The 532,836-nt window shown below is 38.6% G+C and overlaps 27 protein-coding genes and 1 long non-coding RNA gene across 34 annotated transcripts; 14 read left to right on the top strand and 14 right to left on the bottom strand.

The window, feature by feature from the left end:
* Nucleotides 1–15,734: 15,734 nt before the first annotated feature.
* On the bottom strand, nt 15,735–18,328 carry LOC134659172 (glutathione S-transferase 1-like). Its single transcript, XM_063514807.1, has 6 exons — nt 18,296–18,328; nt 18,044–18,180; nt 17,749–17,879; nt 17,119–17,185; nt 16,658–16,863; nt 15,735–15,846 (listed from the first exon to the last, which is right to left on the bottom strand). Exons 2-6 carry the CDS (start codon nt 18,176–18,178, stop codon nt 15,735–15,737), a joined length of 651 nt encoding a protein of 216 aa, XP_063370877.1. The 5' UTR covers nt 18,179–18,180; nt 18,296–18,328.
* A 2,517-nt stretch (nt 18,329–20,845) lies between these two features.
* Nucleotides 20,846–47,428, top strand: LOC134656462 (uncharacterized). Its single transcript, XM_063512002.1, has 33 exons — nt 20,846–21,048; nt 21,645–21,816; nt 22,106–22,227; nt 22,764–22,852; nt 23,069–23,158; nt 24,056–24,472; nt 24,967–25,088; nt 25,659–25,773; nt 26,291–26,407; nt 26,975–27,086; nt 27,429–27,580; nt 27,622–27,726; nt 27,768–27,872; nt 27,914–28,018; nt 28,060–28,164; nt 28,206–28,310; nt 28,352–28,456; nt 28,498–28,602; nt 28,644–28,748; nt 28,790–28,894; nt 28,936–29,040; nt 29,082–29,186; nt 29,228–29,332; nt 29,499–29,624; nt 30,402–30,525; nt 31,354–31,482; nt 38,766–38,876; nt 40,695–40,775; nt 41,801–42,002; nt 43,491–43,622; nt 44,489–44,872; nt 45,497–46,087; nt 47,277–47,428. Exons 1-33 carry the CDS (start codon nt 20,981–20,983, stop codon nt 47,412–47,414), a joined length of 4,854 nt encoding a protein of 1,617 aa, XP_063368072.1. The 5' UTR covers nt 20,846–20,980; the 3' UTR covers nt 47,415–47,428.
* Nucleotides 47,429–52,980: 5,552 nt separating this feature from the next.
* On the bottom strand, nt 52,981–63,850 carry LOC134659153 (centrobin). The gene is made up of 9 exons (XM_063514784.1): nt 62,419–63,850; nt 61,796–62,029; nt 61,320–61,574; nt 60,489–60,692; nt 59,560–59,786; nt 57,450–57,552; nt 56,835–56,944; nt 54,353–54,503; nt 52,981–53,177 (listed from the first exon to the last, which is right to left on the bottom strand). Exons 1-9 carry the CDS (start codon nt 63,682–63,684, stop codon nt 53,040–53,042), a joined length of 2,688 nt encoding a protein of 895 aa, XP_063370854.1. The 5' UTR covers nt 63,685–63,850; the 3' UTR covers nt 52,981–53,039.
* A 1,305-nt stretch (nt 63,851–65,155) lies between these two features.
* On the bottom strand, nt 65,156–65,791 carry LOC134662177 (trafficking protein particle complex subunit 1). The gene is made up of 2 exons (XM_063518446.1): nt 65,662–65,791; nt 65,156–65,524 (listed from the first exon to the last, which is right to left on the bottom strand). Exons 1-2 carry the CDS (start codon nt 65,758–65,760, stop codon nt 65,186–65,188), a joined length of 438 nt encoding a protein of 145 aa, XP_063374516.1. The 5' UTR covers nt 65,761–65,791; the 3' UTR covers nt 65,156–65,185.
* A 3,201-nt stretch (nt 65,792–68,992) lies between these two features.
* LOC134662176 (mitochondrial import inner membrane translocase subunit Tim17-B-like) lies at nt 68,993–70,390 on the top strand. Its single transcript, XM_063518445.1, has 4 exons — nt 68,993–69,082; nt 69,159–69,320; nt 69,602–69,779; nt 70,133–70,390. The coding sequence occupies exons 2-4, from the start codon at nt 69,177–69,179 to the stop codon at nt 70,306–70,308; spliced, it is 498 nt and encodes a 165-aa protein (XP_063374515.1). The 5' UTR covers nt 68,993–69,082; nt 69,159–69,176; the 3' UTR covers nt 70,309–70,390.
* A 10,322-nt stretch (nt 70,391–80,712) lies between these two features.
* LOC134659145 (uncharacterized) lies at nt 80,713–84,269 on the top strand. The gene is made up of 2 exons (XR_010097781.1): nt 80,713–81,231; nt 83,957–84,269. It is a non-coding gene; the product is annotated as an uncharacterized LOC134659145 (long non-coding RNA).
* A 1,191-nt stretch (nt 84,270–85,460) lies between these two features.
* Nucleotides 85,461–124,385, top strand: LOC134659656 (epidermal growth factor receptor substrate 15 homolog). Of its 2 annotated transcripts, none has more exons than XM_063515335.1 (8): nt 85,461–85,609; nt 88,399–88,491; nt 89,110–89,352; nt 102,639–102,740; nt 102,836–102,967; nt 103,929–104,093; nt 105,826–105,963; nt 124,244–124,385. In XM_063515335.1, the coding sequence occupies exons 1-8, from the start codon at nt 85,499–85,501 to the stop codon at nt 124,364–124,366; spliced, it is 1,107 nt and encodes a 368-aa protein (XP_063371405.1). In that variant the 5' UTR covers nt 85,461–85,498; the 3' UTR covers nt 124,367–124,385. The 2 variants fall into 2 exon arrangements, with proteins under 2 accessions (XP_063371405.1, XP_063371414.1); XM_063515344.1 differs by having other exon boundaries at nt 85,462–85,609; nt 89,110–89,262.
* Nucleotides 124,386–164,824: 40,439 nt separating this feature from the next.
* Nucleotides 164,825–341,753, top strand: LOC134659795 (uncharacterized). Its single transcript, XM_063515503.1, has 4 exons — nt 164,825–165,090; nt 332,226–332,456; nt 340,702–340,789; nt 341,538–341,753. The coding sequence occupies exons 1-4, from the start codon at nt 164,997–164,999 to the stop codon at nt 341,686–341,688; spliced, it is 564 nt and encodes a 187-aa protein (XP_063371573.1). The 5' UTR covers nt 164,825–164,996; the 3' UTR covers nt 341,689–341,753.
* On the top strand, nt 301,831–375,825 carry LOC134659855 (GDP-L-fucose synthase). The gene is made up of 9 exons (XM_063515567.1): nt 301,831–301,840; nt 371,229–371,311; nt 371,411–371,562; nt 372,008–372,122; nt 372,555–372,683; nt 373,094–373,167; nt 373,812–373,951; nt 374,680–374,808; nt 375,399–375,825. Exons 2-9 carry the CDS (start codon nt 371,309–371,311, stop codon nt 375,632–375,634), a joined length of 978 nt encoding a protein of 325 aa, XP_063371637.1. The 5' UTR covers nt 301,831–301,840; nt 371,229–371,308; the 3' UTR covers nt 375,635–375,825.
* Nucleotides 325,673–332,342, bottom strand: LOC134659671 (D-aspartate oxidase). The gene is made up of 2 exons (XM_063515356.1): nt 332,206–332,342; nt 325,673–326,700 (listed from the first exon to the last, which is right to left on the bottom strand). The coding sequence occupies exon 2, from the start codon at nt 326,692–326,694 to the stop codon at nt 325,678–325,680; it is 1,017 nt and encodes a 338-aa protein (XP_063371426.1). The 5' UTR covers nt 326,695–326,700; nt 332,206–332,342; the 3' UTR covers nt 325,673–325,677.
* LOC134662175 (uncharacterized) lies at nt 337,312–339,730 on the top strand. The gene is made up of 3 exons (XM_063518443.1): nt 337,312–337,561; nt 338,282–338,433; nt 338,810–339,730. Exons 1-3 carry the CDS (start codon nt 337,379–337,381, stop codon nt 339,078–339,080), a joined length of 606 nt encoding a protein of 201 aa, XP_063374513.1. The 5' UTR covers nt 337,312–337,378; the 3' UTR covers nt 339,081–339,730.
* Nucleotides 344,391–370,728, bottom strand: LOC134659576 (RNA-binding protein FXR1). Of its 3 annotated transcripts, none has more exons than XM_063515243.1 (15): nt 370,584–370,728; nt 370,158–370,210; nt 369,921–370,074; nt 366,026–366,189; nt 365,087–365,254; nt 360,997–361,083; nt 360,247–360,412; nt 359,140–359,283; nt 357,618–357,755; nt 356,305–356,452; nt 354,899–354,989; nt 354,529–354,700; nt 352,954–353,041; nt 347,215–347,280; nt 344,391–345,215 (listed from the first exon to the last, which is right to left on the bottom strand). In XM_063515243.1, the coding sequence occupies exons 1-15, from the start codon at nt 370,632–370,634 to the stop codon at nt 345,037–345,039; spliced, it is 1,869 nt and encodes a 622-aa protein (XP_063371313.1). In that variant the 5' UTR covers nt 370,635–370,728; the 3' UTR covers nt 344,391–345,036. The 3 variants fall into 3 exon arrangements, with proteins under 3 accessions (XP_063371313.1, XP_063371320.1, XP_063371328.1); XM_063515250.1 differs by having other exon boundaries at nt 360,247–360,394; XM_063515258.1 differs by lacking the exon at nt 347,215–347,280.
* Nucleotides 375,826–376,668: 843 nt separating the features above from the next.
* Nucleotides 376,669–382,043, bottom strand: LOC134659136 (glutamate dehydrogenase, mitochondrial-like). Its single transcript, XM_063514766.1, has 11 exons — nt 381,723–382,043; nt 381,198–381,321; nt 380,672–380,779; nt 380,295–380,387; nt 380,113–380,199; nt 379,607–379,773; nt 379,326–379,463; nt 378,893–379,054; nt 377,974–378,178; nt 377,394–377,536; nt 376,669–376,802 (listed from the first exon to the last, which is right to left on the bottom strand). Exons 1-11 carry the CDS (start codon nt 381,969–381,971, stop codon nt 376,686–376,688), a joined length of 1,593 nt encoding a protein of 530 aa, XP_063370836.1. The 5' UTR covers nt 381,972–382,043; the 3' UTR covers nt 376,669–376,685.
* Nucleotides 382,044–382,588: 545 nt separating this feature from the next.
* LOC134659130 (phenylalanine--tRNA ligase alpha subunit) lies at nt 382,589–387,311 on the bottom strand. The gene is made up of 6 exons (XM_063514753.1): nt 386,980–387,311; nt 385,684–386,038; nt 384,536–384,813; nt 383,996–384,136; nt 383,705–383,912; nt 382,589–382,849 (listed from the first exon to the last, which is right to left on the bottom strand). The coding sequence occupies exons 1-6, from the start codon at nt 387,250–387,252 to the stop codon at nt 382,629–382,631; spliced, it is 1,476 nt and encodes a 491-aa protein (XP_063370823.1). The 5' UTR covers nt 387,253–387,311; the 3' UTR covers nt 382,589–382,628.
* A 3,841-nt stretch (nt 387,312–391,152) lies between these two features.
* Nucleotides 391,153–398,330, top strand: LOC134659124 (uncharacterized). The gene is made up of 11 exons (XM_063514738.1): nt 391,153–391,264; nt 392,127–392,471; nt 392,558–392,974; nt 393,158–393,548; nt 393,680–395,455; nt 395,536–395,612; nt 395,707–395,877; nt 395,953–396,085; nt 396,981–397,177; nt 397,399–397,518; nt 398,062–398,330. Exons 1-11 carry the CDS (start codon nt 391,175–391,177, stop codon nt 398,245–398,247), a joined length of 3,903 nt encoding a protein of 1,300 aa, XP_063370808.1. The 5' UTR covers nt 391,153–391,174; the 3' UTR covers nt 398,248–398,330.
* Nucleotides 398,331–398,802: 472 nt separating this feature from the next.
* On the bottom strand, nt 398,803–408,786 carry LOC134662173 (chymotrypsin-1-like). 2 transcript variants are annotated; one of them, XM_063518442.1, is made up of 5 exons: nt 408,738–408,786; nt 399,744–399,894; nt 399,420–399,663; nt 399,199–399,345; nt 398,803–398,957 (listed from the first exon to the last, which is right to left on the bottom strand). In XM_063518442.1, the coding sequence occupies exons 1-5, from the start codon at nt 408,751–408,753 to the stop codon at nt 398,811–398,813; spliced, it is 705 nt and encodes a 234-aa protein (XP_063374512.1). In that variant the 5' UTR covers nt 408,754–408,786; the 3' UTR covers nt 398,803–398,810. The 2 variants fall into 2 exon arrangements, with proteins under 2 accessions (XP_063374512.1, XP_063374511.1); XM_063518441.1 differs by lacking the exon at nt 408,738–408,786 and adding an exon at nt 399,975–400,103.
* LOC134662172 (uncharacterized kinase-like protein D1044.1) lies at nt 400,747–402,479 on the bottom strand. The gene is made up of 3 exons (XM_063518440.1): nt 401,708–402,479; nt 401,394–401,624; nt 400,747–400,948 (listed from the first exon to the last, which is right to left on the bottom strand). Exons 1-3 carry the CDS (start codon nt 402,461–402,463, stop codon nt 400,766–400,768), a joined length of 1,170 nt encoding a protein of 389 aa, XP_063374510.1. The 5' UTR covers nt 402,464–402,479; the 3' UTR covers nt 400,747–400,765.
* Nucleotides 408,787–408,820: 34 nt separating the features above from the next.
* On the top strand, nt 408,821–415,050 carry LOC134662171 (mitochondrial transcription rescue factor 1). The gene is made up of 4 exons (XM_063518439.1): nt 408,821–409,107; nt 409,292–409,434; nt 414,680–414,752; nt 414,845–415,050. Exons 1-4 carry the CDS (start codon nt 408,907–408,909, stop codon nt 415,040–415,042), a joined length of 615 nt encoding a protein of 204 aa, XP_063374509.1. The 5' UTR covers nt 408,821–408,906; the 3' UTR covers nt 415,043–415,050.
* A 2,461-nt stretch (nt 415,051–417,511) lies between these two features.
* LOC134662170 (stimulator of interferon genes protein-like) lies at nt 417,512–421,914 on the bottom strand. Its single transcript, XM_063518438.1, has 8 exons — nt 421,751–421,914; nt 421,502–421,552; nt 421,102–421,337; nt 420,864–420,955; nt 420,395–420,560; nt 419,263–419,431; nt 418,155–418,268; nt 417,512–417,642 (listed from the first exon to the last, which is right to left on the bottom strand). Exons 1-8 carry the CDS (start codon nt 421,824–421,826, stop codon nt 417,551–417,553), a joined length of 996 nt encoding a protein of 331 aa, XP_063374508.1. The 5' UTR covers nt 421,827–421,914; the 3' UTR covers nt 417,512–417,550.
* A 3,186-nt stretch (nt 421,915–425,100) lies between these two features.
* On the bottom strand, nt 425,101–431,414 carry LOC134659114 (pre-mRNA-splicing factor 18). Its single transcript, XM_063514728.1, has 7 exons — nt 431,279–431,414; nt 430,479–430,611; nt 430,115–430,290; nt 429,956–430,036; nt 428,724–428,858; nt 425,866–426,078; nt 425,101–425,365 (listed from the first exon to the last, which is right to left on the bottom strand). The coding sequence occupies exons 1-7, from the start codon at nt 431,339–431,341 to the stop codon at nt 425,123–425,125; spliced, it is 1,044 nt and encodes a 347-aa protein (XP_063370798.1). The 5' UTR covers nt 431,342–431,414; the 3' UTR covers nt 425,101–425,122.
* A 7,001-nt stretch (nt 431,415–438,415) lies between these two features.
* On the top strand, nt 438,416–456,826 carry LOC134656453 (uncharacterized). Its single transcript, XM_063511989.1, has 18 exons — nt 438,416–438,551; nt 438,633–438,874; nt 439,648–439,732; nt 440,603–440,889; nt 441,537–441,617; nt 441,890–442,015; nt 442,657–442,800; nt 443,138–443,229; nt 443,399–443,547; nt 443,948–444,031; nt 445,035–445,184; nt 445,722–445,863; nt 446,458–446,586; nt 451,325–451,457; nt 453,209–453,334; nt 455,283–455,379; nt 455,929–456,110; nt 456,611–456,826. The coding sequence occupies exons 1-18, from the start codon at nt 438,494–438,496 to the stop codon at nt 456,824–456,826; spliced, it is 2,523 nt and encodes an 840-aa protein (XP_063368059.1). The 5' UTR covers nt 438,416–438,493.
* A 73-nt stretch (nt 456,827–456,899) lies between these two features.
* Nucleotides 456,900–463,429, top strand: LOC134656443 (uncharacterized). The gene is made up of 6 exons (XM_063511978.1): nt 456,900–457,101; nt 458,040–458,586; nt 458,736–460,451; nt 461,116–461,282; nt 461,699–461,974; nt 462,273–463,429. The coding sequence occupies exons 2-6, from the start codon at nt 458,149–458,151 to the stop codon at nt 463,378–463,380; spliced, it is 3,705 nt and encodes a 1,234-aa protein (XP_063368048.1). The 5' UTR covers nt 456,900–457,101; nt 458,040–458,148; the 3' UTR covers nt 463,381–463,429.
* A 2,643-nt stretch (nt 463,430–466,072) lies between these two features.
* Nucleotides 466,073–482,029, top strand: LOC134659107 (DNA helicase MCM9-like). Its single transcript, XM_063514718.1, has 12 exons — nt 466,073–466,218; nt 466,293–466,564; nt 466,646–466,875; nt 467,209–467,315; nt 467,926–468,145; nt 468,565–468,727; nt 469,665–469,774; nt 470,475–470,621; nt 470,873–470,997; nt 472,896–473,025; nt 473,556–473,701; nt 480,870–482,029. The coding sequence occupies exons 1-12, from the start codon at nt 466,124–466,126 to the stop codon at nt 482,005–482,007; spliced, it is 2,883 nt and encodes a 960-aa protein (XP_063370788.1). The 5' UTR covers nt 466,073–466,123; the 3' UTR covers nt 482,008–482,029.
* Nucleotides 482,030–484,689: 2,660 nt separating this feature from the next.
* LOC134659096 (beta-1,3-galactosyltransferase 5-like) lies at nt 484,690–497,664 on the bottom strand. The gene is made up of 2 exons (XM_063514706.1): nt 497,482–497,664; nt 484,690–486,465 (listed from the first exon to the last, which is right to left on the bottom strand). The coding sequence occupies exon 2, from the start codon at nt 486,417–486,419 to the stop codon at nt 485,271–485,273; it is 1,149 nt and encodes a 382-aa protein (XP_063370776.1). The 5' UTR covers nt 486,420–486,465; nt 497,482–497,664; the 3' UTR covers nt 484,690–485,270.
* A 1,773-nt stretch (nt 497,665–499,437) lies between these two features.
* LOC134656433 (synaptic vesicular amine transporter-like) lies at nt 499,438–508,238 on the bottom strand. The gene is made up of 11 exons (XM_063511968.1): nt 507,792–508,238; nt 506,926–507,119; nt 504,727–504,935; nt 503,929–504,053; nt 502,222–502,308; nt 502,039–502,079; nt 501,529–501,684; nt 500,691–500,852; nt 500,121–500,274; nt 499,760–499,890; nt 499,438–499,541 (listed from the first exon to the last, which is right to left on the bottom strand). The coding sequence occupies exons 1-11, from the start codon at nt 507,874–507,876 to the stop codon at nt 499,446–499,448; spliced, it is 1,440 nt and encodes a 479-aa protein (XP_063368038.1). The 5' UTR covers nt 507,877–508,238; the 3' UTR covers nt 499,438–499,445.
* A 1,312-nt stretch (nt 508,239–509,550) lies between these two features.
* Nucleotides 509,551–513,473, top strand: LOC134662169 (ciliary microtubule associated protein 1B-like). The gene is made up of 6 exons (XM_063518437.1): nt 509,551–509,707; nt 510,609–510,810; nt 511,638–511,913; nt 512,586–512,685; nt 512,873–512,997; nt 513,433–513,473. Exons 1-5 carry the CDS (start codon nt 509,689–509,691, stop codon nt 512,957–512,959), a joined length of 684 nt encoding a protein of 227 aa, XP_063374507.1. The 5' UTR covers nt 509,551–509,688; the 3' UTR covers nt 512,960–512,997; nt 513,433–513,473.
* Nucleotides 513,474–514,727: 1,254 nt separating this feature from the next.
* LOC134662168 (large ribosomal subunit protein mL54) lies at nt 514,728–516,601 on the bottom strand. Its single transcript, XM_063518436.1, has 3 exons — nt 516,415–516,601; nt 515,956–516,101; nt 514,728–514,918 (listed from the first exon to the last, which is right to left on the bottom strand). Exons 1-3 carry the CDS (start codon nt 516,530–516,532, stop codon nt 514,757–514,759), a joined length of 426 nt encoding a protein of 141 aa, XP_063374506.1. The 5' UTR covers nt 516,533–516,601; the 3' UTR covers nt 514,728–514,756.
* Nucleotides 516,602–518,620: 2,019 nt separating this feature from the next.
* On the top strand, nt 518,621–526,955 carry LOC134662167 (nematocyst expressed protein 4-like). Of its 3 annotated transcripts, none has more exons than XM_063518435.1 (6): nt 518,621–518,754; nt 521,130–521,244; nt 521,711–521,794; nt 522,774–523,040; nt 524,130–524,168; nt 526,638–526,955. In XM_063518435.1, exons 2-6 carry the CDS (start codon nt 521,139–521,141, stop codon nt 526,697–526,699), a joined length of 558 nt encoding a protein of 185 aa, XP_063374505.1. In that variant the 5' UTR covers nt 518,621–518,754; nt 521,130–521,138; the 3' UTR covers nt 526,700–526,955. The 3 variants fall into 3 exon arrangements, with proteins under 3 accessions (XP_063374505.1, XP_063374502.1, XP_063374503.1); XM_063518432.1 differs by lacking the exon at nt 518,621–518,754 and adding an exon at nt 518,861–518,997; XM_063518433.1 differs by lacking the exons at nt 518,621–518,754; nt 524,130–524,168 and adding an exon at nt 518,868–518,997.
* The last annotated feature ends 5,881 nt before the right edge of the window (nt 526,956–532,836 follow it).

The following is a 532,836-nucleotide window of genomic DNA, read 5'->3' as shown; positions in this document are numbered from 1 at the left end:
TATATTGCGCAGACAGTATTTGGCCGACAGATTTTTCATAAATATAACACAATATGAGAATCATCCACTGTTAGCAAAATGTAAAGCCCTACTGGATATATCTCCTGTCTCTAAGTACTGGAAAAATAAAGAACTCCCCCCATTAATTAAAGCTTACAAAAAGTATTCCAATATAAATTATTACCAATTTGACAAGAATCAAATATTCTGCTTTAATTACGACACTTTAGTTTTTCAACCCACAGTCGTCCTAGACTTGGGAATTTCTAAAAAAACACCCAATGCAAACACTGTATTTAACCAAATTATGGACAGACAATTTAAGGGATGGCTACAGGTCTACACAGATGCCTCTAAAATAAACCCAAGAGAATCCGTAGGATCAGCGGTATGGATCCCAAAATATAAAATAGTACTCAATAATAAAAGCCCTCCACAAGCCTCAATATTTACTGGCGAAGCAGTCGCTCTATATGAAGCTATCACCTACATTAAATCGCACAATCAAGACAAAAGTATAATCTTGACTGATTCTCTGAGCTGCCTACAGGATCTGAAGAGACTACCATTTCACTCCAAGGATAACTTCTACCTAACCTTAAAAATAAAAGATAAACTTAGAGAATGCCATGATGCCAATTTGCAAGTAGTGTTGGCATGGATCCCTAGCCATTCAGGCATAACGGGCAACGAGGTCGTGGACCAATGTGCTAAAGCTGCCATACACCAGAGCTTCGCTTCTGACCAAAAATGCTTTACTCGCGACATAAGATCTTCGATAAGATGTCTTCTATTTGAAAAATGGAATAAATTATGGCAGCTCTCACGTAGAGCCAAGGGTCAACATTACGGTAACATACAGCCAAATATCCCTCCTAAACCCTGGTTCTTCAAGCACAAAGGCTACTCTAAGGTTGTTACCTCGAATATTATCAGATTACGACTTGGACATATTTGTTCGCCAGTGCGCCTGGCCAAGAGCCGAATAAGGGATAGCTCTATCTGTGAGTGTGGACTGGACGAAGGTACCACTAACCATATACTTCTGGAATGCCCCTTAATACGTTATCCAATATATGATTTTCTCCCACGTGAGATAAGCCGTCCTATAAATATTAACTTCCTGCTAACCCTAGTTTATACCACATTTGGTGGTATTTTAAATAAATTCCTAACTAAGAATGAGTTCAAACTGTGAATTATGAGCATTCTGACAGGTGATGGGTCTAGTAAACATTATAATAACCTTAATAATATATATATATATATATACAATAAACGTTGTCTGGTTTGTGACGTCTTTAACAATTAGAAGTAGTTGTGTTGTCCGTAGGTTGAATTGCTTGTGTTTGTTTTTAGGGTGGATGGATACTCTACCGAACACCGTCTATACATCACCGACGATCTTTATCATACTGGCCGTGTGTTATCCAACCTCGACACTGGCGGAATCATCAAGCCCTGATGGAGCCATAATACACAAAAATTGATTGATTGAGTCTAATGACTCGCTGTATTACATTACGGCTAGCCGTGTTGAAGAACGTATGGCGCCGAATACATTCCGGCGGATTCTCATTCAGCCGCATTCAATCCGGCTAATAGTTAAACCGCCGCATTTCAAAACGCCCCTGTTTTTGAAAACGGCTAGCCGTAATGTAATACGGCGGATTATACGATCCGACTGCCACAAATATACAGCAAGATTATTGTTCCAGTATTCAGAGAAACTTAATTGCTAAATTAGGAATTAAACCGAGCGAAGCGAAATGGGTCTGAATCCAAAATTTTAACCCTTTTTAGGGTTCCGTACCCAAAGGGTAAAAAACGGGACCCTATTTCTAAGACTTCGCTGTCCGTCCGTCCATCCGTCCATCCGTCCATCCGTCCGTCCGTCCGTCTGTCACCATGCTGTATCTCATGAACCGCGATAGCTAGACAGTTGAAATTTTTACAAATGATGTATCTCTGTTGCCTCTATAACAACAAATACTAAAAATAAAATAAAATAAATATTTAAGGGGGGCTCCCATACTACAAACACGATTTTCTTGCTCTATTTTTTATTGATGGTGCGGAACCCTCCGTGCGCGAGTTCGACTTTTTTGTATTCATCGTTGTTAACACATATGACATAGTACATTGACACGAATTTTAATTCATAATTTTTCTAACAGATGGCGCTAGTAGTCATACAAAGTGTTATTCCTTTATTTTATTTTATTAAGTTGATAAAATGATATTTTTATGTTTGATAACACATCTAGACATGAATTTAAATTACTATGTTAAATTTTAAACCTATAAGTGCGATAGTTTTTCCGTAAAGTGTACCACAAAAATGCATAGTTTGTCGAATAGTGATAGGGCTCGCTTCGCTCGCCCTAATAATAATAGTATAGCCATTGACCATTACGCCGGGGAGGTTCGACAGTTATTAAATTCTTATGCCGATTTGTTTAGCGAGGGGTTGGGGAAATTTAATAAATTTAAAATATCACTTCGCCTTAAGGAAAATGTTGTACCAGGTTTTTTTAAACCCCGACCAGTCCCTTTTGCCCTTAAGCATAAAGTTGATGAGGAACTCGAACGTCTTGTTGGTTTAGGTATACTGGTACCAGTGAACTTTTCGAAGTACGCGACTCCAATTGTTCCGGTTTTGAAGGAGAACGGGAAAATTAAAATTGCAGGCGATTATTCGGTAACACTAAACAGAGATTTGATTATTGACAAATATCCTATGCCGCGCATAGAAGAAGTATTTGCGAAATTGGGGGGCGGCGAACGTTATACAAAGCTGGATTTGAGCAATGCGTATAACCAATTCGTATTGAGTGACGAGTCCCGGGAGCTCACTACCATCAGCACCACGCGGGGGTTATTTCAATATACCAGGCTCGTATATGGTCTGGCCAATGCGCCGGCTATATTTCAGAGAACAATGGAGACCCTGCTGGTAGGAATAGACGGAGTGAGCATCTGGCTGGATGATGTGTGTATCACAGGGCCGGATAAGGCGACTCATTTGGAAAGGTTGCGGGAAGTTCTGTTTCGAATTAAGGATGCCGGTTTAAAATTACAAAAAGATAAGTGCGAGTTCTTTAAATCGAGCGTCACATATTTAGGTTACGTTATTGACAAAAACGGCCTTCGAACATGCCCGAGAAAGATTGATGCAATAGTTAATGCCCCGCGTCCGAATAATGTTTTAGATGTAAAGCGGTTTTTAGGGTTTATAAATTATTATCGGAAGTTTATACCGCGCGCCTCAAGTGTACTTAATCCCTTGCACGAATTACTTAAGGTCGATGCTGTATGGAGATGGGGCCCCGAGCAGGAGGAGGCATTCACCGCTATTAAACGGGAAATGGCTTCAGGGCGAGTCCTTACTCATTTTGACCCGGAAGCGCGACTCGTTTTGAGTGTTGACGCTGGACCCGCCGGTCTGGGTGCCGTGATATCGCTTGGGCCGGAAGGTCACGAGCGACCCCTGGCTTTCGCCTCCCGGGCACTTACGCCCAGCGAGAAAAATTACAGCCAGGTCCACAAAGAAGCCGCAGCCATCGTATACGGAGTGAAACATTTCCACCAGTACCTATACGGGCGAAGTGAACCATTTGTACTCAAAACTGACCATCGACCCCTACTTGCCATATTTGGCAAGAAAAATGGCATATCTGTTATGGCTGCCTCGCGTTTGCAACGGTACGCTATTTACCTATCAGCCTACAACTACGTCATTAGTTACATTACTAGTGAAAAAAATGTTGTGGCTGACTATTTCTCTAGGGCACCGCCGAAAGTAGTGAATCCGTCTGAGTTAAACATTGACGAGGGTAGTTCATACTTAAACTTTTTAGACGAGAATACCTTGCCAATATCGTTTGAAGATATTAGGGAGGCGACGGCCTTAGACAAGACAATGAAAATTGTTATGAAGTACATTAAAAACGGGTGGCCGCGTAAAATTAAATGCAAGAATATTCAACCATATTTCAGATGTAAAACCGATTTAGAAGTCGAAAAGGGTTGTATTTTACGCGGTCATCGAATAGTTGTCCCTCCGGCTCATAGGGCACGCATGTTAGAGGAATTGCATAGGGGACACTTAGGAATCGTAAAAACTAAGAGTATTGCGCGCGGTAAGCTTTGGTGGCCAGGTTTGGACTCCGATATAGAACGCATTGTGCAGAATTGCACCGTATGCAGTAAACTGCGGACCGCCCCACCCCGCTCGCCCCTCCCGTGGCCTCGCGCGCGCGCATGCTGGGAACGTCTTCATATTGACTACGTGCAAGTTGGGCAAAGGATGTACTTGGTCGTGGTAGATGCATTCAGCAAATGGCTGGAGTGTTTACATATGAGTAAAGATGTCTCGTCAAGATCCCTAATTGTAAAATTAAAATACCTATTTTCAACATTCGGCTTGCCCAAAACCATAGTGTCAGATAATGACCCAAAAATAAATAGTGACTTATTTAGAAATTTTTGTGCAGTTAATGGGATAAAATATTTAAACTCACCGATTTACCACCCCTGCAGTAATGGCCAGGCCGAAATTTGTGCTAAGATTTCTAAGAAAATGATAAAATGTATTCAAAGTTGCGATAATAAAATGTCAACCGAGGGTATTAATGAGCGATTGTTGAGTTTTTTATTTGAATATCGCAACAGTGTCCATTGTAGCACTAACGAAACACCTGCAAAACTCATGTTCGGTAGGGATTTACGCAGTAAACTCGATTTAATTTTACCTAGCAAAGAACCCGATAGTAACAACGAGCAGGTTGGTTTAGCAGGTGCTCGTAAATTTGACGTAGGCCAAGTTGTTTTAGTTCGATGTTTTGTTGCCCAAAAGCCTGTATGGCGAGTGGGAACAATAATAAATAAAGTCGGAAATAGGATGTTTACTGTAGACGTTAGAGAGATCGGTAAATGTATACGTCACGTCGATCAGCTGTTGCGATATTCATGTGGGTTAGTTGCTGATAAGACAGATAGCGCTGTGCAAGCAAACCAGTCGCCGCCGCCGCCCGCGCCCGCTTCCGCGCCTTCCCCGCGCCCTTTGACCTTTTCGCCCGCTCCGGCTCCGACGCCGACGGCACAGGCGTTGCAACCTTCATCCCCGTACTTACCTATGTCATTGTCGAGGCCGGACGCAATTGAAGATATTGATCAAGATATAAACGAGCCATTAGACATTGCATCCGACAACGACTTTTATGAGTGTGATGATAATAATGTAGAGGGAGAGGAAACGGATCGACAGGTACTAGAATCTGAAACGCTAAGCTCTGTGCCCCCGGGCCCCGCGCCCGCGTCGGCTCCCGCGAGCCCTGTACCGCCCGCGTCCCCCGCGGACTCGCATCGGCTGCGCCCGCGAGCGCAGCAGCAGCAGCTGGCTCAGAACGAGCAGACTGAAAACCAGTCGGATCCGGTTCCCCGCCGATGTAATTTAAGGCCTAGAACTAAAAGGGTTAACTATAAATGATTATTAGTATAATAAGTTTATTGTATTACTTATACCTAAAATATTGTCTGTTTTGTTGTCAGGTTCCCAGAATAATGTGGGAGGAGTGATATGTATTGACGCTGTACCTGCATGCTTCAGTAATAAACCAGTCATTGGTCCGAACGGTTGTTTTACTAGACACCTCAGTAACTCAGGTTTGGTGCAACACAGGCACACGCTGTCTTAGTCAATCGACACGTCTTTATGAGCACTTGGAAGAGCAATACCCAAGATAGAGCTGATGCTGAACCTAGGCTGTACCTAGTGGAACTCAGGTTTGATGCAACATAGACACACGCTGTTTTGGACATCCGACTCGTCATGATGAGCACTTGGGAGATCAATACCCAAGATAGAGCTGATGATGAACCCTGGCAATACCTAGTGGAACTCAGGTTTGTTGCAACATAGGCACACCGCCGGCTGAGAATACGTTTGTGCCATATCCATTTCTGAGCAAAATCGTTTTTTAACTAGCAAAAAGCAGAGCTTTTAAGGGCTCGCGGAGTTTTTCTACCTAAACGTACCCGACCGCGACTTTGATCCAGTCCGAGGCTTGTTCCATTGGGTACGTAATAAGTCCGTTAAGTATGCAGCTATAAGTGAGAGCAAGAAAGAAATATACCTACTAATTGGTACCCCGGCCGCTGTCTGGTACGCCTGTCTGTTACAACTTTTACTTTGTCCATTAAAAACGTGTCCAGACGACAAAATCAAATTGCCAATATCATCCACATATGATATACAATTTCATAGGCGCTTATTACATCCTACACAGTCGCACAGTACTTTTTGTAAGGAAGCCAACTGGCTTTCCTACATACTCGTAATGTTGGGTCAGCGAGCCAATGTCCTAAAATTTATTTATGCGTCCACACCACACAATTGGGCGTAAAATGCTTCAGGCTTCATTTTTCCTAAAGATGTTTATATTATTGCCACTTGTTATTGCATGTTAGCTGTATTATTGTGGACATCTGTTACTGGCTTTGTTTTCTGTTCATTGTGCTATGTATCATGTACTTTTTGTATTGCTGTTGATGCCCCAAATAAATAAAATTAAAAAAAAAAAAAAAAACTATCCAGCCTGGACACCTACTGGCGGTAATCATGCTGCTCCACACATAAACTTACGTATAATTTGCTCTCTTAAGTGCTCATCAAGACGAGTGAGATGACCAAAACAGCGTGTGTCTATGTTGCAACAAACGTGAGTTCCACTAAATACTGCCAGAGTTCAGCTACAGCTCTATCGTGAGTATCTCCTAAGTGCTCAAAAAGACGAGTCGGATGACCAAAACAGAGAGTGCCTATATTGTATAAAACCCTTGCTCCAGTAGGTACTGCCAGAGTTCAGCATCAGCTACCTTGGGTGCTACTCTACCAAGTGATCATCATGACGAGTCGGATGTCCAAAACAGCGTGTGTCTATGTTGCACCAAACCCGAGCTCCACTAGGTACTGCAAGGGTTCAGTATCAGCTCTATCTTGGGTACTACTCTCCTAAGTGCTCATCAAGACGAGTGAGATGATCAAAAGATCGTGTGCCTATATTGCAACAAACCTGAGTTCCACTCAATACTGCCAGGGTTCAGCTACAGCTCTATTTTGGGTATCTCCCAAGTGCTCAAATAAAACGAGTCGGATGACCAAAACAGCGTGTGCATATGTTGTATTAAACCCGAGCTCCACTAGGTACTGCCAGGGTTCAGCATCAGCTATCTTGGGTACTACTCTACCAAGTAGTATAAAAGATAAAATAAAATAAAATGTTATTTCTCTAAAACGGGAACATATCAAGTTGTTACTTCACAGACGGCCGGTATTCAATGTGATATAGAACTCACCCATGTAGAAACATTTGAGTGTGCAATTATTGTAACTTTATATTTACTCCGCTATAGGTGCAGCTCTACCAAGTGATCATCATGACGAGTCGGATGTCCAACCCAGTGTGTGTCTATGTTGCACCAAACCTGAGTTCCGCTAGGTACAGCCAGGGTTCAGCATCAGCTCTATCGTACTGCTCTCCCAAGTGCTCATCAAGACGTGTCGAATCGACTAAAACAGCGTGTGCCTATGTTGCACCAAACCTGAGTTCCAGTAGGTACTGCCAGGGTTTTGGGTAATTTTGTTGAACTGCACGCCGACGTGCAATTGGTGTGCAGTCGGCGTGCAGTTTCCATACAAGTTGCAGTCGGGTTGTAGTCCGTCTGTATCGGCCCTAAATCACTGAAGTTTGTTAAACTTCAGTGATTTAGGGCCGATACAGACGGCCTAATATGCTTATCTTTATTTATAATTTTGGCAGTTCCAAGCAAGTAACGATAAAACTGTTTCTCGAACTGAAAATACCCGATTTAAGTTTGCTAACACAACATGACTGATGATCAGTTCATCGGCGTCACAGAACATACAAGTAAATTGACCTACGCAGTGAATATACTTACAGCAAGATTGAATGTTCCAGTATTCAGAGAAACTTAATTGCTAAATACCTCGGTGTCACACTCGACAGAAGCTTGACATTCCGACTGCACATCGAGAAGCTGAAGAGTAAAATAAGGACCAGGAACAACATAGTCCAAAAACATACTGGAACCTCTTGGGGAGCTTCTGCATCCTGCTTGCGTACTACGGCGCTAGCCCTGGTTTGTTCTACGGCCGAGTACTGTGCCTCCGTATGGATGAACAGCGCACATGCTGGTTCCGTGGATGTACAGCTGAACGAAACCATGCGGCTGATCACTGGTTGCCTCAAACCCACTCTAACATTCTAGCTCCCAGCTCTTAGCGCGATAGAACCACCACACCTGCGTCGGAAAAAGTGCCAGCTCCGAGAGACTATAAACACCAAATGCCAACCCACACTGCTTATCCATAAAGACCTCACTTGTTTGTTGCAACATAGGCACACGCTGTTTTGGTCATCTCACTCGTCTTGATGAGCACTTAAGAGAGACATTGGAGAGAAACGACTCAAGTCTCGTAACCCGCCAGCTCTTGGGATAGTGCATATTGACAACGAGTGGGACATACACGACTCATGGATGACCGAGTGGAGTGCCCAACAACTTAAGGGTGAACAACTTTTCACACTCAACCCAAAAATACGTCCACCTGGCTTCGACAAACAGCGCCGGGTATGGAGCCAATTGAACCGCATCAGAACAGGCGTAGGAAACTGTGCCTACCATTGGCATAAATGGGGCTGGCCCCCCAGTGCGCCTGTGGTGACCCTGAGCAGACAGTCGAACACATTGTTCTAGAATGCCCTTTCACCAAATTCAGCGGACGGATCGAAGACCTCAAGAACCTCAGTGAAAGGGCCATCGAGTATCTGAAGAGTGCAAACATCAATCTCTAGGATAATATTTAAATTAAATCCAGTAGGTAACTCTAATGCCATACGATAAATAAAATTGCTAAATTGGGAATCAAACCGAGCGTAGCGAGATGGGTCAGAATCCAAAATGTTAATCCTTTTTTGTGTTCATCGTTGTTAGCACATAGTACAGTCGCCATCAGATATATCGAAGCGGCCAAGGTGATCACAATATCTGAACACGCACTCTAACGCCTTAACAATAGAGACGTGTTCAGATATTTGTGAGCGCCTTGACAGCTCCGATATATCTGATGGTGACTGTACATTAGCACGAATTTTAATTCATAATTTTTCTAACAGATGGCGCTAGCAGTAATACAAAGTGTAATTCCTTTATTTTATTATTTTAGGTTTATAAAATGATATCTTTATGTTTGATAACACATCTAGACATGAATTCAAATTACTATGTTAAATTTCAAACGTATAAGTGCGATAGTTTTTCCGTAAAGTGTACCACAAGAATGCATAGTTTGTCGAATAGTGATAGGGCTCGCTTCGCTCGCCCTAATGATTTCTAAAATAACAAAAACTATGCTACAATTGACACTAATTCGGTTTTTGAAAAACTATATTTTTCAAAAATGTTGTGCCATATCCGCATTTTACTATAGGATAACTACACTCTGTTAACAGAAAATTATCACAAAAGTGTGACATAGGTATCCAAAACTTTTGTGTCATATACATTTTACGTTTAACATTTACTCATTAAAAACGGATATGGCAATCATAAAAATGCTTCTATTTCATGATTACCACTATATTCACAATAGTTGTATGGTACTAGACATAGTAAACATATTTGCCTAAATGATAAATAAGTTCAATATTTCGTAACTGTAAAACTTTTCTAAAAAAAATTTTTTTTTGCTTCTTTTCGCTCTCCTGTAAACCAATGAAAGTGGCTTATGGCACAAACGTATTCTCACCCGACGACACGCTGTTTTGGTCATCAGACTCGTCTCGATGAGCACTTAGGAGAGTAGTACCCAAGACACAGAATAACTAATAGTACTACCGTACAGAAAATTCACTCCTTCACAAAAGTCAGATTTAGGTATAAAATTACACCTATATCGCCGCCTGCAAGCAAAATTGAAACTTATAACCGCGCACGAACCGTGAATCTCCTTTGGGCGCCGCAGTTTTATGACCGAGCTGTGAGTGTCGGCACGGGGTTATCACTTGACAAGTTTTTATACCTAAAGTCTATTTTTTTATTCGGTAGACTAAAATTACATTTCATATTATGAACATCATGTGTCATTTCATACTATGAAATGTCATTTTAGTCTAACGAATAAAAAAATAGACTTTATACCCACTGATTTATTATTTTTAAGATAAATATGTAGGAATTACAAACGTTGATTATGTAAACATACATTTTTTATCCGGAGATAGTATGTCTGATTCTCACGGAAGTAAGTTTCGAAGCCATTGTGTATTTTCAATTTTGCGCGAGCGCCACGTGACATAACTATCGTGCGAGCCGAGCGGCAGCCCACTGCCATACGCCTGTCCGATGGGCGCGCCGGCCAAATGTACCTAAACTGCGGAGTGACACCCCCCTGCCCAAGATAAAGCTGATGCTGAACCCTGGCTGTGCTTATTGGAACTCAGGTTTGGTGCAACGTAGGCACACGCTGTTTTGGTCATCCGACTCGTCTTGATGAGCACATAGGAGATTAGTACCCAAGATAGAGCTGATGCTGAACCCTGGCTGTACCTAGTGGAACTCAGGTTTGGTGCAACGTAGGCACACGCTGTTTTGGTCATTTGACACGTCTTGATGAGCACTTAGAAGAGCAGTACCCAAGATAGAGCTGATTCTGAACCCTGGCTGTACCTAATGGAACTGCGTGTGTGTGTGTGTGTGTGTGTGTGTGTGTGTGTGTGTGTGTGTGTGTGTGTGTGTGTGTTTATGTGCGGAGCAGCATGATTATCGCCAGCAGGTATCCAGACGGGATAGTTTTTCGCTCAATTGTGTGGTGTGGACGCAAAAATTAAATTCAAGAACATTGGCTCACTGACCCAACGTTCTGTAGGAAAGTCAGTTGGTTTCCTTACAAAAAATACTAGGCGACCGTTTAGGATGTAATAAGCGCTTATGAAATTGTATATTACGCGTGGATGATATTGGCAATTTGATTTTGTCGTCTGGACATTTTTAATGGACAAAGTAAAAGCTCTGACAGACAGGCGTACCGGACAGCAACCGGGGTCCGGTTAGTATATTTCTTTCTTGCTCTCACTTATAGCTGCGTTCTTAACGGACTTATAACGTACCCACTCGATCGAATATGAAACAAGGGTATCGTCTTGGGTCGTCCCATTCGTTTTTCGTCAAGTTCTTAAATTAGTCCTATTCTGCTTTCGTCACCCATTCTACATTCGTCACAATCGTCGTTGGCTTTCAATGTAGAATGCGTGACGAAAGCAGAATAGGACTAATTTAAGAACTTGACGAAAAACGAATGGGACGACCCAAGACGATACCGAAACAAGCCTCGGATTGTATCAAAGTCGCGGTCCGGTACGTTAAGGTAGATAAACTCCGCGAGCCCTTACAAAGCTCTGCTTTTTGCTAGTTAATTATTAAGAATTCATACTCGTACGTGGTTTGGAACGATGCGGTCTGAAGTTTTTCGGGGGTCTATTATAAACCGTGAATATACTGTTGAATGTCGTTTTAACTTTTTTTTGTCTGTTTCTTTTTGCTAACAGTGTGAAAGGGACAGAGATAATAGAACCCAAGTATTTCGAACTTTTATTAGACCCCGCATGTTGAAATGACATTTGACTATAAAGGTCACTTGAATGTCATTTTGTCTCACTCAGTGAGCAAAATCGCATTTTGCTCACTGTTTTTAAGAATCAAAGTACCCTTGTTCGAGCTGCTGAGGTGAAAAATAAATATTGCCTTCAATGTACGCTGACATCAGTGTGTTTGACGTTGCTTGTCAAGTTGTCACGCTTTAAACATAACAAAATTTGCAATACATTGCGTCTTAGAATATACTTTAAAGTGTAATAAAAATCTAAACACGAGTTATTTTCAAAAGTTGCTGAACAAATGTTAGTCAGGTTGAGGAGTACAGCCTACAGTTTAATTTATTGCTCCTGTTACAGGAAGCACCCTGTATACTTGTCATACGCAACGCAACGCATGGAATAAAATTTTTAATGACTATGAAAAAAAAAGTATGTTTCTAAGCATACAACTTTCAGGGTTCAGATTGTCATAATGCATTGCATACGTTGCGTACGTGGGATAAGTGTGTCCCTGCCTTATTTCCTCACATGGCGGAATATGTTTTTTCAGTAGTAACAGAGGCTATGTATGGGTTGGGGGCGACAGTTTGAAAAGCAGCCAAAGTTACATGTACAATAAGGCAGTCGTCCATCCTCAATACAAGGAAATTATTTTCAACATTCTTGTGAATGATATTGCGCTGCTAAGGCTGTCTCGACCGTTGACGTTCACCAGCACTGTAAAAGCAATAACGCTACCAAAACAAGATTATGAACGGAATACTATCCATTCATTTGCTGGGAAGGGGACTAACGAGGTCAATATTTGCTTCGGGTTGGTGTGGTGAAAAATTTTGTGTTTCACTCGGGGGCAAATTTTGTTTAACCCTCGTGCTTTGAACCCCTCGCAACGCTCAAGATTCCATTATTCGAACCACTCGCTACGCTCATGGTTCAATTATGAAATCTTTCGCTTGCTCGGGTATCAATATTAGCACGAGCGGTTTTTTAAACAACAACTTTGCCCCCTTGTAAAACAAATAACTATTATTTCAATAACTACACAGTGCGCTATGATCCATTGTATTAACACACCCTAAAAATTACACCTTATTTTACCTAACTTTGTGTTATTTCAGAGGATGAAAATGTCCAATTACCTGATGACAATGAATGTCCGCACTGTAAAACAAGAAGAGTGTTTATCTCACGTATCTATGTGGCTGCGTTCCCAATTGAAATCATATTTGGATTATTTGTCAAAAGTCACTATTTGCTCTGCAAGGACGGAAGACAAACCTGGGATATGTTTTGTGAGTGTTTAAAGATTGGTTCGCCTATGTAGGTACTTATAATATATCTACGTAATTTATGGGAAAACTCGTCAAACTGAGTATCATAAACTCATAAATAAGTTAGATTCTAGCACCTAATCGATCGATGCTTGACGCCGTGAAAAACCCGCATCGACGTCGTGGTGATCCGGTAAAGAGTTAAAGACCAATGTTCAGTAAAGAATAATATTGACTGTATATCTGCGAACGTAGGGCTCTCACATGACCTATTGCTAAATCAGAACCACACAACTAATCTATGATCCATGTTCTATGTTCTAATATGAAGTTTATTATCCCCAGGGTGACTCCGGCAGTCCTCTCGTCCGCAATAACACCCTCGTAGGAATCGCGTCCTACATAACGGACACAAATTGCAAGAGGGCTAAACTCGGCTTGTTCGCTAATGTCGCTCCCTTCGTGAGCTGGATTACGTCGGTCACTGGAGTTAAATAAAAACAATTTGTTTATACCATTGTATTTTTTATTTTGTGCCTAACATTGCATTGCCAGTTGGCCTCTGATTTATCATGATTTGCATTGTGGCGCGCAATCCAATCATCATACTTTTATTATCTCCCTATCTCAATTTATCCTATATGTAGGTTGTGTAGACGCAGCTCTAATTGGGATATTTGGGATCGTGTACAACGACAGCGCCGTACGAGTATAGCGATTGTGAAATCATTATCAGAACTCGGCCTTGATAATTTTGACATATGATAAGTCAAGCGACTCAAGCGTGCTTCAAGCATGCAATGCAATGCATGCTACCCGTTAGCGGTCTGAGAAGGGTGCCATATCCTATATCAAAAGGGACTACGTATGGGAAAATCAAAATACAATCTACTCAGTACTTTTAATTTTAATTAATACTAGACGGGCCCGCAGCTCCGCTCGCGTAAATGAAATAAAGAGTTTGTCTTATGTTTAGTTAAATACCGATATTATTATGTATTGAACCCTGCCAGGGTTTATAACTGTGGTAGGGACTTCTTATTTGTAACCGATTGGTATTTCTTTAACTAATTCGCAAATTTCTCAAAAAATGATGTGATTTGATAAAAGGCAAGATTGTATTTTTTCATCTACGTAGGTATTTATTTAAAACTTGTTTCAACATAAAATTATTATTTATTTTTATAAGCCCAATTGCAAAAACGTTCATTAGATTAATTTCCGCCCTAAGACGAATATATGTAGGTACGACCACCGCCCATAAATCGCATTTTCATACAAACGTAAGTAGTCCCCATTTCCCTGTCTGGATATTGACATTACTTACGACGGCTACGTTGACGCAACGACCCAAAATGAGTCCTGGCGTCCGACGCCAGATCACGCCATGTTTCCCGGTCTTGCGATATAGCTCTCGCCAGTCGCCATGGCCGAGTTTGAGCAACTACGTTCGTTCCAGCGATACCTAATAGGACATCCAATCGGGCGTCTCCCATTTCGTTGTCCCAAGTATACGCTCTCTTCACGGCACGATCCTCTCCCATTCTCTCGTATCCGAGCCACTGAAGCTTAGCCGCTTTGGTCTCTCCAATGCCCAAATATATCACCACTATAACGGAATACATCCTTATTTCTATGGCAACAACGTTATATTACGATATATTCGGCTACTTTAGCCGTCACTATATAGTCATCTATGTATTTGATGCTGACTGTACATTTGCTTCATGAATGTGTAGTCGCCATTAGATATATATCGCAGCCACCAAGGTCGCTCCAAAATATCTGAACATGCACTTAAGCATGAACTACATTATAATTTACATTGTTCAGATATTTGTGAATGGTGACTGTTCAGCAAGAAGAAAAAATCCTACCTGGTCGAGTCGTATCGTATTACGCGAGAAAACAGTTCTCGAATTGCTTACTTATATCTGTAAAGTCATTAAACTTTAATGATGATTAAAGTATAATTATCATACACACATTATTACGGGCACCATCCCTTGAACTGATGGGCTTCATATTAACTTGCTATCAACTTTGTATTTTTGATTTTGGCCCATCTCGGCAGCCCGTTCCCCGGACGAATGGCAATGTTTGCCGAAGCCGTGAAAGTCAATCTGAATAATATAACTCAAAAAGAAATTTAAACAAATAAATACAAATCATTAACATGATAATCATACGATAATACTAATTTGATTGATAAGTCATATATGGCATAAGTCACTCGGATGGGCATAGACTAAGGTTGAGGCAGCACACAGCACAGCGCAGTTGACAGCACTTTTTATTTTATTTCGTATAAGAAAACACCGCAATAACTGTATACCAACATGACAAACATAAACATTTGGTATGTCTATAGCACCACATCAAATAATTTTGTCTGTAGCACCACTGAAACGAAAGCAACCGAATGTTGCCGAAAATGGTCGATCATCGTAAAATGAAGATTGTTATGAAAATTTATTTTGGTTATTGTAAATTAAATACGCATCGAAAGCGATAGTTTTTATGCTCTAGTTCTATTCTCGTATTTAGATAATAGATTTAAACAGTTTTTTCTTATCATACGTGCGTCGTATTCGAGAAACGTGTCAAAAACTTTTTTAGAAATTTGTAAGGCGCCATCTCGCTTCTTCCCTCATTTTTTATCCCGTTCTGGTTTTTCAATTTTATATATATAGATAGGTACCTAATTAATAACATTTACGTACCTTCCAATTTCAATTGTTCAGATAACATATTTTAAATATATAGGTACCTAACTATAGGTACTTTAAAGTTCCGTTTTGGCTTTGATGTTAGCAACTAGAGTCTTAAACTTTTTGAGGCCTTTTTCGTTAGCCTCTTCATAACCTGATGCGGTAGACTTCACCAACTCAAACCATCTGGAATAAGTATATGAAATAGTTATTTGTACAACAAGAGATCAAAGTTTGATATTTCTTCGAGTGCTTATTTTGAGTCCCGTGCAAGCGAAAGATTCTATACTTAATATAGTTAAGCTATATAAACTATATTCTATAACTATAATTTAGAATCTTGAGCGTAGTAAGGGACTCAAAAGCACACGAGATGTAAATAACTTTGATCTCGTGTAGTTCACAAAACTTTTCACCTCAGCAGTGAGAATATTAGAGAACCCGAAAAATGTATTCCTTCTTCATCACTTACCTCTATTCACTCATGTTTTCGTAAGATATACCAACAATTAAGTTTTCACCTCAGCAGCTCGAACAAGGGTACTTTTGCTACTTAAAAACAGTGAGCAAAATCGCATTTTGCTCACTGAGTGAGCAAAATTGCATTTTGCTCATTTTGTCTCACTCAGTGAGCAAAATGCGATTTTGCTCACTGTTTTTATTTTATTTTATTTTATTTATAAGGCACACTTTACAGACGACATTCAATACATGAATACAATAAAAGTGGTAGGCTTTGTATAGAAATGCCACCCAAAATAAGTGAGCACAGCAAGAACAATAAATAATAACGAGCAAAAACTATCCTAAAATTATAAAATTATAAAAAAACACTACTACTTAACTACTACTGTTATTCTTTTAAGTAGCAAAGTACCCTTGTTCGAGCTGCTGAGGTGAAAACCAAATTATTAGTTCATTTTGCTATTCTATCCCGTCAAGTCAGGCACAGGTCAAACCCAATAACATCCGAGATACTCAAGACGTCGATACTCACCGCTCAACTCGTGGATACGAGTGTAAACTAACTCCCGCTGCTTCTATCGTAGAAACAGTAGCAACCAAGCTCAGATCCGCGAGCGTGAGGGTGTCTCCGACTGCATACTTGTGGCCTTTCAGGAACGAATTGAAGAAATCCAGAGACTCCCCCAATCTTTTGAATAGACTCTCGTCAGCAGGTTTCCCGGCAAAAATTTGGGGATACTGGAAATAACAAGTTAATAAATTAGTATGCCGCCGTTTAGACACATGATTCATAGGTCAGTACGGCTACCATCAGTTTGGCACTGACATAAACGCCTTCGAGAAAGTAATTTACTTTCTATACATCTCGCTCGTACCCGCATATTAGTGCAAACGAGATGTACAGAAAGTAAATTACGTTCTCGATAGCGAAAATGTCAGTTTTGACACTGTCAGTGACTACACAAGGATATAAAGACAGGTACCTATACTTACAAAGAAGTTTCCGAATCTTGGATAAAGAGTCCCCAAATCGAAGTCCAGTCGTTGATCGATCAGTGCCCTAGTATAAAAAATTATAAATGAACACAAAAATAATATTAAAATAAATCGACTTCTAATAGTAGTTTATGCAACAGTGATATAATAAGGGTAAGAACCAATTATGAGCTGTTGCATACATTACTTTTTCTATGACAGCTGCAGCAAAAAAAAAGAGTTATTATTAAAAAAAAAGAGTTATTATTTAAAAAAAATTGAGTTATTATTTAAAAAAAAAAGAGTTATTATTGTAAATGAAAACATACCTCTTTCAATCAAGATGATCGGAACTTGTATCTTTAAAAAAAATAAAGCAGTTGTATTATACTCATAAGATGACTGCTAGCAGTCATCTTATGAGCCTATAGACAAATCATTCAAATGACATTGCTTTAGATATCACTGTCAGTCATTTAATTGACACATTTAAGTGCTGGAGTAGAAAAAATTAGTAAGAATCAGCGTAGGTGTAGAATTGACGTGGAATAATTTATCTATATACCTGTAGGAAACTATTATGTACTTAGTAAAGCCCAGAATTTTGAATTAAATTTCTAAACAACGACGTAACTGAAATGTACCTACCTAATCTTAATGTCCTCAGGGTACAGCTCTTTGTTATTGTACTTTCTGATCAGGTAACGGCCTATCGTGCGAGACTCCCAGAGCGCAAATCCGTCATCCACTAGCGTTGGTACCGTATGTTGGGGATTTAACTGGAAAAATATAAATAATAGATGACATAGGACATATTTTGTCTGTAGAATTTAATCTAAGAACTATTAAAAAAAACCATTGTAAATATCCAATAAAAAAAATGAGCGGTAGTTTACGAAGTCTTTAGTTCACAGTGTGGCGATAGATGGCGCTAGTATCAAACCTTTAGAAATTCTGTTGTCATGTGTTCTCCGGCTTGTAGGTTAAGTTCCTTAAGGTTCAGCTGGATGTCCAGCGCCGCGGCGACCAGAAGGACCACGCGGCATGGCGCTGAGCCCGGTGTGTAATACAAGTCCATAGCTGTGAAATGACATACTTAGTTGTTGTGTCGTGTAGTCAGCTAGAATATGACTTGATAATATTTGTTATGTCAATAGTTTTTAATTATCATACCGCAGTAGGCGTTATCACTAACCTGATAAGCAAAAACTGATATTAATTTAAACTTACCTACAGTACTTATAGTGCGTCAAGCAAGTCTTGTCAGTAGCAATGTACTGCAAATTAAAGTAGGGTAACACCATGTAACACTCAAAGAGCAGAATTGCGCTAAGAAAAGCAGCAATGTACATCGAACCAAAACGTGTTTATTTTTCCGCCCTTCATACGTCAGTTCGAGGGAATTATCATAACCTCAAATTTTAGTAATGTTTACCGTCAACGAGTATGATTGTACATTGTAGGCACCTTAGCTTTGCTTGAGGTCATGCATAATCTTGGTATTTAATGGTGACAGCAGAAATTTCTCTTGAAATAGAAACGATTCAAAATGTAAACAATAAGATGATGGCTGTCATTCACGATACACATTCCACAGATAACACACAGATGACACGCGATTTTGGAATTATTCGAACACAGTGTTGCTAACCCGCGATTTTTCAAATTTGCCGCCTTTTACTACTGACAAGATTTGGTTGATCCAGTATACCTACAGAATGAATTAAATCGACAACAATGTCTTCTTCAAAGAGAATAAAACACTGGTGCAGACACAAGCTAGATAAATCAACACTGGCTTTATAGTACATTACTGCAGACGCCGGGAAAGAAGGGCTTGCCGGGTGAGTAGGTATAGACGGCCGACCGTAGGGAGGCCGGATAGTGATACGAAGCCGGCAAGACCTTTTCACGGCTAGGCATGTATAGTGCTTTTCTCAAACATATGCAATGAAATAAAAAAAAAACACTACTCAAAAAACAAATTATAAATATCAACCACCAATAGCTACACGACAAAAGTTTTTTTTAATTTCCCTTCCAATCCTGCCATAATTACTTTTTTTTTACGGAAGTCGTCCGTATTTCGCGTGTGTAGTGTTCGAATAGACCCTATTAGGGCCATTATACACAACCTGATAATAAGAATCTCAATTTAAATAAATAAAATAAATGCAGAGGATTTTAAATATTGTCTATGGTCTCTGGTGACTTACGTATAGACAAGATTTTAAATTTATTCATCAACGCATTGAATCATACAGATTCGTATTCTTAATATCAGTACGTTCGTGTATAACAGGCATTAACACGGATATTTTGGTCCGATAACCATTCATTCACTAAAAATAAAAAATATAATTCGGCTGTTTAGCCTGTTCATGGACACAGACCCCATGTTTACATGAGAATTTAAAAAAAAAATTACTTCCCGGCCTAGGCCTTCAATTTCGTATGAAATTCCTTTACAGTTCTCTGGAGTTGCTCCGCCCTAAACGTGATACTTCGAAGCCTGATATAACGCCCGGAGCGACGACATTTCATTGCATGTTTGAGAAAAATAAGTATCCAAAGCCGGTTACCGTGTTGTGCCAGTCAGTACATTCATTTCATGAGATCATTTGAGTCCATAGACTACCACCAATAGACTTCGCTTTATGAAGCTTTTAAAGCCACCTCACAACCACACTTTAGCGTCTCCCGGCTGTCGGCGTCTAGTAACTCAAACTCAATGGCCGTTGCCGTTGCTCGTCGCAGCGTTGGCGCAACTGCATAGCGACATCATTTCCTATAGCCATCCATTATCATCCATAGCGCTGATTAGACGCCGACGCTGAAAAGACACTAGTGGTGGTGTGGTGGCTCTTACGAAATAGCGAGGTCGTCACATAATAAATAAGCGCTTATAAAATAGGTGTACCTACTACTTACGCTTTATAAAGCTACCACTACCACCTATTCGTTCCTAGTGGGCGTGGGACATATATTGCTTATTTGATAGTAGGCAGCTGCCAAATAGTATGAAGATGTCGTACCACGAATGTTCATATTTTCACCACATTATGCGTTGGCGTGGCTTGTACTTCCTCCACCACCAACTTCGCACATATGCAATAATTAATCTAGCATTTATTACTTACTTCGGAATTTGTTACGTTGCGTCCAAAGAATATAACACGCATGGTTGCGCCTCGTCGTTTTAATTCAACATATACCTAATAATAATAATTACATAACCGAATTAACCCTGGCGGGTGCTGCCTCTGCGTGCGTCCCATGACACGGGCAAGGGCAGCATCCGCGCGGTGTAGTGTACCCCTTACATTTCATTAATGTATCAAAAGCGCCTCTACGTGTTGGCTTCGGCTCCGCGCACGCCTCCCAAAGGTCCGGAACACCACAGTTCCACGACTGATCATGATAATTAGGTACATAATAATGATACGATAACAAACATGCTTCGTCTAGTAGGTAAGTGATCTGTCATTGAGACATCTAGCGGACGCACATAAAACTAACGAAAGGTTTTCAATGTCAACGATAGATACATTTTGATCATTTACGTATGTATAATGATATTAATGGAATACAAATATACAGACGTAAACTTGAAATCATGGATAAAATACAGGATGTAGACTGTAGACTTAAAGTTATCGAAACTAAATGATTACTGTGTTACTATAAGTACAATACGGACTAAAGTTTCACAGCTGTGAAATGTCAAATTGACAGACCGTCTACATTTTACAACGCCAATATTGGAGTCATCTCCAACTTTCTTTTTTTCATTTAAATCTGCTTTTAGTTGCCTGATGATGTAAATATTGTTAAGTAAGATCGAAGTCAGTGACTGTTGCTTCCCGTTTACTTATATACAATGGGTGACAGCAGTGATTCCGAAGAGTTCTACGATGCCGAAGAGCTCACACCCATTAAAGGTTCTAAGTAAGTGAATTGTTTACACAATCTGCGTTCCTGGAACTATTCATATAATCGTTTAGGTCCTTAACTAGTCTACCAATCATATTTATTAGTGACCATTAATTCATAATAAAGCACCCTTCTATTCTAGTTGAAAATATGATACAGCAGGTGTTTCTAGTAACGATATGGATCGTCCTTGGTTTGATCAAACGAATATTGACAGTCTAATCAATGATGCGTAACTCATTTACATTCAATCGTGACTTGTGGATAGGTAATATTAGAAGACTGCTTGAGAACTGTGTTTACAACTCTGCAAACACAGTTATCAAGCAAGCTCATGTATTGTTTGGATTGCATGTGTACAAATTGATGTGCAGCACAAAACAACCGGAGATCGTACAATCTGTCACAGTTTATGTGGCACTGGCTGCTATAGATAATTCTTATTTATTGTGGAATTGTGTAACAAACTTGACTATGTTTGCTTTTTAGCATAACTCACTAGTATACAGGTTTGTATGATGCACTGATAAAAGTAAATAAATGAAGCCAATCTTTTTTTTTACATTAACTATTTTTTACATTACGCTTGTAATCACTTATTTACATTCTAGGAGATCATCACTATGCAGAAACACAAGCCTAACAGATAGTTCCAAAGATAAGGAGAAGGAGAAACCGGCTGTAAAGACTGAATCTACACTTGTGGAGGCACCCAGTATAGCTCCAAGCATATCCACTCCCGAGGTTGCCCCTGCAGATGATGACCAGAATACTGTTAAAAGTGTAAATATTTTGTAAAACACTGCAGGTATACAGTATTAATTTCCTGGTTCCTGTCCAGTAAGGATGCTCCCATAAATGAACTATTAAACCTTCAAGTGCATATTTTACAGTGGGAACATTATACAAATCAAAAGGACAGGATAATTTATTATGACAGGATTTTTAATATGCCAAAATAGTTTATACAAAAAAAAAGATAGTTTTCCTCTAATGTAAATAGTTTCTGATTTCCATATACTGGCCCATTAAAAAAAATACTGTATCTATACTGTCTATATGTATGTGGTAGGTGGTGCAAGGGCGACGCCGATTCCAAGAGCTACGGCGCTGCATGCAGACAGACGAGGATGACGACACTGTTGATGCAGCTGCTGACCACCACTCTTTCACAGACGTTACGCAGCCCTTCAAGTGAGCAATATTCATTTCATTATCATTTATTTTATGAACTTTTTCGTAAGGGCTTGTGCACAAATCACGCGAGTAGAGAGTAGCATAAAAACCTCATCAAATATCACCAAGGGGGAGGAGGGTGTCAAAAAGTAGCCGAAAATACCTCGCGTGATTTGTGCACAACCCCTAATTAGGTACTCTCACGAAATGAAAACATGAGAAAATAATAAGGAAATGTACTAAGCAGTCATATCATTTACTCTTTATGAAACATCAGATTTGATTTAGGTAATGTTAACAATGAAACTAACTGAATTTTAACATCACCTAAATGATTTTTTGTCATTTTTCGTAGGTACTAAACTATGAGTTTTTGTTGATTTTATAATAATTGAACATTCAAAATATATTTCGCAGTAAAAGACTATTTTTTTTATTAAGTTTTGGAAACAACCCAGCTCTTAACGCTTAACTCGCAATTAGCAATACTTCTATGGGTTTGATTTGGTTCCACTCTAAAATGAACTGGTTAATGTTTTTACCGTTGGTTGCAGGGTGATAGCGCATGACACAATGAGCCTCCAGAGCATGACATCCCTGGGGCGCATTGGAAGGATCCTCAGCGGCGCATCGGATTCACATTGTGATTATCCTACTAATTTGGATATTTGTCAGTCAATCACGAAAAAGTTGAACTTGAAATTAGAATTTCAGAAGAAAGATAGTATTTACTTGACTATTGAGCTACCCTTGCGAATATTTCCATCATATTATTTATTGTTAAATACGCCTAGCGAAATCTGCCGTCTTAACCAAACCTACCTTAGCGGCATTGTAAATAAAATATGATCTTTTTCAGCTAACATTCGTGAAGTTGCCCAGGCGTCTGCACCGCCGCGAGAAACTAACACGCCTGACGAACCTGTACCGGTGGACAGAACGCAAAATGGTAAATTTATATTAATATACAGTTTATTTTCAGACACATTTGTGACAGCCTGGGTAACACTACAGTGAGGGTGCAGAAAGTTCTTGATCCAATCCAAACAACTTTAGGCAAGCTGGAGCTAATTCGGATTCGGGCGGATGTTTGACTGGTTAAGGTACACAGTACCTACACATACAACACCCACCACAAGTGCATACCCACCTATATGCACTTTTGCAGTTCGATCTCATATACATATAGCAATGTGTAACTGATTCCATTGTAAAATTTTAGGTACCGTTTAAAACATTTGTCATTTGTTTGTCCTTTAACCTTATTAATATTTTCGTCGCTTCTGTTATATGGTATGGTGATAAGACGTAAAAGCGATGGAGGAACTTGTTCTTTAAAAAAACTAAACGAACGAAACTTTATTACATAATATACCTACGTCGAACATTCGACTTTGTATGTATGTAATTGTTATACCTAATACTTATCCTATTGTCATACCCATACCAAAAAAGGTTGGCTTTCATTGTACATTTTTGGTGGTGGCAGTTCAATACTTAGGTACTTTATACGATTAATGTCTGTCTCAATACTAGACGTAGATTTATTGTATCCCAATAGCCATTCTCCTCATTCTTATTTTCACGAAAAAAGTAGCTAAACTCTGTAGGTATGTGTAAATATCTTTATAAGCTGTATGAGATGATGTGAGCTAGTGAATCCTGAAGTTACTTTTTGAGATAGGATAGGCCAGTCTATTTAACTCGTTAATTATTGAGACTTCTGTGTGTATATGTGTCTCTAGTTAAGCTAAATCAAAATGGGATTAAACAACGCTATATCTCTTAATTGTGTCCATGTTAGTCCAAAATGTAATGCTATGCTAACGCATTAACCCTGTGTCAGTGCTAGCGATGGAGCCGGACGTGATAGCCAGCACGAAGGCGAGCAGCGTGAAGCAAGCGGGCAGCGTCGTCACCGCGCCCGCCGGCCCGCTGCCCCCGCCGCGCCGCAAGAAGCCGCGTGAGTACTGTGCTGACGTAGCCCGTGTACGTGTGTCAGCTGGCGATGAGCCGGACATGGTAGCCAGCACGAAGGCTGTCGTGAAGCAAGCGGGCAGCGTCGTCACCGCGCCCGCCGGCCCGCTGCCGCCGCCGCGCCGCAAGAAGCCGCGTGAGTACTGTGCTGACGTAGCCCGTGTACGTGTGTCAGCTGGCGATGAGCCGGACATGGTAGCCAGCACGAAGGCTGTCGTGAAGCAAGCGGGCAGCGTCGTCACCGCGCCCGCCGGCCCGCTGCCGCCGCCGCGCCGCAAGAAGCCGCGTGAGTACTGTGCTGACGTAGCCCGTGTACGTGTGTCAGCTGGCGATGAGCCGGACATGGTAGCCAGCACGAAGGCTGTCGTGAAGCAAGCGGGCAGCGTCGTCACCGCGCCCGCCGGCCCGCTGCCGCCGCCGCGCCGCCGCGTGAGTACTGTGCTGACATAGAGCTCTGAGTCAGTTAGTGATGAGCCGGACGTGTCACGTGATAGCGAAGGCTAGTCGAAGGCGAGCAGCGTGAGTGAAGCATAGTAAATATGGTTCTCGCCACACGCCGCCCTGCTGCCTGCCGGCGTCGAGTCTGTGTTGTAATTATGAACAAGTCATTAACAGCCTAATTTCGGGTGCATTGGCGCCCTTTACAATCCTGACAGTCAAGCTCATCTGAAGTCGCCTTCCTCCTTATTAACTTGATAATTCCTCCGTTCCGTTTCCGTTCCCTCCATCCGATCAATTTTAATAGCGCATCACGCGATATTCAATACACATTTGTTCCAGGCAAACTGCACGGCTCTCAGTCACTGTCGACGGCCGACGGCGACAACCTCAGCATCTGCACCAACGATACCGATGACTACCGCTATGAAAGGAGGAGCAAGCTCGATTCCTTGTCAGTCGAGGTGCGTTTATACCAATTTTAACTTAAATTCTCCTTAAAAACAACATTTAGCATCCATAAATCTGGTTTTCGGGAACGCAGCTCAATCAAATACAAGTATGTATGTATCTACGAATGACGAAAGTTTTCGCCATTCAGCAACCAAAGCTATAGCTATACTATACCTGTGTCGTAGTTGCCGCTGTGCCGTTTGATGCAGCTATAAACATGACAAAAATGACAGGAGTGTCGTAGAACACTTGGTTGACAACATGACATGTTCCTGTTATGTTCATGTTCTTCGTGTCCGTGTCTGTATCCTTATCCGTGTCTTTCATCCTCATCCTTTCTCAATCGTATGGCTCGTGAGTCGTGACGGGTTTTCGTGACGGAAATATCTCACACTTTTTTTAAGGAACTTCGTTCCAAAAACCGATGAACTCTACTCTCAACAAGTGCCTCACCCGAGTTTTAAATTTATCAACCACTTAATCAGTACGAGCGCTGCGCACATGGGAAAACGAGTTTGTACTATTAGCAGTAGCGATTCCGAAAATAGTAATTATAAACTTACAAAATATGATTGTTTCAGCCTCCACTGCCTAATTCTGTAAGCCAGTGCATGGCGCTGCCCAGCCCGGCCAGCACCATCGAGTCCCTCACAAGAGAGTTCCAGGACTCGCTAGAACTCTCCACTTCCAAATATGGTGAGATTACTACTTAATCAATGTATTAATAATAGTATGTTTTAGGTTTAGGATCAAAGCGGTATAATATCACTGCATAGACTAGGAATCCTCTAGACGGAGTTTAGAGCAATTATTTCATGAAACTGATGCTGCCAAAAATACTGGGGTGCGGGGGACGAGGTGAGCGAGTCCCGTGCCGTGATTAGTCCGTTCAAAGACACAGACGTCACACAAAGATACTTTGACGCGAAAATGGAGTATATTTGTGGCAGAGGGGGTAGTGCTACTATGCTCAGTCTGGAGGATGTCTTGTCTGTGTATCACTGATAATAAATTTAATCTTTGACTTTTAACAGTCGCGGACCTGTAATAAAACATGCGACAATGTAGCAGCTCAAACTAGTAACAATATATTTGTATGTTATGTACAATGTACAGTGGACCTTATTACAAAAGGCATAAGGTCCAAAAATTTACAGTTAACAGTGAGCGATGGTATATATCAAAAAGTGAATTCTCAATTAATTTGTTGCAGCGCACGACAAGTCGTCAATGAGTCACGAATCGCGCGCGTCGTCTCGCAGCAGTACAGGCACCTCGATGAAACAGAGACCTCCCGAATCCACACTCGACATTAAGGAGGCGGTCAGAGGTTAGTATATCAACTATAAAATATTGCCACTTACCCGCTCAGTAATAATGCTCAATTCGCAATGACAAGTTTTAGGTGCTTCCTGAATCCACCCTCGACATTAAGGAGTCAGGCAAAGGTAGGTACTTCTTTAAAACCTAGTCGCCTTGTATATAAAGCTCAATTTGCAACGACAATTTTATTGACTACGCACTAACGATGAAATTCAAGTTAATAACTTATTCATACCATTTTAAAGCGTTAATTATCTTTGTATTCGCACACAGACAATCCAACCTCTAGACATAGCATAGTCGCGCTACCCCCTCTGCCACACATACGGTAGCGTTACTCCATCTTCGAGTCAATCCCGTGCCGTGATTGGTCCGTGTCTTTGAACGGACCAATCACGGCACGGGATTCGCTCACCTCGTCCCCCCGCACCTCCGTGTTTTTGGCAGCATCGGTTTCATGAAAGAATTGGCCTAAGCTCAGTCTAGAGGTTGGATTGTCAGTGTATTCGTAAGCGTTTAATAGTTTACGTACCAAATAGTACCTTATGATTTTGAAGGTAAGGTTTGTTTTTAGGTGATTACGTTGTGCGGCCGGCGGACGACGCACAGCGCTGCGGGTCGCGTACACACAGCGAGGGACGCTCTCAGCTCTCTACAGGGCACAGTAGCTTGGGCGGGAACACCAGGTGAGTTTATAAAGATTAACTCAAGTGAAGTAAATAAAAAAATACTTACTAAAAGCCGGCTTACCGGGCACAAATCATGGCAACTACTAAATCATTAGAAAACCAGTTTACTACAATAATACAAAATTCATTCATTAGAAAACCAGTTTAATACAATAATACAAAATTACTAGTTCATAATACAATAAAGGGAGTCTTGTGGAGGAAAAGTTAATTTTTCCTTCATACAAAGTTTGACCACCCTAATTGCCAATGTCAAGTTTAAGTTTCCGATTTAGGCCACAAATTGGCAAACCCTCCAACGCACACGGTTCCTATTGTTTATTATGTGGTCATTTGTAGACGGAGCAACTCAGAGTCCCTGGAGGGCGGGCGGCGCCGCTCCGCGGGCGACGAGCAGCTAGGGCTGGCGCTGCGCACGCATTCGACCTCAGGACAACGACTAACAGACATGCAGATACTCGAGCAGGTCACCGTGCTCAACCTGGACACCGGTCAGTGCTGTGAGGTGTAGGCAGAGGGAGCCACTCTGTAGGCGACGGGCAGCTAGGGCTGGCACTGCGCACGCACTCCACCTCGGGGCAACGACTAACAGACATGCAGATACTCGAGCAGGTCACCGTGCTCAACCTGGACACCGGTCAGTGCTGTGAGGTGTAGGCAGAGGGAGCCACTCTGTAGGCGACGGGCAGCTCGGGCTGGCGCTGCGCACGCACTCCACCTCGGGGCAACGACTAACAGACATGCAGATACTCGAGCAGGTCACCGTGCTCAACCTGGACACCGGTCAGTGCTGTGAGGTGTAGTCAGAAGGAGCCGCTCTGTAGGCGACGGGCAGCTCGGGCTGGCGCTGCGCACGCACTCCACCTCGGGGCAACGACTAACAGACATGCAGATACTCGAGCAGGTCACCGTGCTCAACCTGGACACCGGTCAGTGCTGTGAGGTGTAGGCAGAGGGAGCCACTCTGTAGGCGACGGGCAGCTCGGGCTGGCGCTGCGCACGCACTCCACCTCGGGGCAACGACTAACAGACATGCAGATACTCGAGCAGGTCACCGTGCTCAACCTGGACACCGGTCAGTGCTGTGAGGTGTAGTCAGAAGGAGCCGCTCTGTAGGCGACGGGCAGCTCGGGCTGGCGCTGCGCACGCACTCCACCTCGGGGCAACGACTAACAGACATGCAGATACTCGAGCAGGTCACCGTGCTCAACCTGGACACCGGTCAGTGCTGTGAGGTGTAGGCAGAGGGAGCCACTCTGTAGGCGACGGGCAGCTCGGGCTGGCGCTGCGCACGCACTCCACCTCGGGGCAACGACTAACAGACATGCAGATACTCGAGCAGGTCACCGTGCTCAACCTGGACACCGGTCAGTGCTGTGAGGTGTAGTCAGAAGGAGCCGCTCTGTAGGCGACGGGCAGCTCGGGCTGGCGCTGCGCACGCACTCCACCTCGGGGCAACGACTAACAGACATGCAGATACTCGAGCAGGTCACCGTGCTCAACCTGGACACCGGTCAGTGCTGTGAGGTGTAGGCAGAGGGAGCCACTCTGTAGGCGACGGGCAGCTCGGGCTGGCGCTGCGCACGCACTCCACCTCGGGGCAACGACTAACAGACATGCAGATACTCGAGCAGGTCACCGTGCTCAACCTGGACACCGGTCAGTGCTGTGAGGTGTAGGCAGAGGGAGCCACTCTGTAGGCGACGGGCAGCTAGGGCTGGCGCTGCGCACGCACTCCACTTCGGGGCAACGACTAACAGATATGCAGATACTCGAGCAGGTCACCGTGCTCAACCTGGACACCGGTCAGTGCTGTGAGGTGTAGGCAGAGGGAGCCACTCTGTAGGCGACGGGCAGCTAGGGCTGGCGCTGCGCACGCACTCCACTTCGGGGCAACGACTAACAGATATGCAGATACTCGAGCAGGTCACCGTGCTCAACCTGGACACCGGTCAGTGCTGTGAGGTGTAGGCAGAGGGAGCCACTCTGTAGGCGACGGGCAGCTCGGGCTGGCGCTGCGCACGCACTCCACCTCGGGGCAACGACTAACAGACATGCAGATACTCGAGCAGGTCACCGTGCTCAACCTGGACACCGGTCAGTGCTGTGAGGTGTAGTCAGAAGGAGCCGCTCTGTAGGCGACGGGCAGCTCGGGCTGGCGCTGCGCACGCACTCCACCTCGGGGCAACGACTAACAGACATGCAGATACTCGAGCAGGTCACCGTGCTCAACCTGGACACCGGTCAGTGCTGTGAGGTGTAGGCAGAGGGAGCCACTCTGTAGGCGACGGGCAGCTCGGGCTGGCGCTGCGCACGCACTCCACCTCGGGGCAACGACTAACAGACATGCAGATACTCGAGCAGGTCACCGTGCTCAACCTGGACACCGGTCAGTGCTGTGAGGTGTAGGCAGAGGGAGCCACTCTGTAGGCGACGGGCAGCTAGGGCTGGCGCTGCGCACGCACTCCACTTCGGGGCAACGACTAACAGATATGCAGATACTCGAGCAGGTCACCGTGCTCAACCTGGACACCGGTCAGTGCTGTGAGGTGTAGGCAGAGGGAGCCACTCCGAGTGCACGGCAGGCGACGAGCAGCTCGGTCTGTCACTCGTAGTGATGGGTAGGACATCAATTTAAAATGAGTTTGTATGAGTACCTCATTTTCTAAAATGACGTGTTACAATGTCTTACTTCAAATGAGGTGAGGTACTAGCATATTTTCAGCGTCGACTATTCCATTAATTCCAACGGCGATAAAAATATTTAATGTATATACATATTTATGTATTCATAACTTCCTTTATAAATAAATAAATAGTAACATTTAATTGGAGTGCAATTCTGGAGGTTAAGAATAGAACTTTTAGGAGAAAGATAATTTTAGAATCAAGTAAAATGAATAGAGGAGTGAAGTAAGACATTTTTGCGGTACGAAGAACTGCGACAAATTAACAAAATGAGTGGTACAAATGAGGTGCCTCACGAGTGAGCGACTCGACACTAGTCACTCGCGCTATATTTCAGAATCTTACCGACATGCAGTCAGTGCTGTACAGGTGTAGCTTCACGGAGCCAGGAGATACAGACGGGAAGCAGCTACTATTGCCAATTACATTAAACACCCACACAACTTAGTCAGCGTCTCAATAAATTTTACCATAAATACATTTAGCATTTTGGTATTATAAATACGAGAAGAGACCGCTGTTACAAAACTAATAAACATACTATTTGTCTATTGTTTTTATTGTGTACAGTACAAAAATCTCCAAGGAAAATTATGTTTCTTATGTCTAAATTATAATCGACAGGTGAAAGGGTGCCTCTAAGCGTGGCGGAGCACAAAATACCTCAATGCATCAATCCGCTGAGCCTCCACATCATGAGACTCACGTCGGAGTACATAGGGCGAGCCAATGACGACGAAAATGTGAGGTAATTACAGATATATCATTTTACCACAACTTTTGTAATCGCCATAACAATTACGTTAGCGGTTGGGGGCATAAACAAAGAATACTGTAGTAGTAAAATATTGTAGCCGCAAATTTGAGATGACACTGCAGGACTTCGTTGTCAAGCGCTGACGTTTATTAATTATGTTACCACTAAAGGCAGATATGACTTTTACGCAACGTAAGAAGTTTTTTTTATAACATGACAGCTACCTATGTATGATTTAAAGTGACCCTAAATACAATTTTCCCGTCCCCAGTGTGTTTTTGTTACTAACAAAATGAAGTGGTCATGTGGCCTTTGTCAGCTAATCGCTCACCAAAAAAATAGGTTGAAAAGTAAACAAGGGTCAATTTATATTTCCTAAACTATATTAGAGTATGATCATCAGCCACTAGCAGAAGTAAAATGCCTGTCTTCCTATCCATTTTGCTGTTTTGACCTAGTTAGTTGATGCCCTGTCCCGGACGCTGAGTCCTGGGTTCGAATCCCGTTAAGAAAATGCGTTTCCGTTTTGTGACAAATCTATCATGTAGGAAAAATAGTAGACAAAGTAGCGATGTGCTAGTGTTAACGTCACGGTGGTCATTAACAAATTGATGAGAGAGGATAGCCTCTGAAAAACCTTCTACAATTCGTTTTGACCATTTTGACAAACCATATTTTTGAAAATGTTTTAAGAGAATCTGAAGAAATAATAAAACTTGGCTGGACACGCTACCGCGTGTCTAGATTCGTTCTATTCGGAATCTGTAGAACTATTGTGATTCATCAATTGATGAATCCAAGCCCATGTTGGTTTAAATAAATTTTCAGCTTGGAACTGGTGCAAATGTCGTGGCGCAAGCGTCTCTCTGTGTTCTCAAGAAAGTCACTCACGCCACCTGTCGAAATGGGAATCCTACCTGCGGATTCTGACTTCAGTATTAATATTAGGTTTACTTTTTCTTTACGTTGTTTTCATTAGATTTTATTTAACAATTTTGCGGAGAATAGCCCATTTAGCTGTAGGTATGTAAATTAAGTTACATTGCGCAGTTCTTTAATTGGGCACTATTCAATCAGCGGGCTCAGCACGGTTCCATTTTTATCCACTATCACTAAGCCCGTCACTTTCGCACTTACATACTTGTTAGAACGTGACAGGTATGGTGATAAATGATAAAAATGCGACCGTGCTACTAGGGCTGGTGTTGGTACCCTTCATATTCGTATCATACCTACATTTGGATTTTTAAATGTGGGTCAGCAAGAGAAGCCACTAGATTCCATGCCACTAAGCTAAAATAATCTTACGAGACCTTCTTTACCTCTTTGTGTTAAAAGGCTTTCAGCGATTTACGGAAAACGTACGAAAATCAGTAAAAAAAAAATCTAAAAAGTATACAGGCTAGTGTTGCGGTCGTTATGAGACCGAATGGTGCAAACATCACAAATCTAATGCTCTTCATTTAAAAATCCATGCTGTATTTTTATCAGACTGACAAAAGTATATTTTTGGGGGTTGGGGGTTAACATGTCTCGGAGCTGTGGATTTTAATTTCTTTTAAACTTCGCATTTAGTAATAAAATAATGTTTCATTTCGTTGTACCTATACTTACATAGTGTGGGTTTTTATAGTAGGTATAAATAATTATACTTACATAGTGTGGGTTTTTATACAGCGGCCAAAATTTTTATTAGTTGAACACATTATCAAATGTGCGTTTTTGTTGCATTTTTTGTGTAAGTGTGCATTTATTTTGTTCGTTTGAATATGTACCTATTGTCACAGATCATATAATACTAGTACAGATACCCAATCCCATAGTAAAAACGCGCACCGTCCTAAGTAGCAAATACTTGTAGGCAATTTTTTAGTTCACAGTAACAAACTAGATGGCGCACGGAGCCCCACGGAGCTAATAAAACTCTTACGACAAACATGCGTTGAAATGGCGTCAAAACACCTCTCGCGCGACATCTGTTGTAGCTTTCACGCACTAAACCTACACATCACATTCATTTTTAAGGTCAATCATTACTAGATGGCGTTTCAGCCAACGGCGACAAAATTGAAATTTATTTACATATCATAATTTACGATTATGAAATCAATTTGACTTTTTAATTTTTTTGTATTGTAAATAGAAGTTTGAATAGGTACCTACTTAGTATAGGCGAAGGTGTCAAAGTTTCGTTACAAATCACAGGTCGTATTCTTATCGCTTACCTTGCTTCGGCAAATCGGCACGACAAGCGTTCGGGTAAACCAGCATAACTGTGACTTTGAGATACACAATAATAATGCATAATCAAAGAGGACTCTTAAGCTGGTTTGAAGGTATCGAGTAGGTACCTATGCTTCACATTAGGGCAGAAAGAACACGGCATTGGGGTATGATCTGTTTTAAAATTCTTGGAGCTAAGCGTTGCATTGCCGCGTGCCGTCCACATGGCCTTGAGAGGCCCAAAGCCCAAGGTCGCGCCGACGAAACAATCTATTTTTAACGTCCGTTAAATAAAATCGAAAGTAAAAACTTGAAAAAATATGCGCATATTAAAATCTAAATTTATATGTGACGTTATCTATGAAAAGGGACCTTATTGTCGATGGCGCTTACGCCATTATTGACGATGTTCAGATATAAATACAAGGCCACGCGACGCCGTGCGGCGTAAGCGCCATCGACAATAAGGTCCCTTTTCATAGATAATGCCCCATATCAGTACCTAGAGATATAGATATAATACTACGCGGTATTTTCTTAGATTTATTATGAAATAAAAAAGACCATGTATATAGGAAAGGAAGGAGTAGGTATTTTGTAAGGATCACAGATCATATGTGTATGTGACGTTATCTATGAAAAGGGACCTTATTGTCGATGGCGCCTACACCGTTATCAACGATGCTCCGGTATAAATACAATGCCGCACGACGCCGTGCGTCGTAAGCGCCATCGACAATAAGGTCCCTTTTCATAGATAATGCCCCATAAAATACTAGTACATACATAGTACATGCAGATACCCAATCCGCCAATCCCATACTAAAAAAGCGCACCGTCCTAAGTAGCATATGTCACGTTATCTATGAAAAGGGACCTTATTGTCGATGGCGCTTACGCCGTTATTAACGATGCTCTGATATAAATACAATGCCGCGCGACGCTGTGCGGCGTAAGCGCCATCGACAATAAGGTCCCTTTTCATAGATAATGCCCCATATACGTTGCTTTGCGTGTTTTACATTCTATTTCGTAATATTGCAAAAAAAATGTGTGTAACGTTTTTTTTGCCATGCTTTTAAATTAATAAATTAATTAATTGTATTTCCGATTTATTCATTTTTTTATTTAGCTACTAAAAGTTTTGTAGCTTATTCGCTACGGCTATCATGAGTTGGCATTTGACGTTTAGGTACGCTAGCGAGTGCATGAAGTCGATCGCAGTCTATCTCGCTCGTACTCGCATTGATGTATTGGTGCGATCGAGTTCACGCAGTCGGTGGCGTAAAAGTCAAATGTCAATTAATGGTAGCCGTACTTGTCCTATCATGTACAGTCAGCAGCAATAGTTGCTAAGCGGGCGAGGTGTTCAAAATAATCTTGACGCGACTTTATTGTTAAGAGAATAAGAGCGCGTCAAGGTAATTATGAACGCCTCGCCCGCTTAGCAACTTCTGCTGCTGACTGTACCTAAGAAAACATTTTTTGACATACGATGGATTTTTTAAATATGATATATACAAAACGGATTAGTTACTAGTGGCTCTGTGAGCTGTAGACCTCGCGAGCAGAGCTTAAAACTGAATAAATGTATGGCAAAAATATTTATTAAAATATAGGTATAGTACATGTAATATAAACAAAAAATTAAAAACTACATAAAGCTACAAACAAAAATTAAACGAATACGCTTAACCCGCGCTTGATAAATAAAAAATACGACATTTTTCATTTTTTCAAAATAAAAAAATAAAATAAAAAACAATTATACGAAATTTAAGTATAAAGAAAATACTAAAAGTTATGTAGCAGTATACAATTACTGGGAATGGAACCAGGGACCTGCCGATGCAAACAAAAAAAGCGAACGTTTGCAAAATACGCCATTATAGTTCTTACTAAAGCTGACGAAATTTAGCTACTCATTCTCAAGTAAAAACTAAATACATATCTAAATACCGCCAAAACCAGCGATACAAATTTTCTGAATTTTTGGCCATTTAATCTATAAACATATCTCAAAAAGAAAAAACTCTTATGATACCGATCCGACTATTTGTTTAGGCGGGAGCTATCACAACTCCGCCATTTTGAAAAATTTCCAAAAACCGGATCGACAAAAAAATTTTAGTTAGTCATAGAATTCGGTCACAAAATTTCACGAAAATCGGTTAAGAATTGCGACCTGTATAGGAGAACATCCGGACATACAAAAGCAAAATGTCCGAGTCAAAACGTAGACCTTCGCTACGCTTCGGTTAATTAAAAATGTTACTCGAGCGCGCCAGCTTGCAGCTATTGATAGTGTCAGTCGCGCACCAAGTCTAGGTAATAAATAAGAGGAGGGAAAATAATAAGGGTATGCCGGTTTCCATGGTCAGGGTGTTTAACCCGTACCTACTCGATCGATATTTTTATATTGAAAATAAAGTGTAATTTATTTGTATAATGAGACAGATATTTGTTCCTGAGTCATGAATATTTTCTATGTATTTAAGTATTAATTGTATATTACACATTTGTATCGTTAGTCAATTTGTGTAAGAATGTCCCTATAATATTTATTTATTTATTAAACATTTATTTCATGTTAAAAATTTACATTCTCGTACAAACGGCAGTAACACGATTTATTTTGTAGTATTTTAAAATACAAAAAGGAAATATTTGCACTAAAAACAAATATTTACAGCCGGGCTAGCCCATGATAGGCACGAGTGTATCTCGCGGCGAGATATACTGCCCGTCCGTCCCTCTTTTATTAACATGGTTAGAACTGTTAGAAGTTTCAAACCGTGCATGCTGTCCCTGTCGCTCCTATTAGAAAGAAGAAGAGGACGGCACGAATTACTGTGGCGTTCACGCCTATGTACCTAGTTGTATGGTAGTTTTCGTAAGCACACAGACGCACCTTACAATTAGTATTTAATCCGAGTGTGCGTGTGCACGTCGCTGTGCGGCCTTGAGACGCTGGAGCGATTGAGGACATAAGTATTTGTATTAAATTAAAAATAAATACAAACCTATAGATATAACACACCGTATTGTCAATTCAAGTTTGCAAACGCGCACTGCGCGCAGTTTAGAAGCGAAACATCAACTTTTGACCAGTCATGGCGGTCATGACCTTGCATTGGAAATACGAACACCTAGTTGGCATTTTTTTCAAGGCTAACTCGCATGTCACACCGTGGCCAGTCCATGACCAAATCATGACCACCCCCATACTCCCCGTCGTAGTCATGAGTGCAGTCATTGTCGGAGTCTGTCCGTCAACAAAAATTCGACTAGGCAAGCCCCGCGACCCGCGAACACCGAATATTGCAAATTTTAGGCTCTTTTACTCACATTAAGTTGTAATTCGAGTGACAGAGATAGTTGCATGAGTCATACGAAGCATATTTTTTAGTGTTATTTTAAACATCAAACTTCTATTAGTTTATGTAATTAAAAAAACACTTGCATAGTCTGTGCTATCAAAATCGCTGTCAATTTAGTTTGTTCTACCTCATGAAGTTTACAAACTTCGATTTTCGCGGTTTAAGCTGATCGTCGTTTACAACAAGGAAATTAATAAACTGTAGACCTCGCGAGCATAGCTTAAAACTAGAGATGCCACGAATATTCGGCAACTATTCGGTATTCGGCCTATTCGGCCACTTTGCCGAATATTCGGTATTCGGCCGAATGTTGCCTACTATTCGGCCGAATACCGAATATCTGTTGCACCTACTTAAAAAGAAAAATTGCATCATAAAAATAACCAAAAACTATGTAGGTAAGTATATTTAGAATGTGTTCTTGGAAAGTTGTTAAATACGAAGACCCTTTTTTGACCATTTATTGATTAAAAAACATATTATTTTTATCATGAGTCTGTTTTGTTTGACTCTACTCATTAATGCTGTTCAACAAAAATATAACTTATCATCATCATCTAACGTTGAGCTTTGTTAGCGATCAGTTTTCATAATAATTGTGGGTCAAAATGTTTGCATGTCATACCGAATATTCGGTCGCCGAATATTCGGTATTCGGCCGGGAGAGGGGCAGAATATTCGGTATTCGGCCAATACCACTATTCGGGGCATTTCTACTTAAAACTGAATAAAAAATATATGGGTACGCCGTTTAGAATTATTTAGAAAAACTAAATTAACAAAAGGTTAAATAAAAGATTGGAAAAATGAAACGAATACGTTTAACCCGTGCTTTGCACAAATAATAATACATAATACAATAATATAAGTGTAAAAATTTACAAAAAGTTAGCAGCGCACTTTACTGGGGTTCGAACTTCGAACCTCCATGCATCAAAGCAACTGTTTGCAAACTGCGCCATGATAGCACTTAGCCAATTTGACGAAATTTGGCTACTTATTCTCGAGTAAAAACCTTTACAACATTTCTACATTTTTGCCAAGCACTGTAAATATATCTCAAAAAGAAAAGAAATGCTCTTACACTATTGATACGACTACATATTTGTTTCCGCAATTTTGAAATAATCGGATTGAAAAAAAAAACTATTTTATCCTAGAATCTGGTCACAAAATTTGATGAGAATCGGTTGAGAATTAAACCGAGGAGAACGTTCTCCTCAAACGAAATTTGGCCCGAGTTAAAACGGAGACCTTCGCAAACGCGTCGGTCAATAAAGAACTAAAATGTGCGTTTGACTTGGACATCAAGCGAAATAAAAACTTGCATTGTGTTTAAAAACAAAGCATTCATTTCTTTTGAAAGACATCGCCCTACGAGTTTTTTTAATTTATATTTTAACGTCAGGCCTACTTTAATAAAAAATAGGTACTCATTTAGAGTAGGCATGTTTATTGACCGATCTATTTTTTAACATTTTGTACTAAATTTCGTAATTCATAACTCAAATGTAATTATTCTAAATCAAACTCCACATATTAGAACCGTGGTGGCTCCATCTAGTGACAATATTCAATATTACTTCGACAGCTCCACATAACTGTCCTGCGCTGTTGTTCATAACGTAAGAGTCAGTCGCGATATAATTGTGATTTCAAATCTTGAAAATTAATGCATTGAATTCGTGTTGTTATTAATGTTTGTATTTCATTAGATTAGATTAGATTAGATTTATTTATTTCACAATATATGATTACAGTACAAATTACATTCATGTCAATTTATAAGAATCTATATTGTGATCGTCAGAAATACATTTAAATAATAGAAAGATGCTTAATCCAATTAAATTCATAATATGAGAAAAAAAAAATCACCTGAGAAGGATCGTCAAATAATAACAATAATTAAACGATTTTATTTTATAATGTTTTTAATTTATGACACTTTAAATGTCTCTTAATACATCTTAATCTGTAAGATAAAAATTTCGTTATCGCCGATTGTGACATATAGCGCCATCTATGATATCGATTTAAAAAGAATTTTACGGCCTTCGGGATGGGAGGGCATGCTATTGTTGTGTTTTTGGTGAATGTACATACATTATCACGATTCACGAGTGGTGTGGTGTTTGTATACACTATTATTTTTAAATTAACATGTCATTGTACTGATTTATACTTTCACGATTTTTACACATTCGAATACGCGATTAAGTCCCGTTTTACAATTTAATAACATTTCATTCATGTTTTATTTAACTAGTTTAATTAATTTTTAGTATTTTCCATTTGCTTAGGAGTAGGAACGAACACCACATATTTACAATCAAGTAAAAAGTTTCTTAAGTAAATAATTGTTTCTTATGTCAAAACAAAGTATTACATAATTTTTCCATTTAGCCTTCTCTCTTCTGAATAACCTCGTAACACTGATACTCGTATATTATTGGGCGATACTGTGCCCAACAACTTCGCCAAACAACACCTGACTCCAGTTCATGGGATACCTTCCAACAGACCTCGCATCATACAGTGCTTACGAAGACTCGCGGTCTCCACGCATTGTTTGGTGGTCGCTAGTTGTGTTATATGTCCTATCTAGTAGAGTATGTGATATGGCAGGGAAACGGACGAGGAGAGCGAAAGCGTGTGCACGGGCGGCGCCGACGAAGACGGTAAGGAGACCAAACAGGCCGTCGACAGCAAGAACACTATTCGGAAGAAGACTGAAAAGTGAGTGACGCTTTTTTTACACTTTATATACTTAGTGAAAGAAATTCGAACAACATCACGAACTAAAATTAATTGTCCGCGTGAAACAGGACTAAAAAGGGATAACCCCTTTTTTATTTGTCAAAACATTTTTTTTTTATTATGTGTTGAAAATTTTCTTTGTAGAGCTATTTTTTTAAACTATTTATAACATGTTAAATGTTAGATATGACGTAATATGACCTACCTATTTAATTTCAGTGAAACCTGGTTAAATGACACCTGGATAAATGCAAAACCTCAATAATTGCAACCAAAGGTCCGGTCCCGGTCCCTTGAGACCAAAAGGCCTCTTTAATTGAAATTTTGGAACCTCTATAATTGCAATTTAGGTTTAATTGCTTTTCGGAATTTTGCCTCTGTAATTGACCACATTGCAACTAAGACCTCTATAATTGACACTGCTAAAAAAAACCGTTATTTTAGCTCTTCTCATTACCCCTATTATTGAAACAAGTCTTACTTATTACCTCTGTAATTGAAAGAACGTAGACTTGTAGAGAGCAGAAACAATATTTTAATAGCAATGATAATTTTATTTTAAATCTTCATCCGGAAGTCAATTTATTTATTGGCTATCTATCACAGAGTGTAGTAGGTGAAATAGTTTTGATTAAATCAAAAACATAGTATGCTTTTTACATTCCAATTAAACTTTCTTCTACAATTCAAGGGTTTTTTTTAAAGACCAGAAACCCAGAATGTAAGCTTGTAAATCTTCTTTCAATTTTTATTTGCACCTCCATAAAAGCAATTTGTCAGAACGCAACCTCTATTAATGAGAACCTCTATAATTGACACAACGATTTTTTGAACCTCGTTAATTGGCACGACCTGCTTAATTGAAAAACCTGGTTAATTGACAAAAAATTGCCGGTCCCTTGAGATTGCAATTATCCAGGTTTCACTGTATTAAACATTATCCTAAATCTCATTAGCTCAATTTTTATATGTAGGCATCTACTTGTAAAAGTTCGCGGGGACTTACGAAGCTAAAGAATCTTTGACATTCTTATCTTTGTACCCATGGTCTAATAAAACATGGTCTTCTCTTCCCAGAGTGTCACTTGCCTACGTCACAATAACATTGCCACTTTATTTCAACATAACATGTTACATGGGTACATTATATCTATGGTTAATAAGTTAAAATATTTCTGTATAATTTTATAATTTTCATTTATATGTATTTTATCTTAAATTTTACAATAACACGTCATTTTTAATTATTCGTTAGCAATATCTCCCGATTCACGAAAGAAATTTCAGACGTTCGGGTAATTCTGTTTACACTACTGGCAACACAGGATAGCGCTGTCACATTTGACAATCCGCCATTTTGTCCCTGACCGTCATCCTTGTCGAACGCGTGTTAATTGTTATTTCCTTCTCGCTCAGTGTCAGCAGTCGCAGTGTTTTCCAAACTTTTAACGTCGTAAGCTTGGTAATTAATGTTTTGTTACGAAAATGGTTGGCTGCTCTATTCGGAACTGTAAGAGTAGGAGTGAAAAGTGCAGTATAGATTTGTTTTATTTTACTATGTTTCTACATGTTAAAATAATTTACACCGTTGGTTAAAATTCTCCCACATTTTAAAGTTTGAGAACCTGTAAACAGCATGATGACGTAGGCAAGTGACAGTTAGGTCATTCGCGAATCTCGGAAGAGAGTACCAGGCGGAGTATATTATTATACCATGTTTGTACCTAATTGATTTGCTGAGGCAGATTTTTAATTTGTGTAAATGCAATTTTATTGAATACTTTATTACAAATTTAGGGCAGCCCCAACTCCATTAGTGAAAAGTCACTCGCAAGACAGTATAAACACGAAAATAGTTCCCGAAGTGAACCAAAACAGGTGACGGTGTGATACTAACAAGTCTGTGTGTTGTTGCAGTGCAGTTTTGCGAATTTGTCAAATACTCAACCATTTATAAATACCCATCTCCGCTTGGCCCTTGTACTATAGCGTGTGTTACCATTGTCCCCTTATAACAAAAAAAAATCCGACTTTAAAAATGATGAAATAAAACATTATTGAAGTCTATGCGTTACCAACTGATATGTTTGAAGTCGGTGCCAAGCCAAGTATCAATACCAGTAAAAAATGGGATTTATAGCCATAAAGCTGATTATTTTTGACTGGTATTGTTACTACTTGGCTTGGCACCGACTTCAAACATATCAGTTGGTAACGCATAGACTTCAATAATATTTTATTTCATCCTTTTTGAAGTCGGTTTTATTTTTTTTGTAAAAAGTTTTTATTTTTCCATTTTTAGTTTCCTATTTTCTTACCCTTAAGGTTTTTTTTTCCAAATTTATATGGGACCAACTTCGAGGTATACCCTTTCCAATAAAAAATAATTATCAAAATCGAACTACTCTGTAAAAGTTATGCGTGGTCATACATAAAAAAAAAATACGCGTCGACTTGAGAACCTCCTCCGTTTTTTTCGTCGGTTAATAAAACCACCTATGTCAGTTATTTATTGATGAAAGGAAACTTATTGGTTGGTGGCTTTATACATTTAAATTAAACCCGACGTTACCAAAAGCATTTCAATGACATTGAGTTGGGAATCTTTTAGTTAAACTATGCCTCATTTTTAGGGTTCCCTATTTGTCAATGCTTGCCTGCAATAGAAATGTAAAACAATACGCTTTATGTAATATCAAACATATTCCCTATATCTGTACCTTTTAACGATTACCAATTATGTATCGTCAAAAGAATAGGAACTCAACGACTACACCTAATGCTTCGCTGCTGCCCAGCTCCTCAATTTTACTCACAAAAACCTGCTAGGCGTATTCATATCATACACACCAGAATCGGGAATCTTTTCATTAAAACTTTAATGGAACTTGACTAATTTCCAGACTAAAACGCTTCCTAGGCAGTACTGTGAAAAAGACAGTAGACGCAGCGAAATCGCTGGCGCAGGAAGTGTCGCATGCACGACACAAGGAGGACGTGGCCGACATAGCGGACGACGTGCGGGGCGAGCACAACATCAAGCTGAAGGCCTCCAACTCGCACAAGGGGCCTTACGACTTCGACGGCTGCGTGCGACACGTGCAGGTTCGTACCTAACAAGTGTAGCATGCACGACACAAGAATGACGTGGCCGACATAGCGGACGACGTGCGGGGCGAGCACAACATCAAGCTGAAGGCCTCCAACTCGCACAAGGGGCCTTACGACTTCGACGGCTGCGTGCGACACGTGCAGGTTCGTACATAACAAGTGTCGCATGCACGACACAAGGACGTGGCCGACATAGCGGACGACGTGCGGGGCGAGCACAACATCAAGCTGAAGGCCTCCAACTCGCACAAGGGGCCTTACGACTTCGACGGCTGCGTGCGACACGTGCAGGTTCGTACATAACAAGTGTCGCATGCACGACACAAGGACGTGGCCGACATAGCGGACGACGTGCGGGGCGAGCACAACATCAAGCTGAAGGCCTCCAACTCGCACAAGGGGCCTTACGACTTCGACGGCTGCGTGCGACACGTGCAGGTTCGTACCTAACAAGTGTCGCATGCACGACACAAGGACGTGGCCGACATAGCGGACGACGTGCGGGGCGAGCACAACATCAAGCTGAAGGCCTCCAACTCGCACAAGGGGCCTTACGACTTCGACGGCTGCGTGCGACACGTGCAGGTTCGTACATAACAAGTGTAGCATGCGCGACACAAGGAGGACGTGGCACATAGCGGACGACAAATTCAATTATTTATAACTGATGTAGGTACCTACTTGTTATGCCTACATTTGTCAAACTATTGCTTTTTTAGTGATAGAAATGGTAGGCTATAATACTCCTGGTAGACTATAGTACTCCTGTAAATTTTCTGCTTAGTGCTAGTGTTTTGTCAATATTGGCCGTTAAAATAGAATTTGATTAAATACCAAATCCGATTTCGTTGAACAATTCGATCACTAAACCGAACGAATCGAGGTTATCTCGTCAACACGTTGAATAAGCGGATTATTCCCACTAGTTACCACCAAGTTGTTACCAGTGGTAACTACTGGGAATTTTTTTCCCACCTTTTACCACTGGTAACTACTGGGAAAAATTATTCCCAGTAGTTACCACCAAGTTGGTTTAGTGGTAGAGTGATTTAATAAACAATTATAAGTCGATTAGTGTTTTAGTAAACTGCCTTAAACGTGACCATTCTTATTGAAACAGTTTAACCGGTACTAGTACAAAAGCTATAAAATATGTAAGATAAATTTAATAATCCATTTAATTTAATTTTAATAATCCAAAGATAAATTTAATTTTTCAAGTGATTTTATTAGGTAATTCAAAATCACTATATATTTATACTATACTATTTTTATACTGTTTTTATTAGTATTTAACTCTAACAAAATTTTGGTGGTAACTACTGGGAATAAAAATTCCCAGTAGTTACCACTAAACCGAGTTGGTGGTAACTACAGTTACCAGTGGTAAAAGGTGGGAAAAAAATTCCCAGTAGTTACCACTGGTAACAACTTGGTGGTAACTAGTGGGAATAACCCGAATAAGCTTTCTCGTTTGCGCAGGAGATGGGCAGCGGGCACTCGGGCGCCGTGTGGTGCTGCAAGTTCAGCGTGTGCGGCCGCCTGCTCGCCACGGCCGGCCAGGACCGCCTGCTGCGGGTGTGGGTCGCGAGGGACGCTTACGCCGTCTTCCAGGTATTCCATATTGGACCTTATCACCTTGCAGTAAGGTTGCTAGCAGGGATCGGATACCGGTATTTTTTGTATGGGAACGGAAACGGTATTTTTTCGTTCTTTGCTAATTACTTCATTTCTAATTGGGCAATCTAATAATACGAAGTCGTAACCTAAAAACACAACTGAGTCCTACATTTCGAGTATAAAATAATTCCAAAAATATGGTTACTTCTAAGTTTTGCAAAAAACCGGTTCCGATCCCTGGTTGCTAGTGATCAGTTTACAAGTTCGGTTCCACCCTTTTAATTTTCCGTTCAAAAATTTAGAGTAAAAGTGGGATAGATGCCCCACCTTTTGAAATTACTGTATATTTCTTAGTACAAAAAGCAAAATTCTTTATTTATAAAACGGGTAGGTACTTTGGTTTATTATTTTCAAATATATGAAAGGAATAAACATTATCTTTGATATTTCCAGAGTATTGGCGATTTTTGCAGACCTCTAAATTTTGGGACAACTATCCCATATAGGGGATAGTTGCCTATTCCATGTAAATTACGTTTAGGATAGATGCCCCGTCGAGAAAGAGGACATTTATTTCATTCGCGAAACTAGAGTAATTGCAATCAAGGCAACTATACCCCCGGGTCATCTATCCCAGTTTTACCCTACAATATTTGTGTTTGTGGCATCGATATTGCAGTGCAAGCTGTTAAAGTGTTAACTGACAGTGCTTATTCAATTTCCTCGATCTCGTTAACGTTAAAAATAGTAGCAAATCTGTCAAACTTCCCCTCATGGTCCACGTACAAAGCTACAATTTAAAACAACCAACGCTACAACTTCAGTCCTACTATACTAAATAACTACTTATCATTTTACAGGACATGCGCACAAAATACAACGCCGAGCAGAAATCCTCCCCGACCCCCTCACAAGAGTCCCTCGCGTCGCTCACCGCCCCACCACCCAGTCCCGAGGACGCACCCTTAGGCCCCTCCGCCCCATTCCACCCGAAACCTTTCTGCACCTATTCAGGGCATACGTCAGACCTGCTAGACGTATCCTGGTCTAAGAACTACTTCATACTGTCAAGCTCGATGGACAAAACTGTTAGGCTGTGGCACATCTCGCGCGGGGAGTGTCTCTGCTGCTTCCAGCACATCGACTTTGTGACCGCCATCGTGTTTCACCCGCGCGACGACCGCTACTTTTTGTCCGGCAGTTTGGACGGGAAGCTGAGGCTCTGGAACATTCCTGATAAGAAGGTAACATTTATGTATAAACGCATTTCGATATACGAGAACTGGACTTGAAACGAACGGTTATGAAAAGGGACTTGTATAGGGACTAACATATATGTTTCGTGCAAATTAGTCATCATCTTCCTCGCGTTGTCCCGGCATTTTTTGCCACGGCTCATGGGAGCCTGGGGTCCGCTTGGCAACTAATCCCAGTAATTAGCGTGGGCACTAGTTTTTACGAAAGCGACTGCCATCTGACCTTCCAACCCAGAGGGTAAACTAGGCCCGTATTGGGATTAGTCCGGTTTCCTCACGATGTTTTCCTTCACCGAAAAGCGACTGGTAAATATCAAATGATATTTCGTACATAAGTTCCGAAAAACTCATTGGTACGAGCCGGGGTTCGAACCCGCGACCTCCGGATTGCAAGTCGCACGCTCTTACCGCTAGGCCACCAGCGCTTCAAATATATAGCGCTTTCGTGCAAATTAGTATTGAATTATTATAGCACACAAAAACACACACGAATGCATAGTTAACACAAACGTAGATTTCGAATAGGTAGCTTTGTTAACACTTAGGTTGGCTCGTCAAAATATAGTTTGAATTGCCGTTTGTATATCGTTGTCACCATAAAATTTCTTTCAGGTCGCGGTTTGGAACGAGGTCGACGGCAAAACAAAACTGATAACAGCCGCAAACTTCTGTCAAAACGGCAAGTTCGCCGTCGTCGGCACATACGACGGCCGCTGCATCTTCTACACAACCGACCAGCTCAAGTACCACACGCAGATAGACGTGCGCTCCACCAGAGGCAAAAACTCCACCGGCAGAAAGATCAGCGGCATAGAACCCATGCCAAACGACGACAAAATCCTAGTAACCTCAAACGACAGCAGAATAAGACTGTACGATCTCAGAGACTTGAACCTCTCCTGCAAATACAAGGGCTACGTGAACGTTTCGAGTCAAATCAAAGCCTCGTTTTCACACGACGGCAAGTACATAGTCAGCGGGTCAGAGAACCAGTGCATTTATATTTGGAAGACGTACCACGACTACTCAAAGTTCACGTCGGTGAGGCGGGACCGGAACGACTTCTGGGAGGGGATCAAAGCGCACAACGCGGTGGTGACGTGCGCGGTGTTCGCGCCCAACCCGGACCACATGATCCGCATGATTACGGAGAGAGAGGAGGAAGAGAAGGCTAGCAAAGGCATCGGCGATAAGGAGGAACCGGTAAATATGTTTAAAGCATAGACTAAGAATCCTCTAGACTGAGCCATAGAGAAATATAGTAAGACAAGAGTGCTCACTCCATACATCAGTTCAGACTATTAATTTCAGTGTCTACATCTAGCATCGAGTAGCGGAACTATCAGTACTGCTACTTGACAATAGATGTAGCACCGACCGGAAAGTCTTATCTCAACAGCATAAGACTTTCCGGTCGGTGCTACATCTATTGTCAAGTAGCAGTACTGATAGTTCCGCTACTCGATGCTAGATGCTAATAGTCTTATTGGTACTAAAACTGATGTATGGAGTGAGCACTCTATGTATTTTTTTCTCTATGACTGAGCATAGTAACGCTACCCCCTCTGCCACTTATACGGTAGTTTTACTCCATCTTCGAGTCAATCCCGTGCCGTGATTGGTCCGTGTCTTTGAACGGACCAATCACGGCACGGGATTCGCTTACCTCGTCCCCCCGCACCCCCGTATTTTTGGCAGCATCGGTTTCATGAAATAATTGCTCTAAACTCAGTCTAGAGGATTCCTAGTCTATGGTTTAAAGTATGTTTGTCTTCAGGCAAAAAAATTACAATGTTCGAATATCTAATACCTATAAATGAGCAATTCTTGTTTATTTATTTATTTATTTATATATATATAAATATATATATATATATATTTCGGGGATCTCGGAAACGGCTCTAATGATTTCGATGAAATTTGGTATGTAGGGGTTTTCGGGGGCGAAAAATCGATCTAGCTAGGTCTTATCTCTGGGAAAACGCGCATTTCCGAGTTATTATACGTTTTCCGAGCGAAGCTCGGTCACCCAGATACTAAGAGTTATACGACTCCATATCGTCAGGTGACAAGCAAAAGTCACTAAGTACCACCACAAGTTCATAGCCATAGTGAACCATATTAGTATGAAAAAAAAGGTTGATTTTTGTTTAAATATTTTATAGTAAGTCACTTGACGATATTACATTTGGACTGGGCAGATTAGGCTATCGAACTGTCACTTTTGTGTCTGGGATACAAAAACATAGTTTAGACTGTCGAAACATTTAGTAAACAATATGATATATCACCCATAATATATCACCTACATAAGTAATGCGATAGTAAAGTTCCACTAACATAAAATGATGTTTTTACAAACCTTCTCATTTAATATTGTCTTTTTTTACAGAAGGGCACAGACTGCATGGTGTCCTCCTCGCAGACGGGGCACGTGCTCGTGAGCACGGACTTCAACGGCTGCATCCGCGTGTTCGTGCACAAGGCCAAGCCCAAGCACTCCTCGCTGCCCGCCTCCGCGCTCGCGTAGCCTCAGCACACACAAACAGGTATCGTCTTGGGTCGTCCCATTCGTTTTTCGTCAAGTTCTTAAATTAGTCCTATTCTGCTTTCGTCACTCATTCTACATTGAAAGCCACTGACGATTGTGACGAATATAGAATGGGTGACGAAAGCAGAATAGGACTAATTTATGAACTTGACGAAAAACGAATGGGACGACCCAAGATGATACCCACAGAGGGGCACGGCCATGTGCACGTGCTAACGAGCTCCCGCACACCGAAAGAGAAAGAGACCTTATGTTTAACAACGAGTGTGACAAAGATGGATGGAATGAAAAAATTAATCAAAAATAACAGATTTCTTCGTAGGCACAGAAATAAATATGGAAGTATTTTTTGTGCTCATGTATGAGTATAACCTATCTAGGTTATATAATATCATTGCTGGTGTCCCACAAAACGGAGTTCTACGTTCGTTCTCAAGGCCCAGGTTAGGCATTCCTCGCTGCTCGGCATAGCCGTATAGCCTGCCTTACAAAAGGCAGGGAGGGTGTCTATGGACACGTGCCCATCAAAATGAACTACGGTCGTTCTCAAGGCGCAGCCTAGGCACTCCTCGCTCGCGTAGGCGCACAAGCACAACATACTTACAAAAGGGAATCTAACAAACGGGACACGTGATCGTAAAAACGGACTACGTTCGTTTTCAAGGTCTAAGGACGTCTACGGAACGCTTAGTCTACACAATGTCATCTTAGGTCCACATGTCAAGGTACAACAAAGCGCGGTCTTAAATTGCAGCCACATTAAATATTCATTAGTTAAAAAAACCCCGGCTAAACAAAGCTGTACTGCGGGCTCAGCATGGTTCAATTTTTATCGCCTGTCACTATACCCGTCACTTTCGCACTTACATACTTGTTAGAACGTGACGTGTATGGTGACAAGCGATACAAATGCGACCGTGCATTGCCGCTGAGTACTTCTAAGCGCCACTTGCACCATTCTACTAACCCCGGGTTAACCCGCTAAACCTGGAGTTATCATGGTTACCAGTACAATTTGACACTGGGCTAACGGTTTAACCGATTAACCCCGGGTTAGTGGCATGGTACAAGTAGCCCTAAGTAAGTAAAGCTAAAGATCACTCAGTTTATTTATCTCTGTTTTGTTTTTCTTCTTCAATATAAGCATAAGGTTGTTAGATTCCTGTTCGTTTGTATTTCTTTATTCTGGTATGATCGAATCTGACTTTATAAATAACTCCTTTAATAGCAGCCTATGCTCTCGGTTCTTCAATCTTTCTATAATTTCATTCTGTCCTATTTTTTCAAACTTTAGTGGTTGTAGGTACTTGTTCTTATTTTAAGGTGGGTATGTACAGTTTAACTATTGCTTTAACTTTTTTTTGCGCAACCACCAACCCGCCATTTCAACATTTTGGTAGTCAATATGGGGCATTACCTATGAAAAGGGACCTTATTGTCGTTGGCGCTTACGCCGCACAGCGTCGCGCGGCATTGTATTTATATCGGAGCATCGTTAATAATGGCGTAACCGCCATCGACAATAAGGTCCCTTTTCGTAGATAACGTCACATATTTGCCGTCGTGAGAATAAACACCAACATTATGTTAAAGGTAGAAATATCAATCAAACCAATAGCATTGCTAGGACGGTCGCTTTGTTATCAGACATATATAGACTATAGACATATAGAGTTAGTGAGGTATTAGGGGCTGTCCATTAATCACGTCCCCGATTTTGGCGATTTTTGGCCCTCTCCCCGCCCCCTAAACCTAAATGCATCACGTCGAATCACTCGAGCGTAAGAATGTGAAAGAAATCGAACGATTTCTGACAAAGTAAATATTTTTTTGTTATTTACGGTTCAATGCTTAAGTATAGTAGGGTTTTATAACTACATTATATTTATACAGCTGGTACAGCTACTAGCAATATTTATTACAGCCATATCATATAAATCAATTCTAATTTACGTGGTTATCGGTATATTCTTGTGGGTGTTTTGCGTCGCGACATACGTACATTTGAAATTAGAGGATTATTTTTTTATGAATGAGATAAACGTCGTTATTGACGTTGCCGTAAAATATTATTTTATATCGTGGTTGCTTGCATGAAATAATACATATTTATTTATTTTAAAATCTTGAGCTCTCAACTCATTTATTTTTATATGCGTAGGTAGTCTATAAACTTGAACATGTCTATAATTTTTTAAATATTGAAACATTGTTCATGTTCATAACATCTTATTCATGTCCGTGTAACTATTTATGGTTAGAAGACACATCAATTATTAAATAGTCAATGGCTTTTGTTATATTTTTAATTGAGTATGTTGATTAGTTTTTGATTGCGGCGATTTTTGAGTCAGTTAAAAATACTGGCGTATTCGTAGTCTTGCGTATAATGTAATTAAATATGTGCGGAACCCTGTCATTCTATTAACCGGCTTACCGCCTGTTAACTCTTTGAATGCCACGCATATTGTGTATCGTGCCCAGTTGCCCGCCATCGTAAACCTGATTGGAATGCACGAAGTAATATTAAACGATAACCATACGCGCCTGTGGCCGTCTTTGGTGGTCAAAGGGTTAACCTTTTTGCAGGCCGCACCAATCTACAAGATTTCCCCAAAAAATTCAAATACATAATATATTCCAATTATTCCAGCTTTGATTTTTGATTTTAAGAAGTCACATTTACTGAAAGTGCAATCTAAATTGAACCTTAAATCGGCAAGCTAGTTGAAATTCAATTGCCGCGTATGTGGCCGATAAATCTTACTACGAGTAAGTATGCCTGGAAAACGGTAAATACTCAAGTGCGTTATACATATGTATTACTCGCAATAGTATATCTTATCGGGATATATGAAAGTGCATTTTACACTACGCGTTCATGAGTGTGTGGAGGTCTTTGGCGGCAACGGAAAAAAGTTAATGCTACACAGTAGTTCCCATTTATGACGATGTCTGCATAAGTTCATTTAAAGACAATAGAATTAAAGCTCGTATTACTTAGTACTAATGGAGGTTTTTATATTTGCGTCTCATATATTTTTAATAAGTTCTTGCCTTAACTAGTAAAATGTGATTATAGTAAGTGTACATTTCTTAGTTAGTATTGTACAGATCGCGATGCCATTGTCATGTGAATGATTATCATATATGTATTTGTAACTTGTGTTTACCTCAATAAATAACGGTTATTTATTTTTTGTTTCTTTGCCCCATAACTTCTCATTTGTCTAGTCTTTGCACAGTACAATAACATAGTGCGCCAGGTATTAGGGCCTTATCACACTGGCGATTTGCCGGAGAGTTGAAAGCGAGGCGAGCGCGCAACGAGTTCGCCGCGAGCATGTACCTAATGATCTCGCCGGGATATCCTGGACCAGGGATGTAACGGATGTGGTTTTATCGGAACCAGATGTTTTAAATTTAGTTTATCGGAACCAGAAACGGAATCGGAACTTAAAACGGAACCGGAACCAGAACCGGAGCCTGAGTCAGTACTATCAGTAGGTATACATTACACAACACAACACATATGAATTTTCTTCTTCCAAAAACACGGATATACCAGAACATCTAATTACTGCAGCACGTGGCAAACGGGGCTATGAGCGAATGACTGGTATAAACCTGTTTGTTTTTGATGTACATCGCTCATGTCCCGCTGTCGCGCTAAGCATTGACATCCGATATAACTTCCGATTCAAAAGTAACGGAACCGGAACAGAAACGGATGTGTAATACCAAACGGAAGTTCCGACTTAACGGAAACGGAGCTCCGTAACATCCCTGTCCTGGACTCCCATGAAATATGTACATTATAATTTTCACGTGAGTACCTAATGGCAGAAGTGGTAGCAAGTCTACAGTGACGTAAGCTGGTGTCATACCTGATTTCTTAGATCATGACTAGAACGCCACGCCCATCATGCGCGGGCTGCGCGGCGCGTCTTCATGAACCTTATCGGAATGCACGAAGGTTGATATTGGGCTGTATATAGTGAAAGGGAAACATGGATCCGATTATTTTTTTTCTTGCATTGGGAAAAAGTTGTAAAATAAAACAAAGCATATATATTATCCAAAATCCTTGTTAATATCAACAGTATAAAATTTCAAAATGGAATGTCGGGTTACATTAAAAAAATATGTGGCATAACACATGGAATTCATTTGAGTAAATCCTAAGTAAAACACATTCCTTCACAGAAGAACTTTTCTTGAAATTAGTAACTAGTGGTCTAAGATCAGTAATATCTCTTTAGCGTTCATGTTTTGGGAGACTCGAAAAACCACATGAGACTCGCGAGCCGCGCTTTGTCGACCCCTGGATTAGTTCATAGTTTAAAAAAATATCCCTCTGTCTTCAGATCGTATTTATTAAAGATGGCAAATTGCTATAATTCTTTTCCTTTTAGAATAAAATTAAGTCAGTAGAAATGCCAGATGCGTAACACGAGGTTCTAAATCAGGTAAGTACTTTAATGTGGTAAAATTTTAAAGAAGGTTTTTAGATAGGTATAATGTGTCAAAGGTCTGTTTGATTTCAAACATAGACAGAGAGAATCATACTATCTTTGTCTAACACTTACTAGTGTTAGAAAAAGATAGTATGATGATTGATAATTCTGTGCTCCTATGAACTCATAAGTACCTATTATACATAATATATGAGTTTCGTATATTGCTGGTGTCAAACAAATTCATTGAAAACCTACATCAAAACCCGCTATTACAAAATAAACTAACAGTCTCTTCCCACAATATTTTATTGCTCGCATAAAATTTTCTTTAATCGATCTTTGTCCTACAAAGAAACAAAAAGCTACTTTATACTCACTTTAACAGGATCGCTGTAATAGGGAATATTACGCGAAAGTCTGCGTAGGGGTCGCCACATCAACAACAAGTAAACAATCTAAGGGTCTACCGCAAACGAGAGAGTCGACATTTTGTTATCTAACCTCTCTATCACTCTTGCATATTCGAGCTATAAAGAGGCAGATAGCTGAGTTTCGATTTCGCGTGTCCCGGCAGCCCCTTTGTAAGCAAACCGCCTTGATGTATCAATGTCATATTTGATTGTCTGTGAAAACTTGTCAAAAAACAGTTTAAGGTACATTATGTATAAGTTACTCTATGGTACACTTAAGTCACTAGTGCTGCACTCTGGCGGCCAAACATTGCAGTAATACTCCCTATTGGAAGAGGAGCAAATACTTAAATACTTCTTTCATCAGTCAACACTCTGGTTTTGAACTCTATCAAAACGAGACATAGTTCAAAATTTGAAGAGAAACGTGTCCCCACTGTCTGTTACCACAGAGTTAATATTGAAACCATGATTGTCTCGGTTCGTGTCAGGCCTTCCAGGGCGGCTTGGGCCCGCTGTGGTTGAATTTTCTTTAATCGATCTTTGTCCTACAAAGAAACATAAAGCTACTTTATACTCATTGTAACTGGAAGATGAGCAAATACTTAAATAATTCTTTCATCAGTCAACACTCTGGTTTTGAACTCTATCAAAAGTAGACAAAGTTCAAGAGAAACGTGTTCCCACTGCCCGTTAAAGAGTTAATATTGAAACCGTGATTGTCTCGGTTCGTGTCAGGCCTTCCAGGGCGGCTTGGGACCGCTGTGGTTGAGGCTGCGGCGCGCGCGGCGCTCGGGCCGGTCGCTCGTGGGCTCCTCGAGCGGCGACGCCGAGCGCTCCGTGCTGTCCAGCGCCGGAGGCTTCGTCAGCAGCTGTACCATCATGGCCATAGAGAAATATAGTAAGACAAGAGTGCTCACTCCATACATCAGTTCAGACTATTAATGTTAGTGTCTACATCTAGCATCGAGTAGCGGAACTATCAGTACTGCTATTTGACAATAGATGTAGCACCGACCGGAAAGTCTTATCTCAACAGCATAAGACTTTCCGGTCGGTGCTACATCTATTGTCAAGTAGCAGTACTGATAGTTCCGCTACTAGATGCTAATAGTCTTTTTGGTACTAAAACTGATGTATGGAGTGAGCACTCTATGTATTTTTTTCTCTATGATCATGGCACAATGTTACACGTTATCATAGACTAGGAATACTCTAGACGGAGTTTAGAGCAATTATTTCATGAAACCGATGCTGCCAAAAATACAGGGGGTGCGGGGGGACGAGGTGAGCGAACCGTGGCGTGATTGGTCCGTTCAAAGACACGGACCAATCACGGCACGGGATTCTGACACTTTGACTCGAAGATGGAGTAAAACTACCGTATATAGTGGCAGAGGGGGTAGCGTTACTATGCTCAGTCTAGAGGATGTCTTGTCTGAGCACGTTATAGATCGATAAAACGATAATTCACTTTAAAACTGGTCAGTTAAGGTCGAATATTGCCTGATACGTCTTCAACTGTTACTAGAATCGTCGAAAGGAGCTTACACATGGGGCCAGAGCCCGCCGAACAGCGTTGTAGCACGGTCGCATTTTTATCGCCTGTCACCATGCCTGTCACGTTGAAGTATGTAAGTGCGAAAGTGACAGCCATAATGACAGGCGATAAAAATCCTACCAATTACCATGCTATCGCCGCACGTGTTGCTCTTGTCATCGAATGGTTGACAATGAACATGTCGAGCGATATCTGACCTAAACTACATAAGTGCCAACATTTGAGTCAGGGTGGAATTCCACCTGTCCAATGTGCAGCGTCTCACTCTCTCATTAAGTAAAATGTGAGATACAAATACACATTGGACCAAGATATTGAATAGATCGAATACCATTTCTGGAATGCCAATATTAAATCTAGTTCTCGGTCTTGATTGGACAGTCTACAAGTTTACGTCTAAGTTATGCAAATTCTTAGAATTGTTACTAACCGATTTGCTCGGTAATCAACGAGTTAACTAGTAAGCTAATGACAAATGGTATTTACCAACTTAACGTAGTGTTGAAGCTCGTGGTCGGAGATTCCATCAAAGTTGAGGGGTTCGCGGTCGCGGCGCGGCGGCAGCGACAGCGGCGGGACCTTCCCCGCGAAGTCGGGCGCCGGCGTCGACGCTGTAATATTTATAGTTTGTAGCTTTCTAATAGACCCCGAAGGCTAATCCTATTGTCTATTGTTAAGAAAAACCGCTCGTGCCATGTGCCACAACCACCTGCATAAAAAATCGGTACTTCAGTTACTGAGTGCCGGCGAGCCGAACGCTACAGAACCAGTCTAAAATGTGTCATCGAGATGCGTAACAAAGGCGCGTTATCGGAGAGCGCACCTACACTGGTTTTTTGAGCGTTGGACTAGCCCGCGCTCAGGTGCCAAATAGAATAATTAGGACCCTTCTTTGCAAGTAAGTAGCACGTGCGGTTTTACTGAACAATAGACAATAGGATTAGCCTTCGGGGTCTATTAGAAAGCTACAAACTATACAACATGTTTCCAGGGGCCGATCGCATAATAACTTGTAACTAACAATATTAGCGAACGTCTCTTTCTAATCAAAGGAATTTAAAAGAGACTTCCGCTAATATTATTAGTTACAAGTTATTATGCAATCGGCACCAGATCTGGCGAATGCGCCACTAGGTCGTTGATCGATCTCGTATTACGACATAAGTTGGCCACTTCTCTTATTTCATTATGATATGCACATGCTATGCAGTGTGGTGCACATTCACCAGATTATATAGTTTTCTTGATAGAAACATGATAAATCGTATGCGTACCATGACCATACGATGGTCGACATATATAAATAAATAAAATAAATAAATATAAATATTATAGGACATTATTACACAAATTGACTAAGCCCCACGGTAAGCTCAAGAAAGCTTGTGTTGTGGGTACTCAGACAACGATATATATAATATACAAATACTTAAATACATAGAAAACAACCATGACTCAGGAACAAATATCTGTGCTCATCACACAAATAAATGCCCTTACTGGGATTCGAACCCAGGACCGCGGCTTCACAGGTAGGGTCACTACCCACTAGGCCAGACCGGTCGTCCAAATATATATATGTTAATGATATTACTTTTAAAATAATGTAAACGAATAAAACCATCACTTAGATGGTTGGCAGTCCTCAACCGTGCGTTTCTCCTGAAACTTCCTGCCTCGCACAGCTAAACTGTGGAATGGTATCTTCTGCGGTATTTCCGGACCCATACAACCTTTATACCTTCAAGAAAAGAGCGACGGTAATCGCTTACCATCAGGCGATACGTCTGCTCGTTTGCCTACTAAATCATAACAAACTGCCCGACTCAGTTACGGCGTGTAGTCGCATCCCCTCACCCGAGTCCCTGGTGTGGTCGGGGGGCTCCTGGCCGCTGGTGAGGATGCGCACGGCCTGCCGCCACTGCTGCTGCATCACGCCGTGCAGCTGCGTCGCGATCTGCCCGCGCCGCCGCCGGTGGGACTCCAGCTAACCACTAGTCGCATCCCCTCACCCGAGTCCCTGGTGTGGTCGAGCGGCTCCTGGCCGCTGGTGAGGATGCGCACGGCCTGCCGCCACTGCTGCTGCATCACGCCGTGCAGCTGCGTCGCGATCTGCCCGCGCCGCCGCCGGTGGGACTCCAGCTAACCACTAGTCGCATCCCCTCACCCGAGTCCCTGGTGTGGTCGAGCGGCTCCTGGCCGCTGGTGAGGATGCGCACGGCCTGCCGCCACTGCTGCTGCATCACGCCGTGCAGCTGCGTCGCGATCTGCCCGCGCCGCCGCCGGTGGGACTCCAGCTAACCACTAGTCGCATCCCCTCACCCGAGTCCCTGGTGTGGTCGAGCGGCTCCTGGCCGCTGGTGAGGATGCGCACGGCCTGCCGCCACTGCTGCTGCATCACGCCGTGCAGCTGCGTCGCGATCTGCCCGCGCCGCCGCCGGTGGGACTCCAGCTAACCACTAGTCGCATCCCCTCACCCGAGTCCCTGGTGTGGTCGAGCGGCTCCTGGCCGCTGGTGAGGATGCGCACGGCCTGCCGCCACTGCTGCTGCATCACGCCGTGCAGCTGCGTCGCGATCTGCCCGTACCGCCGCCGGTGGGACTCCAGCTAACCACTAGTCGCATCCCCTCACCCGAGTCCCTGGTGTGGTCGAGCGGCTCCTGGCCGCTGGTGAGGATGCGCACGGCCTGCCGCCACTGCTGCTGCATCACGCCGTGCAGCTGCGTCGCGATCTGCCCGTACCGCCGCCGGTGGGACTCCAGCTAACCACTAGTCGCATCCCCTCACCCGAGTCCCTGGTGTGGTCGAGCGGCTCCTGGCCGCTGGTGAGGATGCGCACGGCCTGCCGCCACTGCTGCTGCATCACGCCGTGCAGCTGCGTCGCGATCTGCCCGCGCCGCCGCCGGTGGGACTCCAGCTAACCACTAGTCGCATCCCCTCACCCGAGTCCCTGGTGTGGTCGAGCGGCTCCTGGCCGCTGGTGAGGATGCGCACGGCCTGCCGCCACTGCTGCTGCATCACGCCGTGCAGCTGCGTCGCGATCTGCCCGCGCCGCCGCCGGTGGGACTCCAGCTTACTCTACACATTGTTCAATAAATAAGTGTTGATAACCTAAGTACTAATTTGCAAGACAAGATTGACTAGCGACCCGCCCCGGCTTCGCACGGGTTAACAAATTATACATAAACCTTCCTCTTGAATCACTCTTATCTATTAAAAAAACCGCATCATAATCCGTTGCGTAGTTAGCTAAGCTATGACAGACAGCGACTTTGTTTTATACTATGTAGTGATTTTATTTTAACGTCGTTTGTTTTACTAAAGAGGAATGTTAAGTACATATTGCCTGCCAAGTGCTTACTGCATGGCCGAGCGTGGCGAGGTTGGCAATCCCTTTTCTCGCCAAGTGTGTGTAGTCCTTCTCAAACAAATGCGGGGAAATACTAATATAAATACATAGATAGGTAAGTCTATTTTTTACGTTCGTAATAATAATAATCACAATTATTTTGCAAGTTGAGTTCAGTGAGTAATAAGGTTCAAGTTTTAAAAAAATACATTACCTACACAATAAACCGTTTACCTCTAATAAGCCGATTTTTTCGCTGGCCTGCGCCAGCTGTAGTCGATACAATTTTATCTCTTCTTTTTGTTTCTCTTCCAGAACTTTAATCTCCAATTTGTGTCTGAAACAATAAAAAAATTATTCGCAAAAGATTTAACACTTTAGTTTAGGATCTAAGACATCTAAGTAAAGAGAAATATAAGAAACCAAGAGAACCTACTAAATGTGCTACTACACTTTTCTTGCGGGTATGCCACACCCCACACCACTCAGTTTTTTTTGGCCGCGGAATCGCCAGCAGCTGCCGCTCAGCTTGCTCAATAGAGCAAGCAGTTAATAAACTGCATCTTACCTACCATGTCTTTCAACAAACTACAAAATCTCTTTTAAAGAAATCCAGTATGCCACTAGCGATCCAGATCCATTGCATCCTAGTGCATGAGTGAAAGTGTTTGGTGTAAGAGAGAAACTCACTGCTCCTCGATCCTGGCGACCTGCCTATTGAATGTTTCCAACATGGCGCTTTCCTTGCCCCTCGCGTTCTCCAGGTCACGCTCAGCGTGTTCCAGCTGCTGCTGGAACTCCTGGAGATTGTCCAGTCTAAGACTAGCGAACATTAGTGTAAGAAAGAAACTCACTGCTCCTCGAACCTGGCGACCTGCCTATTGAATGTTTCCAACATGGCGCTTTCCTTGCCCCTCGCGTTCTCCAGGTCACGCTCAGCGTGTTCCAGCTGCTGCTGGAACTCCTGGAGATTGTCCAGTCTAAGACTAGCGAACATTAGTGTAAGAAAGAAACTCACTGCTCCTCGAACCTGGCGACCTGCCTATTGAATGTTTCCAACATGGCGCTTTCCTTGCCCCCCGCGTTCTCCAGGTCACGCTCAGCGTGTTCCAGCTGCTGCTGGAACTCCTGCAGCTTGTCCAGTCTAAGACTAGCGAAAATTCGTGTAAGAAAGAAACTCACTGCTCCTCGATCCTGGCGACCTGCCTATTGAATGTTTCCAACATGGCGCTCTCCTTGCCCCTTGCGTCATTCTCCAGGTCCCGCTCGGCGTGTTCCAGCTGCTGCTGGAACTCCTACAGCTTGTCCAGTCTAAGACTAGCGAAAATTACTGTAAGAGAGAAACTCACTGCTCCTCGATCCTCGTGACCTGCCTATTGAATGTTTCCAACATGGCGCTTTCCTTGTCCCTCGCGTCATTCTCCAGGTCCCGCTCGGCGTGTTCCAGCTGCTGCTGGAACTCCTGCAGCTTGTCCAGTATAAGACTAGCGAAAATTGGTGTAAGAAAGAAACTCACTGCTCCTCGATCCTGGCGACCTGCCTATTGAATGTTTCCAACATGGCGCTTTCCTTGCCCCTTGCGTCATTCTCCAGGTCCCGCTCGGCGTGTTCCAGCTGCTGCTGGAACTCCTGGAGATTGTCCAGTCTAAGACTAGCGAAAATTGGTGTAAGAAAGAAACTCACTGGACCTCGATCCTGGCGACCTGCCTATTGAATGTTTCCAACATGGCGCTTTCCTTGCCCCTTGCGTCATTCTCCAGGTCCCGCTCAGCGTGTTCCAGCTGCTGCTGGAACTCCTGCAGATTGTCCAGTATAAGACTAGCGAAAATTACTGTAAGAGAGAAACTCACTGCTCGTCGATCCTCGTGACCTGCCTATTGAATGCGTCCAACATGGCGCTTTCCTTGCCCCCCGCGTTCTCCAGGTTACGCTCAGCGTGTTCCAGCTGCTGCTGGAACTCCTGCAGCTTGTCCATTCTAAGACTAGCGAAAATTGGTGTAAGAAAGAAACTCACTGGTCCTCGATCCTGGCGACCTGCCTATTGAATGTTTCCAACATGGCGCTCTCCTTGCCCCTCGCGTCATTCTCCAGGTCCCGCTCAGCGTGTTCCAGCTGCTGCTGGAACTCCTGGAGATTGTCCAGTATAAGACTAGCGAACATTAGTGTAAGAAAGAAACTCGCTGCTCCTCGATCCTGGCGACCTGCCTATTGAATGTTTCCAACATGGCGCTTTCCTTGCCCCTTGCGTCATTCTCCAGGTCCCGCTCAGCGTGTTCCAGCTGCTGCTGGAACTCCTGGAGATTATCCAGTCTAATACTAGCGAAAATTAGTCTAATAAACTCACTGCTCCTCAATCCTCGCGACCTGCCTATTGAATGTGTCCAACATGGCGCTTTCCTTGCCCCTTGCGTCATTCTCCAGGTCCCGCTCGGCGTGTTCCAGCTGCTGCTGGAACTCCTGTAGCTTGGCCAGCACGGCGTCCTCTAACTGCTTCTGGTAGTGACACTTCAGCTCGTTTTTCTGGAGTTCCAACTGTTTCCGCAGGCACTTCACTTCAGCATCGAGATTGTCCTGAACAATATATGGAAGAAAAACTATATAATTAGTATACGCAACTATGCTACTGTCACAATACAAGCAAGGAAATTTTGATAAAGAAATTGACTTATGTAAAAGAAACGTTTACATATAATCAGAAATTACTTTTCGTCCCCCGAATTCTTCCGAACTGCTCCGAAACCTATTCGCATCGTCTCACTCGCTAGTCACGCTCGGCCGGCTCATTCGAATCATGAGTGGGAAAAAGTGAGTAAGGAACACCGAGATCGATGAGTTACTGAGCAAAATGAGCGAGTTGAATCTGCACTGAGTTGAAGAGTGAGCGAGTTCAGTCAAATGATTAATTTAACCTCCTAAGGCCCAACGAAAAATTGAGTATGTTGTAGTCAGTACGGCTCGTAGTCCTACCAGTAGTACTATTGTTTTATACTCATTCAGACCCAAGTACTTAAAAGACTTTTTTCAATGTTATTGTACTTATACAGCACCTTGTACAGCACTTTGATTTTTTTTTACGAACTTGTTAAAGGGCTCACAGACAAAACAAAACAGTCCTTTAGAAGTCCGTACACGCCAATTTCGATAAGCGCAAATGGGTATGGGTAGGACCTTGGGCCTTAGGAGGTTAAATCACTCACTCGTGAATGACACATGTCTAGTATGGCGGCGGCTAGGTTCGTGTTATTGTTTTTATGTAATAACACCGTAACATACGCATTTATTAAGCAGGTCGCTACATTGGTCCTGTTTATCGGCCAGTTGGCGCTCCAGGACGGTGCAGCGGCCGCGCTCCTCGTTTATCTTGGTCCTCAGAAGGTCCCTCTCCTGATGTACGAGGGCCGTTTCTTCGTCGATGGACTGCAGCCGTTGGGACAGCTCGTCTATTTTTTGCTTTGATTCGTTGTGGTCCGCTTTTTCCTATAACGTAATAATCCATGTTATAACCAAGTATAGCTAACTCCACATTTCGTAAAGTTAGGTCTAATATAGGCCCAAGATACACTTGTAAGTTTTATTTACGAAGTAGGGATACAGCTATATATCGAGAGATGAATATTGTTATCTCATTCTAACAAATAGCTTTGTCCTTACTGAGGTAAGTAAAACTTACAAGTGTATCACCAGCCTAAGGCTCACGCACAACAATAAGATACTTCGATCTGTGTATATAGTCTCAAATTGCAGATACATATTTAGTTACAGATGAGGATTTAGATTTTAGCCTTTTTTCATCAATCTATTGCATGTCACAACAAACACAGGGCTAAAAGTAAAATGTATAATTAATGTAAGTTTTATTTTGTTTTATCCATAGTCCTAATCCTGGTGTAAGCCCATTTGGAGAAAACAATTACTAGAAAAGCAATGAAAAAAAGGTTGGAGAATATTCAGTAGGTACTTAGGTACTATTAAGTCGTGTTTAAATTTAAATTCAAAAACTAAGTGCTAGATTGTATGCTAGCAGTAACAATATGAAAGTATAATTTTGCATAATATTGAGCTAGCAAATGTTTAAGAAGATAATATACCAATACAACTACCCACCTTTTCCAACACATCCTCCAGGTTCTTTACACAATCTGTTGACTGTTTATTCAATCGCATGACAGTCTCATAGTTTTCCTTCAAGACCTGTATTTCCTTGTCCTTGCTGGCTAAAAGCTGGTCTTTGCTGGCCAGCGCACTCTCTGTGCTGGCCCTGACCTGCTTCATTTCCAGGTTGAGTTGCTTGCACTTGTCTTGGTAATCATGGGCTAAGTCTAGGGCTTTGTACAGCTCGGATTCAAAATGGCTAGTTTTCTGTAAATTAAAGTAAAGAAATAAGAGAAAACTAAAGAAGCTTTAGAGAGGCAGAAACCCAAAGTTCGCTGTTGGCCCCCAGGGGTATGGAGAAAAACAGTGCAGACTATGATGATAAAATATATGCGTTTTGAATTTTATGATTTGGTTTATGAAAAATATGTAAAAATAATAAAGTGCCAAAACATACCCAGCATAAAAATGAAAAAGTAACTACATACCTTCTGTGCTGCATCAGCAACAGCTCTAAAGTTGTCAACCTCCCGCATCATCTTGTCCAGTGCAGCCTTGTGGCGCTCCTCGGCCCGGTCCAGGCTGCTAGTGAGCTTCAGCCAAGCCTCCCGGAGCTTGGATATGGCCTCGTCCTTACTGTGGTCTACTTTGACAGCAACTGCCAGCTTCTCTTGTTGCTCCAGTAGTTTCTTTTGTAATTGCTGGATTATGGATTCGCAATGCTAGAATCATAAAGTATATACTATAAGATTAGAATTTAAACTGCCGTGAGACATAGTAACATTAAGCTTATTTTAGTTTTTAGCCATTCACACAATATTAGCTTATTTTTATATTTTTGTTGTTAGATTTGGCAAAAATGTATGTTATGTAATAATGTATAAAGAAATGGTGTCATATATTGTTATAATTGAAAAACCTGACCCAGGTGCAAAGTAAGCTTTGCAAAGCTTCAAAACATATGTAAATGTTCTCTTTATCTCATACACTAAAATGACAGATTTGCTCAAATAAATTGGGGTAATCAAGCTGTAATTTTAGTATCTGGTATATAAAAACAAACAATAATGAAATACACAACAGCCTGTGCTGTGTAAGATAATTTACTTGCCTCTCTTTTCAATTTTTCTTCTTCTAACTTTGCACTCTCCATCCTGTCCCCCTTGTCCCTTTTTTCACCCCACATCTCACTTAAGCTCAATAAATCTGTGTCTATAGTGTCAATGTACTTGTTGCGAAACTCACTTAGTTTCAAACCGTCTTTACCCTCTGGAAAAGGTCTCATTTGTGGCATCTTGAACTCATCTTTTTTAGGAGACAGAGAGTGACTTGTATCTGCCATGGAATTTTGAGAATTACTTCCAAAGTTTTTAGACTTGTACTGCTCCAACACCTTTGAGGCTCTATCATAGATTTTATTACTAGAAGGACGGAATGTGTCTGAGTAAGGTTGAGGTTTCTTCGGAGTTGATGTAACTTGGATTTCTTTAGAATCCATGAAATTTAATTTTCTGCTGGAAGGAGATTTTGTTTCATTTTTCAAGGGCCTGCAGTTCTGGCTTTCTAATACCGATTTTAAATTAGCCTCTGCAGCATACTGTGATCTAACATTGCTTGATGTTGGCTTGTCAATTGTTTCAGTGTTATTCTTAACCAGGTATATATATTTATCTAATATGTTACTGGATACAATTCTACCACTCGGAAGTTTGATATCATCAACACCCATTTTCTGGTCCATCTTCCTTGTCATGTAATCACCTGTAGCTTTAATAACATTCTCTGGGCTAAGAGATGTTTCATTTTTTATTTTAGAATCAGGTATTTCATATGACTCAACTTTAGTCAAAAATTCATCAATTTCATGTAATAGTAATTTATCATTCTTCTTGCTAGGTGTAGATACAATACTGCTTATGTCTCCATCCATACTTATTGTATCATTTGCCGAAGATTTATCAGGAAAATCTTTGAATTTTAATGGTGGTATATGTGTTGTGCCAATTGAGTCTAAACTTGTAAGGGACCAGTCTCGTTTTCTATCCCTTTTATTTAATACCTTTCGTCGCCGCCTGCGTGGGAACGTAAAGCACTTACGGTCGAGACTCCGGCTGTCAAAGCTTTCCGTCTCACAACTTTTACGTCTTCCTCCAAAACTAGAAATACTCTCGTTAGTACTTAACTCTAAACTTTCTAACCTATTTTCAAGAGAGTGCACTTGGTTGACGAGTTTCCCCAATACTTGAGCAGTGCAAGACGGCTTGTGCACGACAGTTCTAGAGGAATCTAGAAGTGATCCTTCGGAGCCCGAACTTGGCACAAGGAAGAAATTCGGCGGGATAAGCAAAAGAATATCGGTATCGTCGGTGTCACTCATCACAGCAGTTTTGATGGCATAGTCTATAGTTTATAACTGATGCCATCCTTTAGCGCTTACTCAAATAATACTGCTTTTATTACTTTGAACAGTTTAAATTTAAGATTAATTAATTGAAAGTATAAATAAACTGTTTTAACACAACACAACCGTTTTCTGATTGTTGTTTTGTTTGTACATGGTTTGTACTGACGAATCAACACAGCCAACCAAATCCAATCAAAGTTTGACACCAATTTCAATATTGCCACGTGTAAAAAAGTGATGTGGTGTGTTTAATAGCCCTAATACACTACCGCACCGCATAAAGGTCAGGGTGCGCCGCACCAATAAGAGAGCGAGAAAGATATATCTCTTTCTCGCTCTCGCTTGGTGCGGCGCATTAAGGTCGCGGTGAGGTGTATACCGCGAAAAACAAAATTTCGTTTTCCATTTGCCTCTCTCGGGCTAAACAGGGCGCTCCTTCTTGTGGACTTGCAAGAGCGATAGAGGCAAATATTGAAATTGGCAGTTTTTATACTTTATCGTGTAACGGCAAAGTTAATCGTCACACCGCAGGGGACCAAAATCCAAAGAGTAGTATAATTGCCAAAATCTACGAGATTGCATGCAGTCCTTCTTCATTTATACTGGCAATAAGTTTTTGGCAAAAATTTCATTTTTGGTACAGAAAGATCATCTGAGTAAAAAAGCAATTAAGTAGGTTAAATATATTATAATTTATATCCACAGTGTAAGTAAATGAAAACATTGTAATGTTAAACAGCTAATAAAGAAACCATATTTGTTAATAAATAAACTAAAGAATGCCATGCAGCTATTAAAACTTACAATTTTATTCAAAATATCACTAAAGCATTACAGTCAGTTGCCTAACTATATATAGCGCAGCAAAACACAAAGTGTCATGTAGCCTCTGTTCTTACAGTCTGTGAGGTGTGTGCACAGGATGAAGCTACCATTTTATTAAAAAAAAGTTAAGACATTATCATTAGGAGCGCAATTAGTATAGTTATGCCACTGAACAAATTGTTAGGTGACAACCAAAACTCACTAATTACAAAAAAATTATAAAATAAAAATCAACCTTGTTTGATACTACTATGGTTTACTACGGCCCTGAACTTATGGTAGTAATTAATTAGTGAGTTTTGGTTGTCACTAACCTTTTCAACGCCAAATGGCACATCCATTTGCCGTGCCACTGATGCCACGGGGGTAAAATTTAGTTTTGTGAATAAATAATGCCAACCAAAAAGTGGGGTGTTTTTCAGTAGATTTTCATCAAAAAACGATCGACGTCAGATGCCGTCTTTGGCGTCGTTGTCACGATTTTGCATTGACATCGTATGCCATCTGTGGCGTTCAAAAGGTTAACAAGATATGGTGTAACATGCAGGGATACAATTCTTAAGAATACATTTTTTACATTATACAACTTAGGAAAAAATATACCATTTAAGTGCTTAAAATACTTATAACTATTTATTGAGGGTTTCTATCATGAAGCTCTCACTGCATGAATTGGAGTAGTTTTGATGAAAGCATCAAGTTTACTTTTAAATAGTTCACTAGTTATTGGTTCACCAATACCACACAGGGGATTCCTAATAGCATATTGAACATAAATTTCTCCATAAATCTTTTTCAACAATTCCCGCACCCCTTGAGCTTGGTTGTCAGTATTCATGACAAATTTAAGTCCTGATGGTGTTTCTAAACAATGTAGTGTGTATTTTGAAGTCTTGTAGTGCAGGAATCCGTCTTTTGGATCCAATGGGGAAATCTTGGATACAAAGGACTTGATTGAGAACAGCATCCCATACATCAGCTTGCCTTCCTGAAATATGAGAAGTATTATAATGTAAACGTCAAAATATTTGTCACTCGAGTTCAAAAGGCGTCATCAGAACCAACACTAAGATTGAATACAAATTTATAATAATGTTATAATATATGTTTTCTATTTAGACTCACTTCCTCTCTCGACATTCCAGATTGTTTAGACCTGTTCCATTCGCCGTAGTATAGCAAAGTTCCATAGCGATCGAAAATATATAAGTTGTGAATCGTCATTATTGCCGAATGACAATAATATCCAGCAAGATAAATTTAGATTTAGTCGAATTTTAATTTAAAAGTCGATTGCACAAAAATACAACTTCGGGTTCATTCATATGTCAAAACAGAATCACAAATGTCAAAATGTCTGGATTAGTCTGGAATCGTTCGAATACCACGTGAATACTCATTTTCAACGTGTTCCAGGCACGGATTTAGAGTTAATAAACTGGATCGAGTACATTGACCAAAAAGTGTGTCCACATGAGAAGTCAAACTAGAGCCCTGCATCTCGTTCTAATTAGGGTGACCATAAGACATCTGTATGTGGGATATTAGTATAACATGAAATATATCAGTAGGGTGTGACATTTTCTAAATAAAGTGAAATTTTAAGTAGTCGGGTTTTTTCTTTCATTTGTAGTCGGCCTCTTTAGCACTCACTCATGGTATGTTCATAAAGGTAGGCTTCCCTTTTGTCCACTTCAGCTTTTTTTAAGTGTAAGCGTCATTGAAGATCTGTTTAGCAAATATGACGTTTTTTTTAAAGTTGGTGCCTTTTTTCTATTGACGGAAATGTGTCCTACCTATAAAGAATCGATTGCATATATATAAACAGTTTGACACACCTTTTCCGTAACAAAATATTATGTATAAATGAGAGTCTGTAATGTTTAAGGAGTTAAGCATTTTGGTTTTTAATTTTGGCAATTGAAGGGATGTTTACAAAAACAACATAACTGACTACACTGGTTGACACCTGAAACGATTAACATGTTCTTAAAAAAAATGACAACCGCTCTAATCAGTTATGTTGTTTTTGTAAACATCCCTTCAATTAGGTATTCTATAACAAATCTTAAATTAAACATGCCGAAATAAAGACATACCTATTAAGTTAAACTTACTTTTACATTACCTACGTTAATAATAAGAATTCTGTGAGACCGATTCACAACGTGCCGACATCATAGTCACCCTAATGAGTTTGACAATGTTGTCTTGTATTTTTATAGTAAAATGTAATAATTGTGGCTTTCTTGTGAAACAATATTCCACAATTAGCAATTATTTCACTCCAACAACCTTTAACATAACATTTCTTCACAATTTTTAAGAAATTTCGCATTCACGTGTTTTGAAGAAATGTCATCAAGTTGGGGATACCAATTAATATTTAAAGTTACTACAAATCCTACCATACTAAAATTTAGGTTTTTTTTTGCTGTGTATGCGCTTGGTTTAATCAGTTAATAATATTGGCATCATAATTATTTACAAATTACTTAAAATATATCAGAACTGTAATCTGAATATAACACTAAAATTGTATAAGAAGGTAATTAAATTCAGTAGTTTAATGATATAATTTCTACCACAATGGTATCTTTTTAACATTGGCAACATGTGCGAGTGAGACACAGGGCTCGGGTTTTTCTATCTCAAGTGGACCGTTTTCTCTAGTCTGGTACGAACAACTTTCTGTCTCAGTGATAAGGTTCAAATTAGTATGGCAAAAAAAGTGACAACTCGCTCCAGTTTAAAAAATATAAAGTCCGTCAACCAAATCTTGTCAGTAGTAAAAGGCGGCAAATTTGAAAAATCGCGGGTTAGCAACACTGTGTTCGAATAATTCCAAAATGCGTGTCATCTGTGTTTTATCTGTGGAATGTGGATCGTGAATGACAGCCGTCACCTTATTTGTTTTCATTTGGTTTTCATTCTGAATCGTTTCTGTTTCAAGAGATATTTCTGCTGTCACCATTAAATACCAATACATTAAATAAGAATAAGCAAAGCTAAGGGGCCTACAATGTACAATCATGCTCGTTGATGGTAAACATTACTAAAAATTGAGATTATGACAAGTACATACTGGAAGAACTCTTTCGAACTTTTAAGATTATGTTCAGTTTTTTTGTTTTAGGGTTAAAAGGCATAAATAAAATTAAAACGTATGCCTAAATCTATCCAACAAGACCATATATTGTGTCCTGGAAACCGTCCATAGGCCCACATGTCTAATATTTTCAGCAATCAGTTGTGACTATTTACAAAGATGCAATAGAATACTACAGAGTATTATGCTTGGTTGAAGTGACCCGGTAACATTGGTAACTTCATTATATTTTTTCAATTAATGACCTGAATTATAGTGTAGCTAAAGTGACCCTTATCTTATTTACCTTTAAATTAAATAAACACCCAAATATCAGTTGTTTTATTTTTAATATGTAATCCTATTGTACAATATATACCAATCAAAAAAATTACACAGGTATGTCATATTCATCCAGAAGAGTACACTAATTTACATTAACAAGTGGCATATTATATTGTAAATAACAAATATATGCACTATCTAATTATCTGCATTTCGATATGATTTTATTTTAGTAAACTTAGAAGACTTAGATAGGGAACAAAGAGAATATAAGCACTACGATAAGGAGTTGTTTTTGATATCTTCAAATTTGTTCATCATTTTGATTAACATTGTTTTAACATCGCTTTTAAATTGTCCGTCCATGTTTCAAATATTTTCAATAAACCGCGAGTGACAATTTGAATTGACGTAAGCAGGGCGCGCTCAGCGGAAAAAAAATCTTTTGGTTCGATGTACATTGCTGCTTTTCTTAGCGCAATACTGCTCTTTGAGTGTTGCCCTACTTTAGTTTGCTTTACATTGCTACTGACAAGATTTGGTTGACGGACTATAACTTCATGGTTCCAGGTTGTGCTCAAAATATTCAAGTCCAAAATGCTTAAAAATGGACTTTTCTCAACATATCGCAATATTATTCGATAAATATAGACAAGATATCTGTTTCTCGCTCTCGCGCACTAAGGTCGCGGTGATGATTATTGAGGCGTTTGATCGATCGCCATCATCGAAAATCGTTATCTGCCTCTCTATCGCTCTTGAGTATTTAAGCGTAAAAACCATAACACACCGTTCAAGGTCACGATGCGCCGCACACATAAGTGAGAGCGAGAAAGAGATATCTTTATCTCACTTATGGATGCGGCGCACGACGACCTTGCTGCGGTGCGGTAGTGTGTTATGGCTTTAAAAAAGTAGTCGGCAAAGCAATTATCGATAAGGTCTGTAGAGCCCATTCATACAACATGCGATGAAAATGGCCTCAATGTTGCCTCAATGGCATCATACAAAATGTCATGCATGACAGACAGGCCTTTTCCGACTTCCGACCACTGCTACAGAGGAGTTTTCAATTTAATAAAATATTAATGCGGAGATTACAAAAGTAATTACTTTGCTATAACGCTCAACTAAAGAACAAACCTTAGCTCAAATTAAAAATCCTATATAAAAGTAAGTTGAAGTGTCATAGTGATCGTGCTACGAATTTATTGTCGTGTAGGTTATCTTACCTAATATTACGTTACAGATAGAAAAGTGATACATAATGGATGAATATTCACGAGAACCCTGCCCGTGGCGTATTTTGGACGACTCCGGTGGCGCTTTCATCATGGGTGCCATTGGTGGAGGAATATTTCACTCAATAAAAGGATTTAGAAATGCACCAGTTGGATTCAGCCGAAAGATGGTAAGACACTCATTGGAATTTGACCTCCAATTAAAGCGAACTTTAATTAATTGGATTTTGTAGATAAACAGTCAGCCACACCACACTCGACATTATTCACACTTACATTCTGTTAGAAAATACTTTCTTGCAAATAAGAGTTGAAATGGCGAAACGCAATGTCTGTTGTTCTAAGTTTTATTTGGATAGACTTCGACAAATTCATTAACAATTTCTGAAAATAAATATACATTTTTCTCAATAGTAAAAATAAAACTAATTGACTTGTTCCTTGTCTACAGCTTGGCAGCTTAGCAGCAATCAAGGAGCGGTCCCCAATAGTAGCTGGCAACTTTGCAGTATGGGGTGGCATGTTTTCCACAATAGACTGCTCTCTTGTATACATGCGGCAGAAGGAGGACCCCTGGAACTCTATCATGAGTGGCGCTTTGACCGGTGGAATACTGGCTGCAAGAAATGGTTAGTCATTTTATTATTATCTCTCAATAGGGCAGTTAAGTTGAGCCCAAAACAACTAGGTTGCATTGTTTTATCAGAGTTTCTACGGCCACCTGTGTCCATCATCAGATAAGCTTGATGGTTACCATATACTGCATTGTCACCTAACAGACCACAACTTGCAGATGTGGTGCATAATCCTATACTGTTGTATTTTCTCAGAAATGTTCATATTGTCAAACTTTTTGTACTGAGACTGACTGAAATAGCACATACAAACATTGCAAGTTAAATTAATGTTTGTAGTAAATGAAAATGATTCTACTTACAGGATTTATCAATATTGTAAATGATGTAATTTGGTGAACTTCCAGGTGTACCAGCGATGGCGGGCAGTGCACTAGTAGGTGGGATCCTGCTTGCCCTCATAGAGGGCATTGGCATCATGTTCACACGCCTCTCAGCGGAGCAGTTCAAGCCTCAACAACCAATATTTGAAGACCCCTCAGTTCTGGGCCAGAGTCAGGGACAAGGGCAGTCCTTCCAATAAACCTAGACTTTTGACATTTCTTATTGGTTAGTTCACAACCTTATGAGGCGAGGTTTAGCCCTTGTGTACAGCAGTGAATGTACCTAAAGCCCCGTCTCCATATCGCGCGGTAAACCATCGAACATTGGCTCGAACAATGGATACCGGGCGCATCGAGTTGGCTCGCGCGGCAGCCCGGTATCCATTGCGCGCGGCTGCCGCGCGAGCCAATGTTCGATGGTTTGCCGCGCGATATGGAGACGGGGCTTAAAATTTAACTGTACAGTTTCAATACAAGTTGAATGGTATCTATTACAAAAATAAATCACTGATTCAATCATCTCTTGACAATTTCATTCTTTCATAGAAAAAAAATCATTAGTTTTTTTTTAAATTTGTATACAATTGTTGTATGTACAACTGCTTTAACTGTACAGTTAATTTTGTTTTGCTAATAAATAGCAAAGACAATCTCTTACTTTAACACATTCACTGCCCCCGACACACATCTGCGTCCACCGTCATACAAGTTTGTTCCTAGGCCACGCCCCCTAGCAGTGAATGCATTAAAACAAAAATAGAGATTTTAATTTATAATGTGGACAGGAAGCATCTGTGATATTTGCAGTCCAGTACTGATTGCTACTATGTGTGCACCGCAGTGAGAAACTGGTGTTAATGGTAAAGTTGACCTTTTCACTGTTTGTTCTGTAAAGATTCAACTCATAGAAGTAATGAACACTTTCGGTGCCAAGCACCTCATTTCTAATACAAAATGAACACATCTAGCATATTCTTGACAGTCAATCTGTTGAGTAAATCTTATAAAGCCTTGTCTATTTATGTCTAGTCTAGGCAGCTGCATGCATGAGGGAAAGGCTATATTTTTAGTAGTTTGACAAATCTATCAGGGCATTTGATTCCAAACAATAGAAGTTTTTTTTTGTGTAGTTTATGTTGGAAATAGCAGTGGAACCTCATATTTTACCAGTAACATTTCTGTTTTTCATTTTTGATTAGTTTTTAAAGTATTTCATAGTATGATGTCATTGTCACTTTCAATATTTTATTTGTTTCCCATATATTTGATTGTGACCTCATTTTAGATGTCCTGCCATTATGTGAATTGAAGAATCTTTCCCCAGTATCATGAAGATATATTTGTTCCTTTCTTCAGGCTGATACTTGCCATTCTCTTCCACATAGGTAAATTGAATATGGACAATATGCTATGAAATATTTACCTATTCACTGTAATTTTGTTTGATTATTAATATGATCTAAAAATAAAATAAATTGGTTTATAAAAATATGTGCTTTATTACTTTACACCTAAAAATTAAGAATATTATTATTAGTAACAGGTATACTAAGCAGAAAGGCATTATTTACCCTTTGAACACCTGAAAATATTCATCTTGAAGATTTTCTAGAAAATACACAGACTCGACAACATGACAGCTTGCAAAATTTGGTGTTCATAAGGTTAATAATTTCCATTATTTACATAACTTTTTAGAGTAGTTATTAAAGTGTACAGAGTCAGACCAAGATAACTCTGCAGCGATTTTTATAGCACAGATGTGTAAGTGTTATTTCGAATGTCAATTTCTTGACATTATGACATTTAAATAATACTTGCATTGCATGTCTGTGCTGTAAAAATCGCTGCAGAGTTATCTTGGTCTTACTCTAGTTCTATGGCAAATAAATAAGGGTATTGATGGGGTATTGATACTATCTGAGTCAAATGTTACATTTAAAATGGGTAAAGGGGCTTGATAAACAGCATATATTTTGTTTAACCTCTCATGTTCTGCAATTTCTTTCAAATACTTTTCTCATTTGCAGATCTGCGTTCCAGCATAGAAGCACTTAACCCTGATTTTTTACTTTTATTCAATCTTGTATTCAAATATTATAGGTTTCTTCTAAGGTAAGTATATTGACGAGCAGAGTCGGGTGAGGAGTTAGTGGAAGTTAAACACCTTATGTGTGATAGTATAAGAACATTCTGAACGTTTATTCTCTAAATGCCTATTGTTTTATACACGTTAGGTTGCGCTGACACAAGCAATATGCGTTTATGTCGCAGTAAACCAAAGCGTTACTGCTAAACACTAAAATTGGACATTCACCACATTACACCTCCCCCGAAAGTTCCTCTCACCGCCGGGGTGGCAGAAGAAAAAATTTAAACGCATGTTACTTGTTTACAATTTTTTCTGAAGTTAATAAAAAAAATTATTAATAAATTATATAGGTATAATGGAAACAATCTTTTCTTAGCTTGATTTTATGTGTCGTATTAATGTCGTAGTCCTTGTAAAAAAATATCGTTAATAAGAAAATATTATCTTCACTTAAAATGTTATTATCTCTCAAACGTTAAAATATTAATTTACTTCCTTTTCTCATAAAATATAAATCTCCTTCTTTAAAAACATTTACCTACTCTTCATCTTTAAAACATTTACTATTCAACTTTAAAACATTTAAAAACATTTGGTATTCAACTTTAAAATATTCACTCTCGCTGTTTATAGTTACGGTATCTCCCATAATTCTGATAATAAAATAAACTAATGCCGTATTAAATGTTAAGCCTTTCACGGACACCTATAAGGTCGACTATGATCAAGGACATAACTGGGTTGCGCCTCTGTGCGCACCTTCACCTATCAATGCTATCCATAGCAATTCTTCAATAAACACCTAGGGCATGGTCACCCTTTATCAACTATAAAATGGCATATCAGGCCAGGCTGTACGGCTCTGCCTGTACCTAGAGACACAAATACATTAAGACAATAAGTCTCCTACAACTTTCACGGAGGATACTGTATATCACACTATGATCAAGTACGAAGGACTAGTGCTCTAGCTATAAGGTCACATTTTATAAATAAATGTGCCTAAACTCCTTAAAACTTTCAAACTTGTACCGTACTGTAAGCTTTCTATAAAATAAAAATTATTATTTAACTTCCAAAATTAAAAAAAAAATTATGTAATAAATCAAACTTTCGCTGTATATCAGGTGATCAGTCCGACACGTAGCTAAAGTATCAATCATTACTAAGAAACAATAAAATAATTTTATTGAATTGAGTTGTTAATTATTTAATCGTTATGCGATGTATCAAATTTCATTCATCGCTTATTAAAATATTCTAACTCGCGGCAAAGTCTCGCGGCCTAGTTAAATTTTCTGTCGACGTGCGCACAACGTGTGGCACGCGCTGCAAATTGCAACATACATGATTGAGGACACTATTCGACACTTTTAAATTTTATATTATATTATGCCTTCTTATGAAAATTATTTATGCTCGAAACGAAATTGAGTTTAGCGACAACCTTGAATAATTATGAACGATTTAAATATGACTGCTACTGAATTGGAAAAATAAATGCTGGCTTTTAGAGAAAAGTAATTAAAATGATAAATTACATGTAGGATTTACATCCTATTGCTGCGTGGCTGGCCGTCCTCGGCTTCGTCTTCGTCCGGTCCGGTGCGAGTTCGCGTACGGCATTCTTGCTGCTGCTGGCGTGGCCTGGCGAGCTGGCACCTCCATGTGGCGCTCGCTTGACGCTTCGTATGGCTGGCTCTGCTTACGACGATGTTAGTGGGCCGGGATAACCCTGGACTCCTCTTGAAATGGGCCGGGATAACCCTGGACACCTCTTGATTTGCGAGCCGGGATAACCCTGGACAACGCTCTTCTTTCTTCCTTCTTCGTCTCTTCTTAATTTCTTTTCTTAACGCGGTTTCCGCTTTTTGATGTTAGTTGGTTCTTCTCCGGTTGTTTCTTGATTCTTGATAAGCTGGTTGGTTCTGACTGCGTGGATTGGTGTTGAAAAAGTGGTTCTTCTTTTTTTTTTCTTGCTTGATTTTTCCTTCTTTCTTGAGTGTTAGTTCCTTGTTGGTTCACTGGTCTGGATCGCCATCAAATATTATAGGTTTCTGATTTTGGTAAGTATATTGACGAGCAGAGTCGGGTGAGGAGTTAGTGGAAGTTAAACACCTTATGTGTGATAGTATAAGAACATTCTGAACGTTTATTCTCTAAATGCCTATTGTTTTATACACGTTAGGTTGCGCTGACACAAGCAATATGCGTTTATGTCGCAGTAAACCAAAGCGTTACTGCTAAACACTAAAATTGGACATTCACCACATTACAGTATATTGCTATTAGGTAACAGTACTTTTTGTAATAATATAAATAATAATTCAGCCTTTATACGTCCCACTGCTGGGCACAGGCCTCCTCTCATGCGTGAGAGGGCTCGGGCTATAGTCCCCACGCTAGCCCAATGCGGATTGGGGACTTCACATACACCTTTGAATTTATTCGCAGATGTATGCAGGTTTCCTCACGATGTTTTACGACAACACGATGTGTGTACTTTTTGTAATTGAATAAAATATAGGTTGTACACACTTGCTTTAAAGCAAGTCCTTTCCCATCTTTCCTCAGCCAAGGATCAGGTACTTATGTTATTGTTTGCAGAGCCAATTCTGCAGACTAAGTTTTATATGACTTATAGTAGTCTTCTTGCAATTTACTATCAAAGCTTACTTGCATATCACTGCTCAAGTTTATCCAACAATGAACTTGGCTTAATATTTGTTTTGGATATCTTCCAAAACTACTTGATTTTACTTTATTAGGAATGCCATTTTTTAGTTGATTGGATATAAAGATAAAATAGGCAATACTCGGGGTTTTCAGAGATTCCCTTAATTAGGTGAATATAGATTTTTACTCTTCACACTCCATAATCTTCTTGTTTTTCAATATGGACTAGACTATTCTTTTAAAGAAGCGTGATTGTAAGGCCCGTGTTTGGTCTGCGAGGCGTTCTCTCCCATTCTCCTTATTTCCCAAATAACGTGTGCCAGCGTTTCCGGGTCTACGCCCAGTTCACACAGCCGGATGCATATAGCTAGTGACTCGGTGTCCAGCCCCGTGTTAAGCAAATGCGATATCTGGTGCATCATTTGGAAGGCTTCCTGGGCTTGGGCGATTTGTGCATTTTTTTCTGAAGTCATTTTGTATCTGGAAAAGGGTAACATTGTTGTAAGAGGAGGACATTATAGTTAAGTTTTAGAACACATGTATATAAAAAAGTATCTTTTACCTTGAAAAAACAGTAAAATGACAAATGAATGCTACTATTAAAATTTATTTACATCAAAATGTACCGCAAAACAACTAAAATTTGTCTCCGACAACGATGATCCGCCTGAATGACACTGACAGTGACAGTGGGATTTGTATTGGCAGGCGTTGACAGTGACAGAAAATCATAGACCCAGATTTATGATTGATAAGGCCAGTCCAGACGGATGATCAAATTGACCGATTTGATCAGAAAAAAAAATGGCGACAATCTCCATGATTATGAATATTAGAGCGCTCGGTTTGAGCGCTCTAAATTAAAAAAGAGGTATCTCTTTCTCGCTCTCACTTATGAATGCGATGCGCTAAGGTCGCGGTGCGGTGCGGTAGTCTGTTATGGTTTTAAGAGCTAACCTTATTTGATTTGTACAGAAAATTACACACAAGGCGAATCCGGTTATTAAATTAGGTATCTAAGGTGCTTACAGACGGTCGCACGTTCGATCGTGTGTACAGTGGTCCGCCGTACGTGCGTAAGAACGCAGTTATGAGTGAGAGCGAGAAAGAGATATTTTGACCATTTTATCCAGTGCGCCCGTCTGTAACGGCTTTTATATTTAATGTGGGTATAATCTGTCAAGCCATTTCTGTCAGTAGAAAAAAGCGGCAAAATTAAAAATGTATAGAGTCTGTGCGGAAAGAGAAGAGTCGTGGAATGTATTGGGCCCCATACATTACACGACTCTTCTCTTTCCGAACCACCCGAACAGACTCTACGCGAAGGGTAATCGTCTATTATAGGATTTTTCACCTGACAAAGTTGTTTGACCGGCTATTCAGCCTTTTTTATTATGCTTAATGAAATACCTATTTTTACCCGATGTTTTGAGTCTCAAGCTTTTTTTTGTAAGTATAAAATTTTATAAGTTCTAATTAGATAACGCAAAGTTAACACGTAAATAGGTTTTTCACGTAACCTATTCGGAAAAGAGCTTTTTCTTTCCTGCTAGGAGGGATCAAAGTGGCACTTTTCCTCCCTGCTAGGAGGGATCAAAGTAACACTTTTTTGTTCGAGCACACTATTTTTACATTTTTTGCACATTATTCTTTTAGCTTAAATAATCTGTTTAAGCATCAGATTGTGTCAACACTAAGATTTTTTATTTTCCTCATATGTAGTTGATCTGAAAAGCAGTATGTGTCACACGGTATCAAAATTATTTCGTCTTGGGCGTTAACACTTGAATCCCACATCACGCTCAGGATTCTACTTTATTGTAGAATCCATCGCTTCATTCAGGATTCAATGTACGCCCTTGACGGGAATATATCATTTTTCACCTCAGCAGACAAAATGAGCAAAATGCAATTTTGCTCACTGTTTTTAAGTAGCAAAAGTACCCTTGTTCGAGCTGCTGAGGTTAAAATTTAATTGTTGGTATATCTTAAGAAAACATGAGTGAATAGAGGTAAGTGATGAAGAAGGAATACATTTTTCGGGTTCTCTAATATGTACTCACTGCTGAGGTGAAAAATGTTGTGTACTACACGAGATCAAAGTTATTTACGTCTCGTGCGCTTTTGAGTCCCTTACTACGCTCAAGATTCTAAATTAGATTATATTATAGAATCTTTCGCTTGCACGGGACTCAAAATAAGCATTCGAAGAAATATAAAACTTTGATCTCTTGTTCTCTCATGTATGGGGCCCAATACATTCCACGACTCTTCTCTTTCCGAACAGACTATAGTAGCTTAGTAGAGCCGAATAATAATTTTAATAATAAAGTTGTTAGATTAGAGTCTGTTCGAAAAGAGAAGAGTCGTGGAATGTATGGGGCCCAATACATTCCACGACTCTTCTCTTTCCGCACAAACTCTATACTTAGTCAAAGTTTGCCTACACTTGGCTCTTATTGCCTATCTTGGCTTGGATCTTACTTGTTTTTTTATACATTTCTTTAAATTGCAATTGCATTACGCTTCTATAGGTAAATCACTATTATCCCTTCAAGTGGCAGGACGCTGGCTCGTGGTCGATTAAGTAATTTAAATTTAAAATTTGATTAATTCAGATAAAATCAAAATTCCAACTATTAAAAAACGACGTAGGTATGCCACTTGAAGGGTTATATAATATTCACCTCAAAGCTTTTAATGGTTCTCATATGTGTCAAAGTTTAGTAAATGGGCCCGCTTTGTAGATTCTAGTTTCAAATCTAAGGCGTGTCAACTGTCAACCCTATAGGTAAAGGAAGAAATGGAAAGATTCGCGCAGATTCTGTAGCTCAGTTGGTTAAGAGCGATTGGATCGGTGTTCCAATAAGGTCGCAAGTTCGAGTCTTGCCGGAAGCGGTGTATTTCCATTTTTCCTTTAATATAAATATTGGAGCAAAGGCGCTAGGGGTCGTAGGGTAAATATAAAACACGGTTAAAAATAAGACAAAGTATTTAACACTCAAAAACTTGTTCCATTTCATTCCTATTCCATTAAAATAAAGCCTTGTGTACCTATAGACGTCTTTTTAAATGGTATAGGAATGAGATAGGATTAGTTTTTGGGCGTAAAAAACTATGTTTATTTTTATCCGTGTTTTATATTTACCCCACCTGACCCCAAGTAGGTACGTTAATACAGTAATAAAGTTAGCTTACCTATCATTTTTTTATCATTTTTTTTAGGTACAAACAGTTTTAATAAATGTTTTGATTTTATTTGACCATTGCAACAATAAAGAGTGGGAATCTTACTCTCGTCTGTCGTACAAGATATCCATGAAGAATACCTATTAAGTTATTTAATGAACATTACCTAGTACTTACTGTTCACTTTCAACAAGTAAAATACACGTAACAAATAGTAAAATAAAGTTAATGTTAGATTTAACGATCATTTTTATTTTGTAGACCAAATGTTTGTTAGAGAAATTTTATCCTGAATAATAATACTATCGATTAGTATAATAAAACAGGGAGTGTTTGTTTTTTTAAGTTTAGTTGGTTCGAGTCCCGGGCGAGGCAAGCGAGTTGAAAAAATCTTTGAATGCAGTTTTGTTTCATTTTAAAAATAAAGGAATGTCGTCTTTAACTAAAATGAGCCAGCTTAAGGATTTAAGGTAGTTTCCCTCCAGAGCCCGACTTATCTTTCCACACTCAAAGAACCCGTCCGTGGGACAGAATTAAACAAATCCCATATTTTTATTAAATCCATAATAATATAGGGGTCAAACAGATTACTTTGTTATCGTCTTTCCTGTAGACATACACAAGAGTTAAGGGCTATAAAGGATAATTTTCTTATTTAACCCTTATCCACGTGAAAAGGTCCTCCTTTTATTTAGAGAACTATGATAAAATCATTACTTACATGCCCACAAGCTGTTAACTATTGCCCACAGGAGAGAAAACTAGTGTCAGACGTCACTTCAACAGTGTCAAGCGCGAATATTAAAAATTTATTTATTTTATCAGATTAGCAATTAGTGTGCCTAGATCTATTCTCCTTTTAGTGTAGGTACTCTTACTGAACCTATAATTTTAGAAATGGAGAATGATTCCCTCGGCGATCCTGGAGGGTCATCAGGCCCTTCAATTCAGTCCCCGCCGTCTCCCGCTGCATTTGTAACTGTCAGAAACGACAACTGCCGCGACATCTCAGCCCGCAGTCGTAGGCAAGATATAGACCCCAAGTCTAAATCCCGTATACCCATTAGCGATCAGAAGGTAAAAGTGTTGTCTAGGTCCAGGTCATGCTCTCGATCAAATCCCCCGCAGTCTAAAACAGTTGGCAATATTGCTGGAACTAACAAGGAGACAGGAATTATCCTTAACAACCCATTTTATAGTCTACCAGAGCCTGACTCTCAGGATTCTGAGTTGGCCCTCGGCCAAATATCGTCTAGTTATATTTTGCCAGATCAATTCCCAAATACAAAGTCTAATTCGTCGTATAGCCTCAAAGTTAAAAGGATGGTTCAGGGACAGGAGATTAAACTACCGACCGATTCTGATGATGATTCCTACTACGAGTATAACAAAAGCGAGGATGATGAAAATTTGATGGATGTGGGCAGACAAACTACGAAAAGACATAGAGAAGAAGAAAAGGAAAGTGAGGATGGAATGAGAGAGTGGAATACAGTGGAAACGAAAAGGAAAAAGGAGAGAAACACCCCAGTACCTCCAGATGACATCGACAAAGTTTACCTTCAAGTGTATATCTCGAATAAAGAACAACTTCCGAAACAGTTTGCCATGGCTCGTTTTTTAAAAGAAAACAACATAAAAGGTATCTGTGCTATAAAATATTTAAACCCTTTTAAAGTTCGGCTGGAGTTTAGTGACAAGGAAAATATGGACAAAATTTTTCAATGTGAAAACATTATTAAACAAGGTTGGGTTTTACACAAGCCAATGGAGACTGGACTGAGTTATGGCATCATAAGAAATGTTGATATTGATCTTGCCGAGGAAGATATTCTAAAGTTAGTGAATTGCTCTGAGAAAGTAATTGCAGCCAAAAGATTAAACCGCCGTGATAAAGCCGATGGTCATTGGTGCCCTAGTGAGGTGGCACGGCTATCTTTCAAGTGCTCGAAACTGCCACCTTACGTCTTCGTTGATGACTTACGATTAAAAGTAGAACCCTACGTTCACCCTGTCACACAATGTTTCAAATGTTGGAAAATTGGTCATAGCATTAGAAATTGTACTTCAAAAATATTTATGTGCCCTAAATGTGGAGGCGATCACCCTAACTGTGTAACTACTACCTTTGAATGCGTTAACTGTCGTGGTAACCATATTTCGATGGCGAAGATCTGCCCTGTATTCCAGAAAGAAAGGAAACTAAGGGAGTTGATGTCAGAATTCAACTGTACTTACAGAAAGGCACTGACCCTTTACGCGTCCCCTATACCAAGACCACTACAGGAAGAAAAACCGTGCATGAATTCTCACTCATTCCCTCCATTAAAGATTAGCCCTCCACCAATCTCTGATAAATCGCCATATGTTGCATCGTACAGTAATGTTCTTTCAGAAAGAAGAGCTAATCCAATTCTGAATCACAAAGTTCAAGACCCAATACCTGGTACTTCCAAGCTTAGATCGTCGGAACAAAAAATTAAAACTCAAACCAAAAACGAGAAAAGGAAGAAACCCGCTGTTGACTCACCGAAGATAGAACGGAATACAGGAATTAACGCTCAAAGTGACACGGACAATGGATCACACGAGAACGAGAACAATCGGAAAACTACTTTTAATGAGCTGTTAAGACGGGTTAAGGAGGTGATTTTTCTAAATAGTATAAGTATCCAAGACAAAATTCAAGGCGTAATTAAATTGTGTGTGGAATGGATGGTGATTCTGGCGGCAGGATTCTTTTCAGACTCAAGTATAGTTAAAGGTTTTTTGCAGTTTGTTAATTATGGCTAGCTCTAGTAAATCCATTAGTTTAAATATTATTCAATGGAATGCCCAGAGTCTGTTAGGCAAGCTTAAATCGTTTCAAGAATTGTTAAGATTACAAAAAGTTCATATTGCTGTGGTAAGCGAAACATGGTTGTCAAAAGATTATAGCGTTAGAGTTAATGGTTATCAGGTTTACAGAAAGGATAGACTTGATGGTTACGGGGGTGTAATGATTCTCGTACATAACTCTATTCAATCTCTAATATCCAATGTTGTCATTAGTAACACAGGTATTGAATTTCTGAAGGTTAAGCTTTTAGGATGCCGAGTTATTGAAAACATTGTTGCAATTTATTGTCCTAGTAAAATAAATACAAGTCAAACGGATTGGGACGAAGTCTTAGGTCATTGTGAGCCGAAAACCTTAGTCCTTGGCGACTTTAATGGGCATCACTCTAGTTGGTCGTGTAAGACGGATCCAAGAGGTAATCAAATTTATAATTCTATTTTGGACAGTGACTTGTTAACACTCAACAACGGAGACACCACTTGGATGAGGCTTTCTGACGGCGTATTACAAAAATCCTCTCCCGATATTAGTATGGCCAGCACAGATATAGCTCTAGACCTTAATTGGTCAATAGTTAATGAAACATTAGGTAGTGATCACTTTTTTATAAAACTTTCAACTAAATATCAATGCAATTTCAGCATCCCTGTTAAAAAAAGAAATTTCAAAAAGGCTAATTGGCAAAAATATACAGAAGATTTACAAGATCATTTTGAAAATTTTACATTCTGTAGCGACCATCAAGAAAATTATAATCAATTTATTCACCTCATTAATCAAGTAGCAGATATATATGTCCCTTATCATACATTTAATAATAATATAAAGTCAGCTTTTAAGCCTAAACCCTATTGGAACCAAAAGCTATCGGAAGCTATAGCCAAACGCAGGTTGGCGTTAACCATGTTTCGTAGGAATCCTACTCCAGGAAACCTAGATATTTTACAGGACCAAACTTCTAAGGCCCATAATGATCTGTGTGGAGCTATACGAAAGAGTTGGCAAGATCTATGCTCTTCAGTCGATGCAAGTACTACTTCGAGTGAGATGTGGAGGAAAATGGCCTGGATGAAGGGCTACAGAACCCCTAGACAGTACATTAATCCAGTACTAGCTGAAGAACTACTATGTTCGCTGTCTCCAGATTACGCTGTCCCACCTTCGCCCTTGCTTTTGGATCATGAGTCTCCCATTGACATTGATATCTCTATTCAGGAGTTAAATAAGTGTATTAAACTTAAGGATACCTCCCCTGGGTGCGATGACATTTCATACTCGATGATTAGACATCTTCCAGAAAATGGCAAAAAGATACTGTTGCGTCTATACAATAACTTTTTCGTAAACGGATTTGTCCCTAGTCAGTGGAAAGATATTGGTATTATCCCTATCCCAAAACCGGGCAGAGATCCAAGCCAAGTATCATCATTACGACCTATTTCTTTAATGTCGTGTGTATGCAAAATCTTCCACGCAATTATCAACCATAGAATCGAGTGGCTTCTAGAACGTAATAAGGTGTTCTCTGAAAATACTTTGGGGTTTAGGAAATGTAAATCATGTTTAGATAATTTAAGCATCCTGGTTACTAGGATTCAAATTGGCTTCTCAAAAGGTTTATCAACTTTAGGCTGCTTTTTAGATATTGACAGTGCTTACAATAATATTGATAATACTGTGCTAATCTCTACCCTGGACTCACTAAAAGTAGGTCGTAGAGTTTGCAACTACCTTTGGAATTTTTTGAAGCATAGAGTCCTCAAAATTCAATTAGATGATCTAGTTATAGAAAGATCGACTGGTCGCGGTTTAGCCCAGGGAGACCCGCTATCCCCGTTACTTTTTAACATAGCCACTATGAAGATCTGTAAAATCCTTGAGAAGGAGATATTCATTTCTCAATATGCTGATGATTACGTTTTATATTGCCATTGTAAAAACCCTGCTGAGGGAGAAGTAAAAATCCAGCAGGCTTTAGATAAAATACATACCTTATTTTTAGACATAGGTCTAGAGATTTCTCAGAGTAAAAGTAAAATTTGTCTGTTTAAAAGGGGATTTAAAAAAGATAACATTTCTATTAAAATTAACAACAAAGCACTTGAAGTTGTGGATACCGTTAAATACTTGGGCCTTTGGCTTGACCGAGGCCTGCGATGGGGGAAACACATAAATGAAATCAAAATTAAAGTTACTAAATTTATAAATATATTTAAAGTTTTGGCGGGAGCGGGGTGGGGAGTGCACCAAGTCCACTTAAGACGACTGTACATTGCAATGATAAGAAGTAGGCTCGATTATGCTAGTTTTTTATACGGGAATAGCGCTAAAACTAATTTAGCTAGGTTAGACACACTTCAAAACACTTGCTTACGAATAATTGGAGGGTTTATAAAAAGTACACCTATCCATGTCATGGAATCAGAACTGACCGTACCTCCGTTAGCAATTCGGAGACAGTATCTTGCAGGGAAAATGTTGTTAAAATCTAAATCTCAAAGTACAAATTCCCTACCTGGTCTTCTGTCGGATTTAAAAAACTCTTTTGATAACCTTTACTGGCGTAACAAAACAAAACCGTTAATTGGACTTGTATTTAATGAGTTTAAGGACACCCCGGTATACTGTAGTAACCAGCTAGAAATGTTTTCACTCGATACCTGGGTTACTAATATAGATTTAAGTACTCATCTAGTATTAAATGTTGAGAAAATCGATAAAGCTAAACGTAAGTACGACGGATCTCAGTTACGAAGTATATGCAATTCGATGCTTACAGACACCTATCATGACTATTATAAGATATTTACAGATGGATCTAAAACAGATATTGGTAGTGGGGCAGCATTCCTAGATTGGCAAACCGGTGAAGTAATTAAACTACACATTATGGACAATATTTCGATAATGGCTATTGAAATGATTGCAATTGCAGAGTCACTTTCATATATTGACAGCATCAATAGTCACAATATGTTTGTAATTTTAACGGATTCTAAATGCACACTTCAACATTTGAACCGTTGTACTTACGTCTTTAGGGGCATTCCAGTGGCTTACACTATAATTCGTCTAGTACTTAAACTATGCGCTGCCAAAAAGAAAGTTATTTTTCAGTGGATCCCGTCCCACTGTGGTGTTGTGGGGAACGAGGTGGTGGATCGGTTGGCTAGGGAAGCAGCCGAAATGGGTGTTAAATGCCATAATACCCCTTGGTTCTCCGATGTTCTGTACAAGGTCAAAAATATGTGCTTTGACATGTGGTCTGAATATTTTGATGAAAGATCTCGCACAAAGGGTATATGGTATAAAACGATCCAACCCACACTTCCTCGTGCTCCATGGTTCTCTTTCTGTAGGTTGAACAGGCAAGATTTAATTGCTGCTCTTAGATTGCGATCTGGCCACATTCCTTTAAATAGTTTCGCGTTTATGATGCGTAAAGTTGACTCGCCTAAATGTAACTTATGCGGAGTAGTTGAAGATGTGTTTCATATTTTAATGGAATGTCGCCGAGGTGCTGCACAGCGTCGTTTGCTCAATGTCAGGTGCTATGACCTCGGCAGAGTCAATAGCATCCTGGCATGTCCAGCCTCCGAAGAGGCTGGGCTTCTTTATAATATGGTCAAGGCCATCTTACAAATTAGAAATAGTGAAAGTTAGATTGTTGTAGTTTTTTTTTAGAGAGCCACTATGAGGGTGGCATTTGTAAAAACCCTCTATAAATAAATAAAGATTAAAAAAAAAAAAAAAAACTAGTGTGTTAGCGCTAACTGTACATTTTTCTCACAGACTATAACACAGTAATCTGTTTGACCCATAGGTAAGTATCTGATCTTTTTTACTGGGCACAAATTTAACAAAAAGAGTTATACTTTATATAGGTACCTTAGTAAATGTCAACTAAGTAAAAACATATATTATTTTATTTTAAGTTAATTTTTGGGCCTTAAATCAATTTCAAATTTAATTAGACTTTATCTCTCAAATACTCTAAAATTTTAATTCGACTTTACATAAGAAAAATAAAATAAAATATGCATCGTAACGATCTCATCTGATTGAAGTTTTAAATAAATTTCAAATGCAAGCGGAAAAGTTTAGGAACCACCACGCGTTTCAGAGGGCCTACCGCGAACCACGATTGACGTGTTGCCTCTCTGTCGCACTTATGAATTCGTACGTAAGTGTGACAGGGAGGTAACACGTCGAACGTGGTTCGCGGTAGACCCTCAGTTTCTATTTATACCTACTCCGTGTAATCCAGAAATAGATATTGTTCAGGCCGGCTTGCTCGTAGTTATCCACAACCGTCTTAGCGAATTACTTGTGTGAATACGATAATACGAACTAGAAAATAATTATATTAAATGGTAAGTTTACACTTTGTTATATTACTGGCGATTTATTGAGTGATGCCGCTTGAAATATTCAAAAACGTAAGTAAATATTATATTGCACGTCATCATGATGTTGTCAAAATCCATTCACGTGGTACGTCGCCATTCTCACAAAAAAAAATTACCTACGTCGTGGGACGCTGAAATCGTATTTGCCATTAAACAAAGAAGGGAAACAAAGTTTAAGGGAACTAATGGCAATGGAAACCGACGTTATAATGAATAAATTTAAAAGTTCTGACATGTCAGAGGGGTTCAACACTAGATCCATATGGACACGAGTTCAGAGTGAGAATGTTTCCAGGGTAGGTACCCAGTCCGGTTTATACTGTACCTATCGGTAGGTACGCTAAAATTTAATTTGTATTAATTTATTCATTGGTAAATTACAAATGTTCCTATTTACTTTAGTCTAGTTACAGTAATGACTAATGACTCGAAGGAAAAAACGAAATTGATGAACAGTGGTAGGTATGATTAGATCGTTTTTTTGGGAGCAACGCTTGGGTGCGCAGTTAGAAGCAGTTCCAAGTTTTGTTTTTCCTACGGATATCATATGGATAATCGTGTAGACTTGTAAAGTTTATTGTTTTTTGTTTGAAGTCGTTTTACATGAAATATTTCTACGCAATGCTGTTGAGAATAAAGGAATATAGGTACCTAAGTATTGTCCCTGTTGATTGCTAATCACTAATTTTCATTCAATTAAAAAATAAGCTAGGTAGGTACCTATTTATTTATAGATCAAATTGGAATGATATCGATATGGATTATATATTAACGATCATATACATTATTAACTATTGCGCTGAAGCGCTGGTGGCCTAGCGGTAAGAGCGTGCGACTTTCAATCCGGAGAACGCGGGTTCAAACCCCGGCTCGTACCAATGAGTTTTTCGGAACTTATGTACGAAATATTTGATATTTACCAGTTGCTTTTCGGTGAAGGAAAACATCGTGAGGAAACCGGACTAATCCCAATAAGGCCTAGTTTCCCCTCTGGGTTGGAAGGTCAGATGGCAGTCGCTTTCTTAAAAACTAGTGCCTACGTCAAATCATGGGATTAGTTGTCAAGCGGACCCCAGGCTCCCATTTTCCGTGGCAAAATGCCGGGATAACGCGAGGAAGAAGAAGGAGAAACATTATTAACTATTTTTATAAAGCATCAATATACCTAGCTACTAATTGGTTTTTAAATAGCTGCTAATTGCTTTACAAACGCTTATACATAAATATATAAGTATTGCATGATTCATTATTGGCGAATTATCCAAAAATCGTTCGGTAAAACTCGTTCCTATCCAATTGGTTAAATAATACAAGTCGGATTCTACCTAGTTACTCGTTCACGATGCGTTGGTGATGTCGGTATACACTTGGTATAATTTAATGCCAAACACGCGGCGCTGTGTGCATAACAAATTTGATGTGAAGTTAGGTGTTAAATCGTACAAAGTTTCATCAACCCCTTGATTATGTTTATACAAACTTTATTTTAAAGGCAATTTATTTAAGCTTTCATTGTAAAGGGAGAGTTCGCATTAGGCAATAATAAGTCGGCTTTTCTTGATATGTACGAATAAGTATGTAATCATTAAAATTCAATTAGTTGTTTTTAAAGTGATTAGTTATGAATAAATTACTAATTTATTTTGTTGCTTAATCGCATATTATTTGATAACGAAAACTTCGGTATGATAAAAAAGAAGTACCTATAAGCAAACCAAAAGCAAACAGTATAATGTTTGTGGGTATTATTGATAAATACTAAAAATACGTATTACAATGTAACGTATTTCTTTGAAATGACGAAGTAACTTAAAATAATAATATTCGCTATCGATTTCCTCGTTAGAACTCTACAGAGCGAAAATTAGGAAATTCGCAATGAGTGGCGATAAATTAAAACACGACCGTTTAAATCGGCACGTATTGTAGTAATTACCGCACTAGGGCGGTAAAGTAACACCATATGTATATGGTACACCATGTGTGTATAAAAATGATAATACGAAGTTTTTTTTTTCAGAATTCACGCCATTTCAGAATCCTACTGTCAACCCCGTCATTCATAAAACTTTAGAGGCCTCAATTAGTTAATTTATATGTTTTATCACTTTCTTACACACGTACAAGTTAAAATGACAGATTAAGGCAAAATATTAATTGACTGAAGCTTGTAGTGCGTTTATAAATAACGCCATACGTTTTTAATTTGACGTAGGTGGGGGTTTTCAGAAGAAATCTCGTGATTCTGAGTAGAAATAACCCAAAATATAGGTTTTCGATAAAAAGTAAACGGTACACTTTCTTCTTAAAATGCCTAGGCAAGTAGGATCTCTAAAAACTAAACTAAATAAAGCTTTTAGTAACATTTATGGCCGTTTTATTTTCACTGTTTGGGATCATATTACGCATTCAAGTCGGAACTCCCCGATGTGCTTATTATGAAGATAAATTCACTCGTTCTTTGCTAGTAGGCATCTCACATTTTTGCTTTTGTCGGAGAGCACAATGCATTATACATATGTATATGTATAAGAAGTAAATACATTCCGAAGAATAAATTACAATCATTTATTTCAATAATCAAAATTAAAATAAAAAGCTTAATCAAAATAGTTTCTTGATATAGTATATATTTATAAACAAAACATGGTTTAAAGAAAAAATATTATATTTATTAAACGTTAGTAACTACGAGTAGAATATGTAATGTAGTAGGTACTGCTAAATGTTAAAGCAAGATATACAAATTGACAGTGAGTGAGTGGATACTGTAATGTTAAAAATGCGTACTAAATCAGGTTTCTTCACATTTATCTGGGTCAGTAGGTCACACCCATACCCCTCACACGGTGGTAGTAATTATGAACAAACATTTGTTATAAACACACAAATAAATGCCAGTAGGTACCGGAATTACTTTTCTTTTTAGTAGGAAGGGTCACTGCACTACCCAGTATTTTGGTCTAGGTCTAGGCCATTATCCGGATTATCCTCTACTACCTACCTGTTAACAATTTAAAGTTGGATAATCGGTAACACGAGCCCTAGGTGGGAAGTAACTGATAGGTTGAATTGTGCATTTCAGGCAGATTCAACTTGCAGCCAGGGATCGGGAGGAGGCGAAGGACAGGCGCCGGCTCAGCCGCCGCTGCCGCCAGTACCACAGGAAGCAAAACCCGTGAGTAGATGTAATGATAATGACTAATGAGAGAACCTTAAGCTAATTTTACTAGCTACATAGCTTATAGCTAGTAAAAACCGGCCAAGTGCGAGTCGGACTCGCGCACGGAGGGTTCCGCACCATCAACAAAAAATAGAACAAAACAAGCAAAAAAACGGTCACCCATCCAAGTACTGACCCCGCCCGACGTTGCTTAACTTCGGTCAAAAATCACGTTTGTTGTATGGGAGCCCCACTTAAATCTTTATTTTATTCTGTTTTTAGTATTTGTTGTTCTATAACAAGCGGCAACAGAAACACATCTGTAAAAATTTCAACTGTCTAGCTATCACTGTTCGTGAGATACAGCCTGGTGACAGACGGACGGACGGACGGACGGACGGACAGCGGAGTCTTAGTAATAGGGTCCCGTTTTTACCCTTTGGGTACGGAACCCTAAAAATGGAGTTAGGACAATCACCATCAGATATATCAGAGCGGCCAAGGCGCTCACAAATATCTGAACACGCCTCTATTGTACTAACTAACCTGAACACACATTTTTATATAACTTAAGACGAATCAAAATTTACTGGACCTTAGATTATAAATTCTATCGTGTAATTTTATTTTCAGGCCGAACCTATTAAGGCTGTACCTGCAATCGTATCAGACATACCATCTGAACTGATACCACCTGAATCAAAAACAGTCGAGAGTCCAACATCACCAACACAGAAGTCAGAAGAGTGTAATAATGAGGTCAAGACTGAAGGGGAAAATAAAGAGGTAACAGATGAAAATGTTGCTCCAACAGTAGTCGAGGCAGGAAATCTACCTGAAGTTAAACAAGATGGTCTCGCTAATGGTGATAATTCGGTGAGTATTGTAGAGTTTACATAAGTAGCTAACAAACCGAGTTTTATGTAACCATTGGTTATTGTACTTATTGTATATAAGTAAAGGCCGATGCTCACAGCATGCGTAATGTAGCACGGCTCTGGTTCCCCTTGCACTATGTACACTTACAGTTTACACTTACCTACTTCGTTGTATTTAGTAATGCCTGGTAGCAAGAGATCTAAGGTCCACCACCTTGCATTTTGGAGACAAAGCAAACCGCTTGGAACAGGTGTTCCTGGGGGTGATCTGAGCTGATTTACCCCGGTTGCCGAGAGGTCCCCCCCAGCAGGTGGGCAGGGGAGGGGGGGCAAAAGTGCCTCCGGCGCGCATCACTCTAAATTTTATATCTGCATACATCTAGCAACTATATCAAGTTTGGTGTCTTTTTCGTATAATTCGAGGATGGAGAATTCATTTCTGTGACTAAACTTTCACTCACCCATACAAAAAAATCGAGAAATTCAAAATTCAAAAAAAATCTTTACACTTTTTTTTTTGAAAATCCTCTACAAAATTAAAACTACGAGGATTTGCTCTACAAAAAAAATACCTGTCAATTATCTTTAATTATCCTTATATACAGGGTGGTCCAAACCTTGACGTCCAAAATTTTTTTTTAGATTCCTCTAGTCGTGGGCTATCAGAATATACCCCATGTATATTAGCCGATTTTTTGTAGTTTTCGAGTTATGAATTTTTGAAGTTTTTTTTGGTGAAAATTTTGGGGGTGAAGTAATTTACTCATTAAAAAAAACTATTAGATTTTTTTTAAATGTTTCTTCTTGTAACATACTCCTTAATAAATGACGTAATTATTAAAAAAAATCAGCGACCTCACGTTGATACAAGTTGTAAAAAAACATGACAGAAATAATTTTTTTACGCTCAGGCATGTCAAGCTTAGATTTTGCGCTTAAATAAAAAAAAATACAAGCTGTTACAAGGACTTCTGCTGATTTTAAAAACTGATAGACCCTAAGTGTTTTACAAAAAGGTAAAAAAAAGTGACACTTAATAGTCGAAATTTGACAGAATCGGCACTCAAAGGAGCTGAGGTCGAAAGTTCCCAAATTAGTGAATCACAAAAAAATACGGTTTTATTATTCCTAACTTTAATAAAACACAGAAATGACCACGATGAGTCAATGTTGTGACATGCGATAAGCGAATCATCATTTGGGTAAGCTTAATCATTATCTTAACTGGACCCGTGTCGCGGCGGGTTGTTATCTACAAAGGGTTCATTTTTGCCTGCTCCCACCCCGCCGACTACTGTCTCCATACACACTATTGTTTAATAAGTTCACCTCTTTACACACCCACACACACCCACACTCGTACACACACCCACCCACCCACACACACACACACACACACACACACACACACACACACGCACACGGCAACACACACACACACACACACACACACGCGCGCGCGCACACACACACAGACGTGCACGTGGGTGTGGGTGTGTGTGGGTGTGTAAAGATGTGAACTTATTAAACAATAGTGTGTATGGAGACAGTAGTCGGCAGGGTGGGAGTAGGTAAAAATGAACCCTTTGTAGATAACAACCCGCCGCGACACGGGTCCAGTTAAGATAATGATTAAGCTTACCCAAATGATGATTCGCTTATCGCATGTCACAACATTGACTCATGGTGGTCATTTCTGTGTTTTATTAAAGTTAGAGTTAAGTGTCTTGAGAGAACGGAGGTCTTCTTATAAAACACCGATGAGGAGGTATTTACTTTATTTGATTTTACAATTACGAGTTTAATTCAATATAGTTTAGAAGCGCGAGGGTGTACCGGTACACCGAGCGATTCGGAGCTCACGTGTAGCCTGGTCGCTGGATGCGAACTAGATGAGGACTCGATGAGAACTCGATGAGAACTGTCTTCCGCTGGTCGGGATGGCCGCTTATATTCATCCCGAAACCGTGGGGATGCGTTGTCTGGAGTCACGTAGGCCATGAGAAGTTTCTGGAGCGTTTATGCTGTCGCTGCCATTAAGATAATGAAGAGTCGATCCCGTGGGACCGGCATTAATTGACAACCGCCATAAAATAGGTGATACTGCGCCTGTACTTGTATCAAAGGGTGCGTTTGTTTATCCCATTAGGTGCGTCTGCATTCCTTCTATCGACGCTGAAGATAATCTTTAATGTCTTGCCGTCGGTGTGTTGCTGGAGGTCGGGGATACGTGGGAAGCGTTCCTTAACTCCTCCCCCCTTAAGAGAGAACTAAGGGTGTAGCTTGTTACGCCCGTGTTCTCGATGCTGCTACGGCGTTGGGTGCACTTGAGGTATATGGCGCACCCGATGAGGCACATAAATATGCTTATGCTCCACACGCTGGGTATCCAAATATGTTGATGTATGTTTGATTTGATTGTTGATTCTAATGGCTTCAGGTGTATTTGTAAATCTTCATCCGTATATTGGATCTTATCTGTTTTTTGTTCTAAGTGCATCTGTATCTGCTGGACTTCTTCTTTGAATAGATTGTTGGTTTTCGAGATCACTTTAGTATATAGGTTCGCCATCTGTAGTTCACAGCCGGGATTAAGGTGTAGTTTATATGGCCCTTGGATGACTTCGTAAAACGTTTCATTGCAATTGATGGTTACTCGTTGTGGTCCTCTTGAGTATAACAGGAAATTGCCGTCGTTTATTGTTGTGATAGCTTCCTCTTCTTCTAGTTTCGTCGTAAGGCACGTGTGGTTGTTTTTGAGAAGCAGAGCTTGATGGATGCAGTCAGGTGTTTTATTGGAGTCCTTCCACCAAACGTGTTTGCAGACCATCATGGTTTTCTTAGCTTTGCATTGTTCAGCACTTGGGTAGGCGTACCATGAGTTTTTAATGAGGATTGAAGGTTTTTGGATTTCGAGGATTAGACCATCATGAGTCGGGAAAGGGATGAGGTTGTATGCATTACCACTTTTGGTTTTAATTTCCGCTATTTTTGCAACAAAGTGTATGACATTACTAACAGTGTAAACCATAATACGATCGACTTCTACATTGTTTGCCTCCTCAAAAATGTCTTTACAAGGTATTCCTGGCTTAGCTAATGTTATGCCTAACTCTAAGATATTAATTATATCTTCCATTAATATAAAAGTAGTTAAAATATCAATATTTGCCTTATTAGTAAAACTTATGTTGTACATAGTGTTTAAACGCTTTGTAATGCTTTTAAGCCTTAAGTCAACTTTGTTAATAGTTTCGTTTAAGTTGTTAAGTAATGTTTCTTGGTTATTTGTAAGGGTTTGAATGTTGTTATTAATTTCTTTTAAATCATTCGCATCAGGGTTTCCAGCTATAAATTTAACTATTGTTCCAAGACCATCAATGAGGCCGCGTTTGGATCGACCAACGTTTTGGTTCATTAATCCTTTTAATCTTCCTAATAAATGGGTATAAAGACTGTTAATGTGGTAATTATCAGTTTGAACTCTATTAGACATTAATTTGTTAAGGATGTTAAGGATTTCGGTTAGATTACATCTTTTGGTTAGATATCTGTAGCCTTCTATTTCTGCAATTGGTCCTATTTTTTCGAGATACACGCCATTGGGATTTTCTAACTTCTTGATTTGGTAGGGTTGACTACCCTGGACTTGGAGGAACCTGTAACAACAACAGGCCTCAATTTATTTGCTGCTCGTCGTTTACCTCGACTATCCAAATATATTTTTGGGGCTTTTGTGTCGCGAATGTAGGTTTTTCGGCGAGTACAAAATACGTTAGCTTGTTTATTAGTGGTTGGGAGTTTTTCGTGAGTTTCGACTATTGGGGCTGGTAATTCGGTATTCTTATTATATTTGTCTGTTCTTTTTATTTGAGCATCCCGTTTTATTTTGTATATATAATCGTAAACCGTTTTTAAATGTTCTCTATGTTTTTCCAATAGAGTATTTAACAACTGTGAATTATGGAGAAAGTTAAACAAAGGTTCCGTTTCAATATGTCCAAATAAGATTTCATGTGGAGTTAATTTTGTGTCTGATTGTATCGAGCTGTTGTATGCTATTAATGCGAGTTTCATTTTGTCATCGTGCGGTAGTTTATTTTTATATTGTTCACTAAGCAATCGACAATGTTCTCTCAACGTTGAGTGGAATCTTTCGACGATTCCGTGTGATGCTGGATTATAAGGCGTAGTGAAATTAATCTTAATGTGATATAAATTAACTAATTCCTTAAGTAGTGCGAATTCTTTTCCTGCGTCAGTCGTTATTTCTGCAGGGACACCATAGTGTGCAAAGTAAGAAAGAAGTTTTGACATAACTGTTGAGCTATTTTTATCTTTTAATCTTTTAACTACTGCGAAACGAGAGAATCCGTCTACTATAGATAAGTAAAGCTTGCCTTCAATATCAACAACATCGCAAAAAATATGATTAAGTGGTCGCAAAGCTATTGGTGGCAATAACATTGGTGGACGCATTGGATGCCGTTCGTATTTGCCTGCCTTACAAATAGAGCAGTTATTAATATATTCGCGGATATCGGACATAATATTTTTCCACCAATATTTCCTACTAATATGCATTAAAGTTTCGGTAATACCGCGATGATTCGTTTTTCCTTCGTGATAACTTTTTATGATATCGATTTGCTTTTCCTTTTCAACTACGGTTTCCACTATTTCAGTACAACGAGTTATACGAATTTGAGGATTATGTTCTTTAGTGAGGATCTTTACCATTTCTTGATATAATTCATCTACGTAAAAGAAAGCGTAATAGTGAATACCTGGTTTTAAATACTCGCGTGCAAGTTTCCTGAGTACTTCTCCTGGTCGTTTAGATGTATACAGGCTAACTTCTATGATTTCGTTACCGTCTTCCTTTCGCACGTTTATATTATCTAATTTATTTTGTAGTTTAAAATAAATTTGATGTGGCTTTTTATTTATGACATCATTCATAATAGGAATTCCCTGGTGTATGTTGTCATCTTGTGAGTGCTGTGTTTGGATTTCTTCGCGGTTATCATTGTAGTTAATTTGTTCATCCATGTCGCTACCGTTCTGAGCTAATATTGATTCATTATCGTTAAAATTAATTTTTACCCGTGACAAAGCATCTGCGTTCGAGTTAATAGAGCCTTGTTTGTATTTTATTTCGAAGTCGAATTCAGCTAGTCGAAGTCTCCACCTAGTTAACCTAGAATTGGGGTCTTTTAAAGACATTAACCAAGTTAAAGGTTTATGATCGGTGTAAATGATGAACTTACGACCATATAAGTACGGTCTAAAGTGTTTGCAAGCCCAAACTATCGCAAGTAGCTCTTTTTCAATTGTAGAATATTTAGATTCTGTATCAGATAAAGTTCTAGATGCATAAGCGATTGGTTTTTCGACATTATCTTCTTTCTGAGACAAAACCGCTCCTAACGCTATGTCACTAGCGTCTGTGGTAACAATAAATTGTTGATCAAAATCTGGATACTTTAAAATAGGTTCGTTGGTAATTAATTCTTTTAGCTTCTGTACTGACTTTAAAAACTCATCATCTATTATAATCTTGGCGCGTTTTTTTAAACATTTAGTCAATGGTTTTGTTATTTGAGCATAGTTATTAATGAATCTCCTATAATAGCCTGTCAATCCCAAAAAGGATCGTATTTCTTTTTCGGTTTTTGGTACTGGGAAATTAACTATGTCTTGTACTTTGCGTTGGTTAGGTGTTAGACCGTTAGGCGTTAACTCGTGTCCTAAGTACTCTACATGTTTTTGAAGAAACTCAGATTTATCTGGTTGTATTTTTAAATTATGTTGTCGCAAGCGTTCAAATACTTTTCGTAATTTTTGTATGTGCTCGTCCAACGAAGTTGAGTAAATGATTATATCGTCTAGATATACGAGGCATGTATTATATAAGAGGTCGCGTAATATTAAATCCATTAATCGTTGAAATGTAGCCGGAGCGTTTTTTAAACCAAAAGGCATGCGTAAAAATTCCCAATGTCCGTGATTAGTTGAAAACGCAGTTTTTTCGATATCTTCCTCGTGCATTTCTATCTGATGGTACCCACTCGCGAGGTCTAGCGTAGTGAAGTACTGAGCTCTACCTAATTTATCCAATATTTCCTCTATATTTGGCAGAGGATATTTATCTTCGATTGTCTTTGCATTTAATTGCCTATAGTCTATGACCATGCGCCATTTAACCTTACCGGATGCGTCAGGTTTTTTAGGTACAATGTGAACAGGACAACTCCAAGGGGAATTAGACTCACGAATAATGCCATTTTTAAGTAACTCGTTAACTTGTTTGTCTATTTCCTCTTGTTGTTTTGGTGGTTTCCTGTAATTGCGCACATAAATGGGTGTATCATCTGTCAAACGTAATTTATGTTTAACTGTATGGGTAAAGGTAAGTGGCTCTTGACCCGTATGAAACACGTCTTTAAATTCGTGTACTAACTTGGTAATTTTAGCTTTTTCTTCCATATTCATGTGATCCGTTCGAATCGTTAATTTACTAGCTTCCGTTTTGTTTATTTTAACATTGTCTAATACTTCCGATACAGATTTTAATCCATTCGGTATTGGTTGTAAGAAATTATCAAAATTATTTTTGAATTTTTGGGGCCTAGGACTTAGGTTTGTGACACCTAATCTATATTTGCCATCTATCACTGACACTAATGCACAATTAATGAGGACGGTGTTTGTCCCGATTTCAGGGATAAAGTATTCGCCGTCCGGTTTGTTAGATACACATGTAATTAGATTATCCGAGAGCGGATCGATTTTTGAGATTTTCTCCGGATAGTCTATGCTAATTGGAATTATTTTGTTTGGCATGATAAGTTCACACTTTTTTGGATGAATTATTGCGTTAAGCTTTAAAATCAGGTCCCATCCTATCATTCCCGCATATTTGGGGTCAAAGTCATAGATCAAAAATTCATGTTCTATGTCTTCGCCTAACGGGTATAATTTTAAATTAATAGCTCCTCGATGTTTTGTTTTACTATGAGCAGTCGTAATTGTAAACTCTTTATCGATAACTTTATTATTAAAATTCCTATTAGACTTCAATATTGATGATCCAATAAGGCACCTATTACTACCAGAATCTATTAAGATTTTTCCTCCCCATTCATCTATAGTGATATATGGGAGATGATCTTTATCTAAATAATTTAATTTTACGTCAATTCGTTTTGTGGTCCTGTTTCTTGAAAAAAATCATCGCCATCATACGTGTTGGGGTCATAATTATGTTCGTAATTACCATTATGTTCATTGGTATTTATTTGTGTATTAAAAACTTCTACCGGTCGCGGTCTTGGCGGACGATTTACAGGTCGCCTACTAGTCGCGGTTCTCATTGAAATATCACTATCTAAATGGTCAGTTAATCTTTGAGGTTGGTGTTTTGGCGGGTATGTTTGTCGCCATTGTTCCGGAGTTGGTCGCGGTTGATTGGCCCAATGCATTTGATTGTTGTTGTTATTTAACTGCAGATTAGGATAAGATATTTGTGCGAATTGGTTAGATTGGTGTTGATTTACGCGGTTTTGATTGATATTCGGTTTTAGTATAGTATGTTGATTATAGTTTTTATTATTATAGTTAAATCTTGGATTAGATTTAAATGATTTTTCTTGTTTTCTCTGGAAGTACTCAGGGTGGACTTCTAACTCGTGTTTTAATTGATTATACGCGTCATCAAAAGTGGTGTGTTGCGCGGAACGGATTAATCGATCAGTCGCGATATCCAAGTGTTTACATAATTGGTCGATGCAAACGTTCTCCAAAATGGCTGTTGCTTGCGGTGAATCCGCTTTATTTTTCGCTGCGTACAAAAGTTCTTTTATTTTATCAGCAAATCCGAGAGCTCTTTCGTTAGGGAACCGTTTAATGCGAGTGATTTCAGAAAGAATTTGTTCTATACTTCTAGTGTCACCAAATTTAGACCTTAAGGAATTTACAATTTCTTCTACCGTGTTGTTTGGCATGTGAGCAATTGCTTTAATTGCTTCCCCGCGTAACTTGCTTTTTAATATAATTGGAAACAGGGCCCTTGCGTCAGCGTCTGCTGCTCTAGCTAACATAGTAACTTGATTTAAAAAGAAATCTAAAGTTTGTCTATCACCTTCATATTTGGGCAAATATTTTTCGATCGTAGTATGATTCAGAGCCATTTTGATATTAAATTAATTAAATCCTATCACAGAATAGAACTGTCTCTTTTTTTTTTTAAAGAAAAAAAAAATGGTGGAAATGCGTACAAAATAATTAGGAAAATGTAGGAAAACTCACAGGGTAGCCGCCAGTGCGATGAGTACTGTGGTCTTCATAAGGCAGTGGTCGAATCTCTTCAGGTTGAAACCTTCCAGTTCGCGCCGACGATGTGTAGCCGCTGCTCGCTGGGAGACTCGCCCGTCGCTGTCACCAGTTAAGTGTCTTGAGAGAACGGAGGTCTTCTTATAAAACACCGATGAGGAGGTATTTACTTTATTTGATTTTACAATTACGAGTTTAATTCAATATAGTTTAGAAGCGCGAGGGTGTACCGGTACACCGAGCGATTCGGAGCTCACGTGTAGCCTGGTCGCTGGATGCGAACTAGATGAGGACTCGATGAGAACTCGATGAGAACTGTCTTCCGCTGGTCGGGATGGCCGCTTATATTCATCCCGAAACCGTGGGGATGCGTTGTCTGGAGTCACGTAGGCCATGAGAAGTTTCTGGAGCGTTTATGCTGTCGCTGCCATTAAGATAATGAAGAGTCGATCCCGTGGGACCGGCATTAATTGACAACCGCCATAAAATAGGTGATGCATTACATGCGCCTGTACTTGTATCAAAGGGTGCGTTTGTTTATCCCATTAGGTGCGTCTGCATTCCTTCTATCGACGCTGAAGATAATCTTTAATGTCTTGCCGTCGGTGTGTTGCTGGAGGTCGGGGATACGTGGGAAGCGTTCCTTAACTTTAGGAATAATAAAACCGTATTTTTTTGTGATTCACTAATTTGGGAACTTTCGACCTCAGCTCCTTTGAGTGCCGATTCTGACAAATTTCGACTATTAAGTGTCACTTTTTTTTACCTTTTTCTAAAACACTTAGGGTCTATCAGTTTTTAAAATCAGCAGAAGTCCTTGTAACAGCTTGTATTTTTTTTTATTTAAGCGCAAAATCTAAGCTTGACATGCCTGAGCGTAATAAAATTATTTCTGTCATGTTTTTTTACAACTTGTATCAACGTGAGGACGCTGATTTTTTTTTTAATAATTACGTCATTTATTAAGGAGTATGTTACAAGAAGAAACATTTAAAAAAAATCTAATAGTTTTTTTTTATGAGTAAATTACTTCACCCCCAAAATTTTCACCAAAAAAAACTTCAAAAATTCATAACTCGAAAACTACGAAAAATCGGCTAATATACATGGGGTATATTCTGATAGCCCACGACTAGAGGAATCTAAAAAAAATTTTTGGACGTCAAGGTTTGGACCACCCTGTATAGAATAGTAAACTTCTCAATCATTTTTCTTTTATAACTCTGTAAAAAAAATATTTATGTCGCGCGGCGTACCTGCATTGTAAGAGCAGTATGCAGCTTTTAGGATTTTTAAGTATGTTTTGATGGTTTCTTATAAGTTATTATGCTTCTTTTTGTAGATTACATTAATATATTACTTCTGGACGTGATATATATGCAAATATAAATGAAATATATAAATAATAATAATAAGTGGCAGCACAATTCCAACAAGCCCTCGAGCTTGGTTCTCTCCCACCTTCCTTAACAACTGGTGTCACCTTCCTGCTCTTCAAGTCCGGTAGTACCACGGAAGCAAAAAACTACAGACCCATCACATGCTTGCCTACACTCTACAAGCTCCTTACATCCATTTTGAGAGCAAAAATCAATGCGCACATTGTCGCAAACAATATTTTGGCTTCCGCTCAAAATGGATGTAGGGTTGGGTCCCGTGGTACTAAAGAGCTCCTCCTCATAGACATGACCATATGCCAACAAATCCGGCGGAACAAGGGGGCCCTCTCAGCCGCTTGGATTGACTATAAGAAGGCCTATGATTCGGTGCCTCATTCATGGCTGGGGAGGGACTTAGAGCTGTATAAAGTTGATGCAGCTTTGAGAGCCTTCCTAAGCGCGTGTATGAGGCAGTGGACCACAGTCCTTCGTCAACCAGGAGGTGGGGATGACCGCTCTGGCCCGCAGGATTTTATAAGGATTGAGCGAGGAATCTTTCAGGGTGATAGTCTGAGTCCCCTGTGGTTCTGCCTAGCTCTGAATCTCCTCATGAACCTCACCCTGCTGAAAGATTTGGGACTAGGTTGCCGGCTTCGGTGAGGGAATGAATGAAGGGTGAAGTCATTTCTCATCTTTTGTACATGGATGACCTCAAATTATTTGCACAAAATAGCCAAGACTTGTTGGACCTACTGAAAACTACCGAAGTCTGCCATGCCAAGTGTAGTGCCAGTGTAGTGCAGTGTATGTAATGTAGTGCCATCAACATGGAGTTTGGTGTCGATAAATGTGCGGTTATACATGTAGAGCGGGGGAGGGTTGTAAATTCAACAAATTTACAACTCTCTGAGACAATGGCTTTCAGATCTATCTCTGAATCAGAAACCTATAAATACCTTGGTATGTCACAGTTTCTGGGTATTGAGGACGAGGGTATTAGACGGTCGGTGAAGGAGCGCTTTTTCAGTCGGCTCACAAAAGTCCTTAACAGTCTTTTGTCAGGAGGCAACAAAGTGCGTGCCTTCAACGCCTGGGTAATGCCCCTACTCACATACTCCTTTGGCATACTAAGGTGGACTCAGACCGAACTGGACGCCCTAGATCGGAGGGTCCGATCACTGCTCACCATGCATCGCATGCTACACCCACGCTCGTCAGTTATGAGATTGTACATCCCACGGAAGTGTGGAGGCCGAGGCTTCCTAAACGCTAAGGATCTCCACAACCGCCAGGTGTACAATCTCAGGAATTATTTCCTTAACAACGAGTGTGGGATGCATCGTGTTGTGGTGGCAGTAGACAGGAACCTCACGCCGCTCTCCTTGGCAAACGAGAACTGGCGCAAACCTGTGGTACTAAGTACTGCGGATCGCAAGGCGGCATGGGAGAGTAAGGTGCTACACGGGCGGTTCTACAAGGCCCTCACGGGACCCGATGTGGACCTGCTCGGGTCGGTGAACTGGTTACGATTCGGGGACCTCTTCGAAGAAACCGAGGGTTTTGCCTGTGCAATTGCGGACGAAGTAATGATGACGAACAACTATCGGAAATATATCCTGAAGGACGGTACGGTCGACATTTGTGGGGCATGCCGCCGTCCCGGAGAGTCACTCAGGCATATCATTTCCGGTTGTTCTCATCTTGCTAACGGGGAGTACTTGCACAGACATAATCTGTGCAAGCTCGTAGCCAGGATTATTCACCAGCAACTTGCTCTTCTATATGGTCTTGTGGACCGCGAAGTACCGTGCTACAAGTATTTACCTGCGCCTGTTGTCGAGAATGGTCGTGCCACGCTCTATTGGGATCGATCTATCATCACTGACAGGACTATTGTAGCCAATAAGCCTGACATTGTGATAATAGATCGATCGCAATGTCGGGCCGTGCTCGTTGACATCACCATCCCCCATGATGAGAATCTCGTGAAGGCCGAGAAGGACAAGTCCAGTAAGTACTTGGCTCACGAGATAACCGCCATGTGGGATGTTGATTCGACGATCATTCTCCCGATAGTCGTTTCAGTGAACGGTCTAATAGCGAAGAGTCTCGACCAACATCTTGAGAGACTCTCACTAGGTGGTTGGATCAAGGGCCAGAAGGCGCCAGATGCAGAAGGCGGTGATCTTGGAAACGGCGCGGATAGTACGCCAGTTCCTCTCTCTGCGGCCCTGACCACCGGCAGCTTGGGCCTTGCCCCGCTGCTGGCGGCACCCTAGGTTAGGTTTTTTATAATGTGTTTATATGTATTTTTTATTGTTTTGTAAGTGTTTTTATATTTTACTTTTATATTCATATTATAAAAAACCTAACTTAAGATGAAAGATAAATAAAGTGAATAATAATAAAATGCTTTATTGCACACTACAAAAGAAATGTTACAAAAGTATGAACAGGTACAAAAATGTAGGTAACAACAGGCGGACTTATCGCTAAATAGCGATCTCTTCCAGACAACCTTCAGATAGTGAGACGGCGGAAAAGATTCAAGTTAACGGAAGTTAAATAAAGATGTTGGGAACTAATACCAACGGTCCCTGAGCGCGAGCGCCGCTGCACTGCACCGCATTCACCTCCGTTTAGATACCTACACTACACGCAAATTTAGTATAATTTTTATGTATACATAGATAAGTATCTCAAAAGACGTAGAAGATAAAAGGTCACAATAACTAAATAAAAAATTGATCTGTCGTGAAACTATCCAGTAGGTAGACAACTCATTCTGCATAGGTTAATCCAATATTCAGTTATATCGTACTTATTGTAAATTCCTTTATTGTTTTAAATATTTACTTTCTGTACCTACTTGCGTTATGCTGAATGTTTTGAAGTAAATGCGTGTCTAAACTAAATGCGTGTAGGTATACCTACTTCAGCACGGTCCGCCGTGCGACACAAAACATTTTTTTAAATACAATTATTAGTTAAAAATGGTTGATAAGTTTATTATTCTATATAGTAGAATAACTGGGCTATTCACATGTATTTTTTTTAGAGCAGATCCTCATAGTTTTAATTATGTAGAGGATTTTCAAAAATAAAAGTGTAAAGATTTTTTTTGAATTTTGAATTTCTCGATTTTTTGTATGGGTGAGTGAAAGTTTAGTCACAGAAATGAATTCTCCATCCTCAAATTATACGAAAAAGACACCAAACTTGATATAGTTGCTAGATGTATGCAGATATAAAATTTAGAGTGAGGCGCGCCGGAGGCACTTTTCCCCCCCCTCCCCTGCCCACCTGCTGGGGGGGACCTCTCGGCAACCGGGCGAAATTAGCTCAGATCACCCCCAGGAACACCTGTTCCAAGCGGTTTGCTTTGTCTCCAAAATGCAAGGTCCCCTTAGAAAACGGGATCTTAGATCTAGTACTATGGGGACTCGTAACGAATTGAAACGCAACGCAAGCGATGTCCTATGCAGAGAACCGGAGACGCGCTGCATATATGCAACCAGTGTTCTGACTTTAAATCGTAAAAGTAATCTGTTATTATTATTAATGTTTACAGAATGATTGGCAACAGAGAGAAGCGGCACTTCTTATAAAAATACAAGAATTAGAAAAAGTGAAAAACGAAAAAAGTCAAGACACCCTAAGGATGGAGTTGAAGGTAGGTTATTATGTTGAAGCCGATCAGCGAATAAACTTACAATTGTTTATAATTATGCCTTACATTATCCTCACAAAGGTGTTTTTCTTGTATAGGTGCGAGAGGAAGAAATAGATCTGCTGAAAGCCCGTGTTAAAAATCTCGAAACAGAGCTACAAGCGGCTCTTTCCAAGCCCGGTCCAAAGAATAATGAGATGATTGAAAACATTAAGCAACAACACGAAGAGGTACGGGTACTTTACTTAGCAAAACTTAAGTAATGTTCATTTGAAAACCTTCATGATAAACAAATTTAAGTTGAGCCGGTCTATCCGCATATTTTAAGTTAAGTAACTTAGTATTTAATAAAGTGCGTGAGTGCATCTGCCGCTGACTGTACATACATACTATATGTATGCTTCTTCTATATAGATGCATTTATTTTCTGGAACGCAATAAATTTTGTAATCAAATAACTTGTCAAACTAAAAATGATCAACTATCAATCGTCTGATAGTTTTTTTGTCATAATTCATAATTCCCGCGGAACAATATAGGCCTTTACCCTTTAGTACACCTGCATGAAATAAGATGTTATTTGAGCAAGTGTGATGAAATAGTTAGGTATTGAAGACACTGACAATAAGGTCGTGTAAATATATTTTTGGAACGTTGGCTGTAAAAATGTAAGTGGAATCGTGGATACAGTTCGTGTTCAAAAGAATCTTTAATAATCTAATTGTTCTAAATATAGAACCATACCTTTGTCTAATAACATAATAAAAAGTTATTATGTTATTAGAGAAAGGTACATACTTTTGACGCGTAATCTAATTTTGATGCTGGCTGTAGCTACCTTCTTACTGTCAGATGTACCTGATGTAGTGTTTTAATTAAAAAAAACCGGCCAAGTGCGAGTCGGACTCGCGCACGGAGGGTTCCGCACCATCAACAAAAAATAGAGCAAAAAAAATCGTGTTTGTTGTATGGGAGCCCCCCTTAAATATTTGTTTTATTTTATTTTTAGTATTTGTTGTTATAGCGGCAACAGAGATACATCATTTGTGAAAATTTCAACTGTCTAGCTATCGCGGTTCATGAGATACAGCCTGGTGACAGACGGACGGACGGACAGCGAAGTCTTAGTAATAGGGTCCCGTTTTTTACCCTTTGGGTACGGAACCCTAAAAACAACCTTTTGTATTACAGCTCCTCAGTAAAGCTCGCGGCATGATATTCGACAAGACGAAAATGGTTAAAAACCAAGAGCTGCAGATAGAAGCTCTGACGACGCAGGTGCAGTCACTCAAGGATATCAACATGATTACCAAGGACCTACTGGAGATCAGGAATTCGGAAATTAAGGCTATGGAGGTAGTATTTATCATATAGATTTAATAATGTATACCTTATAGTAAATGGGACAAATGGTAAATCAATTTGGAAGTTTAGTAACGTACCTACCTACGAAGAAAGCATGGATATAGAAACATATTATACATACATTTAATTTAAACGGTGCTGTCATTTATTCTATACGCGAGACGTCATTGTATGCGCGGGTCTTCCTCGCAATTACTAATAAGTTTTGTCCTAAAATCACTTGCTCTAACCGATTCATCCTAATGGATAATTAGCCCTAATGCTAGTAGTAGTAGATTACCTATCTCAAAAACTCATTAGTCCTAAACGTTCTCGTTCTTGCAATAACTATCAATAATCCTAATTTTATTACCCATAAGCCCATAACATCTAGTTTTCATAAAGATTTGTTGGGAGAAAAATCTCCAGAGCAGCCGAGTTGGGCATGCTACTGGATACCGGGTCGGGTGTATCCTATACCTCTACGTCTGACAAAAAAAGAGACCTAAATTCCCTTTCCATAGACATTTAGTCCTAATGCTACCTACGGCTTCCACGGATACAAACTGTTGCCAGAAAAGTGTGTTAGGTTAGGTTAGAACTGCGATCCCCACGAAATCACAACACGTAAAAAATAACTTACTTTTACATAATATGTATATTATTATGATTATGGCAAGTTGATGTTAGGGAATAACATATTAGGATATGAAGTAATTACATCAAATAATATTAGGACACATTAGAAAAAAATAACCCATACAATTTTAGGACAATCATAAAGAAATATGAGCATTAGGACATGAAGTAATTACAGAAAATTAATAATATTACGACACATTAGAAAAAAATAACCCATACAATTTTAGGACAATCATAAAGAAAAAATATGAGCATTAGGCCAAATTATCATTGTGGCAAAAATATTAAATCTATAAAATCTTTATTATTGTCTAGGGCTCTTTTTACTTTGCGATAGTATGTCTATAATGATATTCATCAATATTAATCGAACGAAGTTGTTTCGTTCAAGTGGTACACAATACACTTGAACGGCTTGATTAATCGGCAGTTAAAACGTTGATGATATGATAATTTTACCTAATCGAGGTCTATGACGTCAACAATTATCATGTAATTTTAACTATAAAACTCCCGTGGGACTCAAACATATGTATAAAAATTATTTTAAAACGGGTCACTCACGTATGTGTCACACATGCTTCGATCCAATTTTCGACTTAGGTAATAGGTAATACGTAAGTGACCGGTTTGAAAATATTTTTAATTAAGACCATGCACGTCACACAACTGCAAAGTGCTAAAAAGCGTAAAGCTTATTAAGATTTTGAAGTTATGATTTCATTTTAATCTCTTGCGTCCCACAATTACTTATGGAGGCGTATTCGGAATTTTAAAAATACAATGTTAATTTGATATTAAAATCTAAATTTGATTACGCCTACGCCTCCTCCGGTCCTCAGTTGCGTTAATTTTGATTTATGTACGATAATCTTTAATCGGATGTCTTATATACCAAAGGTGGATTGATCAAACACAAAGGCTATGGAATCATGATATGTTATTAATAGGTACACTAACTACCTAAATTGATAATGTCTTGACGTAGTTTTATGATAGTTAATTGGGATGAATACCTACAATATGTACACAATGTGCTACTTTTCAATTTAATATAATAAAGATTCGAAAGATAAAGCTAAGGTAAAGTAACTCATTGCAGGACCGTCTCCATGCGATGGAGGAGCGTTTCAAGACGGAGAAAGAGCGCTACGGGCTAGTGTTGCAGCGCGCGCAGACCAGCTCGAACATCAACGACGACCTCAAGAAAGAGTACGAGACTCAACTTAAAATATTTAAGGTGATTATCAACTTATTACAGTTACCTATATTAAAAAGAGTAAATAAGGTAAGGTCCTAGTGTTTGACAGCCTAATTCCAATAACTGAAAGTCCGTTTTGTAACCGCACCCCCTTATACTTAAATTTTAAGCTCTACAAAACTACCCTTACCCCATAACTAAAACAATATTTAACTACCCGACTACCCCAGTAACCGAGACCAAAACCCACGAACTTAAAGGATGAAGATTACCCCAGTCTAGATTTAAATCAATTGGCCAAAGAAAATCGTGATCGTCTAATATATGGTAGGACTCCTAAGTTGCGTGTAATAACTCAAATTCTTTTTACACTAGAAGGATAAGATTAGCCCATACTAAGTACCAAAAATTATTACATGATGACAAGTAAGACACAAGTAGATTATGATTAATTTATATGAATGTAAATTAGGGTAAAGTATTGTAGAAATTATTTTACATGAAGTACACAAAATAAATATAAGATATGAATAATAGTTTTTTATAAAATGGGGTTAATGTCCCCTACCTACTGGAGACATATTATAGGTATATATATCATCTATAGCATTTCTCCAGCTGAAGCGTGCGACCAAATGAAGTAGATGGCTCAATTCTCATTCTTATAATTGAGTAATTAAGTTCCTTAGAACACTTAGGAGGAGATTCAGAAAAGTGTCTTAACACTTCTGAGTGAGTACCAGTTTAAAGTACTATAAAGACTAAAATAAGGAACACATGATCTCTTGTGTTATTTTGAGTTGCGAGATCTTATTTTACATCAACTTCACTCTCTGTCATCAGGGTGAGGACTGCTTCATTCCTATTTTCGTTCTAGCAAAGAAAGTGGAATTCCTTTGGGATATTCCTATTTGGACCCTTATCATTCGGTCATCTTTTGATACTAATAAGAAATTCACTCATTTAAAGTACAATTCCGTCATATGGCAAGTCCTTGGACTCAATTTACCCTTAAGTAAAAATAAAGTATAGATAGGCCTTAGCCTTAATGAATTATTCAAAAATCCGGAATATAAATTCAAATTGCATGTAATGATACCACGTTCCAAGTATAGCGGACCATCACCTGACTTTGTGTTACACTCAGCCAGTGCTTGAATTGTCCGTTTTCCTGAACAATTCTCCAGTTTCTAATAAAATGAACAGATGGATCTATTGACTCCAACTTGCCATAATCAGTAAATTATACTATCAACAAACTACATTTTGTAGTTTGATTAAAATCTAATCACAAGCTTTCAGTGATAGAGACGAAAACCTACCATAATAAAATGGCCTAAGCGCTGAGAGATGTGAATTTAAAACATAACACTAGCTTTATTTATAAAATTTATACTTCTTTAGATATAAAACAAATATTACTACGTGAGACAGTATGTCTTCCCTTAATAAATTTTAAAATCCCTGTCTAATTTAATATTGTGTTTGCTCAAAATTACTCTATGTAATTAATCTATTCTAAACTCTTAAAAATAATTCTAAATTTGAATATGTCTACCATAGTTACAAATGGACTTATTTCAAGAGCTTTACTAGTTCTGTTATGGTATGGAGTGTCAGAAAATAGCTTAGCCCAAATCCCATTTCGAAAGCTCACTACAAGAGGAAATAAGCATACATAATTTAAATATATAATATCTATAGAGAATAAATAATTACATCATTAGTAAACATTTTTTAGAATGGTTATTTAATGTTAAAGAATGTAGATACAAATTGAGCAAATAGCTCTATAGGTATGAAGAATTAATGGTTAGGGTAAATTGTAAATCAATATGACTCTTTTATGAAGTAAAAGCTTATTCCTAAAATACTAAACGCTCTGAAAAATATACACAAAGAAATCTATTTTTACGTTTACTTTGTAAAATTACACAAAACAAACATATCCTGAAAAATCACACATAAATCACTTAATTCGCAAAGCTCCGTACACTCTGTAACATACATGTAAATAAACATTTCCTAAAAAAAAACACACATAAAATCGCATAATTTCAAAGTTCCGTACGCTCTGTAACATACATGTAAAATAAACATTTCCTAAATAAAACACACATAAAATCACATAATTTCAAAGGTCCGTACGCCTGTAAACGTACATGTAAACAAACATTTCCTAAAAAAAACACACACATATAATCACATAATTTCAAGGTTCCGTACGCCTGTAAACGTACATGTAAATAATCATTTCCTAAAAAAACACACACATATAATCACATAATTTCAAGGTTCCGTACGCCTGTAAACGTACATATAAACGATTCCTGAAAAACACACATTAAAACCAGTTGCTCCAACCATTTTTTGATAAACTGAACATCATTAACCGGCATGCCTGACGCTTTACTATTAGACTTTCCATAAATAACTTTTTGAACTCTTTAATAATATAAACAGATTGATGCAACTGACTCTATCACACTTTAATGAAAATTCACTCACCGATTCAGGACCCCTTCTTCTCGTTCAACAACAAAGTCTATGTCAATCTGACTTACGTTAGTATACTATTACTGCCCTAGCTTTAAAATGGCCATCTGCCTGATTATCACTTCGAATCAAAACACTTATCACTCCTGAAATCACTGATTAACTCGAGAGCTTCGTTGGCATCGTTATACATATCCACCCTCAAGTTGAGCAATGCTAATAAAAAGATTAGTACACAAATTACATTTAAATCAAGGAATTAATGGAACATAATCATTGATACTTTCAATCAAAATTAAATTACTTGTTAGGATATTAATCTATAATTTATGACTTAAATTATTATTACTTACTGTGAGACTTAGTCAATTTGAGCAAGAAAGTCCTATAATATTTATTTAATTAATTATTTATTTATTTATTATGAAAAATGTACATTTAAAGGTCAAATAGTCTTTCTAAACGAGAATAAAATTTAGTTAATCAATCTGTTATTTGTTAAGAAAAATATAATAAGATAAATTAGCTCACCACCCCGCCGAACTTCTCTAAATGTACTTCAATGCACCCTGCTGCTCCCTGCTGCACCCTGTAGACGCTCCCTGCTGCACCCTGCTGCTCCCTGTAGACGCTCCCTGCTGGCTCCAACTCCTGACCGAAGCTCAATGCCTCTCGGCGCGATGGCAGAGCTATGTTTAATTTACCACACAATCCATAGGCTAGGCTCAATGTACGGACGGACAGAGCTTCGCCTTACACGTCTGAATGTTTGAGAATGAATGACCCTTTTGAATTTAAATTAAGATTAAATAAGTAAACACGCACAAATAAATTTCCCGAAATAAATCTAGGACTAGGCTCAATGTACGGACGGACAGAGCTTCGCCTTACACGTTTGAATTTCCGAAATTGAATGACCCCTAAATAAAAAACCACTACTATTTATGGTAAATTTTCTTTTCTGATCGAGGTTTTTCGAAATTCAACCCTATCCCCTTAAATTTATGGTTCATTTTCTTTTACTTCCAAACAGTCCACATAGTGCATATCGTGTTCATAGTCCAATCTCTGTCATCACTGTTGGTCATGCGCAGTAAGCTCTTCATTCGCGCATCGCAGCGGTCGGCAACCTTTTTATTAATCAAGTGTTCCATAGTAGTTTTTATAGTTGATGTGTGCCGTAGGTTATTGACCACTGATGTACGGTGTTACCAGCTACAATTTGAATTATCCAATAAAATTTCCGTTCCACTCGTTTCGATGATGATGAAAGGCATTTATTAGAAAATATTATCCATACTATTTTACAAGAGCATATTTAAATAATATTGTAAGGTGTACTCGGGCACTCCCGAATGATGTATAGTGGCGGTTAATTCCGAAAGCTGACTCTTACTACTACGGAATATGAGTGATTTTACAATGATTTTCGGAATTTCCCGATATCCCGAATTACCCGAATAAACCCCACATTATTAATTATTCAAAGTATACTTTACACTAATTAAAGTTGCTTAGTGAGTTTTTTTCTTTAAATTGATCTCTTCGATTTCTAATGATAAATCTGTCCTCCTTTAATTACTCATTTAGCTATCTTTAATTTTGTATTATGAACTTTTTCTTAAAAATAAAGAATGTTTATTAATATAATTAGCTAATTTATACTACAGCCTTTGTATATTTCCTAATATTCTACTGCTTATTCAGAAAATACTCTTGAGCCTGGAACATTCATCCTTGCCCACTTTCCACTAAATAATAGTACTTGTCTATTATTTCCTTTTACATTATTTTATTTTGTTTTAATTTCAATGTAATTAAAATGACAAAATATATAAAAACCCTTATGATACTTTACCATTTCAAATTTCTCATTCTCCCGTCGTTCGGCATAAATCCCCCGACTTTTCGAGTAATCTTCCGACCCCTGGTATCCCCAACTCCCATAGCAACGACCTTGACCTAATTTCCTCGGAGCGCACCTGGTCTCCAAGGTCACATTCCATTCAAGCTTTTTGATTATGTTAATTTTATAGCAATGTTTTATGTTTTAAAATTATCTTGACTTATTTAATTGCGAATGTATATATTCAATATTAACATATGTTTAATTGTATTTGTTATATATATATATATATATTATAGTTTATACTTGTACGGGAGCCCGTGAACCGTTACAGATTGCCCCCTTCATTCCGACCCTGGCACAAGAGCTAACAACTATTGTATCAGTGTCGAAATGAAACCACCTTATAATTATTCAGTTATTGAAATTTTTAATTCCCTTCATGTAGATGTAGTGAGTAAATATGACCAATACTTAAAAGAATCCTTATTATCCAGTGCGAACTATAAACCTAATGGTTTTCCAATTCCATGAGTCAAATCATTGCCAGCCATGAATTTTCATTCCAACAAAAGCATTTGGTTGTGAGTCAAATGTACCCTAATGGTAAAATTCTTGCATCTTCATTTGAAATCTATAGCCACATTGTTCGGCAGGCGATCTCGCTACCTACATTGTTCAGGTATAATGAACCTACAAAAATCTCTTTATTAGAATGAAAAAGCCTTTCTATTCCAAGTAACCAGCAATAACTGTTCTCCCCATAGTCTAGGAAACCAGTCCACAATCCAGCACCATACAATAATACTCCTTCTTTCTTGGCATTTGTCCTTTGTACAAATGAGATCAATCAGATAGTTAATTATCTTTGAAATTATTCCTTTTTGAAAACAAAAGATTTTATATTTTCATAATCCAAAATTTTGGATCAAGAAAAATAGTACATAATATTTTTATATATTAGATGATTTTCCTGATTTTTCCCATAAGAACACAGGATGAGTGTTTAGTTCGGTTGTTAGCTTCTTGTAGAGTGAGTTGTTATCAAAAGAATGTACCTATAAAAGGTATGATAATTAAACCTAGCTCTTAGATTCTTTTGATATCAAATTTATGTATTCCCTTTTCCCCAATGTCAAAATCTCAATAACCACTGTCACTATTCCTAGAAATGCAACTATGATGAAACCCTTTTGTAACTAAACACTATTTCGCTCATACGCCTTGGTTTACATTCATCTGTCTAATACTCCATACACCTTATGTCATCTTTTCCATACACTTTTCATTCTTCCTCAACCGCTCACATATACTGTTTCAGTCATAGCTGCTAGTCTATTCTGAATATGACAATCATAAAACTTAATCATTATTTTCACTAAGTGTAATTGTTTAACTTACATGCCCTTGATGCAAAAGACAAAATATCACAATTAACGCCAAATGCCCTTATAACTACGCATTTTTATGCAAAACAATATTTATGCCAGGTACCGCAAATAACTTGCTACGCTTAGCCGCTTTTAAAATACTACGCAAATCCCGCAACATAAATAATTGTAAAATATTTGGCTGTAATATAATTTGTATATAACCTAGTATTTTCTAATTTTATATAGTGAAATTTAATAGTTTAGTGAATAAAATATATATAATATAATTAAATGTATATGTACAATATATACATGCCCCCCCTCCCTTTATTTTCTCATTCCTGAAAGTGTACTTCTCCAATCTGCATCATCAGAAAATATCACAACATTACTTGTCAACTTTTCTTTATCACGTTATTAACATAATACCCGTAGATTTAAACTGTTTTGTCAATCAGGTAGCGACCCACAACTAGGCCACATGGAGGCCCACATAAATCCAAGTTTTTACAGTGAAATCGAACCACAATCGAATGCAATTAAAATGTATTAAATAACCTTACCTATATCCTATTGTCTTCATTTTTGGAAAATCAGACAATGATCCTCACTTTACACAATTCACATTAGGTCATTCACTTGTTAAGTCTGTAATTATTTGCCGATGTAAGGTTCTATAATTTCAATGAAACTTTTTGTTTGATAACAAACTGTTACCATCAAGTTGGAAACGTCAAAACTAAAACATGTTTCTCGCTATGGCGCAATTTCACCTAACTTCCTTCTGCTCAATTACTAGGCTCATCTCTATGTTAATATAAATAAAGCCTATTTTCGCTGCACTTAATTCTACTAAATATCTGTTCATTGACGTTTTTAGCACAACCTACATACACACTACACTATGTGGAAAGAACTGTCAATAAGGATGCGTTCTGAAATTAATTAACTTAAAAATACCATAAATGAATGGTCTGAGACCTGCTTTTATTTCATAACTATGGTTATTAAATAATAACCCGCAATACATCAATTTGAAATATCCGAACGATTAGTTTACTCATTCCTTATCATACACAACACAACGTACTATGTTCATTTAGAAAAACATCATTTGAAATTTAACAATAACAATAACAATATTTTTATTCATAATAAAATATAGCTTGTCAAAGGACCGTCCCACTCCAAACACAGGCAGAGAGAACCACACCATCCCCCTCCCACACCAGCCCCAGCACCCAAAAGAAAAGGACGCGTACAGCCCCTTCGCTCCCACTCACCGACAAATAGGTTGAACAACTATAAATGTCGTTCGCATATTTTCCGTAGTACAATTCGGACCGAAAATTCGTTATTTTTTTGCACTGTAGCAACACTGACAACTTGACAGACAACGCCATTGGACGCCGACGCACACGCATACATAGAGTATAGACCATCCCGTCTCGTCATTGGTTGACTCAAGGTTACATTCAAGATAACGTTTGTCTATGGTCGCTTTCAAGCCTCTACAGACCTTAACAATGTGAAAAATCTTATCTATATTTCAGTAAAATTCGAAGTTACAAACACAACTTAAAATTTTACACAAAAATGGAAACGGACACGAACACACTACTTGAGCAACAATAATATAAAATCTCACACGACTTGTTAAGCCCTTGCACTACTACAAGAAAACGCAAACGTAAACACGATCTGTCAAGTCACACACACACGCAAAATTTCAGAAATTGTGTTTTTCTTAACGATATTTTAAATAAATAATCAAAACAAAATGACCCGAATTAAGGCAAAAGTATAAGAAGTGAGTATTATTTAACTTAGTACTACTAATTGTTGATTCTAGTGTAATAGTAATTACGTAAAATGTGTTGAACAAAGTAATAATGGTTCATTCGGTTTTAGGTTATATTTTCCCGTCGTGGCGGAATCAGGCGGCGTTTATTGCAAGATTAAGATGTGTTTACAAAACAATAGAACTGTGTTAGAACTTCTACGACATCCTAATGAAGATGCGTCTGCTTTTTACTGTAAGTTCTAACCTAAATTATGCAATATCGTGCTCAGTACCTACAAGTCTGTAATTTAAAATACAGCTTGGTTAACTTACTAAATATGGGTACAAATTCCCTAGATTGTCACTATTCTAACCCTAACCACAGAATAAATAATAGCACCAAGCACAGAAAACCCTCCCCTCAACAAAACACGTCCGACACGACCAGCACAGACACGGCCGCCAGGGGGCAACAGCGCGGCTTATGTCCCTCCCCCAAACCGAGGCCGAACGGATGCTCCTCCAGCCACCCGCAGCAAAGCGACGAAACCGCGGAGCGAGACACGCCTGCCCCAACCAATGATAAACTAACAAACTACTCTAAACCCTAGGTCTTAGCTCCATCAACGGCGTCAACCCGTTTAGATATACCTATTACTTATATTCTTACTTACATGTTTCCAGATATGGCATGTTCAATGCCCCCCAAAACTTACAAGTTAAGACCAGTGTCCAGCTTCTGCATCCCTGAGTGCAATACTCGTCACTAACCCCGTGAAGACAATGGGATAAACGGATGAATAATGTGTTATTAATAATGTGAAACGCAATGGGGCCTCTATTATTGATTGGTAAGTTGTACTAATTCATTACTAATAATAATGAACTAATAAACCTATGTAAATGTTTATCCCCATTAAGACATACATATATTGAATCCCAACAGACTTAACCATTTTAAACTTATTTTGGTTTGTAGTGACTCCGGTAAAACAATTTTGAAAATTATGTTTATGAGTATATTAACCATTTTTTTATTTGATTTACTAATATTTGAAAATTGTCAAGTACATTATAGTTATGAAATATCTGCCAATCAACTTTTCCTTATATCTAAGTCTTATTATTACATAATCCTACATTTATATTATGTATTTTCTCTTTTCAGAGTATGCTAAGCTGGCTGATTTGCCCCCTCTTTCACCAGACTGCTATCCCTTCGCCACACTTATCTACATATGGAGCTGAATGAAATTTGAATCATACCCAAAATGATACAATTGGCTCCAACTTTTACCGTCCCAACTGAAGAATGGTAAATGATTTTCTATTGTCTAAAATCAGTAATAGTGATCGCACCGGTGAACCCTGAGCTCCTGTACTGACAAGTTTACCGAAGACCCACTTCAAATGTTCACTTAATGCTATTGAGTGTTAATAATGTCTAACTATTTATTTACAAACTTACTGTATATGCTTTCTAATTACTGTACTTGCGCTAACTCTAAACCAACTCATGGGAAAGCTGACAGACTGATAGCTAAGAACTAAATGTGGTAAACTATAAATGTCCTATCTGGCCTACTTTTCGACTTTGATGTAGTTGAAATTTTCGCATACATAAGTTTGCTGGGTGACAGTGCAACATTAATGTACCATTGAGTTGATCTAATAATGTGACAAGAGATATCCACGAAACCTCTGACAAAACAACACTATGTAGTCATGCTTCAGGACTGCTAAAACTGTCTTGATGACTATAACCTGTCAGTGGTTAGATATGTGTAATAAATGATAAATCACTATATGCGTAAAATAAAATTATTGCTTAACTTAACTTAATTTCTAACCTGATTAAAAAAAAATGATAATTTTTATTTCAGATAATGATGATGCATGGATTGGTACCCAAGAGGTTGCACACGGAGTCAGAAAACACCTCGAACAAGATGGGAGGATGCACTCAATCTCACAGCGGCCCCGAAATGGAGAAGAGTGACCCACGACAAACCCCAATGGAAAGAGCTAGAGGAGGCCCTTGCTAAGCGGCACACTGAGTTTCGAGACATACTCTAATTCAGAATAAAAGGCTTAATAGATAGATAGAATGGATAGAATGATGATGCAGTCTATATGGAGAGTCAAGAGAAGCCTATTTATACCTAGTTACTTACAATCTAAGCTTATGTACTAAACCTATTTCTGTTTCTTTCTACTGTGGTTATGCACTGTACTAGCACAGAATAAGTAATAGTATTATTGTACCGAACGGACACATACCACCCTGCACCGACTCGGTTTTCCTCCCCACGACTGGCCTCGACATGAATGTGTGCATAAGTCGCTCTACTGCGAGCATGCCAGAAGTCCGTCAGATACACAATGACGCGTGTACAGACGTGCTGCGCTCACATATAAATGCAAATCATTTTTGATGTATGACGTGTCCGCCCTGTGGTACTAGTAATGTTTCTAGATTCCGTTAAGTCACTAATAAAGCATTTAGTCTGAAGAGTTTCATTTTCTACATCATACAATTGCTTGCTTCCTTTTTTTTTTTTTTATTATACTCATGATTTTGATGAAATGTACTGCTAGATAATTGAATAAAAGCCTTCAATATACCTACAAGTTACCTTTAAATACTATACTCCGCTTCATGTCTATAGTTAACAACTTTTTGATACCACTAGCTTTTGGCTAAAATAGAGATATTGAATTACCTAACTTTTCGAATTTCTAATTCCAAGGCTTTTGATGATGATGACATACATAATACTTACAGTTGGAACTACCTATTTAATACATACTATGCTTAGATGCTAGATTTTTTCTCTATGAGCTTAGCTCAGGACAGGAAAAAGTGGCATACTAGAAGAGTGGCCTATGTTCAGCTATGGGCGATAAAGGCTGATATGATGATGATGATGATGATTTACCTAACCAATTAATTAATGATCTAAGCTTATATGTACCTTTCATCATTTTAAGCTACTGATTCCTCCAAGATTTAAGTCTTAATCTGCTGAAATAAAGTTCAATGCCTAACGCCTATACATACTTACATTGCATTCCTGTATAAATGCCTAAAGGATTTCCCTCTTTATTCCCAAGCTATCTGTTCCTAAGTTTGTTCTATAGACAATGTAAAGATTCCTAATAAAAATATTCCTTAAATCTAGTACTTATGTTCTAATACTACAAGATCCTACAAATTATAAATAGGTACACTAATCTTTTGTCCAGGAATCTTTTGTGATAAGAGAGTTTCAATATTTCCCAGTGAGAACATAACTAACCACCTAAACACTGCATCCTTAGGAGCATACTTTTATATTCTCATTATTCTAGTTTATTTATTTATATATTATTAATTTATATTACCACCACTGATAAGATGATAGAGTGATAGCATGAATGTCATAACGAGGTGAGAAGAGATATGGTTAAGATTGAACAAAGCCAATGCTTGCCTACTATAAATGTCAAAGTGACATTTCCATCAATAGCCTTATACACATCGATTTTGATAAAATAAAATCTAACTTGACTCAATAGCTCAATACCTATAAATTCCGTGTAAATTAATGACAATGAAACTTAACATAGTATAAAATTAGCTTATATCTATACTAGCGATCCGCCCGGCTCCGCACCAGCCAACAAACCACACAAAAACCCTCCTGTACCACCCTATCCATAAAAAAAAGAAAACCGCATCAAAAACCCCCGCGCAGCTCCAAAGATATAAGCATACAGACAGACAGACTGACAGACAGACTGCGGGAAGCGACTCCATTCCATACCATGTAGTGATGCTTATGACATTAATCCTACCTATCAGGTTTTTAAATTCAAGTGATTGACAGAAAAATCATAACTAATTAACTGAAATCGACTAAGATTTAAGTGATCTGTATTTCGCCCAAGGCAAAGGTCTATTCCCGTATACGTAAAATAAATGTCCTTTTTTATAACATATAATCATTCTGAAATAATTTTGTCTATAAAAGCTATTTCAGTATGCATTTAAACGAGCAATTTTCCGCACAACCTGACCAAATGACAACCACTCCGTGTGACTATTCCTTTACGATGACAACTAATTGTTCACATTCACAATGACCTCAAATAGTTTCTTCTGTCCCCGGTACTGACTTGGTAGTTATCAAACAATGCGGCTTTTCAATTTGCTTGCATTCATTATAACCATTTTATCTATAAAGTTAATGTGTTAAGTGTGGTAATATGTGCGCAAACGCATGTTAACTTAAAGTGATCAATTTAGTTGAAAGTAAAATCATTTACACCAGTAATTCTTATTCAAATTTACATACAATCCTATCCGGTGTTTTAGGTTATGTGAAATATATCTTATTAAATACAAGATGAATCTGTTAATGATTCCAATATTGTGTCTAGTGAAGCTAGTGATGAGTGAGATATATTATGTGCTTAGTTTGTGATGGAATTTACCATGCCGGATTTACAATTTTGCCTCATAATAAACCCAGGTTAGTGCACTTTCCCGTATGTGCTTATAAGAATTCTAATATGCACTTCTATTGCTACATCTGTGACGACTTAAAACTATCAGATAAAACTTCTTGTACCAACTAGAAATAAGTGTCGAAATAAATGGTTATTTTGACGCAAAAGGCTAACAAATCCTTAACTAATGTATCTTATTTCACGGCAAAACTTTGTGACAAACGTCACACTAACATAACAAGTAATTTAAACCAAACAAAGAGTGTAAATTCATCCTCTGGTCTACGGCTCCACCACTTTGTAACCGCACCCCCTTATACTTAAATTTTAAGCTCTACAAAACTACCCTTACCCCATAACTAAAACAATATTTAACTACCCGACTACCCCAGTAACCGAGACCAAAACCCACGAACTTAAAGGATGAAGATTACCCCAGTCTAGATTTAAATCAATTGGCCAAAGAAAATCGTGATCGTCTAATATATGGTAGGACTCCTAAGTTGCGTGTAATAACTCAAATTCTTTTTACACTAGAAGGATAAGATTAGCCCATACTAAGTACCAAAAATTATTACATGATGACAAGTAAGACACAAGTAGATTATGATTAATTTATATGAATGTAAATTAGGGTAAAGTATTGTAGAAATTATTTTACATGAAGTACACAAAATAAATATAAGATATGAATAATAGTTTTTTATAAAATGGGGTTAATGTCCCCTACCTACTGGAGACATATTATAGGTATATATATCATCTATAGCATTTCTCCAGCTGAAGCGTGCGACCAAATGAAGTAGATGGCTCAATTCTCATTCTTATAATTGAGTAATTAAGTTCCTTAGAACACTTAGGAGGAGATTCAGAAAAGTGTCTTAACACTTCTGAGTGAGTACCAGTTTAAAGTACTATAAAGACTAAAATAAGGAACACATGATCTCTTGTGTTATTTTGAGTTGCGAGATCTTATTTTACATCAACTTCACTCTCTGTCATCAGGGTGAGGACTGCTTCATTCCTATTTTCGTTCTAGCAAAGAAAGTGGAATTCCTTTGGGATATTCCTATTTGGACCCTTATCATTCGGTCATCTTTTGATACTAATAAGAAATTCACTCATTTAAAGTACAATTCCGTCATATGGCAAGTCCTTGGACTCAATTTACCCTTAAGTAAAAATAAAGTATAGATAGGCCTTAGCCTTAATGAATTATTCAAAAATCCGGAATATAAATTCAAATTGCATGTAATGATACCACGTTCCAAGTATAGCGGACCATCACCTGACTTTGTGTTACACTCAGCCAGTGCTTGAATTGTCCGTTTTCCTGAACAATTCTCCAGTTTCTAATAAAATGAACAGATGGATCTATTGACTCCAACTTGCCATAATCAGTAAATTATACTATCAACAAACTACATTTTGTAGTTTGATTAAAATCTAATCACAAGCTTTCAGTGATAGAGACGAAAACCTACCATAATAAAATGGCCTAAGCGCTGAGAGATGTGAATTTAAAACATAACACTAGCTTTATTTATAAAATTTATACTTCTTTAGATATAAAACAAATATTACTACGTGAGACAGTATGTCTTCCCTTAATAAATTTTAAAATCCCTGTCTAATTTAATATTGTGTTTGCTCAAAATTACTCTATGTAATTAATCTATTCTAAACTCTTAAAAATAATTCTAAATTTGAATATGTCTACCATAGTTACAAATGGACTTATTTCAAGAGCTTTACTAGTTCTGTTATGGTATGGAGTGTCAGAAAATAGCTTAGCCCAAATCCCATTTCGAAAGCTCACTACAAGAGGAAATAAGCATACATAATTTAAATATATAATATCTATAGAGAATAAATAATTACATCATTAGTAAACATTTTTTAGAATGGTTATTTAATGTTAAAGAATGTAGATACAAATTGAGCAAATAGCTCTATAGGTATGAAGAATTAATGGTTAGGGTAAATTGTAAATCAATATGACTCTTTTATGAAGTAAAAGCTTATTCCTAAAATACTAAACGCTCTGAAAAATATACACAAAGAAATCTATTTTTACGTTTACTTTGTAAAATTACACAAAACAAACATATCCTGAAAAATCACACATAAATCACTTAATTCGCAAAGCTCCGTACACTCTGTAACATACATGTAAATAAACATTTCCTAAAAAAAAACACACATAAAATCGCATAATTTCAAAGTTCCGTACGCTCTGTAACATACATGTAAAATAAACATTTCCTAAATAAAACACACATAAAATCACATAATTTCAAAGGTCCGTACGCCTGTAAACGTACATGTAAACAAACATTTCCTAAAAAAAACACACACATATAATCACATAATTTCAAGGTTCCGTACGCCTGTAAACGTACATGTAAATAATCATTTCCTAAAAAAACACACACATATAATCACATAATTTCAAGGTTCCGTACGCCTGTAAACGTACATATAAACGATTCCTGAAAAACACACATTAAAACCAGTTGCTCCAACCATTTTTTGATAAACTGAACATCATTAACCGGCATGCCTGACGCTTTACTATTAGACTTTCCATAAATAACTTTTTGAACTCTTTAATAATATAAACAGATTGATGCAACTGACTCTATCACACTTTAATGAAAATTCACTCACCGATTCAGGACCCCTTCTTCTCGTTCAACAACAAAGTCTATGTCAATCTGACTTACGTTAGTATACTATTACTGCCCTAGCTTTAAAATGGCCATCTGCCTGATTATCACTTCGAATCAAAACACTTATCACTCCTGAAATCACTGATTAACTCGAGAGCTTCGTTGGCATCGTTATACATATCCACCCTCAAGTTGAGCAATGCTAATAAAAAGATTAGTACACAAATTACATTTAAATCAAGGAATTAATGGAACATAATCATTGATACTTTCAATCAAAATTAAATTACTTGTTAGGATATTAATCTATAATTTATGACTTAAATTATTATTACTTACTGTGAGACTTAGTCAATTTGAGCAAGAAAGTCCTATAATATTTATTTAATTAATTATTTATTTATTTATTATGAAAAATGTACATTTAAAGGTCAAATAGTCTTTCTAAACGAGAATAAAATTTAGTTAATCAATCTGTTATTTGTTAAGAAAAATATAATAAGATAAATTAGCTCACCACCCCGCCGAACTTCTCTAAATGTACTTCAATGCACCCTGCTGCTCCCTGCTGCACCCTGTAGACGCTCCCTGCTGCACCCTGCTGCTCCCTGTAGACGCTCCCTGCTGGCTCCAACTCCTGACCGAAGCTCAATGCCTCTCGGCGCGATGGCAGAGCTATGTTTAATTTACCACACAATCCATAGGCTAGGCTCAATGTACGGACGGACAGAGCTTCGCCTTACACGTCTGAATGTTTGAGAATGAATGACCCTTTTGAATTTAAATTAAGATTAAATAAGTAAACACGCACAAATAAATTTCCCGAAATAAATCTAGGACTAGGCTCAATGTACGGACGGACAGAGCTTCGCCTTACACGTTTGAATTTCCGAAATTGAATGACCCCTAAATAAAAAACCACTACTATTTATGGTAAATTTTCTTTTCTGATCGAGGTTTTTCGAAATTCAACCCTATCCCCTTAAATTTATGGTTCATTTTCTTTTACTTCCAAACAGTACACATAGTGCATATCGTGTTCATAGTCCAATCTCTGTCATCACTGTTGGTCATGCGCAGTAAGCTCTTCATTCGCGCATCGCAGCGGTCGGCAACCTTTTTATTAATCAAGTGTTCCATAGTAGTTTTTATAGTTGATGTGTGCCGTAGGTTATTGACCACTGATGTACGGTGTTACCAGCTACAATTTGAATTATCCAATAAAATTTCCGTTCCACTCGTTTCGATGATGATGAAAGGCATTTATTAGAAAATATTATCCATACTATTTTACAAGAGCATATTTAAATAATATTGTAAGGTGTACTCGGGCACTCCCGAATGATGTATAGTGGCGGTTAATTCCGAAAGCTGACTCTTACTACTACGGAATATGAGTGATTTTACAATGATTTTCGGAATTTCCCGATATCCCGAATTACCCGAATAAACCCCACATTATTAATTATTCAAAGTATACTTTACACTAATTAAAGTTGCTTAGTGAGTTTTTTTCTTTAAATTGATCTCTTCGATTTCTAATGATAAATCTGTCCTCCTTTAATTACTCATTTAGCTATCTTTAATTTTGTATTATGAACTTTTTCTTAAAAATAAAGAATGTTTATTAATATAATTAGCTAATTTATACTACAGCCTTTGTATATTTCCTAATATTCTACTGCTTATTCAGAAAATACTCTTGAGCCTGGAACATTCATCCTTGCCCACTTTCCACTAAATAATAGTACTTGTCTATTATTTCCTTTTACATTATTTTATTTTGTTTTAATTTCAATGTAATTAAAATGACAAAATATATAAAAACCCTTATGATACTTTACCATTTCAAATTTCTCATTCTCCCGTCGTTCGGCATAAATCCCCCGACTTTTCGAGTAATCTTCCGACCCCTGGTATCCCCAACTCCCATAGCAACGACCTTGACCTAATTTCCTCGGAGCGCACCTGGTCTCCAAGGTCACATTCCATTCAAGCTTTTTGATTATGTTAATTTTATAGCAATGTTTTATGTTTTAAAATTATCTTGACTTATTTAATTGCGAATGTATATATTCAATATTAACATATGTTTAATTGTATTTGTTATATATATATATATATATTATAGTTTATACTTGTACGGGAGCCCGTGAACCGTTACAGTTTGTCACCTAGCTCTATTGCTTGAAAATATCTTTGAAGTGAAGGCAATTATTGGGACAGTATCCAGCACTGGAATTTTTTAACCGCCTTCATACGTAAAATTATCTACCGAGAGGGATTTTGTTAGAATGAGTCGGTGGTATATCTTTGGCCTTCTAATGTAGATGCGGCCCTATCAGTTAAGCGTCTACGTGAGTAAAATGTGCCCGAAGCCTAATTTACTTGAAACCGGAGTATGCAAAATTCAAATATTATTTCTGTAGATAAGCTCACTACACGTTATAGTAGTTATGATACTAAATGAAGTCATTCGTTGGATGGAAGTAAATTCGAAATTCTATAATAGGTATATGTTTGTTTAGTTTCCCCATTCAAATGTCAGTTTATGATCAAACACATCGATCCGATTCGGATGGCATTGGCTACCCAATATTTCCGTTCGGCGTAGCTACGTCGCCAGGAAATTACTTTGCATGTTCGCAAAGAGCTTTCTGATTGAGTGATTCGCAATGATCAAAACTTGAACTTAATAGAGGATAAAATTGGGTACGCTGGAAATGGGTCCCATATTTGATAGAAATCGGTAGCAATAAACACTGATATCTATATGTATAAATGCCTACATCCTCACCAACGCTGCCAACGCAGAACCTAAACTACAAAAGCTAGAAAGTTGAAATGACATTTATGTCCTGTAAAAGAAATAATATGTGATTTTGAAAAATGCAACACGTTCCACTAAGTGGGTTAAAAAGAGGATAAAAGATTGTACCGTGATACAAGTTTTATTTTAGGATAGGAATTTCAAAGTTCGTAAAAAGGCATTTAATTAAGAAAACGAGAAAAGTTATTTCAGCGTTTTTGAACATTCATCCTCTAAGGTGGTGAAAAAACGGTTGAAGGTTAGCTAGCGTTAGCCTACGTATTTTTTTGAGCGATCGACTTGAAACTTTTGGGTAAGGCACAATATTAGAAAATAAGAATGTAATTTCAACGTTCATGAAAACTCATCCCTTGAGGCTGTGGAAAGGGGGTTGAAAATTTGTACCGGGACCGAAAATTAATTTAAGTGAGGGATAATGCACATTTGCATAATTCATTTTCAAAACAGTGATATTACGTAAATAATGCTATGAATTAAATTCCTAGATGTACAGGAATATACTCGCAATTCGTTTTATGTTTGAGTTTAAGCAGTTTTAGTAACAAGTGCATAACTATTTAATTAAAGGTTTCTTCGTACACATATTTTGATTCTCGCTTTACTGAACAAATTCGATTTCATTAATGAAATTTAAATCTGAGCACAGGGTTAACAGGGGAATATAAGTCACTTTTGTGACGTTTAGGTACGTTATTTATGTATTCCGAATGTGTCACATTTGGAAATGTTTTATTTTTACGGCTTCACCCAACGAGTCACATAATTATGATTTATGAATTTATGCTAAACGGGTGAAAATTAAATCGTTTTATGTATGCTCCTATTCAGGAACTCCGATCAAAGTATGAGCAGAGGGTGGAGGCTCTACTCGCAGAGAACAACAAATTGAAATTAGATTTAGCCAGATCTAATGGAGCTGGGACTGGGACGTCTACGGAAACGCCGAAATAATTACACAAGGACTTAACAAGACTTAATAAATTTTCTAAAGTATTACCTATTTAATACGTGTTCATACATTAACTGCCAGCGACTCGCTAGGGGAATTCACTGTTCGTAGGCGCTTTTCGCTACATACAGTTTTTCCCGTGTTATCGGCTACGCTCGTAGCGCGTAGCTCGCGCTGGCACTGAATGTGTTAAAGATTATACTTTTTGTACTTTACGTGAATTTTGATAAAATAAATAATTTGTAGAAATAATTGTTTTTTTTTTTATGTTTCGAAGCTCGAAGGCAAAACACAGAAAGGTACAAAAACAGCGCCATTAAACTAAATCGGCTCAGTGAGCCTTGGATGGGAATGTGGCAAGAGACAAATTAACAACACCTAACTGCGGGATTTCATTCATTCATGCGTTGTTAGGAACACATGATTACACAAACCGCCGTTTTGTCAAAGCATTGACCAGTTTGTCGAGCCGCGTTCGGCATTATTTGTTACATGACGAGGCGTCTCGTTTGACGCGTAGCAGCGAGTGAGCACATTGTCCCGCTTGTTATTAATTTTCACAGGCCATGATAAATGACGTAAAATGAAACGGCACATTGTTAGAACGACCTTTTTCTTTAGGAAAATACCAAAAGGTTGAAGATTGCGCAATCTTTACGTACTATATAGACATAGGTACCTACATATTTTGCGAGTAAGACAGTCGCGCAGATTTTACCGTTGTTAGAATAAGTGTGAAATTTTGCCAATGCCAAAAAAACCAGCGGAGAACATTGCTTGCTTGCATTGCTTATTAGATTAATTATTAAATAATATCAAGGACTACCACTTTTAGGGTATCTTTTATATAATACAAATCCTTTTTATATTGTGAAAACAAAAGGTCTTGTACCCAGTTCCAACCTAGTTCTACATTAAGTGGGTATTTCAGCGGTGACATCTAGATTATTGAATAGGTAGTTAAATAATCTAGTGCTGCAAACTTCAAGATGTTTTAATTGGATATAGCTTTACTTACGACTTGTAGTAGCAATTAGCAGTGTTTGCCCTTGTGTCGCTGAGCAAGTTTAACCTCATTAAGTGGACTCAAGTCGGCCTGATTACTGTTTGATCGGTTTCAATAGCACGGGAGGTAACCACGTCTTGATAGATGCATCTTGTATGTTGATGAAAGCGAAGCAAAAAAGTAGGCTTATTCTGATTATAATTAGTGCTCATAAATTTGATCTGGATTTGTTATGGATAAGATCTGTCAGCAATCAACAGTAACATTTCTTCAACCAGATGTCACTGTTGACGGCTGACAAATCATATCCATAACAAATTCGTAACAAGTTACTACAATCAGAATAAGTCTCAAGGTATTGTTACATAATACCTCTAGGTATGTATATAGGAAATTTGATCGCATTTATCTTATCACGCCTCGGTTTATAATAATTGGACCGACACGATGCGTCGCGTCAATTTTGCATTTCATCAAGTATCTAAACATCGTTGCCACGAAAATAAACAATAAAGTTAAAAAGTATTTTTTTTTATACTTAAACAATTTTTTTTTTAATTTTTGGTCATAAACGTATAATTAACACGCTATGTAGGTATTAGCTCTTAAATGTGGGCATATATTATATTAATTTACTACCTTTGGTAGCTTTGAGTGATTCAGTTTCTGAAGACGCCATGGTCACTATAGTGACTATAGCTATAGCTATAGCCACTTTCCCAAATTTTATCCTCTATTCTAATCGATTACTTATCACTGTCCCCAGCTCCCAACGCAATCGAACTTCGCAGACAATAGGGGTACAAATCTAGCGAGCCGGGTTAATTGGTCCTCAAGTCTTAGTTGCAGGCTCTTTGCCAACGCGGGTTGAACACGTTTACATTATAGTTTGGTGCTTTGGGGTAATTGTGGACGCCGGATGAGACCTATCCAAAGTATCCAATGACACACCATGGGGTCCGTGGTCCTAGTGGAGAAAAAAGCGGCCAAGTGCGAGTCGGACTCGCCCATGAAGGGTTCCGTATTTAGGGGATTTATGACGTATTAAAAAAAACTACTTACTAGATCTTGTTCAAACCAATTTTCGGTGGAAGTTTGCATGGTAATGTACAACATATATTTTTTTTAGTTTTATCATTCTCTTATTTTAGAAGTTACAGGGGGGGGGGGACACACACACATTTTACCACTTTGGAAATGTCTCTCGCGCAAACTATTCAGTTTAGAAAAAAATGATATTAGAAACCTCAATATCATTTTTGAAGACCTATCCATAGATACCCCACACGTATGGGTTTGATGAAAAAGAATTTTTTGAGTTTCAGTTCTAAGTATGGGGAACCGATAAAAAAAAAAATTTTTTTTTTCTATTTTTGTGTGAAAATCTTAATGCGGTTCACAGAATACATCTACTTACCAAGTATCTACAGTATAGTTCTTATAGTTTCGGAATAAAGTGGCCGTGACATACGGACGGACAGACGGACAAACAGACAGACAGACATGACGAATCTATAAGGGTTCCGTTTTTTGCCATTTGGCTACGGAACCCTAAAAATATCCCCATTTTACGTGTACGGGTTTTTAATATTGCCATTTTATCGGCGTGAATGTTATAAAATTATATCCATTATCCATGCCAAGTTATTATTATTATTAACGAGTTTTCGAATTAGTTATGGTTGTTAGGCGTGGTTGAGCAGTATTCAATATTGTAGGCCTGTGAAACATAGTTTGACGATAAGGATAATATAATCAAAATATAATTATTCGGAAGAAGAGTTCGGTATTCTTTCCAAGGACATATTTTGCTACACCTTATACATATAGGTACATATATATTTTCCATGGACATATTTTTCTACATCTTATACCTACATACAGGGTGGTACTTTACTATAATCTTTGCTGAAAGTATATTGTTATCTAATTAATTTTCAATCAATTTATTATCATTTTAAAGCTAGGTTAAGGAAAACAAAAAGACATTAAAAATTAATCATTTTACTATAGGTGACAACCCTAACTGCCACTGTAAAGGACCCCGTACCATAAGTATGGAAAATGTGGTTTCAGTTAAATATTCTGAGATTTTGATATAATATAGATTTTAACGTCCTGAACAAAAGTCTCTATGGGGGCTACCACTGTTGCCGAGTCCCTTTCAGAGTTACGACTGATTTTGTATCAGATAGTAAATCATTAATTAGATGCAATTACCAACTATATATTTAAACAATTGACATTAGATTGAACCTATATTGCGATTTGACGAAAGATAAAGTGACTGCAATGTCAACTTCAAACGTGCGTCATGTGCACTTCGTAGATTATTAATAAATAACATAATATTTATTGATAATAATGTGAATATATACCGAATAAGATTATTTATGTAAGGTTTAGATGTAAGATTTACAAATAGGTAAGAGTAAAGTAGAATGGCGTTACTATTAGTTAGAGGACATTGCTTTGTCTGCAATAATGCCTATGTTCCTCGTGCTTTGCGGCGGATACCGGAAAATAACGAAGAAAAAATTCAGATGGCGATTTCATACAGAGAAAGTATGAACAATATCCCGGCTGAATTTATCAATGAGTCCCGTGTATGTATTAACTGTGACCGATTGCTAAATACAGAGTTGGAGGAGCTGCGTCGCGATGATTGTATTGCTTTAAACGTACTGAGGCAAAGGTCGAGCAATACTTGCATGATTTGCAACTCACGAGAAAACCATCCCCGGTTGAACCTCAATGCAAGAACAAACGTCTTCATTGAATTAAACATTTATGTACCCGCATCAGCTCGATGTTGTGTTGGACACTTGGACATTTCCGGGCTACTACTTTTAGAATTGAAGCCCACGTTACTATTTGTTAAACGACGTTATCGACTTGCGGGCCATGAATTGAGTTCATTCCTACACACGTTACGTAAGCAAAAAAAAAGTGATGATTTTGACGTAGACAACATCTCAGAAGAAGATTTCAGTATAATATCTCCCGTAACAAAACAGCAATTTCAAGACATGTTGCAGTATTGTGTGCCGATTAACGACGACGGGCCTAACCGCAATGTCACAGAAAAAAAATTATTGATGTTCTTGGTGAAAATGTGTCAAGGACTCTCTGATGATTTCCTAAAAGTTCTTTTCAAATACAATTCCAGTGCCAGGACTATTGGTTGTTGTGCTCATGTTGCCAGTGTGGTATGGTACCTTGGTTATGCACGTCATCAAGAAAACGTGAAATACCCAAGTACTGCATTATTAAACCACATACTTGATTGTGCGAACAGAAATCCTTGATAAACCGAGTTTTAAAGTGTACATGTGTATCTATCAAAAGTATGTAAATATATGTAGATAAGATTGAACGAGTAACACTATTTTCTTTCATTTTATCCGTTTGGTAGTTTGTTTTGTCTGGTACAATCTACTGTAAAAATATGGGTGCATTAAAATGCACAAAAAAATGTTCCAATGATTTGTATGTCGTTGTAATAAGAACTTCTCAAAACATTTATCAAACGATTTATTTTTCACTAGAAAAAGACGCTGGAAGTGTCATATTACATTACTGATATTACTGTCACTGTGACAAGGTGCGAATTAGTAGTTAGTACTAGTCTATTTCCTTGAGGGTACAAAATAAGTCGTAACTCTGAAAGGGACTCGGCAACAGTGGTAGCCCCCATAGAGACTTTTGTTCAGGACGATAAAATCTATATTATATCAAAATCTCAGAATATTTAACTGAAACCACATTTTCCATACTTATGGTACGGGGTCCTTTACTGTTTACATTTGCACAGTATGACAGATGTCACTGACTTCACATACCTAGAATACAAATTTACACTATTTACATGCGCTGTTCAAAAGTACCGCCATGTCTGATTATGCACGCTGCTGCCCGTGCTCGCGTATGTCGGTGTACCTGCGACAACATTTGGGTGCGGATGTTTCTCCTACGGAGAGTTTCAAAGGCAACCGTAAGCCTATGTCTCATCTCTTCTGCGGTGTTACACTCTTCTTTGAACACCATATCTTTTAAAGTACCCCACAGAAAGAAATCGAGCGGCGTTAGGTCCGGAGACCTAGCTGGCCAACCGCGTGGTCCAACCTTTCCAAAAGCCACCGGCAATATGCTTCCCGGACAGGACAGTCTCTTGGAAGCAAAGCCTGAACCCTTTGAATTTTGTACGGGTGACGGCCGGCACGTTTTAATATTCGTAGTATTTTTGTATGATTCGTTCCAAAATGTTGGCCCGCCTGTCTCGAACTTGCCCTTGGATTTCGATCGAAGTATTGCAGTACCCTCTCTTCGAATCGTACAGCATGCTGCACAACGCGTCCACCGCGTTGGTCATCCTGCCCCGTTCGTGGTACGATGTTTCTATTGTTGGTAACACGATCAATAGCACGCAAAATTGTCATATGCGCTGTTGGATGGGGTCACCACCCCTGTACCTGTTTCGGAACTGGCGTAAGGCTTCAGCGGCATTGTAATTGCACTCTGCGTACAAAAAAAGCAAATTTAAATAACCTCTAGCATTCAATTGAGGCATTTTGAAAATTTGTAACACGATATGAGATTTTTGCCAATGACACAACGTCAAATTGTATTCAATCAATCGTCAAGCACTTTTAACTGGCCAGTATGATTAATAAGTCTTAAAAAGTTTCGTCGCTACATGATAGCTTTGTTACTCTCTTAAATATTCTTAGCGAAGATATTGCACTATTAAAACATCAGATTAACTTACCGATGGACAGTTACTAGAAAATAAAGAGACAGTATGATTTTCTTTGTCTGTAGTTGAAATGAGTAACTTCTTTGCTAAACTTTGGTTGGTTTAACCTTCTTGTTTATTATTTGTGATCGGCAATCTAGGCCTGTCAATTCCTACATTTATTTAGCAGTGACATGTAATTGTCATTTTTTTTTCATTTTTGCTACAAAAGGCCATTAAACTTATTTTCTTGACGTCATCGCCCGATCAACTTGCTAGGGTTGAAACAAGTGGATTTTTGCACTAAAGTTTAACCGGCTTTATCTCGTAAATAGTAAAGAATATGAACATAGTTAATTGGGAAAATATAAAGCTATTAGGTCGAACAATTCCCCGTTTTTGTAAAAGTTTTTCGTTCTGTTCCACCCTGTATACAATTATAGATATATGTATATACCTACCTACATACATATTCCATTGATGTCGACGTCTTTTATTTCGATGCGCAGTACTGGTATTTAGGCAAGCGAGGCGTAATGTGTGTGGTGGGTGTAACATTGTAAAATAATACGGTACAACAGTTATTTTTTTTGCATATTTGCATTTTTTTATCGGAAGGCCAACATGCAGTCGCGATGGTTGTATTGTATAATATGTAAATTTCGTTTTTGTGGTGAAATATTTACTCGGCTTTCATGGAAATGCCGCGTTCCAACATTTGCAGCAGCAAGTAAATCTTTAACCGAGTTACATACATTAAACTGATTAAAATGACCGAGATGGAGTATTGTACTATCGCCTACACTGTTAACTGACAGTTCATAAACCTTATTACAAAAGGCATAAGGTCCACCGATGGACAGTTAAGAGTGTTACTGTTTGTACTGAACGTACTTAGTAATATTCTTGGGACATTAATTAGGTAGTAATATAAAAAAAATAGAATTTCTATTTTCACTGCGTATATTTGTATATAATTATATATATTCAAAACTTGAATCACTTCCTGGTATCTGATTCAGTGGAAATGGAGTACATCCGTTATTCCAATGGCAATGCAATAATATGCTAACTAAAGGTGCTGACTTGATGACTCAGTCGGAAGGTAGCCAAAGAAACTCCTCGATGGAAAAAAAACACATTTAAGGTTAGGCTCATTAGGAAGGTCTCGAGAGAGAAGATAGACATGCAAATGAGAAGAAGGATAGTCAGCAATAAAAATATGTCACAAAAAATTCACAGTAACTTGTTTAAGTTTACAATTTATACCTACCTACAGTAAATCACTACATAGTATAAAACAAGGTATATGAGTAGAAATCACTTTCTGCTAATCTATTCCCAATCCACTATAAATTGCATGGATCTTTTTTAATTCGAGAGTGAATAGACATTTTTAGGTAAGCATGTTCCATCCTAGACTGCATCGGCACTTACCATCAGGTGAGATTGTGGTCAAATGCTTACCTATTTCTAATAAAATAAAATAAAAAGTCGCTTCCCGCTGTCAGTCTGTCCCTATGTATGCTTAGATCTTGAAAACTACGCAACGGATTTTGATGCGGTTTTTTTTAAAGATAGAGTGATTCAAGAGGAAGGTTTATGTATAATTTGTTAACCAGTACGTAGCCGGGGCGCGTCGCTAAAAAAAAATTATCTCAAATCGGACCATGGGTCTCGGAGTAACCGGTGAATATACATAAAAAAAATAGCCGCAACTAAAAACAGAACTCCTTCGGGTAAAGAAGTCGGTTAAAAAATAAGTATGAGTCGGTCATTAAAAGGAAACGTAGGTTACGTAACGTATGCCAAGATACAAATACATATGTCAATTGCCCAACAATTTGGTGTCAAATTATTATAAGGCTTCAGGTCACTTCGGGTCTTTTGCTAGCTTGTCGTGGTTCTAGAATCTAGAATCCATTTTCACAGTCAAATTCAACCTCTAAGCTGATTAATTACTAATTAGCATAGTAATCTATAATATATGATATTACTATCCTACTTGGTATGCAAATTTGATTCAGACTATCGTTGCAGTTTAGATTAGCATATTAGATCTACTCGTAATTCCGTCTTGCTTGACGATCTTGCCGGACTCCTGGCTCGTGACGGGATGATACGAGTAATTGAGTAACTTGCCCTTATACCCTGCCATGCGACTCACAGACACTCTCCTTATTATTTTATAGATAAATAGTCGGTTAAAAATTAATTTACCTACTTTAAACTTTACCGCATGGCGTAAGGTAAATTAGTGTTATCTAAAACTATTTGAGACGAATTCGACTTATTTCAACGAAAATTCATCAACGATGGATCGTCATCGTCATGTCACGAAATGAGGCATATAACGACCTGCCAAAAATAAAACAAACTGTATCTCCGTTGAAATATTCTAACACATTTTGAGTTACTTGTCAGCACAGTGCCGGCAGCGGTCGCAACCACCTTAATGAGATTCAGCGGCAGCAGAGCGTGCGCAACGTTCACCCGAGCTCAAAGACTACACGGTTACTGGTATTTATTAAGTACATACTTACAAAGTTACATATAGGCATTTTTATTATAGACGAATTTATTTGAAATACATTTTGCTATGTCTGATGTGAACAATTCCTGGAATTGACGCGTGTCGGCTGTGTGCCTTATAATATCTCGGTCGATCGCGTCGCCGCCGTCTCGTGTCACACCTGAATACACTTCTTATTCAGCGATCTAAGCACTCAACTATAGATTTCGCGACAATTCAGATTTCGCTATAAAAAAGCTATAAAGATGAAAGAAGTTTTATTTGAAGTGAAAACTTCTTTAGCGGCGCTGGGCACTTTTTGAGGTGGGGAAAAAATGATAAACTCGAGACAGCATAAGTGTAAGGCCTGAGTGGACGCTCGAAGCGGAGCGTTCGGCGGGGCGTGCAGCGTGGCGTCGGGATCACAAGTGATTTGAGCAGCGTCCACTAAGGCCGCTACTACCTATACGCTTGCATTTGTTTAACATGCACGCCGCACGCCCCGCCCCGCTGCACGCCCAACACGAGCGTCCACTCAGGCCTTACACTAAAGCGATCACGTGACCGTAAGCCCCGTAAGGTGGCCACTCACAATTTAAATGGCATTTAAATCAATAAAGAAAAACTCAATGTTATTTGACATTTATGCTGCGGACTCCTTTTCAGTATGCAAATAAACATGTCAATGAAAAAGTGTGATCTTATTTGAGAATGATAATAATATATAATAAATAAATAGAATACCTCCGCTAAACGTATGTATCGTGTTACCGGGCGTCGGTAACATAGTGGGGTGAGTTTTCACTTCTATCGGCACTCCCGGAGTGTAACCGTTGTTGCTTGTTTTTTTTTTGAAATCGTCTATCTAACTAAAGTATGTCACGAAAGTTTTTATGGATTTAATTTCGGTGCTGCAAAACAGTAGAAACTGTGACTCGTCAATACAGCTAAATACTTCGTTGAGTACGTAAATCGAATAAGCAAAATGGACAATATGGTAATTACATCCCATCTGCGAAATACTTGAGTCAAAGTCCAGTCTAAAGGGGCCCACTGATTACCAGTCCGCCGGACGATATATCGGCCTGTCAGTTAGAACAAAAAGTTGACAGTTCCGAACAACTGACATGCCGATATCGTCTGGCCGACTGGTAATCAGTGGGCCCCTTAAAGTACAGCCGATTTCGTGTAAATAGTGCCCATATTTTTGGAGTAGCAAGAAAGCACTTAAATGAACGACTTATTTCCTCAAAAGAGTCGTTGCTATCATAAATTTACGAGACTTTTTAAGATGTCCCAGTAAAGATAAAAATCTTTGTACGTTTTGAAACATTTGCAGAATTGTAATATCTACCGAAAGCGGCGTGGGAAATACAAGTATAATAACGTCCCGCGGAAAGTTGCACCTGGGTAACTTTGGCGGTATTTCACTTCCTGGGGGCTCAGCACGGTTCCATTTTTATCGACTATCACTATGCCCGTCACTTTCGCACTTACATACTTGTTAGAACGTGACAGGCATGGTGATAAACGATAAAAATGCGACCGTGCTACTAGGGCTGGCTTGCGTTTTAATTTATCTAAAACTTTAAATTCCGCTATTGTTATCACGCTTTAGTGGGCAATTTCACGCAAAAAGTAGACTAGCAAAATATAGGTATGTAAATATTTTCACCACACCGGCTTGTAAAAAAGACTTTCTTTGTTCTTCAAAAACTGACGAGAAAGATGCATTTTATCCACAAGTGTCAAAGTAATTTGATGCAAATTTTGAGTGATTTCCTTTGCTGGCTGGAGGATAAGTATTTCATAGCAGTCATTTGGATTTGATTTGTAACGTTTTATAGTTACTATTTGTATTTGGTATGCGTCGGTGTGGTGAAATTTTTTGTGTTTGACTCGGAAACAAAAGGCTTGTTTAGTCCTGGTTCAAATTTGGAATCATTCGCTTGTTCGGGTATCAATATCGTGCTACTTCGTGCTACGAAAAGTTAAATAAAAACTTTGTAAAATAAATAAAAATTTTTTAGCACATTTCCAATTTTTGTCAGTGTGTTGACACAAATTGGAGAAGTGCTAAAAAATGTTGACTGTTTTGTTTGTAGTGTGTTTTGCTTCAACAATTGTGTTTATCGCATTTTTTTTTGCTGGTGCCTTATTTTTAACACTACTGGGTACAAATCCAGTTGTAATTTATTCTCTTTGTAATTTTTTGTTTACGGTGTACCTACTGTACCTAACTATGCAGTCATGTATGAGATTGGGTGGTCCCGTTTCCGGTCTACAGTAAGTAAGTAAAGGATCAAACGTGGATTCGCTTTGATGGTTCCGAAAATACACAGAAGCCAAGAAAATCTTCAATCTTCAATCTATTACCATCGGCAACTTTTGTTGTGCTTATTTTAGCAGCCCGATTATAAAAAGTTCTTGTTGACTCGGGTTAGTTGCATCTGATATACTCGACTCATGAGCTAAAGCCAGCTTGCAGAAAACCGCAGCAAAATAATATTATACCCTACTCTTAGTGTTGTGTTCCTGCCGGTGAGTAAAAATGCCAGAGCTCAACGAGGGTGCGGAGTGTTAGGGTCGGCAACGCGCATGTAGGTAACTCCTCTAGTTGCAGGCGTTAATAGGCTACGAAGACTGCTTAGCATCAGGCAGGTCGATGCTTGTTTGCCATCGACGTAGTATAAAAAAGTCAAACGATACCGAATAAGTACCGTTCGATACGGATTCTAAATATTTGGTTGGTTATTTTTTCAACGTGAGTTACGTGAGTTACGTGCGTGAGAATTTATAAGTACAGTCAGCTTCAAAGATAGTTGACCCCCTTGCAAACAAATTTCTATGCAGGGGTCAGTTATCTCTGCAGCTGACAGTACTATCAAATTTCTGTTATTAAATAAAGATAACATAACACCTGGCAATTTCTATCTAAATAAGATTAGCAAAATTAGAACTTAGCTAGAAGACCCAAAGTTAATAAAGGACGATTTATAGCCGAACTCTAACGCTTTAATAACCAGAAGATGTAATACGTAGTTGTCTGCAACTTGCTACTCGAAACTTGCGTTTGCGTTGCAACTTGCAACGAAGTTTGCGTTGGTATTCAATATCACGGGCGAGACGTCCCGGTAAAGTGGATGGGAAATGAGACGGTTTTGTCATTATCACACCGTGCGCTTAGTAACTTAACTAAGTATGTTATAAATGAAATAACCATGTTCTATGGTGCATTTTCATTACTTGTGAGTATAAACTTTGTACAAACCACCATGGTGTTTGTACTACCATTAGTAACTTTACTGACATTTTGGTTTTACCAAATTCACAAAATGTTTTCCTTTTAATTATGGTCCATGTGTTACACTACGCTTAATTCATTTGCTTATTATTTCGGCTGCTTTTCCCTGGAGAGGGTTTCCGATAAACTTGTAACCCTAATAAACCACAAATATTAAATTAGGTAACTTAATAAACTGAAATAACTGTCATATACTCAGAAAAAATGACCCAAGCCTCTAGTGCCCCAGGCTGGAATCGAACCAGCGTCCTCTGCTATCGCGGCAGGTGCCTGTTGCCATAGATTAGTATATTGCCTGGTACCTCTCGGCCACCGGGGGACAGCGGCATAGGTCGAATTTTTCCAAGTATATGCACTTCATACTGAAGGCTTATGGCGCCCCCCCTGGCCACCTCTAAAGTACGAGGGGCGTTCAAAATATTCTCGGTATTGATATCTTACGACCTCTTCTAAAATTTCTTTCGTTACTGGCCGCTAAGGTTTATTCATTGACATTAAAAAAAAGTATAATTCGAACCGAGATGGTCTTTTGTTTTTCTGCAATTGCTGAACAAACATGAACATCATGTGCGAATTGACAATGTTAACTAAATTAGAACATCGATGCGTGATAAAATTCTTGACAAAACAGGGTAAAAATCAAAAAACCATAAAAGAGGAAATGGATTGTGTTTACCGTGAGTCTGCTCCTTCTTTATCTACCATTCAAAAGTGGTCAAGCGAGTTTAAACGCGGAAGGGAGAGTATTGAAGATGACCCTAGACCTGGCCGGCCTGTAGTAGCTACTTCACAAGAAAATATTGATAAAGTGGAAAAACTTATATTGGAAGATGGTCGAGTGAAGGTAAAATCTATAGCACAAGTAACCAATCTCTCTATTGGTACCGTACATGATATTATACATGACCATCTTAATATGTCAAAAGTAAGTGCAAGATGGGTTCCGCGAATGCTGACTCGGCTTCAAAAAGACATGCGTGTAGCTTGTTGTTCCGATTTTATTGACCTGTGCGGTGAAAATCCTGATGAGGTGCTGCAAAGAATAGTTACTGGAGATGAAACCTGGGTTCATCATTATGACCCAGAGAGTAAACAAGAGTCCATGCAGTGGCACATTAAGGGTTCAGCTCATCCCAAGAAGTTCAAGGTCATCCCTTCAACTGGCAAGGTCATGGCCACGATATTTTGGGATTGTGAAGGAGTATTACTAATCGATTATAAAGAAAAAGGTGTAAATATCACAGGACAGTACTACGCTAACATTCTACGTCAATTAAAGGATGTAATTAAAGAAAAGAGGCGAGGAAAAGTTAACCAAAGGTATTCTGCTTCTGCATGACAACGCCCCCGTCCATACTGCTCATATTGCCAAGGCAGCTATTGTTGAATGTGGGTTTAAAACTGTTACTCACCCACCGTATAGTCCGGACTTAGCCCTCAGCGACTTCTTTTTGCTCCCCAATCTTAAAAAGGATCTGCGTGGAAATAAATTTTCTGACGATGAAGCATTGAAGGCGGCAGTGGAGGAGCATTTTTACACGAAAGATAAAAAATATTTTTACGAGGGATTAAAAAAAATAATTGATCGATCTTTTAAGTGTATGAACATAGGGGGGGAGTATATTGAAAAATAAAAATATCAAACTTTTCGTACTTGTTTGTTTTCATTCTCATACCGAGAATATTTTGAATACCCCTCGTAGAACAGTATGGTTCTACCTTCTTCTAACTGGATCATCTCAGGTGATACCGAGTTAGCGAGAGAGATGGCGCTGCCAATGAATACATACTAGAACAAATTAAATTATTTTCAGAAAATATTTTAATTTGTTATTATTTCCAGTAGTCACACTACTATATAAATTATAAACTGAAATAAATGTCATATACTCAGAAAAAATGACCCCTCGGCCACCGGGGGACAGCCGCATAGGTCGAATTTTTCCAAGTATATGCACTTCATACTGAAGGCTTATGGCGCCCCCGGAGGACGCTGATTCGATTCCAGCCTGGGGCACTAGAGGCTTGGGTATTTTTTTCTGAGTATATGACATTTATTTCAGTTTATAATTTATATAGTAGTGTGACTACTCGAAATAATAACAAATTAAAATATTTTCTGAAAATAATTTAATTTGTTCTAGTATGTAGGTAACTTAATATCCGTAATGAAAAAAAAAGTTATGATTATAACATTTGTATTAAAAAAACAACGAGAAAAATCACGATTATGGGTAGTTAGATAAAGAACTGGAATTAAAAATATTACGAAATGCTCCCTGGGCTACCTACACTTAACCGTATCGACCTTACTCTACTTAATAAATATTATTTTACAATATTGTTTGATTAATGTTACGTAGAAAACCCAGAGCTTTAATCTAAACTGCTTGCTTTATTAGTTTGATATCGTCAGCGGTTTACAAACTAGTCGGGGAATGTTAAATATTTGATGAAGACTCAGATAGCTTATAAATAACACCGTAGACGGATAAAGAAGGTCAGCGATCCTTGCAACAAAAAAAAAATACAAAAAACTTATTCCCATAATCATAGTTAGGTTATGTTTTGTTCATGGAAAGAGAGCGTCGCATATTTAAGCAAACTGATTTTGTAATATGAGTCAGAATTACTTTAACGTTTTTCAAATTAGAAAACATTGTTTTAAATATTGAATTGTAGACAATAAAAGCTCTTTCATAATATTAATTACATATAGTCTAGACTGCGAGCCCGGGCCAGATAAACTACTTATAAGCCGTTCTAGCTTAAGTATTCACCGTAATGTTCGCTCTTCGGTACCAACACTTTTCTGGCCACGACCGAGATCCTTCTCATTTGTAGGGACTGAGTAGGTATAATCTTTGTTTGTATCGCCGCGATGTCCTGTCAATATCCTTGATAAATAGCGTTGCTGTCGCAATTACAACGTTCCATCATCCGTTACTCGTTTTATCAAGGAGATTACTGTGTAGGATTGTAGGAGTAGGAGATTTAGTACTTTACTGGTGGTAACTGATGAAGGTATGTTTTAATTAAAAACCGCCCAAGTGCGAGTCGGAGTCGCGTACAGAGGGTTCCGCACCATCAACAAAAAAATAGAGCAAAACAAGCAAAAAAACGGTCACCCATCCAAGTACTGACCCCGCCCGACGTTGCTTAACTTCGGTCAAAAATCACGTTTGTTGTATGGGAGCCCCACTTAATCTTTATTTTATTCTGTTTTTAGTATTTGTTGTTACAGCGGCAACAGAAATACATCATGTGTGAAAATTTCAACTGTCTAGCTATCACGGTTCGTGAGATACAGCCTGGTGACAGACGGACGGACGGACGGACGGACGGACGGACGGATGGACGGATGGACGGACGGACGGACGGACGGATAGCGGAGTCTTAGTAATAGGGTCCCGTTTTTACCCTTTGGGTACGGAACCCTAAAAACCAGTTCAATACTGGTAACAAATACACAGAATGTCAAAATATGATTTGCGACTTGCGACAGTGTCACTCAATAGCCTATTTACGTAAAAAAAAAATGCTAGCAAATAAGGAAAGTTGCTGAATACTCGTATTTTAGTAGAGAGTTTAGAAAGACTGCTTGTCGTAATTTACTTTACATTTTCGTCTCAGATGAAATATTAAATATAATGCTTAGAAACTCCGCTGTTCGTCTTTCATGGCTATTATTTCATACAAAATTGCGTATTGCGACGCATGTAGCAAAATATGACGCATTTAAAACACCTTATCTACTAGAAAGATAGCAGGCATACATAAAAATTTTACCGTCTGTTTTAAATTACCGAGAAAAGTCTTAATATTTTTCTTCTGTCTGTTTTTGCATTCTCCTTCAGCCAGCGACAAAATCATAATTTTTACAAAAAAAAAATGGTTCTAATTGATTCCATTCTTATGCGAAATTGATGGATGAAATTGACGGATATATATACCTAAAAGTGGTACCGAGGAAATATTTGTAAAAGTAAACGCAAACCAGTCTCGAGAAAGGTAAAATAAAACTCTTACCGACACAAGAACTAAAAATAGATTAGATTAGATTTATTTATTTCACAATATATGATTACAGTACAAATGACATTAATGTCAATTTATAAGAATCTATATTGTGATCGTCAGAAATACATTTAAATAATAGAAAGATGTTTAATCCAAATAAATTCATAATATAGTTTATTAAAACAACTGATTAAGTATTGTGTTGTGTTGTTTTCTTTAAATGCTTATTTAGGTATAGTTTTAATGTTAAATATTTTAAAGTCATCATAACTCGTTCCGTCGTTGGTATCAAATTAACGATTTAAGGCATAATTGTTCTGTATGTCAACATTGCCGTCAAGTGTGGGCTCCATTATCAACGTAATTCTGGTGTGCAAACATCTCCTGGTTACACAGCGGTGTATAAATTACACGAGCAATAATTCGCTTTACCTAAACGAGCTCGTAAGGCTATTATGGATATGGAGGTACCGTTAGTGAGGTTGATACCGACCGAACGACATTATTATTGAGCTGTGAGATACGCGCGCTGGATTTCTTGATACTAAATACTAACGATTAACTATGATTTTGAACTATTTCTTTTACGGCGTCACCCTACTCTCAGTACTTCTCAGAATCGCGCAAATTCATATACACAGTCCTTGTTGATTCCATGGTTACTCAACACCGGGGCAATACCGTTTCTAGATTACATAGGAACATTTAAAAGGTGAGCTACAAATTAATCTGAAAAATGTACGATTGACATGTTTTCGTATCTGGACTTTTTAGGACTCTTTTTTACTTTCATTTTTTAGGACGTTATCACAGTGCTCCCATTGGAAAACTAATCAGTCCTTTCTTGTATTTGTGTTGGTACACAATGTGGTTTTAATGGCATTTACCGCTGTTATGTCCAGTACGACGAGTAATGACTTCGAGTATGAGGGGTACAACGTTTTCAACTTCATAATTTATTTCGGTATTGATTTTAGCATAATTACGTAAGCAGTTATAAGTCTTCCGATGGTCGATGGTAGGTGTGTTCCCGGCTATTATTAGCCTTTATCTCCGTGCCCTTGGCACGCGCCTCATTACCCCGGTAAGACGACGAGGGGGAATAATAGTGCGTGCTCTCGCATTGCCAGCAGTATGTTTCGCTACATTGGTGTTATGAAAGATTTTTGTCAAAGTCCAGTTCTGATGATGGGTTCCATGAGGAATTGAGGGAACAATTATCAAATCTTGATGGATTCAGACCCAGACCTTGAAACTTGAGACTTGAGATTTGGTTGGCACTTGGCACCGACTTCAAATATACTTACCTATAATTGGTAGTGCATATATTTGAATAGTCTCATCGGAAGATCAGCGCTGGAAGTCGCCAGCAACATGCTGAGGTGAGACCATTTCGTGGTACTTTATCCTTTTGTGTTTTTCTGTTGTGTATAATTTCCTATTTTGTGTTTGTGCTCATGAATAAATTATTTGTATGTCTATTTCTGAATACTATAATATTAATATTTTATTATGGATAATATTTAATACATATTTTGTTATTTTTGAAGTCAGTTTTTCTTTTATTAAATAAGGTTAATTTTCGTATAAGAGTTTGCTGGAAAGATCGACCGGAAAAATTGGGCGGAAAGGAAGCTTTTCGGATTTTCGCTAACGCGAAACCCTCTTGTATAAACAAATTAAATACCAATACTACAAAATATTCTTTTATAGAATAATGTTTTGATTTTCATAATTGTTAGCTTTAAATTTCGATGAAAACATACTCGAAAACTGAGACACAACTTGAAGCCATCTTAATATTCAATTAGATCTAACAACTCGAAGATCAAGCAGAATAAATGCAAATTATAAGTACACAAATATAAAGAAGCCAATTTTTCAAAGGAATATTATTATCTGTTTATAAAAAGTTCAAGTATTTAGTAATATGAAAGTTAGATATTTTTAGTGTACCGCACAAACTTTGTTCGCGGTACACTTATGGGATCACATCGGTCTTGCAAATCAGTTAAATGTGTTTTTCTCAGAAATCATTTGACGTAGATAGCTAATATTTGGAACAGTTATAGGACTTATAGCTATTACCAGCACTAACATTATTAATAAGTCAAAACCGCTTACTTATTATTTTAGGGGAAAATTTTGGGGTTGAAAGGGGTCAGCTGAAAATATTTTTTATTTGTAAGAATCGTGTCGGGTACCATTGGAAAGCTTGCAAAAAATTGAGCCGATGGACTGATTTTGACTTCATTTTAGTGCAGTGGTTTCGCTAAAAATGCATCTAAAGTTGCAAGTTTTCATACAAAAAATTTCACCTCTGTCCTGGCGATTTTCGCGAAAACTATAGCTAACACGCAGCTGACCAGTCAATACCCAACTAAAACAGTCATGGAGACGGCGGGAAAATTATCAGCTTAACGTTATCTTTATTAGTTTTTCAACTGCAGCCTGATCTTTGGTTGCTTAGGGTTAAGGTTACTAGCTAACACTGGTCATTTCATATAAGGAAGTAGTTTTAGCGAGAAAGATCCTTACTTCCAACTTTGGCATTTACAATTTATGACTTATGTGCTTGACACAAAGTTTAATTCTTGCTTATTTTTGTGGGATATATTTTTTTTCTGAATAGCCTACTATAAGTATGAGTGAGAAAAAGATCTACAAAATACAACCTTGTTAAAATGCTAATAAGTTTAAATTTCGAACGGGCTTTCCAACCAAAAGACTATCTCAATGTGCTCAGTAAGAATCATATTTATTATTGGAGTTTATCTGTAAAAATTTAAATTAAGAATTCCGTTCTTCACTGTCGTTGTGTTTTATTTCTTCACAATAAAGCACATAGAGTTAGTAAGGCATATAGAATAGAGATAACAAAGTCATCTAATACCTTTGAACGAGCAATTCTTGTATATTTATATATTTCGGGAATCTCGGAAACGGCTCTAACGATTTCGATGAATTTCGGGGGCGAAAAATTGATCTAGCTAAAACGCGCATTTTTGAGTTTTTATATGTTTTCCGAGCAAAGCTCGGTCTCCCAGATAATTAAACTATTAATGCGGTTTATATTGCATTAGAAGTACATTATAAAAACTGAATTACAAAAACTCGTACTGAATTCAGTAGGTATCAATTGAGCGTAGTTTAGCGAAAAGGATTCATCCATAAAATGTCATTTAAACTAATTTTGCTTACACTCGCTCACTTTGTTAGCTTAGACCAGGCTTAGACTTAGACGAACTCTGCATTTTTAACAGTTCTGTAAAGTTCTATTAAGTCTAATGTATACATAAATGGTATGGAACTAGAAACAAAATCAAATCAAAATAATAAGTTCTAAATTTAATTCAAATTGAAGCAGTATAGAATACCGAGCTATAATGGTGAACCGTAGAATACTAAGGACCTATCGAGTCTGAGCGCTTCGATGTAACGTTGCACTGTAGTTTTGCCATTTTGACTCCTATAATTCCTACTAGCGACCCGCCCCGGCTTTGCACGGATTAAAAAATTAGACATAAACCTTCCTCTTGAATTACTCTATCTATTTAAAAAAACCGCATTAAAATCCGTTGCGTAGTTTAAAAGATCTAAGCATACATACAGACAGGCAGCGGGAAGCGATTTTGTTTTATAATACTATATAGCGATAAATTATCTTCTAGGTTGTTGTCGGATACAATGGCTCGCTTTTGGATGTCTGAGTCATAGACTCATAGGATAATTTCCCAAAATACAAATTACCGTCGTAACCCGCGATGTACTTTTAATGCAGGCTATGCAAATAATAATCTCTTAACGACACGGTAAATTAAACGTAGAAATAAAACTATTAAAACGGATTATATAGCGTATATTGAATTTATTAACTTTTGTCTATCTTGATGTAGTATAAATTCAATATATGCGATATAATCTGTTTTAATAGTTTTATTTCATGAGTAACTATCGCGGTAACCGAAGACAATATTAAACGTAGAAGCTAAAAAACTGGCCAAGAGCATGGTCATGCTCAGTGTATCAAAAAATGTGTAGGTATCTAAAAACAGGCAAACAATCTCTGTAAAATATAACGATGCGTGCGGTACACTATATGCCACGAGCAATGACTCGGGCTTGGCCAAATTTTTTTTATTAAATATTAGCGCTTGCCTACGACTTCGTTCGCGTGGATTTTTATATTGACATAGACATTTTTATTGAACAAAACATGAAGTGGCAGTGTTTACAAATGATGTAACATATTATTATGTAGCCTTAAATAACTAAAAGAACTGAATTGTACATTCAAGATAAAAATATTAATGGATGTCAAATAGGAGCTTGCCTCAGCATAATGTTGCAGTGGTACTAAATCGCTGGTTTTCAGGCAGACCCTTGATATATTGACCCTTACTCGCTGTTAGTCGATTGGCTGAACTTTGTGCAGCTGAAGCGTGAATATATGTGTCACAATGTCTTCCAATGTAAAAAGTTTAAACTATCTCAATCGAAATAAATATTTGTTTTCGATAGAAACTGCCAATCTCCCTCTCAACCCCCTTACAGGAAGAATTTTTCAAAAAGTTTCAACACCTTAGAAGATGAGGTTTGAAAAACACTGAAGTTAATTAAAATAATTATCTTGTTTTCTAACAGTGTGACTTTCTCCGAAGTTTCAAGTCCCTTAAAAGAATGTTTGATCCCGTTACAAACTTTTAACCCCTTTTGAATCTTATCAGGGGATGTTTTTTTCAAAAACACTGAAATTAGTTTTCTTGCTTCACTCTGCCTGACTGTCTGTCCTCGGCTTAGCTCACTGGCCGTTAGTTCTAAAAAGCTACAGTTTGGCATGAGTATATAAATCAATCATGCCTACAAAGTATAGTAAAATAAAAATTAGAAAAAGAGTAATTAAACTAATTAATTTATTATTCCTAAAGTGGGAATGATTTATTTTTCGCTCTAACCCTATGGTGTGGGATAGGTAGGACCGTTAGATAGGTCTTTTAAAATAAATAGGGGTCATCCCGAATTATTTTTTGATTAAGTTAAATATAAAAAAAAAGTGTCCCTCTCCCCTCTAACTTTTGAACCACGGGTCCAAAAATATGAAATACTTATTACTTATTGCCAGTTGCACCATCCGCACTTGACAGACTGATCAACGTCACCCGGCGCCCCGCGGCGGTTTACTATGAAACTTTCCATACAATAGAATTTAGCGAACTCTTTAAACAGCAAACAGTTTGGTGCAACCGACCCTTAAACACCTTAAAACTCACTGTCAAGATTAAGGGTCCGATTCGGATTTTGAACTAGATATCTATTAGACATCACCAAGATACGATAACGATATTTTTAAGATCTAGCCTGTCAAATTTGTCATTTCCGCGATTCTGGAGATACTCTTGAACGATTTCCACAATGGCTAAAACGTCTCGTTATGTATTTTTAGATCTCAAAACCATGAACCTATAATATTACGGACAGAGTTTCGCTTACAAACAACTGTGATTCCAACATCCACCAGTTTCATAGTATTTACGCGTGACACACACACATTGACAGCCCACATCCACCAGTTTGCCGTCAGACGAATCGAAACGTCATTGAAGTAAACATGTCGAAGAAAAATATAAAATATGCCGGCATGCGTAGTTAAATCCTGCTAGAATTGTACCGATCGAAAGAAAAAAAGTCACGGAATAACTTTTCATACTTAAGTTTATCAATTAGTACGTAAAATCACAATAATTTATTGTTTATAAATTATCAAACTGCAAAACAGGAGTGTGACCAGTAACAAATAGGGTAATTTCCCGAAAGTAGGGTAATTGATACCCTTCTTATTAAATCATTATGTATATAAGAGATCATTTAGGTAAATGGTTAAATTATTGATTGTGCATTTCAAACTAGGTCGGTATGGTAATTTCCCGATACTAAGGAGATTAGACGCTTACATGCATGTTTGATAGTTAACGTTTGTTTGTTATGTATTATAATTTTTTTGTTGTTTCAAGTTAAATGTATAAATTAAAAAAGCGGCCAAGTGCGAGTCGGACTCGCCCATGAAGGGTTCCGTATTTAGGCGATTTATGACGTATTAAAAAAAAACTACTTGCTAGATCTCGTTCAAACCAATTTTCGGTGGAAGTTTACATGGTAATGTACATCATATATTTTTTTTAGTTTTATCATTCCCTTATTTTAGAAGTTAGGGGGGGGGGGGGGGCACACATTTTACCACTTTGGAAGTGTCTCTCGCGCAAACTATTCAGTTTAGAAAAAAATGATATTAGGAACCTCAATATCATTTTTAGAGACCTATCCATAGATACCCCACACGTATGGGTTTGATGAAAAAAAAAATTTTGAGTTTCAGTTCGAAGTATGGGGAACCCCAAAAATTAATTGTTTTTTTTCTATTTTTGTGTGAAAATCTTAATGCGGTTCACAGAATACATCTACTTACCAAGTTTCAACAGTATAGTTCTTATAGTTTCGGAGAAAAGTGGCTGTGACATACGGACGGACAGACAGACGGACAGACAGACGGACAGACAGACGGACAGACAGACATGACGAATCTATAAGGGTTCCGTTTTTTGCCATTTGGCTACGGAACCCTAAAAACATGACGAACTGATTTCATTACGATGCTAAATATCATTAGGTATTGAAAATAATGTTTGCACAATGTAATTGTGCAATATTACGCATTTTCAAGACCTATAAAATCAGATACGTACACACCTTTTTTATTGTCTAACATAAAACGGTCCTAATTTTTTTATTTGAAAACAAGGACGATATTAAAAATAATTGTTTCACCATTAGGGGAGAATTTGTGTTATATACATGGTAACACTCGTCTACACGCGCATATTCAAAACGTCCGCCATTGCAGTGTCACAGTTTCTCTTAAGTGACATTCTCTCTGTCAAATATATACCTCTATGCTCAAAACGATTTTGAAACGATAATTTAAGGTAAAAGTGACATTGGTTGCCCGAATTGAGCTGCAAAAGATATCTAGTTGAAATCTAAACTACCAGGTATATAGGACATATCGTATCGTTCTCTTCTCTAGAACGGATCTTATTTCCCGAATACCGCGGTAATACAGGCTTTCAATGAAAACAATACGGAGCATGATTTTTGAGTTTTCGCAATAAGTCTTCCCTTCTAAGTAAAAAGACGTATCTACTCGTACATATAAATGCTGCTCACTTTTGTTTGGTTTGAACATAATATCATTTAATAGACTCCGTTCAAGGCTGCCTATTGTCACGGATTATTAACTAGGCAACCAATACTGAGCGTAGCCCGACATGCTCTTGGCCGGTTTTTAATTTTACAATAATTTAAGCCGGTTGATTGTACAATGTACATTATAAATTATTTCAACGGAAAAATGTTCTGCATTTACAAGGTTTTGCAATAAAGAAAACATCGCGGCCATCCAATTTGAATCTGACGTGAAATTAGGGACGAGCGAAGAGGCAAATCGTTGTTCGTAGAATTAGCTGTGTTAGAGAATAAAATAAAAAAGCAGAAGAGAGTTTTCTGAATGTCGAATGACACATTTGTGAGTATAAATTTAATTCTTTTCATCTTTACTTCGCAACCTTATCAGCAAGCAAGTAAGCAAGTAGGTAAGAGCTGGAATCTGGATCGGGCAAAAAAGAATCATCTTGGTTGGATATTGATGATTAGGATATTATTCTCAGTAAATCTATCTTCAAGCTTCTACGACAAATTTTCCTTATTGTTTTAATGTTAATCTTAGGTTACTTCGTCGTGCTACGGTGCTACGGCGTAGCACTGCGCTGGCGCGCAATAATCAGCCATATTCGAACTTTAAGATACGTCAAATATAAGAAATATCTGCCGTATTCGAACTTCAAGATATTCACAAAAGACGACACGTACTAGATCCATTCTAGATACGTTATAATTTAGATTTCAACTGGTTCTCTTTTGAAATTCGGGCAACCAATGTCATTTTGGGCCCGATTCGGATTTTGTAATAGATATCTATTAGACATCGCCAAGATACGATAACGATATGTTTAAGATCTAACCTGTCAAATTTGACATTTCCGCGATTCTGGAGATACTTTTGAACGATTTCCACAAGATATTACTAAGAGATCTAATTCACATCTAATAGATATCTAACACCATCTATCGTAAAAGTGACATTGGTTGCCCGAATAGCGCTGCAAAAGAGAACTAGTTGAAATCGAAACTATAGCGTATCTAGAATGGATCTAGTACGTGTCGTCTCTTGTGAATATCTTGAAGTTCGAATACGGCAGTTTTACGTTAAATAGAGTTAGATATCTATTAGATGTGAATGGGATCTCTAAGTCATATCTTGTGGAAATCGTTCAAGAGTATCTCCAGAATTGCGAAAATGTCAGATTTGACAGCTTAGATCTTAAACATATCGTTATCGTATCTTGGTGATGTCTAAAAGATATCTAATAGATATCTATTTCAAAATCAGAATCGGGCCCATAGTGACGCATTTGTTTGAAGAAACGTCACTTTTGACACTTGTTTGACACTAACATATCCGATCCATATCGTTTCAATATCTTATATTTGACGTATCGTTTCGTTTCAACACTTTCAACCATTCGTTTGTAGAACACTGGGCCTACGTAAGTTGCCTACAAAAATTAAACTAGTGGAAAATAATTTCAATGTAACAGCTAAAACTATATATTTTTTCATATTTCAAACTCAAAGCTTCATTTCAAATTACTGAAACGCTTTAATAATAAATGGAGCCAGTAAAAAATCTAAGTGTATTCGTGTGCAAGTAAAACATTTCCATTTGTGAGAAAAATTCAATACTGTCGCACCGTCTTCACTTAATATCAAAAATAACGTAGGTACTTACGCAGTCGAAAGCAATTTCGCCGGGGACATGACCCTCCAAATGAGACGTCAGGGCCTGTTGTTTAGTATAACAAGTGACTGTTACCTAACGTCTTCAAATAATAAAAGTTTAGGAATGGTATTAGTTTAATCTTTCAATTACAATATTTAATTAAGCAGTATTTGAATAGGTAGTATAGGTAGGTACCTATTTTGTATTCCTACCTAACTCGTGCATTTTGCTCTCGGAAAACACAACTATTACTATTCAATAAAGTGGAACTGCTCAAGAAGACCTTAAAATGTTGTAATTTTAAATGTTTTGTGTATTCGTCTCTTTTTTTGTTAATACCCTTGAGAAGTATAACCCTCCAAAGTTTGAGCCTCGTACTTTTTATTTTATATGTATGAATATTCACAGTATGAATAAATTGGCTTCAGTATAAATAGTTCTACCTCCTTGACGTATCCAGGTGCTATGCAAAAATCTTTACCATATATTTTAAAACACCTTGCCGACCCAATTTGTAGATAACAAAGAAATAATCATCATTCGAACACAACGACATCTATTCTGGCGAAGCTCAAATGAGGTGTGCGCGCACTGACAAACAATAGAGCCAACCCTGCGGGCTCAGCACGGTTCCATTTTTATCGACTATCACTATGCCCGTCACTTTCGCACTTACATACTTGTTAGAACGTGACAGGCATGGTGACAAACGATAAAGATGCGACCGTGCTACTAGGGCTGTACTCGCCAAGCGATGATACAGACACAATACGGCCTTAATAGAATCCGAACAAAAAGCCCGGCTTAGCCAGGAGGGGGATATGTTAATTGACACATTGTTTTTGTTATGCGGGATAACGGGTATAATATCTAATTACATATTTGTTGTGCGGGTAAATATTTATGTCTATTTACAAGGCAATCCTATTATATGCTGGATGTTTTGAGACATTAAAATTCACTTTAAAGCTTTAAAGCCTTTATTACTTAACGCAGTTGTTACACTGATGCAGATCCGCACGCCGCTCCGGCGTATGAACGAGAGAGGGTGCCTACTATGCCTAGTCCAGATGCTAATCTGTCTCTGGCACTATATGGAAGATTGAAAAATAAATTAACTAAAAATTAAAAAAAAACACGATACAGTTTAAAAGCGAACTGAAAAGCTAAAAATAATTTTAGTTAAGTATGTTAGTTACTCAACTTAATGAACGAAAATTAGAATATAAGTGTTCATTCAGGGTCATAAACAGCAAACGCAAAAGTTAAGGCTTATTTAGATACTTAGGTAGGTTACTGTACCTGTATATTTTGTTTTGATTGCAGTCGAGGACCTTTTCAATGGGAAAGTTGTAATACATCAAGGTCCCCCGACTGCAATCGAAATAAAATATACAGGGTCACTACCCACTATAGGCCAGACCGGTCGTCTAAATATGTGGCGGATAATTAAGTTAGTAATTCAGTTAGGCTTTAAATAAGTGGTAATAAAGGATGACTCACGTTAGACCGGGCCGTGTCCGGGCCGGAGCATCCGGCGCTTACTCTTCTATGACAGATGACAGGTGATCACGTGATGCTTTCCTTAGAAAACGAAACTCTGGAAGCTCCGGCCCGGACATCGCCCGGTCTAACGTGAGTCATCCTTAATGTGAGTGTTTATTAAATGATTTTCGGGATTACCCGATTTCTGAAAATACCCGAATACACTTTACCTTAATTATAATTATCGAGGAAGGTAATCTGTTGTGTTCTCAAAACAAAGGCAAGTTACCAAGTTAGTTAATGCCACTGAAGCGTTATTTTCCTGGTGAGTGGGTACAAAGGTCAGACAGCCTGAACGCGTATTAATTTTAATATTTCAAGGAGCTTTCCTAATGGATTTATAAACCGCCTCAAAGCGCTCGCGAATAAGGTTGGGAAAGAGTTTTATAACTTTGATAAGTAAGATAACGAAAATTTTTTTAATTTCATATCCAGATTTTTAATCAGAATTTCACTCGTATTCATGAATAATAAGTAACCTACATTTAGTCACTTCTTACCTGCTTAATTTTACCTATTTTACAGTACCTAGGATTAAAGTAGGCACCGGCTCGTACGCGTAGGTGCCACCTCTTCTTCCTAGAGTTTGCTCAATTGCGCCCTAAAGGAGCTTGGGGTCCGCGCGGTTAATCATAAGAATTGGCGTAGGTACAGATATGTTCCCATACCTACTCAAAAATATTTGAATTGTGAAATTGTACGCTGTATAAAACTGTGTATGTACCTATCTACAGCGAGACGTCGAAATTTGACATTGGCGAGCCGGAGCAAGTTTAGCTTGCATTTCCTTGGGAAACTGTAAAACAAGGTATTACTTTAATATATTAAAATAGGCAAGCACGTTAGAATACAATTCTATAGACGCTCTACCACTGATTGCCTTAACGAATGTTTTCTATTGTTCTCTGGTTTTTCATGAGCCACAACATTGTCTAATCGTCTCTGAGAAATGGCCTCGATTTTTCATTAAGTATTTCTATTTCATTAGAGGCAGGTGTCTAACGCTACGCCATTAACGGTGCAGATGATTGCTTTTATTACACTCTACAACCTGATGTGCGTCTCTTATTTTATTGACAATTTAATGACAAAAACGGAAAAATATTTAATTGTACGAAAAATGCCCTTATGCATACCATTTTGCTGTTGCTGTATTCTCGCGCAATAAAATTCTAAGTCAAACTGGCTGGTTACTAATCTACGGTTATTAAAATGCGTGGTTGGGCCGAAATGATTGACTGTTAACTGCGCTAGGTATTAATTTAGTCTGTGCTCGCTCGAGAAAAGCTTAATTTAGCCACTCTTTAGTTTAATAAAGTATCATAGTTATTTCAACATTATTGATCATAGCTACATTTATTTTCAAAATATTATAACACTTTAGTTAGGAGAACTGCATTCCAATTTCTGCGTTCCACTGAAACCGACTGTACCCGTCGATAGATTGCGTTTCAAGCACGGTGGGTGGAATGCAGTATGTCTGTGTCGGCTCTATAAGAGGCTGCGCACGTTCCAATCCCTTTTCTCTATTAGCAGACGGGTTACACAATACACATATCAATTGTATAAATAGGGTCTGGAATCAGGTGACTGTGAACACTCAGGACAATTAATTTTCCCAAGATCATACGATCGTTTTTTTGCCAGCAAGTCTTTATTCGTTAAATTTTGTTTGAAATCGTTGAAACCGTTTTCGACAACGGTTTAAAAATATGTACATTCATTTGTAATTATTCATACATACATATGTGATCTAATTAAAAATATTATTACATAGTAATATCTTTGTAAAGAATGTACGGAAAAATTACAATGAAAAAGGTACACGTACAGTTAATTTCTAACTTTAAATAAAAGAATCCGGGATAATAAATTATTAGATATTAAAACATTTTTTTAAACTATTTAAGGTGACTTTCGGATGTCAACTGCAGCTATAATACTATATTTCCATGATAAAATTAGTGGCTTTCGCCGCCGCATTACTGCCGCGATTATGACATTCATTCCGTCACTCATTTTATCAAGGAAATTGACAGATACAGCGGCGCCAACCACAACACCGCAACAGTTGACATCCGACCGGCACCTTACGAAATTGTTCTAGGTAAAAGACAATAAATTAATTGTGCCGAAGTAAGTCTTAGCAGGAAGGTACTCCAGTAAATTTAAATTAAACTACAACTTCAAAGTCTCGTAGTGTGTGGCTGACACAGCCGTAACGAGATTCTGTTGTTGTGAGTCCCAAAATTTATGTTGCTTCGAAAGAAAAGTTTTTGTTATTCTGAGTGAGTTGATTCGAAATTGTACAATATACAATTAAAACAGGAAATTAAAAATACTGAATAAAACAGGAACTTATATCAGGAACACCCCCTGTTATCATTTTTTCTTCCTTTGGCCCATTCAGGTAAGTTCTTTTTGAATTAGGTAGCTATTAAATGAATTTGAATCATATAGGTATTATAAATAGGATGGAAGTTGCTTTTTCACGTTCACTCATGACAGACAGTAGCAGTAGCAATAGTACTCGGTAGATAACCGAAAATATACCTTTTGTTTACAAAATATACCTCTTGTACTTACTCTCAGCTCGAAAATCTCTACATTGTAACAGTATTTATGCTAACGATAAGTTTAAAGGGTTAGCCCCAGCAGTTCGCAGCGTAGCCTTAAATATCGTTTTTCTTAGCACTAACGAGCTCTTAATTTATCATTGCCTCTTATCAAATCGGACATCGGTAACATCCCGCTGAAAAAAGCTTTTATTTTTGTTAAGGCCGCGGCGTATACCAGATTCGTATGTAGCCCGGCTCCGGCTCTCTCGGCTATCGCGAACATCGATGTTCGCAAGTTCGCAAAGGTTTATTTTATACCAATTTTATCTCAAATATTAAAACAATGAGATAATGTTATAATCAGAGATCGGACAAATTTGCGTCATTGCTCGCAACAATGTGGACATGACTCCAAAATTGATTAAATAATTAATCATTTAATTAATTTCTTACCTGAGGTTTAATTTTGATTCCTAATCAAAAAATAACACAAATATTTCTTATAATGTAAACTTATTAAAAAATAATAATCAGTACGTTTTCCAAATTTTCTGTATGTACTCATTTTTTTAGATCATAAATATATTTAAATGCTATTTATTGACTAGGAAACAAAATTAAATCTCAGGTAAAAAATTAATTAAAATAATTAAATGATTAATTATTTGATCAAATTTGGAGTCATGTCCACATTATTGCGAGCAATGACGCCAATTTGTCCGATCTCTGTACGGATATGATGGTCGTTCTTGTCTACGTGACAGCGTGATAAAACGGTGTCCGTCACTTTCTTTCCCACGGTGTTAAACAGTGACAGTTATTTTATCACGTGGATAAAGATGGATAAAGCTATCCATAATAGGCTGGCTGGTTATAATATCTAATACCTTTAAACGAGTAATTCTTGTTTATTTATATATTTATTTATTTATATATATTATATCTTATACCTTTAAACGAGCAATTCTTGTTTATTTATATATTTATTTATTTATATATATATATATATATATATATATATATATATAGATATATATATTTCGGGGATCTCGGAAACGGCTCTAACGATTTCGATGAAATTTGCTATATGGGGATTTTCGGGGGCGAAAAATCGATCTAGCTAGGTCTTATCTCTGGGAAAACGCGCATTTTCGAGTTTTTACATGTTTTCCGAGCGCAGCTTGGTCACCCAGATATTAAATAACTTAAACTCTTTAATAGCAAAATTTGTTAACCCACTTTTGCCACCAACCATTGTTCGTGTCATTACTTCCACTCATTCCCCTCACGAGAGTCGTGCAGACGAATGAGTCGCACAGCTAAGAACTTTACCGAGAAGCTCAGGCCCGTAGAGCGTTCAATTGACTGCGACGCTTGGGGGGACGAGTTTCATACGAGGCAGTAAAAGGTTAATCTGGGTTATGGCACTTTTCGAATTGAGTCTAAGCGCTCTACAAAACATATGTATAAGGGCGTAAAACTCAGATTTTTACAAGATTGACGAGGATTTCCTTCGTCGTCTTTATTTTCTGGCATATAAAATAAGGTCTCTTCAGAGCAAAAGTGTTGAAGCCCCGCTTGTGTTTATTAAAGAAAATGTTTTTTCTAGTATACGTATTTATGTATTCATATTTTACGTAGGTATACAATGTAGGTAAGTACTTTTACTTGCTCCAACAAATTGATGCTAAGAATTCGAAATCCATTGATATTGCGGACTGGACTAAGGTAAATTCAATATTTATCTACTTCAAGTTTTAATTAGATGATATTGTTTGTTTTGTTTGGATTGGTTTGAATAAGTAATGTTGAGATGATCCTTGAACAATATCTATTTTCTAAACTAAAAGAAAAAAAATGTTTAGCGTTGAGTTTTAATTCTACCTGTGTTTGTCCACGGGTTTGTGGGTAATGCAACTAATGCAAAAATTGACAAATGAATTCGATTCAGTCTTGTGAATAACGCTTATTTTTAGGCTTAAAGACGAGCCCTCAAGACTCGTAAGTCTTGAAGACTCGACTAAATTTGAGAATTGTATTTATTTATTTTACGCGTATGGACGTAAGAAATCGTCTTTGCCGCCTTTGAGGCGTTAAGCCTCGAGAGTCTTAAGGGTTCGAGTCTTTAAGCCTCGAAATGAGCGTTATTCACAACACTAATTCGATTGCTTAAATTAATTAAAAAAAAGTAATAGTAATACAGTTGATCTTATCCCAATGTAATCTGAATCAGCTGTATATATTTAAAACAAAAAAATATATAGAATTTACACAAGCATAGTAGCTGGTAATGATGTGATTAAAACAGGTCTGCAGAACTCCATTCGTTTCCGCGCTACCGTGCCAATTCATTCTCGTGCGTCATTACTCTTTAAAAACGCGTCCCGCGGGCGTCATATTTTTGAAACTTTGGACACGGTAATGAGAAAACTCTATTGCCAGGCTTAAGGTGTCATATCTTAGGCTTGGATTGTGTATGTTACGTGTATACGAGGTAAGTGGGATGCCAAAACTTATGTTTTACTCGTACTCTTGTCAGTTACGCTGAAGTAATTACTGTAATGAGTTTCCTTAGCTGTATGAAAATTTGAAATATGATTCTTATTAAACAAAGCGTTCAATTTTGCCCTGATAAATCTATGTGTACCTTTACTGGGTTTAATTTAGCTATGATAGACTATATTTATATTTCTTCATGATTGTTGCCAGTATTCAGGTATATGTCATTGCTCAGAGGTTAACAAGAAAAGATCCCTTTTCGGGATAAGTTGGCTTTTTTACATTGCATGTACCTATATTTTTCTGCATCGATCAGCGGAATATTATCAGCGCCATTCAGCGCATGAGCTGCCCTTAAAACGACAAAATCAATTTAAAAATATAGGTATATTGTGAAATTAATAAGTGAAACATCGAATATGGACTGCAATTGATTTAATCTTAAAGAATTAACATGAAAATAATATTTGAAATATAGGTGTTAGTAGTTTTGTAGCATATTCTTTTTATATTTATTTGCATAAATGTATTAGCCCTTACCGATAGCGGTAGGTAGGTACTCAGCTGGATTACAGCGCGCGGCTCCCGGTCCCGGCGGTAATGAGCCGGCTCATCGAGGCTTTTAATCATTCCATCGCGACCTCAACATCCATTACATTGTTTACTTTTACAAAACACAAGTTAAATTATTGTAATAAACTAGACTGCCACCTGGCAAATGAACTAGACGTAATTATGTAAACGGTAAAATGTTCTTTGTCTGCATTGTCTGCAAGGCGTCAAGGTCAACTCAAATCAACTAAGTAAGAATTTAAAGAAGGCTCAATTTGTAAGTGTCAACTAAACAAATCGACTGCAAATATGTTAGGCACAATTTAATCTCATTGAATATTCGAGAAAATCTACCTACTAAATACATTTATCCCAATAGGTCGATCGCTTGATGCAGAAAAACTTCATATCTATAAAATAAGTTTTTGTAAAAAATTTCATTTTTGGTACAAGCTTTTATCGCTGACTGTACTTTTCTTACGACAAACAACTAATACTCATCGAGACAATTCTAAAAACCCCTAACACAATTAGGTTGCGTTGTTTCATCACAGAGCTCCTATGGCCACCTCTTGTCTCCTTCATCAGATCAGCTCGATGGTACCATAATATTGCATTGTCACCCGACTTACATGTGTATGCAAAATTTCAGCTCAATCGGAAACCGGGAAGTGGAGCAAATTTAACTTGCAAGATTCCATTACATAGTTAGTTACATACAGGTCGACCTAATAAAAGCTTGTTAATTATCGGTGAACATTATCTGTCAGAGAGACAATGTCATGGTCGTTTACAGTGCCCTCATAATCATTTACCGCGTCTTATACGAGCGCGGGAATTGGGTCCACGATAATGACATCCCGTTCCTGTACATTACCCGCCCGATAGGTACAATATACCTTACAATTACATTTTTATATGGTATATTAGTATTTCTTGTCAACACTTGTGAATACAGTGGCAGTTTATTGGAGTAAAATGTCATAATTAAGTGTAATTAATTATGTTAGTGAATTGCCACTGTTAACGGTAACAGTTCACATACAAAAATTGTTTGCATTGTCTTTCCTAACCAGTAATACTTGTACCTACTTAATCAACCGATATTGTCAAAATCAATAGTGTAAACTGTAAAGTCTAATTTATATTAACATGGGCAACTATAACTTAAGAGCCTGTAGGCTCACTAGTAATTGACTATTAATTGCATATCAATACCATCTAATCCTAAGGGTGTATTAAGGTCGTTTAAGTGCGGATCCAGTTTAATTATTTGAAGAGGACCTTATTTCGGCGGTAGAGCAAATACTATCACTGGTGTGCCTCCGATTTATGTGTGCGTACTACTGATACTTTTCGTATGTAGAGCTGCAAAAACATTGCTACCAAGTGGAACACAAAAACTTGACTACACCAAAGCGAGGAAAATACTAGGTGTAAAACATTAAAAATTAAATCAAAATTTTATAAAGGGTATAGCCGGGTAAGCATGGCCAAACTGCCCTTAGCGAAAAAAACAATTTCCTTTTACTGGATTATTAACCTATGTATATGTAGTGCTTTCACCAAATATTAAGCCTGAAATGCTTCAGATTTAAAAAAAAAATGCAAAAAAAGAAAAATCATTTTTATTTTATTACAGCCAAAGTAATAATCCGATTTCTTTGTAATTTGGGTATATTGTATATACAGTTAAGGTCGCTTTCTGAAAAAAATAATATTGAATTATCTCTTAAAATAATAGTAAAAAATTGAGATGAAAATTTTCAGAAAAATAAAAAAAATACGTGCGAGATAGCGACAGTTACCAAATTTACATATTTTATGTAGAATTTAATAATGTTTAACATATATTTTTTTCAAAAATTAAAATCGGGATTAACAGTGTGAAAAACTCGAATTTGTAACATCCCATAATACTCTCTCTTCATACAAGCAAAGCTAAGTAGTCGTAAACGAATGAAGTATATTGTGAACTCAGTCTTTACGAATTTGAATTTAGAATGTGACGTATTTTATTCATCAAAGGAACAGACATTTTTCAATCGTTAACGCTCTGTATAAAATTCGTGCCTATTTTCCTGTTCCCGCGCTTTTTTTAGGGTTCCGTAGCCAAATGGCAAAAAACGGAACCCTTATAGATTCGTCATGTCTGTCTGTCTGTCCGTCTGTCCGTCTGTCTGTCCGTCCGTATGTCACAGCCACTTTTCTCCGAAACTATAAGAACTATACTGTTGAAACTTGGTAAGTAGATGTATTCTGTGAACCGCATTAAGATTTTCATACAAAAATAGAAAAAAAAAACAATAAATTTTTGGGGTTCCCCATACTTCGAACTGAAACTCAAAATTTTTTTTTTCATCAAACCCATACGTGTGGGGTATCTATGGATAGGTCTTCAAAAATGATATTGAGGTTTCTAATATCATTTTTTTCTAAACTGAATAGTTTGCGCGAGAGACACTTCCAAAGTGGTAAAATGTGTGTCCCCCCCCCCCCTGTAACTTCTAAAATAAGAGAATGATATAACTAAAAAAAATATATGATGTACATTACCATGTAAACTTCCACCGAAAATTGGTTTGAACGAGATCTAGTAAGTAGTTTTGTTTATACGTCATAAATCGCCTAAATACGGAACCCTTCATGGGCGAGTCCGACTCGCACTTGGCCGCTTTTTAAATCTCTGAATGCCGTTCGCCCTAGCCGCATACAGCCACGGAGTTTAAGGTCCGCGCTCAGCGAAATAAGTCGCGTTCTAAATTCAAATTGCGTTGGGAATATAACTTTCTAGTATAACGTACAAGTTATTTTGTATGAAGAGAAGGTATTATGGGATGTTACAAATTCGAGTTTTTAACACTGTTAATCCGGATTTTAATTTTTGAAAAAAATATATGTTAAACATTATTAAATTCTACATGAAATATGTAAATTTGATAACTGTCACTATCTCGCATGTATTTTTTTTATTTTTCGGAAAATTTTCATCTAAATTTTTTACTATTATTTTAAGAGATAATTCAATATTAATTTTTTCAGAAAGCGACCTTAATTGTATATACAACATACCCAAATTACAAAGAAATCGGATTAGTACTTTGGCTGTAATAAAATAAAAATAAATTTTCTTTTTTTTGCATTTTATTTTTAAATCTGAAGCATTTGAGGCTTAATATTTGGTGAAAGCACTACATATACATAGGTTAATAATCCAGTAAAAGGAAATTGTTTTTTTCGCTAAGGGCAGCTTGGCCATGCTTACCCGGCTATACCCTTTATCTTTTAAAATCATAACTTCTAAAACAATTCCATCAGCCAACATTAGGAAACAACTCAAAATTTGTATGAAATTACATACTTTGGCACTCTTGCGGATCAAATATGCAACTTTCTCATCAGTTTTTGAACTACATAAGTACATATAAAGAGAGCTTTTACGAGCTGGTGTGGTGGAAAACATTTTACTTTGAGATAATAACAGTCACTACTTACATACCTAGTAGATAGATACCTACACCCAATATATGTACTTACATAAATGTATCTCCTTAGAGTGGATAAAACCACAACATAATGTGTGGGTATTCGCAAGCTTACGCAAACATACCATCCCTCGGGGTAAATCTATTGTAGACATATTGAATGCGAATAATAGATTTCAGTAAATCCTGCCTAAGGCTGTGCAAGTACGTACGTATAGTCAGTGTCAGTGTACAAGTAACGATACAATGTTTTGAAAGTAATAGCAACTCACATACTCACAAAACCAGAATGAGAGTCACAAGTCAAATGGTCGCTGTGCTTACTACAAACACCGCTGTGGATGGGTGGAATCCCCGGCTTGCATTTGTGGCGAGACTGCCCAAACAATTATAGAGGATTGCCCCATAACGCGCTATGCCAACGGACCTCCTGAAGACCTGATCGTCCTTAGCGACGAGGCCACCAAGTGGCTGATTGGACTTAATATGAATTTATAACTGTTTGTTTTCTGTTTATTATACTACGCCATACGATTAAATAAATAAACCTAGCTGTCACACTAATAATATATGGAAGAGTGATTATGATAAAATAAAGAAAATATAGTTTAATAAATAATGCTTCCACGATAAGTCATTGTTTTGAAGATGATCCGTTGAGCCGTTAGATAATGTTTTTCCAAAAAAAAACGTCTTTTTCTTAAATTGACGTAAGTGCCGCAAAGTTACGCTCTTTTGCTTGTATTGAAGTTTTTATATCGTATGAAGGTACAGTAGTTCCGTACCTAACCCGTTCCGTAACGGAACCCTTGATTATGCGACTTATGCGTGGCCCGACACGCACTTGGAAAGTTTTTTAAATACCTTAATAATGGATATGAAACCTGTGAAACTTGTTTTTCTACTTTCACGATTAGGTAAGGTACATTTTAATCATGTATAAGTGATAATATGAAATTTGTACATTTATTTAAGTATGTCGCATTGAATCGACTTGGCCACGTGGCAATAAATTGCACACGACCAAGTGATCAGAGTATAAAGTGTATAAATTAAAGTAAACTGGCTATAGATGTTTTTTTATAAATTTAAGTGGTTTCCTACGACTTTTTTTGTGATTTACTTTTAAGTGTTCAGGGTTTTGGGGTATTCTACATTTTTAAATGTTATTATTTATTTACCTGTCTATACCAGAAAAAAACATAATTTTTCGGTATCAAAATGGGCTTCGAAAGAAAGAAAAGCGTTTATTAGGTTCCACGCTGAGGAAATTCCACACGTTTCTCGCAAGCGAGACCCAATTGAATAATATATCGCAGTTGTACCTACGCCAGCTGTCATGGTTCTGTCTGACTACTAAAATACATTCTGGCTATTACTTAAAATGAAATGAAGAGTGGTTATCAGTATCACATTTTTAGGGTTCCATCCATCAAAGGAAAAAACGGAACCCTTAATAGGATCACTTTGTTGTCCGTCCGTCTGTCTGTCAAGACCCTTTATCTAGGGAACGCGTGGAGGGATCGAGTTGAAATTAAAACCATATACTCAGGTCTACAGTCCCTTGCAGCTGTGAAAAAATCAAACTTGTAAGTTAACGTAAAAAAAGATACGACCGTTTATACCGCACAAAACGTATATTTCGACACTCTCAAGGGAATCATACTATGTATATATATATATGTATAGGGTACTTCTTGTTGACCTATAAAATTTGGCAAGTAATATCGTTTTACACTACAAATACCTACCATCAGGAAAAAATCTAAAAACTATAAATTTGTAAAGATAAAAATAAATACGAAATGAGTTATAAAAAGTTGTACGGAACCCCCGATGGGCAAGTACGCAATTGGCCGGTGTTTTAAATATTGTATCAACGAGTTAGTAGGTATTTAGCTTTTTGAAGACTATGGAATTCCAAATAACTAATTCTTATCCTTACAATATTACCTTATACAAAATTCTACCATAAAAGGTTTGTAAAAAACAAATATGTAGAGCAAAATTAAACTCAGTGAGTGCGATGTCTATGACGGTACCCGCTATCTCAAGATAACCGTAATATTTATTATTTACCCTACCTTGAAACACGGCAAGGGAGATGAGCACTCGTCTTTCCAATAAAGGTATTCCAAGATAGCTTAGCATAATATCATGCGTGAGTTAATGAAACGCAATCAAATGCGAGGAAATGTCTGATATCCGTTCTCGTTCGTATAATCGCCAGGGGCGCGGGCGGCGGGAGTCGGAGGATTTCAATTGATTTCGTTATTGAATTTCTCGCTAAAACTTTTGCATTTGGCAATAAACATTTCGGGGAGCAGCAGGTGTTTTAACGTAAATATATAAACAATTACGTATATTAGGTTATTCGATGATGAGTGTAATACGAACTACACAAAGATTATTCGTTTTGCATCGTATTAAAAAAATAAGTAAGTTAAAATATTTTAATAAATAGTATATTCAAAACACACCTTATGTGAATAATTGCATGAATTATATAGTAATTTAAATTGTATTTTTTTTACTTATTTTCTCGTAATGCATGTTAATTATAAGATGTAATTTTTTTTTGAAAAGATGTGTCCCGCCGAGTTTGTTGCCGGTCCCATATTGGGATACCCTCCTCCAATTGAGGGGGGACTTAAATCTTCTAGGGGCAGAGGTGTAGGGTTGGAGCCGGTCTACCTAGCTTTATTTGACGTTCATAAGCGCATTGTAATTATGCCTACTTGAATAAACTATCTAATATCTTTATCTTATCTTATCTAAACACATTTCTACAAGCGTTTCAAGCAAATATTTTTCTTAAATGGATTGGATTCGTTTCATGGAAACAAGCCGCCATCCTTGGGGCGGTTTGTGTAAAAAAGAGTCTACGATTATCCATAGGGCTTGAATTCGCGTCAAGTTTAGCCTTGAATAGTAACTGACATAGTTACTTTGCAATTATAATATTATAGTAGACATGTGCTATACATATAGTGTAAAGAAATAAATAATGAAATATAATTAAAACAAGCAGATATATAGGATGTCTAAATAGCTCTCTACTTCAAAACAATTACGATGTATTTAATTAAAAAGGTACGGTAGAATTGCTGACCAGTTTTGTAATATCTATAAATTTGAATCCATATTAAGGATGCAGCTCACGTTTTGCCGTATTTAATTTCAACGGGAGAAAGAATAGCTCAATTTGAATCTTATATCTCGGAGTTAAGCGAGATTGTAATCCGGACAAAGGAAAGAAAAGTCCTTATTTAAAGCGAAGCGGAAAACTTTATAAGGCTTAAGGGCGGCTGAACGCTTCCCGGCATTGAGATATAAGATATCTTAAGTACAAATGAGATACGCAGGCTATCTTTGGCGTAGAGGCTAAGTCTACTAAAGCTGGACGACGCTATATATTAATTTATATTTATATAAATATATAAATTTTTCTAGACTTCATAGCAAATGAAGGGTATATGGAAGGTAAAAGAGGTAAAGGACCTAGAACAACATTGAGTAAAAATATATCGATTGGACCGGTACCAAGGACGCCGCCACTCTTTCTAGAACGGCAAAGAGTAGAGAAAACTTTCGCATGATGATCGCCGACATCCGATAGGATATGGCACTATAAGAAGAAGATGCATTAAGTCTGCCATTTATATGTTTTGTGCAATAACATTCAAAATAATACATATTACCTAGGTACCTACCTTTAGATACGGTTATGGAAGCACAAATATGTATGCGATCTCCCTTTTGTGGGATTTTTTGAGCGTCTTATTGTCATTCTGAAGTGACACGAGTTAAATATTTACGACAAAGTTGATACACTTTGTCTGAGTTAAACAGGAGATGGAGGGAAGAGCCGCCATTGTTGCCGTTGACTTTCACAAAGGCTGCAAATGACCAAGGCCACTATAACGAAGTACTTTTTAAAGTAACAATATTTTCAAAACCGTGGGAGTTTTTCTATTGTACTCGTATTGTTTAGGAACATAATTTACATGAAATGTACGGTTTGTATACCTAGTTAATACTCTTATTTATACGATATTAACAAAATCGCCAAAAAAATCTTATAGTTTACTGAGCAGTATAACTAAACTTATCCGATGAATTTGGATCGGATTCGTCCAAATGGAACTAAATAGTCATATTCGTAAATAAACAATCGGCTAATTAATAATATTTTTGAGTATTTTAAGAGCATTCACATCGCCCGATCTGATATCGGATGTCGGATGAAAATAAAACAGATATATTTATTTTAAAACAATATACATAAAAATTAAATTAACACCAACATTAATATGATCAAATTTTTAATTAGGATATCCACAACGCAGGCTTCGTCAGGTGGCCACAAATGCAAATCCGCAACATGCTTCGTCCCAACCAAACCAATGATGATATCCGCAACAGGCTTCGTCATTTTTAAACAATAATGCAAAGTTAAACAAAACAATTGTCACGAATCGTATAAAATGTATGACAATAAAATGTATGACATATATGTCATTTAATAAGTACCTAGTTATTACTAAAAACGGTATAGATAATGCACAAAAGGCGGACCTGATGCCATATGGCACTCTCCTGCAGCTGTTTCTCATAGGCGCCTGCCGACATCCGATATCGGAAAGGTGTTTCCGATAATTTCAGCCATGTCGGAGCCTCCCGTCAGCTGTCGGACCGATAATATTTGGTTGTGTGCATACGCAGGCAGCCTGCGGCTGTCGGGAATTATAGACCTCGTTTACCCCCCTCGTTGCACAACGTATTATTGTCATTCGTTTTCGTTTGATAGTACGTACATACATTACGTAGGTACTGAAAGTGACACTTAAAAGTGTTAGCATGATTATAAATGGTATCACATAATGCCATTAACCTGCTTATAATTTTCAGGAATTGTGCCGACCCCACATAACGTGGGATAAGGGCAGGAGGAAGAATTTTCAGGATTGAAAAAATAACATTAAACATAAATTTTATCGCTATTTAGCGTTATACGATTTAATCTGTGTTAAGCTTACACAATATCAAATTGTTGCCAACTTACAAAAACGAAGTAAAAGTTTTCGTACGAAGACGTGCAAGATAAACTTCTCTAAAAACGCTATGAATATCCCTGAAGTGTACCCCAACCTGTTAAATTCGCACCTGTGTTGGAATGTTTGTCGTTGTGCGCAGGTCCCGCCTCTCGCCGGCCAGTAGCTTTGCCGCCCGCCGCGAGCCGCCCGTACCGCCCTGCCCTGCGCAATACACGAACGAGAACAAACACCGTTATTTGTCACTACTATTACGACTTTCCGACTTCTGAGGCGCGAAATTTGGATTCAAGTTTATACGACTTTCGTGTACTTTAAATGTGCAGTGCAATCGAATACTTAACTTAAAAATAACTTGATCCTAAAATAACATTGAACCCGAAAAGGAAAAGTTGTAGCCGCTTCACCCTATGCTAAGCTAGATTTCGTGTTTGTGATTTGTGGGTAGTTCGAGATTTCAAAAGTCAAGATGTGGTGGATCCTGCGTCGTGCAAGGCTGACGGGCGCCGCTCTCTTCAGCCAGTCCTCCAGCACCACCAACAACAATAACACCAATAAAACAGGTAATATTAACTGGTCGGCTAATTTCGACATACTATACAGTAGTTTGTAAAGTAAAGGTTTTCGGCGAGCGTCGGTAAAGCGCCAATCGCGACGCCGATACGGCTGTTTGAATTGAAACGAATATCTAAAAGCGACGCCTACTGTTTTACATTTAACACTCTTGACGATTATGTGACGGAGCTCCGTCTTTATCTGCAAGCCTGACAGAATAAGAAGATATCGGTCGATTTCAAGCTGACTATTACTACTTATAGGCACTTATCCCAAGCGGTTGGTAATGAAGTTGAGTGGTGAATTTCTAGTAGGTACCTTCTATCTGAGTTTTGGGACTAAAACAATATTTTATGTGTTAATTTTTAATTTACCTATTTAAGAAACAATGGGCAATATACAATCATACCTATATAGGGTGGGTCATAATAACGTGAGATTAGAGCAGCAGTTAACATTGCATTGATAACCATTTAGGTACCTATGTAAAATAAGCAACTCTCATCATTACTATTTTAACAGCATATACGTACCTACTTTTTTTGGACTATCAAAACGCTGAAAAGTGATCTCCTCTGGGTCAATTGTTAGGAAGGTCAGATTAAACAATTAATCTTTACAGTACATATGGTGCTTCTTTATCGCACTAGTGCAGTAATTAGCACTTTACGTGCGTATGTCGAAAATTACAAAGGGCCATAAGTATGTACTGTAAAGCGTTGTAAGATACACGTGCGAATTTCCTACTTTTCGCACTTGTATTGTAATGTACTAATACATATTAATATGCGTACAGTAATTTTCCGTTTTATTTTTTGCTCTTTGTATAAGTATGTATATTTTGAAATTAAGAAGGCAAATTTTATAACCTTTCATCTCATTACGTGTTTGTGTAGCAGATTTGCATTGTTAAAATTTACAAAGCGAAACGTTTAATAATGACGGGGAGGAATTTTAATTAAAATACAAATTTTATAATATTAGGTAAGTAGATTTTAACAATCTTTTGTGAAAGAATTTAGTCTATAGGCAGATTATTCAAAAGTCGTCTCCTTCACGATTCTCGTAGGCAACTCTTCTAAATACCTACCTACAACTGGTATGGATTTGTTCCTTGTTGTCTCCAGAATACGAATTGACCGGTTTTAGTTTATTGTCCCCCGACAAGTCGAAAAAAAGCGGCCAAGTGCGAGTCGGACTCGCCCATGAAGGGTTCCGTATTTAGGCGATTTATGACGTATAAAAAAAAACCTACTTACTAGATCTCGTTCAAACCAATTTTCGGTGGAAGTTTACATGGTAATGTACATCATATATTTTTTTTAGTTTTATCATTCTCTTATTTTAGAAGTTACGGGGGGGGGACACACATTTTACCACTTTGGAAGTGTCTCTCGCGCAAACTATTCAGTTTAGAAAAAAATGATATTAGAAACCTCAATATCATTTTTGAAGACCTATCCATAGATAACCCACACGTATGGGTTTGATGAAAAAAAAAATTTTGAGTTTCAGTTCGAAGTATGGGGAACCCCAAAAATTTATTGTTTTTTTTCTATTTTTGTGTGAAAATCTTAATGCGGTTCACAGAATACATCTACTTACCAAGTTTCAACAGTATAGTTCTTATAGTTTCGGAGAAAAGTGGCTGTGACATACGGACGGACAGACAGACGGACAGACGGACAGACGGACAGACAGACAGACAGACAGACAGACAGACATGACGAATCTATAAGGGTTCCGTTTTTTGCCATTTGGCTACGGAACCCTAAAAAAGAGGGGAATTATGGCGGCCGATTGATATTTGTTCACATCTTGAGTCCTATATGGGACCGATTGGTTCGCGATAGACGTTATTTGAAACTAAATTAAACGTACTATAATTGTTTTTAACAACCGTAGTCATAACTGTAGTCGTTTATAAAATAGGTATATAAGGTATATAAGTATGATATTTTACCGTGCATGGATAGCATAAGTACTGATGATACACGCTGCCTTTTACGTGTCACGTTATAAGTACCGTAAAATGCGGTGAGTAGGGTTCGCAGGGAGAGTTGGGTTATGAATGGGGAGAGAAGGGATGAAAGGGGGGTGAGATGGAATTTTAAGGCTACTGCTACAAAATTTAAAATGGAGCTATAGTAATACTCATAATAAAAAAAATCGATCCAACAATCTTCCAAAATCACCTTTGTATGGAAACCCAACTCACCCCAAATACGAGGGACTACGGGGTGAGGTGGGATTTCCTGTTTATCGGCAAGGTTATGAAATGGAACTACCCAAAATAAAATAAAAACTAAAATACAAACATCCGGAACACTTATTATATAGGTAGGTACACCATTCATTTTGCATATGTAAAAATAAAATGTTATCGAGGTTTGAATGTCAGTTTTGCACTTACTCACCCCATTTTACGGTATACACGTTTATGCAAGCTGTCTGAATATTGTCTAGTGGGTATATTAATTATTCCTTCACTATCTTCTAATGCCCGATGAACCATCTGTAAGCTCGTAACTTATAAGCGTATTCCGGTATAACGTGATTGATGAATGTGTTAAGTGATTACTCTATCACTTCTTGTAAGAATTTACCAATGTGCTTGAATTTAGCGTGGGCTCGTTTTTACCGCTATTAATATTAGTTACCTACGTAATGCAGCAGAAATGTGAACATCCGGGCCATAATGATGGTTAAGAATTCATTGTTTAGGTTAAATAAAAGGTTATTTTGGAAACATTATTTTGTAAGGTTTATCGAGACGAAGGAAAAGTACAAAGACTGTTTTGTGCGTCTGATTTTCACTTTACGAGCAGCCTATGCCTATATCAGGTATTGTTATAGAATGTGGCGCACTCAATATGCATATTCCAGTCATATTCAATTAGAATTATGATTTTAGTGCTGTTTGCGGGCGTTAAATGAATGAATCGAATTAGAGTTATACCAAGCGAAGTTGGCAGCGATTTCGATAGCCCAGACTGTGCAAGTATTATTTAGACATCATAATTTCATAGTAGTTTGACGTTTAAAATAACACATGTAATAACAGATGTATGTATGTAGATCAAAATGCGATTGTTGTGACAATTCAACTGGTATTGCCTCTATGTTTCGCCTTTATTTTAATTTTATTTGATTTTTTAAATTTCATTACCACTGTTGTCAACTAATTTAATTTCAATTTCAGTTTGCTCCTGAATTGCGCTTGGCAGGTACCTACTCCTATTTTCTCTTTTTCGCACAGTCACGTGCGATATTTTATTTGCAAGCGAGTAAATAGCATCTGTTTCTGAAATGGTTTACCTTTCTGGTTGCTTATTTTACTCTGTTTAATACGTTACTAGCATCCGCCAAGTATCTAAGTAACGGAACAGTTTTATATGATATTTATTTAATCTCATATTTAGCATTCAAGGAATTGATTATGTATCAGGCACAGACTGCGACTTACGTCATTATTATTTTTAAACTATTTATTTAAACTGTTTAAAGAGGCCTTTAAAGATTGTAATTTTTATATGGCATATTTTTATTGATATGTGGAATAAAGGGTATTGAAATATACATGGGGTCCCGTGGCAGATTTCAAAATTTAATTAAAAGAAACTAAAACATATAATAAAACAAACTACTTATTAATTTTTTTATAAACAGAAACTATAAGAACTATACTGTTGAAACTTGGTAAGTAGATGTATTCTGGGAAACGCATTAAGATTTTCACACAAAAATAGAAAGAAACAATAAATTTTGGGGGTTCCCCATACTTAGAACTGAAACTCAAAAATTTTTTTTTTCATCAAACCCATACGTGTGGGGTATCTATGGATAGGTCTTCAAAAATGATATTGAGGTTTCTAATATCACTTTTTTCTAAACTGAATAATTTGCGCGAGAGACACTTCCAAAGTGGTAAAATGGGTCCCCCCTCCCCCCTGTAACTTCTAAAATAAGAGAATGATAAAACTAAAAAAAATATATGATGTACATTACCATGCAGGCTTCCATCGAAAATTGGTTTGAACGAGCTCTAGTAAGTAGGTTTTTTTTGGGGGTTCCCCATACTTAGAACTGAACCTCAAACATCAAACATTTTTTTTTTCATCAAAACCATACGTGTGGGATATCTATGGATAGGTCTTCAAAAATGATATTGAGGTTTCTAATATATATTTTTTTAAACTGAATAGTTTGCGCGAGAGACACTTCCAAAGTGGTAAAATGTGTCCCCCCCCCTGTAACTTCTAAAATAAGAGAATGATAAAGGTAAAAAAAATACATGATGTACATTACCATGCAAACTTCCACCGAAAATTGGTTTGAACGAGATCTAGTAAGGATCTTTTCCGAATGGATTATGCTAAGGAATAAACCAATCTATGAGGGTCATTTAAAACAATACATAATGGATAGTTAACAATAATTTAAAACAAAGGTAGGAGTTCTCTTATGCGGACTAGGATTCAATGAGAAATTAGTCTTTATAGCCTATAGCAGTATAGACTCTAAACGTATCCTAAAATTATGCATCTAAATATTAACCCACTTTTACTACATTAAATCTACATTCTCATTACTATATACTCGTTAACTAGACATTACTTAATAATTAATTCGTTGCCTATTTGTATTGAATACACATACTGACAATTAACTGATTCAATTCGACTTTCATCTAAAAAAAATGACTTACCTATTACTTACTTTTATATTATACACATCGATTTAAGATTAGATCCTAAACATGTAATATTGCTATGCCCTCACAGGGTCCATGTGGAACTACCCAGACAATGTAATATCTATAAAATACCATGGTTAAAATAAATAAATATAATATGATATGATAAAATGTTGCACGCACAGGTTTGAAAATGCTCTACAACGGCTAGACAACGGCGTAGTGCACAACAAACACAGAGTATGTATTAGGAAGAAAATTGATTGTAGCATCTTGGCTATTTAAAAAATCACCATTTCTCATAGTACCTACAACCAGTGGCGTGCACTTCATAAAGGCAAAAAGGCACTGCCTACCCTACTATAATTCCGATATCTATCCTTTTAAACTACTTTAATTTATACTTGATCGTATCTGTAATCTATAAAACATTCTAAAAAATTAATAAGCGCTCCATCTACCGGTGTCCGTTGTCGTCATCTATAATTCTACGCAACGAAGTTTACACCACGCGGGCCACGCGGCACTAGCGCCGCTGCGCGCCTGCCGCCTTCCACGGCAAAGACAGAAAACATTTCGGCCTAAACCTTTCTATGTGTGCATGTCCGTGAGTCGTAGTTACGCGGTAACAGTGTAGTGAACCTTCCTATAAATACGAGCACACAATGATACAAGTAATGCACACATTTAGACGCTGATAGGCAGCGCCTATCGTTCGAATCCTTAACGATGAAGGCCGAAGGTTTCCGAATAGTTCCGATGCAATGCATGATTACGTGACTATTTTAAAAAGTAGCATTTGTTATTGTAACTTAGTATAAAGACGAGACTACTTTTTTATTCGTTTAGTTTACTTATTTATTTACATTTTTTTTATTTTGTTTTGGTGAGATAACGATAACAGTTACCGGCAATTCGGCAATTAGAATAATTGTGATTAGTGAAAATATGGATATTTTAAATTTTGAACGTTGTACGGTGTGTGTGTGTGTGTGTACCGACTATTAAAAATTATGCATACTCAAAGCTTTCTTTTAGCAAAAAAAAGTGATTGAAAAGGGCCGGTGAACATCGGAATTGCAGTTAACACAAACCAGTGGTAAAGTAAAATCAATCAGTTTTCGTATATTTGCCGTGGTTAATTACATACTTAATTACGTACGTCATTATTAACCGACTTGACAAGGATGTGAAACCATCACGGATTTTTGTTGGTAAGCTAGTAAGACTGTTAGTAGCTCTTATTTTAAGGGTTCCGTACCCAAAGGGTAAAAACGGGACCCTATTACTAAGACTCCGCTGTCCGTCCGTCCATCTGTCTGTCACCAGGCTTTATCTCATGAACCGTGATAGCTAGGCAGTTGAAATTTTCACAGATGATCTATTTCTGTTGCCGCTATAACAACAAATACTAAAAACAGAATATAATAAATATTTAAGTGGTGTTCACATACAACAAACGTGATTTTATTGCAGTTTTTTGCGTAATGGTACGGAACGCTTCGTGCGCGAGTCCAACTCGCACTTGGCCGGTTTTTTTTTGCCTACCCAGTCTCAAATCTCTGTGCACGCCAGTGCCTACAACTAAGTATTTTATATGATATTACAATATACGTTATTTCGGTGTTATTCAACTTGGCTTCGTCAGTTGAAATGATTCACAAAACACCCGCTTTTAACGTTTTAACATTCTGTTTAATCCCCGAATCGTGTGTCCATTTCCCCTGTAGCTCTTATACCGGAAAACTCGCGTTTGCAGTTTCCGTTTATATTGCAGCTTAGGGGGAAGTAATGTCCACTGTATGCTTGTAGCTTTAGTTGTTAATTAATTTGGTATATATGGTTACGCGTACTACGTTCTTTATAGCTAAAAAGAAGTTGTCATACTCGGAGTAGGTATTGTAAATTGTGGAAAATTTAATTAAAACAGAATTTAATTAAACTACTCGTTTATTGGTAATTAAATGTTATCACTCTACAATTTAAATTGAGACGGATAAAGGAGTAAGGATTGCTCGGTGGTTCTTTATACAGTAGTATTTTTACCAGACTATAAATATTTTAGTAACTAAGAACTTCCACCTACACCTTTGAACCTGCATATACCTAAGTCATACATTATTAACCATTCAAACATATTCTCAAATTATAACCATTATTATCATGACCCGTTGTAGTGGGTAGGCGGTAGGCATATAGTATTTTAACTATACATAGTATAACCCCGACGTAGTTTCGGCTGTATTTATACTTTCGGTTTCGGATACAGAAAAAATAAATGTGCAGTGTGCACAATAGTTACTCTGTATGTGACTAAAACGTTTTTTTAATCACAAAGCATTTTTATGAAGTTTTATTGAAACTTCTTTGTTAGAAACTGAAATAGATGTCATATTACTAAAGAAAAAGTGACCAAGTCTTCTATTCACCAATCGAATCGGCGGCCGCTTCAACTTATGCATTTAACGCCATTACCCCGAGGAATTATTTAAAAACATAAATTAAAATATTTAATAAAACAATTCGATTTGTCCCCTTGTCATTTGTTAAATTGTTATATATATACTAGCAAAAAGCAGAGCTTTGTCCTTGGGCTCGCGGAGTTTTTCTACCTAAACGTACCGGACCGTGACTTTGATCCAGTCCGAGGCTTGTTCCATGTTCGATCGAGTGGGTAGGTACGTAATAAGTTCGTTAAGGGTGCAGCTATAAGTGAGAGCAAGAAAGAAATATACCTACTAATTGGACCCCGGTCGCTGTCCGGTACGCGTGTCTGTTACAACTTTTACTTTGTCCATTAAAAACGTGTCCAGACGACGAAATCAAATTGCCAATATCATCCACACGTAATATACAATTTTCTAACCGCTTATTAGATCCTACACAGCCGCCCAGTACTTTTTGTAAGGAAGCCAACTGGCTTTCCTACATAATGTTGGGGTCAGCGAGCCAATGTCCTTGAATTTATTTATGCGTCCATACCACACAATTGAGCGTAAAACTATCCCGTCTGGACACCTACTGGCGGTAATCACACTCCGCACATAAACTAACGTATAATTTGCTCTCTTAAGTGCTCATCAACACGAGTGAGATGACCAAAACAGCGTGTGCCTATGCTGCACCAAACCTGAGTTCTACTAGGTACAGCCAGGGTTTAGCATCAGCTCATCAGCTCTGGGTACTTACTGCTCTTCCAAATGCCCATCAAGACGTGTCGGATGATTAAAACAGCGTGTGCCTATGTTGCACCAAACCTGAGTTCCACTAGGTACTGCCAGGGTCCAGAATCCGCTCTATCTTGAGTACTGCTCTCCCAAGTGCTCATCAAGACGTGTTAAATGACTAAAACAGCGTGTGCCTATGCTGCACCAAACCTGAGTTCTACTAGGTACAGCCAGGGTTTAGCATCAGCTCATCAGCTCTGGGTACTTACTGCTCTCCCAAATGCCCATCAAGACGTGTCGAATGATTAAAACAGCGTGTGCCTATGTTGTACCAAACCTGACTTCCACTAGGTACTGCCAGGGTTCATAATCCGCTCTATCTTGGGTACTGCTCTCCCAAGTGCTCATCAAGGCGTGTCGAATTACTAAAACAGCGTGTGCCTATGTTGCACCAAACCTGTGTTCCACTAGGTACAGCCAGGGTTCAGAATCCGCTCTATCTTGGGTACTGCTCTCCCAAGTGCTCATCAAGACGTGTTAAATGACTAAAACAGCGTGTGCCTATGTTGCACCAAACCTGAGCTCCACTAGGTACAGCCAGGGTTCAGCATCAGCTCTATCGTACTGCTCTTCCAAGTGCTCATCAAGGCGTGTCGAATTACTAAAACAGCGTGTGCCTATGTTGCACCAAACCTGAGTTCCACTAGGTACTGCCAGGGTTCTGGGTCAATTTGTTGAACTGCACGCCGACGTTGCAATTGGCGTGCAGTCGGCGTGCAGTTTTCATACAAGTTGCAGTCGGGTTGTAGTCCGTCTGTATCGGCCCTAAATCACTGAAGTTTGTTAATACAAACTTCAGTGATTTAGGGCCGATTCAGACGTCCTAATATGCTTATCTTTATTTATAATTTTGGCAGTTCCAAGCTATAGTAACACTAAGGGCGCGAGTACACGGTGCCGCCTCCGCGCCGACACCGCATTGCCGCCGCACGGGCTCGTGTACACGGTACCGCCTCCGCACCGCCGCCGCGAAGGTGCGGCGGCAGCGCGGCGGCGGTGCGGCGGCGGAACCGTGTACAGGCGCCCTAAAACTGTTTCTCGAACTGAAAATACCTGATTTAAGTTTGCTAACACAACATGACTGATCAGTTCATCGGCGTCACAGAACAGAACATACGAGTAAATTGACCTCCGCAGTGAATATACAGCAAGAGTGAATGTTCCAGTATTCAGAGAAACTTAAAAATTGCTAAATTGGGAATCAAATCGAGCGAAGCGAGTTGGATCAGAATTTTAACCCTTTTTGTGTATTCATCGTTGTTAGCACGAATTCATAATTTTTCTAACAGATGGCGCTAGTAGTAATACAAAGTGTTATTCCTTTATTTAATTTTTTTAGGTTTATAAAATGATATTTTTATGTTTGATAACACATCTAGACATAAATTTAAATTACTATGTTAAATTTCAAACCTATAAGTGCGATAGTTTTTCCGTAAAGTGTACCACAAGAATACATAGTTTGTCGAATAGTGATAGGGCTCGCTTCGCTCGCCCTAATAAATATTTAATTTATAATAAATAATTAATTGTGACACAGGGCAATTTGACCACCATCGTCTACATCCGTCTCCACCGTCTCCATCCGTCATCGTCTACCATCGTATACATATAGGTATTGTGTGCCGATTGATTGATGCATGAGGTAATTCCGGATAAATAATACATATTATATTTATTTTTTTTCAGATCAAGTTATACAGCATAACAGTATAAATACCAAACCACTGCTAACTTACACAGAATATTATAAGAAAAAGAAAACAGTATACAATTAATCACAAATTACACAATATTAACATACGATAATGTACCATTTTAAACTGTAGAAGGACGTGCATCCATCTTCTCACAAAACCTCAAACATTCATCACGCACAACCACCTGTCTGCCTGCAAACAAATCACACTGAGAGGCTGATGCAAGGAGCGCATTCAAAAGGAGCAAAGAACGAACCAGAGGGGAATTCCTACGTGCTACAGTACGCGAAGCCGGGACTGCCAGGAGACAACGGTCACGAGGTCTGAATTCGATTCTGGTCCGCGAGAGAACGTACAGACGTACTAGTTGCCCCGCCAGCTCAGTACAGTCCGACTCCCCGCGCAGGATACTGCAAGCAGTAGTGAGAAGTCCAAAATTACGTCTTACCTCCAGAGATATGAAACCCAGTATTCCTAGCAAAAATTTGGTTGGCTATAGGAACGGATAGTACCCATACATTTTTTTATAGAGGAGCCGTAAGAATACCTTTTGCACTCTCTCCAGAAGCAAGACATAAGATGCCTCATAAGGATTCCAAACAACGGAGGCGGACTCGAGTTTGCTTCTTACTAGGGCACTGTACAGGAGCTTTATAGTACCAGGGTCATGAAAATCCCTAGAATTCCTGACTACAAACCCTAACCTCTTGTAGTAGTCACGCGCCAATGACAACATGTGGTCATGAAAGTTGAGGTGGGAGTTAAGGATAACGCCTAGATCCCGAGTGAAATTAGCACGGGATATAGTCTCCGAATCCAGGATATACTCGTAGAAAAGTGGATTGCGAGCTCTACTAAACGTCATGACCGCACACTTTGTTGTATTAAAAGTCAACCTATTTTTGATACTCCACCGGTGAACTCTGTCTACGTCTTCTTGGAGAGATAAACAGTCTGATTTGTCCTGGATACCGTAAATAATTTTGAGGTCATCGGCATACAGCAAGCATCTAGCAGATCTAAGAACAGATGGTAAGTCATCGATCATGATTCCAAACAGCAATGGCCCCAGAATGGAACCCTGGCTGACACTATATTTATATCTATTAAGTATATATTTATAATCGTTAAATAACTAGCACGAAACCTAGTATAAGAAAAAAACAGGATAGAAACTTATATTTTTAAAGCTATAACGGTGAAATGTGTGTCATGTTATAACCCATTGGATTGGTTGCGGGTTTTCTGTATTCAGCTATGCTGCCCCTATTCTTTCATGGTTGTCGAGCACGGCGCGAGGCGGCTTGGTACGAACTTCGTGTCCAAATAAGTTTCTACTCGTTCTTTATGTATTGGTTAACTTATTTCGATTTGTTGTTGCTGCTACTATAGGAACGTATTTCCACTACCTACTGTCGGTAAAAGTTTTCTGTGTTGTGGATAATGCATATATGTAGGTATCGCAAGACTTGTATAAAATATCCGTTACTTTGTCCTCCTCGTAAGTTATATAGGCGGGGGAAGAAAAAATTTTGCTTGCATTAATTCGTACAGTCTCGAAAGCTTTTTCTAATCAATATTTAGGGTTTACAGATGCCCACGATACGATTATCTCGAGTACCGTAATTGAGCTCTTCATGAAATTAATGACCCTAGGGTCAATATCTAGAACACTATACAGACTAAGTCATACAGTCGGGATAATGTATCAATTATATGTCTTAAGTTAGTTCATGATTAATAACAAAGAAATCCCGAGAGTTTCCTGTGAGCTGTGTACAGTAAGCTCAATCTATAGTTATTTTTTAAATAATCGATATAAATGTAACTTAAAAATTCCTACACAATTCGAAAATTTGATGATTAGGTCATAATATTAATCTCAATTGATATGGAAATTTGCACCACTCGGATACCGTGAGATCTATTTATTATGATTTTTTATTTTTTATTTTATGCTTAAAAAATATGTTTATTCATCCTACACTCGAAAATTTTATATTTCTACAATTATCTGTTTATTTAACACGTGTTATCAAAAAAATATTGGAATAATAACAAGTGCTTTGCGAGAAATCAAAATAAATAACAAATAACTTGAGACCAATACTTTTAAAATTGCTACGCTTAAAATAGCTACGTTCAAAAAGCCTAATGACAATACTTTGAAAGTCAATATCAAAAAAAAAAAGTCACCTTTCTCACTTGTTTGACCCTGACATATCCCATCCATACAAGTGTCAAGAGTGACGTTCCTTCAAAAACGTCACTTTTGTCACTTGTTTGACACTGCCATAGCCCATCCATACATGTCAAAAGTGACGTTTCTTCAAAAACGTCACTTTTGTCACTTGTTTGACACTGACATAGCCCATCCATACAAGTGTCGAGAGTGACGTTTCTAAAAAACGTCACTTTTGTGACTTGTTTGACACTGCCATAGCCCATCCATACATGTCAAAAGTGACGTTTCTTCAAAAACGTCACTTTTGTCACTTGTTTGACACTGACATAGCCCATCCATACAAGTGTCAAGAGTAACGTTTCTAAAAAAAAACGTCACTTTAGTCACTTGTTTGACACTGACATATCCCATCCATACAAGTGTCAATAGTGACGTTTGTAAAAAACGTCACTTTTGTCACTTGTTTGACACCGACAATCCCATCCATACAAGTGTATTAGTGACGTTTCTTAAAAAAATTTCAGCTTTCTCACTTGTTTGACCCTGACATATCCCATCCATACAAGTGTCAAGAGTGACGTTTCTTCAAAAACGTCACTTTTGTCACTTGTTTGACACTAACATAGCCCATCCATACATGTCAAAAGTGACGTTTCTTTAAAAAAAAGTCACTTTTGTCACTTTTTTGACACTGACATATCCCATCCATACAAGTGTCAAGAGTGACGTTTCTTAAAAAAAAGTCACATTTTCACTTGTTTGACCCTGACATATCCAATCCATACATGTCAATAGTGACGTTTCATAAAAAACGTCACTCTTGTCACTTGTTTGACACTGACATAGCCCATCCATATGTCAAAAGTGACGTTTCTTTAAAAAAAGTCACTTTTGTCACTGACATATCCCATCCATACAAGTGCCAAGAGTGACGTTCCTACAAAAACGTCACTTTTGTCACTTGTTTGACACTGACATAGCCCATCCATACAAGTGTCAAGAGTAACGTTTCTAAAAAAAAACGTCACTTTAGTCACTTGTTTGACACTGACATATCCCATCCATACAAGTGTCAATAGTGACGTTTCATAAAAAACGTCACTTTTGTCACTTGTTTGACACCGACAATCCCATCCATACAAGTGTCAATAGTGACGTTTCATAAAAAACGTCACTTTTGTCACTTGTTTGACACCGACAATCCCATCCATACAAGTGTATTAGTGACGTTTCTTAAAAAACTTTCAGCTTTCTCACTTGTTTGACCCTGACATATCCCATCCATACAAGTGTCAAGAGTGACGTTTCTTAAAAAAACGTCACATTTGCACTTGTTTGACCCTGACATATCCCATCCATACAAGTGTCAAGAGTGACGTTTCTTCAAAAACGTCACTTTTGTCACTTGTTTGACACTGACATAGCCCATCCATACATGTCAAAAGTAACGTTTTTGAAGAAACGTCACTTTAGTTACTTATTTGACACTGACATATCCCATCCGTACAAGTGTCAAAAGTGACGTTTTTGTTTGAAGAAACGTCACTTTTGATAGTTCATGAACGACCAAAAATCGTGATATTAAATAAAATTATCAGTTTCGTACGGTAGTTCCCACGCTAGCCCAGTGCGGATTGGGGACTTCACATACACCTTTGAATGTCTTCGCGGTACACTAGACTTTTTAAACTTAGGTTAGCTAAACGTGGGACACATGTCGTTAGAAATTTCGCAATTTATACATTTTAAACTTAGGTCAGTTGAGATACGTCAAATGTTAGTTATAGAAACGATATGGATCGGATATATCAGTGTCAACAAGTGTCAAAAGTGACGATTCTTAAAAAAAACGTCACTTTTGCCACTTGTTTGACACTGACATAGCCCATCCATACATGTCAAAAGTGACGTTTCTTTAAATAGAAAAGTCACTTTTGTCACTTGTGTGACACTGACTTATCCCATCCATACATGTCAAAAGTGACGTTTCTTTAAAAAAAAGTCACTTTTGTCACTTGTTTGACACCGACATATCCCATCCATACAAGTGTCAAAAGTGACGTTTCTTAAAAACAAACGTCACTTTTCTCACTTGTTTGACCCTGACATATCCCATCCATACAAGTGTCAAGAGTGACGTTTCTTCAAAAACGTCACTTTTGTCACTTGTTTGACACTGACATAGCCCATCCATACATGTCAAAAGTGACGTTTCTTTAAATAAAAAAGTCACTTTTGTCACTTGTTTGACACTGACATATCCCATCCATACATGTCAAAAGTGACGTTTCTTTAAAAAAAAGTCACTTTTGTCACTTGTTTGACACCGACATATCCCATTCATACAAGTGTCAAAAGTGACGTTTCTTAAAAACAAACGTCACTTTTCTCACTTGTTTGACACTGACATATCCCATCCATACAAGTGTCAAGAGTGACGTTTCTTCAAAAACGCCACTTTTGTCACTTGTTTGACACTGACATAGCCCATCCATACTTGTCAAAAGTGACGTTTCTTTAAAAAAAGTCACTTTTGTCACTTGTTTGACACTGACATATCCCATCCATACAAGTGTCAAGAGTGACGTTTCTTAAAAACACGTCACCTTTCTCACTTGTTTGACCCTGACATATCCCATCCATACAAGTGTCAAGTGACGTTTCTAAAAAAAACGTCACTTTAGTCACTTGTTTGACACTGACATATCCCATCCATACAAGTGTCAAAAGTGACGTTTTTATTTGAAGAAACGTCACTTTTGACAGTTCATGAACGACCAAAAATCGTGATGTTAAATACAATTATCAGTTTCGTACGGTAGTCCCCACGCTAGCCCAATGCGGTTGGGGACTTCACATACACCTTTGTATTTCTTCGCGGTACGGTAGACTTTTTAAACTTAGGTAAGCTAAACGTGGGACACATGTCGTTACAAGTTTCGCAATTTATACATTTTAAACTTAGGTCAACTGGACGTAGGAAAAAAGGTCGTTAGTATTTTCGTGTGACAAAAGTGACGTTTTTTATGAAACGCCACTATTGACACTTGTATGGATGGGATATATCAGTGTCAACAAGTGTCAAAAGTGACGATTCTTAAAAAAAAACGTCACTTTTGTCACTTGTTTGACACTGACATAGCCCATCCATACATGTCAAAAGTGACGTTTCTTTAAATAAAAAAGTCACTTTTGTCACTTGTTTGACACTGACATATCCCATCCTTACATGTCAAAAGTGACGTTTCTTTAAAAAAAGTCACTTTTGTCACTTGTTTGACACCGACATATCCCATCCATACAAGTGACGTTTCTTAAAAACAAACGTCACTTTTCTTACTTGTTTGACCCTGACATATCCCATCCATACAAGTGTCAAGAGTGACGTTTCTTCAAAAACGTCACTTTTGTCACTTGTTTGACACTGACATAGCCCATCCATACATGTCAAAAGTGACGTTTCTTTAAATAAAAAAGTCACTTTTGTCACTTGTTTGACACTGACATATCCCATCCATACAAGTGTCAAAAGTGACGTTTCTTAAAAACAAACGTCACTTTTCTCACTTGTTTGACCCTGACATATCCCATCCATACAAGTGTCAAGAGTGACGTTTCTTCAAAAACGTCACTTTTGTCACTTGTTTGACACTGACATAGCCCATCCATACATGTCAAAAGTGACGTTTCTTTAAATAAAAAAGTCACTTTTGTCACTTGTTTGACACTGACATATCCCATCCATACATGTCAAAAGTGACGTTTCTTTAAAAAAAAGTCACTTTTGTCACTTGTTTGACACCGACATATCCCATCCATACAAGTGTCAAAAGTGACGTTTCTTAAAAACAAACGTCACTTTTCTCACTTGTTTGACACTGACATATCCCATCCATACAAGTGTCAAGAGTGACGTTTCTTCAAAAACGCCACTTTTGTCACTTGTTTGACACTGACATAGCCTATCCATACTTGTCAAAAGTGACGTTTCTTTAAAAAAAGTCACTTTTGTCACTTGTTTGACACTGACATATCCCATCCATACAAGTGTCAAGAGTGACGTTTCTTAAAAACACGTCACCTTTCTCACTTGTTTGACCCTGACATATCCCATCCATACAAGTGTCAAGTGACGTTTCTAAAAAAAAACGTCACTTTAGTCACTTGTTTGACACTGACATATCCCATCCATACAAGTGTCAAAAGTGACGTTTTTATTTGAAGAAACGTCACTTTTGACAGTTCATGAAGGACCAAAAATCGTGATGTTAAATAAAATTATCAGTTTCGTACGGCAGTCCCCACGCTAGCCCAATGCGGATTAGGGACTTCACATACACCTTTGAATTTCTTCGCGGTACGGTAGACTTTTTAAACTTAGGTCAGCTAAACGTGGGACACATGTCGTTACAAGTTTCGCAATTTATACATTTTAAACTTAGGTCAACTGGACGTAGGAAAAAAGGTCGTTAGTATTTTCGTGCACTAGCAGACATTTAATTGCTGGTGACTGTACGCGTACGCTCGTATAAAACGCTACTCTGTAACCGCCCTAAGATACCTTCATCCTATCCAATCCGTTGCTTTGCGGCCGTGCGGCCTTGAGGTATCGCCATCGCTTCCCCTCCCGCCCCGCGCCGATCATTTAAATAATTTAACAATAGCCATTTTTACAATTGTGACAAAAGCTCATTGTATTAATAGGAGATTCTTTGACGTTGTGATAACATTAATTACAGGCTGTATGGTGCATTAAAAAAATATACTGTAGAATTAATGCGCGTGGGGTAAAATACGTTATAATTGTTTAAAAAATAGTAAAAATAAAATCCCCTGGTTTTTTATTTTATTAGATTGAGTAGAATAATTGGCGTAACAATATAGTGGAAAATCACCAAGTGTTTAATTAATGTTGTATTGTAATTATTTATTTCAAACATTTTTATTGCTCGTGACGTATGCACCACTAAAAAAGTGGTGCATATTTTACTTACAGTGTAAAATATTTAGTTATGCCTTTTGAACAAAAAATCGCTACTGTAGAATTTTATGTTTACATCTTTTTAAAAACTAAATTTTTAAAAATTTTTTTTCCAAAAATCTCAATATATTTTTTAGAGATTACTTTACACATACATTCACAAAATAGTGTTCTATTATATTCCAAACACAAATATACTGTAGGATATAATGTGATGCTCTCGAACAATTTAAAGTTTAGTAACCGGCCTAATAGCCTTTCCTCGGTTGTTATCTTCGGCGTCTACTCCAAAACCAGGACATTTTACCAATATTTTACAAAATATGTATATTTTTTCTTCAGAAAATAGTTATTGTAGATTTGTCCAAAATTATTAAATAAACCTATTAACAATATATTCGATAACAAACCATATAAATACGTTTGTGGCTGTATGGCAGGTAGATTACCGCGAGACGTGACTAGAATATTACGGAGTAGGTACACGTGACTAACTTTCATACATTTGATCAACTAGTCGCCAATACAGGTGTATAATATGAAGGGTCCACGGAAAGAACATGTCTATCATCATAAAATTGGCAACGTTCACCTTTTAGTAACTTCATCAAAAACGGCCCGGTCCGACTCTACTTAATACTTTAAACGTTTTTTATTTTATTAACGTAATGGACCCTATAATGGACGTGGAACCGGTAATGGGACATAAAACCACAAATCCTCTAAAATAAGTATGTAAAAGTAGTTTATAAACACTGGCAATATTTTACCATAAATAAGAGTCATAGAGCTGTTTAAGTTTGACTTTTTATTAATTTCGGTTAATTTTTAAGAAATTGGCGCCAACCCAAAAGTTGTCGTGTCACTGGAAAAAATAACCAGTAAGAATTCTTAACAACTTCGCTAAGAGAGGTGAGTTCATATATTAAGTTGTAATTAATTATTACTTGGTGTAAACTAGAATGTGTTTTGTTAATTGCATTTACCATGAGATAAGGTATACAACACATTATGTTGTGACTCTAGAGATGTATAAAAAATAGTAGTATTTTGCCCAATCCCATTATAGGAGCTGTAAAACTGCATACCTCCTATGATGGGATAATTTACATAATGATGCTTGCCATGGCGTAATTTCATGTTTAAACAATACAGAAGTATAATGTAGTTACTCGTACGAACTATGTCAGGAGGTCTTCTCGGACTTCGGATAAATTAATATCGTTTTTACAAAATTTTATTTAACTTGCCCTGTTAGTTTGTATACAGGGTGGATTTTCTTTTTGGGTCAGTGAGGGCAGCTACCAGATCCCGTGCTGCTACGAGAAAACGGTCTTAGAAGACCTTCCCTCGATTTCAAATTAATGAAGATTGGCTTTTACAGATTTTGGAAAAAACATACAGGGTGCGAGGAAAAGGTAATTTTTGACAAACTTTTTTTTTGATGCCAATCGATCCCATTCCTATTGAGGATCAAAAGCTTGTATGGAACAAAAAAAAAATTCCGGCTAGAAAAGCCACAAATCGAGGAAAACTTTTCCCATACAATTTGTATGAAAATCAAAACTTTTATTTTTCACATGCTATTTTTCTATGACAATTGATTCCATTCTTATCTAGTATCAATAGTTTCTTTGGGGTCAACTTACGATAATGTACTAAAAAGCCACAAATTAATAAAAACTTTTTCCATTGACCCCAAAAAAACTATTGATACTGGATAGGAATGGAATCGATTGGCATACAAAAATAGCATGTGAAAAATATAAGTTTTCATTTTCATACAAATTGTATGGGAAATGTTTTCCTCGATTTGTGGCTTTTCTAGCCGGAATTTTTTTTTGTTCCATACAAGCTTTTGATCCTCAATAGGAATGGGATCGATTGGCATCAAAAAAAAAGTTTGTCAAAAATTACCTTTTCCTCGCACCCTGTATGTTTTTTCCAAAATCTGTAAAAGCCAATCTTCATTAATTTGAAATCGAGGGAAGGTCTTCTAAGACCGTTTTCTCGTAGCAGCACGGGATCTGGTAGCTGCCCTCACTGACCCAAAAAGAAAATCCATCCTGTATTAGTTAGTGTGGTTCAAATCTTGGAAATGGCATTTGAGCCACTTTCGTATTTCCGATTGAGTTGAAATTTTGGATACGTATGCAAATCGGATGACAATGCAATCGGGTGACAAAAATGACTAATAACTAGCCCATTATAGGGGGCCCATTACTGGATCCACGTCCATTACCGGGGTTCCATTACTGGAGCTTTGGTGTCCATGACTGGAGAAAAAAACCATACTTTTAATTTATTAATTATGTGGAAACTAACTGCAGTATCTTTGATACAACACGCCTGAAACATGAAAGAAGGATAGGATATTCATCTTTTAACAAGCTAAGCGGTAGAACTTTTACATGTATCAGGGAAATATCACAAATACTCAAAATTTCCTCTTAAATGTCCCATGACTGGTGCCGTTACTATATATTACTTAAAAGACTTGCCAATAGTATAGGAGATATTTTATGTCTTTATGCGATTGATTACCTAAGTATAAAACAAACAATTTAGGAAAATTACCATTTCTACTAATAATTTAAACGTAAATGTGTACTTGAGTATAATGAAGTACGTAAAGAATGATGAGTAAGTCCATAAAGCATGCCATTTCATTAAATCTCGGTGTAGAATAGTGTAGATAATGAATAGGTACCTATTTTCTTTGAAATGAATTATTTGAATATATAAATCAATGTACATTAAGCACATTCAGATTGGCGTTTTGTGAGTGGAGCCAATTTAAGTAATTCAAGGCTTAAGCCCGAACAAATAAAGTTATACCTAAGTACATCCCTAGGTAACAATAAAACTTGAGACAGGAAGTAATTGTATGTAATTGGAAATCTTATAATTTCATATTTCTTAACTTTCAACATTTATTCCACGAAACTGAAATAGGTACTTAGATATCAAAATTGATCTACATAAGATAAGATAATATTTATTCATTTAAAACTTATGCTAATTTGATTGATACAATGGTAACTATCCAATTTATGCTTAAATACTAGTACATTCATAGATTCAACTTAAAATAAGTAAAGGTCATGTCAAATGTGTATTTTCTGTCGCTTGTCGATAACAATACATATATATACAGTCAGTATCAAAAGTAGCGGAAAAGACGAAAAAATACACGAATCTTATGTTTTAGCTAAACAAAAAGATATATGTCTCTATATACATATAGAACTATTAGAAATGGAAATATATCTCTATTTGGAAAAGTATTGTAGAGTGGCAGATTCTTAATGTTGACTGTACAGGTACAGTCGGCCAAAAATGTAGTCTACCACCCTACGGTTGAGGTTCGTTTGAACGTCATGAGACAACAAGGTCGATTTACGTTAAACGTCAACGTTAAAAGTCAACCTTAGTAGAGATCGTTAGATCTCGCAGAAACATTTGTCAAAACTGGTAGACCACTTTCTTGGCCCACTGTACATGCCACTGTTTGACGTACGTAAACAGTATGTCAACTAGGGCTCGCGGTCGTGTCCGTGATTCGTGAACCCGTAGCCGTGCGCCCGGTTTCGTGAATCACGGCAACGGTTTTCTGGTCCGTTCCGCACGTGACATTCGGCTACGTGAAATTAGGGTACGTGAATCCGTGTAGATCCGTGAAGGCGTGATCACGGCTTCACGTATCTTAAGAACACGCCGGTTCGGTCCGCCCGCGACGTTGAGTGAAATACGATGCGGTCTCTAAGAGCTACGAATAAAAATGTATCGTGAGTTTTTTATTCATAGCTCTAATTCCGTTTCATTACTTTTGAATTAAAATTTATTTCCAATAGTACGGTCTTTTAAATATTAATCAGTAATAAATAACGAAACATCAACAAAAACAACTTTAAATTCACGGCTAAATTAAAACTTGAAGACCAACTGTGATGTCAGGAGTAACTAATGACAATGAATGTGAGTTCAAAATTCTAAACTGCCCCCTCCAGATTAAATAAAAAAAATACCACGAATTTGTAAAACAAAACATCGCGGTCACTTCTTTCAACTTCACAAACCAAAGGTAAAGCCCACAGCTACTTATGTATATTGTTTGTTTCATTTTAATAAGTCGCTCGCAAATCTTATTATCTTTGTCTGCACGTGCAACTGCACTTCTTATCTACAAAAAAAACCCGGTAGGTTGGCTTAGCTTGTTAGTCATACAATAAAACACTCTAACAATAATATGTCATTATTACCTTCAATCTAGAAATAAACAGTACTCTTTAATGTGCCGAAAGTTCGAAACTGATAAGAACCCAACTAGCAAAAAAGTCTCAGATTGCGCACTTTATAAGAGTAGTGAGCTTATAGCGCTCTTATTTTTGTTTTGAACATATCATCGCTCTTATATTAGTCTTAGACAAGCTAATACGCACTTTAGTAAGTTTAGTCTTATTACCTAGTCTTATATATGTATATAAGAGCATTTTATAATACCATTATAAGCCTGTCGCTCTTACAATAACATTTACTAAGTCTCATTGAACTTGAGAGTACCTGGTTTTATATCCACATTCTCTAAGTTCATTTGATCTTATATTAGACTTTCTAAATGCTATTATAAGAATGTAAGACTAATATCAACATGGCATAATACTATTATGAGCCTCTCGCTCTTACAATAACATTTACTAAGTCTCAGTGAACTTGAGAATACCTGGTCTTATATCCACATTCTCTAAGTTCATTTGATCTTATATTAGACTTTCTAAATGCTATTATAAGAATGTAAGACTAATATCAACATGGCATAATACTATTACGAGCCTCTCGCTCTTACAATAACATTTACTCAGTCTCATTGAACTTAAGAGTAGGTCTGGTCTTATATCCACATTCTCAAAGTTCATTTGATCTTATATTAGACTTTCTAAATGCTATTATAAGAATGTAACACTAATATCAACATGGTATAATACTATTATGAGCCTCTCGCTCTTACAATAACATTTACTAAGTCTCATTGAACTTGAGAGTAACTGGTCTTATATCCACATTCTCTAAGCTAGTTCATTTGATCTTATATTAGACTTTCTAAATGATATTATAAGAATGTAAGAGTAATATCAGCATGGCATAATACTATTATGAGCCTCTCGCTCTTACAATAACATTTACTAAGTCTCATTGAACTTGAGAGTACCTGGTCTTATATCCACATTCTCTAAGTTCATTTGATCTTATATTAGACTTTCTAAATGATATTATAAGAATGTACGACTAATATCAGCATGGTATAATATTATTATGAGCCTCTTGCTCTTATAATAACATTTACGAAGTCTCATTGAACTTGAGAGTACCTGGTCTTATATCCCCATTCTCTAAGTTCATTTAATTTTATATTAGATTTCTAAATGCTATTGTAAGAATGTAAGACTAATATCAGCATAGCATAAGAACACTGTAAGTACGTACTTTTCTGATCTTATTCAAAGCTATAATAAGATCAACAGCAGCACTTTAGTAAGATATTGGAGTGATATAGGATTAAGACACTTATATCACAAAAGTGAAGATCAATATAAGATGGTTTGATCTTAAATCGTTTTTGGGAACACTATTGTAAGTATAAGTAAAGCAAGGAACCCTAATTTATTCAACATGGCCATATCATTTGTATTCAGAATGCTTATAAGACTCTAATAGTGCGCTTGAAAAATACAGCTACAGCAATGGCTGACTATCAATACAAAATAAAGAAATAAAATAATTATAAAAATATTCAAATACCATATTTGATTAGGCGCATGAAGTTTGAAGTGTAAAACAGGGTCTACTTTACAGTAAATAAAATTTTCCCATGTGAATACTTACCATAACATAAACACACGATGATAAACAGCACGTTATTATAGTTAACATAATTCATAAACACTTACACTAATATATGTTTGTCACGTTGCAGTTAATTTCACCCGTATATTTTATACATCACAAATAGAATGTTTCAAATCTCTGTGTGAGACTGTGTGACCTTACAAACAAATCAATATAAGCCTATGTAGACTTACAAGATACTTACGTTCGACCAACTTAAGCCTATGTAGGCTTACAAGATACTTACGTTCGACCAATATAAGTCTACATATGTAGGCTTACAAGATACTTACGTTCGACCAATATAAGCCTATGTAGTTGTAGGCTTACAAAATACTTACGTAAAAGCGATATTAGCCTAAGGCAGCTTAATTTAGTTTTGAAAAAGATTACTGTGAGTGCAAACAACATTCAATTAGACTGATATTAGAACGATATTAAAATAAATACTCTTATAAGTTGTGCCCAAATCCGGGCTTAGACGATGATATAAAATCAATATAAGAGCGAAAAATTGTAGTCTAGAGACTGTTGTTAGAGCGCTTTTTGCTACTGCAGCTGCGTACTTTTTTTTCCGTGGCCCCGTACATGTGTTTTTGTTGAATTTGTTTACCTGTATTACCTTTATCATACCTACCGAAGATTTGCAGAAATTTACTTTTTTGTTTCCTTGAATTAGGATTGCCTTGTTTATATTTAGGCTACGTTATATTCTTTGATAGTAGAAAACTTTTACAAGTATGTTTCATTCATTTAATTAATACTTAACAGAAAAAATGTCTTCTCTTGATTTAATAATAACAACCAGTAGCATAGCGTTGTTTAAGTTCATAATTATAATGATACTTACTACTCTTACTAGGGAGTTTTACACCTTATATTTATATTAGTGCAATGCAACGGGCAGGTCGCTAGTTTTGACTAAAATCAATAGCTGATTATACAGAAAACAGAATAACCCCATAAATTATTTAGATATAACCATTATATTCAAATCGATGCAAAAAATACAATTTAAGTTTAATTCACACGTAAATGTATGTCCGACGAACGTCCCGTATTCATTATACCTACTAAGTGGTAAGGTAACTCAATTCAATAATACTTAGTCCTTATTTATTTTTTCTCCCGGGCGTGTCGAACCTACTAGACGTGCGATAAGTAAGTATCCAACGGAACCGAGCCCGAAGCTCCGCACACGAACGCAGGTACGTGCTACGTATCATGGCGTGTCACGGCGTGTCACGTGAATCCGGACGCGAACGCAGGTACGAGGTACGTAAAGTCTATTTTTTTATTCGGTAGACTGAAATGACAGTTAATAGTATGAACATGAAATGTCATTTCATACTATTAACTGTCAATTCAGTCTACCGAATAAAAAAATAGACTTTACCTTGCCGTGTTCGTGAAATTCGTGATCTTAGTACCGCCGGGCTTAAGAACCCGTAGCTACGGATCGGCGTGTATCACGGATATCAGGAGCCCTAATGTCAACCTACCAAACTAACTCCCTGTAAGAACGTTTTCGCTTTGGCCGATTTTTAATTTTTGCTTCTTTGTCCGACATCCGATGTGAAAACGGTCTAAAGAGTATTTTATTTTTATTTTGTGCGCTACTGTGCAGTTTTTGTATAGTACATATATGTATAATATAAATATGGACAACTGATCAACATTTACATAGTTTTTGACAATGCTCATGTGCTTTGAGTACCTACTGTTTATAAGTTACCTAGATCATTATTTACATAATGGTCCTTGTTTGGGATTACTTTGGGATCTACTCTACTTGCAATTGTTAGGTATGTAGGCGTTACTGTGGACGTCTAGAAACTATTCAATGTTAAACAGCTAAGAAACATTTTTACTAAAGTCAAGACTGTCCACAATTATCTTTTAGCTAAGCTTGACCGCCGGTGTTCTTTGAGATCCTTGGGATCTGTTATTCGACTCGAGAGATTGAGGAGATTTTATGGGATTTTTGTGTACATTAAAGGTTGCAATCGAATTAGGATTTAGATTGGATTTTTGAGGTACCTAACTACTGCAGCGTTACAGCAACGGTAATAAACGGGCGATGTCACTATTCCACGTTCATTCCAAACTCAACAGAAAAGCGGCAACAGTGACAGCAGTGGTGTATGCTGTAAGCTGTCACAATCCAAATGTCACCTTATATGTACGTGTGAATGACCCAAAACTCTATCCCATTATTTACGAATAGCGGAGTTAGAGATCTCTAAGAATGCATTTGTATAATAACTTGAAAGCACAAATGCAAGTTGGGTATAGCCGTACAAGGGTGGCTAAGGAGGGTGCAAGGGTGGCTGACTCGCCACTTTCTTAGTGCGCTGCGGTTCACTGACGTCATACTGCATTAGTAGGCACTGTGGCATTAGTAACTACCGAGTGGGATTATATAACTACTAGCTAAACAGCTTTCACTCGCGGAATGGAAGACAAAAAGTTTTTTTTATGAGTACCGCTTTTGTTATTTTAATATTACGACATTCATCAGCACAAATGTATTTCACGCCTAACTGGTTATTTTCTAATTTCTCATTGAATAAATAAATTATACTTATTAGTACCTCCTATTAGTAATAGACCAGTACGTCCAACCGAACAGAGTTGATATATTATATACGTTTAGGGCACGGGATTACCTATGTGTGATTAGAGGGTATTTATGTACTTCTTTACCACTTCTTTACATAGACGAATGAATGTTCTACCGGTTTTCCCAAATGTATCTACAAAACCGAATCAACCGATTAAGTAGCGGTTTCGTAGAAGTTTGGTGATAACTATGACTCATCAAATGACGCTAAGTACTATGTTACTTTTTGCAGATTTTTAATCTATCGTCAAATAACTATTTTATAAACTGCACCGCGTTACTACGTTTTTAATTTCAATGAAACGAATAGCCCACGTTCTAGGCTGCCTAATATCATCTGACGGACGGGTAAACTACGGACCCCAACACTGAGCACGGCTCTGCTCTTGGCCGGTTTTAATTCAAAATCGGCGTAGAATATGTGTTTAGGCTATCTACATAATAAATAAATTGTTACCTAACGTCGGAATTCTGCCCCTATTACCCACGGTATGTTGGTAAAATATACAGTTCATCAAATTCATCATTTAATGTGTACCTACACTCGTTTAACCATTGTAAAACCGGGCCTCGCTAACATAATTAAAACACTTAATTGCCTTTTACGTTCGGTAACGCTGGTAATTGATTTTACTTTACCCCAGTTTATTATGAGTTATATTTAACAGGTGCAAGGTTAATCACGAAAATGACCGTAAAGTTTAACTTTCGTAAATTTAATCACTGTATACGAGTAATATTGGATTAGCTATTTCAAATTAAATCTAGGTAAGAGATATTTGATGGGAGATATCTGGGAGCCTAGCCAAGATGACAATCGTACATCGACAAACGCCAAACGAATAGAAAAAAACAAAATAAAAAACACAACCGAATTGATAACCTCCTCCTTTTGAGATTTGGAGGTCGGTTAAAATGTATCGAGATAGCAGATGCCAAGAAAAAACACGTGCCTACTATTTCTATACATTAATTGAGTTTCAACTTGCGTTAGGGGACCTAGCCAAGATGGCCATCATACATCGACAAACAAATAGAAAAAATGTATCGCCATGACATGCAGATGCTACAAAAGTCACTTGACTATTTCTATCTTATAACTACGAGCAATTCTTGTAGATTTTTTTATTTATATGTATAATATCTGGGAGACCGGGCTTTTCTCGGAAAACATATAAAAACTCAAAAATGCGCGTTTTCCCAGAGATAAGACCTAGCCAGATCGATTTTTCGCCGCCGTTAAATCGTTAGAGCCGTTTCCGAGATCCCCGAAATATATACAATATGTACATATATATAAATAAATAAATATGCAAGAATTGCTCGTTTCGGGAACGGCTCTAACGATTTCGATGAAATTTGCTATATGGGGGTTTTCAGGGGCGAAAAATCGATCTCGCTAGGTTTTATCTGTAGGAAAACGCGCATTTTTGTGTTTTTATATGTTTCCCGAGCAAAGCTCGGTCGCCCAGATATTACATTATTTAACACTGATTTAAACTTTCACGATTTTTACACATTATTAAATTATACAACGGGACTTAATAACGCGATTAAGTCCCGTTGTATAATTTAATAATACATTATTTAAGTTATCAAATCCAATCAAGAGGAAGAGAACTTTTTAGGGTTCCGTACCCAAAGGGTAAAAACGGGACCCTACTCCGCTGTCCGTCCGTCCGTCCGTCCGTCCGTCTATCACCAGGCTGTATCTCACGAACCGTCATAGCTAGACAGTTGAAATTTTCACAGATGATGTATTTTTGTTGCCGCTATAACAACAAATACTAAAAACAGAATAAAATAAACATTTAAGTGGGGCTCCCATACAACAAACGTGATTTTTGACCGAAGTTAAGCAACGTCGGGCGGGGTCAGTACTTGGATGGGTGACCGTTTTTTTGCTTGTTTTGCTCTATTTTTTGTTGATGGTGCGGAACCCTCCGTGCGCGAGTCCGACTCGCACTTGGCCGGTTTACTTAAGACGAAACGGGAGCTGAGATTTAAATATTTTAGGTAAATATACCCGTCTCGCTAACGGAAGCGACTCCTAAAACTAGTGCGATAAGGACAAGGCGCAAAATCCTGCGTAATAAATCTCAAAAAACGAGGTTTCGTACTCGACTGTTTCCTCCTCCAAAACTTAACCAATCGTAACCAAATTTGGAAATCTAAATGATTATGAAATTATCTGTGTCGGACCGTTTTGCTTTTTTGGATAATTGATACGAGTTTTGAATACCACGCCTCTCATTGCGGCATAGTCAATTAGACCATTTTGGCCATTTTTGAAGGGCTCTAGCGCCTTAAAAAACAAAAATATCAAAAAAAGCAAAGCGGTCCGACACAGATATTGACAATATTAATCTGTGTTGAAAAAATGATTGCTCTAGCTTCAAAACCCACGGAGGAAACAGTCGAGTACGTTTGTATGGAGAAATGACCACTCCGGTTTAAAATTATAGTTGACGACCGCTTCTTCATACAAACGAAATCCCCATTTTCCTCTCTCGATGTTCACATGAAAAATGTTTATTACACAATGTGTTGTATATTAACCAAAGCCGCCCAAGCAAAAGTTAGGAGCTAAAAACAATTGCCATCCTATCCTATCTCTGATAATAATTAAAGTGATTAAAAAAACTCATGAAACTACACGTCAATGTTTTTCAGCATAGGTACTAGCTTGGCTACCAGCACTTGTGTAAATTGTATTGCAAACATTGAGTAAAATACATATCTGCTGTAAAAAGTGATCCCATTTTATAAAAATTGGGTGTGTAATGTGTAATGCTTAATATAATTATAAAAAAAAACTATCATACATTTGTTATAACGCCATTTGATATATTATTATATGTTATAATGTAATTTTTAGTATACGTTTCCTTTGTTATATTGTGATTTCATCTAAACTGTCATTGATATAATGCCTATTGTAATATAATTATTAATTAGTATAAATACATGTTTTATAATGACATTTGTTATAATATATTTTTGTATAACGTAACACTTCATACAATTTTATCAAATATAAATACATATATTGTATAACATTTTTTGTCATATTTAATTTAATGATAACGTAAAGTTTTACAAACTTTTTAAGTTTTTATTCTAGGGAGGTCGCAGTTCTAACCTAACCTAACCATTTTTTTCACGGTTTTCAATTCTGCGAGGGCCGCAGTTCAAACTTAACCTAAACCATTTTTTGCTAGGTATTTTATTCTACGGAGGGTCAAAGTTCTAACCTAACCTAACCCTCCTTTTGCTAGTTAGTTATTCGTTTGTGCGGAGTCGCAATTCTAATCTAACCTAACCCATTTATGTCATGCAACTATTATGCCACACAAATAATTATGTGATATCACTTGTTATAACAAATAATATGCTTTAGAGTATGTAATAATTATGGCAATGTATATTAGACAAAGTGTAATATACCTTATGACCATTATACCAATAATAACATTATGTGTACCGTTAATTAGGTATTGCGGTAGTATGCCATTTATTACGTTATTCAAAATAACGATATATCAAACTATAATATATGAAAAGTAATTATAAAAAATGTAATGCACCCATAAAAATTATATGAGTGGCTAGGGCTATAAGTAAGCTGATTATACTTTTGACCTAATAAATAACACAAATACTGGGATTAGATGCCAAGCGGACCCCAGGCTCCCATGAGCCGTGGCAAACTGCCGGGACAACACGAGGAAGATGATGATGAAATAACACAAAAGTCATTTATTAGGTATCTTATATAAAAAAAACCTCTTTGATTTACACAATGGCCCTCTCGGATAGAACAGTAAGGTTCGCTCTTACACCTGCTGTTCTTTTTTACTGACTGCCTACGCAAAAACCCCGTTCCAAATATACACAGGGTAAGGTCAGCAAATTTTTACAACTGAATTTCCATTAAGTATGTTGCCACTGACGGTTTAGACCCACATCACATTTATTGACGTTTGTGGAAAGGTTTAGAGGGCTATTACGTTGTTTCACTTAGTGTAAGGCCTGAGTGGACGCTCGAGTTCGGCGTGCAGCGGGGCGGGGCGTGCGGCGTGCATGTTAAACGGAGCGGCCTTAGTGCACGCTGCTCAAATTACTTGTGAGCCCGACGCCACGCTGCACGCCCCGCCGAACGCTCCGCTTCGAGCGTCCACTCAGGCCCACTTAGGGGTTTATTCTTTCCTTTGATCTTATTTCTATACGATCGCGCTACCTGCCAGGCAGCAGATTATGTAGCATTTGGAGCGAGGTAACAATTTAACGCGTAAGCATGAGTACATTCTTAATGGGCATATTTGAGCATTTTATCGACAGCTAGTATGGTTACCCTTGAAACGCGAGTCCAACTCGCACTTGGCTGGTTTTTTGTTAAACTCATCAACTGTGCTTTTATCAACTGCTAATTAAGGAAAATTTATTGTTAAGCCACCAATGGAGGCTTATACTTCCATCCTCAACCTTCCAGTGGGTCAACTTTTAAGTAAAAATGTGAGTATTCTACTATTTTGTCAGCCTTACTATTTTATTAAATACCATACATACCCCTATCATAGCATCCTAGTACTTGTCATACTGAAAGTTCCTCAGCAATCAATTTCAAAAACTGTAGTAGATTTGTAACATTTTCTATTATAGGTAATTCCTGTTCTTAACGCAAAAAAAAGTATGAAAATGTAGGCCCTCCATGATTTTGTATGGCGTTTGGGGAATCTATTTAGATTTAGGATGTTTTCTGACGTATAGGTACGTGGGCATTTTCACTTAACTGTGCACCTTTAACGGCCGGTTATCAACCGTTACAAAACTGACGGTCAATGTCAGGGCTATAACCGCGAAAATCGAAGTTCGTCAATTGCGGGCATTTTTCTCTGTCACTCTCATTACGTCTTGATGAGAGTAAAAGAGAAAGATCCCCGCAATTTGCGAATTTCGGTTTTGGCGGTAGGCCCTCAGATCCCATACATTTTGTCAGGAATGTAACGGTTAGACGTTACTGAAACACGACTTAAGTCGCGCTTTAAGGTGCACAGTTAAGTGAAAATGCTCACGTGTGCATGTGGGATTTTTTACTTGACTTGTTTGGATACACCTAAAAGATTGTCTACTGTATCTGCTTATATGAGACTATTTTGCTACTTATAAATAAAAATAAAAATTTACAGCCAGAGTTTAAAGCTTGTATCAAAAATGAAATTTAAAACTTATTATTATACACTACAATTCAGTTGTTGTCTTTAATTCTTGAAATAGGATTCTTTTTGTTTCCACTCCGTCTTCTCTCGAGGGCTTTTCTAGTGACTGCTTGCGTCTTATTCGAAGAATCTCGAATTTCCTGAAGCTTGTCGAGTCCTCAGAAAAGCTCCATGCATTCTGTTATTTAGTTTCAAGTAAGTAAAACAAGTTTTTAATGTATATGTATATGTACTTCCGAAATCATTTTCGCAGTTGTTATCACATGATTCCACTGACTTATCCGGATAGGTAAATTAAAATAAGTTTAGAAAGACTTGAACGTATTCATTTGTCAATAACATCACCTATTCGCCCTATATATTAGGCGCATGTTAAATCTCACTAAATTGCATTGACGTATAATATCTAAGGACGGGCTAATGGGGCACTAAACATCGTACTAGTTCAGCGGTGCTACCCACGAATTCCAGCCAATCGTGCAGTCTAACGCGACTAGTTGCGACCAATAGCGCGCGTAATGCGAACTCGTCAACCAATCGCGCGCGTGATGCGAACTCATCAACCAATCGCGTTGTAGCGATTTCACACCGCTGTACTGGCCCCTGTCATGCCTCATTATCAGGGGTCGGACAAAAAGTGCGGATGACGTCAAACCACTTATAGGATGATTTCAAATAGTATTTTTGATTTTCATAAACAATTATCACTTATCATTTATCAACCTCTTTATTAAACGATATCGCCACTGAAATGAGTAAGTACGTTTTTGACTGACACATTGTCAATCAGATGAACAATAAATTGACTTCGTTATTGTTTAGCTATTGTATCTTCACGATTATATTTAGCTAAAATTTATATTTACTAATGTATAAGAAAACGCTCTAAAATGTCATCTTTACTCGAATATTGTGGCAAGTTTCGTGAAATTTATTTTTCACCTCAGCAGCTCGAACAAGGGTACTTTGCTACTTAAAAACAGTGAGCAAAATCGCATTTTGCTCACTGAGTGAGACATAATGAGCAAAATGCGATTTTGCTCACTCAATGAGCAAAATGCGATTTTGCTCACTGTTTTTAAGTAGCAAAGTACCCTTGTTCGAGCTGCTGAGGTGAAAATTTAATTGTTGGTATATCTTAAGAAAACATGAGTGAATAGAGGAAAGTGATGAAGAAGGAATACATTTTTCGGGTTCTCTAATATGTTCTCACTGCTGAGGTGAAAAATGTTGTGTACTACACGAGATCAAAGTTATTTACATCTCGTGCGCTTTTGAGTCCCTTACTACGCTCAAGATTCTAAATTAGATTCACTCGCTACGCTCGTGAATCTACTATAGAATCTTTCGCTTGCACGGGACTCAAAATAAGCACTCGAAGAAATATCAAACTTTGATCTCTTGTTGTACAAATAACTATTATTCACTACATCACCCTACCACCTGTATTATTAATTCCATGGATTTATTTACGATTATTTTGTTACTTCATTAATACTACTTTGTTACTACATGTCACACGGAAGTTTAAATACAAACTCAAACATCATCCTGTGTGCAAGATTACGTCATTTTTACGTCATTCGCACTTTTTGTCCGACCCCTGCTCATTATTATTGCCCGTAAAGCCAGTCCCTAGATATCTATGTCAATGCTAAACTGACATAAGTAGGTACATGTACCTACCTGTAAGATAGGTGCCGTGTACTTAGGTACATGTATCTACGTTCCATTTGATTGCAGTGGAGATAATGGAAGTATTTACCTTTAAGTATGTACAGTTTCTCCAGCGAGGAAAACAATCTTTTGTGGCAGCCGGCAACAGCGATATCCGCCGGAGCGGCCATTTCCGGGAATAGTGGTGGCTAGGTGATTTAGCCGCTGATCCTTTAAGGTTATCGCACACAAACAAATACCCCGAACGGCCTCTTCTCATCCGCGTGCAGTCAAACGAATGCTAAGTGGTAAAGTAAGCTCCGTCGTCGATGCCCCTTAGTCAACTGCCGTATTATGGCGCTGTCGCTTGCTTTGGAAAAGGGCCCATAATTTTTGAAGTGAAACTTCTTTAGCGGCGCTGGGCACTTTTTGAGGTGGGGAAAAAAATGATAAACTCGAGACAGCGTAAGGCGATCACGTGACCGTAAGCCCCGTAAGGTGGTTACTCATAATTTATATGGCATTTAAATTAATAAAGAAAAACTCAATGTTATTTGACATTTATGTTGCGGACTCCTTTTCAAGACTCTTTACCTATGTATGTTCAAAGAATTTGACGTTGTCATGGCAGTATGTAAATAAACATGTCAATGAAAAAGTGTGATCTTATTTGAGAATGATAATAATATATAATAAATAAATAGAATACCTCCGCTAAACGTATGTATCGTGTTACCGGGCGTCGGTAACATAGTGAGGTGAGTTTTCACTTCTATCGGCACTCCCGGAGTGCAACCGTTGTTGCTTGTTTAAGCGTAGCCAGATCGTGATAAAGCAGGGACGCTTTCCAGATAGATTTTCGTACATTGACCCGCCTGTTGCTATCTCTATTGCACGCGCATAATTATATTGCTGTCCCGCCCATGATGCCGGTTGTCAATGTCACTTTGGACACTGTGCGAGATTGACAGCAATATAATCTGGAAAGCGTCTCTTCTTTATAAGCGTCGTTAGTATCATTATCCCCATGTACGTACAGGTATCAGTATGTAGGTAGGTTTCCATATACAGATCGATTGACAAGAGCTGGTACGAATGGAATGAATGAGTGGCTCTGACTGTATACCGATTCAGGTGTTACTTATACAATGAAAGTTCCGTTCATTCCATTCGTACCAGAGGGCCTACTGCGAACCACGTTCGACGTGTTACCTCCCTGTCACACTTACGTTCGTATTTACAAGTGCGACAAAGAGGCAACACGTCGAACGTGGTTCGCGGTAGGCCCTCAGCTTTCTTGAATCAATCGAGATGACGCAGAGACGAGATGATGCTTGATGAAAATATTGATATTTTTTAAAGTAAGTATGGGTTTTAACTATAAAGCTCCCGTGAGGCTCAATAACATATTAAAATTATTCTAAAACGAACCACGACCAGTGAAGGGGAGTCGTTGATCCGTGAAGAGGCTCCTCGAAAATAGGATCGAAACATGTCGAGCTCGAGCTATGCGACTTAAGGGGGCCCACTGATTAACAGTCCCACGGACGGTATCGGCCTGTCAGTTAGAACAAAAATTTGACAGTTCCGAACAACTGACAGGCCGATACTGCTAATCAGTGGGCCCCTTTAATAATACGTGAGTAGGGCTTGCAATATCCGCCCATTTTTCGTATCCGGATATTTCGAATATTTATTATTTTACTATCCGGATATCCGGATAAAACGGATAATTCGAATACTTACTTTTTATTTAGGTAATAAAACTCACACGAACTTAATAAAAAGTGTAATATAATACAATTTTACGTACACAAGGCTGCGTAGCAGCAAATATTACGCAATTTTTTGGCGTTCTACCATTTTATCAATGCTTTTAAGTTAATGTGCAAGTGCAAATATATAGCTGGTGTAACCGTGAACCGTGAGGTTAGGTTAGTTCAGTTACTTCAGTTAATACCTGCGCATCACTGTGTTGAGTTGCCACGTGACGTGATAATGGCAAAATGAAGTTATACTCACCAAAATCTAGTAATTAGTTTCGGCAAAGATTTCTTATACAACCTTTAAGTTTAATTATTTGATTAGATTAGATATGGTTTTTCGAACAGGTGACACAAACTATATTTGTAATAATTTACTAGGGTATGCCGATACTTCAACCCTCCATTTAATATTGGCAGTCTGCGCTGTGAAATTCATTTCTTGGACTGCCAAGGTTTTTATCAAAACCACTAGAGTCAGACCGAGAAAAGTCTGCAGCGATTTAGATAGCCCACACAGTGCAAGTGTCATTTTAAATGTTAAACTTCTATCAATTTATGACGTGTAAATAACACTTGCACTGCGTGGGCTAACAAAATCGCTGCAGACTTTTCTTGGTCCAACTCTAGCTAGGTTTTGATAATATTTAGAGAATCAAATATCTTCTAACTGTTAGAACAGTCTCTTCTTGTTGAGATTTTACATTGCATTTCAAGTCACTGGATAAAATTGTATTGATTCTCACTGTATTGCCTGACATCAACATGTGTACATACAATTTATGGCTTATGAATAAATAAAATAAAAACAAGCAACAACGGTTGCACTCCGGGAGTGCCGATAGAAGTGAAAACTCACCTCACTATGTTACCGACGCCCAGTAACACGATACATACGTTTAGCGGAGGTATTCTATTTATTTATTATATATTATTGTCATTCTCAAATAAGATCACACTTTTTCATTGACATGTTTATTTACATACTGCCATGACAACATCAAATTATTTGAACATAGGTAAAGAGTCTTGAAAAGGAGTCCGCAACATAAATGTCAAATAACATTGAGTTTTTCTTTATTGATTTAAATGCCATCTAAATTATGAGTGGCCATCTAAACCTTACGCCTCTTACGGTCACGTGATCGCCTTACGCTGTCTCGAGTTTATCATTTTTTTCCCCACATCAAAAAGTGCCCAGCGCCGCTAAAGAAGTTTTCACTTCAAAAAAAGTCAATCAAGGTTTTCATTACAGATTTATTCAAATAGAAAATGCTAAAACCTTCATCATATCTGCTAAACCCTACTGCTTTTCGTTCGGCAGTTCAATACCTATAAACCGAAGTCCTCCTCCGTTGGACTCATTTTGGTTCTGTTCACACTTTGTTAATAATGTATTCGGGCGCTAACAATAATGACAGCGCATCGCGTTTAACAAGAACACGGTACAAGTACACTCAAAGTTACTTTTACGGAGCTAGGTCGATCTTCATAAGAATATCTCAAATACCAAAAACATAAGGGAGTAGTCGGCAATAATATTGAAATAAACAGTTTTTATAACGTAAAAATGTATTCAAATACATAAAATCAACCGACAACGTGACTACCATTATAACTTTCAACGTTTGTAAATAGTTTTCTTTAAAATTGTAGTATTCGAATTATTCGTTTTATCCGGATATCAACTTCATCTAAATCCGGATAGTAAATAGGACGGATATCCGGATAAAACGGATATTCGGATATCCGGATTGCAATTTACATTTTTATTTTTAAATTAATACTCAAAGAATGACTATTTATAAAATGTGTGTAATGTTTTGACATTCAGAAAAGAACACATTCCTTTACCTTGTGCAGAATAAACAGAAAGGCCAAAAGGTGTCATGTTTCCCGTAGCACAGAATAAATAGTACTAAGTACAGAAGACTCACTCTCTAACAAAACGCGTCTGTTACGATCAGAACAGATATGGCCGCTAGGTGGCGACAGCGCCACGCGCGGCTTTCCCCAAAATTGGGGCCGAACGGATGTACTTTTAGCTACCTGTAGCAAAGCGACGAAATCGCGGAGTGAGACACGCCTGCCCGTAGTAATCGAAACAATTGCCGTGCGCGTCGCCGCCGGCAATATCCGGCTGGGCAGTCATTTCCGATCCGGGATGACGGCATCACCGGACAGAACTGCAATTTCACATTGTTTTTCAATGACATGCATAGAATTATAAAATTTTAACAATCGTTAGCTAGAAAAATAGGTTGACAGTTAGCTACTAAGTATTTTACATAAAGAAAATCCTCTACTAAGTATATGTATAACAGTACAGTACGTAACTATATCAAGCATTTTAAATCGTGTGATGAATGCATTAACAATATTTCGCCAACTTAATATGCGGCAACTGTTAGTTTCTGATGAAGAACGCTGCTGAAAAACTGGAGTTTAAATAAATCAGCGCACAAAAACGTGTAACATTGGATGCTGCCAAGAGATTAAAGCTTTAACTTACTAGATATTGGATAACATACCATTATCTCTTTGGAATACCTTCACCCTTGATTAACGAATATTATAAATTTATCTATGATTGTTCTAATTATAAAATGGTGGTGCCTCTTTAACTTTGCTCACCCGTTACCATCAAGATGTTCTCTCTTTGACTCCCCAATCCAAGTGAACGAGTCTGCACAACTGTCCGTTTAACTCCCACTTACCCCTACCACTTGCTAACTCAAGTGTTGCCAGGTAAGTCATTAAACATTACCCATTACCCTAATATTAAATTCAGGTATTTTCAGAAAGTTGCCAAGTAAAATTCATATTTGCTTACACTTTTTGATATAATTACCAAAAATCATGACATTCGGCCATCCTACTTCGTGCAAGACTCCGGCGCACGAAACTCAATTTAAGGTTGAAAAGAAAATAGCTAAGAAAGCGCCTTTAGAAACACTTATAAAACATTTCTTATACACTGAAATAAATCGTACCTACTCCATGAAATTCCTCTGAGATCGAAATGCTTATTCAGCTTCTTATACCTAGTTGTAAACAATAACATTAAATGTGTAAACTTTGTTTTAAATCAATATGTTTGAGCTCGCGTCTATCATGACATTCGGCCTTCAGTTCTTTCCTTTCTTTATGTTTACTGTCAATTGCATATGTTTAGCTTTATGAGAATTTGACTTGTAGTTAATTATTTACTTGATGTTTACTACGTGTCTTACAAACGCTTAAAACATTTTTCATCATACAGCGATATAAGTTTATGCAATAAATAGATTTTATTCAATGAATTCGATAGTCTTCAAGTAAAATATGATATTGTACCTTTAAAAGTTTAAATTTTAATATATACAAATAAATCAGATTTTGGTACCTCTCTAGGAAGAAACTTGGCCTGTTACAATCCCCTTTATGCTTTATAGTAACAACGAGTATGTATGTACTAGGGTACTCTTGAGTGTAAATCCATATTGGTATGTTTATTTCCGAATAGGTACCCAAAAAAAACGGGATAAAAACAATTCTCAAACTTACAAAAGCGTAGCTGCTACATTTATAGTAAAAAAAATGTTTTCATTATTTATCGTTTATGATTTTTAACTGTAATACTATTTTCAGCTCGTACGTTACAGGTAGGGCTTCCATTCCGTAATTACGTAATTAACATTTCCGTAATTTTGGAAGCCCTAGTTACAGGTCTTTAGCTATTGGTGTTACTTAAGATATACATATTTTCTTTATTTTATTAGCATATAACCTTGCTAACCTGTTTCCGAATATTAAACTCAAAGTCGACAGAAACACTTGAGACAGGTTTCAGTAGCAAAACGCAGACTTTATCAATTTTATCATGCATAATTGTAGATTTTTATTTTTGCAAATAATATTAAATAATTGTGTAATGTCCAATATTTTGATGCATTTTCTAAATTTCAAAGTCTATTTGACACCCAATATATCAAACGGAAGATTTTCATTTTGTACACACCCTTTTGATATCATTCGTTACAGCAGTCTTCTAAAGATGGCAATTTATCTTTTTTTTTTGTTTTTAATCAAAGTAAGCTTTCCAAAAAAAAACATGTTTCTTCACACTCTTTCAATATTATTTCTCACAGCAATCATGCAAAGATAGCAGATTTTTCAAATCAATGCAAACATTTCTGACGAAACCAATCTTATTGGTGCAATTGGTTTCTTCTTTCATACTAACTTAATTGATTTTAAGTACCTATCTATAGTGCATATAAAGCCATTTATGGCAATTATAATATTCAACTCTATTGACAGTATTAAAATTCAATTTGAAGTAAACAATTTTATGTGACATACATTTTTTAAGCGTACCGACATATGTTAAGTACCTAATCAATAACCGTTTCAATATTATTTTATTACCTCTGTTAAGATGAACTTCAAAATGTAAGTGTTTCATTAATAAATAAATGAACCACGACACAATGACACGAAATTAACTTTTTGAAAATAGAACGTAAATAATACAGAAACTAGATATTAAAAGCGGAAATGTGGAAAGTCATGTGATATACCAACTACAACTTATGAAAATTATGAATTTTGAATTACATTTTTTTTTTATCCTGATCATAACTTTGAATACGAGAGAGATAGGATGGTTTTAATTTTGGATGTCTCGATCATTGATGTATATGTTACCCTATATAACCCTTTCTAGATATGCTAGAACAGTTATTAACAACTACTAATGCTATCCCATCATTTAGATAAACTATTCTTCTAGACACTGTTTTAAATCGATTAACAAATCAATAATAATCAAGCAGAGTATGTTTAGAGTTAGACACTGGCATAAATACGACTAATCTCACAATTCGCATAATTTAAAAGCAAATCAGTTACTGAAATCACGCATAGGCAATGAATGTTACCTATTTCATGTCTCTAACCAAAATCTAAGTCAAATACCTAATTCAAATATTATTTTTTTTAATTTACGACTATACATGTACTTTATTATTTCTATGCTTCAAACATATTATTACGTATCTAGAGGCTGTAGCTCTAAACTTCTTCACAAACTCAGCCATTTCTACAATTTCGCTTTTATAACGTGATTTGTAACTGTATATAACCCTAAATATTCTTCATATAGACGTACAGACAACTAAAAATAAAATACCTTTTGACATTGATATCTAATTTACTAGAGCTTTTTTTTTTCATTTGGATATTCTAAGTTTCAAAAATAAACTCGCATCAAACTTTCAATCATAGAGAAAGTACATTTTTATTTCAAAATATTTCGAGACCGCATGTAACGATACTTAAATACTATTTTGTAAGAGAGGAAATCAAGCCCAACCCCTACATGACACCAAACTCGATCGCACCTTATCGTCATCGAGATCACCACTAATACTTACATCAAGACCTCTGAGTCAATTGCATATAGGTAACTCTCTCAATTTAATAATCCTGCTAGCTATAAAGCTATAATCGTATCAAACTTCACAAAGATCAGAATAACGTTGTATGTATAGGTATTAGGTACCAAAGTTATTGCGGAACAGATACTAAAAAATGTTCCTTATGTTTCCATAGGTAACGCAACTTAAAGAAAAAAAAAAACAACTGCATACAGTATAAGAAGACCCACCCAGGGAGCGCCAGCAGCGAAAACTCAATGACCAGTGCAAAATGACAATTGTCTCAATTGAGGCCAACGCCATCCAGCGTTATTACGTCTCATCACTTGAAACCCCCAAACACATCGCTGTCAGTACTCGAGCCATACCAGTACCAGCTAGAGGGAAAGTCACCAGATGGCATTAAATTCAAATCAACAAAGAAGAACTCAATGACATTGTAACAGTCCCTCGACCAGGCCACGTGCCCGTCCCACGTTTTACGAATCTTACGTCTTACGCTCTCGCGAGTTTAACATTTTTTTTTTTTTCATCACAAAAAATGCTCGGCGCCGCCAAAGAAGTTTTTACTTTAAAAATTACATTCATTATCACCACTAATTTTGAAACGACTATTTCGTAATGTTAAAAAAAAATGTTTACTTATAGTTAGTTTTTGAACATTTACTGCTTCATAGTTCATTAAAATGGGTTTGAAATATTTTAACTACCACTCACTTATGGCATGTACATATACTAATTTAATTTATACAATAAGTTATTGCCAATTGCGTTAGTGTGAAAAATTCTAAATCAAACAGTTTTGTGACATCAATCAGTCAACTATAGCTTCAAAAAGATCATTGTATTTAATATTCAACACAGATATTATTTTATTGAATTCATTTCATAGTCAAAATATATTCATTAGAAAAATCCGATGAGGTAAAAACCAACTACTCTTTTCAATCTTCCGCCAATGACAAGAGTTCTCTGGTATAAAAAAAAATATTCTCTAACCTTTGTTATAAAGTTAGCACAAATGTGACATTTTAACTAACTCTGTAAATTTTCATTGACCCCATTTCACAATTCATTCAACAATTCTCAGTCACCTTGACCCCTCACTCCTATTTGAGCAGGTCAAAACCAATATCAACTTCCTTTGATGCTTTCATACGTTTCTCGTATCTCGTTTGTTCCACCTCGTACTCCAGCACATGATCATTTTAAAATAAACAAAATTCTTACACTTCCTTCTCAATACATTTAATATGACTTTGCAAAACACGTTAATGAAAACATAACTACATTTCCGTGCAAACAGATCACTCGCACAAGACAGGGATCAAAAAATCAACTCCGAACTCATCTTATTAGACTGACCAAGTCATATGGTTGGTAAAGTTTTACTTGTCATTAACTTCTGTCCTTTTTAAGAGAATTACTCCCATACTGTTCTTAATGTTATTTCAATTTGTTCATTATGTTGAAACTATTTGCAGTATCTCTCATTAACCACGTCGACATTTTAAAAGAGGAATAAGACATTAACATTTACTGCGCAACCCGATCGAAATAATACACGTACTGTACAATGCAAGCATCGCACATTTCTCGCGTCAGCATTAAATACAATGACTTTATAATAATTGTTGTATTTGCGATTACGCCATACATCGATTTATGAATTAGTTTACGTTTATACGTGCTCCTAGCTAGTACTTACTTATATACCTTGGTTATCAATAAATACATATACCGAAATCAGTGTTTCCATCAAGATTGCAATCAACCATCAAGAATCATATCAACTCAGATGTACGACCCGTACATCTTTTGGTCCTTCAAAGTTATCAGTGACTGTGACAGTGATTTCGTCCAAACGGCCTCCCACAAGCGGGTCTCACCGATTGAACAGGCGCTGTGAGTCATCCAGAGCCTGATTATATTCATTGTCATCGGAGAACAGCATCAGTTCATCATCGAAGATATCAAGATTATCAAGAGACGTCTACTATCAAGCCAAGTAAGAGGAATCTCGAACTTGAAAGATCATCATTATCAGTGCTGCAGCAATTATCATCAATTTTAAATCAGGAAATCAATATCATTATCAAACATCAAATATCAGTGGCCACAGTATTGTCAATTATTTGTTGATTAATACTTATTATTATTATCAATATCTACTCAACTACCTATCAATAAATCAAGATGAGTTCGGAAAAGGAAATGGAAGCGATTCGCAATGATCAAAATCAGCTCATGGCCAATATGAACAGGCTATTTGAGAACTACAAAAAAGATGGTCCAAGCCGACGAACTGAGTCTAACATCAATAACAAGTTGACCGGCCTCGACGGATTCTGGCAAGAGTTTCAAAGCAATCATGCAAGGCTGGTAGCATTCCAGAACGAGGATTGCACTTATTATGCCGAAAAGACTTTTAACAAAACCAAAACCTTCTACGAATCAGCTAGGTCTGTATTGCTAGATCATTTGGAAACAGCTAAAAGCGCTCCTCTAACAACGAGACCTAGGCCAATCTCACCGAAACCGGCAGAACGTTTATCACACCCTTCGTCAGCAATGCCCAATTGGGCCGAAGAAAATACAAAAAGTGAAGAAGTGCACCCTGGGCCATCAAATCACCAGAGCCGCGCCGTCTCTCAAGATCAACAACCTGAGAATCAAGAAAAAACGGCCACCCGGGCTCCAGTCAATCCAGGGTTCGCAATTCCACCTATTTTTAATTTCACCGAACAACCAAGCCTCGATGCTGCCAAGTTGTCAGAGAAGATGAGAAAACAACAGAGCAACTTCAAGGCCTTCGCGCATACTTTACATTACATAGACCTCTCCACGATTAATGAAAAGTGGGAATTGGAAGACTTACTCAAATCAGTCCAGTCTCGTTGGGCAACCATTGACACTCTGCACTGGGATATCGACAGTGAACTTCTCGAAGACGACGAAACCTATAATCAAACGTTCTACAAATATGAGAAGAAATTCCAAGACATCAAAAAATCTATCAATTCGAAAATATGGTCCATGGCTCACCGTGAGAAATCAACCCCCGTCATGGACATACCGCCGTTTAGTGGGAACTACCAACAGTGGGTTTCATTCAAGGATCTATTTAATGAAGCCATACATCATAATCGCTCCATGTCCAACGCACAAAAGATGCAATTTTTGAAAAACAAGGTCAGAGGTGAAGCTGAAAAACTTATTCAACATCTCAACATCAGCTCAGAAAATTATGAAACCTGCTGGGAAATCTTAAACCACAGGTACAACAACACGAAACTAATTTTCACCGCCCACCTCAATAACCTGCTGTCGCTATCAACAATGCAACAACAATCATATCAACAAATCAAGCGTTTACATGACACCACCAACGAGTGCTTAAACGCCATCAGGAATCTCGGCGTGGACACCTCGTCATGGGATCCGCTTATAGTCCATATTTTATCACAAAAGTTGGACGCGGAAAGTCATACGGAGTACGTCGAATCATTAAAGAACCCACGTGACTTGCCGACCTTAAAGGAATTCCTAGATTTCCTAGAAATGAAGTTTACATCATTTGAAGCAAGCCGTCGCAAGTTGGACACACCAAAACCATCCCAACAATCAGAAACATCAAGAAAACCTTACTACAAATCATTTGTAGGCATAAAGGATTCATCATTATCACAAAATAAATCAAATGATGTTAAATCAAGCTATTATCAAAGAAAACATTGCCCAGTTTGTAATAAGAATCATGGCATATTTAATTGCGAAACATTTCAAAGTGCAAAGCCAGAACGCAAACGGAGCATTATTGCAAGTTTGAATTTATGCAAAAATTGCCTTTACAATCACTACGATAAGGAATGTTTTTCAACAAGTCGATGCCGCACGTGTCAGGAAAGACATAATACACTCGTCCATGATGCCTACAGTCAGAAACAAGACACTTCCGACCTGCTTAATAAACGGAAAACTGTTGCAACTATTACGCAAGAATGTAATAAAAATATAGAAGTTTTATTACCAACCGCCCTCATCAAAGCAAGGGCAGTAGATGGAAGTTATCACATTCTGAGAGCATTTATTGATCCTGGAGCACAGATGTCACTGATCACGGAGGCTGCGGCTCAACTTCTACAAATACCCCGAGAAAGCTGTGACGACACTATGTATGGCCTCGGCATTACTGGAAACACCTGCAACGGCGTTATAAACGTCACCATGTCATCAATGCATTGTGACTTTCAATTTAACGGAGAGTTATTTATCATGAATAAACTCACTCTTCCATTACCGAATCAAACCTTCATCAAACCCGATCTGTCGTACTTAAGAGGACTTCCACTGGCAGACCCGGATTACAACATCAGCCGCCCTATCGATATAATCTTGGGAACAGAAATCTACGCTAAATTCGTCCAAAATGGTACCATAATAAAAGGCGACGACCTTCCTGTAGCTCAGAAAACTAAACTTGGGTACATCATAAACGGAAAGGTCCCACTGCCATCGTATCAATGCTGCACCGTCGTCAACAACATGACTGATATCTCACGCTTCTGGACCATAGAAGACATCAATGAAGCATCAAGTTTGTCATCAGAAGATCAACATTGTATAAACTTCTATCGCGAAACTACATTTCGACAAGAAGACGGAAGATACGTCGTTCGATTGCCGTTAAAGCCAGAGATGGAAAATGCTCTAGGACACTCAAAGAACATTGCCATAGCACAATTCAGGCAACTCGAGATCAAGTTTCGAAAGGATCAAAACATCGAGAGAGAGTACAAGAAGTTTATTCGAGAATACATCAGTTTGGGCCATATGCGCGAATGTACAGACGAAATCGACGGGCCACCCAACTCGACACAAGAGTGCTTTTTGCCACATCACTGCGTGCAAAGGCCTGAATCAGCAACTACATCTCTTAGAGTCGTGTATAATGCGTCTTCCAAAACATCAAACGGGACAAGTCTGAACGACATCATGTACAGCGGACCCAATTTACAACACGACTTATTGTCACTCATCATTAAATGGAGACAATATAAGGTCGCGTACGTTGCAGACATAGAAAAAATGTTTAGAATGATTGGTATAAACATTCAAGATCAAAAATATCAAAAGATCATTTGGAGAGACAACGAACATCAAAGGTTTCGAGAATACGCATTAACTACCACAACCTACGGCACCAAGGCTGCCCCCTGGTTAGCCATGATGACGTTAAGACAGCTGGCCAAGGACGAACGCCACAACTATCCTGAAGCGGCTAAAGTCGTAGAAGAGAGTTTTTACATGGATGACCTTCTACACGGCTGTCACGATCTCGAATCAGCAAAAAAAATGAAACAAGATTTGATTGAATTGTTAGAATCAGGAGGGTTCAATCTTCGCAAATGGGCATCAAACACACCCGAACTACTGCAAGGAGCTAATAGCAAGTCTCAAGATCAACAACAAACTTTCGAATTCAAAGATCAAGAAACAACGAAAACTCTGGGTCTACGCTGGCACCCGCAGGAAGATCTATTTACTTTCCAACTAAAAATTACACCGCTATCAACTCAAACATCAATCACAATGACGAAGAGAGAGTTACTGTCAAGTATAGCGAAAGTTTTCGACCCTCTGGGGTGGCTTTCGCCAGTAACCACGAAATTGAAGTTACTGTTTCAAAATGTCATATCAAATGACATCGGATGGAACGATCAAGTGCCCCATAATATCAAGAAGGAATGGTACACAATTTCACAAGACCTACAAATGATCAAAGATATCAAAATCCCGCGTTGGCTAAATACCTACAAGAATCAAGACCTTGAACTACACGGGTATTGCGATGCATCGACTAAAGCATACGCGTGCGCAATCTACTGCCGTGTCATCCCTACCGATGAAAAACAATCAACGCCGCCGCCGGTACTGATAGCAGCAAAATCAAGACTCGTACCGACGAAAAAAGCTGTGACCTTGCCGAGATTAGAACTGTGTTCAGCTCTACTTCTATCAGCCCTCATGGAGAAGGTCAAGCAATCCCTATCAGAAAACAAAATCAAATTGGTCTGCTGGTCTGACAGTACAGCAGTTTTGGGATGGCTAAACGGCGAACCTAGCAAATGGAAGCCATTTATAGCTAACCGGGTTACGCAAACTACAAAAATCATACCGCCGACTTGTTGGAACTACGTGAAGTCCGAGGAAAACCCGGCCGACTGCGCTAGTCGCGGAATCACGGCCCAGCAATTATTAAAACATCCTCTTTGGTGGAATGGTCCAAAATGGCTATCATCGTACAGTGAAAATCAAGAAAGGCCCACATTCACTACGGATCAAGAGGTTAAAACATCAAAACAAAGCCACGCGGTAACATGTAAACAAACCGACGGGGACATTATCAATGAATTAATAAGCAAGCATAGCAACTTGACACATTGCACCCGCGTGCTCGCATGGATACTACGAGTGGCTTCGCGGCGTCAGCAAAACTCGAGTTACCTAACAGCTGACGAGTTAAGAAGCGCTAAAAATAGAATCATTAAGTACGTGCAAGAAAGAGAGTTTGCAAATGAAATCGTCAATTTGAAAACAAATCAATCAGTGGATTTAAAGAGCCACATTTTGAAATTAAGACCTTTCCTGGATCAACATGGAATGCTACGCGTTCGAGGACGACTTCATAACGCACCCATTAGCTGGGAAATGAAGCACCCTCTTATCATTCCACATAGAGGTCGCCTGACGGAGCTGCTTATAGATCAAGCACATAAAGCTGTTTTGCACGGAACCGCCAAACTCACTCACTCCAAACTAAGAGAATCAGTCTGGATTATAGGAGGTAATAGAGCTACGAAAAATCTCCTACGCCGTTGCATAACGTGCCTTAAGCAGAAACCTCCAAAACTATCACAACTCATGGGTGACTTACCTGAGTCAAAACTGCCAGTATCAGAAAACGAATCATCAACCAGTGATGAACAGAAAAAAGATTCATCGGCCACGCCCCCTGCAAGACAAACAAATCAAAGAAAACCAGCAAAATCCAAACTCATTGGTTACATCACTATGGCGCTTATGATGTTCATGTTATTTATATCGCCGGCGCAATGCGCTCATGACGTATCACGTTTCAAAGAGGGACAAGGCATTTACTTTGATAAAATAACAAATATGAAACTGGCCCGAGACGAGTGGAAACTTGTAGTTTATTATGACATCAATCCATACTGGGAAGGATCAGAACTATTTTCCAAATACATCAAGCACTTGGAAAATATGTGTCACGCCATCAAAAATAAACAACAGTGCAATGTCGTACTCACTCAACTGCGTCACGCCTTTTCGGAATTAAAATACTACGACAGCATGCTACTCGGTCAACGTGTCGAATCACCACGAAAGAGGAGAGCATTCTTCAACGGCGTCGGTAACGTCGCTCACAGCCTATTCGGCGTGCTCGATGATCAATTCGCCGAACAATATCAGAAGGACATCGACCTGACCAGAGCTAATGAAAAACACTTGGCACAATTATGGAGGAATCAAACCTCGGTTATAGAAGCGGAAGCCAACTTACTAAAGAGAGTTGAAACATCAATGCAAAATCAGCACAAAACTTTCAACCAACACATAAACAACATCGAGATAAGCCTTAACAAACAGGCCACCGAAATTCAAGAATCAACTCAAATTAATGAAATCACCGTGTCATCAATCATCGCTAATAACATACTCGTGAACCTGAAAAGCATACAAGACACTTTATTGGACACCATGGCTAACGTCATTTATGGCAAATTCAACGTTCACCTCTTGACACCACAACAGTTGAAAGATGAGCTGAATATCATAGCCGGGCAGATGCCAAATGATTTGACTCTACCCTGCGAAAACATCAACACCGATCTACCTAAACTATATCAATTAATGAAGGTGCGAACAAAAATGACCCGCCAGTACCTTATCTTCGAAATCAAGATTCCCTTAGTATTTCAAGATGTGTACGAACTCTTCAAATTAATATCAATTCCACGTCAAGTTGGAAAAAATATGATCAAAATACGACCTATAGCAGATCAAGTGGCTATAAATATCAAAAAAGAATCGTATATACCTATGTTGGATGAAACCGTAAATAAATGCTCGCACTACGATTCTAATACTCTTATTTGTACGCTACAAGGTCCAATTTATCAACTAAAGTCTGACTCACACCTTTGCATTGCCGATCAAGTTTCAAACGAGTGCTCAGCTGACTCTGACACTTGCCACAACATATGGACGGAACTAAGCACTATGAATACATACCTATTCTTTTGTTGTGACGAATGTACTGCGAGAATCATATGCGGACAGGAAGTCAAGGCCGAGCATCTAAATAAGTCAGGAATCATAACCCTTCAAACAGAGTGCGTGTTAAATGGAGACGCCTTTACCATATTTCCACAGAAGAAACTTTCGAACGACATCAAAACACAAGCAACCGTTGTTAAGTTCGACGTGCCCTCCATAAACAACGTTATAAACTTAACAGTACCAGTCTTACAAGGCGAATCAGATGCTCTTGAAAGAAATGACAAATATTTCAAGGTCATCAAAGACCAAATCGAACACATGAAGAACGAGGGAGCGCTATCAGACAGAATCAACTACCACGACGTGCATCACTACACAGTAATCTATGTGGTCATGGGCATCGTCATCGTGTTAGCAGCGCTGTACGTGCGCCGCTGCATTCGACGCCGCCAACTCGTCGCGCGCCTCACCCCTTCGTTCGCCGCCGCCGCCGCCCCCCGGGAGAGCGGTCGCAGACCAACCTCGATGTCATCCACATCGCGCAGCTCCATCCCATCAGCGACCGAGCACAACCACAGTGGACAACCCCCTGAGAGACAAGATCATCGCGTCGCGGCAACTGCACTCAACTCTACCTCTATGTTTAGGGGATTTACTTCTATCAAATAATTTAATTCAACTTAGATATCATTTGATTCAGTTTCAAATTATCTCACTATAACAATCAGTTTTATATAAAAATATCTTAGCATCTCTTATCAACTTCTCATCTCCTGGCCGGGAATATGTACAATGCAAGCATCGCACATTTCTCGCGTCAGCATTAAATACAATGACTTTATAATAATTGCTGTATTTGCGATTACGCCATACATCGATTTATGAATTAGTTTACGTTTATACGTGCTCCTAGCTAGTACTTACTTATATACCTTGGTTATCAATAAATACATATACCGAAATCAGTGTTTCCATCAAGATTGCAATCAACCATCAAGAATCATATCAACTCAGATGTACGACCCGTACACGTACTTATCCGTGAAATATTTAAAATACTTGAAATGTAAGTACTCAAACCCTTTTCATGTCTTTACATTACAACCTTCCAGACTCAGTCTTACATAGATTCAAAATGCTTGTTATCACAAAAACACAACAAGAACTACCAGAATATTAATAAAAAAATCTGTGGAGCTGTCGCTAGTACGACATAAATCCTCTGCACTCTCACGATATCTATGCCTACTTTTTTCCACTATAAACATTTTAACATGATCTGCAATAAATGATCAACATTAGCCTGTCAGATCCACATCAGTTTATTTTTTAGCTTTCAATAACGTACACGCGCGCTATACTATGTATTTTACTTGTTCCAAACATCTCTAAATTTTCAAATTTAAATAAAAAGTCATCTTCATCAGACGCATACCCGCGTTACACAAAACGAAACTCCAATAACGCATGCTTAAGTAGTACAAATGACGCACTTTCGTGTCATATAGAACTTAACCTCAATGACGCCCCAACGTCAAAAATTCAGCTTCAATGACGTCTCCACGTCATACAAAACAACATCAATGACGCCACAACGTCACACAAATGACAATGCTGTCATACAAGTGACGCTTCCACGTCACACAAATGACGCCTCCACGTCACACACAAATGACACCTTCATGTCATACAAATGACGCCTCCACGTCACACAAAAGACGCCTCCACGTCACACAAAAGACGCCTCCACGTCACACAAAAGACGCCTCCACGTCACACAAAAGACGCCTCCACGTCACACAAAAGACGCCTCCACGTCACACAAAAGACGCCTCCACGTCACACAAAAGACGCCTCCACGTCACACAAAAGACGCCTCCACGTCACACAAAAGACGCCTCCACGTCACACAAAAGACGCCTCCACGTCACACAAAAGACGCCTCCACGTCAAACACAAAAGACGCCTCCACGTCACACAAAAGACGCCTCCACGTCACACAAAAGACGCCTCCACGTCACACAAAAGACGCCTCCACGTCACACAAAAGACGCCTCCACGTCACACAAAAGACGCCTCCACGTCACACAAAAGACGCCTTCACGTCAAACACAAATGACACAAGCTGGCCTAGCCAAGGTTACATTCGCTATCGCTTCGACAACGAAACGCTTTGTGTCTCTCTATCACTCTTCCATATTAGTGCGACAGTGACAGTTGCGTTTCGATCGCTACGAAGCGTAAGCGATTGGCATTTTGGCTACGCGGCAAGCTCATATTAATGTCGATTTAAAGTATCAGGATCCCTGTGCTATTGTTATCTTACTAATGTCATATTTATTTCGTAAATGCACTGCATTGCACAATACTACTTATACGGTACTCATTTAAATTAATTGTAATGATTATATTGTATCATAAAATATTATTAGTTTGCATATGACAAAAAAAAATCAAATAGGCTTTAACCGAGAGGAACAAAGTACCGTTGTCACTAAAAATTGCTGGACAAAAACTATAGGTTATAGTTAATCAGTTCAGTTTCAATGAACAAGGCTTATTCCGTCCCAATTAACCGCGATATGCTACACATGTACTATATTTTATGAAATAAATAAGACATAATTCAATAGCACAAATTTCCGATCACTGATCACCAGCACAAGCCCACACATCAATCTGTAATCATAAAACACAAAAAGATCAAAATAATAGGCATTTCAAATATGTACTTATCTACTCATAAATGTATCAATTTTCTTAAGACGTTGCAATTTGATGACAATAATTTTGATCATTTATAGTAGATAATACTATAGGTACATATAAAACAATAATCTGTGCTAAATAGCCATTAAATCGACGGGTACATAACTATTAACTTATGAACTCATTCCAAAATCAAAAGTCTGCCGCTTTAATACTAATACAATAATTATAATTTCATTGTAGGTAGATGTCGTAATAGCAACCGACTAAAATAATTGTACCATTCAAATGATATCGAAAATTATGGTTATATTCCAAATACTTTTGCAAAGAACACGTACCTAGATCAGATACTCTAATTACTCATCCATCTAAGAGTATATAATTAAATATATAACTTTTTACCGTTAGCAAAATGTAGGTTACCTACCTTCATTAAAACAAACCAAACTAAACTCAATACTTTTACAATGAATTGATGTAAAATTTTACTTTGTCGCTGATTATACAACTACCACTCATGTATAATAAAACTACCTTATATTTTTTTTTTGCATTAAAATATCTTGATAATTTAAAACAACACTACAAAGCAACAATGTAAAAAAAGTCTAAGCTTCTTACAGCTACAAAACTGCATTCGAAACACATAAACTACTCGAGGTTCATAAAATCAATCCATTATGTAGGTACTTAGGTACCTACTATTGAAATAAAATAAAGACAACTTACGTTTTTATTCTACCGATCGAATCTAAAAATCTTATTGTGGGTTAGTGGTACGTTAACACTTCTGAAATATTATAAATTTATCTATGATTGTTCTAATTATAAAATGGTGGTGCCTCTTTAACTTTGCTCACCCGTTACCATCAAGATGTTCTCTCTTTGACTCCCCAATCCAAGTGAACGAGTCTGCACAACTGTCCGTTTAACTCCCACTTACCCCTACCACTTGCTAACTCAAGTGTTGCCAGGTAAGTCATTAAACATTACCCATTACCCTAATATTAAATTCAGGTATTTTCAGAAAGTTGCCAAGTAAAATTCATATTTGCTTACACTTTTTGATATAATTACCAAAAATCATGACACGATGTGCTTATGTAGCAAACGAAGAATGTAGGTACTGGGGCTTCATTACAGAGCTCGTCGAGTACTTTATTTGAATCGCCAACAAGATTGTACCTACTGTGTCTGCGCTTTTCCCAAGTAATTTGCGCTTTATGGCCGAAGTCTAGTAAAGTAACTGTATACCCTCTGTCAGGTACATTTAAATTGATTAAAAGCTTCTACACATTAAACTTGTTGAAGATACTTTTTGTTTACCATGGTGAAGAAAAAAAAAGTGTTTTCAGTTGTTTGAGTTCAATGATTTATAACTCAAGATAGGTTATAGGCATTCCAAAATTGAAGCGCGTAACTTGTGACAAATTGGACAAGTTGCCTTTAGTCGCGGTTGGACAAGCGAGAAATGTGTACGTGCTAACGAGCTCCGGCACACCGAAAGAGAAAGAGAAATAACAGATTTCTTCGTAGGCACAGAAATAAATATGGAAGTATTATTTGCGCTCCTCAAGTATGAGGATAACCTATCTATAGTTATATAATATCATTGTTTGAGTTGAAACAAGAATTAGGTAACTCTTAAATATTCTAAAATCACTGGTTATGTAGACATGATATAACTAGTGAGTAGTGAGTTATGAACTTTAACCATGTAGGTATAATAAATGTGTTGTTTTTTTTTCAGGTGAGGCGTCGTTCATTAGTGAACTAAAGTTCAAAACGTAAGTAAACTTAAACTCTTTCCAGAAAACGCCCTAGTTCTTTCAAGCTAAATTCTGATAACTTTGCAATAAAATAAAACTGCGTTTTTTTTAAGTAGTTTTTGCGACGTCTATTCAAAGCAGCCTGAAGCGCTTATGCTGTATTAGCAAAGTGAGCATTTCACGTGCTGCAACCACTTAGCTAATGAAAAACAGACTTAAAACACGAATAAGGAAATGCAGTTTTAATGCCAGTTTCTTGAGAAAATTAATGAGTTTGACACACTTCAGACATACATGAGTATTTAAAATTATAGTAAAACGCATGATGAAAATCAGCGTCACGTTGTGTGTCCTAGGATACACAACGTGACAAAAAGCTGAGTGGGGACCTTTTGGCACAAATATTTATGTAATTGAATCTTAGTTTTGTTATATTTTATCTTGTGTTATTAATTATTATTTGTGCTAATAAACATTTCTTATTCTTATTCTTATTCTTATTCTTAAAATTCCTACATTACGAAAATATAATTATTATATTAAAGTACAGTCAAATAATTTAATTCCCGTACCATTTCGTGCCTTCTCACTGTGACAAGGTACGAAAAGGACAAGGTAGTTGTATTCCTATGTTAACCATTAAAAGTTGTTAAGGACAACCCTTGAAATTTGTTCCACAGAGCCAAAATTGCTCAATGATCAAGATGATAGTAAGGTTTTTACGAAAAATAATGTATTTTATCTATTGTTTTCTGCTCTATTTCATTTAATAGTGGACGATGACACGGTTCTAACTACATAAATTAAATTATTTTGCTTATTCCATTGTTTTATTTTTGTTACGAAGCGACAGAGATATATAGCGTTTGTAGGGTTCTTTTTTACGTCACTATCTGTAATTTCACTAAAACACATGGCAATATCTGTAATTCATATAAAAAAATAAGTACTTAAGTTTTTAGTGACAAGTGTACATTTTTCGTACGATTTTTTAAGACTCTGCTAAATATTACGCAATCTTGTTGTCCGTTGCGTCCTTTTCCCGATCGTCCGCGGAGCTATCCATTTCAAATTGAATCCGATGCCTCCGACCTACATGAAACTATCAGGGCCCTGGCTGAAATAATTGTATTTATTCAGGTCAGACCGTAGGACAAACTGACGGAATTCTATGTGACAGGCGATGATATCGGATTTGCCTTTGAGATTAAATTTCGCTGTCATTGAGCGTCCTAACTTTCGATGAGAACTATCGTAAAAGTCAAAGTAAGTAGTTCAGCTTTGTCTTTTACGATAGTTCTCATCCTCCACATAGTTCCAAGTCCTCTAAACTAAATATTGGGCAAACCATAAATCTGAAAGAAACTATTGTTTTCCATTTTGTTGTTTATTTTAACTTACTGCTTTTGTTCGTTTAGCCATTTTTAATTTATTGCATTTCCGTGATAGGTGGTGGCAATATTTCCAAATTATTAATGTACCGATTCGAACTTTCAGATACGTCAAATATTACGTTGGATACCTATGTCAGTGTCAAAAGTGACATTTTTGTTTGAAGAATCGTCATTTTTGACACTGACATATCTAATCCATATAGTTCTAGACGTAATATTTGGCTTAAGTATCGGGCCGTTACTTATTAACAACTGCTAAGAATATTATTGCTCTGCTATTCCGCCAAATAATTTGTAGGATCATTTCACGTGAATGTCGTTTGTACGTCAGATACCTCAATCAAAAGCGTAGGTAGGTATAGCTCGAGAATATATTGCCAATTTGTTCAACCCAATCCAATCATGACATATTATCGGACCAAATATCGCTTTATCAGCATTTTCAGAAGTAGTTATTATAATTATAGGTCAAAGAATGGCATAGCGATATTCCACGTGAATTCCCCATTATTTAATTACTTCCAAGAAGCTATAAAGTACCTGCATTGTTTAACAATTTTTAAAGTAAGTGCCTACCTAGTGCAACTTAGTCAAATTAATAAGGTACAATCTTATGTAGGTAGGTACTACAGTGGATATAGTTATAAAACTGTTTTGAAATTGTAAAACGCAATACAGATTTCAACCTTAACCAGAAAAAAAAATCAGCGAGGCATTATATAATGGGTCAACCAAATCTTGTCAGTAAATAGGAACAAATAAAATAAATAAAAAAGAATTAAAAAATTAAAAATAAACAAAAATAAAACCAAAATAAAATAACTTAAAATAATATCTTTTTTAATTAAAAAAAGGGAACCGCCTTCAAAAAACCAACTCACTGAAAAGTACAAAATAATTTTTATATGGCACCCCTTTACGTGTCCAGTTCCTATCCCGTCGTAAAGCAAATTTTTGCCAAAACGTAATTAATACCTAATAATAAGAAAATTAATAATCATCCGGGTAATTACTTAGTTTTTGAAGTCGGTGCCAAACCAAAATTTTTGAGAACCGATATTTTAGACAACGAATAACGCTGCACTTACTTGCATTTTATAGACATACTTAGTTTACTCATTAATTTAGTTCTTGTAGGTACTACGTAGTTACGTACTCGTATTTTTTTTTCTCATTGGTAGTAAATAATGTTTTTGTTGGTTTGGCACCGCCTTCAAAAACTAAGTAATTACCCGGATGATTATTAATTTTCTTATTATTAGGTATTAATTAGGTTTTGGCAAAAATTTGCTTTACGACGGGATAGCAACTGGACATGTAAAGGGGTGCCATATAAAAATTATTTTGTACTTTTCAGTGGGTTGGTTTTTTGAAGGCGGTTCCCTTTTTTTAATTAAAAAAGATATTATTTTAAGTTATTTTATTTTGGTTTTATTTTTAATTTTTTAATTCTTTTTTATTTATTTTATTTTAATTTTTATTTTTTAGTGATAGGTAGGTACTTCATTTATTTTAGGTTTTGGGCTAAAATACTAGTTTGTTAGGCTCTCCATTTAATATTGGGCTAGTAACTACCTACTAATACTAATGTTGGTGATGGCCTAACTCGACGATAATCGCGACACAACATAATATGACGTTTTGGTGCTAAACGATTTGTATGTATATTCCTCCCACTCCCATTCCCATTCCCAGTCCCAGTCCGAGTCCGCCTCCCACTCCCACTATTTTATCTAAATCGGTTTCAGCAACTTAAATTTGTTGGTAGGTAGTATACGGATAGCATGGCCACCTACGGGGTCTAATTGGTTTTTCAAACCATCCATGTACTGTGCACTATAACCTTCTGCAGAATGTAACACTTTTCTGAAAACCGCATCAAAATCGGTTCAGCCAAACGCAAGATAATCACGAACAAACATACATACACACATACATACATACATACGGGTCAAACTGAGAACGTCCTTTTTTTAAAGGCAGAAAAAAGTTCATCGACCCACCAAGTGGGACTCTGCAACATAGGCACACGACGACAAGTCGGTTAACCAAAACAAAGTGTGCCTATGATGCACCAAACCTGAGTTCCACTAAATACAGCAAGGGTTCAGCGTCAGCTTTATCTTGGATACTGCTCTCCCAAGTGCTCATCAAGATGTGACGGATGACCGAAATAGCGTGGGCCTATGTTGCACCAACCCTGAGTTCCATTAGGTACAGCCAGGGTTCAGCATCAGCTCTATCTTGGGTACTGCTCTCCCAAGTGCTCATCAAGATGTGACGGATGACCAAAATCGCGTGGGCCTATGTTGCACCAAACCTGAGTTCCACTAGGTACAGCCAGGGTTCAGCATCAGCTCTATCTTGGGTACTACTCTCCCAAGTGCTCATCAAGATGTGACGGATGACCTAAATAGCGTGGGCCTATGTTGCACCAACCCTGAGTTCCATTAGGTACAGCCAGGGTTCAGCATCAGCTCTATCTTGGGTACTGCTCTCCCAAGTGCTCATCAAGATGTGACGGATGACCAAAATAGCGTGGACCTGTGTTGCACCAAACCTGAGTTCCACTAGGTACAGCAAGGGTTTAGCATCAGCTCTATCTTGGGTACTGCTCTCCCAAGTGCTCATCAAGATGTGACGGATGACCAAAATAGCGTGGGCCTATGTTGCACCAAACCTGAGTTCCACTAGGTACAGCCAGGGTTCAGCATCAGCTCTATCTTGGGTACTGCTCTCCCAAGTGCTCATCAAGATGTGACGGATGACCAAAATCGCGTGGGCCTATGTTGCACCAAACCTGAGTTCCACTAGGTACAGCCAGGGTTCAGCATCAGCTCAGATCTATGTATACTAAAACCTTCTCCAGAATGTAAGAAACACTTTTCTGAAAACCGCATCAAAATCGGTTAAGCCAAACGCGAGATAATCGCGAACAAATATACATACATACATACATACATACGGGTCAAACTGAAAACCTCCTTTTTTTTTGAAGGCGGTTAAAAACTATACTCATCCTTTTCTTTTGGGTGCTAGTACTAGTGTAAGACAAAGATAGTATGATTCTCTCTGTCTATGTCTGAAATCAAACAGACCTTTGACACCATTGACACACTATATGTTAAGACCCCCGGAACAAAAAACGGGAAAATGTATTTAATGCTCGTTTAATTCGACACACTTTAGTATTAGGTATCTAGTTTTCTAATTATTTTACTTGAGTTAAAATATGTAGGTACATACCTACCTACCTAGCTACTTCATACCTACCTACCTACATACCTACATACATACATACCTACCTACTTCATATTTAAATTGATGTTACATAATAAAATGGCTAGTAATTGGGTCATTTCATTATTATTTATTTGTATGTCTTTCCCTTCACGGAACCATGGTGTTCCGGACATTGAGGAGGCGTGCGCGGAGCCGAAGCCAACACGTAGAGCCCTTTTGACACATTATTATAATTTGTTTCCAATCTCAATAATAACAATAAAGATAATAGAGTTTATAGAGGTTTATTGTCATAGTAAATTTCGTACAACTTACAGTAAATTTACTGCCATCTTTCGACACAGTATTAAAAGTAAAAAAAAAATCTATGACAAAGTCTGTTTTTATTTATAATTTCTAGAACGCCATATGACTTTGACCCATGTTCTTTCACTGATATGTGTTAAAATTGTTAAATATCAAACGCTGACGCCATCTACACGAGTATAGGCCAAAGGTATTGTGCCATCTATTCGAGCATGAATAACGTTTGTCCATATCCATATACCCAATGTCCATACAAACCTTGTGTCAAGATATTTTTGAAACCTCGCATTTTTTATCTCTAGGAGTATTACCATACCTGCGCAATAGACAGACGCATGGTCATGAATACTTTACGAGAGTAGGTAGATTAACTTTTTTACACGAAACCCAAATGTTTCTCCATCGAATGTCCTTTTGCGAGATAAAAATATTCCTTTTACGCTGCTCATAAATTTAACTATCTACGTAACATAATATTTCGCTACTAGTAGATATACTTTATAGAAATTGGCTCGGAATGGTCTGGATATATTATGTTACAGGCTATTTACATGTTTCTCTCTTTATCATTCTCTATGATAAATTTAAATTGCTGTCATTGCTGCTGTGATTAGAACATGACACAATCGAGTAGATTGTCACTTGTCAGTGAGATCTCCCATTCTCTGCATACGGCATATTGCATCGTCGTCGCTGTCTAACAATGCTTTTTTTTAAACATTGTTAAATTTCTACGGAAGCCTCGGTGGGCGAGTCCGACTCGCGCCTGGCCGGGTTTTTTAAGTAAGTGCGCCTTCAGGTATGCTAATATTCGGAAAAATATCTGAGGGGACTACAAACGCTCCAAGTTGTGTAACTCAGTTACGAACCCAGCCGTTCTATTTTATTTGGATTATATTGTTACCTATAATACTTATATATCTTGTTAAGCAGATACAATTTCTTCCAGAGTTTTTTGTTTTTCTTCACAGATAACCAAAATATTATCTGAAACGATAATGTCTGACTCAGACTTAAATAGAGTAATAGTATAACATCCCTTGAACTGGTTGTTCGAATGTTTGAAACCACGTTTTGTTCGAACACTGGCCACAAGTTAGGTACTTAGATAAATACCTAACTAATTACAAATAATAAAACCTACGATATTGCATTACCTATCTACTAGGGCTTCCAATACCGGGATCCCGGTATTTCGGGATCCCGGGATCCCGTCTATTTAGACGCATTTTTCAATACCGGTATTTTTAAAGGCAATACCGGGATCCCGGTATTTTAAAAAATGAGGGAAATGCGCAGTATAAGCCCTTTAAATCCAATATATTCGGCTGTATCAAAAAATTCAAAAAGCTTACTAAACGTCAGACGCATCTAGAGTTAGACCAAGAAAAGTCTGCAACGATTTTGATAGCATGCGCAGTGCAAGTGTTATTTTAAACGTCAAAATTCTATGAAATTATGACGTACAAATAACAGTTGCACTGCGTACTGCGTATGCTATCAAAATCGTTGCAGACTTTACTTGGTCTAATTCTAACTGGTCTCTAACCCTCATTTTTTATTGAAACATGATCGTTGCCTATGCGTCAGATACCTAAATATTTGGTGGTTGGTGGTGGATGAATCCTGAAGTTATGTGAGTGATGAATATGATGATAGTGACATTAACATTAACATAAAATATTAGTTCTTATAATTTTATCAAAAAATAAAACGAAAGAGCAAGGATAACTGTAATAATGGGAAACCAATTTTGACGGAATTTTGAAAAAAAATTGTCTGGTTGGTTAAGTTGAACTACAAATGTGACTGTGAGGTGAAGTCAACAAATTGGATAAAATTATTGCCAACCTGGAGTGTGAAATAAAATTATTGCAGATGGCGGCATTGATTGTTTATTGTTGTAATAGCTTTTAGGACATATCTGGTATTCCAGAGAGCCTTTCTAATTCCCCTTTTTAATAAAACTATATATTTTTAAGCGATTCATATCCAATACCGGGATCCCGGGATCCCGGTATTGATGAAGACAGTTTCGGTATTAATACCGGTATTGTGAGAAGTCCGGTATTTGGAAGCCCTACTATCTACAAAACAGGTTGTTCTATTTAATAAAAATCAACCGCGCTTTTTCACTAAAACCAGGGGCTACCGCGAAAACCGAAATTCTCAAATTACAGGGATCTTTTTCTTTTACTCCAATGAAGGCGTAATTAGAGTGACAGAGAAAAATGCCCGCAATTTGCGAAGTTCGATTTTCGCGCTTACAGCCCAGAGGGTTTCGACTGTTTCGAGTTACATGTACCTGCCAATCTGTGATGTTAACAAAAATTGTGACATTTGTAATATTCATGTGTAAATACTAGATATTATGATATGTGTAAATATGTATTGTACCTGCATATCGTACGCCTGGCTATCAGTAGATTATGATGAAAATCTATTACACCATACTCATATTATTGCAATAAATATTTGATTGATTAATTGATTTTATAATCCTTCTCAATCAATAACCTAGGTACCTGTGGTAGATTTATATGTACCGACCATGTCTCACTTTTGCGAGTAGGCATGTACCTACATACATATAATTTGATGAAAACAACTTGTCCTCCCTGCGCGGCAGAGTAACTTTTCTTATAATTATTGAGATCAATATTGTCCTTTACGGTCCGATTGCCGACCTCCCTTGAGAGACTGTATGAGCTCTAACTCAAAACTATAATTGGCTGAGTAATCATAGTAATCATGAGAGATAAAATAAATTAAGTTGAATTACTTGTTGTCACAGCGGATCTGCATTGCCATACAACGTGGCAATGCTGCCAGCCTTCTGGGCACGCTGCCAATGGACGGCGATTTGGGCCAAATTTTTTATCTATAGTTTATTTTTTACGCTTAGTTTTTAAGCTTAGTTTTTAATTCTAGTTTTTAATTTTAGTTTGTAATTTTTATTTTAAGGCTTTTTATTATTTGTTTTATTACTTTTAGAATTTTCAACATAATAACTTATTTATTATAATCAAAGTAATATTCGAGTAGTTAATTCGGGTTAAAATTTATACACGTATATCTCATATATCAAAGAGATATAGTTTAGCAAGCTATTTCCGTCTGTAGGTAAAGGCGGCAAATTTGCGGTTGTCCTTCCATAGAAAATGTAAATTTCGCGCTTCTTTCTACTGACAAAGTATATAATATAATTAATATACCTATATAGTATGTAAGGTATGTATTTATGTGCCTTAGTTGCCTTAAAATAAATGATAGGTATTTAATTTTTAGATTTTTGATGGTAAAAAATAATTGTTTTTTGTTTACATTTTATGCGAAATTATCTTAAATCATATCGTGTAAATTTAATGTTTGCTTCCATTTAACAGCAATGTTCCTTAGTAAAACCTTACCAACCGACAGACGATAATACCCTTGTCAAACAATTGATCTAGGTACAAACTTTTACGTAGTTATCGGAAGTAGGTAAGAACTTCTTCAAAGGACTGATATTAAAACATCGCGGCCTGTCGCAGGTATTTAATTCACCCTACCTGTCCCGAAAATTTCCATACCGTCCTAACACGACTTGAATATATTAACGGCGAATATTTTCATGATAATGCCGAAATATTAAGGGAAAGGTTAGGGCAAAATGTGATATCACTGGCATTTGGAAGCGCCGGTATTGAATAGGCAGATAATTTGTTTTGTGCAATCGCTTTATGTGGAACGGCTAGGCCCTTGCTTTGATATTACGAATAAATTATTATAATATGTCATCATCATATCAGCCGGAAGACTTTGCATTGCTTGGCTGGACAAATGCCTTCTCCAAGTGTATCCACAACTGCTCTGATAATTAATTCGTTTCTCTGCGATTTTTACCAAATCGTCGGTAAAGTTTAACCTTTTATTATACAACGTAGGTTTGAAACAACATAACTTTTTACCCTCTTTTTGTGTTTTTTTCCGAACCAAAAGCACAAGGACAATAAAATTGAGCACCGAGGAGGCTTGAACTCACTAAGTAAGTACCTTGGCTTTTTTGCGCGTGAGAAATTGCCAATTAAATAATTTCCGCCTATTTTCTTAACTAACTTCAAAATTATCTACTCAAAAATTATTAAAAAGATTTAATTCTTACAACAAGGCCTTTCTTTTGATATGCCATACAATATACCTAGTTCGCAAAATCTTTTATTTTAACACTGATTTAAACTTTCACGATTTTTACACATTATTAAATTGTACACCGGGACTTAATCGCGTAAGTATCTAAGTTTTAAGATTTACCTCCGACGTTTCGAGGACGGCGTTGTCCCCGTGGTCTCGGACGTGGACGTGGTGTCTTCTCCGAGACTACGGGGACAACGCCGTCCTCGAAACGTCGGAAGTAAATCTTAAAACTTAGATACGCGATTAAGTCCCGGTGTACAATTTAATAATCTTTTATTTTGTTTTTTCCTTAACCCCCAAAAATGGCCATAAGTATACTTAGTTTAAAAGTTATGTATTTATTTATTCATTAATTTCCATCAGTAGGTACTAATTGGGGAGATTCAGATTACCCATCAGCCGGTATTGGGTAGACCTAGATGTAGGTATACGGTATACACGGGTAAACACCGAATACAAACTTGATTTAATTTTCGCAAAAAGCTGGGGTAATACTAGGTACTTATGTATAATCACTAATCAGATAAACTTAAGTTTACTTAACCTTAACATACATACATATATACGTATTAACATAAGTATATACGTATTATTGCTCAGTAAACTACAACCCCCTTATAGGTTATAGCTACCTAGAAATTAATGATGTAACAACACAATAAAACTAATATTTTTCTAGCAAATAAATAAAAAATCTAACCTGACCTTTAAGTCTTGTGGGAATCGGATCAATATCCAATTTAGCGAAGGAAAATAATTTCCCGCTCCCCCAGGTCGACGAACTGCTTACCACGAGCCATCCCATTCCTAGACGTGGTAGGTTACTCTTACCCATCGACTACCTCCTACAGACACCGCAATATACTTACGCCGTCATCCTGATTAGCTAACGACTGTACGAGCCGATATTATTTCGTCGCATACTAAATTTCTAGTTTACTCAATAACCCATGAGCACAGGAGTAATTTATAAAGAATACTAAGCCTCAGGCCACTTCTTGAACCACTCATTTCCGTTGCATCATGTAAATTGTAAATTCATGTAATTCATGTAATTTTAAACTAACAGCCAAAATGTTCACACTCCCACATTAAATTAAAGTTTCAGATGTCACTTAACTTATAATACTCTTACTTTATTTATTTGGCTTCTTTGGTCCTACCTAGCCTAGCCCTAGGGCTTTATAGTACTTATAAATATAAAATACAAAAAAGCAATGGGCCTTGCGAGTTGCGAGGTCCACAGCTCACAGAGCTACTATTACATGCGTCTGATGCGTGGTCTGGGTTCTAGCAGAATTATCAGTGCTTCACCCGAAAGGTGGAGCGTATTAACTGAGCCAGAACCCTTTTGTTTTGCTGCAACGCACACAGCACATTTATTGATGCTTCTTGTTCCTGATTTTATTTTTAGTTTCATATTGTCATTGTTTCTGTTTTTTCTGTCAATATGTGTGTATTGTGGCAAGCTAATAAATGGTTTATCTATCTAATCTCAATACGTCAAACAATCTGAACAATATAAAATTGCAAATGTATAATTATGTTTGATAAAAGTAATCTGTGCTCTTACCTAAGCATATTGCGCATTGCAAGGAGTCTGAGGGACTGACTCAGAGGTCTAATGTTCTTTGAAAAAGACATGCTTAAACTTACCTAATCCTTATTTCGCTAGACTACGTTTTTTTTTTGTTCTTAATCAAAATCATTACTACAATGATTTATTAAGACTATTGAGTATTGAGCACTCACTCGATTTTTTGTATAGGTATGTAATATTTTCTATAATGTCAATATGGACTGAAATGAAAATGGGAACTACGTTTGTATGGAGAAGCGATCGTCCGGACCTTTCGTCTTAAGAAGTATTTCTCATATCCATTTCAATGTTCAAAATAACTTACCTATATAAATAGTCGAATTGGTACGAAAATAAACTGCATATAAATTCAGACCCAATTAAGTATCTACTATCTGTTTAGAATTTTAGAATCGTAAGTGGTGGCGTTCAGGACTGAAACGCTTCTCCTTATACAACACATTATACCTACAACGCTGTAGTATTTAAGACCCGAGTTCGCAGCAAATGAAACGTCAACAACACCCGCTCAGATTAACATCTTAAACAAGAACCATTGTTATTACGTCAGAGCTTTCACAAATACCTGCGATTTAGTTTCGCTAAGCAGTTTAAGAAAAATAATTGGATTATAGGCGCTTCTTTGTACTGTCACACCGTTTTAAATTTAAATTTATAGGATACATTCAAAGTTATATTTATTTGACAGATATGAAATTGCTTGTCTGACGTGCTGGTGTGTGAAAAACAGGGCTGGGTGCCTAGCCAAGATGCCAATCGTTTGCGCCGTAGCGAACGATACGCTAATATCTCTCTGTCGCACTAATATGGAAGAGTGATACAGAGAGACTACCGTTTCGAGTGTTACGGCGCCAACGATTGGCAACTTGGCTAGGCCCTCTGTTCCTCTATAAAACTCTACAAGTAAATGCCAATTTTTGGACAAATCATAACTCACGTTTTTTTCATTGCCAGGTCGGTGGCAAATAAGTACCACTTAGTAACCTAACCTACGGTAACCCGTAGCTTGTGGATGTTTCTAACGACAAAGGTATCACATGCACGTTGCTTAACCTGTACACTCCTTTCATGAATAATCTATGACGATAACTGTAATACCTTAAGAAAACCTTGCCTTCATAGCCGCCGTTCGCTGACGGAAACCGCAAGGAGCAATTTATTTCTTACTTCGACAATATTTCATCACAATTACCCTCTATATTATCGTACAAAGCAATTTTCTAACCTAAACTGAATCCCCATTGCGAAAGTTCCGAGCTACCTTCAAGTAAACGATGGCGCTATAAAAGTCAATGGCGGCATAATTGTCGATTGTGTTCAAAATCGCACCATAAACAACTAATTCAACTTTTTTATTTGGTTTATATTGCCCCACAAGCTACGTAACAACTGTAGATTACATTTGAATATTCATTAAATTGTTTTTCCTATTTTGCGTTATATCTAACAAGTTTAAACTATCTTTCCAACCTACAAGTGGTGGGGCAGAACACAGCAATCGAAAACGTGTATCTTACCTATGTTCACTACTATTACCTATGTACCTATTAAGGTTGTCACGAACTTAATCAATTAATTAATTTGACAATAATTAATGCGTCTGCAAACTTCTACTAACGATAAAGTGTCTTGCGTACTGGCGGCTAATTCGACTTGTTTTAACCTTTTGGACGCCAATGACCGATATATCGGCACCGTAGGTTCAACGCCAAAGACCGATTAATCGGTCACAGATCACAGAGCAACATAGACCTACACGTGCATATGCATAAAGTTCAATTACAGTTTTGACACTTCGGTGACGTGGCGTCAGCGTGACAGCTTTTGTGTTTGACACGGCGTCGAAAAGGTTAATAACAGCTGTAATATGACAATCATACATAATTATATTTTCATAGGAATACATAGTAAATAAACGGGCAATGATTATAATAATTTGAATTTCGATGACAATGTTGTTTGGCCGGCTATTAATATTAGTTGACTTTTCAAGGTTTTATTATCTATTTAATTAATGTTCAACTCACCAAATGTACAACAATGCAGCATTGTAAAATAAAATAGGTAAACACACATTCACAGCACAAAATAGCGACCAAATTAAACCTTCTGACTTTGACTATGCTTTTAACCGGTATTTGAAAATAAATTGTTATTAGGACAAATATTAGCCCATATTGGATACTGTATAATTTCATCAGAGAGTTATTAAATCTTAGTACTTCCTCGCATTATAAATATTTGACTAGGTAAGTCGGGGCCAAAGTGTACCCTAACTACCCAACTAGCAAAAAAGTCTCAGATTGCGCACTTTATAAGAGTAGTGAGCTTATAGCGCTCTTATTTTTGTTTTGAACATATCATCGCTCTTATATTAGTCTTAGACAAGCTAATACGCACTTTAGTAAGTTTAGTCTTATTACCTAGTCTTATATATGTATATAAGAGCATTTTATAATACCATTATAAGCCTGTCGCTCTTACAATAACATTTACTAAGTCTCATTGAACTTGAGAGTACCTGGTTTTATATCCACATTCTCTAAGTTCATTTGATCTTATATTAGACTTTCTAAATGCTATTATAAGAATGTAAGACTAATATCAACATGGCATAATACTATTATGAGCCTCTCGCTCTTACAATAACATTTACTAAGTCTCAGTGAACTTGAGAATACCTGGTCTTATATCCACATTCTCTAAGTTCATTTGATCTTATATTAGACTTTCTAAATGCTATTATAAGAATGTAAGACTAATATCAACATGGCATAATACTATTACGAGCCTCTCGCTCTTACAATAACATTTACTAAATCTCATTGAACTTGAGAGTACCTGGTCTTATATCCACATTCTCTAAGCTAGTTCATTTGATCTTATATTAGACTTTCTAAATGATATTATAAGAATGTAAGAGTAATATCAGCATGGCATAATACTATTATGAGCCTCTCGCTCTTACAATAACATTTACTAAGTCTCATTGAACTTGAGAGTACCTGGTCTTATATCCACATTCTCTAAGTTCATTTGATCTTATATTAGACTTTCTAAATGATATTATAAGAATGTACGACTAATATCAGCATGGTATAATATTATTATGAGCCTCTTGCTCTTATAATAACATTTACGAAGTCTCATTGAACTTAAGAGTACCTGGTCTTATATCCCCATTCTCTAAGTTCATTTGATCTTATATTAGACTTTCTAAATGCTATTGTAAGAATGTAACACTAATATCAACATGGCATAATACTATTTTAATCCTCTTGCTCTTACAACAACATTTACGAAGTCTCATTGAACTTGAGAGTACCTGGTCTTATATCCCCATTCTCTAAGTTCATTTAATTTTATATTAGATTTCTAAATGCTATTGTAAGAATGTAAGACTAATATCGGCATAGCATAAGAACACTGTAAGTACGTACTTTTCTGATCTTATTCAAAGCTATAATAAGATCAACAGCAGCACTTTAGTAAGATATTGGAGTGATATAGGATTAAGACACTTATATCACAAAAGTGAAGATCAATATAAGATGGTTTGATCTTAAATCGTTTTTGGGAACACTATTGTAAGTATAAGTAAAGCAAGGAACCCTAATTTATTCAACATGGCCATATCATTTGTATTCAGAATGCTTATAAGACTCTAATAGTGCACTTGAAAAATACAGCTACAGCAATGGCTGACTATCAATACAAAATAAAGAAATAAAATAATTATAAAAATATTCAAATACCATATTTGATTAGGCGCATGAAGTTTGAAGTGTAAAACAGGGTCTACTTTACAGTAAATAAAATTTTCCCATGTGAATACTTACCATAACATAAACACACGATGATAAACAGCACGTTATTATAGTTAACATAATTCATAAACACTTACACTAATATATGTTTGTCACGTTGCAGTTAATTTCACCCGTATATTTTATACATCACAAATAGAATGTTTCAAATCTCTGTGTGAGACTGTGTGACCTTACAAACAAATCAATATAAGCCTATGTAGACTTACAAGATACTTACGTTCGACCAACTTAAGCCTATGTAGGCTTACAAGATACTTACGTTCGACCAATATAAGTCTACATATGTAGGCTTACAAGATACTTACGTTCGACCAATATAAGCCTATGTAGTTGTAGGCTTACAAGATACTTACGTAAAAGCGATATTAGCCTAAGGCAGCTTAATTTAGTTTTGAAAAAGATTACTGTGAGTGCAAACAACATTCAATTAGACTGATATTAGAACGATATTAAAATAAATACTCTTATAAGTTGTGCCCAAATCCGGGCTTAGACGATGATATAAAATCAATATAAGAGCGAAAAATTGTAGTCTAGAGACTGTTGTTAGAGCGCTTTTTGCTAGTTGGGTACCTGAGGGCCTACCGCGAACCACGTTCGACGTGTTACCTCCCTGTCACACTTACGTACGAATTTACAAGTGCGACAGAGAGGCAACACGTCGAACGTGGTTCGCGGTAGGCGCTCTGGTTAAAATCGACACGGCACAGTTTAATAATCTAACGCAACAAAATTCTCTCAAACTGTGTGTTTGAGTTGGCATTCACAAGTAAGTTGGAACGTCTGTGCATGCGCTGTTTCCTATTACAGTTTAAAGCGATCTGATACCTGCGTACAGCTGGCAATGAAATGTAAATTGCATGCTCCAATGCTCAATAATTTAGGGGATTTTCCCCGATAACCGGAGGGAACGTTTGTGATTCAGTCATCATGTTTATTACGATCGAGCCGTACTCTTGAGCTCTTACGAGTATTTGGGGCGCATTTTATAAAACTAGAAGTAATATTTCTTTACAGGTGCTTCACTTGTAGCTTTTTATAGGTTCCTGTTTGCGAAACATTCTCACCTTTGACGACGTTCATTAAGGATAAGAAAAACGGATCGATTAACGTTGATCTGTTGGCACGATTAGTGTACGCACTTCTAATAAGTGTAAGGGTAACATTCCATTTCTGACCGCAGCTGCACTACTGGTACTGAACGCGTCGCTGTTACTGTCAATTTCCATAGTAAATTGAACAGCAGTGCAGCTGTGGTTGGAAATGGACTGTCACCTTAAACGTGGGAGGAAGTGCGCTATCAGTATTTTGTCTTCCTGCTCTTTATCACGTGCTGTTTACCCACTCTGTTGGACTAGCACTGAAAAATAATTTTAATACCGTTACCGATTTTAAAATAAATATCTGGGAGACCGAGCTTTGCTCGGAAAACATATAAAATCTCAAAAATGCGCGTTTTCCCAGAGATCAGACCTAGCTAGATCGATTTCTTTCCCCCGAAAACCCCCACGTAGTAAATTTCATCGAAATCGTTTCCGAGATCCCCGAAATATTATATTAATAAATAAACAATAATTGCTCGTTTAAAGGTATTAGATTAGATTAGATAGATTTAAAACAGTAGCAACTGAGCTGATATACTCGTAGAATGTAATAAGCATATAAAATTTTAACTTAGAAAATATTCTTCACCTTATACATATAAGGAAACTATCTTTACATTATAGAGTTATTGTATCAGTTTGTACCCAGTACGGTGTACCTACAAATAACAGTGACCGAGAAAGTTTGGCAAGGTCGGAGAAGTTAGGCTTAACATTTAGGTCTCCTGAGCGCAGTCTGGTTCCCAATGTTTGTAATATTAATAATATTATACATATAACTATAACTTGTTTTTATATTACAGGCCCCATAGGCAACATGCCAATCGCTAACGCCCCGTAGCGAACGAAACGCAACTGTCACTGTCACACTTATATGGAAAAGAGCCCGTACCATGAGTCACTAACAGTGTCAAAACTGACATTTAAGCTATCGAGAACGTAATTTATTTTCTATGAATCTCGCTTGCACTAATATGCCAGTACGAGCGAGATGTATAGAAAGTAAATTATAGTGTGTCAAAGGACTGTGCCATTTCAAACATAGACAGAGAGATTCATACTATCTTTGTCTTACACTAGTACTAGCACCCAAAAGAAAAGGATGAGTTTTTTGGTTCCTATTTACTGACAAGATTTGGTTGACCAGCAGCTATACGTTCACGATGGCGTTTATGTCAGTGCCAAACTGATGGTAGCCATACAGTGATAGAGAGACACAAAGCGATTCGATAGCGAAGCGCTAACGATTGTCACGTTGGCTAGGCCGCCAGGTACTAACATTACAGTTCGGCTGTAATTTTAATAAACAATTGGCCCAAAAACAGGAGATCGGGTAGTAATACTTATATATTTAATAAAACACAGCTTTGGTATTTAATTGGCATGTTAAATAGGTGTTCTTGTACGAAACACGTAGTATAAAATAAACCGGGTGTTCTTAGATAGGTGCACAAAGGTAATTAAAATTAACTCGTTACTAGAAGATAAATCCATGCTTTAGAGAAAACACCTTAATATTTCAAACACTACACACAATCACCTGAAACTTACTCTATTCGCGTAGGTGTTTAATGTATTTATTCATACAATCTGATACAAATTGTATAAATATTATAATAGCAAGTTCTTATATTAAGTGCTTTAGATAGCAGGTATTCACAGTACTATACAGGGTGACACTTAAGACGTAATACAAAATATGTTTTTCGAACTCATTTTCCTGGTGTTATACGCCCCTGCTAGGTCTCCTGTTGTTAAAGTAATCATTAACATTAACATCATTGGTTTAACTTTATCTCTAATTTGTAGGTTCAGTATGGTTACCCTACCTACTTAAAATGGAAAAAAAGTTTGTAACCACTTTCGTAATAAACACTCACCTTTTTTGATTATCTCGACCGATAATTTATGAATAAAATTCAGTTTGACAAATCGCTTGTCATAACAAATTTTGGTTAGCCTGTCATTGTAGCGAACTCGTGTTATTAAATGAATAATGCCTCTTCCATATCCATTTACAAATATCCAGCGAGTTGTCATGGTAGAAATGTACTCGCGGAGTACGGTGCGGACGCAAGCACTTTGCACAACGTGCAATGGTGCAGAGTGCTCAATTCCAACACGGCAATTGATCAACTCCTACATACTCGTACAAAATCTGAGAGACCATGGGCAATTTACAGTCCCAGTTCATGCCCTACGTAGAGGTCGACGCCCAAGATACTCGGAGGCGTTTCGAACACAGGTGCTTAGGTATTTTATCCGACACCTAGAAGCCACAGAATCTGTATTTTCAACAAGATGGGGCTCCAGCACATTTTTCTTTGCGGGTACGAAATTGCCTTGACCAAACATTTCCCGAGCGTTGGATAGGAAGTTCTGAATGCCAACCAGTTTGTAGGTACTTGGTAGAATCAGTCAGGAGGAATCTTCGACGTCGTGCAGAATAATGTGAAACGCAAGTTGGTGGTCACTTCGAACATTTGTTGAAATACGTCTAAACTTTGGATTTGTCTGATTTAGCAATAAAATCTTTTAAACAATTATTACTTACTTATCGCTAATTATTACATTATTAGACATAAATACATAATGTACAAAAGAATGTTACTGCACTCAAGAGCAACAAAAACGTTCTCCTTCTATGAGAATCACCATAAAAAGTTACCCATTTTCATTGCTTTGGAGTGTACATCATATGAGTGTAGTTTTATGTTTTAAATGTCAGAATTAGTTAACATGACAAATAGGTGCCACACGACAGTGTGTCCACACTTCGAGATTTTAATTAATTATTTTGTTAGAAAATTACTAAAAATAATTTTCATTAACTTTAATAACTCAGTAAGTGCATCGTATTCTCGATCTTCAATTAAGTCAGAATTACTTATTTTGTATTACCCTGTATACTGCTACGCGCTCATACAAATACCTAGGTTAAAAAGGTTCGGGAAAATGGTCGTTTTTTCTGTGGACATTATGAAAGTTATTGATGTGGGTTCATTTTTAAAGGCATTGGACATAAAGTTTTTAAGAAATTTATAGATTACTAGAATATGCTGATGAAGTCCATTTGTTTTATGATGTCTACAGGAAAGACGCATAACGGCATAACCTTAATTCATACAAATAAATTATTTGACCCAAATCCTCCAGTTACGAAGTCTTCTACAGATGAACAGTTGCTAATTAAATACAAAATTGAACTGTTTTCAACGCAAGTCTAATGAATAGGTACTTACTGGGCCTGACAAAGAGATTTCGAAAACGAGGCCGAGTCCTCCTGGCTACTTCGTGACTTGATAATTTAATGGAGCCATTGTTTACCTAGTCTATAGCTGTAAGTATTAGGTAGCAGTGGCGGGTGTTCGTTGAACTAAAGTCAATTCAGTTCAAGTACGTTTGGCCAGGCTACGCTCATGAAGAAAAGGAATGTAAAATTAGCTCCAGTTCCAATGAATAGTTTCCCGCGCCGCCATTGATAGGCTGTAAAAATACTTAGCATTAATGTAATGGTTGTACCAACAGGATGAATGATTTGTTAATGGGTTGAAAAGGGTTAGACCAGACCTAATTTGCGTAGATTTTAGCCCAGTCAGATAGAGGTGTACGATAAGCATAATTAGGTATAGGTATTCTTTAGGAATTTATCTATTTATTTAAACTTTATTGCAAAAAAAAATACAACAATGTATAAATGGCGGACTTAATGCCAAACGGCATACCACCAGTCAACCAAAGGGCCAAACAGAGATACCTACAATTAGTGCAGAGAGAGAAATTAAAATTGTATATTCAACTTCTTTCGATCTAAACTGGTTATGTCGTGTCTATTTGGAAAAAAAATCCACTCCATCTTCCTTTCAAATGTCCAATATATAAGTAAGTCTGCTGAAGTTATAATGCTAGTGCTAGTACCCTCTCATGGTACCAAATATTGCAAAATTGCAGTCAGGTAAGCTAAACTTCATGTGTGCAGTGCACGTGCGGAATATAAATCAGGCGGCATCTCCAGGGAACCAACCATGTTTCCTTTTACTGATGCTACCTATACTGCAGTGCCTTCATACAGTAACCAATCGAATTCGATTCTCATTCAAATTCATCTCGATTATTAGTGCAACACGCATAGATACACTCATTGCCCTAAAGCAGCGGTCGGGAACAGGCGGCCCGCGGGCCGCATGCGGTCCGTGAACCCTTCACTTGCGGCCCGCGAGCCTCCCTGGCTATTTTGTATGTAATATTGAGAAACGACAATGGGCCCGATTCGGATTTTGTAATAGACATCGCCAAGATACAATAACGATATGTTTAAGATCTAACCTGTCAAATTTGACATTTCCGCGATTCTGAAGATACTCTTGAACGATTTCCACAAGATATTACTTAGAGATCTAATTCACATCTAATAGATATCTAACACGATCTATCGTAAAAGGGACATTGGTTGCCCGAATTGCGCTGCAAAAGAGAACTAGTTGAAATCTAAACTATAACGTATCTAGAATTCTAGAATGGATCTAGTACGTGTCGTCTCTTGTGAATATCTTGAAGTTCGAATACGGCAGAATGTCTGATAAAGTCATAAATATTAACAAAGTGCGGCCCGCGTCAACTTCGATAACTACTATGTGGCCCTTGGCTGCTAAAAGGTTGCCGACCGCTGCCCTAAAGCGAACAATCTAGTTCATTTGCGATTCAATCTATTAAGGTTTTATCCAACTACCTACTGAAGGATTATGTTTTCAGCAGTTTATTCCGCCGTGAGTGCGATCGTAGTGTAACTGTTAAGCCGAATTTGGTGAATGAGGCGTTAATCGATTCGTTTTTATGACGCGGGTGATATGAACTTTGAAGTAAGGTCAAAGTTTTTGAAACGTTTTGCGTCGTTATTTCTTTGCACCTTAACTTACATAATTTGTCATAGCATTTGTTTTTGATTAAAATATAGAATCTACAATTTTGCGGCGTAAAGCCAAATGCTACACTGAGCGCCTACCGCGAACCACGTTCGACGTGTTGCCTCTCTGTCGCACTTGTATATTCGTACGTAAGTGTGACAGGGAGGTAACACTTCGAACATGGTTCGCGGTAGGTCCTCTGTTCGTGTTCCCCTCCTCGGGCCGGTGCAGCCTTGTCGCCGGCACGTACGAAATGCATTTGCCGGGTCGCAGTGAGAGAAAGGCACGAACATTCCTCAGAAACTGTTCTGTCCTGCCGAGTCCCGGAGGCCCTTATAAACGCTTAATTCCAAAATGTAATTTTATTAACTTTTATTAAATAAGACAAGGTTCCGAATTCTAAAACAAGAGACACAAGGTTCCAAATTCAAAAAGATATAGTCCGACTCGAGAGGACTACATTGCTGCCCGCCACTTGCACTGGAAACTAATGAAAAACATTACTTGTAATTTGGATAGTAGGTATGAATATTATAAGCTTAGATCATAAAAGCCCTCAACTTCGCGTCGAGTATATATGTATATCTTTCGTTTAGAATAGGTACATATTACTCTAAAGGCTCTCGTTGCACAATGTACTTTAATAATAATAAAATAAAAAATAATTTAAAGCACACAACATAATACCATCGGACGATGTCCACACGCTTGCTCTCAATCTACTGTAGGTTGACTGTAGGTAGGTAATTGATATCTGAGCTTTTTTATCGCAGCATCCAACCGACCTCCTGTCAATTATAACGGGATGAAGAGATTGCCGTAGGTGATGCCTGAGGAAAAACTCGTCGACGCTAGGATAATCCCCGACTTACCGCAATACAAATCACTCCTGGCTTGTATGGCTGTATACGTGAGATACGAGATCATAACATAGCGTTTGCAGAGAAGATACAGTACCGTGTTATGAGCTTATGAGGAGGGAAACCATAAAACCTAATTCTCCATTGCAATTTCTTATGATTTTTATGCACGCCTTAAAAGAAATAGAAGAGTCTTTTACTAATAATAAAATAACTTTTGGCAAAAATTTCATTTTTGTTACACGCTTTTATCGCTGACTGTACTTTTCTTACGACAGACAACTAATACTCATCTAGACAATTCTAAAAATCCCTAACACAATTAGGTTGCGTTATTTCATCACAGAGTTCCTATGGCCACCTCCTGTCTTCATCATCAGATCAGCTCGATGGTACCATAATATTGCATTGTCACCCGACTTACATGTGCATGCAAAATTTCAGCTCAATCGGAAAGCGGGAAGTGGATCAAATTTAACTTGCAAGATTCCATTACAATTTAGTTACATACAGGTCGAGTTCCTATGGCCACCTCCTGTCTCCATCATCAGATCAGCTCGATGGTACCATAATATTGCATTGTCACCCGACTTACATGTGTATGCAAAATTTCAGCTCAATCGGAAACCGGGAAGTGGATCAAATTTAACTTGCAAGATTCCATTACATGTTAGTTACATACAGGTCGACCTAATAAAAGCGTGTTAAAAATAAAAATGCTTTTAAAATAAATTATTAAGTACCTATATTACTAAATTATGATTATTTTATATTGCTTAAACGCAAGTGAGACATTTTAAACATTATAATACGCTTTCTAATAGGAAATATTTCTGGATGGGTAGGGCCTAAATGGTCCGCTGGTAAAAAAAAGTGTACATACTAAGCCTTAAATGCTATGAAATCCATTTGGGGTAGGTATCACTCCACATAGCCATATGATGGAGATTAGTCTTAGATAATGTTTTTACCTTTTGTGCCACCTTCGTTAGCCACAGTCGTCCGGCAATTTGTTTGCCTTGCCTAAGTCACACCTACCTATGAAATAACACCTATAACAAAAATAGTTGTGGTAAATTCATATACTTAAACCCACCACTGTTCAATAATAAGGTCGGGTTTACAATAAAGCTCAGATGTCAATGTTGAGACTCGGACCGTTTTGTCGCTAGTTAATATTCATCAGGAGGTTACGATCCAACGGGTTGCCATTAATATTGGGAAAACTGTAAATAATAAATTCAAAGAGCCACATGCTGTATAACGTAACATTTTTTTTACTTTACATAGTGCAAGTAATGTATTAAAGGTAAGTTTTGTATATGTACCTACCTTTACACAATTTTCTTCAAGCGGCTATTCGGTTTTTGTACACGAGTGGTTGGGTTCAATTCAACTTAGCAGTCAGGTAGGTCGGCTGCAGTGAACGCCACACGAACAGCTCACATTTCATAGCGCATAGCTGGCCAACAAGCCAGACGAGTGGTTAGCCGCATACCTATGTGCAATTTCATAGTAACATACAATTTCGCGTTGCAGTACGGATAAATCATTGATGGACTGAGAATAATTCTGCACATAATGTCTGAAAACGGAAACCGGCATAAGAAACAGCGAAGTGCGAAACGTACGATCACATAACTTTTAGTTTTTTTTCTTCCTTAATAGTAGGAGATCTGGCATATATAGTCGACTTTCACCGATATGTCTGACGGATGAAACTTACATATTATGAAAGAAAATATGTTCGTGAACATAAATAAATAGGGTTGCCTAAAGAAATATGGTCAAGACTATTTTTAATTAATTTTTGAAAAAAAATTTTTTTCTTCTTTCACCGATCTGTATGACAAACGATATAAGTTCCAATGGAAAGTATGCAACTTGTACAACATAAATCAACTAGGTTGCCTATCTTTTTCCGGTCACTATTATGTGGTTGCTGTGTTTAAACAGGTGAGTTTTTATCGATAATTGCACTCATCTGTCTAACGCTTGAATTATACATCAAAATGATGGTAATTTTATTGCGAATACAGTGGCATAGGGTTGCCAGGCTTTTAAATAAAATAAGAAGGGAAGACTCTTAGCGATAACTCATTAACGGCTTAACTTATCAAGTTTGTTTTAATTTTGTTTGAATGAGTTTTTTACGCACTATTTTATAAATTTTTTCATATTTTTTGGATCGATTTTTCAAAAGTTAGAAGGAATAACCGTTTTTTGTTCTTTCTAAATTATTGTTTCCGAAATGATTCACTTTATCAAAAAATGTTGTTTGCAGACCCCTATTTATTTTTAAAGACCTATCCAACGACACCCCACATTATAGACTTGATACGATGAAAAAATTTTCACACACATTATGTATCTTTTAAAGCGATTATTTCCGAAAATATTCACTTTATCGAAAAATTATTTTCTAAAACCCCTATTAATTTTAAAAGACCTATCCAACGATATCCCACATCATACGGTTACAACGAAAAAATAATAATGCTCACATACATTTGTTTCGTTAGAAGCGATTATTTTCGAAAATGTTCACTTTATCAAAAAATATGTGGGGTGTCGTTGGATAGGTCTTTAAAAATAAATAGGGTTCTGCAAACAACATTTTTTGATAAAGTGAATCATTTCGGAAATAATAATTTAGAAAAAACAAAAAACGGTTATTCCTTCTAACTTTTGAAAAACCGATCCAAAAAATATAAATAAATCATAAAAATAGTGCGTAAAAAACTCATTCAAACAAACTTGATAAGTTAAGCCGTTTATGAGTTATCGCTAAAAGTCTTCCCTTCTTACTTTATTTAAAAGGCTGGCAACCCTTATTTGTGACCGGATTTTCGCAGGCAACCCTATGCCACTGTAGTCGCAATAAAATTACCATCATTTTGATGTATAATTCAAGCGTCAGATAGATGAGTGCAATTATCGATAAAAACTCACCTGTTTAAACACGGCAACCACATAATAGTGAATAGTGACCGGAAAAAGATAGGCAACCTAGTTGATTTATATTGTACAAGTTGTATACTTTCCATTGGAACTTATTTCGTTTGTCAGACAGATCGGTGAAATTTGAAGAAAAAAATGTTTTTTTTCAAAAAATAATTAAAAATAGTCTTGACCATATTTCTTTAGGCAACCCTATTTATTTATGTTCAGGAACTTATTTTCTTTCATAATATGTAAGTTTCATCCGTCAGACATATCGGTGAAGGTCGACTATAAGGCTCTTGACAATTTTTTTTTTGCTATACAGTCAGTATCTATAATTATCTTATATTATTTATACCTAACACCCCACATGGAAAAATATTGAAACCTAGCTACCAATGATTCGTATAATTCGATGGACAAGAGAGGTACAGATTAAATTGTTAAATGCGATAAAAGTTCATATCTTTAGTTAACAATGCAATGAACACGCAGGCCTCACTTCCACTATCATTTCGTCCTTCAAGCCCGACACAACTGCCAAACTTTGTCAACTTTTGCTATTTATCGGTATTTTACCCACCCCTCTGACAGACACCAATACTGTTCAAGTCGTATAATTAAATGACAGTTTGAGACTGTCGTAGCCGTACTTTTACTAGGTACGGATCGAACTTGTTCTTCATCGCCCATTTCTAGCAAAAGTTGCCTCACCAACTTGAAACTTATGTGAAATTCATTCACTTCAAACACAAGTTTTGATAGGACTACTTTGATGGGATACGTATACATTTATTTTTGTAGGATTTCACGTTTTGTAAGAGAAACATCTTAAAGAAAAAAACGACTCAGTGTACGATTCCGTAGTTACCCGTCCGCCACAAAAGGCTGCCTTGAACGGGGTTATAAGTAGGTCAAGTAGATGTTTTACATATACATAGAAGGTACCTCACCCTAAAAATATATATTTTTTAGTTTTTATTTTACCACTTGGTCGGTAATTCCAGCTTTCTAGCACTAACGATCACGGAGCAAAGCCGCGGATGGATAGACGTAGAACCCTATATGACATAGCGAAACTATAATAAGTTTTCCTAGTTGACTACAGAATCTTAACACATTCACTGCCGCCGACGCACATGTGCGTCGACCGTCATACAAGTTTGTTCCTAGGCCACGCCCCCTGGCAGTGAATGCGTTAAAAAGGCATGATGAAACCTAACCACGGTGTACGTATAAACAGAAAAACAGTCAAACCTAGACTAGACGTGTAACTTTTTTAAAACCTATTCTAATCCATACTATAAATCGTTTTGACTAGGGAGTTTCCAGAGTGATTATGCAAGATACAAAAAAATCTAACCAAAAATATTTACATAGTAGAGGTAGTTTATATAAGGTAGGAGGTAGGTACTTATAGTAGGTATCTGATCTGCTTCTGCTCCATATTTTGTAATCAGTTGAAGTTGAAAATAAGATAATAGGTAGCTAATAATGCGGTTTGTGTGCCTAGTACTTGTCTGGTATTTAATATTGAACTTTCAAGCCACAGGCCCGGAAAGCCTGTGGTCGGCAATGTTTCAATAAAAATATTTGCGTTTGGAAACTCATCAGTTTGTTTGTACTCGAGAACGCGACTTCTTATTTGAGCACTCATTCAAGCTGTTCACTGTTCTGCGATAAATGACGGATAAATAGGTACCTAAATACAACTCAGTCGGCATCATCCATAACCAAACACATCAAATATGTTTTTTCCAAAAACACAGTACCTAAGTACCTATAAGTAATAAGATTTTAAATACAAAACTTTCGTGAGAGACACGTGTTATTTTAAAATGGGTCACTTAAACCACGGGATCTTACTTAAACCATGAGTGAACCGTTTCAAATTTCAATATATTGATTAAGTAAAGTAAAAGGTTATTGTTGGACTAAGAGTTATGTGTAAGTTTTTTCAGTAGGTATGTTACTTTTGTAGGTATACATTATACATTGAGTATAAGCTAGCATGCAAATAGTATTTTAAATCTTTATAATTCTATATTTATTCCGAAGTTAAAAAACCTATTGTACTAATAGTTCTTTTAAAATAATGAGTTCTGGTAACAAAAACATACTTATTCTATGTTACCCGTTTTAAGATATATGTATGTTTCTTTGACCCTAAAAAACAAATACACCCAAAACTGTGAAACCCTTTTCAAACATATTAAACCCTTAACTCCACTCACCTAGTAAAGAAGCAGGTTTATCGAACGAGCGAGCGAAGCGAAGCGAAGTTCTTACATTCGACTTTGAACACACGGCTGGCTAGGGGCACGTCCCGGCATTTCAATGTTTTTAAGCTGAACTTTCAGAGGATAGTTTGATACTCAATAACTTAAGTAAATTTGTTCTAATTTAAATGAAATTGGGTGAACGTATAGTCGAGGGCATTATATTTTAGTCATTAAATTTTGAGCTGGCTTGAACAAGAGGTTATTGAGCTAGAAGAGCTTAAAATGCTAAAAAGCCATTTGTGAGGGGTCTTGCTATTCTGGTCATTTTAATTGCAAGAAAGTATGGTCGAGTTTGGTATCAAATGAAAGTGCTCGGTTTACACATTTAAAATATTGTTTTTTTAAAGATTTTTTTTGAAAATTATGACAATTTTGGAATCCAAGATGGCGGCCATGCACTGTCGTTAAATCGTAATGGATATCATTTTATAGGTTTTAGGGGGCGCAGATTTCGAAAATGATGATCATTTTGGATTCCAAAATGGCGGTCATGCACTCCATGCAGTATGTCATAAAAGTCGTCATGGATATCGTTTTATAGGTTTTAGGAGGCGCAGATTTCGAAAATGATGACCATTTTGGATTCCAAGATGGCGGCCATCCAGTATGTCATAAAAGTCGTCATGGATGTCGTTTTATAGGTATTAGGGGGCGCAGATTCCGAAAATGATGACCATTTTGGATTCCAAAATGGCGGCCATGCACTATGTCATAAAAGTCGTCATGGATGTCGTTTTATAGGTTTTAGGGGGCCCCGATTTCGAAAATGATGACCATTTTGGATTCCAAGATGGCGGCCATGCACTATGTCATAAAAGTCGTCATGGATGTCGTTTTATAGGTTTTAGGGGGCGCAGTTTTCGAAAATGATGACTATTTTGGAATCCAAGATGGCGGCCAGGCAGTATGTCATAAAAGTCGTCATGGGTGTCGTTTTACAGGTTATAGGGGGCTCAGATTTCGAAAATGATGACTATTTTGGAATCCAAGATGGTGGCCATGCACTATGTCATAAAAGTCGTCATGGATGTCGTTTTATAGGTTTTAGGGGGCGCAGGTTTCGAAAATGATGACCATTTTGGAATCCAAAATGGCGGCCATGCGGTATGTCATAAAAGTCGTCATGGATGTCGTTTTATATGTTTTACGGGGCACAGATTTCGAAAATGATGACCATTTTAAACTCCAAGATGGCGGCCATGCACTATGTCATAAAAGTCGTCATAGATGTCGTTTTATAGGTTTTAGGGGGCGCAGTTTTCGAAAATGATGACTAATCTGGAATCCAAGATGGCGGCCATGCAGTATGTCATAAAAGTCGTCATGGATATCGTTTTATAGGTTTTAGGGGGCCCCGATTTCGAAAATGATGACCATTTTGGATTCCAAGATGGCGGCCATCCAGTATGTCATAAAAGTCGTCATGGATGTCGTTTTATAGGTATTAGGGGGCGCAAATTCCGAAAATGATGACCATTTTGGAATCCAAAATGGCGGCCATGCAGTATGTCATTAAAGTCGTCATGGATGTCGTTTTATAGGTTTTAGGGGGCGCAGGTTTCGAAAATGATGATCATTTTGGAATCCAAAATGGCGGCCATGCGGTATGTCATAAAAGTCGTCATGGATGTCGTTTTATATATTTTAGGGGGCACAGATTTGGAAAATGATGACCATTTTAGATTCCAAGATGGCGGCCATGCACTATGTCATAAAAGTCGTCATGGATGTCGTTTTATAGGTTTTAGGGGGCGCAGTTTTCGAAAATTATGACTATTTTGGAATCCAAGATGGCGGCCATGCAGTATGTCATAAAAGTCGTCATGGGTGTCGTTTTATAGGTTTTAGGGGGCGCAGATTTCGAAAATGATGACCATTTTGGATTCCAAGATGGCGGCCATGTAGTATTTTATAAAAGTCGTCATGGATGTCGTTTTATAGATTTTGGGGGGCGCAGATTTCGACAATTATGACCATTTTGGATTCCAAAATATCGGCCATGCACTATGTCATAAAAGTCGTCATGGATGTCGTTTTATAGGTTTTAGGGGGTGCAGATTTCGAAAATCATGACCATTTTGAATTCCAAGATGGCTGCCATGCAGTATGTCATAACAGTCGTCATGGATGTCGTTTTATAGGTTATAGGGGGCTCAGATTTCGAAAATGATGACTATTTTGGAATCCAAGATGGCGGCCATGCACTATCTCATAAAAGTCGTCATGGATGTCGTTTTATAGGTTTTAGGGGGCGCAGTTTTCGAAAATGATTATCGTCATGGATGTCGTTTTATAGATTTTAGGGGGCGCAAATTTCGAAAATGATGACTATATTGGAATCCAAGATGGCGGCCATGCAGTATGTCATAAAAGTCGTCATGGATGTCGTTTTATAGGTCATGCATGGTCATCATTTTCGAAATCTGCTCACCTGTTTCAAATAAGATATAGATGCATCCTAGTAAGTCAACAACATCTATATCTACTATCGAAATGTACTTTTCTCCAATATGCTCGGAAATGTTCACCTTATTGTAGCAAAAATAGTACGGGAAGTTCTACGTTATTGTCAAACTCTAATTTAAAAAAATCAAACTATCGCTGTCCTGTTCTAGCGGACGGGAATGAAAAAACACTACAGTAATAACTTATTACTGTAGTGTTTTTTACTTTTAAAAAATAAAAAACGCAAACAGCCAATTATTATAGCCGCGAGCCGCGTCTACACGACCCGATCAGCTATCATTTCAAACTATAGGATAGAGTGAGATAGTAAGATAAACGACCTTACTTATCTCGTTCTTACAAGACCGTTGTGCTCGTGTATGATCGTGCAAATACTACTTAATAAAATCAAAGATTATTTTTATATTTTTTTAAGGATCTCATCCGTGTACATAAAGTTGATATAGTTTGTCAAAGGACTTTCTCATTTCAAACATAGACAGAGAGAATCATACTATCTTTGTCTTACACTAGTACTAGCACCCAAAAGAAAAGGATGGGTATAGTTTTCCCGGTACTTACTGACTGACAAATTGGTTTGACCAACTATATTGCACAATTATATTGAATGGTACTGAATGGCAGAATAAGTTTGTGCCCTTAACTTTAAAAAAAATATTTTAGAGGGAAATTGTTTTTGACATTTTTGATGTGAAGTTTCGATTTGAGTGATGCTTGATGCTTAAATAATTATTATTTTACCTTATTTCCTCGCATGTTTGGAGAAAAGCACTATATATGCCTCGGCAGGAATAGCAATTCGTGGATTCGTCTTCTTTGTCGGACTCCGCTTCGCGTCGTCCGACAAAATCGAAACTCATCCACGAATTGCCCTTTCCCGGCCTCTGCAATAATGTACTATTTGATAGTAGTAGTATGAAATGTAATCTGAAAGGAATCAAGTAATGCATTCCTGTAATGAGTAATCGACATTGATTCCAATTACTAGTAATTGTAATATTCGAGAAATTGATTCCTGATTCCTCAAATGGAATTGTACTTAGTAATTCGGTATTGTTACATTACAAAGTACCTAATCTGGGAATCGGTAATCAGATTAAACAGTAATTTCAAGTAATCGTGGAATCAGGATTCAATTACGAAATGCCCATCTCGGACTAAGTAGCACTGCATTCAATTGATCTTTTTGACGAACCGCGAGTTCTCAGTTCGGGGCGAACTACTAGTTTTTATACATTAGCATGAGATTGCTCATTCGAGGCAGACAAAGGTCTCCGCACAGGTCGGGGTGCGTAAATCAAGGAGGAAGTCTCGCTGTGAGGCTGGTCGGAAACCGATTACGTCGTGTCGGCATCGTAAGCGAGGCCCATAGCCCAAGTCACGCGTTCTCGCGCTTTTTTTTTATATTTTAGTAAATACGAAGAAGGTAGGTACAAGTTACTGACGTACCTGCTAGATTTGCTAAAGTTAACGTGACTGCATTACTGCCGCAAACGTTAAAATCGATGTTCCTGCTCGGATTTTTTAACTTTTGCGGCAGTAGGTACCTATTGTCGCGCTGCAATACTGTAACAGAAATGCTGGTGCAATGTCTTAATCCGAACGTCACATACAGGAATGACATCTGTCAGTATACCTAGGTACTTATTGATAACCATTTGGTAAATTATAAGCATTTTACCAATAGGTCTCACAATTTATAGAGAGTCGTTATAACGAATGACAGTAGACTGGAACACACACAGGGCATAAGTTAAGTCATTGCGGCCAGCATATAAAATATGGCAGATTAAAAAACGGGTCACTCAACGTTTCACGTAGTCTTTTTGCTACGTTGAAATATTTACGATTTCTTTAAATTATTCTATCAGAGTCAATTGGTAAATCAACATGTAAGAGATATAGGTACGACCCTTGTCAGAAAACGGGAATAACGACGTGGTGGGAAATTTGTCTTCCAAGTATGCGATATATATGGTGCTAGTACACTGGATTTTAGTGTGGCTTTTGGACTTTATCGTACCTACCTCTAAATCCATAATTTTAAACGTCTGAGAACCTTAATATGTAAAAAGATTAAAATAAAAGTGATATTCGAATGAAATCTGCAGTGGCGTTACTGTTGCAATGTTAGTGCAGCCACAGAATCAGTAATACAGAATATTATCATACAGAACGGACACGCACTGCCCCGCCCCGACTCGGATTTCCTCGCCCATCGACTGGCCGTGACATGAATGTGTGCGTAAGTCGCTCTACTGAGAGCATGCCAGAAGTCCGTCAGATACACAATGACGCGTGTACAGACGTGCCGCGCACACATATAAACGCAAATCATTTTTGATGATGGCGTGTCCGCCCTGTGGTGCAGCTGTGCAGAGTTGACAACGGCGGTGTAACCGTCAATCACGGCAGTATTGCGGCATCGATAGTCACTCATTTTATCAACAACATTAACAGTGACATAGGGGTTATTCGTCGACCGCCATTTTGGTAACATAGCCTCGTGATTAATTTCTTTGTTTTTGCTTATTAATATTGTTTAAAGTGTAATATTGATAGCGTATTATGCAGTAAACTAATGTGGAAGTGTGCAGATAATGAAAAAATAATCATGAAACGCGTATAACCACCATTCTGGCGTCAACGCCGGGTAGCCCACGCGGGTTCTTGTAAAGTCTAGCTATCGCCTTACAAGAACTGAGAACCAGACTACCGAACAACGTCGTGCTCTAGAGCATTTATTTTGGTATTTCTACCTCTAACCGTGGCTGGCTAGAGTCCTAGAGGCCATAATTTTATACTTTTATACCGTACACTGGCTGAATTTTATTACAAATAATATTAATTCGATCCCACGTGGGATCCACTTTGACGTTGGCGAAATCATCGACAGTATCGATGGAGCCATATTACCCAAAGATTGATTGAACAGTGACATCGCCCGCGTCAACGCTGCAGCAGTAACGGCACATGCAGTAACGCTGCTGCAATTCAAATTAGTTTAGGTACTTATTTTATTATTGATTGACAAAATAAATTGACTGTATTTCATGTACCTAATGTAACTACATATACATTTTTGTTAATTCTCCACCCAACTCCAATCCCGGTCTCAAGACCGTTTTTCACTCCTTGCTTGTATCCTCATAACCCTGACCCCTTGAAAGTTAGCGTTGCTCGCCCAACGACGCACAAATCGCACAATAGCCTTTGTCTTTGAATCCACAAAATACAATTTCATTGTAGATTTTCGGTAGGTAAGTTGCATGGTGGTTATACTTCACTTATACTGTCGTTATAAATTTTCATTGTTTTTAGGGTTCCGTAGCCAAATGGCAAAAAACGGAACCCTTATAGATTCATCATGTGTGTCTGTCTGTCCGTCTGTCCGTCTGTCTGTCCGTCCGTATGACACAGCCACTTTTCTCCGAAACTATAAGAACTATACTGTTAAAACTTGGTAAGTAGATGTATTCTGTGAACCGCATTAAGATTTTCACACAAAAATAGAAAAAAAACAATAAATTTTTGGGGTTCCCCATACTTCGAACTGAAACTCAAAATTTTTTTTTTCATCAAACCCATACGTGTGGGGTATCTATGGATAGGTCTTCAAAAATGATATTGAGGTTTCTAATATCATTTTTTTCTAAACTGAATAGTTTGCGCGAGAGACACTTCCAAAGTGGTAAAATGTGTGTCCCCCCCCCCCCCTGTAACTTCTAAAATAAGAGAATGATAAAACTAAAAAAAATATATGATGTACATTACCATGTAAACTTCCACCGAAAATTGGTTTAAACGAGATCTAGTAAGTAGTTTTTTTTATACGTCATAAATCGCCTAAATACGGAACCCTTCATGGGCGAGTCCGACTCGCACTTGGCCGCTTTTTTATTCTTATAGCTTTCCTATTAGCTGATCACGTTGTATATAAATCTGAGAGCTGATCCATGATGACTGGAAAAATCTTAAATTAAAAAACATCGGATTAGAATTCGCCTTGTGACTTTTCTAATTGAGTACTGTCAAATACAGAAACGCAGATCGACTCTGTACAATCGCTCCCAGGCTTTTGTGTTTGATGCTGAACTACTCGTATTTGAAAGTGCAATTACTTGGAGTATCGGGTAGATCCAGCATCAATCTGGTCGAGTCACGTCGAACGAAGATAACGAGGGGCTTCCTTTTCCGAGGCCTAGATTAAATAGCCGCGAAATGGATCACTTAATAGCGAGCATGTTCAGAATTTGATGCAAATTTGTAAGTATTTTTAGATGTGATACGAATGAATAATTTGAAGGAAAAGTTCGGCATAGGTACGAGTATATAAAGTTAATATTAGGATGAATAAATTATTGAACTACGTAACGTATATTATACGATACTGCCTAGCCCGAGACATATCATATATTATTTCACTTCAAGTGAAGCCCGAGACATTATCAAGTGAAATAATATATGATATGTCTCGGGCTAGGCATATCGTATTAATACAGATAGAACTTCGCTTACAGTACGGATATGATGGTCGTTCTTGTCTACGTGACAGCGTGATAAAACGGTGTCCGTCACTTTCTTTCCCACGGTGTTAAACAGTGACAGTTATTTTATCACGTGGATAAAGATGGATAAAGCTATCCATAATAGGCTGGCTGGTATGTTCGTTTAATCTTTTAATTACACGCTACAGACATATTATTTTTATGATTTATTTGTGAAAATTATATGGATCAAAGAAATACGTAGGATTTTTTTTTTACAAAACAATATATCCCACTATCCCATATTAAAAGTGAGAAGGAAGAAAAAAGTAACCGATGTATTAATAGAGAAATTTCTGTAGGTGTACATGTAGCAAAACAAATCAGTTTAAATCCATCCATCTTTTGTCATTTATTGCGTTCTCGCGGATATTTTTAATCCTTAATAGCTCGGCTATTAGAGGGCACGTACCGAGTCGCAGAGCGATATACTCGACACGTTTTACGTGATGTCCCATTTAGGCAGCACGGCGTCGAATTAAAATTTTCGCTTTATTCGCGTCTCTATTGTTGAAGATTTCGTTTCTCAAATTCGTTTTAAAGAAGTATGGGATTCAATTACCCGTATACGATTGGCTTTGGAATAAGCAGTACAGTTTAGTATTTTCTCGCAGTAACCAGTAACGCGTAAAATTAAAGGGCTTGGGCAATGATTATGCAGATTTTTAAGTAACTACATACAACTTTACACACTGTTACTTAAATATGTGGCGTGGTTTCATAGCTACTTGGATGGTCGTCGGCAACGGATTAAAGCTGATAATTCTTCATTTTCATCTTGGTCCAGTACGCTGGCTGGCGTTCCGCAGGGTGGCGTGCTGTCCCCTTTACTTTTTTCTATTTTCATAAATTCTATTACTTCAAACCTCCTTTCTTATTATCATCTCTATGCCGACGACCTCCAAATCTACTCTCAAGGCCCGGTAGACCGTTTACCCCAACTTATCAATTCCACTAACACCGACTTAGTACGCTTATCTGAATGGAGCTCTTGCTATGGTTTAAAGGTTAATCCGTCCAAAACTCAAGTAATTATTATTGGCAGCCCGAGAAGCATAGCAAGGGTCGACTTCAAAAATTTACCTGGTGTTTTTTTCGATGGGGTACTTATTCCTTTTTCTAACCAGGTTAAAAATCTGGGCGTGATCATAGATCGAACTCTTTCTTGGATTCCGCAGATCAGTGAGGTGAGTAGGAAGATCTTTGCTACGGTTGGTTCCCTACGTCGAATTCGTAACTTCTTGCCTCTCGCCACTAAAATTGCGCTGGCTCAATCTCTCCTCCTGCCCATTTTGGACTATGCGGATATTTGTTATTTAGACCTTACTGAAGAGCAATTGAATAAACTCGAGCGACTTCAAAATGTGTGCATTAGGTTTATTTTCGGGTTGCGCAAATTCGATCATATATCAAGCTTTCGTTCGCAGCTTAAGTGGTTGCCTATCCGTTTCCGTCGCAACATGCATATTCTCTCCCTCCTGTATGCCACACTGTTTCATCCCAATACTCCCTGTTATCTCAAAACCCGGTTTAAATATCTTTCCTCCATTAGAGGCTCTCAAAATCTGCTACTTGTTCCTCCTCCTTCTTCGTCAAAATTTTACATTAACTCTTTCAGTTTTCGCTCTGTCCGGCTGTGGAATGCTCTGCCTGTTGATATCAAACGTGCTAAATCACTATCTATTTTTAAAAGCCTATTAAAAAATCATTATTTATCTCTTTCATAATTTTTTCAAAAGTTTTCTTATAACTCCTCGCCGTTGTCCTTTAGCCTCCTTTGTCATTTACATATTTATTTGTTATTTATATAATGTTTATATAGTAATAAATGTAGTATATTTTTATATCTCATATTTGTAGTGTATGTATTTTATTTTATTTTTATTATTTGTTTTATTTTCGCGCCACCCGTTAACTTGAATCTGTTTCGCCGTCTCACTATCTGAAGGTTGTCTGGAAGAGATCGCTATTTAGCGATAAGACCGCCTGTTGTTACCTACATTTTTGTACCTGTTCATACTTTTGTACTATGTATTTCTTTTGTAGTGTGCAATAAAGCATTTTATTATTATTATTATTTATGGTTGATATTTTATATATCTCCTTTTTCAAGGGTTGTTTGTTTATTATGCGGGCCATTATTATTATGTGTGTGTATGTGGTAGCTCGGTAAGGCTATATGGGCTATATGGTTAGTTAGTAAGTTTATGGTGTGAAAATTACAAATATGCAACACCGGAACTGAGAGGGAATCAAAGACTTACATGTAGATTCATTCAATTTCATACAAATAATGATCGGTTAAGGATGATTTGTTGACCTGTATAAAACATAAACTAAATCAATAACAAAATACGGACCAATTATACAATCATTAGATATGAACATCATGTAAATGGTTGTAGGTTATTAAGAACAAGCCTTTGACATTTCATGACATTTCATTTTTTTTCCTAATTTTCTCGTAATGCATGTTAATTATAAGATGTAATTTTTTTTAAAAGATGTGTCCCGCCGAGTTTGTTGCCGGTCCCATATTGGGATACCCTCCTCAAATTGAGGGGGGATTTAAATCTTCTCGGGGCAGAGGTGTAGGGTTGGAGCCGGTAAGCTTTATTTGACATTCATAAGCGCATTGTAATTATGCCTACTTGAATAAACTATCTTTTTATCTTTTATCTTATCTTATCATGCGTTCATGATAATTAAGTATATCGTGCTTCCGTATACATGATATCAAAACTCCACAAATATGAGCTTGAATTTAGTTTAAATTTGTTTCGACTTAACTGTCGCTAAACGCAGCATGTGTCCCAGGTGCTGGCTCATCGTACTAAACGATCAGAACGGCATCGTAATTTTCAATAAAGGGCGCCTGCCGCACAGTTTCATCATATTATGGAAATGTTGTGGCTTCCTTAGGTAGATAAGTAGGTACCTTACTTATACAGCCTTTGAAGAATCGCTAGCTTAAAAAACGGTTTGTTCTTAAATCTTAAATTAATTAGATAAAGGCAAGCCAGACTTAAGTTAAGATGATTCCTATATAAAGTATAACACAAATGTTTGCTGTTAGCCTGTCACGCTCATCGTCTCCTAGCCGTTTTCGGCCACAGCGACTGCTTCTACCGCTGAGTGTCGCTGGGCTGGTGCGCTCTCAGGTGACTGACGTAGCCAATCTTTGCAGCGAATGTGCGGCCACACTCTCTGCAGGTCAGCACCCCTCCGACATAATTATATGTGATGGCCACAGGAATGCATTCTGATCCATCTCGCATAACGAGCATAGGTGACATTTAAAACCTCATATGTATGAAAACAAACACCCCACGTGGATTTGAAATTGGAAATTTTAACGTTAAAAATGTTAACTTTATGCGTTATTTTTGATTTGACATTACTTGTGGTGAATTTCGCTCGTACAATGATATGGTACCTAATTACCTACCTATGCAACGCAAGTACTTACTACAAGTATCATCTACAACTGGCAGGATGTAAACAATTAATCTATTTAAGGACAGGGCGTACAAATACCATGCAAAAAGATTTATATCCATAAATCAAAAAACCCGTCCATTCAAGAGACCTCATGAAAAATTTAAGATATTTTTAACTAGTACTTTTATACCCGCGAGTAATAAATCCAAGTCCAGCGAGCAATCTTTTCCTTTTGATAAATGAACTGTTTTATTTGTACGATAAGGTTTTACGAGGGTAACGGCGCGGTTTGATAAGAACTAAATAACCGAGGCCGAATTCTATATTCCTATTCCCTATCAACTTTTTTGGCACAGTGGAAAAATAAAAACGCCGAATATATACATTTCAAATTCAGTTAGATACCTTGCTAATGAAATATTTTGTAAGTAATATGTAATAGTAAATATTGCATATATTTTATCATGAAGACATGCTAAAATATGCAATAGAATTTCAGCTTGCTCGCGCGTGAATCGAGATTTTACGAGAGACCCGCATTTCACGCGTAAGCAGATAACTCGCACCAGTGCATGTGGACGACAAATACGTATAGGTATTATATGTATGTACCGTAAAACGGGGTGAGTAGGTTTCGCGGGGAGAGGTGGGTTATGAATGGGGAAAGAAGGTTTGAGAGGGGGGTGAGAAGGGATTTAAGGCTACTGCTACAAAAATAATGTATTCCAATTTAAAATGGAGCTATAGTAATACGCATAATAAAAAAAAATCAATCCAACAATCTTCCAAAATCACCTGTGTATGAAAACCCCTCTCACCCCAAATACGAGGCACTACGGGGTGAGGTGGGTTTTCCTCTTTATCGTCAAAGTTATGAAATGGAACTACCCAAAATAAAATAAAAACTAAAATACAAACGTCCGGAACACTTATTATATACACCATTCAGTTTTCACATGTAAAAATAAAATGTTATCGAGGTTTGAATTTCAGTTTTGACCCTACTCACCCCATTTTACGGTAATACATATCTGTAATACTAATACTTTTTTTTACTTAAAACTCGGACATTTATTGAGCAAATAGGCCAGAGGGGTACTTTATAACAATAAAATTATTGCATACAATAAAAATAACCAAAAATTCCAAAAAAACTATCGTTCCCAACAATTGTTCCCAAACTATTTGTACTTAAATGTTCAACGATATTTTACTGAAGCAACGATCCTTGGGGATTTATTTTATAATTATTATATCGGTATGAAATCGGATAGAAGGTACTAGTTCTAAAACATAACAAGTCACAAGTGCTTCTTGAACTCTGGGGGATTCTTATAATTCTTACCAAACCATCATAAATCTACGCACGTAATGAATACCAACTTTCAATGGCTAGGCGGAGAGCGGCCAATCTCCGCGGGCTAATTTGTGTGGTCATTACGAAGTTTTTCGGGTAATATAGGAGATGAATAGCTTCTTAAATAAGGTTTGCTATTAAACGCATATACGTACCTATACATTTGTTCAAGGCTTAGCGGTGCAATTTATCAAGTCACAAACGTGTAGATGTTTAAACATGAAGACGTAGAGGTCTTATCCTGAAAATTTGTCATCTAAGTGGTACAATCTCAAAGTAATGAAAAAGCTATTAGTTGATGGTCTGAGCTTGATAAAAGTAAAAATAATAAATTATTCGTTTCACTAATTTTGAAACTTTCTTCACCCATTCGTCTCCAATCTTCTCATAATATTTCGTTAACAGCTGTGATCAGTTAAATAGGTATAGGTATATGTACTTAGATACATATTGTAAATTACAAGCTACCCTTGCCTAATTTCTAATGTCAGTATCAGAATTTTATCTAATGTCAAGCTGTGATCGGTTAAATAGGTATAGGTATATGTACTTAGATACATATTGTAAATTACAAGCTACCCTTGCCTAATTTCTAATGTCAGTATCAGAATTTTATCTAATGTCAATTCTCAATTTGTCGCACAAATGGCTATTCGTGACTAAACTAGAGACTACCTACTCGCTTTGATAATGCCCTGTTCTACGGAAGGTACCTAAGATGTAGACTACGTAGGTACGTATACGTATTACGCTTCAACATGAACTATTGCAAACATTACGGTAAAAGCTTTTCTCATCCGTCCCTAATATTTTTCTTCCGTTTCAGGTATACCCATACAACATCAGATATTCACAGATACGCGACACCAGCCTGGTATGTGTTTTAGCTGCCAATTTATTATTCAAGGGGTTATTATAAACCTACCTAAAAGATATTCAGAGGCAATACATTTTCTCAAACTTTGATTATGGGCCCGATTCGGATTTTGTAATAGACATCTATTAGATATCTTTTAGACATCGCCAAGATACGATAATCGTTATCGTATCTTGGCGATGTCTAAAAGATGTTTAAAATCTAACCTGTCAAATTTGACATTTCCGCGATTCTGGAGATACTCTTGAACGATTTCCACAAGATATTAGAGATCTAATTCACATCTAATAGATATCTACGATCTATCGTAAAAGTGACATTGGTTGCCGGAATTGCGCTGCAAAAGAGAACTAGTTGAAATCTAAACTGTAACGAATCTAGAATGGATCTAGTACGTGTCGTCTCTTGTGACTATCTTGAAGTTCGAATACGGCAGTATGAGCACACCAAGTTTCTCACAAGCGGTTACGTCGCGGCGCGTATAAGGGCTCATTTAGACGATGCGAGAACTCCCATGCGAGTTTCATTACATTGCGGGTTTTGATCGGTCGGTTGAAACGTAACCATCAGTCCGCAATGTAACTAAAATCGCATGCGAGTTCGCGCGCCGTCTTCAGCCCTAACGCGTGAACGCGTCTAGGGGTCCGTTTGGATTTTGAAATAGACATCTAATAGATATCTTTTAGACATCACCAAGATGCGATAACGATATTTTTAAGAGCCAACAGGAGTGGTCATTTCTCCATACAAACGTACTCGACTGTTTCCACCGTGGGTTTTGAAGCTAGAGCAATGATTTTTTCAACACAGATTAATATTGTCAATATCTGTGTCGGACCGTTTTGCTTTTTTTGATATTTTTGTTTTTTAAGGTGCTAGAGCCCTTCAAAAATGGCCAAAATGGCCTAATTGACTAATACAATGAGAGGTGTGCTATTCAAAACTGACATCAATTAGTCAAAAAAGCAAAACGGTCCGACATAGATAATGTCATAATCATTTAGATTTCCAAATTTGGTTACGATTGGTTAAGTTTTGGAGGAGGAAACAGTCGAGTACGAAACCTCGATTTTTGATATTTTTACGCAGGATTTTTCGCCTTGTCCTTAACGCACTAGTTTTAGGAGCCGCTTCCGTTAGCGAGACGAGTATATTTACCTAAAATATTTAAATCTTAGCTCCTGTTGGCTCTTAAGATCTAACCTGTCAAATTTGACATTTGCGCGATTCTGGAGATACTCTTGAACGATTTCCACAAGATATGACTTAGAGATCCAATTCACATCTAATAGATATCTAACACTATCTAACGTAAAAGTGACATTGGTTGTCCGAATTGCGCTGCAAAAGAGAACTAGTTAAAATCTAAACTATAACGTATCTAGAATGGGTCTAGTACGTGTCGTCTCTTGTGAATATCTTGAAGTTCGAATACGGCAGTAAGTACCTAGGCGTAGCGAAGGATACATGTACATGGAATGTGCTCAATGCTCATTGAATTGGTTTATCAACCTGATTGAAGGTAAAAACGAGTATATCGACTCAAATGCATCTTATTTACCATCAACTGGGGTGAATCCCGGTAGCGCGGTGAATAGGGATATATCTGAGATGGGCATTTATCTATTAATTTCTTAAAATCTATTTCATCCCTATGACCTACATCCCTATGACCTACATATCTATTATAGTAGACTCGGGAAACGTTATTCGTCACCCGCTCTGCATTTGTTGAAATGAAAGAGCGCGATGGACCTAATATTGCAAAATATCAAACAATCATACTTTTACAAAAACCTATGTACCTATACGTAGCAGCTTTCGAATGTCATTCCCGGATTCCATCCCTATGACCTACATATCTATTATAGTAGACTCGGGAAACGTTATTCGTCACCCGCTCTGCATTTGTTGAAATGAAAGAGCGCGATGGACCTAATATTGCAAAATATCAAACAATCATACTTTTACAAATACCTATGTACCTATACGTAGCAGCTTTCGAATGTCACTTACAATTGTACAGCATTGTTTACGCAAGAATAATGTTTGTCTGGATAAATTGAGATATAAGTTAGTAGTGTATAAAACATCGTTTGACTTTTTCCTTTATAGCACAATTTGAGCCGTTCTTGAATATGTCCGATAATAAAATGTCACTTGGCATTTACAGATCCCGCTTCCCATACGCTTTTATTGAGGACAACGCACTTTTCTCTGAATTTTTCCGATGTCATAAACGAGGAATTGGTCAATTGGGAGTCACGTTTTCAGAAGTATTCCGTGACTGTAAGGATTGATGACTTTATATTACTTAGTTTAACGATTATATTTCCGTTCATAAGGTTTTTAGATTAGATATCGACACATATGACACCTACATTCTAATTGGATAAGCACATTAAAACTTTATAATCGGACCGTTACTTTCAGTTTACCAACTCCCTATGTTGAAACTTATTCTACAATCTACGTAAGGCCCAATACGAATAAACGACGACGACGACGTTTTTTATTATTTTAACGGTACCAGCCAACACATTTTTACACGTCAATATTCTATAAATAAATTACATTTAGCACATTTGAATCACATAAGAATTCACATATTTGAATCACATAAACATCCACTCAGTAAGTACATATGGTGGTATCAAGGTCATGATGATCCGCATTAAGAAGTTCATCGCCGGTCTGTGTAAATGTCATTGCATCGTACAGAACAGAACAAGTTTTTTGTTTCTTGTAAAATGTTTCCAAGACTTTCTAGAATGGTTTACGAGCACTCCTCCCGGCTCTAGCGGTTTAACGGCGTCGGTGGATCGCCGTATGAATAAAATAAAGGGATTTACACGAGCCTTCGAAAACGTAGGGAAACAAGTGCGCCTGGCTCACCGACCGTGTTATACCGAGACTGTTTTCGTTTGTTCTATCTCAGTTGAAGCATTAAGGTGTGATTTGAATTAACGATTAGTGGCCGACGGTGTAGAGGACTTGTAATAAGAAATAAATCTAACAGAGTAATAAGTAATATTACAAGTAAAAGGGTGGTCCAGAGATAGAGGCCGCTTCTTGCAGCCGTTTATATTTATACGAGAATAAACAATTTGATTAAAATGTTAAATGCATTTTATTGAAAAATTATCCTAATTTGCATTTCCGTAAATTAAAAGCTGTAAAAAAATATAATGAAACGTACCGAGCACGAATACTGAGCTAAGTCGATAATAGAATTTTACAGACGCTATTCTGAAAATCGTGTACCGTAAAATGGGGTGAGTAGGGTCAAAACTGAAATTCAAACCTCGATAACATTTTATTTTTACATATGAAAACTGAATGGTGTATATAATAAATGTTCCGGACGTTTGTATTTTAGTTTTTATTTTATTTTGGGTAGTTCCATTTCATAACTTTGACGATAAAGAGGAAAACCCACCTCACCCCGTAGTGCCTCGTATTTGGGGTGAGATTTTCATACAAAGGTGATTTTGGAAGATTGTTGGATCGATTTTTTTTATTATGCGTATTATATAGCTCCATTTTAAATTGGAATACATTATTTTTGTAGCAGTAGCCTTAAAATCCCTTCTCATCCCCCTCTCAAACCTTCTCTCCCCATTCATAACCCACCTCTCCCCGCGAAACCTACTCACCCCGTTTTACGGTACTGACTTTGCATCACTTTAGCAAGCAAAATGTACCTGACCAGACCATCCGAAATGTGATCAAACGGTACGTAGACAAATGTCAAGTAGGATTCAAGCCACTTTCTGGTCTAAAACCGACTATTCAAACGCCCAGGTTGCAAAAGAAAATGTTAAAGATGGCGTGACAAAATCGTAGCAAATCTAACCGCGTCGCCTTACGAGAACTTGGCTTGACCCTGTCTACATATCGGCGAGTAAAGAAAGCAGCTGGAATTCGAAGCAAGAAGAAAAGACGTAGCCCCACATACAATCAAGGGCAGATCGACCGGTGTATTAAGGGTGCAGCTAAGCTTTACAAGGACAGCATTCCCAGCGGTCGAAATTTCTTCTTCGTTTTAGATGATGAAATTTATGTACCGCTGGATCCGACGCAAGTAGCGGGCTACAAATACTACATATCGGAAGATGAACTAGATACACTAATAGAAGACACTTTTCTCTCGACTGGGAATAAGCCAGCTAACAGCATCCCAGCGATGAAGCGAATCTGGCAGCGGATTTCTAAGGACATCGCAATATCACTTTTCAGTTGATTCCGCTCCAAGATACAGATACTGAAATGTGCTAAACAAAGTCATGTTGGGTTGTAATTTTTTTAGCATATTTACTGTAAATAAAAGTAAAACTGAATATGTAATTCAATTTTTGTCACTTTAATTTAGTTACGTAGAAATTTACATATTTATAAACGTCCTCTATGTCTGGATGTTAATTTTATAAACCTAATCTAATTTCTAGCTCTGTTTTATAACCTATTTAAATTCTAAAAACATTAGAATTCTCATCGCTTTTAAGTTATGCGCGTTAGGTTACCTATATGAATACCAACAGTGAGTTACCATCAGCATGGACAGCATATGGGGTTTTCCTTAACCAAGCCGTTAGACTAATTTAGTTCAAAGCCCAATGGCACCTACCTAAACACAGTAGATTTATCGAAGGTTGGATTCCGACGCCCTTAATATGTTATTTTCTTTTTCTTTTATACAAAACGCGTACGGGCACCGTGTGCTCTCTGTCGGTACGGTTACTAATGAAATGAGATCCGTGTCGTCTTCAAATAACATTATTACTCTTGAAAGAATGTTACCTTTACTAATTGGTACATTTGGTATACGAAATACATCCGACATTGCTCTGACAGCCGACAAAGTTTTAACGGAGGTATACTGTATTCAATTTCCGTTTGTAAGTATAAAATGTTGAATGACTCCGCGGCAAAAATATTCACACCGTGAGCTTGCTGACATTAACTCTCCGTGCATTTGAGTTGAGAGTCTACTCTAAATAGAAACCTTATTTATTTTTTCTTTCTCAGCGGTAGCAAACAATTGTATGGCATGTCTGATGCTAAGCTGTCACAGTAGCCTATGGACACTTTGAAAACCTATAACAAAAAATGCCAATCATACCCAACTTTGCCTGGCTTTAGTAATGGGCGTCTTATAGAAAATAGAAAATTCCCAAATTTTAATAAATATTGGCGAGTAGGTATGTTTTCCAGAGTATGAAGCGATTGGAATAGCATCTCTTGTTTGCGTTCTGCGCACGGAATTTCCAGCCAATCGCCCTTGCCTGCCGCTCGAATTATATATTGAGCTCTGAACCGAGTCTGCCAAAAAAACGTGCTAGTAGGTAAATCGGTGTAAAATATTAAACACTGAGCGGTTTTGTTTTGTCTTTTTCTCGATTGCAAAGAAAGGAGTAAAAATGTGTTATGTTTTCATGGGTTAATTTATATTTATATAAATTGCTAATTAGGTACATGCCATACATATACATATGTCGTAAAACTCGTAAAATATTAAAATACGAAGTATTTAATTATTTGAAAAGACCTTTAGCCCAAAATCTTCGTCAAACTACACATTAAACATTAGTTAAATGACATATTATTAGTTATGATCGCTACATGGATGTTTTAGACTCTCTGTTGGTTCAGGCGTGAACATATTATATTATGATATGAAGAATCGTCTTTATCAAAATTGACCATACATTTTTCAAAACGAATTACTAATTATTACTAAGGGCAAAAAATCAAATTTAATTTAAAACACAACAGTAATGGATACCAGTTCAGATCCCGAGCTGCAAGATTAAAGCAAAATAAACAAGACACAGCACCCCTGGGTACACATGTATCTTCTTTTCATAGATATTTAGATAGTCTTTATCAGGGATGTTGCGGATGCCGATTTTTTGACATCCGCGGATGCGGATGCGGATGCGGATTTTTAAAGGCTCACAAGCGCGGATGCGGATGCGGATACGGATGTCAAGATAGATACATAAAAAACGTCAAATATTACATTTTAGTAATTTTTATTTCAAAAAACCGGCCAAGTGTGAGTCGGACTCGCGTTCCAAACCTTTGGAACATTAAGTCCAGTCCGTACATTAAGTCCCACTCACGCTTGACTGCTCATTTCTAATAGGTTTTTTTGGCTAATGACTAAATTACCTAGCAGTCTAGCACTTACGCCGATGCTAAGACGTTCCTGTACCGACCTGTTCCACATCCGCATCCGCATTAAATCCGCATCGATTTTATGCGGATGCGGATGCAGATGCGGATGTTGAAAATAATGCGGAAGTTCCGCGGTTGCGGATGCGGATGCGGATATTCGCAACACCCCTGGTCTTTACTTGCTTATAAACCCACCTACCCACGAAGACCCAGTCAGTTATTAACAAAAATATTCCGTAGGTATCTACATATAAATACTATCTTATAAATTCTTATTTACCTCTGTATTACCTCTCTATTACCTCTGTAATGAAGCTTCCAATTATAATCCGGGTATTCATTTCGCAGTCTCATCAGTAGGTAAATCCAGGGTCTTAATTAATTCTGTGGTGGGGGGATGGTTACTTTAGATTTTAAATCAGAGATCTGAGTTTGGTCCACACGATCAGCAATAGGAACTGACTTGTTTTTGTATTTCATGAACGCTTCGTTTTTACCGAACTCTCTGCTGTCATCCAAGCTTCTTCGTATTTCATTAGACTTTTAAATTATTGTAAAGTTATTTAATTTTTTATATGTAGTATATTCAAGTTCAAGTTATTTTTTATATATTTAGTGGTATATAATCACTGTTTTGATGGCAGTAGTTATAAGTAGTTCGTTTTTTTTAGCATTAGAAAAAGGTAAACAATCTTGACGTGTCTTTTTCTTAAAAAACACTAGAAAAATGAGTCACAGAAATATGTAACAATTATGAATCATATACTATTATTTACATTATTTTGCTTTCATACGTAATAGTTACTGATTTTTTTTAATTGTTTTCTAATGTTAAAAAAAACGAGCTTTTGTCAAAAATATGCAATGCCATAAGAAGGTATAATGGAAAGTCAGTACCTGCGGGCGTACTAGTTACGAACTTCTACCTAGGTACTTACTTCTTTGCTTACTTGGCTGAAAAATTTCGGACACGTCACAGTTTGGTCAGTACAAAATTTTATTCATACCAGTATAACTCGGGACTAACCTAATAAAAAAGAGATTAGCATCATAATACTTTAAGTTATTTACTTACCTATTTTTTGGAAAACGTAACCCCTACCGTCTACTTGTTCGCGCTAAGTACCTATGATAAGTCTATTATTACTGAAAATGTGCAAAACGCGAGAGTTTAAAGTGTTATACTGAAAATGTGTAAGTAAATGGATCTAAACATTACTATTAGAACCCTATTATTAGGTATCTGAATATTATTCTAATTGTGCTTTATCCGCAGCTCCAAAAGCTTGCCATGGTGCGAATGGGTATTTGAAGTTTGAAGACAGTTAAACCAAACCAAGTTAAACCAATCAGTGTTTCAACACGTAAATACCTAGTTAAGATTATTTACCTAAATTACGCGTTTACCAAATGCCTTTAATCCGACCGATTATACTAAACAGAAATGTGCCCTATGCTATCGGATATTTCCACAGTTGAATGAAAGATGTTCGCATCGCTTGGCTAATAAATTAATGGGGCTCGAGATAATAAGATTTGAAATCCCATGAAAGTGATCAATCTAAAATATCTCTCAGAGTATTTCAAAAAAAGAATTATAATTGAAACGAGATATGAGCCAATTAATTCTAAAACTTTCCGTTAACGTTTCAATTTAAAGTTAAAGTCGAAAAAAGGTTTAATCTGCGTTTCCAACTGCTATCCGATTATTCAGCTATAAATTTATAAACAGATTAATATTAAAATCAACTCAAATTATCAGGCTTTAATGTTTAACCATTTTACTGTGCCCATTATTTATTTATTATATCAGCTTTCTTGTTATGTATCTGTTTGGTTTTAGATTCGGCTTTGTTTTTTTGTAGTGAAAACTTGTTTAGCGGCGCTGGGCACTTTTTGAGGTGGAGAAAAAATGATAAACTCGAGACAGCGTAAGGCGATCACGTGACCGTAAGGTTTAGATGGCATTTAAATCAATAAAGAAAAACCCAATGACATTACATGAAAAAAGTTCTAATCTTGTATGGGCTGAAATACGAGGATCTCACAGTTACATTCTAACTTTATATTACTCAAATATAATTCAATAAAGCTACATCTTAATGAAATCGCTAATAAACTGGCCAGCAATTTCGGAACTAAAGTTTTTCAATAGAAAGGAGGATGGGTCAGGTCATAGGACATTTTGGACTAGTCATTGAGTTTTCACTTCTGTCGGCACTCCCGGAGTGCAACCCTTGTTTTTTTTTTTTAATTTGGTATTATTATATCAATAAAGCATTATACTCGTAGCTACTTTAGGGTCTGTGTGGAAAAACTATAGTACATGCGGTTACTATTCGAATGTCACCTTAATTCTGCACCATTTGATTACTTGTAAACGCTGTAGCGTTAACACTTGTAAGTGTTAAACAGATGAAAAGCGCAGTGCCCGACCTTAACAGCCCTCGACGTCAGTTTGCGGCTACGCCGGGCACCTTGTTACTATAGCTACTGGAGACCTGCCTGCCTCACCTCACACTACCAGCCATAGATTTATAAGGCACAGATGGAGTGTTCGTACATACCATGTGAAGCCATTTCAAGTGCGACGTCACGTCGCACTCGTGTCACCGTATTCGAACCGCCCTGGCAGTTCTCAAGGTCAAATTGGTTTGTGTACACCTCCCGTTTAAAAATCAAAAACACAGGAAAGATGGTTGTTTGTGCCGTGAATGGGTGTCACAACGCATCATATTATAAAAACAAACAGACTGACATTACATTTCACACGTAAGTATCGAGTTTAATGTGATATTTTTACGTAATCGTAACGTAAATACAAAAATCCTAAGTTTCTTCAGCCGCCATTTCTTATAAATGTTGCCAGTGTAGTGATTTTTTTTTCTCTCAAAATGAGACATGACGTTTACATTCTAAAATAAATACGCTTAATTGAAGCTCCTTGTAAAATTGCATAAAAAATATATATTTCTAAGTATTTCATTATTTTATTTCAATTTATGTATTATTTTTATTATTTTATGCACATTTTAAATAAAAATAGTCAAAATGTATCCGTTTTTTTATTGAAAACTTATTTCACAAAGTACAGAAATACAAAAAATCCTTAAAAGGAACATAAAAAGCTTTTGCTACAAAATCAAATCTACACACTAACAAATAAATATCTCCAATTTTAAAACAGAGTAATAATCAGAAGGTAATAAATAGATGTATCTTACAAATTATTAATAACCAAGTGTTAAGGATGTGGTTAAAATACCCCACTTTGAGAGAAATATCTATATACTGGCAACATGTTTTGGTATATATGTGTGTGTTGCTGGGCGTAAAACACGAGCCTCGCACGCTCACATCGATCGAGTTTCGGCTTCACTTTTGACAGGTCAGCCGTATGGGGACTATCTGTCTATGCGTTATTCGTTTAAGCTGCCAGCTAATAAGAGTATTAGGTAGCTACATGAGTAAATACGGAACCGTGAAACTTTATACTGGCCTGAATTTGGCGATGAACAATTTAATTAAAGATCTTCTTGAGGAGTAAGTTGTAGATGAGAAGTGCAGAAAGCAGAGCGTGTATGGAATATATATATATTTTTTAAAACATCGCCATTTTATTCTGGCATTCCTAGTGAAGTCAGTATGACATAGTGACATCCTCGTGTCATCGACGTCATCGTAAATATTCGAACGGCCCCCGCAGTACTCAATGTCGAGTCAGTTTGTTTATTGCTGCCGGGTTTAAATAAAAAATTTAAGAAATATGGTATGGTTGTTTGTGAAAATGATTATTAATTTCAGATGACAAGTAAAAAAACATTTTTGCACACAAATTGGTCAGCCTACTCAATGTGACGTCTTGTCACTTTCCATACAGCGTATATCGAAAGTCAGTCAGTTATTTTTTAATCAAATATGATACCTAATGGTACGTTTACACGCTTGGCAAGTCTCGACAAGCTTCTACAAACACAAGCGTGTGAACGGGGTTGTTTGGCTTGGCTTGCGTGAGCTTGCAAGAGCTTGTCGCGATCCGGGCTAGTGTCGGTTTTTGGAGACCGATCAAAGGAAGCTTGCGGCAAGCGCTTGCGACGTATTTACACGTTGGCGCGTGTTTAAGGCGCTACGCGCCGTTTTTGGTCGTAAACTCTTACTTTCTAGAGTATATAACTCCTTAACGGGTCAACAAAAAATTATCAAAAAAATATATATGAATCTACGTTTTATGTACAACATTTGTAACGTTTGACTTTTTTCCTGTGACTTATAATTTTTCCAAAAAAGGAACATTACGATAGGCCGTTTTGCGACTAACTTTGCCTATTTCTACTAAACGGTTTATTCGATTAAAGTTATTTTTAAACTAAAATAAATGTTTTAACCGATACTACAAACGCAACGTAGAATAATGTTAATCAATCAATTTTTTTTTAAGAAATCGAATATTTTTCAACATTTCGTGCGTATGTAGCTCGAAAAAGGCGTGGCCGGCAGTCGTGTGCTAGCTTTGAGACGAGTAGGCTGTGTCGCTCGTCGCTCCGTGCCTTCCTTGTATTCTGCATGCTTGTGCTGAGCCCAAGTGCAATAAAATTGTGGCCAAAGATTAAATAACTGTAGAAAGTTGATTTGGTTGTGACGCGCTTTAGCGCGCGCAACACGGTGTTTCGCAGCCTATTATTACGAACGTAATGACAATATATCCACTTATGTTTGAGAATGCTTCATTTGAAATATATAAAAAATGTTTTCGAACATGCGCCGATATATTGCGATAATTAATACGTATGTATAAGCATACTTACAGCACCAAATTCATTTTCAGAGCCTTTTGAACTGCATATAGGGTTGTTTTTTTTTCGCCTTCCCATTTTAACTTGTTTATAAAACTTATACTCTAAGCACAAATAGTTTTTGTAGATACATGTACACTGATAATACTTTAAACACTAAAACATCCATGCGTTATTGATTTTGTGTAATCACGTTACAGCAAGTGGCCGTCCCTACAACGTAGTATCAGGATTTTTTTAAACTCTACCTATGTTACTTAATATCAGATTTTTTTTTAAATCTCTATGTAACTTAGTAATACATAATATGTATGTTTAATTCTAGAGATAGTTCGAAAAGTGTATAATGTGTGTAATACAAGTGTTACTAATTTTATGATACTGACTACATATGTATTAACTGTATATATAAGTGTCTTGGCTATAGCTGTAAACTTATACTTAGTGTTTGCCTGAATAAAGAATAAAGAACAAATTAGCCTTTTGCTGCACTTGGGCCAAGCACAAGCGTAAACAGTAGCAGTAGGCATAAATAGAAAGAAATCACAGAGCGACACCACCTTCTCGTTCAAAGCCACCTCGATAGGCTCAGCTTGCACTTCGTGGTCCATAATAACGGTCAAACAGATGGCGATGGCGTCGCATTCTTACGCCGATAAGGATCCGACTAAAGATATTTTAGATATTAGGCAAAACAAAAAACGTAAGGAAGGTAATAAACACATTAAAAAATGATCGCTAAAAAATATTGCATAAAGTATCATTCTATGGAACTTGCTATGTAAACAAAAGTCACTAGTAAATTCATTCATTCATCAAATTTGATTACATAGTTAGCAAGTTCCATCGAATGACACTCTACCAATTCAATACGACGGTTATGTCAATTACACAAATGTGCAGCATGGTGCGTAACGGGATGGGTAAGTAATATATAATAATAATATAATTTTATACGGCGTACGGCGACAGGACGCGAGTCGTATTAACCGTGAAATGTACCTCCACTAAATGCATTATCTACTCATACTACAAAATATCTGCAAACAAAAGGTATACGAGTATAGCGCCAACTGCGCGCCTCTGGGATGTATCTTATTCTTTGAACCTCGTGGCGGTGCAGCGATACAAAATTCACGTACGATCGCAGCGAGCGGGGTAAGCGGGTGGTGCGGGTACAGAGCGCTTAGCTCCGCCCTGACGCTCAAGGGCATTGGGCCTTCCAATCGTCTTAATAGGGTTTACTTAGAGCAATAGCCGACACAAATTCAACGTCCACGTCTGCCATGCTTGCATGTCCGGAACACAGTAACGCACTCGCAAGCATGTAAATGGCATCCAAGGGTTTGTAAAGGCTTGAAGCTTGTAAACGCTTGCCAAGCCCCGGCAAGCGTGTAAACGTACCATTATATGGATCATTTACAGAGACAGAAAAACTGGTTTTGGATCACGACCCAGAAATCAACCAACTTTACAATACATACAACTTGCAAGCAAACAAACCAGCAGAAAAGATATCTTTAATGAATGTAGGACACAGTGGCGGATTTCCCATAAGGCACAGTAGGCTCGAGCCTAGGGCGGCGAGATATTAGGGGCGGCAAATTGTGACAAAAAATTCGCTGATTATAACAAGAAATAATTCAAAATTAGGCAACGAATTGTCAAAAAAAGGTACCCATAGAGGGAAATGCTTGGAAGTCTTGGAACACAATTTTGGACTTCGTAACTTTGTTTGAACTAGTTAGGAGCCTTAGGAGGTGAACATATCAAAAGTCCCCGGCCGTAGCCCTTGCTGAGCCGAGGAAAACAGGGGGGTTTGAAGGTCCCATTTTTCGGTTTTTCGCTTATATCTCGGAAACTATGCGTTCTAACGACAAACATGATCATTATACAAAATGAAACCTGATTAAATTTGCTACAAGTTTTACTCAGTCAAGTCAGAGGGCCTTCTACACTTGTGCGCGAATCGCGTCTCGAAGCCCCGAACGCAAGTGTGGCGTCGATTTCGCAGTGGCTCTTGAAATATTGCATTAAATTTTCTTCAATAATATTGACGAGGAAAGAAACCCGAAAAATGTTAACAGTTTATTATTACTGATCATATTAAATGACTAAAATGTCCTTTCAACTTCTCTGGAATTCGCTGGAGGCCAAAATAAGGAAAAAAAATTTTATATGAGTGTATAGGTGAATTTTGGCAAAAAAAAAGATTTTCTTTGTTTCTTTTTAGATTTTTTGAATGTTTTTGTACATAAAATGTAAGTATTATTGGTAAAACTGTCACTTAAAATGAATAAGTATTTGCTTGTTTTCGTAAAACCAATTTTTTTTTTTGCAAAGCGTTACTACTTTCTGACATTTATCAATGAGGAGGTGCCCTATTGATATTCCGAGAAAAATTACGCCGATTTTTGATTCGCCGACAACGATTCGCCGACGGGTTGTTTGGCAGAGTAACGATTGGCCGAATCTCATTACGCATAATAGTCGTTTGCGAGAGTAATCAATAAGCAGAACATTGATACGCATATTTACTATTCGTAGAATAATCATTTAGTAACTGTCATAATTACCCGAGAAACCATTGGTCGAAACACAATAGGTCGAATGTTCATTTGGCATATTATTGACTAGCAGAACTTAGAATATTCTTACCCCCGGAGTTACACACAATGTTTTTCATCATACTTGCGAAGAAAGAACTAAATTTTAATCGAAATAATTATAAACTAAGGTGAGAGTTCAAATATTTTGATGAAGTGTACCTGATGATGATTGTTTTGATGATAATGATGATGATTTACTTTAAGTAATATGTTCAGCGATTACTCCGGCACCCATGGTCTGATTTGAGTAAGTTACCTTCGAGGTATTCCCATAATAATTTTCTTCTTTAATCTTTATTCTGAGGAATTGACGGAACTTCTAAATTTTTAAAGGCATGTGTATTATGATTTGGATATTTTCTAAAGTAACTCAAGCATTTCCTCCCGAAATCCACCAATTTGATGTAGTGCAATTGTAGCCTCACTACATATTCGCTAATTTCTTCGTAACTTACTTTATATACATATGTATACCTACTTAACGCATTTAATTAAAAAATGATAATATTTTATATCATCCTTTTGTTGCGAAAATAAAATTATATGTATAATGTGAAACGTTATTCGACTAAACATTGCTAAAACGAAACAGTTACTCTGCCAAATGGAAATCGTCCGATAATAGTTCAGCGAATTTACACAGAAGCGAACTGAACTGTATGTGAACCAAGAGTTTGCGTAACGTTAGTCGACCAAAAGTTACATTTACAAATAAATGACTCTGCGAAACGATGTTCGGCGAATCGTTGTCGGCGAATCGATAATCTGCTAAAAGTTTCTCGGAGAATCATTAGGTACCCCAATGAGGATAATATGTAGACTACGTCGCATAGTGGCAACATCGCCACCGTAAATGCATTTTAGATGTTTTGTTTTTTAATTGGTAATAATTCAGAAACTAGGCGAGTTCCAGAAAAGATTATAAGACATTTTAGTCTTTAAATTAAATATGATCAGCGGCAATATCATGGTCGCATTTTGATCACTTGTCATGTTATGCGTCACTTTCGCACTTACATACTTGTTAGAACGTGACAGGCATGATATCATAAAAAACCGACCATCTTAGCCCTACAGGAATACAATGTTAAAATCTTATAGGTTGTACGTAGTTGTACCGTAAATATTTACATATTATGTATTGAAGGAAATTTAATGCAAAATTACAGAGAGCGGATTTCTCAAAAACTAAACAAAATACCTATCGAAAAACTCGACTGACTCGACTGTATAAAACTTGTAGCAAATTTAATTAGCTTTGATTTTGTATAATGAATTTGTCACAAGGACGCAAAGTTACTGAGATATAATAAGCAAAAACCCGAAAAATGGGACCTTCAACCAAACCCTCCTACCCACGCTCAAGGGGACTTTTGATATGTTCACCTCTTAACGAGTCCAAATAGAGTTACTAAGTTAAAAATGTGTCGCAAGCATTTCTCTCTACACCTTTTCGTCGCCTGACCTAAATGTAGTCAATATGATGGGTGCTGATGCTGAGAAAGGGGCGGCTACAAGGCCTGGAGCCTAGGGCGGCAAAGACTGCAAATCCGCCACTGGTAGGACAGCTTAAAATAAAAGCATTATGGCCCTTGGGCGATCCTACACAAAACCGGGAAGGTCACAATACAAGCGGATTACTCTCTCTAATGTAATTGCACAGAATTGAGCTTTTTGTCCCTTCTTCGCAGTCCGCAAATTAATTTTTTCAATCTGTTTTTTCAAGATTCGATTAAAAATAACTCTCATCGCTTTTGTTGCTTGTATTAAATAAACCGAGTCATATTTTATCGAAATTGAATTATTATTGGATTTGTCCCTGTAGAATATTTAATCCCAGTAACACAGCATAAACTTTAACTGAAACTTTTTAGTATTAATATAGTTTTTAAACCTTATAATTATGTAATACTAACACAATGGGATCATTGTTATCTTTTGATATAAATAATTGAATTGAATTGATAAACATGCAATCGAATAAGATACTAAGCGCCACTTGCACCATCCCTCTAACCCGGGGTTAACCGGTTGGCTTTCTCAGGACACTTTTGTTATTCATTATAAAAATTGGCAACTAAGTAATAGGCAATTTTTATTTTCAGACTTACTATAAACAAATTTATGCAGCGACGTGATGAAAACGCGTTTTCATTACTTATATCTAGTTTTCCGAAACGTCCTGGTGAAAATATCTATCTATCTAATACCTTTAAACGAGCAATTCTTGTTTGTTTATTTATATATATATATATATATATATATATATATATATATATATATATATATTTCGGGGATCTCGAAAACGGCTCTAATGATTTCGATGAAATTTGCTATACGGGGGCTTTTGGGGGCGAAAAATCGATCTAGCTAGGTCTTATCTCTGGGAAAACGCGCATTTTCGAGTCTTTATATGTTTTCCGAGCGAAGCTCGGTCACCCAGATATTTGTCATTAATACACACAATAAGTCATACAATAATTAAAACTTATTTTTCTAAGTTAATATTTTACAATACGGTAACTGGAAAAGCTAAGAGACTTTAATAACAAATGAATCTCAATTACTTCAATAACACTTTACTACATCAATAGTTCTTAACTCTAATAGGTACGCGAGCCATTTTTATTATTAACAAGCTTATTAGGTTTTATTAGGTATATGTAATGGAATCTAAGGTAACTAATTTAACAATCTTCCAAGGATCGTAGCGTCATGAAAATTGGCAGCTGTATGTAGTTCTGATGACAATACAATAATATGGTACTGTCGAACTGATCTGATGATGGAGACAGGAGGTGGCCATAGGAACTCTCGACCTGTATGTAACTATGTAATGGAATGTAAGGTAACTAATTTAACCATCTTCCAAGGATCGTAGCGTCATGAAAATTGGCAGCTGTATGCAGGGCCGGATTAAGCATGTCGGGGCCCCTAGGCAGTGCAATGCTCGGGGCCCCCTTACAGTTAATTCTGCATACATAAGTTCAGTTGATCAGTACAGGGAAGTAAGTTTGCGGTTTTAATTTCAACCTTCAGGTGTCGGTTGAGCCGATCCGAACATGCTGAACGATGTCTTTTTCGCTCTTGCGTGGACATAAAGGTTTTTTATATTAGTTTTTGCCGATTCCTCCTTGCGTCCAGTGTGGGGAGAGCTCTTTTTTTCTCAATATTTTGCGAGGCTGAACAGCGATTGTCCGACCATACGAGCCACATGATTAAAATTAACCTAATAATAAATATTTGACATGTGTTTAAATGATTATTCATTAACCAGTCGAACTTGCATGTAAGTACTGGGTAAATCGGAAAAACAATAAAAATCGCGAGCGCAGCGAGCGCGAAATTTTTTGTGAAAAAATTGTGAAAGCGAACACGCTTTAACAAAAAAAGCCTAAAAATCCGAAGTTACCCAGTGAGGCGAGCTTTCATGCGAGGTCAAAGCCGTGCTTCAGGATAAGCTCAGCTAGAGCACAGACGCCAACCAATGTCCATTGTATTAAAAAGCGAGACCGCAGGCCGAGCTTGGCGCAACGAGGCCAAAGGCTAAGCTGAAGAAGAGATTTGGTAGACGAACCAAAAATTGAGGTAAAAAATGAGGCTGAAGGTCGAGCTCAGCAATCTCCACATACTTAACAAGCCCGAAGCGTACTTATAACCAGCGAGGTGAGCTTTCATGCGAGGCAAAAGGCTAAGCTTCTGAAATCAATGTTTATATTTGTTAAAAAGCGACGCCGAAGGTCGAACTGTAAGAAAGCAGCGCTCTGATACGAACCAACTATCAAATGTTACTCAACAATAATATATGTGTCATACAAAAGTTACCCGGAGGGCCGAAGTTTCATTCATGAGGTTTTAGGCCCTCGGGAGCCTGAAATTCGAGCTCGATTTACAGACTTTAAAAGCTATAAAATAACATAATTTACATAATCATTTGATGATTGTGTGTCTGAGAAACTGATATTGGACATTAGGTATAAGTAGGTACCATAAAAAAATATTTATGAATTTTGGCCATATGAAACACAATTTTTTTGGCGCGCGCGGGGCCGCCGGGGCCCCCTAACCGAGGCGGGGCCCCCTAGCCGAGGCGGGGCCCATAGGCAGTTGCCTACTCTGCCTTAGGGTTAATCCGGCCCTGGCTGTATGTAGTTCTGATGACAATACAATAATATGGTACTATCGAACTGAACTGATGATGGAGACAGGAGGTGGCCATAGGAACTCTCGACCTGTGTATGTAACTAACATGTAATGGAATCTAAGGTAACTAATTTAACCATCTTCCAAGGATCGTAGAGTCATGAAAATTGGCAGCTGTATGTAGTTCTGATCACAATACAATAATATGGTACTGTCGAACTGATCTGATGATGGAGACAGGAGGTGGCCATAGGAACTCTGTGATAAAACAACGCAACCTAATTGTGTTAGGGGTTTTTAGAATTGTCTCGATGAGTATTAGTTGTCTGTCGTAAGAAAAGTACAGTCAGCGATAAAAGCTTGTACTAGAAATTAAATTTTTGCCAAAAACTTATTTATTTTGTAGTCGTTTTTTCATTATTCTCAGATTTTGAAAAAATTTGGTGGATAGATAAGAGTTCCTTATTCTGTACAATATAAATATAAGCGCAATTTCACCGTATGTCCTACAAAAACTTCTCAGTGGGAATTTTCATACATTTTTTGTCACCAATTTGGATTTCGTGCTTATTCCGACCAGAATAAGGTGATTTTCAAACCTACCAAGTTTTATCAAAATCTGCCAAAAAAATAAAAAATGTCCCACCTAAGCATTTCATTCCGTGGCGTGTGAATGCACCAAGTGTTTGCAAATCCGCTGTTGATTGGGATGGTATTTCACCTGTCCAATGTCTTGGTCCAATGTCATTGCGTCTCACTCTGTCAAATTAAGCAAAATGTGAGACGCAAATACACATTAGACCAAGAAATTGGACAGGTGGAATACCATCCTTAGCAAGGATTATTGAATGCCGCATACAAAAAATCGCCGTCTGTAATGTTTTCATATAGGAAAGTATAAAACAATCAATGGTAATATCAATGAAATACCTACCATATGTAGAATAAAGATAGGTAAGTATGTATGTTATGTGAATGTCATACATAAGGCCAAAAGCAATTTTAGAAAGTTAAGGGTAACGAAACATGCCGTTGCCTTTCGGCTCGCTGGGGTTGTTATACGAGTTTAGTTTGCAAAAGTTACCCGCAAAGCCCAGCCTTATTATGATAACTCAATGTGGTGTGATATAGCATACCTACTTTTCAAAAGCATAATCGTAGTTTACTAGTTTAAAGAGAAAACAGGATTGCAATTTTACTAGAAGTTTTGTTATTTGAGATATAAATATTTAATACACTTTTACCAAGTTAAAAAAAAATTGATAAGATAAAGATAAAGATAAAAGATAGTTTATTCAAGTAGGCATAATTACAATGCGCTTATGAACGTCAAATAAAGCTAGGTAGACCGGCTCCAACCCTACACCTCTGCCCGGAGAAGATTTAAATCAGGGGGGATTTAAATCTTCTTCGAGGAGGGTATCCCAATATGGGACCGGCAACAAACTCGGCGGGACACATCTTTTAAAAAAAAATTACATCTTATAATTAACATGCATTACGAGAAAAGCATGCATTACGAGAAAATTTGAATTGAAATAAGTATTAACTTAAGTATACCGGTTAATTCTCGTTTAAAATGAAAAAATATGATCAAACATCTCGGGTGCACGTATCCAAGGTAATTATCTAAGTATAGGTAGGTACAGGTATGTATAAAACATACGATTGCTTTAAAACTTAGATGCAATAATATTTATAAATCATCTTCTTCGACGTCTTGAATATTTGGGTAAGCTTGGGATAGAGGGCATACTTGTATAGGTGGGTTACGTTTGAATGGTACGAGGAACATGCCTACAATGGGAACGGTACATTTCATCGGTCTGTGCTATGGAAATTATCTTTAGGGTCGCTGGCCCTCTTCTCTGCAGGAAGTGTTAGACTCTCGAATATGACCACTAAATTACCGCCGGGATTTATGACCGGTGACGCTTACCATCTGGCGGGCCGAATGCTTCTTTGCCACCGATGTGGTATAAAATTTTGCAAAAGCGGAACTTACCCTTCGTATTCACCACCAGAATTATTTCATTAAGTTGCTTTTGCCTCGTATGTTAGATCCCTATAGAATTTTATTTGTTGATAACGATGGATGAATAAGTATTCTATACAATAGGCTACATGACTAATTTTTTTTATGGTATCAATCGATCGGGTTTGTTTTTAGGATCAAATGTCTATATGGGACCCATTGCATTAAAGTAACACAAAAGTCAGAAATTGTAGTCAAAGTCCGACAGTCGCACTTCACTCGCGAAACGCCCTATACATGACGGCCAGAGGCCGTGACGTCATCGCCCATCTTGTAGTATGGACAAAACAAGAAATTTGCGTTTTTGTCGGTGAAATATTGCGTTTATGTATATAGTTGCTATACAATATTTTTTTGGATGAAATGTAAGTAATCGAATGGTACCCTTACTTTTATCGTTTCTGGAATTTAAAAAAAAACTTAAATTTTGAAACTTTCAGGTCCTGTAATTTTGTAATTTTTCAATATTTTATTTTAATATCCACATTATTGTGATAAATTGCTCGTTTGCTATCTATTTTACTAGATTTTGTTATAAAATTCAACATGTGTCATCATCCCTATCGTGATATAATGGAGAGCTTTTCAGTCGAGTACCGTGTTTAGGAAACGAAGCTTGCTGAGTTGCCTAAGGAAGGTACGAGATTGAAAAGCTTGATTATATCACTATTGTATACAATACTTTTTCTACGAGTCAACAAAAAAAATACTTAAAACTAGTAGAAGAATCATATATGTAGGTAAAAAAACCAAAAGTATACAGCTAAGATGCGCGAGCAGCCGCGATACCTTCATACTCGTAAGCGACCCGGCCCCCGCGCCCCGCGCCCCCGGCCGGTTGGTCAACGACACCTTCTCGTAACTCATGAGGCCCTGGTACTTGCTCCGGGCTTTCGATTGGTCAATTTCATTATAGTTGACTAAACTGTATCGAAATGAATATTATAGTTGCCTAAACAGTATCGAAATGAATATTATAGTTGAGTTGGGGTCCCATAGTGAAAAAAGTATGCGATTTCACTTTGGTACACGAAGTCTTAATTCAAGCATTGCAGTCGACGAGTAGAAAAACATTGTTTAGTACGTATTGTCACCACAATATTGCTAGCGTGTCGGCAAGGCCAGTTCGTGCGCGAGTTGCATTATGTTGATGAAGCAGCCGCAGCGCAACGCTCAGCTTCGTCCGGTACAGCGTGTGTGTACTTACTAGGGTTGTCACATTTATTTACAAAAAGTAAATTGCTGGCAGGAAATAATTTACAAAAAGTAAATTGCGGGCAGTTAAGAAATAAAACGTAAAATATTTGAAATAAATAATTTACTCTGTTTTAATATAATAACTGTAGACAGAAAAAAACATTTAATTTAGTTCAATGCGAAATGGAGAGAACGTTTCATTGTTTCTATAAAAGAGTATTTTAAGCTTTTTGATAGTCCTCGATGTGCCGGACCTCAATGAAACATGAAATTATAAATGAGCCTGAATAATTGGTTTTGTTCTGAAAGTAGATATTCAACATAAACACAAATGAAAACTCGTTTAGATTATTTTTGTTTTTGTTGAAGGTTTTGAATTAAAATCCAATTTCGTACCTTGAAGTAAATCCATTGGACCTAAAAGGAATTCAGAACAGCCACACAGAAACCTCACACACCTCACATCGAGCTCATAAGGGGTCGTCCAGAAATCATGTGATCGTTTAGAGGGGGGTAAGAAAATATCACGAATGATCACGTTGGGGTGGCGGCAGTCAGAGAAGATATGACGTGCAATTTTTTTTTCAAAGCGGGAAAGACAAAAACAGCAATATTACCTACTAAAAAAATTAATCAGATCAAATATAAATCTGCTCTAGTTTATATATATAAGTGATTAGCAGATTTTTACGATGTCCGTTTTTGAGAGTACGAAAGGTACGAAAAAAAACCAAAAATATGTTTTTCTTAACCTTAAACTTCCATAATAAGTGAGCAACGGCAGAAACTTATACGGCCACACAATTTAAAACATTTTTACAACATTAAATAGTAGGTACTTACTTTAAAGTTATGTGCACTTAGTAATGGTGCTAGACTAATCCTAACTGCAAGCACGTTTTTCACAACCCTGCGCCGTGAGTCATAAAGCAGCCGCACTCGCAACCGCTGCAAGTGCCTGCAGACACACTCATCCCGCCACCATACAACGTAATCCACATTACCTATTTTACGATTGAATTATATTTTCACCACACCAACTGGTAAAGGCTCTCATGATTGTTCAAGAACTGATAGCAAAGTTGGCAAAGTAATCAAATGCAAATTTTTAGTTGTTTTCTTATGTTTGCTAATAGAATTGACTTTTAAATTATGATTTTGAATGATAAATATTTAATTACCTACATTCATTTGGATTTGATTTGGTTGGATTTTGTTTGACATCTTAAGGGGGCCCACTAATTACCAGTCCGCCGGACGATATCGGCCTGTCAGTTGTTCGGAACTGTCAACTTTTTGTTCTAACTGACAGGCCAATATCGTCCGGCGGACTGTTAATCAGTGGGCCCCTTTACAGTTCATATTTTCTTCGGGTTGGTGTGGTGAAATTATATGTTCGCTACCCCCACCACCAGCTGGTAAAGGCTCTCTTGATTATTCAGAAACTGATAAGAAAGTTGCACTTTGTGTGGCCTTATGTTTTAAATTATGATTTTGAATGATAAATATTTAAAAATGTTAATTTTGAATTGACTTTGTTTGGTATTTTACAGTTAGTATTTTTCTTGCGTTGGTGTGATGAAAAATTTGGTGTTTCACTTGGTGGCGAAATTTGTTTAACCCTCGTGCTTTGAAACCATTATCATATCAATATTAGCAAGAAAGGTTAAACAACAACTTTTCCCCCTTGTAAAACAAATAACTATTGTCTTGGTTTCCTGTGAATCCTACGGTATAGTACGGCTCTTCTGAGGTGAACTTTTCGCTTCGAACCTTAATCTTTCAAACAAAGGCCATTGTCTCTATTATCGCAAAACCGCTTGCTCCCGACTTAGCACGTGCCAGTACAACATTCATATTGTAAAACAACCGGTATCGTTATAGTATTAAGGTTCAAATTTAATGTCACTGATATTCTAGATATTACGTTTTGGTAGTGTCGGACGATAAACCGCCCCGAAGCGATACGGCGCTCATATTATTTTGATACTTAGTGTGGTGTTAAAAATGAAACGTGGTTATTTATTATATTGTTTTATTTAAATTATTAGCTTGCGGTGGTAAATGTAATAATTTACAAAGGTGCAGCTGCAAGTGTTAGAATATTACGTATAAAACTGACCTAATTAAACACTTAACACAACACACGTACACACACGTACACGTATTAACACGTAAATTTTACAGCATTTGTTATTTATGTGGGTAGGTACGATACGAAACCACGGTTGACAAGAGAAACAGTAATTTAACCTACTACTAAGATTTGTAAACTACTTTGAAGTGATCATATTTTGTATTAATATTACTGATTAATAATTATTAATAACGGAGTTTATTGAAAAGATGTTCTAATAATTTTATTCTGCATAATTCGATAAATGGACGAGGTATATGAGAAACTAATTCTGTGACGTCACTTATCGAATGACAAGTGGCATGATCAACCAGTTGCCAGGTAGAAATGGGTATAAAAGGGACCGACCGATCCATTATTCATTCATTCTGCTTTGATTCATTCTGCTTTGATCATTTTGCTTTGAGCATTCTACTCTGCGCGGCGGCACTGAGTTAATCATCGCCAAAGGAATATTGAAAGTTAAGTATTTACTATGTTGGTAATTATTGTAATAATTATGTACTTACTTGATTAATTAGAAAATTAGATGGATTAATTAAGTAATTAAATCATTTCTTACTGAATTATAAACTAATAGTGATTGTATTTATTTGTTGTTGATGATAAGGTGAATAAATTGGAGTTTTATTAAATTAACATCTGTTTATTATTTTATTTATCTTTAATTAAAACTTAAATAGTATCCAGTTATTGAGTTAGCCGTTTTACATAATTATGAATCAAAGTTAAATAAATAACTTAATGATAAGTTTTGCCTTTGCAATTAATATTGACTATTGATTTTTGAGTTTTATTAATATTAAATATATATATATATTCATTAATCTAACATCAGAAGTGGGATTGTATTCAGCTACACTACATATATACTTGTATGATTTCCGACGAATTTGGAAGCTGTGGAAAGCCTTCTGATAGCGGTTACGAAAACCGTCTACGGTGCTCGCGGAAGAGACAAGGACATTGCTTTGCCCACCTTTGACCCCGCTACAAGCGACCGTGGAGCAGAGTCCTGGTGTACCATGAAGCTATCGTCAAGTAGAAAGATATGTTGCAACTGTTATGTAATAATATGTTTAACACAATGTGCAATGTTTCGTCAGATTGGCCGAACGATATTTGGGAAGTTTATCAAACAGTAAACTATGTACATGTTATGTAAGTTAATGTATTTTTTTTGTATTTTATATAAGATAATATCTGCTGTAGATTGGATATATGATCGGTATGATACACTAATTGGGTATACGCTGGTCGGTCATATACTTGGTGTCAATTGTCTCACTAGCAGCGGGTGAATGTAATTGGCATGTCTAGGTATTTGGCAATACCCACACAACACTTATTTGGTATCCGCTGGTCGGTCATATACTTGGTGTCAGTTGTCTCACTAGCAGCGGGTGAATGTAATTGGCATGTCTAGGTATTTGGCAATACCCACACATTCATTGGTCGATTATGGGTTTAACATTCAAGCAGATCATATATTGATTACACAATATGTGTAAAGTAGCATTATTTCTTTATATGCTTCTTAATTTTATTTGCTTACATGTATGTACATAGTTATCAGGTCTTTAAGTAACAATGAAATTGTCTCAATACTTATAAATTAATCCTATTTTGTACTTCGGGAACGAATGAACGAACGAACTTCAGTATGGCCGTGTTAGAATATTACGTATAAAACTGACCTAATTAAACACTTAACACAACAACACGTGAATTTTACAGCATTTGTTATTTATGTGGGTAGGTACGATACGAAACCACGGTTGACAAGAGAAACAGTAATTTAACCTACTACTAAGATTTGTAAACTACTTTGAAGTGATTATATTTTGTATTAATATTACTGATTAATAATTATTAATAACGGAGTTTATTGAAAAGATGTTCTAATAGTTTTATTCTGCATAATTCGATAAATGGACGAGGTATATGAGAAACTAATTCTGTGACGTCACTTATCGAATGACAAGTGGCATGATCAACCAGTTGCCAGGTAGAAATGGGTATAAAAGGGACCGACCGATCCATTATTTATTCATTCTGCTTTGATTCATTCTGCTTTGATTCATTCTGCTTTGATCATTCTGCTTTGAGCATTCTACTCTGCGCGGCGGCACTGAGTTAATCATCGCCAAAGGAATATTGAAAGTTAAGTATTTACTATGTTGGTAATTATTGTAATAATTATGTACTTACTTGATTAATTAGAAAATTAGATGGATTAATTAAGTAATTAAATCATTTCTTACTGAATTATAAACTAATAGTGATTGTATTTATTTGTTGTTGATGATAAGGTGAATAAATTGGAGTTTTATTAAATTAACATCTGTTTATTATTTTATTTATCTTTAATTAAAACTTAAATAGTATCCAGTTATTGAGTTAGCCGTTTTACATAATTATGAATCAAAGTTAAATAAATAACTTAATGATAAGTTTTGCCTTTGCAATTAATATTGACTATTGATTTTTGAGTTTTATTAATATTAAATAAATATATATATTCATTAATCTAACACAAGCATTGTTATTTTTTCTTATCTTTAAAATAACGATACTGTGAAATTAGCACCTCTGATGTGATGCCGACGCATAGTGACAATAAAAACACTGATAACGCAAACGTGGAGCTTTGAAGCGTACAGCTTTTCTAACAAAACGTCACGTGTCAACGGTCAGAAGAAAGGTCGGTTATAATATAAGAAAGAAATTGATTATATCTGATTTTTTATGACACGATTTTATCTAGTAGTATGTATAACTGTTTATATACCTACACGGAAAAATGTTGATTATACCTATGTTAAACTTATTAATATAACAAATATACAACGCTTTATTATAAATAACCGGGTTTCATTTTTAACACCACACTAAGTATCAAAATAATATGAGTGCCGTATCGCTTCGGGGCGGTCTATCGTCCTACACTACCAAAACGTAATATCTAGAATATCAGTGACATTAAATTTGAACCTTAATACTATGACGATACCGGTTGTTTTTCAATATGAATGTTGTACTGGCACGTGCTAAGTCGGGAGCAAGCGGTTTTGCGATAATAGAGACAATGGCCTGTGTTTGAAAGATTAAGGTTCGAAGCGAAAAGTTCACCTCAGAAGAGCCATACTATATCTCGCAATGCTAGAGTGCAAGTTGTTATGAGTATTTTGAAATTATATAAAAAAAAGATATGACCGTCCTCAGTGTACGCGTTTTATTCATAATATGCGCAACGTTAAAGACGCCCACGGAAGTTCTGATGTCTCCCAATTACAACAAGTCCTATTTTGGACAAAAGATTTAATTAACATCTTCTATTCACTTTCATATTATACAATAAAGTAAGCAGCAAACTTGAAATTAAAATTAAAAACCTTAGCGCGTAGACGAGCCGTTTTTTTAGATTTAGCAAAAAAAATATTTTGACGGACAGTTACACGTCCGTCAAAATATTTTTTACAGAACCCTACACTGAGCATGGCCTATGTTCTTGGCCGGTTTATTTAATTTAAGTAAACGTACAAAAAAATTATAATACTTGATATCCGCGCTTCCGGGCACGCATTTCACTTACGCTTATTACGCTCAGTGAGAGAAGAACACGAACTTACTGGGCCTTAATGCACTGTAGGTTTCTGGTTATAACTTTAAATTGATCTTATATGAAGCATAATTTTTTCCGCGGTCTGGTAAAATGGTTTCTCCCCAGGAGACAAGAACAGTAAACAGCTGGCACAGTTGGGATAGCTAATTTATCCGCATCACGGTGTTTGATCATCGTTTTCCTGGTTGTTTAACATTATTTTAACAAGGTTCCCGCTGAAATAATCGCAAAGGAAAGTAATCTACTTTAATAACAACGTAAAGTCTATTTTTTTATTCGGTAGACTAAAATGACATTTCATATTATGAAATATTATTTTATGTTCATATTATGAAATGTCATTTTAGTCTACCGAATAAAAAAATAGACTTTAGATGGCACATTTCCTAAAATTGAACTACTCAGGACGACCAATAATGCTATCATGGTCGCATTTTTATCACCTGTCAGGCTATGCGTCACTTTCGCACTTACATATTTGTTAGAACATGACAGCCATGGTGACAAATGATAAAGAGCCGGCCATCTTAGCCCTACAGAATGGAACTCCTCTACGACAAAAGTTGTATTCTAACAGCGTTATTCATAAACGTCTGCTAAGTTAATCATGCTCGTTGTTGTTGTTTATCCCTCTCTATGACACAACGACAGATAGGGACAAACGACGATCATAAACTGATTAAGTTAGCAGCCGTTTATGTAATATGAAATGCGCTATGCTTGTAAATAATTTAAATGGCATTTCAAACTGTTTCGAGAACCGTTTTTTTTTCTATTAAAGATTATTTTAACTTCTAAACTAATAGACAGGCACACTCATACAGTCAACTCATTAAATTGGTTTCAAAGAATTTAAATATTAAATAACAATGGAAGGACTAAAGTAGGTAAAACTCAATTATGATCTACTCGTGTATTATGTTTTATTCGCATGAATATTTTTTACTAGAAACTTTACCTACTGCGGTACCTACTTAGACTTGCGAGAATTCATTGTGTTATTTGCGAGGGACCTAAATCTTGTGTAATTGCTCATAATATTTGCATGGATTTGCTTGAAGCTACAGTATTTACTCCGAAGCCTTGGTTAGTTAATATTCCTTCATGCATAATTGTATTTCCTGACTTTAGATCTTCAGGCGACAACTTGTGAGCAAACTGCTGCGTAATTTATCTGCACTGACTATGAAACATGTTTCTCTCAAACTTATAAACTGCGATATACTTAACTAAATAAAATATTGATATATGTACCCATTGTGCTGTACAGAATGTACAGCGCCATTTTTTCAGCTGTCAAACTCGGGCACGATTTTATTTTAGACTTTACACATATCATACCAACTAGTAGTTCGCCCCGAACTGAGAACTCGCGGTTCGCCAAAATGTTAGATCGTTATTTTAAAATTGTAAATTTAAAAACTATATTATAAATGTGTAAGCCGAGCACTTTTATTTGATACCAAACTCGACCACACTTTCTTGCAAAAAAGATGTCCAGAATAGCAAGACCCATCACAAATCGCTTTTTAGCCTTCTAAGCTCGTCTAGCTCAATAACCCCTTCATCGAGCCTGCTCATAATTTAATGACTAAACTATAATGCCCTCAACTACACGTTTACCCAATTTCATTTAAATTAGAACAAATTTACTTAAGTTATTGTGTATCAAACTATCCTCTGATAGTTCAGCTTAAAAACATCGAAATGCCGGGACGTGCCCCTAGCCAGCCGTGTGCTCCAAGTCGAATGTAAGAACTTCACTTCGCTTCGCTCGCTCGTTCGACTATACCAATTACCAAGGAATCTTTGCTTCTGGTGTATTAGTTTCAAAAATCCAAATTGTTTCTAATAGCCTTCATCATTTATTATTTTTGTTTAGTCGTTGTGCTTCGAGCTAAAATTTATTTACATTTAATGTAATTCTATAAGTATACCTACATATTATTTTATTAATCTGTAAAGCATTATTATACTATTTACAGTTTCTAACTTGTCACCCTCACTGTTAACTGACAGTGAGTAGTAAAATTAATAATGCACTGTCACGCGCAAACTTTAGCGGTGCGGCGAGTGACAGTAATCAGTTTAGCTTCTCGACTATAGGTGACGCCGCAAACGTTGAAGTAATTATTAATTAATATCGCAATTATTTCGAGTTGGCACTTGACAGATGAATCTTGCTCTTACTTTTCTTTACGAACACAATTTTCGCATCCGGCGGCATATTATAAATAAGGCATTTATTGTGTTAAAGAAAATTATACCTACCGGCCAAGTACAAGTCGGTAGTATGACAGATTTTTCTTAGAAAACATGATTGCGTTTTTGTCACGATTATGACCGACTCGCTCTAGGGTAAGTCCGGGGTAGTTGGCCATAGTTTTTTTAGAACGCGATAAAAAAATAAGTTTACATGTAGGTAAATAATTAAATCTTTATTTCTTCATAAACTTCAGTCGGTTGACTTTCGAAAATTAAACAAACAAAATATATTTCTATTGAGATCAGCATGAAAAATTCATTTTTGCTCCAACCATGATGAAAATACGTAGGTAGTCGAAATGTCTATAAATCCACTCCATACTTATAAAATTCTGAGATCAAAGGACTTTTTCAATTCCACGTTTTTGGCGAATCGCGAGTTGTCAGTTCGGGCGACGAACTAGTTTTAAAATGAACGAGCTCCCATGAACCGTAAGGCGACTAAGTCGACTGTAACTACAGATAGAAGCAACTCAAACAAAGATGAAGAGATTTGTGCAATAAAGGGCTCTCGTCTTGAGCTGTACGGTCAGCAAGCAAGCTTATCGTTCGAAGCCTGGATTAGTGCGTAATCTGAGCACCGGCATACAAGTTGTGACCATGACAATTTGATTGCTTGTTGCTTGCATTTTCATTGCATTAAGTATTTTCCTCGGCCGATCGACTTACCCTGGAATTATCCTTAGAACACTTTTTATCCCCGCTGTATAGCCCTGAAAAGAAGATATAGTAGGCGCAAAGAGTAAAACAGTATATTAAAAATTCACAAGTTTTCTTCTGCAGTATATTTGTGAAAAGTTTAACATTACGCGTTTTATTTATTTATTTTATTTATTTAAGGATCACCAACGGATAATACATGTACACAATTACATAGGAACAAGTACATTTAACATAACAGATGCTTAGCCACTTATAGTTGCCCACAGCTCAAGCATTAAAAGCCGTTTATAAGTCTCAAGTCAAGGAGCTCTAACAGTGGAAGCCTTCGGAGTTCCTTGCGTCCTTGAGTTCCTTAAAGCCTATCACAATTTTACTTGAAAGGAACTTATCTAAATATCCAATATCAGTTATAACGAGCAAAACGTCTATGCTTGTGTCGCTTCTATCTCACACTTGTAGGCTCTCAACATGAACGATTACTTCCGTAGCGTCAGAGAGGCTCTATAGCTGATAAAAGACTTGATTGATTGATACTATATATCAAATCGTTGCGGTGGATTTTCTTAGGAAAACGGTTGTGCACTGACCTTGGAAACTATGACAGACAAAAAACTCCAAGCTTAGGAACGCCGGCCAGATACTCAGTTACAATGGAATTACGATTTAGTTGTTCTCATGGGATTGAATAGTATCGGGAAAGCAGTGATGGTGTAAAACAGCTGAACCACAAGCCCCACGTTGGGCGCCAATTTACTAAAAATAAAAATAAAGACAGGCATGTCACTCGAAATATTTCATATGACAACTTTTTTTGTATTAGAAACCACGTTGAAAATATTTTCTACAATGAAAGGAAAGCATAAAAAAATAATCCGCTCGGAAATATCGGTGAATTGATTTCATTACTTATGCCAATACGGAGCGTGTGAGGCGGCACGTTCCTTTGGGAGCTCAGGCATCCCCTTGCCAGCGTATAGGCGTTTGTGCGTGGGTTCCGTGATACCAAGGGAAACTCTGAAGATCGCAAATTGCGGACATCTTTCTTTGTCTTTCTAACTACGCCTTAATTGGAGTAGAAGAGATAGATGCCTGCAGGCTAGATGACAAATTTTCAGTTATGCTATCAATCAATCAGGTTTGTTTTTAGGATCAAATGTCTATATAGGACCCATTGCATTAAAGCAATACAAAAGTCAGAAATGACAGTCAAAGTCCGACAGTCGCACTTCACTCGCGAAACGCCCCTAACAAATCGCTATGTGAACGTGACGTCAAGGTCACTGAGAGCGCATCTTGAAGCATGAACAAAACAAGAAAATTGCATTTTTGTCGGTGAAATATTGCGTTTATGTATACAATCTTTTTTTGAATAAAATCGAATGGAATCCTTACTAATTTCGTCTTTGAAAGTTAAAAAAACTTTAATTTTGTAACTTTCAGGTGCTATATTTTTGTATTATTTCCATATTTTTTTAATATTTATTTATTTATTTAAACTTTATTGCACAATACACAAAAATAATGTACAAATGGCGGAATTAATGCGTAATGGCATTCTCTACCAGTCAACCATCGGGCAAACAGAGACATGTAAAATTGGTGCAAGGAGAAAAATAAATTTACTTATTAGAACTTAGTAAACAACTAAACAATTAATAATTCTGATAAACTACATGTAGAATACACAAATAAAAACACTAGAATATATATAATTCATATACTACTACTACACCCCGTTATCTAATGCTCAGTTTGGGGGCAAGTGATGGGGGGAAGTTGCGATAATCAATATCGAAAAAAAATTAAGTTGATTTACTCACTTAATAACATATAAATAGATCTGATTCATACTTAACAGAGCTCTGCTATAGTGTTTTTTAAAAATTATTATGAAATAAAAAACTTTTATTTACTTTTTATTTATTATACGTTTCATTTCATAATAAATTAACAATATTTTTTCCATATTGCATGACGCCAAACTTCACGACGAATTTTCATTAATTCAATTGACGATATTCATCAATATCAAATACAAGATTCGCCATGCTTTCTCACCGTAGGTACATATGAATGATTGTCAAAAGAATCTGTTGAAATGTCAAAGGAACAGAGAAGTAGATTTGAAAAATATTAGAAGACACGAAAAAGGTTTTATAACTTTAAAGAAAAATACTTCTTATTTCTTTACAAAATTGAAGAAATTTACTGCTCTTTGTTACTAGGAAACGGGACTTAATCGTGTACCTGTAAATTATTTTTAACTAATATTCCCCTAAAAAAAGAAGTGATCCCTGTGAAGTGGTGGAAGAGATTCCTTATAGGGATAAGCTCGCCTTTGTACATTGTTTCTGTATCAACTGTGTTGTAACTTGTTTTATGTACAATAAAGTGCTACTACTACACCTGCTACTAATATTTACCCCCGAACTTAAAGGGTTTATACAACACTATAGGCACCTAGTACCTAATAAGTCGTCTCTGTACGATTCTATAATTTGTCGCCGTCCTATCTGATGAAAAAGCTGGAATGAATGTCTAGAGCATTCACAAAATAAGAATTTTATTTTGACAAACAACCCTTTACCTTTATAGATAAATATGAATCGACTAATAATGTGAAGCAACATCACTATTTGCCCCCAAACTGAGCATTAGATAACGGGGTGTAAGTCTACTACATATTTCATACATACTCATAATATATAATATAATGATGAACGCTACTCGAACTCTTGTTTCAGCAGTTTGTAATATATAATACAATATTGTTATAAAATTCAACATGTGATCATCCCTATTTGCGAACTAACGAACTTCAGTGTTCGCGGCAAGCTGTCTGTACTATTTCTTACACTTGCGCATTAAAAGTTGAATCTCGTAGTCGACCTTTACATTTTCGATGTGTTTAGTGAAAGATACTAAGTGGTTTCAACATAATTAACAAATAAAAACTATGTTTTGTTCATTCATGGGCATTCATTCTCGCGTTGTCGTGTGGTAGGGCACAACACAGCGAATGTGATTCCAGATTTGGAGTAGGTATACCTATATACTTACTTTACTCTTTGTTTGGAGCCGAGCAGAGCCCAACTGGGGTAGAAAAAAAAACAATGGGTATTATCTACCGCCATTCTGTATAACTGATATCTGTACTAGGGTAGTTAGTATCTCTAAGTTAAGATCTCCGTTACTCGAAGACTTATTGTCTGAAGCGCGTGGAACCCTACAAGCAAACTCGTCAATTGCCGCGACATGAAATCGGCGCCTAAATCACGCACATATCCTTGGCATAATGGCATTACGTTTTCTTGCACAAGTACTTATATTGTTCTTGAGATCGAATACATTACAGGTACAGTAAAGTTCATTAAAGTGAGATAGATATTTTGTGTTGGAGGCGCTAGTTCTAAATAGTGCTACAAGATGCACTGGTGCAATACCGGTCAGAACCTAGAAGTGGTCGCCTTCTCGCGAGGAACTAGTCCCATCGCATCCCTATGCCATCAAGTACGTATATATTTATTCGATTATACCAACGGTACGATATATTGGATAATGGATTTATACCTTATTTATTTTCTTATAGGTAAACAAAATCTACTTTATCGCCTTTGAAGCCAATAGGTAATCCTAAAAATAAGAGGTATTAGACTTCGGGTGATACTCGAATTTTGATGGAACCGCCAAGCCGCGTCAGCGGCCAGGATGCCCGGGATTAGCCCGTCGTTGACTGACGCTCGCCGAATTTAACATATACTGGATCAACCAAATCTTGTCAGTAGTAAAAGGCGGCAAATTTGAAAAATCGCGGGTTAGCAACACTGTGTTCGAATAATTCCAAAATCGCGTGTCATCTGTGTGTTATCTGTGGAATGTGGATCGTGAATGACAGCCATCATCTTATTGTTTACATTCTGAATCGTTTCTATTTCAAGAGAAATTTCTGCTATCATCATTAAATTCCAAGATTATGCATGACCTCAAGCAAAGCTAAGGTGCCTACAATGTACAATCATGCTCGTTGACGGTAAACATTACTAAAATTTGAGGTTATGATAATTCACTCGAACTGACGTATGAAGGGCGGAAAAATAAACACGTTTTGGTTCGATGTACATTGCTGCTTTTCTTAGCGCAATTCTGCTCTTTGAGTGTTACATGGTGTTACCCTACTTTAATTTGCAGTACATTGCTACTGACAAGATTTGCTTGACGCACTATACTCATTTAATTCAATGGTTTACGAAGGATGAATAAGAACGTAAATAAAATAACTCTTTAATGTTGTCTGTTGTCAAAAAAAGTTCGAATAGGTTTGGTTCTGATTTGGTTGGTTCTAAAGCTGTAGTATTTTTTATGAAATATATTTTTTATTTTTATAAAATATCGCATATGCAGGCGACACCGGCATCGGCAGGCGAGACTGATCGAGGCTTTAATTAAAAAACAGAGCCTGCTGGCTTTAACTGGTTGAAACTAGTTATTGGAATGCCAGTCACCTACATATGCAGTCAACGTTAATAGTAATAGTTATTACCTACGCCTACTTCCAAAATCACTTATATGGGTACCCTTTGCTTGCAGGACACAACAAACTATTTTGTCTTTGATATTTTTTAGATGTATATACACGATTTTTTTGAAGTATTAGGTAGATACATATAAATTAAAGGTTCTATTGATACAGAAGATATACATTATATTGAAATTTTAATTATAAATCGTAAGCAATGTCAGTCGCGTGGAACTGTATTCCTTTTGTTATATTATAATTACCTACTTAAAAACACTATCAGCAGCGCCACTGGGGCACAGAATAAGTAATAGTATTATCATACAGAACGGACACGCATCGCCCCGCCCCGACTCGGATTACCTCGCCCCGCGACAGCAGATTGCCGAGCTTTTGCCGAGAGCTCAGTTCGGTTAGCGATGCGATGACGGAACGTTCAAAATGCCGGTGGATTATGCTATGTACGGGTACCGAGCTACCGAGTGTACCCTGTGTGTGTGTGTTATTGTAGAAATAAACAAACAATTTCAATTAATATATTATCATACGTCACATACCGATTTTTTTGTTCCTGAATTAAAACCAGTTCGTTGAATTTATGAATGTTTAGTTTAGTTAGTTTAACATTTTAATGTAAGTACCTACACATTCTACACTTATATGACTCGTAAATGTTTTATCTTTAGTTTTACACTCTTCTCACAAAAAAGAACTTGTGCTCGGAATATTCGCATTAAAAAAAAATTGTATAATCATTATAAACAACAATAACTTAAATATAATAATGGCGTGTTTAAAGTCCAAGTACATGCAGGACTATCAACTGACAAAGCCAATTCAACAATTGGAGCGAAATAAAACTAAAACTCTTGGTAGTTAACATATTTCGGTTGAATTATCCAACGTAGCGATCGGCTCGTCGTGTCACTTCGGCCGGCCTTGGCAAGCTTCGGCTTAGCCTTCCCCGCTCGAGTGTCAGCCCTAAGCGACTTAGGTACCTACTCACACAATGACGCGTGAACGCCGTGAACAGACGTGCCGTTCACACATATAAACGCAAATGATTTTCGATGTATGGCGTGTCCGACTGGGGCATACATTTCTTCAAGAAACTTCTTCAAGAAATTCGGTTATCATTTCTCCACGACCTAAAGGTTGTCTGGAAGAGATCTCTCTTTAGCGATAAGACCGCCTGTTGTTACCTGTCTTCATGTATTGTGTGTCCTATGTGTGACCGCGCGATGTACCTATAGTGTATTCTCCGAAGTAAATATCCTCAAGGTACGAATTTACAATGGACCTTAATTTTGCCACAATTTCAGTTAGCCTATAGGTACATATTTGGAATTCTGCCATACGGGCTCGGATTACTTTAATTTGAAGTTGAACAGACTAATACGCTCCGTCTTAGATATGTTTGTTTTGCTTTATATTTTGGTGAGTTATTTTTTCTGCATTCGACAATTGTGGGTATTTCCTTTTATTTACAATAATAAAACGTCGTTTAGGACAAATAATAATGTTGGGAATAGATTTCAATGGCCGGTGCAGGTAGAAGTAATGAAATAAAAGAATATGAATAAGTTGATGTTTCATTCTTTTAATAATAAAATATAGGTACCTACTTTACTTTATATTTGCTCTTCGAAGCGCAGAACAATGCAATTATATTTCACAACTCTGCCTCGGGCCACGTCAAATGCAAAATGATAAGTGTTCAACACAAAAGTGAATAAATTCTGCCCTAATTTTCTCGAGCATTTCACGTTTTCGTGAGATTTATTTAAAAACATGCCAGATTGCAATTGAAACAATGTGAAAATAAATTAATGTAGTTTCTAATGTCGCGGTTTAACTAAATTATTATTCTTTACAAATTAATTGAGGTTCTTAATGAATTTCATTGTTGTACTTTTTATCAAAATAATGATTAGTGAAAATTAATAAGGAAACCCACCGCCAGGAAGGTAGGCTAATTTGTAAAGTGCAATAACAGCAGTATACTGTACACTTACTCCTACTTTATTCGTACGAAACATTCTATTTGAATAACTACGAGTAACCAAACTTCTTAGCCATATGTAATACATTTAAACGAGCAATTCTTGCATATTTATTTATTTATTTATATGTTTATTTATTTATATGTATATATATTTCGGGGACCTCGGGAACGGCTCTAACGATTTCGATGAAATTTGCTATATGGGGGTTTTTGGGGGTGAAAAATCGATCTAGCTAGGTTTTATCTCTGGGAAAACGCGCATTTTTGAGTTTTTATATGTTTTCCGAGCAAAGCTCGGTCTCCCAGATATTTTTAAATTTAACTCGCCTATTTTTGAAATTCATGAGAATAATTTAGTATAACACTGATTTAAACTTTCACGATTTTTACACATTATTAAATTATACAACGGGACTTAATCGCGTATCTAAGTTTTAAGATTTACCTCCGACGTTTCGAGGACGGCGTTGTCCCCGTGGTCTCGGAGAAGACTGGCTTAAGTTGACATCAGCATCGTCTAACCGCGCGAGTTTTTCGAACTACCCGCACTTGGTCTTGTTTATCCGCTTGAACGTTTTGCGCACTAGGGATGTCACTCTGTCGACACACAACACTAACGATATTCGATTTATCGACTGTCGATATTCGTTTACGCTTACATTTACTAATGACTGGATTCCATGTGGATGAGATCTTGAAACCCTCGTCCCGATTGAAATTACTATGTTTTTTGATTTCAATGGATGGATATTTCAAACGAATATCGACAGTCGATAAATCGAATATCGTTAGTGTTGTGTGTCGACAGAGTGACATCCCTAGTGCGCAAAACGTTCAAGCGGATAAACAAGACCAAGTGCGGGTAGTTCGAAAAACTCGCGCGGTTAGACGATGCTGATGTCAACTTAAGCCAGTCTTCTCCGAGACCACGGGGACAACGCCGTCCTCGAAACGTCGGAGGTAAATCTTAAAACTTAGATACGCGATTAAGTCCCGTTGTATAATTTAATAATAATTTAGTATGTTTTAGGGTTCCGTGCCTCAAAAGGGTTTTTTTTTATCCGACCCCTACGGGATTTTTAAATACATTTCATTCACGTTCCACAAAATAATAGGTACATTGTTAAAAATTGGGTAATGTACGGAACCCTTGGAACGCGAGTCCGACTCGCACTTGACCGGTTTTGTTTTTAAATTTTAATATGTACTTATCTCTTTATAACATCATAAAACGAATTAGATATTACCAAGCAAAAACAAATTAACATCTTTAGGGGTAGGTAGGTAAGTACGAGGGGTGTTCAAAATATTCTCGGTATGAGAATGAAAACAAACAAGTACGAAAAGTTTGATATTTTTATTTTTCAATATACTCCCCCCCTATGTTCATACACTTAAAAGATCGATCAATTATTTTTTTTAATCCCTCGTAAAAATATTTTTTATCTTTCGTGTAAAAATGCTCCTCCACTGCCGCCTTCAATGCTTCATCGTCAGAAAATTTATTTCCACGCAGATCCTTTTTAAGATTGGGGAGCAAAAAGAAGTCGCTGGGGGCTAAGTCCGGACTATACGGTGGGTGAGTAACAGTTTTAAACCCACATTCAACAATAGCTGCCTTGGCAATATGAGCAGTATGGACGAGGGCGTTGTCATGCAGAAGCAGAATACCTTTGGTTAACTTTCCTCGCCTCTTTTCTTTAATTACATCCTTTAATTGACGTAGAATGTTAGCGTAGTACTGTCCTGTGATATTTACACCTTTTTCTTTATAATCGATTAGTAATACTCCTTCACAATCCCAAAATATCGTGGCCATGACCTTGCCAGCTGAAGGGATGACCTTGAACTTCTTGGGATGAGCTGAACCCTTAATGTGCCACTGCATGGACTCTTGTTTACTCTCTGGGTCATAATGATGAACCCAGGTTTCATCTCCAGTAACTATTCTTTGCAGCACCTCATCAGGATTTTCACCGCACAGGTCAATAAAATCGGAACAACAAGCTACACGCATGTCTTTTTGAAGCCGAGTCAGCATTCGCGGAACCCATCTTGCACTTACTTTTGACATATTAAGATGGTCATGTATAATATCATGTACGGTACCAATAGAGAGATTGGTTACTTGTGCTATAGATTTTACCTTCACTCGACCATCTTCCAATATAAGTTTTTCCACTTTATCAATATTTTCTTGTGAAGTAGCTACTACAGGCCGGCCAGGTCTAGGGTCATCTTCAATACTCTCCCTTCCGCGTTTAAACTCGCTTGACCACTTTTGAATGGTAGATAAAGAAGGAGCAGACTCACGGTAAACACAATCCATTTCCTCTTTTATGGTTTTTTGATTTTTACCCTGTTTTGTCAAGAATTTTATCACGCATCGATGTTCTAATTTAGTTAACATTGTCAATTCGCACATGATGTTCATGTTTGTTCAGCAATTGCAGAAAAACAAAAGACTATCTCGGTTCGAATTATACTTTTTTTTAATGTCAACGAATAAACCTTAGCGGCCAGTAACGAAAGAAATTTTAGAAGAGGTCGTAAGACATCAATACCGAGAATATTTTGAACGCCCCTCGTAATCAATTCACTAAAATTGCCAAACTTTCGGCAGAGCTCTCACTGGCACCGTGAGGGGCGCAGCTCGCAGGACTAATATTCTAATCGCAAGCATGTCATTATACTCACAATCCCAGGCTACTTATATTTTAGTACGACTTGATAAACGCTTAGTTTTTATGAATCGAGAGGTCACACTGGTTCGCCTGAGTTGAATGATTGCCAGCGCTCGCTAAGCTATAGAAATACATGGCCGGAGCTGCGGAAGCGGTGGTGCGATTATTTTATTTTCAATTTTTATTTTTCGTATTTTTGTGAAACCTTGTCTGTGTCTTGGCCGCCGCTGGAATTGACATTTGACTGTCGTGTCTGTGGCTTTATCGCTTTATCCAACAAAAATACAAAATGACGACTGAAACGGGAACAAAACTAAGATGGCATGACAAATATTGAAAAGAATACATATGAAAAGTAATCTAGTAATTATTTTTGAATTATATAAATATAAATTCGCTGACGAGCAAGTACTTATGGAACCCTACACTGCATCCAAGCATTTAGATAAGTAGAGATCCTTATAAAAAATACATTATTTCGCTAGTAAACGCTTGTAGTAATTGGTTAAAATTAATATAGGTACCTACAAATACTTGAAAAAGCCATTTAATAAGACGCACTGATCGCGTATTCTCCCGCTTTGATGTGGCTCGTTTAATATTCCGCGGCCCGACGATTTCAAAACGTTAAAGGTAGGTAATAACTAGTAATAAGCCTTTGAATATATTTCGCGTCTTTAAAGCCTAAAATATCAAAATCTTTAAGGTTCGATTCTAACGATCTGTATCGAATAGTTGCGAGTAATTAAGTAGCGTCGTCAAAAGGTGCGACTTACTTTCAGCTACACGCGAACAACCCTTCCAATTATCAAGACGAGATACCGGTTATAAAGAGACGTTGCTTTAAAACAGCACATATATTGAATTCATGAAAGTAGTTAATAACTTACTATGATATTGTGATGTCCTACGTCACTTTTCGATTACGATCCTATCAAGCAGTTTTTAATTCCATACAACAGGAATGTTTGTTGATATTACAACTTTAATGATGTCTATTTTAGCCACAAACCATTGGTGACATCTGCTAATAATGGACTTTTCCCGCTAATTGATATTTCAATTAATCTATTTATTCCCGGCCTGTAGGTACTGTAGATTTCACCTCGTCATTCATTAGCATAGTAATTGTAGTTATTAAGCCTGCATATGTAATGAATTATTGATTAGTAAATTGTTTGGAGTAACTATATATCGTGTATATATTATGAAGGAATTGTTTTAAATCTTACATTTAATATTAATACCTGCATATACCTGGATATAGTGAGAAATTTCCCTAATAAATAGGGGGTTATCTGGGCCGGTTTTCAGCCTAGGTCCACAAGGCCCGTGCCTAGGAGCACGGGCAACCTAGCAATTGTTTTGAGATGGAGAACGGGTCCCCCCTAAATTCTTAGCGCCATACCATGTGCCTACGGGCTCTAGGTCTCTAAATCTGGGCATGGGTGTGATCTGCACATAGTCCTAACTACCCCTGATTTAATTACGCTTCTTGACTCAGAGAACATAATTATCCAAATATTATTTCAGAAACTGTTGTGTAAAACGCCATCTTAAACAATGAGTACTTACCTAGATTGTTCATATAATTTGTTGGTAGGTACCTACAATTTCGAAAGCGTTGGTTCAGTGTCGAAAGCGAAGCTTTAGCCTAATAATTTTACATAGAGATATTATAAGGAAATTTGTTGTGCATGTTCCACGAATTTAAAAGAAATCTCAGAGCTGTAATATTAAAAACTCTCAGTTTTCGATTTACAAGTTAAATACCTAACTACTTACAAAATATCTAGCAATTGTAAATTGTAATGCCTGGTTTAAATCTGGGTAGTCAAGAGACCTAGGTGATTGAAACAAGATTAATTAAGATCGTGCATCGTGTCGGGTCATTTCACGGAATCTGGTAATTGGATATCGATCGACATGCTTAGTTAGTAGGGGCCACTACTTGTTGGCTGGTGCCTGGTGGTGTCGCCACGCAGATACGCACGAGACTGTTTGATAGGTATTAAAACTCATCGAAAATAATTATGCCTGTTATGAGTCAGGCATGTAAGTTACATAGGTATAGGTAGGTATACAGTTTTTCTTGAAATAAAAACGAAGTAGGTATGTATATGTACCTACCTACCTATACAAGAATAAAACAATTTGGTGTCCGGGTCAAACACAAAACTGTGTTCGCGTCTTTTCTGTAGACATACCCAAAAGTTAAAGGCTATAAAGGTTAATTTTATTATTCGTCCCTTATCCACATAAAAAGGTACTCCTTTTATTTGGATGAGTATGATAAAATCATTTCATTACCTACATGCCCACAAGCTGTTAACTATTGCCCACGAACGAACAGACACTTTTGAGATAAAAGTATAAACGTGCAGCCGGCTGGAATAGCCATATAGATAACTAACTTATTCATCGCTCCACTTTAGCAACATCCACTAACATTATTAATTTATATAGCGCTCTAATGAGCCAATTAGTGAAAAGAATGGTATTGGCTGCTGAACTAAGAGAATACTCACACTCATAGGAACTACGACTGTTTATAGTCATTATTTATTGATAATTAAAAATAACAAGTCAACAAAGTATCAGTATTAATAAGATTACCTTTTATATAATAAATAAAATACGTTCATTGCATATTTCGATACAAGTAGGTACGCTTTAATCTGTTAGGTTTAGATCGTGTTATCAATATTAACTTATCATTTATTTCATGCAATTGGATTGTAGAGTAGTTGTGCAGGTTTTAATTATGTTTTGCCGGTTTAGCTATGCCGGTTTAGCTATAAGTCAAATTAAAATTATTGCATTTTGTCTTATTGGAATCTAGTGCTCAATGCTCAGACTCCATGTCTGGGAATGCTGGTTGGTGAATGCTCAGACTCCATTGGCAGACTTAATGTAATCATAAGTATCATAACAGCATCTTAAAGGCAACTTCTAACCGGAAGTAGACATTGTAGACAATAAGTACTTCATACAGTATACATAACAATACATTTCTGAGCAATTTTGTTCCTATCAATCGATTTTTTTTTTGTTTTATGTTGGTAGGTTCTATATGTACTTTATTATTTTTCGCCGATTAGGGTTACGTTTGTAGTACAGGCCAAAAGCTTAGAAAATAAATTCTACGAGTTACAAGCGGCAATCTATTGGCAGCATTTGGCACACTGGTAAATTGGATTATCTTGCGAAGGGCGATAAAAACGATTACGCGGCACTAAACACGCATTATGAGAAACCCATTGATTGCCTTCTTTCTTTCTTAGGTCACATTTAGACGATGCGTGAACTCGCATGCGAGTTTCATTACATTGCGGGTTTTGATCGGTCGGTTGAATTGGACGTAACCAACAGTCCGCAATGTAACTAAAATCGCATGCGAGTTCGCGCGCCGTCTAAATCAGCCCTTAGGATACAGCTTCAAGGGACTGTAGATCCGAGTATGAATATATGGTTTTAATTTCAACTTGATACCTCCACGCGTTCCTCAGATAAAGGGACTTGATAGACAAACAAACAGAAATAAATATTAGAAATATACACACAATAGAAATGTAGATGAAGCAGTTTTTCTTTTGGCACGCGTTGCTAAAGTGAACTCGCAACATGGGTGGTTTTAATGTCATCCCCGCACGTTACGATCGACCGTGTGATTGTTTTCGCTAAACGCGCCAAATTGACTCTTTTTACGACCGGGGTTCTATCCTATCGCAATGTAGTGAAATGTGGGGTGGGGCATTGTTTTTGTCACTTTTTAGGGTTCCGTACCCAAAGGGTAAAAATGGGACCCTTTTACTAAGACTCCGCTGTCCGTCCGTCCGTCCGTCCGTCCGTCTGTCACCAGGCTGTATCTCACGAACCGTGATAGCTAGACAGTTAAAATTTTCACAGATGATGTATTTCTGTTGCCGCTATAACAACAAATACAAAAAACAGAATAAAATAAAGATTTAAGTGGGGCTCCCATACAACAAACGTGATTTTTGACCGAAGTTAAGCAACGTCGGGCGGGGTCAGTACTTGGATGGGTGACCGTTTTTTTGCTTGTTTTGCTCTATTTTTTGTTGATGGTGCGGAACCCTCCGTGCGCGAGTCCGACTCGCACTTGGCCGGTTTATAACAGACTTCAATTCCAAGAATGAGGCTCTGATGTAAGTATTCAGTTTTTTTTTTGTGTTATGTTAACCGATTATTCCGAGCCCCGTGATCCAATTTATTTTATTTTAAAAGAGTTAGAGTTACAGATTAGTAGTCCCATATTAATTTGGTATTGATCTTAGTATTGAACTTCAAAATTATGTGATATGTAGCTTAAGGGGGATGTGCAACGCTTAACATCGCTATCAAGTTGCTGTACGATTTTAAAATGTAATTCAAGTGTTAAAACTCTAGTATTGGTGATAAAACAGTGACTAATTGCTTAAGTGATCAAGTTATTAACTATTTATTATATAAAATATAATAAAAACTGTGTTTAATAGTGAAAATAAACCAAGAAACTAAGGAATTGTGTTAAAACTGTCAAGTTAAAGGTAATCCGTCGATATAGATAAGTGGATTCGACTCGAACGCGCAAGGTGTATGAACTTTAGCAGCGCTTAAGACCTTTCCGACAACAAGCCGGACATGTCGTATGCTTAGCGCCCTAGTGCAGAAATAAACAGTATCCACACAGTTTTAACGTCGAGTTTAGCGTACCTCAATGCTCTGAAGAACAATTAACGTCTACCAACATTTCCGTGCTTTGTGTCTGCAATATTTTTTGTTTTGATTGTGCTTTGGTATTATTTTGACGAACTTATTTAAAATCACTGACAAAATGAGGTGCTCAGCCTGTCCTTTCCCTATTAGTGACATTGAACTACTTGTGTGCGCATCGTGCAAAAACAATTACCACTACAAGTGCGTAAATATAACAAGCGCCGAATATAGGGAAAAATTGGGGCAATTGAAACGGGAATGGCAGTGCCCTAGTTGTAAGAATGTCACGACTCGCAGACGGGGCGCGGAACACACTCCGGTTAGAGGTCTGAACCAATTTGGTTCCCAAAATCGCGAGAGCCAGCCGCCCGAGGAGTCTCGCCATACCGAGGCCCGCAAAGAACAGCTGTCGGAATCTTACCTAACGAACATGTCCTGCGATGAATCACTTTTGGAAAATGAGCCTTTCGCGATGGGAAATCAATCAGTACCACAACCTCATGAAGAGGGGGACGAAAGTAGTATTTCGTATAAGTCACTCTCGGCACTTTTAGAACTAAAATTTGCAGAGCTTAGGCTGGGTCTGCGCGAACAAATTGATAGTTTGAGATCGGAATTCAACACTTCTACAAATTCATTAATGGCTGAAATAAAAGGACTAAAACAAAATATTGATTCTGTCACAAAAAAAGTAAATTTACTTCAGTCAGAGAACGAAGCCTTAAAGTCTCAACTAGCCGAATGTAAGTCCAGTCAGAGTCCTGACACACAAGCTTTACACGAGACTATCGCCCGGCTGGAAATAGAACTAAATGACAGGGAACAGGCTACGCTCTGCAATGACCTTGAGATTTCCGGCATTCCCGAATCCAAGGAAGAGTCGACCGTGCACATCGTCATGGCCTTGGCGACAAAGATTGGTGTGAGTTTGGACGAAAGTGACATAGTGTGTGCAGACAGAGTCGGCCCTGTACGGGAAGCAGCACGAGCCAGCACCTCAGACCCCGCACGGCAGCGCCAGCGACCGCTCGTGGTGCGGCTGGCGCGCCGCGCGCTCCGCGATGCATTGCTTAAGGGCGCGCGAGTACGCCGCGGTGCCACCACTGAGGGGATTGGCCTGCCTGACCAAGCCACAAGTAAATTTCACATACATGACCGTCTCACCAAGAAGAACCGAGAATTATTCGCAAAGGCTCGGGAGAGAGGTCGCTCGGCGCGTTGGCGGTTTATCTGGAGTAAGGAAGGACGAATATATGCCAGAGAATCTGAGTCCTCGAAAGTACATCGGATCCGGACCGAATGCGACTTAGACCGTATTTTTCCCGTGGCGTCTTCCGACCAGAACATATAGCATTCGTGGCGATACTAGTCTCACTAAAATAATTACTAGAATGAGTAATATGTCTGCTTTAATTTGTTTTATTTATGTAATAATACTAGTATTCCAGTATATTATAAGTTTGCGCATGTATTTAATGAAACATTTAGATCTTATTTTAGTTAATTTTAATAATGTTTTAATGAAATTGTATATTACGATCGTATTGAAATGTGTACTGCACTACTTAAAAAGCACTATTTATATAGTAGTTTATGCAACAGTGATATAATAAGGGTTCTTAAAATTCAAGGGTCGAAGTTACAAAACGAGACGTAGTCGAGTTTTGTAAAAAAAGACCCGAGAATTTTAAGAACCAATTATGAGCTGTTGCATACATTACTTTTTCTATGACAGCTGCAGCAAAAAAAAAAAAAAAAAAGAAAAAAAAAAAAAAAGTTATTATTAAAAAAAAGTTATTATTAAAAAAAAGAGTTATTATTTAAAAAAAATTGAGTTATTATTTAAAAAAAAAAGAGTTATTATTTAAAAAAAAAAAGAGTTATTATTGTAAATGAAAACATACCTCTTTCAATCAAGATGATCGGAACTTGTATCTTTAAAAAAAATAAAGCAGTTGTATTATACTCATAAGATGACTGCTAGCAGTCATCTTATGAGCCTATAGACAAAGCATTCAAATGACATTGCTTTAGATATCACTGTCAGTCATTTAATTGACACATTTAAGTGCTGGAGTAGAAAAAATATTATATTGCGACTCTTAATAATATCCTTATGAAATCAGTAATGTTCTCTTTAAATTTAATGAGTGTAACCGGACAGACATTTTACAATTTTGTACACAAGTTGGTATGCACACACAAAACCTTATCGCTTTACATAAACACTATCCTGCACTGGTTCACACATAGAATTATAAAATTATTATATATGATAAAATCAGCGTATCTAATGAAATATTTAGATGTTTTCAATATTTATTTTTGTATTCATAATGTCATATTGAAGCCGCGTTATATGAATGTTAACGTCAGTATCCCTATGAATAATTTGAATTTGTTGTTGAAATGTGTACAAAACTTTAAAACATCATTTTTAAAACAATTATTGTTTAAAAATAATATTGACTTGTTGCTCATCACAGCCCTAAACTCACAATTACATCATCCAACCCTGCACACAAAATTACTAAAACTATTTATTTATTTATTCATTTGTATTCAAATAAAATAAAACCTAAGCATTTTAAATTTGGACTATTTAATGCAGGATCCTTATGTAGTAGGCATAAACATGATGAATTCTCAGTAGCCATCGAGCAACATATACCGGATATCATGGCTATAAATGAAACTTGGCTGAAACCCGGCCAAGACGGGCGTGCGCCCACCGTGCCGGGGTATAGATTACGGCATGCCCCTCGCACACTCGGAACAAAGAAAGGCGGTGGTGGGGTAGGTTTTTATATTAAAAACGGTGTTACTGCGCGAACCTGTAGTCACCCGGCTCATCCTGATGTGGAACAAATGTGGATAAGGATTAAGTTGAATACCATTACTTTCGTAATTGGAACCGCGTACCGTCCCCCATGGCTTAGTTTAGATATATTTTTGGATGCTCTGAGTGATACAATCGTATCGTTTTCCCGTTATGACCATATTATCCTAAGCGGTGATTTTAACATCAATATGTTGGATTCTAATGACTATAGAAGCAAGCGACTGCAACAATTTCTGGCTTGCAATAATCTTCTAAACCATATTACGGAACCAACTCACTATACTGAGCACAGTTCCACTCTCATCGATATAATCTGTTCAGATGCTGCGATTCTCAACACCGAGGTTGACCATAATAAGGAGTTGGGAGGACATGCTATGGTTTTTGTCAACGTTAATATTAAAACACCTAAAGTCCCGCCTTTAGTTTATTTTAAAAGACAACAGTCATTTAAGCCAGTTACACTGGGATAGCTTCGCAAGACTTGGGTCGGTTGAGGAAAAGGTAGCACTATTTAACGATTATATACTTGGGATTTTTGATTTATATGCGCCAGTCGAAAAAAAAAACCTTAAAGGAAGCTGCTAAACCTTGGCTTACTGAAAATGTTCGCTACATGATGAGTCTCCGTAACGAAGCACACAAAAAATATAAAAAAAGTAAATTAGACTGTGATAGATTAAATTATAAATCATTAAAAAGTTTGGTAAACACTAGTTTATACTTTGAACAAAAAGCCTATTTCGAGCAACATATAAACACTAATTTGAACAACCCTAAAACTCTATGGAAGAATCTAAAACGTAATGTAATTCCTAACATTAAAAATTCCTCTACTTTGCCGCAAATATGTAACGATCCGACAGTTATTAATGATAATTTTTTAAAAGTCCCAGGTAGCAATGTGGTGGACGCTGCCACTCTAGCGTTCTTTGATAACCATCGGTATGGCATCTCTACTTTTAGCTTAAGTACTGTTGATGAAACGTTTATTACAAAGTTATTACTTGGAACAAAGTCCAACGCTTTAGGGTATGATGGGATAACATATGATATGATATTAATGACACTTCCACTGACTGTATCAATAATTACGGATTTGATAAACACCTGCATACTAACAGCTGAAGTTCCTTCAATCTGGAAGACGGCCATTGTTCGCCCAATCCCTAAAGTAAACGATCCTAAGGATCTTAAGGACTTGCGCCCTATTAGTATATTGCCGTACCTTTCGAAGATCTTGGAAAAAGTGATCTATGGTCAGGTGTCCCAATATTTTGAAACCAATAATATTTTGCCCGAAAACCAGTCGGGCTTTAGAAAAAAGAGAAGTACTTCTACAGCTCTCCTTGATGTAATTGACGAGGTTCTAGCTGCACAAGATATAGGACACGGCACAATAATGGTTTTACTGGATTTTTCGAGGGCGTTTGACTGTATCAATATTAATCTTTTACTTTCGAAATTACGCTATTATGGTTTTGATAATAACTCAATACTTTGGTTCTCCAATTATTTCAAACACCGTAAACAAATAGTCAAATTAACAGAAACAGACGGGGTTTCCTCAATGTCCAGTCCATGCCAGGTGAAAAGAGGAGTGCCTCAGGGATCCATTTTGGGACCTCTTTTGTTCGTTCTGTATAGTAGCGACATCATCAGCTGTATAAAACACTGTAAATACCAGCTTTATGCCGATGATCTGCAAATTTTTTTATCTTTTCACCCCAATGATACTGCTACGGCAATCGCGAAGGTCAACGACGACTTAAAACGACTGTCGGAATGGTCCTCAACAAACTGTCTTGTGCTAAATCCATCAAAATCTAAATTTATGGTTCTTGGGTCTATAAATCAGACTAAGGCTATCATTAGTAAGCGCCCAAGTATCATTGTTAATGACGTAACAGTTGATCGTGTGGATGAGGCCCGAAATCTTGGAATACTGTTTGACACAAATTTACGTTTTGAAAATCACGTGATAGAAACCGTTCAGAACTGTCTTTATCGCCTAAAACTATTGTACAATTTCCGGAATCTTCTCAGTGTCAAACTTCGAATGAGACTCTGTGAGTCCCTGGTATTATCCAAACTTAATTATTGCCTCACTGCTTATGGTCCATGTCTTCTTGCTCGTTCACAGCGTCTTATTCAAAGAGTGCAAAATGCGTGCACTAGATATTGCTTTAAAGTTCCTCCCCGGGCACACGTTACACCATACTTAAATAACTCAGGTCTTCTAAAAATGACCGCCCGCCAGGATCTTATGTTCGCGTGCTTACTCTTTGACACCATACAGACTAAACTGCCCACCTATCTATTTAAAAAACTTGTATGGCTCACTAACAACCACCGCCAACCTAGAGCGTCACGAGCGGTCGTGCTACAAGTCCCTAAACACAGGTCCGCTGCTTTCAAAGGGAGTTTCCGCTACCGTGCAACAAAGTGTTGGAACAACATTCCTCCGCCAATACGTCATTTAAAAAATAAATTCAATTTTAAAATTAAATATCGTTTACACCTTTTAAACCATCAAAAACTTCAAGGCTGAATCTCCCTCCTAGATGATGTAGTCTCACTTATATTTATGTTCAATTTATGTTCAATTTCAAATTTTAGTAAATTCTTAGGGTAACATCTAAATTTATTGTCAATAATAATGTACTCGCATAAAACAAGTCCGGGAACGGATACTACTAAATCTCATGCACAGAAGCACGTGCCAGTACACACACAACACGCAACATGAGCATCATTACCTAAGTTAAGTAAGATTTATAAGAATTAAGCGTTGTACAGTCTTTTCATTTTTGTAAAAGGTCCTGGCAGAATATCAGCGATGTGGCTTGCCGCATCACCATGCTGAGCCAGCGCCTATTCTCTGCCACGACACATGGTTTTGTATTTGTTTTATTTTTCATTTACTTTAAGATTTTGTAAACTAATTTTTATGTTAATTTTAAGCTGCATGTCTTCTTTCATCTATGTACCATGTATGTTGTGGAAACGAATAAAGTTTTTATCTATCTATCTATCTATGTAGGTATATAAGTTCGAAATATAACTAGATAGAATTAGACCAAGATAATTCTGCAACGATTTCGATAGCACACGCAGTGCAAGTGTTATTTATACGTTAAAGTCGTTTAAAATAAAATTTGCACGGCGTGTGCGCTATCAAAATCGTTGCAGACTTTATTATCTTAGGCTAACTCTAGTCTCCCGAATAATTTGTTCATATCAAACGAATAAGCTAGAAAAGTAACTAGTATAAAATTTCACCTGGAAAAGGTCGCATATAATATTTGTCTCAATCAAACTATTAAAAAGAAAAGTTGTGTCATTGTAATAAACTTTCGTCTAACGAAAGCCTATAGAATGTATAATGAAACCAAACACGCCAAAGTTGTATGTACAGTCGATGTCAAAAATATGTTTACACTTTTGCACCTTACGCCTTTGGAATAAGGCGAAAAATGTAAACATATCTTTGACGTCGACTGTACATAAACTTAAAACGAACGGTGTGTTACAAGTTCATGAACTATTCAATCTGGATCGCAATAACAATAAACTAATTAGTACCTATATGAAATTTAAGACACATGAAATTATGTATTTACTAACGCTGTAAGAAGCATGTTATCTATTAGTTTATTTATTTATATATTATATATTTCGGGGATCTCGGAAACCGCTCTAACGATTTCGATGAAATTTACTATATGGGGGATTTTGGGAAAAATCGATCTAGCTAGGTCTTATTTCTGGGAAAACACGCAGTTTTTAGTTTTTATAAGTTTTCCGAGCAAAGCTCGGTGTCCCAGATATTAAGTTATAAAGGACTTCAATAAAATTTGAAGACCTGCTACTGCATTTCCTTAATTAGTGCTAGTAAAAAGGATGTTTTTTGTAAATTAAATATCGACCATATCACATTTTTTCCAATTAGCGAGCACGAGGACACCCAGATGACAGAACCTCTGTTTATTCCTAACAATTAATTGTTGTTCCGAAGACCGACAGCGCAAAAAGTACTCTGTGTTCCAGCTCTAAAGTCCCAAAGAGCTCGGTCGTTTTTTGCAGAAACAAAGACTTCATTACGTCTCCGGGTTAAGAGACCATTTTGTTTGATCCGCCTCTTGGACCGTGATCATAATGATAATGGCCGCAGGCGGAGGTGCGCGGGGGGTGCTAGATAGGTCGTCGTTCACTGGACGGAAGATGAAGTAATCGGTGAGGGCGAGGCAATTACTCTAGAGGGGACCATTTCTTTCATATCGTTTTTAGGGTTCCGTACTAAAGTAAAGGGTAAAAACGGGACCTCTTACTAAGAATCCGCTGTCCGTTTATCTGTCTGTCTGTCCGTGTGTCTGTCCGTCTGTCTGTCACCAGGCTGTAACTCATGAACCGCGATAGACAGTTGAAATTTTCACGGATGATTAATTTTTGTTGCCGCTATAACAACAAATACTAAAAACAAAATAAAATAAATACTTAAGTGGGGCTCCCATACAACAAACGTGAATTTTTTGCCGTTTTTGCGTAATGGTACGGAACCCTTCGTGCGCGAGTCTGATTCGCACTTGGCCTGTTTTTTTGTAATTTTGAAAGGGCTTTTGAGAATTGTTAGAAAAATACATTGTAATGGCATCACTAGTGTATATATGTATATATATTTCGGGCATCTCGGAAACGGCTCTAACGATTTCGACGAAATTTGCTATATGGGGGTTTTCGGGGGCGAAAAATCGATCTATCTAGGTCTTATCTCTGGGAAAACGGTCAATTTTATAATCATGAGTAAAATAATGAGCCGGATAAAAAATACTGAAAATCATTTATAGAATCAAGCGTTATTAAATGCGGTAGGTAATCCATATTGATAAAAACCACCACACCACCACCACCAATTGCACCAATGTATAAGACATGCACGGGCGAGTGATGTCAAAATTAAGTCAATTTGTAAATTTGAATCGACTTCAATCAATATCGCTCCAACGATCTTCGATCGTCGATCGTTCTTAATTAACATGTAGAGTCAGATTAATTTTTCTATACATAAAAAATATGAGTGCAAACTGTATTACTTGCTACGGGCTACGTCGTAGCTGCTCGTAGCAAAGCTGTGCCTTGAAATAGACAATTATTTTGATAATTTATTCTAGTTAATTAGAAAAAGATAAAGATAGAGCTGTCTTCCGGTTTTAAAATCTGAATTTGATTTGTTATTTAATGAATGAATACAGCTCATGGACAATCTACAAAATGATATTGTACCTAAATCTTTGGGGGTGAACTAATATAAAAATACTTATATGTACTTATAATACTTTTTAGGTACGTACGAGTATACGCCCCTGTCTAGTGTTCATTTGAACCGAAAGAATGTTGTTCCGATATTTTCCCCATAACTCCTCTTAGCGGAATCAAGATTCAAGATATAAATATGCTTAAAATTTCCCAAACATACTCGTACAAGCCAATTGTTCACGTCGCACGCTGTCACGGCGGCACGCTTGTTAGCCGGTAAATAAGATATATCTGAGCGCCTACCGCGAACCACGTTCGACGTGTTGCCTCTCTGTCGCACTTGTAAATTCGTACGTAAGTGTGACAGGGAGATAACACGTCGAACGTGGTTCGCGGTAGGCCCTCTGGGTGTAGAAGGTTCTCTCGTAAATCACGTGTCTGAAGGGCATTATACGAATACGCAACTACAATTGGGCAACTATAACTTGCTGGTGACAAGTTTCACATAATGTTTGTAACAACCCTTTAGACTCGTATTCATTGTAACGCTGATGACTGTAACTTTGCTTTGTAGAAACTAAAATTATAATACAATTAATTAGGATGCTGGCTGGGACCCGTTTCGCAAAAGCTTGTAACTTGCAATACAAGTGGATGTCACTTTTTGACAGCTTTTGTTAGAGCCACTGGTCAGAAAACACACACTTGCTCAATAGAAACACTAGTAGCTTTATGCGTATTAGTTGTAAAACTGAAATTACCCTTTGGCTCATATATATATGTACCCTCACTCTCTCGTTTCGAAGCCTCACCCTATAGTAGCGTGACCTAGCAGGTGTTTTCCGTTTTGCTTTAACGAAAAGGTTAAATCATGGTTGAGAAACTTAATAGTGGTCATGAATTTAGTGAATTCAACATGTCACATACGAGTAGGTATACCTATTAAGAGGGACTGTGACTATTGATTTTAATAAAAGACAGTGTTTAAAATAATCGTTATGATTTCAAGACACCTCCAAGATTGGTAACGCTCTAAGTATCCCCATTATTTACAATGTTATTAATTTAATATTTATTTGGTCATGGTCATATATGAATCCTCGCGAGGTGCAAAAAGCTCGCAAATCACGAAAGTATTTATCATCCATATCCAGTTCCATATCCTATATAATAGATATTAAGTATATCATCACGCTTTCGCTGTCGTAGAAAATTCAAAAGGACCTGCGGCGCGTTCCTATCTATATTCAGATTTACGAAATATCGTTTGAATCAGGGATGTTGCGGATGCAGATTTTTTTGACATCCGCGGATGCGGATGCGGATGTCAAGATTAAGTACTTAAAAAACGTCAAATATTACATTTTTAGTATATTTTATTTTAAAAAAACGAAACGTTTAGTATTTGAGCAAGAATATAGGTGCGTTATATAGCTGGTCAACCAAATCTTGTCAGTAGAAAAAGGCGGCAAATTTGAAAAATGTAGGCGCGAAGGGATATCGTCCCATAGAAAATTTGAATTTTAGCGCCTTTTTTCACTGACAAGATTTGGTTGACCAGCTATATTTAATAAACAGTAACTTGGCCGACTTTTCTGGATCTAGACGATTTCGTTATATGTAATAATGAAATTACCTAGCACTTACGCCGCCGCTAAGACGTTCCTGTACCGACTTGTTCGACATCCGCATCCGCATAAGCTCCGCATCGATTTTATGCGGATGCGGATGCAGAATTGCAGATGCGGATGTTGAAAATAATGCGGAAGTTCCGCGGTTGCGGATGCGGATGCGGATGTTCGCAACATCCCTGTTTGAATTCGACGGCGGACGGAAATTAAAAGTGCGTGCTACCCCATCGGAGCCCAGTCCGCCGACATCTGGCCCTGTGGCTCAGCCTAACTTTAACTTGGCCCAAATTGAATATTTTATCAATGGTGGTGTAATAGACTGGAATGTACTACCGACCGCGAATTAATGTAGATATCTACAAGGTCAAGAGTACGCTATCCTTCTGTCTGACCTAAGGCTGGATTTTTTCTTCTATATATAAAACTTCTTTAGCGGCGCTGGGCACTTTTTGAGGTGGGAAATAAATGATAAACTCGAGACAGCGTAAGGCGATCACGTGACCGTAAGGTTTAGATGGCCACTCATTTTTTCAAGAAAACTTTTCCCATACAATTTGTATGAAAATAAAAACTTTTATTTTTCACATGCTATTTTTGTATGCCAATCGATTCCATTCCTATCCAGTATCAATAGTTTCTTTGGGGTCAACTTACGGTAATGTACTAAAAAGCCACAACTTAAAGAAAACTTTTCCATACATTTACTATGGACAAAACGTGAAATCATATTCATAATTTTCTACCTCGCCCATAAGTCCTACAGCAATGTCTTCATACAGTATTATGGTCCTTAAATATTACAGGACTCATTGGACAGACAGAAAATTGTGAATAAAATTTCACGTTTTCTCCATAGTAAATGTATTGAAAAAGTTTTTATTAATTTGTGGCGTTTTAGTACATTACCGTAAGTTGACCCCTAGGAAACTATTGATACTGGATAGGAATGAAATCGATTGGCATACAAAAATAGCATGTGAAAAATAAAAGTTTTCATTTTCATGCAAATAGTATGGGAAAAGTTTTCCTCAATTTGTGGCTTTTCTAGCCGGAATTTTTTTTTTTTGTTCCATACAAGCTTTTGATCCTCAATAGGAATGGGATCGATTGGCATCAAAAAAAAAGTTTGTCAAACATTACCTTTTTCTCGCAACCTGTATGTTTTTTCCAAAATCTGTAAAAGCCAGTCTTCATTAATTTGAAATCGAGGGAAGGTCTTCTAAGACCGTTTTCTCGTAGCAGCACGGGATCTGGTAGCTGCCCTCACTGACCCAAAAAGAAAATCCACCCTGTATAGTAACGATAACGCCTACACAGTTACAAGTTTAATTAAACACTTCCGCGGCGTATTCATCACCGAGTATTAATTACCTAGTATATGAGTAACAATGCACATGGAACACTCATTGCTAAACTAACAGGCGTATTCTAATTTTAATAACAGGTTATGAATTAGATCTGGACTAAGTAGAAATGATCTTTCAGGGTCAAATCAAATCAAGTGTGAAAACCGCCTAATGATGTCTTATTTTCGGTTGACCAAATGAGAAACATAGGCGGATAATACCTATTTAAAAAACTCATGCTACATACAGATTTGATATAAGCGCTGGTGGCCTAGCGGTAAGAGCGAGCGTGCGACTTTCAATCCGGAGGTCGCGGGTTCAAACCCCGGCTCGTACCAATGAGTTTTTCGGAACTTATGTACGAAATATAATTTGATATTTACCAGTTGCTTTTCGGTGAAGGAAAACATCGTGAGGAAACCGGACTAATCCCAATAAGGCCTAGTTTCCCCTCTGGGTTGGAAGGTCAGATGGCAGTCGCTTTCGTAAAAACTAGTGCCTACGTCAATTCTTGGGATTAGTTGTCAAGCAGGCCCCAGGCTCCCATGAGCCGTGGCAAAATGCCGGGATAACGCGAGGAAGAAGCTACCTACAGATTTGATAACAAGTGCCTTTTCATAAACGTTAGCCATATCTTTAAGCCAGCAGATTTACTCAAAGAGCGGAGATAAACTTCATAAACTTTACTCATATATAGGTAGAGGTACTATCATACACAAATATGTTATACCTTCTACCCACGGACCTCCAAAAATTTGAACAAGTTGTTATATCTCCACCATTATGAGGCGAGGGGTCATTAAACATTAACGGGTTGTAGCCCGTAACCCGGGAATTTACTGCCGGCCCTGGTCATATGTTCTCATTGCTTACGCGAGCGCAGGGTAAACTAATTATCGGATAACCAAGTTATACGTGGCTTGCGAATACATAACAACTGGGTATATTTAATTGGAGTCGGTCACCTCGACCGCGCTAGGCAAGCGAATGGAATGTCACCCCTTCCGTCCTCGGACCCTTAGGTACCGCCACCCAGCACACAAAATAGATTAATATTTCGACCACATTTTGTTAGCAAAGTTACCAATCACAATGTAATTCGACTGCAAATTGACCTTCCTACATTTAGTTTACATTAAATGTTTCTTCATTGATTCCGTGACAACCCAATTTTCAAACTTTAATCTAAGTAGGTATTTAGTTTTGTGTCAGCGTAACCATATGTGCTCACCAACCTACTAAGTAGGTACTTTGCTATATTCAACCGTTAATATTAATACAATACATTTTTTTGCCCATAAAAGTATTTATATTGAGAATTCGTTACACATAAAAGCAATCTATTCACTCGAGAGCGAACCAATCATAGTAAATAAAATAACGACGAGTAAATCGCCCAGGGCTGTCGCTCCCAAAACCATTTTAGTGAAAGCTTTAACAAATATAATTTCAATTATATTTGTTAAAGCCTCGAAAGGAGTGCCTGCCGTCCGTTGGCTCGTTGGGGGAACGATATTCGGAAGATTGCGGGTCACTTCTGGATGAGATTGGCTCAGGACCGGGATAAGTGGCGTACTCGAAGAGAGGCCTATGCTCAGCAGTGGGCGATGAAGGGCTGATATGATGATGATGATATGACTCTAAAATTGCATACACTTTGAAAAATTCGACCTATGCCGTCGTGGCCCGGGTGGCCGCGGGGTTCAGGCGCCTGCCGCGATAGCAGAGGAAACTGGTTCGATTCCAGCCCTGGGCACTGGAGGCCTTGGTCACTTTTTCTTAGTATATATGCCATTTACTTCGGTGTAAAATTTATATACCTAGTAGTGTTTCTGCTTAAAATAACACACATTAAAATACTTTCAGAAAGTAATTTAATTTGTTATAATAGGTAGTAAATATATTGATAAAGGAAAGTTTTGTGAAAGGTATTCGTACCTACTAAAATGTTGATCATGTGAAAATGTGTGTGATGTGGTTGCAAACGACATCGCAATCTTTGACACTTATTTATTACGTAGGTATACGTCATCGTCATCTATACGTGGTCTGTGTCTTCCTAAGTATCTCTGTCCCAGCTTTTTAGGGGTCTCTACCAAAAAAGTACAAAAGGAACTCTGTCAGTCTGTCTTTCTGTCACATTGCTAATTATCTCAAGAACTACTGAAGCTATCGATTTGAAATTTGGAATAGTTATGAAAAACGCTAACCCAAACACAAAGGAAGTGTATTTAATTTTTGTTATTATTATTAATTATGGGAAATGCCTCATATAAAGAGGGGGCAAAATTTCAAAGTCTAGTTACTAGGTCGATTGGGATATCATTTGAGCTCGATCGCCCCTTATCTCCGGAGTTTACCAACGAAAATATATGAAACTTACTTAAAAATATAATAATTATATTCGCACTTGACCGGTTTTTTTGTCTAGATCCGATTAGCAGTTAATCTTAACTTATGGCGACCGTGTACCTACTGTTTTGTATAAAAAATGTTTATTTTTCAGTTTCAATGGGAGTTACAATACTTCTACGCAATGCTTTATACACAGTCAATGCTTTATCACATAGGCAATAAGGCATCTACCACTATTTAATAGGGACGTACTATACACGTTAGTAAGTGTCAACCCTATGGAATACAAAGCACTGCTGTCAGTACTGTCCCTGTTAGCCGACGTTGCCGAAATATGCTAATATATTTGTCTAGTACAGGTGCCTCGTTCGTTGGAATTACAAATTTTCCGAGTTGTTTTACATTTTAACAATATATATAGGCTTAGACTGTGTCATTGTTAGACACGGCTTTTATTCGGTATTTATAAGACGGTATAAATTCCTTTCACATTATGACTACACCTACTTTATTACCGAAGAAACAAGGTTTACAAAAATATATACCTACGTACTAAATAATGTCTAGGCAATAAGATTGTGTACAATTGTAGATAGTAGCTAAACATACGAGTATTTAAAAATTAAATTAAGTTAAATTTAATATCATTTATTATCGCCATTATCGGGCAACTGAGGCCCATAGATACATACCTAACCACACCACCTAACCCTTACCGGCTGGTCGTCTAAGACCTTACACTCGTAATACATATAACAATATTTAGTGCCTACTCTGAGCGAAACTACCGATGGATTATCTACGAACAGTACGAATATGGTGAATGTCAATATATCTAATAAATAATATTAATACGTCTGCTTTTGTCGTAGCGGCAATGTGGCGCATTTTGAAGCCTCCACATTCTTTATTAATTTTCGTATCTACAGCCCTCTCCAAATAACTTTTTATGGGTATTGAACTCGTAAATATTACAGCTTAAGGACTTACATGAATATTTTTATGCGAAACGAAAATTAAATCACAAAATGTTTAAATTATTTTGTGATATTTTGAGACGAGCGCTAAGTTATATTTAGAGCATCAGACTACAATACTACTACGTAAGTATATACATACAATTTGTGATTGATCCTGTTATTTGAGCTCAGATCATTTTACGATTTAATATTTAATCAGAACAATGGAACATTCCTAACAGCAGAAGGTTAACCTGGTTGTACCTAGATCATGATTGTTTTTAAATTTTGGTGCGTCATAAATATTTTTATTACTTGACTAAACAAGATTTATAGACCTATATTATATAAGTACTTACTGCTATAATTTACTTAACAGATTGTTGGAAAATCAACGTAACGTGACTTCAGAGTTTGCTACTTAGGTAAATGTTTTTCTTCGTAATCTGAAGGTATAATTAACTTTGACGGTTTCAGGAGATTACGCTTCTGTGTAAACCTGAGATGGTATTTTCAGAGAAATGTTGTTAAAATGGCGCCAGTAAAGGTTGGTTAGGTACCTACCTACCGAGCAAAAATACGTTTATTTCGAAGCTTAAAAGTAATTAACTTTTTTTACACAACTTAATAGTTTCGCCATGCCATAGAAATTAGATTTATACGGCAACGGCACCATGACGAATGGAAAAGATTTATTATTGAATACCCTTATCTGGGGGTGCTGTGAAAATGATGAGGACAAGGATGAACAATACGTCACTTGCATCAAGTGCAACCAGTGCTACCATTTGGAATGTCTGTCAAGCGCAAATGTGAATATAAACTCAATTCTTCCGTCGATTTGGACATGCCCCCGGTGTACCAATAGTGCACCTAAGTTATCCAAGGATGATTATACACCGATACGCAATGTTGTCGCGTCAAGAGGCAGCAAGCGGCCGGCGCTGGCCTCGCCTGAATCAGGCCCCGTCCCAGTGAGCTCGGAAGAGGTGCGTGCCATAGTGCAAGACGTTCTCAAGTTGGAGTTCAATGCAATGATCAAGCAGATGAACAGTAATATGGTCGCTATAGTCAACAAACAACTTGAACCGCTGAAGGAATCATTAGAAAGCATGCGTGGATCAATGGATTTCATGAACTTGAGATTTGACGACATTGAGGCAGAGCAGGCTGATGCGAAGAAAAATATGAAGGACTTGCAGGCTGATAACCTTAAAATGAGAACCGAATTAAGTGAATTAAACCAGCGTCTCAATAATTTTGAACAACAAATACGAGCAACCAACTTAGAATTACAGTGTGTGCCTGAACACAAACAAGAGAATCTTATTACTATTGTTAATAACTTGGCGTCCTCGGTCGGATCCACTCTGAACGAATCCAACATAATGAAATGTACGCGAACAGCCAAAATGAATGCGGACAGTACACGTCCAAGGGCGATTGTATTACAGTTGGCTACTCCAAGAGTGCGAAATGAACTGCTAGCCGCTACTATCTCGTTTAATAAATCCAATCCGCAAGACAAATTAAATACGTCGCATCTTGGACTTACAGGTGCAAAGACTCCTGTGTATCTTGTGGAGCACCTGTCTGCCGCCAATAAAACCTTGCATGCAGCGGCCAGAAAGAAGGCCAAAGAACACGGTTATAAGTATGTATGGGTTCGAGACGGCAAAATATACGCTAGGAAAACTGATGATTCTGAATACATCTACATTAGGAACATTGATAGTTTAAGGAAAATAGTGTAGTTATAGTTATAGTTTAATTTTAGGTAAAAAGTGCATGTTGTTTAAACCTAACTTGTTACAAATTCGATCTTAAGATATATTATCAAAATAGTCGCGGCTTGAGGTCAAAAACGCATGATTTTTATAGTAGTATAGTATGCAACGATTTTGATGTCATTGTACTCACAGAGACTTGGCTAAACAGCTCTGTACTAAACAGTGAGCTGTTTGATGGCAGGTACATGGTGTACAGGAGAGACCGGGAGCAGGTGAGTTCTCAGAGCGGAAGAGAGGGAGGTGGGGTACTTATAGCTGTACATAAACAATTTGTGTCACAAAGAATCTCTAATTGGGAAAGCGATTTTGAAGATCTGTGGGTTATTGTAGATATTCCTGTCGCTGGTCCTCGTCATCAGATTGCTCTCTGTGTGGTTTACTTGCCTCCACCTGTTCTGCGTTCTAACCTTACGCAATTATTAGACCACTATAATTCACTTCTTGAAGATATGTCACTTCAGATATGTATAATGGGTGATTTTAACTTGGGTAACATAAATTGGATTCAAGCAAATGATGAAAATAGTAATTACACTCCTCCCAACTTTAGTGATGTACTTATTGACTTCATTCATGTCAACAAACTAAGCCAGTATAACTGTGTTTCTAACTGCTCTGGTCGTGTTCTTGACCTGGTCATATCCACAATAAAAACATGTAGTGTCGTTGAAAGCACAAGTCCTTTAAGCAACATTGACCGATATCACCCCCCCTTAGATATCACAATTATGTTTGTTAAAGAATGTAAACTGCCTTACAATAATGAAAATTTAAGACCTAATTTCTATAAGGCTAATTATGAAGTAATATCTGAGGACCTAATAACTTATGACTGGGACAAATTATTTGAAAATGTTAATGTGGAGGAAATGCTTGATATTTTCTATGAAGTTCTAGGTAGAGTGATCAAACAACATGTGCCACTGACTAAATTGAGGAAACAAACATTCCCTCCATGGTTTGATAATAAGTTAAGGAAAGTGTCAAATGAAAAGAATAAAATCAGAATGCGATATAAAAAATATAAAAATCCATTGGATGCTTTAGAACTGAAATTAATTAGTAAACGCTTAAGTACATTATCAAAAACAAGATATAATGACTACATTAATAAAACTGAGGAAAGACTAAGGGAAAATCCCAAGTTGTTCTGGACACATGTGAAATGTAAGCGTGGAGGCTCAAGTGTATATCCAGCAGCTATGACTAATGGGACAAGTTCTACTTCAAATAGCAATGAAATATGTGAACTATTCGCGTCTTACTTTTCAACTGTGTATGCAAATGATATTATAACTGGAGGTCAGGATGATCAACAGTCACTAGGATATGTTAAAAATAATAGCCTTCACTTTGTTGCTCCTACCTTTACTGATGATAGTTTATTAAAAAAACTAAAGGGAATTGATAGAAATAAAGGCGCAGGGCCAGACGGAATTCCGCCTATTTTCATACATTCAAGTGCGGCAGCGCTAGTACGGCCCTTAAGATTAATATTCAATAAATCTCTAGCAACAGGAGTATTTCCGCCTCAATGGAAAACAGCAAAGGTGGTTCCCGTATACAAGTCTGGTGACGACACGACAATTTCGAACTATAGACCTATCTCCATACTTAGTTCGTTTGCGAAGATTTTTGAGTCCCTTGTCTGCCCACATGTTCAAAATCATTTCAGAATGTACATAAGCGATTTCCAACATGGATTTGTCAGCGGTAGGTCTACTACTTCTAATTTAATATCATTTACAGAGTTTCTGTCTGATGCGATGGACTCCGGCAAGCAGACAGATGTAATATACACAGATTTTAGTAAGGCCTTCGACAAAGTCTGCCACAAAATTCTGCTAACAAAGTTATCAGCATATGGTTTCCATTCGTTGCTGCCTTGGTTTAAATCCTATTTAGAAAATAGATCGTTCTTTGTAGTCGTAAACGGCTTTAAGTCTCCTTCGCATAGTATTACATCAGGGGTGCCGCAGGGGTCTCATTTGGGGCCAATCCTGTTCAATATCTTTATCAATGATATACCCGACTGTTTTAGACACTCGAAAATTTTTATGTATGCTGACGACCTAAAGTTTGCACGCACTATAAACTCAGCTGACGATGTTGATTTGCTACGAAGTGACTTGGGCAGGCTAGTCCACTGGTGTAATAATAACCAAATGATCTTAAATGCTGGAAAATGTGTTCATGTCAAATTTACGAGGAAACAAAATATCATTCGGTCAGAATATAGTATTTGCGGCAATACCCTTCAGGAAGTTGACACAATACGCGATTTAGGAGTAGTCTTTGATAAAAAACTTACTTTCATCCCTCAAGTGGAACACATATCTAAGAAATCTTACAAAATGTTAGGGTTTGTTATAAGGAATGTTAAGATGTTTCGACGCAGTAATACAAAGATTTTGCTTTTCAACAGCCTTGTGAGGAGTATATTAGAATATTGTAGTGTAGTGTGGCGTCCACACTACGCTACTCACTCTTTAAGACTGGAGCGGGTTCAAAAGCGGTTCCTGCGGCACCTGACTTTTGCAGAGGGCAAAGCCAAAACAGCCGTTTCGTATGCCCAAAGATTAAAACTGTTCAAATTTGAGTCGTTATCGCTACGCAGAGGCATCGCGGATGCAATGTTCTTGTATAAATTATTGAATAATGACATAGACTGTCCGCAACTCCTTGGCCTTCTGCACTTCCGTGCTCCAAAGAGAATACCTCGAAACCCGATAACACCCCTGTGCCCCCCGCTCCGTAGGACGGTCCACGGCAGCAACTCACCTGTCCCTAGATTATGCAAGGTAGTAAATAGCTGTAGCCATATAATGGATATACACTTTGACTCTGCGTATCACTTTAAAAAATCTGTTCGGGCCTGCTTAGCAAAAATAATAGTATAAGTTAGTGATATCCACTCAATGTAATAATGTCTGCCCCCTTTATTAGTTTAATGCCTACATTATTATTGTAAACGGTATGTTAAGTATATGTAATTTTAGTACCTTAGTCAATGCAAGTGGTGTTTACCTATAAGTAATTGTTACGCTTAGCATAATTACTCAAAACGTTTGTTGTTGTACTTTATATAGTGTAAACTATTGTTGGTGAACCAATAAATAAATAAAATAAAAAAAATAAAAAAAATGTCTGTCTACAAGGTAATCAAGAATGCAAAAACAGTATCAGGCAGAGTGACGTGCTAGGCGGCCGTGATGCATGAACTTCGAGCTCATTAATGTGGGACGCCGAAATTGCTGGCTTTACTCCCGAGTCCGGACCGGGCAGAGCCAAATTACTGCGAGCTCCTTATTACGCTCCGTACTACTATTATACGAAGCGATAGCGATTGTCACCTTGGCTATGCCGGCTGTACTGAGGCAATTGTCAATTTTATGATTTAGCGTTTTTTACATAGAATATATTATTAAAATACCAATTCCAATTTACCTTCCACTGAAATTGGATGCTGAAATTCGTATTAGTTTTAGAAATAAAGTGACGTATATGGAGGCAACTAACTACATTTAATATACCTACTCGAACATCGTATACTGAGGCAAGTCACTTGTACCACTGTACGCGCTACAGTTAACGCGGAGAAGGGTAACAAAAGTGTGGCATTGGCATAGGTACTGATACAACTCACTGGGTCGACGTGGTAAAAAAACTGATAATAACAATTTAAATTACAATAATTTGATACATTTTAATTGTTTTCATAATTAGGTAATATACAATTCAACTTTGAATCAAACTTTATCGTAAAAATTGACAAATGTTGACGTATACCTACTGGATCAAGTGCTTGATGTTTCGGCTAAAATACGCGTATACTGTAGGGCTATGATAGCCGGCTCTTTATCATTTGTCACCATGGCTGTCACGTTCTAACAAATATGTAAGTGCGAAAGTGACGCATAGCATGACAGGTGATAAAAATACGACCATGATAGCTGGTCTGTACGGATATGATGGTCGTTCTTGTCTACGTGACAGCGTGATAAAACGGTGTCCGTCACTTTCTTTCCCACGGTGTTAAACAGTGACAGTTATTTTATCACGTGGATAAAGATGGATAAAGCTATCCATAATAGGCTGGCTGGAGTAAATACTTTTATCATAGACTGCGATAAAATTTACAATTCATTTTACAATTCCATGAATGCAGACATAATCTAAGAGATTTCGCCAGAAAAAATCCAAAATTTTATGGAATTACTTTAACAAATACGTTCCTTTCTAACTTGAACCGCTCTCCTGCAAAATCGTGAATTTGCACTTGCCTCAGTATACTTAGGAGGTATCGATAATATGTAGGTATGTTGCTTTTTACCTCAAACGCTTTAGCTTAGCAAATGTTGTGTTACGAGAACAAAAATGGTAGGAACAAAATCTGTTTGTCTCAGAGATTACTAGAGCCAACGTATAAACAAAGATAAATAGAAGGAAGACAATGTTATACCAAATGTCTCCAAAGCGGATATTGCGTACTCAAGACACGTGCTGCCAAAATAACGGGCAAACACACGATAAGTCCTTTATCTCAAGTATAAGAATACTTATTTTTTAGACGACTTTGTTTCTTTCATTCCTCCCTCACACTGTTTTCTAACACGACTGCGACATGCAGGCCAATTCGAACGTATATTATTATTAGAATGTATGTAGGTAATTAGAATTTATCTTTACAAAAAGAAGGAACCGGAAAAAAACCGTAGATATTTACGTTAGTTTTTTACTGTTCCTGTATTACTTAGGCCTAAAGTAGGTATACTTTAATTGAAAACAAGGCCAAGTGTTGATGTAGTCATGTAGTCCTAATGTACCTACTCGTACAATCAGCAAAACTATTAGCATAGCACACCAGCATACATAAACATAATAATACTAGCTGTTGCCCGCGACTTCGTACGCGTGGATTTGTATATTGCTGGTTACATATTCTACATTAGCTTAGAACATTATGCAGCAAAAGATAGCAGAAGGGACTGTTAATCATTTGTTAATTATTATACACAACCTGGCTACGAAGTTTCAAGCCTCTAAATGAATAAAATTGTTCTCGATATAATCCCTCTCAACCTCCAGCATATTTTCAAGTCCACTATTTAGTAAAACCTACTACCTAACTACCTATTTACGAAGTTTGAAGTTCCTAGCTTTAAATAAAATTTGATCTCTCTACCAACTTTCAACCCCTTCTTAAACCTTTTAGGGGATGAGTTTTTAAAAAAGCTGAAATTACTTTTCATGTATTCTAATAATATGCCTTTATACAACGATTTGAATCGTGCCGCACTCAAATAAATGTGTGACCTCCATACAAATTTTCGACCCCTTTTTTAACAGCTCGAGGGATGAATTTTCAAAAATGCTGAAATCATTTTTCTTGTATTCTAATAATGTGCCTTTATACAAAGTTTCAAGTCCCGCACACTAAAAAATGTTTGATCTCCATACAAACTTTCAACCCCTATTTAACCCTTTTTAGGGATGAATTTTTAAAAACGCTGAAACTATTTTTTTTGTATTCTTATAATATGCCCTTATACAAAGATTCAAGTCCCGCACTCAAAAAAATATTTGATGTGCATACAAACTTTCAACCCCTTTTTCACCACCTTGGGGGATGAATTTTCAAAACCGCTGAAATCAGTTTTCTTCTCTTTTATTATAATACCTTTTTACGAAGTTTCAAGTTCCTAGCTTACAATAAAATTTGAACCCCAAGACAAACTTTCATCCCCTTTTTAACCCCCCTTAGGGGTCGAATTTTTAATAATGTTTAATTAATGTTATTTTTTTATTTTATGTTACGCGTTTATAAGAAGTTTCAAAGAATTCGTAATGGATTCCATCTTTCAACCCCGTTTTAACCCTGTTAGGGGATGAATTTTTAAAAACGCTGAAATTACTTTTTTGTATTTTAATAATATGCCCATATACAAAGTTTCAAGTCCCGCACTCGAAAAATTTTTCGATCTCCATACAAACTTTCTACCCCTTTTTCACCACCTTAGGGGATGAATTTTCAAAAACGCTGAAATTAGTTTTCTTGTATTTTAATAGTATATCTTTTAACGAAGTTTCAATTTCCTAGCTCAAAATAAAACTTGAACCCCATACAAACTTTGGACCCCCATTTCACCCCTTTAGGGGATGAATTTTGAAAAATCCTTTCTTAGTGGACCCCTAGACCTTATAAGGAACCTACTTGCCAAATTTGGACTTTCTAGTCCCAGCGGTTTGGGCTGTGCGTTGATTTAAGTCAGTCAGTCAGTCAATCAGGTCTTTCACGTTTATATATATAGATTAGATATATTATATATATAGATATATTAGTATGCAGAGAAGCAGAGGTGCTAAGTTAATAACTTTGCGGACTTTACTTGAAAAAATGGAACATCAAAACGTTTCTTATGTGAGAATCCCTTTAAATTTGTATGCTTTGTTATTATAGCAGCAGTAGAAATACACATACATACAACATAATGCTGACAGCAACAGTATGCTGAGGGTGTTGGCGGAACGCCTGGACTGTCCGCTAACCAAGTACTGGGTGGAGGTTGTCATTGGCAGGACCAGGTAGTGAATAAAAATATCTACTACCTGCTCCTGTCCCCTCAGTGGAACCTTTTTTTTCAAATTAATTTTGTTTTTTTTTTGTTGCTGTTTTTTAACTAACATAGCCTTTTTTAAGTTTGTAATACAACTAACATCTCTATGGACATACTTAGTCTGAAATAAACGATTTTTATTTTTTTATTTTTTATTTATTATAACCCTTTATTTCTTTTAAGTAGACACTATATATTGCGGTTCATGGGACAAAAGGCCCTGACAGGCGAACAAGTCTAACAATCACGTTTCATGTATGAGGGCCCCCTTTATTTTTTTAAGGTGTTGTTATAGCGGCAATAGAAGTGACGTACGTGGGCACACTCGTATTCCGGTTCATGAGGGGTTCATGAAACACATCGAGCTGAAAATACGAACAGGAAAAGCTTTAGAAATAAAATAAAAAATATGGCACCTTTTGTAATCGAAACGTTAGAAACGAATAAGATAATATGTAATGGGAAGTACGATTTTTATGTTTTTCAGACGAACGGGCCGTAAGTATTCGCAATATTTTCGTGAAAATTTAATTGTAGTATAGAACTTAACTACTTTAAAAAAAATTACCATCCCACTTCACTACAAATGGACATTTTTAATACGTAGATTTTTTGCTAACATTATGTTGCAAAAACGTGTACCAGATAATAAATATTTTATCGAACGAGCGAGCGAAGCGAAGCGAAGTTCTTATCGAACGAGCGAGCGAAGCGAAGCGAAGTTCTTACATTCAACTTTGAACACGCGGCTGGCTAGCGGCACGTCCCGGCATTTCGATGTTTTTAAGCTGAACTGTCAGAAGATAGTTTGATACACAATAACTTAAGTAAATTTGTTCTAATTTAAATGAAATTGGCTAAACGTGTAGTCGAGGGCATTATATTTTAGTCATTAAATTATGAGCAGGCTCGATCAAGGGGTTATTGAGCTAGAAGAGCTTAGAAGGCCAAAAAGCTGTTTGTGAGGTGTCTTGCTATTCTGGTCATTTTATTTGCAAGAAAGTATGGTCGAGGTTGGTATCAAATGAAAGTGATCGGCTTGCACTTTCATAATATCGTTTTTAAATTTACCATTTTGAAATAATTAGCAAGATAAAAATAAAATAAAATAAACATAATATAGGTATTTCACATTTGACAGGAAATATTTCGGCTTACCACAGATACAGTATCAGTTAAGGGCTCCACAGACCTTGCAATAAATCGTACGCGGTTTTCAATCCTTTGACGACTGCATTCAATTGATATTTTTGGAGAACCGCGAGTTCTCAGTTCGGGGCGAACTACTAGTATATATACCTACTTGATAATTTTTGGTGGCGCAATACACTCTCGCTGCCCAACTTTTTGCTTAAATATTTTATATTTACAACGTATAGGTATATGTATTAATGGTATTAAGGTAATTGTGATGATTTTTCTGATTTAGGTATGTCCTCATTTACCTATAATATTATACCTATTGGTTCAATTAAATAGGCAATCAGAATAACGTGTCAACTAGATAAGTCGGCGGAGATACCAAATTTTATAAGAGAGAGAAAGAGAGCAAAATTAGATAGGTAGGTCAGCTAGCATGCATGATTTAAGAGCCAACAGGAGTGGTCATTTCTCCATACAAACGTACTTGACTGTTTCCTCCGTGGGTTTTGAAGCTAGAGCAATGATTTTTTCAACACAGATTAATACTGTCAATATCTATGTCAGACCGTTTTGCTTTTTTTGATATTTTTGTTTTTTAAGGCGCTAGAGCCCTTCAAAAATGGCCAAAACGGCCTAATTGACTATGCCGCAATGAGAGGCGTGCTATTCAAAACTGACATCAATTAGTCAAAAAAGCAAAACGGTCCGACACAGATAATGTCATAATCATTTAGATTTTCAAATTTGGTTACGATTGGTTAAGTTTGGAGGTGGAAACAGTCGAGTACGAAACCTCGATTTTTGATATTTTTACGCAGGATTTTTCGCCTTGTCCTTATCGCACTAGTTTTAGGAGCCGCTTCCGTTAGCGAGACGGGTATATTTACCTAAAATATTTAAATCTTAGCTCCTGTTGGCTCTTAATTAGCAACACCCCCAAACGACTTTATGGTAGGTAAGCATAAAGTCGTTTAAATAAAAAATAAAATTGATTTTATTTCAGGCAAGCAAGCGTCTGTGTGTGTGTCATAAGATATGAACTTAGTTTAGCCACGTCATCATGTGAGACCTATTTCTACTGAACCATTAAATATGAAAGTATGTACTTACTTATTTACAAAAACTCGGCGACAGTCGATTACATAGAGGAGAAAAAGTAAACAAATCGAGGGTGTCGGTCGTGTGCGCGAGACAAATAGCCTTCGTCTACAGTGCGGTGGGCTGGACGGAGCCTCATTTGGGCAAAGGCCCCTACTCTCCTTGATTTCCCCGACTCTTGGTTTAGTGCTTCTTCCGGCCAGTTGTTAAAGAAGGTATCTAGCATGTCAGCTGTGTCACGGTTGCGGTCAACTCTCTGTGTATCACGTGAAGACAAACAGAATGTATCTCGGACTAGGCACAGTATCGTATACTTACCTAATTGCACATAACTGATATATAAATTCATGGGGTCACCTTTGTATTAGCTACACGGAGAAATCATTGTCATTACTATATATATCACTTTATTTATTTATAACAATTCAACAGAGTATTAGGTAGATACCAAGATACCACACGATGATGAGTAACTGATTAACAAAATATTATACCTATATTTTGTATACTTAACTAGTTAAAGCTGATTTCTAAAGCTGCCGCTCCTAAGTGAGTCGAGCCCAATTCGGACCGCGTGCATAGCCGTGCCAGGTGCCGTCATTACACCGTAGCCACCGTGACCGTAGCAGTGAACTATCTTCACACCGTCCACAGTCTCGGGCTCCACGCGCACCGGCATGCGGTGCGGCCGCAGCCCCACGCGGTGCGTCAGCACCTCGGCCGTGCGCAGTCCCGGCACTAGTTCGCAGCACCTGTCCATGATACCCGCCGCGTCGTACTTGCAAACATCAATATTGTAACTGTCGTATTGCCGCGTCCCACCGAGTGTAGCGATTCCATTAAAACCAGGAATGATATAAGAGTCATAATCCTCATAAAATGCTGATTTTAACCACGGTGCCTTGACCTTTATCACTTGACCACGCAGCGGAACCAAATCGTTGTCTTTGCACAAATATTTAGCGCCTAACCCTGTGCAGTTGAAAACTAGGTCAAAATGCGATAATGATGCAAAGTTATCGATTTTACCTTTTATTATTTTACCGCCTTTCTCAAGTATTATCCGTTCCAGCCATGGTAAGTGCGCACTGCATTCTGTTTTTATTGTTGAGAAGTATGAACCATACTTCCAACCTTCGCCACATATATTTAGTTCATTGTCATCAACCGGTCGGTATATAGGTACCAAATGTTCAATTAGATGGTTTCTTGTCACGTGATAGTTATTCTTTGAGAATATATATGATGACATCGGCATAATGCCGGCGTTCGCTGCTTCAGATGTGTTTAAAATATTCTGAAAATAATGCCACGAATCGTCGATCCATTTTTGTGTAGTCTCTTTGTTCGGGCCTCGGAAGCTGGTGCCCGGACGGAAGATGCCGGCTGCTATGGCACTGAGTGTATCATCTTTAAAAGTATCAGCAACGACGGTGACTTTTGAAAGTCTGAGTTCATCCTGAATCAGCCTAGCCACTGTCATGCCCACCACGCCAGCGCCCAAGACGGCAATTTTTAGCGAACTGGGATCCATGATTTTCTGAAAAAAATAACAAAATACAAATTACAAACAAGAGTTAATCTATCTCATCTAATACTTATAAACGAGCATTCTTGTTTATTTATTTATGTATATATATATATATATTTTATATATATATTTCGGGGATCTCGGAAACGGCTCTAACTACTTCGATGAAATTTACTATATGCGATACTATACGAGCGCAGCTCGGTCTCCCAGATACACCCCAGATATTATTATTTATATGTCTACATTTCTACATTTTAATACAGTAGTAGTTTAGTTTAGAGAAGAAGCGCTGGTGGCCTAGCGGTAAGAGCGTGCGACTTTCAATCCGGAGGTCGCGGGTTCAAACCCCGGCTCGTACCAATGAGTTTTTCGGAACTTATGTACGAAATATTTGATATTTACCAGTTGCTTTTCGGTGAAGGAAAACATCGTGAGGAAACCGGACTAATCCCAATAAGGCCTAGTTTCCCCTCTGGGTTGGAAGGTCAGATGGCAGTCGCTTTCGTAAAAACTAGTGCCTACGTCAAATCATGGGATTAGTTGTCAAGCGGACCCCAGACTCCCATGAGCCGTGGCAAAAATGCCGGGATAACGCGAGGAAGAAGAAGAGTAGTTTAGTTTAGACTTCTACACGGGTCTATACCTATGTAAATGCGAAAAAGTCTGTGTCTTTTATGTTCACACGGCTAAATTAATAAAACAATTTCAGATAAAATATGGCAAGCAGTAAGGGGTTTAAGTTAAGAAGTAGGAGAAATATCTCATGGACCGAATCACATCGTGTGATTCGATTCTCACGCGACGCGCGCCGAACCGCGATAAACACAGAGAAAAATGATCTTGTTATTCACACAATTGACACATAATCAGAATCTCACCATAATAAAAATCAAGGCAACTTGTTATATTAATATTACGGTCTTCAATAAATCATAACCCCCAATATACAAATTCTTAATACATTAATAATAAATTGCAATAGAAAAGTGTACCTATCACTTACCCAGATTACCAAAACGAACTGCTTGAACTTAGTTGTACCTATGCGTTCAAGCTGATTACAATAACAAATACCATTTCTTATCTAGCATGCCTATATTGATTTAAGACTATGCCGAACAAATAAACCGAAGCGGCAGCTGTCAGTTAATTACATAAACATCTAAGTTTCATTTATTAATTCTTTATCTAATTCTTAAACTGTGCCTGTGACTTTGTTGTCCGCATAATCGTGTGCCTTGTTTAAGTAGGAATTTGTAGTAGGTACCTAGCTCATGAATTGAAGTAAATTTTTAGGGGGGGAGGGGGCTCTCAACTTTATCTTGATATCTACTACTAATATTATAGTAGTATAGTATTAGTAGAATAGTTTTTATCCCAAGATTATCCCTTATGGGTTATGGGTGTGAAAAGGGGGTTGGAAGTTTGTATGGGGAATCAATAACCGCTGTACCGATTTTGATGAAATTTGGTATAGAGATAGTTTGAGTTCGTACTTCGTACCAATGAGTTTTTCAGAATTTATAAGTTACGCTCTTGTTAAGTTACGCCGCCATACAATAATAATAATATATTGTATGGCGGCGGCTAGGACTACTCTTAAGGTCGGATCCTACTCTGATATTTAAATACCTATAGGTATCCTCTCAGTGCCTCCGCTGTCTTGCGCAGGTTAAAATTTGAAATTAAAAAAGCGGCCAAGTGCGAGACGGACTCGCCCATGAAGGGTATTTAGGGGATTTATGACGTATTAAAAAAAACTACTTACTAGATCTCGTTCAAACCAATTTTCGGTGGAAGTTTGCATGGTAGTGTACATCATATGTTTTTTAGTTTTATCATTCTCTTATTTTAGAAGTTACAGGGGGGGATACACATTTTACCACTTTGAAAGTGTCTCTCGCGCAAACTATTCAGTTTAGAAAAAAATGATATTAGGAACCTCAATATCATTTTTGAAGACCTATCCATAGACACTCCACACGTATGGGTTTGATGAAAAAAAATTTTTTGAGTTTCAGTTCTAAGTATGGGGAACCCCCAAAATTTATTGTTTTTTTTTCTATTTTTGTGTGAAAATCTTAATGCGGTTCACAGAATACATCTACTTACCAAGTTTTAACAGTATATTTCTTATAGTTTCGGAAAAAAGTGGCTGTGACATACGGACGGACAGACAGACGGACAGACAGACAGACAGACAGACATGACGAATCCGTAAGGGTTCCGTTTTTCGCCATTTGGCTACGGAACCCTAAAAATAGTATGAGCAACCGCTATCGCTAACTGCACGGACTGCACGGACGGCACGGACGCATGCGATGGTAGGGTTTTCGCTCACGCTTCTCATCCTATAGTAGGTATATATAGGTCTGTGGCGTGCACCCGCTCTCTTTGCAACTTCGCAAGACAGCGGAGACACTCAGGAACGGTGTCATGCATTCGGGCCCGACCACGACATGATATGTGAATAACCTAATTCACAAAGTCATGATTTTAATTGGGCTATTTAGCGCAGTTAATCTCTAGAAGACGCAGCGCGTGGAAAAGCCCCTAAGATCAATGGATGTGGGTGGAGCACGAGCAGTCGTTGTGGAGATCTTTGAGAAGGTGTTTGTGCAGCAGTAAACAACTCGGAGAAAATTCTACTGCTGACTAGGAACAGTCATACTTACTTATACTTACTCATGTCGTACGTTTGATATCGACAATAAATCTCATTCGAATGCAATTGTTTTAATAAATACAACATTATAAACCTGTAGTACCTTAGACATTTCAAAATCTCCCTATATCTACCTATATCAGCACGGCTAGCACATGATGGGCGCGACAGTCGACAGGCGAGAAAATGCCGCGACATAGAGCTCTCTCGCGAATCGGTAGCATAAGAGCCGCGCGACAACCCGCTGTCTCGCGGACAAATGTCAAAGCGACATAATTTTGTCGTTTGACAGTTCCACGCGGGATACTCTCGAAAATCGTAGCACGAGTGTACTATGGGAGACAAAATGTCCCGCGTTTGAACGTCAAAATGAGAGAAATTGTCTTCGAGGCTAGAGGGTCGCGACTAGGGTTTGCTCCCGGTACTGAATTTGGCGACAAGCGCATTTGGTCGAAGTTTTGTTGACTTTTGTTCTAAAAGAAAGATAATTTTCCATATTTTATATTTATTTCATACTACAACACTTTTTTGTTTAAGTATAATTTGAATCTTGAGTTTCATGATCATGCCATTAATATCAAAATTGTTATATTTTTTCACAATGACTTGTTTGTTCTCTTAAGTTAAACGAAAATCCGACAGAAAAAAATCTAAGCCTAAGATTGTACGATCACGACCACATCAACAAAGCAAACCTTTGGTGGCGAATTGACTGGGGGATAATTAATAGAAACATAAATAATTGATACAAAAATATTACATTGCTAATCCGGGAAACAATTACGTGCTATCAATCAGTGCTAACCCGTTATATTTACACGCGTATTTTTACATGCAATTATTGTTGACAACCTATATTATGTCGCTCCTTAGGTGTTTCCATTCATTGTGGGATATAAACAACACAATCCCGACCTGAATATTGCGATCAACCTCACTTATAATAAGTAAATGCAAAAGTAAATCTGTACCTATGTACAGTCAGCAGCAATAGTTGCTAAGCGGGCGAGGTGTTCAAAATGATCTTGACGCGACTTTATTGTTAAGAGAATAAGAGCGCGTCAAGGTAATTTTGAACACCTCGCCCGCTTAGCAACTATTGCTGCTGACTATATGTTACCTCTTGACGCTTAATCCGCCGAACCGATTTAGACGAAATTTTGTGAAACAACATTCCACAAAGAATGCAAATAATGAATCTGGCAGCTCAACTCAAACTCCACCTCACAGAAGACCACAGCCGTAATACTTACTTTGTAGTGTACGAGTTGGTACTAGCCTAATCCTTAAGTTACGATTCCCACCGACCGGCTGGAGTTGGGCCGCGCCGGAATGCTTTTTCAGTGTACCTATTTACATAATGTGTGGCAGAAGCGATAGAATCCGTCCGGAGCCATCCGATCCGCAAGCAGCCGACCGGCTTTTGGGCATACAAATGTGAAATGCGCTCCGACTCCGACGAATCGTACTTAAATCTGAGTACCTATCTCAAAAAGGTCAAAGTAAATAAAATCATTTAAAGTTTTTGGTAGTATTTATTTAAAAGTCACATTATTTGAGAAGTGTTATCAACACTCGACTGTCCTTGCACGGAGTAGGTTCCCAACTTGAGCCCTTCTATGTCCTCCGTGATGGCAGGAGGGCTGCGGTTAGCAGCAGCATGCTTAGGTGTAGAGAATACCTCCGTGTTTGATGATAGGCTTGTGCATGATTGTCATTCAATCTATCTTCGAAGCCAGCAATGCAGCGGCTAGCCAGCCATAAGGGAGATATGTCGGGGATTAGCATAAGATATTTAGTCTGTAAATAAGATTTAAAAGGAATGTAATTTTTTTGCAAAAAACAACGGAAAAGAGCTTTATGAAGATTGAATTGTGTACGTAAGTACTTACAACTTGACTTCTTCGTAAAGATGGTATTTTGTTAGCCAAAACTTTTAACAAAACGCCAATTATTCGTAAGGAGTTGTATTTTAATGATTAGGTAGGTAATCTTTAGATAATTATAATAATATATTCCAACTTGTAACGACAAAGCGAATCAAATTTTGATTGACAGTATTGACACTGACATTTTCGACTTAAAAATAATATTTGCTATTTCTTATTCTTCATACTGCGAGAAAGAGACAAAGTTATCGTGACTAGGGACGCTCCGTTTCTAAGGCTGACTATTCATTACTTATCCGATTATTATTTTACCGATTCAGTGTTGCCACGAATGAAAAGTTTGTTCCATGTATAAATGGCCACATTGGCTAAGTCGCGCGCGGGATGGCTCTCTCTCGTGGAACTCTTTTCTCGATGTGCGAACTCATGCTGCCAAAATCGAGGAATTGACAGATAGAGATAGAAATTTGTGACGGGCGACTGCCGTCTCTCGCGGCGCGAGCTATCCCGCGGGTAATCATGTGCTAGCCGTGCAGGTACCTATATTTACTCAGAAAAATCAGGAAATGGTACAATTTTGCATTCATAAAACTAAATAGCGTCATTGCGCTAGTTTCCGTCCATTTGACGGATTAGCAAATACCTAATATTTATATTTTATTTTTAATTTGCTACTTGCGAAATATCATTTTTATGTAGATAGATATATTGTTTAGACATTAACGATTGCAATAAGTCCAAATTTGTCCAGTAATGTATATAGGTTTATATTCAAATTTCGTCAAGTGGACGAAAACTAGCGCAATGACCTAAGTACTTACCACAATTTTATTAAGCTATTCATAAAAAAATTCTGTGCGCATCATCGTCGCAACGCAAGTAACGCAACTATTAAAGCAATTTCATAAAAAGTTTGTCAAGTCTGCCTTAAATACCTAAACAAAAAGAAAAGCTTACCAGCGCCTGTTTTGTTGCAGAATCCCGACCGCTGAGGAAGAATTATAATCAACTGTCGTCCAACGAAAAGTTAGACAATCGACAAATTGAGAATATTCACATTGAAGAAGCTGCAGTAGACTCAGATGCGAGCAGCACAGATTTGGAAGAGCGCGATATGCGTGGAGTATGCCCACCTTGCGCACATGACCGATACAACAACAATATCCGCCGACACGACCACGACGATTTCAGCGATGACACAGATTACGGTTAGTAGTATTTTTATTAAACAACTGTACCGATGTTCGGAACCTAAAGTAATATATTGAGAGTGGCAACACTGTAGTTAGTCGTATTGTCCTTTTCTAGCATATACGTCCATCTCTCTCCCACACCCCCACCACTTCAGGCAGTTGCGTTTGACAATTTTGACAGTTAGAAACAAACGCAAATTACCTCATTGGCTTGTACCATCTGGAAGGTCGTGAAGCTAAACTGCTGGTGAGTTTTTGAATTTGTACCCCAGTTTAGCTGACTATATTGAAAAACAGTTTCTAACGGCTTTTGCCGTTCGAAATAAATATTTAAATTTAGTTGTCCGTTAAACTATCTAGCAAATAAATTATATATTACCCATAAACTCAGGGTATTTGATTTGAATGATACTTATTCTTAAACTTACGTTTGTTATGGTTCCACCTGCTAAGGTACGCCTAAGAGAATCTTTTATTCGTTCACAAACTAACGTCAAGTTATTTGTGATGAAACCAATATATTATGTACCTATCTAAACCTGCGCAAGGCTGCCATGTTTACACCTGCGTAAGGTGTGCCAAAAGAATCTTTGATTCGTTCACAAACTAACGTCAAGTTATTTGTGATGAAACCAATATATTATGTACCTATCTAAACCTGCGCAAGGCTGCCATGTTTACACCTGCGTAAGGTGTGCCAAAAGAATCTTTGATTCGTTCACAAACTGACGTCAAGTTATTGATGATGATATTATAACCTATGTAAGCCTGCGCAAGGCACGTCAGACATATTCACAGAAATATAAATGATATGGTCATAACACAGGCGTGCGAGTAGACCACAATCACAAAAATATTACAAAGATTAAGTTGTAAATATCTCTTTTTAGAGAAAGTAAAAATGGTTTAAAATAATGTTTTGGGTAAAAATCAGTCGAAATAGGCAAGGCTTCGTTATTAGAGTTTTCATTTTTGTTTACCAATCTATTTCAAGGGTCCCGAACACCCTATTGGCTAAACCCGAAATTGGGCTAATTAACTGTGGTAAAAGTGAAAACTGCTTTCCATTTACATAACATTTCTAAAATTATAATAGGTAAAATAAAAACCTAAGATTCCAGGCCTATCTCGACTCATTTTTATTTTAAAGATGAAAAAATCTTTGCACCGTAATATAAAATTGTGGTCTGGAGACGCTAAGCCTCATAACTTGGGTGGTATAGATAATACTAAGAGATTTAGTCACCTAATTTCGACTATAAGCCCAGGCAGAATATTGATAATTAGAATAAGGAGTGGTCAATCCTCCAAGGTCCATACAATCTGTGGACTCTAATTAAATCAGGCTCGGTAAGCTCACGACACGACAGAGCTTACGATTCCATTCTGAAATAAGCTATGTTTACAATATATATTACCCATGGTGTGAAACAAACAGCCTGCTCAAGGTGTACAAAGGGTCCGTTTAACGGCCCTATAAACATCTACAAACCTTTGAAGTCTAGGCCTGCTACAATATGACAGACTAGAAATAAATACATATGATCCCAAGGTAAGAGCAGCTCACATTTGCATAAATTATATTTGGCTGGAGAGCACTTGTCTTTCAGTTAACATGTTTACAAGTACCTACCTATGTACACGACATGACCAAGGTTACCTACCTTTTTACATAATTATTATATCCCTGACTGCCATGGTATATTAGGAAAATTATCATGTGCTGGCGGTGCTGCACAAGCATGTTTGAAATAAAATATACAAAACTGGCCTAACGGGCGTTTATGAATTATGTATTTTACACCCTTGTGTCTGTATTGTGACCCTGGAAGTTTTAAACCACCTGTATCGTAAGTGCTCCTATGCACGGATTAAGTTTATAATAAACTACCCATGCCCTAACCTCAAGGGCAAGTGCTTCTATGCACGGACCAGATACTGTTATCACTTATTTCACTTATCATGACTTGTCATAGTTTGATACTACACGTTTAATAAATTTAAGACCGTGGAATGTACCCACTACAAAAGGTTTTTAAAAATAGTGACTGAATGGTTTGCACGAACGGTTCTAGCACAGTTTCTGGGCGGTCACGTCTAGGGCATGACCCTCTAGTTCTCAATTTATACAAAATTATAGCATTGTGATACTGTTCGCTTTGCACAATAAAATAGGGGAACAGGAGCACGCCTTGCGAAAAGGCGAAGCTATTTTGAAACGCAAACCTTTCAAAAATAGATTGAAATATATAAATAATTATGTTTTTGGTGTGGAACATGTAATTGTACACCCAAACAAATGCAATCAATTATTATATGTTAGCAAAACTCTGCCAAAGTGTTAGTCTGTCTCTACAGTGTAACCTGAAGGCATGAATGCACATGAATCTCTTGAAACATGGTGGATTAACTAATTTACACCCCGTCTGTGTCTTGCTCCTACCAAATCCACAAGTTGAGGACCTCAACCTATCTAGGCACCCTTCTTGCTCGAGACCTGAAAAAATAATCTCATGCAGTCAAGTGTCGGAAAACCAGGTCCACACTCTTAGCACTACCGTGAATATATCTAAGAAGTCTGTATACTGCCTTCCAGGAGGCGGGATGTTAATAGACTAGCCTATATAGTAGGCCAGAGATATAGTATACAAAAGCACACTGGCCCAAATCCAGTAATATTATATGCACTTCAGAATACAAAATAATTGACTATTCTGCGTATATTTGATATCAAAAAGTTACAATTACCTACCCTTAGGTCATAAGGAGGATAAATATACATAAATATCAAATATATTCGACAAAGTGTTGACCCTAGCATTGGATAAAATAGAGGTTCCTCTTAAACGGCATCTGCGCTGTTGGCTTTGGGCCCACGGGTGCCCGGCAAAAGGTCGGGGACCCCATGGTTCCGCACAGTTATTGCAAATAATGTAAAATCACAAAATAAACACAAATTTTCATTTTGGTTAAAAACACATATGCGATGAGCTAAGGTTTCGAATTAAGTACCTTATTCTTAATCTGGAAAGAGAAGACTTAATATTCAGAATTAAGCTATGTCTTATGAATGGTTTACATAAATTAAGCCACTTTAGCGTTCAGAAACAATCAAGTTTATGTCTACTAGTAGGCACCAGATAAGGTAAACTACTCATACTGCATATATAGACAATAATGAGTACAATTAAGGTCACTTGATGATAGCTAAACATGAATATAAGCAGAATGAGCTGCACCTATACAAATATCATTGATAAAGCTCTGTGGCAATTCTACATTTACCATTTGAACGCCAAGAGCACCAAAAAGCGTCGTAACTAGTGCCCACATGAGTATTATGATATGGCTTAAGCTCTCAAAGTAACCTTCACAATTTTAAGTAAGGTTTGTTTAGGTCCATTAGCTCGCGTTCGCGTTAGTAAAGCGTACAAACGATTAAATGCATTTTATAGCTATAACCAAATAAATAGCTCACACTGGCTCACAGTCATTAAAAGAATTCAGTAAAATCATTAAAAGTATTCCCTATGACATTTTATTAAGTACCTACCCAATATTAACTTTGTGGGTAGTGATAGTGATATAACGAATATTTAAAATATTCGTCTACTTAATCCTGAGGGATTCTGGAAATAAGAAAGGTCTTGTCCTTGTTATATCCTGCAACTGCTTACCTTACTAGATAATTATTATCAAACTTGTCAATAATTGGGAGTTATAAATAAAAACTACTCGAGTACTTTATGATTTTTATCTTTTCATATTTTAATTACATCACTCCATATCACAGATGTTGTATGCTCCCTGAAGAGTAGACTGACTTATCTTCTTTTACATAGTCTCACATACATATAATTAAGTACTATAGCACCCTTGTGGTGACACTTATTTCCGTTGAAAATATATAAGTACCTACATTAAATACGTATATAAAATGGAAAGTTAGTATCATAATATAATGGTATATAAAATTGTATGCTTTACTAAATACCTCTCTCCTCACATGTATTAAAATAAAGGGTGTACTACATAATTAATTAATTAATTAAACACTCCTAATATAATAATATTACATATACATAATATGTAAGTACATGTATAATCACATTGGCTTGGCGTCTTCCCACCACCAGGCGATAACAAACACGTCTCAATATATTACTTTAGGTTCCGAATATCGGTACAGTTGTTTAATGATAGCGTTTTACACAAAAATAAAACGCTAATTAAATAACTTACCATATTCGGAACCTAAAGTTTTAATCCTGCCTGGTGTAAATATGTATAATTTTGAGACAATGAGGTAATTTGCGTTTGTTTCTAACTGTCAAAATTGTCAAACGCAACTGCCTGAAGTGGTGGGGGTGTGGGAGAGAGATGGACGTATATGCTAGAAAAGGACAATACGACTAACTACAGTGTTGCCACTCTCAATATATTACTTTAGGTTCCGAATATGGTAAGTTATTTAATTAGCGTTTTATTTTTGTGTAAAACGCTGTCATTAAATTAATCAACCTATATATACTTGGTCAACCAAATCATGACAGTAGAAAAAGGCGGCAAATTTGAAAAATGTAGGCGCGAAGGGATATCGTCCCATAGAAAATTTAAATTTCGCGCCTTTTTTTACTGACAAGATTTGGTTGACCAGCTATATTAAACGTATATTATTATAAATATTATAATCCTGTTCAATGTGACTTGTTGTCTAGGTAAAACCGGTAACTCGATCGATTCGCAACGGTACATGCGCATCACTAGTAAAACGTCATGGAAATGTCAAACCTGGAAGTAAATTCACTACTTTTTATTAACACATCTCTCAGTTCAATCGTTCAATATAATTATATTTGTTGATTTTTGTGGTGGCGAACTCAGTTGGTGTTTGTTACAATTATAATTTATACGTTGTGATTAAACAGTAAACCGTCATGACGAACCTGAAGTCGGATTTAGACGAGTATTTGCTTCAAAATGAGAACCGTCGAAGTTACAAAATTAGTTTACCATTCTCTACTCCCAGTTTCTTCTCCCGAAGCAATGAAGAAACGCCTACGAGTAGTTCTAGTAATGGAAGCTGGTTTCAAGAAGTGCAAAAAGAGTATTTCACATTAGTAAGTATATGACTTATTTTATTGTTTTGCTTAAAAATCATGATAGTGAGTCATCAAACAACTCACTGATGACCTGATCAGTGATCAGACGAATAAAGTCCTATTGTCTAGTTTAACCTCCCTACATTAACCTACACCATTTAATTAGATAGCTCTCATAAATACCTCAAACAGATAGGCCAAGCAATACGAAGGTATAGAGGGAAATGTTTAGAACTCAATTTTTGACTCTGTAATGTTGTTTGGACTAGTTAAGAGGTGAACATATCAAAAGTCCCCGGCCGTAGCCTTTGAGCTGAGGGGTTTTCGGGATATCCTCTCATGACAGTTTATTTGGGGCTCTCAATTATATCTTGACTTCTACATAAGTGAAGCTACTATACTTCGTTTTTTTAACCGACTTCAATTTCATAGAAGGAGGAGGTTCTGTATTCGGGTTAGGCTATTTTTTTTTAGCATTAGAAATAAGGTAAACAATCTTGATGTGTCTTTTAATTGAAAAACACATTTTAAAAATAAGTTACGGTAAATATGTAACAATTATGAATCTAATACGATTTTTTATAGTCTTCTGCTTTCATAAGTAATAGTTATTGATTTTTAAAAAGTTTTTTCAATTAAAAGACATGTCAAAAGCGCTTACCTTCTTTCAAGTTCTTTCATATAAATTTCTGCTATAACATAAAACTAAAAATTAATGTATATAATGCATGTTTACAGAGTCGCACACAAAGGTTCATGGGCTTCGGAGTATGCCTTTTCTTTGGTATACTGTGCTTCATCCTGTCATTCCTCTACATTCCAATTCTGATCCTGCAGGCACGGAAGTTTGCTCTCCTCTTCACACTCGGAAGCTTGTTCTTCATACTAAGGTAATTTAATTTCATCCAAGTTGTGAAAACAATATTTAATTGTTAAATAGCATGTATTTTTTTTGATGATTGGTCTTGTCTAGTCAGTATTGACCCTGCCTATGAAGCCGATGGTCCTGGGTTTGAATCCCATACTAAGAGCATTTATGTGTGTGATGAGCACAGATATTTCTTCCTGATTCATGAGTGTTTTCTGTTATTTATTGTTGTCTAGTCCTAATATACAATACAAGAAAATTGAAATTTTTCTTCCAACATCTTAATTCTAAATATGTATAATAAAACTTGTATACATCAAAAACTTTTATACAATTTCCGCCTTATTGATCCTTGTATTGAAAAGAATTTGTGACTGTATATGTCTGTTTAATTTCAGCTTCAGCTTCCTCTATGGGCCCTGGTCTCACTTGAAGTCACTCTTCTCGAAGGAGCGAGCCCTCACAACCCTGATGTACGGCTCTACGCTAATAGCAACACTGTACTGTGCACTGCATCTACAAAGCACTCCACTAACTATTGTATGTGCTGTGCTGCAAGTCATTGCTCTACTCTGGATGATGATGGGTTCCATTCCGGGAGGCTCCACGGGTGCCAGGTTCTTCGGAAGCATGTTTAAATCATCAGTGTCCAGTACACTGCCAATATAACAAATGAGTGATGTGTTGTTATTGTGTATGTGTATAATAGGGGTATTTACTGCTAGCGTTGATTAACAAGACATGTCTCCATGCATTATGTTTGTAAGCTATTTCCGAGGGACACTGAACAAGTGCATATGGAATTTGTTAAACCATTGGACAAATAATTCATTTTTTAATGAACTAGTACTATTTACTGGTATACTATCATCATCAATTATATAGCTTTATGACTTAAGACGTGTAAGGCTAAGTAAATGCGACCTAATGATGAGGGGAGACAAGTTATGGTTCTCATTTATGTTTGTAATTACTGGCTGTTAAACGGCTCTAGCACAATAAAAGGTGATAAGCTACATTCAGTTTTGGGGAAGGGATTCCTATTAGAATAATATGTAATGATAATATGAGCAATGTCTCTGGCTCACAAACATCAATGGAATATGACTGCCTTGTGACTTTTTTATACAACTTATTTTGATATTTTCGAAACTTTGACTTTTAAAAATGCTCAAGCAGCTTGTAGCTAGGTTTGTATACACAATTGTGATAGGATAAATATGTAACCAATGATTAACTTTTAAACTAATTTTGTATCAAGCAGAAACGTCTGCAAACGATGCTATTAAGCTTAGAAACAAATTAAAATTCAGTGTCTTGGGTGGGACTTGAACCCACGACCACCAAATGACAAGACAGTGAATTTTTCCACTTTTAATTTGTTTCTAAGCTTGATTAATTTTTAGTTATTATACTTTGTAATAAGATACTTTGATTTAATTATTTATTATTCTTGCCTGAATGTATTTTAATTTCAAATTAAAATAAATTGTTCCTAGTGAAGGTTAATTTTTATTTTTTTATTCGTTAATGTACCTATTATCTGTAAACATACCTACTAAGCATGTACTGTCAAGGCGGTATTCCACCAGTGTGCGGCACAAGCATTGGGGTGAAACTGGACCGTTCGAGCGGGCACGGCTCCGTTCGGCTCAGCGTTGCTAGAGTCTGTGCGGGAAGAGAAGAGTCGTGAAATGTATGGGATCCAAATGATCCAATAAATTCTACAACTCTTCTCTTTCCGCACAGATTATACGGTTTGGCTAAACTTTACGTTCCCTTGCCTGCACAACCCTGGCACAACCACAGTTCGACAATCACTACAAATTTTGACAACCCTAATTAGCCGAAATGGATAGCGCCATACGCACATTAGAAAGGGACAACATGATTCGTCCTCATGTATCGCTGTCAAATTTCGGTTTTGTAGGAAGTTCAATGTACTATTATTATTCTGTGGCACAAGCTTTTTTGCACTGAATATGCTTGTGCCGTACACTGGTGGAAAAAGAGATATTTTGACCGCGCCGAGGTCGCGGTCCTGTACGATCGTCCGTAACGGCTTTTATAGAGAAGCAATCGTGATAAGGCCTCTGCAAACCTTTCGAGACAACTATCGGAACCCGATATGTCGGAAGCGAAGTTATTAAGGGCTCATTGCGCTTTTCCAACGCGCGTTAAAAAAGCGTTTGAATGACACAATTTGCGAAATTCGATTTACGCGGCTATAGCCAAGAATCCTACTATTGCGTGGAAGCACTAAACTAACCGCATGTTCGTAACGTTACAGACGAAGCGCTAACGTGCAACGTGTGCGACCGCTCGTTCCCAACTCGCCGGCAGCTCAGTGACCACCAGCAGAAGAAGAGACATTTTGGGTACGTACCAAATGTACCAATACAGACGTCACTGATATTCACATCAACCATGGTGGCAAACATACTTGTTTATGTTATAATTTACTAATTATACGAATCACTTGATGGTAAGCAGCCATCACAGCCTAAACCTTCCTCAAGAATCACTTTATTGATTTTTGAGTTTATCGCGAACATACATACAAACAGACAGACGCGGCGGGGGACTTTGGTTTATAAGATACTAGCAACCCGCCCCGGCTTCGCACGGGTTAACAAATATACATAAACCTTCCTCTTGAATCACTCTATCTATTAAAGAAAAAACCGCATCAAAATCCTGCGTTTTAAAGATCTATTAAGCATACAGACAGACAGACAGGAAAGCGACTTTGTTTTATACTATGTAGTGATATATATATAGATAACAGCTATAATGGGAAAAAAACCTAACGAAGGGGTTAGGTTTTTTTCCATTTTAAATTATAAAAGTTGGGAGCAAACATTTTTATGCAATTCGTTTTGTTCCTCCTAACTTTTATATAGGTATTTGGTCCAGCCGTTCTCGAGTTATAACTTGTGTTGTAACAAACCCGACTTTGCTTTAAGATTTAAAAAAATCAAAATAAGTCAAACTGCCAATTCGTATTCAAATTGTGTAAAAATATGACATAATTCGGAGGAAAATGGTGACTGTATAGAGAAGCGGTCGTTCACTATCCTCTTAAAACTTAAAAATCTAATAACATAGTTTATACATATGTTCCAGATGCGTGGCATGCGACAGCCTGTTCCCATCGCTAATGGCGCTCGAGCACCACAAGGAGGAGTTCCAGCACTGGAGCGACTCGTCCTGCTGCTCGCGCTCCGACTCCGAGGACTCGGACGAGTGCCACGAGGACCGCCATCGGCTACTCTAATGCCACCACCTCATTATTGCCGGGGACAACGCATCCAAGCTCGGGACCTTCGTATGATTGCGAGGGGTTTAGGGTTTACGCAGCGTACTACGTAAGCGAACAACACGCGAAAGCGAAGCGATGCGGCGCGGGGTGAATCAATCCTTTGACACCTATAGAAGTGTCCTACGTGGGCGATCTCGTTGCGAACGCGAACGCCTTGGGCCCGCCGCGCCGCGTCGCGTTTGCGGGTTGTTCGCTTACGTAAGACGCAGCGTTAGGGTAAACTCTTTGGCACTCCAAAGGGGTTACATGTTATAAAATAGATTCTGTGGGTTTTTATGTACCCAATAAAGAGTAGACCCTTAGATAGAACCAGAATGAATCCAAACTTGAGACGAGTTGTATTTTTGCAGTTGACGAGATTCTCTATTAATGTAAGGCCCCAACCCTATGCCTACAGACCAATCAATTCGCAAGGGATGGTGCGTCGCTAGCTGCATATGTTTAGGATATCGAGTGATTACTAAGTTCTCATGATTGCTTTCATTTCTGGAGCCCTCTGACTAGACAATTACTCTTTCAAATACAACCACGGACAATTAACAGGAAAATGGAACAATAGGTAAAACATAAGCAATTAAGACTCGTGCAAATATATTTTTCTCACAGAACATATTAAAGAGGTTAGAACGGCTATCGCGCGCAGTTAGTATCGGAACCGGTGTCGCCGCTCGTTCCTCTCCACATTTCTCGCGCAACGGTAGTAAAAACTTGTGTGCCTGGTGAATGGATATGCCTCCTTTAGACAAATTTGATGTCTGGTTTCTTAATCTGAACGTTATTGTGGCGCAAAAGGCATTTTTTCGGTCAGCGCGGACGAGTACTAGCATGCGAGCGTTTGCTCATAACCGGCGGCGACACGTACCCTGCTCCCATCGCCATTCTACTTGTTCTGTGATTTTTCTTTTATTACATACCTAAACATGATTATTGTGTACAATGAGGTTAAACGCGCAAAGCTCAACGCAGATGGCACTGTTATCGAATAGGACCTCACGGTTTCGTTAGTTTAGAAGATTCAAACAGACCTAGGTTTTTCTTATTTATGAAGTACTAGAAGTACTATGAAGAACTAGAAACTCGCTGCAAAAACTAGCCACTATGCTGTAGAATAGGCGCGGATTACGTGCGTTTTGAAGAAGCATGGATTTGAAATAAAGTATTTGTATTTATGTGAGATAGGTGTCACAAGGGCGTCGCCAGGGAGTCATCTAGAGAAGAAAATATTGCAACTATGTAAATGTATCCCCCTCCCTCTCCCGTTGACCATCACACTGAGGAATAGAATATAGTGTTGAGTCGCTCACTCGTGAGGCACCTCATTTGTACCACTCATTTTGTTAATTTGTCGCAGTACTTCGTACCGCAAAAATGTCTTACTTCACTCCTCTATTCATTTTACTTGATTCTAAAATTATCTTTCTCCTAAAAGTTCTATTCTTAACCTCCAGAATTGCACTCCAATTAAATGTTACTATTTATTTATTTATAAAGGAAGTGATGGATACATAAATATGTATATACATTAAATATTTTTGTCGCCGTTGGAATTAATGGAATAGTCGACGCTGAAAATATGCTAGTACCTCACCTCATTTGAAGTAAGACATTGTAACACCTCATTTTAGAAAATGAGGTACCCATACAAACTCATTTTAAATTGATGTCCTACCCATCACTAATAGAATAGGCGGGTAAAGCCTGACCAGTAATATGATTATTGTCAAGAGGGCGCTGTTATTCTTATGTATAGGGTAACAGTTCAGTATATTATGAAAAAAAATTGTTTCAGGGAAATTCCGCAACATGGCGCGTGATCATAATTATATTCCTGCGGGCTCAGCACGGTTCCATTTTTATCCACTATCACTAAGCCCGTCACTTTCGCACTTACATACTTGTTAGAACGTGACAGGTATGGTGATAAATGATAAAAATGCGACCGTGCTACTAGGGCTGGTCAAGCTTTAAACGTCAAACTTGTATGAAATTGTGACGTATAAATAACACTTGCACTGCCTTCTATGAATTATAAACAACATATTTGCAGTGTGTGCTATCAAAATCGTTGCAGACTTATCTTGGCCTAACTCTATACTTTATGATTATGCAAAACGTTTTTATGCATTTTATTTATATGCAACTAAAATTAAAAAATTCTGTACAATGGTCACTTGAAATTATGCATTTATTATGATTTTTTTCATACCAAAAATTACAACCATAAATTGTACTTATGATATGATTGTAAACATATCGTCGAAATTTATACAAAAACACGTGAATCCTGAGACTAGCTGAAAGCGTATATCTTTGTAAATAATATTTCCTAGTGATATCCCGGCAATAATGCATATCACGTTTGTATTATATTGACTGATCCTTAAGTATTCCTAGATGTAAATATGATCGTTATAGTCGTACACGTTTAGTATCAAGCTCCTAGCGTCACAGATCAGTGTTCCCCGATCCCGACGACTCTTCCACTCCTAGTATTACTAAATGTACATCGCTGTAACGTTCCACTATAGTCCTAGTATTTTTTTATAAAATATTATTGTATCTGCGACGTGGGTCATGTAGTACGGGCTCGGCGGCGATAGCGCGCTACCGAGCCCGCGCTTCATTGGATATTTATTTATATACAAATAAAAATACGATTGAAAATATGTACAGAAATGTTTTATTTTATAGGAAATCACATAACCACAGAGTACAGGCTACGACACACGTATGTACTGCTGATCCGATCTCCCATAAAGGTACCGAAAGGCCGCGATCGGCGCGAATCGTCCGGGGAGCGACGTACACATCATTAATTTTCCATATTATCGATAACCAGGAGTACAAATCACGAATCTCTTATAAAAGCATAATACGAGTAAGTCTAGTGCCGGCCTCGCCGCGGCCGCCGGCCCCGCGGCCTCCGGGCTCGGGGCCGGCGGCCGCGCGGCGCGCGACCGCGGCGGCGCGCGACTCCGGCGGTCGCGCTCACACATAAATACACGCGCAGGCGTCAAAAAAACATACAAAGTGCGCTGCGGCGCTACTCTATCGATTAAATACGAGTCGAACGGGCGTCCGGGGACGGCACGCGGACAAACTAAACCGTGCGGCTCGCGGGGTCTCGGCACGATACAAGTTACGTTACGTTAGGTTACGTTAGGATATAATATCTCGCGTCAGAGCGTCGGCGTCAAGTCAGGGCAGTCGGGTCCAGGCCGCGGCTCTCGGGCGCGCGGAGAGCGGAGCGGGCGCTCGGCTCGGAGCAGACGAGGGCGCCGGGCGCCGGGCGCCGCGGGCAGCCTACGCGGTGCCGTTCAGCACGGGCTCCAGCTTGGCCTCCAGCTTGGGCTTGGCCAGCGGCGAGCGCCGCTTGCCGCCGCCGCCGCCGTTGGTCGCCCCGCCCGCGCCCGCGCCCGCACCCGCACCCGCACCCGCACCCGCCCCGGGCGCCGCGCCGGCACCGTTCTTCCACCCGCCTCCTGTGAATACACAACTGGGTTATCATACTGGTTACAAGTAAGCGACTGATGATATTCAATGGAAGCACCTTTATATGGGTGAATCAACTTTTTCTTGTCATTCGTTGCCATGGTTACGGTCTCCTTTTTTGTGATACTTATAAACCCTTTCCATTGAGGGTCGTCTACCAAGCGTGTCAGAAGAAGGTGGTGTACAATGTCTTCTAACAAACTATGCTACTATTGTCTCTTGGCTGACCGGACAGAATAACAACAAGAAATACTTGATCCACCCATATACACAACAAAAGGAAGCCGAAGACGGGCCCTTTAAAAGTCGTCGAATATGACTCGTTATTTTATTGATTTTTCAAACTGATCTCACAACAATTGTATGAAAATAACGGCGGTCAACGTACCCGAGCTATGTAAAAAATGTTATAATCATGAGGCAGTCAGATTGGGTCCGTGTTATTCAGACTCCTTTTTCCAAATTGGTTTAGTTCCAACGCTCGAAAAGTTCCACATAGTCAAAACAGTTGGAAGAGTTAAACACGCAACATGTGCAAATGCTGATACTCACAAAATGATTTAGGAATAATACATTGTGCATTGGTATGGACAAAATTGTTAACTTGAGTCAATATAAATCCGTACGCGGAGCATATCAACTTTGTTTCTACTCAAACTTTGTTTAAGGAATAAAGTTTGCGAGCGGGTGTGGTGAAAAATAAGTAAATAACACTGCAACACATCGTATTTGTATGAAGCTGCGTGTCGGTGACAGTAATTCTCCTAACGGATACGTTATTGTGATGAAATAAAAACCAATCCACAGTTAAATCTGAAAATTTTACGTAATGTGAACAGTTAATAAGGAACATGCTGAGGCTACAACGATTCCACTTAGATTAAAGTCAAGATCAAGAAGCAAAACTACTATGCTGTCAATACAATAAATAAAATATATTCAATACTGTAAACTTGTAAAGCTCTGGTTTCCTAGGATAGCGGTGCCGTCATATAGCGGCCTTCTCCATACAAAATACTACTTCCATATTTACCCGTAATATTTTGTATGGAGACGGCCGCTATATGACGGCACCGCTATCCTAGGAGACCAGAGCTTTACTGCATTAACTGTCAGCATTGAGAAAGTGAATGTCATTGGTAGTGTTGTTAAACAGTGGTCATTCCATTGGATTAATTGTATTAAATGAAAAATACTTTCCAAAATGAAGTTGCTTTCAGTTAATTCCGAATAAGTCAGACACGCAAGTCAATCTACAAATTAGTCCAATATCATCGCACGCTTCAGTAGTCAAAGTTAGCGTGCACACATTGACAAACTAAATTAAACTAAATTCCTCTATTTGCAAACTACATTAGAAAGTGCCAACATTTCACAACTGGTTTTATTTGAAACGCTTTATTATTATTACGTCTACACGCGACGAGTTTAGTGTAAAGCGTGATCAATTCCATGTAAAATATATTATTATTATGGAGATAACCTGATTATAACGTACAATTTTAATTGAGTCGATAAATATAACAACAGTAGAGGTATAGGAGATTGTTAAAATAGACTGAGAGTGTACTGCAAATTTGACAGACACTAAATATAACTACATTACCACAACTTAAAGTACATACATGTTAGTACGTGAATTAAAAGACGCCATAATGGCAAACATAATGGCGTAAATAATCTAGTCGGTAAGTTAAAGTGTGTTCCGGTTGAGACTGGTCTTAGACTACACCTTATCCACGATCAATAGTGCATCCCAAGAGGACGACCCCGGGTAAATCGTGAAAACTAAACTAAAAAAATCTTTGATTTTCAAATTCTTCGCCGACGGGACGCGCTACTTTTTATTTAGCGGATTCTACTCGATTCTTATTTTTTGTCACTAAAATCGCAGTGTTATTTTTCCACGCTCGTATGTCACCGGCGACTCGACAATAGGCGCCCCTCTAGCCCGGGTCGGGTCGGGGCCGGCACACGCTCCGGCAGTACCTGTCCTCCTCCTGCGGCGGCGCCGCGCCTCGCCGGCCGCGCCGCGCTCCTCCGACGACGCGGACTCTGCACAGTGCACAACCCCGCTGTTCCAGTACTCCCACACACCCCACACACCCCACACCCACCCCCACACCCCCACCCGCGGTGACAGCTGTCTGTGCGCCCGTGCCCCGAGAGTACAAACGGGATCGGCGACTCTCTACGCGTATGTCACGTTCCTACGTTTCGTCTCGAGTCCCGCTCTGAGAAATATTATCGACCCCGAGCGACGCAAATCGAGTCTCGGGAACCGATCGTATCTAAACTAAACGTGTCCGCGGATGCGTGCCCTAAAAAATATCGTACTTCGTATTAAACTAGCGAAAAAACACAACAATACTAAAAAGTACGATGGCACACTCGACTCTTAGCCTTGTATTCGGAAAGGAGTCCTATAATTACGACAGCGGCGTCCTCGTTAGTCTCGTCGCCCGTCGTTAGAATGAAGACATTAAAAGGAACTCTACCACAAGTTACACCACCACCGAAACTAAAAGACTATCACAGACTATATCTACTAGAAGCGAGACTCAACAAACAGCTGTCAACCGCTGGCAGAAAAAAGTAAATAAACATCGCATTCATCTATCCGGACCACTTAATGTACTAATTAAAATGTAAAAAAATGGGTGCATTAAAAATATACGTAAATAATACAATGCATAAATATTATTCAATTATCGTACCAGGCACTACGTAGGTTATAAAGTCGCATCTACATTTTAACTAGCACATTCAGTAATATTTTCAGATTTTAGACAACTACATTTGTTATAATTATAAAAAACTATTTTTGGAATAACATTCAATTGGAGAAACAACTATCACTAAACCACTTGACATTGAAACTACTGTTTGACTATAGACCCATTACACTCAAGCTACATAATTGAATGTATATGAGTCAATTTGTTTACTTAAGGGTGCATAGATAAATTGAATCTCACTAGGTATATATTTTAGTCTTAGTAAATTTACTGTTTAACTGAGATTCTTTTAGATCACTGCGCGCGCTACAAATCCAAAAAGTCGGCAAAAAAACAAGTAAAAATACGTCTTGTAGCGAGATGTTTACTGCATTTTGCATCTCAGTTAGACAATAAAGAAGAAAATGGATTGTTTTCATAATGAACCACAATTAAGAAACTTTTACACCAGAGATATGCAAGACAGTAAGAGGGTAAGCTAGGTTATAAGCGTCACAGCTGAAAACCTTTCCAAAAAGTTAAGACTTGAAAATAAGTAGGAGGGTATCATAAACTGTTGGAGTGTTGGCAATGATAAACCAATATCTATGAGACAAATAGAGCATAAGTAGTCAATATAAGATTAAGTTATACGGTGCGGTGTTTTTGTACGCCTTACGGCACAACATAGTGATACAACAGTAATATTATAAGATCTGTACTTATGTACTATTCATACCTATGTTGGACAAATAAACGATTTTGTATTTTGTTATATGCGGCATAGGTTTTTGGTATGGGCGCGCATTTTATTAATGGTTTATCTTTATTATTGTAAATGGAGGTGGGTCATTTCGAAGCCACGGACAGGATCTCCTGCGGGTAGGTATACCGAAACGATATCGCGCCATCAAAAATAATCAAAATTCAACTCTAAATTTAAACCATAAAAGTTTGTTTTTGGATGCGGAATACCCTAGACGTCCAAGGTTGATGGTTTTTTAGGACTTAAAATACCAAACATGTAATTATGTGACAATAGGGTTAAATAGCGAAATGGTGATATGGTGGACCGCCGTGGACCACATGCCCAATGAACACCCGTTGCAATGCATGGCCAAATTGGGTACTTTCCTACTATAGTCCGTCAACCAAATCTTGTCAGTAGCAATGTAAAGCAAACTAAAGTAGGGCAACACTCAACGAGCAGTATTGCGCTAAGAAAAGCAGCAACGTACATCGAACCAAAAGATTTTTTTCCGCTGAGCGCGCCCTGCGTACGTCAATTCAAATTGTCACTCGCGGTTTATTGAAAAAATTTGAAACGGACGGACAATTTAAAAGCGATGTTAAAACAATGTTAATCAAAATGATGAACTGAAGATATCAAAAACAACTCCCTATCGTAGTGCTTATATTCTCTTTGTTCCCTATCTATGTCTTCTAAGTTTACTAAAATAAAATCATATCAAAATGCAGATAATTAGATAGTGCATATATTTGTTATTTATAATATAATATGCCACTTGTTAATGTAAATTAGTGTACTCTTCTGGATGAATATGACATACCTGTGTAATTTTTTTGATTGGTATATATTGTACAATAGGATTACATATTAAAAATAAAACAACTGATATTTGGGTGTTTATTTAATTTAAAGGTAAATAAGATAAGGGTCACTTTAGCTTACACTATAATTCAGGTCATTAATTGAAAAAATATAATGAAGTTACCAATGTTACCGGGTCACTTCAACCAAGCATAATACTCTGTAGTATTCTATTGCATCTTTGTAAATAGTCACAACTGATTGCTGAAAATATTAGACATGTGGGCCTATGGACGGTTTCCGGGACACAGTTTATGGTCTTGTTGGATAGATTTAGGCATACGTTTTAATATTATTTATACCTTTTAACCCTAAAACAAAAAAACTGAACATAATCTTAAAAGTTCGAAAGAGTTCTTCCAGTATGTACTTGTCATAACCTCAATTTTTAGTAATGTTTACCATCAACGAGCATGATTGTACATTGTAGGCCCCTTAGCTTTGCTTATTCTTATTTAATGTATTGGTATTTAATGATGACAGCAGAAATATCTCTTGAAACAGAAACGATTCAGAATGAAAACCAAATGAAAACAAATAAGGTGACGGCTGTCGTTCACGATCCACATTCCACAGATAAAACACAGATGACACGCATTTTGGAATTATTCGAACACAGTGTTGCTAACCCTCGATTTTTCAAATTTGCCGCCTTTTACTACTGACAAGATTTGGTTGACGGACTTTAGTCAAATAAGCTTCTTTTTTAGAACTGTCAAAACGATTTGCCAATATGGAATTAATATAAAAATGTGTGTAGTGACGTCACGGTCAACTCGCCAACTTTTTATATTTCTATCTGATTTATTAAATGGAAAATGTGTTTAAAAAAATAACTTGTGTTTATGTTAAAATGCATGGAGAAATTATGAATTAATTCATTGATAAAGTCGCCATGCACTTTTACGCCTGCTTTTATTTTGCTTATACCCTCATAAATTATGAGTAGCTAATGTAGCTACTAATCCGAACCTGAGATAGTCTCAGCAGGAGTGGTCTTAGCTACGCAAGTTGGCATTAGCGCATTTCCAGTGGAAAAGCTTCATGTTCATTATATTCCTCAACCTGCGGGTTTAACACAACTGTTCTAACAATTGCCTATACTGGTATTACTGGTGACTCGCGACTGATAGTCAGTTGTGTTAGCCCCGCTTTGGTATAGTCAGATAGTGACGACTGACGGCCAAAGTCAAAGTGGCCATATAAGACGCAACTTTCTTTCTATGCTATAGTCGTTCGTTTTGTAGCTGGCCCCAAACGGATAATCCTTTGTCTTTTGTTAAGTGCCTCATTACACGAGCGCTTTTTCAAAGTGCGTTAAAAAAGCGCTTGAATCTGCCCCCACGCTAAATTCTATTTAAAGACCAAGGCTTAAAGTTGAAAATCCAACAACGCTTGATAAAAAGCGCCAACGCCATCGTGTTATCATGCATAATAATCATGCTTCCATTTGTGTCATTCAAACGCTTTTTTAACGCACGTTGAAAAAGCGCACGTGCGAATGGGGTCTAAGTAAAACAACAAAAAAAGGGTCGGTCATTGGTGTGTAATTCTAATTGGCAACTGAGCGCGGCCTAGTCAAAACGCTCAAAAAACCAGTGTAAGTTCGTTCTCCGACATCGCGCCTTTGTTACGCATCTCGATGACACATTTTAAACTGGTTCGGTAGCGTTCGACTCGATGGCACTCAGTAACCATAGCGGGACCACACAAGACATCGCAAATTATTATTCCATTTGTTCATTTTGAATTTTACTGCAATTTCCATAGGTGTTGTAATTCAATAACCTGTTAAAGTGACCGAACCTTTTTTTATGCAGGTAAGTAGCAGGTTTTATTTACAATAGACAATGAGTTAGCCGTAAGGGCCAGCTTGAAAACTAAACACTATAGGTGTTTTACGATATATTTGGCCACTTTGGCCGTCATTATGTATTCGATACTGCCTGTAAAGTGTCATTCTATGGAACTTGCTAACTATGTAAACAAAAATCCCTAGTAAATTCATATTTTTAGGGTTCCGTACCCAAAGGGTAAAAAACGGGACCCTATTACTAAGACTTCGCTGTCCGTCCGTCCGTCCGTCCGTCTGTCACCAGGCTGTATCTCATGAACCGCGATAGCTAGACAGTTGAAATTTTCACAAATGATGTATCTCTGTTGCCGCTATAACAAATACTAAAAATTAATTAAAATAAATATTTAAGGGGGGCTCCCATACAATAAACACGATTTTTTTGCTCTATTTTTTGTTGATAGTGCGGAATAGGGTTTGCTCCCGGGAAATACCGGTACCGAAAGTACCGGGAATTCCCGGGATTTAGAGCCAAGCAAAGAACCGGGATTTCAAAATTAAAATCCCGGTACTCCCGGGATTTTCGGGACTAAAATTTCCGGTACAATATTTGACTGCTTTCTGTTACTTAGCATGAAATATAATGTTTTATAAAGAAAATAAATATATTTTATCAATCTAAGGCTGATGGTAATACTTTTACGGCTGACCACTACATTAAAAAAAAAAAAGTCAATGGGTTTGACAATGCCGACAATATAAAATTGCGTAATTTGATACTTTAAGTTAAGGGCATAAATGTTTGTACGATAAATAATTTTATACGAACAATTAGTTATTTCATATTTGTATACTAACTAGAAGCAAAAATAGAGACAATTTGTAATTAATAAAATATTACTTTTAATTCAAATTCAAACACGGTATAAGAAATTCACATATGATAATGATATTTTAAATGAATTAATAATTCTGGCTGAATAATTTCTTGATTTGTCATATTGATAGTCTGTTATTATATGTTCGAAGGTCCACAGCCCATTTTGAATGCATACGAAAATTATCAATTGTTTTATCCTTTTTCACAAAACGTCTTACATATTTAAAAAAAATTATGATATTACTGAGCCACAATTCAGTTTTTGCCAATCAACAAAGTAAAAATATCATGTAGTTTAGGAAAATAAAACAAATTATATTAATGATTGTGTGACTTAAAGACACATATTATGGTACAAAAGAAGTGTGTACCTTCACTGTGCTACTTTTTTATTGTTTTAAGAAAGAGTCGTGGTCGTTTTACGCTTTTTTTTTACTGAAAATTGATGTGAAAACTGATTTTTGGAGGCAGTCCCGAAAGTACCGAAAATACCGGGAAATCCCGGTTCCATTTCTGCCCGGTACCGAAAATCCCGGTTCTTTTAAACAGTACCGGTTCTGCAATCCCTAGTGCGGAACCCTCCGTGCGCGAGTCCGACTCGCACTTGGCCGGTTTTTTGATAGTTTCAATATGGCGGTTTGTTCACATAGTTGGCAAGTTCCATAGAATGACACTTTACACGCTCACACTCGGAGTAATGTAGTGTCATGCTTGTGTTAGGTACCTCTGTCAGCGCTGGACACGTCCTGCGAGTCCAGCACGGAGCTCTCGTCGTCCGTCTGTCGCCGCCGGTCATCGCGCCGCCGACCACTCTGAAAATTTGAAGAAGAAGGTTAAAAGGGCGATACGATTGCAGTTGCAGATGAAATTCAGTATTTGGAATCTAGTAAAATAAACGGATAGACCATACCGGGTTATTCCCACTAGTTACCACCAAGTTGTTACCAGTGGTAACTACTGGGAATTTTTTTCCCACCTTTTACCACTGAGTTAGTGGTAACTACTGGGAATATTTTTTCCCAGTAGTTACCACCAAAATGTTGTTTGACCAGTGGTAAAAGGTGGGAAAAAAATTCCCAGTAGTTACCACTGATAACAACTTGGTGGTAACTAGTGGGAGTAACCCACCATATCTGGATTTGGAACGCACGCGCAACAAACCGAAGTCCGAGGGAGCGAAACGAAGCCCCTGTTCGCCTCGCCTAATACGCGCTTCCGTTTCCTTTAGCCCGAAATCCGGAAACTGTTCAGACTGCAGAGTACGTGGCGCGCAACGAAACAGAATAACTATAGAATCCTAAATAGAGCTCAAAAATAACCCCGTGTGTATTGTACCGCGAGCGACTCAACTTATAGCGCGCAGTTTAACAGCAGCAGGTTTGACATAATTATATAAATTTTATTTTAGCGAATAAAAACTTTTTTTCTACTCGTCAACATTACATTCTTGAATTAAGATTTCGTATACCAAACTGCAATTGGGTACTTTTAATGTATGGGCTCCCAACTCAACTATAATATTCATTTCGAAACGGTTTAGTGAACTATAATGAAATTGACCAATCACAGCTCGCCGCCGTCAAGGGGATGAAACAAAACTACATATAACTCAAATTAATTATTTATTTTAGGTTGTATAGTATAAACAATTGCTTCATAAGTCAGAAACGCGCATGTGGCACCCTTAATATCGCAACATCCATAGACTATGAAAACAACTTAGCGTTGTTTATTAGTCTCCATAGGCTACGGTGGCCAAAATCAAGAAAAAAACTTAATTTAGCGCGGAGCAAGTACCAGGGCCTCATGAGTTACGAGAAGGTGTCGTTGACCAACCCGCCGAGACGCGGCGGCCAGGGCGCGTACGAGTATGAGCCTATGAAGGTACCGCGGCTTCTCGCGTATCTTAGCTGTAGGTATACTTTTGGTTTGTTTAGCTAAATGATTCTACTAGTTTAAAGTATTATTTTTGTTGATTCGTTGAGAAAGCATTGTATACAATAGTGATATAACCAAGCTTTTCAATCTCGTACCTCACTCACTGAAAAGCTCTCCATTATTATACATATCACGATTGTATAAAATACTATATTGACCAATCAGTTTTTATTTATAGGGGGAAATTGTGTATTAGGTAATATTCAAAGCCGGGGGCGGGGTATATTTCTGGAGAGGGAATAGTTGTCAGAGTTAGGCCAGGACGGTTTCCGGAAGGCCATTTAGTACGAAGCTTAGACTCGGTGATTATATTCAGGGTCGGGCGGCACTTCCTTGCGTATATACATTAGGGGGTGCTCACGTTGGCGTTGGGCGCGCGCGGCGGATGCGCGCGGCCGTTCTCTAGCGGCGCGCGGCGCTCGTCGCGCTCGCCACGCTCGGGCCGCTCGGCGCGCTCGGGCCGCTCGGGTCGCTCGCCACGCTCGGGCCGCTCGCCACGGTCGCCGCGCCGAGCGTCGCCGCGCTCGCTCGATCTGCAGCAGAGTACCATAACCATTAGTGATGCTATTAATTTAGCACCCCTACATTCAAATATGTATGTAATTATGTATGCAGGGGTTAAGGTTTTAAATAGACAATTTTATCTAAGCAAAAGCAGGTAGAATTTTGATTCAGATTTTGTGGAACTATAAACTTTATTTATAAACGACAGCTAATAATTCGATAGTTACCGGTTGGAGCGCGCCCCGCGGCCGCCGCGACCGCCGCGGTAGCTGCCCTCGCCGCGCTCGTCGCCCAGCTCGGGCGTCATACGGCGACCACCTGAAATTAAATATTTAGTATTAATACCGTCAATGTTATTGGTAAACTATGGGACGGTGTGGATAAAGCTAGGACTAAAAGTAGGACGAATTTGTAGTAAATAGTATCAGTATGAAGTTTTATTCGAAATGAAATGTCAATTGCAAACTTAAAATTGCGACAACATGTTAAATTGAACGATATGGCATTTAGGGTCCACTCTATTTTGTTTCTTTAAAAAAAAACACGTTTGCTGATGATAAAGGATTTAATTTGCCGCTTGCGCTTCCTGGCAGTGGTACCGAGTTACTCAGCAAAATGTAACTGCGCGGCCACACACTCGACTAGTGGTATGGGAAGATGCGAGGGAAGCAAGCAGAGACGTAGCCACGTTACTCTCATCGCCCGCCATACTGCCCTGCATACTTCCCTCATACCACTCGTCGGGTGTGTGGCCGCGCCATAAAGACTTGAATGGACGCGCCGCCGCTGCCCACACCCGTACCGCCAGTCGCGTACGTCGTCCTTGGCCTTTGCACGACGCAAGCTCGCGCAGCTGCCGGTGGTGTGCACACACCCGGCGGGTGGCGCTGCAGCGGCGGGTACGACGTGGACGTCGATGTGGTACTGGTGGCGTGTAGTGTGTACTCACCCGGCGGGTAGCGCTGCGGCGGCGGGTACGACGTGGACGTCAGTGTGGTACCGGTGGTGTGTAGTGTGTACTCACCCGGCGGGTAGCGCTGCGGCGGCGGGTACGACGTGGACGTCAGTGTGGTACCGGTGGTGTGTAGTGTGTACTCACCCGGCGGGTAGCGCTGCGGCGGCGGGTACGACGTGGACGTCAGTGTGGTACCGGTGGTGTGTAGTGTGTACTCACCCGGCGGGTAGCGCTGCGGCGGCGGGTACGACGTGGACGTCAGTGTGGTCCCGGTGGTGTGTAGTGTGTACTCACCCGGCGGGTAGCGCTGCGGCGGCGGACGGCGGCGCGCGCGCGCGGCGGGGTGTCCGCGCGGCGGCGGGTACGACGTGGACGTCAGTGTGGTACCGGTGGTGTGTAGTGTGTACTCACCCGGCGGGTAGCGCTGCGGCGGCGGGTACGACGTGGACGTCAGTGTGGTCCCGGTGGTGTGTAGTGTGTACTCACCCGGCGGGTAGCGCTGCGGCGGCGGACGGCGGCGCGCGCGCGCGGCGGGGTGTCCGCGCGGCGGCGGGTACGACGTGGACGTCAGTGTGGTACCGGTGGTGTGTAGTGTGTACTCACCCGGCGGGTAGCGCTGCGGCGGCGGGTACGACGTGGACGTCAGTGTGGTCCCGGTGGTGTGTAGTGTGTACTCACCCGGCGGGTAGCGCTGCGGCGGCGGACGGCGGCGCGCGCGCGCGGCGGGGTGTCCGCGCGGCGGCGGGTACGACGTGGACGTGCCGCCGATCACCGAGCGCAGCTGCTGGTCGATCTCGTGCTTCTCGGCGCGCAACTGTTCCACCTCCTGCAAACGACACACTCATTCTATTTATACGGTATCGGCGTTCACATTTCAAGAACGAATCGGCGAAAAATCAGATCTTGACAGTAGAAAAAGGCGGCAAATTTGAAAAATGTAGGCGCGAAGGGGTATCGTCCCATAGAAAATTTGAATTTCGCGCCTTTTTTTACTGACAAGATTTGGTTGACCAGCTATATAGATATTATTACTATCACTGTACAGTCTTTAAATCTCGAGTAAAACAAACAAAAAATTCGTTAGCCCGGATTGCTAAGGACGCCGGTTCGAATCCGGCCTTCACCACTGGAAGGCTTCATTTTTTCTTTAATATATGACATCTATTTCAGTTTATAATTTATATTTGTATAGTAGAGTGAGTACTTAAAAAACACAAATCAAAATATTTAATAAAATAATAATAAAACTCATACCATTTTGCATGTACCTATTATGAAGCAAAAGAAAATTCTGAGTCTGATTTATTATAATTTTCTGTTATGTTTTTGATAGAAAAACAAAAAAAAAGCGGCCAAGTGCGAGTCGGACTCGCCCATGAAGGGTTCCGTATTTAGGAGATTTTGACGTGTTAAAAAAAACTACTTACTAGATCTCGTTCAAACCAATTTTCGGTGGAAGTTTACATGGTAATGTACATCATATATTTTTTTTAGTTTTATCATACTCTTATTTTAGAAGTTACAGGGGGGGGACACATTTTACCACTTTGGAAATGTCTCTCGCGCAAACTGTTCAGTTTAGAAAAAAATGATATTAGAAACCTCAATATCATTTTTGAAGACCTATCCATAGATACCCCACACGTATGGGTTTGATGAAAAAAATTTTTTTGAGTTTCAGTTCTAAGTATGGGGAACCCCCAAAATTGATTGTTTTTTTTTTCTATTTTTGTGTGAAAATCTTAATGCGGTTCACAGAATACATCTACTTACCAAGTTTCAACATTATAGTTCTTAGTTTCGGAAAAAAGTTGCTGTGACATACGGACGGACGGACAGACAGACAGACAGACAGACATGACGAATCCATAAGGGTTCCGTTTTTTGCCATTTGGCTACGGAACCCTAAAAACCTCCGAATGCAGCGTGTGACTGATGTTTAGTAGTGGTAGTTTTAGTTTCCAGCCCGCCGCCGCGATTGTAGAATGTACCTTGAGGTGCGCGACGTGGTACTCGACGAGCACCTGCGCGTTGGCGATGTTCTCGCGCGTGCCCACGAACACGAACGGCACCACGCCCTCCTCGCGCGGCCCCACCGGCGCCGGCTCGTTGTCGCCTTCCACCTTCACCTGCACAAGGGACAACATCACATTATAGTTTGTAGCTTTCTAATAGACCCCGAAGGCTAATCCTATTGTCTATTGTTAAGAAAAACCGCACGTGCCACGTGCCACAACCACCTGCATAAAAAATCGGTACTTCGGTTACTGAGTGCCGGCGAGTCGAACGCTACAGAACCAGTCTAAAATGTGTCATCGAGATGCGTAACAAAGGCGCGTTATCGGAGAGCGCACCTACACTGGTTTTTTGAGCGTTGGACTAGCCCGCGCTCAGGTGCCAAATAGAATAATTAGGACCCTTTTTTGCAGGTAAGTAGCACGTGCGGTTTTACTGAACAATAGACAATAGGATTAGCCTTCGGGGTCTATTAGAAAGCTACAAACTATACCACAAAACAGATACAGTACAGAAATCAATCTACATACAAAGTGCGCTCGAGCAACGCACACATAGACAATGCTCACAGACACGATATCTCGGACCGGTTGGGACCAGTGCGAGCGCGAGTGTCAACCGCTTGAGACACGCGTCTGTGAACTTTTTTTGTGCAATAATGGAGAAACAAAAAATTTTTTATTATAACTGTTCAGTGAACGGTTGTTTAAATTCAACATTAAACGGTGAATTGTCGTTTTTTAAACTACCAGTGGTTTCAGAGAGGTAAGTACGTATCTGCTTGTATTTCGATGGTTCGTTTTAACGTTAAACAGAACAGTTAAGTAGGTAGGTAAGCACCCCGCCCCGGCCACTACTAGATACGAGTGCCACTACCACGATAGTTTTTTGTGCATTAATCATAGTTGACAACCCTAGAGCGACCGCCGAGCGTAGGTATGAAAAGTGAAGTACATACATGTGATTGACTTCTGTACTGTATCTATTTTGTGACATTACGCTCAGTGTATTTGCAAACCCCGGGATACTCGCCTAGAGAACCTTCTTGTCCCAACGACAATGCATGCATGTTTAAATGTAACCTAACCCTACAGCTACACCTCTGACCCGAGATTTAAATCCCTCCTAAATTGTAGGAGGGTATCTGTAGGGTTAGAGACGGCGTAGCTTTGTTGCGTATCTTTATCTTTACTTGAAAATAGTTGTAATGTAGAATTTTGCATGTAAGCCTTAAAATTTATAGTTTATGATGGTTCATTGATTTTGAATGTGGGTAGTTTTGCACAGTGCAGTGTATTTCCTCACCCGTTGACCACGAACGCTGTAAAGGGTTCGCAACGTCGGGATGTAGTATATTCCATATACGCGATATAATCCGTTTTAATAGATGACTCCTCTTCACCAGTTTCGGCAGTCTTATATGATAGAATGAAAAGGGCGGCGTCCTCGGCGTACGTACAGGACGCACTTATGCGGTGGATAGAGACGGGCACTCACCCGCACGACGCCGCTCTTGTCGACGATCTCCTGGATGACCTTGCCGTTCTTGCCGATGACCTTGCCCACGAGCGCGCGCGGCACCTTGATGGACTCCTCCGCGTACTCCAGCAGCGCGCGCGCGCCGCGCACCGCCTCCATAGTCTGCACACAAATAGATCACTTCGACAACATACAATGACATTAAGGGCCAGTTGCACCACAATTCACGGCAGTTAAGAACAATTCAACTCCATACATTAGTATTTTAAACACGCTTTGTTGGTATTTAAGTTTGGTGCAACAAATCTAACTATACGCATTCCCCAGGGGCGTCCCTTTGATCCGCTGGGTATTAGCCGTGTGGTGCTAATTATTGCAGTGTTGAGCTGCAACGTGAACCCTTTCCACACTCACATACGTATCTAGAGATTCGAGTTACGCGATTGGCCTGTGAAAAGTTGATAGGATAGAAAGGTAAGGATTTCACTTCACTCTACGTATATTTAACTATACCATATCCGAGAGAAGATGACTTCATGAGTATGTGACACTATTTTCATTCAGGTATTTTTAATTTTTATATTAACTTGTCCGATCCCGCGACCCGAAAACTAATTTTGTCGTTGTCTCCCAGTATGGCTCACATTTGAGCCACTGGGAGTTGAAGTGGGAGGTTTTGAAAATCGTGGGAAATCTGGAAAAATTATTTACGGCTCATATTTGAGCCCTTGGGATATGACAGGTTAATCACCATATTGTCGGAAAGTAAACCATTTGAGTGAGTGAGACACCATCAATTCCCCAATTTGAAGGACATAACCCCTCATGGAAGTCCTGCCTAAATAGTAACCTGGACAGTTAAAACAAAAGATTAACATTCATTCGCACGTATCTGTGCATTAGCGTATCCTCAATCCCTTGAGATAATTTTGATACGCATTGGAGATGCTTTATATAAAGAAGCTCTAATACTGCAACAGCCTAATTAAACCAAACTTAAAGTTAAAATGCATTAGTAGTTAAAGCAGTTTCACATAGTCTGATCCGATATCAAATGTTGGACAATGTGTAAAGAGTGTTTGTTAGAATGCGATGGATAGATGTAGATTATGTAGAACAACTGACCTCGCCACAGATCTTGAAGGTGCAGGAGCACTCCTCGAGCTCGATGTTGGAGACTCCGGGCACCTTGCGCGCGAGCTGTATGTTGGCGCCGTGCGTGCCGATGGCGAGCCCCATCAGGTCCTCGCGCACGCTGAACTCATCCGAGTACCTGCCGCCCGCCAAGCTACTATCAATCGGGGCCGACATCAGTTATCGTTAATAATCATTCCTAACGTTCATCGGTTACACTCACTAAAACATCATTTTCAAAATTATGTGGGTTGGTTATGTTCTGTGCAAACGAACATATTATTAATGTTGGCTGGCTTTTTGGTGTTCATTCCAAATCAACAGAAACGTGACATTCATTATAAAAAAAATAAGGCCAAGTGCGAGTCGGACTCGCGCACGGGGGGTTCCGCACCATCAACAAAAAATAGAGCAAAACAAGCAAAAAAACGGTCACCCATCCAAGTACTGACCCCGCCCGACGTTGCTTAACTTCGGTCACATAACGTCGGACGGACGGACGGACGGACGGACGGACAGCGGAGTTATAGGTCCCGTTTTTACCCTTTGGGTACGGAACCCTAAAAAAGATAATTTTGAACCCCAGCAAGTGGTTTAACAATGAAGCATAATAAAAGTTCAAGAAATGCTCATAATCAAATTCACTTTGAGAGAGGCATTTTTACTTCACACACACAACACACACACTGAAACCGATAATGGTGTAATGAAAGTTTCAATAAAATAACAATAACAACTTACCCTCCTTGGTTGTGTATTTTGGTGGACTCCAACTGTCTAGCGGCCTCTTCAGTCTTTTTCAGCAATAACAACTTCTGCGTTAGATTTCTGTAAACAACATAAGCCATTACTAAAACACTATTAATATAAACTATGTATTACTGATTTAAAAATAATTGATTAAGCATTGTGTGAAGCTTTATACTACTATCTCGATCGACTCGTGACCGGCAGCCCTGAAGCTTCCGACTTAATGTTAGCACTGGCCCTGTTCCGTCAGTCTGCCGACTGAACAGACGGTAGTTCAATTGATACTTAGCAAATGAACTTCCGAGAAGTGCTGAATTTTCATTACAATGTAATGTAAGGGTCTCCCCATACTTATCGACGCGGATTCGGCGAAAGCCGATAGTAAACAGCATAAACAGGTAAGGTTCGGTTCGGCTCCGTTCGGCCGTCGACGGCCGACGCGTCGGCGTCTTTTTCGCTCTTATTGCGTGGACATAAAGTTTCATTTCTATTGGCATTGCCGATTCCGCGTCGATAAGTTTGGGGAGACCCTAAGGTTTACATTTTATTTAAGAGTTAATACCGACCTTCTCCCCCACCGCCCTCGGCCCAATCACAGTGCATCACTGCTTTTACTTACCCTAGTATAAGGCCCATCAAAATCGTGTTAATTAAGAACCCTTTCTTCGTTATAATGTTGGTTGTCTAAGGCCCACTTGCACCATTCACTAACCCGGGTTTAACCGGTTAAACCTGGAGTTACCATGGTTACCAGTACAGTTAGAGATTAAAAACATACCTTTTAAAAAATTAAAATTTTGGAAATTGTGATACCTATTTAACTTGTTAAGAGTGCTATTACATTTCGGGGATGAGCGAGTTTAGGTATTTTACGCGCTGCGGCAGGCCCCGCGATCTCAGGTCGCCGAACCCTTCCACCGCATTTTCCCTCGGTCGCACTACAATGATGGATTAAACATTCTTGATCCGATCGTGAAGCACATTGAAATCAATCATAACAACACTAACTGTACTTTAATATCAAAGTCCTAAAAATGTTATTTGGTACGAAAATACTAAATCCAGTGCAAATATACATACTTATGTAGGTCATTATTACTAGAAAGAAATTATACGTACTTACTTAGGTACTCGCTTATTTTCATTTTTCGTCATTGCATATGGTATAGGTTGTATAGTGAAACTATTTTAGCTATATAATAAAACCTTTAATTTGTATCTTAAGTTTAGAAACGAGCTGATACTAAGCATCTGATGATGAAGCCTGATGATGATGATGAAGGTGGTCACGGATACCAATCAACCATGTAGTAACATGATTAGGCTCGTTTGATTCGTCTCTACAAGATCTTTGGCACTAGGTGACACTCAGGGTCTGATAATGGAGCTGGAAGGTGGCCACTGTTACCAGTCAACTATGCAATTAAACCACTTCGTGTTTGAGCTCGTTTGATTCGTCTCAACAAGATCTTTGGCACTAAGTGATACTCAGGGTCTGATGATGGAGCTGGAAGGTGGTCACCGGTACCATTCAACCATGCAACTAAACCACTTCGTGTTTGGGCTCGTTTGATTCATTTCAACGAGATTTTTGACACAAGATATGACTCAGGGTCTGATGATGGAGCTGGAAGGTGGTCACCGGTACCAGCTCAACCATGCAACTAAACCACTTCGTGTTTGAGCTCGTTTGATTCGTCTCAACAAGATCTTGGACACTAGGTGATAATCAGGGTCTGATGATGGAGCTGGAAGGTGGTCACCGGTACCAGTAAACCATGCAACTAAACCACTTCGTGTTTGGGCTCGTTTTATTCATTTCAACAAGATCTTTGACACAAGATAGGACTCAGGGTCTGATGATGAAGCTGGAAGGTGGTCACCAGTACCAGTCAACCATGCAACTAAACCACTTCGTGTTTGAGCTCGTTTGATTCGTCTCAACAAGATCTTTGACACTAGGTGATACTCAGGGTCTGATGATGGAGCTGGAAGGTGGTCACCGGTACCAGTCAACCATACAACTAAACCACTTCGTGTTTGTGCTCGTTTGATTCGTCTCAACGAGATCTTTGACACAAGATAGAACTCAGGGTCTGATGATGAAGCTGGAAGGTGGTCACCAGTACCAGTCAACTATGCAACTAACTCAGTACTATCTTGTGTCAAAGATCTTGTTAAGACGAATCAAACGAGCCCAAACACGAAGTGGTTTAGGTGCATGGTTGACTGGTACCGTTGACCACGTTCCAGCTTCATCGTCAGACCCTGAGTTCTATCTTGTGTCAAAGATCTCGTTGAGAGGAATAAAACGAGCCCAAACACGAAGTGGTTTAGTTGCGTGGTTGACTGGTACCGGTGCCAACCTTCCAGCTCCATCATCAGACCCTCAGTAATATCTTGTGTCAAAGATCTTGTTGAGACGAATCAAACGAGCCGAAACACGAAGTGGTTTAGTTGCATGGTTGACTGGTACCGTTGACCACCTTCCAGCTTCATCATCAGACCCTGAGTTCTATCTTGTGTCAAAGATCTCGTTAAGAGAAATCAAACGAGCCCAAACACGAAGTGGTTTAGTTGCGTGGTTGACTGGTACCGGTGACCACCTTCCAGCTCCATCATCAGACCCTGAGTCCTATCTTGTGTCAAAGATCTTGTTGAGACGAATCAAACGAGCCTAAACACGAAGTGGTTTAGTTGCGTGGTTGACTGGTACCGGTGACCACCTTCCAGCTCCATCATCAGACCCTGAGTCCTATCTTGTGTCAAAGATCTTGTTGAGACGAATCAAACGAGCCGAAACACGAAGTGGTTTAGTTGCATGGTTGATTGGTACCGGTGACCACCTCCCAGCTCCATCATCAGACCTATATATTCTGATTCTGACATGTCATCAAAAGCATTTGTATTCAGCCATTTTTTTATTTAGTACCTATAAAATATCAGATCATTTCAAATATCTTTAATGCTGTCCGGTAGTTACATACTATACTATAAAACCAAATACACAGTACTAGGATCAAAGTTTCTCAGTCGCCGTTTACACGCACTGTCACGCACACAGTATAGCATTTTACACGGCGCCTGCCGCACACAATGATAAAAAACCTCGTCGTCGCCGTTGAAAACGTCCGGAGCCGACCGACACACGTCCTACCTCTACAAGCTCTGCCGCGGCACTGAGCTCACGACCGCGCGTCATCGGTAATATTAGAGTCGTTTTCAAAAAATTGCCAAAAAATTATAGTAGAATTTCATAAACACTAATGTATACCATCAGTATAAGCAAACGCTGCAGATTGCTTGAGTATGAAAATGACTTCGATATTAAGTAGAATTTCGTAGGAATTGACACTTGTTTCGGAGAGAAAATTGAGTTTGTTTTTCTTCGATTTTCTCTTTCTCAAAGGTATTTAGGAAAAATGTCAAAAGTAATTCCTAATGTACAGGGTATTAGTAATACAAAATAGCCAGCTTTACCAGAGTAAACTTCTCAACATTTCCAAATACGAGCTTACAATTTAGTGCTTCACGTGGTTTTTCGGAAACAACCATCAGAAAAAAAATCATTACTAATTTAATAAGCCCTTTTTCCAATATTTAAAAAGTAATTCCTAAAGATAAGAAGACGCTTTTACCGTAACAAGTACTCATTGTTTCTAATAATGACCCTAAAGTACTGAATCTCATCGAGGAATATCATCAATTTTGCATTATTTTGACTTTTCTTGTTGGAGCGCTCTTAAGCATATGTGTGCATGTTAGTTTTTAGATTATAATAAGGATTACCCTATTGTTTAAATGCTATTGTTTTGTACTAATTGTTTTGTTTAGGTGCATGATTCGATTAGTTAAGTGAGCGCTTCATTCGCCAACAAACTGGTTACAGTTTGGCGATATCATAAATTTTGTTTGTGAGCATGTACCTTTTGTGTAAATAAAAAAAATAATAATAATAAATAAATTTGATACTTGGTTAACGATTTAACCGCTTAACCCCGGGTTTCTGGGATGGTGCAAGTGGGCGTAAAAGTTATAGTTTAGTCAAGCATAGGTAGGGTAGGGTAGGGTAGTGGCTGACCGGAAGTGCATCTCCTGCAGCATGAGCGCCCGGCGCTGGCTGGAGTCTCCGCGTGCGAGCACGGCCAGCGCGCCGCGCTCGGGCACGTACCACACGAGCGCGGCGCCGATCGCCTTCTGGAACTCCTTGTGCGCGTTTTCCACCTTAGCGCTGTGGATCTCGTGCAGGCTGTGGGATACAATCACGATCAGGGCTATAACCGCGAAATTCGAAGTTCGCAAATTGCGGACATCTTTCTCTGTCACTCTAATTACGCCTTCATTGGAGTAAAGGAGAAAGATCCCCACAATTTGCGAATTTCGGTTTTCGCGGTAGACCCTATTCTATACTAATGTTTAGTATTGTACCGGTAGCTAGTATGGAGAACTGACAAAATGTAGCTTCATCAATAATTGTCAAGCAAACTGTCCTGTTGAACCTATTGTGCTCAATTAACTGTGCAGGTATTCAGGAAAGTAGCTAGCCGTTTGACTATGTTGTTTACAGTTTACATCTCTAGTTATAATTTTTTTCTTCTGTGATATTCATATAGGGACCGGGTCCCAGCCCCATATGGGTCTCAAATTACCAAGCCTATGCTTTAACCATTAACCATATTCGAGTAAATATAATATTTATTACTGTGTAAACAGAATTCAGAAGCAATAACAGTATAATATGATTCAAGCTAGCTGCAACTATCATTTTCACACTTGATTAAACATAGAATAAAGAAAGTGATTCATAAAAACAAAATAACTGTCTGTAAAAGTGTACACATGCATTCAAAAATATAAATGCAAAATCAGTTATTTATTGGTATTGGGTCAGCACTTTTCATAATGTTCATTAATGTCATAAAACCAGACAGATGCATGGTATACGCAATATTACGTATTTTATCATTTAACCTCCAGAGCTACCTACATAATTTTTTTTAAATTAGTGTGATTTACTTACTAGTCTTTGAGATCTTCAGGGACCGGTATCTCAAACTTGTGGAAGGTGGTTTTGTCGATGGGGGTCTTGGGGGTCTTGACTCGGAGACGGTCCTTTGGCACTATTTCCGTGTAGCAGTTGTCCCATTCTAAATATTCTATCACCAAGAAGTCCCCCCTCATCATCTGGCAACAAAAATAATGCATGCTTCAAATGACAAAGGATACATGTATTAGTTTAGTAATATATCTAATAATAGACGACCGGTCTGGCCTAATGGGTAGTGACCCTGCCTGTGAAGCCGCGGTCCTGGGTTCGAATCCCAGTAAGGGCATTTATTTGTGTGATGAGCACAGATATTTGTTCCTGAGTCATGGTTGTTTTCTATGTATTTAAGTATTTGATATAATATAATCTATCGTTGTCTGAGTACCCACAACACAAGCCTTCTTGAGCTTACTGTGGGGCTTAGTCAATTTGTGTAAAAATGTCCTATATAATATTTATTATTTATTTATTATTATTATTTATATCTACCTAATTAATGATATTACATTATGAATACGGCCTCCCAGCCTAGTTGGAAGTGACCCTGCCTACGAAGCAAAAGGTCCTGAGTTTGAATCCCAGTCCTGGTAAGGGCATTAATTTGGCTTTGCTTAGGATGGTATTCCATCTGTCCAATATCTATATCCAATATGCATTGCATCTCACTTTCTAATAAAGCAAAATGTGAGACGCAAATACACCTTGGACAGATGGAACACCACCCTTTGTTCAGGGCTAGGTCGATCTGTGTGAGATTGCCCCGAAACATTTATTAAATATTGAAAAAAAATCTGTTCATAAAGAGCAATCCGTGGCAACAGGTGCTCATTCATGTGTGAATTTATGGGAGGGAGAGGCACTTTTCCTCCCTGCTAGGAGGGATCAAAGTAACACTTTTCTGTTCTAGCACACTATTTTTACATTTTTTTGCACATTATTTTTTTAGCTTAAATAATCTGTTTAAGCATCAGATTGTGTCAACACTAAGATTTTTTTGTTTTCCTCATAGTTGATGTGAAAAGCAGTATGTGTCACACGGTATCAAAATTATTTCGTCTTGGGCGTTAACGCTTGAATCCCTCATTACGCTCAGGAGTCTACTTTAATCCCTCACTACGTTCGGGATTCTATTATAGAATCCATCGCTTCATTCAGGATTCAATGTACGTCCTTGACGGAAATATATCATTTTGATCCCTTGTAACACAAACTACTATTAAGTATCCTCAAATCATCAAGTAATAAATTTCACAAGCTCGTAGGAGTTATAAAATCGTCAAAATATAGCACGTAAATGATGAACCGCCATTTACTACATTTTATAATCGTCAATCATCGTATAATTGTTAATGTTGCTAAATGTATTCGTTACAGACCTCGGAAAAAATCTACCTTGCACATGAACGAAATTTTCATATTTAAACGGAAGGCGAAGAAAACACACATTTTGATACAAAATCTTAGAATTTTTTTAAAAGCATGACCAGATTACCTCTTGTTGACTCGTGTGTCACTGTCATTACAACCAGCAACAAATCTGATTTACCGAGACTACTTCATTTTTCTCAATTACTGTAACAACCACTTTTAGTTGAAGACACTAACAAAATAAACTTAATTACAAATATACAAGTTCAATGGCTGAATAAAAAGCTTAAGAATGTAGAACGTTGAAATTACAACTGTAATCTCTAGCAATAAAACCCTTTAATGCTTGTTCTCAAAAATCCCATGCTGCGCCGAGCAGTCCTGCACACCAGCCCTTTAACTGCTAGGAGGTTCCCCGTATAGTATACTATGAAGGTTCCCCGTATAGTATACTATGAAGGTTCCCCGTATAGTATACTATGAAATGATGATGAGTCATATTATGCTACTAAAATAATTTTGGTAATTGAATCTACTAAACAATGTACTGTATTTTTTTATTTTTATTACCTCCACCCTTAATAGTACTACCATCAATCACCATGAGCAATGGAGAAAGGGAAACTATGAATTTAAATGTTGACTAGGAGATGTCAGAAAAATAATAAGGTTATTGCCTGCATTCACTCTGATCAATCCCATCACAAAACCACACTAGAACCACACAACGGTAGAACCTTCTGCACTGCAATTCGCCCTTCCCTGGGCCTGAAAATTTTTGACGCCCAGCTGGTCAATTCTCTAGGATAACAACATGCATGCCTGCATGGAAAAATGAGTCCTGATTGGTTATACAGCCACCTATAACTGCAACATTGGAGCCATCTCCTCCTGTTGGTTACAGTCTCGTGTTGTAGAGCCTGTTACTTTAAGGAGCCCTTTTAATAGGACACTACTTAACCTAGGAATTGGATCTAGCCCAGGCATTGAAGCTCCAAAAATTTTGTACAGTTTTGTTTTAAAAGTATATGTTATGTGACAAGTTGACAACTAAAATAATAAATTACATTTTCCACAGGATACCCACAGGATAGTAAAAAGTTATCATCTACTTCATTTTTTCTGCTCAGCACTAATTACTTAAAACACTGAAGTAATACCATAAGTGTCCCTTTTTGCATTGTAAGTATGAAATACTTTAAACACACTAAAGTTGAACCTGACATTGGGAAATTGTAGTGCCATGTCTTTCAACTACCCTTTTTTGCACTGCATTATGATTATAAGATAAACAAAAACTGAGGTAAAAAGTAAAAAAGTAGTCTTAAAATAAATTAGTGCTATTTCACTAACTAGGAATAAAGTGGAAAACTAGTCGGTCACTTAGGTGAAAGATCAAAAATTATATTGCCACAAAAAATTAACTGCAGTATTTGGGGTAATCCATAAAATATATGCCTAGGGTTACTTAATTTACTCACAATATATATTTGAAACTTGATTAGGAATGAATAGCCTTGGTAAACATGTCTTTAAGACCCCAAATCTAGACTGCCACCCTTGCCATTTCAGCTATTTAACATAAAGCCACTGACCTTGAGATTCTTATACCAGCTTGTCCTTGAACATACTGCATTATTCAATCTTGTTAGTCCATTATAGCTTTCAAGATGTGTATTCTATTCATATTATTCCAATTACCATATTTTAAAATAGTCACATTGGGTGAGGAGTGGTCTTTTGGACAAGAGTTGTATCAGACTTTGGAATAATATTTTAAGTTGTTAAAAAAAATATTATTTATAAACTTTTTTTCTATTTATCACACAAAAATGGAACTACTTGAGAATGGGCATAATCCTAAAAGCATATCAGACTCTTTTGTCCCTTTGTGTGGCAAGCAGCCAATTTTCAATTCTAAATAATTGACAATTGTCAATTTATAACAATATTTTTAACACTCAAAATAAAATATATCTAAAGAATTAGAGAACTATTAATTTATTAGGGTACACCATAATTACCTCTAGTATGTCATTGACAGATAGTTTTGGTTTGTTTTTCTACCCTATTATATTAATCTTAAAATTATTATGGTGTTAGATCAAAACCATATATAAAAACCACTTCCAATCAGAAACTAGAACAAATTTACCAGTAGACCAAGGTAATTTCATCAGTTTTATCTTAATCATTGTCAAGCCTTTGTTGCATCAATTCTTAAAATAAATTCTAAAAGCTACAGTGTAACCAGTGTCACAGGCAAATAGTAAACTGCAGTAACATGCGATGAAAATTAAAATAAAATATAAAGCCAGATTTAGTAGTTGAAAGGTACTAATTGTAGTTACCATGGTAAACAAATAATGGGATCATTGATCAGTTGACAGGTGAAATTGGAATGATGTTAAAACTTTACAATAAACTGAAGCTAATTAAGTTAAGATAAATATGACCATCTGATAAATTTAACTGACATAAAAAACTATAAATAACTTACCTTGATATTGGCCGTCCACCAGCCGCATGCTTCCTTCTCATTGGAACGGGCAAACACCTCAACTTCCTGGTTTTCCACAAACTCTGTGTGTTTTCCCGTGTCCTTAGGCGGCAAGAACACTTGTGAGAAAGGAAATTTGGATTCTGGCTGCCAGCTTAAACAAAATCACACAAATTAGTAAATAAATACAACCAAAATTTGTATGTCAGTAGTAATTAAAATCAATTGTACACTTACTCATTTTCAAAGGCTACAAGAACCTCGTTGTCGAGCACGTCGGTGACAGTGGCCTATAAATATAAAGAATTTTTTGAGAATCCTGTGATCGAATAACTTAGTAATGCGCTAGAAATAAGAAGTTATGTAGGTCAGATACGCAAAATGAGCTACAACTACAATCCGGCGAGAGCCGCCCTCATTAAACTCCTCGACCAGAGCTAAAAATATATAGTAAAATCGGCATAATTTACAGCACATGGAAAATTCACGCCCTGACAGACGGACATGGCGTCCATTCCAGCCGTGATGATCATCCCGGAAAAATATTTTTGAAAGTTTACCTTTTAAAGTGAAACTACTGACTGAAAACAATTTAAGAGATGTAGCACGAACTAAATTACCGTTTTATAATGAGAAATTGAACGTACTTCATATTTTACAAACCTTATAATAAGCACCATTTTCACCGTACACCTCGACCGACAAATCCTCCATTTTGGTTTGAAAGCGTATTTAGATGAACGAACGCTCGTCGACTGACCAATCAAAAAAATGCATAGACAACTTTGCTTTTATTCTATTCCAAACTATGGTTTAAAAACCCTCACAGACGGAGCGATAATATATATTAAGGCCTATCCAGACGCTGACAATTTTTCGCCAATCTGTTTAAATAGTCCGATCGATCATGATGCAGATGATGAGTGATATTTAAGCGCTCTAAATTAAAAAAAAATCCCCAAACGCGAATATTAGCGTCACAAATTGGTATTCTTGCGTCCAGATACCAATTTATCGGTAATATCGGTCATAATCGGCGGTGATTTGATCGGACAATTTAATCAGATTGGCGATAGGTATGTCATAAAAAGGTAGAATTTTCAACGTACATTTAACGTTTAGTTTAATAGCTTAAAAGCGGTATAAATCACATCTCAAATATCTTACCTACATTCAACAGTAACTGTCATTTTGACATTGACACTTGACACTAGGTATCTTGACAAAGTTCAAGCAGAATTCAATCAAACTCAAACTTGTGATCATCAATCAAACTTAACAAATATTATATTTCTGCCGGTACTGCAGGTTACATATTATTTGATTCTCGCCACGTATGCAGATTTTAGTGCAACTTCAAACAAACATACTATTCTCTTAACTTCGTCATGGTAAGGAAGCTATGAAAACAGCTCATGCAATCGACAATCCGAGCTATTAAATAAGTATTTATTTTGCGTACCAGATAAGATTTTTGTTTTTAACTTTAGATGGATGGGGAATCACACATTATTTTAGTAACAGGAGGTTCAGGGCTTGTTGGACAAGCCATCAAAACAGTTGTCGTAGAGGAGAAACAGCAGGGAAAAGGACCCCAAAATGAGACATGGATTTTTTGTGGCTCCAAGGATGGCGATCTTAGGCAAGTGTATATTGTACTTCATAACTACATTAACAAAGCACATATGAGTAATGAATATAGGAGTCAAGGGCTGGTTTTGCAGAATGCAGACCACATGTGAAAAATTAACACATTCACTGCCAGGAACCCACCTGGTGGGCGCTCGTGAACCTTGCTCAGATGCCGGACAACCCGCGGGCGGGTTGTTTTATACACAACTATAGACGACCAGTTTCTGGAGGCCAAGTCTTTGACAATTGTGTCCCTTAGATTTTAAAAACTTCTCAGATAAATGTGCATGTGACCCCTCTAAGGTTGAAGGCACCCATATGCTGCAATAACCGCTTTTCAATTCAATAAAATCAAAATTAATTAAAGAACTAGGAATAGTAGGAATATTAAAAATAGTTTTGCAAATAATAAATTAATCAAGCAACCCTTAAACAGTGTTTGTTAATATTTACAGAGATAAGCAGCAAACTGAGGCCCTATTCAAGAAGCACCAACCCACACATGTCATCCACCTGGCGGCCATGGTTGGCGGCCTGTTCCACAACATGGCACATAATTTAGATTTCTTCGTAAGTTCTACCACAGAATAAATAATAGTACTAAGTACAGAAGACTCACTCTGTAACAAAACGCGTCTGTTACGTGTTACAGCACCACGTGCGGCTTATGGCTTTCCCCAAAATTGGGACCGAACGGATGTACTTTTAGCTACCTGTAGCAATGCGACGAAATCGCGGAGTGAGACACGCCTGGTTCTACACATGTTTGAAATTTTTCATCACTAATTTATGAAAGCATAAAATCCAAATTGCAGCTTGCTTAGGCTTATATCTTATATATTAGATCTGTTACATGGACTACTCCCATCTGTTATTGGATACAGACAACATATTAGATAACATACTTAATTATACATTATGAAATTGAATTTGGGTTGGTATCCAGGAGTTGCGAGTTTGTGACAGTAAATTTTTCCTTTATGTTTAACATGACACTTGCAGAGAGAAAATATGGCAATAAACGACAATGTCCTAGCTGCCTGTCACAACAACAATGTGAAGAAGGTGGTCTCCTGCCTATCTACATGCATATTCCCAGACAAGACCACATATCCTATAGACGAAACTATGGTAAGTGCACAAACACTAACCATAGACATAGCTTGTGCTATATTTCTATGAACACTACAGTTTGAGCACAAACTCCGTACATTTTCGGGCAGAAATAAAGCAGAAGGGGCCGGCCGTGCACTGAGCGCGTGAGTGTTCCCCTACAATTCCTCAGTGTTTCATTTTGTCACTAGGGATCAGCAGTGGGGAAATATTCATAGAACCTGATTCTCAAAGTCCAATATCACGTTTTGAAATTATTAGTAACACAGGAATATGGGTGGCAGTTTTCATACACAAATGAGTAAAAAGTAATATTATTTAATGTCATCTACAAGTTCTACAACATTGACGATTCTCGCGGCGTTGTGTCGGGGTTGTCGTCTTCTTTATTTACTAGACTCTGATGAAATGATATCTAAATATTTCAGGTTCACAATGGACCGCCACACTCGTCGAATTACGGATACAGCTATGCGAAGAGAATGATTGATGTTCTAAATAGGTAACCATTTATTTTATCATACATACATAACATATAATCACGCCTAATTCCCGGAGGGGTAGGCAGAGACCACCGATTTCCACTTGCTACGATCCTGACATTTATTTTATTGTACATTTTTATTCATTTTATTTGTATCAGGGATGTTGCGAATATCCGCATCCGCAACCGCGGAACTTCCGCATTATTTTCAACATCCGCATCCGCATACAATCGATGCGGAGTTTAATGCGGATGCGGATGTGGAACAGGTCGGTACAGGAACGTCTTAGCATCGGCGTGGCGTAAGTGCTAGACTGCTAGGTAATTTAGTCATTAGCCAAAAAAACCTATTAGAAATGAGCAGTCAAGCGTGAGTGGGACTTAATGTACGGAACCCTTGGAACGGGAGTCCAACTCGCACTTGGCCGGTTTTATGAAATAAAAATTACTAAAATTTAATATTTGACTTTTTTTATGTACCTATCTTAACATCCGCATCCGCGGATGTCAAAAAATCGGCATCCGCAACATCCCTGATTTTAATCACATGCATTTCTACCTTATCGTCATTATCATAAAGTCTATTATAAGCATCATGCCATTGGACGGATGCCGTGGCCGTTTTGCTTAGTTTTCCTGCGCTGTAAGGAAGTATTTTCCAGAGGCTACCACGATCAGCACGGCCGCGTGTTCACGTCGGTGATCCCGTGCAACGTGTTCGGCCCGAGGGACAACTACAGCCTACAGTCCAGCCACGTCATTCCAGCGCTCGTTCGTAGGATGGACGACGCTATGAGAAACGGTGGGTACTGCGATTTTTTGCTTGGTGTATCTTGACTCCGAATCATCCCCGAAGTTTCTTAAAATCACCCGAAGTTAGAATTCATTTTCGGAATTATCAGACACTCAGAAATGATATATACTTTAATAGTTTGTTGTTTTGTTGATCTATTATTTATTCATTGACTGTATTCTATGCATGGATGGATACTATGGATACGCAAAATGGAAATAAAACCGTTACATTAACAAAGAATAATAATATGTTTAGGTACGTCTATTTCGGGTAGAAATAGAAATGGTCTATGTCTTATTGCCTATAATTATAAATTGCCAACACAAAACAAATTGTGAGTTCCCTTTCGTTTTCATTTTAATTCCAGAAATGTAAACGACTATAAGCGACTTTGAGGTTTTAAATTTAGAGTTGAATTTTGATTAACATTTCGGATGCGGTATCGATATCTATGGGACACAAGGATTTGAAGCACAACTCAAACTACCCTAAATTTTATATCAAAGGAAAAAATGGAAAAATTACGCTTCCGGCAGGACTTGAACCCGCAACCTCCGCAATCCTCCCTTCCTCTTTTAATATCAAATTTGGAATATCGCTCGCAGACGTAATCTGCATGTTTAAAAAATCAAACTACCCTGTCTCTAAGAGTTGTCACTAAAGTAAAGTAAAGACGTAAAGCATGAAGAATCTCGTACATTGACCCGGACTAACCGGTGTTATTTCGTTTGCAGGCGACTCGACATTCACGGTACTAGGCAGCGGGCGGCCTCTACGACAGTTCATCTATTCGCCCGACTTAGCCCGCCTCTTCTTGTGGGTGCTGCGGAACTACGACAGCGTGGAGCCAATAATCTTGTCAGGTAATCAACTCAACGTTTTGATTTCGTGATACATCGGCTTAGGGTAGGAATACCCATATGTGGGTCATGCAAACATATTGGAAATGGGTCTATTGGAAGCGTCTAAGTTACATAAATAGTATGACTTAATTAATAAAATCATAATAATAAAAAATCGGCTAAGACTAAGAGCATGTCGGGCCATGCTCAATGTAAGGGTTCCGTGGTTACTATTCAGTCAGAATAGGCTATTAGTAAGTATCATCTACATTTCAAGCATAAGGGAGTACCTTCACAGCGCTTTGTACGTATTTTTACTAAGAAGAGAAGTTTTTTTTTTTTCAATATATCAGAAATGACTGTACCAACCATGTTTACTGTAGTTTTCATTGAAAGTATTTATTACGTTGACGATTTTTTCCATTTTTTTTTGGACATATGGTTCAAAAGTTAGACTGGGCTGGGGGGGACAAACATTTTTTTTTTCAGACCGATTATCTCCGAAGATATTCACTTAATCAAAAAATTATTTCCCCTTGAATGACACCCTTATTTGTTTTAAAAAACGTATCCTACAATGTTATCTTAAATTGCCCTTTTTTTCTTTCCAGTGGACGAAGAAGACGAAGTACCCATAAGCGCGGTAGCCGAAGCCATCAAGAAAGCCCACGGGTTCCAAGGCACGTTGGTCTACGACACGAGCAGCGCCGACGGGCAGTACAAAAAGACCGCCTCTAACAAGAAACTACGCGCTCTTTATAAGGAGTTTACGTTCACGCCCTTCGAGCAGGCCGTAAGAGACACCGTGCAGTGGTTCCGGGACAACCGAGAGGTCGCTAGAACGTAGCGGTAACCGGATAAGACCAGCGCGTAACCAAAAAGCAATAACGTTATCATTTAAGAAAACACAGGTACGTATTACTTAATCATTATATTTAATTGATTTCAGAATACAATATTGTTGCGATGTATATTTTATGAAAATGTTAGAATTATACAATATTTTAAGAAATGTAATAAACGATAAATCAATGATTTTATGGTTTCTTCAATGATTTACAACCCAACCAAAGCTCTGAGTCTACGGCCGTTACAAGTGAGGTGGAGAAATATACAAAATTAATAGAACGCGCGTTTACAATTAAAAAAACTATAATAATAAGTAACTATAATGAATACACTTACCATATTGGCTATTGTGCTTGACTGTGGAGTCCACCTGGCGGTTAAAAGCTATGAAAATCAGCATAAATTTCAGGGCTGTTTTCAATCAACACTGCGCACATATAGCCAATTAGGGACAACACATTTTTTACTTGATCACATTACTTAAGTACTTAAAAAAACTTATGTGAAAAATTAAATAAAGAGTTAAAAAAACTAATACACAAGGTACAAGAGTAGCGGAACTGGGTCGTGTAATAACGTGGTAGTGTTATACTTTTGGCGGTACCTACACTGAAGCATTGACAAAAAAAACTATAGCACATATACCTACCCAGTTGAATATTGTTTCGTGGAATGGACAAACAGTGTTTTTAGAAAGCCAGTTACTATTTCAGGTGTCAATACCGCCTTAAAGTATGATTGTAATCCACCGTTGTTTTGTAATGCCCGTAGGTATTTCAATCGGTTTGTACCATAGACTAGGAATCCTCTAGACTGAGTTTAGAGCAATTATTTCATGAAACCGATGCTGCCAAAAATACGGGTGTACGGGGGGACAAGGTGAGCGAATCCCGTGCCGTGATTGGTCCGTTCAAAGACATGGACCAATCACGGCACGGGATTGACTCGACGATGGAGTAAAACTACCGTATAAGTGGCAGAGGGGGTAGCGTTACTATGCTTAGTCTAGAGGATGTCTTGTCTGTGGTTTGTACCATTAATGGTCCCAGTTATATCGTGAGGCCTTGTTCGTCGTATGTTAGAAAGATCCTCTCGATTGCGGTGACATAGGCCGCCGTGCGCAAGTCCAAACCAAGGTCGTATTGCTTCGCAGCGCGCATCACATTCTGCAAGGAGACCAGCTAGTATAGATATGATGGTCGTTGGTGTCTACGTGACAGCGTGATAATGGATATGGATATCTATCACCAGACTGCATGATAAGCATTCAAGATTTTGTTAAGAACATGAAACAGACGAGTGTTAATTTCCCAGACAAGAACCAATGTTTGACCGCTAAATAAATGTGGCGAATGCCTGTCATGCCGTTTCTCCGTGAGGTACCTATAACTATAACTTGTTATATTTCGACTTGCTAGGGTTGTTAAGTTTATGCGGCATCCACGTTGTCAACTCATACTTAAAGCGGCGTTGCTATGTAGGGTTATTTAGTTTTAGGACTACTATAATGAGTATAACAGTGGTTTATATGTAGATACTGGATGTTTGCAGCCTAAAAGCCGAGCGCCAACAAGCTAACCTAAGCCCGATCGTTGCAGTAAAGAAAGCTTAGTTGAAGTGATAAAGTTGAGAGTAGTAGTTTGGACTACTTGAGCCCCGCATGAGAGCATAACATATCAATATGGCCGTGAAATTCGGTGTTCGCCCGATTTTCTCTTTAGTGGCCTTCTGGAAACACTCAACAAGCAGAAACTTACATTGCAGGCCTTCGTCATCGAGTACTCCAGCCCCGAGTTGACGAGCAACTCCTCGTTCGCGCCGCATATCATTGCCTGGAACATCGGCGTTGGCTCAATCGTCGCGCTGATGTTCGCTTTCTTAAGTGACTGCTCAACAGAATCTGTAAAATGATGTGGCAAAATATAGATCTATTTATTTATTATTTTTTAAAGGATTAAGGATACGAGAAATTGGACAGGCTCTTGCTCTAACAGGAAATACCTGATGCATAGTGCGTATGTCAGCTTCTTGCATCTGAAAACGCCAATTCTTTCCTGGAAACGCACGTGTTTAAGGTTCTTGGAAGCTTTCGAAATAAGGACGGTGACGGTGAAGTTGGTCGAAAAGGACATTCAGTTACAGACTCAAAAAACCTATATGGGATAAATGCCAACCTAAATACGCCGCCATGTTGAGCTTCCCTAAAACATTGTTGACAACTTTAAAGAAGTAGTCAGTGACGCTATTTCTGTCGGTCAGCATCAAGAGAGCCCTCTCGCCATCGGAGCACAACGGCTATCTCATGGTAATCATACTCCAATCGAATGCCCTGCCTACCTAACAACGCCGTATTGGAATCCTTCCAGAATTTGATGCTGAGCTTCCCGTAGCTCACGTGGTTAATGTTCTTTAGGAACTCGAAGTAGGAGACTGTGACGCCCCCTGCGTTGGCCAAGAGGTCGGGCAGCACGAGCACCTTCTTTTCGCGGAGTATCGCATCAGCGGCCGGCGTCGTCGGTCCGTTCGCACCCTCGCCGATCATCTGATCGAGTAAAAAAAAAATCATTTTCACCTCAACAGCTCGTACAAGGGCTCGAAAAGTACCCTTGTTCGAGCTGCTGAGGTGAAAACTTAATTGTTGGTATAGCTTAAGAAAACATGAGTGAATAGAGGTAAGTGATGAAGAAGGAATACATTTTTCGGGTTCTCTAATATGTTCTCACTCCTGAGGTGAAAAGTTTTGTGAACTACACGAGATCAAAGTTATTTACATCTCGTGCGCTTTTGAGTCCCTTACTACGCTCAAGATTCTAAATTAGTATAGAAATTTTCGCTTGCACGGGACTCAAAATAAGCACTCGAAGAAATATCAAACTTTGATCTCTTGTTGTACAAAAAACTATTAAAAAGAAAACACATGGATTGGTTGTACGGGAACTCTTACTTTCCTCACAACTTAAAGAGTGTGTTCTTTTCAGTAAAAATGTCGACTATTTTTTAATTTTTTTACGAGTCTGCAATGACTCTTCTCCTTGACAGCCTGATACGACCCGTACGACCCTAAACTGCGCGGTGGCAGGCAAGGGGGAACCATGAACCATCGCTAACTTGGAGCAGTATATGGAAAGTTAACAACAGTGAGTGACACTGGTTGATCGTCTCACTGACCGACTGTTCCATTCAGTGCTTCTGCTACTGGCCCATTTCTATACGAAACATGACATGAGTCGATGCATCAATGGATCATCGTCCTCACCCGGCATTGGAGCTTGGCGGCGTTATCCTGAGTGATGGTCTTCTCTAGCGCGGCCAGAACAAGAATGTCGCACTTTTGATACAGTAGCTCGGAGTCCGCTTCCTGCGCGCCAGGAAAGCCCTTTGCACTGCCCCGGTTGCTTTTCTTATATTTAATCAGCTCCTGAGGGCAGGTACAGCCCAGTTAAATACCTGTGTAGGTTACCTAATTATTCCTAGTCTTACAAAACCTAGCTAGCGTAAAGAATGTTAGGTACCTACCTATTACTTATACAAAATAACAAAACTTGATCTACCTATAATCGGAACGCTGTACCTTACATGCCTTTAATTAAGCTACCTTATGTCCTTTTCAGTGGATTCACTGAATACCTAATAGCATTTTTTTTATTTCAAATTTTTACAAAATTTGAAAATTTAGCCCGCACGCTTACCACGGGATCGATACCCTCAGGTTTCGTCAGATTGCAGTCGACCTCCACAACACCTATGATCTTGACCCCTTGCTCGTGGAGGTATACCGCTGCGTAGCTGCCCACATTTCCGAAGCCTTGTATGATCGCAGTTTTATCCTGTTGTTGGAAATCGGTATCAAAAGTTGGTCAAACGGATAGTAAGTAAACAATCAAAGTTTCGCGTTGCGATTGTTGCGAAATATAGGCAATCTTTGTGAATGAAGTTGTTGTTGGTCATGCGCACGACACAGTCCTTCTACCTTGAAGCCAGGCGGAATGCCAATGAGCTGCATCCACGCCTCGTCGTGAATGAAGTGGTTGATGGTCATGAACACGCCGCGGCCCGTCGCCTCGACGCGGCCGTGTATGCCGCCGCCGTTGATCGGCTTGCCCGTTACGCAGGCAGCCGCGTTTATGTCTCGATATCCTGCCAACCAACACCGGTCAGTAAATATAGGAAACTAACCATAAACATTAGGGTTTTATATCCACTGACACTTTTGAACGAAGATTCTTCAGGATTGCACCATTGCTTGTAGGTAGGTACTTAATTTAATAAACTAAAAACAAATCTGGTTTAAAAAGGCAATGTGAAATAGGTCTACATGACTACTTAGTATCAGCACCAGCACCAGCAGAATTATAGTTACCTACATTGGTATATAGACCAATAAGCATAAGTACGCATAGGGACAGACAGCGGGAAGGGACTTTGTTTTATACTACCTATATGTAGTGATAGTGATGATGCACACAAGACTTGTACCCAACGTTTTGACATAAGTATCAACGATCCAGGACATCTCTCTGCCGGAGGTGTTTACATCAGGAGCGGGAACATCCACGCCTGCGCCTGAAACATTCCAATAATTTATTAATTAATAACGAAATGTCTTACCTGCATATTGGTATCTCTACTCAGGAGTCTCACGCTATCGAGTTTCTCACCTATATAGTTCTTCTTGGCCAACTCCAGTGTGTATCGACGGGTAATCCTCTGCAACTCGGCTATCGTATAACACTTCGGATTGATACTCACTCCTAAAACAAGTTCCATGATTTTATTGCTTATTAACACGTTAACGGTATTATTGTAGGTAATAGAGACAGATACTCATAGGTATCCACAGGCACTGAAGGCACTCACAGGTAGTGAACCTGTTAAGTTGATAATTAATCACGTTAATCAAACTCGACGATAGAAATATGGCCGTGACGCTTTTTAAAGTCATAACAGGCAAGGCGCGACTACGGGTTCCTATTTTTCTATCACCGTGTAATTCTTGGATATAAATAGGTACATGTTGCTAAGAGTAGGTACTCACCTCCTTTCGCCCCTCCAAATGGTATACTGGAGCACGCGCATTTATAGGTCATTAGCGCTGCTAGAGCTTTCACCTCTTCCAAATTAACTTCATCCGAAAATCTGATACCTATAGGGAAACAACAATTAGTATTAGCTATGTGTACCTACCTAAGCAATTTTATGTGCTTACGGCAGATACAAATCAATAAAGATGCATTCAAAAATCTCGGAAGTCGATTTCTTTTATCAGGAAACCTAATCTGCTACACCCAATTGCAATAACAGGCCGACCGTGTTACATAGGTACTTATTCTCTTTGAGCCTGAGGTTGCTCAGTTCTAGGTATAGGTACAATATCTTCTAAAGATGCCCAATTAGGGCCGATTTAGACGGCGCGCGAGCTCGCATGTTATTTTAGTTACATTGCGGTCTGTTGGTTACGTCCAGTTCAACCGACCGATCAAAAGAGTTCTCGCATGCGAGTTCTTACATCGTCTAAATGAGCCCACCTTTTAACTAGAGTTAGCTAGAGTGACAAAACAGACCTCCTTTGCATGGTAAGCGGTGCACGCTGTGCTGGGAACGGTAACCCTTTACGATCTCGTAGTCTCCATTTTTGCGTTGTAGCGGGAACTCGAACTGAAGCGAGCTGTTGCACGAACCCATCACCTATTGAATTATGGGTCAGGAAATAAAAAACACTTTGAACTTTGTCACAACGTATATATAGGACCTTATATTCAGATAAGTATACGAGAGCGAACCAGATCATCGGCTCCACAAATGTCTCAGAACGGCAAAGCCACCATTTACCCGGGTATTCAGCTGTACAGACTCTGCAAGTCGCAGGTTCAAGAATTATATGCAATACCTAGGTATACCAACTTAGCTGAAAGCTATATAGAGCCACTGAGTACTTAGTGTAAGTTCGTAAGTATATGATGGAAGTTTGGTTTGAATAGTGTAGGTAAGTATTTGCAGTAGCGGCTACGGTAATCCTTACTGAACGTAGCCTGACGTGCAAAAAACATTGTGAAATAATTCTAAGTACGTATAGGATTAGACATTACTTTTAAAATACCGGCCACTCGCTGCTTTCGTTTCTTCTCAGAAAGTTGTGGATGTTTCTTGAGGTACTCGTTTAGAGCCGGTTCGACAACCTTCACGGCGTAGTGGTAGAAGTACTCCACCATTCTATAGAAGCTTGGGTCTTTGGCCTTGCCCACTTCCGCTAGCTCAGGAGGAATTTCGTAATTCCTCTTACTCAACACCATTGGACTTGTGTATAATTTATTGCGAAAGATTTGTCGAAATAACATGATTATGATTATTTAAACGAAAGTTGTATTTACAAAAAAAATTGGACAGTTTTACTTCACTGTCAATATATGACATTCCATAGCTTATCATTTTGTCATAAGGTAACGAGATTTACAGAAATTCATAAAATAAGACTCTAACGGCATGATATTAATAGTCAGAGTTTACACCTACGTGAATGTATCATTTGATTCAGACAATATTTAGCCAACTAGATTATATATCTGGTCTAAAAAATAAACGTACCTATTAAGGCCTCAGTAGGGCATTAATACTATTACTTCCTCTGTGATAAGACAAAGCAAAAAGTAATATTTATATGGAAGCATGGGCAAAGAAAACCCAACGAGTAAAGTAATAGATCTCAGCCAGAGTTATTTAGACACAGAATCTTGGATAGATACTAATAAAAATAAGGACATGTTTGTTAGGTTTCTAGTTTGATAGTTTTGTGTAGGTATACCCACTTAATCGTACAGTCAATAACTCTCTGTGAGTATTGTATTCTTTACTCTGCTCTATATTTATATTGTATAGCCACCTCAGTAATATGTTACACGACGAAGGCCACAAAAATATCTGACACGATCTTATTTATAGCGCAATATAAAACAAGTTTTTTTAATTTCAATAATTTAATGCATCAATTAAACAGTTCACTTATTAAGTCTGCATATAGGGTTGGAGTGGACCATCTGCAGGTCGACGCGTGGGCCGACCAAATCGCGGATGTTGTTGAGCCCGTACTTGATCATGGTGGGCCGCTCCAGGGACAGCCCCCACGCGATCACGTTCACGTCCTCGGGCAGACCCATGGGCAGAAGCATCTCGGGCCGGAAAACGCCAGAATTGCCGATTTCGATCCATTTGCCAAGACCTGGAATTTTTTTGAAGATTTTAGTATAGTAGTCAATAATATTAAGATCTATTCATCATCTTCCTCGCGTTGTCCCGGCATTTTGCCACGGCTCATGGGAGCCTGGGGTCCGCTTGGCAACTAATCCCAGTAATTGGCGTGGGCACTAGTTTTTACGAAAGCGACTGCCATCTGACCTTCCAACCCAGAGGGTAAACTAGGCCCGTATTGGGATTAGTCCGGTTTCCTCACGATGTTTTCCTTCACCGAAAAGCGACTGGTAAATATCAAATGATATTTCGTACATAAGTTCCGAAAAACTCATTGGTACGAGCCGGGGTTCGAACCCGCGACCTCCGGATTGCAAGTCGCACGCTCTTACCGCTAGGCCACCAGCGCTTTCATATTAAGATCTATTATTACTTATTAAAGCAGCCCACCAGTCCGCCGGACGATATCGGCCTGTCGGTTAGAACAAAAAGTTGACAGTTTCGAACAACTGACAGGCCGATACCGTCCGGCGGACTGGTAATCAGTGGGACCCTTAAAATTTAGTATAAATATTGAGATCCATTTAAACTTTATCTAAGTATGGATTAGTGAGCGGGTTAATTATCCACCATACCCGGACAATGCATTTTTACAAACTGAGCCACCAAAACAATATTTTATATGTACTGTATGGAAAGATGCTGTTTGGTATTTGGTAGAGACTATGTGCAGAATGCAGGCTTGAACTACAGGAATTAGAACCCAAGACGCTGGAAAGTGTCCACCATGGCGATAAGTCCAAGGTTGTGTGATGCAAGACGCAACCATACAATGCTAGTATGTCGGCCACCATCGCGACCTAGTGTAACTGATGAGATGACTTACCCTCATGGTATGCAAATATCTCCATGCTGGGCTCTGTGTAGGGGTTGTAGGCAGGTTTGAACTGTAGACGGTTGAAGCCGAGGCGCTGGAAAAAGGCGTCCAGCACAGCGATCAGGTCAGCCAGCCCGAGGCCGCGCGCTGCTATCACGCCCTCCACCTGGTGGAACTCCGCTAAGTGCGTCGCGTCCAGGGTCTCGTTGCGGAACACCTGAATGCATTACAACTAACTTAAAAAAACTTCCAAAAACATTAAAGAGTACACGTACTTTCATTTGACTTAATTTACCTTACCTTATCAATACTGAAGTACTTCTGTGGAGTGAACTCCTCTTGCTGTGCTAGATGGTACAGCATCCGCGCGCTCACGGCGGTAGTATGTGTTCGCAGTAAGTTCTTCTGTGCCTCCTCTAACTTCCAGTCGTAACGGTAGCCCTTGTTAAACAAACAGTATATTATAAGACAAGACAATAGGGAGCAAACCGGGAGCTCCCTTTTTTTGGTGCGAAGTCTAAATGTCACGTTTGAGTTTCCGATTTTGGCCGCAAAGTGGAGTATTTACAACGTGCAAGGGAGCGTACGTGAACAGTAGGTTATTGATTATTCTTTGAATTGTATATATGAATACAAAGCGATTATTATTTCCTAGGCGAGCAGTGATATATGTACAATATAGAGATGAGTAAGTGGTGATAAGCAATTGCGAACTATCATGAACTATGATCTGGTTTCTGGGAATTAGATCCTTGCTATGGAACTGTTCAAGATATAAAACGAAACATGATACGGCTGTGGGTGTTATCAATAATGTGGTGTAAAACATAATAAACCCACCTGGGACCCGTAGCCTCCGACACTGTGCACCTTCTTAACTTTTTCCAAGTATTCCATAGGGAACTGAGTGGAGGTCGCCGGTGAAGACACGAAGAAGGTGTCGTGCGCATCGCGCGCGGGATGCTGCTGCGGCTGGTACAGCGCGTCGAAATTCCAGAACGAACTCTCCACATACTTATTGGTTGGCATCTCTGTGAAACCCATCTCCAGGAAGATCTCACGGAATTCTGAACGCACTTTGAGGAGGGGATGAAGGTGGCCACATTCTGGGGGTTGACCTGAAAATGGCAATTGATTGAAATGTTCATTCTGTATCAAAATATATTCAACATTTGTGGCCACATGTATGAATGGCCTTGAATGCATCCAGTCCGCTGCCTTAAGGATGGGCGACACTAGCGCCAAACAATCGCAAGAACTCGCCACCATGGGGCCCCTCTCGACCGAAACCCCTAGGACGTCCACTGGTTGTCCACAAAATCAAGGAGTTGAACTATGTTCTCATTATTTCTCTGTACTTATCATGCCTCATTCATCATCAGTCAATATAAAGTAGACTTACCTAGTAATTTTGTTTTAGTTTTTTGTTTATTGCAAAAAACTAGAAAAATATACAAATGACGGACTTAGTACCAAATAATAGAGACATGAAAGTTGATTCAGACAAGAGAATAATTTACAGGATAATGAATATAAATTGAGCACTCTAAGAACAAATTAAAATACTTTCCATTAAAATATATTAATTTGTATTATTTCAAGTAGACACACTACTGTCACTACTATTTAAATTTACCAGAGTTGATTCGGTTAGAAGGTTGAACCATACTGTTCTACCTTAGGGATGGTCAGGGGGCTCCACAAGCCTTCAGAAAATTGACATATATTTCGAAATTTCGACCCATGCCACCGTGACCGGATGTGGCCATCCAGTCCAGTGGTTCAGGCACCTGTCCGGTAAACAGAGGATGCTGGTTCGATTCTAGCTCTGGACACTGGAGGCTTTGGTCATTTTTCATCTGTATATGCCATTTATTGTGGTTTATAAATAGAGCAGTCATATTAAAACTACTATTATGAGTAATTATTACTGACTTTCGTTTTAAATAATTTTCTATTATGAGGACTGAGGAAGAGAAATATCTTACCAAGTGCATCAAAGTTGTAGGGTTTAAAATCCAAAGCCTTCCAAGATCCAGTCAAAAGCATTTCACTAGTTAAATCAGTTTCTAACTTTTTAATACTCGTGGCAAACTGTGGGCCTTTAGAGAGAAGGAAGCTTTTAACGGTAATCTCTTGGAGCAGTTTGCGCTTCTTGTAATCATTCCGAACATTGTCAGGCAGTGTGTCTAGGCCTTTCTTTACCTCATTCAGGTGGTCTTGCACTATGTCAGTGATTGCAGCGACTTTACGTTTCACAATTGGGGCACCTTCAGATTTATCTATTAGTATCCAGCCTGATGACATGGCTTTGCTGAAGCCAACTTTTGCATTTGGAGATGTCTGTAAATAAATGTAATATAAAACCCAGTAAGGGCATTTATTTGTGTATTTATCACAAATATTTGTTCCTCAGTCCTTAGTTATGGATGTTATCTAAGTATGTATTTATCTATATAAGTATGTATATGGTCGCGTAGTACCCATAGTATTTTAAGTTTTGCTCAGTTTGGGGCTAGGATGATCTGTGTAAGATTGTTTCCCAAATATTTATTTATTTAATAGGGGAAAAATTTCTAAAAGTACTACATATTGTCAGTTCCCAATAAATAAATATAAAATAAAAAGCCTCTTAATCCACAAATCTGTACACGGCGGGAAGAAGTTGATAACTGGCAGGAAAAAATGGCAGAAATTTGAACCTTATATAATTTATTTTAAGTTCAAATTTCTTCAATAAAATATCTCGAGTTATCAACTTCTTCCCGCCATGTAAGGAAATAATACAAACAAATATGAATATAAAATTATATGTTTTTGGCAAAATAATTATTTATGGTACATGCTTTTATCACTGACTGTACTTTTCTTTCCACAGGCAACCAATACTCATTGTGACAATTCTAACAACCCCAAACACAATTATTTTGAGTTGTTTTATCACAGAGTTCCCATGGCCACCTCCTGTCTCCATCATCAGATCAGCTCCGTGTCATCATAATATTTATATGATTTACATATGTATTATTATGTATGCAAAATTTCAGCTCAGTCGGAAATCCGGAAGTGGGTCAAATTTAGTTTCCAAGATTTGACCCACACTAACAAAATAACTAACAGGACAAGTTACATAAATTGAGCTTGTAAAAATATAGCTGTCACAGTGAACGCATATATTATATGCTTTCACTGAGCTGTCAATATTCAATAGGTGCTATCAGAGTGCAAAAAAATATCTTATCAATGTTTGAAGTAGGTAAGTGACCACTTCATTATCAACATACCTTCATTAACTCTGCTTGTGGTATGCCATTTTCAGGCACGCTTTTGTATAAAACTGCTTCATGGCTACCTTTATCAGCGACCAACTTCCCTTCCTCGGTCAGCTCCCATTTTGTACTTTTAGCTGCCTCAGAAATCACCATCTCTAAGGCTTCCAAACTCTTCACTGCGCCTACTACTTTCTGATGATCCTCACCAAACTCACTAGCTAACTTTAGAGTGTCCACTTTATCACTCTTCTCTAAGTAATGTAAAATCCTTTCGTTTAATTCCATTTTGTGTAATATTTTGTGATTTAAGGTTACGGGAAAAAATATCACTCCTTTCCTTCAGCCGGCGAGGCGACTGCCAAATAAATTTGCCTATTTTCCTATGCCCCCCTATACCTGCCAACATCACCCAACATCAAAGAGTAAAGTAAGTATATAGGTAAAGAGAGCCCTCTTGAAGCATTTTATGGAAACTCATTTGAACGCACCATCTCTGATTCTCCGCCGAAACTAAGTATGTTTGTGTGCGTGCACAACTACATATGCATCCATACGTGTACTTTCGTTCCACATAATATTAGGTCTACTTGGGCGGTTTACAAGTCCATTTTTTGTTTGGTTTCTTGTAACAAAAACCTTTCATTGTTTACAAGAAATCAAACAAAAAATGTACTTGTAAACCGCCCAAGTAGACCTAACATTATGTGGAAAAGGTTAATGTTATCAATAATGGAATAAAGAAAAAAACAGAATATTAAATTCAATATGTTTATTGCATACATGTTTTACATCACATTATCGCTAGGAAAGTACAATTTTAGGTAAACAATAGAAAAGAAAGCGAGTGTGGTGAAAAAGCATCCACACACAAGAAAATACATGTTAAAAAGAAAATTTGAATAATTTACTATGCACAATACAAGCACATAGTCTAGGCATTGTAGCAGATTTATCGATAGTGGCGTAACTTATCAAAAGTAGGTACTTATTAGATACCTACCACGAAATAAATTTACTCTAAAATAGCGTCCATATTGCACAAAATAACACAGAACTCAACGCACTTTCTGGAGGTTTTCACAACAGGGCATGGCAGGGCAGGGCAGGCATGTGTTTTCATTCGGGCTTTAATCTAATTTCCTCCAGCACCATAACCAAACCATAACGAAGAAAATGGCTCAACCATCACTAAAATATTTTTAATTTACGCTCTTACAGTGACAGCTAAAAAATTGCATGTCTTGGCCATACACCTAGTATTATATACTTAGATGAGCTATACGCGTGCGTCCGTGAGGGACAGAACATACGTAATGCGACCAAATTAAAAACACGTTTTGACGTTCCTGACAACCTACCAAACATAACCTACGTAATTTGGTCGGGTTATTTCAAAAGCGCTTTCTCTGCTACTCATACTAAATGTTCCATAAGTGCATCTTGTTCGGTCAACTGGCTCCTTGCCCATTTCATCTATATATGATTGTACCTCTATGGTCTTGTTTGTTTTTTTTTTTGATTTTATGGCCTGGTTACGAGACCTATAAGCCAATCTATGGTCTTGGCGGTTATGCAAGTGTTGCCAGCATAAACAAACAGCATAATTAAATCACATTTTAACAAAATTCTTATTTTTTCGTGAAATTAATTGAAAATTATAATAATTAAAAATATTAATTCGTACTTAAAGTCCGTCAACCAAATCTTGTCAGTAGTAAAAGGCGGCAAATTTGAAAAATCGCGGGTTAGCAACACTGTGTTCGAATAATTCCAAAATGCGTGTCATCTGTGTTTTATCTGTGGAATGTGGATCGTGAAATTCGTGAACGACAGCCGTCACCTTATTTGTTTTCATTTGGTTTTCATTCTGAATCGTTTCTGTTTCAAGAGATATTTCTGCTGTCACCATTAAATACCAATACATTAAATGAGAATAAGCAAGGCTAAGGGGCCTACAATGTACAATCATGCTCGTTGATGGTAAACATTACTAAAAATTGAGGTTATGATAAGTACATGGCAGAACTCTTTCGAACTTTTAAGATTATGTTCAGTTTTTTTGTTTTAGGGTTAAAAGGCATAAATAAAATTAAAACGTATGCCTAAATCTATCCAACAAGACCATAAATTGTGTCCTGGAAACCGTCCCTAGGCCCACATGTCTAATATTTTCAGCAATCAGCTGTGACTATTTACAAAGATGCAATAGAATACTACAGAGTATTATGCTTGGTTGAAGTGACCCGGTAACATTGGTAACTTCATTATATTTTTTCAAATAATGACCTGAATTATAGTGTAAGCTAAAGTGACCCTTATCTTATTTACCTTTAAATTAAATAAACACCCAAATATCAGTTGTTTTATTTTCAATATGTAATCCTATTTTACAATATATACCAATCAAAAAAATTACACAGGTATGTCATATTCATCCAGAAGAGTACACTAATTTACATTAACAAGTGGCATATTATATTGTAAATAACAAATATATGCACTATCTAATTATCTGCATTTTGATATGATTTTATTTTAGTAAACTTAGAAGACATAGATAGGGAACAAAGAGAATATAAGCACTACGATAGGGAGTTGTTTTTGATATCTTCAAATTTGTTCATCATTTTGATTAACATTGTTTTAACATCGCTTTTAAATTGTCCGTCCGTTTCAAATTTTTTCAATAAACCGCGAGTGACAATTTGAATTGACGTACGCAGGGCGCGCTCAGCGGAAAAAAAAATTCTTTTGGTTCGACGTACATTGCTGCTTTTCTTAGCGCAATACTGCTCTTTCAGTGTTGCCCTACTTTAGTTTGCTTTACATTGCTACTGACAAGATTTGGTTGACGGACTATATTTTAATTTTAATATTAATGCCACTAAAATTATATGAATTTTATAGTGCCATCTGGTGACGTAGTTTGTGTAATCGGAAGTCAACTTTACGCAATAGTATGTTGTCGGGGGCAAAATATAGAAATCGCCTGCATCTTTACTGACGTTAACTACATTTTTAGTGTCCCCCCCCTGCCCAACATGCTCAACATGCGATATTCATGCATGTCAATGTCATGTTGACACTGACAAATCGAATACGAAGAGTTGTGCATTTGTACTAAAAACGGCGGTTTTTACGGTTCCTCGGACTAAATGCCTATATGTCGAAAGTAATAAAATTGGTGCCTAATAGCTATAACACACTACTGCACCTTGGTGCGGTGCGGTAGTGTGTTACGACTTTAAGTTGGTGTGGCTTGAGGGTATATATTAAGGCCTCTGTACACAATGGGCCATCGCCGGCCAGTCCAAGGGACGCAGCCATGCGGTAGAATGAGATATCAATATCACTTGCTCCCTCTAACGCATAAATGCGTCCCACAGAATGGCCCATTGTGTACTGGGGCCTTTATACCCTTTATACTACTCTTTGGGGTCGTGACAAATTGGCAATCCGAGATAAATTGTAAAATCTATAGAGCCCTTACGTTGGCGAAGGCGAAGTGTGGAGTCCAGATGGGATGATCAAATCGACAGATTCGATCAGAAAATAAATTGGCATCGATCTCCAATTTAATCACCAGTTTTAGTTTTATGGTGATATTTGAGCGTTCTAAATTAAAAATGTGCCCCCAAACGCGAATACTGGAGACAAATTTTTAATCGGATAATTCCATCAGACTGGCGAAAAACGTGCTTGTCTAGCCCCCTCCAGACTATGTGCGTGAATCGCGGGCGAAACCGCGAACGCGAGTGTCGAGTCGATTTCGCTGTCTGCGAAAATCGACTCCACACTCGCGTTTCGCGCACGAGTGTGGAGGGCCCTTCTGGCTAAGAACTTGTACTTGGGCTTTCGAACCATATTAAAAAAAACAGCACGCGACGTGACAGCCGTAGGTGGTGGTGATCGTTTTTTCGATTAGAGTGCTTTCGCTTGGCTTTCGCGTCTGCGAGTACCGAACCGTCCACTAATTTCAGTTTGTTTCGCAAATATACCTTACTAGAATAAAATTCCCTCACGGAACTTATGTTGATTTTGTTTATTGTTGCCTTAATGTAAGATAATAATAATATATTACACTTTCTTTTTATAGACGTCAAACCAAATAGACATGAAAACAATTGAAATAGGTATTATTAATTTGTGTTTTCACCACATACATCATAGTTGACGAGTAGTATATTATTTTTTATTATAAGTTGAAATGGCTTTAAAAAAACTACCTTTAGATCTTCAATCCAAGTTCCACGCTTCTACTCGGATAAGAAGTTTTAAAACAGCTGTGGAAGAATTGGTATGTATCTTGTATCTTTTATTCTTAGTAATAGTACATTATTGTCGAGGTTCGGAAGTAGCTACTTGCAGGCTGAGGATTCGTTTTAAACGGACGACCTTGGGAGTCCGTTTAATTGAATCCGAAGCCAGCAAGTAGCCTTCCAGCCGAGTCATATATAGTGCTTTTCTCAAAAATGGTGCAAGAAATAGAAATATTTTACAGAAGCAACGTTCTAATTTTCACAGAAAAAAATACAACCATTAAAAAAATTTGCTTGCCGCCTTTAAAAAAAAAAAGAAGTGTATTTTTCTGCTGAAAATACGCCAACCTATTTGAGACACCTAAATAGTCGCGGTACCAACATTAAGCCTGTAACAGATTATCGCACCGCACCGCGACCTTGGAGCGTCGCATCCATAAGTGAGAGCGAGAAAGAGATATCTGTTTCTCGCTCTCACTTATGGGTGCGACGCTCCAAGGTCGCGGTGCGGTGCGATAGTCTGTTATAGGCTTTATAATAATAAGTGCTGATCATCTGTTTGGCTGTTTAAGGGACCTATGCCTTCATTTGATATGGCCATTTAAAGTTTTAAAAAGTTTGGAACTCGTTAAATAATGGAATTTGTATGCGACATTGCAGTCCCGAAATCGAGACTGCAATGTTTTTAACTTTTTAATTTTTTGAATGACCATAAACTACGCACTTCGCGACCTATTTTTTAACCGGCAACGTCGACTTTGCCGTCCATTTTTGAGAAAAGATATTTTTTTTTTCATGGAAAGAAAGACCTGTAAAGAATAGTACCTACATTCAATAATTAATCTAAGATACATGTATAATTTATTTAAGTGGGTTTAATTGCATATTACTATTACCTAGGTATATAATGCACTTGATGCTAACTCATCATCCATTGCTATAAGAGTTGATATTAAAGAAAATTACATACAAGTTGTTGATAATGGATATGGAATGACAAAAGATGATTTTAAGATACTTGGAGAAAGATATACTACAAGTAAATATGAAAAGTCTAATGCATCTGAATCTGTTCAAATGTATGGTCGATATGGACAATCACTGGCAAGTCTGATAGAAATATCACAAAGTGTTACAATAACTTCAAAACATTCGAATAATGAAGAAACTTTGAAGAAACATTTTTGTAATGGTAAAGAAAAATCATGCTCTATCGTGACTGGAAGGCCTTCAGTGGGAACTACAGTAAGTGTGTATACCTACACATCAATTATGGTACCTGTTATAAACCCATTTTAGTTTACTAATAACTAAAGCTTTATTAATTACAGGTAGAAATAAAGGGATTTCTTTACAATCTTACTATTCAGAAAAAAGCAGTGAAAGCTTTGCAAGAACTTCAAAACATTAAAACTTTTTTAGAACAGATAGCTCTAATACATTGTAATACTTCTATTAGCTTAAGAGATAACTCTTTGAATGAAATTGTTGTACAAATTCCCAAGAACAGAGATATTGTTAAGACTTTTGCATCAGTTTTAAATATCTGTACAAACAATCTGCAAGAATTTCAAGTAGAGAAGAATGATTACAAAGTTACTGGGTTCATGCAAATGAATATTGAAGAAGCAAATGGTTATCAATGGATATATGTAAATGGAAGGTTTATTGACAACTCAAATTTGCATAGAATAATGAATGAAAACCTATCGAAAGGTGCACATATACAAAGAAACATTAAAATTAAGGTAATTATAGGATTGAGCTCATTCTTTTAAATTCTTTAACATTTAACTTTTTTTGTATAATACTAATAATAACCTTAGTAGATTTATTAGCTACTTAAGATGGGTTGAACCTTTCTAGTCAGCCAATCAAAGCAGTAGTCATAGTTAATAGCTGTTTTAACAAAACTATGCTTGAATTCCCAGAGTTACAACAATGAAGATGAAAAACTTTTTACCAAAAATAAGCTTCCAGACTATTTTATATTCATCAAATGTCCAAAAGACGATTATGACGTTATAACTAATTATAAACAATCAAGTCTAGAATTCAAGAATGTTGTTCACATAAAAAAATTGTTAGATAAACTTGTAAAATTTTACATGGGTGATATTACTTTAGTGGAAGTGAGAGCAACTAATAAGGAACCAATTAATACACTAGAAAATAATACTTTAGTGGAAGCGACAGGAACTAATAAGGAAACAATTAATTCACTGGAATATTCAAGGAATAAAATCAAGAAAATTATGCAAAAAATATTAGGCTCTCAACGAAAGAAAATGAATGGATCTAATTTACACAATGGTGTAAAAGGTAATTAACATTGTTGTAAAGTTAATGCTGTTAATTAAGTTAATAGGTACCAGCTGACTATTAATTTTAAAATTTCTAACCAATCATTGGCTTTAGTATAGTATTTAAAATATTGTGATTTACACTTACAGGTAAAATAATGAAACGGAAAGTTAAGAAAGAGCGTCATCCTCTGACCAAAGGCAAATTAAAGTTTAAAGATGCTAAGGACCAAGAAAAAATATGCGAATCAAATGATTTACGCACACTTACCAATAAACACGTCATTAATAATGAAGCTATTACACCCTGCTTATTGTCAAAGAGCAAGCCCATGACAAATAGAAACAAAGGACATTCAATCCATCAACAAAAATATCGTAAGCACGAAAAACGGCCACGTGGAACAAAAAACATCCCAAAGAAATCAAATTACCATATCAATAACGAATCTGGTAAGTGCTTTCTAGAACCAACGAGTAAGCCTTTGACAAAGAAAAAAATTACAAATGTAAACCATCTACCAAAACAAATCAAAGAAGCCCATCCGCACCCAACAAAAATGATTCCAGGAAAAGTACATAACCGTAGAGACGCAGTTTTATCCAAATTTGATAAAGAAACTGATGAAGTACAAATTAGGTGTAATCACTTAGCAAAAAGAGTTGATAACTTGCTCAACGTTAAGAAAAGAAGGCGATGCAAAATGTTTACCCTTGAAACAGTACATTATAGCAATATTATTAAAAATAACAAAAGTATCTCTGTGCGCAAAAAAATAAATGAAATAATAATCCACGAATATGTGCCTTTAGCGCAACGAAATATGGCAAAAAAGAATGTGAATACAATCGTTAAGGATATTAAGAGATCTAATGACCTTCTTTGCCCTATTACGAATATAATACATCGTAAGAATGTTGAAGCTAATTTAAACCGCGCTAAGATAGTTCAGCCGCAGACAAAGTATTTTCACGTTACTAAAACACACTCAGACATACCGGGGCCAACATATGAAAGCCATGGCTACCTGAAAGATACACATATACAACGACCGCAATGTGACGTACTCGAAAAGATTACAAAGAATCAATTTATTAGCAAAACATCACGAGATAATTTGGCATCACCAATTACTGACAAAAATGTGGTTAAGAAACAAAAAGTAACAAAAGAGCTAATACATAACAAAAAAACAACCAATCTAGAACTCGCAGATGAGGAACGAACGACGAAAACATCATATTCTATACACTTCACTAAAACTGATTCACAAATATGTCAAGCACATGAATCAGCATTAAACGCATCACATGTTACAACAGTCAATAATAATGATAAAATTAGCATTGGGAGTACTTATACTATAGCACACGTAAACACTACTGGGAGTTCTAGCTTTAAAGAACTTCTACCTCAAACGTGTTCCTATGGGACAACTAATCTTCATGGTGCAAATAGGATTCGGACGCCAAATGTATATCTATATGGTGAAAAATCTCCCAATATTATAAATACACCGAATGATACTGATGCTAATGATGAAAGGTTTGACCACAACGTGGTATTCATTTCTAATTCCCAGTTAGTTAACACTGGAACACGTGTAATTGAACCAATTGAGCCAATCAGAATGTGTGAGGCTGTTATAGGCACCTATGAGGATACACAAAGCCACGAAGAAATTATAGAAAATACTTTTGTGTTCCATTCTACCAATGCTGTTATTGGAGGTAATACTGAAATTCAAACAGGAGAGCTGTTCGAATCCGAAAAAGAATTAAGACGCAATTTCACTATAAATGAAGATAGTATTGATGAATGTTTAAATATTATTTCGAACAATAATATCACTCGTGAGCTTGATGATGTAAACTATGAGCCTAATAACTTTAATTTGAAGAACAGACGCCGATATATTCCCAAAGGTCACCATATATTATTAACTTTGCATATGAATTGATATAGAATAGATGACTTCAACTCACATAGGTTTAACATGTTTTAGGAATGTCGCCGATATTAGAGCTTTGCAACATGAAAAATGTTTGTAACTATGAATTCAATGCAGATTACTTCAAAACAGTAAGTTTCTTGGATTGTTTATTTTTTTGTTTTTTGTTATACAAATTAATTCCAATTCATTTTACATTTTGGTATACTAATATTGCTGTTTCAGATAGTTTATAATAATTTTGCAAGAAATGTTCAGATACATTCAGAAATCTTTGAACCAAAAATTCAAAACTTAAGAGAAGCTGCTACAAGAGATATTCAAAGAGTAGATATCAAATTGCATAAAGAAAATGCTTGTCTTACATTTAATGCAGAATCGCTACAAAACGCGAAGGTATTACTTTTCTATTCTTTTTTTTTGCTAAATATAATACACTCGTATTTCTATTTATAGGTATATTATTTTTAGGTTCTGGGTCAAGTTGATAGAAAGTTTATTGCTACCATTTTGAATGCCAATTCTAATGATGCACATAGTTTTTTGGTCCTATTCGACCAGCATGCAGTGCATGAAAGAATAAGACTGGAGCAAAACATGACAGGTCAGTAAATAAAAAACCTACGGATAAACAGAAGGATTAGAATTATAACAGATGTGAACAAGATTACTTTTGATTGCAAAATAGTTCTGTTTAAAGGACATGATCATCAGTTAGTCGGATCATCTAGAAACTATGGTTTTGTATTGTATCCTTAGTGAATGTCAATAGACTGTAATTAATTAGTCCTGATTTTGGCCAGGTACTAAAGAACTTCTCGTATTGCAATTGCTTAAGATATACATTTTCGTTTTGGGAATGGTATCTAGATCTTGATCACAAAGTACAAATACAGTGTGTAAATCAAATACGGGCGAATATTTAAACGGTGGTTAGCATAGGACCTAAAAAGTATATTGAGATAGATTTTACTTAGAAATGCATTGAAAATTATAACCATACAAAATATTTCGGCCCGCAATGTAATACACCACACACGTTACGGGATACGAGCTTTTTAAAGTAACTGTCAACGCTTGTTGGCAGTTACTATGAAAAGCTCGTATCTCGTAATGTCATTATCATCTTGTTTCTTAATGTTTACAGTACATTGCTGCTCGGTACATGTGGAAAAAATTAATCACGGGGTCATAATTAAGTGTAACTTAAAAAAACATCTTAATTAATGATAAGACGGGTAAATTTTTTATCTGGTTTAATTTATTGCCCGTATTTGACTTACACACTGTATATAAAATGTCAATCAATAGAACTTGCTAACTATGTAAACAAATGTTACTAGTAAATTGACATTTAGTGTCAATTTTAGTATGGCGGTTTGTTTACATAGTTAGCAAGTTCTATTGAATGACATTTTAGCTTCCTATAGATCGATATACATAGTTTACAAGTTGCTAAATCGCCGACCTAACTGTTTCCTTTGCATGTGCACGTGCAGATTATATATCCCAAGATCAATGGAAAAGCATTTCAGTAGACGGCTTTTCGTTGAAACTGAGCAGGGACGAAATACTATTTTTGCACAATTACCGGGACAAGTTCGAAAGGCTGGGCCTTCAATGGTCCATCGCTAGTGATAATCAAGTGCTGGTCAACGCGATACCTGAGGCCATACTTGGCAAGCACCCAAGGCAGGTAAATAAACTGAGTTGGAATTTGTTTCATTAGCACGGTTAGTAAATAGTAACATCTGTCCACTGGTCTGGCTGGTCCAGTGTTAAAATTATTTTAATAGCCTTAGTTTAGTAATAGTAGTTATGGCAGGTTATAGCTAAACGTTTTAAGTTGAAGGTTTGTTTGTGCATGTTTCACGGAATGATATCCGCTGATGCAGCTTATTTTTTACCGTTTCGCAGGTCGATGTTGTGTTAAAGGCAGTCCACAGCCTAATCAACGAAGAAATCAGCATAATTAAGCAACAAGGCGGTTGTGTATCCTTGTATCCAAAATCTATGATGGATTTGGTTTTTAGTGAGGTAACATCTATATCGCTTTTTGGGTGTAGGGTGTCTCGATGCTAAGTTGCCAAGCCCGCTATCGCTAGCATGCTTTGCCTGCCCTCAGGTTGGCGAATGGACCTTAGGGATTTCAACAAAATGTTTACCTAGATGATAAGGCTCAGCGTACTTATTCATTTTATTAAAATCAGATTTTAAAATAAGAAGTGCTCAAAAAAGGTCCATCCGTCTTCTTTACGCTTACACCAGGGTCACCAGGTTGCAAATCAGCTGTGTTAAATAGTTTACAGTACTTATGGTGCTACGGTACTTTACCCCACTAGTGCGATGATAAGCAACATTACGTAACTATGACGAAAATGTAAAGGCCCATATGTACTGTAAAACGTTGTACGGTACATGTAGGAATAGGTAATTCCTATTTTTCGCACTTGTATGGTAATGTACTATTATCGATGCTTTACGTTTACCTCACTATATTATTTCTGGAACGCTGAACTCAATTTTTCAAAATAAGAGGAAAAAACAAAAAATATCGCGCTCAAACAGCATTTATTTCAGGCTTGCAGATACGCGGTAATGTTTGGAACTGCGCTACCCGCGCGTGAGTGCTCTACGCTGATCGAGGCGCTGGCGCACTGCCGGACTCCTTTCATATGCGCGCACGGGCGCCCTTCCTTGGCCGTCCTTGTTGATGTCGCGCAGGAGTCGCGTCCCTACACGGTATTTCATACAATTCACTGTTAACTAATCATTTGCCTGCATTTTTGCATTTATATGGGACCTTACCAGAATGATCAGTAGAGTCAAATAAAAGTTAAAACCCCATGAATTATGGACACAACTGTGCCCATTCAAATGGATTCCTGTCCCTGCTCTAACTAATCCCCAAGGATTTGTGATGTATTTTAATAATCACAGTCCCACTCCTATTGCGGTAGCTGTGGTACTGTAAATATATTATATGACTCAAATTCTCCGTCAGGTTTTATTTATTTTGTTTCCAGGTAAATTTCACGAAAGTTAAGCAGTTCCAAAGAAAATACAAAATGTAAACAAAAAAATATAATAATAAATTTTGTGGAAAATAAACATTTGTAATATTACAGTTTTGTTCATTATGCAACATGTGACTTCCAGTATTTAACGAATTTCAGTAATCTCACTGAATGTAGTAATGTCATAACTCATAATTTCATAATGTAGGTATAGTGTATTCTCCATACGGTCAAATATTGACACTCCGCCTCTCACACACATTTACATGGAAACGTAACTTTTTTTATCAATTCAGTATATTTTATTTTTAATCAAAACTGTTGTATCTGTTCCTGAATCCAGTCAAAGAAAGGCGCAATTCGTGTGTGTACATCGGGAAACCCTACGGCACAGGGGATTCCCCATGAAACAAGGCCAACAAGTTTTTTATCCTTTACTAACGGTCCACCAGAGTCACCCTGGAAACAAACAATAATACATATTAATAACAAACAATAATACAAAAGTAAGGCCAACCACTTACCCGAGACAAAAGCATAGCATACCCCACACGGGCTGAAATGACCATGCTATTAAGCACCGGAATCTCAATGGTAACTGAATATTGCCCTCTGGACACGTGGTCCTATACTGCCCTTGTCCTACCGACCGGTGATATAGACAGTATTCAATGAGATTCTCGTGCTTACATTAACTTACATGGCAGGTTCCTTCACCGATTTTAGTAAATGTACAAAACATATTTTCATCGACTGCTCGAGTATAACGCATGGCATATTTACATGTATCTTGACTGAACACAGTCAGTTCTAGAACGTGCATTAAACGACTTGATGCACCATTGACCTAAAAAAAATACAATATTTGAACATATTTTAATTTTAAAAAATTAACTACAGATCAGCAAGAACAATATCAACCTCTTGAGCGCCAAAGCCAGTTAAAGTGACTTCATCGTTTTCATTTAAGTTCATTTGATCTATCTCTATTATTTCAACGTCATTTGAATTAAAAGGCTTAGCCAATTTAATAATTGCTAAGTCATTGGCCCTTTTGTTGTCATTAAAATCATTGAAGATGCGTATAGATTCAAGATCATATGAATTGCCTCCCTCATCCAGGTTCGTCGTCCCCACTACGGCTTTAATGTATTGTGGTTCAGCACTGAAACATGTAAAAATATGAATCCTGTACGTATACCGTAGATAGACAAGACTAATACATCATAACATTGTATCTAATACCCTTGAACACAATGTGCCGCTGTCACGACGTGTCGGTCGGACACCACGGCGCCTCCACAAACATGGTGGCCGGTTAAGTTTTGAAGTGAAGCGTGGAAATATCCGAACTCGGTAGGGGCCTCATGTCCTCCAATTACGCGCAGCGTCGACTCTGGTGTAATATAAATCTAGTTGATTACACGACAAGAAGCTTTAACGGAATGTATTTTTTTTACTATTTGTAAAAGTTACCTTGCGAATCCCCTATAAATAAGGCAGTGATCACCAAGTCATAAAGCAGCCACTTCCTCATTATAACACTGAACGAATTGCAGCGTATATTTAAACAATCTGTGTTTACACGAGCGAACTAATTACCCACAATTGCCCACAATACTTCAATCTCGGCTATAATCTTACTGTTTTATCTTAGGTTACGATATGATATGAAAGGATTTTTCTGTCAATCGATTGATAATCAATTAATCATGAATGATTATTTAAAATGTTAAAAAACGTGCCCGTTTCTCAAAAGCTTGTAACTTGTAATACAAGCGGATGTCACTTTTTGGCAGCTTTCGTTAGAAAGAGACTTCCACTTGCATTACAAGTCACAAGCTTTTGAGAAACGGGACCCGGGTGACAATTTTATAAAGCCTGACCACTACCACTCTACCACCTATTTTCGGTCTCTGAATAATTTATCGTGAATAATGTAGGTCGTGGTCCGTTGTGGAACTCTATTTGGACTTTTGGACGTTTCAAAACTTTTAAGTCTAAGGTCCCCTAAATTATAGAGTTACATTAAATTTGAAATAAGATAAGGTCTAAAACAACAATTCTGACTCTACTACGATCTCAAAATCAGAACATTATAACGATATCAATGATTGGTTCTTTTACGAAAGTTATTTTTCATTCTTTGGCAAAAATTATAATTTAGGTGACCAAGTCTCTTCTAGGATCAAATCTCCCCAGTCTCCCCTAGCAACTTCAAAGTTTTTTGTCAATACGGTTAAAAAAAATGTAGCCAGTTATGTACTTCATTTAATTAGGAGACCCCATGCCACATAGTCACGAACTATTCCCGTTAGACGCGAGCGAAGATTCGCGTTAGGGCGAACCATTTCAGTGATTTCCTTTGCCTGCCCGGCTGCCACGGCTGCTGGATCTGCTAGTATTATCGGCAGGATCATCAGTGCAACAATTAATCCGATTGGCAGCGCCTGCCGGAAAATAAGTACATTAGTGCTGAATCGAAGCAGTAGAAAAGTGTTAATGATGCTATTTCTTCAGATGCGTCTGGCAACTTAACAATAATAATAATGATCTTGGACACGGCGCGGATAGTCCGCCGGTTTCTCTCTCTGCGGCCCTGACCACCGGTAGCTTGGGCCTTGCCCCGCTGCTGGCGGCACCCTAGGTTAGGTTTTTTATAATGTGTTTATAATATTTTTTATATTGTTTTTGTAAGTGTTTTTATATTTTAATTTAATATCCATATTGTAATAAAACCTAACTTAAGACGAAAAATAAATAAAGAGAATAATAATAACAGAAAAAAAATCGACTGAACAAAACAGTTTGAATGCCATTTAATTCTGAGGACTTCCCGAATTGAGAACTTCCTCATTTTGAATATTGATCGGTTAAATAACATGAAATAGTGACCTGTTTCCAATCTTCCTCGAACATATCCTTGGGGTAAATGTCTTCGATGCGCATACGCAAGCGACGAAGTGCGCGCTCCAACTCTGCATAGTAGTGGTCAAGAAGCCCACGTAGGTTTTGCGCTCGGAACTTCTCGTCCGAACCCAACATGATCAGATACACTAGATCAGTGGCAGGGCTGCTCGCGTGGATATTTTGGAAGTCCACCGTAACCATCTCCAGGCGCCCCTCCTGCAAAAATTATAGGAGCCCTATGTCAATTTCATAGTGTCCAGTCGACAATAATTACTTTATTTTTCCGGAAATAAACTAACATGGTAGCGGGTCATGAGGTTGTTGATCTTGTAGTCTCCGTGCGCCAGCACGCGTGGTGTCGCGCTTCGGTACAGGCACGAAAGCTCAGAGAAACGGTCTTTGCTCTCTAGATACTGCTGCGTTAACCGTCTTAGATCGGCCTCTCCCAGAACATCTATAGCCACCGGCACCGTCTGCTCATACCCCAACCTCCTCATAACTTGCGAATCAAACACGTGATACGGCTTGCTTTCTAGCATTTGAGTTAAACCAGCCGGACTTAGCACCCCATAAGCAAAGGAAAAAGCATGGAATTTTGCCAACTGCTCTACGGCTTTCGAAGCAAATTCCCTGTCGAAGGGCAATCGTTGGTCGACACTTGCAAATCCGCTGTGACTTAAGTCCTCTAATATGATTGTCTCTTCTTTAGGTTTAGGTTCGCCACCATAACATTTGGGCATCAGAAATCTGTCCTCTTCTGGAACATTGTACAGATTTTCTAATTCTCTGAATATTTTTGCGATATCTGTGTAAAAATGTAACTCATCGGTAAATAATCTTATATAGGAAGTGTTCCTCAAGTCGTCCATAATGTTAGCTATTTTGGCGAACATTTTTAGTTCACGGTTTGGTTCAGAGATGATGATTTTGAAAGTAGCACTTGAGTAACCCATTCCCGTGACTTGCTGCACATCTACTTTGTATCCAGCATGAAATTTCTGCTCGCCGGCAATTTTGTGCGACCACTTCAAGATGTTTTCCTTGAAATTCTCCATTTATTCGGGACGATTTAATCAAAAGTCTACATCAATCTGTAACATGGAAATTTACAAAAATGATTAAAATTATTCATGATCATACTTTTCATAGCCCCCTACACACTCGTGCGCGAAGCCGCGAACGCGAGTGTGTAATCGATTTTAGCAAACAGCGAAACCGACTCCACACTCGCGTTCGTAGCTTCGCGCCGTGATTCACGCACATTAGTCTGGAGGGGGCTTATAGGCGCGCGTGCGCGAATCACGGCGCGAAGCCGCGAATGCGAAGCCCCCTCACACTCGTGCGCAAACGCGGCGCGAAGCCGCGAACGCGAGTGTGGAGGGGCCTCGACCTCGAGTATGGCGTCGATTTCGCAGATTGTTCACCCCTTTGCGCCTTGTTCCCCGGTTTTTGTTACACATAGTAGAGGGGGCTTTAACGAACGCGGCTACGATGTAATATATGGAATGGGCTAATGCACCTAATTATCTGAGTAAATAAACTCTGCAAGAGATTTAAACCACAAAATAAGAGGACGATATGTAGTATTATGTAGTAAGGTTTATTCGGGTAATGCCGGAAATCGGGTAATCCCGAAAATCATTGTAAAATCACTCATATTCCGTTGTATAGCTTGTCAACCAAATCTTGTCAGTAAAAAAGGCGCGAAATTCAAATTTTCTATGGGACGATATCCCTTCGCGCCTACATTTTTCAAATTTGCCGCCTTTTTCTACTGTCAAGATCTGGTTGACCAAGTATATATAATCATATTCCAAGTTCGATTTTTTAGCATTAGAATAGTAGTTTATGTAACAGTGATATAATAAGGGTTCTTAAAATTCAAGGGTCGAAGTTCCAAAACGAGACGTAGTCGAGTTTTGTAAAAAAAGACCCGAGAATTTTAAGAACCCTTATTATATCACTGTTACAATTATGAGCTGTTGCATACATTACTTTTTCTATGACAGCTGCAGCAAAAAAAAAAAAAAAAAAAAAAAAAAAAAGAGTTATTATTAAAAAAAAAAGAGTTATTATTAAAAAAAAGAGTTATTATTTAAAAAAAATTGAGTTATTATTTAAAAAAAAAAGAGTTATTATTGTAAATGAAACCATACCTCTTTCAATCAAGATGATCGGAACTTGTATCTTTAAAAAAAATAAAGCAGTTGTATTATACTCATAAGATGACTGCTAGCAGTCATCTTATGAGCCTATAGACAAAGCATTCAAATGACATTGCTTTAGATATCACTGTCAGTCATTTAATTGACACATTTAAGTGCTGGAGTAGAAAAAGAAGGTAAGCGATCTTGACATGTCTTTTTTAAATTGAAAAACGCTTTATAAAAATCAGTAAATTATACTTCTGAAAGCAGAAGGATATAAATGATCGTATTAGATTCATAATTGTTACATATTTGTCGTGACTTATTTTTAAAACATGTTTTTCAATTAAAAGACACATCAAGATTGTTTACCTTTTTTCTAATGCTAAAAAAACGAAGTATAGTAAGAGTCAGCTTTCGGAATTATCGGCCACTATTCGTTATTTCGGAAATACCCGAATACACCTTACTAAAGTAGGGGAAACTGGGGAGGGTTGATCACACCTTTTGTTTTTAGCATACATTTTCTTAACTATTCGTAGTATTGAAAAACTTTATAGGGTCACTTGTCGAACATTGAAACAATCGTACACAGTGAAACTTTGCGATATCTCGGAAACTAGGTGTTATCAGCTAGTGCCGTCTGTCAAGCAAGGGCAGGCTCAGGGACCCCCAGCCAATTTTATCACAAATATATCACATTTATATCACAAATAATTTATAATATTCCGTTTATGCGTTAGGTTAGGTTAGTGTTTGCGAAATACTCATTTTAAAAGGTCATATGTCCCTGCAGTGACCGCAGCGTTTACGCCGTTTTATAAACCACGCAATGAACCCAGCAAGAATTAGTTTTAAAACTTCGTGTAATTTAAAACCAGATATAGATTAATGTTACACAATAACGAAAAATAATAGAGAACCCATGATTACAGGTAATTCATAATAAGATAACCAGAGCATAAATGAGTACCTATTTTCCGGTGTAAAATTAAGATCTTACTGTCAACAAAATGATCATTTACCAAGTTAGCTACCTATTTCAAATAGATATCTAACTATAGGTATATTTGTCGTAATAAACATTACATGTTTAATTAAAGTAATTCAACAGTACCTACGTAGCTTGTAACTATCGTAAAAATTGTCAGTGTGGCGCGCGGTAACGTGCGTGCGTGAGCGCGTGTGGCAACCAACTGGCTAACTTTTCTATAGTTTGTAGCTTTCTAATAGACCCCGAAGGCTAATCCTATTGTCTATTGTTAAGAAAAACCGCTCGTGCCACAACCACCTGCATAAAAAGTCGGTACTTCGGTTACTGAGTGCCGGCGAGTCGAACGCTACAGAACCAGTCTAAAATGTGTCATCGAGATGCGTAACAAAGGCGCGTTATCGGAGAGCGCACCTACACTGGTTTTTTGAGCGTTGGACTAGCCTGCGCTCAGGTGCCAAATAGAATAATTAGGACCCTTTTTTGCAGGTAAGTAGCACGTGCGGTTTTACTGAACAATAGACAATAGGATAAGCCTTCAGGGTCTACTAGAAAGCTACAAACTATACCGTGAACGGGAACAGAATCGTAGGTATAAATCCGAGCTCGCGCGGAGAGTTCCATAGGCCTGCCCTAGACCATACGACTCAGAATTTATCACTTCATTAATAGTTTGAATTAGAACAGATTTGTGCAATAAATTAGATCATTATTTAATGAAAACCCATACTGTTGACTTTTACCATGTGTCCCCTATGTAAGGGAGACTTGTTTACCCCTGGTCGGGAGCCTTGATCCTAGGGGGATCAAGTGACCCTGTTTCTTGGGACACATGGTAAACATATTTTTACCATGTCTCCCCATACCAGATTCTCATTGATTATATAACTCGGATCGCTATTAGCAATGCATCTATAATTTGTAAAATACACAGCAAACATATATATATTGCATCTTCCATGCTTTGAAGTTGTATTTCCGGTAATCAGATGTCTAAGCCGAAGGGATCAAGTCTTCCAGATTTGGGGACACTTGGTAAAAAGGTTTTAAGTGGCAATGTCATATTTCGAGGGTAGTATCTACATTAATTTATTCACTTTATCTACAGAAAATTAATATATGAAAACAAATATCGCCGGTTGAAAACCAAATATCGTTATAAGTGTTTTTTGTCGACCGAGTAACATCCCCTGTGTGTAAAACGTTTAACTTGATAAAAAAGACCAAGTACGAGTAGTTCGTAAAATGTTGATGTCAACTTTAGTCAGTTTTTTCAAAGGCCACGGGGATAATTCCGTTTTCGGAGTCGGTTGTATAATTAAAAACTGAATTATACGCCATTAAATTCCGTTTTAATAAACAATAATGAGTCAAAAACATTGAAAGTTTATATCAGTATTTCTCTGGTCGTACTTTCGCGGCATGATTTACTAAAGAAAAGAAAATATTTATGATAGCTCTATGAATCATTTTGTAAGTAAATTTATTACAATGTATACTTGATCGCTTTGGGGGTGACATGATCCCGGAATCATATCTCCCCTGAAGAAAAAGACAAAGTCTCCCCATACATAGTAAGATTATAAAATGTGCCGTACTCGAAACATGTGTTCGCGTATATCAATGTAATCCAAGTTAATCATCACTTCGATAAACAAAAAATAAAATAAGCACACTCACTAACATCATTTCCATCTCATATTATAAAATAAATCCAGTTAAAGCTTACCGAAAATTGAATATAGTACGCAGAAAATCTTTCACCGTCCGCCATTTTTGAACCACTGACTTTTCCGATACAGTGCCATGACAGAACGTGAAGTTAGGAACGAATGAATGAGTGTTACCAGCGCAAAAAATTGTATCTCGTTTGGTTTGATTAAAAATGAAGTTTACCAAGTGTCCCCTAGGGATCGACCCTCTCCACCCTCACCTAAACCTATTTCTTAAGATGTTTTTATTCACCGAAAAACAACTGGTTAATATCAAATGATAATGATATCTCGTCCATAAGCTTCGTGAAACTCATTGGTACGAGCTGCGGTTGGCCCCACGGCCCCACTACCTCCAGTAGAAACCGTACACTGCAATGCTCTGGTTTCCTAGGATAGCGGTGCCGTCATATAGCGGCCGTCTCCATACAAATACTACGACATCCATATTTATTTAGCCGTATTATTTAGTATGGAGACGCCGCTATATGACCGCCCGAATATCATAGCTTCGTGAAACTCATTGGTACGAGCTGCGGTTGGCCCCACGGGCCCCACGGCCTCACGACCTCCAGTAGAAACCGTACACTGTTGATCATCACTGTAAACTAACGTACGTATTCATAAAACTTAGCAAACCTTTGTTAAATTCTGTCCCGTTCTAGTAAAACACGAATGACGGATAAGACACGATTAATTATGAAGGGTTTGTTAGCCCCCATACGCACGAGAGCTTTATCAACGCGCGTTAAAAAAGCGCTTGAACCCGTCTGCACTCTAAAATTCGATTTAACGACCAAGGCTTAAAGTCGAAAATCCAACAACGCTTGATAAAAAGCGCCACCGCTGTCGTGTGAATACATAAGGAATACATGGTTATCCATTTGTGTCATTCAAACGCTTTTTTAACGCGCGTTGAAAAAGCTCCCGTGGGAATGGGAGCTAAGACTACAAATTCAGTATTTAAAAAATACAAACATTTGTGTGTCGCGTCTAATCGTATTGTTCATAGAAAAACTTATGAACTACGAGTATAAATGTGTGAAAGATAGTCCCTCATAATACTCGTAAGAGTGATGATAATTGATAAGATTGTAAACAGTGACGTATCACTTACTTAGTAGGTATTTGGTAGGTATAAAGAACTGCTTCATGGCCAGTTGCACCATCCGGACTTGACAAAAGACTGATCAACGTCACCCGGCTGCCGCGGTTTACTCTGAAACTTTCCATACAATAAAAAATTGCGAACTTTAACGATGACAAACAGTTTAGTGCAACCCTGAGGAATATGGAAGGTAGAGTACACTTTACTTTTAACAGTCCATACTGAAAAACACGTAACAGCCGTAACACTACCGCACCGCGCCGTGGTCGCCACTCGACTCGACTAAATTACAAAGCCCCCACCACAGTCGTCCGCGAATCGCGAATGCTTCGCGCACGAGTGTGGAGGGGGGTTAAGGGGCTGTTCATAAATTACGTCATCGATTTTTGACCTCCCCCCTAAAATCATGCTTCGAATGACCCCGTTTCCTCCTACGTCATGCTACCATCATCCGATGTCCAGACCCCCCCCCCCCTAATTTGAAATGACGTAATTTATGAATAGCCCCTAAGCTCTTGTGTGAATGGGGCCTTTTAGAAACAACTTATTTACAAATTAAGGCTTCGAACGCACTGGGATTCATTTCTTGCGGTTTAAAGCCAGGTTAGACTCTCGCGCGAGCCACGAGACGAGCCGCGAGCAGGCCGCGAGCCGCGCCACGAGACGCGAGTCCACCGCTTATAGCCGGTTTAACCCCCAATTTAGACTCTCGCGTGAGCCACGAGACGAGCCGCGAGCCGCGCCACGAGACGCGAGTGTAAGCGGTGGGCTCGCGGCTCGTCTCGTGGCTCGCAAGCTCGTCGAGCTAATATAATTTAAACACGAACGGCACGGCATAAGGTTTATAACCGAATGACAAGCCGAACGCGAGTGTAAATGGTGGACTCGCGTCTCGTGGCGCGGCTCGCGGCTCGTCTCGTGGCTCGCGCGAGAGTCTAAACCGCTTTTCAGAACCGCAAAAAGTGTACGACATGCTTCACAAGCGCACGCATTTGCAAGACTGAAACAAAGAGTAGTATAATATATATATATATATATAGATGGTCAACCAAATCTTGTCAGTAAAAAAAGGCGCGAAATTCAAGTTTTTTATGGGACGATATTCCTTCGCGCCTACATTTTTCAAATTTGCCGCCTTTTTCTACTGACAAGATCTGCTTGACCATCTATGTATAGGACTTTAACCAGTGAAACCGCGTTAATATAGTGTGTCAAAGGTCTGTTTGATTTCAAATATAGACAGAGAGAATTACTATCTTTGTCTTACACTAGTACTAGCACCCAAAAGAAAAGGATGAGTGTAGTTTTTTTTGTTCCTATTTACTGACAAGATTTGGGTTGAACCAGTATATTTGGCTATTCTGAACGCACCTTTCTCTTTTGACATTTGAATCAGCTGTCTAGCAGTCAATGTCAAATTATCTAATATCTAAAATAACCTATAAAAGAACTATGCATTGAAAATCTTTGTATTCAAGTGCAAAGTAAACTAAATCTAACCCTGCTGGGAAGAAACTTGTGTAGTAACATTAAGTTCACAATGTTTTTGAACAAAACTAACATGAATGCTTTATGGCGCTGTGTTGCAAAACCTGTATTAATGAATGTTATAAGACGGGAAGTTTTAAAGAAATTCATAAGTACAACTATCTGTTCAAAATATATAGTGACAACTTCGTTAGTACCAACTCAGTTCAAATACTATTCGCCTTATAATACGATTCGACATAAATCAAAAAAAGTGTGTATATTGTTGTTGCCAATATTATTTTAGTTTTAAAATTTATTATTCTTATATGTTTGTTAGTCAGGTTACAGGTTACGGGCCTTTTGTTTGGGTTGCCTAAAAATAAATTGATTAAATATAAAGAAAACAAGATAATATAATAGTAACTTGACATTATCGTAATGTTATTTAATTGTAGCAAAGGGCCGAGGAGTCAGATGATGAAGGAGATACATTTGATGATGACCCATCTTTGTCAAGAGATTCAAAAGTAGTGAAATTCAACACCACATCATTACGGGCTGATTTGATACTAAAAACAGCATTAGGGGTCGCAAGAAAGTGAGTATGTAGCAATAATATTTGTTGTACCCTGTCATTTCGCAGTACTTAAACTTTTAATCTGTCCTCTCCCAAAGGCTCAAATCTGGATCAAAAAGGATGGGGCCATATGTACATTATTAACCTTTTGGACGCCAATGACCATATATACACACCGTAGGTCCAACGCCAGACGTATTAATCGGTCATAGACCACAGAGCAACATAGACCTAGGTGCATATGCATAAAGTTCAATTTCAGTTTTGACACTTTGGTGACGTGGCGTCTGAGTGACAGCTTTTGTGTTTGACTTGGCGTTGAAAAGGTCCACTTGACCATCCGACCCGCGAGACTGTTTTCCTCTCAACTGTCCGGGTTTTTTTTGCGTCGCCCGCCCCGCGCTGCGCATCCACAACTTTCTACAAAACCCTAACGTACACTGCCATCTATATTTTTTTAGAGCTAACTATTTAGTTAGGCTACGTTGTTGCATCAAGAGAATTAGTAAATAATGCCGAGATATTCCCTTAGATGGCTTTGAAATCAATTCTTTCTTCCACCCCTTTGGATAGTGTAGTGTATTGAAATATGAGGGTACTTCTGTGGGGTACCCCAACAAAACCAGTCTGGATATGTCAGGTACGCAATTACATGTGCTCTCCCGAATTTCGGCTATAATATCGCGATATAATAGTGGCGACGGGACAAATCGGTAGTATAAGCGTGTATTCGGCTGTGTTAGTGAGTTTTGTGAAGTTTTGAGTGCAAAGTGCAAGAAAATGGGTATTAAATTTGGTGAATTTGATATGGGTCAGGGGTGCTGGGAAAACTACATTACAAGGTTTGAATTCTGTTTAAGTGCAAATGATATTGTGGATGCAGATAAGAAAAAGGCGAATTTGTTGGCGGTATGTGGCTCTCAACTATTTGATTTAATAGTTTCTTTGGCATCTCCAACTACTATAGCGAACATAACCTATAAACAAATTTTGGAACTTTTGAAGGCTCATTTCCACCCCACACCTAATGAGATTGTAGAATCTTTTAAATTTCACTCAAGAAATCAAGAAGAGGGGGAGAAAGTCAGAGATTATGTGGCAAATTTAAGGAAAATGAGTATTCATTGCAATTTCACAGACTTGGAGCGAACTTTACGTGATCGGCTTGTATGTGGTATTAGGAGCAAAGAGGTTCAAAGGAAACTGTTACAATGTGAGAAGCTGACATTTACTCAAGCAGCTGAGATAGCATTTTCACATGAGAGTGCCACATTTGATTCTAGTATTATTGTAGTGCCAGGACCATCAAAACCAGATGTGGAGGTCGATGAACCTATGGAAGTAAACAAGATCACTAACAAAAAGGTTGACAAACAGAATAAACCATGCTACAGGTGTGGTAGGCAGCATAGGGGGGAGTGCAGATTCCGTTGGAGTAAGTGTAATGCATGTGGCAGAACGGGACACATTGAGGCAGTGTGTCTTACCAAAAATAAACAGGATGGTGGGCATAAATCAAATTGTAATGGGTTGTATGCCAATGTGAACAATGTGAGAGAAAATAAAGTTGACCCTTATATGGTAAAGGTATCAATTGATGATTCTATTATTGACATGGAAGTTGACACGGGATGTGCATTTACTCTAATTTCTGAAGTGACAGCCAGACTCATTTGGAAAGGAAAATTACCTATGTTAGAGAAGGATGATGTTGCATTAATTACATGGACAGAAAACCAATTAAGGATATTAGGAAAAACTGAAGTGCGAGCATCTTTTAAAGGGTTACAAAATGACCTCATGATCTATATAGCTAGAGGTAATGGACCCAGCCTCTTAGGGAGAAATTGGTTCCAGCCATTTGGAATACGGGTTCAAGGAGTAATGCATATGAAAATAAACGGTGAGGAAATTAAAGGGCTCCTACAGAAATATAGTGATGTTTTCCAGGAAGGTTTGGGAAAGTATAAAGGCCCATTAGTGAAAATTACACCGAGGGAAGGAGCGGTACCTAAATTTTTGAAAAGTAGACCCATTCCTTTTGCTTTGAGGGAGAGAGTAATAAAGGAAATAGACAGACTAGTAGAGGAAGGAGTTTTGGAGCCAATTGCACACTCTGAGTGGGCTACCCCTATAGTACCAGTTCTGAAACCGAATGGCAATGTAAGGCTTTGTGGTGACTATAGGTCTACAGTAAATATGGTGACCGACACTGATACATACCCTCTGCCTACTTTAGATGAGGCTTTCACAGCGATACAAGGTGGCACAATTTTCAGCAAAATTGATTTAGAAAGGGCATACACTCAAGTTAGTGTGGACGAGGCAACAGCACAGCTGTTAACAATAAACACACCAAAAGGCCTTTACAAAATGAAACGTTTAGCTTTTGGAGTCAAGGCGTGCCCAGGCATCTTTCAAAGACTAATGTCTTCCTTGCTTACAGGAATAAGAGGGATAGCTGTATTACTGGATGATATTGTTGTAAGTGGCACAGACGTCGCTGAGCATAACTCCAGGTTAGAAATGGTCTTAAAGAAATTACAAGAGGCTGGCCTAAGGGTAAACAAGGAAAAGTGTAATTTTGCAGTAAGAAGTGTGAAATTTTTAGGATTTCTCATTGATGAATGTGGTATACATCCTTGTGAGGATAAAATACATGCAATTGAGAGTACACCGGCCCCAAGTAATGTAAAAGAGCTCCAGGCATTCTTAGGATTGCTTAATTTTTATGATCGGTTTTTACCACACAAAGCTAATATCGCTGAACCGTTGTATAAGTTGTTAAATAAAGATGTGAAATGGCAGTGGTCTATGCAACATCAGAAGGCATTTGAGAAGTTACGCAAGATGTTGTCGGGTACTGACACTCTAGTCCATTACGATGTGAATAAAGAGATAATTATGTCATGTGATGCGTCACAATTTGGCCTGGGCGCTGTTTTGGAACACGTCATGGAAGATGGATCTGTCAGACCAGTAATGTTTGCTTCAAGGACCATGAACGTTCATGAGAGGAATTATGGTCAGATAGATAAAGAGGCAGCAGCTATAGTGTTTGGTCTTAAGAAATTCCACCAGTTTATTAGTGGCCGGAAGATTACGATCAGAACCGATCATAAACCATTGTTGGGATTGTTTGAACCGAAAAAGCCCATTCCTAATGTTATATCTCCACGAATGCTCCGCTGGGCTTTATTATTAAACTCCTATGATTACTCCATACAATATGTGGAAGGTAAAAAACTAGGAAACGCTGATGCGTTAAGCAGATGGCCGTCCCGTGACCAATCGTCTGAAGAGGAATACTTAGGAGTCCTCCTCATAGAAGAAACTCCATCAGACCTGGAACTGTCAGCCAGTGAAGTGGCGAAACTGACAACTAAAGATAATACACTAAGCAAGGTATTATACTGGATTCGAAACGGGTGGCCTAGCAAAGTGGATGTGGAATATAAGGTGTACTGGCAGAAACGCAACGAAATTTCAGAATATAAAAATTGCATTCTGTGGGGTAATCGGGTGATTATACCGGACAAAATGAGGCCGTATATCCTACAGGAATTACACGCAAATCATGACGGGATAGTGATAACAAAAGCCATAGCACGAAGTTATTTTTGGTGGCCAGCTATAGACAAGGAAATTGAAAGTTTGGTAAAAAAGTGCGAAACTTGTGCTGAAAACAGAAATATGCCGTCACAAGTGAGCCATAAGTGGATAAGGCCGGAGAAGGCATGGTCACGGTTACATATTGATTATGCAGGGCCGTTTCAAGGCAAAACATTTCTCATCCTAATTGATGCTTATTCAAAATGGCCTGAAGTAAAGATTGTTCCTGATATGAGCTCAGGGACACTAATAAATGTTTTAAGGGACATATTTGCAGAACAAGGGTTACCAGACACCTTGGTCAGTGATAATGGCAGAAGTTTCATTTCAGATCAGTTTAAAGAATTCCTATCAACAAATGGAATAAGACAAGTCTTGACACCACCTTACCATCCGGCGTCGAATGGACAGGCCGAGAGGACTGTTCAAACGGTTAAGAATAAATTAAAGAAACAGTCCACACTTCCATGGAACATAAAATTACCTACAATATTGTATGGGTTGCGTACTACACCCAATAGTACTAGTGACAAGTCACCGGCGGAACTTTTAAATTGTAGGCGTTTCAGGACAAAGTTTGACCACCTTAATCCCCTCATATTTAAGAACCAAGAGGAAACGCAAATATGTGACGAGAATGAAAACACTGTAGTACGTTCAGTTCAAATGGGACAGACTGTGTATTTCCGGAATTACAGTTCAGGACCACGCTGGTTGAAAGGAGTCATAGAGAAGAAACAAGGCATTTGTAGGTATATAATACGATGGAACGGGAAGCTGATGAAAAGACATATTAATCAGATACAAGGTCATGGGGGAGAGGCGAGTGATAGCCGCCAGCATACATCAGAAGATACTGGTCGTGAAGTTATACATGACACGGAGGCAAGTAAACCATGTGAAGATAGTGATGAGGATGAAGATATTAATGTCAAACTAAATGCTACTCCACCGGCCTCACAGTGGGCTGATATCATAGGGATTTCTGGGCCTCAGGATTATACGTTTAATCAGAGCCAAGAACGCATACCGCCAACCAACAAACGAGTGAGATCACCTTCATCACCACAAAACATGGAAGCCAAGAGATTAGCCATAGATTCCTATGAGAGTCTGTCAGAATCTGATTATGAACAGACTGAAGATTCAAACCAAGACTCGTAGACGACGTTAAGTAGTTAGTTTTAGTATAAATATGATAGAGCGTAAGGACCTTGTAACAGACAATTGAATAGTGTTAGTGAACTACCAATAAACAGTGAAACTTAGTGTTAGTGAATTATCAGTGATTAGTGAAACTTAGTTTTAGTGAACTATCTCGAGGGGAAGGCATGTAGTGTATTGAAATATGAGGGTACTTCTGTGGGGTACCCCAACAAAACCAGTCTGGATATGTCAGGTACGCAATTACATGTGCTCTCCCGAATTTCGGCTATAATATCGCGATATAATAGATAGTAAGGTTTGACGGACGGTTAAGAGCATATTTTTTTCGGATACTATGCTATCGTCGGACGGTCAAGTGGCTATAGCAACTTTCATTTAAGTCAGGTCTGGGACAGGACAGGTTAAGGGACACTTCATTGACTTCATATTAGCTTCGAATGAAGGAAACAAAACTTTTAATCTTAAAAAAATAATGTTTTCTTTTCAGTAAAATAGAGCAATTATTCTATGAAAGCAAAATTAGAGTCAATGGAAAAAAGATAGTAAAGAAAAGTGTTTCTGTAAGTATTTGAAACTAAATCATTTATTATTTATTATATCTTGTAGAAGATACAACAAAAGTATTAAGACTAATTATTTCCTATTTTTTTAGGTAAAAATAGGAGATGAAATTGATATCATAAAGGCTGTAAGCCCTAAGAATCCTGATCATTTATTCATTTCCCGTATTGAAGTGATGAATTTAGCTGCCAAAGAAGAAACCATTGCGGTCACAGCACGCAGATTTAAAACATTGCTCATTGAGAATTATGAACTTGATCCATACAAAGGCTCTGCAAATGAAGAATAGATTATATAGGTAAAATAAAATATTTATACTTGTTACTTTAACTAAACTAGGTTACTAGTCTCTGGAAATAAATTATGTTGCTAATGATCAGTTTCTATTTATTGAGCTGGAGCTATATATGTAGCTTGTTGTATGATAGCAATTAGCATGCAAAGATGCAAGAAGTTTATGGAATTTATTTTGTAATTTTTTTAATGCAATAATAAAATTGTCAGCCTTAGTACATTTCCACATACACATTACGATTATGATTATTATAAATAGGTTTCGGCTAAATAGTGGTTTTTCAATACATAATTATTCATATTCCTATCTCTTTCATAATACGTAAATGGTGTTGTTTTAAACTCTGTTAACTTCGGGTATGGCTAAGTACATTTTAGGAAACTGAAAGGCTTTCAGTGAAGGGCATAGTTATATTTTTTTTATATTTTTGGTAAAAAGTAATTAATAGCGTTGTTGTAACATGGACATAATAAACTGAAATAAGAGACCATACACTAAAGAAAAAGTGACCAAGTCCACTGGTGGCCGAGGTGGGAATCGAATCTGAATCAATCAATATTTCAAAATATAATTTGATTTGTTCCCTAGTTGGATTGGATGGATATTATATTTAAATCTACCAAACGATTGAAAACTATTACATATCAATGACAGTCCATAGTAGTACCTACTTGTGTTTAGTAGCAAGTTAGCAAATGTGTATCTAGCTCATACTAAACACTAATCAACGTCTAAATAGGATATTAGGCCCTAAGCTAAGTGTACACGCTCGTAGAGGCCTTATCAGATACAAAAAATAATTGATTATCTCCAAAATGGAGTTAATTAGATATTAGAATACCGGTTTATTTGAAAAAAAAAAATACTTAATTTAAGCTCAGGAATGTACCCTTGAAATTAACGGACTTAAAAAAAAACACTGTAGATTTTTTCTTTATCATTATCAGACAAAGAGATCATAACTCAGAGAGCTGTGACTGACTGTCAATATTTTGTAACTTTATTGCTATGTACGTATATTAACGACTGGCGACTACACTTAAACCTTCCTCAAGAATCACTCTATTGATAGGTGAAAACCGCATAAAAATCAGTTCAGTAGTTTTTGAGTTTATCGCGAACACATACACAGAAACAGACAGACGCGGCGGGGGACTTTGTTTTATAAAGTGTAGTGATTAACAATGTCTCGCTCGCACACTAGAGCGGCGCGCGGATCCGCATCCAATGTGTAGACGTAGACCGTCACAATATTATAATTTTGGGCAACCATTTCATAGAGTGATCCTATCGAAATGTTTCATCAAACAAAGGGGTTTGCTTTGCCAGTCCGGTTTTGATTTGGAGCGAAAGAAAAGTCTGTAATTTATGATTTATCTTTTGCTTCGCTCATTTTACCGTCATCAATTCATACTCCAGTCGGATAAACAAGAAATTGGTGACACGAACTTGATGACACGAACCGAGTCTGGGACCGAAACGCGCTTAATTTTGCGCATTTATCGTAATTTCTTCATTTCATTGTAATATTATATGACATTATCAATTATCATATTATCAGTATTATTATAATAATAATATATAAATACTGAAATACTCTAGTCTCAACACGGTCAATGTCACGCCGGAATTGTTGGAGGTCATTTACAAATTAATCTTCAGGTGGCTCTCGATTCTTGAAATGAAATACATATGTATTAACAATTAAATAACGCCCTCTACAGTTTGAGCACGCTCCCTATACCTAGGTTAGTGTTTAGTGTAAGGCCTGAGTGGACGCTCGAGTTGGGCGTGCGGCGTGCATGTTAAACAAATGCAAACGTATAGAAGCGGCCTTAGTGCACGCTGCTCAAATCACTTGTGAGCCCGACGCCACGCTGCACGCCCCGCCGAACGCTCCGCTTCGAGAGTCCACTCAGAGTACTCAGACCTTACACTTACACTTAGTGTAAAGTGTAAGGCCTGAGTAGACGCTCGAAGCGGAGCGTGCGACGGGGCGTGCAGCGTGGCGTCGGGGTCAGGAGTAATTTGAGCAGCGTGCACTAAGGCCGCTCCTATACGTTTGCATTTGTTTGACATGCACGCCGCACGCCCCGCCCCGCTGCACACCCAACTCGAGCGTCCACTCAGGCCTTACACTTAAGGTTTGTCAATTTGTTGACTAAGCTCCTATACTAACAGCTCGTTTTTTTTAACGCCGAACGCTAGCGTTATCTAATGCTAAGGATACGCCTGGATTAAAATTGTAATCTTAATGTACATCAGTATCAAATATTTTATTGTTTATTTATTGTTTATTTATTTATTGATTAACTTACATTTACAGTTAAACCAGACATGTAAGTTATTAAACATAACAAATTATTTAATTACTTAGTACTATTATGTTGTACAATTACGAATGGAGTCATGACTTATAAAATATAGGTTTGAGAGTCTAACGAGATGGCAAAAAATAACATTTTGTAGGCAACTAGCATCGCTACCTAGCTTATAATATTATCACTGGTCCCAGGAAAGGTTCTCATAGTTTGGCTCAATCTCCCGAATCTTCGCCAACAGTGTTTCGGCTAAATTCGCATTAGGATTTGCGTCTGTAAAAAAGGAGAATACATTTTTTAGTCCATTGACTTGAATGTTCCAGAATTGTGTCCCTGAAAACGTAATCTAGTGGCTATCTTTGATGGTGATTTTCCATGTCAGGTATCATCTGGTAACTAAGGCACTTTTTAACATGGAAAGCCACAATTATTTGACTTCACTACTTTACGGTTGTTTACACGGTACGGAACTTGCTATTAGAGTTGAGAACATATTTTTGGACCTATCTCTGTGGTCAGTTTCACGAAAGCTTAAGACAGCAAAAAGTATTAAAAGTAAAGTTGAGATTTCCACGCTGCCGCGCTTAGCATAAGAGCAGTAACGCATTTTGAAATGTTATTCAATTGTACCTTGTACTTGTACGATATGTGCTACAATTGAAAGAGATTTCAAAATGAGTTACTGCTCTTATGCTTAGCGCTGCAGCACGTGTATCAGAAATTATAAGCTTTCGGAACGGGCTCCCTTGTGTAGGTATACAGGGTGTGCCTATCGTGATGTTTACCGTCATAGTACACCAGGTGGCACTTGTCCCGCAGCTCTGGGCTATTGCGGACGATGCTCGGTAGCGTGGCGCAGAACGACGCTGCGATTTCTTCCTCGTCCGCCTTCGCCATCGCTGCAAGACAGATACCAGACGGTTATTAAAGTGGTAACACACTATCGCACCGCATCGCGACCTTGGTGCGTCGCACCTATAAGTGAGAGCGAGAAACAGATATTTCTTTCTCGCTCTCACTTATGGGTGCGACGCACCAAGGTCGCGGTGCGGTGCGATAGTGTTACCACGTTTAGGGCAAACACATAGAACCTTTATCGCATGGTTACAGTTGCATTGCAACATGCATAGTGCCTAAAGGGAGTAGGTAAGGGCCTATCGCAAAAAACGAAATTTCCTTATCCGTCTCTATCGCTCGAAAATGCAAGAAAATAGATAGGTAGACTTAGAGAAGCTGATAACGAAATGGGCTGTACGGGAACCATCATTTTATTAAAAGCTTGAAGTTTCAATGTCAAGTTTAATTCGAATTCAGGCTGCAAGATAAGAACCTAAGAGAACCTAAGAGTCTATTCGCCGAGCAAACTGCGCCAAATTAGCAAGCGACAGAGTGTGGAGGCGTTCGATTTCTGTGAAAATTGACTTTTATAGTGGCATTACTACACATTGTCGCTGCAAAGGCGCCGTAGAATCAGCTTGGATCCTATAAGACGCTTCGATTTACGACGCCTGCTGACGAAAACAATCCCGGCGCCTCGTTTCTGGACCACGTCTTGTCATTTACGCGACTTCTGTAGGTTTGGGCATAATTACTGTCCTATTACAATGCTTTGTTATTTTTTCTAAATAGGTATAACGCATTTTTATTACATGTATGCATGTATTTTTAAAATTCCTGTTTTAGTACCTAAAAGAAATAATATAATATATTTAAACTGCTCTGCTTGTGCAGTACGTGCACGAAATTCAGCGTTTAAAAATAAAGAATTTATTCAAAGATAGCAAGATAAACAATTGCATGACTTTCCGAATGTGATTACCTACTGCATTTGTTGTTAGCACGGCAGAATAAAAAGAGGCATGACGAAGCTTAGTTCACTATGTGTGCACTTACGCGTGTAAACGGCTCGCTTCTGCAGCACCATCCACAGCGTGTTGATGGGAGTGGCGCAGACCACGTGCACCGGCCGCGGGTCGGTCGGGTACCGCCGGATCTTGTACACCGTGTTGCGGTACACGCGGTTACACACGCCCGCCACGTCGCGACTTATATCAGGGAGGCTCTGCAAACAATAATATAGCTGGTCAAGCAAATCTTATCAGTAAAAAGCGCGAAATTCAAATTTTCTATGGGACGATATCCCTTCTCGCCTACATTTTTCAAATTTGCCGCCTTTTTCTACTGACAAGATCTGCTGGACCATCTATAACATGAACATTAACAGCACACAATATATATGATAGGAGATGCCACTTAACATAACATCACTGCTCGGTGCACGTACACACTTTTGCTTCTTCAGCTCGGCCATAGAGTCCGTACTCAGACTGTATCTTCTAACTTTGTAGGAATCGCTTTTCTGCATGAGGCAAAGTGAAACAAGATTCTGGCAAAAAATATTTTTAATAAATAACACACTTACTAACTATTGCTGACTGTATTTGATGACCCCAAAGAATCGGACTCGTCGAAACAAATCACATGAGTCCAATCTCAAGGGGTCTACAGGTAGACACCGAAGAGTTCCATATTCATTATGCCATATCATTATTGTATTGATTGTCATGATGTTACATGCAAAGTTTCAAATCGATACGGCTCATAATAGAAGTAGGTTAAAATCGACTTGCAAGATACATTGTTAGCTAGCTTGGTACTTAGTTACAGGCGAAGTTCATTATAAATGTGCTAAAAATAAACTGTTATGGGTGATGGTCGGCCGTGTGACTCACAGCTAGCATTGTACCAACGAGAAGATTCCGAAGTTGCGAAATTTCTATAGAAAAGGTTCTCAGAAATTTAAATTTAGCAATCAAAACACAAAGACCTTAATATATACAGGCTTTAATAGATATTTCCTGTGCCTGTCTAATTGATATGTGATACTGATATATAATATGCTTAATAAAACTTATGAAAAAATCCCTCAAGCTTCTTTCTGAATGGAAAATTGCTTCAAATTCTTATGTAAAATTTCCGAGTATGTTTCTGCATTTTAGAGAATGTTCTGCAACTTGCTACTCACAGTGCATTGCTCCAAGCGCGGCAGGCGTTCATCGTTCTTGTTGAAGGTTTCGAGGCTGCGCGGACAGTGCAGGGAGCGCGGGAACACCACAAACAGCCGCCGCACTGGGAACACCGCGCGCCGGGACATCGCAGCAGCCCTTATAGCTTCCACCAAACCCTCGTAGCTGATGACAAAACTATACTAAGATATTTTCTCAATAAGACGTGCTACAGCTTTAATTCCCATGTAGAAGCATGGGTCATTGCACAAATAAGTAAGGAGTAACATGGAATCACCCAATTGCCAACAAGAAGCAATTTTTTTAACTGATGATCACTTGGTAAAACTTTAATGTTTAAATCAAAAAACATTGTGAATAGATCCATTGTTCCCATTGCAATAGGCATTTGATTCAACTTTAATAAATGGGCAAAGAACAAACAATGCATCAACCGCGCATGCAAAGCGGCAATAAGAGCTCACCCACTCGCCACCAGGAGGAATCACTTGGAACAGGTAGCCTTCTGCGAAGCTGCATGCCAGTGCCTCACCATATGTTATTGTTGCCGGTTGGCACTTCTGGAACATATTCATTATGTTTACAAATTATAAGATTATCTAGATACTGGATAGATTTACATAAGATTTATGAGATTAAGATAGCTAACAGAAAGATAAATCATTTACAGGCCTCCATTTAATTGATGTTTATCCACATATCTTACCAATTGTAAATATCTGACTAGAGCATAAGCAACCCATAACATCAGAAACTCTTCTCTTAGTAATGAGTGGCCACAGGACATGGCGAGTGGTGTAGTCAACAGCAGCACATACAAGGAGAGTTTGTACTTGTCCTTTAGCTTGAACACAGGCAGCTTCTTATGCTTTACTGCACTACAAATGGCAATACAGGCTAGTTCAAAGCCCTGGCTTGCTAGTAGTTTGGCTATTATGGAAGCTGCAAATTATAATGTTTATGAATATTTCAGGATATCAATTAATTAGGTATTCATAAAAATAAATTACGAGATATTAAATGAAATGAAAATCTTTTATATTCAGGCAACTATTAGTCCATAGATAAATACCTTATATCTATAGCATACATATTAAAACACTCACCTATTATTTGTAAATATTTCTGAGCTAGATGAGAATCCATATTGCCGGAGTCTAAAACATATACCAAGTTAGAATAGCACATGTCTGCAATGCCATCCAATACTAAATAAAGTATAGTAATTCTAGGAACTAGACACTGAGTACCTGGAAATTTTGTATGATAAAGTTTGGTCTCAATATGCAGTCAGGAAAGTGTTATAATTTGGTATCAAAAAACGGCTCATTTACTATAATAATAATAAAACTTACGATATCCTAGAATGAAGCAGCCAAGACATAAAATCTGGCCGCCTAAAATACGTTCCAGTTCCATCCCCTTCATCATTTATCATGCAATTCAGTCTCATTTCATGAATGCTATAAATAGTTATGCTCGCCGATGTTTTATTTATAAAATTATTAACAACGCGTAACTGGATGGCATGGCTTCCAAACCAAAAATGATTCGTATAAAATATTTTTTTTTTGTTTACATCTAAATTGACACATGATTGTTGACACTGACAAGTCCAACCTAGGGTTGTCATCAAAGTTGTGGTGCTTACCGTTTCATTTACCGGTTGTACATGCTACTGGTAGGTGGAGTCCAGACGAGACAATTTTTCGCCAATCTGATGAAATTGTCCGATCGAATCAAGCCGTGCGGCTGCGGACGCAAACGCCAATTTGATTCCCCGATCAAATCAGCAGATGCGAACACAAAATGCCAATTTTCGAAGTTTATAATCTATGGAATGCAAATTGGTGATTAAATTGTGTGCGTGTGGACGCTAGATGAGATTGGCGCCAATTATCTTCCTAATCAAATCGGTTGATTTGCCCAGCTCGTCTGGATACGGCTTATATATATTATACTACTCTTTGATACGGCTATACATAATAATTCATTCTTTTGCACATGGCGCATAAAACCCGCGCAAAGCCCCCTCTACACTCGTGCGGGAAGCCGCGAACGCGAGTCAAGATAGCAGCTCTGCGAAATCGACTCCACTGGACTCCACACTCGCGTTCGCGGCTTCGCGACGCCCGCGATTCACGCATGAGTGTGGAGGGAGCTCAAGATATGAGGTCATGAACAACGGTAAGAAATAGTAATGTGTGAGGCGTTGACTCAATGGTGTGAGTCCAATGACTTGACCATATGCCAACGTGGGCTGGGCTTCATTCAATATGCTTCATTGTATTGTACCTAGGCGAGGTAGGCTGCCCGTCACTTTCCAATGAAAATAGTTGTAAAAAGACTGGTAGTCCGCGGTTCGCGCGAAATACTATCGCGCTGCACGGCTAGCACATGATGGGCGCGACAGTCGACAGGCGAGAAAATGCCGCGACATAGAGCTCTCTCGCGAATCGGTAGCATAAGAACCGCGCGACAACCCGCTGTCTCGCGGACAAATGTCAAAGCGACATAATTTTGTCGTTTGACAGTTCCACGCGGGATACTCTCAAAAATCGTAGCACGAGTGTACTATGGGAGACAAAATGTCCCGCGTTTGAACGTCAAAATGAGAGAAATTGTCTTCGAGGCTAGAGGGTCGCGACAAGCGCATTTGGTCGAAGTTTTGTTGACTTTTGTTCTAAAAGAAAGATAATTTTCCATATTTTATATTTATTTCATACTACAACACTTTTTTGTTTAAGTATAATTTGAATCTTGAGTTTCATGATCATGCCATTAATATCAAAATGATTATATTTTTTCACAATGACTTGTTTGTTCTCTTAAGTTAAACGAAAATCCGACAGAAAAAAATCTAAGCCTAAGATTGTACGACCACGACCTCATCAACAAAGCAAACCTTTGGTGGCGAATTGACTGGGGGATAATTAATAGAAACATAAATAATTGATACAAAAATAGTACATTGCTAATCCGCGAAACAATTACGTGCTATCAATCAGTGCTAACCCGTTATATTTACTTACACGCGTATTTTTACATGCAATTATTGTTGACAACCTATATTATGTCGCTCCTTAGGTGTTTCCATTCATTGCGGGATATAAACAACACAATCCCGACCTGAATATTGCGATCAACCTTACTTATAATAAGTAAATGCAAAAGTAAATATGTACCTATGTACAGTCAGCAGCAATAGTTGCTAAGCGGGCGAGGTGTTCAAAATGATCTTGACGCGACTTTATTGTTAAGAGAATAAGAGCGCGTCAAGGTAATTTTGAACACCTCGCCCGCTTAGCAACTATTGCTGCTGACTATATGCTACCTCTTGACGCTTAATCCGCCGAACCGATTTAGACGAAATTTTGTGAAACATCATTCCACAAAGAATGCAAATAATGAATCTGGCAGCTCAACTCAACCTCCACCTCACAGAAGACCACAGCCGTAATACTTACTTTGTAGTGTACGAGTTGGTACTAGCCTAATCCTTAAGTTACGATTCCCACCGACCGGCTAGAGTTGGGCCGCGCCGGAGTGCTTTTTCAGTGTACCTATTACATAATGTGTGGCAGAAGCGATAGAATCCGTCCGGAGCCATCCGAGCGGCTTTGGGCATACAAATGTGAAATGCGCTCCGACTCCGACGAATCGTACTTAAATCTGAGTACCTATCTCAAAAAGGTCAAAGTAAATAAAATCATTTAAAGTTTTTGGTAGTATTTATTTAAAAGTCACATTATTTGAGAAGTGTTATCAACACTCGACTGTCCTTGCACGGAGTAGGTTCCCAACTTGAGCCCTTCTATGTCCTCCGTGATGGCAGGAGGGCTGCGGTTAGCAGCAGCATGCTTAGGTGTAGAGAATACCTCCGTGTTTGATGACAGGCTTGTGCATGATTATCATTCAATCTATCTTCGAAGCCATAAGGGAGATATGTCGGGGATTAGCATAAGATATTTAGTCTGTAAATAAGATTTAAAAGGAATGTAATTTTTTTGCAAAAGACAACGGAAAAGAGCTTTATGAAGATTGAATTGTGTACGTACTTACAACTTGACTTCTTCGTAAAGATGGTATTTTGTTAGCCAAAACTTTTAACAAAACGCCAATTATTCGTAAGGAGTTGTATTTTAATGATTAGGTAGGTAATCTTTAGATAATTATAATAATATATCCCAACTTGTAACGACAAAGCGAATCAAATTTTGATTGACAGTATTGACACTGACATTTTCGACTTAAAAATAATATTTGCTATTTCTTATTCTTCATACTGCGAGAAAGAGACAAAGTTATCGTGACTAGGGACGCTCCGTTTCTAAGGCTGACTATTCATTACTTATCCGATTATTATTTTACCGATTCAGTGTTGCCACGAATGAAAAGTTTGTTCCATGTATAAATGGCCACATTGGCTAAGTCGCGCGCGGGATGGCTCTCTCTCGTGGAACTCTTTTCTCGATGTGCGAACTCGTGCTGCCAAAATCGAGGAATTGACAGATAGAGATAGAAATTTGTGACGGGCGACTGCCGTCTCTCGCGGCGCGAGCTATCCCGCGGGTAATCATGTGCTAGCCGTGCTGGACTCGTGTTAAGCATACTGAAGAATTGAACATATCTTTCATACAAAATATACAGTTATCACGTTATAGATAAATATAGGTATAGGGAGGGAATAATAAAAGTCGCGTCATATTTTCCCAACAGATAGATATTTATTGTACTGTTGTGGTATACTCAACGCATCTAGAAGGATCAGTCGGAAAATATTCTTGGCATTTAGTCATGAGTCTTTTGAGGGCTTGGATGTATTTTCGTTGAGTTTCGTCGTTCATGACGTGAGCCACATTCTTGGAGAAAATCTTCTCTCGTCCTGTACGAGCGTGAATACCGACCATAGTCACGCCGATGGGCCATGGAGCATTACCAATCGCCATCTGGAGGTATGCGTCACTTGCCTAGAAAAAGGGGAGTAAGTGTCAATCATACATTTTAGGGCTATCCTGATTTAGTACAGTATTTCTTCCTGTTTGCATCCTAACTGATCAGGTAGCAGTAGGTAGGTACTAGAGTCAGACCAAGAAAAGTCTGCAGCGGATTTGATAGCCCACGCAGTGCAAGTGTTATTTTAAACGTCAAACTTTTATGAAATTATGACGTATAAATGACACTTGCACTGCGTGGGCTATCAAATCTGCTGCAGACTTTTATTGGTCCGACTCTAATATATCACCAATTAGGTGTATACTGTAGCATTTATTGTATTGAAATGACACCTGTCAGCCTACCCTTTGTGTTTGAAATACTATAGTGGCTTAGTAGTATGCGATAAGCAACATGTGTGCAGTGCGCGAGCAGAGCATTCCTGTATCATACATACATTATGCACCCGCGGTTTTTTATATACCTCAGAACTTCACATTTATGTAATCAGAAAAAATATGAACAGGATACATACCATTAGGTAATTTCTCTCCAATAAACACTTAGTGATTTCCATGAGACTGTCACAAATGTCTTCTGGTAAATTTTTCTTTTTGAGTTTCCTCATGAGGGGCTTAAGGTACACCTGTGTTTGAGTGTATGTTGCCCGAGTCATTTTATGCTTTACTGTATTTTTCTCAGCTGCAGTTGCAGAATTGAGTTGTTGCCCCCACATTGTTAAAAGAAACTGAAATAAAAAGCACTTTGAAATACGTTACAGTAGATAATCATCAACTAAACAGTCTAGTTGTTTATGGTGAGTTGGTGACTAGAGAATTAGTTAAGCTTAAAAGTTGTTGTCATTTAAGGTAAATGTGGAGAGGACTATCTATAAGGAGTATAAGGTAAGCAGGTCTACAAGCTCTTTCGTCGCTTCTAAGTCTTCTGACTCTTGCGTTTGTACAGTCAGCAGCAATAGTTGCTAAGTGGGCGAGGTGTTCAAAATTATATTGACGCGACTTTATTGTTAAGTGAATAAGAGCGCGTTAAGGTAAAAGCGCTGTTAAAAAATTTATGGAATAAATAAAGCTTTAATAATAATAATAATAAGGTAATTTTGAACACCTCGCCCGCTTAGCAACTATTGCTGCTGACTGTACACGCACTACACTTACAGAAGATTGGTTGAGCAGAACTAGTAGGAGTGAAGCTCTTCCTTTCTGACTGTGTCTAAGCGACATATGTATACAAATGCGGGAGTTCTTGCGCTATGACGGTCTTCCCAGCAATACATTTAATATGTTGGTCTTTTCCATATGAAGTTATGTTATTATTAGTGTCCGACCGAAGGTTCGGTTTCGGTTTCGGCCAGTTTCGGCCAAAAAATCATGTTTCGGCCGTAGTTTCGGTTTCGGCCAAAAAACGGCCGAACCTTTCGGCCGGGCCGAAACATTCGCAATGGTACTTCGTTCTATGAAACTAAACTATGTGACAAAGACCAAAAGTCGTGGAACAAGTAGGACAACAATATTAATACATATACTGATGTAATACAGAAATTAATCGGTTTATTATTAAACACAATTCCACTAATGATGGGGCCACTGAACGGTCGACGCAGTCTTAAGAGGCTGTCAATACCTAAAACGCACACACTGTCTAATTGTCAGTGTTGGCCGAAAGTTAATGCGAATTGAAAATGTTGGCCATTAACCATTATAAATTGAACCTTAAACCGTATCGGACGATTATAGTTTACGATTCAATTTATAATGGTTAATGGCCAGCATTTTCAATTTGCATTAACTTTCGGCCAACACTGCTAATTGTATAGTAGTAAATGAGATAGCACTGTCGCATGTTACTCATGGGAGCATGGGGTCCACTTGACAACTAATCTCAATTGGCGTCGGCACTAGTTTTTACGAAAGCGACTGCCATGCTATCAGACTGACCTTCCAATTTAGAGGGTAAACTAGGCTTTATCGGGCTAGTCCGGCTTCCTCAATGGTAAATATCAAATGATATTTCGTACATAAGTTCCGAAAAACTCATTGGTACGAGCCGGGGTTTGTAGTGTTTGTACCTGCGACCTTTGGATTGAAAGTCGCACGCTCTTACTCACCGCTAGGCCACCAGCGCTCAAGGGAATAATAAGAAAACTATTGAAATAAAAATAAATATGGATTATTTGTGTAATATTACTCGTTACGCTACGTCTTAACGTAAGCGATCAACTCGCGAACGCGACGCGGCGCGGCGGGTCCAAGGCGTTCGCGTTCGCAACGAGATCGCCCACGTAGGACACTTCTATAGGTATCAAAGGATTGATTCACCCCGCGCCGCGTCGCTTCGCTTCGCGTTCGCGTGTTGTTCGCCTACGTAGTACGCTGCGTTAGCGGTTTACCTGTATAAGTAAATGTTTTGACAAATTGATTTTAATTTCAGAGACATAAGTCAAGAAATTTATAAAGACATTAGAACCTTTTAATGGTTTTAAGACCAATCTTTGCAATTATTTTCTATCGAGCCGATGTCGTTCAGTCATGTATCGAGTGCGGCCATGGTCTTAAAATAATATAATAAATATTAACATAGGTATGAATATATTTTTTGCTTTACTAAATCAAATAGTTTTTCTTAAAAGGGGCTACCTGCGGTTTTCATCGATTTTTGACAAGTTTTGAATCGTACTCCTACTCCTACTTTTGCACTACAGATAGATTTTTATAAGACAAACGACTATCGGTCTTTCAATCTTTATCTCCATTATTGTCTACCGGATTTTGAAAGAAATTCATATTATTTTATGATTTTTTTAAACATTGTCTAAAAGAACACTTTTTTCGTATCTAGATTGCTGTGAAGGATATATTATGTATTTGAGTTCGTCTATGACGTGTCGTAAAACGTGTCTGGGGTTTTAATTTTAAACGAATTAACACAAAAGTTTTAGCCAGAAAACCAGTTTTTTGGCCTTAAATTGTTCAACTTTGATGCCAAATATCTCGAAGACAATGAACTTTGAAGTAAATATGGAATACTATATTGCTTAAAGCCGTTGCTGTTAATATGATACCTAAGCTACAAAAAACATAAGAAAACTAAGGGATTCCGATCGAAGGTCATTGGTGTGGCGGAGCCCCTTAAGTAACATCAATTTCAAGGACATTGGGTGTTGACAGCCCCTTAATATGAGTTTAAAAGCGGTTTTATGACATTTTTCAACGATTTTAACAAGTCTTCAAAAGTTTCGGTTTCGGTTTCGGTTTCGGCCGAAACTAGAGCCAAAACCGAACATTCGGTTTCGGTTTCGGCAAAAAAACATGTTTCGGTCGGACACTAGTTATTATATACTTATACAAAATTAATATTTAAAAGGTATATTTTTACCTGTAGCAGTGTCATGATAACATTCATATCATAGTTCCTGTCACCTTGACCCATAGTTTTGGCCATTTCTTGGATAAACTCATATGTGACAGAATCATCTAAGGCATCTTCTTTTAATGACTTTTCAGTATCACTCTAAAAACAACAGCAGATTATAATAACGTGCAACATCTGGTAAAACAAAGCAAGAGAATTATTAAATATCCATGGTCATCACACAATTAAATGCCCTTAGAATTTGATCCCGGGGACCATTGCCTTCATAGGCAGGGTCACTACTTTGTGTAAAAAGTAAAAATTGATCTGTAGAGCTTTCCCATTTTCTCATCATCATATATTCATGATATATCTTTAATGAAAAACAAAGTAATATTTGCAATTTGATGCAGATAGACCTAGATGAAGGGCCCGGTGCACCATCCGTACTTGACAAACTGGTCAAAGGCACCTGGCGCACCATGGCGGTTTGCTATGAAACTCTCCATACAATAAAATTGAGCGAACTCTTTAACAGTTTGGTACAACCGACCCTAAGCATTGTGACAGGGCTGATAAAATTTGCCTCAAAATAATGATGTGTTAATATCGCAACATCCATGCATGCTATGACATAATAGGGCCTGACCTGAAACATGTAAATGTAGTACTAAAAAAACCGGCCAAGTGCGAGTCGGACTTGCGCACGGAGGGTTCCGCACCATCAACTAAAAATAGAGCAAAACAAGCAAAAAAACGGTCACCCATCCAAGTACTGACCCCGCCCGACGTTGCTTAACTTCGGTCAAAAATCACGTTTGTTGTATGGGAGCCCCACTTAAATCTTTAATATCTGGGCGACCGAGCTTTGCTCGGAAAACATACAAAAACTCAAAAATGCGCGTTTTCCCAGAGATGAAACCTAGCTAGATCGATTTTTCGCCCCCCAAAACCCCCATATAGCAAATTTAATTAAAATCGTTAGAGCCGTTTCCGAGATCCCTGAAATATATATACATATAAATAAATTAATAAACAAGAATTGCTCGTTTAAAGGTATCTTTATTTTATTCTGTTTTTAGTATTTGTTGTTATAGCAGCAACAGAAATACATCATCTGTGAAAATTTCAACTGTCTATCACGGTTCGTGAGATACAGCCTGGTGACAGACGGACGGACGGACGGACAGCGGAGTCTTAGTAATAGGGTCCCGTTTTTACCCTTTGGGTACGGAACCCTAAAAAACAAAACTTACTTGTGTTCCAAGGGCTAGTATTTCATTAAGGTACGCTTCATCCACTTTGTCCATAGCTTCTTGAAAATCATTTCTAAAGCCCTAAAAACAAAACAACAATTCATATCATTCGTTTTTTTTACTCAAAAATATGTAAAAATCAGTTATTTTGGCACATACCCTGTTGGCTTCAGGTTCTTGTATTTCAATCCGTCGTAATCTTCTGAATGCTTGTACTTCACTTTCACCATACAATAGTATTGGGTGGCCCCTCTCTCTCAACCGTTTTATAACCTCTAACCTTGGTAGCGGTGCACTTTCTGTTTGCTCTGACTCATTGCTTTCTTGTCTTTTAGCTGAAATGTTGCATACAGAAATATTGTAATAATGGATTGCTTCATTCAAAATGCTAAAACACAACTACTAATCATTTTAATTATACATTACCATTCTTACACCTTGATACATGCCTTATGTAATAGATACATGGCTTTTATAGGTACTGTGTATCTAAATGTCCACCACGGTTCTAATATATAGGTACCTTTTTCCCGCTTTTCTTCTGTGTCCCGCTTCTCTTCCTCAGCCTCTTTACTTGACTGGCCATATTTCTTGAAATATTCCTCTTGTTCTTTTGCCAGAAGGTCTCCTCTTTTGAAATACTTTTTGTTTGCATTCTATGAAATGAAATATTGAGTGGTTAGGCGCGATTTACTAGGTTGTTTATAGTCTGTGTGGAAAGAGAAGAGTCGTGGATTGTAGGGATGTACCAACTAGTCGCCGACTAGTCGGGAAAGCCGACTATCCGGCCACATTTGTAGTCGGCGATTAGTCGGCGACTAGTCGGCAAAAAAAGCCGATTAGTCGGCCTATTATTAAATACAGAAAGCAGGACATAAATAAAATACATAGCCAATATTAATCAAATGTTACATGCCCATTTTACTCAAATACGTATTTAGGGTACAAAGTGTGCTTGAGTTCATATTAAATTCATGTATATGTAATTATGTAGGTGTATCGTCGCAGTAGCACTGAACATCTTTCAGTTGATATTGAAAGCGCGACAAGCAAGGAGCAAAAAAATTGTTTCTCTAATGCATCCGAACTTGAATAAAGCTACTACTGTTGCCATACGAATGTAATCTTTATCGGGAAGTAACGATAGGAACTTGGCCGACTAGCCGACTAGTCGGCCGACTAATCGGCCATCCGAGCGCCGATTAGTCGGCTAGTCGGCCAGAACCATAGTCGGTACATCTCTAATGGATTGTATTGGACCCCATACATTCCATGACTCTTCTCTTTCCGCACAGACACTATTATTGTTGTGTTAGAACTTACCAAAACATTCTTTTCCTCGAGAAGCTTCCGTTTCTTGGCAATTTCTGCTTTTAAGATATCCATAGATTTGAGCACCTAACGTACCTACGTTTTGACTGAATCTTATTGAATAAAGAACGAATATTAATATAAGGAAACGAATTGGAAATTAAAACAATTATACAAAATAAATGCACCAAACGTACGCTCCAGGCTCCATTTTTTTTTTTTTTTTTTTTTGGATTTTATGGCCTGGTTACGAGACCTTTAAGCCAAGTCTTTATTTTAATTACACTGCACTACTATTAAAGTTTTAACACTGTGTTTTTAATGTATTTGTATATTGGTTGATATGTTTGACTGTCTTTTAGTAGATTATTAAGCGGCGGCGGGCGGGAGGAAAAATCACTATTATTTTTAAACACTTCATTTAGTTCACTGGCAAGCACTAATCTGTCAATAAGAAACTTCTGACACTTAAATATAAGGTGGTTAACGGTTCCTTCTTCAGCTTCACAGAAAGTACAGATATTGTTTTGTATCAATCCAAGTCTGGCAAGGTGTGATGGTGCAGCATTGTGTCCGTAGCGCAACCGGTTTATAGTAGTGATAAAATCTCGACTGGCTTTTTGCAGGTTATTATACCATGGTCTTGTAGGCAGATTTTCCTGAATGCTTCCGTACCATCTTCCTTTTCCTTGGTCTTGATCTGTACTCCACATTTGTTCCCATAACATATTTACAGATAGATTTATACAAGACAAGTAATCGGACATAGGAATATACATTGCCTCGCTAACGTCGAGTGCATTTATGCCTTTGAAGGCAACATTGTCTGCTGTTTCATTGCCAGTGATTCCTTTGTGAGAAGGAACCCACATAAATGAAACTTCTACTCCTTTAAGATGACACTTAAATAACAATTCTTTAATCGCATATAAAATAAAATTAGTTTTAAAATGAATTTTCAAATGTTCCAAACCTTGAAGCAAACTTAAAGAATCACTTATTATTAGAAAATATTTACAATTATTTACATTACCAATTCGCAGAAGGGCCTGATAGACTGCATATGCCTCTGCAGTAAATATGGTACATACTTTCTGCAGAAGAAAGCTCTGAGAAAATTTACATTGAGGATCATAAATTGCACTACGCACATAATCCACACCTTTGCTTCCATCAGTATAAATAGTGTAGTAATTATTATCCGAAAGGAATTGTAACATGTCTACATTACTTTTAACAGAGTCTAGTATTTTAATTGGTTGCATAATGCTTCTGTAGTGTGAGGAATAACATGGCCAAGGATGTTGCTTTCTAATTTTACTACAGTTATTTTCAATTTCCAGAAAAATGTGAAACAACATTGGAGAGTTGCCAAGAAGAAGACCCTCTCCAGTTGCCAAGGAACCAGACACATTAACTCTATGAGGTAAAATCTTGTTTATTAATTTTGTATTATTAGAATATAATAACTTGAGGCAATATCTTTCAGCAAGCATTAGGCGTCTTAAGATAAGTGGCATTATATGTGTCTCAACTTCCATGGCCCTTATTGGAGTTGAGCACATTGCTCCAGATATAATTCTCAGAGCCCTGTTCTGCAGAATATCCAATTTTTTTGCATGTGGACTATTTACATATGCCATAGCACTATAATCAAAATGACTCCTAACTATAGCTTTATATAAAACAGATAGAATCTTGGGATCAGCACCCCAAGAGACACCAGCTAAACATCTTAACACATTTATACCTTTTAAACTGTTTTTAGAAATATATTTCACATGTTCTTCAAAGGTCAGCTTTTGATCAATGATGACACCCAAGAATTTTTTGGATCTTACTCTATCAATAGACTCCCCACTGTACATAATATTGCAAGTTGGATCATCATCACCAAAAATCATTAAGCTGCTTTTTGTGGCATTTATATTTAAACTTAATCTATTGTTATAATACACACCTAATTGATCTAAAGCTCTATTTATGTTATTTATGGCAATCTGCAAATTATGGTTACTACTGTACAAAACAATGTCATCTGCGAATTGGAGAATACTTACATTACTAGTATCAACATATTTACAAATTTCACATGTGTACAAATTGTACAATAATGGTGAAAGTGTGGCACCTTGCATAGTGCCTTTAGAAGTTGATCGAGGCCCATGTAAAATATTATTAAATTTTACAAATAAGGTTCTATTGATTAAAAAATTATATATCCACTGACATAGTCGGCCAGGGATACCAACATCGGACATAATATTGACTAGGATAGTTGGGTCAACATTATCAAACGCTCCTTGAACATCAAGGAAAACACAAACAGTGTGTGACTTTAAATTATTTGACATTTTCAGGTCGGAGATGAGTGAAATGAAACTATCAGCGCAACTTCGCCCTCGACGAAAGCCGTACTGCAAATATGGAATGATACCATTAGCCTCCACAAACCAATCTAAACGGACTTTAATCATGTTTTCAAATAATTTACCAAGACAAGATGACAAGGAGATTGGGCGATAGGAACTAGCCTGTTCTGGAGATTTATCTGGTTTAAGTATTGGAATAACACACTGTGATTTCCAGGATTCAGGAATAATTAAATTAAGCCATAATATATTAAGAACATCAAGAAATAACTTCTGGGCAGATACATGAAGCTCTTTGATTACAATATAAGGAAAATTATCTAAACCTGGACTTGTGTTACGTCTGGATCGTAGACTAGTTATGAATTCATGCCATGTAAATGGTTCCATTAAAAACTTTGAATTGCTATTGTTATTATTAATGTTAAAGTAGGTAGGTAGGGTACTAGTATCTTTTAAATTACTATTATCTGATAACTTATCTAAAAATGGAGTGATGAATTCGTCCTTGTATGATCTAATATTGGACTTGACACCTTTAAACATTTTAATCATATTCCAAATCTTGCTCATAGGGGTAGTTCTGTTAAAAGAATGGCATAAATTATTCCAACCAATTTTCTTTTGTTCTGAAATAGTTCTTTTTTTCAATGCGTCTAATTTTTTATAACTTATATAATTTTCTATGGTAGGATCTCTTTTATACAGTTTCAAAGCATTATAGGATGCAATAACACTTTGCTCACAGATCTCGTTCCACCAAGGTGTAGGAGGTCTGCTAGCAAAATGAGTAGATTTGGTAAACTTTGGGATAATTTTATGCATAAGGGCATCAAGGCGATTGCAAAATTCTGTATAAGTGGCAAGTGGGTCATTAACATTTACTGAGAAATCCTCAAATATGCTCTTAGAGAGTTCATTATATTTGCGCCAATCAGTTCTTTTGTACAAAAATTTATCCACAGGAGCATTGAATTGATATTTTTCAGCTGTCAAAGATATTACGGTTATAGTGGGGAAATGGTAGCTACCCATACAATCGTCATGTACAGACCATTCACAAAGAGGTGCCAAGCAATCACTAGTAAGGCTGACGTCAATAGCTGAAGGGTTAATTCTAGGGCGGTTCACTGTAGTAAAACTACCATCATTTAGGATACACAAATCACACTCATCAATAACATCATATAGATCTTTACCACGACCCTTTGTTGATAAGCAACCAAATGCAATATGATGAGCATTAAAATCTCCGCCAATAAAGATAGGTTTAGGGAGGTCTCGGATAGCATTGCGCAGCCTCTTCAATCTAATGTGACCATTAGAGGGAGGACAGTAGACGCATAGAACAGTTAAGTTACCGCGTTCGGTAGATACAGAAACAGCTATAGTTTGTATGTCCTCATAAAAGGTTGTATTTAAAGTATTGTATTTCAAGTATGGTTTAATTAAAATTGCAACACCATTGTGAGGATTTTTAGACAGTCTGTAGTGAAGATTATAACCAGGAATTTTAAAATTGTGATGTTCTTTAAACCAAGTTTCATTGAGTAAACATATATCAATGTTTTTATCTTTCAAAAATTTAATTAATAAAGGCTTTTTACTATTGGCACTTTGAATATTAAACTGCGCAATACGTAACTGAGAATCTCCAGAGGGACTTAAGTCCATTATGAAGACAAATTTTTAATAAGCCTATCTTTTATGGATGCCGTGGTGATCGGCACCGGATCAGGATTGTTGCCCAGCTCGATCAGTGTCTGTACCAGGGCCATTAGTACATTTTTATCACCGAGGATCTGGGCTTTGAGGTCCATAGGCTGAACCTGATTTACAACCTGTGATGCAGGTTTGTTATTTACATTTTTATTTACATTATTTACATTTTTATTTACAGGTTTTGGCAATGGCTTGTTTTGGTGTTTTGTCAATGGCAAGGATGGATATTCATTGTCAGTGTGTGTTTTAGTTTGTGCTAGGCTTGCATAAGTAATCTTGTTTTTCTTTTCTAATAGTTTTTTAATCTTAATTGGACATTCTTTTGATATAGCCAGATGAGGACCACTGCAATTAACGCAGGAGATCTCATTTGGATTAGTACATTCTTTGTAAAAGTGTTCACCTGAACATATAGAACATCTTTGCTTGCCATTGCACACTCTAGCAGAGTGGTTAAACTTGAAACATTTGAAACATTGTTGAAGTGGTGGAATATAATCGAATACTCTATAGGAAAATAGATCATATTGCACATTGTCTGGTAATACATTGGATAAGAATGTTATGCTGACTGTTTGCAGTGGAACGCGATCTTGTCCTACTTTCTTTGTGAAGCGTCGTACAGATATAATTTCGTAAACGGAGCTTAGTTTACTGTATAGATCTTTGTTTGAAATGTTAGCTGGAACAAATCTTATAATGCCAATCTTCTCAATTTGCGTTGCGCTTATGTATGCCTTCATTTTGTGTTGTTCTAAAAACGCAGAGTTGTTTAGAAAGTTATTTGCCGTGTTATACTGTTTAAAAGATACTGCAATTTTATTTGCATTTACTCTCTGAATTGCCGTCACACCTTTTATGCCAGTAGTAAATATATGGTTTAAATAAATAGGGCTTTTATTCCCTAGCCTGTCCTTGGAGTCAATGTGTTCCACAAACACTTTAAACTCAGTTGTTAACGAGTTTTCCGGAAATAGTCTTTTATAATTAGGTTTAAAATACGGTAAGTATTGTTCATTAGACCGCTCACCGCCGCCGCCATCGTCCTGGAGACCATCGCCACCGCCTTTGGAGCGCTTGTGAGAGGTGGGCGGGTTATCCCCGCCCCCCCCGTTACCAGTCATTGCTAAAAACTATCTGCAGAAAAGTTATGTACAGAATCAACACTAATATATACAAATTTAACTTATTTACACAATTATTTAAGAATTTTAAAACTTGGAGCGAAAAATTTCAAAGTTCCTTGTTTGAGTTCCCGCCAAAAAAACTCCAGGCTCCACACCACTGCCCAGTGTTGCCAGATGAAATCTGAAATATTCAGTAGAAAAAAAATCGTTTTAGCAGTAGATAGGGGAAAAAAGCAGTAGATTTAAAAAGTGATGTCTGCAATAGGTAAAATTTAAAATAAATAAATTATACTTGGTCAACCAGATCTTGTCAGTAGAAAAGGGCGGCAAATTTGAAAAATGTAGGCGCGAAGGGATATCGTCTCATGAATTTCGCGCTTTTTTCTACTGACAAGATTTGCTTGACCATCTATATGCTCTGACCTGACACCAACCTCCCATAGAATTTTTTTTTTACCTTTTTCTGCTGACAAACTGGGCGTAATTGAGTATAGCTGGCAAATCAAATTGTCAGTAACAGTAAAATGAAGAGTATCATTCTGTCTCTTACTTCTGTTATTATAATTAATAAATGAGCACAAGTTTTTTTTCTACTCATCATTCGCTTGCCCTTATCCCATTCATTTGGGGTCGGCGCAGCATGTTTTTTTCTTCCATACCTCTCTCTCGCTCGTCATCTCATCATTTACTTGCGTTCGTTTCATATCATCTCTCACACAGTCCATCCACCTTTTCCTCGGTTTTCCTCTCCCGTTAATTCCCTCCACATTCATTCGTAATACCTTTCTCGTCACATGACTCAGTCCATCCATCTTTTCCTCAGTTTTCCTCTCCCGTTAATTCTCTCCACATTCATTCGTCATCAGGTCATCACATGCCCATACCACGCTATGCGATTCGCTCTTACTTTTTCTACTATGGGTGCAACTTTCAGGCTTCCTCTTATACTCGTATACTCATTCCTTATCCTATCCATTCTTGTCACACCACACATCCATCTTAACATTCTCATTTCCGCTACATGCAATCTCTTCTCATCCGTCACCTTTAGGGCCCAACACTGATCCATACATGACGACAGGTCTTATGATGGTTTTATAAAATTTACCCCTCGTTTTCGAAAAATCAGTAGCTCACCAGCAAAAAGCAGTAGATCAGTAGATATTTTTAAAATCAGATAGATTTACTGCTTAATCAGTAGATCTGGCAACACTGCCACTGCCACTTCACTTCTGTCAGCTGTCACAGTCAAAATAAATGTCAAAAATGTCACTCACCTCGGCTATGTTCCGAATCACGCTCACAACTTACTCACAACGCTCACAACGATTACAGTGCGAAGGTCTCGTATGCCCGTCTGTTACGTTTCTATAGATATGCATTCGGCAAATTTTTAGGATTAGCAACACATCAAATGTCATTTGAACAAAAAGTTTTTTGACTTTTTTGTTTGTGGTTTATTGTGAAAACCAAATGAAAACCGAATGGCTATTGGCTACATGTATGTAGGGTTACCAGATGACAGGAATTTTCCTGACATGTCAGGAATTTTAGCCTTTTGTCAGGAATGGGGACGGAACACGAAAATGTCAGGATTTTTTTGAATTGATCAACTTAATTATAAAGTACCTTTTTATTTACTTAAATTAATCAATTAATGAAAAACATTGTAAAAAAATAATAAAGATCCACTCAACTTATCAATAACTTCATAATTATTAATTAACAAATCTTTAATCAAGCATACATATACATGACGCGCGCAGCTCAGCTCAATCGGATGGCCATCGCTAACACGGCTAGAGACCCCCCCCCGTCGTCTTCGTGAAAAATATGAATGTCAGGAAAAATATTCGGAAATCAGGAATTTTGTCAGGAAATTCTAAATTTGTATCTGGTAACCCTACATGTATGCGTGTTTTATTGAAGGGTAGAAGTTTGTGCCTATGAATAACTTTTCGCGTTACGGATTAATATGACTAAAAGAATCTCTTGAAAGTGACAAAATGGATGAGAAAATTATAAACTCATGCCCTAACTGTTCTCAAACATACAGTTTGAAAAGTAAGTTGTTTATTTATGTAAGACAAAAAATCCACAAATCCTTATAAAACTCTCTTATTACACTTTTTCATTTACCTACAGGCTTGGCACCGGAACCGAAATCAAACATTCCTCTTTTCATAAAATGTGGACACTCCATATGCGAATGTTGCGTTCGCAACATAGTACAGTCCGGCGAGCCGATAGAGTGCAAGATATGTCTTCGGACGATGGAGATCAAGACTACGGATATCGCGAAGCTGCTTCAGAATAAGATACAGTTGTACAGTCTGTTCCCTGTGAATGTGAATGTGCTGGGGGAGCTGGCACTCAACATGATTGTGGTAACTATTGTGAAATTATATATATATTTCATATTAATACATTTTTTGCAGCAATGTCAGCATTCTTGTGGACCAGGTCAAATTGGCTTGTAGTGAAATATAGTAGCAATAGTAAAACATTTTACTGCAGAAATCAAGTAGGTACATAACACAGCATGAGTACCTATAATAAAAGTGTTCATAGGCGAACTTGAAGCTCCGGCTATCTTCCAGCTATCCTTTAAACAACTGATAGAGATAAATGAGGTATGTCAAAATAAACAAATCTCATAATGATTATAGTTATTAGAGTTGTGCTGTTCTCAAGAACATTCTCCATTTACTGTGGGAAATATTATCCAGCGAGAACATTCCTCATACAAAAATTGTAGTCTTCAGTTACGGTTATTATTTTATTGATGGAAAATTGCACATAAAATAAAATGACTCAAAGAATTACTTAAGATTAACCTTGAATAAAATATAATAAATTAAACCTCATATCATCATTTAGCTCAAACAAATGGTATGTGTACTTTGATAAACCTTATGAATGCTTTTGTACATTTTAGAAGATGAATCCCATGCAGTAAATCAAATATTTGTAACCAAACAAATTCTTCCCAAATGAACTGCCTTCATGGAGCATTTTTGCATTTTCAAATGGGTGGTCTCAATAACATAGCTTGTTTGGAACCTAATAAGGGTTTCCTGATGTCAGAAGGATTTGAATGTTATAGTATTTATTATAGGATTTGAATGTTATAGTGTGTTAAATATAGATTTCTTTTTAGGAAAAGCCTGAAGTAGAAGAGAAGAAAGCAAAAGAATATTTTATAGATTTGCAAGCCATACTTGACAGCACTGACCAGACTCAAGGTATGGTGGTTTCACTCCTTTCTTGATGTAATGTAAGATAGGGTAATTCGTCAGTAATTGGCCACCCTAAACTAAAAATGAATTCTATTCACCTATATACAGAATTCATTTTAGTATAAGTTTTCAATAACTGGCCAGCCTTCAATAACTAGCCACCTTATACTAAAAAGAATTCTGTTTATAGGTGAATACAATTTATTTTTAGTTTAGGGTGGTCAGTTACTAACAGGTGGCCAGTTACTGGCGAATTACCCTATATTAAACTTACACATGCCAATTACTAGGATATGTTAAAAAAAACCTATTTACTTCATCAATGTGTCAATAGTTACTAAACCAGTGACCATGGTAATCAGTATGGTAATAGGTTACTAAATCACTTTTGTGATTATTAAATTTTACTATCATGTAAATATGTTATTAAATAATTAGCAGGTGTTGAAAATGAATTGCACTCAAAATTTTATATAATACAAAAAAATCCTAAAGTAGATATATAAAGTTGTTTATCAATGTTGTAATTAGAAAATAATACCTACAAGAAAGTAAAAAAAAATTGGTACAAATACTTACAAAAGTTCAATCTCTAACAATAATTAATGAATAATATAATTTTTTCAAATTGTCACAGATTGCTGTTAATAAAAACTCTTAAACTCTGTACACAACAGCTTTGGGTAAAAGAGTTATAATACAAAAACTTTAAAACTGTTTGTTTTTGTCTAAAATATTTACTTTTGTCATATAAGGTACCTCAATAGGTAAAATCAAAGATAGTCAAGTCATAGAACTGAAGCAGCTATTCATTTTCATACCAACTTTAATAAGGTAAGTTAAATGGAGGATTTTTTTGTTTTTCTATATTCACAGGCCAATGCTTAGAATGTCACAGTGCAACAACAAAAATGTGCCAACAATGTGCCACTGTCATATGTGCCTCTTGCTTCGAAAAATCACACAAGAACTTTGTGGTGTTCAAGAACCATGTTCTGCAGAATATTGAACTACAAGTAACAACGAATAACTGCCAAATCCATTGTCAGAAATCGCTGGAGTATTACTGTAAAGATTGTGCCAAGTCGGTTTGCATGGATTGTCTGATGGTCGGTTCGGAGAAGTCTTGCAAGAACCATAATGTGGTGCCTATTGTTGAAATTGTAAGTTTGCTTATATGTTCAATTTTACAGTTTAATACATATCATAGAAAATGAGATTAACCGATTCTAAGTTAATTGGCAGAGAAAAAAATATATAATGGTGAACTTTGAAACAGTAAAGTTTAAATAAATTAAAATAATTAAATAAATAATACAGTAGTTTATTACAATGTGCCACTGCCACATATCGCAATCGCATCAATTTAGTATGGACCATTTTGGATTCTGAAAATATCTAACTTTGACGTACATTCCTGACTTTATATTATTTACTTTATTTCAGGGATATTGGGACCATTTAGACACTTATTTACATATTCATATCAATATCATAAACTTCCGTCAAATTCATAATCATTTGTCCCTATCGGCAATTTTGATATTTGAGTTTACTAGAAAGAGACAAAATTTAAACAAAAGGTTTATCAATTATCATCACATAACCTATTTCTGCTTTTTTGTACTCATGTGCATGATATACATTAGACAGCCTAAGACTTCTATTTGTAACACAGGATTGGCAAGTAATTCATACATATAATAAGCTGCAAGTCAAAGTAAAGTTAGCTTGAACCTTAGATGGATCAACAATTAAAGTCTGACCGTACTAACAAAATGTGTATAATAAATCTTGTTCTTTGTTGTAGAATGAGAAGTTTTTGTCAGATTTACGTGAAATACTTCCCGAAGTTGACGCTACATTCCGGAGGCTAACCAAAACCGCAGTTGTGAGTATTATTTTGTGTAGGTCTAAATTGTATTAAACTTTCAAAACCATAATCAAAATATTGATGGTAAAGTAGGTACCATCCCAATTTGAGCAATGCAGTATTTGGATTTAACACTAAACATGTATACATATAAATATATTTGTACAACTATACCATAGTCGACAGTTCTGATCGTTTGTAAAGCTTTTTTCACTATTATAAATGTACCCCACCACAGATTTTTATATTGCTGGAAGCAAGTCATACTTAATCTTTTTAATTGAATGTAGGACATTGGTCACCAACTCATCAAGATGGACGACGACAGTGGGTCGCCCGAGCTCCTTCAGGTGACGGCGAGCATCGAGCAGCATTTCTCGAAATTGCAGGCGGTAGTGCAGACCCACCGACAGGAGGTGCCTTTTTATATTATAATTATATACAGTATAAACAAAATGTTTGAAAAACTTTAACTCAACTACGAGAATCGTAAAAAGAACTTTCTTTTCTTTCAAAGTTGGTTCAAAATAAAAATAAGTAAATCTATGAAAATGCACCAAAGTTTTTTTTTTTTTTTTTTTTTTTTTTTTTTTTTTTTTTTTTTTTATATATAATTTACTTTCAAATCATTGGTGCTTTAATTTCTGCATTTTTGTTCAATTAACATTACATATATGCTTGAATTGGAAAACAAAATGGAGGATGATCATTATTTTTATAGAGGTACTATCATGGGTATTTACTATTTACATGCCAAGTAGGCAATTAACGATATTAATATTTCAATCGTATTAACCTTTTCGACGCCGTGTCAAACACAAAAGCTGTCAGTTGGGTCGATATGAATTATACTTGTACGCGTGTGTGTCGTGACACAAACATACTCACATACATAGACTGTCAAAATCATAATCCCATAGTCGCGTACAAAGGCTGGATATAGTGGAACACAATTTTAAATAATGTGGCATTCAGTGAAATTAATTCCGTCACCTTTCAAGTCACATGTATGACATGAATATTTAAATCAAAGGTTATAATTTATAATTGGTCGTAGGTAATGGAGAACATCTCCCGTCTGCGACGCATCGAACGCGAGTCGCTACTCCGCGTCAGAGACGAGGTGGCTACCGGTATCAAGCAGTCCAAGCAACTCATGAACACGTTGAAGTCGGCTCTGGAATGCGAGAAGATACAAACCGTAATTATTACTAGTGGCAAAGAACTTGATTGAAGTATCGTACCCCGAATTTGACAGCTGAACTAGGTGGCGCTCTATGGCGCCATGATGTTTTGTGGTATTAACTGAATGTCAAGAGTCGTAAATCTACTGTAAATAAGTATCAAGGAATTTGATTTTTGTACCATTTCATACCTTGTCACTGCAACAATGTATGGAATGGTACATAAATTCCTTGATTGTACGTGGCCGTATAGCGATATCTACTTCAGCTATTTCTGTTTTACTAGGCTAGTTATTTAATAAGTTACCTCGTTTTAGAAAATAATCACTGACATTAATGTATTCTCTCCTCCAGACGAATCTGTCGACACTCCTTGCAGAAGCTAAATGCATAGTTGACAGACCGTGGTGTTTGACCAAAGAAGAATCCGACAAGGACAAACTGAAGTATGTACTTTAACAATGATTAACCATTACATATTATAACATTTATACCCCTTTATAGGGCACCTTTAGATTTTACATAGCAAAAATGACACCAGTATATGACATCATCTTTTTGTAAAGTTTTATGAATATGGGGGTAAATCTAAACTGATAGCGACGCTTGGTGCAGGGTGTGCGTGAGCGAGGAGCTGTGTTTGCTGGTGAGCGACTACGTGCAGCTGGTGGGCAACGCGCAGGCGCGCTACGGGCTGCGCTCCTCCCGCCAGCTGGCCGCCGTGCCGCCGCCGCCGCCCCAGCCGGTCTTCCCTCCGACTAGAGGTATTGTCTGATGATAGCTGGGTGTGTGAGCGAGCTGTGCCTGCTGGTGAGCGACTACGTGCAGCTGATGGGCAACGTGCGGGCACGCAAGTCGGTCTTCCCTCCGACAATTTCTAGCGGTATCTTTGGACCGACGGAGTTCGAAGTGCGAGCGATATGTCTCCGTTTTAGCTTGCGCAAAAATGCTCTCATAATTATGTCTGTCTGTTCTCATATACAGGTCACACCAAACTGTCTGTTACTATAAAGCCTCCGTTAAATTGTATCGTATGGAAAGTTTCATAGTGAGTGATATCGAAAATAGTTTCAACGACAAATCAATATATTTAAAAATGCACTGTTAAATAGTACCCATTCTACCCACTTGGACAATATTTAAACCTAATAAGTCGTGTTTTAGGTCCCGAGTTAAAGAAAGCTGCCATTCAGACAGTTATGCCATTGCCATTTGCCGAAAAGAAACCGTCGATTGAACTAAAAGCAGGTAAGCATGTGATTTATTTGTCAAATTAATGTAACTGCATCTGCAATCTGCATTAAAATGTACACGCTGTTTCAATCTTAACCTCAACCTTCATAAACCAAATAAAGTAGCATTTTTTGCTTTCTCAAACGAAATTCATCCCAATTTGCTATAGAACAAGGTTAAAAATAGAAAAAATGTGTATGGTGTGCCTGACGAGCTTATACCGCGGTACAAACAGCCATACTAAGCAATAGGCTAGATGACAAATTTTCATTTATGGTATCAATCAATCAGGTTTGTTTTTAGGATCAAATGTCTATATGGGACCCATTGCATTAAAGCAATAAAAAAGTCAGAAATGATAGTCAAAGTCCGACAGTCGTACTTCACTCGCGAAACGCCTCTAACAAATCGCTATATGAACGTGACGTCAAGGTCACTGAGATCGCATCTTGAAGTATGAACAAAACAAGAAAATTGCATTTTTGTCGGTGAAATATTGCGTTTATGTATATAGTTGTTATACAATCTTTTTTCGGATAAAATGTGAGGAATCGAACGGTACTTATCCTTACTTATTTCGTTTTTGAAAGTTAAAAAAAAACTTAAATTTTGAAACTTTCTGGTGCTGTATTTTTGTATTATTTCCATATATTTTTTAATATCCACAATATTGTGATAAATTGCTCATTTGCTATCTACTTTACTAGATTTTGTTATAAATTTTAACACGTGTCATCATCCCTATAATGTCTGGAAACAGTTGATAATAGTCGACCAGATTTAATTAACTGACAAATAAATAAATAAACCGAATCTCATTGCAGCCATATATAAATATGTGTTTTTAGTTATAAGTTATATTTTAAAATATGTTTTATGGTTTTTAGGTATTTTGTCGATTGGCCACCTGCCCAGTTGCCTGATAAAGATTTTTCATATCATAACATAAAAAAATAGTGAATCAATATTTTTTCTCCATTTATCTAGGCTATACCTATATTAAGCGCTTATTTGACAGGAACGCAAGAGCAAGTCCGCATCACCTATATGCAGGACCCTCACCATTTCTACGTGCGACGCGTGCGAGACGACGCGACGCTCTCCGAAATTGAGGACCAACTCCATGAAAATCTTGGACGGTTGACGCGCGAAGTTATTATCTCTATCGGTATGTTTCTATAAAGAGTCGGAACTGACTACATCTATGCAATTGTAGGTATAGTCATCGGCACAGTTTTTAGGGGGTTTTACATGTTAGCCATTTTTATTTATACACTGTGCCTCCTCAGTTTAATTATTTATCTGATGTTCACAACGCATTAGAACCAGTTCAGTGACTAAATAACATGAGAAGTATCTCTTATGCTTGTCGGAGAAAGGATGATCCTAACGGCGGTGGGCGCGTGGGGGTAGTACCTAGATGTATTACTTCACAGCCAAAATAGTAGGTATGCTACCAACGCATGAAATAAACATTCGGACTCATTAACCATACTAGTGCCTACTATATTTCAGTACTAAATGATGAAAAGAACTAATTGCTATTAGAATTTTGCTTATGTTTACATGTTTTATTAAGTAAACCGAAATACATTTAATATTCTGTTTACATAATAGTGTTTCCACTTGAAATAACACAAATTAATATATTTTCATAAAAATAATTTTAATTTGTTTCCTAATAAGTACGATCATTTTGTTGCAGGAAAAATATATGGTGTGAAACACGAGTACCCATGCAAACGTGGGCGCCTCGATAGAATAGACATAGACGAAGCGACGAGCCAGCCCAAATACTGTGTCACCTTCATCGACTTCGGGAACACGGTCAGCGTCAGAGTTGACCGGTAAGTGGTCCTTAATTGCACCTGTTTTTACAATGTTCAACCTTTTATGTCCCTACCAATATTATAAATGCTAAATCTTGGGGCAGAGGAAGAAAACGGAGATGGCGGGACGACCTAGACACATTGTGAAAAGTGGCGGGAATGTGCATTGGACAGAACCAAATGGCTGCAAAGAGGGGGGACTTTGCTCAGCAGTGGGACACTTCACTCTAGGCATAGAGAAAAAAATACATAAGAGTGCTCACTCTATACATCAGTTCAGACTATTAATTTTAGTGTCTACATCTAGCATCGAGTAGCGGAACTATCAGTACTGCTACTTGACAATAGATGTAGCACCGACCGGAAAGTCTTATCTCAACAGCATAAGACTTTCCGGTCGGTGGCTACATCTATTGTCAAGTAGCAGTACTGATAGTTCCGCTACTCGATGCTAGATGCTAAATAGTCTTTTTGGTACTAAAACTGATGTATGGAGTGAGCACTCTATGTATTTTTTTCTCTATGCTCTCGAAAGTAATTCTCTACCTGTCTGTCTATTACCTCTTCACGCTTAACCGTTACTTTTGTAATAATTATGTTACTTCGTTTTAGGCTGCATGAAATACCGGCGGTGTTAGCAGACCGTCCTGCGCTGGCGCTGCGTTGCCGGCTCGCCAACTGCGAGCCCGACGGCTCCTGGCACCCGGACGACACCGCCCTAATGCTACGGATTGTGGACAAGTGAGTTTGTACATATATGTAATAGGTAGCGTGAAGTACCAGCGATGTTGCCAGACCGCCCTAATGCTACGGATTGTGGACAAGTGAGTTTGTACATATATGTAATAGGTAGCGTGAAGTACCAGCGATGTTGCCAGACCGCCCTAATGCTACGGATTGTGGACAAGTGAGTTTGTACATATATGTAATAGGTAGCGTGAAGTACCAGCGATGTTGCCAGACCGCCCTAATGCTACGGATTGTGGACAGGTGAGTTTGTACATATATGTAATAGGTAGCGTGAAGTACCAGCGATGTTGCCAGACCGCCCTAATGCTACGGATTGTGGACAAGTGAGTTTGTACATATATGTAATAGGTAGCGTGAAGTACCAGCGATGTTGCCAGACCGCCCTAATGCTACGGATTGTGGACAGGTGAGTTTGTACATATATGTAATAGGTAGCGTGAAGTACCAGCGATGTTGCCAGACCGCCCTAATGCTACGGATTGTGGACAGGTGAGTTTGTACATATATGTAATAGGTAGCGTGAAGTACCAGCGATGTTGCCAGACCGCCCTAATGCTACGGATTGTGGACAAGTGAGTTTGTACATATATGTAATAGGTAGCGTGAAGTACCAGCGATGTTGCCAGACCGCCCTAATGCTACGGATTGTGGACAAGTGAGTTTGTACATATATGTAATAGGTAGCGTGAAGTACCAGCGATGTTGCCAGACCGCCCTAATGCTACGGATTGTGGACAAGTGAGTTTGTACATATATGTAATAGGTAGCGTGAAGTACCAGCGATGTTGCCAGACCGCCCTAATGCTACGGATTGTGGACAAGTAAGTTTGTACATATATGTAATAGGTTGAGTGAAGTACCCGCGATGTTGCCAGACCGCCCTGCGTTGCCGGCTCGCCAACTGCGAGCCCGACGGCGCCTGGCACCCGGACGACACCGCCCTAATGCTACGGATTGTGGACAGGTGAGTTTGTACATATATGTAATAGGTAGCGTGAAGTACCAGCGATGTTGCCAGACCGCCCTAATGCTACGGATTGTGGACAAGTGAGTTTGTACATATATGTAATAGGTAGCGTGAAGTACCAGCGATGTTGCCAGACCGCCCTAATGCTACGGATTGTGGACAGGTGAGTTTGTACATATATGTAATAGGTAGCGTGAAGTACCAGCGATGTTGCCAGACCGCCCTAATGCTACGGATTGTGGACAAGTGAGTTTGTACATATATGTAATAGGTAGCGTGAAGTACCAGCGATGTTGCCAGACCGCCCTAATGCTACGGATTGTGGACAAGTGAGTTTGTACATATATGTAATAGGTAGCGTGAAGTACCAGCGATGTTGCCAGACCGCCCTAATGCTACGGATTGTGGACAAGTAAGTTTGTACATATATGTAATAGGTTGAGTGAAGTACCCGCGATGTTGCCAGACCGCCCTGCGTTGCCGGCTCGCCAACTGCGAGCCCGACGGCGCCTGGCACCCGGACGACACCGCTCTAATGCTACGGATTGTGGACAAGTGAGTTTGGACATATATGTAATAGGTAGCGTGAAGTACCAGCCATGTTGCCAGACCGCCCTAATGCTACGGATTGTGGACAAGTGAGTTTGTACATATATGTAATAGGTTGAGTGAAGTACCAGCGATGTTGCCAGACCGCCCTGCGTTGCCGGCTCGCCAACTGCGGGCCCGACGGCGCCTGGCACCCGGACGACACCGCCCTAATGCTACGGATTGTGGACAAGTAAGTTTGTACATATATGTAATAGGTTGAGTGAAGTACCAGCGATGTTGCCAGACCGCCCTAATGCTACGGATTGTGGACAAGTAAGTTTGTACATATATGTAATAGGTTGAGTGAAGTACCAGCGATGTTGCCAGACCGCCCTAATGCTACGGATTGTGGACAAGTAAGTTTGTACATATATGTAATAGGTTGAGTGAAGTACCAGCGATGTTGCCAGACCGCCCTAATGCTACGGATTGTGGACAAGTAAGTTTGTACATATATGTAATAGGTTGAGTGAAGTACCAGCGATGTTGCCAGACCGCCCTAATGCTACGGATTGTGGACAAGTGAGTTTGTACATATATGTAATAGGTTGAGTGAAGTACCCGCGATGTTGCCAGACCGCCCTGCGTTGCCGGCTCGCCAACTGCGAGCCCGACGGCTTCTGGCACCCGGACGACACCGCCCTAATGCTACGGATTGTGGACAAGTGAGTTTGTACATATATGTAATAGGTTGAGTGAAGTACCAGCGATGTTGCCAGACCGCCCTGCGTTGCCGGCTCGCCAAATGCGGGCCCGACGGCGCCTGGCACCCGGACGACACCGCTCTAATGCTACGGACTGTGGACAGGTGAGTTTGGACATATATGTAATAGGTAGCGTGAAGTACCAGCGATGTTGCCAGACCGCCCTAATGCTACGGATTGTGGACAAGTGAGTTTGTACATATATGTAATAGGTTGAGTGAAGTACCAGCGATGTTGCCAGACCGCCCTGCGTTGCCGGCTCGCCAACTGCGGGCCCGACGGCGCCAGGCACCCGGACGACACCGCTCTAATGCTACGGACTGTGGACAGGTGAGTTTGGACATATATGTAATAGGTAGCGTGAAGTACCAGCGATGTTGCCAGACCGCCCTAATGCTACGGATTGTGGACAAGTGAGTTTGTACATATATGTAATAGGTTGAGTGAAGTACCAGCGATGTTGCCAGACCGCCCTGCGTTGCCGGCTCGTCCAACTGCGAGCCCGACGGCTCTTGGCACCCGGAGGACACCTAATGCTACGGATTGTGGACAAATGAGTTTGGACATATATGTAATAGGTTGAGTGCAGTACCAGCGATGTTGCCAGACCGCCCTGCGTTGCCGGCTCGCCAACTGCGAGCCTGACGGCTCCTGGCATCCCGACGAAACCGCCATATTAATACAGACTGTGGACAAATAAGTTTGAGTATTAGGTGGAATTGACTCCAAAATCATGTTATCTTTTATTTATATTGGTGCTCGTACACAACGCAAATACACGATGCAAGTAAGGCACGGGTTACTTGCGGGAAAAATGTTCTCTAGTTTAATGCAATGGGCTTGGCCGGTCGAAGTATTTAGCAGATGGCGCCATCATCACCTTTTACCACCAAAAATTAAATACTAATAAAAACAGTATAAAAATAGTATAGTACATATATAGAGTGATTTAATAAATAATTATGAGTCAGAAACAGTTTAACCGGTACTAGTACAAAAACTATAATATATGCAAGGATAAATTTAATAATCCATTTAGATTATTTTCAAGTGATTTTATTAGGTAATTCAAAATCACTCTATATTTATACTATACTATTTATACTGATTTTATTAGTATATAACTCTAACAAAATTTTAGTGGTAACTACTGGAATTATTTTTTCCAGTAGTTACCACTGGTAACAATTTGGTGGTAACTAGTGGGAATAACCCGAATTGTGTCAAATTTTTGTTTTTTTAATGCCCTGGATGCCAAATCGCCTTGCCAAATCTCATAGAAAAAGGGGCAAGCTATGATGGCGCCATCTATGCAAACCTTTGACAGTTGCCAACCCCATTAATCGCGTAGGCTTGAGTTGCGAATCCATAAATCAGGAACAAAGATGTGATAAACACCTTTACCAAGATTCGAACCCTGGACCTCTTTCTTCGTAGGCATGGTCAGTGCCGACTAGGCTCGGAGGCCGTTCATTATAGTTAGTATTAGACATGGGCGAAATGTGTCAGTAGAGGGAAAAGATTGATATATATCTTTTTATCATTGGGATATGTATCACTCTTTTATATCTTTATATCCGTGTGTAACAGTCGTCCCGCTCGCAACATCGGCACTTGCTGACTTTGAGTCATGAGAGAGAGAGAGAGTAGTTAATTATAATGACGCGTCCGAATCCGTCCGAACGACCGCTGTCGCTCGTTCGTGTTACTTCGGTCGATGCGCGACCGAGACTTCGCTTATCGCTTTCATAAATCGTCGCCGAGGGAGTAAGACGTACGGATATACTGATACATTCGGATTCGTAAAGACAAGAAGAGTGATTCATGAAACGAGAAAGATATATATCTTTTTAGGGTTCCGTAGCCAAATGGCAAATAAAAAACGGAACCCTTATAGATTCGTCATGTCTGTCTGTCTGTCCGTCTGTCTGTCCGTCCGTATGTCACAGCCACTTTTCTCCGAAACTATAAGAACTATACTGTTGAAACTTGGTAAGTAGATGTATTCTGTGAACCGCATTAAGATTTTCACACAAAAATAGAAAAAAAACAATAAATTTTTGAGGTTCCCCATACTTCGAACTGAAACTCAAAAATTTTTTTTTCATCAAACCCATACGTGTGAGGTATCTATGGATAGGTCTTCAAAAATGATATTGAGGTTTCCAATATCATTTTTTTCTAAACTGAATAGTTTGCGCGAGAGACACTTCCAAAGTGGTAAAATGTGTCCCCCCCCCCTGTAACTTCTAAAATAAGAGAATGATAAAACTAAAAAAAATATACGATGTACATTACCATGTAAACTTCCACCGAAAATTGGTTTGAACGAGATCTAGTAAGTAGTTTTTTTTATACGTCATAAATCGCCTAAATACCCTTCATGGGCGAGTCCGACTCGCACTTGGCCGCTTTTATTTATCTATCACTCCGAAATTACCCATGTCTAGTTAGTATGTGCACGCAGCTCGGCGGTGACGCTCCACGTGCGCCGCATGGGCGCGTGCAGCGAGTGCGACGTGACGACGCACGCCGGGCTGAGCGCCGCGCACGTGCTGCGCTTCCACGCCCGGGCCGCGCTCCTCGACCCCTCGCTCCCGGTCAGTACACACTGGCCCTGATCACAAAATAGATACAGTACAGAAATCAATCTACATACAAAGTGCGCTCGAGCAACGCACACTTAGACACTGCTCACGGACACGATATCTCGGACCGGTTGGGACGAGCGCGAGTGCCATCCGCTTGAGACACGCGTCTGTGAACTTTTTTGTGCAATAATGGAGAAACAAAAAAAAGTTATTATAACTGTTCAGTGGACGGTTGTTTGAATTCAACATAAAACGATGAATTGTCGTTTTTTAAGCTACCAGTGGTTTCAGAGAGGTAAGTAAGTATCTGCTTGTATTTCGATGGTTCGTTTTAACGTTAAACAGAACAGTTAGGTAGGTAGGTACCTATGCACCCCGCCCCGGCCACTACTAGATACGAGTGCCACTATCACGTTACTATTACTACGATAGTTTTTTGTGCATAAATCATAGTTGACAACCCTAGAGCGACCGCCGAGCGTAGGTATGAAAAGTGAAGTACATACATGTGATTGACTTCTGTACTGTATCTATTTTGTGCCCTGATGGCCACAGACTCTAGTATTTCGTTTAGGCTCAAATAAGCAATGCCTTTTAGTGGGTTAACCGCACAACACTAATGTGTTGTAATTCAAATTGGCTTGGCTTGTAGCACATGTGTAACAGCAAAGCCAACTAACTAGAGGGGTTGTTGCTCTTAAAGTTTTACCTATATTTTTTTCAGGCTAGCCTTTTCTCCCTCTGTCTAGGTACTATGTTAGTAAATGAATGAAATCTTTTATTTCAGGCAACTAGTGGCCCATACATAAATACCTTAAAACTAGCATATAAAAAAAACTAAACAAACACTAAAAAACACATTAAATTAAATTAATTATAAATTCCAATTAATTGTAAATTCCAATACTATACTTTTTCCAGTTCTGCCATCCGTAGTGTCTGTATATGTAAAATAAACTCATTACTTGATCGCTCGTAAACAATATGAGTCATCTCTCAATGCTGCGCAGTATAAAATTGTAATTCGAGATTCAGTGCTGAACACAAGCTCAGTTTAGTGTGACACGCGCGCCGCCATTTCCGACAAGTTTTGACGGTTAGTGCAGGTACAATAACCAAATATGGTTACCTATTAGGGTGGGTCACTTGTGTATGGAGAAAAAAAAGTATTAGTTATCCTTCGGGCACAGTTACAAAAAGTTGCGTAATAATGCCAATAAACAGTGTTTCAAATTATTCTGTAATCGAAATTCATTTTCTGCCTCCGGATCCATTTCAAAGTTTTCATATAAATATTGTTATATTTTGTATGGTCTGCGGAGTATATTTATGTATCGTCTCTTTATTCAAACTTTAGCTAAAAAGTTATACCATTATTAGCTCGAAATAGCATGGTAAAGGTTCAGAGCCATAAATAAATAAAAAAGTACTCAAAAAGAAACATTTTTTTTTCACAATGTCCATACAAGTAACAAAAATTTTAACTAAAATCCGGAGGCAGTAAAATTAAAGCTAAAAATAAAATAAAAATACGTACAATAATTAATTACCAAATGGCACCTTTTTTAACTGTGCCCCCTAATAAATTAAAAAAAAGTAAAAATGACCCACCCTATTACCTATCATGTATTGTATTTCCTTGTAAACTAGGTGTTAATAAAACTACTACATCTTTGACATAATCATATTTGACCACTTCCGTCACTTTCTATTTGATGCTGACTGCAGTGTATAACTGGCTTACAATCTCGTTGTCACAGTATCCGGAGGTGGCGAGCGCAGCACCGCTGCGGCTGCAACCAGCGGACACCACGCTTCGAACAACGAGCGGCGCCGACGTGATCATCACACACGTCGTGTCGCCGGACAAGTTCTACGTCAGAGAGGTATGTCCAACCGTCTATGGTAGCTTTCTATGGTGACGACGCAGACCGCAGTGCCTTTAGGAGACAAGCATGGTGAGGTGTATTAGCGTGTTGCAACCAGCGAACACTACGCTTGGAACATTGAGCGCCGACGTGATCATCACACACGTCGTGTTGCCGGACAAGTTCTACGTCAGAGAGGTATGTCAAACCATCTATGGTGTTGCTATGGTGACGACGCAGTACCTTTAGGAGACAAGCATGGTGAGGTGTATTAGCGTGCTGCAACCAGCGGAAACTATGCTTGGAACAGTTGGAACATTGAGCGCCGACGTGATATTCACACACGTCGTGTCGCCGGACAAGTTCTACGTCAGAGAGGTATGTTAAACCGTCTATGGTGTTGCTATGGTGACGACGCAGTACCTTTAGGAGACAAGCATGGTGAGGTGTATTAGCGTGTTGCAACCAGCGAACACTACGCTTGGAACATTGAGCGCCGACGTGATCATCACACACGTCGTGTTGCCGGACAAGTTCTACGTCAGAGAGGTATGTCAAACCGTCTATGGTGTTGCTATGGTGACGACGCAGTACCTTTAAGAGACGAGCATGGTGAGGTGTATTAGCGTGCTGCAACCAGCGGACACTACGCTTGGAACAGTTGGAACATTGAGCGCCGACGTGATATTCACACACGTCGTGTTGCCGGACAAGTTCTACGTCAGAGAGGTATGTCAAACCGTCTATGGTGACGACGCAGTACCTTTAGGAGACAAGCATGGTGAGGTGTATTAGCGTGCTGCAACCAGCGGACACTACGCTTGGAACAGTTGGAACATTGAGCGCCGACGTGATCAGCAATGCAGCAAATTTAAAGTTAAAGTTGGCTTGATAGAAAAAAACACGATAATATGTATAATTTTCATTTCCAATTGCATATCGTTACCCTGCATACTACTGCGGTATAATTTTTACGTGACAAGCAAATAGAAGTATGTTTTCAGAGGTATTTAGGTAAAAACGTTAAAACCCGCGCGATGGTCATATTTTCCGTCATTTGTTCCCTTCTAATTTCCTGGCCTAATGCCCTACGCCCTTTCTTAATGGTGCAGTAGTACCTTGATGTGACGGGTACAGTACAACTGAGTCTATCCTTAAGCGATGTGAATGAGAAGTATGGGTATATTAACTGAACAATACTTCTTACTATTTGCACCGGCTATAAAGTTTATAAATGTGATCTCGACGCGAAGCATATATTGCACAAAGGCAGTTAGATTAAAACTATTGTATCGTTCAAACGTTTTTAGGGTTCCGTAGCCAAATGGCAAAAAACGGAACCCTTATAGATTCGTCATGTCTGTCTGTCTGTCCGTCTGTCCGTCTGTCCGTCTGTCTGTCCGTCCGTATGTCACAGCCACTTTTCTCCGAAACTATAAGAACTATACTGTTGAAACTTGGTAAGTAGATGTATTCTGTGAACCGCATTAAGATTTTCACACAAAAATAGAAAAAAAACAATAAATTTTTGGGGTTCCCCATACTTTGAACTGAAACTCAAAAAATTTTTTTTCATCAAACCCATACGTGTGGGGTATCTATGGATAGGTCTTCAAAAATGATATTGAGGTTTCTAATATCATTTTTTTCTAAACTGAATAGTTTGCGCGAGAGACACGTCCAAAGTGGTAAAATGTGTGTCCCCCCCCCTGTAACCTCTAAAATAAGAGAATGATAAAACTAAAAAAAATATATGATATACATTACCATGTAAACTTCCACCGAAAATTGGTTTGAACGAGATCTAGTAAGTAGTTTTTTTTTTATACGTCATAAATCGCCTAAATACGGAACCCTTCATGGGCGAGTCCGACTCGCACTTGGCCGCTTTTTTTATCTAGCAGTGGGCGTGTTTCAGCTCATGTTGCATTAGTAGGTATATACAATTTCTATGGTGTCGTTTCAGAGTCGCTTACAAGAGGACTACGTGAAACTTTGCGAGGAACTGAACAACGCATACGACGTTCGGGACGAGAGCGATCTCATCTTCTTGCCAAAGGAGGGTTAGTTTTTTATTTAGTTCCCAAGCTACGTGAACGTAAGTGCTTAGATAAGACTCGAACTTGACGTCTCAGTACTACTATCGACTTCATTGTTCGGTTGATGCAAGATCAAGATATTTACTTCGATATTCAAATTTTGTGATCATATGAACTTTGACGTCGGAAGCGCTGGTGGCCTAGCGGTAAGAGCGTGCAACTTGCAATCCGGAGGTCGCGGGTTCGAACCCCGGCTCGTACCAATGAGTTTTTCGGAACTTATGTATGAAATATCATTTGATATTTACCAGTCGTTTTTCGGTGAAGGAAAATATCGTGAGGAAACCGGATTAATCCCAATACGGGCCTAGTTTACCCTCTGGGTTGGAAGGTCAGATGGCAGTCGCTTTCGTAATAACTAGTGCCCACGCCAATTACTGGGAATAGTTGCCAAGCGGACCCCAGGCTCCCATGCCGGGACAACGCGAGGAAGATAATGATGATGAACTTTGACGTCGATTTCGTTGGTAGTTTGAAGTGACTTCATTAAAATGGTATTTTGTTACGAGGCAGGTTTGGTGTGCGTGGCGCTAGTGGGCTCGGAGGCGGGCGCGCGGTGGGCGCGCGCGCAGGTGGTGTCGGCGCGCGCGGCGTCGGCGGTGCGCGTGTGGCTGCCGGACTCGGGCCGCCAGCTCGCCGTGCCGTGGCAGCGTCTGCGCGCCGCCCGGCCGCGCTTCACTGCGCTGCGAGCGCTGGTCAGTCAGTGGTGTAGCGTTTTAATAGAGTTTTTAATCTTGAAAGACCATTTAAAATCTAGAATTATTTAAAGGCCCCAGTGCACAGTGGTGAAGGATGGGCCGTCCCACGCCGGCGCCATTGTGTACGGGGGCAATGGTATACGATGGCGGACGCCTGGCCGTCAGTTGTCAGCGGTAGTGGGCAATCGGGAAGTTGTCGGTTTTTTTGGCACACTTCAAAGGAATCGTGGCGTACCGTGGCCTGTGGTGTTCACACGGTCGCCAGTGTTTGTTTAGTTTGACGTAAATACGCTGTCAGTTTGACAGCTGGCTGGAGAGACCCGCTGTTGTGTATATTATATGTATATGTATATGCACCATTGTGTGAACACCTACGTGATGTTAGCCTACAGTTGCGCATTGCAAAGCATGGCTCGGCATGGACATTCTTTCACCACTGTGTACTGGGGCCTTAATGGGCTGTCGGGTTTATATTTACTGAATCGACCTTCCCACAGGCAATTGAAAGTCACCTGGCGGGGATAACCCCAGTCGGCGGGCGCTGGCCCGAGTCCGCCTGCGAGCTCCTCGCCCAGCGCTCCGGGCGCGCGCTGCGGCTGCTCGCGCACGACGCGCGCCGCCGCAGCCTCGGCGCCGTGCTGCTCGACCCGGCCGCCGGCGCGTGCCTCAACCGCGAGCTGCTCGCTAAACACCTGGCTACCGCTGACGGGTGAGTGACTAGCGACTGTGCAGTTTCAGGACCCACATGTGTAACTGGGCAGCAGTTACTTTCAGCAAGAGTTTAAAGTCACCTAGCGGGGATAACCCTAGGCGGCGGGCGCTGGCCCGAGTCCGCCGGTGACCTCCTCGCCCAGCGCTCCGGGCGCGCGCTGCGGCTGCTCGCGCACGACGCGCGCCGCCGCAGCCTCGGCGCCGTGCTGCTCGACCCGGCCGCCGGCGCGTGCCTCAACCGGGAGCTGCTCGCTAAACACCTGGCTACCGCTGACGGGTGAGTGACTGGCGATCGGGCAGTTTCAGGACCCGCACGCGTGTGTAACTGGGCAGCAGTTAAGCTTTGGATTCCTCCGAAAACGGTGCCGTCATATTACGGCCGCTATATAACGTTGACTGACGTCACTAGAACGTTGTCTATGTAAACAAGATGGCGCGGTTTCCTAGACGGCGTTACGTTACGTTGATTGTCAACGTAACGTAAGATGACGGCCGTCATGACGGTGTCCATAGTTTCGTGAACGTTTTATTAGATAGCGGTGACGCCATTTTGAATACATGACACGAGATTTGAATAAATAATTCCGTACTACGATTATTTTCCTCTTCTGATGATATTTCATCCTCCAAGTAAATTATAGATGATCAAGCAAATCTTGTCAGTAGGAAAAGGCGCGAAATTCAAATTTTCTATGGGACGTTATCCCATCGCGCCTACATTTTTCAAATTTGCCGCTTTGACCTTGGCGGCTGACGGTGTGTTATGACGCCGTGGTACTTTCCACATGTCGCCACCGTAAAGACGGCCGTCTTTTGCGGCCGCTATATGACGGCCGTCATATGACGGCACCGTTTTCGGAGGAATCCAAAGCTTTACTTTCAGCAAGAGTTTAAATTCGCATTCAATACCTACTTACAACGAATTCTAACATTTTCATAATTAAAGTTCTTGATTGACGAGTCGATCTTTGTTTAATCACGCTAGTATAGCTAGGTCGATTCACAAGAGCCGGCACAAATGGAATGAATGAGTGAATGGAAATATCTATGTGTGTATGACATTAACTAATAAAACGGTGACTCTGGCTGTATTCCGTTACAGGTGTCACGCATACAATGAAAGTTTCGTTCATTCCATTCGTGCCAGCTTTCGTGAATCAACCTGTACCAGTTGATACCAGTATTAAAAGCACATACCTACTCCCTGTTTTTTAGATCCATTGACTTTGAAGCCCTCACTGCGGAATACGATTCTACAGAAAAAGAACCAATCCCACAATCACCCGAAAATAGTGAAAACGCCACATGCAAAAATTATGAAACAATGGCAAAAAGGTATCAGGATGAGTTCCAACCCAGATCAAACGAAACGCTCCGATTGGAAGCGAAGATCCTTCTCTGCGAGTCCCCGTCATTGATATACATCTCATTGGTACACCAGCAGAAAACATTCCACGAGCTGTTTGAAGATATTCAGAAATTCTACTCGAAGCGCAAAACTCCGCGCCGCGAAAGATGGAAAGAGAACGATAGATGCTGCGCATTTTGTATGCAGTCACAGACATGGCGTCGAGCCACCATCCTCAAAACGAAAAAGGACCAAGTCACCGTATTCTTTACAGATTTCGCTCAAACCGAGACTGTTTCGATATCGAACTTGAAAAAGTTGCATACCGATTTTGAAGTGATAGGAGACGCGGCTATAAAGTGTCACCTAGCGGGGTTGCTGCCGGCGGACGGGGAGTGGCCCTCGCTCACTAAGGTAAATTGAGGGCAAAAATACAATACATATCGTCAAATCTGTTTCACTTTCGGGTTTTAATATCCAATCCGATATAATATTATTTACAGCTTATGTCGCTTATAGTTTGAAAAATTGTAAAGATAATTTTGTTAATATTTTAAATAAAGGAGTTCCTGAAAGACAAACTGGAGGAGTACAAGCGCGTGTTCGTGACGAAAGTCGGCGAGTTCGAGGACAAGAGCATGCCGATACAGCTGTGGGTGTACCACACGGAGCTGGGCAGCGCGCTCGAGCCCAACGAGTCCGAGTGGCGCTGCCTCAACGCCGAGCTGGCGAGTCGCGGCCTCGCCATCGACACTCGACAGGTGAGACGTGAGACCATGCCGATACAGCTGTGGGTGTACCACACGGAGCTGGGCAGCGCGCTCGAGCCCAACGAGTCCGAGTGGCGCTGCCTCAACGCCGAACTGGCGAGTCGCGGCCTCGCCATCGACACTCGACAGGTGAGACGTGAGACCATGCCGATACAGCTGTGGGTGTACCACACGGAGCTGGGCAGCGCGCTCGAGCCCAACGAGTCCGAGTGGCGCTGCCTCAACGCCGAGCTGGCGAGTCGCGGCCTCGCCATCGACACTCGACAGGTGAGACGTGAGACCATGCCGATACAGCTGTGGGTGTACCACACGGAGCTGGGCAGCGCGCTCGAGCCCAACGAGTCCGAGTGGCGCTGCCTCAACGCCGAGCTGGCGAGTCGCGGCCTCGCCATCGACACTCGACAGGTGAGACGTGAGACCATGCCGATACAGCTGTGGGTGTACCACACGAAGCTGGGCAGCGCGCTCGAGCCCAACGAGTCCGAGTGGCGCTGCCTCAACGCCGAGCTGGCGAGTCGCGGCCTCGCCATCGACACTCGACAGGTGAGACGTGAGACCATGCCGATACAGCTGTGGGTGTACCACACGGAGCTGGGCAGCGCGCTCGAGCCCAACGAGTCCGAGTGGCGCTGCCTCAACGCCGAGCTGGCGAGTCGCGGCCTCGCCATCGACACTCGACAGGTGAGACGTGAGACCATGCCGATACAGCTGTGGGTGTACCACACGGAGCTGGGCAGCGCGCTCGAGCCCAACGAGTCCGAGTGGCGCTGCCTCAACGCCGAGCTGGCGAGTCGCGGCCTCGCCATCGACACTCGACAGGTGAGACGTGAGACCATGCCGATACAGCTGTGGGTGTACCACACGGAGCTGGGCAGCGCGCTCGAGCCCAACGAGTCCGAGTGGCGCTGCCTCAACGCCGAGCTGGCGAGTCGCGGCCTCGCCATCGACACTCGACAGGTGAGACGTGAGACCATGCCGATACAGCTGTGGGTGTACCACACGGAGCTGGGCAGCGCGCTCGAGCCCAACGAGTCCGAGTGGCGCTGCCTCAACGCCGAGCTGGCGAGTCGCGGCCTCGCCATCGACACTCGACAGGTGAGACGTGAGACCATGCCGATACAGCTGTGGGTGTACCACACGGAGCTGGGCAGCGCGCTCGAGCCCAACGAGTCCGAGTGGCGCTGCCTCAACGCCGAGCTGGCGAGTCGCGGCCTCGCCATCGACACTCGACAGGTGAGACGTGAGACCATGCCGATACAGCTGTGGGTGTACCACACGGAGCTGGGCAGCGCGCTCGAGCCCAACGAGTCCGAGTGGCGCTGCCTCAACGCCGAGCTGGCGAGTCGCGGCCTCGCCATTGACACTCGACAGGTGAGACGTGAGACCATGCCGATACAGCTGTGGGTGTACCACACGGAGCTGGGCAGCGCGCTCGAGCCCAACGAGTCCGAGTGGCGCTGCCTCAACGCCGAGCTGGCGAGTCGCGGCCTCGCCATCGACACTCGACAGGTGAGACGTGAGACCATGCCGATACAGCTGTGGGTGTACCACACGGAGCTGGGCAGCGCGCTCGAGCCCAACGAGTCCGAGTGGCGCTGCCTCAACGCCGAGCTGGCGAGTCGCGGCCTCGCCATTGACACTCGACAGGTGAGACGTGAGACCATGCCGATACAGCTGTGGGTGTACCACACGGAGCTGGGCAGCGCGCTCGAGTCCAACGAGTCCGAGTGGCGCTGCCTCAACGCCGAACTGGCGAGTCGCGGCCTCGCCACCGACACTCGACAGATGAGACGTGAGAGCATAACATACATAGCTATAACCGCGAAAATAGAAGTTCGTAATTTGCGGGCATTTTTCTCTATCACTCTATTTACGCGTTCATTGGAGTAAAAGAGAAAGATCCCCGCAATTTGCGAATTTCGGTTTTTGCGGTAGCCCCGCTGAGTGGCGCTGCCTCAACGCCGAGCTGACTGCCGCGGCCTGACGGTCCTGGTCCTACTCAACACTCGCTAAGAGCTACCCAGATCTTGCCGTACACTCATACACTTTATTCAATATCTATATAAAATACCTATCTACGACGAAACGACGGTGTACTTCTTTTAGGATGTTTATGTGAATGCGATATTTTACTTTTCTTTTCCAAAACATAATTCATGTAAATGTTGTTAAGATTGAGGGCGCCACCTCTGGAGACGACGAGCTGTGTTTCCTGAACTTGCGCGGCTCTGTGAAGGAGTGGCTGCTGCCGCCGCTGGCCGGCTCCACCGGCTCCGACGACGGCGCCGAGTGGCTGCCCGCCGAGCCGCTGCAAGCCCAAGAGTTCACCGCTCTGCCCACGTGAGTGCCAGTGCCAGCTGACCCTCGGTGCAGGGAGGCCGATTTTCGAATTTCGAGCGCTCGATTTCGTCACGAAAATTTGTGGATAACGGCGAAATGCTATTTTTGAAATACGAGCGATATAAATTGGGAATCTAGTGGTATTGACCGCTCGTTTTCAATTATATTAGTAGAATTTAAATGACTAGTAGTGGAGATATTATTGAAGGGAGAAAACGAAATCGAGCGATCAAATTTTAAAAATCGATTCATTTACCGTTTCACTCTTTAGTCTATAATTTTGACGTAGATTTTATTTGAAGGGCTTTGCGGTCCGTTTAGCAGCATTTCCTTATGTTTTCTTTTGTACTAGCTGTTAATAGTAATAACAGATGCACCACTTTCTTACTTGACTAGAGTTGTATTATTCTCCACAGATACATAGACAACGATGGCATCATCTACTTGCACGACGTCTCGCAGGATGACGACTTGGAGTTCATCCGCGACACGCTCGAGATGGCGTTCAAGGAAGAGGACCCCAAGGCGCCGTACTGCTCGTGGCGCGTCGGGGAGCTCTGCGTGGCGCGGTACTACCTCGACTCCAAGTTCTACCGCGGGACGGTGCTCGAGGTCAACCCCGAACAGGCCAACTGCCTCGTCCAATACGTCGACTACGGCAACTCCGAGCTCTGCGCCTTTACCGATCTCAGGTCAGATTATCCCTTTAAAAATTTGATGCTCATGAACCAAGAGGCAGTTTGAATATGAACCAGCCTTTTAAACCCTAAATTTCTGTTTGAAGCTTTTATACTTGCAAAGTATGTATGTACGGGTAAAAGTAGTTTGTGCTAGTGGCACCTTCTAAGCAAAGTTTTGCGTATTGGTGTTTGGGTTTTTTTAGAATGGTCTTGATGAGCCTGTCTGTTGCCTATTAAAAGAAATGTACTGTCAACGAGAAAAGCTTGTATCAAAAATGGTCATTTTTGACAACTATCTTATTTATTTTAGGAAACGCGTTGCTCTACACCAGATCCCCATCCAATCCCACAAGGTCTCGCTCGCCCGCATCAAGCCCGTCGGTGAGCAGTGGGACCAAACCGTCCTCGACTACATACACAAGGCTATCGTCGAGAAGAAATGCTTCGTCAAAGTGGCAGCCCCGCCGGTCAATGACGTCACACCCGTCGACCTCAAGTATGACAAACTCTGGATTAATGACCACTTGGTCGAGTTCGACTTGGCTGAATACATTGACGGCTCCAAGCCTATAGAACGCAAGTTTAAAAAGAAATCTAAACACGCTTCAAGTACAACAGAAAAAAACAAAAGAACTGAAACTGAGACGAATGTTATTGAAATAAATAATGGTTCCGAACCAGATTATATTGTTGAGGAGGATATAAACTCCTCGCAAGCGTCAGGCTCGCCGGACTCCTTCAAAATGAGCACGCTGGTTGATCAAAACGGCAGTGCGAGCGAGAAAAACAACTCTAACTTAGTCTCGTATCTGCGACACGAGGATCGAGAATTTAGCTGTAGCATACCCGTGATAAACGACACAAACTCTTTAGAATTAATGATCGTTCAAGATGCGGAAATCCATGTGATATATGAAGCACTTTTAGATATTGTGAAAGAAGTGGGAAAGAATATGCCGCCGTTAGATGGTATATACGAGTACAAACCGTGCATCGCGCTCTTCGAAGACCACTGGTACAGAGCATCTATACTAAAGTACAGTGAAGCGAAAAATCTGGTTAAAGTTCACTACGTGGACTACGGGAACATTGGGATAGTTCCCTTGTCTGACGTGAGGGAGATAAGTAAAGATTGGGTGTGCCTGCCGCCGGCCTGTGTCACGGCGCGCCTGCACGGCGTCCACGTCAACCCAGATTTTGACCCGGACGACGTCACCAAAGTCTACATCGATACGTTTCTCGACAAAGGGCCGTTCCGCGTTACTATTGTGGACTATGTGGACTATGACAACTCGGTGCCCCTCGTAGAATTAAGGAATACCGACGGAGAACTAGTGTATAAGAAATTGATTGACGAAAAAGTGTTATTACATAATACACGCGATTGTCCTGCTTCTGAACAGAATTTAGCTATATAATTAAACAATCTGAGGACTGATCTGGAACCTGATCTGATCAAAATTTCAAAACTATGAGTCGTAAGTTTCGAGTCCCAACTATTTTATATCATCACTATACAGTCCCCCTCAGCCTAAACGAAGGATTTCTTGAAATTTAAACCCTAAAGCTTTGGATTCCTCCGAAAACGGTGCCGTCATATGATGGCCGTCATATAGCGGCCGCAAAAGACGGCCGTCTTTACGGTGGCGACATGTGGAAAGTACCACGGCGTCATAACACACCGTCATCCACCAAGGTCAAAGCGGCAAATTTGAAAAATGTAGGCGCGATGGGATAACGTCCCATAGAAAATTTGAATTTCGCGCCTTTTCCTACTGACAAGATTTGCTTGATCATCTATAATTTACTTGGAGGATGAAATATCATCAGAAGAGGAAAATAATCGTAGTACGGAATCATTTATTCAAATCTCGTGTCATTTATTCAAAATGGCGTCACCGCTATCTAATAAAACGTTCACGAAACTATCGACACCGTCATGACGGCCGTCATATTACGTTACGTTGACAATCAACGTAACGTAACGCCGTCTAGGAAACCGCGCCATCTTGTTTACATAGACAACGTTCTAGTGACGTCAGGTAACGCTATATAGCGGCCGTAATATGACGGCACCGTTTTCGGAGGAACCCAAAGCTTAAGAGGGTGAAAATAGGGTTGAAAGTTTTTAACGCGGACGAAATTTATAAAATCTATGTTCCAGTTACTGTGCTGTCTAATTAATCTGGTCTTAAAGTTTATGATAATTATGATTATTCATACGTTTACATCCCATAGATTTCTGATAACCTCATGTTGTGGTATTCTTTCTTGTTTTTTGATATGTTTGATTATGTTATGGTTTATTGTAGTTATAAATGTTATAATAATTATTTATTAGGACCAGGCCTATCTTTATTTGTTATTATATAAACCAGTACCCAGTACTATTATTTATTCTGTGGTAATACCTAATATCGTACCTGTGCCTTTAAAGCTTTGGATTCCTCCGAAAACGGTGCCGTCATATGACGGCCGTCATATAGCGGCCGCAAAAGACGGCCGTCTTTACGGTGGCGACATGTGGAAAGTACCACGGCGTCATAACACACCGTCATCCACCAAGATCAAAGCGGCAAATTGAAAAATGTAGGCGCGATGGGATAACGTCCCATAGAACATTTGAATTTCGCGCCTTTTCCTACTGACAAGATTTGCTTGATCATCTATAATTCACTTGGAGGATGAAATATCATCAGACAAGGAAAATAATCGTAGTACGGAATCATTTATTCAAATCTCGTGTCATTTATTCCAAAATGGCGTCACCGCTATCTAATAAAACGTTCACGAAACTATCGACAAGGTCATGACGGCCGTCATCTTACGTTACGTTGACAATCAACGTAACGTAACGCCGTCTAGGAAACCGCGCCATCTTGTTTACATAGACAACGTTCTAGTGACGTCAGTCAACGCTATATAGCGGCCGTAATATGACGGCACCGTTTTCGGAGGAATCCAAAGCTTAAGTGTATTTTTATTTGATTTTGTCTATGAAGGATATAAACTTGACTACATACATTAAATGCAGGCTTAAAATGTGTTGGTGCTCAAATTGTACGATAGCGCTATCATACTTACATACCTACGTACTATTATACGTATGTACCTTAGGGTTTTATAGGTATTCTATTATTACCGAGGAGTTAATAAAAATAAATAAAAATCTGGTTAGTTTAATTTCACGACATATTTGCCTAATTAGATTTACATTTATTTATTTCATAATAGGATTACATTAGCTTACGCTATGACTGGATGACTCGAATCAACAGCAAGCATAGAAACTCGAAATTTCGTTATTTCTCTCTACCTGCCTCTATCTATATTATTGAAATTTTGATTTCGGATGTTCGCGGTAGGTGGCTAGACGGCATGAATCTAGTATTTTAACTGGATCAGGCATGAGGGGTGGGGGGAAATTCCTGAACGGGATAGTCTTATGTATTTCAGTAGGAGTAGCACCGAAAGCGTTATTATTGTTTGTCCTTGTCACAAACTCACATTTTTTTTATTCTCCACCATAAGTTAGTATGGAATTGGATTATGGTGGGCAACAAATAAATTCCACCAATCATAGTGACGCGTTGCCTATGTTTTGTCCCTCACGGACGCACGCGTATACCACATCTATTAGGATCCTACCATCTATGCTAGACGGTTGGATTTGAATATTTTATTTTTTAAATGAGCTTTGTTTATCTTAAGGCCAGTCCAGACGGGACGATTTGATTAAATTGACAATTTGGTTACCAAGGTCTGTAGAGCCCTGTAAATTGTCATGATGTTGTTGGGGATGTGCGTTCGGATATCGATAGAAAATCTATATCACGCAATGATCACGCATTTATTACACGAAGTGTAACACATTTTGAAACACGTTTCTGTTTAGAATTAACCATACTATTTTAAGATTAATTTAAGGCAATCATATCTATTTTAGTACAGAACTGAACATGAGTGTATTCGGTAACCATCGTGCAACTCATTTTGGTTAAAAATGGTTATATCTAAACGGTACCCGTACCCATTCTAACTGTCATTGTCAATGTCACTGTCATGTTTTTTTTTATCCCTTTCCACTAGTTCCCACATGATGCCGATGCCGCTCAAAACAAATACATTTATAATATTTATATATTTCACTGAACATACAAAATGATTTTAGAATACGTGCTGAAATACCATCTCCAAGATTGTATCAATATTCTTACGGAAGAGGACATATTAGCATTCTATAGTATAAAAATTGAGTAAGTGAACTAATACTTGCTTATTGCTACAAATATTATTTTACAAGTACCTATTATAAAAAGTTGAATTTCAGTTTTTTAAAGCTGTTCGAGATATATCCTGATATAGGCGATAAAGTACTTTGTAGTCCAGTGGACAGTCTACTACAATGCCATGAAGACATAATAAAGGCGCAACAATATATACTAGAACAAAGTGAGTACAAGTCTACCATCGAAAAGTTACCTCATTGCATTATGAAGAAAAACGTCCACGCTCGTATTTTTGGACTACCTGTTTGCCCTGAGCTCCATCGGACAATATTTCCGAAAAATGTAGACTTGGGTTGCTTTTTAAAAGTTACTGGTAAGTGATCAGTGAAACAATTATAAATTTGCTTGTGCATGGTCATAAGTAATACTATTTATTATGATTTGATTATTTTAGGGACAATTGTAAGAGTAACTCAAGCTAAAATGTTGGAATATCAACGCAAGTATGTTTGTCTAAAATGCAAGTTTGAGAACTGTGTGCAAGCAGAGTTTGAGCACAGGTATGTTCTGAAAGCTCCTTCGAGATGTGGCAATGATGAAGCCAGGTGCAAGAGCTCAACGTTCACACAAGTTAACTTAGTCTCCAGGGAGTACTGCAAAGATTATCAGGAAATTAAAATTCAAGTGAGTTAAATGTTATTATTTTTCCTTATTTAGGGTATACCAATTCAAGTGAGTTGTTCGGAATTTAATATTACGTTTTATAATTTACAATAATATTTGTTACTACTTCTACATACCTGGTATTGGTATAAGTTTTATAATACTCATAAGAATAATTATGTTCCTTTAATTCATGATCATTAATAATAGCAGCAAAATGTTTCTTACTGTCTAAATTAATTTGAAATAATACAGAAAACTTAATTGTTTATATTAATACTTCATTTCAATAACAATTAAATGTATGTTCTAATTCTAATGTCAATTATTCACAAATAAATAATTCTGTATCAGGAGCAAGTAAATAAACTTGGCATAGGCACTATACCAGGCTCCATGTGGGTTGTGCTGGAGGATGACCTCGTAGACTCCTGCAAACCTGGAGATGATGTTCATATCTGGTAAGTGTATACACTTATTATGATCCTCATTATATATCTAGAGTGATTCCTGAAATATATAGGCATATAAATAAATATACATAATTATAAATAAATGAATAGGCAAGAGTTGCTCGGTTTAAAGGTATTAGATATAATAATCAATAAAATAAATATAAAATAATGAATATTAGCTTTTAATCTTATGCCTTGGACATAAGTATCAAAATGCGTTTATTTTAAATTATGTACCTACACATGTGCCTGTACTGTACCTCCAAGCTATAGTTTAGTTTTATGAAACACTTGCTGTGCCCTAACAGGGTTCATGTGTGAACTTATCCTAATGTAATATCTATTTTGTACCTCATGATTATTATGCAATAAATTATGAATTATGAATTCCAACCTGAAATACATCACCAATTTCCATAATAGATCCATCTTATCATGGATAAACATGGTCAAGTGAGAAGTCACAGCCAAAAGATGGAAACACCATTGCAGCACTTTCTATTTGCATGCACGAGCTACGATGTGGGTCTAATTATACATTTTGCGTATGTACTGCTTGAGTGCCTCACAATATAATCTGAGAATATTCAAATGCATGCATTTTGGGCTATTTTAGCGGAACAGTGCGTCGCCGCTGGCGTCCCGCCGTCCAAGCCAAGCAGTCAGAGGTAGAATTGGTACTAGAGGCTAACTACCTTGAGGTTTGCAATGCCCAGAAGTCGGAGGTCCTAGCCGCCGCTCCTGATGTCAAGGAGTGCTTTGATGAGTTCTGGGCAAAGTATGAAGCTTGTCCTCTGAAGGGCAGAGACCAGATTTTAAAATCAGTGTGTCCTCAGGTAAGTTCCATCTGTAGGTACGATTTAGTTTATATTTGTAACGTTTCACGGATATGGCGGTAAGCTAGACTTATATCGATCGGCATATGAACCGTGATTACATTTTGTATTGTTTTCGAGCTCCCGATATTTCGACGCAGTTGCATGCATCTTGTTCACGGGTAACTGAAGATAGCGGGTGGGTGTCAAAGTTGTGTAGACCGCGCTCGGTCTACCCTCATTCGTGCGCACCGTAAATCATTCAAAACTGTTATGGCGGTAAGCATTTACGCTGTTATTAACGACACTCCAATACTAATGCGGTGCTAATACTTACAAATTTGCAATGTAAGGAGAATGAGGCAATCACAAAGTTAGAATCTTAGAATCTCTTTAAAAATCTTCTGGACATCTACCATGAAGCTAATCTGCTTGTACAGGTATACGGCTTATATTCAGTAAAGCTGGCCTTACTGCTGACCGTGCTCACGGGCGCGGGCGCGGCGGCTGCGGAAGCGGGGGCGGAGGCGAAGAGCGGCGCGGGAGACGACACCATCACGCGCGTGCGCGGTCAGTGCCATCTGTTGCTGGTGGGAGACCCCGGTAAATATCCGATCAGTCTTTCACGTCACATTTACACTATGATATTAGTTGTTTTATTTTATTTTATTATTATTTATTATTAGTTGTACATTATGAAATAATAGTACATTACTGCAGACGCCGGGAAAGAAGGGCTTGCCGGGTGAGTAGGTATAGCCGGCCGACCGTAGGGAGGCCGGATAGTGATACGAAGCCGGCAAGACCTTTTCACGGCTAGGCATGTATAGTGCTTTTCTCAAACATGCAATGAAATAAAAAAATACACCACTCAAAAAAAAAACAAATTTATAATCTTTATAATAAAAATCTAACTTCACAACAAAAGTTTTTTAATTTTCCTTCCAATCCCGCCATAATTGTTTTTTTTTTACGGAAGTCGTCCGTATTTTGCGTGTGTTCGAATAGACCTTATTAGGGCCATTATACACAATCTGATAATAAGAATCTCAATTTCTATAAATGAAATAAATGCAGAGGATTTTAAATATTGTCTATGGTCTCTGATGACTTACGTATAGACAAAATTTTAAATTTATTCATCAACACATTGAATCATACAGATTCGTATTCTTAATATCAGTACGTTCGTGTATAACAGGCGTTAACACGGATATTTTGGTCCGATAACGATTCGTTCACTAAAAATATAAAAAAACAGTTCTCTGGAGTTGCTCCGCCCTAAACGTGATACTTCGAAGCCTGATATAACGCCCGGAGCGACGACATTTCAGTGCATGTTTGAGAAAAAGTAATTTTAATGATACAGTTTATAAAATGTATACCACAACGCAACAGAAAACGTCAGTCTACAACGAGCACGTTAGGAGTTGCGCTAGAAACTGCACGAGGCTAATAAGCTTACAGGGCAAATGCCAATGATTTACATTTCATAGTTCTTCCAAAGTGTGTACCTAAGTGCCTACTTAAACACGTACAGGTACGGGTAAATCGCAGTTGCTCCGAGCGGGCGCTGCGCTGGCGGCGCGCGCCGTGCTGACGTCGGGCGCGGGCAGCACGCGCGCCGGCCTCACCTGCTCGGCGCTCAGGGTAAGCGCCACCCCACATTTAGCGTCTTTCGAGCGTCGGCGTCTACAACTCTATGGCCGCTGCTCGACGCAACGTCGACGCAACTGCGCAGCGACGTCATTTTCCATAGCGCTGACCAGAGGGCCTACCGCGAACCACGTTCGTCGTGTTGCCTCTCTTGCGCACTTGTGAATTCGTACTTAAGTGTGACACGGAGGTAACACGTCGAACGCTAAATGTGGGGTGGCCCTAAATGGCGCGCTCCCACATTTGCGGTGCACCTTAACATTAATTTGATGAAGTGTCTGTATCAGGGATGTTGCGAATATCCGCATCCGCAATCGCGGAACTTCCGCATTATTTTCAACATCCGCATCCGCATCCGCATAAAATCGATGCGGATTTAATGCGGATGCGGCTGTGGAACAGGTCGGTACAGGAACGTCTTAGCATCGGCGTAAGTCAGACTGCTAGGTAATTTAGTCATTAACCAAAAAAACCTATTAGAAATGAGCAGTCAAGCGTGAGTGGGACTTAATGTACGGAACCCTTGGAACGCGAGTCCGACTCGCACTTGGCGGTTTTTTGAAATAAAAATTACTAAAATGTAATATTTGACGTTTTTTATGGTACTATCTTGACATCCGCATCTGCGGATGTCAAAAAATCGGCATCCGCAACATCCCTGGTCTGTATTAAGTATCAGTTTCCCTGATATCAGGAAGGGGGCGAGTGGCAGCTGGAGGCGGGCGCGCTGGTGCTGGCGGACGGGGGGGTGTGCTGCGTGGACGAGCTGGCGCAGCTGAGGCCGCACGACCGCGCCGCCGTGCACGAGGCCATGGAGCAGCAGACCGTGTCCGTGGCCAAGGTAACGCACATTATTTACCTTTGTATGGCATTTGAAGTCAATGTGCATGTGAGAATTGTATGAGATTTTAGTTGGCATCTTAGATACTATATGTGACGTTATCTATGAAAAGGAACCTTGTTGTCGATGGCGCTTACGCCATTATTAACGATGCTCCGATATAAATACAATGCCGCGCGACGCTGTGATTAGATTACCGCTTTAATAATATACCAGGGTAAAAAATGTATAATTGGCAAATGATTCCGCAGGCGGGCATCGTGTGCAAACTAAATACGCGGTGCGCCGTGGTGGCGGCGTGCAACCCGCGCGGCCGCTACGAGCCCGCGGAGCCGCTGCACCACAACGTGGCGCTGGGGACCCCTCTGCTCAGCAGGTACGTGCCGCTACTGCTGGCGTGTGCTAGCAACACACTGTTACGATGAATACGCGGTGCGCCGTGGTGGCGGCGTGCAACCCGCGCGGCCGCTACGAGCCCGCGGAGCCGCTGCACCACAACGTGGCGCTCGCTGCACCACAACGTGGCGCTGGGGACCCCTCTGCTCAGCAGGTATGTGCTGCTACTGCTGGCGTGTGCTAGCAACACACTGTTCCGATAAATACGCGGTGCGCCGTGGTGGCGGCGTGCAACCCGCGCGGCCGCTACGAGCCCGCGGAGCCGCTGCACCACAACGTGGCGCTGGGGACCCCTCTGCTCAGCAGGTATGTGCTGCTACTGCTGGCGTGTGCTAGCAACACACTGTTCCGATAAATACGCGGTGCGCCGTGGTGGCGGCGTGCAACCCGCGCGGCCGCTACGAGCCCGCGGAGCCGCTGCACCACAACGTGGCGCTCGCTGCACCACAACGTGGCGCTGGGGACCCCTCTGCTCAGCAGGTATGTGCTGCTACTGCTGGCGTCTGCTAGCAACACACTGTTACGATAAATACGCGGTGCGCCGTGGTGGCGGCGTGCAACCCGCGCGGCCGCTACGAGCCCGCGGAGCCGCTGCACCACAACGTGGCGCTGGGGACCCCTCTGCTCAGCAGGTATGTGCTGCTACTGCTGGCGTGTGCTAGCAACACACTGTTACGATAAATACGCGGTGCGCCGTGGTGGCGGCGTGCAACCCGCGCGGCCGCTACGAGCCCGCGGAGCCGCTGCACCACAACGTGGCGCTGGGGACCCCTCTGCTCAGCAGGTATGTGCTGCTACTGCTGGCGTGTGCTAGCAACACACTGTTACGATAAATACGCGGTGCGCCGTGGTGGCGGCGTGCAACCCGCGCGGCCGCTACGAGCCCGCGGAGCCGCTGCACCACAACGTGGCGCTGGGGACCCCTCTGCTCAGCAGGTATGTGCTGCTACTGCTGGCGTGTGCTAGCAACACACTGTTACGATAAATACGCGGTGCGCCGTGGTGGCGGCGTGCAACCCGCGCGGCCGCTACGAGCCCGCGGAGCCGCTGCACCACAACGTGGCGCTGGGGACCCCTCTGCTCAGCAGGTATGTGCTGCTACTGCTGGCGTGTGCTAGCAACACACTGTTACGATAAATACGCGGTGCGCCGTGGTGGCGGCGTGCAACCCGCGCGGCCGCTACGAGCCCGCGGAGCCGCTGCACCACAACGTGGCGCTGGGGACCCCTCTGCTCAGCAGGTATGTGCTGCTACTGCTGGCGTGTGCTAGCAACACACTGTTACGATGAATACGCGGTGCGCCGTGGTGGCGGCGTGCAACCCGCGCGGCCGCTACGAGCCCGCGGAGCTGCTGCACCACAACGTGGCGCTGGGGACCCCACTGCTCAGCAGGTACGTGCCGCTACTGCTGGCGTGTGCTAGCAACACCTCACAAGCTCCTGTGTCGTTTACACGTAAACATATAGTAACGCCATCTAGTGAGTTTTTTGACAGAGCTAACATAAATGACGGTGCTATTTCAAATGCGGTGCTAATGCTTTGGTTTCCTCCGATAGCGGTGCCGTCATATAGCGGCCGTCTCCATACAAATACTACGACATCCATATTTAGCCGTATTATTTAGTATGGAGACGGCCTCTATATGACGGCACCGCTATCCTAGGAAAACCGATCTTAACTACGATACTTATGTATGTTGATTGTGACATTGTTTAAGAATTATAACTCTTAATTAATAAAGACCTTCATCGTCCGAGATGGACGCACACCCATCTTCCCATCTTTTGCTGCACGTAGTCGAGAAAAATCACAGGAAAAAATCATGACACTTAAATATAAATTGGGTTGTAATATATCGTTACTGTTGTTTGTTTACAGGTTTGACTTAATTTTCATCCTGTTAGACACAAAAAATAAGGCTTGGGACAAGCTCGTCTCTTCGTATATATTATTTGGCGGCGCTCAGACCATTGACAGCAAAATACAATGGAGTATTGAAAAACTGCAGGTATGATTACCTACTCCTGTTTCTAATATTCGTCGCAACTTATAGTTCGTTTTTTTAGCATTAGAAAGAAGGTAAGCGATCTTGACATGTCTTTTAATTGAAAAACGCTTTTTAAAAATCAGTAACCTATACTTATGAAAGCAGAAGAATATAAATGATCGTATTAGATTCATAATTGTTACATATTTGCCGTGACTTATTTTTAAAACATGTTTTTCAATTAAAAGACATCAAGATTGTTTACCTTTTTTCTAATGCTAAAAAAACGAACTATAGAAACCACCTGGGGCCAAAAGTTAATTCGTCAATCATGTCTTCTCGTAAGTGGGTTCATTAAGAATATATTTCGTGAATAGTCTAAGCGATTTTTTTAAAACTTTTATTGAAATATTTACAATTTTCTTTTAAGACCCTAAGTTAGCACGTATTTCGAGGTTTTAGGTGTCAGAGTATTTTGAGCAGCGGTAAGGCGATCCTTTAATTAAGTATTTAGATATATGTACTAGATGAAGGGTCGGTCCCGTTCGCAGATGTACATCGGGCTCGTGGGAGGCGTTCGCACGGAGATGACAGCGGCGGCCAACACGGTGCTGCGCGCCTACTACATGTCGCAGCGACGCGCCGCCACGCGGGACCCCGCGCGCACCACCGTGCGCATGCTCGACAGCCTCGTCAGGTACACGAGACCGCTTTCGTATGTCTAAGCACTGATGTACATCGGGCTCGTGGGAGGCGTTCGCACGGAGATGGCAGCGGCGGCCAACACGGTGCTGCGCGCCTACTACATGTCGCAGCGACGCGCCGCCACGCGGGACCCCGCGCGCACCACCGTGCGCATGCTCGACAGCCTCGTCAGGTACACGAGACCGCTTTCGTATGTCTAAGCACTGATGTACATCGGGCTCGCGGGAGGCGTTCGCACGGAGATGGCAGCGGCGGCCAACACGGTGCTGCGCGCCTACTACATGTCGCAGCGACGCGCCGCCACGCGGGACCCCGCGCGCACCACCGTGCGCATGCTCGACAGCCTCGTCAGGTACACGAGACCGCTTTCGTATGTCTAAGCACTGATGTACATCGGGCTCGTGGGAGGCGTTCGCACGGAGATGGCAGCGGCGGCCAACACGGTGCTGCGCGCCTACTACATGTCGCAGCGACGCGCCGCCACGCGGGACCCCGCGCGCACCACCGTGCGCATGCTCGACAGCCTCGTCAGGTACACGAGACCGCTTTCGTATGTCTAAGCACTGATGTACATCGGGCTCGCGGGAGGCGTTCGCACGGAGATGGCAGCGGCGGCCAACACGGTGCTGCGCGCCTACTACATGTCGCAGCGACGCGCCGCCACGCGGGACCCCGCGCGCACCACCGTGCGCATGCTCGACAGCCTCGTCAGGTACACGAGACCGCTTTCGTATGTCTAAGCACTGATGTACATCGGGCTCGTGGGAGGCGTTCGCACGGAGATGGCAGCGGCGGCCAACACGGTGCTGCGCGCCTACTACATGTCGCAGCGACGCGCCGCCACGCGGGACACCGCGCGCACCACCGTGCGCATGCTCGACAGCCTCGTCAGGTACACGAGACCGCTTTCGTATGTCTAAGCACTGATGTACATCGGGCTCGTGGGAGGCGTTCGCACGGAGATGGCAGCGGCGGCCAACACGGTGCTGCGCGCCTACTACATGTCGCAGCGACGCGCCGCCACGCGGGACCCCGCGCGCACCACCGTGCGCATGCTCGACAGCCTCGTCAGGTACACGAGACCGCTTTCGTATGTCTAAGCACTGATGTACATCGGGCTCGTGGGAGGCGTTCGCACGGAGATGGCAGCGGCGGCCAACACGGTGCTGCGCGCCTACTACATGTCGCAGCGACGCGCCGCCACGCGGGACCCCGCGCGCACCACCGTGCGCATGCTCGACAGCCTCGTCAGGTACACGAGACCGCTTTCGTATGTCTAAGCACTGATGTACATCGGGCTCGTGGGAGGCGTTCGCACGGAGATGACAGCGGCGGCCAACACGGTGCTGCGCGCCTACTACATGTCGCAGCGACGCGCCGCCACGCGGGACCCCGCGCGCACCACCGTGCGCATGCTCGACAGCAGGCGCGGCCCGCCGTAAGGAGCGCTTGTGCGGTGCACTCCCATATATAATCAAAATGAAATTATGGTACCTATTTAATATATTACTACTTAAGATCGATCGTAAAAAACTCAATACCAATTAAATAATAACCTTTATTCATTATAAGTTTATAGACAGCTCACCAAATCACCACTACCTAGTCTACCTACACGGCGTACTCCTATAATTTCATAGAAATCAAAGGTAACGCGCGAAGCGGAGCGCTTTGGATTGCGCTCCTATGGAAAAAGATTTAGTACATTCGATCAATAGGAAATTCAATAAGAGCGAAAGAGAAGTCTCACCAGAGCTCCGCGCGTGAAACAAAATATTTTCTATGAGGGAAGAGGCAAAATCGATGCGGCGCTCCGAGTCAGTTGATCTGCGCGCGCATCCCGCGCGCGGCGCGCGCCATGTTGATATTGTTGTCACTTGTTTCTAAACAGACCTTAGTCAATTTTAAAGTATGTGCGGGAATGCAATTTTGGCTTTTTTTTTTCATTCTAAATAATGAAACAAGAGTTTAAACAGTTAAAGCACATAATTTGTTTGTTGTGAGGTGTTTAAAAATGAATGAATTTAACGTGAGAATGTGAAAAAGTTTACAAAATCGACTCGAGTTAAATTATGGACGACCTTGAACTTTCGTAGCAATGTTACTCAAAAACAAAAACTTATATTTTTTAAATCAGATCCATAACCAAAAACACCGTGGTTGTGTTGTGTGAATGTGATAAAAGTAACTAGCTTATTTTGTTTTTCGTGTTACCTAGGTATATTATGTTTTGTGTTTGGCGCGGGCGCGGGCGACGGCTGTGCGGTGAGTTTGTTTGGACCGAAACAGGTGTGTTAACAATTTAGCACATCTTTCCATAAAATTTAATTAAAAACATTATATCCATTTGTAAAATGAACTGCAGTTGGCGTCTATCGGTCGTCAAGATATTCGTAATACCGAAAATCTATGAGAGAGTTCAATGACCGGGTGGACGGAAACCGACATCTAGGTACTTTGCGACGGTTAATTGAATGTGTAGGTTTAGTTTTTGTTTTTTATTGTGAGTGAACACCCATAATACATAGCTACCAGCCGCCTCTGCTCGACAGCCTCGTCAGGTACACGAGACCGCTTTCGTATGTCTAAGCACTGATGTACATCGGGCTCGTGGGAGGCGTTCGCACGGAGATGACAGCGGCGGCCAACACGGTGCTGCGCGCCTACTACATGTCGCAGCGACGCGCCGCCACGCGGGACCCCGCGCGCACCACCGTGCGCATGCTCGACAGCCTCGTCAGGTACACGAGACTGTAGACATGGGTAACTCCGGAGTGATAGATAAAAAAGATATATATCTTTCTCATTTCATGAATCGCTCTTCTTGTCTTTACGAATCCGAATGTATCAGTATATCCGTACCTCTCACTCCCTCGGCAACTATTTATGAAAGCGATAAGCGAAGTCTCGGTCGCGCTTCGACCGAAGTAACACGAACGAGCGACAGCGGTCGTTCGGACGGATTCGGACGCGTCATTCGCTATTCCGCGAGAACGAGAAGTAGATACTGTAGATATGGATATACAGGGTGGATTTTCTTTTTGGGTCAGTGAGGGCAGCTACCAGATACCGTGTTGCTACGAGAAAACGGTCTAAGAAGACCTTCCCTCGATTTCAAATTAATGAAGATTGGCTTTTACAGATTTTGGAAAAAACACAGGGTGCGAGAAAAAGGTCATTTTTGACAAACTTTTTTTTTGATGCCAATCGATCCCATTCCTATTAAGGATCAAAAGCTTGTATGGAACCAAAAAAAAATTTCGGGCTAGAAAAGCCACAAATCGAGGAAAACTTTTCCCGTACAATTTGTATGAAAATTAAAACTTTTATTTTTCACATGCTGTTTTTGTATGCCAATCGATTCCATTCCTATCCAGTATCAATAGTTTCTTTGGGGTCAACTTACGGTAATGTACTAAAAAGCCACAAATTAATAAAAACTTTTTGCATACATTTACTATGGGGAAAATGTGAAATGTTATTCTCAATTTTCTATCTCGCCCATCAGTCCTACAGCAATGTCTTCATACAGTATTATGGTCCTTAAATGTAACAGGACTGATTGGCCAGATAGAAAAATGTGAATTAAATTTCACGTTTTCTCCATAGTAAATGTATGGAAAATGTTTTCTTTAATTTGTGGCTTTTTAGTACATTACCGTAAGTTTACCCCAAAGAAACTATTGATACTGGATAGGAATGGAATCGATTGGCATACAAAAATAGCATGTGAAAAATAAAAGTTTTCATTTTCATACAAATTGTATGGGAAAAGTTTTCCTCGATTTGTGGCTTTTCTAGCCGGAAATTTTTTTTTGGTTCCATACAAGCTTTTGATCCTCAATAGGAATGGGATCGATTGGCATTAAAAAAAAAGTTTGTCAAAAATGACCTTTTTCTCGCACTCTGTATGTTTTTTACAAAATCTGTAAAAGCCAATCTTCATTAATTTGAAATCGAGGGAAGGTCTTCTAAGACCGTTTTCTCGTAGCAGCACGGGATCTGGTAGCTGCCCTCACTGACCCAAAAAGAAAATCCACCCTGTATATATGGATGCAATGCAAATTGCAAAGATGAGTTCTATTGCATAAAGGTTTAAAGCTTAAAGTTGTTTGGACCTAGCATGATTATTTTCGTTGTTATTATACTGGCTGCGTTTTGTCACAATAATATTATATCATGATACAAAATGAAAGAAACAATGTTGCCACGTTATAATAACTATACTCTCTCTCTCTCTCTCTCTCTCTCTCATGACTCAAAGTCAGCAAGTGCCGATGTTGCGAGCGGGACGACTGTTACACACGGATATAAAAGAGTGATACATATCCCAATGATAAAAAGATATATATCAATCTTTTCCCTCTACTGACACATTTCGCCCATGTCTACGAGACTGCTTTCGTATGTCTAAGCACTGATCAGGGCGAACGAATTATTAAACAATGGATTTTTAAATTCATGCGCACTGATCAGTGCTTAGACAGAGCCGCCTGAGTTGGTTACCTGGCTTAGCGACCTCAAAGCTATACTCTGATTGTCCTTCTTTATGCATGCCATACGATTAAATAAGTGCTTAGACATACGTAGGGTTAATTAGGGCTTCGCACGGGTTAACAAATTATACATATACCTTCCTCTTCAATAACTCTATCTGTTAAAAAAACCCGCAAAAATACGTTGCGTAGTTTTAAAGATCTAAGCATACATACAGACAGACAGACAGCGGGAAGCGACTTTGTTTTTTTTTTTTTTTATTGAGAAACAAAAAGTCTTAATAAGCATATGAGCAACTTAGCTAATAGCTACAAATTGATTCCTTTATAGACCTATAGTTTCCTAATTTACAAATTGTATCGAGGTACAATTGAAAAATAATAGTGTAAACTTATAGTAGCTACTAAGATTGTACATCACAAATGCTTAAGCAAGAGAAAATACTTAAATAACAAGTGCCTACTATCGGGTTGCTTGCAACATTACACCCTCATTTTAATAGCGTTCATTATGATGTGTAGCCGAGGAAGCGTAATTTACATAGTTACGACCCACTCGAAATTCCAGTGCTTTAATTAACTTTTTCTGGAGTCTTTCAATTCGGGTCTTATGGACATTAAAGAAAGGATTCCAAACTACAGAAGCAAATCCCAATCTACTACGAACGTAACTATTATAAAGAAGTTTATAAGTGAGAGGTCTACGAAAAGGTTTTGCTATGCGAAGAACGAAGCCCAGTTGCTTGTATGCTTTATTTAAAATATGATCTATATGTGGGTTAAACGTTAGTTTTGAATCCATTAGCACCCCTAGGTCACGTATACTATGCTGTCGTGTTAGAGTACTGCCGCACAGCCGGTAACTGAACACAATAGGATCCCTTTTCCGAGTGAAAGTAATAAGTGAACATTTGTCACTATTTAAAAACAGATTATTTTGCACACAATATGTTCCAAAGCTAGTTAAATCGTCCTGCAATAGAGCACAGTAAGCGTCTGTTTTAATTACTCGAAATATTTTAGTATCATCGGCGTATAAAAGAGCTTTCGAATTTGTTAGACACTCCGTGATATCATTTATATATAAAATAAATAATAAAGGGCCCAAATGGGACCCTTGAGGGACCCCTGAAGTGGTTAATTTAAAAGCCGATGAAAAACCTCCGATTACAACACTTTGGGACCTATTTTCTATATAAGATTTCACCCATCGGAAAAGATCACCATGGATGCCAAGGTTCCAAAGTTTCACCAGAAGCGTATTGTAAGAAATTTTGTCGAACGCTTTGGCGAAGTCTGTGTAAACTGCGTCGACTTGATACTTATTATCCATTGCATCTCGTATTACTTCACTAAAGGACAAAAGATTACTCTCCACACTTCGACCCTTGAAGAACCCGTGCTGACTCGGATTGATATGACGCCGTACAGCGTGTGATAATTGGTCTGTAACGATTTTTTCCAATATTTTACCGAATTGGCACAACTTAGAGATAGGCCTATACTTATTTTATACTATGTAGTGATAGTGATTTGTTATTTGTTTTACAAGGGGCGAAGTTTTTGTTTAACCCCTTGTGCTAAAAACACCCGACTGATATTGACACCCGAGCCAGCGAAATATCCGAAAATTGAATCGCGAGCGTAGCGAGGGGTTCGAGAAGTGGAATCTTGAGCCTTGAGAGGGTTTCCAGGCACGAGGGTTAAACAAACTTTGCTGTGGAGTGAAATACAAAATTGTTCACCACACCAACGCGAGGAAAATATTTACAAATCAAATATAAATTAGCGCAATTAAATATGTATCATTCAAAAGCATTACTTGAAAGTCAGTTCTGCCAGCCAACATAAAGAAAATCCCAAAATTTGCATCAAATGACTTTGCAACTCTTGACTGCAACTTTCTCATTCGTTTTTGGAGAATAATGAAAGCCTTAACGAGCTGGTGTGGTAAAAATATTTTACTCAGTTTCACCTGTCCCGTTGTCTGTTGTATGGTTCTAAGCAAATCTTACAAGCTTTTGGAACCACTTCCCATTACTCGATTAAGCTCAGATTTTACATACTTTTATAATTCGGTTGACGACGCAATGTTATGGTACCATTGCCGAGCTGATCTGATGATGGAAACCGGAGGTGAACATGGGAACTCTGTGATAAAACAACGCAATCTCATTGTGTTTGGGCTTGTTAGAATTGTCTCGATGTCTGTTGAAAGAAAAGTACGGTCAGCGACAAATGCTTGTGTAAAAAATTAAATATTTGATTTATAAAAACGGTTCACACCTTGGTCTGCTCTAGACGTATCGGCTGCCGTCGCAGCGCGGTAGGCGCGCGAGAATCCGAAGGTAGCCGATCGCATCCGTCCGACAAATAAAACCTATAACATTTTATACGCCAAATGCGCGTGACGTACGAAATGGAATCGCCGCCAGTTACGACACCTATCCACAGCTGACCGATAAGACCGATTATACCGAACCGTCGTCACTGGCCTCGGTCAATGTGAATAATATTTTTAAGTAAAGCAACTTCACTAGCTCGCAGTTTATTTAATTTAACTTTACGTTTACGTTAACTAATATTATCACAAGTTCTCGTGAAGATCCCTTAAAAAAAAAAAAAAAACGTAACGGAAAGTCCTCGTTTTTTTAATGCCATCAGGCTATCCCAGGCGCACTGTCGGCTAATGCGGCGCAGTTGCATCCTGCCAGCGGACGCGGTGACGGCCGCGGCGCTGGTGGACCTGTCCATGCGGGTCACCACCGACGCGCTGCACGACTCCTTCCACAACCGCCCCGACTACCACTACCTCCGCACCGCCCGCACGCTCCTCACCAAACTAAACCTCCACGAAATCTGGCAAAACGAACTCTTGTCCTACGCGAAACTGCTCCAGGTCGATCGTCAAACTCTAGAACGCGATATAGAAAACAAAAGCTCGAAACTCTTCGAGAAATTCGACGACGTCTCCGATGACAATATCCCGCTGTCCTCAACTTTAGTCACGAGCTCGTATTTTAAAAAGAAAAACGACGACGAAACGAAATCCACATTTGTTAATAACGATGACAATCGACCCGTATTCGATAGTAGGGATAACGTGAATGAAAAGTTTGCAGCGACTTTGAAGAAACATGCGACGCTTAATAAACTTGAAAGAAAACCACCTCTAGTACAGAAATCAAGGAAAAGGAAGCGGAAAGAAAATTTAGAAAATCAAAAATTTGGTAAAAAGAAAAGCGATAAATCTGTAAAAAATCATGTTCTTGATAGTATTTCTGAGAGCGATTCAGAAGAACAAAATACCACCGTTAATTTGAATGGTGTCCCCAGTGTAAATGATATTTTTAATGAAATTGGTATAGATTTTGACTTTAATGATAGTGGAAAAAGTAATGCAGTAATAGAAAATAGTAATATTTCAGCAGATGAGAAAGCAGAGCCAAGCGAGGCAGATGTAGATATTAAAGTAATAAAGAATGAAAAAGACAAATCAAATAAATCATTTGTCGAAAACAAAGAGAGTGATAAAGATCCTGTCAGTACACCAAGTCCTAATACTTCGTCAAATACTCTCAGCAAGTTAAGACAATTCCAGTGTGTGGATAAACATGATATTAGTAAATATGAAGAAAAAGTAAACACAAGCATAGTACACAAAGAAAGTGAAGTAGTTGTTAAATTGGAGAATGTGTCTGATTCAATACATAACTCAAGTTATGCAAGTAAGAAATCTGTTACGAGTTCTCAAATGTCTATATTTGAAAGTTCGGATTGTGATATAGATTTAGATATATAGGTAAATAAAAATAAATCATGTACTTTAGTCTTTTTTTTTAACTACCAGTTTTACCCAGTTGAATGTTATTTACTAAAATCTCTTTTACATTACCTATTGGTTATCAAAAATGGAATTTACGTGACCAAGGTATGTACCTAATCATGGTATAATAATATTCTCCGCCTGGTACTCTTCCGACCACGTGACTGACACAAGCTACGTCATCATGCGACAGCGCTATATAATAATATGCAATAGCGCTTTATAAAGTGGCAATGTTATTGTGACATAGGCTTGTGTCACTCTGGGAAGAGAAGAATGGTTTATTAGACTATGGTACCTAATTTTGATGCAACAAAAGTACTTTTCTGAATTCTACGAATACTTAATTACTTATGATAGCTACAAACATAACCTAGCTTGCAGTTACCCCCATACGCCGACTTGGCTACCAGGCGGCCATGCTAGACCGCCAGATTCATCTATCATCTTAACCTTACCTTTAAACGAGCAATTCTTGCACATTTATTTATTTATATATATATTTCGGGGATCTCGGAAACGGCTCTAACGATTTCGATGAAAATTGCTATATGGGGGTTTTCGGGGGCGAAAAATCGATCTAGCTAGGTCTTATCTCTGGGAAAACGCGCATTTTCGACATTTTATATGTTTTCTGAGCAAAGCTCGGTCTCCCAGATATTGAATCTTATGATGATAGCTACAAACATAACCTTGCAGTTACCCCCATACACCGACTTGGCTACCAGGCGGCCATGCTAGACCGCTAGATTCATATAATTATAACTTTGTACTGTTTTCGGATTTTGTTATTTACTTGTATAAGATATTCAGTAAGCGCCGGTGGCCTAGCGGTAAGAGAGTTCGACTTGCAATCCGGAGGTCGCGGGTTCGAACCCCGGCTCGTACCTATGAGTTTTTCGGAACTTATGTACGAAATATCATTTGATATTTACCAGTCGCTTTTCGGTGAAGGAAAAACATCGTGAGGAAACCGGACTAATCCCAATACGGGCCTAGTTTATTTACCCTCTGGGTTGAAAGGTCAGATGGCAGTCGCTTTCGTAAAAACTAGTGCCCACGCCAATTACTGGGATTAGTTGCCAAGCGGACCCCAGGCTTCCATGAGCCGTGGCAAAAATGCCGGGAAAACGCGAGGAAGATGATGACTTGTATAAGATATTCCACTCGTTTTTACGTCAATGGGAAGCACCCTATAGGTATTTTGATAGTACATTGTGCAACGAGGGGGGCAAGTGCAATTTTGCAGACGAGGTATTTAGGTGCACGACAGCCGCAGGCTCGCACACACTAAATAAAATAAAATATAAATTAAATATACACGTGCAAAAAGGTAATACGCAACGAGTGGCGATAAATTGAAACACGACCGAAGAGGTACAGCATGTATAGGTACCTATTATGATAGTATATGTACAGTAAGCTGCATAGAAGTAAAAGTTACATATCGATACGGATAAAAGGCTAACAATACAATATATGCTACCTTAATGTCTAGGCAATAAGGTCGTAGGTATCCAAAAAAAATGGCGCTTTTTCCGTCTCGATAATTTTGACTTGACTGTACCTAATATGTGATAGATTTATCTGCGTGTCAACTACTGCTATCACATGAACGGGATGCACGATCTGTATAATGTCTAGACAGTCGGACAAAGGTCAAATTGTTTGCCTGATTATTAACATAGTAACCGTGTCTAATTATTTGCAATTAGAATTACACACTAAAATATTTTATAAGCGGTCCTTCGAACCGGATGACCATAATCAAATGTACTGAACGCCGAAAGCGCCTGCTTGCACAGTACATTTGACAATGCATCCTTGTTATACACCTGTACAATACCAAGGGTCCATGCATTGATTGTGTACCTGGCGGTCTAGCATGAGTTGCGTTCTCGCACGCTACTCCATACATCTAGCGCGACTTCAAGTATGGACTCGCGGGCGACAACGCAAGTCATGCTAGACCGCCTCGTATATATAGTAAGTTTATGACGTTATTCATAAACGCTCTTAAAATATAGTGGCATAACTAAATGGTGATTTACCTGCTCTTTGGCACCATCATCTATATAGCTTTGTTATTATTATTTTTTTCTACCCCCGTACTTTTATTTGTCACTTAAAGGGTCGTGCACACACCTTTAAACCCCTATCTTATAGTTGTCAAGTCTTTAGTCTATTCCCCAAAAAAGTATTTGTGCATAGACGCAGTATCTTTTTGGCACTTTTACGATACTTCGTGTAATCACCACTTAAAAAATATTATATGAAATACATTGTTGCCAACCTAATTTTAATTGTCATCTCTGATAGATGAGTGAACCATAGACATGTTTTTTTTATTTCATTCATTCTTTTCCCGCACGTACCCTACATTCTTTGCTACTTCTTGAATGAAAAATATTCGTTAAATTTACAATTTTATTTCAAAGTGCTTGGTCGTAGAAAAAGTATTGTATGCAACGTTGTTTAACCGAGTCAAAAAATACTCGTGGCGTCTTTATTAACAATTTTCGGCTTCGCCTCAAATTGTTACTCACGCCACTCGCCTTTTTTTACCTCTCTTAAACAACGGTTGCATAAAATACTATTATTTTATTTCTTATTTTTTAAGCTAATTACCTACAGGATGTAATGAAATAAAATGCCAACTGTGACAGTATACGTTTAATATGTAACGTGACTATGTACACCTGGCGGCTCGGGAGCACCGCCGTCGCGGCGTAAACTATTCACAAAATATAGCAGCCGATGGCAGAGACGTCACAATCACAACACAACATGGCAGATCTCCGATCGCGATCACAACGCTGAGTATTCCCGGTTCATCAATTCCTTCCCTCTCTTCTCTACACATAAAACGAGATTCCTAACAACAGGTCAGTCTAAAATTAGAATTGGAATAAAATTCGACAAAATACAACATTCAATCTTATAGGTACATATTTATGCGTCCATATGCTTACTTTTAAATACGTATATCTAAGTACATTAGCTACTTACACTAACACTGACACAAGTGAGCGCGCGGGCGCGGCGCGTCAAGGCGCGTCGACGCGCCGCGTCCGGCGCCGGCGCCCACACGCACCGGACACTTTGTAAAAAAGCAAAATAAAAAAATATAAATTAGTTCGACTCATTTGATCACTTTCTTCACATTGGCAACTAGACGTGTGCTCGACTGTCTGACGAAGTTGACGTCGATTTAGTTCGGTTCAGGGTCGGCGTGGGGGCTAGCTGGCGCACTTGGTCTTGCCGTCGAGCAGCTTGCGCCACAGGTCGAACTGCTCGTGGTAGCGCACCATGTGGATGGCGACGCCGCGCTGCACGGCGCACGGGTGCGGCGCCACCTTCTTGTTGTAGAACTCTGGCGCGTGCACGCGGCGCACGCCGAGCCGCGAGGCCAGCACGCCCGTCACGAACACGTCCTCCAGCCGCAGGTAGCGCGCCGCCGGCGCCGCGCGCAGCAGCCGCGGCACCGCGTCCGCCGTCACCAAGTACGCGGGGCCCGTCGCGAAGTCCGGGAACACGCTGCCCGGGTACTGCGCCGGCGGCACGAAATACTTGGAGCGCGGCGCCCGGGCCGGTCGCGAGCGCCGCGCTACTTTGCCCCACACGGTATTCGTGGCGTTCCGTCGGCCGGGCGCTTCCGCGAAGAGCAACAGCTTGTTCACGTTGATGAACATGTCGTCGTCCGTCTTGAGAAGCCGCGGCGCGCGCGGGCAATACGTGTCGACCCATTCGAGCATCGACAGCGTCTTGAGCGTCAGGTTCGAGTAGCTGTCGACGGAGCGGCCCTCGATGATGTCGCCGTAAAGCGCGTCCTCACGGTCCAGGGCCGCCCGGTACTGCGGCGGCGACGCGCCCAGCACGAATCCCAACGCCACGTCGGTGCGCTGCGCTGCGTGCCCCCACGTGAGCCGCACCGCCTCGCGCGCCGCCGCGTGCGACGGGGCGGACGACACCAAGATCACGAGCCGCAGCCGCGCGCCCAGCGCGGGGCACAGCTCGGGGTGCGGCCGCGTGTGCCCCGCTACGTACAGATCGCGGGTCAGCACCGCGCCCGGCGGGAGCGGGCCCTCGGTTTGAGGTTTCTTCTCCTTTTCGGCGGCGGCCTTTTTGCCTTTCACGAGCTCAGTTTTATCGGGCGGAGGTCGAGGCGGCTGCGCTTCGGAAGCCGGCGCTTGCTGCGCAGTAGAGTTGGGGGTCGAGTGTACGGGCACGGCGGTGCGGTTGAGCCGGGCGGGCAGCGCGGCGGGCTGCGGGCGGCGCTGGGGCGCGCCCGGCGGCAGACGCGCCAGCAGCAGCAGCAGCAGCGCGGCCAGCGCCAGCAGCGCGGCGGCGGGCGCGCGCCGCACGCCCAGCGCGCCCAGCACGCCCATGGTGCGCTCAAGGGCCGCGAGTGGGGGCGCGGGGACACCGGCACACCTGAAATAAATAAACACACCGTATGTAACAACTCCGAAATATGTAGGTAAATAATGCACATGAACACTAGTTAGTCGCAATAACTCATTGGCGAAATTTTCAAGGTGAATATTTGAACAGCTGTGCCACCGATCACTGACAATCCAACCTCTAGACTGAGCTTCAGCCAATTCTTTCATTTCATGAAACCGATGCTGCCAAAAATACGGGGGTGCGGGGGGACGAGGTGAGCGAATCCCGTGCCGTGATTGGTCCGTTCAAAGACACGGACCAATCACGGCACGGGATTGACTCGAAGATGGAGTAACGCTACCGTATGCGTGGCAGAGGGGGTAGCGCGACTATGCTATGTCTAGAGGTTGGATTGTCTGTGGCACCGATTGATAATTGTAACAGAAAAAAATTAGGAAACCCTACGAAATAAAATGTGACATTCTCAACCAAAAGGGTACTTATTGACTGTTGTCAATAAGGGCTCATTTACACGGTGCGAGAACTCGCATGCGAGTTTCATTACATTGCGTCATTTGATCGGTCGGCTGAATTGATGTAACCTCAATGGTCCGCAATGTAACTAAAATCGTATAAAGTGTCATTCAATAGAACTTGCTAACTATTTGTGACGTCCCACGGGTAAAGGTACCTTATGGCGGTTGGCGCTTACGCTATTATTAACGCCGCTCCAATATTATTGCGGCGCTATGCGACGTAAGCGCCAGCGGCCATAAGGTACCTTTTACCGTGGAACGTCACATTTATGTAAACAAAAGTTACTAGTAATTTGACATTCAGTGTCAATTTTAGTATGGCGGTTTGTTTACAAAGTTAGCAAGTTCTATTGAATGACACTTTACGAGTTCGCGCGCCGTCTAAATGAGCCCTAAGGCGCTATTTTCATATAGGGAGCTTCAATTTGAAATCGACCTTATCGACAAATGACAATGTGGTACCTTTTGGTTGAAAATGTCACAAATATATCCTCGTAAACTGCTGTCGGAGTACAGCGCGAGTATGGACGGATGACGCACCTCACTTGTACCTGTCGAGGCATACTGCCGTATTTTTTGTTGAAAACATATTCTCATATCATAATAAAATATCTACGTAGAATACCGCTAGCTTTGTTGTAAAGTAATTGTGACTCAGTATGTGGCCTCGAATTAGCAATCTTAAATCTCTTTAGTATTGATCCATACAAAATCAAACTAAGTAGGTAATAAGCAAGAAAATTTCCATCAGGACTCTCACAAGATGCTTCTTGAACAAAGGTGACGAGGACTTTTAGGGGTAAGAAAATAGTGGTTATTTTAGGGGATAAAAATTTGCCGTATTCAGTGCAGAGTCAGAGTGCACTGGATATTGATACGGAGGCACGGCCTCCGGCGGCGGATCGTGTGTCGGCACACTCGACACCGGAGCAGCCGCCCGCGGCCTCCGCGATGCTAATTGCCTAGAGCCCGATGCTACTCGCGGCGCGCGACAACACAACTAAGGACGCATATGAGGGCTGACTGGACAATCGATCTTGCAATCACCTTTATTTACACCTTTTACACACACCTCGATCACGCAATATAAACGCAAACAGTCGTGCATTAAATGTTCTTTAATCGAATTACGTAGTCGGGCCTTGATGTCTGCGCTTAGATTATTTGCGAGTGACTGCCTAATTTATGTAATGAGTCGCAAACGGTTAGCAACATTGATAAGCAACGGGATCTGTTTGCGTAGCGCTTATTTTCGGTAAATAGAAAAGATTGTAGTAAGTACCGGAAACAATGTTGACTTATTTATCTCCATAAATAAACTGTAGTTATAATTCCTCAACTGTAATAACAGCTTACGCAGAATGTTACACGTGGTCGCTGGCGAATTGCGCAAGAGAGATGGCGTGTTGCGCGACTACGACTCTATGAGTTTCTATATGGCCGATATTTATAAAAAGTTAGAATAGCGCCACGAGGGTTCCGTACATCATACATTTTTTTACAATGTTTGAACTTTTTCCTTTCAAGACAAACCTTAAAGTTATATTGGAATTAACTACCAAAATTAGTACCGGCATGCAAAATACATCTACATAATCGTACATGTCATTAATAAGAATAAAACTAGTGGCTCTGTGAGCTGTAGACCTCGCGAGCAGAGCTTAAAACTGAATAAATGTATGGCAAAAATATTAAAATATAGGTATGTACTATACCTATTAGGTATAGTAAGTCCCGTTGTATAATTTAATAATACGAAATTTAAGTATAAAAAAAATACAAAAAGTTATGTAGCAGTATACAATTACTGGGGATGGAACCAGGGACCTCCCGATGCAAACAAAAAAAGCGAACGTTTGCAAAATACGCCATTATAGTTCTTACTAAAGCTCACGAAATTTAGCTACTCATTCTCAAGTAAAAACTAAATATCTAAATACCGCCAAAACCAGCGATACAAATTTTCTGAATTTTTGGCCATTTAATCTATAGACATATCTCAAAAAGAAAAAACTCTTATGATACCGATACGACTATTTGTTTAGGCGGGAGCTATCACAACTCCGCCATTTTGAAAAATTTCAAAAAACCGGATCGACAAATTTTTTTTATTTAGTCATAGAATTCGGTCACAAAATTTCACGAAAATCGGTTAATAATTGCGACCTGTAGAGGAGAACATCCGGACATGCAAAAGCAAAATGCCCGAGTCAAAACGTAGACCTTCGCTACGCTTCGGTCAATTACTGTGACATAAGGACAGACAGACGGGCTATACGGAACACACGTACTTATACAAAAATCTTATAGAAATGTGCGAGTTTACAGTATGTTACCTACCTAGTACCACGACAGAACGCACAGTCTTAGTGGCGAAAGTTTCGCGAGATCAAGGGTTTGCCTATTAACTATCTTATCAATGACATGTCCCCGAGCTAAACGCTGGTACTAAGAACTGATTTTTACATAAGCCTTAGTAAATGACTCTGTACAATGTATAAGTGGCTTTAGGTGTGCAGGTAGGCAGTAGTAATACTAATACCACCGTTGCAATCGCGCAGCAGTTTCCCTACCTCGCCTCGTAGAGGCCAAAGGCAATAGACCACGCATAGACAATTTGCACTATGATAAAAGAGTCAATTAATGTAGCATGTTAAAGGGACGTCGCAACTCGAGCTCAATGGCGAGACGTTACAATGGTTGCGTAAGGTTGAATGCGCATACCGCGGCACCTCAGCACTGGGTTGGGCAACGCGTGCTGACGCTGCATGACGGGCCGCGGAAGAAGGCAGATGGTAACTCACCGGTTTAGCAACCATAGTACTCATAAACGAATAAGTATTCATCCGTCGGGGCAGCAGAAAGCGCGTGATACAGGCTCATAATAAACTCGTAACAACCACCAATATGTACTCGTTCGTACCTTATCAGAATTTATAATTGAATCGCCTTGCTGAACATCCCGCCAAGCTAGAATAAACAAATCTCTTACCTACTCAATTGCGTGTCAGATGTCTATTAATCTGCTATTAATACACTAAGTAAATAATGGAGTGGATCTGACCTCTGCCTAAATACCTTTAATATGCGGGTGATAATTATAATAAGTATGCAATTGATAAATCAAATACCAAAGCCCCGTGAGCCCGCTGCTGCCGCCGCGCCATCTTGCATACCTATATAGTCATCCGATGTTTCGTCAAAATGTTGCAAAAACTATTTAACATTTTGAGTATTTCCTAAATATGTAAAATCGGTGCTTTTTATGTATGTTAAACTAACTATTTATTGTATTATAAAACACAAATTTATGGCACAGGATAAGATTTTATCATATCAAAATGAATATGGCGAAAAACAGTAATTTATGCATATTTTACATTGCCTTATCATATTTTCACTGTAAATTTGATAATGGGTCGGTGACGTGTCCCCGAAGGCTGTTATCGACAAAGGACTCCATGCCCACGCACGTGACGAATGTCAATCACTTTCGAGTTTCGATGGTGCCTCGGAGTTTCGTAATTTTATTTTTCCTGTATTTTTCACCTTGGCAGCTTAAATAAGGGTACTTTACTCGCTACGATGACGACTCTATTATACCTACTCGTAGTGTCTTTCACTTACACTCGCAGCAAAAACTAACTTTGCTCTTTTAGTGCATAAATATCTGGGAGACCGAGCTTTGCACGGAAAACTTATAAAAACTCAAAAATGCGCGTTTCCCAGAGATAAGACCTAGCTAGATCGATTTATCGTCCCCGAAAACCCCCATATAGCATCATCGAAATCGTTAGAGCCGTTTCCGAGATCCCCGAAATATAAAATATATAAATAAATATACATATAAATAAATAAACAAGAATTGCTCGTTTAAAGGTATAAGATTCTGACTGTATAAAGGAGCCCGTGATTACCAGTCCGCCGGACGATATCGGCCACATAAAGTTGACAGCTCCGAACAACTGACAGGCCGATACCATCCGGCGGACTGGTAATCAGTGGGCCCCTTAAGGTTTACTCGGGCCATTCACAATCGTTTAAAGATCCGTATTTTGTGTGTGAAAGTTTGCAAGAATGTTAAGGGCTTCCAGATATTCATTCACAAATGCGGAGGGCGAGAGTGTTGGATTCACAAATGCATTTGACAGTTGTAGGTTGTAGGGAATCACGAATGTGCGAATCACTATGCGAAGCTACGAAGTTTGGGTTCTTTGATGGGCGTCAACAAACTGAACATCACTGGGAAATCCACGAACTTCATAAAACATACTCATATGTTAATGACGGGCATTTAAGATGAAAGAGATGTAGACGTGATAAGGTTATCGCTAGATTGCGTGGTATTTTCTATTCGTATATGGTCGCCTAGTTTGTACTTGCTGATTGTACTTGCACCTTAATGATTGTACTTGCTGAGAAACCGCGCAGAATACATAATACAATAATCAATTAAGCGGCAATTTAGTTAAGTACAGTCATTAAGTATTGTAGTAGATTTTGTATTACTTTAGATAGTTATGTTAAGTTATGAGTAATCGCGTGTTTATTGTCAATTGAAAATGGAAGGCGGCGTCCCGTTACCTACGTTGACCATCGTGGTTTATACTTTATACAATAATAGCTGTACAAATATATAATCACACTCAAACTAGTATTGGAGGTAATTATGTACATACATAGCTGAGGTCGCGATCACGCCGTGACCTGACACGCGCCGCACCAAAGATCCAGAAGGCAGTGACTAGAAGTTTTATAGTCAAGTCTAGATTACACTTTAGATAAGTAGAATCTAAAAAGAGAACACAAATAGTTTCGTGAGCGTTATATGACTTCGATTCGATCATTTGCGCCGTTTACTTGTTTGCCGCCATCGTGGCTTATAAAAGAAAAAAACTTTATTCCAATCAATCATCAATTATATTATAGTCTCCTGTGCGAAGTTTCCGCTTCAAACCCAGCGCCTTCACCTTTATCTCGGTCGTGTATAACACATTTAAATGATTGGGCATCGTCACGCAGGTTTAATCATCACTTCATTAATTCACGGAATCATCCTATAAGGCGAGGTTTTTAATGATTGTTATTTGCCTTTAGAGGTCAGAGTAGAAGGACAAGGATGAGAAATCCCGTTTATGATTCAAAAGCAGTAAAATTTACTGAGACTAATAAAATTATGAAGTCCTAGAGAACGAAGAGTAGGGTTCCTGTTCTTGTACTCACACTTAAACCGAGCATATCGCTGTCGAAAGTGCCGCCGCCGTGACCGATTGATCTACACTACACCGCGTTCGATGTGTTACGTGATCTATCATAACGAGCCTATAATGCTAATGAAACTACTTACTTATTTCATTGAGACTCTGAGAAGAGGAAGACTAAAAACAAGACTTTCCTGTGTTAGGCATAGTTAGGTTAGGACAAACTGCAGATGGAGGTGTACAGTCGCCATCAGATATATCGGAGCGTCCAAGGTGCTCACAAATATCTGAACACGCCTCTATTGTCAAGGCGTTAGAGTGCGTGCTTAGATTTTGTGAACACCTACCTTGGCCGCTCCGATATATCTGATGGCGACTGTACCTAATGTAACACTGGCCGACTGATGTAAGTATTATATGTAAGTACAATTATTACTTACGTATTAGAATTTAAAATATTTATTCTTCTGAAATTATTTAAACTACAGTTACGTCGTCCTAACTGTAGTTTAAATAATTTCAGATCAAGTAAAAATTTTAAGCGTATGGATATGATTTACTTATTTCTTGAGAAAATTGTCATTTTTTCAGAACTTTTTTCTCATCGAAATTAACTCGTATCCAGTGCCGAAAACCCGACTATCGGGTATTTTATGATTTCGTTCCCAGGCCGGACGTCTTTATAGTCGGGAATTCGGGATCGTGGTACTACACTACTACAGCTTTATATGTATGACGAAATATGTGTTTGTGGCCTGTCTTGTTTGGCTGGGTGGCAATGAATGTGTTACCCGAACGATTGTATTTATGAAAGTACATATAATAATAACATAAAAATAAAAATAGACTTTATTACAGAAGTTTTGTAACTTTAAAACTATATCTACTTAAAAATATACTTTATTTCTCTTTACTATTTTCTAGTTCGTCATAGTCATCGACAACGTCAGCTGAGTATGAAAGTATAGTAAAGATTATTATACATCATAGGTACATAAAACGTAACTATCGTATTGGATTGGATTAAGGTGAAGACATCTATGCATATATGAACTGTACGAACATTTGATTCGTTTGAGCGATTTGCTGAAGTTCTAGTCTATACGTAGTTGTAACCATAGATTAGTATATGTTATTTGGTTGTAATATAAGGACGTGGAAACCCATAGGTACCCCACCCCGTTTACCCTACATTGCCTGTCAACTGTAATAAAACACAAAGCGCAGAAGGGTCATTAGTAACCATACGATAAGCCAATTTATTACTTTTTTTTTAAAGGGCACCTCATCGGCTGAGCCGCGATAAAAATAGGTAGGTATTGTGATAATACTGATAATTCTAGCTGCACTGGTGAGGATAAACGCGTGGCGCTGCAATTGTTCTAGATTTCTAGAATAAACATATCTTTAGATATGCCAAATCCAAATAAACCACAGGCTACATTATGTACTTTTGTTTTGGCTGGTTCCATGACAATAGTGTAACAAAATACTTATGATAATTTGGCCACTAAAAATATATACCTATGAAAGGAGGATGGAGAGATTTGTATGGACACTGGCCCTACAACCATTGTCTTTGCTGATCTGCGAAAAAATAAACCTAATCGCCGCATCATCCTACACTACGATAATGCCAGCCCTCGCATAGCTTAGAGAATAAAAGACTACCTGGATCATCTGGATGGCGAAAAAGTCGAATTATTGGACCATCCGCATCCTCCATACAGCCCCGACTTAAAGTTCCAACTATTTTTTTTTCATTCCCGAAAACCAAGGACAAGTTGCGTGGTCAACGTTTTCAGACGCCGCGCCGGAAGAAGAAATCGACGCTTACAAAATGGCCATTTGTCGACCCCCACTGCAGACTTCAATAACTGCTTTAAAAACTAGTTTGAATGAATGGAAAAGTGCATTAAATAAGAAGGAGAATAGGTACATTGAAAAACAATGAACTTTTATTAATTATTTTAAATTCCTAACATTTTCAGGGCAGCCCTCGTACTACTCCTGAGAATATGTAGGTATATGTAGAACAAGTATTCATATAACTTTGTACAGTCGCCATCAGATATATCGGAGCGGTCGAGGAGGTCAAAATATCTGAACACGCACTCTAACGCCTTGACAATAAAGGCGTGTTCAGATATTTGTGAGCGCCTTGGCTGCTCCGATGTATTTGATGGCGTCTCTACAAGGTTCTAAAGATCTATGAATACCTTTTCTACATATTTCTATGGGATATCTTAAATATATATGTAACTCTAAACCTACTATGGCATGTCATTATAATATTGCCTGAAATACGTTTCTAGTAAGCCAACTGTGTTATATTATACCTATTGACTGCACAGGTGTTTAACTGTGTACCTACTGACCGGCATGAATTAAAAATAGGTAACTGATGATGTAGGAAGTTAGCTATTTATCAACAGCTAGTTATTTTCAAAACAAGGCTTTTAATGACATAATATATGGATAAATATCATAAACTGAATGCCTACGTTACACTTATGTCTCATCTATACTTTACTACAAAGGACCTGGGTTCAAATTCTAGTATAGGCATTTATTTGTGTGTTTATTACGAATGTTTGTACCTGAGTGAAGAGTCGTGGATGTTTGTACCCGAGTGAAGAGCCGTGGATGTTTGTATACCCAAGTGAAGAGTCGTGGATGTTTGTATACCCGAGTGAAGAGTCGTGGATGTTTGTACCTGAGTGAAGAGTCGTGGATGTTTGTACCCGAGTGAAGAGTCGTGGATGTTTGTACCTGAGTGAAGTGTCGTGGATGTTTGTACCCGAGTGAAGAGTCGTGGATGTTTGTATTTGAGTGAAGAGGTGTGGATGTTTTCCATGTCAATGTAATATATATTCTTGTCTAAGGGGTGTAACGAAAAAAAAACGGTAATCTTCAAATGAAAAATTGATGCAATTGATAAGGATTTTAGGATTACTAGAATATAAAGCTACTTTTAATTTAAATAATTATCAGTTTTTATTATTATTCTATTTTCTGTAGGAGTTTTAGGCAGCTTTTTCCTAGCGCATTCAGCGACAGCTACTTACGGACCCGTTTTTCATATTTGCCTGCACCATCCCAACACATGCTGGATATGTCAAAGTTTTTTGGCTGTTTTATCCTTCTCTTTTAATACACTCTCGATTTAAACCCATTAATAGTCGAAAGAACGGCACTACAGGACGTATATGGTGGTCTTACTTTGCTCATCGTCTATGTGACTAAAATGTGACTTTTTGTACGAAGGAAATTGTATGCTTTTTGACTTGGCCTAGAAATTAATAACGCAAATTTTCGGTTACTTTAGCTATCCTAACTTTTAAACGAATCTAAATACTATGTATTTTGTTTATAGTTCGTTTCACTTTAGCCGAATATTTACCCCAATTTTTCACGATAAATATGACGGGCATGCGGGGGCGGGCGCAAATTCTATTAACAATATTTCTGATGGGTGGGTCACTTGTTCCTAGAGGTCTGCCGCTTCGAGACCTCTGTTCAAGAGACAAATTACTAAATTAGTAGTTGGTTATTATGAAATGCACGAATCTACGAGGTTATTTTAAGTGTATCGAAAGCAAGCATGGAGTATGTTGAAAATTTTCTTGCCATTTGGAAAAGACCAAATTTCAGTGATCTCTTCTATTCAGTGGTGTAACGTCTCATGGCGTAAAACTAGAATTATTTGCACTAAAATATATAATTTAATAATAGGACGGATAATTTAAATGCGTTAAGAAAGCCGTTATCATCATGTTTAGAAATAAAATTACAACTGTTTGAAATTTACAGTTTTTTTTCGGCACAGGCTTTAGTACCGCAACACAAGCCTTATTGAGTTTACTGTGGGACTAGGTTGCTTTGTGTAAATTGTCCTATAATATTGATTAATTTATTTATTAATAAGGATTATTATGAGTTGAGCCATATTTTGTGGGAAGAGAGAATATTATTTTGTTCCCTAGTCAGGGATTTTTTATAGCATTCAGTACAGGGATCAGATACCGGTATTTTTTGTGTGGGAACGAAAACGGTATTTTTTCGTTCTTCGCTAATTATTTCATTTCTAATTGAGCAATCTAATAATATGAAGTTGTTACCTAAAAACACAACTGAGTCCTACATTTCGAGTATAAAATGATTCGAAAATTATGGTTCTTTCCAAGTTTTTTGTAAAAAACCCGTTCCGATCCCTGATTCAGTATAAACATTTTATATACCTAATTTCTCATATAATACCTACACTACCCAATACTCATATTTAATACACTCTTCCTGTCTATTGAATACGATTTGCTTCTTATTACTTAAAAACAAATATAAGATGATGGATTTTAGATTTAACATGTGAACCTGTGTATTGGTCCATTGCCTCATAGCTTCCCAACAAATTTACTGTTTGGTTTTTTAAAAACTGATTTAGTGTTTTGATTATGGTTTATGAAAATTAAATGAGCAATTTCAACATTATAAAGAAAGTAATGTTTTTCTGAAATATCGATAACTCTTTTACATGTGTTGATAACCAATCAGGAGCCCAGAACTATTATTATTATACTAGTGTCTCTATTCAGGGACCATCAATTTTTTTTATGATGTATTCAATCCATAAACACCATTTCTTACATTCATTTACTTCATTTGATACATTACTGCCCCAATCATGGGCCCAAGAGACGTGTAAACCACTATACCGCATCAAAACTGCAATGATCCAACCTCCATTTTACTCTTTGCTAAATAAATAATTAAATACAGCTAAACTACCATTGTTGAGTCATACGTAATAAATAAACCATGAGATTACCAATAAAGGAAGATTATAAATAAAATGTTGAACTGTTTTGTGTCAGCCACTGATCTGCATGATAATAAGTAGTAACAATGCATCCAGACAGTGGCAAGACAGCCTTAAGAAACCAAATAGTGTAACTGCTTGTACAATACACAGACAACTCAATAAATATAATAACATAACAAAACCACAATGGGGCAGGCACAAGCAACAACTGTGCAAGTCGTGTTGTGACACAATGACAGGTGCAATTCCCACTGTGCCACTGGATGGAGTGTTATTGAAAACAAAACTGCTTATTCTAATACAATAAGTATAACACCACTTTAAGCCATCAGCGTTTCTCTGAGTTTTATGAACTAATTACACAGCCAACAGGGTAATTTATTACTTGACAGACCAATTCTGCACGAATCTTAATATGACAATATTAATATACTCGTAATTTTCTAAGAATACCTGTTAGGGCACTTTCGAGGGAACGTCAATAAAAGGTGTTTAGTGCACTTACCATGCGAGTGCTGAGGCTTAGTTGGTACCGGAAGAGGAAGTTAAGGCTTATGGGGTTGACACATGATAGGGCCGCTGCTCCTCTCACTCACTACACGAAACTCGGGCTCCGCGGGCGCCCTGACCGTGCACTCTACTCCGCCACTCACCCATCGAATGAATTGACGTGACGTGACAGTTGACTTGACAAACCACAGATAATATAAATATAGCATAGTTGCGTTTCGTATCTGCATTTAATATTAATAATATTTTATACTATAGTTTGTTAAATGACTGTCTCATTTCAAACATAGAGATAATCATACTATACTGGGTCAACCAAATCTTGTCAGTAAATAGGAACAAAATAAACTATACTCTTCCTTTTCATTTAGGTGCTAGTACTAGTGTTAGACAAAGATAGTATGATTCTCTCTGTCTATGTTTGAATTCAAACAGACCTTTGACACACTATAGCACCTTTTATCTTACTAGCACCCAAAAGAAAAGGATGAGTATAGTTTTTTTGTTCTTATTTACTGACAAATTGGTTTGACCAACTATAGTTCTTTCTTTGTACAGTCTGTCAAGCCATTTCCGTCAGTAGAAAAAAGCGGCAAATTTAAAAAATGTAGGCTCCAAGGGTTATCGCTCCATAGAAAATTTGCAAAGTGGATTTCGCAAAGTGGGTTTGCCAGAGTATACATTGGATGGACGAAAACTAGAGCTGGACGGAACCTAGCGCAATGTTTCTAGTCCACTCTTGGCCTACATTGGCTCAACATGTGTAGGTATAGATGGTCAAGCAAATCTTTTCAGTAGGAAAAGGCACGAAATTCAAATTTTCTATGGGACGATATTCCTTCGCGCCGACATTTTTCAAATGTGCCGCCTTTTTCTATGACAAGATCTGCTTGACCAGCATAATTCAGAGGGCCTACCGCGAACCACGTTCGACGTGTTGCCTCTCTGTCGCACGTGTAAATTCGTACGTAAGTATGACAGGGAGGCAGCATTTCGAACGTGGTTCGCGGTAGGCCCTCTGTTTCCCTAACTCAAGCATTTAACTAGAATCTTAAAAATTACGTCCAGGGACCTATTGAATAATAAAATACAAGCTAATACTATTAGTGATATTTTTCATACAAAATGACTAAAAGTATTAACTTGTATTTTATTACCTAGGTATGCAATAGGCCCCTGGTGATGTAGAGTTTAGAATATTATTACTAAGCTCTTTTTAGTATTCTTACTTCTTAAACCCGGTTACTTATATCTTTAGTTAAAGTCTATTTTTTTATTCGGTAGACTAAAATGACATTTCATAGTATGAAATGACACATGATGTTCATACTATGAAATGTTATTTTAGTCTACGGAATAAAAAAATAGACTTTAGGATACATGATTTAGAATTCTGAATTAAGCATTAAAATTTGTGAAGATGAAGAACGGGAAGATCAGGTTTTGCGATTTGTTCCTGAGGGCTTACGTTACGGGCCTACCGATTTTTTTTAAAATCTAATGTCCTCCATGGCTTAAATACGCAATAGCATTCTGCTGTCAATTTCAGTGGATCCACGCAAAGAGAATATAATCACTACCTACGTTGATCCACGGATCGACAATGCGCATGTGACACTTCATCAGGCGTGCTATGCTTGTGTAGGTATTCAAAGGAAATAAACAGTTTTTATCAGTATGATTTATTTAGGTAGTTGGACAATAGGATACTTAGTAGGTATAACAAGCTTAATGATAATTTCTAGAATAAGAATACGTAATTAAAATGTGTTCAATTCTGCCATCAGATATATGTATGTATAGCATTATATATGTAAAGACACAATGATTGTACCTAGTATGAAGAGTTAGGTACCTATTGATATTTCTCAGGTTGAGCCACTAATTCCACCATAGTACCTAGTAAAAAAGTGTTGTAAATGTCTCCAGTGGTACCTAGTAGACGTAGTATTAGTGCTTCTAGTGCAGCTGCGTATACTGCCGCGGACGAAGCGGCGTGCTCTCCACTCCAGACTCGCACGCCTCGGAGTCGTCGTCAGGCGTGCTGGCGCCCCACTGTTGACCACAACACAACATAAGATGAGTACAGTCAGCAGCAGAAGTTAAAGCGGAGTCCAGACGGGATGATCAAATCGACCGATTTGATCATCCCGTCTGGAGAAAATAAATTGGTGTCGATCTCCAATTTAATCTTTGACACTTCCTCACTCGTCTGGCACTGTAAAGTCTGTGCAGAGTACTTAAGGTCGTTCCAATTCTAGTAGCTGACTAACCTGTGGCGATAGCGGGTTTTTCTTGAGCCGGGTGTAGAGGAACATGCCGTAGAGCAGGTTGGCGGCGCCGAGCACGCGCAGCGCCGTGGCGAACCCACAGCGCCACGCCAGCAGCCCGCCTAGTGCAGGGCCTGTACACCAGGGTACCGTTACCACAAGATTCTAATAAGATTAAAAACGTTGCGAATTGGCAGTCCTCGTTTAAGAGGGCGCGTTGGCTTTACGCGCGGAAATTAGAAAGTAACAAAAATACGGCGCGACACTTTATTTTTATTATGTTTTTCTTATAATTATGTTAATTTGATTGTTTGTCTGTTTAAGAAATCTTTCTTTTAAGCTAACTTAAGCAATAAACTGGTACCTAGAGCATAAGCAGCGCTGGACGCAGCCTGCAGCAGCGCGGCGAGATGCGGTACCTGCCGCGGAGCGCGCGCCAGTAGCGCCGGCACCAGAGCAGCGTCGGCCGCGCCCAGTCCGCCGCCCAGCGCCGCGTGCGGCAGCGCTAGCCACCACACCTGACACCACACATGTAACGGGAGACTTCACAAACCAGTTTGAAATGCCCTTCAAATTATTTACGACCATAGTGCATTTCAAAATGTAACAATTAGCCCCCATACGTAAAATAGATATCACGGAAGAGTTCCACTCTGGTCTTCATCAGCAGTTCCGTTTCACCAAACAAGTAGCATTGTTTATTAAAATGCTTGGTTTTTAGATAAAAATATTTAGGCGTTCCCTCAATTCTTCGTGAAACTCATCATCAGAACTCGACCTTGGCAAAAATTATTAATCAATAATATCAATATATATGCTAGAGATGTGCGAGGATGTGTTTGTTAACAATCACTTCATTCACCAATCCTCGCTCAGCACAGCTCTAGTGGACAATACACCTGTTGGAAATGCAGCCTTAAATTTAGCCATATACCGTGGGCGCGTGTGGGAGCGCTAGCGCTGCGACGCCGACGGCGGCTTGGCCCGCCAGAGCCACGCGCTCGGCGCCAAGCGCGCGCGCTGCTAGCCCTGCGCATGAGGTCGCCAGCAAGTAGCCCGCGCTGTCCGGCACGAACACGATGCCCGTCTGCCATCGCTGCACGTAAAATGCTGAATGAAATGAATATTGCCATGGACCGGACGCACGCGACCAATGATGGTGCGAACATCGCCGCCGGCTGTCGCCAGGACGCCGTCGTCCTGAACAGTTTCATCCATATCTATACATTTTGATCAAGTCACTCAAGCTGGGTGAGCCGGTAGACCGAGCAGTCCGAGGCCTAAGGATTCACGTATGAATTGCGTTTTATACCATTGGTATAAAAATAGGCAGCCTTGTGGGAATTAATGGAGTTCTATGGACGCTACTGATAGCAGCTGTGCCCACGGCTCCGTAAGTACAATAGGCTACATTCCTACTAGTCAAATCAGCTTCTTTTTTAGAACTGTCAAAACGATTTTTTAGTATGGAATTTATATGAAAACAAATATAGTGACGTCACGGTAAACTCACCTACTTTTTATATTTTAATCCGATTTATTAAATACAAATTGTGTTTAAAAATAGCTGCTATCTATGTTTTTCTAATAATTCTCTGGTGCTTTATTTCGTGCACGGTTTGAAATAATTTATTTTAAGTACAGGAAACATCCCTATTGACCAGCGGGTTGAAGTGCGGGTCTATGGCGGCAGTATGGGCCCGAGGGCGGCAATGACACACGTGGCGAGCAGCACGTAGACCTCCCACTAATTCGACATGTAGCACACGCACCTGCGGGTGGAAGCGCGCGCGGATCCAGGGTGGCAGGGTTGGCTCGAGGGCGGCCATCACGCAGGTGGTGAGCAGCACGCAGCCTGCGCACGCCGTCGCCGGCGCCGCGTAGCCCGCGCCTCGTGCGCTGGACCACGCGCCGCCATCGCCGGTCACCTGATGGTCAACATCAGGTTATTTAAACGAAGGCGTTGGCTTGTCCCATAACAGGAAGCCCTAACCCTATAGCATAGTCTATGGCCTATAGATACCTAAACATTTCATCGAGCTTTTTGGGCAGGACGAAATGGAAAATAAATACATGATAAAATTACAACAATGCACATAAAAATCTTTGTCTCGTGGTAAAACAAAACAACCTTATTTTAAGGCAGTGACAGTGACAGTGAGTGGTAGTGACATTTCTGCAATAATAAGTGTCAATCAGTTGATCACTGGTACCTGTTATTGTCAATTACAGTGTAAGTTTACCCTCCTGGTCATCGATCAGTGGTCAATATGCTCACTTACCCGATTAAATTCCTCTTTTCGTAAATATACACATTGTAGAGCTGTAAAAAAGAATTTTGCATTAGGTATAGGTATAACCACGGCCTTAATTAGCTACTTAGTAGTAAAAGTAAAAGTTAGAGGCCCCTACATGTTTCGAGCTAATAACGACTACCTATTCGACTATCATAAAAAACAGGTTACCTAAGTTAGCCAGAAGCAAAGCAGCCAGCAAGAGGAAACTCCAAGCGGCGTCGAGTAGCCCGCCTGTCGGGTAGCCAACCAAAACACCTGCGACAGGAAACATATATAGGTAATGCTGGAATGGTGTCTATAATACATTTAATATATATCCTAGCGACCTTCACCAAGGAGGAGTTTTGGCCGAAGAGTGTCAAGTTCCGGCGGTTCCGCGGCCGGCTCCCTGACACTGCGGGGTAACGAACTGCATCGCAGCCATAATTGTGTGTGTTTGGTTTAAAGATATATTTTATAATAATATGTATGCTAGTTTTAAGGTATTTATTTATGGGCTAATAGTTGCCTGAAAATAAAGTTTTTTTCATTTCATTTCATATCTGGAGGCCTATTCTAATTTTACAACTTTTTACAGTTTTGATCTTGTTATGATCCGACCTTGATTGCAGTGTATCTCACGCGCATCTAATGACACTACTTATGACACGCGCGCAAGGGGACCTATTTCATCAGCGAGCGTTAGCTATTGGCAAGGTTGTATCCAACAAAGATCAAAAACTTAACAAATGATTAATCGGAATCGGCCTCCCGGTCATCGTCATGTTATAGTTTGTATCAATAACAATTTGAACATTGTGAACAGCTAGGGAGCGGACTCAGACACACCATTTATTAGCACCCTACACAAAGATAATAGACTCCCTATACTATCGTTTCTCAAAGCCTCAGCGTCTATGCTGTCGGTACCGCTGTGCTAACGTTGCGTCGAGCAGCAGCTAAGCACTGTCTACGCGTAGAGGTAATTCGACGCTGACGCCAGTGGCGTAGCGTGGGTCTCGGCCGCTCGGGGCGGATGAAAATTTTGCCGCCCCCTAGCTTACGTATAGGTGAACCAGGATCTATTGAGGGTGCGCCATGTTACGGAAATTTGTTGGTACTAATTTCTAGCAATGGCAACAATTTTAATAATAGACAACATCTACCCTCTATGATAGTTGTCAATATTGACAATGTAAACATTGCTTTGTCTAGTTTCGTGTGAATTATTATTAGACTGCAATAATCATGCCGAAAGTTTTAGATTTTACAGAGAAAAAAGTTGTAAATAGTGTATATAGTTATTTATTGAAAAAAAAAAACGTGCGGGAGAGAAATTTCTTCCATTAGAAAACATAACGAAATTAGCATCTGAATTGACGGGTAAGTTTCAAACTTATGGACAAATGTCACTATAGTCAGGTCGTCACGATTTGGTTGATGTCTTGTAATAATTTGATTTGTGTATTAGGTGTATCGCATGCATCGGTATCACGGATTGCTAGCCAAGGGCGGCGTTTATCTAAATCGAGTCAGCCATTTAAGCGTAAAAACCGAAGAAATATCCAAACATCAAACTTCGCACTTATTAAAGTTGTCGGAATAAAACAAAAATCATCTGCCAATTCCCATTGTCCCCACTATACAAATTGTTGCTATATAAAATTCAAAACGAGCGCCCTCTTGACAATACTCCCAAAGTTCTGGTTTACCTATATTTCAATATAATAAGTGTGACTGAAATAGTTCAAATATTTATACGATATTATTGGTATTTATTCTGAAATTTTTCCGCCCCCTAAAAGTGCCGCTCGGGGCGGGCGCCCCCCCCGCCCCCACTACGCTACGCTACTGGCTGACGCTCGAGAGACGCTATTGTAATGGTATTCAACAAACCTAGTGCCACAGCACCTAGTAGTGCCGGTAGCCGCTGCGGTGCACAGGAGGCAGCCAGTGCCAGCCCCGCTACGCCCGCCAGCGCCGATCCCGCGCCGTGCAGCACGCGCCCCGCACCCGCACACCTAATATCAAATAGTTTATGTTCTTTTTAGGGTTCCATACCCAAAGGGTAAAAACGGGACCCTATTACTAAGACTCCGCTGTCCGTCCGACCGTCCGTCCGTCCGTCCGTCCGTCCGTCCGTCTGTCACCAGGCTGTATCTCACGAACCGTGATAGCTAGACAGTTGAAATTTTCACAGATGATGTATTTCTGTTGCCGCTATAACAACAAATACTAAAAACAGAATAAAATAAAGATTTAAGTGGGGCTCCCATACAACAAACGTGATTTTTGACCGAAGTTAAGTAACGTCGGGCGGGGTCAGTACTTGGATGGGTGACCGTTTTTTTTGCTTGTTTTTTGTTGATGGTGCGGAACCCTCCGTGCGCGAGTACGACTCGCACTTGGCCGGTTTTTTTACTGTAAGGAACAATTAGCGATCTCTATTATATATTTCGCAAAACCAAAAATATAGACTTTTTTTGTATACACATTTAAATAAGATATATTGCAGAACGAATTAAGATACCTACTGCAGCTGCGCGGCAGCCTTCGCTCTCAGCATCACGTACATACTACTCGTATCAGTGTCAAAAGATATGTTTACATTTTTCGCCTGATTACAAAGGAGTAAGGTGCCATAGTGTAAACATATCTTTGATGTCGAATGTCGATTGTAGGTACCATACTCACCACGCGCCGCCTCCCGCGCCGCACGCCGCGAACACTCCAGCCGCGCCCGCCAGCAGCGCCGTGCCCGCCGCGAGCGCGCGCGCCGCTCCCCCGCACGCCGCGCGGGCAGCCCACGGTGCCGCCGCCAGCTGTGCGGCAGCCTTCGCTCCCAGCACCACACCCACCACTGCTGTGCTTCCTCCACGTCGGACGCTCTCAACTACGTCACGTTACAATTACAAGTCGATAAAGAAGTGAACGGATTAATAGTTTTACACAAATTCGGCGCCTAATCAACCAACCTATGCAAAATTATAATAAAATAAAAAATAAAAATGACAAGTTAATTCAATTTAAGCATTTTATTTTATCTAAGTACCTAAGTTCGAAAAGTAAGCGGATTTCTCCTCTCTTTTTGGGAAGTTGAGTTTTACGATACTTATACCGATCTACGATATATTTCTTCAACCAAAAACGTCACTTTCAGACAGATCGGTATCGTATAGGGCTTCCAATACCGGGATCCCGGGATCCCGAAATACCGGGATCCCGTGTTTTTTTGGTCATTTTTCAATACCGGTATTTTTAAATGCAATACCGGGATCCCGGTATTATTAAAAACATGCGAAATGTACAGAATCTCTCTATATCCATTAAAATGATCAAATTCGGCTGCATTAACAAGCCCAATACACGTCAGTAGCATCAAACTAGTAGTTATCTCACTTTCATTTCATAATTTGTACTACCTATCTGAGTAGATCAGCGTGAGATAAATATCTCACGATTAATATTTCTGGAAATCATGGTAGTGATATGGATATGAACATAAGTACGAATAGGGCAACGAACTGTAGTAACAGTTTTAAATTCACTGTATGAAGTAGCTTCTTTCTGTATAAAACCTGACTATGTATTTTAACCATATTTGCTAAAATTGGAGATATGAAACATTTCAAGCCTAACAAAAATATTTACTACCGACCACTATGTACCTACACAAATAAGCAGATCAGCATTTTTCCATATATTCTACTTAAATAAAGCAACAAAGTTCATAAAATAAGTCGTTTCAACGTTTTTCTGATTTATCAAAACATGTGTTTTATAAAGTTCACAAGCAACGGCATTGTATTATTCTGTATATTTCATTGCCACCAATTGTACTGACTAAAATAAATATGTAAGTGATGTAAGGTGTTATTATTATAAGGTACATTAAATGAGTTATAACTTATAATTATAACATTTATAAAGTGGAACTGGAAATCCGTAGCAGGCACTTATCACTTAAGTGTCTGGTGACTGTGACTAGCCGCCTTTACAATCAGCAAAATGCAAAATGTTCCTAATCATTGCAGATAGCCACAATATTTGATTGTATATTGTCCTTTAGGCTATTAAAACTTATGTGGTGTAATATTTAGCCTTTTAAATTCCCAATTTTTAATAAAACCTCGATGTCATAATAAATACCGGGATCCCGGGATCCCGGTATTGATGAAGAGAGTTTCGGTATTAATACCGGTATTCCGCGAGGCCCGGTATTTGGAAGCCCTAGTATCGTATCGCTGTGACATCTTACAAACATTGTTCGAATTGGGTCGTAAGGCAACAGGGTTAGTTTTGACGCTACGAAAAACACAAAATAGGTGGTACTTAAACGTTTTCCACTCACGTGACTCACGTCCATAGAGTGCTAAAATCATATTCTTCTGGCTTGGCCGTAGTCGGAGTTTTACCTCGATGTTGATTGTAAATGTCTCGAGTTCTGTAGACTTACTACAGGATGCTACAGGAGCGCCGCGACAGTAGCATCCTGTAGCACCGTCCAGCCGCGGGCGAGATAGACTATATAATCCGTGTTTTTCTAACAGTACCTATTAATTAGAGAGGGACGGGTTAGTGTGTGTGACGGGCGAGATACTGTCACGGCGCTCCTGTGCTAAGCCTACTAGACTACTTTAGTGTGAATGTGAACCATTGTTTGGCTAGAAAGACCGCTAGGGGACAAACGCTGCAAGCGCTACGGGCTACGACGTAGCATCGTAGTCTCTCGTAGCATTATTTCCCGCTGTAGAATGAGCCTATTGTGTTTAACTCATTCAGTGCTAGATGTCAATTCGAAGTTTCGAACGTACATTTTGATATCTATAAATTCCTATTATATTTTGTTATCATTTGCACGCTTTGGCGCGAGCTAGACGCGCGATAACTAACGACATCATTCAGTAATCTTTCTGATGTCAGCCCTGATGATGATAGCTTGCCTAAGGTATGAGCGTGAGTGTCGTTGTCGTGTGCAATGGCATGGCGCACGGTGTGGTTGAGCAGCGCGGCGAGCGGCGGCGGCGCGTCCTGCGCCGTCCAGCGCGCCAGCTCGCCGCCATGCACCCAGTCCGGGATGATGGGCACTGTACAACAATAGATGACGTGGTCAGGCGTGGCTCACTCCGCGATTTCGTCACTTTGCTACAGGTAGCTAAAAGTACATCCGTTCCACACCAATTTTGGTGGCTACATAAGCCGCGCGTGGCGCTGTCGCCACCTAGCGGCCATATCTGTGCTGATCGTAACAGACGTGTTTTGTTAGGGAGTGAGTCTTTTGTACCTAGTACTATTATTTATTCTGTGACGTGGTCTAAGTTACGTTAAGGTTACGGTGTGGTGTAGCGGTTTTCATTGATAGTGTAACTTTTGACTTAAAATAGGTACATTGTGGCAGAAATTAATGTCATTCTGTAGGTACCTATACCTACACAAAATATTTTTGACAATGGGTTTTCAGATAAGGTTATATCAATATTATTGAACCATTTTTTACTTTTTTATTGATTTGGGTTCTTTTAAATAATATTACAATAAAATAAAATAAAACAGGTTAGCCGGACCAGAGGCAGACCAAAAAGACGAGTGGTGGAAGATAGTACAGGCCTTTGTGCAGCAGTGGGACACATCATATAGGCTGCTAAAAAAAGGGAAGTAGCTGCAAACGTATCACAGGCCCTATGGGCTATTTACACTCTCCATAAATAACACTAATTACCACCTACTTACACTAATACAGGAATATAAGTAGTACTCACCTAACACGGTCAGCAGAACATTATCTAAGAAGAATGTCAGGTAGACGAGCACGAAGGCAACGAGACCTCGCTTCTCAGCGCTCATGCCGCGTCCGTAGCCTCCCACTCAATGCCGCAACCACGATCCATCCACGACAGCAACTAATCCGGCTACAAGGACCACAGTATACCAAATCATACTGTCTTTATCGTGCTTAAAACGTTTGTAAAGGATAGGCGATATTCTTGTCGGGGTTTAACATGTTTTGTAGAGGGTTGGAGGCTGCAGAAGCGCGATAACAGAAGCAATCAGTGTCCAATCAGTGTTCGGCGGCGCGTGTGCCCGCCCGCTGCGTAACGAGATCAAACGCTTGCTGCACATCCACCTAACCGCTCCCATTCTTTAAACGGAACAATTTGTCGGCTAGATATTTAAAATTCTTTGCTAAAGAAATGTGAAGATTGTTATCAAATTTAATATCAGGTATCATCTCATGTCACGAGAAACGTATGTGGATTGACGTCTGTCAATGTAGGCCTAAAGACATCCTATAAATGAGAATATATCAGTAGGTAGTTAGCTAAGCGGCTGGTGGCCTAGCGGTAAGAGCGTGCGACTTTCAATCCAGAGGTCGCGGGTTCGAACCCCGGCTCGTACCAATGAGTTTTTCGGAACTTATGTACGAAATATCATTTGATATTCACCAATCGCTTTTCGGTGAAGGAAAACATCGTGAGGAAACCGGACTAATCCCAACAAGGCCTAGTTTATCCTCTGGGTTGGAAGGTCAGATGGCAGTCGCTTTCGTAAAAACTAGTGCCTACGCCAATTCCTGGGATTAGTTGCCAAGCGGACCCCAGGCTCCCATGAGCCGTGGCAAAATGCCGGGATAACGCGAGGAAGATGATGACCTAGATATAATAATAAGATCCAGTAGGTATTATAATAGTGACCTCTACTCATAATTTTAATAAATACCAAGCTCTCTTCTTACATTGGAGTATACCTAATATGCGGCGATCGCGATCCACTTAGTAAGCGATATGAATAAAAGTCGGGCTCTCAGCTGCGTTGCCAAAACTCGTTCCCGTTCCCGCATAATAATGGAACACAACCCTAAAGGTGCGACTACACTGTGACACCGGCGACACCGCTGCTTAAAAAACGGTGACGGTAGGTACGGAATCGCAGTGACCACCTTTAACTAACATATTTTGTTAGGGATCTATATCTGAATCCCTACCTAGTCTTTTTTCCTATCTTTGCATTCCCTAATATTGTTTGTCATAATGATCAGTTGTCCTAACACTAAAAACCCTAATTTTGGTTTCCCTAATTATTGATTACTTATCCTAATGTTATTAAGCATATTTTCTTTTTATCGAGGGTCGCAGTTCTAACCCTAACCTAACCCACTTTCGTGGCAGCAAGTTCTAAAACCTAACCATTTTTCAGAACCTTACATTATGGAAAATAATCGTTATGTCAATTGACCGTTAGGGCATGTGCCCATTAGGACAAACAAGTTAGGGAAAGTGACTTTAGGACAAACGTTGTTAGGGATTCAGAATGACACCCTTTTGTTAGAGTCTGTTCGGAAAGAGAAGAGTCGTGGAATGTATTGGGCCCCATACTTGGTTTCCGCACAGACTCTATATATTACTGAACACGTGAACAGTGATAATTTTACACAAAGTACGCCACGCACTTATACACTCGACTGTACAACATAAAACATAACCTGCATACAGGGTATTGTCAAAATAGTCGTCATCGGCTGACGCGCGGCTCACTTGTTTCGTGGCCTTCCGAAATATGTCAACCTTATCAAAATTGTAGTGGAAAATATCAGAAAGATTATTTATGTTACAAAATTTTAGTTCAGTGTTCAAATAGTTGTGGGTTTTAATCATCAAAATGGCTAAAAGACCGTTAGGTGAGTATCGTTCGTTGAATTTCGTAAATAGTTCTTCCGCTAAGTTGGTAGCCGGTGTAGTCGTCATCAGCGGGCTCAGCACGGTTCCATTTTTATCCACTATCACTAAGCCCGTCACTTTCGCACTTACATACTTGTTAGAACGTGACAGGCATGGTGATAAATGATAAAAATGCGACCGTGCTACTAGGGCAGATACATCTAAGCGGCCAAGGCATTCAAAAATATCTGAGCATGCAGTAGGACAACACCTTGACAATAGAGGCGTGTCAGATATTTGTGAGCACTTTGGGTGTTCCCATATATCTGGTGGTGATTGTACTTACATTTACATAGCTTACGACTACCATTTACCATGCTACGGCGCTACGTTTTCTACGGCGTAGCACTCCCGTTAGGGGCGTTGAAAACAAGCACACCGCCCGTCCGATGGTAATAAGCGGTTACCGTAGCCTATGGAGGCCTGTGACGTCAGTAACAGTGATGTCGACAATTATCGCACCTGTCACCGTGGTGAAATAGGGGCCAGATGTCACAAGTTTCGCTACTGACGAAAAATTTACCTATGTACTACTAAAACAATTTACAACTAATATTATAAGCAAAAGGAGTTGAGGAGTTCCGGTTAATCCGGTTATAATATTAGCTAAAAATTGTTGAGCATTAGAGTTTTCGTTCGCCGCGACATCTATTGTCAACTAGCAGTACTGATAATGTCCGCTACTTGACGCTAGATGCCGACTACGAAATAACTCGCGTTTTGGTAAGAAAACTGATGTATGGATAGTTATACCACTCTTTCTTTACTTATATTTCTCTATGCCCGTAGAGGCGTAACGATGATGTGTCGTGATTCGTTGTAAATAAATAGATTAATGTTAATGTTACTGGAATGCCTCAGGGCCGGGGCCCGGCGCCTACATGCTGCCAACGACGGTCGGGTACCCGGCGCACGACCCGTCGCGCGACCGCGCGCCCATGTACTCGTTCGGCACGCGCGCGGACAGCCGCTTCAAAACCATCGGGCCCGGCCCGAGCTACCGCATCGACCGGGTGACGCGCGACGGCGCCGTCACGTCGCCTAACTGGAGCTTCGGGGCCAGGTTATTATCGTTTTCTCAAAAATGGACGGCAAAGTCGACGTTACCGGTTAAAAAATAGGTCGCGAAGTGCGTAGTTTATGGTCAGTCAAAAATTAAAAAGTTAAAAACATTGCAGTCTCGATTTCGGGATTGCAATGTTGCATACAATACAACACACTTCTATTATTTTTAGGTAAAAGGCAGCAAAGCAAATCTTTTTAATGGTTTTACTTTTTATCTGTGAAAATTAGAACCTTGATTCTGTAAAATATTTCTGTTTCTTGCACCATTTTTGAGAAAAGCACTATACAGGGTGGATTTTCTTTTTGGGTCAGTGAGGGCAGCTACCAGATCCCGTGCTGCTACGAGAAAACGGTCTTAGAAGACCTTCCCTCGATTTCAAATTAATGAAGATTGGCTTTTACAGATTTTGAAAAAAAAAAAACATACAGGGTGCGAGAAAAAGGTCATTTTTGACAAACTTTTTTTTTGATGCCAATCGATCCCATTACTATTGAGGATCAAAAGCTTGTATGGAAACAAAAAAAAATTTCCGGCTAGAAAAGCCACAAATCGAGGAAAACTTTTCCCGTACAATTTGTATGAAAATGAAAACTTTTATTTTTCACATGCTATTTTTGTATGAAAATCGATTCCATTCCTATCCAGTATCAATAGTTTCCCAGGGGTCAACTTTCGATAATGTACTAAAAAGCCACAAATTAATAAAAACTTTCCATACATTTACTATGGAGAAAACGTGAAATTTAATTCACAATTATTTCTTCTCGACTCTTTTCTTCACGACTGGAATAGTGCCCGCCTGGCCACTGATATGTGTTTTGCAGATTTCCAACACGGTCGACGCTCCGCACGCCAGGCCCGGGCGCTCACGCGCCGGAGCGCTGCCCGCCAGTGACAGCCAGAGCCCCGCAGTACTCGATGGGCGCGCGACTCGGCTTCGCGCTGAAGCGAATGGTGCCCGCGCCCAACGCTTACGCGCTGCGCATGGGTCCGGGCACGCCCGCCTGGACCATGGCGCCACGCTCCGGTTTCAACCTCAAGGCCAAGTCGCCGGGGCCCGCCGTTTACTTCCAGCAAAACACCGACGTTTACAAGAATAGGTTAGTCACTGGTGTGATAATGATAATACACTATAAAAATATCAAAAGCCGAAGGCGTACCTAACTTTAGATACCTATTACTAGGTGCTATAGGTAGGTAGTAAAAGAAAGAACTCTTCTTCTTCTTGGTTCTTAAGATCGGTTTTCCTAGGATAGCGGTGCCGTTATATAGCGGCCGTCTCCATACTAAATAATACGGCTAAATATGGATGTCGTAGTATTTGTATGGAGACGGCCGCTATATGACGGCACCGCTTTCGGAGGAAACCAAAGCTTTACCAAAATTTGATCTGTTATTTAGCAGGTATTACTTAAAAATATTTTTTCGGTACCCTACCAGGGTCCATGTGCCTATAAGTATGTTACTATGTAGTCTACTCGTATGTAATATAAATACATATCTACATTGGATGCAAAATAAAAATCTCTATCTATAAATAATATATTTGCAATCGCACCTGTAGAGCCGGAGCAGCTAACAACTGTTGGAGAAGCCCTCACACTAGTTGAACTTCTTAGAATTTAGAAAGGACCTTAACTTATAAGATGTCGCAATCATTATGGATGGAACAAAGGCTAATGATAGTTGACGTTCGTTTATGTGTATATTCCGACGCATATATACCTAGCGAAAATGAATGTTTTAGGAGAAATGTTGTGTTTGTGTTACAGGCAACCGATTTACTCGCTGGGTGCGCGTTTGGGCTTCCAGAACCGCAGTAAGACCCCCGGACCTGCGGCTTATCCACCCAACCTCTACAACACTAAGAAGGTACACACACACTACTTGCAAACCTACCTCTTATTTTGAAGAAATAGACACAGAATAGGATGGAGCCTACCTATGGGATGGGTCCGTATCGTGTCGCCCTGTGAGGCTGTTATTGATTTGGCAGCTTGGCAGGTTCTACTTTTATCTGTCGCTAATTCTATAAAAATAATAAACACCTACGTTGCAGAATCCGTACTCATACTCGTTCGGCATACACCACGGCCTATATTCGGCGCCAATGATAGTCAAAGAAGACACCATGGACTGCCTGTGAAAAGTTAGTCGTCGTAGGGAGTCAACTGTAACGAAAAAGTAAGACGCGCCAAAGGTGACAGTATTTTTTCATAGGACTGGAAGGCTCATCAGTTTTTGTTAAATATCCATATTACATATCGGATTTCAATTAAGACGTTCGTTCATGAGCGCAAGTGCGTCGCACTAAGATTAAAATCAAACTAAGATGTATCATCTTGGGTCGTCCCATTCGTTTTTCGTAAAGTTCTTAAATTAGTCCTATTCTGCTTTCGTCACTCATTCTACATCGAAAACCACTGACGATTGTGACGAATGTAGAATGGGTGACGAAAGCAGAATAGGACTAATTTAAGAACTTGACGAAAAACGAATGGGACAACCCAAGATGATACCTATATTTCATAAATCTTGCCTATAACTTATTTAAAAGACTAAAGGCATGTGTCTTGTTTAGCGCTGAATGAGTCAAGTAAACTGTCTACTTATTTTCAGAAATAGTCGATCGTCTGAATTGGCATGGTCACGCTGGGAGCCTGGGACTTCTTTCCATGTTCGGTACCTACCACGAATTAGGTACTTGCCTGGAATGAGTACTTAGGTAACAAAGTGCAAAGAGGAAGACCATATCTATCTGCCGGGAAGACAAAAAGACCTATTACAATGGAATTGAAATCAAGTCGTTGTTAAGGATTAATGTTGTATTAGGTGCTACAAACGAAATTTCTTTTGTTTAAAAATCGGATGCAACAAAACAAATGCGACTAAGTATTCATGCTGACTGTAATTCCATTGTCGTCATGCATGTTCTCTGTAATATAAAAATCGAATATACTTTGGAATTAAATGTATATTAGTAAAGGTTCTAGAAAATTAGATTATGGCCGTAAGACGCCCATGAAAAACGAAATTTTATCCGGAACCTTTAAATAGTAAATCCGGAAACACCATCTTAAATTTTAAATTTTTTCGGTAGGTACTCTAGATACCTACCCCTAATTACTCTCGAATGCACAATTCTATATTGTTGTCAATTGTTTTGTGCAGAGCAAGACGTGGGAAATCGATTTGTTAGTGCAATTGTAAAACTTCGGGTTGTAAAGTGAACGTGAGGTTGATTTGGAAAATTACCATGTTGTGCGTTTTATAAAATGTTATTGTGAGGAAAATGTACTAAAGTTTAAATACAATGTTTACGATGTAATCCAACTTTTTATTCCATTCCATTGAAGCAGCAACCAGAACTAAGTCCTCAAAATATTGTGTGGTAAAGGCGCCAAGGTAAAAAATATCGGTACTTTTGCCGTGTTTGTGTGCATTGTGTAACTAAAAGATGTGTGCATAGATACTCTGGGAAGCAATGCAGTCTTTATGTATAAAAATGGTTTATTTTACCCTATTAATATGCGAAAGTAACTCTGTCTGTTACCTCTTCACACTTAAACCGCTGAACCGATTGGGTTGAAATTTGGTAGGTACCTATGGCGATAATTTGAGGCCTGGGGACATTGGATGGTTTTTATCAATCGTTATCATCGTCATTCCACGCACCTCGTTTGCGTTGTGGGCAAAGTTAGTAAGTAAAATGTATGCTTCTTCTAGCATAAACTTCAGAGTCTGGAAGGAAAAGACTACATTTAAATCCTAACATTTTATTTACATTTCCTACTTAAAAACTAGGCATCTTCACCTATTCTGAGTTTTCTGAACCACACATTTCAGGAAACCACTTCTAATATCTCTTTTAATTTAACTATGAAACACATTTGCAAAAAGCAACATTTACGAGACATTTCAGAGACAAAGTCAATTATAAAATCTAAAACTTGCGCAGTGATCGTAGCTTGTTATTGCGGCGCATGCCTGCGGCGCGCACGCGGAGCCAGTAGGCCTTCGTGTCGGGATCCAGCGACTCCAGCGGCGGCGCGGGGCCCGTGTGCAGCTCCCAGAGCCAGTCGGGGTACTCGCTATCTGGGCCCAGCTGCAAATCAAAGGATCGTAATGAAAATGTTTTCTATGTAGGTATGATATCCGAATGGATATATCCGTAAAGTTACTAATACTTTAAATCGCGCAAGATGTATGGAGTCGTGCGCGAGAACGCAACTCATGCTAGACCGCCAGAGGGCCTAGCTGTAGATTTTATAACATCCAATGAAATCATTATAAAAACCATTAAAATATATTGACAACTTATTATCGGGCAAGCCATATCCATGTTTGGCACTACTGTCATTATACAGTTATACACCGTAAAGGCTTCTGTTAATTTCAAGGCTGCATTGCTGAGCCTAAATCAAGTAACTGTATCTAAGACACTGTATTCTAATTAACTCCATTCGGAGATAATCAATTTTTTATTATAAGGCCCTTATGAGTGTGTACACTTGCCTTAGGGCCTGTTAACACATTGATTAGTGTTTAGTATGAGTTCATATATTTGCTACTAAACATAACCCCTTACTGCATGTAAAAAAAATATTTGTTTAAATTTGAACTTTAACAGCTGTCAATAGAGTTGAAATCTGTTGAATATCATATTGGCCATTTATGGCTTTGTCTTTGTCGAATGGTGATCGATGTTCAAAATCAACAATCAACACTTTTTATAAAAATAAACTTAACAATGCCATGCCATTTAGTTTTCTTAAACATGCTTAACCATACCCAAAAGTTCACAGAATTCAATGATAACACGGTGTATATACCATATAGGTATGTCTTTTTAGCAATATTTTTAGGCTTCACTTAATCCCAAATTGTGTTTTGGACAGATTTATAAGATAACCCAAAGAGCTATATGCTAATAATAATATTACAAAAACCAGTATGTAAACTTGGTTGAGAGTTGAGACATACCCATCTGGTTTGATGCTCTCTTTCACACCATTTTCTAGTGCTTTATTTATCTTTGATCAACTGTATTGCTTGGTCATATGGGTCAATAAAGATGAGCATTTAAGTATAACCCCATGATGACTATGACTGCTTCCATTTTTTGTTTAAAAGTTGGCATACCTTAGGGTCTTCTCCTGTGGTATAAATATTGGCACCACACACTTGAGTGACAAGCTTCTGTGGGTCCGTCTCCACTGGCAGTTCACGCTTCTCCATGGTACCTAGCTTGCCTAGCTTCTTCTTGCCTTTGCCTAACCCCATTACTCCTGAAAAAAGATTGTTGTTAAAGTACTAACATAGATAATCTTGGTTTTGTAAGTTTTATACCATATTATTATTGTCTGTTTTCAAACTCTTTGGTCTTTCTAGCATGGTCATTTTTGAAGCATGTGTGGAAAGCCATTTTAAGGTACAAGATACTCAAGGTCTAGAGGAGAGGAATGTTAAGGAATACAAATTTAATAGTAACAATATGGGAATAAGTAATTTTTGTTCTCCTTCCTGCATACGAGAGATGTGAGTGAACATTCTTTTATAAAACTCATATTGGACTTGTAAGCGTTGTAGTAACGATGGTACCTCCAGCGGCGGATGTTGTTTTCTTGGCAGCGGCAAACAATGGTGTTGCGCTGTGCATAGCGCGCACGTCCGCTGTAACTGGCACTGCCAGCAAGCGCCCATATAGGACGCGGTACATCACTAATGTCCAATTAATTGTATTTATAACAAATACGAATATTCAATAGGTTTAATAAAGTAAGGTTGAGGTTAGAAAATTTTGACATTGACATTATACTTTGAGCGTTTAGAAATCATTTGAAAATCTTATGTTACAAGTTAGTGTTACAAACAAGTTACTAATGTATTTGCCCAAACATTTATTATTAGAAGAAACGAGACTGAAATAACGTTACAGCTTGATAATATGAAGAGAACTTGAAGATAATTAGAAACATGAATATAAAATATCAGCCAGAGAATTGTGGTTGAAATAAAACAAGAAGTGAAAATTTTGAACGTAGTGTGAACAGTTCGAATACCAATTCCGGAATGAACACAAGGCATGAAGTGATGAATGATTTTGGTTAATCTAAACTATGCTGATTATGACTATGATGATTATGTTAGTACAAAGCAAAGTAAAGAATTTAACTTGCATATGAATATCATCGTTATTGATTTGTAGCCAGTGTTTCTATTTTATTTTCCGTCTAGGCTACATCCCACAAACATGGTTTTCGAACGTCTTCTGGAGTTGTTATTTCCGTCATATGTCAATGTCACAAACATGTTAGTTGTCAAAATATCAAACTAAAAACCAAAGAGTAAAGTAAGTATATAGGTAAAGAGAGCCCTCTTGAAGCATTTTATGGAAACTCATTTGAACGCACCATCTCTGATTCTCCGCCGCAACTAAGTATGTTTGTGTGCGTGCACAACTACATATGCATCCATATGTGTACTTTCGTTCTACATAATATTAGGTCTACTTGGGCGGTTTACAAGTCCATTTTTTGTTTGGTTTCTTGTAACAAAAACCTTTCATTGTTTACAAGAAATCAAACAAAAAATGTACTTGTAAACCGCCCAAGTAGACCTAACATTATGTGGAAAAGGTTAATGTTATCAATAATGGAATAAAGAAAAAAACAGAATATTAAATTCAATATGTTTATTGCATACATGTTTTACATCACATTATCGCTAGGAAAGTACAATTTTAGGTAAACAATAGAAAAGAAAGCGAGTGTGGTGAAAAAGCATTCACACACAAGAAAATACATGTTAAAAAGAAAATTTGAATAATTTACTATGCACAATACAAGCACATAGTCTAGGCATTGTAGCAGATTTATCGATAGTGGCGTAACTTATCAAAAGTAGGTACTTATTAGATACCTACCACGAAATAAATTTACTCTAAAATAGCGTCCATATTGCACAAAATAACACAGAACTCAACGCACTTTCTGGAGGTTTTCACAACAGGGCATGGCAGGGCAGGGCAGGCATGTGTTTTCATTCGGGCTTTAATCTAATTTCCTCCAGCACCATAACCAAACCATAACGAAGAAAATGGCTCAACCATCACTAAAATATTTTTAATTTACGCTCTTACAGTGACAGCTAAAAAATTGCATGTCTTGGCCATACACCTAGTATTATATACTTAGATGAGCTATACGCGTGCGTCCGTGAGGGACAGAACATACGTAATGCGACCAAATTAAAAACACGTTTTGACGTTCCTGACAACCTACCAAACATAACCTACGTAATTTGGTCGGGTTATTTCAAAAGCGCGTTCTCTGCTACTCATACTAAAAGTTCCATAAGTGCATCTTGTTCGGTCAACTGGCTCCTCGCCTATTTCATCTATATATGATTGTACCTCTATGGTCTTGTTTGTTTTTTTTTTTTTAATTTTATGGCCTGGTTACGAGACCTTTAAGCCAATCTATGGTCTTGTCGGTTATGCAAGTGTTGCCAGCATAAACAAACAGTATAATTAAATCACATTTTAACAAAATTCTTATTTTTTCGTGAAATTAATTGAAAATTATAATAATTAAAAATATTAATTCGTACTTATTTTAATTTTAATATTAATGCCACTAAAATTATATGAATTTTATAGTGCCATCTGGTGACGTAGTTTGTGTAATCGGAAGTCAACTTTACGCAATAGTATGTTGTCGGGGGCAAAATATAGAAATCGCCTGCATCTTTACTGACGTTAACTACATTTCTAGTGTCCCCCCCCTGCTAAAAACTAATTACTAAATGTCAAATTGTGATTTCGCGAACAACAATCCATTTTAGTGGGCGCAGGATATTATTTGTCGGAAGTAGGGAGTTGCGTTGCGATAAGCGAACAATTCGTTTGTTCGCTCGCAAACGTCTAAATTATTTGTGCAGGTAAGCCCCTTTTCAACACATAAACTACATAAAGGAAGCGAAGGATACAACCTTGTTTAGATTCGAGTACTTTTGTGTGTTTTCCCTATGACGCGGTAAGTCCCGCGGTGACTAATCTCGATTATTTTATCTCGTTGTGTGTCGCTGCGATATCATGTTCAGAGTTCAGATTCTTCAGAAGACTATTACGAGATCTCAAGCGAGATGTCACACGACTTCGACCACTTTTTCGACAACTTCAAGGTGAGCAGACAACAACTGTAACTTGTAAGGTCGCACTGTAATCCAGTTCGATGTCAATTGACAATAAGTTCTGTTTTACAAAACTTGGAGTACTGTTCAACTAAGACTATTTTTTGTCTGGGACAAGTCTTTAGTTTGCTTACTTAGTGTCGTAAATAGTAGGTATATTCTTCTTTTCTGACAAAAATGACTGCTTGATTTGACTACCCAAACCAAATTTATTTTGTAACAAAAATGTTTATTCAGAGACCATACTTTTATATCCGCAATGCAGGCTTCGTCAGGTCAGGCAGGTTTTGTAACAGTTATCAATGTGTAGCGCTTATTATATCCTATCCCTCAAAAGAGGTAACTTAGTAGGATAGTAATATATAAACTTTTGTTATAAAAACAGGATATGGAAAACATGATAAAAGATAATTATATAAAGGACTTGATGGGACATAGTCAATTTTTGCATGATATAAGGATAAGGACTTCACCAGAACATCAATCTTATGTACCATTGGATCCCTCCATCAGTGTTGCCTGGGTATCCCATATTATACAGTCAGCAGCAGAAAATGCTGAGCGGGCCAGGTGTTAATAATGATCTTGATGGGACATTATTGTTAGGGGAATAAGAGTGTGTCAAGGTAATATTAAACACCTCGCTCACTTAGCAACTTCTGCTGCTGACTGTACCTGTAGTGCTAGTACAGATCTTACCATTTAGAGAGTGGTGGCAGAATTACACAAACAGGTATAGAAAGTATGAATATTAGAATCTAAAATGTCTAACAGTGACATGTCTATACACAACATAAATTGTTGTTTGCATGGCCACTCTCTAAATGGTGAGATCTATATTATTATACCAAATAGTAGTGTTGAAGTAAGCAGTGTGGACTAAGATACTGTAAGTTACTGCAGGTTTCTGAAGGAATTGGTCCTCCACTGTTAAAATTGTGGTAATTCAAATATTTAGTAGCTAAAATGACAAGACTGTAGTTAACAATAGTTAGTTGTCCAATTGTTTTGCTTGTATGTTGTAAGCAACCTTTTGTGAGATGGTATTACAAACTACATATACCTATGAATAGTATAAATTATAGTAATATTAACACTTCTATAAATAAAAGTTCATGGTGTAAAATTAATTTACATTCAATTATTAATTAATTAATAATTGAATGTTTAACATTCAAAGCTAGTTTTATTTTTGAAATGGTAGTTCCATTATAGGTATTTAACAATATAAATGCGAAATACGCAACAAGTGGCGAATTTTAAAACACGACCGAAGGAAGTAGAATACATACTTGTTTTGGACGTAGTCGACTATGCTCGGATGTGCGAGTGGAATATCGCTATATAGTGCTGTCTCACTCACATACCGAAGCGATGTGCGGACCCACATGAGTGTGATAACCGCTCGGGCGCTCGCTCAATCACCCTGTTATTAGGTAACAATATGTAAGGATGGCAAACATACAAATATTGCTTGTCTGAATAAATATTCTCTTTCGCTATCTCTGTAAATGCAGAGATAGCGAAATCCTGAACATTACAAAATGCAGCTATAGGTATATATGTAACTAAACTAGAACAACATATTTACATAAATATGTTGTTATAGTTTAGTTACATATACCTACAGCTCTCATGAATCTCATGATAACGAAAATACTGCCTTGCTTATTGTAGTTTGCAGTAGATAGAACGGTGGATAAATAGGTAAAGAAAATTATAGTAATTAGACAATATTGTAAAAAGAGACAATATTGTAAGTATTGTACTTGTAGCCTTATGTGCAGTGTTTACCGAATAAGTACGTGTAGTGTACCAAATAACTGAACTAATAGATGAGCGCATGCAAAGTAGAACATATAACATAAATTCCTGGTGCCATTATGACCATTCTGCGCGTACAAAATAATTTTTAAGGGGTTTGACAATCGGTTAGACTTGTCTTAGTTTAGATACTTTTTTTTGGTGTGTGGTATAAAGTGGTATACACTGATTGCTTTGTAAGATAAAGGCTCTGCCAACCAACAATTGATCTGTCCATTGTGCATGGAGCCCAAACTACCAAAAAATCTTTTTAGATGTCACCATATTGTGTATAATTGCAGTAAATTGTTTGTTTGTAGAGCCGAGCGATGAGCACAGGCACGCTCCTGCTGGCGCTAGCGCTTCTGGCGCTGCTGGTGGCGCTGGTGGCCTGCTGCTGCCGCCGGCGTAAGGCGCAGGGGCAGGTGCTGACACGTAAGTACTATCTTAAGTGTAAGGCCTAAGTGGATGCTGGAGTTGGGCGTGCAGCGGGGCGGGGCGTGCGGCGTGCATGTTAAACAAATGCAAGCGTATATGAGCGGCCTTAATGCACGCTGCTCAAATCACTTGTGAGCCCGACGTCACGCTGCACGCCCCGCCGAACGCTCCGCTTCGAGCGTCTTGCACTAAGATGAAGTTACTCTATACTAGCAATTGAATACATAGTTATAACGGCGTTTTTTTCTATTGGGCCAACTTTAATGTAGATAGTAAGTTTTTGGTCAAAGTCTGCCTTTGGAAAATATAATCTACTTAGTTTCCGTGGTAATATTTTCGTGCATTTCCCTTGATTAAAACAAATTAAAACGTGTAACAACGAAATAACCCTACAATTTTGCGTTTTAAAACAGTTGTTGTACAAAACTGCTCGTAATGCTGATATATTGGGGTTGACTTGCAGCCCCGCCGCCCGCGCCGCCGGGGCCCCTGCAAGCCGTGCAGGCGCCCTACCCACAGCAGCAATACGCGCCTGCACCTTACCCTGGTGAGTACACCGTACGCTTAAGTACTACGAAATATACTTGTATAGGTAGTATCTTTATATTTTTAAGGAACTTTACATCTATTCATTGAAATAATTTCTTTTCTCATGTGCCAATGGACAGTGGTATCTTAAACAAACATGATGTACCTAACTATATGTTTTATATGACAAATTGCATATTTTATGGTGTCAGTGAACCTGTGCGAAATTTATTTTATTCTTAGACGCATTTGACCTTGCACTTTTATTTAGTTTAATTGTCTGAGGAGCACCAATGTTGTTAAATTAAAGCTATGTCAATATCATGCACGAGTGAGCGCGAACTATTCTTGACTATGACAAATCTAAACGTTAACGATAAGGCCGTTACGCATTAAATACTTGATTCATAATTTGTGACGGTTTAAGTTGATTACAATAAGTATCTTAACTTCTAATTTGTTGGGTCATTAAGGAATCTTAGGTATCTATTTGATACACGGTGGATCGGTTTACTTCTAAAGTAATATCATAGCTGTAGGTATTATTTATGATATTTATTTATATTATACCTTCCGTTTGCGAGCAAATGCAAAGCAGTGGTAGTCTGTAGTAGTTTTCAGGTTCGGGCGTAACTACCTATATATTGTAAGTATAGGTTTTTTTAAACAGGTGGTGGGGGTCGCAGATTTGAGTCTTTGCTCGTACTAATGCATAATGTTTATAAGAATGAATCTAAGTATGTATACTGTACGGAATAACATTTTTTTTCATCTAGGTAAATTATTAAAATTCAGATTGTTTATGAAAGATTAAAATGTGACGTTCCACGGAAAAAGGTACCTTATGGCACTTGGCGCTTACGTCGCATAGCGCCGCAATAATAATAGCGCGCGGCGGCGGAGCGGCGTTAATAATAGCGTAAGCGCCAACGGCCATAAGGTACCTTTACCCGTGGGACGTCACAAATTATGGTTACAATGTTCATATATCGTTGCAGTTGCTACATCGTATCCGACACAATCGGCCGCACCGTATCCGGTGGCCGCACCGTATCCGGCGGCCGCACCGTATCCGGCGGGCGCGCCGTATCCAGCGGCGGCGCCGTATCCGGCGACCGCGGGCCCCATGCCCGTGCCGGGCGGCGGCTACCCGGCGCCGTTCCCGGCCCCGTATCCCAGCGCGACTCCGTACCCGGCCGCCCCGTTCCCGCAGCCGCACGCCGACGCGCACCACCCGACCGCACCTAGCGCGCCAGAGGCTCATGGTAAGTTATCTCAATAAAACGACTCGCGACGGATCTGCCGACGGACTAGGCCGTATATCTTAGTACTTGTAATCTCGGGGTTTACACTCTGATTCATAATAACTTAGGCCTCGGTTTACCGTTCATGCCGTAGGTACTGTTGCAGTCATATTGTGGAAATTTTTGTTCACGCATATGATGGAAAGTGAACACGGGAAAGGGACAGTTAATAAAGTCGTAAATTACCATCGTGTTGTTAGTCCCTTATTGGTGTTGGAATATTTGGGACTTGGGAATCCATACTAATATATAATATTATAAAAGGAAGTCTGTCTGTCTGTCTGTTACCTCTTCACGCTTAAACCGCTGAACCGATTTAGATGAAAATTGGAAAGAGAAAGGACAAGTCCCGAGGAAGGACATAGGATAGTTTTTATCCCAGAAATCATCCCTTAAAGGGGTGAAATTTTGTACGGGGACTTAACAACAACTGCATAACAAACTTTGTCGATGGGAACTGTCCCGCTCGCGCGGTGTAGCACCGGCGCTGGTGCACGATTTAGTTGAAATTTGGCATAGAGATAGTTTGAGTCCCGGATAAGGATATAGGATAGTTTTTATGTCGGAAGTCATCCATAAAGAGGGTGTGGAAGTGAGAAAATAAATGAATTGCCTGTTAATTGGTGTAAGCAATAAAGCATTATTCTCAAAATTATTGCTATTACATTTTATCCACGGGCTATACTTTAACTGCTCGAACTAATTCCACGCAGACGAAGTCGTGGGCAAAAGCTAGTATTATATACTTTTTTGTTGGCGTTGAATGGTGCTAAAATTCTGTTGATGGTAAAATACTTAACACCTGCTCAAACGCTTATTCTGTTTGACCTTTTGCTGTGATATTAATTGTTCCGAAATTACCGGCAAATCGTCAGTCGAATAGTTTCAGTCTGGAAATATTCTAAACTTAACTCGCACCCCTTTCTCAACAACTGGCCGGAGGAGGCACTATGTCGGGAGTCGTGGAAGACAAGGGGAGAGGCCTTTGATTAAAAAAAAAACTCACACTTATGGCAATACTTTAAAACATGACGGTGGTTATTTGCGCAGCATTCTTTGGCGTGCCGCCGCCAGGCTGGATGCCGCCAGGTGAAATCTTGCTTTAATTTGCCCTTGATCCTAGAAGACAATCAATGACAATGACAATAAATGATGGTGGGTCATAATAATATTTAAGGTCTGCTTTTTATTCCCAGATATATGAATAATAACCAGGGCCCATACACGTCATGCCGTTGACGAAAAAATTACGTCACGCTGCATAGAGTATGATTCCAATTGAAGGCCGGGTACACGGAAAGAACATGTCTAGTATTTTTTTTTTCAAAAATGAGATTCGAATTTCAAGATGTAGAGCTCTCAATGAACTATTTGTTACAGCTTCTGTAACCTCTGTAATTATAAATATAACTCCTTTTTTTCACTTAAAAAGCGGCCAAGTGCGAGTCGGACTCGCCCATGAAGGGTTCCGTATTTAGGGGATTTATGACGTATTAAGTTTTATCATTCTCTTATTTTAGAAGTTACAGGGGTGTGGGGGGGGGGGGGACACACATTTTACCACTTTGGAAGTGTCTCTCGCGCAAACTATTCAGTTTAGAAAAAAATGATATTAGAAACCTCAATCTCATTTTTGAAGACCTATTCATAGATACCCCACACGTATGGGTTTGATGAAAAAAAAAATTTGAGTTTCAGTTCTAAGTATGGGGAACCCCCAAAATTTATTGTTTTTTTTTCTATTTTTGTGTAAAAATCTTAATGCGGTTCACAGAATACATCTACTTACCAAGTTTCAACAGTATAGCTCTTATAGTTTCGGAAAAAACTGGCTGTGACATACGGACGGACAGACAGACGGACAGACAGACATGACGAATCTATAAGGGTTCCGTTTTTTGCCATTTGGCTACGGAACCCTAAAAACACCAACACACGAAGATTATATGGTTAATTAGGTATCTTTCCTTTCAAACCGCGATAACTCAAAATGTAGTCAGAGTGACTAGACATGTTCTTTCCGTGAACCCTTCACTAACCGGAGCGCCTATAAGAGCTTACCCCTCTGCCGAAAATCTGGCATAATTGTGCAAACTTAACGTATACATTTGACGTGCTCCTCCCCCGCAAAAAGTATCGTCTTAAATTTAGAATTCGTATCCATACTAAAAATGGTAAATTTTACCTTTGCTTGTTTCCTTTCATTCATCCATCGTTGCGTTCGCCTCATTGAATTTCGAGAGCTTCTCACGTGTTTCAAGTGTCACAGGTCAGGATCATAGGCATACCGTAGAAGCTCTTGGAATATAGGCACACCTTATACCAAACACGTGACATCATGTCAATGTACTTAAATTTTAAATATAAACTCTGGGAGTAAAAATCATATGAGCGGCATTTAGCTTATTAATTAATGCCATAGCAAGTGAATTTTACGTTTACTTCCCTAGTGCATGCCATTTTAAACCGTCCTGCATGCATCAATACAATTTAGATTTACAAATTATATTGAATAGAAATTAGTATTAAGTGTAAGAACCTTTCCTATAATTGAGAATTTGACATGCTACGCCCGGCTACAATTTTTATTACCGCTCTTGATTCCGCTAATGCGTAGGTAAGGATTTCACATCGTCGGTAAAAAACATGAATATTTCTTAGATGTGTTTGACCTGGGGATACCGTCCAAGTCTGTGCCGAGCCTGGAGCCGCCGCACCGCCCGCGCCCCGCGCGTGCGCAGAGCCCCCTTAACACTGCGTAATCGCTGCTCATGTTATTGTCAGTCAATTGTTTTATTTTTTATTGTATAAGTATTCATTAAATACAAAAACATCGTAATTCGAAGTTTGATTTAGTACGGACTTTAGAGACCGGCGAATATTAATAAGCTTTCTTTTTTCGATTGACATCTTTTATATTCAGAGTTGACATACATCACATAAAAAACGAAGTGGCGCCTTTGTCAGTGTTACGTTATAAGGTGTTGAGATCCTATTACCAGTTTTTTTTACCTGTAATAGAAGTGAATTGTTTCAAATGGTATCTTCAAGAACTATGGGGGATAAAACTACACCAGTGTTAAATATTTAGATGAAAAGTATTTTGAAATTTTAAGCAAATGACCATAGTTTATTTTCCTCTCACTGCATGGACCGATGCTTGCGTGTGTAACTTAACTAAGTACCTTGGTTTGGGTGAGTCCAGTCTCTTTTCTAACTCACCCTCACTTTTGCACGAGTAGTTTGATGTAGACTGTTGATTTGAGGCGCCTTAGAGTAACTAGTATATATCTATTGTATTGACAGAAATAGTAGCAAATTAAGCTGTGAAGTTTACTAAAAGTTTAAAAAAATGGTTACAATATATGTTACAAGCAAGTTAATTAGTAGGTAGACCAAGATTACAATATTTTATGCCTAAAACTGTGTACATATTAGGCCAACAAGAAGGTTCTACTCGTCAGACTTGAGATCTGGCTTTCGTAGGCTCGATGTGTACGCACTGTAGGTGATATGTATACGTGATGTGATTGTACTCGAAAGTTATTGTTTTCACAGCGTTGCCGCCGTCGTACGAGCAGGCGACGGGAACCAAGAACCCTCCGTACCCCATGCACTAAACGGCGACGCCACGCTCACTACCGGCCTGTGTGTGTCGTCGCACCGCACCGGCGCCGCACGAAATACGTCCTCCCGTTTCAAGGCTCTCCTAACTCTCCTTACAGGGATTTTCTCTAGAAATTACTTAGTTTTGTATCGTTTATTTTTATTGTAATCCCGCTGATTGAGTTGAAGTGTACCTGAATAGGGGCGTAGCTAGAAAATGTTTGATTTTAGAAGTATAGCACGCGCATACAGTGTGTTTCCAGAAAGCGTTAGTTAATTAAGATCGCTAACCCACATTAGTATTGGTCTGTTGCTATTACGAACGGAAAGTGGAGTGATTTTAGTGCTGCAGTTTGCGACTATATTGATGATGAGAAATGCTGCAAAAAGTTGATGAATAGGAGTGGCGGTTAATGGATACCTATATTTGAAGGCTGCTAAGCTACGATCCTGTAATGTACGTACCTATTGTGTTTTCTTTAAAGTTTTAGGGGGTTTTAGGTAGTTTTAGAGATTATATTTTATGTTGTAATTATTATATTTGAGTGTATCGAGCCTAAGAGTGGGTCTGCTAATGCTCAACAAGTCAACATAAGTCTTGAAACCGGAGCTGCCGCTGTGGGCACAACTGAACAAATGTGATTTTATAAGAATGATTCAATGTTTAATTAAGAATTTATGTTATATTATTTTAGTTTTTTTACTTATTTACATGATTGTTGCTATCGGCCCTTATTTCGAACACAGTTTGGCTATGGTACCTATAGTGGTTGTTTAAGATATTTATGTTTACTCTTCTAATATGTACTTTATAGTCGACCGTACATTTGGAGTAGATACTTATAAAAAGCGACTCAAGAAGTCTCAAGACTGATTAGAGACGTAGAGTTTGGCGCGAAATAGTCCGCGTGTCTGTAAAGGACGGCCAGTAGCAACGAACATCGAGTCACAAACTCACATGACTGCACACAGGGCCGCTTCTTTTCATGTTATAGTATTTTTTCTAGAGGCGCGTATAAACGAGCACCATTTTCAAAGCTACTGTTGGTATCTGATAACCACTGCAAACGTTGGTGGTAAGACAGCTACCTTAGGCGCTGTTTAACGTAGGTTTGTGGCGCCTCTCATGTTTGGGTGTATGGTCTTAAGTAGTCTATGGCATTTAGGTTGAAGCGGCTCTGTGGAAACCCTTCCTAAACTGCCTCTATTTATTATTGTTACAAGAGATTATTTCTTCTGACGTCACTGGTCAGATTTACATGTATTTTGTCAAATGGTATGTAATTGTAAATATGATATATGTTGTATGAATAGTCAAAAACAATGTTTGTGTATTAGTCAGTTACGAGTCTGACAGATACTTCCAATAACTCAAATAAGTCTACCAATTTAAACTAGTCGATGTAAACTGGACTCTGTGTATTGCAGATAAGATCGAAAATTAAGTGTTTTAAGCACCTAAGTACATATAAACTTCTAATATTCTTGTATAATATTTTTTGTGCCAGTTAAACAAGTATGTGGGTAGGTCCTTATAAGGTCCTCCTCATAAATACCTCGGTAACGAAATTTTTTAAGTGTTCTTATGCAATTAGAAATTATGCGCAGTATGCGCAGTTACTAATCTCTGCATAAGAACTAGCTATAATATACTAGATACTATTCTCAACAAACCTCTTTTATGAGGTACGTCAAATTTAGGTAACATGTTCAGCTAAATGAAATATCCATCTTTTTTAGGGTTCCGTAGCCAAATGGCAAAAAACGGAACCCTTATAGATTCGTCATGTCTGTCTGTCTGTCTGTCTGTCTGTCTGTCTGTCTGTCCGTCTGTCCGTCTGTCCGTCTGTCTGTCCGCCCGTATGTCACAGCCACTTTTCTCCGAAACTATAAGAACTATACTGTTGAAACTTGGTAAGTAGATGTATTCTGTAAACCGCATTAAGATTTTCATCACACAAAAATAGAAAAAAAAACAATAAATTTTTGGGGTTCCCCATACTTCGAACTGAAACTCAAAATTTTTTTTTTCATCAAACCCATACGTGTGGGGTATCTATGGATAGGTCTTCAAAAATGATATTGAGGTTTCTAATATCATTTTTTTCTAAACTGAATAGTTTGCGCGAGAGACACTTCCAAAGTGATAAAATGTGTGTCCCCCCCCCTGTAACTTTTAAAATAAGAGAACGATAAAACTAAAAAAAATATATGATGTACATTACCATGTAAACTTCCACCGAAAATTGGTTTGAACGAGATCTAGTAAGTATTTTTTTTTATACGTCATAAATCGCCTAAATACGGAACCCTTCATGGGCGAGTCCGACTCGCACTTGGCCGCTTTTTTTTACAATGGACGTTTTACAGAATGATCAGAAACAGTAGACAAGAAAATACAATGAAAACGGGTACCTACATATTCATCTTAAAATTAACCTTTTGGACGCCAATGAACGATATATCCGCACCGTAGGTTCAACGCCAAAGACCGATTAATCGGTCACAGACCACAAAGCAACATACGCCTACGTGCATATGCATAAAGTTCAATTTCAGTTTTGACACTTCGGTGACGTGGCGTCAGCGTGACAGCTTTTGTGTTTGACACGGCGTCGAAAAGGTTAATGCATAATGTACCAGTTAGATTAATTGTTCTGTGTATATTATAATATACGCATACATGTTTTTGATCCATAAAATAAATGTAATATTTAGAAGTTATATAAATTTATTTTCTCCGGTATTATGATGACTCGGCTTTAAGATAGAATATTAAGGTGCATTTTGTTAATAAAATATTTGTCATAACGTATGAATATTTTTTACCTACCAAATATAATACATTGTTAATTATATATTTCCGTTTTATTATTTTTAGGATATATTCTACAATTTCTACCTATATGAGTTTGAAATACATATGTACATTCAATGTCGCTTCATTTGAAGGCTTGACTGAGCGCTCTATACTTACTTAGGGTAATATTTTAGTGAAGTAGAACAATAAATAAAATAAATTTATTTGCATCACAAACGTATAAGGTGTTATCAATTATGTGGGTAAAATATGTGTAGTGCGTTTTGCTTGAAAATAGGCATTAGGTATTTTATTATTAACTTATAAAATTAACCTGTCAAATCCCACGATATGACGTCACCATAAGCGTTCTGGCTCATATATGAGCCGTGGGAGCTGACAGATTAACAAAATCAATCAGAAGAACAGAGTTCATTAAGAGACATAAATAAAAAATTAATATAAATATTTTGGGGACATTCTTACTCAGATCGAACTTGTCCCATCAAAGTAAGCCTAAGCGGAAGCCCTATACTTAGATTTTTATTCAATAACTCATAGCTCCTCAGCTCACATGTCACGATCCCCATAGTCAAGCTTGTACTATTAAAACATAGGATATATTTAAAATTACTATGGGCACGGCGACGATATACGACAACTATAGGGTGTCCATGGGCGGCGGTAATCGCTTACCATCAGGTGATCCGTCCGCTCGTTTGCCTCCTATATCATAAAAAAATAGGTATATATATATATATATGTCGGAGCGAGACACCAGAAAGACGTATTGCAGCATTACAGTTCATAGTTAGACGCCTGTATAAAATCGATTAGCAATGTTTGGCGTATTGTTGAACTAAAATGACAGGTAGAAGGCTTTGGAACGTCAAGATGACGTAGTATCTTGAGTGAACGTAGGCACGAGCAGGCATTTTTGTCGTTATGTTGGTAGACTGGTCAGGCAGGTTTGCCAACTTGAATTGGAGGCGGGAGCGGTTGGCTCCGCCGCTGGAACTGGCTTCCTTCTTCTTGATCGGACCGCGCTAGAGATCGGACGTTAGCCAAGCTCGTGCCTAATTCGCTACGTTCCTGAAGGCTTACACCTGAAGGATTATTCTGAAAGCTTATAGATTCTCACGTTCTTTAACCGTTTAGCTAAGTGTTTTATTCCAAGTGTTATTTTGATTTCTTATGTGCCATTATAAGCTTACTTTTGTAAAATAAAGAAACCATGTGTTGTTTTGAAAAGATGTGTCCCGCCGAGTTTGTTGCCGGGTTAAATCTTCTCGGGTCAGAGGTGTAGGGTTGGAACCGGTTTAGTTTGACTTAAATAAAGATTTGAACGATTTCATGTGATCTTTTTATTTTTATTGAATTCCGATTCCATCGTAAGATCGTTTAGTTATTTTTATTATTTAGTACTGAAATAATAGTAGGCACTAGTATGGTTAATGAGTCCGAATGTTTATTTCATGCGTAGGTAGCATACCTACTATTTTGGTTGTGAAGTAATACATCTAGGTACTACCCCCACGCGCCCACCGCCATCGGGACCATCCGTCCCCGACATCAGCAAGTGGGATCGATGCGGAGCTTCATGTATTGCTTACACAGCCACCTGGGAGCGTGGTGTATTTCTGGTGACCTACATTCCATAATCTGAACACGTGGTAAGTGTCCTGCAGCCAGAGCCGAGCGAACTTGCAGACACCATTACGCCCGTAACACAGAAGCAGCTGTGCAGTATCTTCTGTGCTGGAGATTTGGAAATAAAAGGACAGGTTTCGTTCTAATTGTTTATTAGTGAATTTTATTTTGAGTGTAATGGCGAAGCATAACAGTCGAACGTAACTAATAAGCTGTCACTTTTCGTATTGGCCCATTTTTACCTTGTTACTTATTTTTGGAACACGTGTTTGTTTGTTCATAGAATGAAAGAAAACGCACTCATTGAAGTTTAAATTTTATTCTGAGATTTTTGAAGTCCCGTATACATTGGAAACATATTTTTTTTGTGTCTGCCACCTTGCATTTCATAAACCTTTTGAGTTTAGCCTGCATACATGATAAACCTGATACCGTGCAAATGATGATTTCAGTAACAGCCAGCTATGTTGAACCACATCGTGTCTCTCGCAATCTGCCGCAGCAACGGCAACTGCAAGCGGAAAGGATCAGCCTCCGTGCTTGGGTTGGACCTCACCACCACCACCTTTGACTTGGTCGCGTGCATCATACTTTATTAAGCTGGTGAGCAGTTCCCATTTCGTTGGGATTATTTTGAGATGTTTTACTTCTGCATAGAAGTCTTGAGCGAGTTTCTGTTGTTAAAGCTAAAGAAGAAAGCTATCTTTAGTGATTTTGATCAGTAATGTTCAGTTTCAGTTGATTTGTTGACGCTGATAGTACCAATGGTTCTGAGTAAAATGATTTAAAGACCTGTTTTTATTTTCTTTTTTTTGGAATTCACTGTTAACATTGTTTTGCTTTCGACGGACTGAAAGCTTGTACTTTCGTAGGACTGAAATTATGCCCGATGGACTGGGCACTACTGTTTTGCTTTCAATAGACTGAAGGCACGCCCGATGGACTGGGCAATACTGTCATGCTTTCGATGGACTGAAGGCATGCCCGATGGATTGGGCAATACTGTTTTGCTTTCGATGGACTGAAAGTACGCCCGATGGACTGGGCACTAGTGTTTTGCTTTCGATGGACTGGGTATTGTTTAGTGACCGCATCAGAAGTGCCGGAGCATGTAAGAGGTGCACGTGGTCTGCTTTTTATGTGCAGAATGCTCTTTGCGAGGAGTAGCACTTACGCGGCTGAGATGGTTACTTCTGACGAGGGTCTGGTATCTGCCGAAGGACTGGCAATGCACCGAAGGACTGGTGTTGTTTTGTTAAAAATGAATTCCTGTTTATGTACTGTGTTCATATGAGTAAAATTGGAACTATCAATTCAGAATGTTATTTATTTTAAGATGTCTTACAAATATTTAGATCACATATGACCAATTTTTTTTTTAATGCCTGATTACTTCCCCGTAAATTGATATTGACGACAATAGTAGTGATACTGTCGAGCAATGAATTAGAGCTGTTGTGATTTGTGTTTTTGATGTTTGGGATTGTTCTGTTTTCACATAAATTTGAGAGTATCCGCCAGATGGAGGCGATGATTATTGGAGTGTATCCGTTAGATAGCGGCGATGATTACTGATGATTATTTTTATTTAGTCGTTGCTCGATGGACTATTTTTGACTAGAGAATTGAGGATTGTTAAAGTAATTTTGAACAATTATTTTTTTTCTGGTTTGATTGATTACAAAGTTTGATTTTAATAGT

Source organism: Cydia amplana, chromosome 2, assembly GCF_948474715.1.
Source record: "Cydia amplana chromosome 2, ilCydAmpl1.1, whole genome shotgun sequence".
NCBI classification, from domain to species: Eukaryota; Metazoa; Arthropoda; class Insecta; order Lepidoptera; family Tortricidae; genus Cydia; species Cydia amplana.
The sequence above is the reverse complement of the archived record's forward strand: the minus strand, read 5'-3'. Positions and strand labels throughout refer to the sequence as shown.

Bases quoted from the DNA above. Each gene is read 5' to 3' on its own strand.
- LOC134659172 (XM_063514807.1), bottom strand. From the start codon at position 18,178: ATGGACTTGTATTACACACCGGGCTCAGCGCCATGCCGCGTGGTCCTT. The intron at 17,880-18,043 runs GTTTGATACTAG...ATATTTTTCCAG, and splicing joins TGACAACAGAATTTCTAAAG to TTAAATCCCCAACATACGGT. The intron at 15,847-16,657 runs GTGAGTATCGAC...TACTTATTCCAG, and splicing joins TCGTATCCACGAGTTGAGCG to ATGGTTTGAGTTGGTGAAGT.
- LOC134656462 (XM_063512002.1), top strand. From the start codon at position 20,981: ATGGGTGACAGCAGTGATTCCGAAGAGTTCTACGATGCCGAAGAGCTC. The intron at 22,853-23,068 runs GTGATTATCCTA...GATCTTTTTCAG, and splicing joins CGGCGCATCGGATTCACATT to CTAACATTCGTGAAGTTGCC. The intron at 27,873-27,913 runs GTCAGTGCTGTG...GCCGCTCTGTAG, and splicing joins CGTGCTCAACCTGGACACCG to GCGACGGGCAGCTCGGGCTG.
- LOC134659153 (XM_063514784.1), bottom strand. From the start codon at position 63,684: ATGAGTGACACCGACGATACCGATATTCTTTTGCTTATCCCGCCGAAT. The intron at 61,575-61,795 runs GTATGTAGTTAC...TTTAATTTACAG, and splicing joins TTGCTGATGCAGCACAGAAG to AAAACTAGCCATTTTGAATC. The intron at 60,693-61,319 runs GTGGGTAGTTGT...ATTACGTTATAG, and splicing joins TGGAGGATGTGTTGGAAAAG to GAAAAAGCGGACCACAACGA.
- LOC134662177 (XM_063518446.1), bottom strand. From the start codon at position 65,760: ATGACGATTCACAACTTATATATTTTCGATCGCTATGGAACTTTGCTA. The intron at 65,525-65,661 runs GTGAGTCTAAAT...CTCATATTTCAG, and splicing joins CTGGAATGTCGAGAGAGGAA to GAAGGCAAGCTGATGTATGG.
- LOC134662176 (XM_063518445.1), top strand. From the start codon at position 69,177: ATGGATGAATATTCACGAGAACCCTGCCCGTGGCGTATTTTGGACGAC. The intron at 69,321-69,601 runs GTAAGACACTCA...CCTTGTCTACAG, and splicing joins TTGGATTCAGCCGAAAGATG to CTTGGCAGCTTAGCAGCAAT. The intron at 69,780-70,132 runs GTTAGTCATTTT...GTGAACTTCCAG, and splicing joins AATACTGGCTGCAAGAAATG to GTGTACCAGCGATGGCGGGC.
- LOC134659656 (XM_063515335.1), top strand. From the start codon at position 85,499: ATGGCAATGGAAACCGACGTTATAATGAATAAATTTAAAAGTTCTGAC. The intron at 85,610-88,398 runs GTAGGTACCCAG...TGTGCATTTCAG, and splicing joins AGAGTGAGAATGTTTCCAGG to GCAGATTCAACTTGCAGCCA. The intron at 88,492-89,109 runs GTGAGTAGATGT...TTTTATTTTCAG, and splicing joins TACCACAGGAAGCAAAACCC to GCCGAACCTATTAAGGCTGT.
- LOC134659795 (XM_063515503.1), top strand. From the start codon at position 164,997: ATGTGGTGGATCCTGCGTCGTGCAAGGCTGACGGGCGCCGCTCTCTTC. The intron at 165,091-332,225 runs GTAATATTAACT...GTTTTGTTGCAG, and splicing joins CAATAACACCAATAAAACAG to AATCCCGACCGCTGAGGAAG. The intron at 332,457-340,701 runs GTTAGTAGTATT...GTAACGTTACAG, and splicing joins CAGCGATGACACAGATTACG to ACGAAGCGCTAACGTGCAAC.
- LOC134659671 (XM_063515356.1), bottom strand. From the start codon at position 326,694: ATGGATCCCAGTTCGCTAAAAATTGCCGTCTTGGGCGCTGGCGTGGTG.
- LOC134662175 (XM_063518443.1), top strand. From the start codon at position 337,379: ATGACGAACCTGAAGTCGGATTTAGACGAGTATTTGCTTCAAAATGAG. The intron at 337,562-338,281 runs GTAAGTATATGA...GCATGTTTACAG, and splicing joins AAAAAGAGTATTTCACATTA to AGTCGCACACAAAGGTTCAT. The intron at 338,434-338,809 runs GTAATTTAATTT...GTTTAATTTCAG, and splicing joins AGCTTGTTCTTCATACTAAG to CTTCAGCTTCCTCTATGGGC.
- LOC134659576 (XM_063515243.1), bottom strand. From the start codon at position 370,634: ATGGAGGATTTGTCGGTCGAGGTGTACGGTGAAAATGGTGCTTATTAT. The intron at 370,075-370,157 runs GTAAGTGTACAA...ATTTTGTTTAAG, and splicing joins CTTGTAGCCTTTGAAAATGA to CTGGCAGCCAGAATCCAAAT. The intron at 360,413-360,996 runs GTAAGTTGTTAT...CCCGATTGATAG, and splicing joins AAAATACACAACCAAGGAGG to TAGCTTGGCGGGCGGCAGGT.
- LOC134659855 (XM_063515567.1), top strand. The intron at 371,563-372,007 runs GCAAGTGTATAT...TAATATTTACAG, and splicing joins TCCAAGGATGGCGATCTTAG to AGATAAGCAGCAAACTGAGG. The intron at 372,684-373,093 runs GTAAGTGCACAA...TAAATATTTCAG, and splicing joins ATCCTATAGACGAAACTATG to GTTCACAATGGACCGCCACA.
- LOC134659136 (XM_063514766.1), bottom strand. From the start codon at position 381,971: ATGTTATTTCGACAAATCTTTCGCAATAAATTATACACAAGTCCAATG. The intron at 381,322-381,722 runs GTAATGTCTAAT...ATAATTCAATAG, and splicing joins GAGTGGCCGGTATTTTAAAA to GTGATGGGTTCGTGCAACAG. The intron at 379,055-379,325 runs GTAAGCGTGCGG...ACCTGCCCTCAG, and splicing joins CTGAGGGTATCGATCCCGTG to GAGCTGATTAAATATAAGAA.
- LOC134659130 (XM_063514753.1), bottom strand. From the start codon at position 387,252: ATGGAATTAAACGAAAGGATTTTACATTACTTAGAGAAGAGTGATAAA. The intron at 383,913-383,995 runs GTAAGGTAAATT...TAATGCATTCAG, and splicing joins AGTACTTCAGTATTGATAAG to GTGTTCCGCAACGAGACCCT. The intron at 382,850-383,704 runs GTAAGTCATCTC...AAAAAATTCCAG, and splicing joins GATATTTGCATACCATGAGG to GTCTTGGCAAATGGATCGAA.
- LOC134659124 (XM_063514738.1), top strand. From the start codon at position 391,175: ATGGCTTTAAAAAAACTACCTTTAGATCTTCAATCCAAGTTCCACGCT. The intron at 392,472-392,557 runs GTAAGTGTGTAT...TATTAATTACAG, and splicing joins GGCCTTCAGTGGGAACTACA to GTAGAAATAAAGGGATTTCT. The intron at 397,178-397,398 runs GTAAATAAACTG...ACCGTTTCGCAG, and splicing joins TTGGCAAGCACCCAAGGCAG to GTCGATGTTGTGTTAAAGGC.
- LOC134662173 (XM_063518441.1), bottom strand. From the start codon at position 400,035: ATGAGGAAGTGGCTGCTTTATGACTTGGTGATCACTGCCTTATTTATA. The intron at 399,664-399,743 runs GTATTAGATACA...TACATGTTTCAG, and splicing joins GCGGCACATTGTGTTCAAGG to TGCTGAACCACAATACATTA. The intron at 399,346-399,419 runs GTTGATATTGTT...TATTTTTTTTAG, and splicing joins CTGGCTTTGGCGCTCAAGAG to GTCAATGGTGCATCAAGTCG.
- LOC134662172 (XM_063518440.1), bottom strand. From the start codon at position 402,463: ATGGAGAATTTCAAGGAAAACATCTTGAAGTGGTCGCACAAAATTGCC. The intron at 401,625-401,707 runs GTTAGTTTATTT...TAATTTTTGCAG, and splicing joins ACCTCATGACCCGCTACCAT to GAGGGGCGCCTGGAGATGGT. The intron at 400,949-401,393 runs GTCACTATTTCA...ATTTTCCGGCAG, and splicing joins TCGAGGAAGATTGGAAACAG to GCGCTGCCAATCGGATTAAT.
- LOC134662171 (XM_063518439.1), top strand. From the start codon at position 408,907: ATGTTTTTGAACAAAACTAACATGAATGCTTTATGGCGCTGTGTTGCA. The intron at 409,435-414,679 runs GTGAGTATGTAG...TTTTCTTTTCAG, and splicing joins GCATTAGGGGTCGCAAGAAA to TAAAATAGAGCAATTATTCT. The intron at 414,753-414,844 runs GTAAGTATTTGA...CTATTTTTTTAG, and splicing joins TAGTAAAGAAAAGTGTTTCT to GTAAAAATAGGAGATGAAAT.
- LOC134662170 (XM_063518438.1), bottom strand. From the start codon at position 421,826: ATGATGAAGGGGATGGAACTGGAACGTATTTTAGGCGGCCAGATTTTA. The intron at 421,338-421,501 runs GTGAGTGTTTTA...TATAATTTGCAG, and splicing joins GAAATATTTACAAATAATAG to CTTCCATAATAGCCAAACTA. The intron at 420,561-420,863 runs GTGGGTGAGCTC...TTTTGTCATCAG, and splicing joins GTGATTCCTCCTGGTGGCGA to CTACGAGGGTTTGGTGGAAG.
- LOC134659114 (XM_063514728.1), bottom strand. From the start codon at position 431,341: ATGGATATCTTAAAAGCAGAAATTGCCAAGAAACGGAAGCTTCTCGAG. The intron at 428,859-429,955 runs GTAAGTTTTGTT...TGTTGTTTTTAG, and splicing joins TACTAGCCCTTGGAACACAA to AGTGATACTGAAAAGTCATT. The intron at 425,366-425,865 runs GTATGTATCCTG...CCCTTTTTCTAG, and splicing joins TGGAGAGAAATTACCTAATG to GCAAGTGACGCATACCTCCA.
- LOC134656453 (XM_063511989.1), top strand. From the start codon at position 438,494: ATGGATGAGAAAATTATAAACTCATGCCCTAACTGTTCTCAAACATAC. The intron at 438,552-438,632 runs GTAAGTTGTTTA...ATTTACCTACAG, and splicing joins TCAAACATACAGTTTGAAAA to GCTTGGCACCGGAACCGAAA. The intron at 441,618-441,889 runs GTGAGTATTATT...AATTGAATGTAG, and splicing joins GGCTAACCAAAACCGCAGTT to GACATTGGTCACCAACTCAT.
- LOC134656443 (XM_063511978.1), top strand. From the start codon at position 458,149: ATGGCAAAAAGGTATCAGGATGAGTTCCAACCCAGATCAAACGAAACG. The intron at 460,452-461,115 runs GTGAGACGTGAG...AATGTTGTTAAG, and splicing joins TCGCCATCGACACTCGACAG to ATTGAGGGCGCCACCTCTGG. The intron at 461,975-462,272 runs GTCAGATTATCC...TATTTATTTTAG, and splicing joins TGCGCCTTTACCGATCTCAG to GAAACGCGTTGCTCTACACC.
- LOC134659107 (XM_063514718.1), top strand. From the start codon at position 466,124: ATGATTTTAGAATACGTGCTGAAATACCATCTCCAAGATTGTATCAAT. The intron at 467,316-467,925 runs GTAAGTGTATAC...GGGCTATTTTAG, and splicing joins GGAGATGATGTTCATATCTG to CGGAACAGTGCGTCGCCGCT. The intron at 470,998-472,895 runs GTACGTGCCGCT...GTTTGTTTACAG, and splicing joins GGGACCCCTCTGCTCAGCAG to GTTTGACTTAATTTTCATCC.
- LOC134659096 (XM_063514706.1), bottom strand. From the start codon at position 486,419: ATGGGCGTGCTGGGCGCGCTGGGCGTGCGGCGCGCGCCCGCCGCCGCG.
- LOC134656433 (XM_063511968.1), bottom strand. From the start codon at position 507,876: ATGAGCGCTGAGAAGCGAGGTCTCGTTGCCTTCGTGCTCGTCTACCTG. The intron at 504,936-506,925 runs GTTAGTTATCGC...TTGTAATTGTAA, and splicing joins AAAGATTACTGAATGATGTC to CGTGACGTAGTTGAGAGCGT. The intron at 504,054-504,726 runs GTGAGTATGGTA...ATTTGATATTAG, and splicing joins GGCGCGGGAGGCGGCGCGTG to GTGTGCGGGTGCGGGGCGCG.
- LOC134662169 (XM_063518437.1), top strand. The intron at 510,811-511,637 runs GTTATTATCGTT...TGTGTTTTGCAG, and splicing joins AACTGGAGCTTCGGGGCCAG to ATTTCCAACACGGTCGACGC. The intron at 512,686-512,872 runs GTACACACACAC...CCTACGTTGCAG, and splicing joins ACCTCTACAACACTAAGAAG to AATCCGTACTCATACTCGTT.
- LOC134662168 (XM_063518436.1), bottom strand. From the start codon at position 516,532: ATGTACCGCGTCCTATATGGGCGCTTGCTGGCAGTGCCAGTTACAGCG. The intron at 516,102-516,414 runs GTACCATCGTTA...ATCTTTTTTCAG, and splicing joins AACAACATCCGCCGCTGGAG to GAGTAATGGGGTTAGGCAAA. The intron at 514,919-515,955 runs GTATGCCAACTT...TTTGATTTGCAG, and splicing joins CCACAGGAGAAGACCCTAAG to CTGGGCCCAGATAGCGAGTA.
- LOC134662167 (XM_063518432.1), top strand. From the start codon at position 518,959: ATGTCACACGACTTCGACCACTTTTTCGACAACTTCAAG. The intron at 518,998-521,129 runs GTGAGCAGACAA...GTTTGTTTGTAG, and splicing joins ACTTTTTCGACAACTTCAAG to AGCCGAGCGATGAGCACAGG. The intron at 521,245-521,710 runs GTAAGTACTATC...GTTGACTTGCAG, and splicing joins GCAGGGGCAGGTGCTGACAC to CCCCGCCGCCCGCGCCGCCG.